This window comes from Caloenas nicobarica, chromosome 3 (assembly GCF_036013445.1).
Source record: "Caloenas nicobarica isolate bCalNic1 chromosome 3, bCalNic1.hap1, whole genome shotgun sequence".
NCBI classification, from domain to species: Eukaryota; Metazoa; Chordata; class Aves; order Columbiformes; family Columbidae; genus Caloenas; species Caloenas nicobarica.
The window spans coordinates 79,586,410-80,163,125 of NC_088247.1; the positions used below are offsets into that span (position 1 = coordinate 79,586,410).

The following is a 576,716-nucleotide window of genomic DNA, read 5'->3' on the forward strand; positions in this document are numbered from 1 at the left end:
ACCCCATGATTTAACCTCCCCTCTTGTAATGTAGCTATTCCCCCTTTTTATAGCTGGCAAAAATATCTCTTGAAAGAACCTCTGCTCATTTCAAACGTCTGTATTCTGAGTGCCAAGAGCCTGCTTTACCAGAGCTTATTGTGCTCCAAATCAGTGACTAGGATAGGTACTCAGTATTTCTAGCAAATCAGACCACAGGCATCTTGCATCCGCTACCCCAGACTCCTGGAATCTGCTGAGGAGCTGGACTGAAGTTGGGACGGTGGGAAACTCAACCCCTGTTCCCCAGGTCTGGGCTTCTCCTCAGTTTCCAGGCTCCGGGATGCAAGGGGCTGTGCCTTTCACCTTGTTCTAGCCTCCTCCAAAAACACATGGGAGCTTTCAGATGTTTTGTTAAGCAGGAATAAGCACTCTCTGCAGAAGCACGTTAACTGTTTGGCTCAATTCTCTTTTGTCCGTTCTACAGCCTCTGCATTCCTGCTGGGCGACATTTAAAGATGCAGAAGAATTCCCAGTATTTAAAAAACTTCTTATTTTTAATGTTTTCTGGTGCCAAAATTGACAGACGTCTATGCACTTATGGAAAAGGCAGGAAAGCACGGCTGTTTCTGGGGAAGAAATGTTTCTTTCATTTCCTTCCCTCTTCAACGTCAGTTGATATTAATTTTAAACCTGGCTGGCACTCCACAGTAAGGAGAGTGAAAGATCTTGTTCTTTCATCCAAAAAAACTATCAAATAGGAACAGGACCAATTTTAAAGCAACCCCACCAAGCCATTTAGTTCCCAAAAGGATGATGGCTTTCCTAGCAGCACAGGGTTTGCCATATCAGATGCGACAGACCCCTGGATCACAAAGCCTTACTGCTTTTTACTAGCAGTGACCCATATTTCATCCTGTGCTTCAGAGGAAGATGAAAGGCCTCCATAATGCATCCTAAACATAACCATATGGAAAAATCTTGCACTGTTTAAAAAGGATAAGCAAATAGGGTCCTATAGAAATGCTAGGACACTATAGCATTTATTTCTAAAATCCCGTAGGGATTAGTGAGGCAATTATGTCTTTAATTTGCTACAGCAAGGGAGTGTTTTCCTGCTATATTCTAGAAGCAGTGATAACAAGAGATTTTCAACACAATAAGCACAAGAAAGAATGCAAAAATATCCTGATGCCCAAACCTGTGAAAAATCGAATGTCTAAACTACTGTTTTTAATGCAGGCAGGCCAGGATCCAGTCTGTACCTTCAAAATTGTATAATGACAGTAACTATAAAGATTCAGAACTACTAAAAGGACCAGTGAGGCCATTAATAATAGTAACAAATGTGGTTCTGCATGAGGAAAACACTTACCCAAGGAATTAAAAAAGTCATTTTAGAATATGTTATGTCCTCTGTAAAATTCCCACTACATTTGTACAATGCAGTAGCAATTAAGCAGCAATTTCCCATTTCAGAAAACAGGCTGCAATCTACCCTATGTTATCAGATGCCGCTTAGGGCATCAGGGATGCTCCAAATGATGCTGCTTCTCCTGGGATCTCCTTGCCTGAGCATCCCTTGCTCATAATGGGATGGGGAGAGCCCACATCCCTGTCCCGGCGGTGTGAGGGGAGCAGGAGGAGCAAAAGCATGACCCCTTTTGCAAGAGCGTGCACCGCAGCATTATCTGCAGTGTTGCTGCTTTCCCCATAGAAATGGCCTGTGTGGGGCTGGCAGAGATGCAGCCACCCTGGCTGCTGGCGTGGGGCCCCTCACCTGTGCTGCTGGGGCATGAGTCCTGCCTCGCTGGGTGCTACTGACAGTCTGGAACCTCTCAGTCGCCCTCCTTCCCATGTACCTCCAGCTCCCATAGGTCTACAGAACTATAGCTGCATCATGAACAAACATACCAAACCTTTCCGTTTTTGGTTTTTTATTTTTTTTCCTGGGTAACTCTGGAAAGTAAACTGCACAGAAAAGGACTTTGCAAGTCACCATATCGCTCTGTGGTTGCACAGCTTCAACACTCAAATCTTCTCCCCCACAGGTGGCAAATGCAGATATTGTTTTGCCAGTTGGTGGGGTTACTCCTTTTTTGAAGAGCCTCATGGACCTGCGTGTTGCTGCCAAGGTAATGCATGATGCTACACCGTTTAGAAACCAGCCTTGATTGTGTAATGATATCCTACCACTGCCAAACAACTTAGGACCGTGTCAGGCCAGGGAGCAAACAAGCCTGGAAGCTAAAAGAGAGAAGATTAAAGCGAAGAAGCAGCATGTTTTTTAATTGTGCCTTAGAATTTCTAATCTAGTTAATGGCCCTTCCAGCCCATCTTGTGTAAAGAAACGAGCATGTGGCATGTACTGAAGGAGGATCAACACTGACACACCGACAGATGCGCTTATTGGCACAAGAGACTAGATTAGGTTTTGGACTGGGTTTTTTTACTTGTTAGCTAGCCAGCAGCAACTTGCTTTTTTGGAGGGGAAGGGAGGGATCAAACAATCGCTGCAGAGGGATATTAGTTCCCTGGCACTTCATCTTCTTCCATTACAGATTCTTTGCTTGAACAAGAGACAATGCTGCGATTCCTTCCCCCTGACTCACTGGCAATTCTTTATCCATCTCTGGTTTGCTGCTTTGGAGATTTTTTTGGCTGGAGTTTGATCAGCCCAGCCTGCCCTTTTATCCTCTCTCTATATATTTTCCAGCACTTTTATCTCCTTCATCACTTTGTAAAGCTCCTCTGTGTAGTGGAAGTCTGCAAGTTAACCCAAAGTTAAATATATTCAGCTTGATACCATGTGATTTTACTGGCCTGTCTGAGAAATGTAAGGAGTGAGCGTCTCATACCACAAGCACCCCAGCGCACGAGGTGAAGTGCTCAGTGAAGAAAGTGGAAAGTGGCTGCCCGCTGAAAGGGATGCTAATGTTTAACAGCACGGGGATGAAAGCCAGCCCTGTTCCCTTTGCTCGGAAGAGTCATGCCATGGGTTGACACAGGGGTGTTCAGGGGAGAGGGCAGGAGTCATTTAGGACGACCGAATTCCCGCTGGTTGGAGGTGGTGGATTGCAAAACCCCCCAGTGCCTGGGCAGAACAGTGGCGATAATGCCTCCCTGAGCTGGGCTAGAGGTGCGGCGGGAGCTCTCGCTCTGACGGCAGAGTGCTGCCGCAGGTGCCGTGCCCTCCCGCCAGTCTCACGGCTTTTGGGAATCCAAGCAGCGGCTGAGCACAGGCTGACTCGCACACACCCCCTTCCCATCCAGCCCACAAGTGCCCGGGCCCCCTTTGCCATCCCACCACATCTCCGCAACACAGGCAAGTGAAATGGGGTAAAGGTTTGCAGCGATGCTGGCACGTTAAGCACCGTAACAAGGCTGCATTTTTTGTTAAACCTGTTGTCTTCTTTCGCTCTTCCCTCCTTTCCCTTCTGCCCCGTGTTGCACCTCTGTGCATGGGCCCCAGCCCACAGGACCCCCAGCCCCGCAGGGAGAAGCCACTGACACCATGTCATGAGGGAATAGAGTGCACTGTCAGCAAGTTTGCTGATGACACCAAACTGGGAGGAGTGGCTGACATGCCAGAGGGCTGTGCTGCCATCCAGCGAGACCTGGACAGGCTGGAGAGTTGGGCAGGGAAAAATTTAATGAAATATAACAAGGGAAAATGTAGAGTCTTGCATCTGGGCAGGAACAACCCCAGGTTGCAGTATAGGTTGGGGAATGACCTATTAGAGAGCAGTGCAGGGGAACGGGACCTGGGGGTCCTGGTGGACAGCAGGATGACCATGAGCCAGCACTGTGCCCTTGTGGCCAAGAAGGCCAATGGCATCCTGGGGTGTATTAGAAGGGGGGTGGTTAGTAGGTCGAGAGAGGTTCTCCTTCCCCTCTACTCTGCCCTGGTGAGACCTCATCTGGAATATTGTGTCCAGTTCTGGGCCCCTCAGTTCAAGAAGGACAGGGAACTGCTGGAGAGAGTCCAGCGCAGGGCCACAAAGATGATGAAGGGAGTGGAGCATCTCCCTTATGAGGAAAGGCTGAGGGAGCTGGGTCTCTTTAGCTTGGAGAAGAGGAGACTGAGGGGTGACCTCATTAATGTTTATAAATATGTAAAGGGTGAGTGTCAGGAGGATGGAGCCAGGCTCTTCTTGGTGACAACCAACAGTAAGACAAGGGGTAATGGGTTCAAGCTGGAACACAAGAGGTTCCACTTAAATTTGAGAAGAAACTTCTTCTCAGTGAGGGTGACGGAACACTGGAACAGGCTGCCCAGGGAGGTTGTGGAGTCTTCTTCTCTGGAGACATTCAAAACCCGCCTGGACGCCTTCCTGTGTAACCTCATCTAGGTGTTCCTGCCCTGGCAGGGGGATTGGACTAGATGATCTTTTGAGGTCCCTTCCAACCCCTAACTTTCTGTGATTCTGTGATTCTGTGATGTCACTCTTTCGAGGGTGGAGGGAGCAGGGATGGCGACTTTCACCCAGCAAAGCAGAGACACCACAACCAGGGCTGCTCGCAGGGGGATGCCCATGTCCAGCTGGGTTGGTGGCTCTCTGGCAGCCACCCAGCCACCATGCTATGCCTCTCAGGGAGGCCATTCACAGAGCAAAGGGTCGGGCTGGGAAACCACCCCTGCTTGTGGCAGCAGCCTGGGCAACGCCCAGGGACACATTTCCAGAAGACAGGAGGGGTCTGAGGAGCCCTTGCGGACACCTGGCTCTGAAAGTGGCTGCTGCTGGGGTCAGAGGCACACCGGCTGCCGTGCCTGTGCCCTCCCCACGGCAGGCGAACGCACGCCGCTTCCCCTGAGCAAACAAACAGGAGCACCCCAGCCAAAACCCTCCCAGCCTGCGGGAGCAGCGCCAGGCGAGGAAGAGAACAATTCACCCACCTACAGATGAGATCGCTCTAAAAACAACCGCATGGGAAAGAGGCTAGCCACTTGAAGGGGCCACTTAAGCAGGCAATAACGCGGCCTGTGTTTCCACCCTCTGGAGAGCTGCCAGCCCTCAGCCTGGGGGCTCCAGTGTCCCAGGAAGGAGCCAAAGGAGCCACAGGGAGCTTCGCCACCCCCTCTGAGGGCTGAAATAGCTAGCACCCCTCCTGCACTGAGGGGAGTCACTGTTTTGCCCAGCCAAGCTGCTCCCCCAATGTTTTTCCAAGCACAGTGTATTTATTTTTCAGTTGCGTGAGCAGTAACAACTGGGACCAAAGCTGGTGAGAAGCAGGAGGGGTCTTATCCAGCTGTGTGTTCCCCTTGGGCCAGGGCTAGCACCCCTGCACCCAGCTGTGCTCCGGACCCGGGTGCCACGAGAGGGCTCAGGGTCCCCACCTGCCCCCAGGGCACAGCAGGCATGCTGTGGAAAGCTAGCCCACGCCCATAAAAACTACAGCCTACAGCCAGGTTTGTGCTGCAGGCTTTTGCTGGCACATCGGCGCCACTGAGGAGTGTGCAGGGATGCAGCCATCCAGCTTGCCAAGGCAGGATACACCCGCAGCCCTGGGAGCATTGCGGCAGCTCCACCAGGAAGATGGGCAGGCGCTTCTCCATCCCATGTCCCAAATGTCGTCACATGGGTTTTGCTGAGCGTGGAGGTCTGAGCAGAGAGGAGGCTGGCCTCTGGAAGAGGCACCTGGTGATGGTTCCTCTATCCAAAACTGCAGGTTCTGGTCTCAGGGTGCAAATGGCAGCAAAAGCATCTTTCTGCAGCGAGAGCAGAGGGATGCCAGCTGTCGGCTCTCGACCTGACCTACAGTCCTGAACCTCTGGTTCAGCTCCCCGTACAGAGGCAGGACAACCTGTCCTCGGCCACAGCCCTGCTTGAGTCTGTGCCCTTCAGGTCCAAAACAAATAACAACCAGTTCCTGGTGGGGCTGAGAAGCAAACAGCAGGGCCATGAGCAAGAGCCGGGTGGGAGCTTCTGGCTCCAAGCCTGAGTGGGCTGGGGAGAGAAGGAGGAGGCAGCACTGTGAAGGGAACACTGCTCTCCAGAGAAGGGGCGCAGCAGGGGTGGCACAGAGTGCATAAGCCAATTCATAATTGCCAGTTAATGAACCAGCTATGCATTTAGGTGATGTTTCCTAGGCACCTAAAGAATTAGCAGCATGACAGTGGGAGCAGTTGGCTTCCATCTTCTGCTGGTGACCAACAGCACTCACCCATAGGTACAATCACACTCACACACATGGACAAGCCCAGGGACAGACACTCTTCTTGAGACTGCAAAATGAAATGACTGGTTTGAAAAGCCCCAAAATGCTGATTCCTCCCTCAGCAGAGACACAGTTCTCCAGAAATACAAACATTTTCCTTCCAAAACCTCTCTATCAAACATGAGTCCATTGGGGAAAAAGGATATGTTGGACAGTAAAATACTGTAACCGTCTGTTAATGCCATTTGGGATGCTGTTGAAAGAATTTTGGAACAACCATGAGACTTTTTGGATACTCAAACGCTGAATGAGTCAAAAAATCATCTGTGTCCTACAGAGAAACATTTTAGAAAACAAAGCAATTGGCTTCTCGCAACATGATGTAACCTTGGTTTTTCCTCCCCTTATTGTAAGTACATCTCTGGGTGTTTGCTTTTAAAGCTGTATCCATTAATAATGTGCCTCTGTATTTATTTAGAGATATGTCAAACAAGGAGTGCTTATCCGTAGCTCCAGGCAACGTAACAATTTTAATACATAAACAGCTATATAAATGAGTCTCATAATCATCCAACAAAAGCTTCAGCAACAAAGAACCCCATATGCACACCATCTCTTCTCAGGATGCTCGAAATTCGGCATCCACTTCAGCAGCCAAGGAGAATAAATAAGCTTTCCAAGGGAACCAGCTCAGGTTATTACAGATCAAATGGAGGAACAAGTTGTTTGCCTTTTCTTAAGTTAAAAAAAAAAAAAAAAAAAAACAAGAAAAAAACCAAACCAACCCACAAGTGGAAAAACATGGGCCAGATTTTCAAGCAAGCTCGGCACGTTGCCTGCCTAAATTACACTTACATGCAAGCGCATGCAAATGTGTTGTTTCCCTGGTCATCTGCCTGAACTGCATCCACATTTTCCTCAAATGCCTCCTTGAGCATGACAGGACACGCATGAGCAGCCTCCCCAGCCTTTCAGAAATCAGAGCATGGGCGCGCTGGTGGGAACAGAGGAAACACCTGCATTCCTCCGCAGCACAAACGCAGCCAAAACAATGATGTCTGAAAATAGCCTGACCGAAGGCAAAGGTCAGGGTGGTGGGACTCTACAGAGCTGAGGGGGCTCACACGGACGCTTGGCAGGAGGGACCCTTACCCTTGTGCTTTTACACATATTTTACCGAGCGAGGTGGGAAGAAAAAAAAAAAGCCAAATAAAATGAAGCAAACCTTTTCAGCTTCTGCTGCAGTCTTCAGATGGGCGACTAGACACTGCTGGCCATAGCTCAGCCCCCATCAAAGCCTGCTGCAATGGGCTGTATTCCTTCTGGCGAGATGAGGGGCTGTGGAGCATCCCTGTGCTGTCTGGCCTGGAGGTGAAGGGAGGTGCACAGCAGGGCGCGATATGACACCCCTCTTTCATGGGCAAGTGACCGTGCCCCTGCACAGTGCCAGCCATTGCTTCTGACCAAATCCTGCTCTCAGCCCCACTGGTGAAAAGCCAAAAAATGCGCTCGCTGAACCTTGCAGACCCTTTTGCACACACATGGTGCTATTTTGGCTGGCCGGGGCTGAGGAGGCCCCGATTTTCCCCGAGGAGATGCCACTGAGCTCACAGCTGGGCATCACCTGCCCTGCATCTGGCAGAGCTGTGGCCAAGGGACCGTGCTGGAGGCAGCAAGGAGGCTCTGCCACCAAGCTGAAACTCTCATTTCTCTTCCTGGCTGGGAGTGACATGCAGAAAATTTATAAGAAAACACCACAGGAGCAAAGGGGAAGAAAACCCTCAGGAACTAAGTTTAGATGTCTTTATTTTTTAATCCTCCTCCCTCAGCCTGTCTGATGTTCAAAGGAAAAAATAAAATGCTTGGACAGGCCTGTTCAGTGCGAGTCCCTGTCCCTCCCTTCCTGCTCCCCCTCGCTGTGATGCAAGAGGAAAAACACTGGAAAGGCTCTCGGGGGCGGCGGTGAGGATGTCTGCTTTGCCTCCACTCGTGCCGCTCTTCCTCTTGTAGCTTTTCTGACATCCTAAGAGGAAAAAGGCAGAACCGTCTCCCGCACCCAAGCGCCTCTCTTGCACACACACGGAGGAGCACATTCCCATTCAAAACAAGATTGCAGTGCATTGAGCTTGTCCCTGAATGTAACCCTTCCAGCCTGAACAGCCCTGCTGGCTCCTGCCTTGGGCAAGGTTTCAGTTTCCCTGTGGCTTGATGACGTGATTTGGGCAGGATTTATGAGGCTTACAAAAAAGCACAATTAAATCTAATGGGCAATGGAGGGGATTTTTTTTCTCTCTCTCTCCCTTTTCATTGCTGGCTTCTAAGGTTCGAGGCAATGAGTTGGCAAAAGTCTGCCGTGTTGGCTGGAGCCTGAATTTCTAGCCAAAAAACTGCTCCAGGTCTAGTTAAGTTAATTTCCTAAAGTTTAAAAAATATTTTCTTTGCTGCAAGCTGACTGAGAAGCCATCGACATGTCGCTTAAAAAGCAATCAAAATACAGAACCTGATGGGCCAAAGCCATCTCTGCTGTAAGTCCGCTGTGGCTGGTACCGCAGCTGCTGCCAGCGAGGAAACCAGCTAGGGACGATGCCCTGGAAGGTAGGGAGCAGAACCCGGGGGAGGACTGAAATATCCCCCCTGTTTCTGAGAGGATAAGAGGCATCCCTCTGGGAAGGTATCCCCTCCAGTCCCTGTCAAACCCCAAGTGCTTGAAAAGCAGGCATACTCAAACTCGACAGGAATGAGCACAACCTCCCCTGGACACCACGCACCTTGGGGAAGGCAAAACCTGCAGCCTAGCTTTGCGCTTTTTCTCCTGTTTAATAAATAACAACAGAGTGCGTTGGAAAAGTGTTATCTATGTCATTTCAGGTACGCAAGAGTTGTGTTTTCTAGGTACCAGCTCTGTAAATCCCCAAGGAGCGTGCTGCCGACGCAAGCAGGGGTCACGCTGTGTTCAGCAAGGCCCGTGCGCATCCACAGTCACGCGCGCCCAGGCGTTTGCATTTCTCTCTCCCATGGAAACTTAATTTCAGCTCTCATGGGCTCATTTTCTTAATCCAAAACAAAGGTCAAGCAGAAAGTATGTGGCTTTGTTTTATCTACGGAGAAAAGTAGCCATCAGGCTTTCCGAAAGCATCAGCAAATTCTGCATGTCGACGTTTAAAGCCCTCAGAAAGGCACTGTGCCCTGCCCTCCCAAAGGCACCCCAGTTCGGGTGCTGGGATGGTGGTGCCAGGAGCCCCGTTTGGTGAGCACCAGCCAGCCCAGCACAACCCAGGATCTATGATTCTGTGATTCTAAGACCTGCAGCAGAGCCGGATCCGCCGGGAGCAGGAATGGGGCGAGCTCAGAAATAGAGCGTCCTCTGAGGATGTCAGCCCGCTTGGACCATCTACATGTTTCTTACTACATTGCTGAAAAAGAGAGGGAGAAAAAAAAAACCTCCTGACTTGCCCAAAGAGGAAACGAAAAGGGAAACTTTGAGATCTCTCATCCCTCCAGAAAGCCCCTTGGCCGGGTGCAAATGTGGCCATTGCAGCTGCCCGCAGCCCCGCCGTCCCGGCAGGCCTTGCACAGCCTCAATCCTTATATCAATAAGGAAGTACAATCACTTAACCACAAAGACAGTTTCTTTTCTAAGCCCTTGCATTGCCTCGGAAGGTTTTTTATACAAGACACTTTCCTGTTTTTGAAACCTGTGCATCCGTATGGTTTGCAGGTTACTCAAATAACCTTATCACTTGAAGCAACACTGGCATGAATTTCAAAACTGCTTACTGCGGTGCTCCCCTCCTCTCTCCACACATATCTATTTACTCACAGGGAGCCTTATTTACAGTATCTTCTTGCCAACTGCTGACACAGAAGAAAAAAAAAGCCCTCGGTTACACATTAAGCTTTATCATTGAAGTACTCATGCCAGATGGTGTCCAAACAGAGTTAACTGGCTGACCTTAGCTTGGGGTAAGCCACACAACAGGGAAATTTCTATCGCAATCTGCTTGCACAGGCAGGGCTCATTTCGCACCACCAGCCTTTTCATCTCCTCCTCACCTCCATTTGGGCTAAAAAGGGTTTTCAAAGAAAACAGGGTTTTGTTTTCAGAAAGCCAAGTGAAGAGGAGCTGGTTCCTTGTAAGATCATTAAAGGAGCAATTACCAGAAGGAGAGGTTTGCTGGTAAATGTAAGGCATGGAGAGGGCTGCCTGTAGTATAAATCCTGACCTAAAATCCATGCAAGTCAAATCTTATTCCTCTGCCAAAAAGGGGAAAACAAAGAAGACTGCTGTACAAGAATATGCCATACAGAGGGGCTGGAAAATCCAGAAATCAGGTTCAGTATGCCTGTTTTGCACAGCAGCTTTGGAAAGATCTGCCAAACGTAACAGTTTCATTTGACAGTCATCTTCTGGCTTAACTTCCGAGCTGGCCGGTGGCCATCTCGCGTTGCACAATAAATGCCTGCAAAATTAATCATAAACTCTCTGCCTGGAACTCCCAGTGCTGCTCTCCTGAAGGGTACCTGCAGCCTGCTCCGAAACCCTGCCAGCAGCTCAACTTCTGTTTTCATTTATGGCCCAGCCGGTGAGGGAGGACAAACTGTCACAAAAACAACCCATGAACTTTATTCTTCCACTCCTGCTTCTGCAATCTGCTGGCTGAGCCATTTAACTTTGTGTACACTTCATGACAACCACACGATCGCAATGCACACAGGCACTTATCTAAACCTCACACTTTGCAGCCTTTCTTCTCCCGGTTAACACTCAGGTTGTGAAGAAAGTCATATGGTCAGGCCCAGAGAAAGAAGAACCCAGAGCTGCTCTCAGATTCACATACACTGATCCTTTCTCTCCAGTAAATTTAGTCTCCCTGATTTGGTGGGGGTGCAGTAAGGTCCCCGTACTGCGACACTGTCTGTGTACGTCGATTTTGTCAGAGAGGGTTAATGGGAAGGGTAAAGAGGCAGAGTGGATTTTTTGTCTGTGAGAAGCGCCAGCCCGGCCGCGGGAGCACAGCGCACAGGGCTGGCAGTGCGACATCCCCGCGCTGGTCCCGCTCCTGCCACTCCCTGGATAAACCACATCCCGCTTCCCTGCTCCGGTGTCCCCCTCTGACAAATGACTTTCTCCTGCCCAGCAAGCTGCTCTGCAGCTGGGAGGGAAAGCCTCCGCGCCCTCTTTCTTATCCCCGGCACCCAGCGCCGGCACTCGGGGGATGCTTTTCCCTGCCACCCCCGCCCCACCACTGCACAGCCCATGCCCTGGTAACCTCGTTAATGGCTTTGTACCTCATTTGCGATGGGGATCTCTCTCTCCACAAACTCGCCAGGGAGCTCAGGCAGCCCCCAGACCCTCTGAGCACACCTGGCTCTGGCCCAGCTTGCACCGGGCAGCTGCCATCCCGCTGCCAGCCCCGGGCTCTCCCGCAAGGACACAGACACCAAACCCAGGCTGCCAGCTCTTTTCCCTGCAATTCTAATTGATTCGTTCATTTGAAAAAATAAGCGAATTGCATTCCTGCTATGTTAATTAGTTTCTCCTATATAGTGCTCTTCTTCCAATAGACTAAATTGATCATATAAACATCCTAGAAAAATAACAAAAAAACCCAAAAAACAAACAGGATTTTAAAATCTCCACAAGAGAGAAAGAATGTATTTTCCTAACATGTCTAATAACAAAACACAAAGGAATAAAATAAATGTGATTAAAGCCAGAGACAGCAAGCAGTACGCATTTTATTGCTATGTTTTCACTTCTTATTTCTTTTTAACAGGGATAAAAATTAACTTGTGCAACCTCTGCCAGGAAGTAAGTGGATCTTTGAACTCCACCATCTGGCTAGTGGAATCCGTATTTTCGTCGCCTCGGGTTACAGGTTAATTCTGCCAATTTTTATTATTTGTAGAGGTAGCTGGCCTCTCAGAAGCTTTTATAGTCTCTGTCACAGAGAAAATTGCTGCAGAGCAAAACGCATGCACAAAATACCGGGGTCATCATGGTGAGGACATTGAGCAAGGAGGAAAAGAGAGGGGGGAAAAAAAAAAAAAAGACCGTTCTGGCTAATCTAAAATTATCCTCTTCATTACAACAGAAGACGTTGCAACATGTGCTGGCGAATTCGCCTCGCGTTGCAAGCCGGCGCAGACGGGAAGGCTGAGAGCGCTCCCCGCTCATGGTGAAGTCGGGCCCGAGCATGCCCAGCAGCTGGGGAGCCCCACGTGATGACAACAGCATCCAGCTCCATCTGGTGATGTGCTCCCGGCCCCCCCCGGGCACTTTTCCATCTAGTCTTGCAAGCAGCTGGATCAATTTACTCGAGCCTACGGTGTGCTGCACAGGCACAGACTGAAATTATTACTCATGGAAATCCCCTCTGTCTCGGTGCTTTGAACAAGGAATCAGGTAGCTTTCAAGCTCCTGGCAATTAATAGCCTTTGGTCGAGGGAGAACAGTGCAAACACGCTGGAAGCGATGGGTTTCAAAACAGCTTGCTTAGTTTCTAGTAAATTAAAGGGAGTGGGCGGTTGAGGTACACAGTAATATTATCCAGCACAGTGTGGTCCTCATTGACGTCAGCAGGACATTTTTTTTTCCTCTCTTTCTCTCTGTCTGCCTGCCTCCTGAAAAGAGGCACATGGAGGTTAACTCTGTGACAGAAGCATGGTTCATACCACCCGGAGAACCTCCAGCTTTCCATCAACAAGGCCAGAGCACAGATGCTACCATATTGCGAATGAGCAGCACCAAAATATATGCAAGTCATTTCAGAGGAGGAAAAAAGCTGTTGGAAACAGAAATCATGAGGACTTACAGTATGTATTTCTCTTCTCTGCATGATTAACCGTTCTGACTAAAACAACGCTCTTCCTGTGGCTAGGAACACATCCTCATCTCAGATTTTGCTTGAAATAGCATATTTGACCATGACCCCTCCCCACAACTGCTGTGCCCATCCCAGCATAGCACTGTGCTGCCTCTGACTGTGTTTTCTCAGTCTCACCGAACACATCATTTTCTCTGAGGCCCCCGTACTGTAGGCATTATACAACAGCTGCAGCTTTGCATTGAAAATGTGCCAAGAGGCTCAGCAGAAAAGTTTTGCTACGCTTTCAGCATAGTTTTTAAAATGCGATTTCTGTATACGAGCATGTGCAGGTGTGCACTTGCAACCTTTTCATACACCATTGTTTGCATACTAAATATAAGGTGGTTGAACAGCAAATAAAAGGATGCACAATGCTGAGGTGTTGCAGGTAGGAAAATGGACACACCCTAGCCCTAAAGATACCACCTTCCAGGCAAAATGTAACACTACAGTGCCCACATTTTCTATGTAAAAAACATGAAACAGAGAAAGTGTTTGTGCCAGATTTTTTTTAGGGTTGCAAAAGACAAAGGGGACTTTTTTATAACAAAAATGTGTACTGAAGCTGCTGTGCCAGGTTCTGACTCAACACAGACACATGCATACTTCTCAAAGTGGAAGATTTTTCCAGTAATCAAGTGGACTGAATGAGCTCATCGTGACCCACTGAGCAAGTTTTCTTAGTATTCGTTTTGAGCAAGAGAACAGCTTTGGTCAGTGTCTGCACTCATTTGACTTTTCCTCTCTTCCCAAACTTTTGTTCCTTTCATGAAACACCTTTTCCATTAGGCTCCTCTTGCTGAAAGGAGCAATTTTTTCCTCAGTGTGGCCACAGGACTTAAGTAAATATCACTGAAGCATTAGAAATAAGGTGTGTTAATGAAACGATACTGCAGGCGTTGTTGAGTTGCAGGATCACCAGGGCAGGCAGGGGAAAAGAGAACTATCCAGGAATGCGAGAGATACGGTCATTTCACGGAGACAGACAGTAAGGACGTCCTTGTGCAGGAGGCTGAGGGGAATACGTGAAAGTGAAAGAGCATGACTCTCTGCAAACAAATGATGTGATCACTGACTGTGGCACATTCTTCTTGTCCTTCCATGTCCTGATCTCCCAATTTCCTTACGCTTACCCATGCAACTTGGTGTCATTCTGCCTGCTGTTCTGAGGGGCGTTTTGTGCTGCCTGTTTAAAGTTAAGCTATGAAACTTAACACTGCTGTAAAGGTTGAGGAAAAGGTCTTGAACCAAGTCGTATTTGGCATGAGTAGCTACCATTCTCTCAGGGCTACAGCTACGGCCCGGGCTGTGCTGCAAACACTGAGTCTCCTCCTGCGCCCGCCTTCAGGGAACAAGTGACAGATTTTTACAGAAGAGTGTTATGAAACGTTAGCCTTTTCTGCAGAGTTGTCTGCTGAGGTCCCTTTGACAACAGTGTCTTTCAGGATTCATTCCCAAACTTCATCAGTGAGTTTTGGAGAAAAAAAACCTGGAAGGAATTAATAGCTATCTGCAATTATGATTTACTGTGGCAGCACCCACAGGCTAATGGAGCTCATATCTCCAAGTTGCCACTCCTGAGTTTTAGCCAGCAACCTATGCTCCCTTCCTCCTGCCAAGAGAAAGTCCCTATCGCTTTACACAGCAGGCAAAGACAATTACCCTCTGGACTTCGAAAGAAAAGGAGCGTCGGTGGACACGTAACTCTGCTAATCAACACTTTCACTTAAAAGAAAAGACTCTCCCATTTTCACACTCAACAGGCACAGCCCAGGCAGCAGCCTGCTTGCTTCCACGGTGTCACCAAAGCGTAGGAAAGGCACCCCAGAGCCCTGCCTACGTGGCTCCAGGCTCTCCCACTGAGCATTTTAACAACTCAGCTGTGGCCGCAATGGCCTGCAGCACGATGTGCCCAGCCGTGGCAGGTGAGGAAACCCACAGGCTTCTCCAGTTCTCTTTTTCAGCTATGTTTGGAGATGTAGTTGAGTCCTGGCCACACCAGCCTGCAGACCTATCTTCAGACAAGTGTGGGCCAGCCCACCACGTGAGAGCAGAGCCTGAGCGCAGGTTTTAAGTTCCAAGTAAGGAGGCTCTGACAATGAGAAACAGCACAGCTTGCGCAGCCTGGGTGGAGATTGCCAACATGCACTGGTTTCATGGCACAGGATCTGATGGCAGCTGCCAACTGGTGTCACCAAACAGCTAGAGGCTGGTCATGGGTCTGAGGCACCCACCCTGCAGGCAAGGCTGCACCACTTGCCTGAAGGTGGGAACGAGACCACCAGGCAGAGCGATGCCCCATCACCTCCAGACAAATGCAAGCAAAAATGTTAACTATCCCGTGAGCCAGGCCCCTTGAAAACATCTCCTGTGATTTCCTCCAACCAGCCCTGGTGAATGACATGCAGAGGGAGAGGCCTGAGCACCCCCGCCAACAGGCAAAGGGTCCTTTTACAGGGACGCCCGTGAACTGTTATTACCACTACTCTCCTTCCTTACAAAGCCTTCAGAGAGCTTTTCAAGATTGTATTTTTGTGAGCGAAGGTCAGTCCCCACTATGATAAATCAGGGCTGGTTTGGGGGCAGGTTCAGCTGACAGAGTCATCTGACCGGCGCAGCTGTGCACAAACCCTGAACCAGTTCCCTTCTTGCGTCCCTGTCAGGCTGGGCACGCAGCTCAGACATCTGCTAGTTCCTGAATTACAGCGTGCACGCAATAACAGACATGCCCTGCTCGGGGAAGCTTGTGTTTATTATTTTCCAAGCTTTGCATTGACTACACACACAGCTGGACCGCAGCATCCCGTCACTGAATCTGCTGTGTGCAGCTGCCTCGGCTGCTAAAATGAATGGTGACTTCGTAAGGCTGTGGCTTCTGTAACAAAAAAAAAAAAAAAAAAAAAAAAAATTGCATTTCCTCTTTTCTGTCTTGTCAAACCCTTTCCTTTGAGAACTTAGGCAAAGTCCTGCTAAGTAGCATCATACCTGAAAGGAGGGCAGCAGGCACAGCCATATCGTCCACCGCCTGCAGCTCTGCTCACACCCAGCAGAAATGCTTGGGGATGGTTCACAGCAACCTAGCAGGGGCCAGCAAGTCCAAGGGCTCCATGGGTTTTGGGAGTATTGATGTAAACCCTGAGCCAGCACAAGGAGAACCAGCCCCATGCCACTTCCCACCACACCTCCCAGGCATCGTGCTGAGCAGCAGCATCACCAGCAGCCCGGTGTGCCTTTCTGCTCACCCTGTAGTGCCAGCCCAGGCCCTTGCATGTCCCCCACCCCTGCTCTCACCCCGCTGTGTGCTGCTGTGCCAGCAATGAGCCCAAAATCCCCCTCTGCTATTCCCTTGCCAGCACCACTGAGTTGCACTGCTTTGACCTTTTCAGAGAAATCTGCCTGGATGCTTCGGCTCTGCCCGCCTTGCAGCCTCAGCAGAGAGGGAGCGGGCTGAGCCCCCTGTACAGGTCAGAGAGGCACAGCCTGCCCCTGCCCAAGCCGCTCGGGGGCTGCCGGACCTGCAGACGTGGCTCTCATCTCCCCGTCACAATGGCCGGCATCGCTGCTTGGAAAGGGTATAAATGCCATCCTGTCTATACAACAGTTCGGACATTGTAAGGCTGCGGTCTCAGATGGGTTTGCAGGGACAGGCAGGGTACTCTGTGCCAGCCCCTTCCCAGAGGAAACTGAGGAGGGTCTGCACAAGGAGCTGCTTTTAGGGCTGATCGCTTCGCAGAGCTATCTACTGTTGCACTCAAAGGGCCAAAGCCTTGTGCTCCTCATCAGCCATTTGGGTCTGCTTGAAAGAAACTGTAAAAAGCCTCAGGGACTCAGAAATTGTAAAGACATAGCAAAAAAACCCCCAAAACTTCAAGCATGTGAGCACCTCTCCCAACCATACACAAATTGCTTCCATATTTTACAAGTTTTGAAGAGCAGGTGTATACGCTTTGTAAATCAGCAAGCCTGACCCTGAAGCCATCCAAAACTCATGATCAGAAACTTCTGAGTATTTGAAGCACAGGTGACATCATTCTCCAAAGAGTTCCTTCATCTAAGTCAACAAAAAGGCAGGAATTTTTGAAGCAGAACAGAAGCCCTGAAAACTTGCTCTGTGTGCTGGGAAACATGATGCATAATGGGGACACACTCACACACAATCCACTTAGTATAAGTGAGAAGCAAAACAGCCCCCATTTTCTGTACTTACAAGGTTAAAACAACATGCAGACAAAAATTCCACCGCCTGTGATATACGAATGTTCAGAAACAAAATCTATCCCATGGCCTTTGCGCCTTTTGCCTGCCCTCTGGCACCTCTGCACCCCACCTGGGGACTGCAGGCACAGCACTGGGACATGGCTGAGGGGGAGCTGCCACCCAAGTCTTCTGCAGTGCCTCTCATTGTAGTGCCCCTAGGTCTTTCAAGGACTGCAAGATCCCTCTGACTCCCATCACATCCCTGTCAGGTACAGAAAATTTGTGACACGCATTTGCAGCAGAGAACTAAAGAGCCCAAGGGCTCCCTTTGGGACAACTGTGGTGGTTCCCATCCCAGCTCTCTGCCTTGCCTGGGCACTGTGGGTGTCTGCCAGCACTGCTGAACTGCTACCGTTCACACTTCACTGTGCCAAAGTTGGCTGGTACCCATTTCAGTGTAACATAACGTCCCAGAAGGCTGGACTACAGCCACTACCAAAAGAGCTCAGGTTTGCTCACCTACCGCAGCAACGGTCTCAAGGGCTGTGGCTACAAGAGCAAGTCATGCAGCCCGATAGGAGCAGATCTGTAGGGCAAAGCATTCAGGACTAAGGAGATGACATCCACATAACACGCATTTTAGGGGAGGGCTACGTCAGACTAGCTGCAGTAGTCTGGGTCTGTGGACTGAGCCAGGAAGCGGACAGGGTGCTCCTGAAGAGCATCTTACAGTTTCATCTCCTCCACAAGGAACCCAGCCTGTGCACCCCAGGCCACCCCACAAGGTGAACAGAAGCAGAGTGCATGGGAGCAACCAGAAGGTTTGCTCCAAAGGGCATCCCCAGCCTGAACTGAGCCAGTGACGATGGCACTTCCAGCTCATCCATCTGCCCTGGGCACAGAGGTGGAAGAGCCCCAGCACCACTGCTCACCAGATACTAACACCTGACTTGTATGAGCAGCCCAGGTGGATCCAGGCACCCTGACACAAGGCACAAGCTGAGAAGAGGAAGGAGACGGAACGTCTGTTTAGGACAAAGTGCTTGCCAATGCTGCAGAGGAAGATGGACACAGAGGGACAGTCCCTGCCACAGGCAGGATTCCATAGGGATCCCACAGGACAGGACAGGTTTTTCCCTGCCATCCCATCCCATCTCCACCTCCATTCCCAGCGCACTCTGTGCCCCGCAGGCTGTGGTGTTGGGGGAAACAGGTGCTCCTCAAACCCAAACACTTGCCCCACAGGCACGTGAAGGCCTGGCCACAGGGGTGGAGCTGATACAGTGGGGGCTTCTAGCTCAGCACCAGCCTCCCCCAGGAGAGGGTGGTTGGGCACCTTGGCCTGCAGCCTGGGCAGCTCCAGAAAAGAGCTGCTGTCAGAAGGATATGAAGCCTCGTCATTGTGAAAGCAGGAGGTGACGGTTCATGCTAAGGCGACGGGCTCAGAGGTGATTTCAGTGCATGAGATGCAGTTTGCCGCGTGCCACCCAGGAGCGCTGGGCTGTGGGCAGGCAGCCTGCCCCCCGCTGCACCTCCACAGAGCTCTCCCCTGGCACAGCAGCCGCAGCAAGCCTCCGGGAGGGCTGGCCATCTCCACCAGCAAACAACACAGCCAAGGCTGCCTCCGGGACCCAGCACCTAAACCACTGCTGCAAGAAAACTCCTTCAGGCTGGAGTGGTTTGCGGTGGAGATTCCACCTTGTAGTAGTGCACTAGGGTTAACTTTAAGGAGGTACCAGTACCTGGTATAAAGTATTGCCGTAGCTGCAGGACCAGACGCCCTGTGGTTAGACAGTTGCCTTAAAATCACCCTCAGGTGAGGCTTAGATAGAAACAGAAGTGCTAGCTTACAAAACCTAAACTAGACAGTGGTTACAGAAGTTCACCAGACTTGTCCATGAAGAATAGCAAAGATCCTGATGCCTCTGCCAGCCTGGCACCCACAGCCTGCAATGCCCATGCACAAATAGCTGATGCTTCTCTGGCTGTGGCTCCAGCCATGTGTCACTCTGTTTCCTAAGTCTGCATTCATGGGGAGAGGATTTGGAATGTTGTCCCCACACTTTCTCTTCTACTGTAACACAAGCTTTAGGACTTCTTTGTACTCCAAACTCCCTTCTCTTTTCTTCCTGGGACTTCTTCATCTCCAGTGTAAACAGTAAGGAGCTGGACTTTCCTACCCCTGCTGACTCCTTCTGCTGTGGGGTAAGAGGCTTCCCCTTTCCCCCCAGGGAGGGAGTCAGCTCTTGGGCCAGGTGTTAAGAAGATCCTGCACTGGCATTGCTCCTGAAGTTCCCACATCACCAAGCCATAGGCTGAGTGTGAACCATCTCCCTACCAGCATGTCTTCGGGCACATGGAGAGCTGTAAAGACCAGAGTCCAGCATGACAGAAAACAGCCACTTGCTCAGCACTGAGGAGGTGGGATGGGGTGAGCTGGCTGCCCTCAGCCCTGTCTTGGAGGCTGTGGGGTTTGGTTGCCTTCTCCCCCTGCCTGCATGTAACACCCACTGGCACGTGGAAGTCCACAGTTAGACACAAAAGGTTTTTCTTTTCTGTTGCAGCACTCTCTGCCTGCTTGAACCCAGCAGCTGTTTAGTCACCCCCATCAATGCTTGAATAGGGTAATTGCAAAGAAAAACATGTTGGACGAAAACAGTAGAGGAAATAGCAGTCAGTCAAGCAGCATAAATATTTAAGAAAATGCATCAAAGCAGTGGAGTGTGGATGAAAGGGGTTAACGCTTGTTTTTAGAGACCTACGGGACTTGTCATATCTTTGGCTTTATAGGGAAGAACAAAGACAGGAAGATAAAGGCAAACACTTGTGACAAGGAAGGTGGTATAAAATCAGGAAGGTGCCAGGTAGCACTAGCTTTGAGTGTCATGAAAAAGCAGGGCCATCTCAAACAGCCAGATGCCCATGCAATGTTATTTTTGGACACCACTTCAGAACTGACTTGGATGGAAGTTTGACATTTACTGAGTCACCTCCACCACTTCCTGCAACACCTGGAACTTACTTCAAGGGCCCTCATTTAGATACTGAGAACTTGCTCACTGTTTAGGCTGAAAATAACACCGTTTACTTTCTTTTTTTTTTCTGCGAAGCTCTGCTGAAAGCAAGATCTGTGATGCAACAGCTCCCAGTGCAGCTCCAGTCCCCACGTGCAGTTCACACTGCACGATGAAAGAGCAATTCAAAAGTTGTCAGTCATCTGCTATGTCTCCCAGGAGGTAATCTGCAACACATGCCTGCTTTCTCCTTGGATCCAGTGATTGGTGATAACACTTTGTTTTTCCAAGCTTCCCAAACTGTGCTGCAGCCTGAACATTGATGGAGCTTTTCGCCGTTTCTTCTGACTGCACCAGTAAGCCGTGGCCTCCTCAGCCTCCAACACATATGGCAACGGCTGCAGCATGAACTGAAATAATTTTGGATCTCTGAATCTCTGCCTTTGCGAAGAGTCATTCGGGGCTCCCATGTCCCTGCCTGCTTCTGTCAGAGCCCTCCCGGGGTCAGGATGCACAGCCCCAAAGTGCAAGGAACTTCAGAGAAGACTTGGAGTTGAAAAGAAAAGCTAAATCTATTTTAAAAAAAAAAAAGAGAGAGAGAAAAAAGAAAAAAAAAATTGAACACAAATATTTCTTCAGTTTCATATTTATTTTTACACATTTCATCTGTTTTTAGGTATTCCCCTTGCTGGGGAAGTAAAACTCTGATAAATTCATAGTGTATAAAACTATTTATGCTTTAACCCCCCCGTTTTGATATATTGGCTATTAATAAAGGACAGATATTCCACTTTGGTATTACAGAGTTTGTGCAACATTTCACCTCCAATCCAAAAGCATTTGTGGTTTTTCTTTCAAAAGCCAAAGCTTGATAAAAAATATTTTGGCCTTACAACGACATAACCTTCCATTAAAGGTCGTTACGGTCGCAAAGGTTCAACCACTTACAGCCAAGCGTCTTCCTTGGCAGCACACCCATTAAAACAACTGCTCATACAGGATGTGACATGTGAATGTTTAGTCTGTGCAAGAAAACACAAAAGGGCAAAAAAAGCATCAAATACTAACTTTTGGTAAATATTGTGTAGAAATGTCAAAGGTGAAAGAGGAAGAGGGTTGTTGGCGGTTAGAAATGTCTCCTCCTGCATCATGCCAGCCTGTGGAGAAGGACCATGAAAGTGCTGGGAAAGAATGAAAACCACTCCTTTCTTATGAAACACACCACTTTCTCAGGGGCCACTCCACTTCAGAGTCAGGCGGGAGCAAAAGTGCAAAGCTGTGTGAAGAGAGCTGCGAAGCCAAATTGCTCAGCCCCTGCATTTTGATGACACGACCCCTGAGACCCGCCGAGCAGCGGCTCTGCAGCATGGCAGCACAATGGAAGAATGATGCTCACTGAGCAAAGAGCAAACCCACAGTGCAGAGACTGTGTCGATGCTCCGGTTGCTCCGGTGCTCCAGGCAGACTCTAAATTTAAGGGAAGAGTTCCTTTGTTTTCAATCTTTCAATGATTTCTCTAGTCTGGGATACTGACCAAAAGGCACAGAAAAATGTAATGTGGACAGTAAACTGCCTATTAAAAAAAATAATATTGCTGCATTAAGCCTCTGGGGCCTTGGAGGTTTCACACAGGTACATGACTGGACATTCAGCTCTGAAAAATGAGGCTAGATAGAGGAAAACAAAATTATCTTCTTTCCAGTTGGATGTATTTTACAGCCTGCCAGTCTGCCACATTAAATGGAAGAGAAGAAAGACCAGTTGTGACATGTAACCAAGCCGAGATTTTCTGATCAACCCTTTTTTTCTCTTCCTACTGGTAAACCTGGGGGGTTTCTTCAGCCAGCCTTTGAAAACCCAGCACATGCTGAGGCTGGTTATGAACCAAAACAAGGGGAGGGCTGTTGTGGACAAGCATGCTTCCTTCCTTGTGGGACTTGTCAGAAGAAGAGTCATGCTGCTTTTTTACTGGAAAGGGAGATTAATCATCTAGGAGATGCAAACACAAGAGAAAAGAAACAGGGTCTATCGAGACACTCCCATCTGCAGGTCCATCCTCCCCTCACCCAGCACCTGCCAAAGGTCTCCAGGGCTCTGAAGCATGTGAAGCTGCAGGGGAAGGGCTGGGTGCCAGGGACAGGCACCTCCCCACGCCTCAGCCAAGGCAGCAAGATGCTGTGCACCACCACATTCTTCACAAAATTACAAAAAATGGTAATTTATAGTAAATCCTTCCTAATTAAAGACCATAAAGCTCTGCAGTTAATCAAGCTGATTAAATGAATCAAACTTGTTAAGAACAGCTTTATCAAAACATTTACATTTCTGCTGAGCAGAGATTCATGTGACTTTGAACTGCAAAGTACACAGGTTGCCACAAGAGGACTAAAAAGAGGATTGGGAACATCAACCATGTGAAACATCAAGCCTTCCTCCGCCCCTCTCAGCATTCATTTAAACAAAGGAGCTCCCCAGCCCATTAATTTCATCACCCTGTTGGGTATCTCCTACTTTCTGGAAAGAGACATCACTTACCCACAGTGGGAGGCTTTCCTGACACATGGGACCAAAGGTGGGGACTTCACCTCCTGCCTTACAAAACATCTCCAAGCCACAGTGCTTCAAGAGGTCCTGGGGCAGCAGCACCCCTCGCCCAGCCCATGGTGTCCACCCGTGGCACGGACACCAGGTAAAAATGATGGCCTCACCTCTCAGGTCTCGGAGCGCCTATAGAAGAGAGACATCTGTGAGAGTACACAACACAAACATTTCCATAGCTGTCTGGAAAATTAAAGTAGATCAGCAGGGCTTTTTTTTTTTTTCTTTTATATGTCTGCTTAGCTTCATTCCCCACAGAGATAGGTCCAATAAAGGTCTTAGATGTCTAACTTCTAAATTTAGACACTCAAACCTTCTCTTCAGCTGTCACCCAACCATGGAGAGGCGTACTGCTGAGAGGCACTTAAAGTTCCTCCAGCATCCTACGTCCTTCAGCAGAGAGCTAAGCAGGTTGGTAGTAAGGTCCTATTTACCTGTGCCACAGCAGGACCCACCAGCAACGTGTCCTGCCAGAGCCTCACTTGATGGGGCTGAGCTGGGTGCAGACAGACCTGTAATGGGTGGCTGCAGGCTGAGCAGGCATTGAGGGTTTTCTCTGAGCTGATGGAGAGAGAGGAGAACCCTCTCACAGCACTCCACACCTATTTTAGGATAACCTCTGGGGGTGGCTGTCTTCCTGCTCACTCTAGAGCAAGTCATGATGGAGGGACTTACACTGAACATCTTGCTTCTAGACAGCTCAAATATGGTTGTGTCCTCAAATATTCCCAGCAACGTAAGCACGAACTGGATAACAAACCACCATGTCTAACCCCATGGCAGGAGTTATGTCTGCTCGCCGAAATGGCAGTCATCACAGCTAGTTAGCCCACATGGACACAGAAGGCAGGTTAGTGTGGGCTTCAGATCCTTCTCAAGTATTTAGCCCACGCCATTGATGGGTTTTCTTTGCTGCTGCCACACGCACTGCCATCCACAGCAGCTGGTTTGAACGTAGTGCTGTGTGTCTGCCCAGCACTGCAGCCAAAATAATGTCCTACCTATCGAGGATTAACACAGTGGGAGCACACAAGCCCAGCTGAAAAGGCGGTGGGAATATGCCTTCCTTTTTCTCTTGAAGATCAGTTCTAGAAGAAGATCTGCAGATTCAGCACCTTGCAGTGAGTTACACTAAGGCAAAGACAAACTTGGCATCGGTGCTCCATCTTCCGTGCCATGTGCTTTATTCATCTGAGAGTTGTTTTTCCTGCAGGGGAGGGTGGATTGGCAGGTATGGAAAGAAATTCAATAAATTACTTTGGGTGGTTCTTTGTGCTGGCCACCATTTCCATTTTGATTTTTATTTCTTATGCCCAGAACAATCCTGAAACAAAGACATCCTCTCCTGGAGCACAACAAATACTCGCAAAAGGAGTGTCTGAAAGGCCACACTCCTTGGATGAGCCTGTAAAGGTTACAAGCTGTGGCTGGAATATTTCTAAAGAGAGTGGTAAAAACCAAGAAGCTAATAGTAAAAGTAGCACATGTTATGAAACCAAATATACTGACATGCCATGCAACAATCTGAGTATTCGTAAAGGTACCTTATCTGTTTATGTGCAAGCCACTTGCCTGGTTTTGCAACAACAGGTTTCTTGGAGGATGCTTGTACTGAGCTACCTATTCCGTTTAGCACTGCTTCTCAGATAAATGGTAGCCTTTTTAATTGAAAGACAGACGTCTTATTATTTTAGGTTCAGGGATTCTGGCCAATTTCTTCCCAAAAGTGACTGGGGTTGAATAGCCAAAGAAAATTTATGCACTGAAACTTAATGGGGCTTAAACAGTGCAAGTAACAACACAGAAATGGACAGAAGCCTGAGGGGTAGCAGAAATCTCCAAGACAAGGGCTTTTCTGCTCAGAGGAACTGCCAGCAACTCCTGATAGTGGCCATTGTGAATGTATTTGCATCTTCTGCTCTTTAAATGTATATATTATTATCAGTTTAAAAGATGTCTGCATTCATTCTCACAGTCCTGTGATCTTTGTGCACCAAATGGTTTCCAGGTCTCTCCATTGGCTGTAGCAGTTTTTATGTACCCTTACAAAATAAAGCCTTGAAGGGTTCAGATCTCAGAAGGAGAAAAATTAACCTGGCAGCCACAGGCAAACAGGGTGGGATATGTGGCTCCCACAGCTTGGGAGAAGCTTCCAGTTCACTGCTGGTTTAATGCAATGGTACTGGGGAGCTACCTGGACAAAGCCCTTGGCCTCTCTCCTTTCCCTGGTTGTAGGGTTACGTCCAAACTCCATCCTATTTCCACTTCTAATGCCTGCAGGGAAGAAATAGTCAAAAAGGTTTTTTAAGAAAAATGAAATCTGCATACACACCCTAGTAAATGCTCTTCAGGTAGTGCATGTTTCACACGCTGGGCTTAGGTGTCATTTGCAGGCTAGGTTGAAATTGGCTCCTTTCATGTCCTAATGCACTTTCAATATAAAAATGAAGCGTCGCCTGCACATACAAAGTGCATATATCATTCCAAAGCTTTTACCTGTCCAAACAATCAGCTCTTAAAACCTCTGCCGCAGAATGCATTAGTGCCCGAATAATCAACGGCTGGACTGAGACAGCTGTGCCTCATCCTTCTCCAGAAAGCCTTGCTCACTATTTTCATGCCCCTTCCTTTCTGTGTGACCAAACTGCCCCTGTCAGCCTGCCCAGTCCCTGGGGAGTGCACAGCACAGCTGTGAATGGGAAGAAATTTTTTCCCAGGCTGGAGAATTACAAACCTGTAAAGCATTTCTTTCTTTCTTCCTTCCTTTCTTTCTCTCTTTCTTTTTCTTTCTTTCTCTCTCTCTTTCTTTTAAAGGATGTCTTTGGATTTAGTAATGAGAAAGAGAAGGGTACACGAGCTTCAGTTTCTCATTATGATTTCAAGCTCACAAAAACATGTTTCTGAGATGGGGGAGCGGGAAGGAAAACAGCATCTAACAGCTCCTGCCTGGGACAGGGGCAATGCAAGGAAACATATTTGGAAAAATAATCTGTAGCAGCTGCTGAAAAGGGCCTAACAGAGAGATAAGGGTGAGTAGCAAACTAGATTCTGGTTTATAAAATAAGAGGGCCTGATTTTGACCTGCAGAGAGGTGAAGAGCATCATATAACAAAGCAGAAGGAAGATGGCTTCTCTGTGCAGCGTGCTGCTGGGACTGAGCTGTCCTCTAAACAGAGAAAGCAACTTCAGGCACTTGCGTGCCAAAGAAACGTTGGCACATTGTAAAGAATTCAGCAATGAACAACAGTCAAATAACTAAAGGGAAGATTAAATAACTAAGTAGTGCAGTTTGGGTAAATAAAGCCATAAGAGGGAGATAAAATAATTTGAAGTTGTCAACATCAAGGAGAAAGTGCTGTTTACATAGCTCTAGATGAAGCGTAACAAGAAAGGAAAACATCTCTTCCTGCAGAAAAGGAAAATGCAGATCGGCAGCAAGAGCTGCTAGCCCCCCACCGCTAACTTTCATGGTCCTCTTGTCCCCCTCCCAAAACCTCTGTTGGTGCAGAGGTTGTCAGGGAGCAGGGAAGAGTGTCCAGGACCGCTCACAGCCCCGATGATGAGACCTTCCCGCAAAGCAACTTGCCACACGCTCTGTGTGCCACAGACGCCACGTGTGCCACACACACCACATGTGCCGTGCACCAGCAGGGTTGAGGCCAGTGTCCCCGTCCCCCCGTGTCTCCTCCTCCCGTGGGGAAAGAGAAATCCAACGCCTTTCTCTTCACGCTTTGCCATCGCTAAAATACCATTTCTCCTCACCATTTGATTCAACAGCAAACCACGAAGTAACGGGTAAATCTGCAAAACAGCAAATCCAGCACTGGAGCCTGCAAATGCCCTATTACAAACGCAGGTCAGTATTTGCCTGTAGCGATCGGCAAAGCGAATGCATAGCGGCAGGATTTTACATGTACACATACATCTTTTCTGGTGGGGCCATCCACAGAGCCAAAGTTTCTCATTTCCCCCTGTGAGCACTGTCAGAAGTTAAAGTTGCTTAACACTTCCCATTAGTGACTGTTTTCCACCACGCACAGCTTTGCCAAAGCTCAGCTGCGTGAGCTCAAATACTCTGTGCTGGTCATTTCTAGCTAAAATAATTCAGCTGTCTACTAGAATAAGGTTAGCAAGATATATGTTAGCTTGCTGTGTTCAAATAGAGAGATTAAGCACCTCTGTCTTCAGAGGCTGGCACCGAGACTCAGCCAGGGAAGGGGGATGTGCCTTCACAAGGGTCCTAAGTTTTCCCACCTGTGGTCAAGTTACAAGTTATAGAAAACTTCACTCTGCATGTGCCCAATGGGGGCTTTTCCAAGTTTGGCAGATGATTTATCTGAGGATTCTATCTGTTTTGGCCTTGCTGCAGGACAGGGACATGGATGCTGGCTGCTGTCACCGCCACCGAGGGCTGGAGTCCTCTGTGGCCTGAAGGTGCAGTGAGGATCCTCTCATCCCACACAGCTGCAATAAGGCAGGACGAGGACCCTTCCCCACACAGCCTCTGCTCACCTGCCGAGAGCCATCCACCCTGGGCATTAAAAGAGGTAGTGTTGTTGTGGGGAAAAATAATATTTACCTATGCGTTTGATCCTGCAGCTAAAAGCAACACTGTCACAGTGCCTGTGCAGATGGGAGCCACGCTCAGATGGCAAGGGCAGTGTTAAATCAAGCATTTCTAACCACCGAGTCCTTGACCCTACAAACTTCCCATACTTTCAGTCTACGTTGGGTTTGTCATTTCCTTGATTTGCAGATGGCAAACTGAAACAAAAATGCAGGAATCCCATTATGCGGTATCACACCGGCCACCACGTGACTCACCGGCAGGACTGGCTCTTACTCTCAGATGTTAATTCTGCTGTGCTTGAAAAGCAGAATAACTGGGAATACTGATAGCCCATGAACCGCTGCTGAGGGAGCAGGCAGGAATGAGTCACAGCCTGTGCCAATGCCTTCCCCAAATATTTGCTGACAACAGACAACTATGGTGCAGCAGAAATCCCTGGGTCTGCTGTAATCCAGGTTCTGCAGGAGGTATGGTCTGGTGGGGAGAGATACTCCCAAACCTTACTCCTCCTGCTCCTCCCCATCCTTCCGGCCCATCATCTGCCTTGGTCCTGCTCTGACATCCAGCTCCACATCTGACATCCGTTCCGTTCTCCAGCCCGGGGCTCCTCAGCCTTTGCACTGCAGCAGGGCTCCCTCCCATCCTCCCTTGGCCGGGTCCTCGCCCTAGTCAGCATCAGCCTTCCCACCTGTTTGCCTAAGTATCAGCAAAGGAGCACATCCGAGAGCATCTCTGGGCTCTGGTCCCCAGCAGCACAGCAAACCTGTCAGCATGGAAAAGCAATTTCAAACAATTTCAAAAAAATCAATTTCCTGCACCTGCAGTGTGCCTGCCACACTCGCATCTGTGATTTAGCCGCCAGACTTGAACAAATCTCTACTGAGCAAGTTCCTTCAGAGAATTGAGTTTCTAACTCTTAAGAAGTTTCTGTTGAGTGTCTGAGATCTGACGCTTTTTTTTTTCCCTAAGGTTTCTTAGTTTAACGTTTTTTTCCCCCATGAAGAACAACCAAAGGCGCATTCCTGATATCTGCCAAATTTCAAGCCTCTCCTACAAAGGCAGAAAGTGCAAGAGTTTCTCAACAGATCACTTTAAGAATGTGTTTGAATACGAAGAAAAAAATATTGTTTCTCTTGTCTCTTTCTTGTAAGCAAGCAAAAACATTTTTTGCTGAAGCTTCCCAGATGCATTCAGTCTGAGACAGATACCTTGTACAGAAAAAAAACAGCTAAGTGGTAAATGGTTAAAGTTTTGGGGTATTTATAGCCAACTAAACTTTCGGTCTTATAAGAAATGCTGGATAGCCTTAAAAACAGAGGTACCAAAGTCACCAATTACATGTAATTTAGACTGAGGTTCTGCTGAGCCAGGAGTGGAGATAAACAGAAATTGCACTAATTTGATGGCAAGTTTCCAAGTTTGGAACTGCTTTTGTACTTTCTAAGACCATGGTGAAGGCACTGGTTACCTTTGGAGGTACCTAGGCAGAGACTGTTTGGGTGGGTCACCCCAGGACCTTCACTGGCTACTGTGAGCCCACTCCGGGACGCAGAGCCGTATCTTCCTATCTCCCCAGCACTTGGGGACCTTCGGGCAAGGCGACTTGTCCTGAGGTGACACCAGGAGGATGCAGGTGCCAAGCAGACATGTCACCTTGCTCGGTGCTCGGTTGGGAGCTGGACACAGAGTGCTGCTGAGCTGGGCAGGGAGCAAGGGCCCCGGCTTCTTGGATTTACTGTGCATCTGTCGTTTATTTAGAGCTTGGAGCAATGGGCAACTTAGCAAACCCTCAGATAAGGGCGCTGCCAAACAGAGGGAAAGCTGAGGGTTGTTGCTATTCTGGATCAGGTCAAGAAGGTCGCATCACTTCGCAGTGATGCTACGGCATGACTGAGCTGAGCCTCACCCCGTCGCCTGGTCTGCCACTCTGCTGAGCATTTCCATCGCCCACTGGCTCTCTCCATCATGCCATCAACCTAAAAATAGATCCTACACACATGCATGGTGCTTACGCCTGCCAGCAGCGCCTGCCAGGCCAGTGCAACAGCCCTCCCCGTATGGGGCCACCCCGCCAACACCCGCCACGGCACCACGGCCACATCAGGCCACTCTTGCTCAGGAAGCATCTGCACAGCATGCACGATCCTCTGCCACCTCATTTTCAAAGCACGGGCAAAGCCTCTTCCCCGTTTGTTCGTGCAGGCATGAGCAGGAGGCAGGAAGCTGGTCTGCGGGCAGACAGGCTCAGTCCATCCTTCCTTCCTTCCTCTTGTCTCCCACCTTTTCCCAAAGAGGCTCCCAGCACGCTTGCACCTGCAGCGGAGCCACAGCACCTGCCAAAACACCTCTCTCCCTGCTCCAGAGACGGCTTCACCTATGACTGACAAGCAGGCACTGGCAGTTCATGGCACTGCTTGTCAAACCCCACTTTCACAGCCAGACCACAATGCCTGCTCTTTGAGAATGGGAAACCACATATTTATTAATTTTTGCTGACAGCAACAGAAAGGAGTAGAAGGGGGAGTGCAGGAAGGAAGAGAGAAGTGAATTTTCATTTCTGTGCTTTTGATTTTGCCTGGGCAATACAGAAAAGCTGCCCCTACCCAGAGAAGTGGCCACTGTGGGGGCAGTGAGGGGGTGAGCAAGTGGGCCCACGAACACAGCAATGCAGCACGAGGTGCTGGGGCATCGCTCCGTGCGGGGAACCCATGCACAATTTTTCACGTGAATAATTAAAACCTAAGCCTCCTCACTCTTCTCCACTCTCCAAGCCCTCCCCCATGTTTCCTCTATAATTCCATCTTCAGCTCTCTCATTTCTTTCCACTCCCATTACTTTCATTCCTTTGGCAGGGAGCATCCCTATGCTGAGAAGATGAATTTATAAGGCAGGGGGCTATGACAAACGCCTTGGAAAGCCCAGCCAGCGGCCCCTGGCCCCCTTCCTCCCCTCCTCGAAGTTCACACGGTTTAGTATGCAAGCTTCCTGACGCCTGCCCAGCCAGCTCGCTATTCACAGGCAAACCGCGCTCCTCCGCTTGGCTCCCGAAGAAGAATAAGTATAAAAAGCCCTGAAAGTCTTGCTGCTGAGCCAGCAGGAAACTCAAACTGCTCTGAGCATGGGAACCAAGAGAACCGCTGTGGCCAGCACAACAGGTATTGTTTGGGAGGAAATCCCGGCAGCAGACACAACTGCCTACGCACACACATATTTTATATATTTTTTTATATATATATGTGTGTGTGTGTGTGTGCTTAGTGAGGGTTTGGAAAAGGGAAAGGTTGGGAAATGCACAAGGAGGGAATAATAGATTAGCAGCTATATCCAAGAAAGAATAGGAGAGCTTCTGAGCCAAGCCGAACAGCTGTTTCTCTAGCCAAATAACTGACCTGTTTGCCATACATTTGAACCATGTGGTACCTCAGGGCAAAACAATGTCTCTGGGCTTGGTCTCTTGACCTTGATTTCTTGCCTGGTTTTGTTTGCATCAGGAATGAGTTTATGAGGCAAATCTCTCATTTGTCCCACTTGCTACATTTCAGTCTACATCAGGGAGCAATTTTTTTAACTGGATTCCCTTTTAGTGAAAGGAAACTGGGAGATGGACTCCAGAAGCGCACCTCCTGCGCTCCAACCCCTAATGAGCATCCAGCCCCTGGAACCAGAACAGAGGCAGTCTGATGTAAATCTCCTGACATATCAAGTCCTCAGCACCAAACAGCCATCTCCATGGATCTGCCCCTGCTGCATCACAACAACACAGTCTATGTGCCAATAGGGTAAATTTGAGTGCAAAAAAGAGAAGGAAGAAGGAAAAGCTCAAACTACATAACTTCTTTTTTCACCAAAAAGAGAATAAAAGCTGTGGTAAAACAGCTCACAAACCCCACGTTCACAAGGAGTCATAACATTTGAGTTTGACAAGACTACAGTGATCTAGAAGTATTTGGATTTTACGTCTTACAGTCTTTCTTGATAGAGATGCCATAAAGAAATAAACCTGAGAGACCATCCCACCCAACTCAGCATTCCTTGCAACCATTTCAAGAAGCAGCAGCTCTGAAAACCCCAGATAAGAGAATGTGTGACCCCAAATCTCACGACCATAAGGAGATGGCTAGAAGAACAACATGCACGCCTTGTAAAGTGACAAAGCAAGCAGTGTGGAAGGGCCCAACTTCAAGTCAACATGAAGACAGGCACGAGACAGATCATCCTTATAGGGTGGATCTTTGGGGATCTTTGTTCCCCAAATACTCCAGACTAAACAGCATTATGAGCACTACCAGCCAAAACCCCAACATTTATGCAGAGCCACATTTCTGAACTGCCTTTAAGCTTTCTGCATTAGGATTTTACTCAACACACAGAGAGGGGTCAGCTTTGAAAGTCAGATGCAGACTGAGCTCCAAGGTCCTCAGATGGCTCCTTTTGGGGAAGAAGAGGGGAGTCAAGCTGGGGTTGTATCCTGGCCTCACTCTAGTGGTAGGACCAGATGGAGGAGCATCTGTGCAACTGAGGTCATTCCTTTCATTTGGTTTGAGAATTTTGGGGTAGGAAACCTCAATGCACAGGCTTGTTTTGGATGAACACCAAAAAGCAGTTTGGGAACCTGGCCGAAACAAGCTGATTCTCCAGAGTCTGTAACACCAGAGGAAAATGCGGGTAAGAGCTTACCTATGCTATTAGCTGCTTTCTCGTAATAGTTTTTTTCTGTGCTATATGGGAGCTCCAGGGTACTCAGGACTTCTGCAGTGCTCCTACCTCTGAAAGTCCATTGCAGAGCCAGGAGCCTGCTGAGGGAGGGGGGATCTGAACTTTCACCTTCTGGACTCCCAAAAGAAAAGCCCTCCAAAAATTAATGTATCTTAACTCTGTGCTAACTGCCTTAATGACTGCAGCATGTGGGTTCCGAGCAGCGATGAAGGGCTGCTGAGCTGTCAAGAGCTGAGCAGTGGTAAAGGCAGCTGGTTTGTGCACAGGTAACCTGGGATATTCAGAGCAGTCATATGGAGTCAAGAATGGAAAACATGACTAGCCATTCATGGCAGAAGGGACAGAGTCACGTGCAGGAGATTTTAGTTGGGAGTGCGAAGCTCAGAGCTTCCCATCAGCACTGCCCCTGCTATGGCCACCTGGAAGAAAACAAGCCAGCGCCCCAAGGTGCAGCAGCCCCTTGGCCCCCCGCAGCTGCCTGGTTTCCAGCCCACAGGCTGGTAACGTGAAATAGAGGCACTCAATCTTCTCCTCGCCTTTCCTCACTCAACGAGCACTTTGAGAAAAGGGAATTAAATTGTAGCATCACATTCCTGCACAGCAGTTGGGCTGCATGGGGGATGCTCCTGCCCTGGGTAGTGTTGCACATGCACTGCACCGCAGGCGCAGCTGCATAGCTTCCCCTCGCGCGTGTAAAAGTGCAGTGCTGGTCACAGCAAGAAAATGATTAGCCCAGAGCCTCTCAGGTCTCCATGACATGAGCTGAGAACAACCACAAATGCAACAGTTGCTGTGTCATCCGTGTTCTTCCATGCAAAGCTCCTGAGGGAGCAGGACGTGTGCTGGGGCTGCTCAGGAGCAGAGGGAAAGGGGAGAATCCCCCGCGCCGCAGGCTGCACGGGCTCTCACACACAGCCTTGGCACTGCGCCTCCGCACTGACCAGGAAAATTGGCTGCCATTGCACAGAGCCCCATTCAGCCTCCCGGTCCCATTGAGCGGGCTGCTAGCGGGTGGCTGCCAGCGCGGGGGACACCCATTAACAGGCCCCGCGAGCGCTGCGCTGCCAGTCCCTCGCACGCACCGCCCGCCGGGTGGGATATCCATCAGTGCTTCGGGGAGAAAGGCCCCGCGTGTTTGCCGGTGTTTGTTACGGGAGCCCAAAGAGGAGAACAAAACTGTGGAGCAAGACAATACTTCTAATTTGAAGGGGAACATTTCTTCCTCCATTAATTATTTCCCATGCTATTCATGGTGGTGACCTTCACCAGGAAGGAAAAAAAATTCAGATTTGTTTTTATATCTTTTATCCGACTTCCTATACTAAAGCCTCTGGCTAGAATGAGTCACGTTTGTATCAGCCATCACATTATATTATGCTGTATCAGTGCTGCTACCTGTCTTGTCTTCCTCCCCATTAGGGTTCGTTAGCATTAAACCAGGTAATTTGCAGCTATATTTAAAGATTACCTGCCTCAGTGGTGGTGCCCATAATACCCTTGATTCATCTTTGGAAGTAATACCGTGAGGATTACATTTGAGACTGCTGGCAATTGGCCCCAGATTGAAGAGAAATTATTCTGGTTCTGTGCGGAGAAGCGTCAGCCTGTTGCAGAGCAGGCAACTCTTCTCAAACTGCTTACGATGAAATCCTTTATGTCAAGGGTGTCAAACTCATTTTCACCAGGGGCCACATCAGCCTTGCAGTTGCCTTCGAAGGGCGGAATGTAATTTTAGAACTGTATAAATGTAACTACTCTGACGTGGCCCCCGGTGAAAATGAGTTTGACACCCCTGCTTTATGTGCACCACTGGCCTTTTACATCCCCACTCACCCCCTTAGAGATTCCCAGCGTTATTTCTGCGCCCTCCACGCAACAGAGCTGCATGCTGAAATCACGGTCCCCAAAAGGCAGAGAGTGTCTTACCTCTCTGGGGGAGGTCTGACCCTCATGGTTCCTTGTTAGCCATGGGTCCAGCTTCCCCTGCCTGGCAACTTAAAGGGAAGTCTCAGAGACCCGCACCCCTCCGAGAGGACTTTCCACAGAAGAACCACCAGCGGGCTGGTGCTTGGTCTCTCATTTCATTCACATTCACGTTCTTCCTCTGCTTTATAAATATGGTGCTCACGAAGCATCGGCTTTCACATGAAAGGGGTGTTTGCAAGCAGGTTAGCTTCCAGACTTTTTTTTTTTTTTAATGTGCATTTGGATTGTGGCAATGGCCTAAGTCTCCTGCCAAAACTGAAGCCGCCCTGTGCCAGGAGCTGAGCGCCCCAGCACTCCACCGCTTCCAGCCTACAAGAGAAGCAGTCAAATCGGTTAAAAGAAAGATGGTATTAGAGGTCATAACATGATAACATACCTGAAAAAGAGATTGATCTTCATCCTACAGAATCTCAAGAAATCCTAGTCGAAATGTAGGCATCCCACAGAGCCTGAACTTTTTTGTGTCCCACACAAACGCTGTTGTTACGTGTCCTCCATTGCCGAGAGAGCCCAGACCTGCGGTATGAGGATGGAGCAAACGCTGGCTGCTGGCCGTGCAGGGAACCTGTTCCACCCGGAGCCACGGCTCATGGCACGCCAGCTGGGCCGGTGCAGAACATACCAACCTCTTTTTTTAAGCAAAACAGCATCACGCACCTCAGTGCGAAGGCAACTAATTTAAGGCAAATTGCAACAAGTGTGACAAAGAGCAGGAGGTAAGGAGGACTTACGGGAACTTCATAAAAGTAAGTTTATTTCATCCCCAAAAGAGGTCATAGTATAAAAAGGGCAAAATGTTTTCAACAACCACTGTTCTTTCCAGCGCAGGCCTACCTGATTACCTGATTTTCCATGGCATGAGAACTCATCACTGGGCTTGAGGTTGTATCGCAGGATTTTAGTTTAAAAACAGAACAAAAAAACCCCACACAAACAAGAGAGCCACTTCCAATACATATATACAGGCTTCTAAATAAATAAATAAACAAATAAGACACATGAAAATAAATAAGATTCAGACACAGGCATGAAGTATCTTCAGTGGCTAATTCTCATCCTGAAATAATAGGTATGCATTAACATCCATTACAAAACCATCTCTTGACACTGGTAAGCTTTGTTGACAGAAGAAAGGAGGCACACAGGCCCTCCCAAGCAAGCTCTTATTTCACAGGTACAAACCTTTTTTTCAGTGATGAATGAATCCTTTCAGAAATGGTAATGTCAGCACTTACACAAGGTGGCAAATGTAAACAGTAACTGCTGGTTCATTATTCTTTTTGGATTCTTTGCCAACTTACAGATCTTCAGAGTTAGTGTTGAAATAAACAGCATTTTGTTGGAAAAGAACAAAAATGCATTCCTAAACCAAAGTGTACTTACGGGAATAGATGACATCACAACCCCAAGAAAGGGCTTCCCTGTGAACCCAACTAGTGTGAGAAAAGAGAAGAGACAGTAAGAAGATTGGGATTTTGATACTTGGATAATATCTCACTTCTTGCATTCCCCCAGGAGATTTAGTACTACCTCTAATGGCAGCAGCGAAAAATACGCTTTGATGTATCTTTCATCTAAAGCTATCTATATTGATAAATTACATCTGTGCAGTTGAAGCATTAAACCAGAGACAGGGCTTTTGTTCCCCCTTCTACCACAGGCTCTCGGTGTGTCCTCGGAGAAGCAGCAGGAGTTCATGTGCTTCACCTGGGCCTCTCTCAGCCGAGCAGAGACCACTTTCCCCCACAGCTGTCGGGAAACAAAGCTCTGTGCACCAATGGACGGAGAGCTCCCACTGTACTGAGTCCTCCTGAAATCAGCTAAAACAAATTGACACTGGTCAGATCCAAGCTGCCCTAAAATTAATTGTATGATTCACTAGGAAACAAATTCTTCTGCTCAGAAATTACCAGCAACAGTCTTCTCTTCCGGGCTTACTGCTCCCACAGATGGGCCAAATAAAGGACCATTTGAAAGGTCATGATTCATTTCAGTGCAAAGCAACCAGCTTTGCTTTGATTGTAGAGGAATGTGACTTAAACTAGGCCTGCTGACTTTGTCCTGAAGTGGACTACAGTCTCTCACATGATCCTTAGCATGGCCCAACTGTGGATGATGACCTCTCTGGCTAAAGCCACAGGACATTCAACTTTGCCCTAGGACATTTGCCCCAATAAAGAGAAAATAGACTGGATGGAAACGGAGTTGTCAGAAGAAGCTATTGAGGGCAGCAATAGGAGTCCAGAAAAAAAGCACTGCCTCAGATCACAGGGGATGATCATCTCTCAGTACTTGCACTCTTCTCCCCTGGGTAACTGAGCACGGCTGGATTAAGCTGGGGGAGATGAGGGGATGGAGGAACAAGAAGCAATCTTTTTTGCTACGGGAATATGTACAGTAAATAACAGCTGCAAAGGCTCCCTTGTGTATTGAAGACATTATAATTTGGAGGGTTTATTCCCAAAATCAGGCTTTAATGGGAAGCAAGTTTCACCCTTTCTAAAGGAGTACTCTACAATCAGCTTGTTAAGCTTGGAAAGTGCTTTGGGAGCCCCTGGGATGAAAGGCGCTCTAGGAATGAAAGCTGATATTTACGATTATTGCTTGAAAGGAACAGAGAGGAACACTAATGTAAAATATGAATGGCTGCTGGTGCTAAATAACATACTGTTGACTTGGTGCCAAAGAAGATAGTCCCAGCTCTCAAACCTGGATGACAAGGATTTAGGAGATGCAAGAAGCAGAAGAGACTCCTGCAGATAATGGCAAAACCCAGCCCAATATGTAGGGCAAATAGGTGTCTTGTGGGTTTTTCTTCTCTTCCTCCTAAAGTGCAGGCCATCTGATCTCTCACCCCAGCTCCCCCACCCAAAACAGACACCCATTAACCATGGTAAGTACTGCTGGTTTGTAGTCCTCTTAAAGGAAGAACCTACAGATCTCTCAGGACAGGAGGAAAGAAAAATATCCTTGGTAAGTGGTCAAATGTTATGGATTGGCCTGAGTGGATTCACATCTTATTTCACTCAAAGCACTAAGAAGCAGAAGCACTCCAGGCTAATGTGAATTAAACTTCTCTATTTTAGAAAGCTATGAGAGAAGAGAAGTGGGCTAACAGGTTCTGCTTCTGCAAACACCTACCTGTGTACTTTCAGCTTGCATAAATATCTTCTGTTGATTTTACACTGGGCATCTGGACCCCTAATGTGGCACTCTACAGCTCTTAGAGAGGACATTTTTCAATCCACACCAGGTGTTGAGACCTCTTAGCTTCAGTCTCCCAGTCTTCCACTTTTCCCTGAGAAGAGCTAAAATAAAACCCTTTGAGAGAAAGAATTCTGCTTCTTCGCTTTCTCAAAAACAAGCTTGAAATTGACTGCAGTGCATAAGAAACCTTCAAAGCAAAAACCTGTAGGATCTCAAGAAGTGATTTTTTTTTTAATATAGCAGAGAACACAGCAGACACCAGAGGCTGAATGCTAATACCATACACTTTCAAATTAGATATAAGGTGCAAATATATTTATTTTAATGAGGAAGTGTGATTAACTACTGCAATGAATTAACAAAAAGGGCTGCGTTCTCCAGTTCTCAGGCTCCAAAATGAAGATGGGATACCTTTCATAGGCATGCTTCAAGCAGACATAGGTTAGTGGGTTAGAGGAACTGGCATGGCTCTAGGGACAAGGAGTTCAACAATTAACACCCCGCTCAGGCTAGCAGCCCTCTGTGCCACTTGGGGCCAGCCTTGCAACCTCTCTGCAGCCCAGTCTCCCACTTTCCAGCACGGCCATGCGCTGCATCAGCCAGGAGAGTGCTGTAACCATGCTCTCTGGGTCACCGAAGGCCGAGCGGTGCCCTGGCCTCACCTATGACTCTGGAGAAGCACCGTTGCCCCAAATCAACACCAACGGGACTGGTCTGTGATAACGTCCCTAGCCAGTGCACGGCTGCTGCGCTGGCATGTTGTACAGAGGAGAAAGTCCCCGGGCAGCATGTGCTGCTGGTGGTACCCCAGCTGGGACTGGGGTGCGGAGCACGTTCCTGCAAGCTCCTCTCCATCAACGCAGCTTCCTCTTCCTGGCACGGTCTAAAAATAACAGAGAGTCCTTGGCCTTTTTTTTTTTTTTATCCTTTCTTTCTTTTTCTCCTTCCCTTCAGCTATTTAGGCCAACTCTGGCTAATCACATTTTCTAACTTGCACTCAGTCACTGCCATGGCAACCATTTCAACATGCAGTTCACAGACTACCTCTGAGATGTACAGCCCCTTTGAGAAACACGTACACCTTGGTGCTTCAGGAGAGGCATTAAGAGAGAACTATCATCTGCTACGCTGACACATTTTTCTGCAGTCTTACCTCTGGCAGCATGAATCTCTTCTTTTAGCTCTGAATAGCTCATCGCTTGTTCTGTACCCGTTCTCTCCCCCAAAATAGGTTCTGTAAAAAATGACACAGATTCATGGAGATGAAAAAGAAAAGGTGTAGGAAGGGAAATGCTTTTGGAAATTCCACTCCCTGGCATCTAAATTCACCCTTGTAAGAATGCTGCAAAGCCTGTCCTGTCACTGCTTTGAAGGAAATCCTGTTTTGTTCTGTTGTGTCACTGTGAAAAAGGAAAAGGATTTGGGGGCTTGCTTTCTGGTTTTCTTGAACCCCAGGAGAGAGATGGCAGCTTGGGAACAGGGTCAGTGCTTCTCCTTCCTCCTTTGCAAAATGGCTCCTGTTCAGAAGTGAAACTGCCCTGCAACATGAAAAACCAGGTCTGCGTTTGTCCAAGTGTAGAGAGCAAGATTTCAACAGTGCTGAAAAGAAGATCTATCTGGAATGTGTAGGTGCATTTTTCTAACAGTCATCTCTGAGGACCTTGCTCAAGATCTAGTGTAACTAGGTTTGCTTTAGACGAGTCATGATGCCTCCCCTGGCACCCAGCTGGCACAGGAAGGTGCTGCAGTGAGGTGCTGCACAGGTGTATGCCATGCTGGTTACGATCAGATCAGGTATTCTGCTCACACTTAACACATTCTTCTCCCAGGTGCAGGCAGGGGAGGGTCTGACTGCCAGCACTACAGTATATATATATAAAAAAATCCTTTCTTGTTTCTTTATATAATTATGGCTGCTCTCTGGAAGGACCTGATTCCATGTCTTGAATATTTTCTTTTATGTGTTTATGTGTAGGTTTCGAATATGTATATAGCACATGTATTGTCATGCTGATCCTTATCAGGTGTAATTACACTATCCATTCCTTTCTCTCGTCTTTTTCTGTGTTTTTATCACTGTCCATTGTCAGCTGGCCAGCAGCCACAAACAAGACCTGTCCCCACCACTACCACCTACTTGCCATCAATAAGAAAAATGCTTCTGTTACTGACCAAGGGAGAGGGAGAAATCCGGATGCACCCACAAGCAAGCAAATGTCGGCACATCCAAAATAACCTGGGTGGAACATTTGATTTCAGTTTAAATGCACCACTCAGCCCTCCTAAAGCCAGCTGTAGGAAAGCACCCTCAAACACAGTTCTCTGTCTGCACTGAAATTTTCTCTAGGAACAAAATCTGAGAGACAAGAGCCAGGAGTCCCTAAGGCAGGCCGATAAATCTGAGCCAGCAGGTAAATAATACATTGCAGTCACCTTTGCCCTGTTATTTTAATGCATGCACACGCAGACACGCACACTGTTCCATAAGCCCTGCATATGCACTTCTCAATCACATTTAATTTCTATATACTATCTTCCACTGAAATCAAACCTCTGAGACTGCCGAAGTTAGGAAAGATGTCGTGTGCTCAGACAGGAACATCATGTATAGTCTATCAAATCTCTAGGACTTCTTGACTGTGTGTAGACTGCTTGGGGGCACCCAGATCCTCAGCTGTCCTTTCTAATCTGCAACCGAAAGTAAAGACAAAGGCTGGCAGGAGGAGAATATAGGGCACCGATTGCTTTTAGCCCACATATTTTAATGTTAATGTATTCTGTAACTGTATAATAAGCATGGACAAAATTCTGATAGGTCTGTGATCTGACAGTACTGTCTTTATGGCATGTGTATACCACAGGCCCAAATCTTCACTGAATCAAATTTCTATAAACCACTGCAGTGAATTTGGACTTTCACCTGTACCACACGCCACCTTCCCAATGTATCCACTTCTGGCAGCCTCACTACTCTGAAGGTGAGGATGCACTCTTACCCCCATCTGAGAGAGGGCACAAGGAGACAAAGGCTAGAAATGAAGCTGGAAGAGTCTTCTCTTTCTTATATCATGCTTTAGGTAACTTGCCTGACACAAGCCAGACTGGCAGCATCTAGAGCAGAAAATCAAGCCACTGAATCAGGACAAGAGTTGGGGGGCTCAACCATCCAACCCTCCAGCTCTTCGTGTGGTCCCAGGTACAGTTTTGGCCCAGGCCAACCAGCACTCTCCCAAACAGTTCCTAAACACGGTCAAGGAGGTAGCATGGGCCAGGACTGTTCCCCATAGTTTGCATGTGGCCACACGGTTTTGGAGAGCAAGAGGGTTTATCTGTCACACCATGGCCGTACAGTGTTACTCAGCCACAGCAGAGTGCAGCTCCTGCCCCTGCCCTGTTTATTAGCACAGACGTAGCCACATGGCACCCAGGCTTGTGCCTCAGGCTTTGGCCACTGACCCAATGTACCGGCCTCTGTTTTGATCAGGACACATCTCTGAGCCAGCTGTGCAAGTCCTCTCCTCCACTTCATTCCAAAGCAAAGTCAAACTAACTTCAGCTACAGGTGGCTTAAACCATCCCATGGGACACTGAAGGGGCTGAGCAGAAAAGTGTTGACACAGCCAGCACTACCTCCCAGCTGGAAGCTGAACCTGCCCCCAGGAGCATCTCACCCTGCTTTGCTCCATCAGCCCAAAGCCCACCAGGTGAGCACCTGGGCATACTTGAGTTGTGGGCAGTGGGGAAGATAGTGCTGTGGAAGAACCCTTTCTCCACTGGAAGGGCTTCATTTTGACTTCACACCACAGCAAGCAGGAGAGGTGCCTCACCAGGCTGGCATCACAGCAGCAGCCCAACCCCTGGCACGTGGCCCCCGTGGGACCCTCCTGCCCCAGCCCCAGCACGATGGCCCTCCCCTCACTGCTCCAGCAAAGGAGGGCCTCCGAGTCAGCCACGGGGGTGCTGCAGGCCACCCGAGGACTTCAACTGACCAAACGGGCAGTCCATGAAGACAGACTGGGCTCAATCCCGGGCTAAGCTTGTGCTACAGACATACCCTCAGCAAGCCTCGGGCACAGCGTCTTCTCCCAATGGCACTGAGCTGAGGAAAGCTGGTGGTTTACAGGCAGTACAGAAACTTGCACCACACACTCTTCTCATTTTCTTTGGAATCCATTGTTAAGCATTGTCCTGCTTTCCAATGGGACATGAAAGAGGTTAGGGAGACATTTAAAGGCAGGTATAAGAAATATCTAGGTCCTGTTATGTTCCAAGGGAGGGCACTGACATGGGAGAGAGATCAGGACTGTTCCAATGAGGCAATTCATATGTTCCCAGGCAGATCAGGAGAGATTGCAGAGAAAAGCAAACATTGCAAAAATATTTTGCAATGCAAAACTCAACAAACAATTGCAAATTGTTTGAGTTAAAACAGAGAAATTGCTTGAATGGGGTTTGAACTCTTTTCCTTCTTTCTCATAATCAGCATTTTCTTTCTTGCAAGCACGCTCCTGGAATGAGAAGTCTCATAGTTTAGGGATATGTTCACACTGGGAACAGTCACGTGACCTTTCAGATCACATTCCTCCTATTTATAAGAGTATTAGTCATCCACTTAGAGAGCAGAACTAATACCGTGTTTGTTAAATGACTAAATGTGTGCTATGAATAACCAGCAGTGGGTACTTAAAACCACAGTTACATCCAGGAGCACACAGAGAACCCATAGCTAGCACATGTTTAAGCAAAGCACAAATAATGCTACCGCATATAAAATACATTTGAAAGACAGTCTGAAGACAGTTCACTCACAGGAAGAAAGGGCTAAATTCATCAGAAAGATAGATTATTTTCCAGACATAGTTCACCTACTTATTTAGACATACAGGATAGCTGGCAAGAGTGCATGACAGCTGAAGACTTAAATTTGAAAAAAGTCCAGGCAGAACTGTCAGATGAAGAGGCTGGAGCACAACTCTGCTGGAGCTTGGCCATTACACTACACAGAGAATGTCATGAGTGTTGTACTACAAGTTTGCAACTTTGTCACTGGCAAAACACGAGGTTTAGGAGCTCTGAGTAATGCCTAACTTGTTAACTAACAAGTTGCTCAACTTAGCTTCAGGGAAAGCACAATACAAGCCATGTGCATTATTAGCCCCAACACGCCTGTGAGTCCCAGCCAACATGAGTAAACTTTCCGTGCTTCAGATCTTACCAGTGCCTCCAGCACACTGTCACAAGCAGCATCAGTTCCTGGGTCAGGAAAAATGGTACTTCCCAGGTGCTGAGGACTTCCCTGCTCTGCATGCACTAATATCAGCGCTTTGGGAAGCATTTAGCATGACAAGATAGATGTAGTCAGTGAACTCAGACCACTTCGGTGAAACCATACGAGCGCACGTATCTGGCAGGAGAAAATCTGGAGGAGAGGAAGAGTGAAGGACAAAAAGGTGGGTGGAACAGGAAAAAGGAAAGTATAGACAGCAGTGTGAGAAATGAAAAGAGACAGCAGGCTCTGTGCCCCTCTATAAAGGAAACGCAGCAGCAGTCTGGGCTGTGTGAGCTCCACATTTCTGACAGCATGAAAAATGGAAGTGGGAACAGCAGTGCAAAGAATTTACGAGAGTTTTGAAGAATGATGTGCAAATTACAGGCTGGAGCACAGAGAATTAAAGGACTTTGACTCTGAGTTGCAACCTGCCCCTCAGTTTAGCATCAAAGTCGAATGATGTGCTTCCACATGGCACAGGATGGTGCTGGGAGGACACCGGCATGCCTGGCTGCACCACACTTTTGGCCAAACTGATTTGGACATTATCAGCAGGAGGTGCCAGGCTGTAGTCACACGGCAGCGTCAGGGAGCTGCCTCCTGCCAGCAAACCTCTCCAGTGTCAGCATGACCCAGGGAAGACAAGCACCATGCCAGAGGCTGAAAGGTTCAGTGAGAAGGCGGCAGCTAAAGGTGCAAATATCACTTCCTCATTGCAGCCTCTGTGAACAGCCCTGCCTGTGCAACACAGAGGATGTTCTGAATGGCAGGGCATAGGCAGTGAATCACCTTATAATCACTGCTGGTGTGTCCCAGCCTCAGCGTATCATCAGGCCTTCCTTTGGGTCAAGTAATCATTTGAGTCTGAATCACTGCGGCACAGGTTTCTCCTGGCGCAGGCTGGCATGGTCAGTGAGCAGAGCTAAGTGAATGTGCTCTCACTGCTTCACCTGTGATCCAGGAGGGCTGGCAAGGCTGGTGATCGCGGCTTTGCTGTACAGACCGTGGCAGCACGCAGGGTTCCTGTGGACCGGGGTGTCTGTTGGGCCCTACGCAAAAGTCAGACAGCAAATTGTTAACCACGTAAATTATCACTGTTTCCTTAAAAACTCCTCAAGGGTCAAAGGGCTAGCACTTTCCTGGCCTAGAACAATGTCAGTAGTGAGCCAGGGTCCTCAAATCACAGAATAACTGAGGCTGGAAGGGACCTGAGGAGGTCATCTGGTCCAAGACCCCACTCAAAGCCAGGTCCAAATGCCCCCCTCGTCATCCTCAGAGTCTGATCTGCCAGCAGAGAGGAAACAGAAATTCTGTGCAAGCCGAGGGAGCGCTTGTGCTGGTGGGGCCCAGCTGAGATCAAACAGGTATGGAGACAGCACGAAGGGGAAATCCAACAACATCAGGTAGTACCAGAGGGCCACAGGAGAGACAGAGTAAACTGAGGGAAAGACCAGAAAAAACAGCGGGGGACAGAGCGAGACAGCGTGTTTGCTTCCTCTGCTGCCAAGACAGAGGCAGGAAGGGTGGCGTGGGGGCATTTCTCCATCCTCCCGGTTTGCTGCACGTGCACCAAATCTCCTGCTGTGCAAAGGAGCCACCTCCTGACACCCGGGATGCAAAGTAAGAGCCAAGGTTGCCGCAACTGGAAGAGGGAGCAGAGTCCTGGCTCCACCTTGCCTGCACAGTCCATCATTCCCAGGCCTTGAGAGGGTGGAGGGAAGGGGGAACCCTCATTCCTCTCTAGGCCAGATGGAGGAAGGACTCGCCAGGTGTCACCCCCACCCTGTCACTAATATAAAATAATAATAGTATTTAGCACTTCCATTAATTATCTTTGCACTCTGGTATCACAGACACAGCTGAATTGGAAGTCATTAAGATCATTATAATGAGCTTCAGTGGATCCTTTCAGTTGGAGGCATTATTTAGCCGGCCCTCATTTTCATGGTTACATCTGAATAAGCACTCTGCATTGAGGTGAGGTTCACCAATGAGACACTTTGGCATAAAAGCAGTCTCCTACTTGCAAAGGCAGAACAAGTGTCATTATGCATCATGTTTCACCAGACTTCAAAATGCCAAGGAAGGTAAGTCAGGTTATAGCTGACTCCACCTTCAACTTGTAAGAGCTGCAAAACTCTTCCCATGGACGGGCACGGGGAAGGTCTGCCATGACCTTCTACGTACAGCAGCTGTTTCTCAGCAGCTGCCATTCTGGAGGCCTTCAATGGTCAGTTGGCAGCCACTAGAAGCCTTCACTGCAGACGTCGATTCAGCAAGAATTCTTATTAAAGCGGAGGGGGCAGAAGGCCAGCAGCTCTGGGAGCACCTTGCACCAGGAACAGGAGAACCATGCTGACCTAGTGAAGGTGCTGGCAAAGCCACGGGCTGCTGGCCTGAGCTCAGTCGCAGGGACACGTGGACGTACGGCTGTGCTGGACTGAGCACCATGGGGCCAGTGAGCAGAACCGTGTCCAGAGCTGTCTGCAGGACAGAGACCTGCTGGTCCTGGGTCTGTTTTTAGCCTCGCTGAAGCCTTCTCTGTTTGGCCTTTCAATAAGAAGGAATTAAGTACCCCTTTAACTGTGGGTACCTCAGTTCCCTGTTCATAAATGCAAATAAAGGCACTTTAATATTTCCCATTTTTGTTTGTTCTTCATGTTTGGGCTGTGAATCCCTTGGGAAAACATCAAGGGTTTCTAAGTGTACCTGTCTTATTAATAATAAAAGTAATGTGCTGGTTTTGTCACTCAAGTAGGAGGAAATGTAGGCACACGGAGCAAACACTTGTATTGCAATTTCTTATGTTTAAAACAAGAAAAAAGAGGATAATAGAGTGTAATACTTTGACCAAGAGCAAAGGTAAAAATCACAGCAGCTGACTCAGTGTAACAGAAAGGACTTAATAGAGTTGGCAACGTTTCAGCCTGCCTTCTCTGGAACTTGAACATGGGAGTATGTTAAGAATAGCATAACATATCCAAAACACTGCCTGGAGAAAAAAAAAAAAAAGAGTTACTGTCGGGAAAAAGCGTTATTTTCAGCAGCAAGGAAGTTCTTGTAGCAAAGCAAGAGCGCAAACTTGTGTTTATTTCTTGGTGTCCAGTTACTGTCAACATTACAAATAAACTAAATCAAGGCAGAGAATCTACCCCTGCACTGCCAGCCCCAAATACGGCTAAAACACTCTCCCTCTGTGTTTGTGACCTAACTGTTCAATCCATCCCCCAGGAATAGGTAAAAACACAAGACTAGGACAAGACCCAAACAAGCTTCAGCCCAGTTCAGAAATACAGCTAAGACACAAATCTGCTTCTCTACTTCAAGACAAACTGGCTGTTAGAAAAAACATTGAGGAGAAATGACATTTCCTGAGCTCTGGCTGTATCTGCAGTGGAAAGGAGTTTCCCATGCCATTCTCTTAATTAGCACAAGTATGCTGACAACCTTCTCCATGCTGAAATCAAGCCATAGGCCACTAAAAAGTTGATCTATCTACGCATCTAAATCTACCACGTGCTGAGCCAACATGTTTCAATGCTGTAATCAGTACCCAGATTATAACATGGCTTTGTCATGCATCTAGTTGCTGAAACAGACTTTGATGTCCCAATATGAAACCTATTTGTCCTGCAGTCAGCAAGCAGGAAGAGCGCCAATACATACATTTGATATTTCGCAAGTGCTGGGATTGTGTTCTGGCATTTATTGGATCATTTTGACCACTATGCGAATTTATAAATATGACCCAGTTGAATTAGAATAATAATATGATCTGACGGCCAGATTCTAAGCTTGTTTAATCTGAAATAAAAGGGAATAACTCATTTGGCATCCAGTAATTTACTCCAGTTTCAGCATGAAGTGATCAAGGCCACAGTTATCTCTTTACGCAGTTCACCCTGAGTTTAGTCCTTGTCAACAAGACATGTTATAATACGATCATGCAGCAGTCAAAAAGAAAAGACAGCATGCCAATACAATAAATATTGTAGTACCAGCCCCAGGGAGAAGTTTAGCAACCTTATGACAGGTAGGGTTTAAGCATGTGAACCCGAGCTGTGTTCCTGAGACAATTTTTGCTTTGTTGGTAATACAGCTGGCAGGACTAACTCTAAAAGCAATTTATGCCTGGCCAGCTCATAGCCAATTCTGAGTGAAAGCTGTGACAGCTAGGTTGTTTCCTCCTGACCAAGGCAGCCAATTTTCTGCCACTGTTTCAGTAAGGTTGCTGCCTGCGGTGTGGACGGGACACTGCAACGTGCCCGAGTGACTGGTCTGACCCTCTCTCCCCCCACGTTTCGGTTGTCCCTACAGCAGTATGTCCCACGGTACGTTGCACCACGGGCTGCTGCCTTTGGTAGGCATCTTCCAGGAACTCACCTCCGTCCTTACTGGTCTGTGGCGTCACTGCCCGCATTTTCCCAGAATTGCTTGGCACCGACGTGGCCGGACAGCATGGCAGGTAGCCCTGCCAGGACAGCTGCTGCTTGGAAAATCTGCCCTGTGGACGTCAGCTGAGCATCTCGCTGGTTACCCACTATAACTCTTTTAGCTGGATACAAGGTCACAGTCGTGAGAGTAACAAGAATGTGTCTTTGATGACATTGACATAAATTACCCATAGTTTCTTGCCAAGAAAAAAGAAAAAAAGAATGCCAGTAAGTGACGCCCCATGACAAACAAATTAGATCCCATTTTGTGTCCCTTCACCTGTAGAGAAAGGTTTGAATGTCACTGAATTCTGTGCCTGTGACTGTCACCCAGCCCAAAATGAGCAAAACCAGGCTGATGGCTGTGTTCATAACTTTTCCAATGAGCTGCTTTCTTTCCTGAATTTTATTTTGGTCCATTTATTTATTAATTTCAATAACTGTCCTTCAGTACCACAGAACAGCTTTAAGACACAAATAGGCTGTCACCAGGCACCTCAAATTTTCCTTAGGCGCTGTCAGTAAAAGCACGTCCTTCAAATCTATTGTGACTGCACGGGGCTCCTCCCGATCTCGTGAGGCCAGAGGGAAAACCAAGCCAAGGGCTGGTCCTGGGAGGTCCTGACCGCTTGGAACTGGCCTGGGCCTCCATTCAAGGCACAGGCAGCCAAACCCTCTTAGGGGCAGCTGGACCCTTCAGTGGTTACGTGGGGAAAGGAGGCAACTGTCCCTGCCCGCTTGCAGAAGGACAAGACAGGGCAAAGGTGCTTCCTCCTGCCCAGGCTGCGCCTGAACCCTCCTTGGCATTGAACAGCCTCACTCTCCGGGGACAATGGGAGGGATGGAGCGAAGGTCTGTCAGACTTTCCTGGAAGAATGGACTTATTGATGCTGTGCTGGGCTGAAACCTGAAACCACTGAAACTCCAGGCCTAGAGAGAGGGAATTACCAAACCAAGCCTGGCATGATTCAGTAATGCAAACGAAGCCTCACATGGCTTCCTCTTCCTAATCCCATTCCTTCTCTCTGAAGGTCACTTTGCATGTTTTAACCAAATGAAGCAGTGATCTAGACACCAAGAAGTGAGGAGAGGAGAGAGGAGAAGAGACTGAGAGAGCTGAGTCTGTTCAGCCTGGAGAAGAGAAGGCTGAGAGGGGATCTCATGTTTATAAATACCTTAAGGGTGGGTGTCAAGAGTATGGGACCAGACTCCTTTCAGTGGTGCCCCAACGATAGGATGAGGGGCAATAGGCACAGACTGATGCATAGGAGGTTCCATCTGAATATGAGGAGAAACTTGGTTACTTTGAGGGTGCCAGAGCCCTGGAACAGGCTGCCCAGAGAGGTCGTGGAGTCTCCTTCTCTGGAGACATTCAAAACCCGCCCGGACACATTCCTGTGTGATCTGCTCTGGGTGAACCTGCTTTAGCAGGTGGGTTGGACTAGATGATCTTCAGAGGTCCCTTCCAAACACAGCCATTCTGTGGTCCTGTGAAAGCTCGCTGACACCAGGCTGTGCATCAGTACAAGCCGGAGGAACACAAATCAGACAAGTTGCAGGTAGTCACCTCATTCAGGAAGACTTCCATGAGGTTCCCCATTGTGCTCAAGCGGCAGCAAAAAAACCATCCACCCAAAGACTGACACACCTTTGCCTCTCACTGACCTCAATATAAAACTCGTGTTTGAAGAACAGAATCCCATGAGCCTGGCCTCATTTACACTGTTTTTACACAGCTGTCTCCTTGGGAAATACCCCCTCTTTGCATAGGTGTTACCAAGATCAAACCTGGCCCAGCCAGTGCCTCTGAGCACCAATAACATCCAGGTCTTTCCTCATCAACAACAGGCCAACCTCAACATGGTTAGAAAGCTGCTTTTCCTCTCCTGCAGTTACTTGCCATTGAAGATATAGTTTAAGAAGCTCACGAACAGAAGGGCACAGGCAGCTTGGAGCCTGCAGACCCTTCACTACACACACGAGCAATCACCACACCAACTTTCCCTGCAGTCCCACAGCTGCTGGGCCCTGACCAGGAGGTACCACCAACACATGGGAAAGTTTCCACAGTCCCCTTTCTCTGGAGGGTTTCTGCTGCACTGCCATGGCTGAGCTGCTGGTTTAGGATGTCGAAGTCCTCCCTGCAGCAAATCAGAGCACCACTCCCAGCACACACTGCACTTGTGCTGGCATTGCTTCCTTCCTCTTCTCTAGACCTTGCCATGACAGCTTAAAAGAAGTTTCAGCCCATGCTTTGTTTACCAACTCAGCTCAGAAAAAAAGCAAAACAAAACAACACAACAGGTTTTAGTTTGCTGACCAAAGGCCAACAGGCCTGACCCCAGTCATTAGCTGTCCAGGTGATTCGCTGAAGAATCAGAGAGTGCTAAAACAGAAAATGCCCTAGACTGATGGCTTGAGAGGAGTCTTAGCCCATTTCTCACCCCACAGACAATGCTGTGATTGGTGAACATACCACAGCACACTACACAGAAGAAATCGTCTCTGTCCCAGACATTGTAAAATACTGTACTGTGGTACAAGCCAGAGCAAGGACGTGGTGCAGAAGTCCCAGATAGCCTTGGAGGCAGGATTACTCAGTTATTTATCAAAAAACTCAGGTGAAGTTGTGCTACTTATATTGCTATAAGGTAAGGAGGGGAGAGAGACAGACTTTTTACATTTACAAGAGACTTGTTTTATCAACTGATGACATATGGGGACAGGATTCTCCAAACTTCCCTAAGCTCAAGAATATGAAATTCTATTTCCACCTATATCATTAGTTTGCTAGCCACCTAGTCAGGTGCTGTTTAAAGCCCTAGGCTTTAAATGCTTCTTGACTAGCTCTCTGCATTGCCCTCCGCCCTGCCATATGGAACAAGACCCTCACTTTGTGAAAGAATTTTCCATCAAAGTTGGCTGAGCTTGCTCTGCCCTTCCCCCAGAGATTAGGTGTGTCTACAGCCAGGGTATTGAATTGACAAGATCTCAAAGAAATAAGTAGCTTACACAGGTGGAATTAGGTATAGATAATGGAAATAAACACCAGCTCAATATCTGAGGAGTTTCTGTGCTCCGTTTCACTTTTGTCTACTAGCCCACAGGTGCCGTACAAGCTAAGGATACTTCAGCTGACTTGTTTTTTTCATACCACCCTCGCATGTTTCTAAAAGCATCTCTCCTTTTGATCACATGGCAGCAGGTACTGACTTGCTTACACACAGGGCAGTGTTACTAATGACTGTGCTAAACACATGCTGCACAGGTGAGCCCTGCAATATTGTCTGTGGCTATAGAGCCATCACCCCACGCACACCATCACGTTTTTCTCAGCGTAACCCCAGGTATGGCTCTGTGCAATGCCTGGCCACTTTCAGATGAAAGCTTGCTCTTCCTCTCCTCCACCCCTCTGAGCTCAGCAATCAGAAATATAGAGGAAAACTTCTGGCCACTGGTGCTTGGGATGAGCAAACAACCAGCCCACGCTCTGTCCGGCAACACGAATGCCAGGTTAGGTGAGGACATGCCAGCAGAGCCCACATACCAGTGCTGGGTTATGAGCACTTCAGACCCAACTGACTCTGCTTAGGAGACTGGAATATAAACAGCGCTTTTCTGGGAGGAGCAGCTCCCATCCAAATACTCCTCCATCTTAGTCACAGGTTAAAATAAATAAATAAACAAAGCTGAACTAATCTCCCACTTGGCCCACTCGCAGCCATGTGACTGGTGTCAGCCTTCACCCCGAGGTGAAACAGGGACCCAAGGGCTGAGTCCTGGCTCTCCAATGGCACACGCCGGACGGGCAGCAACCCCTAACTGGGACCGTGTGGACTTTGGCTTGCAGAGCAAGGGAACACCCACCTGGCAGAGCCCAGAGCCCAGCTGCACGCCACCTGCTCCCGCCTCCATCACACTTACATAAGGGAAACATGGAGGGGGCCGGGACACATTTAACCCAGAAATCCTCACGTGGCCGCGTGGATCCGAAGCAGAGCAGACCTGGCTCTGCTTTCCATCCCACGCGGAGCCACATCTGGGAAGCAAAGCAAAGAGGAGACACTGCACAGTGAGGGCCTGGGGAGGCTGGGGAACAGAAGGACCAAGGCAGTAGTTGCCTCTTCGCCCGTTCTTTGGTAAGAACAGCTGTGCTGGGAGCCAAGAGGGCACACTGGGGCAGGATCAGTCTAGACTTGCTCTGTTTCTTGTCCTCCTTCCCACAGCATCTGCTGCTGGCCCCTGTCAGAGGCAGGATAAAGAGCAAAGTGGACCTTGTATCCAGCACCATGCAGCCATTTGTACTCACCTGCCTTGTGAGCCATGGAGTCTGGCCAAAGCTCCGGTGTGTGCACCAAAGACAACCCCAGCTTTAAATGTATTTATCCTCTTTATCCAAATTAGAAATGGCTCCTCAGCCTACAACATCACCAGGCTATGTTAAAACATCCAAGTATAATCAGGAATGCAGCTGGAGGTCTGAGCAACCACATGCATACATTTTAATAGGAAATATCCCAATGGGCTCTGAGAGCTACGTACAGTATATCTGCCTGTTGCTAATTATATTTACTGGTGGTGGTAGGTTTTTTTTCAAGCTGAAGATGAGTCAGAAAAAGAAAAAAGTCCTTCATTGTTGTGGAAGCAGAAAGATGTCTCCTGAGGGTGTATGTAATGCACTACTGTCATGGCATGACAATGGAAAAACTGACTGCTGAGCCAACCAACCCCCCATAAATACCTAATGATATCTCTCCTGGCTCAGATTTTCTACAAGTCGGTGCCTGAACTGCATACAAAATGACAATCGATATGAAAGGATCTCTCTTCCGAACAGAGCCAGAATTTAAGAGCCCAGCTGAGCATTATATTCCAGTTCATACAAAGAGATCCTTTTAAAGGTCTATCACAATAACTTCAAGGTGGTGATCTAGCAAAAAAACTACCAGGCCCCTCCGCACCCTCTCCCCCATGCCTCCTACCATTAGCACACAGAACAGCTGGCTCCAACAAACAGGCATCATTATTAATTACAATATGGTGACACAAACAACACATGCTTAGAGACGTTATCGGGTCTGCATTCACGTGGGATAAAACCAAAATTGTCTTCCTTTTCTTCTTCTTCTCCTTCTCCTCCTCCTCCTCCTCCCAGCTTGGGTAGCTCTGCCGCCTCATGTACTCAGCTGGGGAGGCGGCCATGCCAAGCACCTGGCCCAGTTACAGGTATGTGCACAGGGACAGGGAGCCCGTTGTGAGAAAACCCGTCCTTAGCAAACTTCTCTGGCCATCGGCCAGCCTCCACGCGTTGGGCAAGTGACTCTGCCCGGCTGCGGTTACATCAGTCACCACCACCTCCCTCAATGTCATGGCACGGGAAGCAGCTGCCAGGGGAGAGAGAGAGAGGGAGGCAGTGGCTGGTTTTTGAAACCGGCTGTCCAAAAAACATTACAACACCCTCGCCGGTTTCCAGCGGGTTTGCTCAGTTCCTCCCTTCCCGTGAAGACCACACAGGCTTGGCGAGGGCGTTTTGCCCTGCCGCAGAGGGGAGGTCGCTGGGGCCGCCACTCCTGGCAGCCGCTCCGCAGCAGCGCGATTCCCCCGACTTCCTCCAGACACTCTCCCAGTTTACACTGAGGGCCAGAACCAAACTCAAAATCTGATATTTAGGGGGCGAGGGGGAAAATAGGTATTTTCTTTTTTTGTTGTTGTTGTTTTATTTTGTTTTGGTGGTGGTGGTGGTGGTGGTTTTTTTTTCCCCCAGAGCAAGATTCTCCACACCGCTCTACCCCCAGACCAAGGGGGACGCAGGGCTGCGAGGGTGAGCAGACCAAGAAGCCCCTCACAGCTCCACTCCCTCCCCTGCCTCTCCTCTGGCTGACAGCCGGATCCCACTCTCGGCTGCTGCCCAGTGTACATTTAGAGCCACTCTCCCATCAGCAGTGACTGGGGATTTGTTCTGTGTGAGGGGACAGAGCAAACCTTGGACAAGGGATGGCACTTCAGGACAACCACCTGATGCCCGGTGTAAACACAATCACTTTCTAAAAGAGAGCAAAACTGGCAAACAAAAATATTGCTCCTGGCATGCGAATACTTCCACATTGATTCAACGCTTAAAAACGCACTGAAGTGAGGACGTCCTTTTTTCAAACCCTCCAGCAAATTCACTTTCGCCCTTGGCAGCCTGCTGTCTCCTCAACCCTGACAGCAGCAGCACCTTCCTACAACAGCGCCTCAACCCTCCATTGCTGGACCCCGACAGCCCCTGCGCTGCCTCCCCTTGCTGCCTCCTCTGCATCGCCTCCTGCTGAAGTCCTTCTAGAAGAGCATTTGGAATTTCTGCAATGACCGTCCTGCAACATAACCCACCATGGGCCTGTCTGGCCCAGCAAAAGCAGGGAGAAGCGCTTGCTGAAGCCCACGCGGAAGCCGTCACCAGGGAGGGTGGAACAAGGGCCCTCGCAGGTTCACAAGCCGGCTGGATTGGGGTAGCTTTTCCCCAGTCAGAGGCTCTGGAAGGATTATTTGGCTGCAACATATCATATGACTTTGTTCTTAGAGTTACATTTTAACTGAGAAAGTTTAACAAGTATGACTTATGGGCTTCTAAAATTGGCAGCAGAAAAATGAGCTGAGGAAGTCATGGAAAAAACCACAAGCGAGGCCATTCCATGTTATGCACAATTTCTGGGCTCTTTTTCCAATCTTCTGTTTTTTTGGATGTTGGAAAATATTTTCCAGCTACACAAGCCTGGCCTCACTGAGTGCGTATTTATGCCAAGTTTATAAAAAGCAGCTGCAGACAGGGTTGAATGAAAGGATTACACTGCTGTCTGTCTTCCAGAAGGTGCTTCAGTTCACACCCTGTCCCACAGAGTGAGGCCCATTTCTCAAATCTCCACGAATTTACGTAAAGAAGGACAAAATTTGAACCGCACAATACAAACAGCTATGGCTGCGCATGCAAACGGGCATGCACGCATGTGCATCTAGCTAGCTGGCTAGCTAGCAGAGGTTCCTAGCCACTGCTAAAGCTGGCTTTTAGCGCTTCAGGTTTACCGTCGTGCCACCAGCCTCTCCTCACCCTACAGCCCCGTCCGTCTTCCATGAATACAACAACGGGTAGAGGGCTTCCCTGTTCGAGACCCTGCTTTCAGTGGACCTCTGCTGCCTGCTTCACATCTACCTGCTGTCCAGCTGCTCCCACTGAAATCCAGGCGTCACTAACCTCACATACTCTCAGGCTGCTAGGCTTTACAGCTGGGAGGCATCACGGTAAGCGTGCAGCCTGACCTCCTCCGCAGCACACTTGCCACAGAATTTCAATCAGAAAGCCGGGCAGTGGAGTCATAACCTTAATTTTCAGCCGTGTCTTATCACAGCCTTGGCCTGATACACTAGTCACAAGAGGAGAGTCACAAATAATTCTTCACTCTCCTAAACAGAATAGCTATGGGAGGCGCGGGGAGGACACAAACTGAAAGTAAATGGATATAAAAAGGTAAGGTAGGTGGTAAGCTGCAGATCGCACATTTAAGATCTGTACCCTGCTGTTTTTGCAGTCGAGTATCTTAGAATAACAGTACTGAGAATGACAGTGCTACATCGGGAATATCGGTCAAGACAATATTTCCTGGCAATTGTTTGAGAAATGCTTTTCTCACAGCTAATTGCTCCCAAGAGGCTGTGTTTTCTCTGTTTTTAGAATGAGAGCGATTAAAAAAGGTTTTTAAACCTCTGCACCCTGCTGTGGGACAAAGAAGCGGGGGGGAGAAAGAAAAAAAGAAAGAAAAGAGAAAGGCACAACAGCTGTAATGTTCTATGAAACGATTTTGTTCTGTTCTCTTGCCGGCGTGGTGGGTGCAATCATCAGTTTGGCAGAGATAAATACAGAAAGAGCAAGAAACGTTACAGGAAAGAGCAGGGGCGTCCCGGCGGCAGGAGTACCACATTGCCATCTAGTGGCACCGGCCCCGGGAAGCCAAAACACACGGGGGGGCTCTGCGTGCTCCTCCTCGCATCACCGTACCTGAACACGGGGCCCAGCTGCCTTTCAGCGCTTTACAACCAAGCCTGACAACTGCAAAACCGCTTGGTCTACAAAAGAGAGGTGTAAGAAGGCAAGGGGGAAAGGGAAAAATTCCACCAACAGGAAGTTTAAGGCAAACTTGGCTTTGCTGGGAAAAGCTGGTGCTTATGCTGAGGCCTGCAGGTTCCTGTCTTCCATTGCTGCTGCACACAAAGCGACCGCAGTCTTGGCATGTTCTGCAATTGTCGTATGGACACCTGCAGCAAAACGATGGGCTGGCAGGAACAGCGAGCGCTACCTTGTCCCAAGGAGAGAGGCCTGAATCTAGAGCTGGCGCCCTGTTCCCAACCCTGTTGGAACAAACGCCTCAGTACTTGTGTGCCCAGCTGCTACCTGCAGTGCCAGCCCTGAAAATTTAACTCCACTATGTGCCTCTGCAATGACACATTTCCATTGTATTCCAACAAGAATACAAATGTTAACCTTTCAACACTGAAAAAAAAAAAGCCAAAACGCTAAGCCCATTAGATAGCAAAAGGCAGGCACTCCACCTGTGTAAAACACCTAGCAAAGGGAAGCAAACAAATTATTTTGCATGACCTTCACACAGCGAGTTAAAAAGAAAAAAGATCTTGGTGTATGTGAATTCTGATGTTCACTGAAAGACAGTAAACTGCAAGGTCCTGGCTACAGCAGACTTCTCTTTAGATAGAAAACCAAAACACTGCCAGTGCCTGAACTCTGCCGTGTCAGACAATCATTTTGGGAAGCGACAGAAGAAGCCTTGCATCAGGCATCCAAGACAGCCCACAAAGCTCTGCCTCGTGGCGAACTGCTTTCTGTTCTTCCACTTCCCTTTGGAAATAAATGACCACCCGCACACCTTATGGACAATGAAAGTTGATTAGCAGCAGACTGCATTTGGCCGTGGTGCAAAGGACAGTATGTCTAGTTAATAATCATTAGCTCCATGTCTTTGGTCCCCAAGTCCTGTGAAGCTTCACAAGAGCACAGCTGTACTGCATGTGCCCTAAACAGCCATGTCAACAAGGGTGATATCCTTTGATATCAGCAAAAATAATGTGGTCTTCCAAGAAGAAAGGAAAATGGAATTAAGTTCCCCAAAATGAAGATAATCTATGCTGTTCCAGTGAATCAGTCTTACAGCAGCATTTCTTCAAAAGTCCAGAGTGATGACCTCTACAAATACTACGATGACCTATGAATACTTAGAATTTGCAAAATCCCTGCTGCATCAATCAGCAACAAAGTTTGGGTTGTCACCTCCTGAGACTAAGTACACAACACCTACAACATTACCAGGAGTGCGGAAGGCAGAATTTGAACAGTAAGATTAAAAAAATAGGAAAGGCCATGAAGGATCCTGAGTCTGAACCATTGCTGGTTCTGTCAGACTGCAATCTGTTTCCTAATTTCTTTAAAATCAGAGTGAGATCACTGTTTCTATTGAAAATGTGCTGCTCAAGGTAGGAGACACCCATCTGTGAAAAGATCTACAGCCTAATGACAAATATTATTAGGCCTGCTTGAAAATTCCGAGGGCAACCCAGCAGAGAAAACACTGCTCCTGACCTTGGCAGTCTCATAACAAATACCATCCTGGAAACCACTAAAATGAAAGGAGGGATTCTACATAGGAGCTGATTGTTTTCCCTGCTTCACATTTTATGACAAAAAGCATGGGGAAAGTACTTCCCCATTATCAATACATTCCATCCCAGCTTCTCTGTGTGCTTTAGAAAACCAATTTAACTCATCAGCACTTACTTCCATGGTTGCCAGATAAGCCAAGGTTCCTGAGTGGTTAGCTCAAGCTCCCACTAAGAACCAGTCTGTTGGTTCTTGAGGGTGGCAGGACACGCTAGTCTAATCATTTGACCTTCTGGATTGATGTATCCATGTAGCCAGCTCCTTCCACGCATGTCCTCCTCTCCTTTCCAGACACTAGCTCCAATGCAGAAAAAGGAGGACAGAGCCATCCTGGCCAACAGATAACATCTGCTCTAGCCAAGAAGACTTCAAGTGTCAAAAGCAAGCTCTAGAAGGCTGCATTGCTTTTAAGGATGGATCAGCTGTTCAAAACTGGGCTATAACTTTTTCTCAGTACAGTACCTCTCCAGTTTTCAACCATTTTGTCACATTGTCATGTATTCACAGTTTGCAGCGCAACATCTAGGATGGATGCTGACTCACTGCATTGCTTTCTAAGCTGTTTGCCTTATTTATGCCTGCTAAATACCTATGTCGCCGCTTTCCTATTTGCATGACGGTGTCACTGAATTTCAGGCATTACGGTGTAGGCTGATGACTAAGTTTTGACAGAACAGACACAGTTCTTTTTAAAGTTGCTACCAAACAGCAAGCTAGATTTCTGGAGGATTGCTTCTTACACTTGCAATGCTGAGGCCACTTAGGAACTGCAGGACTGCCAGCAGATTAACCCAGTGCTCAACAGATCATGTTATTTGATTTCAGTTTGAGAGGGTTGTGCTTCAAATGTTTTCAATTATAGAGAGTGTCTTTAATACTTCCTTTTTTCTTTGGGTAGGTTTCATGATTTATAAGCAGGTCTATGGTTGGTGGAGCTCTGATTTTTCCTGATGATACTAGTAACTGGCACTGATTAGCTAACCAGTCTAAAAAGAATGTGATGTGGAAAAGGATCGAGCTTTAGAGCTTCATATATAATTCAGATAAACAAAATACCCACCCAATAACTACCAAAACAATCATACTATCCTAAACCTTACCTTCTCCCTTCCTGTGTCACTGTCCCAATGTCCTGCTCTTCACTGCTTACGTTTCCATGAGGAAAGGACCATGCAGAATAAATTACAGGATCAGGACCGCAGGCTGTGAGCTTGCAGAAGCAGACTTCATCTTGACAGATTCTTCAGAGTGCCACACATCTCTGCTGACACAGAAGTAATAATAATAATTTCATGCTAAGATTTCTGCCAGTGCCAATGGCCAGTAGATAACATCCCTATAGAGAAGTAGAAAAGGGCCCTTAGTTCTGTCAGACAACTTCCAACATAGGCCAAGGGGCCCAATGTTAAAGCTCAAAACTTTAGATGGAGAGATAAAAGCAAATGAAACATAAATCAAAGAGCAACATCTCATGGTTATGTAAATTCAGCTTTGTCATCATAGCAACCACCCCAAGTAGAACTCAATAAAATGGAGGCTGCAACCTGGGCTCTCTTCTTTATATAGGCATAAACTTCCACCTCCTTAATTCTAGGAGTTCGTAGTCTTCATTGCGGCAACTTACATGACCAAGCAATTACACTACACCAGGTAAACGTGTGGTGAAACTAAATTTCCATCAAAACCAGAATGTTCCCACCAATAATGATGTACAGCTATTAGTTGATTAGACATGTACTATCAATTAAAAACACCAGAGGAGAGTTCCTCAAAGAACGTGCTTGCTCAAGAAGCCCTTTTTCTCCATTTCTCCATTTAATTAGTCATTGCATTATAATTAACAAATTCGTGCAATAATCATTGTCATTTTAATCATGAAAGCTGAATGTACATTTCTTCTAATTAAATAATATTAAATACAACAAAATATGCTAACCAGGTTATTTCAGAGCTCCAGGAAAGGCTCTTTTACATGCATGCCAAAACAGGCAAAGATTGGTTTGTTGCAGCAAATTTCTGTATCTTCCAGGCTATCTTACAGGGTGTAACACATCCAGATTGATCCAAGGATGGAGAAGCACAGTTTGCAGAGACAGTATCTTTTTATCAAACAGCTCTTTCTCTAGATACTTGCCATGTTTTAAGCAGACTTTGAAGAATTTCTTACTAACAAGTTGAATGTTTTGGAAAAATGCTGATTGACAGCTACAAGGGCTGAAAACTTCCATTTACTTGTACAGCATCAACATACGTTTTCCCCCTGCAAACACACCCCAGGAAGCAGAGAAAAACCACTTAGGAGGCACAGGATTAGTTAAGATTTGGTCTCAAGCCAAATCTACAATACAAATAGCTGCCTCCAAGGCACGTGGCAGACCCCAACAGCTCACTGCAGGTCAGCTACAGGGTTGCAACAGGGTGAGTCAATTTTGCCACCTTAGGCTGAATTTCAACCAGCAACGAAACTGCATCTTGTCGCCAACCTGCCCTTTTTTGGGGGGGTTGGCCCTCCTCACACAGGTCATCACAGCCAGGGTCCAACTCCAGGCAGAGGCTCAAGATGCAGATTTCTCTTCCAGCCCTGCTGCAGTGAACAGGTGCTCTCCTTTCACTCCAGCTAGCAAAGCTCATCCAGAAAAATCACAGCTGGGTGGAGGGAAAACGCTTCTCTTGCATGCCTGGGAATGAGATCCAGTTGCATTTTGTTGCAGTGCTCAAGCTGTACAATGCAGATGGCTTACCTATATACCTGCTTTGCATTAAGGGACGAAGAAAAGGGAAATCCTTCTAATAATCATCACAACAAACCAAACACACATCTAAAAATTTATATTTAAATTAAAAAATAATTTAAAATTTAAATTAAATTTGGTTTGAAAAGGCCAAAATTAAGTATCAGTAGAAACACATGCCACTACTGCCCCACTGATCGCATCTAATACACTGTACAAAATTTGTCTGGACAAAATGCTGCATTGCATCATCTCACCAGACAGGAAGATTCTAAAAACTAGGATTTTGCAGGATGAGCTTGCACAGAATGTGTGTGCAAAACTGCCCTCTGCTGTTTAGATTAAGACCTGCTCAAATAAATGATAGTGTGAGCAAATCAGTTTTCTGTTGTAAGAGTTTGAGTTGTGAACAGGCAGAACTACATGACTTCAGCTGTTTTCTGCCTTCATGCTCAGTAGAACTTTCATACATGAAAGCCATTCATAACTGCCCCGCAGCATGGACGATCTGGACAGATTTACAGGCTGTAGCAACACTGCACTCACTGCAGCAACAGTCCATGCAGCAACTGTCGCACAGGGGGTGAGCACCAGCCCACATCCTTTCGCCTCAAAGATGAGTCAAGAACATCCTCAGGGCGTAAGGGCAATGATGGTGAGTGCACACTGCAGGACATGCATCTGTCACCCCATTAAATCAAGGCCTGACCTCTACAAAACAGGGACTGGAACTACCTGTCTGGAGTCAAAAGCTTATAGGGCAGAGGCCTTTAGGAGTTCATGATTATTGGGTTACAGCAGTGATCAGAAAAATGGTAGTGACTTCATCAAAGATGTCCAGTAAAACTAGCACCTGTAAGTTCCTACTGCAGGGAAAGAAGCGAGAACCTGGGTTTTCTTTTCAAGAACGTATGGAAACCACTGTACTTTGAAAAAGCTGCTTGTTATCTAGTGCCAGCATGCTGGACAGCTTGATACAGAAACTTCACAGCTATGGCTTCACATGGGACATGGAAAATTCTGCCCTCTGAGAACAGCATCAGATGTCCACATCTTCTTCTTTGGGAAGCTCTGTTTTGGTACAAATGCAGAAAACAAGTACTGTTACCCGCACCAGAAGCTCAGTTTCTGCAGCACCTCTGAAGAAAGCCAGCCCGGTCCACGTGAATTAAGAACAAGTTACAACTCTTTGCAAAAGGCTTTTGGCCAGATATGACTGCTGTGCCAAGAGGTTTTTTTTGGTCGCTGCATAAAGGAGACCATAAGCCATACTGGTCAGTGTAAACACAGAAATTAAAAACCAAACTAAGATTTGTGTACAACAGAAGCCTTAAAGAATTTTTTTCCACATCATCCCTTTTCATATCTATATGTTTAAAAATGCAGAAGCATGGGTCTACAGTACAACACACCTTTGAAACACTGACTAAAAGCACTTAGTGGCCACTTCAAAGATCCCCTTGAAGTTTAACTCCTGTTAATTTTAACACAATGGTCATGTAGGGCCACTGTTCAGCCTAAGAGACTTTAAACACGCGATCAACAGATGTACAAATGAAACTTTAGAAAGACTCTTCCGGGTGCATAAATAGCTGGAACTTTACTTTGATGATGGCTGGCTGGCCTCCTACACAGCAGGGCTGGGACTTCCAGTTAAGGGCAACAGTAATATTCTGTCACCCCCCAAGGTAAGGAAATTAGTGCCAGATGAGTCCGTGTGTGCCTGATCACTCTGGTTTTGGAGTTGATTCCGTTATCTAGAAAACTTAATGGTGAGACATCAAAGGTAGTCCTGCACAATCATGAAACTAGCTGGGGCTTTTTTCTATAAAAGCTGCTTGAGAAGCTCGTAACTGACGACAGGAGAATTCCTAACATAAAACTAACAGACCTCTGACTTCCTTTACCAGAAATCCTCTTAGTGCTGAAAACAAGTGCCTTGTTCTTGGAGCACCACAGAAGGGAAGATGGCTTTTTCTGGGAGAAAGATTAGTAGTTTTATCTGTAGTAAAGTAAGATTACAAATCTTATTCACCAGCAGCTGTGAGCTCCGCAGCAGCAAATCCACAAGCAGAATGGCTCAATTCTGCCTTTTATACTTTGCACAGGTGAAAAGAAATATGGTACTACGCACAACTAACACAATGGCATTACTACTACTGATGCAATAACATCCATGACTACCACTGCACTTCCAATGACCTGCACTTTGCAGTCTGAAACCAGTTCTAAATTACAGCCTCCACCATTTGTGGGCTGTGCATGCTTGCTACACCAGTGTCAGCCTGCCATTGCTGGAGCAACAGCTAATTCCTATTTTAGACAGTTTCTTCAAGTCTCCAGCTTGTAAAGTATTGGCTTCATGAGGAGATTTTTGGGAAAAAAAAATCTTATGCCTTGTTAAAAGGATTCATCATTCCCACTCTATTGGCCAAGGCACTGAAAATAGGTATCAGAGCTTGCTCTAGCATGTTAACCAGGTACTTCTGGGTTATCAAATACAAGAACATATTTGTAGTTAAGGCTTTGTTTAAACCTATGCTATCTAAAATTTTGTTAAAAATTTTGTTTTGCATCTGTCTTTGCAGGATCAAAAAAACTAAAAAGGGTTACAATAATATGTACGTCCATGATGTTTATTAAAGCAATGACCATTTGTAGACAGACTATCCCCAAGTCTTTCATCAAAATCAGAAGAATTGACACCCAGGTTTGCTAAAACATAATTCAGGAGAGCTTTGCTGTATGCTAAATTGTGAATTCAAATTGTCATCATTATACCAAAGAGCGTAGCAGATTGTTCAGGTTTGAAGGAAGGGTGTCACTTTTGTCTTAAGCTGTTTGAGTTTGTTTTTCAAGGCAAGGTAGAAGAGTTTGATTTACCTTCAGATGACATTAAAAGCTGAACCAAAACGATCACACTGAAGCAACCACCACTGGCAAGGACAGCAGGTAAATACACGAACAGTTCTGTCAGCATAACCTATGAATTCTTCCTCTGTACTTTTAAGAGTTAAAACAGAAAAGAAAAACTTCTCCCCCACCCCCCGCCAAAGCCTCACTGTACCCATTAAAAATTGAACCTTCTGCAATTTCACAATATTTTTATTACGTATTCTAGGTGCAGAATAACTTTGTCACTCTAAAATAAAAGAGCAAACCAGCCATTGTCACCTGACGGTTATGGCTACTAAGTTTTACTTTTACTTTATGCTACCTGAACAATTCAAGCACAACAAAATCACTAAACTACAGCCAGCTGTTCAAGAAATTTTTGTTCATACCAGACATTAACTTCAGTAGTCGTTGCATTACGGAAAGATTCAACAGCATCTCAAATACTGAGAAATTGTGTTTTCAAGGGTAACAGGGAAATATCTCTTCCATGGCAAACCATCTAAGCAGACTGACTCAGTAAGAGCCATTTCTACTCCCAAATTCAGGTTTTGACTGCTAGGTGGCCATGAACTATGCACTTGACCTCTCAAAAGTTCTATGTGGGACAATTTCCGAAACATTGAGAGCTACAACTTTGAAGACTCTGCCTATACAGAAACTTACACCAGGCTGAAATGAGACAGAGACAGATGAGGACGTTGGCTAAAGTGCTGTCAGAGTATCTTCTACTTGGACTATGACACTTAATACCTTCCTACTAATGTACCGGCATCATTAGCAGAAACTACCAGCTGGTCTGAAAGACAGACACCTCAACGCATTCTTCTCCTTTCTTCTCCTTAAAACAAATCACCATGCCAAAAATATAAAGCTGCAGTTAATTGTTTCTTCTGCCACCTGAGTGGTGATAGCACAAAACCAGAGAACGGTAGAAGCCAATCTGCTTTGACATTCAGAACACCCTATCCATGGAAAACCTGCTTTCAGAAGAATGCTTTTGCTACTCACTTGAGTCTCTGTATTATTTGCCTCCTTTTCACTAGCAAAGGAAAACTTACCTAAGTTTAGGTTTACAGTATTACACGATAACAATATTTTACATCAACTTTATGATTCCATTAGCTTGAGCTAGTTTAGCCTGGGGATATCATCGTTTTACCTTATCAGTGCAATTTTTAAAGGCAAATGCCAAAGACTTAACAATCACTTCCTACGGTCCTGAAGACCAGGGACCAAAATGTTAACTGCCTATCTTGCAAAAAGGTTTCAAGCTTTCAAACAAACACCAACCTTTGTGCTCTTACAATCTGCACCAGGTTCTGTTCCAAACAGCTTTATTTCAGACACCTGCATTAACAGAGCTTTCGTGTTTGCCAGGTACAGTTTTGACTTGCACCACTTTAGATGTTATTGTTCCTGACAGAAATGAATTTGCCATTCTTTCTGCAGCCAGTCATCTATTACCGTTCTGATTTGCATCTCTTTCTAAGGTGATTGGTTACTGTTTAAAGGATCACATATCCATTTTCTTAGGAAATGACACATGGTTTTAAACTTAATTAAAAGCATTGGAAGACCAGGCATAACATTAAAAATTAATTTTAATGTTAAATCATTTTTAGATCATTTGCTTTGACACTCAAATGTTCTGAAATTTAAAGTAGTACTATAGGGACACACAAGTGCAGATAAAACTTTATTGCCATACCTTTGTTTTTTCAAAAATGAGCATTGGGCTTTTAATAGGTCGTACTTTTATGTCTTTATATGTACAACATTACAACTGCGTATTTTAATAATAATGAAGTTAGTGATACTTTGATAACACAGTGTATTTATAAAATGAATTCTTATCAAAATACACTTTTCACTGGGATAATAAATAATATCCTGCGAAACCCACCTACATAAAGTTAATTTTAACTCTGGTAGAACCCGATGTGGTATACAGTCCATTAACTGCTATGTTTGCCCCTTTGTCCCCCTACTGATGCTCATCTTCTGGGGTAAGAAAACACTTTTTCCCCCTGTTGTGGTGTGACCTCATTCAACATCATCTTCAGCCAAGCACTGTGCACTTACAATTCTCTGTAAGAAGGAGAAAAACTCATTCACAATTACATAAAATTGACAGTAGGCAACTGATTATCAAGCAATGTAATTTTACACTGTATATTAAGCAGTGTAATTACTGAGCAAATTGATTAATGTTAAAAACGGTAATCTATTTAACATAAGTTTTTGAAGTCAGTTCCACAGAAAATACATACTGTGCAATGCCTAACAAAGCCAACGTCAGATAAATAATAACTTATCAGCCTCAAGTGATGACCTCTGTGTGGTTTTCCGCACTGTTCTCTAAGGAAACATTTTTGCTCCATTGTTTCCCCAGAACTTTACATCTTGTGTACCTGACACTTTTCAATGTTTTTACTAACTACATGGACCTTAAGCCAAAATACAACCACACCTGAGCTGTAAAGAGAACTGACTGATGCACAGCAATGAGTCTCTGCTTTATGTGAGGTAACACCATCAGGGAGTACCCTTGCAATTCCAAGAATGTAAACCATATTATTTATTATACAACAGACTCACCTGCTAGCGTATTACCAATGTTACTTGCACAGCACTCAGGCTAAAAAGGGAGGGCATTTCATACACACAGCTACAAACACTTTTGTCAGGGAAACCCCCAAGCTTCCAAAACTACCATGTGTTCTGGTGCTAGTTAACATTTTGTGTCTATAGCTGGCCTAGAAGCAACAGGCTAACAAAAGAAACAGATTAATTCTAATGGACTTTAATAGCACTTACGGACATTTGTAGATATGTAATAAAAAAAATAAAACTCAAGACCCAGTGCAAGGAAGTTACTGCTCTTCTGATCCCCAAACTTGTAGCTGGGAAATAGTGGATCCACTTATAGTATCAAAGCTGCGGTCAGACGTCTCTACTTTAGAAGAGCTGAGCATACCCTACACACGAGAGAAGTTTTATATTCCTGTTTTACTCTGCTTTCTATTAATGCTACGTGGTATTTTTCATATACGCTTCTTAATGTTTTAGGTGAAAAAAAAGCTTATTTTAATCTAACTGAACATACACAAAAAGCATATTACAAAAACCAGTACTCAAGACTGTGGATAAGAGAAGTAGTTCAATTATTTTCAAACCAAAACAATAAGGAACATTTCACATACCTGGCTTATTGTAGGGAGCTTAGTTAGAAGCATTTGAAACACTGGCGGTGGAAGAGTCTGCTGTAGAACTTGTAGTAGCTGCTGTGGCTGTCCACACACAGCAATGGCATTGGTCAAGTGATCAACACCCTTCTCATATTCACCTGTATCACAAATCATAAAGTTTTGAAATGAACTTTCTTCCACACTGTGAAGTATTTACATAAAACATCCATCAGCAGCAGCATGAAATACTGAGAATCAGTCCACATTTTTCTCCTCCCTCACTGGATCTTCTGAACACAGAAGGTTAGAAACAAGTAAACAGATTTTCCTATGTAAATCTGACTCCCCAAAAGATCTTAGTATTTAAAAATCACCGTCTCGCAAAGGTAAAGAAAAAATATTTTACAGCTTAGCCTTCAAAAAAAATTATGCTATTACCTTGAGCTAGTAGTTCCTCGCCAAGCTGAATCTCCTCAAGGAAAAACTTCTGAACGGCTTCAGCATCTTTCAGATCAGGCAACTATAAAACACAGTAAAACCGAAGTTGGCCCTTAAACATTGGTTAATAAAGAAGTTAGCAGAAAACATTATCAACTGAAATCAAACACACACACAACCATACCATTACACTAAAACTAGCAAAAGAAAAATCAAAGTGTCACCACTAAAAGTATACAGAATGATTTTGAAAATCAGACTTGGGTCTCATATCATTGCATCACAAATCTGCAGAGAGACAGAGCCTGAAACACCTCTACTCAGTTTATTAAGTACACAATTTTGTAGCAAACAAATTCTAAGGTGTGTTACATTTATCACAAATATATTTCTTACAATTGGTTAAGATAAATCTATCTGTTTTTCCACAATCTATTGGCAATAAGGAAAGAGGAATCAAACCCTTATAGCAAAAAAATATCAAGTTCAGTTGCAGGTGCTTCCCATCAATGAGTTTTAAGTTTGAAAAGCCCTTCAACATACTACAAAGAGGAAAGCACCATCAAATCACACAGTAAATGTTGTACTTTCTAGTACAAGGCCTCTATCTGACCCAAAAAAGGAACAACTATTTCACATGGTTATTTGTGAGCATTAAAAATCCTTAAAGACTGCATATTTGCAGAAGTGTATGTAATGCTGGAATCAAAACAGATCTTTTAACAAATCTTACAAATAATACAAATGAAACATCTTTCAAAACAGTACTGCACTATTGAACACAGTATTACCTTGGAAAGCCCTGCTCTCTCTTTGGCAAGCTTCTGTTTCTTCCTTCCTGTAAGAATAAAAACATCTTATATTTTTTCTGATTATAAAAGCCTTCAGATTATAGTTTGAGATGGTGAACAAAACAAAGTCATTTTCAAGATAAGAAACTGGTAATATATTCCAAATATTGAAGACTGAACACAAGACTGCCACCCACTCTCTGCAATAGAATATCATTTAGAGGTGTGAGGAGGGCTGGCAGTAGAACACCAACTAAAAATGGCAGTTCTTTCCTGCTGGCTGTGGTAAACACCAACTCTGCAGGGCCTGCCATAGAGTATACCACACACACTACAGGCATGCGGAAGGAAAGAGAATTAGAGTAATACAGGATTTCTCTACGTGACTTCTAACAATAAAATAAAAATAAAATAACAAAAATAAGCCACAGAAGAACTGCCTACAAGTCAAGGTTATCTAATTTTGAACTATATGGTGCACCACCAACAGGGCACAGTACATAAGTGTACTTTCCCAGCTGCTTTATAGCAAAGACTTGGGAACTGGTAAAATAGGTGGCAGTATCTCATCACCCCACAGCAAAAGCAATACTAAAGCATACATTTCTGAAATCTGAGGAAAGCAAGGATTTATAGATGGGACAAACATTTACAGATTTAATTGTCCAGCCTGAGCACAAAGTTGGCCTGCAACATAAAGTTGTATCACTCCAGCAAAACTAGTGTAATTTAAATTATCTATGGCAGGTGTAAAGATATTTTACAGTAGGACCTATTCATACAGAAATAATAATCATACTAATACCGGTGATCTCCTTAGAACAACTGGTTTTGTAAGACATCAGTTCATCAATGAAATAGTTATGCCAATGTAACTTGTAAATACAGTCTATGCTTAAACAACTGTACTCTTACTATTCGTTCTCAGTGTCTGCTCAGTGAACGTTTATGTGGACAAAGAACTGTCACACAGCCCTAATTTTTCTTTTGAGACAATTTTACAAGCTGGAAATACTTCCAAATATTACTAGCAGTTTTAATGGCAATGAGCGAATAATTTCCAATTTTGCACATGATCAAGACATTCAGGAATACCATTTCCTAGTAGTGATAATGTAACATGTAAAACTTACGGACAAAATCAAGTGTTCTTTATATAAAGGGAGTTCAGATTCTAACTACACGGATCACCCCTTTACCTTTTGCAATACCTTAATAACCCTTAGCACCTGAATTTCTACAACTTATTGACCTGTGCACATCATTTTCCATCATATACAGAAAAATGTGTTATATAAAACTGTAGCATACTATAATTTTATCATTATGGTTGTTTTCAATATTAAAGAAGAATTTATCTCTTGAAAGTGGGTGCCTTCAATTAGCTCGCCCCAAGTTTTCTGAAGCGCTAATTTGCACAAAACTTTAAACTGCACTACTATTCAAACCAGTTTTGCTAAAACATAAAAGATGAAATAAAAATGATAGAAAAAAAGGTACTATCTGAACTGTTTCACTATCAAAACAAGTCACGTTGCAACTGTAGTGCATTCAGTGAAAACATCAATGAAAAGTACAAAGGGTAACAGATAAACACTGGTACATCATTTTCAGGAGAAAATTATGTTTTCTTAGTGTGAGTATGACATCTTCTAAAATATTACAACAGGTATCAGTCACCAGGTTAAGCATTCAGAGATAAAGACAAAAAGACAGACGGGTAACTAAACGATTTAATAAAAGCTTTTGACTACTGATCACATACATATGAAATCATACACTTTAACCTGAAAATAGTGAAGGAATGTGAAGATTCATCAAGATTTTAAAACTGAACACTGATCTACAGAATCTTTGAAGTCTGACTACTATGCAATTTTTCTTCCTCTTCTTAGTATGTTTTTACAGGCCCGCTAGCTCAAACAATTACAAAAAGCAAACAGCTCTAAAGAGTATTTATGAATTCTTCCCATATTGGCTGGTAACACTAGTTTTAAAACACCTTGGCAACAACTGCCAGAAGTTTCATTTGTAATATGACAAGCGAAAAGCAATGGCTTGGAGGGTTTGGGGAGGGGCAGGGGAAACAACACCCCAAAATACCCCAAACATTTTTTTTTTTTCTCTCAGGAATCTCCAAGAAAGTGAAAAACTTCATCCTTTTCTAAAGACATTATCACATTTCAAAAATGGTAAGGTCAATCTTTCACAGAAGGAATCTCAGTTAATACAGAAATGCATGTGCATCCATCCAAAACAGAAATCTAAACTGCAGCTTTTAAACTGCACGTGACTTGCAGGGCCTTCAGGCACAGCTCTTGCTCACGGGGAATAAGTTCCAAATGCGAACCAGTGGAGAACCTGACACTTTGGCACGGGTTGCAAAAATCCTCGAGTTGCCCCAGCAGCTTCACAACTGGTCCCACAAACAGGCAGAAAGAACCAAAGAGTCGTTAGCATCTTCAGCTCCCACCTGTGAAGTCTGCCCACTGCTCTCCTCTCACTCAGCTCTCCAGGCAGAAGGTGCTCTGAGGCCAAGCTCAGCACAGTCAAAAATTCTGGCTGCCTCTGAACAAGGATACCAGTGTCTGTACTTGCATACAGAACAGTTTTGGTTTATAAATTCAAGAGCATGAATAGTAAATGCATCTAAAATCTTATCATAAAACATAGCTGTGGAAATTAAGCAGCTCCAGATGCTTATAGATGTTTGCTATCTTTTGATCCCAAGATTAAATATGGACATGCCCCCAAACTAGCAACACAAAAACCTAAATAACACAAAACCTGCTAAATAAATAAGAATAAACAATCTGGAAAACCAAAGTCCAGCAGTTCTTCAAGCCACACAGGAAATCACTCTTTTTTTTTTCCCTGAAACCTGAATCTGGCCACCTCATTTTTATGTGTGACTTCATAACGTAAACTTTGGTCCTAACACAGCCCAAAGAGATGTACAGTATAACTCGGATGGCAAAAAAAAAAAATATTGGTTCTTCATTTGTCAGTGTGTGCTTGACTGAATACAACAGGCAATTCACTGACATGTAGGATCTCCTGTCCTTCCCAAATTTTGGTGACATTTCATCATAGAGGCTGAAAAAAAATCTTATCCTAGGAATGTTACTGGAGAAGATCTGCTGTAAAGGTGCCTTCTACAAGTTTTTCACCAAATATCCCTACTATTGCCTGAGAAACAGTGTATCTTAATCTAAAGAACTGCGATGGCTGCTGCATTTGACCTTTTTTATCAAATACTTCACAGTTCAAGCCTTACTATCCAACAGTAAAAACGTTGTAATAATAAGATCACTGGCACCACTACAGAAGTATTCATACTAAAGAATCAGCTACAGTACTAAAAAATAAAAATAAAAAAAAAATTAATCATTATTATCTAAAGCCTTACAATTAAAAGCGGTCCAGTGTATCAGGTCCAAGGATCATTCATCAGACAGTGATGCTCTCCAAATGACAACAGCCATCCTTTATCAAACCATAATGGTTTTCCACTTCTAAGAAAATGTTAATTCTTAATGAGAGCAAGTCTAAGGTTTATTCAGAACATCACTGGATACAAGCTCAGATAATTAAAACAATGGGATGCAAAAATCACTTCCAGTGCTTCTGCAAAAATTTTACGTAATCCATTATTTTCTGTATTACATATTCAACATCATAAAAAGAACATGGCTGATTACAGTGCCAGCAATCGAGTTTCCGTGTGCAAGGCAACCACGTACCGATTTACTGTACTACAAATTCCCAACGAATGACTTGCACTGCAGGTCAAAAAGTATTTTAAAGTCACACAAAAAGTATGCACCTAAGATGCTACATACATGATGAGCAAGGGCCTGAAGATGAAGTATTCAAACGACATAATTTGCTGCGGAAGAGCTTACAGAAAGTGGAACTAATATGCTGTTAAGCAACAACACTGGTCATTCAACAATTCAATCCATTAAGATAGAATCAAAGTGTTTAAGTTGCATTTAAACATTATCAGGTAAATATTTATTCTTAACCCATCTAGTTATTGACTCTTCCATCCATGAAACTGCTGATCATGTTATGTTTACCTGCTGGGAAAGCTTACCTTAATGGTAATTTCTTATCTTCATATTAGTTATCAAAGAAATACTATACGTATTCCCATGATAGAAACAACCCAGCACAACAAACACCACCTTATTTCTAATGATTCATTTGAGTACATCAGATGATTTTGAGTACCTTGAGTACTCACGTTTACAGTTACATTTTAAACCTTTACTAATTACTGAGTCATTTAAATAAATGTTGGGGATGTGAAATAATGAAGAGCCACGGGAGAAAAGCTCTACATTTTGGATTAATCAACAGTTTTCTCTGGCATTCGTTCTTATCCTGGAAGCTAATAAGAGAGCTGCCAGGAGGGTTAAGAATGCAGCAGATAAAATACCTGAGGCCTGCGACCGGCTCTTGCCTTACCACAGCAACAACTTCAATGTAAGAGATCGCATTGCTTTACCTGACAGTCTTCCAAAATAAAAAAAAATACATGTTATCACCTATATGGTGATAATAGTATGCCTGAGTGCGTGGGATAACAAGCTAAAAATTAAACAAAAAAAAAAAAAAAAAGGAAAAAAACCAGGGGAGGTGAATTATTTCCAGGGAAAGCTTTTGATGCGAAAACCTCAGGTTACCCAATAACTACACAAATTCCAGAAAACGAGACCCGACAAAACGCCCCGTCCGCACGCTTTGGGCAAAGGGCTGACGAGAGGCAGCCAGCAGCGGGATCGCGGCTGCTCCGCACAAGCGCAGCCGCGCGAAGGCCGCCCCCTTCCCCCCGCCGCGCCCCTCTCCCGCCCTTCCCGCCCGGTGACCGCGGTAGCGCGGGCAGGCGGCGGAGGCTCACGGCCGTTCCCCCTCAAGGCCAGGAGGGGCCGCGCGGGCCGGGCCGCTGCCCCCGAGGCGGCTGGGGAGGCGGAGGGGGGGGGGCCCGGGGGCAGGAGCGCGCTGCGGAGGCGCCACGTGCCGCCCCCCCGCCCGCGGGCCGGCGGCAGCGGGGGCGGGGGGGCGGCGGCGGTTGGAGGCCGCCGGGACGGCCGTTATGGGGGTAGGGAGGGGAGGGGGCGGCTCGGATACTCACGTTCCCGCAGCCGGTTCTTGAAATTCGGGTCGCTCCGTCTCTTGCGGTCGAAGTAAATGCAGTAGCCGATGAAAAGGGCCCCGCACAGCCCCGCCGCGATGGCGCTGGTCTTGCCCACCATCATCGTGCCCGGCGCCGAGGGAAGGTCCCGCCGCCCCCCGCCCCCTCCCTCCCGCCGCGCGGCCGGCGCCCGGATCCGCAGGCACCTTGGAGCGAACGGGCAGCCAGAAAGGACCCCACCTGGCTTCCGCTGACGTCATCAGCCAGCGGCGGCAGAGGGCGCCTCCTCCAGTGCCTGCGGGGAGGGAGCGCGGCCTCCCCGGTTCGGGGCTGGGGAGCCGGGGAGCCGGGAAGGGCGGCGTGCCCGGACCGCGCTCCGTGAGGCGGCAGGGCGGGCTCTAGGGTAGCGCACCAGGCGACCGGCCCCTGCGGCACCGCGGCCGCCTCCCGCCCCGGGCAGGCACCCGCCGGCTGCCGGGCGGGACGGGCCAGCGCGGCCCTAACGCCGGCGCCCGGGAGCCGGGGTCTCCCGGCCCAGGCGGCCAAAGTCCTGAACGCTGAAGCTTAACAATTACAAACCCACCAAACTAACAAAACAAAAAACCCCTATCCGGGTAGGGATTTGGGTGCGGACAGACGCCTCCTGCTGCCTCTGGGAGAAGCCGAAAACCGTGAGATGAACAGCAGGAACGACTACGGCCAGAATTTATGACAGAACACTCTCGTATAAATCACTCTTTATCATTAACACTTTTATGCGTTTGCTTTTTATCAAAAGACTGTTTGTTTTTCCCAGCTTTACTTCTAGGAGTAGTTTTTAGTCTTTTTGGTTTCATCCTCTTCTTCAGTGGGGTTGCTTTTTCACCAACAAATGAATCATTAGAGCACCTCTTGCTTTTTAATGTGGCATCAACTCTGTCCTTAGGAGTGCGAGACTGATTTGGACTTTTCTGTGGTGCTTTCCACTTGTCTCCGCAGCGCTTCACTCGTATCTTTCTTCCCATCAGAACAGAGTCGTTGAGTTTCAGAGCAAGATGTACGGCATCTGTATTCTGCAAGAGCAGACATTCAGTTTAAAAGCAGCATTACTTCCAGTCAATTACTTTCAAATGGTTGCCTTTCTTTAAGTTTTGTAAGCAAGATTTTAACAATAAAAAGAGTGCTCAAACTGCTCTATTTATTGAATGACACAAGATCTCTGCTCTGCTCAGAAAGACCAGCACACGCACGTAGCTCACGTGTTGAGGCACAGCTACCCGAAAATGGGCTATAAAACAGCTTACGTGAGATGCAAAAGACTGAAACAGAGATGAAGGAGAAACTGGTGAAAAATGGTATTGGGCTGCCAGAAATAAACTACAGAAGATGAGGCGGTGAGATTGCCATGAGAAAGCATGCTGTACTGAATCTGCAAATGGGCTACAGGGAAAAATTCCACTTGTATTGTGACATGCAAGAAGTGGGAGAACGTTGCAGTTAACACCAAGTGAACTCATCTATCTCTCATTTTTTTCACCCCAATGTTTTACAAGTTTTCTTTGTACACAACCTAAAATAGTTTGCTTTGTATCTGCTCCCACAGAACTGGTCTTCCAAGCTGCTTTTAAAATACACAACAATGCTACCATTTAACGTCATATACACATTTTAAAAATATTTTTTAAAAATAAGGAAAAAAAATTAAAAGGCCATAAAGGCAAATCCCAATTCAGATTTTGAAGAATTCCCAGCATCCTGGCGCACACCACTCACACATACCTCAAAGAGAACGTAGCCGAAGCCTTTACCCAAGCCGGTCTTTCTGTCTCTCACGATCCGCACGGCTACCACACCTCCACAGACAGCAAAGTGCTCTCGCACGGCATCATTGCTGATGTCTGCAGGCAAGCACAACCAAACAGATGGCTCTTCAGTCAGACACACAGCTTTACAAGCCTGGCCCAAATCCAAATATTTTATATTTGCCAATTCAGGTATGCAAAATATAAAGATATATATAAATAAATATATACATATAGGTTCACGAATATCAGTGGTTCAGAAAAATTCCAGCAAGTTACCGATTTAGACTTTATAAAGGGCAATTTATGTGGACAGCTGCGGATTCTCTAGCTTTGAAGAGCACAATATAAGTCACAAAGGAGAGTGAAGGTAAAGACCAAAATAAATTTTTCAGATAATCTCTTTTATGGTTTGAACATAGTAGAAATTAAGATCCATGCTACATTTTTGTAGCTCCCTCTTACGCCAGAATCTCTAAGAAGTAATGCTGCTGATAATAAGCTTGAGCTGGCAGTTCTTGAAGTCTAACACTCACTGACTAAACACTGAATTTTAGCTGAATGGAAGAGAATGGATTTATAGATTCTAACCACAGTTGCTACACAATTATTCTGGTAACAGGTGCATGTCTGAGGCTTTGTCAATCTCATGCCTATGTGAACAGACAAGTGTGATGTGCCAACACAAAAATAGAGGTTATTCTCTTTTCTGTATAGAAACGGTAAATCCCTTTACACAATCATACCTGTGCTAAGGGGGGAGGGGCTGAAATTAACAGTACAGGTTTAGTTACAGCAACAGGACTTAGATGTGCTGAGAAAGGTTCAAGCTGCTGAAGTCATTTTCAGAGCACTGCAAATGTCCAAACCCTTTTTTCTGCAGGATGCACACAGGAACATACAGTACTGACACAAGCTCTACACATCAGGCTTGTCCCAAGCATCCTGACTCCATCAACACCCTCACGTGGACCACACCTGATGGTGAACCTTTCATCTGCTCTACAGTCTACTCAGAAGGAGCTGAACATTCATCAAGCGCCGACCTGCACCTACACACGGGAAACAACTGATTGCCAACAGCTGCCTGGACAGAGGCACTCACCATAGGGCTCACAGACAGTATCAAAATGAGAAGCCATCACTGTGTATCCCTTGGAAGTAGTTCACAAACAGGTACCAGCACATGCTTAACAGTTTAGAAAGGTATGGCCTATGCAGTTTAGTCATATCTGTTTAGAAAACATCAGGCCACAACAAGAACTAAAATTGCTTGCAGTTCTAGCTACAATAAAGAAAACAATCTGCAGAACTTGCCAGAAATGTACAATCCCTTTAGGTGTTTCAGTTAAAAAATAAAACTGCTATTTAAAAAATTAATTCCAGTAAAAGATACTTAGATACCTAAACATGCTACCCTAAATATCAATACATGAAAAAACCCTACTGTCAACATATTCCATAAATGTTAAATAATGATGCATAATAATCCATTTTAGACTTACCATATGAGAGATTTCCCAAGAATACAGATCGTTTATTGTCATGCTAAAGAAAACAAGAGATCCAAGACAAGAAGTTATTTATACCGAAAACAAACCGAAAAGGTGTTTTCTAGTCACATATATTACTTACTGAACTGGTTTTTGATGCAATGTCAACTCTGATGTGAAATCCTCTAGCAATTTCTGTTCCATTTCTTTCGTAGCCAAAAGGAAAAAGTTTTTTAAAAAAATGAATGTTATTTAATTTACAGTGTCACTGCATAACATTATTCCAAAAGGAAATTTACTTTTAAGTTTGAAAAAAACCCCACTTTATTCTGATTCAAGCAAAAGAGAGGAGGTAGTTTAAATTTATCTTTTAACACTCTGTAAATCTACCTCTTCAACAGGGAATGAGGAACAAAACTGAGACTTACTCATTTAGAGCCTTAATGGCATCGCATTCTTCCTTAAATACAATGTAAGCATTAACGAACTTCACATTAGGGTGCACCTTATGCCTGGAACATAAAAAAGGTGCATATTTAAATAATTCTGATGGTGTGCAGTGCACAAGCACTTCCTGTTTAACACATTTATGACTCGTCTTGTCTCGAGCACAGTAACAACTTCATTTCTTTTCAAGGTCAAGCCAGCCCTGTATGTCCAAGGGAGTCTCACTGTACATCTTATGCAGGCTGTACATGCACCCTGACCAAGCCTCCTCAACTCATAAAAATTAAAGACAATTGGCATCTTCCTCCTTCCTAAAATATAGGAAATGCAACCTAAGACAACAAATTACTTACTAGTATACTGGACACACAATTCTTTTTCACTTCAAGAAAACTTACATAGACACAAAGGTAATTACAAAAGTCAAAGAAACACAAAATTAAAAAATTAATGTAGCTAAATATGTAACAACCAACACTTAAAAATTATTTTTGCCTTGAAAAATAAAGCACAAAATCCACAAGAGGAACCTACTTTATTGCTGCTAACTTTTTGGATAAAGTCTCTTCTGCTGGAACCTTTAAGATAAAAAGAGCTTTTGTTAAGTGGGCCTAGTGTCATTTTATCTCAAATATTTGTTCTTGAAGACAAAGAGGAATTCAAACAGGTACCATTCCCACCCAAAGCAATGTAGCCAGTAGACTGAGCAAATGATGTAACTGGCTATTTCTAGAGATGACCTAGAAAGAGCTCAGAATTAGGTTGCTTGCTTTGACTTCATCTGTCACGTTTCTTGAGTTCCAAGGCTGTTATCTTTAACTATTTTACAGAGTACACAGATTTGCAATCAATGTGTCTTTGCTACTATGAGTAGCAAAGGTAAGTAATACCTTAGCTAAACAAGCAATAATGAAAGCATTCTTCTTACAGAGAAATACAGCTCTGATAGTATCAACTGCTGCTACAGGAAGAGTAAAATATGATGAAAGGAAAGATGCATCTGTGGTAAAATCTCTAAGGATTCTTCCAATGGCAAAAAATACACACCCAAACCCACTTCTCAACTAAGGAATACTACCCTTTAAGATCAGAAACATAATTTTGTTATATAACCTTAGAGGAAATAACCTACCAAAGAGCGGAATCGAATGGATTTTATTTGTCCATACTCTTTAAAGAGAGATTTCAGCTCCTAAAGAGGAAGATATTACAAATATTCAATATATTTTTGCATCATGGCAATAACAATTAATGTTAAACATTTACTAGTAAGATTGGTTTACACTATTTTCATTTTACTTATATAAGATCTATTAAAGGGCTACTAAAAATATGCAAGTAATTTGTAATTGTTTCTGCATTTCCTGTGGCAGTTTTCTTATTCTACAGATTGCCAAAACTTAATTTGTACCCCTTACTATAGAAGAAAGTATAAATTTAGACATAATTAATGTAATAATATGAAGTGTTATTTGCATTCAAAATTAGAAGCAGACTTTGTAATTGTAGCTCATTTATTAAGTCATTTTTCATTGAAAAAGAAACTAACCAATTCTACTAAAGAAAGAGCAACTGTATCCACTGCTGTAAAAAGCCTAACTCCAGTAAAATAAAAGGGATTGCCTCTAATGGTTTCTGATAACGAGTGTTATTTCCTACTTTCCCAAAAAGCAACTTCAGTCACAAATATGTGCGACTTCTCAGCTGGAAACATCCCCTCAAACTAAGGGCTGCTGAAATTCTTTCCATTCCTTTAGCTGACATAATCCACTCACATACCTGAGCAGTACAGTTGACAGGCAAGTTCCCAACAAACACTGTTCTTCTGTTCACCGTTTCATCAGCCACCTTTTTTTCCTGTTGTTGTCTTACAGTAGTGCCTGTATCTGAGTTAACAACACTTTTGGCGATGGCACGAGAAGCCCCTTTTTTTTGCTTCACTTTGTTTTGAAACAGTTTTTGCTCCTCCTCTTCATCTGCCCGCTCCAAAGCACTCTCTCTTAGTAGAAAAAGACAAGCAAATTATAATTAAGGGGGGAAAAAACCAGAGGTTTTGAGGTCAAAGAATTGAAGCCTCCAAGATATTTTAACATATTTTAAATTATTACGTTCAACATAAAATTTCAAATATTATTTTGCTTATTATGCATTAAACAAACATATCTGACCATTCTATGACATGGAAAATGATTTGCTGTCCCCAGGACGCTGCATTCAATATTTAGTAGGAGTAATAAAGAAGTAATTCAGAATTAAATAATTTGACATCCTCTAAAACTGAAGGGAAAAAAACCCCTCATCTTTGCACACTAGACCGAAGGAGAGATTTAATTCTTCCCAGTATCCAGAGCACTCGCAAAAACAATCATTTGGGAGCCATCCATGCACTAACAAATCTTTTATCTATCCAAACTTGCCATAACAACAATGTAACAACAGCAGCACAAACAACAAGCTGATCTAAAGAAGCCTCTGGAAAAATGCTGAAACCAAAACAGCAAGCAAAAGTTTCACAGGTGTGGAAGATGCAGCAACACACAGTGTCAGAGTGTGGTGGGTGGATCCTGGTGCCCACAAAGCCACTCTGGCTCAAGGCTGAGATAAGGACAGGGAGAGATCACTTACCAATTGCCGTTACAGGCAAAACACACTCAACTTGGGGAAAAGTAATTCAATTTATTGCCAATTGAATCAGGGTAGGATAATGAGAAACAAATCCAAATCTTAAAAAAACCAGTTTCCTCCCACCCCTCCCCTCTTCCCAGGCTCAACTTGACTCCCAGTTTCTTCTGCCTCCTCCCTGCCAGCAACCCAGTACACAGAGAGAGGACAAGGTGTTAGCTCTGAACCACAACGAAGCCGATTTCATTATCCAAACTTCATTGCACAGAGACTTGTTTCCTGCCTGTACTGACAAGTGTCTTGCTTGGTTCAACCCTGTCTATTTAGGAGGACAGAGTAACAGAGTCTTTCTGCATCATAGCGGAGGGAAGTGTGACAAGGACAACTAACTCAGTCCGGTACCTTGCTCATGCGGAAATTGCTCCTCTGACTGCAGGTCTGCTGGATAAAGCCACTACAGTTAGAAAGCATCATCCCATTCCAGAGAGAACTTTTTTGTCTAATCTACAACATTTAGACCTGTCAGCTCTGTAACAGGGATTTTGTGTTTCACACACCTAGATCTTCAAGAAGCTGGAACTATGTACTAGCTTCTGAAGCAAACTACAGAAAATTTTCACCCACTTCTTAAAAATAATCTTCTTAAACACAAGGCTCAAGACCAACAGTAGAATAGAACTTTATTGTTTCACCAAACTAATAATGTTATGATTAATCTAGATGTTGTTGTTTGTTTGTTTTACTGTTTGTTTTGGTTTTTTAACTTTAGGATAAAAAGGTATTATTTACTCACCTGTTTGCCAACTTTTTCTCTGCTTTTGAAAGTTCCTTCTTTCTGGCTTTCTTTGCTTTTATAGGAGGTTCTTGTATGACAGATGAGCTCTGGTCTCCTGACACTTTCTCCACTTCTTCTGTAGGCTTTCTTTTCTTATTTTGCTAAAACAAACAAACAAACGAACACACAAAAAAATCGCTTGAGAAAGACAAAATTCTAGAAACGCCCTACAATGATTTTCTATACTGTAATTTATTTGGAACACCACTAACAGAAGCCATCAGCCGCACGAAGCGGTGCTCCCGGCACCCAGCTCTGCCCGCTCACCGGTGCTCCCACCCCACTGGTCTCACCCGCACCCCCACCCTGTCACGTCCCGTCCCGTCCCGCCCCGCGGGGACCCCCAGGGGACAGCACCCGGGGCCCGGCGCTCCAACGCTTTACTCCTGGGAGGCAGCACCCGGCTTCCCGCGCCCCCCCGGGGAGCCGCCTGCCCCCGCCAGCCGCCCAGCACCGTCACTCGGCCTCTCCCGGGCACCAACGCGCAGGCAAGAGGAACCGCCACAGCCACCCCGCGCCGCCCAGCCGGGAGCGCCACCCCGGGCCCCGGCAGGGCGGGCCGGGAGGAGCGCGGCGCGGCACTCACCCCCGTGACGGCCACGAGCACCGGCGGGGCGGCGGCGGCGCTGAAGAGGCGGGCGAGCGGCGCGGCGGGGGCCCCGCCCGGGCAGAGGCTGCTCACCACCTGCCCCACCACGTACTCCTGCTGCGGCCGCCGCGGCTCCGCGCCCCTCCGGCGGGGGCCCATGGCTGCTCGCGAGCTGAGGGGAGCTGCCTCGGCCGCGTCACTTCCGGCGCGCGGGAGGCGGGCGCGGCGGCGGGCGTTGGTGCCGGGGTCGCTCCCGGTGAGGGAAGCAGCGCCTCCGCGCCCGCTGCCTCTGCCGCCGCTCACCCGAAACCTGCCCCCCGCCCCTCTGGGGTCGCTGGGTGTCGGCTGTTCCCAGCCGCGGCGTTACAGCGCGGTGCGTTTGCCCGTTCCGCTGGGCTTGCTGCGGGCCCGGTCGCAATGCGAACATGAAATGTCAGCCGTGGCTGCTGCAGGCGTTCTGTGCGGGGAAAAGCCGTGTGATACACCGTTTTGTTTATTCTCCAAGACTCCTGTGCTCAGCTCCATCCGAGAAGACAGACATTACGTCTGTCTTTTTCGAGCTGCTTCTACTTAAAATCACTTAAGTGATTCAGAGTGCCACAACTGGTTAAAAAATAACGTTGCCGTTACCTACTCAAAGCACAACTTTCTTTGCCCTGGATTGCTGTGGAAGTACTTCTTCTAGCATCATGTCTTTTTTGTCTGAACATATCTTCACAAACTGCTATCCAGGATGAAGTTTAAAACCAAAACAAAACAACCTAACCAACCGCACAGCCCCTCAAACCACCAGTGAAACTGTGTGTGCAAGATCTTCTCGCTGTCCTTCAGTGCAGATTAGATGAGAAGCACCAGGAAGCTCTTTCCCATGCCATGCAGCGCTCTGCTCAACAACACCTACCTCTGTGCCCCGCAGCCACCCTGCCTGCAGCACGGCCGTGACCACCATAGCTCCGCATCCGCAGCTGCCCCCGACCCGGCTGGCAGCCCAGCACGGTCCCAGACTGAACTGAAGTCTGTGGAAAGGGGCTTAAGTCAAGCCATTTCATTTCATGGTGCAACGATTGCCAAGGTGGGTGACCTAACACTCAAGTTCATAGGCCGAAAGGATCCCTGCTGCAGCTCACCCAGCCCCTTTTGAAGTAGCTCACCTTGACGCAAACCTGGGAAAGGATCAGAAAATGTGAAGGGGGAGGGCTGTGACTTGTTGGTCTGAAATAGACTTGGTGTGTGCATGACAAACAAAACTGGGTTACAGAAAGAGCACAGAGCCACAGGCAGTTAAGTAATTATTGCTTGAACAGTCTTAAGTTATTAGACCAGCAGAGAGATCATCCCAAAGCATTACTTGGGCAGTCAGTTTCCTCCTGGATCGTTTCATCTGTACCTGGGATCCGCAGCAGGCTTTTAAAGCACGTAAGGATTTTCCTGATGAAAAATCCCTGAAATGCAGTACCTCTCAGGGCACTTGAGGCCTGTAGCCTGGGGCGCTGGAAAAGGGGGAACCAGTCGTACCTCTTCTCCCCAGCTTCGCTCTGTAGCCAGTAGAGGTAGGTGCTCTAGTAATCCAGCTATGGAATAAAGGTAAAGCATTAGTCTTGAGCACTGACACATGCACCAGGCATCCCCTGTCGGGCCTCCTGGATGCCAGGCAACATAGGGACTCTCACTGATGGGGGTCAGCCCAAGAGAATACACAAATGCTTAAAAACTGGCAGGTGGCTGCTGCACTACTTGTATTGGCTTTTCCAATCTACCTTCCCACAAAAGAGTGGTTTTGTAGGTGACACAGGTGGGGCAGAACAGGTTAAACATCAAAATTACATTGGACAAGCATTCAGCTGGGTAATTTCAGAGACTTGTAATTGCTGAAGCTCAACAAAAGGCATACAGCCTCCAAGAACTCTGCCAGAGAGTGAGTTTGAGCCCTGTGATGACAGGAAAATTTCCTGCCATGATGGAAACAACACAGTACCAAGTATGTACAAGCACCGGTGGAGACAGTAAATACATGGAGTTGGGAGCAATACAGACAGCATTCAAACCAGGTGTGCTTTCTCTCAGCATATGCCGATAGTCTGCACTCTCACCTATTCTCAACACAATCAAACATGAGACTGGCAAAACCAACTGTGTCGCTCAGCCAAGGTGTAAAGCATAAAGAAGAGGTAGTTTGCCTCACTTTGCCTTTCAGGTCATGGTCTGAGCAGGCACTCAAGAGCATGGGCACAGCCCAGCTGGTGGGAAGCTCTCTCAGCTGTAAGCACAGTGTGCACACCAAGCAGGGAGCACACCCACCTTTAAAGCTGCATTACAATATGTAACCTGAAAAGCAGCTCAGATTTGGCTCACTGGAAAATGAGATAAAGTTGCCTGGTTAACAGTTTACCAAAGGCAACTTCCTTTGTAACCACGGGGACACAAGTGATATGAACCTGTAGAGTACAATTTAAAGACACATTTTACAGAAGAGGTGCAATATAAAACATCCAAACCACATTTTTCAGTAGTCATTAAACTGCATGAGAAGTACAAAAAAACATAAATAACCTCTGTATTCAAGAACAGCAAAAATCCTGTTTATGCAAAAACTCAATTTGGGAGTGGGTAGGTGACTAATGATTCCTGTTTTAAACAAGTAAACAAACAAATCCTCTCATAGAACATGAGCCAACAATTGTTACATCACAGCAAAAATGCTGGCACCAAAACTGAGAGCTGATCAGGAACTAGTGGTGAGCAGAGAGCTGAATTTGGTCCTGCTTGCCCAGATGTAGTTCCCAGTTAAATCAATACCAGTTATGCCTACTGAGACTGAAAGGCAGAACTGAACTATTATGACTCTGATTCTCCTAAACTTAAACATATGTAAATATCCTGTGAGTAGCCCCACTGAAATTATTAAACTTATTCCTGTCAGTCTCAGATCACTGGTAACTATTAACACCATCAATGTTTCCAAAGCTCATCATGATTTGTTATGTATCAGTCTCATCAGTAATCTGTCATTTTGCAGGTGTAACAGTATTTTGGTCAACTGAGCTACAGCCAGACATGATGTAAGCAGGTAACATTTAAAGTTTTATTCCGGTTTCACTTCCACTGACTCTGAACTTGAGGCAGTCAATATTAGAAGTCAGCGAATACCCTTGGGAGCTTTTCAAACTACCTCAATTAACGTGAGTCAAAATTCATCTTTATTACAGCCAGTGCTGCCTTAATGATGTCAATGGGCCATGCTCTCACATTCGGCTGAAAAAGAGGATGAATTTGAGTTAATCACTTAGAGGAAAATTAGGCCAATATACCTGCTCTGGCTTACCCTTAAATGCCTATTACACCACATCGAAGATCATTTGCTAAACTGATTCTGCAGCTTGAAGTCATTTTAATGAACACACTACGGTTGCTTAATTAAACTGTTAGAAACAAAATCAGAGATTCACAAACTATGGCATTTTATTTCAGAGGCCTTTGCTTACATTTGTACAATATATTACATAATTCTCCATTTTCTGCAGAACCTAATATATATTTTATAGCTTTTTTCTATAAGCTTTTCCTTCAGTGTTTGTCAACAAATTTTTACAGTCCTGTACAATTCTGAATACTTTGAAACCATTTTCAATAAAATCAGTTAACCTTAAGCACACACTATGAAGACTGAAAAGGCTTTTCTTAGAAAAGTCAAATGTAAAGGATTCTGACACTCTAGCATCTACAAACAAAATGCTTTGAATTCTTACATGTTGTATTGCCAGAAAACAAAGAAAAACATGCCAGCCCCTATTTCCCCAGGCAAAAGAAGTACACAGAACTACAATTAAAACAGTAAAACAATCTGTACAATAAAGTACTGTGTATTAACAGTGCCAGGTATTAAATAGCTTGAATGAACACTTCAGCAATATACAAATGTCTTACAAAGGTATATAATTAACAGGAGAGAGCTTGGGATCCATACAACATAAAATCAATACAAGTGAAAACAGTTTGAAGTTGGTTTTGGAATTTGTACAAGGCATTTAAAAAAGTAAATGTCTACCACTCCGCTAGCTATTTATTTTAAAAACAACTACCCTTTTGTGGCAGTGTTCGTATCAGCAACTACAAATTATAGCCTCACACCTTACTCTGTCTTGAAGTCCTCTCCTTGAAGCTCGTAATAAAATAAGCCTTACAAATGAAATATTTGTTGCTTTAAGGGAAAAGAAACATTTACAAGAAAACACAAAAATATAACTGTTATAATCCATTATGAATAAATATACACTTTAAACTGGCTAAATACAATCTTTATACATTAAGATTTAATACAGTTTGTTAGCCATTTTCTTTCTTTTTCATAATGTATTTTATCAAAATTAAAAAAAAAATACTGTTTTATAGAAAAATGGCAAAGTACAGTAGTTTCATTCCAATTAATGGGTTCTTAAAACCCAGAGTAACGTATTTAAGCCTAATTCAAACCTGTAAACATTAGTCAGTCTTTTTTTGTTTTCTTTTTTTTTTTTTAAAGGAATTCTCATATTTGGTTATCAGGACTGGTGTCAAACATCCTACTAACTGCAGGTTTTGAATTGAATACATGTGCTTGACGTATACAATTAAAGCCACTATAAGGTGACTTAGCAGTTAAAAAACAATTAGCTTGTACAAATGAAAATAGGTTCAATATTTGTCATAAATAAATGGAAAAATATCAAATGTTCCAGCTTTAACAAAATACCAGGGAATACAGTAAGCCTTACCACATTTATTTCAATCAACCCAACAACTATATGCTCATTGTACTGTCCCTACAGGCAGTGAACAGCCTCCATTTGCCACAGTGGAAGGCCTTCGAGTCACTAGACTTACAATTCCCAGACAAGTTGGAAACAATTATTGCTTGAGGAAAAGCAGTTTGTTGTACTTTTTCTTCATAAAAGTGCACTTAAGTGCAAAGTTAGCTTGTCAAGAAACAACTTTAAATACAAAATAGTGCTTGTCTGAATTTTGTGCCACTGTGCAGTATAAAAAAAAAAAAAAAGAGAAAAAAAAAAAAGAGTGGCCCTCAGCAGCCATTAAGTGCAAAGTGCTTTGGCAAGTCCTGCTGTCACCTGCACTCAACTGACATTCCATTCTGTGATGAACTTGACATAGATGGTTCTGCTAAAGTTAACATAACTGCAGCCGTAATGGAACTAGAGGAAGGTGATGAGGAGGAAGATGATGTAGTAGCAGCACCTGCACAGGAAGAGGAAAACAGGTTATAAAAGTTTACAAATTAAGCAATAAAAATGTTTTCCCATTCAACAGCAAGCATTGGTATATACTGAATCCAGCAACCAATGCCTAATAATTAAAAAGAGAAAAGCCTCCATTCCCTTGGTTTTGTGGCAAATACTCCAGGAGTCAGCTTCGGCTGTGTGCCAGGCAGCAGGGCATTGTCCCTTGCAGCCTTGGTTCACTGGCCACCCAGACCAAGGCTCCAGCCAGAGGACACCAGAGCTCACTCCTGACCCATCAGCAGAGTCAACTGTTCCCTTTCTTTCCTGTGCGGACCACCATGGATAGGGCCTTGTCCCAGCACTGAATCTGCACACGCACCCTGCACCAGCAACCAAGCAGCAACTGCAGTTCCCCTCTCATGGTTGCAGCCATAAAAATCTTACTACATGTGGCATTTCAGTCTTTCTTTTTATACTCAGTGGGCTCTTCAATGTGCACGTAAACAAGGCATGGAGAAAACAATCCTTTTAATGCTGCTAGAAACAGGCACACTAGAACATTCCCTACAGCAACAGGTAAAGCAGCTTCAGGGAAATCAAATTTAATTGATAGTCTCCCTTAAACTTAGGAAAAGTGATTTATTTTATAAGGAGAAAGCACTAACTAGACACACAAGCAAAACTATAGTGAATTATTGTGTAACTTGAAGAAAGTTATAATTTATTAGTAACCTTACATTTTTTGTTCACTGGTTGGAAAAGCTTATTTTTCTGTATATTTTTTTCTGTATAGTTTTGCCTAAACAGAATAGATTTCATGCCTTTTTAAATATTTTCCTGTTACATAGTCACTGGATATCTGAACCGTACCTTCTAAAGACCATAAAATAACTGCATACAGTCTTAAAAAAAACCAAAAAAAAACCCCAACACAACACCACAATCAAAAAAACCCCCACACTCCTAATGGCACACATCTCCCTAAAAATTATCCAATTCTTGTTAACGCCTTAAAAACAAGACATGCAATTTAGCCCTCTAAAAATAGAATTTAGTTTCCAGCACTTACTTTCCCGCTCTTTTTTCTTTAAGCGCTTTCTTCTTCGATCAATGGAAGCCACCTCAGATTTCAAGGATAGGTAATGTTTCCTGATTTCCTGCAATTTTTCTTGGAGAACTGTTATGCGCTCAGCGCTCGTCAAATTTTCCAAGTCAGCTGCAAATTAAAAAAAATCTCTAGTAATTCTTGTATTGCTGTATTTCCAAAAACTTCCAAATTTCAGTGAAGTGGGAAGTATTCAAATCTTAGTGATGCGCTTTGAGGTAGCAGACAGCAAGGCCAAGAAAAACAGCAACAGCAGCTGCTCTTTATTGTCACAGTTATTTTTGAAAGACACCGCCATAGATATATTTCTTTTTTAAGAAAGTGGGAGAGAAAGAAGATGCACACATTCCCATCCCCATAGGAAAGAAAAACAAAAATTAAGTCAAATGGTGAAAACAGAGGGGCCAGAACTAGCTTTGAGCCTGTTGTTTTGAGTCCTTGCTAGGGCTCAGTTTGGCCTAATACATCAGGAAGGTGCCTTGGCCAGCTTGTCCTGGTTGTTAGAAAACAAGCAGGTTGCAACAGGGATCTGAAGAGCTGTGGAGTGCTCCTGATGGAGTCCATGGCATAGCTGCACACGACCTTCTCGCTGGCATCCCACGCGGGGATGTCGACAGACACGGCCAGCACAGGAGCTGCCCCTCCAGCTGTTTCCAGCTGGGAGCTCCCCACCACATGGCACACAGCTGTGGGGGGCACAGGCAGAAGGAACTAACTGGGTTCAGTCCCTTTCAGCCACAGGTCAGCCACACTGGACACACTCCATTCAAAGACATTTAACAATCATTTAAACTACTGTGGGCTGCTGAATGCATTTCAGCAACCTATAGTGAAGCTATAGCACCAAAGGACCAAATGCCACAACTGTACAAGACTGTGGGACGATGAGGAAAACTCAGAGATGTCGCAAGTGGCTTAGACCCCTGCAACAGCGGGAAATGTGTTAAACAGCACTCCGAAGTCCAACTTCTGCCAAGCAAATATAGCATGTGCAACGTAGCCATGGTAGAAAGGAAGGAAGGAGCAAAAGCTCTAAATGTGTTGCACGAGAAACTTGCCCAATTAATCTCAGCAGGCCAGCAAGTGGCAATAAAGACACATTACATGGTCATAAAGAGAAAAATAACGTAACTTGACTGTGAAGAAGGACTATAAGAAAAGTACTTCTATTGTAAAGTAACACTGAGATTCAGGGCTGAAGAAAAAAAATGCAGGGTCAGATTCTCTCACTACAGAAACAGGTGTCTAAGTGGAGAATTCCCTGGATGAAAGAATGCCACTGGCAAAAAATTCAGCAGATGTGTCTACGCCGTGTGCTGTGCCAGCTCTTTCCTGTTCCCGCTTTATGTGAGAACAGCAGCCTTCACACAGCCTGGGAGAGCACAGAAAAGCACAGACCATAATGCTCTGAGAACTTCAGAAACTTGACACATACTAAGGTCATCTGTGAATACTGAATGAGATACTACAGATCACTTTAAGAAGTAATTTAAATCAGTACCACAATGCAGTTTCAATCTGACCTTTAAAAGCAAAGAGAAAGCAACTCATGCAATACCATTCATCTACAGTCAGTACTAAGGCCAACAATTTATTGCTGACCAGGCAATTAAACACACAGATGCTGTAAGAGAGAGGGCTAAAAACAGCGAGTTTTTTGGTTTAAATAATTATTTTCAATTGTTTTCTGATTGGTCTATTGAGGAAGAAGGCTTCAATCACCTAGTATCTTCTCTTTTCTCCCCTACTGCAAATAACACTGCAATAGCACACACATAGAGGTAATTAAGAAATTACATTAATAAGCTACTGGACTGTTTTTCAGATATGCAAATGCATGATCCTTTCAACACTACTAACTGGTATCTACACCTGTACCTGTAGCTGCCTGACACAAACACACCAGGAGTTCTTACTACTAGAAATAGTGAACATGTCCTGGTTTACTAAGGCAAAATGGAAGAGGAGAAAGTTACAAATCAATCATGTAAGTGTCTGAACAAGAACTGGAGAATGAGGAGTAACACAGCAAGAAAATATCAACACAAGAAGCACACAGAGTGAATAACATTCATGCCAGAATGACAGGTCTGCACAGGATGGCAGGAACAGCAAGTCAGTGCAGGAGTCATATCTAGAAACAGTATTGTAAGAGTGCAATATAGGCAGTTTCCTGCACTGCAATTGCAAAAAAACACCCAAACCAAAAAAAACCACCAAAAAACCAACAAAAAAGACCCAAACCAAAAACCCACACAACAAAAAAACCCCACAAAACAAAACAAATTCTTAAATCATGATTTATCACAAAATTAAGCAAACTGAGGATGGAGTAATTTTAGGGAAAAATCCCAAAAATACACAAAATTCAAAAAGCCTTCTCATACCATAATGCAAGACTACAGTAGGCATATTTTGAATCAAATACTTACACATTTGAAAGCTCCATTTGTAAATTTTGGGCAAACGATTATTCTGTTCTTTGAGATCAGACTCCTTCTCTCCATTTTTCCCACATTTTCCTGGAGATTGTGTTCTTGTGGGTGCTTTGGTTTGGTGAGATTTCATGCCAGTAGAAACTGATTTTGCTGACTGAGGCTTGGACACAGTTTCACCAGCAGATAGTTCTTCACTATCACTGCTGTTTGCTGAAGACAGAAGAAAATATATTGTTATAAAACAAAGCAACCAAACTAAAGCCAGAATCTACCCCATGCTAATTTTCATATAACAGGAGTTTGTTTAACCGAAATCCTTCTACTCTAAAATGATATAATCTGTGTCACTGTAAAAGCTTGGCACACAGCTCTTTGCATCGCTAGTGTCGAAATACAGGACCACAAAACAGGTATGTATTGGGGTTCCTCTAATTCTGGCATGCTATGAAAGGGGCACCTTGCATTGGAAACACCATCCAGTTAATTGCTGTGCAGGAAGATTCATAAAATCCCACAGAGCTGGAGGGCAGATAAAAGTACCAGACTGTGGTTCCACAATCCATCCTGAATACTGAGACAAGTATATTCCTGAAAGTGTGTATGCAAGAACATAAGAGGGTGGGGTAGGGGCACACTTCTTGTAAGGAGATTCTTGAATACAATCCAACTGCTCAAGGTCCATATAGGGAAGATGCACTCTGCTCTCGGAACAGCTCAAGACAGCACCACATTTGCTGCTTTAGAACCATATCCATAAATAAATGGCCTATGTTAGAAAATAAGGCAAAGAGGCAATCCATATGTCAGCGTAGGTGCAAAAATTATCCATGTATTTCTGCTTACGGGGCTATACTTTTTTCTAAAGCAGTCGGCATTCGATATATACCAACCTCTATCCTGTTTTAGCAGTACTAGTTACAGACAAGCTTTTCACTATACTCCTAGGACATGTGTAGCAGAAATGAGAGTAAACAGTTTGTCTTTTTCTTAGCCTTATGTCACCTTCATTTATTGTAGTTTTCTGTGCTAATATGACTAGCAATAACGTGAACTTGTGTGACATCATCTACAAAAATCCTCAGACATGATAATCAAACTCTTTAATTGCAGAAAAACATCTTCAGCTGACCCAAAACAGAGGAACTTCACCTCACACTGAAATAACTAACGATAGCAACAGGCTGAACGCAGATTTCTAATACAACTACCCAAAGAATGGTAGCAAAATAATGTCTAAAAGACATGACTTACGAGTAATGATTGAAAGGATGAAGCTTGTTTAGCATTACAAATATAACTAGGGTGGAAGGAGGGGCAAGAGATTATAATTCAACAGATGTCTAGTGACACTCTGGAATAAAATGCCTAGGGCAGCTGCAGAATCTCCATCATCAGAGTTGTTTTTAAAAATATCTTCAATTAATATTTATCAAGAGAAACTTATGCCTCAGTTTTACCTGCTCTAGGTGTTGACAAAATGAACCCTGAAAAGTCCCTTTTTGTTCTGATCTTTATGATCTGGTGAAGTACGCCAGAGAATTTGAACACCAAGATACACATGGTGTGTAAGAACTCAGCTGGCTGCAGAGTTGCTGCCAGCTTAATGCAGCAGCAAGAGTTGAAGATGCTACAAACGCAGCTTTAACTGGCATACCTGATTTTTTTTAAAAACAATTTTTGCTCACAACTGACTCCACTTTTTGTCTATTTATTGCCCTTATTATATACAGCAGTGCCTGATAATAAAAACTGAGTGCATACACACCAAGGACTGTAAACAGTACAAGAAACAATTCTATCTTTAAATTGTTTGGATCCTGAAGACAACACTGGTTGAGAAAGAGAGATAAATTCACCACATCAAAGGGAACAATTGCAAGACTAAAAATCTTGTATTAGTTCTGCAAATTCAGTTTGTTCCGTTATTTTTATTCCTGGGGCGAGGGAAGGAATAAGGATTATTGAAGGAGGAGATTAGTGAAATGGAATGAAAAAGGATGCGAGAATGTGAAGAGGAGATCAATGAAGATGAAGGATTAGTGGGGTGAAAGCAAATACCATAAAGTACAGACTTTTAGTAAAAGCTGTTAGAGAAAGGAGGGGGCTGGGGGGAGAGAGAAGAAAAAAGGGATAGCATATGCTTTCTAACCTTGCTTTAACTGCGTTTTTTTACAGCTATCCTCCTCGCTTCACTCTCCAGCTCACTGTTCCCTGGTATTTTTTATTAACCATGAGATGAGGCAGTAATTGAACTTGCTGCCTCCCCAACACGTGTTCATATGCCTCTCTAATACAGCTCTGCTTTTATTAAGCTTCTCTTCCCCAGTACTGTGGTCTCTATTTCAATGAGCTTCTACAAATACAAAAAAGCTGCGAAAGCTGCATTATTTACTAAAGATGTAACAGATGATATAGGAAGAAAATAGATCCTATATTTTTCTGGAATTATTCTCATATTTGCTACTGGAAGAGATATTAACCTCTAAAAACTCATCTTGCAGAAAATACATAGTGTAATTTCATCCAGCTCCCTTCTAAAACATGCAGCTATCATGCTACAGAGATTCCTGTCCCAATCCTACCAGCTGCGACATACTTGCTCTTCTTGGTTTTCCTGAATTACACGATATTAAGGACCTCTTAGAAACAGGCACAGAAAGAACACAAGACATTTAAAACCACTTTGGCATACAGCAAGAGTAGTTCCTTCATTTAAACAGTATTAAGAATTCCCTGATGAGAACGTTTTGTCCAAATACATTTTTTATTTCCAGATTTAATCTCCTACAATCATTCAAACAAATGACACCACACTTTTAATGCATTTCATTTCACACAGAGCTTCTGTACTTACTAGTTTTGCTCTTCTTTTTGCTGTTCACAGATGTTTTGTGGCTTCTTTTCTGCTTTTTTGAGGAGCTGCCTCCTCCCTGAGCATCTTTAAGTCTTTTTTGGCCTGTACAGACTATAATTGGGGAAAAAAAAAAAAAAAATCAGAAGTTAAATAAGTACTCGCACTTCTGTGTGTTTTTCTCAAAGTCTCCAAAAAACTACTTCAGAGCTTAAGTTTGTAGACAACAATGTGAATGTTCCTGCCTATCCTTAAAATGGCTCAGCTTTCTACTTATATTGACAACAGGAGGTGAAGGAGGATGGACGGCAGACACAATTTGTTGGTTAGAAGGCACATGTCAGATGATTGCAAGTAACCTTGCCATAGGCATCACTGAATTTCTCTCAAACCACATGGATTTTTTTTTTTATACCGTAAATTAAATAAGAATATATTTATTTGAAAAACTTATCAAGAACTATTGGAACTGGAAAATGTTTGAAAAAGCCTGTTGCACTTGAAGCTGTAAGAAAAAAATGAAACAATCATTTGTGATCAGTAAATACATTAATTGAAAGTATTCATTAAAAAAATCTTAGACAATGTTAAAAAAACAAGGCAAGCAAAAAAACAAAGGGAAAAAGTCTACCCTTATTTGTGACTACAGGAGGGGAAAGCAGAAAAATAAGATACAAGAATTCTAGTACACCTGTTAAAGGAGCAAATTTTAGGAGCTGTTCAAACGTTCCGCAACCACCTGAGTTACAGATTAAAAATTACTTCTGTAACAAAACCACTTAAGAAACTCCATTTTCTAAAATGGGCAGTAAGCTGACAAAATCAGAAAGGAAGTTAAAGTCTAATGCATGCAAAAGTAATATCGCGCAACAGTGTAAAACTTTTTTCATGTGGCAATTATTTCCTTTTATATAAAAAAGCAAACAAATTAAGTTCTAAACCTACACATCTGTAATTAACAAAGCAATACAGACCTATTTACTGAGGGCTACCTATTTACCTCTTCCAAACTCTCTCTTTTGTTCAAGGAACACATTTTGTCACATTCTTGCAAAAGAACAATTCAGACAGAATGATGACGACAACACACCTTAAAGTCATTTTGAGAAAATCCAGTTAATTATTAACTGAAATCTGTTGAGATGAAGAAACCACTTCCATCATCTCAGGATTATATTCAGACATGTTTGGGGGATTTTTTGTTATTGTTGTGGGGGTTTTTTTGTTTTTGTTTTGTTTGGGTTTTTTTCTTATATTAATATTTTTTTAGGCACTTGAAAGTGCTCAGTAGTGAAAGTAGCTGTACTTTTGATGGAACTGTAAAAGAGCCAGTGACTTTCACAAAAAGCTTTTGGATCCAGCCTCATGAACAGTTAAATAGCAGACAGCAGTACAGTGACATCACATGTGCAAGTGCTCAGTGTTTATTATCCCTGTTCTCTAGTGGTCTCAGGATAGGAACTTCAATTTGCAAAATCACATCTGAAACTGAAATATAGCTTGATTTGTATGTTTTTATTAATTTCATAGGATTTAAGTTTGAAATGGTTGCCTATGTATGCAACAATTGGCATTTTCTTTCCCCAATAAACAGCTTAAGAGAGAAGCAAAATTTTATGTATGGAACAGTATCTTCTAAGCAAGGAACTCAATATGTATCCATCTTGCTACAATAGATACTCCTTATACAATGTATTGCAGTTCGCTCTGGGCTTTTCTTGCCAAGTCCAGTATAAACTTTATTCTTATATATTTTATTCCTCATTGAAACCATCGCAATTCCTAACGAAAGGCTAAGAAACTTCCTGGCAGATTCTCTCTTATTCACTAGATGATTATGCCATCTGCACACATCTGAAGTAGACAGAAGGCTACTGGTACCTCCAACAACTAACTTTCCAGCAGTGTAACCATAACAGAATGAAAATACATCAGCAATGCTAAAATGAGAGCTGGCTAGGTTGAAGACAGCTGTTTACCCTTTCCTTTACCTTTTTCAGTATGCTCTGGCTCTGGTTGATTACTACTACTGGAGCTGATGCTGGCATCAAAACCTGTCGGAGAAATATTTCCCTCAGACTGGAGGTCTTGCAGCTCCCCTGCAACACTGTCCACCTCTATTGTGCTGTCTGTTTCACTTTTAATGCTTCGTATCTCTTCTTGATTTGGGGGCAGCGTCTCAGAGACAGTGACACTGGACTGATGTCTACTGGACTCAGTTACGGTTACAGACGAAGGCGATTCAGGAGTTGTAGGAGGAGTATTTAGCACTGAATTACTGCCACTGCTTGGAAATTCAACTTTCTTTTCACCCACATCAGTCGGTTTCTCCTCAACAGGTTTAACGTCCGCGCTAGCTGGCAAAGATTTCTCAAGTTCAGAGCCAGGCAAAGAAATGTCTTCTTCTGCAAGAGTCTGAAGCTGCTCCTCTGCTGCAGCATCCTCAGGAGCAGCATGTGGAGGGGAGGCAGCAGCTTCAGTGTCAGAGTCTGAGAACAGTTCCTTCAGCGTTTTCTTCGGCCATTGTCCCTGAATACTTGACCAGACATCTTTTCGATCCTTTGCTCTGGTGTTCTGAAGTCTTTCATCAGAGTTATTTAGAAGCTTTATTCTTTTCTCTCCCACTTCAGAAAATCCTGAGTAGAAAGTACTTGTCCGTAAGGACTTCCTTTTCTCTTCTAGTCCATTGTACTTTTTAGTTGGAGTGATTTTCAGTTTAGATTTGTCTTCCTCATCTTCATCCGAGGAGCTGTTACTACTGTTCTCTAAACTAAGGGAGTCTTTGTTTTTTGACTTCTCATCCTTTCTATTAGGTGACACAGTCTTCAAAGATTCATCTGCAACACAGTATCTTCGTTTACCACGTTTCACCTGTGGTTTTGCTGTTTTATCCACTACTTCCTTTTTTACATCCTTTCTCTTCTTTGTGGCTTCGTCTTCTCCTTCGGAGTCAGTATCTTCAGATAGCTCTTCCATCTCTTTTCGCAATCTTTCAGGAGACTTCGATGCCGACTTGGGCACTACTACATCTGTCAGAGCTTTAGTTTCATCTGGGAGGGATGAACTGCTCTGTTGTTCTTTTAAACAGAGTTCATTTTTATCTTGGCTTACAGCTTCATGTTGAGACTCCTCTTTGCCATCAGCATGTACATTCAGGGCACTTTGGTCATCTTCCTGCTCACTATCATCAGAACTTTCAGAAGCTAATTAAAAATAAATTAAAAAAAGAGAAAAAAAGGTTTGTCTTGATTCTGGTTACAAAGAATTCTTTAAAAAACAACTAAAGAAAACAGTACAGATACAAACACATGCTACAGGGGTCTCTAGTAGTATATATTTTAAATGGTACTTCCTGAAGAGTTCAAAAGTTTATTTCGTGTTCTGTTAGAAGGCGTAACGGCTAGATTAGGAACTAAGAAAATTCTGTTTTACAGAATCACAGAATGTTAGGGATTGGAAGGGACCTCAAAAGATCATCTAGTCCAATCCCCCTGCCAGAGCAGGAACACTTAGGTGAGGTTACACAGGAAGGCGTCCAGGCGGGTTTTGAATATCTCCAGAGAAGACGACTCCACAACTTCCCCGGGCAGCCTGTTCCAGTGTTCTGTCACCCTCACTGAGAAGTTTCTTCTCAAATTTAAGTGGAACCTCTTGTGGTCCAGCTTGAACCCATTACCCCTTGTCTTACTGTTGGTTGTCACCGAGAAGAGCCTGGCTCCATCCTCGTGACACCCACCCTTTATATATTTATAAACATTAATGAGGTCACCCCTCAGTCTCCTCTTTTCCAAGCTAAAGAGACCCAGCTCCCTCAGCCTTTCAAGGCTTATACAGCACATCTCCAGGAATTTCTGAAGAGGTGGAAAAAACAGTGTGCACCAATCCATAAAATACAAACTTCTACATAACCAAAACAGAAGTTGAAAGATGTGCTTAACATAAGAACTCTAAATATTTCTTATGGGTTACAAATACTGGCATTATCTGCCCTTTTCCCAAAGCCCAGGTTAGAAACAGTATTTTCCCTAGAGAATCCACAGTGTAAAAGGACAGAACAAAGACACTGGATAATCTCTAAGAAACCAGCTTGATGATCAGCCTGCGAAAAGGACATGAAAGCAATAATGAAAGGCACTTGGAGAAATGTATGAACAGTAAGAATGTAGGGCAAAAGTAACAAAATTCAGAGGCAGGAATAAAGAAACTGAGAAAAGAAGAACAAACATAATGGGGAAGGAACCAACAAGTCCATTCAATGGGAAAAGATATGAATATAAGGAGAAACAATGAGAATTGGCTCAAATATATGGGTAACTCCTTGATGTGTAACTCATCTGTTTTTGTTGGCATAGCTAGTCTAACTTCTCATCCTGCTTCCCATCTCTCATGCTCAATTCCTCACTAAAACTCACCACCTCTTTAAAGATTATAATGTAACCGGTGACAGAGAAGAAAAGCAATACTGTCAACTACACTACTATTATAATGTAAGAGGTATCAAAATTTGCTATTTGCAATAAAAGAAAAGAACACCACATTAAAAAAAAAAAAAAAAATCAGGTCCATCAAGTTTTCCTCTCAACCTATTTACTTTGTTGTGCCCTTCAGATGAAAGTTGAATACAACAGTATCAATCATTCCAGCTTAGGAAAAAAAAAAACAAGCTGTAAAAAGTTTTGAGCAAGCAGCTCTGAAATTGGAGGAAAAAGAAACAGTAAAACATTAGAGCCTTTCATATTTAAAACCAAAAACGTGCAAGTAACAAAAAAAATGAATCCCCAGCATGAATCTATGTGGACTTAAGTGATAAAAGAATTGCATACAATTAAAAGCATTTCTGGAAATTATGTAATATGGAAAACACTTAGCTTCCCAAAATATTAGCGCGTGTATGTCAAATTGTGCTTTTGTAATCAGAAGTTAATTACAGATTAATTATAGCACTAATAATAGTGTCATTATCATCAGCGCTAATAGCTTTGTTTCTCATTTCCTAAGGAAATGGAGCTTAATAGATTATGTTGGCTGTTATTCTACCTACAAATTTAGAACCCAGTGGCCAATGTCATCCAAATTCTACTAAGTCTGAAAGACTATTAAATTCCTAAAACTTTCACAAAAATTGGTGGTTACCCAAACTAGCTATACTATATATGTTTTCTTTTTCTGGAGGCACACGCTAAAACAAGGGTGAAGAGAAGCAACTAGTTATGATAATGCTGCTGTAATGTGTGGGAAGAGGAAAACAATGTTAGGAACAACACGCATGCTGATAGGAAACCTAGCTTCAATAATTCTGATTTTGAAAGAAAAAAAAATCATGCATTCTAAAAGTTACATAAATCAAAAATTAAAAATTTAGAAATAATACAGGAAGCAAAAATGCTTTGCTGTGTATGAAACAAAAAAAGGATGGCAATATAAAGGATGTAATTCTTAAGACTGTCAACATACACTGAATCCACAATACCTGTTTTCAGAACCTGTGAATATTGCTTTTGTCCAAGGGTTATTTCTGAAGATGATGTTATAATTAGCCAAGTGTACAGTTGCATCAGTTGTTCTACACGGTCATTTACTACTGTTTAAAGGCCATTTACAGAATTAGAAGAAGTTTAAGTACAATACCTTGTAGTCCATTAATGATAGAAGTAATTTCTATTGATTTAACTGGAGCTTGTTCAGTATTTTTGGCTTCGGTGCTGTCAAGTTTGGACCCAGTCTCTGGTGATGTGCTGGTGTGAAAGGGTGGTTTTGACAAACGTCGCAATTTACAGTTTTTAGGAGAATACTTTTCTTCCTTCTCTTTGTCAGTTTTATTCTGTGTGAAAGAAAACATTAAAAACTCTTCTCATTTGAGCATACCTCTTAAGATAGATTACAACTAAGCAATGCTTTCCTCTTTGTTTAAAAGATCACAAATACCTTTCTACGGCCCATGCCAAGCTGTTTATACCAGAGACAGGAACTTTTTCACACTAAAACAAACAGGAAAGCAAACACAGCCAATGCTGTAGGAGCAGCTGCACCGCAGGGTGCCAGACTCGGCAGTGGCAGGGCTGGGACACGCTGCACTGTGTCACAGTGAGCAGGGAGCTCTGGAACAAAACTGGGGTTCCAGAGGCACCACAGTGCTGGGGGTGGGCAGGGGGAAAACCTTCCTTGCATCCCATTGCCAAAGGAATATATCATAACTGAAACACCAGTTTTCAAAGAATGAATTTTGAAACAAATGCTATGAAAATAAAATGATACTCACATACACATGGACTAGTCATAGGTTTGCTCTCCACAATCAGCAGAGGGAGCTCCCAAATTTCACCCCCCCCAGAGCTGGCTCCCTCCACTAATGATAAAATGGAGCTTCGCATTTGTTTTTTTATAAATGCATACATAAATTTCATTTAAAAATACGAGAAAGAAGAGAAGCTTCCTCACCCCTCTGCCCCCGAAGTGAAAACCAAACAAACCACCAAAAACTTGATTAAAAAAGTTTTAGTTTTTAAAAGGCTAGGAAATCGCTTTTACTGTCAAGCATTTGTAGGTCAACCGAAAGGTTAGAAAGTGGGGGGAGGAAGGAGGAGGAAGTACTTAAGGATACATTAAACCAAAGTTGGGGGAGCAAGAGAGAAAAAGGGACAGAAACTACCTTTATTTTCTTTCGATGCTTAATTTTTGGTACATTTTTATCAGCTGGCCTCACTATCTTATCTGCCTTTATCCACTCATCATACCTAAAAGAAAAAAAAAGGACATGTTTATGGTTTTAGGCAGATAATCATGACATCATAAAATAAATTAATGGAAGAAAACCAAAACAATTAGCCATATAAAAACTGAACTGGAATTTGAATAAACAAGTCATTTGTGTACTTTTGAGTGTGTGAAGTTTCAGCTAAGGTTCAATTCTTCATATGCTGGGACATATAGGACAAAGGTTTTTTTACGCTGATGGGTAAGAGTGAAAGTTGGTATTTTCCCAGTCTGCACTGAACAGCTTGAAATCCACATATACAGGTAAAACAAACTACCAGAATGATAATTCTGCATGGATCTCCAAGAGGTATATTTTGTATATATACTGTAAAACCTTAAAAATAAAATAACTTCTTACGACTACATAAAATGCGACCAGTTAACAAAAATAAATTCTTTTGAGCCTGAGTGTCTGCAAAGTGATATTTGGAGTGACTAAAACTTAGGAGTCACTAACTTTTGAGTCACTAACTTAATACTAACACTTTTCAATTCATTTTCAATTAAAGGTTTCCATTTTCTATCAGAATGACACTAGACAAAAACACACTAAATAGCACCAAGATATTAAAAACAGGTGCCTTACTAAGGTTGGACCTGTTAAATACAAATCCAAGACCACAGAAGTACATTCTTAGTAAGAATATACTGTAGCTATGGTGCTGTACTTGCCAGTTTCATTGTGTATTTCTGAAAAACCTCAAGAATCAATTCAAACAATTTTTTTACCTCCCAATAAACATAATCTGCTCTCTTACTTCCAACTGAATTCCAAGAACCATTTGAGTAAGAAACAGGTCAGTTAAACATTAGTATGTATTAACTTTTGCCTCAATTTACAGCCACACAAATTCTGATCCCCATTTGTAAACACGAAAACGGAGGGGAAGAAACCAACTTAAAAAAAACCTCAAAAAAATCAGGAAACAACAAAAATGCCCCCAACTCACAAAACAAAAATCCACACGCATCCCCAGAAAACTAGTATAACATGGAGCCCAGCCCAATGCACTCATGACCGCACTGGCTTTCCAGCTGAGCTTACTTGACCACCATTTTGATATATACACTGACTGCTGATACATTCCCAATTCAGCTTCTTTGCAACTACTGCCAATTATATCTACAATACTGACACGTAAATTACAAACAATTAGAGAAAAATAGGCAAGTTTTCAACTTGCTTTCCTGTATAGTCTAAGTTAATATCTATACAAGCAACGCCAGAAGCTAAATACTCTATTAACTTAAATATCATCTAGTAATACAGTGAAAAAATGAAGTAGCAGTAGTCTCTGAAAATAGTTTTCCAAAACAATTTATTTTGTTGTTGCTGAGTTCCACCCCCGTCGCATGACAATAAAAATAATAAAATCTAGCAGCAGTCCATGCAGACCACAATATCCCAAGATTACCTATACAGCTGCAGATACAGCTGTAATTGTCCTGTTGCCAGATGACAGGTAGGTGAACAGGCTCAGATTTCTCTCCAAAACTGAAATACAACTCTGCAGAGTACTTTCCAGTATGGAAAAAATCCCATATTCTGCGAGGCTGTGGGAAACTCTATTTGAAGTAATCTTTCTTCGAGTCAAATACGTGCTTTCCACAAGGAATATTGCTAAGTAGACTGCCGAATGGACTTTGCAACCCACATAAATGTAAGAGTATTTCATTATGTCAAAAAGCATGCAGGAACGCAAAACTAGGACTGGACAAATACATGGTGAAAAGCAATTATTCTGACTGTCCTTTCTGCCTCAAACATGTTGCTGTATCTTCCCCCTATGCACAGTCTGTGCACTGCACAGATTGTCCATGACTCAAGGTAACCGTAGTGCCTGTTGGGGCAACAGCTGATAGACTGGGCCACACTGAAGCGAAGGAGAAAAGAAGTGCAGACTCTTAAGAGGATATATATAGATACCACAGGGTCTTAAATATTAGAAGCAGTGGTCACAACTCTTCATCTCAAGCAGCACAAATTGAAAATCTATGTGTGATAGCCACAACTCCTGGCCAAAGCATATCCTGCTCTACTCCCAATGGCAACAGGAAGAGCAGTCAGTCCCTGCAAGGAGCCCCAGTGTCACAGAATTCTGCAGGGAATCAGATGCATACACTTCACACCTTTGCAATGCACAGCTCCTTTCACTACTCACACATCAGATGCATATGTTTTGCCTAAACCTGTGACAACTGGACCCCAGGCTGAAACAGCTCCTGCAAAAGGGCTACATCCCAAGCCACAGCTGACAACCTGACCCTAAATTACACTCTACTGCACAACAAAGCACCCTGAAAGTGGTACAGCGCACCAGATGCCAAGCTGCATCTGAACAGTGTGTCTGACTCAGACTAGAGTCTATAGAACTGTACCTTATTAAAACACAAAAACTTACTTCATCCCTAATCTTGCTTTAGACAACTTGTTCATGAAAGAAAACAAAAAAAACATTATGAAAGGAGTTCTTCAGCTCTCCTTACAAGAAATATGTGCTTCCAGAAGGCCTGGGTCATTTTACTGCAGCACCGTCTTCCACACTTGCTTACCTCAGCTCCCTGAAGTGAGCAGCTGAGAGTGGAGAGGAAAGAGGTGAGATGGGGAGGTGTTTCTAAAAGAGTTTGCACAGACTGGTTTGAGAACCAAGAGGAGGGATTTAATAAGAAATTGAATGCCTTCAGAAGAAACATTCCCTTTGCCTTATCAAAATGAACACAAAGATAAGCCAGTAAGGAGAGAAGCTTTTCGGCCTCACTGGTTAAAATGAATGCCTGCCAGAGAGGTGGGTTTGTACAGGAAGGAAGGAAAAAATGAAGAATGAAATGAATGGTTATATAGCAAAAAAAATTATTGGAACTTTGCACGAGAGTATGTACTGATTCTATTACATCCATAGGTACTGAATGCAAGCTAAAATAAACCATAACATGTTCTCAGATACAGCGCAGTCAATCCTCCACAGAAGTCCTAGAGGCGAAACAAGGAAGAAAGTGTACTTCTCCAGCCTCTAGGTGTATACTGGCAAAGGTATCACTTTCTCAGAAAGACAAGTGACCTCAAAGAACTACCGAGCCTTGGCAAATTCACTGAGAAGTTCCAGTATACTGTCTGTATCTGTTAACAAAGAAGAATCAAATGTTTTCTTTGGCTGTGATCAAAAAAAGGAAGGAGGAGACTTATTTTCATAACCAAGTACTGGAATATTAGATGAGGACTCTGATTTTTAATTTTATTTATTTTTATTAATCCTCTCCTCCATGACATATGCTACGCTCAAGAACCTGAAATTTGATTGCATGTGTTTTTAATTTCAGTGGTTTCCTGTTAAGTCCAAAATTTGTATATCGTTAATGCTTCAATAAACCAAGACAGAAATTAGCACTTTCACATTCAGATTTCTAAAGAAAGAAATGTTGAAAATAACAAGTCTTAGTTTTAAACACTTGAAATGAGAATAACATCTTGTGATATCGTACCAGGTAACACACAGACTAAAAAAAACCTAAACTCTTTCTGAATACACACTCTCTGTCTTCAATTACTGGGAACACACTGCAGAAGAAATTCACCTCAAACACTTACACAATGAACTTTTCTTTGCACTGGCAGCTGAAAATTAAAATTATTACAGGAGGAACTGGCACTGTGAGCCCCAGGGAAGTTTTAGTTCCATATGAAGTATACATAATGCAGAACATGACTGGCCTGTTAGAAAAAATACAGTTTCTCTCATGAGCTTTTTCTGGTTAACAAGTGGTAACATAAACAGTTCTCTCTAACAGGGTAGAGATTTTTACCATTCCCTTTCACTACAAGTCAGGCTCCACTGAACACTACAATACCTTACCTTTACCAGAGACACGCATCACCTGAATCTCAGGAGCTAAGAGGACCCTTTAGCGTGAAGTAGCATACATGCTGTTACACTATATTTGATTTCTGTATTTTCTACTTACTATTTTAAAACAAAAAAGTTCCACAGTCATTAGTGTCACTGGTTCCAGAATGTTTAAAATAAATTAACAAAGATGAATACCAAGTATACCAAACTCTATTCCAAGTACCCTAAAGTGTGTGAATGCACGCACACATACACACAATTATTCTGAATCCCAAACCAATACTGAAGCTACCTTGTGATAAGAAACATTAGCAGTTATTTAGGATTTCTGCTCAGACTTACAGGTTTAAAGAACAGGCCATTAAATGGCATACTAACCAAGAGAGGAAACAGGAAAGTCAATTTTGAGGAGTATGAGAATGACAGAATTAGAAAAATCCTGGATTAGAACCCTTTCTTAGCTCAGTACATCCCATGACCTAATGTTACAGTACTTGTCCCTGCTAAAGGCTAGAAGTAAACTACGATGAATAAAGGAAGAGGGAATTGCCCCCTATCCAAGTAGAACAGTTATTTTTCCAGGCTGTGACTGATAAAAAGCCATATCAAGTTATTACATCACGCAAGACTTGCCTTCACAATACAAAAATATCTAAGCATTTAGATGCTGCCTTACACTCAGGCTTATCCACTTGTACTGTCAAATCCAAAAATTTAAGTAATTTTACTTGAATTTTAAAAATTAGCCACATTTAGCAGAGTCCACGTGAAGTCTCATAGCTAAATCTCAAACACTGATATCTTTTTCAGTGAAGAATCCTACTCTCCCATCCCCTTTCAGAGGGCTCTTTGCAAACACCAGGTAAGAATATAAATGCAAGTCCTGCTGCAACGAAGTCCAAATGACTCCCCTCCCCTTTCGAATGAGTGCAAGTTTACTAAAAATGCTTTTGTATCGAATATATCCTAGTCACAGGAATAACACTTCTGCTATCAATCCACGTATTTGTTTAATATGCAGACTTCAAAAAACAGAATCTTGATTTCTCCTTTAAGAACCAGGGTGCTGGGATCTCCAAGATGAAGGCTCATTTTTGGCTTCTCATTTCTTCATATTTTAAGTGGTACTGCTCAAAGAAAACTCTGAACATGTCACCTCATAGCAGGTATATAGCTTAATATTTACTGAAAAAGGAAAATAACTTCCACATCTACAGGTGAATTCCAACACGAAAGCTTTAAAGCAAGAAACCTCTTGGAACGGCACAAAGTAATCATCAGCAAACAGATGCAAATTCCAGCAACTTATGATCCTAAGGAAGTACTCCCCAGTAATGATGGAGATGTCAGTCACATTCCAAATCCCACCTTGAGCAGGCTGCATCTCCCCTAGTATCTTGACTTCATAAGCCACTATGCTTACAACTGTTGCCTGAAGACAGTTTACGTGAAAGATCATATTGTCGTAGATCAAATTTCTAATAAAGACCAATATAAAAACTGGCAATATTGAGACGTTCCTCCTCAACAGTGGCTTAGGTGGTCCTGGACATAACCTGGCCCAGATGCAAAGAGGTGTATTCAAGGCAGAGAGGGAAGTATCACGCTTCTGTAATTGTGACCTTTGCTAGCAGATCTTGCCAGCACTGAAGGAATAAGATTTGTCGCACCCCCTTGGTCAGAGCTAGGATGGTAATCAAAGTCCAGATGACAGAAGGTGGTCATAGATTTTCCAGAAGGTGAAAAATAAATAAAAGACAGCTGATTTGCCTCAGACTTTTTTTTAAGAGATCTATAAACACAGGAATAAACTTTAAAAGATGACAGCTGAGGAAAATGAGCAGGTATGTTCAAACTGAGGAAAAAAGCAGAGACTTGGTAATTGGCTTAAAAGGCACTCAGAAGCTGTAGTTTACTGTTTTCAAACTTGCTTCAAGTTTTAAATGGAAAAAAAAAGTGGTCTGAAATGGAAAAAATGTATTAATACTTCAACTTATTTCTGTTAATGCTATAAAGACAATAAAAAGCATATACTCCTGCATATATTAAAAAAAGCATAAGAATCCACTAGGCTAAGAAGAGTCTTGTTTGGAAGCTTGAAACAGCCACAGGGGCAGGAGAGGTGGGAGGGGGTAAAAATTGGATCTGAATGAAATGCAATTACTTGCTGCACACTAATCTGCCACTAAGAATCTTGTACTTTTCTTTTTAAGTACCCTACTGCTAGTGCACTCTCTGGCTCGCTGACAAGAGTGTGTATACAGACTCAGCTAAGTGCACCATTCAAATATTGTATGAGGTAAAACTGGTTTAAGAGAGCCAGAGGAGGAATTTGTGGAAGAGTAAGCTGTCACTTGTTGTACGGAGAAATCTAAAAATAAGGTGGGGAATGAAAGAAGCCTTCTTTGATCAAGTCATTTTAAGACGATTTTCTAAGTAACTAACATAACTGCATTTATATAGTGTTAAAAATCTAATAGCTTCATACAGTACAATGACCTTCACAGAACACCAATACTGAAAGTTTAGGACTCCAGGTGTCTATTCATTTAGTTTTCAAAATACACAAGTGTATTTTAGAAGTAATTCAAGAAGTAATCACTAACTAAAACTCAAGTTACCTCACGTTCCATCCACAGTAGTGCACCAAGTAAAGGACTTCTCCACCTTCGATGTCAGAATCTTTAATACTAGCTTCATACATTTTTTGATTTTTCCCTCTTCCATACCGCACTTGGACTTTCATGCCTGGTGGATAGCATTCAAACTCTTCTTCCTCATTGTTATTGTTGTCTTCTTCTTCCTCCTCCTCCTCTTCTTCCTCCTCTGCTTCTTCTTCATCTTCATCTTCTTCCTTATTCGTGTCATCTCTTGAAAGGTTTAAAAAATTGTAGAGTTAATATGAGATACTTCATAAGCTTTTCAGTTCCAAACCACATATATTGATAAATATTGTGGATGCATTAGAGACTGAGAAACAGCAGGCTCCAAATATGTGAAACTGCACTATGGCTGAATAATATCAGCAAAATAGGATACAGCAATACACACAAAATCCAGTGACTGTAAGGTGCAAGAATGACTTGACTAAAACAAAAATATAATCCATCAAAATCTGTATGAGCAGAAGTTGTTCAAATTCGTCTTTACAGAATTCTTTCATGCAGATCCTATATTTAAACATAGTTTTTTTCAGTTCAAACTCTTCCTTCTAAATATAGAGAAAGTTCCCTGAATTCCATTTTTCAACCTACAAGTTTTACAAGTGCTTCTTGAAACTTGCTTCTGCAAAAGATCTTTGCTTTATTGTAATAAATAATCTCTATCTCAACACTTTGAAGTGACTGCAACCAAAACCAGATTTTAGTAAAAAAAAAAGTATGCGAGATTATATAGCAAATCAAGCAACCTGTGCTAATTTATGACCTTGTCACTCCTTCCAATTATGCTATAAGTCTTCTAAACGTAAGTCAAACTTGCACTAAATTATTATATAAATACCAAGCAAGTGTTAACTGTTTTCAAAAGTAATCTAATTTTGAATACATTTTTAGATATTTGGACCAATTTTCAGAAGCACTAAGAACCCACAAATCTTGCTAGTATCAGTCAATGGCAGCTACCAACCACCTTAAAGCAGCAGACTACACTACAAAACTTAATGGCGGAAAAATATCTTTTAATCTCCAACAGCTTTACAAAACAATATTATTGGCCCTCACATCATTCTAATCCCACACTCTGTCCAATACAGAACAGATTAGGGATACTTACTGAATTCACAATAACCACAGACCACTAATAATTTAAAAATCTGAGATATGGAACAGATATATTTGAATGTATTACAGACTGAATAAGAAAAGAGAGGTGCTGCTCCAAGTCTGATTCACACCAGTATTTAAGTTAATCTCACAAACATAAAAGTCTGTATTAATAATCTAAATCTTTCCATGAAATATTCAGTAGAAAAATACTCAGACAAACCAAGCTACTTTCTCTCTGTGAAAGGATCAAATAGCATTTTAATTATTAAGATGCTTCTTTGTAGAAGTAAAACTGCAGTATTATTATCTAGTTAGCTGCCAAAAGATAACTCAGAACAACAAACTAAATTCAACTGTAGCATAACCACAATGGTTTATTGAAATTATTTTAGAAATGAATGTTGCCACACACATATCTATACACACAAAAAAATATATAAATATATATCTATGTGTATACACCACAAGACAAACGCTGAAAATTCCCTCTGTTGGTATATTAACTAAATCTAATCACAGAAGATGTGTCTGTTCAGGTATTAATGGCATGGACCCGAGAGTTTTGTTCTAGAGGGCCAAGGTTTTCAATTTATTATATACTTTAAGTGGGTTACTTTGCTAGTGAAGTTAAAACCACAAGAGTTAAAAACGCAACATGAACAAATTTTGAAAGCTCACTTCATCTCCACTACACATTATATGGCAAAATTCATTTCCCAAAGAAATCACAAATAAAGGTCCACCAAGACTCAGATGAAAAATTCCTGAACAGAATTCCACAGCTAACAAAAAAGCAACAACCAGTAATGTAAATGCTTTTAAATTATACTCTCTGCTGTACTAAATCAAAACTACTACCTAATTGCAGCTTAACAGTTATTATACAAAAGCTAAAAAAAACTTGGCATCACGAGCAGAGCCACCCCTGCTCCAAGAACAAGATGAGCTTGTGACTTCCCATTACTAACAAGACTTTTCAAAATTCTAACACACCAAATTTTGGCAGAATTTCTACCCCCACCCCCAAGAACTAGTGGCACAATCCTCAAATGTGGTCTGCAAACAAAAGTATGCCTATGAGAGACATTCATGATTTTCCAGACACTGGTAATTATGGTATCAGTGGCTCTTTGGAAGCTGAACAAGTTTAGAGTCTGTCTCACCTTAATCACCCTACAGCTTTGTTGGTGTCCCAACAGGTTTTCTACAAAGACTCCATGACAATACCAGAACTCCTCTGGAAGCATGAGTGTGGATGTGTGAAACCCTCATTGTGAAGCTGAGTAACTTGGATGGTCAAGTAGATGTGAAGAGCACACTGTATGTAGGCGGAGGGAATGTCAGGAAGCAAAAGCAAAATGGAAGCAGAGATGGCTGCAATTAAAAGGTGTTCTAAGGAGTGATCTGGTCAGTGATCATAAACTGAAGATTTTAGGAAACCAAACAAAAGCAAAGAATATTCATCATTTTGGAGCAGAAAAAAAACAGTGTACTCATATAGTTCCTTGAACAACAACAACAACAAAAAAATCCCAGTGGTTGCAAGGAAGAAAAAACATTGTTTTACAAGGCCATAAAAAGTGCAAACCTGGCAGAGCAGATGAAGGAGATGCCATGACTGCTGTGAAACAGAGCTTTGCAAGAGAAAATTGTGATTGTAGCCATCCAGGATGCACAGTCATAACCTCATTTGTCCATGTATGCATGGATGAGAACATCAGATTTCCTTTAATGCTGTTTAGTCAAAATCTTATTTGGGAGGGGAGAGGGAAACAACATACTAAACACACACCAAGCCTCTTGGCAGAAGACGGTAATTGCCAGCTTAAAACCAGTACCAAGTAATATTTATTATGAAGCTGCAACGATTTGAACAACCCAAGCAGCAGCTGATTAAACAAGGCAGCAGCAGCAGCTGTGCATGCACACTGCACAAGAGACACAGCAATTCAAGTGTAATTGTTCCAGAAACCGAAGTACTCCCAGAAAGCTTATCAGGAGGACTCAAATGCACTTCCCAATACAACTGCAGATTAAAGAATACCCTCACCCCATCTCCCATAGAATGGAAACATAAACCTTCAGAAGCAGGAAATTAATGAATTAAAATGCAAAAAAATTGTTAATAAGGTGAAACCATAAAAAAATTTAGATCATAAAAATACTGCTTATCATTAGCTCCAAAGGACATTGTGAAATCGTTAAAAGGCTAAAAATACTTCAAGTGTTCAGAAATACACATATGGCGGGTAATTCTCTGTCAATATAAAGATTTAACATCAACAAGCCCATAAGGGTAGGTATATCAACAAATAGATGTTGTTAATAGATGAAATAGCGCATGCTATTACACCACTAAAGGAACTGCAGTATCATGCAAATGTCTTTCAAGCCACAATCTCTGGCACTAAACGCAGTGTTGTCACAAAGTCTGGGTGAAACCTTTGAGACAGGGTATGATTTGGAGCATTAGATTTGCCTCCTGGGATCCCTGTTTCACAGCAAACCTATCCCTACTCCAACACACTTCCCCTGGCACACACAGCAGGTGAGATGGCAAATGCAAGATTATTTTTTTCAAGGGTTATTCTAAAACTTGAGGAAGCAAGATTACTTCAATTATTGGTTCAATTAAGTCATTACAGTTAATTGAACCACAAGCAGAAATAAACTCCAGTGTAATTGACACTCCAAGTTTAGCAATTAGCTTCTATTTTTGTTTCCCTCCTTTTTTCTCATCCTAGAGCATTATTTAACCTCTACTTCACACAATACAGAGCTGGGAGATGTCAAGTCTCCTTCATACTCTGGCTTTTTCAATCACAGCTGTATTAAGATGCCCTTATGTTTTAAGGCAGAGAGGCCATTAAGACCCATATTTATACCATGAAGCTAGAACATCATCTTTCATTAAACAAAATAACAAAACGCCCAAAATTCACCAGTGTTTGTCTTCCCTCTGAAGTTGCAAAGAAAACCTAAAAATAAAAGCTCCAAGGACTTCTGTCTACACACACAGAAAATCTGAATAAATACACAGTTATGGTCCATCATTCTGAGGGAAGGGGAATGGCACTAACTTGATTTGAATCACATCTGAGAGCAGTACAGTACACTTCAACCATGCAAGCACGTACTCTGTAACCAGTGCTGCTGCAGGGAAGAAAAATGAGAGGACCTCCTGTTATTGCTTCTGATCATTCAGCCAAGTTTTTTTCAAGTATTTTGAAACATTCCTCAAAAGGATAATGGATGGTTCAGAAGTCTGGCTGAGGAGTACAGCACTTTTCATTTTTATGGCACTGGTTCACGCTCGGCTCGAAAACAACTAGGATTTGATGAATGCTTAAGGGCTCACCCACGCGCGTAAGTCTCAGTGACAGCTACCATGGAATAACCTCCGTAGTGACTGTAAGCTATGTAAAATGTGATGACAGAACCACTTTTTCCACATCGAAGATGCCTCCCTTTCATTCAACATGATGCATGCAGAGCACTGGAACATTTACACTGCCACTCTGCGCTTTAGTATTGTGTCATTAGCAGCTTATTGCTGTACCAAAAGCAATCCTTACATATATGTATATATCAGTGCACATTCTATATTAAGACCAAAAAAAAAAAAATCAATTAAACTGTTTATGAAAACATGACAAAAAACTTCCTTTCCAATAGCAAGGCAGCTGCAATACATAAATAGAATACACATTACAAATAAGAGCACAGAAATATGTTCCTATAAATGAAACTACCTAAGTATGCTTCTTAAAAATGTGGTTTTTTGCATACACACCAACAATCTAAAGTTCAGAGCAGATGTTCACACCAACTGTAAAATGAACACAGCACATTTCTCTCCCTTCTCCTAAGCTAATAAATTCCATATAAACCTAAATCAGACTGAGAAACCTATCTCAATATACAGTTCTCAACACTAATCCAGAAGATAGAAGATAGGCCTTCCATATCAAATCTCCTTCACTCCAAAACCTTTTAACCTTCCTGTTACCATTTCAGATTTGCCACCATAAAGCTTTGATATGTCATTTTAACAGACAAGGAACTGAAAAAAAACCATTGCCTCTAACGACTTGTTATCTCCCATACATGAAATGGAGCATCTGACTATTACATAATCCCCTTCTAAATTGCTTGCAGAAAATCCCTATCAAGAGTTTCCAGAAAATGTAACTCTTGTATCAACAGAAGCCATCACCAGCACATGCACAGCAGGTAGTCACCCTGCCCTACAAGGGTAACAAGCCCTAGTAGAACCCTTCCTGTGAAACAATGCCCATCTTAACCTAGTTCTCAACTACTGCTTTTACTATTCATAGTTCTCTCCTAGTGCTTATAGGAAGGGAAATGCTACTACTGCATGTAATAATATATTTAACTGCTCTAAGATTGAGATTTTTCCTTTGCATGTAAATGAATGGCTTAACTCCAATTCATGATTATTAGCCAAAGAGGTTTAGCAGTTTCTCCTTTTGATACTGTCAAAATGACAGTACCAATTTCCAGAAAACCATACCAGGAAGACCTAAATCGGCCATACAAGACAACCAGAAGTGTTTAGGTTTCTAAAGTATTCTTTAAGAATGCCTTGCTCGGAGGAAATTAAAAAAAAAAGAAAAGAAAAAGAAAAAAAAAGAAAAAGAAAAAAAAGAAAAAGAAAAAAAGGAAAAAAAAGAAAAAGAAAAAAAAAGAAAAAGAAAAAAAAAGAAAAAGAAAAAAAAAGAAAAAGGCAGGCAGATTTCAAGAAGGGGAAAAAAGAATCCAGGAACTTTCATAACACCAAGTAAAAGCTATTTGTGAGTAATGAAAATGACAGCCTGGTGAGAAAGGGCAGGATAAGGATCCAGAGACGGCAGCCCCTCCTGGTGCTCAGGTTAAGGCAGCACCTCATCCAAAAGAAGGAAAATGCAAGAACAAAGTCTCTTGCAATCTCTCTGTACTGTAACTGGGATTACTTCAAACAATTTTACCTAGTCATCTCAAAAATCCAAGTACTACCGATATACAAGTCTGATGCAAATTTCTGTTGGAAGGCAAAAATTATCCAGATTCTGAGCACTTCATCTTTCAGTTCAGTGTAAAGTTCTTGACAGCGGCCTGTCCCAGGTGCTTTAGAGCATTAAAAAGACAAACAACAACAAAAAGAAACAAACAAAAAACCAAACAGACACACCGGAAAGAAAAAAAGGAAACCAAACCAAAACCAAAACAACCACACAAACCCCAAAAAACCCCCGAAATACCAAATGTCACATGCACCTCCCACAAAAAAACCCACCAAACACTTGGAGTTGAATTAATTGTCTTAGAAAACATTTTCTTACTCATATTGGTTAACTAGCAATTAACCTACACTTCAGTTCACAAACTGTATCTACTATGAAATTTTTAAAAGCTTACTTTTTATTTTATTAGCTTATACTAAAAATCCCACACTTTCTAAAACTCTGCTAGGCTCATGGCCTCAGCCTCTTGGGAACATGTTCGACTGTCTACATTGTTCATTGTGTAGAAAAGCCCCTCGGTTGTCTATATGTTGGTTTTGACTCAAGTCTTTGAATAGTTACAACAGTTAATGTTAGATGCTAGAAAGCAAAATTGCACCAACTATGCAGTGCTACATTTGAAGATCATTACTTCTACAACAGAAGTTAGCAGGAACTTCAAAATAAGGAGGACTTTAAACTTTTTTGTTTATTCATTGACTAATAATGAATACTTCTTTGTACTTTAAGGAAAAGGACGGTTTTACAAAGCCATTTTTTTAAAGATCTCTCTGGAACAGACCAGTGAGAAAAAATACATTACTGGCCTTTTAAAAATTGTTTTTATGACTAGAAGTTGCACAAAACTGAATCTAGCACATGCATCTTTGGCTAGCCACAGTAAAAAACAAACACAAAAAAACCCCCACAACCACTAAGAAAAGCATGTATAATGTACGGAGCAAGCTGCCCTTGAATCTCTATTTTCAGTGTTCACAGATACACAGTTGCGCAAGCAAGAATCAGGCACTCTTCAGAAAAAAGGAAGAGAACCACATTCGGCCTTTCTTCCTCGTCATCATATTGTGAAGGTCCTTACCGAAGGGACCATAGGATTCAAGTGGCAGCAATCTCAAAGGGCTGAGACACATGGGATTGCACAGAGAAACAAAACCTATGGAAAATAAACAGCCCCGGCTTCCAGTAGTACTTCCTGAGATCTGGAAGCTGAGCATTAGATCTAGCCCACCCAACAGAATTCAGCAAGAGGAAACCGAGAAGTTTTTTTGTCTTCTTGGTTCCTTGTGTCCATACACAAATAAGCTAAACGAAGATGTCCAAAGTCCTACAGACATAAATTCAAATAGCAAACTCTACAAGTTTGCTTTATATAATATTATATTTGGTTAGGACTGTAAAAGACAGATGGTCCACAGATTAAAAGAGGTTCTAGAATACATTTTAAATACACTAACCGAAAAAAAAAAAAAAGAAAAAAAACCCCTGTGATCTATTTTGATCACATTTTGGGTACTTTTTGTGTGTGTGATTAGTTTTTTACCTACAAAAATGCATTTTTCATTTTGTATTTCAGTTCAACAAAGAACTCAAACCGCCTCTGTATAACCTTTGCCACTTCTAACCCATAAAGTTGAGGATAGGAGGAGTAGGTCTAGTACACACTCCCACCAGCATACACGCTCACAAAATCCTGTTATGCCTTTATAGTATAAATGCTAAAAACTTTGTTTAGGATTTAGGATGATTGTGACATTTTAAAAATCTCTTGAACACCGATACAAGTGCATTTTATACTACCTGTCAATCTCTGAGGGAGGAAATGAGAAGTAATCACACTAACAGCACTACTACAGCACTACTGCTTATAAATGCTTACAGACTATTAACTACTACGAACATTTCATTTTTTGTAAGTTTAAATTATTCCTTGAAACTTAGCCCCAGCAATGACCACATCACTGCCTACATCTACATTTAAGAGCTACAATTTCAACCCTAAACAACTCATTACCATCTTTAATGAATTACAATAGCAAAATACTACTTAGAAGAGTTTTTACTGGATGAGTAAAGAGAAGTAGAGAGACAAGAACCTACTCAATTATAATCAGATGAACTGGGGAAAATTGAGAGTAAGTTGTATTTTCTACAGTTGTTTGTTGTTTTCATAAATAAAAAACCTAAGAAAACCCATAACATTTTTTAATGTCATAAATAACCCAAATGGACATCAATCACGATAAAAAACCAAACGCCAACACCACAAAACAATAAAGGATTACTGAAAAGTAAATGCAGCCTATAATTTCATGTACTATAGCAGCATGGTAAGTATTCAGCCACTGTACTTTCCAAGTATATAAACGCAATGTCACAAACATACACACATACAAATATACAATTTAGGGAACTTTAAAAACTGCTATTCTCTAAGTAGTGCAAAGTCTTCCATCTATTTAGTTACTTATTTTGAAAGTAGCATTGTAAAATCAGTCTTTAATAATTCTGAATACCTAGCAAAGCTGTTACAGTACAAATCAACCAGTTCACCTCAAAAATGGTAAATGTAATAAATTCCTGCAATTGGTCTTTTAAAAAAAAAAAACAACATTGGATACAAATGATACCACATCAACAAAGAAAGAGAAAAGGCTCTTCTAACTGAGTTCAGGTAAACATATTTTTTTCTGTATTCCACATTTCTGAGTTACAGAATTGCCGATGTAATCTCACTAAAAATATTCAGGAAGACAAAACCATTTTATAGAGGATCCTTCCAGAAACTGTTACATGGAAGTCAAAATAATCCTTAATAAAATGAAAAAAACCTATTACTAATTAATCAGAAATCAATACACTGAACTCTGCCATTCTGTTACATTCTGTTACAACTCTTAATGGGCTAGAAAAAGCATTAAGAGTTAATGATATTTATACAGAAGATTAAGACAGCTGATCTACTGAATAGCAAAGATTGCTGGAATTAACAAGGGAATTAGTGGTCAGGCAACAGCTGGTATTAAGTACAAAAAAACCCCATCCGTGATACACAGATTGCTGTGAAAGTATAAGGAGGTGTCATTATCTGCTTTCCCTCTTGTAATAGCTTTTCCCTTAAGCATCTGTTATTGTTTTTTGTTGAAGACAAGACACTGTATTAAGAGACCTTCGATCTGACCTATAATGGCTACTTTTGTGTTCTTATCTCTTGAAATTCTACTGTATGAGGATCCAAATTGCAAGAATACAAATTGTTGACACACTGGGGATTACTAAGGACTATATTGTTTTAAACTTAGTATTTTTTTGTGTGGCTGCTGAAAAACACTTGTGGTTTGGGTTTTTTTGGTTTGGTGTGTGTGGTGGGGTTTTCCTTGCTTTTTGTTTTAGTTTGGGTTTTTGTTTATTCGTTTTTAATTTTTTTTTTGTTATGTTTCACTGAAACAGGAAAATCTGCCCATTCCATAAAGGAAATGAGAGATCACCTGCACACATGCATTGATTACATGGCCTTGAGCATCCCTATTACTTTGTTCTCCCACTTCCAAAACTCCAGTCTGAAGAACAGCACAAGATACTCCTGCCAGTATCACACCTACTCAACGGCAAAGGTGTTACTGAGCGATGCATGTACTTCCATCTTTTCCTGTGTTACCCAGAACACATCACTGGCCAACAGCAAAAGGTGGAAACCACAAGACTGTGATGCACTTATACCAAAATTAAGTAGACAAATGCTACAGGCAATGGCCACAATATTTTTGTCTTAAATCAAATCGTCACCTATGCTTTTTATTTTCTTTTCTTGTTTGGCTTGTAAATATTTAGGCCTGGGCTCTGTAAAAACTTAGAACTGCTTTTAAAAATATACATATATATTAGATCCACAAACTTCAATGGCCCTAACCATGACAAAGTTAGGAACACACAGGTCTCTGGAAGATACAAGTCTAATTAATGACAGGGGAGTCTGATTTGAAGTTCAAATTACGAGAATAAAATTTAATGAACACACATGAACTGATTATAAGCAGTGTAACTTACCCTGATTTTTCTTTTTCTTCAGTGTCTGTGTTTATGGAAGGATTTTCCATTTCTTTAATCTTCTCTTCCTCTTTATCTTCTAGTTTGGTTTCATCTTCAGTTTTGATTACATTTAAGTCCTTTTCTTGATCAGGCTGAGTATACACAGAATCTGGTAAATTTTTTTTGTTTCCCTAGGATAATAAAACCTTTCATTAACTTACAAGGTGAAATACATATACAAATTATCTAAGAAAAGGCAGACAAAACACACTGAAGTTGTAGGAGGAAAAAAACCCTAGAGTCTAGGGCTTGCTCTAAAATTACAGCACTTCCGCTCTTTTTCCTCCTGAAAAATCTCAAACTAAACATAACAGGCTTCCAAGTTGCAGCCAGTGTCCCAGCTAGCTTTGTAACAACAATATGCTGCTCTTAGCTCTGAACTGCAAAGTATCCCTAAGATGAACACTTCATGGAGTGTTTTCACTTAGGATGCAGAGATACCAGTATTCACCAACTCCGGAGTTAGTACCAGCAGACAGACCAGGGCTGGCTGTCCCTCACACGCAGAAGGATTACGCTTGTGCCGCATGCTGACTTGAGGACCTACCCTCCTTCCAGAGCAAACCACTAAGCCTGCACAGTGCAGCACTTCAGTTTGCGCCCCCGGACTTCCTTCGCTAAAACCACTGAGTCAACACTGGATTTCGAAAAGCTATAAACATTTGTCTCTCTGGACCACTGAACTACATTAGACCACTGTGCACATCATATGGCCCAGGTCTTTGAGGAGCTTCATTGGTTTCACTGGAGCAGAGGAGTAAAAGCAAGATTTGTGAGGGTTTAAAAGCACAGCTAAATGCAAAACAGAAGTATTGGCACTGCAGTTAGCTGTCAGCTCACATTACCCAGATCAGGATAAAGCTGCACACTAATTAGCCTCCATTTGACTTGGGAGGCCCCCAAACAAGTGGAATGTTGCAGCTGCTTCCTAACAAGTCAGACATTTTGACATCGTGATCCCCTAAAACAGGCACCTAGGGATAAATATGGCTCAAATGTGTTGTTCTGAATTAGGTTTACAGCACATTTTTGTCTTATTTTAAATCCATTATGGAGATTTTGATCTTGACATGAATCCATGGTTATCAACACACCACCAGACTTTATAAACAGGATATAACATGAAGATTACAATACTTTACCAGAACAGAGGGTTTATCATTTTCTTTACTTTCATTATCGTTCTCAGCTAACTTTTTTTCTTCTTGTTGTACTATTGCTACTTCCTCCTGCTTGCGCTCCTCCTTATCCACTTTTATTTCTTTTACATCCTGCTCCGGCTCTTCACGCATCTTCAATTCCTTTTCTTTTTCACAGTCTTTACAAGGCTTGCTTGTCACTTTCTCTGGTAATGCCATTTGAAATTCAATGTTAGCTGATGTACAATACTCTTCAAAACCATAGAGATATCTAAAAGACAAAAATTGCTTGTGATAAGCAAGTTTGTTTCAAGAAAGAACATGCTAGCAGAAGCTAAACATTAACAGTATGCTTAAAGCCTAAAAAAACCCCTGTATTATGACCCAAAAGTTCTGGACTTTATATATTACCACTACCACGGGATCACTTCAGATCGTTCTAGTGCTGTTTTAGCACAATCTTCATAGCTTTATTACTTACTTTTTGTATGCGCATTTAACATTATATCCTGCAGCTGAATTCAATACAGGGATTCCAAGATCTTGATAAACTTGCTTCCACACTGCTCCACTTTCAATCTGTTAAAGAAAATGAAGTCTTGGTTTTTGAATTAACTCACTGACACAAAAAAGACTAAGTCAACGAAGTTTACAACTTAGGAAAATAATTAAAAGTCATTTCCTCTGATCGATAAAATTACTATTTATCACACTCAAAGTATTTCAGTGTAATGCAAACTGTAGCCTAATGTAACTACTTTAAGCAATTCAGTATTTCTGTATTTCAGTAAGCCACAGTAGGTTTTCCTCTCCAGGTGGTAATAAAATAAAGAAAATACAAAGATTAGAAAAATCAGTATATAATTTTTATTTTATATTTAAAGCAGTTCTTAACTATCAGAGCTAGAATTTTAAATACACTGGAAAGAAAAAATTCATTGAAAGCATTACCAATACTCAGCCCTGGCAGTACTGGACCAGATACAGTGGCTACTGGTCTTTCATTATGTCCTTAATATGCCCTTTGGTGTCAAAGTTTTGTGACAGTGTGATAAGCTCATTTCTAACCACTTGTGAAGGCAAAACAGAAGTACTGCAATACCCCAGTACAAGATACTCTCTTGCATACCAGAAAGGTATCACTGCACAAACATACCTCAACCAACAGGCTAAATTTATTGGAAGCAGTCCAAAGCAGCAACAGAATCTACTTGGCCATGAATTCCATATGCTTCAATTACTGCTCCAAGACCAATCCCACTAATGCCAGTCAGCACATTCTTCTATATACTGCCCAGAATAGATAATCGGAATTAAGGGCTTCACATCAGACTTTAAACTGGATTACTTCTGTTTTAGATTTCATTGAGCAATGACTCTTAACTTCCTGAGCTAATAACTTTATCAGACAAACATTTCTTGAAATATCACAAAAACACACATGCTGGCTGATTTTATGCAGCAGTAATTAAACACGCTGAGTAGACATGTAATTTATTTAGAATGTAATTAGTTTCTGGTTCCTGTTAAAGACTGTTTTTCAGAGTTACAGGGTGTCTTATGTAGCTGTAGTATTCAATTTTCATATGACTACAGCTTGTGTGCAAGATTCTTCTTTATCACTACTTAAAACAAAAATAAACAGCATCCTCAGGTTTTATGGCTCTGGAATAGTCATACCAATACTCACATTATCAAATCCTCCAAGCTTGTGTACAAGTCTGAATAATTTGAAGAGATTCAAATTCCTATATCCTAATACGGGTCGTTTGTTAATAGGAGTCCCTGTGAACAAAGACAGTGTTTTGATGTTTTTTTTTCAGAATAACATGAAATCCACATCACATGCACTACTACACTACTAAATACCATTTTGTAAACCCCTCCTTCTGACCACCTCATGCACCTGGTACTTTCTCTTCATGAAACTAAACAAACTTAATAACCCATTCTCCCTGTAGTTCAGCAATGTGATTTAATCCATACATATGCATTCTTCCATATATTACTGAACACACACAAAAGATGCAACTTTTCTAGCCACCTATATTACACATATTTTTATTTCACCTGCTGAAACAATTTAATCTAAAAATACCAGCTTAGACCTTTCACTACAATAAAAAAAAAACACCTCCCCAAGAACAAATCCCACAATGCTTTCAAAGAGCTGAAACTTCCTATGCTACTGTATGAGCAGTAGCTACCATGTTGTCACCTCTTATAAACAGTTCCTCAACTCATCCTTCACATGTAAATAAAAAGATACTAATTTAACTAGTTATAATACTAATTTAAATACAAACACTGTGCTTTTCTTGCAGCGTATAAATATCTGGTGAAGATTTAATGTAATAAATGGCATTTCCTTTGAAAACATTTCAAACTACCTTACTGATAATGCTCACGCATTTAAGCGATCAGGATTCACACAAAATTAACACAAAGTAAATGCTTTTTTCCATGATCCTAAGAAGGGGAGTGGTGGTGTTAAATTTCATTTGAGTATTTTAAAGTTACTAAACAAAGCATATACATGAAGAAGATTGAGGATATTAAATGTTTGACTATATACACTATAAGTACACAGTAGAAAACATACCACGATATATGAGTTGCTACCCATTTTTTCTGAAAGCAGGAGTAAGTGACTGTATTTTAGGAAGAGTCAAGTGACACACTATCTTCTAAACGGCGGGGAAGTTGGAAGTGCTGAATACTGTCTCACTGTTTCCAAAACTGAGCTGCAAAGCACTACTAGTTTACAGACTCAATTCTTTAAAGTACTGCTAAGCAATACATCTATCTTCAGCTTCTCCAAGTCAAAGATTAAAATGCCTACCTCTGTCTTCCATGAACTTGTATAGTTGCTGAAGAAAGTTCTCTCGTTCTTCAGGAAACGGCTCTATTTCCTCCTGTTTAAAGTGATGCACACGAGAAAATTATCACCATTTTCAGTTACAGTCCTTCATTAAGAAACACAGGGCAGTGATAATTTAAGTTCAAATATTCAAGTTTGCTATACTGTAGTCAGCAACAGGATGCTATAGAGGGACAAATGTTCTCAGTGCTATGCCACATTGAAGTAAGTTTTACAAACTACAAACAGTTTTGCAAAACATATAAAACAAGAACTGTAAAGACACATTGAAACTGGATTTCTGATTGATCACTAAAGTATAAGTGGTATCGTAAATCAAGAAGTATTCTCAATTCTGTCCATTTACACCCAAAAGTCTGGGAGACATCATTATTAATGATCAAGGGATTATATCAGAAGTCTCAGGTCTACTTCTATTGCAGTTAAGTGACTCCTTGATGGCTGGATACATTATGTCACTTCCACGGATGAAGTGAAAGAGAAAATGGTGCTTCCATTTTCTTGGGAGTTCTAATCCACAGCACTGGCAAACCGCAGCCAATGGCCCTGCATGCGTACTACCATGGGGTACCGGCTGAACACGGGGCGAGCAGCATCAGTCCCAGAACTGAAATAACAATGGATATTTTGGATGTTCAGTTCATTGCACTAATAAACCTTTGTATTAGATCTACTTACATTAATAAACAGTAGAGTTTCATAATAAAGCCCTATGGCTTATTTTATAACACCTCATAATGTCCTTGCCACAACCATAAGATACTAATATAATTAGAATTCTTAGAAATTCTGATAATTAAGGTACTTCAAAACAATATGCCAAATATAAGTTGGTTAATTTTCTGCATACATTTTTATCACTATCTGTGAAGTTTCAAAAAATAATAGAAGTTATTCAGTAAATCTAAAAGAAATTATTTTTCTTTAGTGCATTTTCATTCCATGTTTAGCTTTTCCATTCTTCAACAGTCTCCTTGTACTAAATATTAAAGCTTCACCTATGCTGAAGCAAGAGGACACAACGCATTGTCTTTAAAGTTATAGCAAGACAGTTGTGAAATCAGTAGAAACAGAACATCGTTATTAAATGCAACAGAAAAAGAAAGCCTAAAAAACAAAAAACCCCACAACATCTGCTGAAGCTATTCAATAAAGAGATGGATGGCTGAAAATAAGGTCAAGGAAGGCTGTAACTGTTACCAGTGAGTAGGTTTTTTTTTTCTTATTCTATACTTTCTCTTCTCCATTACATGCACTTGGAGGACACATCAGAGCAAACAGGAAAAAACAAAGAACCAGTGTTCACAATACACTGAAACAGTTGTCATTTAGGTATAATTATCAACAGAAATCCAATGAAAATATTCCACAGTTTTGCAAAGGCAATGCAAGAGGAAAGTCTCTGTGCGGGGCACCAGGTGGTGAGCATCCATGATACCCAGTACCAGCAGAGCTCAGAGCAGGCTACTGCAGTGAGCAAAAAAGCAGAATGGCTGGGCAGAGAACTGTAACCAGTGTACTAGATACATCCTCTCAGGGTGGGGGCATCCGAAATCAGGCATATCCAGCAATTCTTCACGAATAGGTACAAGGTGATGCTACAGCTCTGCACAGAGTACAGACGAACGCCTGGTTAAGAACACTCACATTTCACAGGCAAAGATGGTAAACGAAACATTGCTAGCTAGCAAAGGATTCAGCTTACAACCATAAATGTGACCATAAAGAACAAACGACTTGAATGGAATCGATACAGTTTTGGAGTTTTAGTTGTTTTAATCTCATATGGCAGGTACCTGGATAGGTCTTTTACCAGCATACGCTGGATCACGGCAAAGAGAGCATGAGCACCTAATTGGGTTTCTCACGTTCCTCACCAACAAGAGAACACTTGCCATAAGAAAATGGTCCCACAGAGCACTGGGGTGGGGGCCGGGGGTGGTAGGGTCTGATAATTTAACTAAACCTTCAGGAAACATAACAAGGAATGTATGCTCTTTAAATATTTGGGAAACTATGGTAAAATATGATAATCCACAGAGGTGCCAGAATGGCAAAGGAACACTCATTAATTTCCTTAGTAGAGGCCAAACCAACTTTCTAAGAAAGGGGGGGGGGGAAGCTTAAGACCCTGCATGCCTCTGAAAAGCATTTTGACTTTCTCAGAATCTCTACAAAATCAGTACTTAGTATACTATGATAGCAGTATCTGTTAATCTCCAAACATTTACAAAATCTCTTAAACAATCAAGAAGACAACGAGGTTTCCGAGATAATGTTTGAAGCGTTATTATGGAAAGGCAAACAACTCTGTACTTAGAGGGAGAGTGAACTACAAATGAGCAACCCATCTGGGCCGTGACTGACATTACAGACCAGGAATAAATATCACCGTAAGAAACCTGAAATTCTACATAAGTGGAAAAAAAAAAAAATCCTCCTTTGCCTTCCAATACTGAAACAGCATGGGCAAAGAAAAGGCCAGTCTGGATTTACATACAACTGCACAACATAATTGCGGATTTAAAAACAAACAAACAAAAAACCCAAAACCAAACAACAACAACAACCCCAAATAACGACAAAAAACACCACAAACCCCCCCCCCACACACACACACAAAATAAACAAACCGAGATCTTTGTTTTAAAGCTACCAAAAATAACATAAGCACCACATATCCTTTATCAGAAACAACTTAAATATTTTTTTGGCTACACAGATCTTCCTAGTTAGAAGACAGCCAGACCTTTAACAGCTAGCAGCTAAGTTCCATTTAGAAATACACACAAGTAAAGGGAACCTTTTTTCTTTCAGAAAAAACAATAAGCAAGTGACAGCAAACAGCAGTATCTACCCTTCATCCTGCTCAGCCCCTAATAGGTACTACAACCTCTTCTGCCACTGCAGTAAGATCAGTATGGGAAAGATTTTAAAACAGGACCTTCCTTTGAGTTTCAAATTCTATTTTTCATTAGTTCCTAATAACTCAGTCTTCTGACTACATTTTTTGCTAAGTGACTCAAAGATATGTTAGATTTTTCAAGTTTACATTTTCACATTAACTGATAATTGTTGAATACAGACCTTCAAAGCTGGGAGGCAATAATGTTGCTTATGTTAACAAAGCTGCCTATGTTAACATGTTACATGCTTCCAGATGTTAAACACATGTACTTAAATATTACAGTCTAATTTTTTCTATGACCTTGACTAATTTTACTTGCCTCTTCCTCACTGCTGTTATCCTCTTTTTCTTTTTCAGCTTCTTCCTCTTCTTCAGCTTCACTGCTGGAGCTGTCTTCTTTCAATTCTGTTTTCCAGTTACTAGGAACAGTTCTGTTTTTACAGAATTCAAGGGCTTGGTCAAAAGCTGTAAAAGGACAAGCATTTGTTAGCACTGCAGAAAGTATCAGTTTGACCAAATGTTTTAAGCAAAAAAAAGTAGGCAGGGAGTGGCAGAAAGGGCAGAAGAAGGAAAGGCTGCTAATTAACAATCCCAACCCCAAATTCAAAGAACCTCAACAACAATCCCGTGTTGTTCATCCTTATTTATTTTACCCAGCCAAACTGGCCTAGTGTTCTCTGCATGTCAAATTATTCAGAGCTATTATTAGGAATATTACCACGCTAGTGTCTATAGACACAAATAAGGATCTTCTGTATTAGGGCATATATGAAAATTTAACTGAGAGAATCTGTTTCAACAGATTTACACTGTGGTTTACATATATTGAACATGGAAAAAGAGGAAGCAAAAAGCACAATCTAATTCTAAGAGTTTCATCACACAAACTTAAACTTTCAAATGAATCCACAATTCCAGTTTCTTGTAAGTGCATAAAGGCAACTTACTCAAAATATTAGGGGTCTATGAAGGTCTAATGCAAAAGGCCAAATACAAAATAACTTATAAAGCCAGTGAGCACTGTATGATTATATCTTTTTTTTAGCATGTCTACAATTAAAATGAGTGCAGTAGAGTGGACCTTTTTTTTAAAAAAAAAAAAAAAGTTCCTCTAGATTTTCGGAAGTGTTCTCCTTCAATATATTATGCTATAGGAAAAGATCTTCTATTTTAGCATTTTTAACACATGAACCAATCTACAATAAATTGGGTCCAATTTACATAACAAAATGAATACATGCACATCATGTTTTCTCACAGAAAGTTATTTTTCTCACAGAAAGTTATTTTTACCTTGTTTTAACAATGCGTCAGGCTTTGGTGAAGTTTCACTAATTTCCCGAACATCTTTTCTTGGCACAGAAACGCTAGATAATTTAGAAAGTGTTAAAAAAATATATACATTTTAAAGCTAAATTAACAGTGTAATAAAGAGCTATCACCAAGACTATAACACACTTACTAAATACACAGAAGCAGCATAGGAAGCATATCTTTACAATTCTGTAGTGTTAGCGTGGTACAGTATTAGTCAGTTAGTGGATTAAAACCAAAACTTCTACATAAATTTGGTTAGACTATCCATAAGCATTGACTGCATGTTAAAGAAAACATTCTTCTTCCACTAACGGGTAGTTTCTGGAGTCTCCCAAATTATATTACTTCACAAAATCCTCATGTTAATTTACCAAATAACTATTCACCCACAAACAGCAAAACCCTATCTCGCTCACAACACAGATAAGTATTAGTATAGATTGTCCGTATGAAATGAAAGATTTCCAAATTGAAAGAACAAAGCACTTTTCCATTTCTACTATGGCTATATCCAAGGAAGCAAATCTGAACTGCAGATTTGGGGGTTGAGGGGCACATGCTTGTGTGCGCACACACTTATGCATTTCTCTATTGACATGTGTTGATGCCTGAGTAACTATCAAATGGTGAAGCGATAGCCTAACTTAGTAAGTAAGTAAAGTACTAAAAGACTTAAATATTTCAATATTCTTTCTGCAAAAGCTTTCTGTCAAACTGAACCAAGTACAGTAAATAGCTGCAACTTTAAAAATAAAAAATAAAACCTAAATAAAATAATTATATTGTTATCCATCAATCTCCCTCCCTCATCAACATGAGTTTAAAAACACAAAGTTCCTTACTCCTTTGGAAATCCCATACACTATGTTTTCTACATTTCTCTACTTTCTTTCCTACTTTGAGTAGTATTACAGCTCTTTTCAAGGAACACAATAATATGCAGTTGTCAGCTAGACTGAGGTAAACATAGAATCATAGAACAGTCTGGGCTGGACAGGTCCTTAGAGATCATCTAGTTCCAACTCCCATATGCCTTACTACCTCAAAAAAAGATAATTAGTGTGTGTATGTGGTATTTGCGCGTGTGCACACACCCCCAACCATCCCTTTCTGTAGCTGGATAAGCTTATGGCCACGTCTCTGAAAAGCAGAGCTCTATTTCAACCAGAGTAGGAAAGTGTCTCAGGAAATTCTTGGAAGTCACAAAATACTACTTTGTTTGCCACCAATGTAACAATGAAATTAAAAATAAGACAGACAGATTTATGTATCCCATGATTAATAATGACAAAGTTTAAGACTAGTTTCATCACAATGTAGGCTGTTAACAGTTTTCTAAACATTAGAAAAATCTTGGCACAAACTTACTGAAGTTATTAATACTTTCCCCAACACATCTCAGACTACATTTCACTTGACTGGTATAGATTTTATTGAATTAACAACATCTATATTCCTACTCACAATTTGCCATCCTTGAAAGAGCGAACGAGAATATTGTCTTTTTTCACTGCAATATCATCACTACAATCTGGACAAACCACCTGCAAAGATATTACAAATGCAAAGTTTAGAGAGAAAAAAGAAAAACAAGTGAGTAATAGCATACACCAATGCTTCTCAAAAACCTTGTGGATTCATCTCTCTTCAGCAACACTGAGATGAGAGCAACTGAGATCCCTTAAAATACAGGAGTGATGACCTCCTGAAAGTACTGAATGCACAAGTTCATGATCACTTCCTGAAGGGAACTGCCAGCTGCTGCCAAAGACATGAAGTAAGAAAAGCATTCTGACAAAAGTACCTGTCATGCCACTACAGCTTAATTCTACTCTTCATCCTAAAAGGACAGAATTGCCACCAAATGCTGCCACCTGACTTAGAGACCTCTTCTGAAAAACATCCAGAAATTGCAAGGATGCAATCACACACAGTTTCAAAAACAAAGGCATAGAGGATTTATGAAATGCAATTTTATAATGCATTTGTAAGTTATTATATCTACCTAGGAGAGAAGAGTGCCTCAAGCACAAGTATTATGATAGGTTCTTTAATTCAAGAAGTAGACTTATCAAGTTGAGCACTGAGAAAATATATTAATTATTTGTTGCAGTTTTAAAAGCTATTCAAGTTTTGTTAAACCAGTATACAAGTCACTAATTAAAAAGCTTCAGGAATTTAATTAAAAAAATATATATATTGAATTTCCAGAGTCACAGAACAGAAAAGCAACCCTCTCCATCATTCATCTCTCTTCCCTCACAATGTGTGTAGTTCCCTGGCAGTTAAGAAAAATCTAGCTGCTCTAAAACCCCAAATAGCAGTAAATAACTGCAGCCCTAATTTAGCCCTGGTAAACACCTCTTCTCTCTTCCACCAACTGCTTTCAGTCCTAATTTTTCCACGAAACACACAAAGATACTATAGGACAAAAGGGGTTTTTTTCCTCTTACATAGATCACCAGCCATATAGCATTTTAGAAGGCAAAGTCAAAAGTTCCAACTCACTTGGAAACGGAGTTGTGTATCACAGAGCATAGTCTAATACCCTTCTCAAGAAAAAAAATTAAAATCAAGAATCTAAGCCTCCGAATTGAATGTATTCTACAGTCTCCAAAGAAATTACTTTACGAATCTACAACTTACTAATCAAAAGGCAGTTTGAGACATAGTTTGCAACAGTATTTTAATATCAAGGTAGAAGACAGTGATTATCATCCCCTATTTGAAACAGACAGACGCAATCCCCTAGCTCTCTGAAGATGGAAAAGACCCTTCTGGTTTTAGCTATTGGTTTTCTAGAAGCATCAAGACCTTAGCAGTAAGAAATCCATTCAGAGGTTGGAAAACAGCATACACCACCACCTGATCTAATGCTTTTATTTCAAGCAACACGACCTCAATTTTGCTTGAATCAAGTTTTCTCAATTTCCTTGCAAAACAAACTCCACTGGAGTCATAGCAGGATGAGAGAGATGATCCTATGTAAACTCAATTTTCTGAAAATGCTGCAAGCAGACTTCCTCACTGCACCTTCCAAAAGCCTTTAAGTACACATTTTAACTAAGCAATGTTATAAGGCTTACTAAATCACACTCTCTGACATAAAGAGCAAGTGCCAGGGCTTTTTACAATTATCATTAGCCATTGCTCTCAAACCCACCCACTCCCCTCCAAAAAAAGCCAAGGAAAAAAAAACCCCAACAACACAAAAAAAGGAAAAACAAAACCACCCATGCATTCAGGATTTTTAAAAATGTAGTCAATCACTGAGTCCTCAGTATAATTTTTACAAAATTTAGACCTCTAAAATTTTACGTTTGTAAGTGACATGCTATCCAGTTATAGGACTGATATCCAACATAATCAGTCTCCACTACTTATCTTAACTGTTATTTGCTGTAAAGGTTTAGAGTAATCCCTGAACTTCTTTTCACGTAATAAATTTGCACAAAGCATATCTGTACACAATATCATTAATAACAAAGTTACTTTGGGATACACATTCTTCACCATATTAAACCTGAATTTTCATTTCATTATTCACATAATTACAATTAGCATAATACAAAGTTAAAGTCAAATTTATCAATAATAAGATAGAATTACTTTGTTGATATAGCAGAGGTAACCTGCTTACAAGGTAGAAGAATGGAGAGGCATAACTACAAAAGAGGGGATAAAAAAAAAAAAGGCTATTTGTGATATAAATCTATTATTTGGCACAACCTTTTAGTTTAAATGCACTGTGTTTATATGCAGAGCTATAAACCTCGATTACTAAAATAACAGTTAATCTAGGATAAGCTCTTTCAGAGTTAATAAGCTCCACCCTCAAATTTTATCCCTCTACTGTTTCTCATTCATGCAGGAGTGCTTTCCATGAGGAGTGAGCTATTCTAATCTCCAAATGAAAGCTGAAGAAATAACAGTGTGTGTCTTTGGTATACCTTGGGAGAATAAGCAACAATTCGGTTAATCTTTAAGACCTGTCAGACCACAGCTATCCTGAGGAGCACTACACCAGTCACGTGCAAGCCTCATGCCCACCAGAGAGGCTGCCACAGAAACTGCTGTCTGTCCTATGCGTGAGCAACCCAACAGGGCGACACAAAGCAGCTCAAGCCAGTCTGACTGACGGCTCCTCAGAGCGCAACTGTGAAGCAGGTGATACTGTGTCAATCTCAATGACAGCTTTCAGTGAAGAAATAGCCCCATTTTCTTGTCTGTTACTGAAAACATCTCTTCCAGCTATCTGTCATTAACATGGTATCTCCTTGCTGTACAGTCTGCCCTCTCCCTTGTAAAAAAGACTTCAAGGATTCATTTTCTCCCACCAATGTTTCCAAAAGAAGTCCTGCTGGAAAGCCTCTGGACTGCATTATAAGATGCAGGAGGTGACAAGTAGAAAGTTGCAACTGAGAGCTATTACACACACTAAGAAGAGTTAAATATTACTGTATGGCATCTTTTCAAAAGCCATTACCAGGGAGAAATTATTCAAATATTTACAATTAATTAAAAAATTTTTTAAAAAGCATAGTACTAGAAGGTATCACATATGGAAATACATTGATTTCCAAATATACAAGTCAGTCTATATGCAATCCTTAGACTAACAGTGATATTTTAGTAGAATTTTATTTGTTAAAAAGTGTCTTTAAACCAGAATAAAGGAAGATAGACAATATTTGTACTAAAAGACTATGATGTTATTTTAAAGGAAGTTTATTGGCAATTCCCTACTACCCATCATAGCGACAAAGAAAAAACATTTCATTTTTATCATCAAATGTGTTTATATTGAACCTAGAAAAACAGTATCTATGCAATCACCAAACTTTCTCTCTCTTTGCACTTCTTTATATTTTCTTCCTCGATAAAACTTGCTAGTTCAGAAAAATGACACCCAATAGCCTAGGAATAAAGCCCTGAAATTTTAGTTCAACAGTACTAAACACACTGTTGAGGTGGAATTAGGTCAACGAGATCTGACTATCTGGAAAAACTAAAGCCATGTTAGCAATCACTTTTTTAAACAAAAGTATTTACATATATAATATTTCCTTTGACTATTACTATTCAGTCCAATTTGAAGAAACATATTAAGTTCTAATAAAAATATAAATTAATCCATCAAAATTGAAAAACTCCACCTTTCTTTGGTGCCTAGAAAATGAATGAAACCTTACAAAATTAAGATAAAGATGGAACTCTTACCAAGGCTGGAAACCACAGAGCTTTCTTTTTATCCACACTGAAGCAGTCCACACACACAACTTTTCCTAATAACTCGTCACTTTGCTTCCTGTCATCTTCATCTTCATCGCTGGAAGAGGATGAAGATTCTTCTTCAGGACTAAACAACAGAAAAAGACTTAAAACTCAACTATTCAAAACTTGCCTATTATAACTGCAGGAGATCCAAGATGCCGAAGAGGCATAAAACAGTAGTGACTTGAATTGCCTGTTAAGTGTTTTAGGACAAAACCGAATTAAAATATTTGTAAGGATATTATAATAACAACTCAAACATTACAAAGTCAGAAACACACATCTACATGTAACATATGCAAAAACCAAACAAAACACCGCCATCCACTGTTCAAAAATACTGTTGCAGTTGTAGTTTTGGACCAACATTAAGTTAAACTGCTTTGTTTTCCTCTTAATCTCTCTTATGCTTTAACAGCCATGAAGAATAAAAAGCTATTTTTGAGAAAGGGCAAATCTCTGAAGATGCAAAATCAACTATGAAGATGAATAGCAAAGAGAAAAAATTGGCTATTTTATCCTGAAACAGTTCTTTAAAGATGTGCAGTGAAGCATTTCAACGACTGTTTCAGTTTCACATTGAATGAAGTATTTGAATGTAAGTAGATGGGCAAAGTTGCAAATGCATTTTGATTTAAAATGGTTCTGGCTCATTGTTTTGACTGTTCCAGTACAAAGTTGCACTTGGTTTTAACCACATGGAACATGTACAAAACTACTCCAACTACAATTACCTGCAACTGATTAAAAAAAAAAAGCCATATTTCATTTTTCATGTAACTATTTTTGAGCACAAGGTTCAGTATCAACAGAAGACTCACAGTTAGCATTTGTGTAACAGAAGATAACTGATTTACAGTTTAAGGTAAATTATTGTATTTCATTTCCCCGCCTTAATTTTACACCATCATTTGTAGCGCTGATTAAGCACTGTTTTCCCTTGCCCTCACCGCCCCCCCCTTTAATAAAGTAGTGATTTCTTTTAAAATACAGTATGAAAATCTTTCAAGGCTGTTTTCTGGGGTTTGAGAATCTCTTGTGGGAAGAGAAAGAAGCCAAGTACTAGAAAGACAGGACTATTTTAGAGAGACTACAACCTAGCTCAGTTATACCATTATCTGTGCAATTTGTCTTTTTACTCAGTTCAAATGGTATTAATCATAAGCTAAAGATAAGTTTGTTGTTTCTGCCATGATAATGTCGTGTACACTTAGGGAAACAGAGACAACAACAACCCAGTCACAGACACCAAGGATGATATAATCACATACTCTGTGGTATATACCAGCTTTTACCATATTTTTCCTTCAATATATCACAAATTAGCAAATCAGTAATTTACTAAATTTATAGTACCTCTATATATACAGGGCAATATTTATTTCAAGCTATCAAAAAGATGGAGTATGAAAAGATAATCCAAGCATGAAAACTCCCTTCCCACCACAGCCACTACCACCTCAAAACTTTTAAAAACAAAACCAAAGAAACATCACCACTCAGGGCCCCAAACAGACGAAAAAAGCCCACTCACAAAAAACAATCCCTGGAGTATTTAACACTGTTTTTTCAAGATCACAACTACCAAGAATTTTGGCACCTAGGAAATCAAGTCACTAATCTTAAACTTTGCTTTCTATCAAAAAGCTCTGCTGCAAACCATAATACTGTTCACCTATTTCTAAAAGCCCTTCAGAGACCTTACAATGAGAAACCAAAGGTCTACATGAGGATTCTAGCACCTTCTACAAAGACTTCCTGCCAGCTGGACAAAGATTGCCTTGTAATGGTTTTAGTTTGCGTACAACACGTTCAGAAAACTAATATTCTACTACAGAAAACATTCTGAATATAGCTTAACAACACATTTCCACATGGTACGCCACTTTTCTTAGTTAAAAAACAAAAACAAGAAAAAAACCTCTTGCCTATGCCTGGTACTATTTAAAATACTGATTACATGAAGACTTGTAATTCTTGCATACAATACACATAAAGCTGACTTTCAGTCTGAGTGCTAAACAACAACAAACAATACAAACGGCACAGATATAAAGATGTTAAACTTACATATGATTGGATCTCCTTCCTCTGTTTGTTTTCTTTCCTATAACAGGAGTCCCAAAGTGTTCAGGATTTGTGAGTGGAAGCTGATCTAGTGTCTGTTGAAATGAAAAAAAATCCATAAACATACACACATAAAAAACCTGGTGTAAGTTATACTCCAAATCATAAATTTGTATAATCTGGTTAAAGCAATTTTTGTCAATAGAGAGACTTTGTCATTACAAAAAAAATATAAAGTACAGCAGAGTAGTGTGTTTGTTTGTTTGTTTTTCCAACACTTTTTCCACATCTCTGAATAATTAACTTTTGTCCAACACACATAGAAAATTCTTCCCGTAAGTCTTGTCTTTGGACCATTCAAACACAGAGAATTAAGCATCAGGCGTTCTGCTGACCTGGGATACTCCATCTCTACCGGATGTACTTTCTGCCTGTCCGATCATCAGACTAAACAAAACAACAAATCATCTACTTAAAAATGAACAAAGGTGCCCTATGAAATGAAACTGCAGGATACCGGTGCAGCAGCAAACAAGTTAATTGTATTTTTGTTAGTAATTCATAATTTGGTATGGCAGAGAAAGAATCTAAAACAGTTTTAGAGAGCTTGTTATATTGATAATTGAGAGGGTGAAAACTGATGCTATGTTAGCATCAAAACAAAAAGAGAGGGAGAGAAAGAACTTTCTGCATTCAGGGAGAATGCTAAAGCATCAAGAGAAGGACTTCATGCACATATAGTACCTTCTTTCCCTAAGCCTGCTGTTATCTGTTTAAATGATAACTGTTCCAGATATGAAGGCTCCTGATACACAGTTTTTTGTATAAGGCACTTATTGTTCTTTGAAAGAAGGCATAAAGCCTTCCAAAGTAAACATGGTCCTCCGAATTACACTTCTGAGTCATGTATGAATTTTTAAATCTGAAAGAAAACAAAGAATTTCAAAAGTATTCCGTGTCAGACGAACTGGACACAGAGACAATAAAACTGGCTTTTAAAATTCTTAAAGTAAATGCATGATTACTTCTGAGTGTGATGGACACCCTAAAAGATCCGACACACTTGGGAAGTCAGAGATGAAGCTAAAGCAACACCAGAACAAGACAATCACGTAGCACTGACCTAATTACAAAAGAAACGTGAGATGCAATTTTCCTTGCTGAGTAGCTATGCAATCATGAGGTAATTATAAGAAATGCACAACAGGCATTCCATTGAGGGCTGGTGACAATGAATATCAGTGACTTTTGGCAAGACATCAAAATCTAAGACAGTAAGAATGATGACAAAATAAAAAGTAGCAGTCACCTGAATGTAAGGTTTATTTGAATCTGACAAAATAATCTGAAATCACTCTTGTTCAGCCAAATGGGTTGCAAAGCAATATAGAGACTAAAGTTTTCAACCTGCTTACTATAAAGTAATACTATTGAAACCGCCTTAAAATAGTATTTATGGAACAGAAGCAATCTAATTTTCAGGAGTGCTGATCATTAACAACAAAGAGCTAATCAAAGGAATAACAAAATCTTTAAAATTATGGCACTTATATCTGAATCCAGATTTAGGAATCCAGTTAGGCTCTCTTCTTTACATGCATTTAATTACGACTTAGAATCCTAGAAGGCACGTGAACCTTCACAAGAATGCAGCAGGCAGGCAGTAAGATCAGCTGACTACAAAAATAAAGCATATTTATGTAGAGAAAAACCCCCCAACACGCTATTTTCAGTAGCTTTCAAATAAGTTAACATGTTTACATAAACATGCCCATCAGTCTAGATTGTTTTACATAAGAAGAAGAAATAACCTTAATTCTGAAATTTCAACTGTTTGAAATTTCTACAAATGTCTGTATGCTTTAATATGCAAGTCACCTTTAAGACATGAACTAGCTTCAAAATACTGATAACTGTCTTAAAATTAACAGGTAACAGCAACTTATAATATGCCATTTAAAATAAAAGAACTGATCTTTCAAGTTTATCAGCTATTACAAATTACATTTCATCATCTACCTAAAATCCAGCAGAAATTAACTATGTCCAAAGATGTACATTATTTTTTCACATACTATCTTTTGATTTTTTTCCAATGAATACTTACAGATAGTTTTTTTATATAAAGCAAAGTAGTTGTGTGATCATAGGTTTTTTATGTGATCTACAATCTGTGGACCATTAATAATATAAAAGTGAAAAATACGAAATGTTGATTTTGTTTCTTAACTTACATGATTCGGTGAAATTTAATTGTATTTCTTGATTTAAAGTAAGAATAAGTCAGACCCTGTAGACTGTATTTTACATAGTCCCCATTTTTAGTAGTGTGGATGTACATAACATACTGAAGACTGAGGTACAAAAAATATCACTTTCAATTTTTTCTCAATAAAAAGTTATCATATAAAAATTCTTCAATTACCTCACTTTCAGCAAAATGTCTTTCTCCTTTTAAACACAGGGAAGAGCGTCGAAGGGTCTTCTCATCACCATCATCAAATACTGTCACCAGGTAAAAGAAGTGAGGCAAGAAAAAAAAGAAAAAAAGATTATATATATTTTTTAGATCAGTATATCAGTCAAGTGATTGATTTACATGTCAGAAAGAACTAGATATATATTCCTGTAGCCAGTCTCCTTAAAAAAAAGCCTGGATACTGCTGCATACCTAGATAAGCTGCTGTCTCACCATAGCTACTCCATGCTTGCATATGTTAAATGTAATCTTAAGTAATGAGTAGTTGAGCAGACAATTCATGGATCATGACACAAAATTAAAAAGCAATGCAAGCTAGGATTGAGAAACCATTCTTCAAGCATTTTCAATTTTTACAGAACTTTATTCCAGAACTTGCACAATATTCAAATGGAAGCTATGCTTACTACGGAGAAACATAGATGGGTATTTTGAGAAAAAAAGTTACAGTTTAATGTTATATCAAAGTTCAACATCTTTCACTGCTGACTTCATTAACTTGTGCTACAAAACAATAGCTGTATCAGCCTAAGGAAAATGACAACCGCCAAAATGCAGGCTATCATCAAAACCAGCTGTGGTAAGAAAACTGGGGAGCTCCTGGTTTCCAGACTTTCTGCCACCTCTGCTATCACTGGTTTAACTGGAAACAAGTTCATATAATACAGTTGCCTTCAGCTACATACTTTATCCTTTTGAATCCTGAAATGCACTGTACACATTCAAGGTGGGATGTTCAGAAGCTGATAAGCTGGTCATATAAAAACTAAGCTTTTGCCAATTCTTCTACAGGTACTTAAGTGATGACAACTTGGTGACAAGTTTTAACTCTTGGGCTACGTTTGTACTGTTCAGAGAGTCAAGGACTGACCCCTTCCCAACAGGGATAACAAAAATATTCTTGTCCCCACATCGCAGTGATCTTGAAAACTCTTGTGAGCATGGAAACAACCCCGAGATTAGATTAAAATATTACATTAAAAGTCAAAAGTTTCAGCAATTTCTTAACATGTCTCTTTCACCTTCATTCAGATCTTCTGTCCATCAACAGTACTGCTGAGCCCAATTCTGTCAGTCTCATTAGAATTAAATCATGTGGTAGAAAACGAAGAACATGTAAACACTTTCACAAACAAAGTAACAGTGTTAGGAGAATGGCTGTCAACTGGCAAAAGATGCCTGGCAAGATTAGAGAGATTAATTTTCAGCCACATTTGGCTTTCAAATAGCGGGCACTATACTCTTATTTTTGACATTTACTAAGATAAATAAAAATATACAAAAGCAACAAGGTACATAAATATTCTTGATTAGTATTTATTTGATATGAAAGTAATTTTTACCTAGTTCTGTGAATTTTTCGTTCCCATATAAAATTCAGTATTAACGATGAACAAAATTCCCCTTGCGACTACCGTTCCCCAGTCTGTGTTTTATACTACAGTAATTGTTAAGTACTGTTCAGTGATAACATATCAGTTATAGATGCACATCTCTCACTTCAAAATTTATTGAAAAGTATCAAGAGCAAGAACTGCACAAGAAAACACATAGATTTGGAGCTGCATCTCAAATGGTCAACACGTAATTAAGCCCTCCCATGGTTAAGTGAAGGCAGCATGTGCCTAATTTAGTTTGTGTTAATTAACATAAGTCTCCTTACATAATGAGAGATTTTTTAAAAAAATAATCTATTCACGTCAAGTGATAAGCTGACTACAACAGAGGTAAATCTATTTAGAGCTGGGCAGGTAGTCACATTATGTATCCTATGTGGTAATCTGCTTGTGGCCTCTTCCCTGCCAGAGGGATTCTTAATCTTGTTCCATAACATGAATACATTAAAGGAAAAGCTTCACTTCCCTGAAGGACTTGTGTGGCCAGAACAGTACATGTGGCAGTAATGCATATGACACTGTAATAAAAAAGAACATCTTCTAAACAATATATTGAGCAGACATACAGTAGTGTAACGCATTTAAAACACCTATTCTGAAACTGCAAGGAAAAGGAAAAAAGAGGCAACTTAAAGGCAATTTAATGCAAATAAAACCACTTCGAATTCTGAGAAAAAGCAATGTAATGACAAAAAAAAAAGGCTGGAAGGGGATAAGACTAGTTTTGAACATGCCCAATTCTGCATTTTCAGTAAAGCGAACAATCCTATGGGTTTTTTTCCTCATAGTAAACACAGAGTTCAATGTGAAGAATATCACTTGAACTTCCTAAAGATCCATTTATGTGAATGATGAAACAGTATCTAGTTACCAGGATTGTAATACCTTGAGACTTTTGAGGAATTTTTATAGGACAGGCAAAAACTAAGGACACTTCATTTATTTATGTAACTGTGGTAGACTAATTTTAAAAGGCTATGCCAGTTGGAGTTTTGAGGTGTTTGGGAGGGTTGGTTTGTTTGTTTTGTTGTGGGTTTTTGGGTTTTTTTTTTAGTTTAGTTTAGCTGCTATCTTCCTTTGGTAAGAAAGTGGTAGCACCAAAAAAGACATAAATGAACTGATGAACAATTTCTGTTCAGACAACATGGTATGAATATAAGACAGATACAGATCTCTTAAAGCAACCGTGCCCATACTTTAGTGTTAAAAGTGTTCTCAGGAAGCTCCAAAATGGTTATTCCTCTAAATTCTACGTGCTACTGCTGCAGTAGCATAAACGGTCTTAAGTAATAACTTCTGGAAAGGTACTACTTCAGATCTATCTGTCCCTTCACAAAGTTTTTGACCAAATCATAGTAATTTTATTCACAAAATCATTAACAGTGCAAGTAATTAGATACTTCTCAACAAGTGCTAGAACAATACCAGCTAACTGCTGGTTAAGATGTGTGCTAATTCTGAAATCGCGTAAATGGCAACTATCCCTCAAAATAGGACTTTCGCTGAGATCTGCAAAGTCATCACTGTCTGTAAAGATAATTTCAGTCTCATTCCGCTAACCCTCCTGACAAAGATTATTCTAATCATCCACTGCTAGAGTCACTTCTCTCTCAAAGTACATTACACAGCCAGCAGCTGTGCTATTTTTACTGATTCTGCAAGGTCAACATGCTTTTGTCTACTTTTATCTACAAAATATGGTTTTCAGTCTCAACTCTTACATCTCTTCTTCCTACTTCTCAAGTTCAGCATATTTGACAGACGTCTACTTTGGTTTACAGACTGCAACTCCATGACATCTTCGAAATTTAATCTGCACAGATTCTTATTCTTCTTGCTGAACTGCTAACCTCACGCTTTCTCAGAAGTATAAACATATACATAAAACATAGTTTCAACACCAGCTATATTATTTAGCTCTTAAAAGTTCTCATATCTGATCCACTTCTATATATCAATTACAAAACACCATCTATTATGTTAAGTCTTGTCTTTGTACCTCACATTTCACCCCATCCTAACCTGGTCTCTCCTTTACTCATATATTCTACTTCTCCAACAAGAAAACAGATAAATTTTCTGCAGCACTTATCTGGAAGGTCTTACTTAAACTTACAGCTCTACTCCTTTCTAAAAGGACTATGATTAGGCAAAGTTAGTCTTTCCCTAGTTGTTCAACATCACTTCATCAATAACAACCCTTAACATCTAAAAACAACTATGTCTTGCTGAGGTTCTTTCAAGACCTTATCTTCATCTTCCCATGTCCCAGTTATCTGCCAAGGAGAGGAATATGTAGTTTCTCAAGAATCAATACATTTCCTGTAATACCTTTAGGATTACCAGTGCACAGATGGAATATACATTATCCTTCTACAGTTGATCAGTTTTGCCCAAGACAGATTGATGTGCTAGTAAGAGAGTAAACCCATGTACGTAAAAGCCTTTTAAAAAATTTAAAGGAAAAAAAAATGCTATATTTGCTTGTGGGCATGTGGATACATCATCTGAAGTCTGAAACATCCCATTAGAAAATATGCGAAACAAACAAGAAAATACTTTTTTGGAAAAAAGCTGTGTCTGTTTTTACTGCAGCTGTTATAAGGGCTAAGTCAGAGTAGGGAAAAATTATTGCAACTTGTGTTTTAAAGGCACTTGTTTTCCTTTTTTAAGGAAGTACAATAGCATACTTTGCTTCAGAATATTTAATAGTAGCATATTAAATATCTAAGAAGCAGTTACCAATTACAGAGAAATCCACTAGGTTTTTATTTGGGGTCCCAATTTCACTTGTGATGGGTACAGTTTCTTATAAAAACCCAAAATAAGACGTTTAGGTGGGGGTTTTTATGTGTGTTTGGTTTGTTTCGGTTTGTGGGTTTTTGTTTGTGTGGGAGTTGTGTATGTGTTTTGGTTTGGTTTTTAATACAAACTTCGAATACCTAAACATCTAAAAAAATATCTCTCACCATCTTTAAGACATGTCCAGGTCACAGGTTTAAGTCATGAGTTTTATTCAAATACATAACTATTTCTCTTACCTACAGTGTACCAACTTGCATCTGTTAATTTGTTGATTACTGCTTCCTGGTAAGTTCCATCCGGATTCTTCACTTCCACAACAGTTCCCACCTAAAATACGAAAGCCACTTAGCACTGGTGAGCTTCTACAACAGGCAATGAAGTTAACACTTTCATATTTATAGAATCATAGAATGGTTTGGAGAGGAAGGGACCCTGAAGATCATCTAGTTCTAACCGTTCCACCATGGGCAGGTTGCTCAAAGCCCTGTCCAGTCTGGCCTTGAACACTGCCAGGGATGGGGCACCCACAACTTCTCTGGGCAGCCTGTTCCACTGCATCGCAATCCTCGTGGTGAAGAATTTATTTTTTCTATCTAATCTAAACCGTCCTTCTTCCAGTTTAAAACCATTATCTCTTGCCCTGTCACTACATGCCCTTGTAAAAAGCCCCTCTCCAGTTTTCTTGGAGGTCACCTTTAGGTACTGGAAGGCTGCTATAAGGTCTCCCTGAAGCCTTTTCTTCTCTAGACTGAACAACTCCAACGCTCTCAGCCTGTCTTCATAGCAAATAGAGTTAATTCCTAACCTATTTCTATCTTATATAGACCATAGTTTTCCAGTTTCACTTGAATATACTTGTATCTCTCAAAACTCTTTAGCATTCTTCTAAAATAAGTCAACTGAGCTGATCATTTCCTGCCAGCAGGTGGGGAACAAGAACCAATTTGAGTGATGTCATTCTCTTGTATAAGAGCTTGCCATCAAATGCTCCAGCTGAGTTTTCCAAAGCAACAGTGACTGAAAATCAGAGCCAACCAAACTCTTTTTGGCTTTAAAGCCAAAAAGAACAAAGAGGCTTGCATCAGCCTGTATGCTGCATCCCCTTTAATTTCAAAGGAAGAAGTTAACATGTAGGCTATACTAACTCTAGCTTTGCAGCATTAACTTTTATGCCTCATGATCCTATGTGGCTTATGTAATAAATTGAATCTTCCACTTTCACCCCATACCGCATGTAGACATTTATGTCAAATACTGAAAAAGAATGCTTTTCAAAGTGTTAGAAAAATATAAAAAAATTTCTTACCTTTAAGGGACCCTTTATGTGGTCATCCTGCACTTCCACTGTTGAAGAATCATGTCTGAAAGTTACCTAAAAAATATAATTCAACTGACAATCACTTGATACAATTGAGCAGCATAAGCACATGCAAATGTCAATAGCCCTTCTCTTAACTCTCATTTTACAGTTAATCCCCATAACCTTTCTACTTGGTGAAAACGGCATTTCATTCATGTATTTTAGAAATATGAGGAGACAATTTCTTAGTGGTCAAAACTTCTAAAATACTTTTTATTTTTCAGAATAGCACCATTAACTCTAAAGGAAGTGACAAACAATAGTTTACCAGCGATGTTTAAAGACTCAAAATCATCTGTGCAGTTCTCTTAATGATATTAATTGTACTATGCTAATACCACATCAAGAAAGGAGAAAGTTTCAAGAGTTCTGAGCATAAATATTTGTTAAGAAACATTTATATTTCAATGCTCTGAAATCAAACTGGTTTAGCACCTATATCTAACCTCATATCATGTTCTCTTTTGCTTTTGCTGATAAAAGTTCATTTCCCTCACTCACGGTTGAAAGACTTGCACAAAAAGAGTACAGGACACAGCTGTCACCTCAAAAAAATGAACAACCCAAATAGCCTTTCAGTTAACATCAGCCTAGCCCTCATGCTGCTAGTTAACTGGAAGCAAACATACAGGCACTATGTCAAAACTAGACTAAGTAAATCTTGTATTTCCAAGGTTATTTTCCCATGTCATTGGCTGTGTTTTTAATCCTACACATGCTGTACTCAAAAAAAAAAAGTCTGGAAATTCAAAGATGCTACAGATACTCACCATTCATTTTACTCCAAATCAACCTGGTCACACTAAAAGTCACAGAATCCTCCTATTAATTACACCTGAAGTTGTATCTCCACTCTGGTTTTAAAATTATGGGAAACTGAGAAAATTCTGGCATTACATTTTATGTACGTAAGTACATTTTATTAACAGACACAAATTATGTTCTAATATTCACCAGAACACACTCGCTGGGTATATGATGTTTTATTTTGTATTCACAATAAATAAGAATGTAGCATGAGATTCAGCTGTGCAATAGTAACTCTGAACTACAACAATCCTACATTAAATCTGAGGACTTGGTTCGTGACTGTACCTGAAGTTATGTTCTCACTATTGTTAAGTTTCTCCACAGCACACAGCAATAGCAAAATTTCCTTCAGAACAAAAGTGTCCTCTAACACCAATTCTCCTACTCAGCCTTCTCAGGAAGAGTTTAGGGAGGTTTCAAAATCTTGAAAGGAGCAAGCAGCTGAGAACAGCACCTACAACCAGGACTAACAAGAGCCTACCTTGACTGTTTAATTAGAAAACAAATGTGCCCAAATGCTTTACTGCCTTCCAGGTGCTACTTCATGAAATAGTCATCTTGTCCAGCTTCTGTTAGAACCACAGCAATACATCCTGTTGTGAAAAAATGGTCTTTGCAGAGCTGCATCATCCCACCTTTTTACGGCAAATACTTTCTGTCCACTAGACAGACAAAATCATACTTTGTAACCTGAAAGCCAAAGGATTCAAGCTAGGAATTAACTAAGCAAAGACTATACCCTTCTGAACTTCAGCTTGACAGATACAGGTATTTATTCCTCTCTTTTGGGGGATTTATCAAGAAATCAAAAGTTTAGTTCAGACGCAAAGTAATCTCAAACCTGTGGTCATGTGAAATATTCAATATATCAATTCTGATTTAGAGACATCTGATTTTATTTGCTTTCTGTAATTATCTTAAATGTATTTTACAGTAAAAAGGGATTCTATTCAAAACCATGAGCCAGCCACAATGTTCTATGATGAAAGGTAAATAAAACAAATTGTTATTGTGTATTCCAGAATGTTGTTCTGTTTTGGTTTGGGTTTTTTTTAAAAGATGCCTTGGAGCTTTGACTTTTTGGGGACAAGATTTTTGATCCCAACAGGTTTTACTTCATGAGATACTCACACGTACTAAAAAAAATACTGGTTATTAACAGAAATATTCAAACTCCGAGCTCAATGTCACACCACTGGTCTTTCTTTAAGCTGAGAAAAGTGATGTCAGCATTTGTTAGTGTGGGGTTTCATTCCTGTAGTATTTGTCAGTATGGATCCCTTCTGTCTGTCTCAGGCAAAAGACTAAGACATTCATCACATCATAAACCTGTTTAGATTCAATTGGAATTTCCCTTTTCTTCGCCATCCAGAAAAGACAGTCCTGGTAGGCTCTATACAGCAGATGCTTCGTTAGTTTCTGTTCAACAAAGACCTACACAGAAAACAGTTTATTCTGAAACTTCTGTGGAGGGTGCCCAAATGCAAGTGGGTATGGATGATGGTGCTAACTGTTTTAGTATATACCACCAAAATAAACTAGCTTAAATAGTTCTTTCTATGAAGTGGACTAGCATTCTTCTAAGACTGAAAGTCTTGCCCTTCAGTCAAATTTGTACTGCATTCAACACTTTCCACAAGTCCACGCAAATCTTAAGTTTTACTGCTTCCCATGACAAAGTGTGTAATGCAGTTACATTGTTAATGCAAAATTCTGTACCATGTACAGAACCTGCCGAAGACTGCTAAACTCTGTAATACAGTACCTATTGATACTGAAATAATAAATAGCCCTGGCATTAAATTGAAAAGTTCTTAAAATACACTGGTGATGGGAAAGCTGTTATGAAGATATCTCTCAAAATATTCTAGGAAGCAGAATTAAACAGAAGGAGAAAACAAGTAAAAGGAGATGCAATTAAATGTAATTTACTTGCCTGTAGGTGACATACTCCATATTGAAAAAATTTTGTTGCCATCCTCCTTTCTCAGAGCATCTAGTTACAAAACTTAAATGAAAGCTTCAAACCAAGAGTGATGTTATGAAGTAAACTGACTTTCATTTTCCTCTAGTAGTTCTAAGAGACTATGGCATAAAATATATTGGGGCCAGAAGAAACTGTTAAAGAAGTGGAAAATAAATGCAGAAGCTAAACTACCAAAATTCCACACAAAGTATACCTGATAATAAGAACCCTGGGTAGAGCTAAAGCTGGGGAAAGACTACACATGCCATAAATCACTGAAAAGATTTTTAGGGCAAAATCAAGATGCCACTGATATATGTTCCAGGTGCAGGAAAGACAATGTAAACGGGTATTGTTACTGCACTCACACACACAAAAAAACCTCAACCACAAATCACATTACTTTACAAAGCGACAACAGTACTGAGGCTTAACTGCCCTAATCTATACGTTAACAGCAAAGATATACACACACACAAACTTGAATCCACGGGGCTTTAGGCACAGCCTCCACAAACACAGTAAAAATTCTATTCCATTTCATTTCAAGATCAAATTATCGCAGTCACCAAACTGCAAGTAATAAACTCATAAGAGCATATTTGTCAATGAATAAGTGCAAGTGGCCATCTAAGAAGGTGAGCTGAAAGCCCTCTAAAGAGGAGAAAGGAGTTAAGATTTCACTGATCTAGGCACAACACAATTACTGTACTTAAATAGTGATACTTAACAGCTTAAAAACCAATATTTAGTCACTTAACTCAATGGTGCTGTAAAGCATAGACCAGCTGATGCTGTTAAGAGTTATGACTAATGAAATTAAAAGACCGCTAATTTACTCTAACGGTTTTTAAAGATGTCAGATTTAAGACTAACATCTTATTATTATAGTTAACATTATTATCAAATAAGTGACAATAGTCCTTCCCACCAGGACTTTTGGAGATGGCCTGCTCTCTTGTTCATACATACTATAGGCAAAAATCAGTCATAGCATGAGAGCAGATTCAAACAGAGCATGACAGTTTATAATGGAGGCTCTTCTATAACAGGTTATCACCACTCACAATCCACACATTTTCACTTATATTTACAGTAGATATAAGAAAAATATTCTGCCACTATAACTCTGTTGCAGAGCAACAATCGCATTTATGTTTCTTAAGTGCTTTTGATCCTTGCTTTGTTACATTTCTGTATGAGGTTAAAAGGTAGAGCAAAAAAGTAGTACCTGCTCTCAGATTAGCAGCTTTGAGGGCAACACTATCCAAATGGAAATATAAGGCCATTTTGCAGTGTAGACTTACTATATAATAAAACCAAACCCAAACATTGTTCTTTTTATTTCTAGAAATGATACTTTAAATGTCCAAGGATCTTGCATTCCCTCTCTACAATTTTTATTTGTACTGCACATTGCTCACATTGATTCATTGAGTCATTAACTAGTCATCATAAAGATTAGGTGAGATCCCTTGCTTGCTATTCTGTAGGACTCAATATGCCAAGTCTTTCTTGGAAGACAGCAGGGTTCCATCCTATTCCTGAAGCATTACCTAGTTGCCACTGCCAAATGGCAGTGACCTGTGCTCCTGAAATAAAATAAACCATATTAAATCTACTTTCTGATAACATACTCCCATACATAAGCCTACATTTGTCATATTTTTATCAATTACTTCTCCAAAGAAAGGACAGCCTCTCAGCTGTCTTGAGACTATAAGGAAGTTTCACATTATGCTATTTAACATCCATGACTTTTTTACCCCCAAAAAGTGCTTGCAAGAAAACCACATACCTTGACTTTGACAAGTCTTTTTGCTGTCTTGATCTTGGCTTCACAGAAGGCTCCTCTATACTTTGCACTCACATCAGTGCCCACTGTGAGATAGGGAGGCTCATCAATGGCCTGGAACAGAAAGAGAAACAACTAGTTTTTAATTACTGGCCACCAGCAATATAGCTCTCATGGTCTTGCTAGCTTTTGTGGACAGTGTTACAAAACAACCCAATAAAACTTAACCTGACAGCATATGTATATCATAGCAGCAGAAACACAGAACGCAATACCAAGCTCATAAAATGACTACCATAAATATAATAAACTGATACCACAGTTGTCTGCAACCAGCACTACATAAGCCTCCAGCCTCTGCACCATCTGAAGACACAGCAGATGATCAGTTCTGCTGCAATGGTGAAGGCCAACCAAGTGCTCTGCTTTCTCCTCTAACTGCCTCAAGACCAAATCTCTTGAATACACAGGTGTTTATTTCCCTCAAACAATTACAGCTCATTTTTCATTAGTAACTAGAACTCTGAAGAGACTTGCTTTCTCACTTTTGAACAAAGTAAATATATAGGTGGGCGCTCACCAGGAGAGCAGCCCCAAGGGCAGAGTACAGTCAGGTAATAAAGGTAGGATAAACACACAATGAAGGTGAAACGCTCCGACATAAGACAAGGTTCTGTAACAAGCCACAGAGGAACAGATGACACCTAAACAGGGCAAAAAGAAATAGAAGAGGAGGGAAATAAGTGAGTTTGAGGGTAGGAGGACAACAGGGGTCCAATTAGTATGCAGAGTGAGCTCATGAAGGCTCTGTTCCTTCAAAGGAGGTCTATCTTCTCACACAACCTCTCCTAGTGTAATCTGGAGGAGGAGATTCTAAATGACTGAACCACCTCACTATCAATTCATAGAATGCCAGTCAGAAGAGAGAAGGCAGAAGGCGACACGCAACAGGAGTGAGGCACGTTTCCAAGAGCTGCACGCCTCCATGCAGACCTAAATAAGAGCTGCAAAGAGAATCTAAGCCCTTGTCTCAGCCCACATCATGTTTCCGCACCTTGAGGATTCAAACACAGTTTACAAGCGGCAACTCTGGCATACCTAGGCTCTCTGTGGGTAGAATATAGAGATAAACTCCTTCACAGATCTCAGAGCTACTATTTGATGCTGATGTGCTTGCATTCAGCATCAGGTAATTTCCATTGGTAGTTTCTAACTCCAATACATCAGAAGTAAAGGCATGTGAATATGTACCCAAATGTTTCAATGCATGATGTTTAAGAAATTTAAGCTTTGCAGAACTTGAAATTGAGAGACATGAGATGCTACAGTGTTCGCTCCCTACTAATGATGTTTTTACCTTGACCCTGTTCAAGGCTGGCTCTCATTTTCAAGTAACAGAATATATTTCAGAGTACCAGAAAACTGTTATCAATCTGCACTTAAAATCATCAGAAGCATGAATGCTCTAATGAATTCCTCCTTCTCTCTCCCTGCATGCATGATGCGTAACTGCGTGCAGAGTAGTAGGATATACTACTCTGTTAGAAGCATATCCATGATCACATACCCATTTGTATTCCAGACTTAATAAAATTCAACTAATGAGGCATCTGTTAAGAGTGCTGGGATTCTGAAATTCATTCCCTTCTTGCTTGTCTAACAATGTAAATGTACTTGCCTTCAAGGCAGGCTGCAATGCTTTTCTCCACTTGAGATGATGCTGAAACAGGGACTCTGATGGTGATAAACTGGGTTTTGCTTAGTACTCTCAGTAGAGCGTACTAAGTAGTGGCTGCTTTGCAAAATATAAATCTGAACAGGGGCAAGTAGTGATGTATTCTGCTGCAAAGTCAGTAAAGCTCTAAAAGGGGAGGCATCCCTCCTGCTCTCCCCCACTCTTTAGTGAAGAAACTACTACAATGATGATAGTATTTCGTGTCAGTTGATCTTCTAAACTTAAAAGAAATCATGGAGTATTGAGATTACTTTAACAAGACAGAGACATCCCAGATGGGTCCACACATAGTTAGAATTCTATAAACAAACACTTCAAGAGCTGGTTGTGTCAGTATCAGTCTATACCTCCCTATACAGCCAAATAAATTATCTCGAAGACCAACTCATAACGTTAACTCACAGAAAATAAAGAATGCTTTTTCTTCACTACTACTGAGCATTAACTAAAAAAGTAGTTCTACAGTGATGGGAACCAAGACAATCTGAAGCTCTGGTCTTTGTTTGGAAGTTTAGAGCAGAGGAACAGGCAAGTCAACAATTAAACTTTAAAACAGGGTTTAAAACTCTTATTAAGAGTATAATCACCAATCTTTGTGAATACTTTATCACTACCCTGGCTTATTTTATAGGATTCTTCCGAAAAGGATATTAATTTGAAGAACAAACATCTGTAACAATTGACTTCTGTCACAACCACACCAGTTAATTTCAAACTCCCCTGAAGTTCCTGTCACAATAGCTAACTCCTTTCACTGGAATTAGTTAATATTTACCATTGTAAATAGAGTAATTTCAATGGATAGCACACATATGTACCGTTTGCTTACCACTGTAGGTATGTCTACTAAAAACACAGTACTAAAGTGGCTTTTGAGAGGAAAATTTATACCAATTAAATGCATTTCTTAAATTACCACTATAAATCGTTATACATTTTAAAATAACCATGTGAAATCTTCAGTGGATACGTATAGGAAAATTTTCTGCGATTTTATTATTCCATTGAAACACAAATTATATGGGCTTTTTCTCCAAAATCACTTAACTGAGATTTTCAGAATGCTTCCCTCATTCTTACTGATAGTATCAGCTGAAAGTGATAAGTTAAAACAACTAGCAAGATGTGATGCATCATAGAGAATGCAAACTAGAAAAGTAAACAGTAATGATCAAAGTCTGGCGTTAATTTCAGATAATCCTTACCACTACTTTGTCATTTTCACCAACTCTAGATGAGTCACCTGTTCTCAGGCAGGTTTTATTCAATTCCACCAGAATTAGACAGAGATTAAAAATAAGTATACAGCTATTTTTATCTTTCTGTTATCCCTTCTCTGCTTTGTGCTTACGTCATTTAATAGACATCTTTACACTGAAAGTGAATATATCTTTGCTTATTTAATTTTGAAATGATCTGGCAGGATTTGGGTTTATTCTTTCTTTGCTTTTCAGTGCAGGTTACCAGGGAAAAAAAAAAAAACAAAAACAAACGGTATGTTAAAATGCAGCTAAAATCTGAGAATATGATTCAGAATCTTGGAAAAGGTATTACAAGCATATTGAAATTATCTTAATAAGAAGCACTGCAATGGTCTTTAAGGGGAAGGAGGAGACACAATGTTGGACTAGACTACAATAAAGAGTTCTGAACTACTTAAAATTATTAAAGACTTCATTTTCAGCAATTCTACTAGTCTCATATGTTGCTGTCTGTGGTCTCTGGGCTGCAGCCTCAGCTTCAGCCTCTATTTTATTTTAAAACACAAAGTAATCCAAACTTGCATTTACATTTTATATCTGAACATAATCTCTTGCACTTTGTAGATAAGAATCACCTTTTCAGCACCAGATCATAAAACCATCAATAAACTTTTCCTCAAGAGGAAAACTGAAAAGTATGCCTAACAGGTGTCATCATTCATTTATAATGAGATCATGAACTTTTTTCATTCAGAGCAGCTTCACCACACATCCTAGATCTCCCCTCTCTTTTTATGTTTCTATGCGTCCATAGTCTCTCCATACACCTTCCAGTTCACAGATCACAGAATCGTTTCAGTTGGAAGAGACTCTCAGGATCAAGTCCAACCACAACCTAACTCTAGCACTAAACCATGTCCCTAAGAACCTCATCTGAATGCCTTTTAAAAGATGAAGAAGAGGAAATGGAAAAGTGAAGTTGATGCTAACCTCTAGGTTTGCTTTTTCTTTTTACTGTTGGCAGTAGACTGGTACTTATGATCCTCATTGAAACCACCCACCAACCAGGCGCTTACGTGAGGGATCACTGTTTTGTTTGCATTAATGACTGAGGCCAGGCTACCAGAAGGGGAGCAGGTTCTGCTAGATGACAACGGAAGATGGGCATTCTTCTCCAAATGGAAACCGGTGGAGGGCTGTATCTGAGGCCTCACACCACCTCCCCCCCCCGGAGTGTGAGGCTGCAGCCAGGCTGGAGGCACAGAAGGGCTGTTTTGGAAAAAGACTGAGGCAAGACTGAGACCTTCCTCAGCATTTGTTGAAATGGGATGCTGAGTACTGAAAGCTGGATGTTACCAGCGGTTTGAGCAGCTCCCCAACGAACTGCAGCCAGCCGATTCGATGCTCTAGCTTCAATAAGGCTGCCGGAGGAAAACCCAGCCCAAGGGATTTTGTTTAGCACCTTAGGGACGGCAGAAGAGCAGACGGGCTGCAGCGTTCCTCCGAGAGCCTTCCTCTGCGCCGCAGGGCACAGGTGCAGGGCAGGTGCGGCCACCCCTCGGCGGGCCCTGCCGCTTTAAGAGGAGGAGCCCAAGCCAGGAAGCTGCCAGAAGTTTCTGGCTGCCTGAGCCAGCACCGAGCGTTGCCTGCCTGCCGCCGGCCTGCCTCCCTGCCTCCCTCCCTCCCTTCCCCCGCGAAGGTGCCCGGGGCTCCGGCAGATTAAGCGCGGATTGCCGTTAAACTAAATTTGTCCCTTTAAGGCGATTGCCGGGTAAAGCTTCTCGCAGAGCTTCCCGGCAGCCAGCCGCCGCTGCGGCCGTGGCCCCGACTCCCGGCGTCCGCCTGGTACCGCTTCCAACCCGCACTTCACTCAGCCCGCCTCGCCCGGGGAACCCTGAGCGGCGCCGGGTGGACCCCGTCCCAGGCGGTACCGGCAAACGGCCGCAGGCGCCTGCGAGGCGGTACCGCCCGGCCGGCCGCGCTGCTGACTGCCGCTGGGGCTGCCGCTCCGCCGGAACAGCGCTCAAGTGCGCGTTAGGGTCTGTGTCCTACATCAACAGTCAAAACCCGACCGTAATAATTTCTGGTATTCTCTTGGGTGAGCAAGAAGGGATAAAAAGGATTTCCCGCCGTTTTGCACCTTCTGTTAGGAAACCCAAACTAACAGGCAACTGCCATGCTACTACTATTACTACTTAATTTTGTTTTATTAATGGAAATAGGATGAGTAGTTTTCTTTGCTATCTCAATTCACAACTGCTGTGCACAGACGGGGTTTTCTACACACAGAACAAGCTGCCGCAGCTGAAAAGCTGGTTTACCACTTAAATAAGGAGCAGTCTCTAGGTGACCAGTCAGCAATTTCCACCAATTCAGTGGCTGAATTTTCTTTGGCAGGCAAAGCGGGCTGCTGGAAGGGTTCCGCTCCAGCCTTCGAGCTGATTATACTTGGAAGGACTGATAAATGGCTAGATGCCCACATCATAAAACAACCTGCACATCTTCTGAATTTGGACATTTACATCAGTATTAATAGTTCTGGTCTTCCAAGTGTGAGGGGGGAAACGCACAGATCCCTCCAGAGCACTATAGAATAAACATTTTAACGTTGCAATCTAATATAGTAGCATCATGCTTTCACGAACCTTTTAAGGCTGTTAAAGAGGTCAGTTTTCCAGTTTTTCCAGACATTTAGATATTTTCCATCTACATGGGATGAAATCATCCTCACACCTCCTGTTTCAACTGTGCTGCATTAGGATATTCTAATTCCTTTGTGAAGTCTGTCATGCTGTACAGCAGCTGACAAAATTGCTTTACGTTGCCCTGTGCCCATAAGCACGTATAATACAGCCTGTGTTGAATATGTTAATTCTGTCTCCTGGTCTGTATTCCTCTGCACCACACACAGGATGTTCCAAGTAAACCACATGAAAACAAGATTACGCATTCAATCTCGAAACATAGCAGGCATGCTTAGTAGGAAAGCCTGCAGGACCACTTTCAGATTAATACGCAAAGAGAAAACTGGGTCTGTACCTTCCCTTTGTCTCACATTGAGACAAAGTTTGAAAAGCCAGGATTTCAGCTTGTATTAAATATTCAAAATTTGGTGTTTACTGACTCTACAAGACTCTTGAGTCAAGAAACTAGTGAAACATTTTCGAGAAGAAAAAAAACCAAAAAAACCCACACACACTACTGAAAAGAAAGGTCTGGTTTTAGTTTTTAAATTGTAATTTAACATCTCTTTATTTTCGATAACCAAGGTTCAAAAAAAGCTTATTCAAGATTCAATATCTTCTCCCCCTTCTCACTGCCAGGCATCCAAATTAATTCTTGAGTTGAAAAAAGAAAATTCATGAGCCTCAATGTCTATTTTTTTTTCTCATTCATATTAAGAAAGGAACAGTGGCAAAACTTTTTTTCTGCTATCTATGGTAATTTGAAGTTATCTTTCCAAAGGACGCGTTTTCTCGTGGTATCACCATCTTCCATAAGTTAACATGGAAGCACCCAGTTTGCAGGCAGAACCATCACATACATACTTGACTACTCCAATCTCAGTCATCTTCAATCCCACAAATTAGTGGGGAAAAAACATCAGTAATACCCCACTACTTCAACCCAAAACCCAGCTAGATCCGCAAGTCTTCTAGTGGTGGACTTGCCAGTGTTGGGTTAATGGTTGGACTTGATGATCTTGAAGGTCTCTTCCAACCAAAATCAATCTATGATAATGATGGGCAAAAGTTTCACATAGCCAGTAACAAACTCCCATTCCATTCTGCAGAATTAACAGCCATCCCAAAGTCATCCAATAGCGTTTCAGACACTCTGGGGTAATGAATGGTTGAAAAGACTCCCTTTTCAAAAATACCATGATTTTTTGGAAAACATGTAAATCCAACACGTCCTAGACAAGTTCTGAAGAACTGTTTTCATGAGAACAGGTGAGGGGAAAAAAAAACACCACCAACAACACCAGAACACACACACACAAAACCACAAACGAACAAAAAAACCCCACAAAGACGACATTAAAAAACTTTCTGTCCAATTACCAAGATATTTATCTTAAAGATTATTACCTTAAGTATTTTCAAACTGCAGTAAGTTCCACCCAATAGCAGAGATCTGCCCACACACTGCAGAATCAATCTCTTACTAAACAGAAGTTCTGAGTGTAATTAAGAGTGCAAGATTTTGCTTACAGCTCAACCTGCTGTGGTTAGGAGGGCACTCAACTTTACAGTAAATAACATCTTCAGTAAAAAAACCTATTACTATAGCACATTTAATGCACTCAATTTGGTAGATAATATACGTATAGTTGATTTCAAATACATTCCTCATTTTCAGAGCAACCATGATTAGAAACTTTTAAAACCCTTGTACAACCTTGTTAATGAGGCACATAACTCCTCAGAGACAAATACAACTGAAACAAAGATTGAAGCCCAGAAGATAACTCCTTAAAAAAAAAAAAAAAAAAAAAAAAGTAAATCCATCGCCCCATTTTCCATCTCCCAGAAATGAGAACACTGCAACAGGAAACAGGAAGAATTCTTCTGGAAACTTATAAACTACAACATAGAATGAAGGGCAGTGATGTTTTTCGTATAAAAAGGCTATTACATGAAAGCCCAAGAGTGTGCTTATGACAAATTTTCTTCTGGATGAAAAATCAGGTTTTGGCTTGTTTTTGTTACTGTTGCACATTTCAGAGAAAGACAAAACTAATAATTTTGAAATTTCTAACGGAAAATGGTTTATTATCATCAACATTTTGCCCACAAATAAAAATTCCTGTAGGAACATCATGCTCAAACAGAACCTTTCTAAATTAAAAAAAGGGGGGGCAAGGGAGCTTCTTGTAATGAAACCTATTTCAAGTTTCAATTGAAAATCTACAGGAAGTTTCAAGTAACACCTCACTAGTCTTGTAAGCAAACATTATACAGCATGTAATTGTGGCATTTCCCCTTTTCCTTCTCTCTTCCTCCCACTCCCTGAAGTTGGAAGTTACCAGAATCCAGTGGACAGATGTCCTCCGAAGTATTAAACCAACTTCTGACAGCTTTAATGTTCTCTACAGGTGCAAAGGGGATATTTATTTTATTTCAAATTATTCAGTTAGAACAGTTCAATGCTTAGCTTATTTAAAGTTCTTAAAAATGTGAAAAGGTGCAAAAGCTGATTTTCCTCTCTGTTTAAAAATGAGCTATGTGGAAAGGATTTATAGGTTCTAACATCATGAAGGACCAAGTGACCCAAAAAGAGAGGTTCAATTCAGTAACCACACAGCTGATACTTCCTTTATTTAATTTAACTGTTTTAAGTGCAAAATAGATTTTCATTATCTTTACTTATCTGTGTAAAGTTGAATTTGTATGGAACTAGTAGTAACACTACTACTTGTTTTGTTTTTGGAACTACACCAAGTTGATAGATACAGAATTATAAAAATATTTTAATTCTAGTGAGAGAATGAGAAAGATTTCAAAGAAAAAGATTTAAAAGTCAGTCTATCCTAACTGTTATCAAAGAGCAACTTCATTCTCTACCAGAAATTTACTGAGTTGGGTCATTTTCAAACATTCAAACTGTAATTATGGCACTTCCTACTCAAAACAGACAATCCAGAAAAAATACAGTATTTCATGTTTTGTTTTTGTTGTTTTTTCCCCACCACACTGAATAAAAACCACTGAATTCCAGTTCTGTTCCTAATTCAGTCACAGACTTCCTGCACAAGGATGCAAACCAGCAGGCACGTACCAACTTTCAAGTCTGCAGAATGGGGCTAATGCGTATCTTATCTTACTCAAGGGCAAGTAGGCATTCAATGTTTCTCTGCTACTTCCAGATCTAAGAATGGAATTTTGTATTCTTTCTATCAGTATAGCATATCACTCTATAAAATGTTTTATTTAATCAATCACTCATGAACCACTGATCAGTGTCTCTAAAAATAATGCCAATTCTTTACAATTCCTTCTGTAGGTATCTTCTTGTTCTGTATTGCTGAAAAAACACATAAAGGAAAGATATTTTGAATGCCTGTTCCTGCTGTTTATCTCTCTGAATATAAAATCTTTTTGGAAGTCAATCATTGGCATAGCTACCAGACTTCAATTTTTCTGTAAGGTTTAACCAAATATTCAAGCTACTTAGCATTATAGTTTAGCACTGCAAATCGTCCAACTTCATTAATTTTAGTCAGACTTTTTTGATATGTTCCAAGTGAAGTCTGAACATTAAACTTCTACATAGTACAGATTTTAAAAAATGTAATAACTTGAATTAAGGAGCTTCTCAATGAAGACTTTTTTAGTCACAGATATCTGAAAGACTTGTTCCAGATTTCATGTGTTTAGTGCAAGAACAAAAACATATTCAGGTATGAAGAATTTTAAGACCAAAAAAAAGGAAGCAATCAATAATATGTTTGTTATTAGAGGGTAAAATAATTTAGTAAAAAGAATGTCTTTGACACCTGTTTTGCACTTGAAAATAAGTTAGATTAAATCTTTCTCTTGACTTTTTTTTCAACTAAAAGCTTCAGATAATACTTAAGAGCATTGTTTAAATTATTCAGTCTGGATAACTTGCCTCAATTTTAAAAATGTGCCACAATTCTGTCTAGAGATGCTGCTTACTCTACGAAAAACTTCGGATGTTTCAAAGAACTGAAAAGAACGATATGATAATGATATGCTTATGTTCCAAATGGATTGGAACAAAAGATTATTAGATAGTTTAACCAAACAAACCAGTCCAGGCTGTTCCTGAACAACATAATCAAGTGACTAATATAGGACCATATGAAGGCTGAAAAATGAAGAATGAAATCTCAAGAGAAAAGAAAACATTGGTTTTAAAACCATTTGATAATTCTTTGGCAATATTTTTAGTTCCACTCAAAGATCATTTAATGATTGTTTTCTTTTTAATAAATTAGTTCTAAAAAGAAAAAAAAATCAGTATAACACTATATAGAACAGAAAAATCTATATGTGTGAAAGGAATTGTTTGTATCATTTTGGTTGACAGAAAAATATAACAATCTTTTTAGATAGTGAAACTGATAGGAAGAACAGGAATGGTAAATAGAAATTAAAATAGGATCATTTTCCAAGAATATTGAGTTTTTTCACTGAAATTGTAGCATATTAAGCTTCTGTTTATTATAATCTATTTTTAAAACTATTTTCTATCATGTAGAGCTTCAGAAGTAAATTCATACCACAATTTGAAAACCTGAACCTTAAAAAGAAAAAATAAAAACAAAACAAACCATAAACCATGACTGCTTTTTCTATAAATACAAAAGAAAATTTCTTGCCTTGGTTTATTTCCATACTTATTACAAAACTTCCTAAACTAATTATTGGGATGGAAATGGGAGGAGGATTTATTTTTATTCCTAGATTAGAACAGAAAGAGAAAGCTGAAGGGATGACGTACTCATCCAAAACCCCCCCCAGGAGAATGAGATTTCTCAAACGTTGACCCAAGTCAACTCACTAATTACAGCTATGATTTTCTCGGCCTTGTAATGTTTAAATATGTATTGATAAAATTATATTCTGAAATTCTAAGCATTTTAAGATGTTATCTTGTATATTTGTATTAAATCATTACTATAGCTGATCTGTAATTTAATACAAAGGACTTTTTTAACATCACATTAAAAATGTAACAGAATAACACATTTACCAGAGTAATTACGTAATTTAAAAAAAAAAAAAAATGAATAAAAAAATCACACGTAGCCTTTGGATTTGTTTTTTGTCATTGTTGCTAACTTGCAGAATGATGGGGGAGTACCGAAAGTAATATTAAAGCTACACACAACTGTCAACCAATAGGAAACAAAAAAAATAAATACGAAACAAACTGAAAACACAGTATTTTTCTTATTAAGAATCAATCCCTCCTAAAGGCAGATTATTTAGTAAATTAAGCACAACCGATCTACACATCAAAGCTACGCACAAATCCAAGTATACAGGAACTAAGAATGTGCGCACTGTGGTTCTAGAGACAAAATGTGTTTGTAGCAGCCAGCTGTACACAAGAGTCTGCCGAAAGCATGGTAGTATAAAATGGCTAACACTATAGAGCAACACAAGAAATTTTAGACAGGTGAGGTGAGATGCTTAACTCTGCCCTGCTCCCTCAACTACTGCCTAGTCATTCAGTGTAAAACTGCTGGCCAGGGACAAGACGTTCAGATACAACTGTGAAAATTAGTTTATAAAGTACCTACAGAACATCTGAAATAACTTGATCTAACCACTTAATCGAAGACTCAATTAGGATGGATGTGATTTCTGGGAAAAAAAACAAACAAAAAATTACACATAAAAGGTTATCAAGGCTGTTCCTCTCAGTAGGATCATTTTAGCTGCATTATTCATAACAGATGTCTGTCATATCTATTCTTAAATTCAGGAGTGACTATTTCGCACTCTCTGCATACAACATATTCCACTGCTTACACTATTTCGCACTCTCTGCATACAACATATTCCACAGAGTTTTCCATAACATCTCATCTAAATATTCCCTGCTGCTATTATTGCTTGTCTTATCAATACTGCACATGGAGACCAGTGTGCTTCTGCTTTGTGGCTTTCAAGAGATGTAACTCCTTAGAGTAACCTCATCTTTATAAAAAACAACCAACCAACCACAAAAGGTTATTGTGTAAATTTTACCTACAGGCCATATTTTTAAGACACCTTATACTTCTAATTGCTTTCCCCTGGAGTTTGATTTAATTACCTCAACATATTTCTTCAAGTTGGTGCCCAAAAATTGACACGGGTATGGCCTAATTGATTGCGAGAAAAACAAACCAATTATTTCACATGATTTTCAAATAATACTTCAATATTCCAGCATGACATTTGCCTTTTTGGCATGATTATGACATTGTCTCATGTTCCATTTATTTATTGGCTATTTTTCCCCAAGAACTGTCCCCCAGGGGACAAGGAAATACCAGGCAGCACGTTCCATTTTCAATAGCAGCAAACTGTTAACGTGGCACATACCTTACCATGAAACTCTAGCAAGTGTGCTGACTGTTGATGGCTCCCCAGTTTAGCCTGTTGGCTGTCTTCAATCCCAGATGCTAAAACCTTAGATTAAAAGGCAGCTCGTGCAAAGTTCTCAGTTCTATGTACTGGGAATCTTGGCTTATTGAATAAAGCACCCTGCTCTCTCCCCCAGAGGATCCAGACTACTGCAAATCCACACCATGAACCACTTTAAAGGAAATGGGATATCTGAATGAGTCGTAGGTGCTTGCAGACAGGTCCCGTGCTAACCATCCCACAAATTCTACCCTACTTTGTAAAGCGCTTCGACCTGACTACTTGTCTTTCTGCCCAGCAGCAGAGCATCCAGTGCCACATGCTTACATGTTCATAATACAAAGGAGTATTTTGTATACTGCAGTGCCCTTACTCACACTGAGAAGCATCACAAACACTTCCAGGTCTGCTGCTTACGGTCCTTCACTGCATTTGGCCCACAGTGTCAGACTGAAGTGCTCTTTCATTGTGTAGGAAAGAAGCAATATTGCAAGATTTTTTTAATCATGCAGCCTAGGGCATTAAAAATATCCCCTGGCTGCAGGATGAACAAAGCTTTTAGGTTTTAAAAAAGTATGTTAACATTCTGTGTAATTAGTTACTTGGAGAGATCATAAAGGATGAAATTAATATTCCATCTCTTCAAGGCTTTAAATCAACAGTCTTACTAAATACAACATTAAAGGAATGATCAAGCAAAGTTCGAGGTAGTAGTTCAGACTAAGCCTAATCTGGCTATAGGTATTCACACTCAAATTATGAATCAACAAGGAACTCTCACAATTAAAACACAATAGTGTGATAAAGGCAGCTATGGAACAGGAAAGATTTCTGAAGAGTTATCTATGCTTTTCAAGATTCTGTACATTACCCCATTGACTAAGTAACCAAAGTGACCAGAAAACCACTCTATTCTTTTCCAGCAAAAGCAATACCAGCATTACCACTTCTGATACATGCTGATGTGTGTCAAAATTCATTCTTCCACCCCCAGGCACTTGTGCGATGTCTCAGACAGACAGGAAGTATACACATGGTTTCATCGCTGGTTAGAGCTCAACTTATCATAATACTAATTTTAAAAATACACTGTACGCAACTCCGCTCAGCAACAATCTGTTCACTTCTTTAGTTTTAAAAGCTCAACTGTTGCAGTCAGTCCCCACTTCCTCTCAGCAAATTATTTAGGCCAAAGCTGGCTGCCTTGTCCTCGTATTCACTGCTCTGAAATCCTGCAATCTTGTGGCTATTACAGCTGTGGGTTTTTTTAGCCTCAAAGGCATCCCATTATAATGGATTAGAATTTCATAATGCATTTTTCTTAGTACTTACAAAAAAATTGGTAACATAGCTTGTAGTTAATACAGTTGCTTATTAGATTTTGGAAATTGCAATACTCATAATGCTTTATCTGTTAAAAGGAACAGATGGAATAGGCCCTTTAGTTCAATTCAGGAGGGGAAGAAGAAAAACGGGCTATTTAAAGAAAAAGGAATGTGATTTTAAGTGAGAAATTACTAACGGACAGTTTCTGCTGTATTTGCAACCCAAACTACACAACTACTTGTATAATAATAAAAATATAAATCTGTCTTGTGTAGAACCGTGTAAGTTGACAAAATAAATACCAAGAAACAAAGCATCACAACAGCCCTGAATTCTACAGAAGTAATGAGAAACTTCTAAAACTTGTGGTTTAAGACCTAACTGGTACAAAAATAAGTATATGTCTTGTTTATGCTAGAAATCTAATCCAACAGAACTGTTCTGACAGCAAGTCACATTCATTTACTTGTTTTTCCCTGGAGATTTTGAATGTCCATCAGGATGCAGTTTTGATCATTATGCAAAGTTAGAAAACCAGTCTAGTAAAAAGAGTTGAACTACTTCAGTCCTTTAAGAATAAAGCCAGGAATGCTAAGATAAATATTCTAAGATCTCTGTCTACCTGCAGAAAACAAAAACAAACAAAAAAGTAGCCATCAAAAATAAAATCAAATAAAATGGGTTTAAACAATCAAAGTTGTTGACAGACACTATCTACTGCTAAAGGCAGTTCTCCACTTCTGAAACTGAGGGGTGCTGCTACAGGATCACCATCAACAGTCAAAGAGATGGGGTGTTCTTTCATGTTTCTTCTGTGAGCTGAATTAACAACTGAGATTAGAAATGGAAGGCCTTAGCCCTCCAAACTCAAATCTACATGAACAATGCCTCTCCCTGTCCATCCTCCCTTTTGCATCAGTTCTGGTACATGTTTGATTAAAGGCTAAAGTGATTTAACTCACCAATTCAACAAATAGCTATCTGTTTCTGTTACTTTTGCTAAAGTAGTTTTCTTCCACTTCAGTGAGTTGAATCATTTCACTGTAAGATCAAACACCAGAATTAACAAAGTAGGAAAAAAAAAAAAATCAATGGGTAGACTGGCAGTCTGTCTCAAACTATAACAAGAAGTAGCACTCCATAGCCATTGTTTAGAATTTGTAAGGTTCTTGCAAAATATATAGAAACTTCAAAAACCAGAAAATACTCCTCTTCCCCACCATTTAATGTGTGTAGGCGATAGCATTTTCTGTAGCTACCTTTTAATTGCATACTATAGATTTCCAACTTATTTTTTTCTAAATTCTAAAAATTAAATGTATGAAGCCCCTAGCTGAAGGAGGAAGATGACATTTACCACACTACTTGTGTTGGGTTTTGTTTGTGTTTTTGTTGGTTTTGTTTGTTTGCTGTTGGTTTAAAAAACTAGATAATCAAGCTAACTATCTCCTCTTCAAATGATTTTCTAAACTGGCTTTCATCCCTGAATGCAAGTCAGAGATCTGGGCGCCTAAGAAACAGCTGTCGGTCCAACATCTCCAGTAAATCTGTGAAGTGGCTTTACCCTGGCTGTACTGCAGTAGTTGCTAGATGAAATGCAAGTTTGTATTCCAAGTCTAATCTACTTGGATAGCATTCAGAAAACATTTTTATATAAAGTTTTCTATCCACTGCACACTATTTGCAAACAAAGCAGGTATTAGCTTTTCCAATGAAACATTTTTTCAGGTGAAAAAATATTGATTCAACTGATCATTTTGCAGGAGTGGACCGAGTGATGAATTTTATAGGAAAATAGCAAAGCACCATTACTACTCTGTTACAGAACCAAACTAAATAGGGGTTTTTTAATTAACCTGTTTTTGTAAAATAAGAAGTCCTATCTTAAACTGAAAACTAATTGCAAGATTAATTTCAAAACTTCATGATTTCCCACAAAATAGAAACTTGGGTTAATTCAATTTATAAATGGCATCAGTCCTGTCAAAAATAACAATGTTTGGTTTGACATTCCAGAAAGTGTGACAGCTGATGACTGGATGACAAAGAACTTGTACCAGGACGATGACCCACTGTTGAGACAGTCTTTAAAAGGCCTTCAGGGAGCAGAGATCTACAGTATAACAAGAAAACTCTCCAGAATCATAGAGCTGGACAAGCAAAATTCCTCAGAACAAGTCACTGCTTTCCACAGGGAAGAACAGATCCTAACTCCATTGAGTTTAACAGCAACAGCAGACACTAAAGCACACTAGATCCAGAAAACCTGAGTTTCAAGTTACATCCATAAGGCCAAAGAGATCAAAATATGAGAAAACATTATTTCAATTGTCTCATGGGTCTTGTGTGGATTTAACCAGGGGAGTCCATTAGCACCTGCTGACACAGCACATGCACTCAGACAGGCTACACTTCCAGGAATATGGCTATGCAGACTTCTCCCCTCCCTTCACAGAGCCTGACATCACTATTAAAAAAAAAAAAACACAAAAAAAAAAACACAAAAAAAACCAAAAAAAACCAAAAAAACCACAAACCACTAAAGGAAGGCTAAATATCACTACAAAGATAATTTCAGTCAATTACACCTCTTGCATCTAGTTTCTTCTGCAAGATTCAGACTTGGCGATAGACACATCTAACTCCCCATTTCAGACTATATTAAATCAAAAGCATATAGCACAAAGATACCTCGCCTACAGAAAAATGTTAAATTCTCCCACCAACTTGCCTTTTGCTTTTCTCCTGCTTTTCCAAACATGTTATTTTCATCTGAGACAAAGTGTAAGGTTCAGATTCACTAAGATCTAAACACAAATAACACTTCAGAACAGTCAAACCAGGTTCTGCTTCACTTTCCAGTGACTTGCTCTGCAGAACTGTCCTCAAATTTCTCCACTGGCTTCAGCAGACTTAGCATACACAGACCAACAGTCTTTCTTCCTTTCTAGCTCAGTGCCAGAAATAGCTTTTCAGACTCTTATTTTGCAAACCAGCCAAATTCAAGCATTTTTCATTTGTTTTGGGTTTTGGACGATCTTTGAATTCAACTATATATACAATTCCTAGACTTTTCCTTAGGTTCTGGTGTAACCAAATCCTTATTTGGAACATTTTGGCAGATCTTCACTCCTGGTCTAAACTAGCCTTTTATTTCTAGTCAGTAACCTGCTATTCTTGAGTCTCCAGGGAAAAAGGTTACACAAGAGCTAACAAAGCACGTCTCATTTGGATAGAATAACTAATACACTAAGAGTGCAATATTTTGGCTTAAAAATAGTTGGTCCCTTACATTTGGCTTTCCAGGAATTCCCTATGCCACAATTATGCATTTAAAACAGTTAATATAACAGAGTAAAACTGGAATGAAATTCATAGGCAAGCTAGCCAACAAACTGAACCTTTTAAAGAACTGTAGGTAATTGGGGGGGGAGGCTGTATATGAATAAATACTTTTGCATAATAACTTTTGGAAAGTAGAGATTGAAAGTATTATGCTTTACAGGTATATCTATGCTGGTCTCTTTGCAATGTATTTGGCATGATACATTCTAGATATATTTTTCAGTGTCCTGTAGACTATCCTTTCGTATGTTTTGTTTCCTTTTACTCTTAGTAAATATTTTTCTCTCTAAGCATCCTATGAAGGGGATTCTTTTTCCTAACAAACAATTATTAAACATTCTATTAGTTATTATACAAATAGCATACAAGAACTATACACATGCAAAACATGAGTAGTATGTTAGGCTTAGTCCAGCAGAGATGTCTAAAGTACAGGGTTACCATCCTTGAACTGCCTGTAAGTCCTATTGCAATTCAAATATGTATCTGCATATTACATCTTTCAAAATAGTCAAGTAATTCTTCAGCTTCCTCTTCCAGTAAAAAAAGGAGAGAGGAAAAAATAAACAACATGGGAACTTAAGGTACCTACTATTATGTATGCAAAGAAGGGAATATATATATATGCGCAAATAAATATAATTACAAAATGACAGTTACATCAAAGGTTTGTTCTGGGGTTTTTTGAAACTTTTCAATGTACTGATTTTTCTGCAAAATTCTAGTGGATCTGTATGTCCCTTAATATTTAACAGATGTACAAACAACAAGCTTGCTTAATTGTATCTTCAGATGTCCTTAGAAGCAGGCTACAGAACCCTCAGCACCTGCAGATCAGTGGTTGGAAATCACTGCTCAGAAGACAGCTTTTGGAATCAGACACAAGCAAGGTTAGAGTGAAGTATTAGCATGACTATACACATGGTGTTATGCAGAAGTATCCAAGCAGCACTGAAACAAATTCAAATTAAGTTTAGTCTGCCACTACTATGAAATGGTTGGCTAAGACTAGAGAAAGCTCCCAGTCAAGTAGAGCAGACAGTACATCGGTTAAGACTGTAGCTACGTAACCCACATAAATTCTCTGAGCCTGGAAGAAAAAGGAAGGAACATTATTTTCTGTTAAATCTAGTGGTGTTCTCTCACCAGCACCTATTGGGCCATTGTTGACATAAAATATATCCACATCCTTGAAGAATATTGATGCCTTAACTAAGCTGGACACTGGATAGCTAGAGTAGCAAAGAAATTAGTACAGTGAGTAATTTACCTGAAAAAAACCACAACATGGTAAATTATAACTCATGCTGAGCTTTGTACTCTGACAAATGGACTACTTCCATATTGGCACAGCTACCTGTGCACAGCATTGCACTGTAAAATCCCAAGAGATGCAGCAAGTAAGTGAACCTGAAGTTATCCCAACAGAAATTGCAATGCTTCTTTGCCAAATCGTAGCACAAGGCAACCCATACCTCAAATCAACTTCTGGTTGAGCTACTATGGGGGATGTTAAATTTAAAGAGCCTTGCTGTGGCAGAATATTCTATTGAATACACTTTGTTTCCACTAATGTAACCTTCTGCCAGAAAAAAGTATACAATTATTTTATACAGTGCACTTCTCCTTCAGACAGACAGTTCCTTAAACTGTTCAGTAAATTGTAACTCCTCCCTCCACTCCCCAAGTTGTAAAAAGACATACAACTCATCTGCACATCCCACCTTCCCCAGATTAATAGAAAAAAATACCAGGAGTATATCTTCTGAAGAATTATGAAGACATATGTAACTCAGTACAATTTTACATGGATAAGAAAAAAAAGTTATGACTGAAATTTTAAGTTCACAACGGTTGTTTTGTTGTTGTTTCATTTTTGGTTGTCAGGTTTTGTTGGTGGTGGTGGTTGTTTGGGATTTTTCCTCATAAAAACCACAGTATTCTTTTAAGAATATTCTTCTATGAGCTAGTTTTACAAGTTTCCTAACTTGTAGGAACACAATCTATAACTTGTAGAAATCTAACAATTATAAGCACACATACAAACTCCTCTTCCATCTCAACACATTTTCTGAGAACACTACTGACCAAATATTCCTGTGTGGTCAGTAGCTGGGGTAATACAAGAAAATTGGTCATTTCTCTTTTTCGTCCCTTTCAACTGCAGCATTCATCTGGATTCCAGAGTTCTTTATCTAAATGTAAGAGTTCAGTATTTAAGCCTTATGTTTGTGAAAGGAGGTTTTGGGGGAGAAAAAAAAAGGCTAAATGCAGAGATGCAAGCTTTTCCTGTTCAACTAAGTTCTACTATTTGAAAACCCTTGCAAGAATTTTCCATCAGAAAATACACATAACAAACCAAGAATGCAAGCATTAGAAGTAACACAGATATTAAAAAAAGAGAAATAACAGGTTGAAGATGAGTTTAATAGGAGATTTGTCAAGTGCTGCATAATCACAAATAGTTTTAACATATTTTAGACGCCTGCTACATAGAAAGTAAAATGCCACCATAGCACTATAGGGAATAAGAACACTATACAAGCAGCTGGTATTCAGCTAGGTTACCTTTCAAAAATTACAGAATTAAATGACCTAAACTACTTGTTTCATACCTTTTATCCAATTTAACTTCCCAGAATGCTTCCATTTCTTTGGCTACTCATTGCTGCACCTGTTTCCAAAACATATTCAGCTGGCTTAGCCTGTGACTAATGGCAGCCATTTCCAGGGAGTGGCTATTTAAGGAAAGATCCTTGTTCTGATTCCACAAAACTCTTCAACATATTAAAGAACAGAAAGTAAAATTTTTGAAGTTGCATACATGATACAAGACTCTGGCCACCGCTTTCAAGCATGCTGAAGCTATTCTGTAAAGCCCAATTTTTTTCTTAAAAGTCTTTAAGCTTCTTATACTAAAACCTTCATTTTTTAGCCTCTTTTCAAAAAGTAACATCTAGTATTACTAAAGTGCAAGTGAAAAAGTCTATCAAAGTTTTACTTGATGGTCTTCCATACATCAACAAGTCTACTGTTACTTTCCACATGAAGCCTCATTCTGTTCTCAAAAGTTCAACTAGAGGCATCCGAAGGGCTCTGCAGTGCCCTAGACAACACAACATTCTCGCAGTGCCTATCAATAAAATATCAGTGTCTTTGTCAAATCAGCGGGTTACAATATCAACTACATATGTCAATGAAATTCTAATTAATTATATTTTTATGATCAACCACACTTTTTCCCTAAGCATAAGAAGATAATTGAAGAGAAATTCTGAAATACACGGCTTAAAGAATAAACCTAATCTTACAATGCTACCATATGACTAATCAGCCCCTTGTAATATTTGTTTTCACAGAAATATTGTGCATTACCACTGCTAGAAGCTGAATGTCCAGCTAAAGAGTTCACACTGACCCTTCCAAGCAATTGATGTGTGCCCACATACTCACTTGTATACTTGTTGTTTCAGTGGGCACAAAACTGTATTAAGAGAAACTGCCAGCCAAAAGAAAAGATATTGCAGTTCCTTTAGGACTAAAGAGTTTTCTTGTAAACACAGGACAGTCCCATTTGCAGATAGCATTCAAGTATTGCAGAGTATTTTTTTCTTCCCAAGTTTAATTCTGAGCAATAGTAGTAAGGATATCCAGCTACAGCAACAAGATAGCAAAGTTCTGCAACTGTATCTGGATATGTCTGGTATCAAACACCTGAAGTTTACCATTTTCTCCCCCTTTTTTTAAATATATTTCTATGAAGATTGTAAAATCTGATTTGCTTCCTCAAAATTCCAACTAAGTAAATACAATATACACAACTAGAGAAACCTGATCAGGCCAGATAAAGTATCATGAATGATTTTTATTCCACACAATAGATGCTATGTTTGATTTTTATTGTCAGACCATAATTAAGATTTTACTACACCATTTCAAATGTTCAATTAAGTGCTGTTGCACAACAAGTTATTCCAGTCAGAAACAGGTAGGATTGTTCTCTATTTTAATGCAAAACAGAGTTAAGTATAGTTTTACTGAACTGAAATGAGCGCTACTGAAAAGATATAAATACATTCTACTTGTTTAAAGCTGACCTACTACTACCTGAGTTGCTATCTAGATGCTACCAATGCCATGCACGCTACCAGTGAAAAAAGTTGTAATGCGGGATACACACCTATCTCTCTGTCATCAATATACTATTATTATGCAGTCATCAAAACAGAATTTTTCTTACTATATAGAATGTAACAAAAGCAACTAATTCACTTTACTTGTCTTTAAAACCCCAAATCACCCTGCATGAGTAAGTATATACTCTGTATTATCTGAGAAAAGTCAATGTATGAAGTAAGGCATTTTTTTTAATACAGTTAAATATGTTTAACTTATCAATCCAAACATTTCAGCTACCATCAGGCAAAATAAACTGAAATCAGAATATTAGCTCAACGGCCAAAGTATTACAAACAAAGAAAAACCAGATTACTATAGACAGACATCTAATACACATACTAACACTTTCTGGAACTTAATGTTAAATTATTCCAGGGAACACAGTTAAAACAGCAGCCCCAGCAGCACAGTTCCAAAATGGATCAAGAATAGTAGGATATACTTGAAGTGTGACTCTGCAGATTCCAGCCCATGTATTCAATACTGGCCATCATGAGGTGACATCATCTTTTGTACTACTTGATTTTTAGCAATGTAAAAGCTGCACCAGTAATCTGTAAGTAAAAGAATGAATGTAAGCTTTAAGCTTCATCCAATAATGGAGGAAAATAGGCATGAAACTTCCACAAAGATGACAAAAACACTGCACAGTTACCCAAATCGTGTTCTATAGGTAAACGTACGTGGACTGTCATTATAAAGTTCTGGAAGAGCACCTCAGAATAAATCTGCATTCACAAAACAGAAATGACCTAAAGTTGAATTATTGTCTCTGTCACAGACTCTCCTCCAGGCAGCAAGGTATTGGTATATATCACACTCAAATTTTCAAACTATAGTGCAGTATTACTTATGCTAAAATAACTCACTGTCTCCCTTGATGCACATCTAGCATGACAACCTTCTAAAGAAATTAAAGTGGAAATTCATAAAATTATTGCTGTTTTCAAAAATGCTTTTATATTTATGGAACCACAAAGACTGGGATTATAGCTATTTTATTTCTAAGTTTAGTGATTTAATTTGAGGTAACAGTCATTTCATAAAACAGTAACATCTATCTTTCAATAAGCAGTGCAGCAAAAGAAGTTAAAAAGTGAAAATGCATATTCCATTAGAAATTCCTGAATTCTGAAATGCTGGTATAACATGTACCCATCTCCAAAATGTCTCAAACCCTTACTATTTCTCCCAGGAAAAGAAATTACAATAAGTTAAGTGTCACAGCATTAACAAAAAGATTTCACTTACACACGTACAAAGGATGTTGCAAAGTCTACCTTCCACCATTATAATTATATATATATAATTTAAAGCATTTTTTGTGATCATAGAAGAACATATTCTACATCTATCTTTAACAAAATACGAAACAGACTCTCTAAAATGTACAAATAAGAGATTTAGCACTTCCAATCTGCTGTTGAGAAGACAGCTGAAAATCTAAAGAAAAAAATATCACAGTGGATCATGCTGCCCTGCCACAAACTGAAACATTTTTTTCAGATCATAAGAAAATGTGAAAAAACAAACACACACCAAAAGTTACTCCCTATTACATTTATTACCAGCTGAAACCTTGCATCAGACACACTTGGTTCTGAATTTTGCTTAAGTCAAATCCCATTTCCCTGCCCTTAGAAGGACAGTGTAAACAATGAACAATAATTAGTTAGAAGGGCATCTAAGAGGAAAAAGGGAAAGGACCCCAGATAAAAGCTCAGTAAAAATCCCAGTTCTTGGAAAGATAACAAATGTCATCCAAGTTTTTCTAGTAAAAGGCGGGAAGTGTTATACACCTTATTCTGTCATGTCCAACTGGCATAACTCCTGACTGTCACTGGGTCTCCACTAATCTACCTGTAAATATATGGGCCTTCTTAACATAAAAAGAATCAAAAGCTTGACTTCTTTTCTCTTTGATTTCCTTACCAAAAATAAAAATTGATGTCATTTCTCCACAAATTATTGTTTGCAACTGTTTTGATTTGGAATAAGGGTGGCATAATTGCTTAATTCTTCCACCCAATGGTAAAAATACCTGTTGACGGAATGTATTAACATAAATATTAGTTACATGAAGACTGCAGCCTTTACAGGACAGGAATCTAATATTTATAAATATTTTCTCTGCAGAAAACTATAATACCAACTGTTTCTCTAGTTCAGCAGGGAAAAGACACTATTATTCTTAATGGTGTTCTTTCTAAGTATTGAATAAGAACTTGGGGGGAAATGAGGGAAGCAAAGTGTATGTTGGCCTCCTTACAAATACTTGTGACTAATAGTATATCTTCTTTAAAACCTCTCCATCTTTTGAACTTGAAATCAATGTGTATCATAGCAAAAATTAAATTTTATTTGTCACCTTCAAGACACATAATCAATTCCATTTAATCATTTCACCTAACACCTTCTAGAAAACACGGACTTTGAACCTGTTGAAAAGTAGTGTTCTAGCCAGTAAGCAAGCCTAGAAAAAACTCTATGGCAATTTCACATGTAGACAGTTTACAACATGTTTAGCCTAATGACTGCAAACTGCTAATTTGGCAGAAGGATGGAGAAGGTGGTGTGTTCACAAGCAGTTTAAACCAATCCAAACCAGTCTCAGTGCACTTCTGCTTTCCCCTCCTTCCTTCCTCCGTCTCAATGGTGGGAATCAGCCAGGTCAGTGACTGGCTGCAATTTAAGAGTATATATATTTGATTGTTGTTAATTTCAGTTTGATTCAGTCCACCCTGGGATCACACAAAGGGATTGCTGGCACAAAAGACAACAAGAATAAACAGCCAGGAGTGGAAGAAGGAGAAAATACCATATTCTTCCATGACCATACAAACTTAATTATGCAAACTACTTATGAAACCAAATTGGGGCACAAGCCAACAGATTAAACAATGAGAAAAATAGCAAACTCACTTTTCTTCACCAGGACACTGTAATTCACCAGTTAGTCCAACCTAGGTAACCTGCTGTGCAACACCTGGCTTAAATGACAACTGAAGAATGCTATCTCTAAATAGCGTATTCCTTAAGGTGGTCTGCCAAAGCCATCAAAGACTACATAATTGGGGAGTTCCAGATGCTTAAAGGTCTTTTCTTTGACATATTGACTACCCTCTTCACTCCAGAACACAGAGGCTCACAGACAATAGCAACTGGAACAGGGAACTCCAGGTTAACTGGAGATGACTACTGCTTTTGCTCACAGTAACCAAAATGACCTCTCATAGTTAGCTACCACAACGTTTCTGCTTAGCTCATAAGAAGAATCTTCTTCATAGTGCTCCCCACAGGTTCAGGAAACCCCAAAATAGTACTCAACATTCAATTAATTAATATATGCTTACTCAGGAAGTCACTGCCACACAGTAGTCACACATAATGCAGGTGGGTCACCTCAGTCCTAGTTTTCTACATGTATCTCAGCAACACCCTCTACCACCCTGCTCTGACAGTCTCACACAGCTGCCTTCTCAGAGCTTGCTTACAAACACTTCTTGCTAAACAGGTCATGACTGCTTTATATGCTGCCTTCCAAGAAAAAAAAAAAGCACAATAGTGCTTTACTGAATTTCTTCCCTGGTTCAAACTAATCTTCAGAAAGAAAATAGATGTCTTGTCAAGTACACAATACCAAAGTGGCTTGCTGTCTTTTACATACTCAAATTCCCCCTCTCATCTGGTCACCCCATGTTAGCAAAAAAAAAAGAAAACAAACAAACACAAATGACCAACCACCCAGGTTTATGACACTCCATCAAAATCTGTTAAAAAATTATTAAAACACTTATTAAATTACTACCATTTAGTTTACGCATAGGGCTAAACTATTTTCCTTAGCTCCCTAGAGGCCTTCTGAAATCTTCCAGAAGTCCTTAAAAATCCATTCCATGCACACACAAGCAAATAACCAGTGACTGATAGTAAACACAATAACTTCCAGGACAACACTGAAGTGCTAAATAGGAAAGGCGGAGAAGAAATATTTGTTACTGAAGCATGCCAACTAAAAAGCAAGCAGCCATACAAGCCCTGACTTACCAACATTTCTCAACTGTGACCTGAATCATATTTAAGGCAAAAACAGTTCAAGATCCATGTTTATTCAGATTCCTATATTCCTGTAGAAAGAGCTGAAGTGCCAATTATAGAACGGCAGAGGACCTACTACTGCATCTCACAACAGGTTGACTACTTTTGAGTAACGATGAACCAATAAATAATCTAGAATTTGGCTCTATCACATTAGGGTGCCAAATAAATTTCAGGTCTAGGTTATATAGAAAATTTGTTACCTTTTTCAAACAAGGAAATCTCAAAATCCCTTTTTTTTTTTCCTTCAGCCTATTATAAAAGCATATATTTGTAAGAAAAAAGGTGTGTATCTGTATGATTTAAACAAAAATTTGAAACCAGTTTGCAACAACAGCATCATTTCCTCCTTTCTCAAAGTTAGCCCTTTTTAGTTCACATGACCAACAAAGCACTCAGATGAAGTATTTGACAGTGATTGTAAAGCTTGATACCTCAAAAACATTGCATTTTGTTTTGAAAGACTTCTCAGCTACAATGCAGAATTTATTTGAAAACACAGGCACACAATGTGCATCACAGCATGCTTCTGCATGACATGTGTACTTGTTTCAGATTACGGAGTGAACTCAATAACCATCTCAAAGTGTTCTAGTGAAGATAGGCATATTATTCTGTCTACTAACATTTTTCTTAGACAGTATCCTGATACAATAGTCATGCTGCTATGAGAGTGTTGATCCAAAAATCCTTCACCAACTTTGAAGATAATACAGGCAACTTTAACTTTTCTAATGCTCATAGTTTATTACAACATTACTCTTCTCAGTCTAATACAGCCTTTTTTCCACTAGGTGATCTAATTAACTTTGAGTTCTTACCAACACACTCAACTACTGAACAGTCACATACTAAACATGCGGATTTGAGTTCAAGACTTCCATGTTGTTTAGCCACTGTTAAACATACTAATGTTGGCATTTCGAAAGTGCAAATAATCAATTCCAAAATAACATAGATTATTCCAACATGACTTGTAATTGCCTGGTGCAAGTGGTGTTTGCTTTCCTTTCTACATAATTATGCAAGCATGAGGAAGTCAGTAACTGCCTCTGATCACTTGTTCAAACTGGAACACCAGGACAGAACTTAAGAAAATAATTTTACATAATGCAAAAACAAACGACAGGGAAAACCCACCTCTTAAGACTTACCTGTTCTCCTACCCCAGTACAAGAACTACTCTAATGGTACTACTCTTCCTCTATAAATCTCCATTTCTGCTGTAATTCAAATAGTTAACCAGAAAGTGAAAGGTCACTACATTCCATGACTGGTTTCCAGCCTGCATAAGAGCAACAGGACTTTCAGCTGACTTGTGCACAAAGTCAGTAATTAGTGACTGAAAAGTTTACTATTTTTTTTTGTCTCCTGTCATACTAGCAGAAAATATGAGCAACAGACTGATTGGCTTTAAAGGAAAGCAGTTACAGCACCAGTGTGCACAAGTGATCTCTGTGGATAGCTGAAGAGGTCACAAGAAAAAACTACTGAAACCAAAAAGTAAATTCAGGATGAATTAAAAACAAAACAGAACAATCCACCACGAACTGTACATCCTGCTTCCTTAATTTGTTAGTGTGGCAGCTTTGAGCAGGCACTCAGGAACATCTAGGGCTACCAAATAGAAATATCTATAACCATTAAATATTTCATATTTCACAGACTGAAAAACATTAACATGCAAATAGCATCAAGACATTTAAACAATCATTTCAGATCACTTAATTCACAGTGCACTGCTCCAGCTTCTGGGACATGCATCCACTATTTTTATCTCCAGTCAGCAGTGAACTTTTTAACTACAGTGGGTATATTACCCTCATTCACATATTTAAATATTGACCAAATGCTGCAATACATATTAAAAATCTCAGGAGCATTTACAATAGTTCTTACTACAAACCATTCGTGAAACTAAGCTTGTGTTTATTTCTTTCTTTAAAAGCAGAGACTCTGCTTTCCTGGAATTTATTTCATGACTTTGGGGAAAAAATAAAAACAAGCTATAATAATGTTTTTACATATATTGCTACCTACTTAGTAGGTAGTAATTTGATGGCATGCAATTAGTTTTTAAATAATCAAACAGAATCTACATGCTTCCAAAGCATACTTAATGTGAAAAGAACATCTGCAGAATATGCCTAAATTAAAAAAAAAAAAAAGCTTCATTACAACATACGAATCATCCTAGCCATTATCTATACAGCTGTATTAACTATTATCAGAGGTCATTCAACACAGGAGAAAGCCTGATTTAGTAGAACATCACAATAATGAGCACAATTATGACAAGACATGAATACTTCTTGTAAGACATATTTCAAGGTATATCAAAACTGCCTTCAAGTGGTCTTTGCACTCCATAGGAGAACTACTTAATAGGCTAAAGTTACTGGTTTATACAAGGGACTTTACTTACTTGGATTAAGTTGGGTTATTGCAGGGAAAACAATTACGCCAACAGATCTGGAGGTGGTAATCTCTTAGCAGGCAGCACACCTCTCGTCTCAGTGTTCCGAAACGCAAGAGCATGAGTGACTTACAGCTTTCTATCAGTAAGACTTGGCATTCTTCCTAAATATACCCCACTGTGTTTTACAAAGAATGATAAACATTCTATTCATACTACACAGAGGGGAAAAATGCGTCAGTAAAGCTAAATAAGTTGTTCAAATTCACCCAAAGAGACAAAGATACTGACAAGGAATCCAGTTCTAATGCTCCATGCACTGGAACACACAACCCTCCACACTTAAAGAATGACCAAGGCATAAATCAAAACAGAGGTCTCACTCGTGCCATCAGCAGCAAGTCTGCAGTCAGCAGACACAAAGTAAGCCTAGGCCTTAAAGCATTAAATCCTTTACATGATGAAATGTCCTTGAGGCACACACAAAATAAATGCACACAAATATGTAGTAAAATTTAAATGGTGTCTTGATCTAGTATTGTCAATCTTACCTTGTGGTGATAGGAACAGAAAGCTAATATTTCTCTTAAGCACTCTCCCTTACTGCTTCTTACTGGACTCACTTGTATCCTTGTAAGCTTACCAAAATAAATTACAAATTTAAGCCAGGCAGAAAGACTGATGCACTGCATTACTCCTCAAACCTTACAAAACAGTCTTGGTTAGACTATTGAATCTTAGGAATTTCTGTTGAGCTACAATTCTGTTAAAAGTTTCGCTGTGATAACTAAAGCTTCAATGTAATGACTTACAGATTAACCTCACTTAACACTACAGGGCATAGTAAATAAAGTACTGGGAAAAATTGCAGACTTAAACTTAGCATTTGAACACCCTGGCAGAATTAATCCAGATTTTTTAAATGAATAAAAATGCAACAGTAGCACAAACCTTATTGAAGAACAAGTAAACTGGGAGCTTTTTAAAAATGTGGCTCTGTTAACAGGTTTCTGTGTTTGCTACTTTAAATTTAAGCATTGGTTATAGATTCAATTCAGCCTGAAGTGCATCTCTGTCACTATTTCACAGAACACTTTGCATTCCACTTGTGATCCGATCTCTTTATCCTCCCAACTGCCTATCTACATATTTATATGGCTCTATAACCACAGTATCTGAACCTAATCTCTATGGTAACTGTAAGATTTGTTTACATGGAAAAAGAATATTAGAAATGTATGTAAATTTAGCTGTCATTTAAATAAGTGTTTTTCCTTCTGGGGGAAAAAAGATCCCTATACTGCCTCTTATTTCTCTTGCTTCCATCTCCTGCATCCCCACCAGGCAATGAGCCACAATTGGAAAGCTCTGCATCATACTGCTTCAACAGCCTGTTGTTGCAAATTCATAAATAGTTTACTTTTAATGAGGAAGACACTGCAGTACTTTAGATCTCAATGCTTATTAAAGAATGATCATAAGGAGGACAATTAAAACATGATATTTTAAAAGATACTGTCATTAAATCACCAAAGTAAAAAAAACCATGCTAAACCTTTAACAGCTATACAAAAAGACTTAGTTGGGTGTTCAGCAACTCAGATCAATCTAGAAATTAAAACAGACCGTGTCATTTACCATTTCCAGCAGTAAATATAGTACTAAGTACACATTTTACATAAGACTCACTCACAGACAGTAGGCACAACTCTGATAGTGCAAGACCCCACATACAGACTGCTCTTTTTTATTAATAAATACCAAAGAGTTGATATATCACAGGTTTGCAACAATTATTTTTACAAGATTTATAGTATTTTGAAATGAGATTTACTGCAGCCCAGCAAGACCAGCACCTAAATTACATTGAGGTCATGGTAACAGAAACGGCACTTTGAGCAAGGCATCATCAGCAAAACGATTAAAAAACCTAACAAAGCCGGTTGTTGAAAACTACTTTTAGGTACACAGATCTTTGCCACACACAGAAGAAACCATTCTATTCCACCGATACCATTTTTTTTTCTAGAAAACTTGCACAATATATTGAAAAATAGTCTAGAAAGGCCTATGAGAAGAAAAATGAGGGACAATGAGGTATGTGAACACTACACAGCACTGAGAAGAAAACTAGAACCTGTTTGAAAATCTTTCTGCAGCTTACAGCAATCATTTCACTGCAGAGGATCTCTTATGGGCACCCTCCCTGATCGTATCAAGATTATTCATTCAACGAAACTCCTCTTAACGAACAGAAAGTAAGTAAATCTACCATTTACCCTCTATTCAAGTAAACACGGTTGTATAGCCAGCATTTACTTTCCCAAGCAGGGTGACTGTCCCCTGCTCCTCCATGAAGCAATCTCAGCCCAGGCAGCCATGTCCTTATTCTCCTACAAACAATGTTTTTGAAGGAGAACAACCCCCGCTCAGCAAACTTACAGTTTCCCCCAGCATAACGCGGCGGAGTAAAGCCTGCCCCATCGTCAGCAATCGAGCTAAGGCACCACAACACAGCAGTGGGGGCGAAGTAGCCCGCAGTCTGGATCTGCACCAGCACCGAGCCTCGCACCGGGGTCGGGACAGATGGACTGACAGATAGGACAGCGTTTCTTCATGCAACCCTCCCTTCTTTCCCCTCCCAGGCACACAAGCGAGCGTTTTACCTTCATGATGAGCTCAGGCTGCGGTAAAAGGCTCGATAGGGGCTGAGCGGCCGAGGCTGGACCTGGAATTTAAAACAAAGCGCTAAGGCACCGCACCAGCCGCTCGCACCGGGCGGGGGGAGGGGAGGCAAGGATCGGGGTGGGGGCGCCGGTCTCCTTACGAAACTCCCCCTCTCCTTCCCCGGATCCCCCTCTTTCTGTGCGGTTAACCCCCTCCCCTCTTTCCCCGACCGCTGCTTCCCCTCCAGCTCCCACACACCGCGGCTTCCCCTACACTCGCTGCCACTGACGCCATTTCTGTCAGAGGAGGAGAAACTTGCCACAACAACAACCCACCCCCAGCCTCCCCGGCTGCCGCGGGGCGGGGGGAAGGCGTCCCCGGCTGTCTCCCCGGGGTGCTTCGCCCCCTCCAGGCGGCAGAAGGGGACCCGCAGGGGCCTCAGCCCCGGGAACCCCCCTACTCCCCACTTTACCGCGAGGAGCCGGAGAGAGGAGGAGAGAAGAAGGGAGGCTCTTCCTCCATTGTACGAGGAAGAGTGCCTGTGTGCGCGGCGGGGGAGCGGGGTGTCGGTAGCAGCCCCTCGACCCTCCCCGACCCACACACACGCTTTTGTAGGGGCTGCGGCTCCGGATCGCGGCGGCTCCTCCCCCGCCCCCCCTCAAATAAAGGAAAGCGCTGACTCCGCGGCAGGAGTTTCAGCAGCAACAGCCGCAACTCCCCGGCTCGGCGCAGCGGGTCCGGGAGGGGGGAGGGAGGGCGGGCGGGAGGCGGCGGAGGGGAAGAAAAGGAAGAAGAAGAAAAGAAGGGAGCGGGGACGGGGAGGGAGGGGGGCGGGGAGAAAAGGGGCCCGACCTGCTCGGCGGGGACACGGAGCGTGTGTGTGGAGGAGGGGGCTCCGTCCCCTCCCGGCGGAGGGGGCTGGAGAAGCCGTCGGTCCCTCCCGCACGCAGACGGCACCGATCCCCCTCCCTCCCGCCCCGCCGCTGGGTGTTTGGGGCGGGGGAGAAGGAGGATCGGCGAGTCCCGCCGCAGTCTCGCTACGAGGAGAAAAACAACCGCCCCCCTCCCTCCTGCACGCACGCCCCGCTGCCGCCGCCCGGCCCCGCGCCCCCCTGAGGGCCCGCGCCGCCTCCCCACAGCCGACGGCGGGGCCGGAGGGCTACTTCTCCAGCTCGGCGCCGTTACCTTTGTTCCGCGGCGCCCGCCCGCCCGCTACTCCCCCGACCGGAGGCGGGGGGGAGCGAAGGGAACGGAGCGAAGCCTCCTCTCAGCTCTGGGCCCCCTCAGACGGCCTCGGCCCACGCTCAACGCTCCAGCAACGGCTCTGCTCGCGGCGGTTCCGCGCGGCGTGCGGAGAAGCTGATCCGTCCTGCGCGGACCCGGCGGCAGCGGCGGTGACTGCTCGGCTCGGAGCCTCTCGGTCCCCCTCCCCCTCCCACACCGACTGACTGACTGACTGACGGACGGGCCAGGACACGCCCCTCTCCCCGCCTCCTCCATTGGGTCCCGGCCTGCAGAGCCCGCCCTTCCCTCTGTCTCATTGGCTGCCGCATCGGAAATACTGACATCATTTTTTTCCACTTCTATGGAAACTGAGACTCGGCGCCGAGGGGGCTCATGGGTAACGCTGTTCTCGCTCGCCGCTCGTATGGACCAGAGAAGCGGCTCGGCGCGGCGAGCGGACTACATCTCCCAGCGTGCACCGCGCGCGGCCGCCGCGAGGGGCCGGGACTCTCGCCGAATGCTAATGAGCCGAGGGGGCCAGGCTGGCGCCTGCGCGGTGGGGTGCTGGTGGCGCATTTTCCCCCAAGAGGGGAAGGTGGCGCCTGGCGGAGCGGAAGGGGGCGGTGCTTCTCCTCGCCCAGTATCGCCGCTGCCTTCGTTAGCGCTGTTGCCACTCGTGGAGCGGAGGCTGCTCGGGGTAGCGGGGCGCGGCTCCGGCTGGCGGCGGAGGCGAGGCGAGGTGAGTGGCGGCTGCCCGGGCCGAGGCCGGGCGCGCGGGGCTGCCCCGTGCCGCGTGTCCGTTAGCCGGCCGTTGGCGGTGGGAGGCGCTGCCGCCGCCCGGCGTGGGGTCTGGGCGGGGGAGGGAGACGCGCTCCTCTGAGGAGCCGGTCCTTCCCCCTCTGCGCGGGCTCGGGCGGCGAGGGTGAGCCCGGCTGCGGCGGGAGCGGGTCCCGCGGCCGCCCCGCCCAGGAGGGGCTGGCGGGCTGCCCGGAGGGGGGCCGGGAAGGGGGCTCAGGGGAAGGGGGGCTGGAGCCGGCGGCCGCCGTTAGTGCTGGGCGGTGCCGGCGGGCAGCGGCGTTGTCGGCGGGGCGGGCTGATGGAGCGCTCGGGCGCCGGGGCTGCGCCGCGCTGGCGGCGGGCGGCGCTTCCCTCCCCGGCGGCTGAGCCCGGCTGCCGACAGCGCTGATCAGAAAATGGGGGTGGACGGCGGGTAGGGGGAGCGAGGAGTCTTCGGCTCTCGGTCTCGCTTTCTCTAAAATGGCGCTGGTGAGGCTGGGCTGTGTTTGCCTTTGAGTTGTGAAAGCAGCTAGAGAAGCTCTGCCGCCGCCGTCGCGTTTACATCTCTCAAGTTGAACTCAGAAAAAACAAACTCTACTTCCTTTGGTTTGACTGTGATGTTTTGGGAGGGCGTTAGGCATCTGCAAGCAGAGTAACAGCTTAACGTTCTTTGTGAAATTTGAGTTTTAACTTGAAAAGCGATTCAGAAGTAGTCGGTTTCTGTCCTCGAGTCAGCCTGCAGCCTGAAAACTCTGCCTGCCTGCTGTCACAGCGTAGTGCAAGGACTCTGACAGCCCAGGTATTGTTGTCTGGCTTCTGTAGCGTGTATGCTCCATTATATCTGGAAATCGTATTAAAATCGAAGAACAATTCCAGCAACAGTATGTTCTTGCTGTTCCGGTGTTAGCGTTGAAATTGCAGCTATGAAAAGCTGCTTGTTTCCTTAGCTTCATCTTCGTGGAAAGTGCGTGACTATCCTTCCACCTGTGGGATGTTACCTACCCTGAAGTTGAATACAAGGGTTTGTTCGGTATCAGCCTCGGAGGGGTTGTAGAGAGGACTGTGCTAATTAGAATGAGGATGTGGACTAGCGTGACAACTATCCTGTCCAAATTACATTTGGATTAGGAGCTCTGATAGCCCTTTTGAAACAATACACATTCACAACAGTTTCTGTGTATTCTTTCTGAAACAGACCTTTTCATTTCTATCTCCTTGTATTTGGGGCCTTTTTTTTTTTCCCACTGGTTACAATGAAATCAGTGTCTCGTTGCAATAAATTCTGTGACAGAGCCAATTTTAAAACTTTCTGGATGATTCTTTTGCACTAGAGCTCTCTCCTTCATTGGTGGTTCTCTTTTGTTTTCTGTGTAACTGTGCTGTGATTTGAGCCACTGAGATGATGATGATGCTTTTTAAAAAACTATCTGTATATTCAATGTGGACTGTTTCAGTGATCATATTCCCCTAATTTGGAGGAGCAGGAGAATATTCTGTAGAATGAGATGGAAGGGATGAGGCGAGAAGCTGTCTTATGAAGTTCCAAAGGGAAGACTTTTCTTGATGTGCAACCTACAATTAATATTACTTGCTTCCTCTATAGGAAGCTCCTAGACATAGATTGCAGCCTCAGATGCATTTTTAGAGTAGCTCCAACTTATGGAAGCTTGTGTCGCCATCTTATCCTACTGTCTTGTGTGTTTTCAAAGAAATTATTAGAGAGAAGTCTTGCAATGTAATAGACAGCTCTGCAGACTCTCTGTGACTGTGTGGCCTATGCCCATAACAGCTGTTCTGTATGCTTATGTGGGGATACTGAGAAGTAACTGGAAAAGTAACTTGGTCATGCATTAATTGAATTTTTACTGGTTTAAAAGGCAAAGTGGCCTTAACTGCTTTAGTCTTTTGAATAAGCATACATGTAATGAATTCTCGCGCTTCCACTAACAAAAGGCTTTGCATTCCCTTTAATTTATTGTTTAACTCCTGGCAATGTTACTTTTTATTAGGTGGTGCTGACTGAGATCTTGTCTCTAAATGTCCTCATTGAGAAGACTTTCTGCAGCTGTGTGACTTCTGTAGTAAACTGGTCAGTCACTTGGGTAGGAAACCCTTAATATCAAGTATTTCCCAAGCGTGTCAAATGTGTTAGCTTCATGCAAAGAGCAGTAGAATTACAAGTCTCATATGATGGTGTTCTTGCTTACAGGCCTTTATAAGCAACTTCATTTACATATTTCTTTATCAACTGCCCCTTTGTGGGAACTTCTGCTTGCTGTTTTTGTTTCGGTGTGCATATTATATGTGTAGCTGTCTGAATAATCAGACTGTTTCTCTTTTCCCTATTGAAGGTTACCTATCACTTAAAGGTAGCACAGCAGTCTGGAAAAGTTTAACTACAGTGATATAAGCTAAGTTACCATCCACTCTTTGCCTGTTAAAGCATTTTCCCTCCCTTTTATTAAAATTTCTAAAAAGTCTTGGCACTTTTGGGAGAAGTGCCTGACAAATTTTCTGCTGACGAGCAGCATTTCAGGTGGACTCGTATTAGTTTTTTGCCAAGACGTGCAAAGATTTATTTTGATGCTGTGTAGTACTAGCAAATTTCAAGTTAGTTGGAGATTCTTAATATTGTCCTAGTGTCTTACAGACAGACAAGAAACTTCCTAATTCCCTGAGAGGAGAGGAAGAACTTTAAGATTTATTTTTAAGCAGAAACTTTTACAGAGAAGCAATTCCAGCCCCTGTATGTCTTCCCAGCTCTGTTGGATAGCTAGGTACTTCCAATTCTAAACCATCTGTGTGGCTTTTTGACAAATAATAGTCACAAGAGAGTTGTTAAGTTGATAGTGACTCCTTATATCCATCTCTACCAGCTTCTTTCTGCTTAAAACATCTGGAGGTGGACTGTGATAATCTTTTTTATTTCACTTCCTCACTGAAGTCCTTTGAGACTTATTCTTGATATGTAAGGGTACAGTTTGACAGCTGAATCTCAGTGGCAGTGCTGTCTTAAAAGCAGTTCCTGTTCCTTCAGTTATACCAACAAGCTGAAAAGAAAATAAGGGAGCTGAGGCTGTCAAATCTGATTTGAATTAGTGTGGCATGATCGCTCATTGTGCTGGCATACCATGGGATAGGATGGAAAGGCGGTACTGCGAAGAAACTATGCTAAACTTTCCCAAAAGACGCAGTCTTATGAGCATTTTGTTGGTAACCGTTTGCTTAAATAGCCTTTCTGACCCCTGAAGTGCTGATATATTTTATTAATATATGCAGTGAAGCAAATAAAGGAATTGATCCAAACCTAAGCTTGGAAAATAGTTATTAATGCAGATCAGTTCCCAAGTTTGGACCACTATAAATATTTGTGGGAATGGGAGTAGATGAGCTGTAGTGAAAGGGAAAGGTAATGAATGTTCGGAAATACCAGTTTGTTTAGGTAGCTTAAGCAGCAGTGATCCTAATGCTGATCTTTTGAGTTTTTGATGGGAAAATATTGCTACATTATTTTGAGCAAGTGTGGGACATAGTTTATTCCACTCATTTTACCCACTCCCCTTAGTGTACCTACATTAAAAATGCATCAGTCCATACTTATAAATATTGCTTTGAAAGTTATTTTTATGGATAATTTATATAACTATTCAGTTGCTCTAGGGGCAAAAGTACATCCTTTCCAGGGTGCTAGCTAAGTCACTGAGAAATGATGCTGAAGTTGCATGAGACTTTATGCTGCTGCTGCAGTTCCTGTCTTAAAATGACATTAGAATTGTTTTGAGCTGCTGCATCTGCAGTGCAGCAAGGAAGGCTAGAGGTGAAAGGACAGAAAATCTATTACAGAAAAGAGTCTGAAAAAAATGCAGATATAGATGACCAAAGGTATGTGAACTGAAACATAATCAATAGAAAATCGTTGAGCTATGTAGGGAATGGATACTGTAAGATCTGTCATAAGTCTATGATGTATATTGTATATGGGAAAGTGTGTAAAGATGTCTGTATGATTAAGCAGAGGCAAGAAAATATTATATTCCTGCTCTGCCTTCTAAAATAAGATCGAAGAACTCTATCAGAAGGCTGCAGCTAGTGTTAAACTTGTTTAGGTTGCATTGATGCAAGTATATTTTTTGGTCTTGTGCATCTCCACTTTTGTATGGGGAAAGTATTTTGGGACGTCTAATCAGATTAGTCATAAAAGGTTTTGTATGTGCTGAGTGTCTTCTCTAAAGACTCTCAGTCGAGCTTCATTGTTTTGTATGCTAATGTTTTAAACACTTCTCTATCATCTAAGCCCTCCAATATGTGTAAAAGAGCAAACAAAGTCCAGAGTTGGTCTGAACTATTATTGAATAATTTTTTAAAAAGTGATTTAATACATGCTTGTTTCTTTTCTGAATGACATGCAGAAAACTTTTTTTATGTAGTGAAGGTAGTATTAACTGAATGTGTCATGTTCAAAATTGGAGTATTTGCACCTAACCTTGAAGTCAGCTAACTTTTTATTAATTGTATGCATCTATTTTTTACTTCCCTAATTTTTGTCCTAAATAGTGTTAATAACACTTTCTTTAACAGTGAACTACCTCTTATGAGAGAAAGAAATGGATGGAATGGATGAAACATCTAAAAGAATCCTAGAGCCATACCAGTATTTACTTCAACTACCAGGCAAGTTTCTTTGCACTGTTTTGGTTTTAAATATCAAAATTGGTTTTATAGTAACTTTTGTCTCAGGAAGTATAAACCAAGAAGTTTATGCATTCTTGATTTGTGGATTTAAGAGTAATTAAAAATAATACTTTTCAGTATTTTTGTCTTCCTCTTGTAGAACCACCCTTTTGGTCAGATTGGTACAATAGCTATTGAGTCTGTCTGCAGTGTAAGTAGTATTTCTGTTGCTCTGTTCTCCATTCAGAGTAGCTGACTTGCTACTTTTTAAAACTGGTAAGGGCAAGTCCTGAAAGCTTGATCCCGTACTTAAAGAACAAAACATTGTCAGCCCTGAGTTTATCTGCTTGCTGTACTGAACTCAATGGATAGTGTGTTATTTGGAGTTTTTTTGTCTTTTGTTGTTGTTGGGTTTGAGGTTTTTTTGTTGTTGCTTTGGTGTTGGGTTTTGGTTGTTTTTTTGGGGGGAGGGGGTGTTTTTGTTTTGGTTTTGTGTAGTTTATTCTCCCGGGTGTATGTAGAGCCAGACATTCTTATGTTTTGGCTGTACCTGGATTGCTTCACTTGCCAGAGAATCAACCAGTCCTTGTGTGGTAGCAGGTCAGTAGCAACGTATTCAGATGAAGTTGTCAGTTTTCAGCAGTACCTCTTTTAGCAGAGTTCAGGAGACAGTTTGATAGAGAACTACTGTATGGATATGCCTCTTGGAAGCCTCTTAGCTGACTAAACAGATTGTTTGCTGTGACTCTTACTTATACACCTAAAGTGCGAGGAAGACCAGACAAACTATCAAAGTGACTAGATTTGTAAAAACAGTGATGGAACTACTTTGTCATTGGAACTGTTGCATGATTGCCTTCTGTGCAGCTTATATAGCATGCTGGTGGAGTTAAGCAAAATACAAAATATGGTAAATATTAAGGAAAATAATTCTGACCAAAATTGTGTTGACTGGGGTAGAAAACCTTCTGTCTAGACAAATAGCATAATGAATCACAGGCACAGTACTAAGTGGCTTTTGCACATCTGCAACAAGACCTGTATATCAGCAGGGTAGGTCCTGTGGGTCTTAATTCACTATATCCGTGTATAATTAATTTCATTATTACTTGCTACAAATATCCAAGATAGTTTTATCTACATTTGTGATTTCATTTGTTTTGGCAGTTAGCACTACTTGAGTTGAAAAATAAGAAAAGGAAAGAATTTGGCAGTAACATGCCTTTTTAATGCCAGAAAGTTCATTTCCTCACAGTAGATTTCACTTGGATATGTTGAACTGGGTGGTGGTTTTGCTAGAGAACTACCTTGAGAATGAACCTTACAATATTCCAGACTGTTTTCTAAGAGCTGGTCCTGACTAAATTTACTTTCCTCCAATACCAGCTTTAAGTATGCTTGTTGTTTGGTTAGATTATCTCATATAACCAAGGTATGTTGTAACAACTCTGCATCTTTTGCTGATGATTGTTTTTTAAGGTATTGTATGTAACAGCAAAAAAAGCTCAGCTTCCTAGTAGGAAGCATACAACAGACTAACAGTGCCAAAAAAGCTTCCATAGGCAAAAGTGCTCGACTAGTACCTCTTCAGTTAGCTTTAATTTTAAATGATGCCTCTAGGATATACACTTAACCTTCCCATCTTGACTCCTGTGGCTAAATTCCTATACTTTGTTGTGGGTTCAACCCTGATCGCTCTATACCGATGGTTTATATCATGTTATACTTATTGACAGTGGAAGTATTTTATACCCTATCCTGCTAAAGTATTGTAAATCTGATTGTCCACTTCAACATCTTGACCTCTTGTTAATTTAGTATGTTTTGGAGAAGGTGAGAGACAATATACACTTCTTTCTACACAGAAATTGTGGCTTGATTCAAAAGGGAAGACTTCTCTTAAATTAGGCAGGTAAAAGTGGTGTACCTGTGGAAAAAGCTTGTACTGAGTAACAGGTGAATCAGTGAGCATTCACAATCATATAATTGGATGTTTACTGTTTTTAAAACATGGTGGCTTTGCTCAAAGCCAGCTATATGCCAAGTACAGATGGGTAGGAGCCAGTTAACTTGTGTGAACCTTGGAATCAGTATGAACACTGGTGCTCGGTGAGGGGGAAAAATTTGGCATATGCTAGCTGTTCATAATTAGGGTGGAGCCCAAATGAGATGCCTGAGCTAATCTAACAAGATCTTTCTGAAAGAGGCAGTTTCATTCTGTCCTCTTTATGCTTCTAGCAGTATTCTCCTGCTGCTTAACTTGTGCCAGTTGTTGGCTTACTAACCAAATGATTAGGTAGTATCAGTCACCTGACCTGTTAAACTTTCCTGATGAATCTTCTTGTCTTAGTGAACTGGCACAAGGGTGGGGACAAGGAGCTGTTCCTGCGTTGGATCAGCTTGAACTCTGAGGAGCTTTTGCGGAAAGCTGGGCTGAGTGTCAAGTATGGCCCTACAATAATCCAGTTGCTTATCTTTAAGACTAGTTAAAAACCAAACTCTCCAAACTATGTAGTAACCTTATGAATGAAATTTAGATGCATATCAAACTTCATTTATATAAAAAGGGATTGTGTAACAGTATTAAGGCTCTTTGGAGAAAAAAAATAGGTTCCTGCTGATGCTGTCTGTAGTGTAAGAACATGGATTTTTATAACTGTTAAGGATTAATCCCTCAGTGCAAGAGGAAGTTGATTACTCTGCTTCCTATTAATGAAATACACCTCTTAATGGTAACAGCTTGTCTATTTATTTGACTTCAGCACTAGCATAGAGAAATTACTATGCTGAAGGATTTTTTTTTTTTTACTATGTTGCTATTTTAACAGCTAGTATGGTAATTGTTTATTCCTTCCCTGGCAGAATTTAGTGCTTGGGAGAACATATATTCTGAAACAGTAACTTTTCTTGTTAACTCTCATTGTATTAGAACATTGCCATACCAGATTACAAGTGTTCTGCCTAATCTAGTATTCTATCCTTTAGTCCTGTAAACAAAGTGTAATAAACAGGCTTGACTTTCACAAACTCCAATGTGGTTTGTCTCAAAAATGGCCTGATTCACACAGATTATGAATCTTTTATCTCTGAGTGCCTGAGTTAACAGCAGTAGCTGTTTTTGCAGCACTAAGGAATAAATGGAGCTTCAGTTGCTGTAAAACTGATATGGTCAACAGCTTGGTATTGAAAGGAGCACATTCAGATCCCATTCATGATTGTGCATTGCTCTGGTCTTGGCTGCAGTCTTTCCTAGGCTTGTTTAGCAAGCTAAACAGTGAAGGTTGGCATTTTGTTTTCAGCTTTTCTCTGCTGGATTGTTGAATTTGACCAGCTTGGTGAAGAAGTTAAGTACCACAGAGCATGATGGTTGCCACTGGCACAACTACATTTGGCTCATCAGAGGCCTCAACTTGGGCCAAATTCCTGGGGGAGGCTGCAGCTCTTAAGGTTCTGAACTCCAGAGATGCCTGGGGACAACTACTGGGCCAGAAGAAAGTGATGTCCTTGCCCCTAAGAGGTGTGCAGTGCTGGAAAATGTGTCACCAAGCAAAGGAGCAGTGGATGAGGGTCAGCAGTCTGCACAGCATCAGTAATAACCTTACAGGTTCAAGAACCTGAGACTTCCAGGTATACTGAAGGAGGGGCAGGAACAGTCTGTGCATATCGGATTGGTAAGTGGATGCTCCCGTAGTGGTGAAGGCTGGGAGCTGGTGGCTTCTGGCACCAGGAGAAAGATTCCTGTTCCTCGAGCAGATGTGCAATTGTGAAATAGGTTCAGTGCACTGGAAGAAGACACATGGCTGGAAGCTGTGTATCCAATGAAGCATCAGATCAGCACCCAGTGGCGGCAGCAGCAGCAGTGCATGACAGTAGTGTGGAGGCTGCCTCCTGCAGGGGACAGGCTTCCATCTGAGCTGTTATCTTAAGGAGGGTTGCTGCTTCTGAGTATCTCTGATCAGGGATGTTATGGAGGGGCTGCCAAGTGTGTTTCATGCTCGGGCTACTTAACCCTGCAGCTCTTCCACTCGAGTACTAATGGATATAGCAAGGGGATGCCTGGAGCTTATCAGTCATGACTACATGGCTTTTAGAATGAGGGTCAAGGGCACAGGAAGCCAAATGCCTTTTCTCTGTGATCCTCTACCCCATTCCCTGCACCATCAAGAGAAACAGACAGATCCTGCCTGTCAACAAGTAGTTGCACAGCTGATATTGATAGCACAGATTTGAATTTTATGACCATGGGATTCCCTTTGTAGATCAAGGACTACTGGGAGGAGATAACATCCACCTACCCAAGTCAGGGCAAAAGTATCTCACCCAACAGGCTGAGCAACCTGGAGAGAAGGTACATAAACTAGAAGTTTCAATAGAGAGAAATGACTACCCACAATCAAGTAAGGAAATGGTGAGCTTGCAAACAAAGGGCATAGGCTGATGTGGACAAGAGACACCTTGTATTCACCAGGGCACAGCTGAAGGCAGCCCGTCCCAGGTGTATGCACTCTAACATGGAAGCAGGAACAGGACAACATGATGGGGGAAGCTCTCACTTTTTCTGAGGAATCTGCAGGAACAGGTGCCTCTGAAGTGCCTCTACACGAACACATACAGCATGGAGAATACATAGGAGAAGTTAGAGATCTGCATGCAGTTGCAGGGCTGCAGTTTCATTGGCGTATCTGATGTGGGATTGCTCACAGAGCTGGAGTGCTGCAGTGGATGCTTATGGACTGCCTAGGAAGGTAAGGAGTGGGAGTTATCTTATGTAAAAGAACAGCTGAACTGCATGGAGCTCTGCCTTCAGTCAGAAGCCTGTTGACAGTTTATGGGTTAATATTAAAGGGCAGATCAATAGGGGTGACACTATACTATGCTAAAGACCACCTGAGCAGGAAGAAATAGCTGAGGCCTTCAGACAATTGGAAGATGCCTCATTTACAGGCTGTGGTCCTCATGAAAGACTTCAGCTACTTCAGTATTTGGTAGAAGCAGCAGCATAGCTGGGCACAGGCAATCCAGGAGGTTTTTGGAATGCATTGATGACATTTGCTAACACAGGTGATCAAGGAACTGATGAAGTAAGGCATTATGCTGGGCCTTACACTTAGAAGCAAGGAAGAATTGATTAGGACATGAAGACTGAGGGCAACCTTGACTGTGGTGACCATGGGATGGTAGCATTCAGGATCCTGAGAGAAGGGAAAAAGGCAAAAATCAGGATTACAACCCTGGACTAGTTAAGCCTATTTTGAACAAAGGAGTTAAAATAGACAATTCTACAGTGACCTTAATCTGTCATAAGTGACTGCCCTGGTTTAAAAGTGTATGGACATGCTCGCTTTGCTTGTTTTCCTGCAGTTTGCTTACCCTGTTTGTGGTGTTCTTGTAGCTGTGTGGGGAGGTCTGCTTGGGGACTTTATTTAGCCCTAATCCATCAGAGGGCAGAGCTACAGATGAAAGTGTACAATATAGCTGAGGTAATGTGGTAGTTTGCTTCTTCCAGAAGGACAATGTCCCATCCCCAGCTCTCAGCATCTGCTGCTTATCCTGTATGGACTCTGGCAGACCCATTTCGTAAGCTGACTTGGTACATAAAGCTGGCAGAAAGCTAACCTAGCAGAAAGCAGGCAGTTTTCTGCTGGGGTAATGAGTTGAATTTGCTTAGTAAGGCTCTAATGAGGGCTAGGTTAATAGTCCCTCTGCTCTTTCCCATGCTGTTCTAGCCCTTTTATGTACCCTCACTCTGAGTGGGGTGCTGCCCTAAAGGCATAGTTTGTGATCACTTTAATGCAGCAAGAGTGAAGAAATTACTAATCAGGAGCATGTGCAGAGCTGGAGGTCTGTGGGTTTTGAGTCTGTACCCTGTCACAAGAACAATTGTGTATACAGACAGTAAGTCAGGCTGATATTTTTTTTTTGTGTGAAGTATCTGTCTAAGGAGGTGGGAGGGATTGTCTTCAGTACATCTTTAATCTAACTTGATCTTTTCTTCAAGGATAAGGGGTTTACATTCTTATTTGCAGAAGGAATTTTATCAGAGTGAATCTATTATGTTCTGAATATTTTTTTTTTTCTTTTCCACTGAGCATTACCAAGGAGAAAAGCATTCCATAGTTGCTGTTTGATTTGGGTAATACTGGGATCTTAAGCATATTAAACCAAATGCTTTTAGCATAACTTTTATCAAAGCTTTGTGCAATAATGTCTGTTATTGTAGCTCTGTACAACTCTATACAGCTATAGTATCTATATTCTTCAGTTTTACAATAGCCTGCTTAGAACAATTAACAGAGCAGCGACATGTGACAGTGAAGAAACTGGATAGTTCTGCCAGTGCTAAGTTTTACTCATTTTAATTTTGTCCTAGTGTCCCTGAATCATTGTCTTGTCTAGTTTGGGAAGAGGAGAGGTGTGGCAAGGAACAGAGGCTTCTGCATCTAGGTTTTCAAGACCAGTATTAGATGGGTTTGGTGTTTTGCCATCATAGCATGGCTGTAGGCATAAAATATGCATTCAGAAAATTGCTGTGCTGTCACATAGACCAGGTAGGACTGACTTCAGAACAAGATAACATAGCGTTTAAGTAGCAGTAACGTTCTTTTAAAGGGGATCACAAAAGCAAATCTGCACCTGTAAAAGGAAAGATTGTTTCACGATACAGATAGTGGGTTTTCCTTGAATAGTCAGTGTCTAGACAGCATTGCTAGTCAAGGTAGACAAGTCCGACAATTCAAATGCTGTCTACTAAGGAACCGAAATGGCTAAAATCAATGTGTATGTTAATAATCTGTTTAATCCGTGTGTGCTAATAGCTGTGTTCCTTGTGATGAAATAACACTAGTTGCTGAACATCCAGCATTCCATAAGCATACTTTCTAGGAAACACATTCAGAAAAACAGAGTTAGCTGCTTAATGTAAAAAAGTAGGTGTTGTTTGTATCACTCTTAGAAGTGAATAAACAGCTGTAAATAAGGAACACTTCTGTAGTGTGATATTATCTGAGGGGTTTTCTTTATGGATGTACTGAAATATTTGTTAATACTTAACTGGCAAGCCATACAGTTTGGCAGATGTTTGGAACTGTTACTCTCAAAATTTTTGAGCAATCTTTTCTCCTCAGTTAACTCATGCAATGATTTTAAAATAAAATAGTGAGGCTCTGGTGGTTACAAGTGTGTGGTAAGTCAAATCAGGGAATCAATCTGGCCAGAATCTGATCTAACCACATCGGGAAAAGCGGGAGGCGGGGTGGGAAGTGTCTAAAGTGTTTCAAATCCTTGGTATCTTTAGATGCTGTCAGAAGCAGGTCGAACTTGAATTAGTGGTGATACTTAATGTAAGGGGTTTTTAAACTCTTGGGTGCTACTCTGATTTTTTTTTTGTATTAAAATTTGAACTCTTGTTACCTGTGTTAGTTTCTTCTAATGCGAGCCAAAAGGTGATAGTGATGTGAAGCAGTGGAAATCTTTGAGAACTGAGACAAATTGAAGCCTGTTGAGCCAGGGAGGAAGATTATCACCCTTGTACAGAGCCCAAACCACAAAGCTGTTGCTCACCTGGTGGTGGCTTAATTAGAAAGGGAAAAATATTCAGTTCAGTTTCTTTGGGGTATATTACTGTAACTGAATCTATTTTTATTTTTCTGTTCTGTATATGCTGGTCACACAGTAATAGAAAAGCCTTAGGGAGAGAGATTCAAATGTTGGCATTTCTTCAGTGCTATGTGCAAGATGGCATCATCAACATGAGGACTAATATTGCAGAATTATTATGTCTCTCAGTAGATCTTGAGACAAATAATATGAAACCCACTGTCTAGGTTGTACTGCTTTGAAGTTTATTTAAAACTTTTTCCAAAGGTCTTGTTGATATGAGCTATGTATGCAGAGCTGTTTGTTTAAACCTGTCTTGCAGTTATTTGAAGATCTTATACATAGCTGAGCTTGTCGAACTTCAGAGCAGAATTGTCTCAGTGTGGGTATGGGGTGACTGTATTTCATATTGATCATTAGTAGACACTGAATAAATATTTGTACATGACTCCTAGCAATTTATTAAAGAAAGCTGGCATCAACAATTTATAGGCACATAGGTTAACTTCTACTAAAATTAATTTCATCATGTAAAATATATCTGGATTCAATAGTAGTGCTTATTTTACCACTAAACTTGGACTTCTGATCTTGTCTTTCATTCCTATGAAACAGGGTGACTGCTTGGCTCCACCTAACTAGGTTTAGCCAAAGCAGAACAAGTGCTGTCATTTGTAGGTAGACTTCTCAGGTATAAGATAAATGCCTGAATTCTTAGAAAGTTCTGTTGTGTCCAGAATGTTCAGATTTTCCTTTAGTTATCTAGTAAGTATGTCAAGTGTCACTTTCATGTTCCACAAATGGCCAGTAGCAAGTGAAGACTACAGGAGAAAGACCTAAAAATTGAGAGAAATAGATATTCAACAAATATCCATATCTTCAACTAATAATGAATCATAACTGAAACTTCTTAATCTGTTACATATGCGAAATCAAAATGCTTGGCAAACTAGGGCTTACTTTCAGAAGCAGTAGGCCAGTCTATATAGGTTACCAACATACTCAGGATCACTTACCAATTAAACTGCCAGAACTAAATACAGTAACCTGTAAAGAGGTGCTCTGCACATTAATGTGAAATGTTTAAACTGAAGTTGCTGATAATTGTGATGTTTATACAATCAGGAAATAAGCTACATACTTACTATATTTTGTGCTTTCAAATGATCACACTGATCAGCTTACTGGGCTCAAGTCAGCAGTAGTAAAGACAAACTCTTGTCCCTAATAATGAGCTTTATATGATTTTTTTCTTTTCTCTTTTATAAATGCCTGTAATATTTTTATTGTAGGTAAGCAAGTGAGAACCAAACTGTCACAGGCTTTTAATCACTGGCTGAATGTTCCAGAAGATAAAATACAGGTACTGGCTAATTATTTTTACCGGGCTGTTACCTTTCTTCCAAGACTACTGATAATAGATGATTCTTTTATATAGCATAAGTGATCTAGAAATCTTAAATGCACTAGTTTCTGAATATATTGAAGAAAACTTTCAGGGAAACAGCTTTAGTGCAAAGCTTTGGCTGTAATGTAACACTAAAGAAATTACTTCCATGACTTCTCTTATGTAGAATAGTTGCTTCTTTCCAAGTGTGCTCAATCTTCTTAAGTTGTAGACAAGCAGCTACCATTGTTACCCATTTAACAATAACTCAATTATTAACACTGTGTTTTCAATGACTCACAAAAAAAGCTAAACAGTTACCTTGTAAACTACACAAATATAGTGGTTGAAAATAAAATCTTATGATTTTGATACAAGAATTTCAAAGCAGTTAAGTCAACTTTGTAAACCACTTCTTGTTCTGGAGCTAAAACTGTGGTCTTAGACAGTCTAGAGTCCTTATTCCCCAGTGAGAAGCATTAGACTAGGAATTCTCCTTTTCTTTTTGCTTTTCTTTTGGACAAATCTGTACAAGATGTATGGCTGTGTATTTAAACACTGTTGCTTGTAAAATGAGAAATTATTCTCTTGGACTACAGTCTTGCCAAACTGCGTATTGGGGGTACAAAAGGTTCTCCATATCAAAAAAAAAAAAAGGTAAGGAATTAAAATAACCAATTATGGTGGTGGTTTTTTTACTATTACCCAGCTGGTCCCCAGTTATTTTCATTAATTGTAGGCAGAAGTACCTTTAGAGTTTGTGAAGAAGCCCTCTTTAGGATGGCCTAAGAGTGATGCTTCATAGTCCTCAAGTAGCAAAATAGCATAAGTGATTTAAAAGGTGAAGGAAGAGGCTGTATTCATTATCTAGTAATTATTTTCTATTTTTCAACCTGTCTATATAACTTCTTAGCCAGGTTTATTCTGGCTTCCAGCTAGGCACTTCTTACCCGCTGTGCTCAGCTACATATCCAAATAAAATGTATTATATAGTAACCTGTGTATTGTATGTATGGGTTTAGTCTAAAATCATAGATCAGAATTCAAACTGGAAGAAGCCTCTGGAAGTTATCTAGTACAACCCCTGCTTTAAGCAGGGCTTGCTTCGCAGCTACTTTAGGCTTCTGGGGGCCTTGCTGAGTTTTGACCGTGTGAGGCTGTAGATTCTGCAGCCTCTTTGGGCCTGCATTCTTCCCATGCTGAACCCCTTCCATGATAACAAACTCTTCCATTCTGTCCAGTTGGGATTTCTTATGCCGCAATCTGACTGTTGCTCTTGCTGTTTTGCTGAGCACCTATGGCAGTATAGGCCTGTCATCTCTAGCTCGGTTTAAACCACAACAATGTACTGTTGTAAACTAAACCTGCAGTGCCTCTGTGTGAGCAGAAGTTACTAGTTTTACCTGTCACTTTTAAACTGATTATACCGTAACCATTACTGAAAACTTAGACCACTTGTTCTGGTTATCTTTATGAAGAAAACTGATGCTTTAATGTTTCCTTTACCACTTAAGCTGTTTGTGATGGAACTTTAATATTTTTTATTCTTCAGGTCATTTGAGGACAAAAGCAAGATGCTGACATCTTTTAATCTGCATCCTGCTACAATTATTACTGCTTTTGTGCATACTTGTACTAATTTTAATAACTTAAAGTTGTTGAGGTCTGCAGTACCACCTCTAGTCATGTTTTTGACATCCCTGATAATCTTCTTCAGATGTCCCAGTTTCTAGCAGCCTGATTCCCTTCCAGCTCTTCATATTTCTTTTATTAAAAATCTAAATTCTGGCACTCCTTATAGAACACTCTTTTACCTTAGATCATTTGTCTTCATGTAGTATATTTAGATGAATAGAGTTGAGGATACTGTTTCTTGGTAGTTGATTTACTATTGGCTGCCACTGTTTCACTTTTTTCCCAGTCCAGTGGTCTTTTTCCCCACACTCACTGCATCTGTAGCACTCACCTGATGCTGCACTGAGACATGTCAGCTTGTTGAATTAGGTAACACTGGGTTTGTCAGATAAACTTCTTCTCAGAAGGTACTGCAATGGCCTAGTACGGGGGGCCAAGCAAACTCTAAAGCTACTGTGCAAGTAAAGAGGTGGAAATCTGTGTGTTGGAGTGATAGTGCAGCAGCCACTGATTAGATAGGCTTAGGTTGTTAGAAAGCACTGTACCAGTTCTTCAGCTTTCATTATGAAGAACAGTCTTCTAATTTCCTTAGGCTACTTCCTGATGTCTTCTAAAATAACCTTCTTCTGTCTAAACTTTTTTGCTCCTTACTTTCAACTTTAAAGCATTTTTGACACTGTCTTAAGTTCACAAGATAACTTAATTCAAACACAAAGTCATGAAGCACTACTATTTCAATTACTCCTTAAATGTCTAGAAGCTGCAAAAGTTCATGAAACTGACAGTGATATGAAATAGGTTAGCAAGAGAAATCCTAGAATAGGCTTATCCAAGGAATTCACAGAATACAGGGGAACTTTCCTGATAGTACTGAGAATGAGAATGACGTAGTGGACTAAAGGAATATTTGGACAAATAGGTATGCAAAGTTGCTTTCATTAAGTACTTCATCTAATTTGAAGTAAATGGACAACAACATACCTTTACAGGTCAAAGTAGGGCTCATTTCTAGCTGGTAGATGAGTCATTTGTGCTTAAGTGGGTGGTTCTTGCAGTCATATCTTGGACAAACAATTAGACTGCTGGGTTTGGGGTTTTAGTCTTTGGGAGAGTGGTTGCTGAACACCAGGTGACTTGCTGCTGAAGAAAATGCTTGCAGTCAAGTCTCTCTTTCTTGCAGCATCCACTGCATAGAACCATGCTAGGTACTTGCCACTATTTAATGGTGGCCTTAGTATTTTTTTTAAAGCAGTTGAGTGCAATGTTTGTAGCTAGCAAGTGTAATTTGTTCATTAGCATTAAAATAATATCTTAATCAGATGTGTGTTGCAGTGAGTTTATAGAGTATGCAGTTTACATGCTTAAATTTATTTCCATTGAGGCAAGTCCTGAATATACTTGTACCTTGCTGTACAATAAAAACAGTATATAGTCTTGAAACTCTTTTGTTTCTTGTTGAATTGTCCTGCTTTGGGATTGTTAAATTTCACTTTTAGTCAAGTGTAGTCAGCTACAAGCTTGATGTTCTGAACAGTTTATTCCCTACCTCAGGTGGTGTATGATATTGGTATACCTAATAACAAGTAATAAGTGTGTAGAAAGCTTTCCAAAATAAGTTGTAGCTGTTGCCTTTCTGCCAAGGACTTTCCAAATGATGTTTCAGAGAGAATAGTGTGTCCTTTAAGAGCTCGGTACTGAAGATAACTACAAAAAGTGTGAGGAAAGAAAGATGAACTCTCTCCACTTACTGAAACAAGGTTTAGGAGACAAATGTGTTAATGGATGATACCAGACACTCAAGAACTGACATTGGGAGATCCCAGGTTAGTGAGTCTAAGTTTGTCACAACATTGTTGCTTTTTTTTTTTTATCTCCATGTTTCTAATAAGTTACTGCATGACTCCTAGACAAGGGCATATTTTAGAACTGCAACAACAGTGAAGAGGAGCATGTATGTGGAAACACTTCAGGGAGTAAGTACACTTGGAATCTGAAAACATTACACAAAACGCAGAGCACGTGATCTGGGATTTAAAGCAAACTGGCTGATGAAAAGAATCATGAATCTGTATTAATAGTAAAAGCAAGTGGTCTAAAGGGAAACCTCGGTGGCAGAGAATATAATTCTTTAAAACCTTATCCATTTTAAGTAAGGTCTTATAAAACTGGAGGTTAAATTACAGTGGCAGGCTGAGTAATTTTCTTTTCTTGTAATAGGTTATCATTGAAGTGACAGAGATGTTGCACAATGCAAGCCTACTTGTGGATGATATTGAAGATAACTCGAAGCTACGACGGGGCTTTCCAGTGGCACACAGTATCTATGGAATTCCATCTGTAATCAACTGTGCTAATTATGTGTATTTCCTTGGCTTAGAGAAGGTTTTAACCCTTGATCATCCAGATGCTGTTAAAGTTTTTACCTGTCAACTTCTGGAACTCCATAAAGGCCAAGGCTTGGATATTTACTGGAGGGATACTTACACCTGTCCTACGGAAGCTGAATATAAAGCTATGGTACTGCAAAAGACAGGTGGTCTCTTTGGATTAGCTGTAGGCCTCATGCAGCTGTTCTCAAATTATAAAAAAGACTTAAAGCCACTTCTTAATACACTTGGCCTCTTCTTCCAAATAAGAGATGACTATGCCAACTTGCACTCCAAAGAATATAGTGAAAACAAGAGTTTTTGTGAAGACCTAACTGAGGGCAAGTTCTCATTCCCAACCATACATGCAATTTGGTCAAGACCTGAAAGTACTCAGGTGCAAAACATCTTACGTCAAAGAACGGAGAACATAGATATCAAAAAATACTGTGTACATTACCTTGAAAATGTGGGTTCCTTTGAGTACACTCGGAATACCTTGAAAGAGCTTGAATCTGAAGCCTATAAACAAATTGAATCACTTGGGGGAAACCCTGAGCTTGTAGCACTAGTTGAACAGCTGAGTAAAATGTTCAAAGAAACTGAAAATTAAAAACTTAATTCCTGGGGTGTATTGAAACTTTTTAAAATGGGAAAACAAGCAGGCTATCTGAGAGGTGTGATAATCAGTCTTGCTTAAAACTCTTCTAGCCACATTACAGAAATTAGTGTTAAAAACTATTTGTCACTGAGTATTAAAATATATACCCTATTATCTATACAGTCATAACTGTAACTGCTTACAGATGGCTTTGTTAAAGCAGATGTACTAGAACTGAAACAAGTTTCGAATCTGAATGTGATAATCTTTACATAATCATATAGCATTATTTCAGGCCTAAAACTCTCATATCTTTAACTAGCCTAGTGTAGATTTCTGGCTGAAATTCTGTGTTAAATCAAATGAGACTGACCTGACTGTATTGTGCATTTTCAAACAATGCTCTACTAAACCAAAATGTACAATCTTAAATAACAAAAGAAGATACTTGCAACCACAATGCACATAAAACTGTTGTGTGATGTTTTGAAGTTAGACTTGTGAAGATCAAATGGATCGGCGTACTAAGTTCTAAACTGGATATCTTATCCAGCTTCTGAGGATATTTTCAGGGTAATGCGAATTATGAAAGAGTCATATTTGCATATAAAATACTAATGTTTAGTCTGAAACTGTAGCTTTATAAAGATTTTTAAGTACCTTAGAGAAAAGATTCCATTGCATCAGCAAAGCATAAATTTGCTGCTGATTCAAGCTTCGCAGTAAATAATTTTGATTGACTGGTTTTATATTTTTACACTGTCAACGATTTTGTAGCCAGGAACGTAAATCTATGCATTAGAGCTCATATGTGTAACTGTAAATAACAACATGGTAAGCTGCTACAGAAACAGAATGGGATTCACATCCGGTAAATTCAGGACACCATAATTGGTGCAGGTCTCTTTAATCTGTTTATAACTGAGAGGGGCTTCTCTAGGAGTTGTTTCATAGTTCATACTGCATTTCTGTTCTGAGTTGCTATCTGGAGGCATGTTATAATTTTTTTGTAAAACCAAGTACAGCATCTTCTACAAGCTATAATACCATTTCGGTTTTGTTTAAATAATTGCTTAAATAGTGCTTTAAAATTATGTACACAAACATACTGAAATAGACCTGGAACTGAGAGCTAGATTGAGGAGGGAGGGCTGATAAGTGACATAACATTCTGCGTATCTATATATAAAAATATGTATGTATATATATGTAAAGGTGAACAAAATGTAAGCAGAGATGGTTGTTTCTTCTTGGCTGGGCTCACTTTAATCAGGTTCAGTTCCCTTAGTCTTCGCAGCTACATGAAGCTTTTCTTTGGTGTAGGGAGGTAATGGTTTGGATCAAAGGTAGGACTGGTGCTATCAGCAGTGGTGTTAGCACAAGCATGATCTCAAAATAAACGGCCAGAGGTCCTGTGCTTTTGACAGCTGAAGGACAGTTTTATGCAGGTGTTTATTTACAGGTGCCTGGAAAGCAGGGAGAGTCATGGCCTCAACCCACTGAGCAAACTAACTGAAGAAGGTTGCTGTGATGTCTTCCCTGGTCAGCCTTAAGATTCTTCTCAAAGAGATCAAGCATCAAAGGATTCAGGATGACTGCTTTCAGTCAGACCTAGTTATGGATGATAGCCTATCCCTGTTATCTACATGCTGAGGAACAATCTTTGTCTGCTCTGTAATAAGGCATGGAATAATAGCCTTTTCACTGAATGGACTTGGTCGCCAGGACTGAATAGCTTGAGGTTAGTGAAAGGCAGAGTTTTTTTAATGTTAATGACAATTAATTGTAATTTGTTTTTTATAACTTGCAGTGCTTAGTAAACCTGTGAATTTTTAGTACTTCATGAGAAAGTACTGTCTAAAGTACAATGTTTATTTTGTGCCATGTCTTGGGAGTTTCTAAGCTCTGTTGCAGCTAGTGTTGAATGGGGGAGAGCACTGGAAAAACTATTGTCAGGAGAATCTCCTAGTCCTCCTGTGAAATATATACTTGTGCCTATTAGGATCACAGGATGTTGTAACTAACATATACAATGCAAAGTGCACTCAGTGCCATTTCATGTCTACTTAGTTGCTGGATGTAAACAGTTCTGTGTAATCAAACTTTCATGATTAGGTAGCTCTTATTTTTACATAAAACTTCTCTATTATCTGAGACTTCTGATATGTTGTCACTTCTTGGATTCATTCTGGCAACTCACTCCAATATTTATTCTAATACCGTATCTTGTAGAATGTACCTCTATTAATGCAGGAGAAAGTACCTTGGAAGCTTTTCAGCTGCAGGCCCCTTAAACCACAGATGGGTAAGAAGGGAAAAGTGTCCCCAGAAAAGAAAGCTGAACCAACAAGAAACCATACAGGTCTGTCTTACTGTTCTGCCTTTCAAGGCTTTTGATACCAATATTCAAAGCATACCCTGAAGGTATATTTTAAAAGACCCAAAAGCAGAGTATCGTTATTCTTCGCTTTGGTTAGGATGAAATGAGGTCTCTGAAGGTTTTTCTTTATGTATTCAGGAGCTGAAAGAGTCTGGGATCTTTTCCTCTTCATCTGTTACGCAGGTAGAGCATATTTAAGTATTAAGCATCAGCAGTGATGATGCTCTGTAGTCAAGGTAGATTTTATATTTGGTGCTGTAAGATGAGACTGCATCCTCCTCAGTATTCTCCAATATTAGCTCTAGTACAGGCTTCTGGAGTTAAGCCATGTTAGGAAAATCGCTTTCCTTAAAGCAGCATGAGAATTCTTGTATGCAGAATTAGTTTAGTTGTATAAGTGCTACTCTGTTGCTATGCCTCCCTCAACACAGGGAGTAGGGTTTATTCCTGATCTTCACAAGAGATGCATTGCTGTGGAACGGCAATCTGGAATTGCAAGTGGAAATGCCTGTGGGGAAATAAAGGGGATGCTGGTTTCAATATCAGTCCATTTGAGCCAGAACTGTTCCCATTATTGTCTTTTTCCATTGCAAACAAGTCCTACTTTTATCAGGGGGTTTAGCTCTTGCATTGGGTATAAAGAGAAAGGCAAATACTCATCAGTCTCTAGCTTTTCTCCTTAACCTCAGTCTGTTTTCTCATTGTGTGCTTGCTTGGGTGTAAATGAATGTCGGCACCTGTCTTTGAGTGGCCAGTGATTGGATGGGTCCTCTGTCTCTGCTGCTTCAAAGGCTGATGTTATCCTCATCCATTCTGGTGAAAATTGAATCATTTCAAGATCTTCCTGAGGAGATGTCTTCCACCTCTCTCTTAGAGCTCAAGTTCTGCAGGTACCCACTAAGAGCAGCTTTGTATGTATCAGCCAGTTGGTGATATAGCCTAAAAACGTTCATGACACTGGGAAACTACCTGTCAATACTACTTTATGCCTCCAGCTTCATGGTTGATTTTGCTAATTATGAGAGATCTAAATGCCTCCATGTGCTATGGAAATTTCCTATATTGGCTTCTTTCCCCAGTTAAAATGCTAACATGGTATAAAAACATGGGATTTGTCTGTTATTTCTTTTTCTCCTTATATAGAACTGGTTTGAACTCCGTGTCTTTAGGATTGAATTGGGCCAGCCTTTTATTTATGTGCAAGAGCTATATAGGTGTCTATTGCTCCTCTTTGTTCTGTCTTAATCTTATAATTTTATGTTTCAGGTTTGATATTTACCATGTTCTCTGTATTATTTGCTCACTACTTTCATTGTCATTCTTGTATTTTCTCAGCTAAATTTCTGTTCTGCTACTAATACTATAGCACACACAATACTATCAAACTTGGTTTTAATCCTGAACAAACAAAATATTCTGGGTCTGCTTTTGAAACATTAAATCTTGGCTCATCATATGCCTTCAGAAAAGTAATCCAAGATTTTCTGCGATCCTGGAATGCCAGAACTTTTTTTTTCCAAGAAGCTAAACCCTATAATGTATATTATATTGCCATAAATTTTGTCCCACTTAGCTTGAGCTCCTTTCCCTCTGCTAGCTGTTTGCTTTCAACACCTAGTTTGCTTTGGTGGTAATGTTCGCTAGGCCTTTCTGTGAAACAACTCGCTAGCCCTGGGGCAGAGGAGTTAATTTTCATCTGAGTTAATGAATTATCCCACTCAGCAAGAGCCTCATGAATGTTGGAGCTGGCAGGTGGACAGAGGCAAGAACAGAGCCAGGGAAAGAGTTGGAGAGAATAAGAAAACTCATCTTAGGCTCTTGAGGCTGCCTCATTTTATTTCACCTCATTTTACAGCATCTCCTTCACTTTGTTAGGAAAGGCTAAGAATGTGTTTGGTTCACCTGAACTTGTTGTCTTGCTTTCCGAATGGAATGTAAGAGCGATTAAAGTTAAATATTTATTCTGATAGTTATTTATGTAACTTGAATATATCATCTTAAGGTTTTGATTAAAGGTAAAGATAAAACAATTAGTAGGTTGTTTCATTACTGTATTTTTCTTTAACAATTTTTCTATTCTTGAAGCCAGGGAAACATAATCTGCTGTGTGCCTACTTGGTTTGATTGCTACCTCATGTTAAACATCCTTCCTGAATAATGTGTTTCATATCTGAGCACCAGATTTCACCATTTCTGCAGCATTTTTTTAAATTACTTTAGAAGGTACCTTCGTGAGTGACTAGGAACAATACATGATTCATTAATTCATTTTCAAGCATATTATCTGCAAACATTATAGTGAAGATGCAGGCTAAACCACATGAATCCTGACAGTGTTCCTCACTTGTGTGCCCTATGGAACAAGTAAGTTCTCACTTAACTCACTGAAAAGGTAATTTACTAAGCATCTGTTTACTACAGTGTTGAAACTGATCTCTTGTATTTTACACCAACCAAAATGAATGTTCAATAAGTTCTGAAGTTAAATCCTTTTTCGTTTAGGTGTTTATAAAATGCAGAAGTTGCAATTCTGGGTAATGAGGCGAAAAAGTTAAATTAGTCTACTTTTTTTATTGGCATTGAGACTGTCCTGTTTCTTGTCAAGTACATTGCATAAACTATAGCTGTTTGATTACAGTGCTAAAACAGAAGAAACAATAAAATAAACTAAATAGTGCTATTCTTGTCATTTTAGAAATAATACATAAATTTGACAACATGCATGTAGATTCCGAGAATGGCTGAATTACCTATCAAATATGCTGCTGGTGTTAGAAAGATAGTGGAAAGTATTTTCTTGTTTTCAACACCTTTCCTGACATGTAGTTAAACAAAGTGGAGCATACACTGAAGTCTGTACTCTGGAACAGTGAGCGAGTCAGACAGGGAGAGCACAAAGAGTTACTTCCCATGTTTCAGCAGTTGTACCACTATCTGTGTAGGGTCAGCATCACCTGGAGCTGGAACAGATCGTTCAAGGGTGCCCTCTGTGGGAGATGGATGGATGGACTCAGGAGCCCAGATGAGACAGCAACACCAGCAAAGTTGTGGAAGAAGGACTAGAGTATCTGTTGGTTGTTGTGGGGTTTTTTGTTGCTTTGGTTGTTTGTGGGTTGGTGGGTTTTTTTCCCCCAAGATGTTATTTGGCCTAAGAAAACACATTACCTTTGGCAAAGGAAGGCTCTAAGGTAAAGGCACAGAGATCTTCACTGGAATGCACCTTCAGCGAGCTGCTGCTTTATGCCAGATGGTAAAGGAACATCCTCAAAGCCTGTTCCTTGAAGATGCAAGCCATCAGTGTGCCAAGGAATTTATGTATTATCCAGATTACTTTGATTTGGAATGTACCAGCGTTACAGAAATCAAGTACAGGTATTTGGTAATCATTATTACAGAATCAGAGCAAGGGGTTATGCTGCCTGCCAAAAGAGTGGACTGAATTACTTAATATAATAGAATCAGTGGCACAGTGCTGAAATAGCTTCTTCATTACTGACTACCATGATTCAGTGGTCTCAAAATTAAAATTATATTGTTTCAGTTGTTATGAGACCTTTAAATGTGAAGCACATCAGAGATGAACAAATGTGGAAAACATCAGCCAGAGTACTTTGATTTCATAACCACAGAACTGTGAAACTGAAGAGCTCTTACTAAATTTCTGTGCCCCAGCAATTGCTATGTAAAGGATACAGTCACGTGTTTCAGTTTTTGCTGTTAATCTACACACACTGGACACCTCTTTTTTTTTATAAGCTGTGTTCTGGATTCTCTTCCACTTAATTGATATTTTTCTCATATAGTGGATGTTGAAATAAATTTGGCAGCAACTGTAGCAGTGCCAAAAAGCTACACAAAACCAAGCAGCACACTCGTTTCCCCAGGCCAGATGTTGCACCAGGAGAACTCACTGCTGTTTGCCTAGGCATCCGTGTTCCCAGTCACTGCCTCCCAAGGAGAGTGCTCCAGCCTTCAAATGTGGCCTTACTGCTTTTGTTCAATGCACAGCTCACATTCAAGCAGAAAAATGTGTATTGCTTGCTTCTAAATGTACAAAGAAAGCTGGATTTCCCTGATGTTGATTCAAACCAACTCCCGGTTTGATCCCAAAGGGGCCCAGCTGGCATAGCCTGACAGGATCTGGTCCTGTGAACCTGCGCTGCTTGATGCTGAATCCATTGCTTTAATTATTAATTAGCCACGTCCTGGAACAGTTATAACGCTTTCTTACTCCATATCAGTTGTACAGCTTGTCTACCACATGCTGCTTCGAAACATTTAACGGGGCAGCAGTTTCTTGGGGGAACCTCCCTGCCTCCTTACAGGCTCACCGAAATTCCGTGGCTACCTCCAGGCAGGCCGGACCCCCGGCCCCAACACCCGTGCACGGGGCCCTGCCAGAGCCCGACCCCGGCGCTGCGCACTGGGCAGGCAAAACCCCCTCAGCCCCGGACAGGAACATCCCCTCCCGCCCGGCAGCCTCTCCTCCCAGCTCCGCCCCGGGCGGCCTTCAGGCTGGGCCCCGCGCCGCAGGCCCTGCTCGCCCAATCAGAGCGCCACTTTGCCGCCCCACGGCATGTTGGGAGGTGTAGTCCAGGGGCGGCAAACACGCGCGGCGTGGCCGCCTCGGCGAACTGCATTACCCAGGAAGCTCCACGGCGGAGACATCTCACATCGATTTGCCGTAAAGGCGATGACCTGTGAGGAGTCGAAGATGGGGGTAGGCCAATAGTGGCCAAGCTAGGGTGGCACTGGGGGCTTGGGGCCAATAGGAGCTCGCCGATAGGCCGGGCGGAGCGATAGGTGTCACTCGGCGCAGGACGGAAGAGAGGCTGTTGCGGCTGGTTGTTCCTGGAGTTGTTGGTGCAGGCGGTTCGGCCCCAGGCGCGGGTGCGAAGAAGGCGGGCCCGGCCCGCGGCTGCCCGTCCTGGCCGGTGCGTTAGCTGCCTTCCGCCTGCGGCTGCCTCGGCCCCGGCACGGAGGCGGTTCTTACTTTAACGGCCGTACCTGCCGCACGCGCCGCCCGCCCGAGCCTCGCGCGGTAACGGCCGCGGGCGCGGCCCCTGCCCGGCGGTGCCCTGGCGGAGCTGCCCCGCTCGGTGGTGGGGCGGGCTCGCTGCGGAGGGCGCCGCTGGGAGGGCAGGGGACGGTTCGCGGTCCGTGGCCAGAAAGCACCACCGAAGGAGGCTGCTCCGTAGCGGGGGTCGCCCCCTCAGCGCTGCGGGCACGGGAGATCTGTGGGCGGCAGCGCTGGGAGGGCAGGCCCTGCCCGCAGGGGTGCACCGTGCTGCTGGGCAGTCGCGGCGCAGCTCGGGGTAGGGGTTTGTGAAAGCAGTGACTTGTGCGTGCTCAGGGTGTCGCCTCTGCCTCTGCAGGGCTGTGAGTGGCGCGGAGTTCGCTTCTGCCAGGATGGCTGCCCAGGTGCCTCCTGATGCGCTGGGTCGGAGAGTCCTGTGTGGCACAGACTATGCAACCGTGCGCTATGTTGGCGGTGTTCCTCCTACAGCAGGTAAGCGTCACAGTGGTAAATAACCTTTACATTTAATGCTTCTTGGCAAAATTCTAGTTAGGTTGTTCTTAATTTTAAAAAAACAAAAAGGTTGGGAAGAATGTGGCAATTTACAAAGTGTTTTTTCCTCCTCATTCTTGTGTAAATATGGCAACTTCTAACTTAAATAAGTTGTTGGAGTTTTTTAAGAGTCAGAGTTGTCAAAAAGAGTGTAAGAAGTACTTTTGATTGAAATTGGTAACATTGTTTCTTACAGCAGAAAGATCTTAGAGCCTTCCTTTTTCCATTAGTTTTCATGGATAGGCTGTTCCCTGGTCTCTGTGTACTGGCATGGTCTGGGAAGGATAGAGACAGGCGGCAGCAGCAGATCAACAGACTAGGCACTCCTTTGATAGCATATGCAAGTTCATGGGGACAAACAAGACTCATCTCAGCTTGCTGTAAGATCTGGCCAGTCTGATTGTGAGACCACTATATGTCATCTTTGAAACGTTGTGCTGACAGGATGGGAAGATTGCTGATGCTTGGAAGGAGTCTAACCTTGCATACAGATCTAGAAGAAGCAAGAATAATGACCAGAGAGCTGTAGATTCATCAGCCTCACTTCAGTTCCTGGAAAAATCATGTAGCATGTTCCTTTGGAGTCCATTTCCAAGTGTCCTAGTTTTGTTAAAAACAAGCTTCTCTTTTAGTGTATTTTTCTGTTAGCTAAAGTCTTCTTACAAATTGTGCTTTCCTGAAAGCCAGATACATGTTTTGGTAGACATAGCAATGGTATGCAAGGTCGTTTGATAATTATGCGTCTTGCAAGATGTGCAAGCAGGAGGTGAACTCAAACTGACCAACTAAGTATTCCATCCCATTGACATGATACTGCATATAAGAGTGAGAGATCATGAGGATCTCATCCCTTGTCCTTATGGCCGACATTGGGAGAGGACCTTGCTAGTTGTCCCTGCGAACTGAGGCCTAGTGACAGACTGAATCCAGTTCCGGTTGGCTGCAGAGTCCAGTCCAGGACTTCGGGTGCCGGCCCCACATCTGCTGGAGCAGTTGCCAGGACTTTCAAGATTGGTTTTGTGTATTTTGTATTATTTTCTCTATTTTTATTAGTAGCATTAGTAAAACATTTTTAATTTTTCCAACTCTCTTCTCTTGGACCTTCTTTCCCAGTACTGTGCCCTTGTGGCTAAGAAGGCCAATGGCATCCTGGAGTGTATTAGAAGGGGGGTGGTTAGTAGGTCGAGAGAGGTTCTCCTTCCCCTCTACTCTGCCCTGGTGAGACCTCATCTGGAATATTGTGTCCAGTTCTGGGCCCCTCAGTTCAAGAAGGACAGGGATCTGCTGGAGAGAGTCCAGCGCAGGGCCACAAAGATGATGGAGTGGAGCATCTCCCTTATGAGGAAAGGCTGAGGGAGCTGGGTCTCTTTAGCTTGGAGAAGAGGAGACTGAGGGGTGACCTCATCAATGTTTATAAATATATAAAGGGTGGGTGTCAGGAGGATGGAGCCAGGCTCTTCTCGGTGACAACCAACAGTAAGACAAGGGGTAATGGGTTCCAGCTGGAACACAAGAGGTTCCACTTAAATTTGAGAAGAAACTTCTTCTCAGTGAGGGTGACAGAACCCTGGAACAGGCTGCCCAGGGAGGTTGTGGATTCTCCTTCTCTGGAGACATTCAAAACCCGCCTGGACGCCTTCCTGTGTAACCTCACCTAGGTGTTCCTGCTCCGGCAGGGGGGTTGGACTAGATGATCTTTCGAGGTCCCTTCCAATCCCTAACATTCTGTGATTCTGTGATTCCCTCCCAATCGCCTGTCCTTAGTGGAAAGGGGAGAGAGGGAGGGGCTGAAGGGGGAGAGGGGGTTAACAATACATCTGCCACGGTTTTATTGTCACCCCGCAATCAAACTATGACACCAAGCCTATGAAGGACAAGATGGTAGTTGGGAATACCTGATACTTGCAAAGAAGAAAAAGTTGTGCTTGGCAAACCTAATTACTTTCTGTGATGATATATGGGAATATGGACAAAGGGAGAACAGGAAATATAATATTCATTGACTTTAAGTCTTTTAACAGTGTCTCTATAAAAATCTTATTTGGAAGTTGGACTGTAAAGCGGGTTGAAAGTCCACAGGTCTGAGAAGTGGAAAAGTGGTAATCAATTACTTGGTATCTGGTACTGCACACGTACTACAGAAATAAATGCTGGGGTCTGTATTGTTTAACATATTCCTCAGTGTCTTGGATAATGAACAGCATTCACCCTCAACTGGCTGATGTGACAAAAGGTAGAATTACAATTCAGAGCAAGGTTTATGAACTTCAGAGATTCAAGGAGGATAAATTTCCACAAGTAGTGTGAAATAAACCTTTGTAAGAATACAGACTGGGAAGCACTAGCAACCCACAGGGTCTATTGTACAGGACTTGGGAGTTAAGGTGGGTACTGTCATTTACATGAGCCAACAGTGAGGTCTTGTTACAAGCAAGATATGGGTTAAGCTAGAATGATGAACATGGCCAAGAAATCAAAGGAAGCTGTTATCCTCCTCTGGGGGCAGGTGTTCTTAATAAGGTTGTGCTTAGAATAACGTATCTGGTTTGGGACCATCCCAGTTCAAGACAGATGTGGATAAATGTGAAAAGATCCAGTGAGGGGCTGCCAAGATGGTCAATGGCATAGACCATGTATGCCTGTTGTGAAGAGAGGTTGAGGGATCAGGACCTGGTTAGTGTGGTGAAGAGAAGATTAAGTGACATCTAATAGCTGCCTGCAGCTCTTTGACAGATGGTTACAAAGATGACAGAGACAAATTCTTCTTACTTGTGGCTGGAAAGGTTCAAATTGGACAGCAGGAAAATCTTTTTCTCTACAGAAGTAAAGCAAAACTGGAATAGGCTGCCCAAATAAGTTGGAATCTTTCTCTACTTGGAGATTTTCAAGATCTGGCTGGGTAAAGACTTACCTGGCTGACTTGTTTTAGTGCTGATGTTAATCTCTTGCTTTGAGAGAGAGAAGATTAGGCTAGAACTTCAGAGGTTCCTTCCAACCATGATTTCTATGGCTATAATGCCATAAATTTGAAAGTGTATCTACCATATTTTTCAGGAATTTGGCTTGGCGTGGAATGGGATGATCCTCAGAGAGGAAAGCATGATGGTACCTATGAAGGAACACAGTATTTTAAGTGCAGGTGAGTTGTCTCACAGTGTTGGCACTTCACACGTATGGACAAGATGGTCATGGGAAAATGCTCTTTTGCAATTTTTAGGGCAAACCTTTTTGTTATCTGTTGGCTGATATTTAAAAGATAATAAATCTGAATGCTGTGACTAGCTACACCATAACAACTGTTGCATTGTTATTAATCCAGTGACAGGGATTAGAATATGGTAAATACTTAAAAAATACAAGTTGTGTTTTCAGGGGTATGTAATAAAATGTGACTTTTGGACATTATTACCTTTAGTAGGTTTAGACCCTCTACTTTAGTATGGAAATCAGTATGTCTTACCTTCCTTAGGTAATTCTGAAGTGAAATGTTGGTCCCTATTAACTGTCTCTAATATAGTTTAGATTTGGGCTTAAGATGACTTGCATGTATCTTGTTAAGGGAGAACACCAAGTTCCTGATAATTATTTGAATTGTATTTGTATCACTGAGGAATTGTTAAGTATGTTTACTTGCATTTAATACATGCAAAACACAGTGTAGCTGGTTTTGGGTTTTTAAGTATATACATGCATTACATTCAAGATTAAAGACTCGAGCACTTAACATGTTTGAAATTTGGCAATACACGGCTCCAGGGTGATGCAACAGCAGCAAGCTTTTGATTTCCATGTCAGAGGACACAACAGCAGCTAAAAGTTTGTGAGTTAAAAAAATAACCAGATGAATTAATAGGAGAAAAGTCATTGATGGCTCTTAAGTACGAAGGGCTGCTAGCTCAGTGAGTTCCTGAGCACTGAAGTGGTGAAAGGTGAGAGAATATTCTGTGGCTGTATGATTAAAATGCTTGCCCTGTTGTCCTATTTTTCCCAACTGGTTTCTATTGGCAGCTTTTGGAGAAAGGATGTGGGGATACGTGGGTGTTTGTTTTAACCACTGTATCACAGCCAGTCTTATGATAATGAGATGAAATTGAGAGACTTCTAGGTCTTTGTTCAAGTGAAATGAATCTAATCTAAGTCAAATCCCATGACAGTGAGCACTTAGAGTTAATAGAAGACCTTTGAAAATATGAAAGACAGTGACAAACCAAGAAAATAAATTAAAAGCTGTCTGTGGTCTGGCTTTTCTACGTGTTTTTGCTTTGGTTTGTTGGAAAATGTAGGAAGACTTTTCTCTGAAATTAATTTCTCATGTTAATTATCTTGAAAAAGTTATAGCCATCAATGAGAGGATAAGGAAATAATTTTTTTTTTCTTTTTTTCAACTTGCTTGTAAATGAAATTCACAAGAATAGCTAGATGATGTCAGTCTAAAGATTTGTCTTGCCTAGTTTCCTACCTCTGACATTGGCTAATAGCAGATGACAGGAGAGGTATGAAAGAACAAGAAAAGTACGTAGTGACAGTTTTCCAAAGTCTCACTAGCTTTGGCTAGTCTCGGTTCAAAGATTTTTCCAGAGCCAGAGGTGGTGTATTTGTATATGCACTTTGTTTTGCTCTCAATATATGATTTGACAGAGAAAATTCGTTGTAAGGATTTCATCCAAAAGAATAATTAAGAGCATGTGATAAGAGGGCCTGTGTTTACTAACATTTTAGCATGTGTTTTCAGCTTCTGAAAATTGTGATCATTTTCACTTTTATCAGTAGATGAGTCTTGTCACTTTTTCCTATCTGAATATAGGAATATGGTACGGAACTTAGACCTGTTACTGTAAAATGTCACATAGAAAAAAAAAAATATATTCAAATTATTATTTCTGTGTTGTGGGGAGAGTAGGTCTAGTTTTGTATCTGCCAAAAGGTCTTCTGAAGGAAAATGGAATTTCCTGGGGTAGCAAAGAAGGCTGTTGTATTTGTATTGAGACCTGCCAGCGGTTCAGGGCTTGTTAAAGAGTATACTTCATTATCAGTTCTGATCAAAGTTGTTCTCAAACCAGCAAGTAGAGCTGTTTCATCTCAGACTGAAGCAGCAGCAGAATTTATCTATTAAATAATGCAAAATTAGAAAGTAGTTGTTTTGAAATCCTTTCTGGGAATACTGTCTCTTACCTTGTAGCCAAACAAGACATAAACAGGGAAGGGGTAGATTATTTCCAGTAGTGCAAATCAGAATTCTTAGTCTTTATGTTCTACATTCCTGTGAGGTGCTCTAGAGACCTCATTATCAGAAAATGAAATGATAAAACAAAATCTGTTTTTTTAGAAAAATAAAGAAGAAAAACACCTATGAGGACTGTATTTTTTTTCCCTTGTATCTAATAATAATAATAATAATAATAATAATCCAAGTATTAAGGAGGATAAACACACTTAATCCATGAAAAAAAATAACATTGCTGGATTTTTCTTAGCAAAAGAATTGGAAGCTATGGTCTTAAAGCAACCATGTCTTTTGAATGAATGTATTAGCAGAAGTTGCTGCTTAAATGCTTTGAATTTAATTGAAGGAGTTTCCAAGTTGAAGCTAGTTATGTTCTGCTGTAGGAGAAATAATAAAAGTAATTAGTTAACCATTCTGAATTTCTCTGGACAGAAGAAGCAATTGAGCATGTTGTCAATGTTTTTCAGAAACTTGTGTGCTTTGCATTTGTATGTGTATAATATTTATATACGTGTATAGACTCTTGCTTTTCTAGCAACCACTAGTGTGCTCCCAGAGATGAGATTTCAGGTGGTGATTTCAGTTCTTGTAAGAATCAACTTTTTAAGTGAAGCTGCATATACCTGTAACAAATTTAAATGTAGTGATCTTTAAACATGCTGTTTTTAAAATACCTGTTATTTGTACTCTGTCCAAATCAGAGAAAGTCCTTCTGTAGTCTAAGAGAATGAATAATAGTTCTAGCAGTCAACCATGACTCACAGACAGAACTTTCTGTGTGTAGACTGGTTTGTATTTCATATACCAATTGTGAAGATGTAGGCAAACTTAAGTAAAAAATGGTTACCTTATTTTACCAAGAAGATGCTAAAACACACAAACAAAAAGCACTAAAATGTCACCTCTTTACTACTACTGTTTGAGGGTGGGAGGAAATTGTTTCTTTGTAGAATGTGTATATATATAAATAAATAAAATTTCTTAAGAATATGAGAACCAAAGAACAAAACAGCCATGTTTCAAAATATGTTGACATCATGAGCATGTTCATCAACTCTGGATTAGCTGGAAATGGCAATGCATACTCGAGTGGCATTTTTGTGATTTTTTTTTTTTTTTTTTTTTTTTTTGCCTGATAATAAAGTCGTCTTTCCTAATAATTGAGGAAGCTATTATTGTAGCTGTCAGTTGCAGTAGCGTATCATGTAATTAAAAGAATCTGTGTTCTACAGTTCTTCAAGAGAAAAGAGTAATCAAGCCTTAAAATAGTGTTAAAATTTACATACAGCTCTTGAATCATGAGTATGCTTTCACATGAGTTCTTGCCCTAGAGACCCATTCACGCAGTTCCAGGGCTGTGCTCCCGTGGGACATGGGGATTCCCAGCACATGCAGCTCCCTTTGACTGCACACACTCCTGCGGGAGATGTCGGTCCTCCAGCTTCTGGGTCCCTGCCTGGCTTCCCACAGCCTGTTCACATGTGTGAAAGCACCCCTGAAGTTGCATGTGTGCACTGGGAAGCGAGACATATCTGTGGCTCCCCATGATGTCTGTCCCCTCACCAGGCACATGCTCATCTCCATATCTGGCCGGGAGACAGCTCTGGCCGAGGCAGAGATGTGCTGCTGGTGGGGGGAATTTAGATGGCATCAAACCAGGTTTTCACTGCTGCTCTGGTACCCTCTTCTTTCTCCCCACAGTTACAGATGTTCAAGCTTCTTTTCTTCTTTCTGTCAAGTGAAGTCCTCCCCACCCTGTTTAATCTGGCAGGAGGGTCATCTTCCTCCTTAGCCCTCCTTTCAGTCAGTTTTGGGTATTCCACTCACACACAGTATTTACACAGCCATTGCTATTTTAGCAGCTGTTTTTATCCTTGCCATTTTGCCAGGGGAAATATGTGGGATCCCCAGCAGCAGATGACATGCTTCTCTGCTTGCCTCACAAGATGGGAGTAGTGTTCTGCTCTGTCACACATTTAGAGTACTTTGAGTTGTAACTGAAAGGAACATGTTGCCCCCCCCCCCCCCACCTATTAAACAATGTTTTGTTCTTCCCAGATCTGATATTTCAGCAGATACTGTTACTAGAGGTATTGACCACATTAAATTGTAACCTGTTTCTCCAGATTTGATTTCACAGCAAGCCAGAGAAACAGAGGAAAGTATAGTAAAAGCTCATTCCTGTGGTGTTTTCAGCCTGGCAGAATTACAATTGCTTCTCAGATCTTTGTGGCCTTTTTCTCCCCTTTGTGTTATTGAATTTTCTTCTGGTGGGAACTTTGACTTCTGTATATTTGTATAGCTCTGAAATGCCAGGTTATCCTGGCAAAGGCATTAACAGGTTTTCAGTTTTTCCTTCGTCAAGGAGTTCTGTAAGTTATGTGTGGACATGTTTTTAAATTTACAGACAGCAGTTGTGGCCAATCAGATGTTACCATTTGCATCAAATTTATGTTGGTGCCCAAAAGAAGATCTGTTTATATTAAATGAGACTATCCTTCACGAATGACAGATTCACCTCCAGGAATATCTACTTAGAGCACAAACAAACTCTTCAAATACAGGAAGATGTCAGTATTATTTTAGTGTCTATGAAGAAAAAAAGCAATATCTGCTTAGCAAGGGGAGAATGCGTTCCCAAGATTCCTTTTAGCCTCCAAAGGTCTCTGTTAGGAAGTTTTGGTTGCTTCACTGCATGTCACTGTGCCTGTCAGAGACTTTTGCTCTCTGCTGTCAAGTGAACAATGCTGAAACAAAACTGTTGTCCCTGACCACTGTTCAAATATGTCCCGTGCACCAGCAGAACCTAAAGATAGCATCTGGAACTGCCGATGCCCTCCTTCCCTCCTGTTTTCATGTCTGACTAAGGTTAACTTGCAGGAACTTCAACTACTTGCTGATGTTTGCAAAGCTGCTGCTTTGCAGTCAAGAATTTGATATACCATAGCGAATTAGTGTTAGGTGTCACTTACAAGCATTGTTCAATGCTACAGCTGCCATGGACTGTTCTAAAACTTGAAGGGTTTTTCTTTACTGCAGCATGTAGATTCTTCTAAAAGAATCTGTTGAGCACCTTCCCCTAAAAGGAAGAGATCTATTCACAGCCTATCTAGAAAAGATGAGCATGGATTCAGACAGCTATATTTTAAGACACCTTATGAGCTTTGTAGAGTGTGTGCCCCAGTCATGACGATAATTGCCTTGAGATAATTATTGCAAACAGCTGATACTGGGCAAAGAAGCCCTTCCATCCACCTTTACTCTCTAGGCCAATAAAGCTGAGATCTCTCTCTTTGGCTCAGAAGCTTGCTTCTGCAGTCAGACAGCTCAAGTGTGTAACTGTTGGCAGAACACAATTTATGTACTACTGTGTAATTCTTCAGGTACTGAGAAGTGTATGTATGAGCCATCATATACCTGTAATGATGAGCAGTACCACCACTTTGCTTAATATTAGCAAAGAAGAATGATGCTGAATTTCTTCTTTGTTCAGGGAAATAGTTAACCAGTGGAAGCTGATTGCTAATCTAATATTTAATGAATATGTTTCAAGGGCCCTGGGAATGCTAAAAGGTCATAGAATCAGAATCATTCCAGTTAGAAGAGACCTTCAAGATCATCGAGTCATAAGATGAACTGTTTTGCTTCAGACTACTGGATCATGAATAGGAAGTGACCTACAAGTTGACTTCTGAGATCAGGGTCAACCTCTCTATTTTAAAAGTCAGTAAGAAGTGTCAATATTAACCAGAGCCAGCTGGTTATCAGAGCCTCACTTGGGCATATTCCAGATTTTCTGCTTAAGGAACTTGGGGCATCTTCTACCACTTCATTTCCACACAGTGTGTTGTCCTGGTTGCAGGACATTTTACATACATGGGAGCAAAACCCCTATTCTCAGACTTCTGAATGTCCAGCTTAAGTCAGGTTGATCAGTGATCTGCAGGTTCTTCCATCTCATGATATGTGTGCTGGATGACTCTTTGGATTGGGATTTATCTGTTTAGTTCCCAGTTATGGAGACTGATTGCTAATAGATGTCCTTTTTCATGAGTCCAGGTGCTGTACATTAGTTGTTTGATAGGTACATATGGCTAGTACAGTTCATATTCCCTAGCATGAAAGTTAATACAGGCAGTGTATTTTAGGGAAAAAGGGCTATAGGTAAGTGACCTCTCTCCTTGAATACACAATCATTTTGCCTGAAAATAGCTTCCTATTGCAGTCTCCATTTCTGGCCTTCTCTGTGACAGTTCTTGAAAAAAGTAGATCAAATTAATAGACTGGAACTGAAAAAGAAACCTAAGTTGTGGAATGGATTTGAGTATACATTTAATAAGATCACATGCATAGTGCTTGGAAGTGGTAGGAATAGAAGAGAGAAAACCTATGATCTTGCTGTGATCAAAACAAAAAAATAGAAGGGCCTTGAGGGAGAAATGCACCATACTTTTCCTGTAGCTTCAAATGACAAGGGGCAAGGTAGCTAGTTTCCTTTGTGTATTTTTCCTACTGGCTTCTGGAAAGACAATGAGGAAGGAGATACCCATAGAAATGGTGACCTGAGAGGACAGAAATGGGCTTAGGAATGGGTACGATGATGGAGAGACTCAAAGGGCTTGGCTACACCTGGAATAAACAGCGTGACAGAAGGGATGCAGGTGTGGGAGTCTAGATTAACTCCGGTCAGAAGTTTGGGGAATGCAGAGGAAGTGACAGAACTGTTGAGTGCAGAGGGATGGCAATGACAAAATGTCAGAATAAACATACAGCAGGACCTGGAGTGAATTATAGATAGGCAGGAGTACAAGTTTTCTTTCCAGAGCCCCAAGTAGAATCCTGCATTATCTGCCATCTGTGAAGCTCTTTGACTCAATTTAATGCAAACGTGATATACATTGCAGGTAGGAGATGTTACAGTTAAGATGGTGAAAATGTCATTTACAGTTTTAAGAAGTGGTGTTAAGAAAGAATCACATAATTTTTATATTTGAGGAACTTTACTAGCCAAATGTTTGCAAACTAGGAAGAACTTCAAAACAATGGGAAAAAAGACTTAAGAGAAGGTTACTGGGTTAAAAATGTAGAGAACTGAAAATGCTTATCGAACATGAAAGTACACACTGGATTTACTTTCTCAAAGAGTATGCCTTTCTGCTTGTTTTGTAATCATTGCACTCTAGACTTAGTCAGTACAGAACTAGACTGAAAATATTTTAAAGTAAATACTATCTAGTTTCTACCCAGATCCTTCTTTAGGATATGAGAGTACTTAAATAAGTATTAGAAATGTTAATGAATGAAACTGGCACAGGCAATTTCCAGTACTGAATTTTTAATAAAAATGTGACTATATGTTGCAAAACCTATTCCATCTACTTGTAATAGGTCCATAGGATTTGAGGTCTCTAGTTACTGTTTTTCTGAGAGATTTTTGTATTCTGTAGTATTGGTGATTTATATTATGGTTTGCTAATTAGCCATTTGACGTTTATATGCTGTTTTGAAAAGAGGAGTTTTATTTACATAAGTGATTTCTTCCTCCTGGGTACTTTCAAACCAAAGTCTGTATTCTTCTCAGCTGGAAGGCAGACAGGTAATCATAACTACCAATTTTCTTCCTGCTGTTTTCTGGATGATCCTCCTATCAGATCCTCCATCTGCTCTGTGATATCATTCCCACAACTTGTCTCTGCCAGTTCTTCCTAGATACTGTTTTTCCTTCCTAACTTTGATAGGTACTGTCAAAGCAATTGCATGGCAAGAGATTGTTATGCAATGAAGTTTTTTCAGTGCTCAAGAAAAACTAAGAAACTTCATAGGACTGTGTAGAACATACATTAGCTGGATAATTCTGTCGAATATTCAGTTTCAAAATTGTTGCTGAGTTAGTATCAGAATTTTTAGAAGTTTGAGTTTGTGTAAGAGTTCCAAGTGGTACAATTTGCATCTTGTGTCATTTGCGCAGTTGGAAGGACAAGGCTGCATTCTCTTAGAATTACAAGTTAATTATTCAAGTCAAATATGATGAAGCCATGAGTGTTATGAGTATTCCTTTGGGCCTTAGGCTGTGGTAAGACTCCGAACACCTTTGTTGTATGATTTCGGTAACTTCGTGTCTATCCATGGGTAGAAACATAATTTTCTGGAAAAAATTAGTTCACTAGGAGTTTGGAAACAACATAGCAGTTATTTCTAATAATGCACTGACACTGTAATTTTGATGTGGAAGTACATTTGGAAATCTGGTGCTTCAGTTCTTGTGGGATCTCACGTTGTGAACTTCTTGGGTAAAATGCTATCAAAGATACTTTGTAAGTCTTACTCGGTCTCACTGAGTGGGAACAATGATGTCCAAAATGAGCCTGTAGAATTGCCTTTTGACTGCTTTGGTTCTTAGTATTTAAAAAAATTAATCATTAGTACTTTGAGACTGCTCATGATAACTTTTCATATTTCACCTTTTCCTGGCTGCTCTGTTTTAGGCATCCTAGAGGAGGATCGTTTATTCGGCCAAACAAGGCAAATTTTGGAGTAGATTTTCTTACAGCAGTAAAGGATCGGTACGGATTGAATGATCAGCAAGATGTTCAACATGGGACAGAGAATACATTAGTATTTGGAAAGAAGACTGTAGAATTTGTTGGCATGGATTCTATTGCAGAACAACAAAGGCAAGTGTAGTATATGAAAATCTAAGTTATACTGTTAGTGACCGATTAGTCAAGTAGTAGTTCAGCTTTAAGGAAAGGAAGCTGGCTGTCTTGCATGTAATATTATCATATCTCTGAAAGTAAGCCAAGCTGCACTATGGTGGAAAAGGCAAGAAATCTTCCTATTGTGGCTTCATAATTTACCTGTTTTACAGATAGGAACTGGAATTATGTCACGTTTGAGAGATCGCTTTGATTTCACAAAGTAGGAGATTATGATATTTGGGGAGGAGTGGGTAAGACAATTTATTGTGACATTGCAAATCATACACATGCATGGCCCTTTTTAAGTAGATGTATATTAATATTTTCTTAATAATTCACTATTATTTCATCTTTGTTTACTTGTATCAATAATGACTTTGTAACTAAGAGAGGGAAGGCAGAAAATCACTGTACTGCTAGTGAGGAAGTCTTTCAGTCAGTTCATGTTATATTCATTTATCTGGAAGGGTAAGAGAGAAAGTAACCTAATGATGTGTAATAGATTGCAGTTTTAATGGCCTCCAGCAGCAGCGAGATATCAGCTTAGTAGGTGGCCGTCTCCTTCTGAGCTGATATCCCACAACCGTTCTCCCTTTGTTTCCCAGAATGTACTAAGCACTCAAAATACTCTTTTTCGTCTTTTTTTATAAGAGATATGAAGAATGCACAAATAACTTAGAACCTCTTGCAGAAAGTATTACAAGAAACCTGTTTAACTTGAAACCTCAAATTAAATTCCAATTTGCATAGCTATATTTTGTCTGTTTTATCACACTTTTTTCAGTTGGGTGAGGGTTGGTTGGTTTTTTTGGAGGGTGGGGGTTGTAGTTCAACCAGACCTATTTTGTAGTAGCAATGTAAAGGCAAAAAACAGACGAGATGTGTCTGTTTTCGAGTAAGAAAGATACTGCAATGTAGCAACATGTACACTGCTAATTCTAAAGGAGGTTATATGTATAAAATGGATATTATTTATTTGTAACAACCAGGTTTTTATATAACATACCTATTTCTGTCTGAATAGTACTTACCAGAATGTTCTTTCTCATTTAGCCAACTGAACCAACTGGTAGATATCTCGGTGCGTGAATGTGCAGTGAGCCATGCTGGGCAGAAAGAGGAAATCGGCAGAACATGTGCTAGTATCCTTTTTTGCTATATTGGATGATACCACAAATAAAGTACATATTTTAGCATTCCAAGTGTTCACTTCAATGAATGATATTTGTATCCTTTTATTAAAACTATTTAGAACTGGAGTTTATATTTAGAAGCTTAAGGCAATGTTTACAGAGTTAAAAAGTAGATGCCTACAGATTTTGAGAGGGAATGCAAATTGTGGGTAAAAACAGAAATATTGTCATAGGTTGCTACTGTGACTGCAATTTCAAAAGGCTGCACCAATGTTTGGGAGGTTGGTTGGTTGTTTTTTTTTTTTTAATTTAACTTTAGAGTATATAACCCCATAAAAATACATAAATACGTAAAAATGCTGTAGGCACAAGAGGTTTCCAATATATAATAAATAATGTATTCAATATACTGTGTGTCGTAGTGATGTTAAAGAAATACAAAGCAGGTATTATTTGTTCATTTATAAGGACTGGTAAGAGTTCCTGTCAATACAGAAATTAATCAATTTTAGGATTTTTAAAGTTAAACTCTTTTATAAAACTCTAAGTCATTTCCATAACACAAATCAAAATAAAATTTGCTGTAACTGAGCAGTAGTATCTCTTAGCCTGAACAAATGTGATCTATTTCTGTTTATTTGATTCAAAATCAAACCGTAATTCTCTTTTCTGAAAAAGGAAGTGCAGATTTGAGACAAGTTTATTATTCTTAATGTGAAATTTCAGGTATTAGGCATATAAATCTATCAAAAAATCTGATATCATCTTGGGAGACGGTAACAGCTATTGCTTCTCAAGTTCAAAATCTGGAAACACTTAATATCAGGTATAAATATTCATATTTGGGTTTCTTTTCATTTGAGGTAGGGACAAAAAAGAAGAGGCTCTTTTATATGTGGGGTCAGATTTCTAAAGGTAACTGGATGTCTCAATACTAATTTTAATGGGAGCTAAGTTTTAAAATACTTTTTTAAAAAGTCCTTAAACAACTCATGTGTGTGCTATATTTTTCAGGCATCCCTTTTCAAGAAAAAGCTAGAACCCTAGGAGTTTAGCATCTATGTAAACTAAATTCTGGAGAAGTGCTTGGGACAGGTAGATGTTGACTGGAGTTTTGTAAAATTAGAAAAACCACAGTTGTCTGAAAAAAAGAATACAGATTTCAGCCATTAAACATTTTCAGGAATTCAGGCATTTGTCAATGTGTTCTACATAACAGATTGCATCATTTTTATGCAAATTGGCTTGTGGGCGAGGGAGACTGGGTTAAAATGCATTATAGATTTTTTACAGGGTGCTGTAGACTTTTAAGCAGTTAGACCAAAATACTCAGAGTACTTTATAGAGATGAGGAAGCAGGAAGCATAGAAACTTAGGTTTACAGCATCATAAGATGCCCTTACACATTTCTGTGCCATCTAAGACAATTCCCTTGTTGTTTGAGCTTCATTTGCCCCAAGCAAGAGCTGCTGTAACACGTGTACACGTCCCCGTTGCACGTGTGCAGTGGGGCTGGTTTGCAGCAGAGAGCCAGCTTCAGCAGGCAGAGCCAGGCCCATGGTGGGCACCTGCCACTGCAGAGGGTCAGGCCCTCTGGAGGCTTGGGTCTGGGTGGCACTGGCAGGACCTGGGGACTCACCTGGCAGATGGGCCATGCAGAAGAAGCCAAGACCTTGAGGTGGCACCGCTGCAGGAGCGTGCAGCCTGCCTGGGAAAGCACCAGTAACGCATCCTTACCGCTAAAAATCTTGCTGCGCATTTTTTAGTTAGGGTTACCAGTAGCTGTCTGTTTGCCTTCTGGGTTTGCAAACCTGTTTGGGTTTTTTCCATGAGCTTAGAAATTTTTTTCTGCATAGAAAAACTGTAAATATATTTTCATTTTCTTTTAGAGTCATTCCAAGTGTCTTAAGACTTTATCTCTGGTTTTTCTTATTGTCGATATATTCTGACTGCACAGACGAGTCTTTATTTAGGAGCCCACTTTTGTTTGGGAATGATGCTTTACCAACAGTGTCTTGACAGCAAACTAAAATATCCATAATGCTTTAACCAAACCTCAAGTATCCCAAGACCAAGTCTGTTTCTGTCCTGAAATGATGCTGATAAGAACTGTGGATCATGGTAACAGACCAAGGCAAAAATCTCTTGTACAGTGATGACATTGGAAGAGGAGGGAGGATGTTGTTAAATAAAGCTGCGGTTCCATTGAAACAAGAAAGAATTCACAAAAGAATTTCAAAATAAAGGACATTTCTAGTACACACCTATGTACTGTAGCTTGCACATGCCAGAATAATTTTCTGGTGTGAACTAATACAACTGATTAAAGTTTGTAAATAGGTAGCAGCCTAAACCACTAATTTTGAGAACTTAATGTTATAGCTGCAATTTTATTTTGTTTTATTGTCAAAGTTAACACCTTGACTGCTGACTCTGCTTTAAGCGTTGTTGTTCAGATGTTTTGGAGTTTGTACTAGTCATTCAAGACAGCAGCAGGGCAGCAGGACTGAAGGCAGAAATCCAAAACATGACTTTTTTTTAGAGTCTTGGAGATCTGTGTTGAGATTAGTAGCTTCCAAAGCCTCCATTGAACAGTGCACACAATGTAGCTAAAACAACTGAAACAGATTTAAGCTAAATTGAAATAAATACCAAGTTACCTTAATAAAAAGTGACCCCAGTTAATGTGACAAAAATGTATTTTTTAATAGTTGTAGGTGTTCCATTTTCTTCAATATTTAGCACTGAACAGCTGTTTGCAACCTGAGTGCTATTTGTAAATGTAACTTTGCCTAGAGCATATGTTGTCATGATTTATTACTATCAGCATGCATGAGAATACAGAGAATTTATTTTAATTCACCTAGAATAATTTTTTCAGTTTTCCATATTTGAGAAGTGTAGTCTAGACTGAAGGGTTTTCAGAAGTTATTTGTGATAAAATTGCAAAGCAAAATGGGATTGATGCTGGAATCTGACGCTTATGACTACAAACTGAACTTTTTGTGCAAGAAATGTTGAAAGAAGAATAAAAGTGACTAGCCATCCGCCAGCTCTCTAAGAGCTTGTTTAAATGGGGATGTTTAAACCATAAATATATAACTACAGAGTTTTTTATGATAATATACAGGTAGATCAGACCTTAGGAAAAAAATAAAAATTTTGTTTGGGGATAAGTGATCAAAACTAATTTGAAGACTGCAGAGTTGGGAATCTTTAAACTATTTTATAGTGATAGTTTGCTATCAAGAGTAGATTTTACACCCTTTTACATCCTTTTTACTGGTGTCTGAGTAGTCATGTAGGCTCTTTATTTGCAATTGACACTAAGGACTTTAGACCCCAAATCTGACTTTGTTTAACTTAATATTAATGAAAATCATTCTTTCCGTATTCAAAACTTAGAAGAAGTGGGGAAGGAGGCCACAGATAAATAAATAAGTATTCACGAAGCAGAAAAATAAATGAGGAAAGATTATGATTGAATATAACTAGAAGGTTGTTTTCTAATATTTTAAAATATGTGACACCTTGGCAGGGACTTTTAAATTCTTTTGTGTGTGAATTTGTTTTATCTTTAATACATAATTCAAAATTAGTGACTTAAATTAATGCAATTATTAATTATGCTCATAATTATTCTTTTTACACAGTGAAAACAAAATGAAATTTCCATCTACATCAACTTCTGTATCCAGTGTATTTTCAAAATTGAGGATTCTGGCACTTAATCAAACTGAGATAACATGGACAGAGGTAATAACCTTTCCTGGTTTTGTTTTTATTTATATTGTTAGGTTTTTGAGGCAGGTAAAGCACAAGAAATGTTTATGCATTAAATTATTCTACTAAAATGTAATCATGCTTGAAAAAAGGTGCTATAGCATGACTGTATGAGTTATGTAGTAACTAACGTGGTTCCTACATAATGTAGGAAGTTATATGGGCACAGGAGTCTCGAAAGAAACATTTCACTTCATCTACATTTGTAAATTACCAAGTCAAGATAAAGCACTTGGAGTATAATATAAATTCATGTCCGAAAGGTTTGCATGAGTGAAAACTTTTTTATTCCTTGTAGTTATTAAAGGTTGATCTGTATTTTTAATGCATGTAATAGAACAAATGCAAATGGAAAGAATGTATATCGTGACGTGAAGTACTTGTTTTGCATCACTTTGCATCAGCAGGAGATTGGCTTAGTATCTTTGCACATACTGACAGTTCTTGAAATACATGGTGCCTGGTTATGTGCAACACAGAGCACAGAATAAACAAAGCTCTGACTTGTTTCAGGGGCTGAAACATGCAAACTTTTATATGACTCTCCCCTAACATGACGTCTAATTAAGAAAAAAGTCCTGTTGTCAGATTTGTTAGCAGTGGGCCTTTTTTTCAGAGATGGGGCTTCTGAAGCACCTCTCAGTCATACCACATTACTTATAATGGCTTGTAAATTCCTGCCCATTATTTGGATTTCTCAGGGGCAGATTTTGTATGTACTGCATTGTGAAATTACCTGAATTTTCTGATTTTTGCTGCCAGCCACTGAACTTCTTCATTCTCTTCTCTCACAGCAGGGCTAGAGGAGGGTCATTGCTATATTTTTGTTTAGCGTCCACTCACTCTTAAAACATCCGTGGGTTTATGTTGGGACAGTTGATAATTCTTCCATAACAGCAGCGATATGAATGGTGCAGTGAATGGAAGAATTAAGCAGCCACAAACACTTTAAATGTTGTTCAGTGCTCATCACAGTAAATCTGTGCTTTGTGGTGGTTCCAGTTTCTCCACAGCAGGGTGGCTGAGGGACTGCTTGGAGCCATTGCTGCAGGCAGGGCAGGATTCCCTGGCGTAACAGTTTCATAGAATAGAACCATGGAATCATTCTGGTTGGAAGAGACCCTCACGATCATTGAGTCCAAAAGGGAGTTTCAGGGAGAAGCCCCAGGTTAGTCAGGGCATTTTAAAAGCAAGTAGTTTTTGCATTTGTTTTGGAAACTCTGCTCTAGCTGATGATTCATCATAGGTAGTAAAGACATTTTTGTTCAGAAATCTTTTTTATAAAAATGAAATTTGCTCGATTCAGTCCCTTATAAGTGGGGAGACATAAGCCTGTGCTTAAAAAGCAGTCTTCATGGGCAGCCAAACAAAAGGGAAAAAATAAAGAGACCTACCTGACATTAATACTCCGTGAACAAACCACTTGAAAATGTTACTGCTCATGTTATATGGGGAGTTACTTTGAAAAGTCAACTTTTTAATAGAAAATAATAATATGATCCAGGCAAAAGAGAAATACAGTGATTGTCAATGGGAATATCAGCAGAGCCTGAAAATCCTAGAAATGTTTTAATTAAAATTAAAACAATTTAATGGTGAATAGCATTTCAAAATAACTCATCTCCATGCCGTATTCATAGATCTGGCAACAGTTTTAAAAAAGAAGAGCAGAGGTGCAGGATTTTGTTTCTGACACTGGCAAGTAGCAAGCAGTTGGGAAAAATTCTGGGCAAAGGGCAAGCATATGGTAGTTTATTATAAAGTAATCTGGAATTCTGGGGCTTCCTGAGCTGGAGACTATATATCTGTAATGAATCTTTGTGGATTTTTTGTTTCATGATTTATCTAACTGTGTTAAGAAACCATTTGAAAATTTTGATATCCATATCTTTTAACACCAGTTTAATTATGTGCTATATAGAAAAATACCCTTTTGGGGTTTTTATCTTGCTACCTGATAATTTCATTTAATAATTATCAATATTTTATATGCAAGTAACTGAGAACAGCTATTCTCTGTTTCATAGCTTTGATGATTCTTTTTAAGCTTCTTTGTGTCTTCCCCATTTATATTATTTGCTTCCTGGGATAAAGAGACTGAAAATATAGGAACATCATGGACTTACACAGTGACAATCAATTCTTGTTGTCTCTATTTCTTTAACAATAGGTCTTTGATTTCCATTTCTCTTTTTTGATGAGCAGTGGCTGCTCCACTGGCAATTCGTCCCAACCTCTCCACCAGTTACCCACAACAGCCCCCAGTCTTTTCTGAGTGCTAATTTGGTGTCAGATTTGTGAAGTTTTGTTTCTGTATGGAAGCTGGTTTAGCAAAAGTTGAAAATTCAGCAGTTTTTCTTAGAATTGTGATGTGACTGTTATTTGGTTTTGGCAATTTTCTAGTCGTTTGGTCAGTCTATTGAAAAATCTTCTGATGCTTGACTTCTGTGCGTTTTTTCTGTTCCATCCATCACAAAACAGGGCGTTTGTGGGGGAATCCCCTAAAGGTTCTTTGTAGTGAACACGGACCTCGGTTCTCTTGGCTCTACAGGCTTCTCTTCAGGCTTCCTCATCACTAATAGAGAAACTCTTTGGATCTGTCTTGTTGAAATATTGGTGTTTCCTGTTCTTGCTCTGGAGCAGGAAAAGTTGTTATATCTGAGTTTGTAAGTTTACATGTGTTGCAGATATGACAGCAGGATGATGTTTCATATATTGGTGTGTGAAGCCATTGAGCCCCAAATTATATGCTGCCACCTGAAGAGATCTGTTTTAATATTTTGTATTGTATATATAATAATAGTTACACCTACATCCAGCTGTGTAACTCCATACATCTGTAACAGTGAGAATGAAGAATAGTTGATGAAAGGAGGCTGTTTGGTGTCTAGGTTAGTGGACTCTTACAGAAGAATTGGTTAGCTATATATGTAACATGTTGAATTTGGTTGTCCAGATCTCTAAACTTCACTGCTCTGTAACCTCCTGACAAAACAAGCTTTAGGCGATGATGCTCTGCACGTGTATGTCTTTGTTCTTCCATCTCAAAAACTTTGCATCTGGTAGCCAATTTCAGATGCATTTTGAAAGGAGGTGGCGGCTTAATTTATTACCTACAAGGAGTAGCAGGATGAGCTCACACTTAATTTGACTCTGGAGAGTACACACAAGAAAAACCTCAGCGAAAAAAATAATTTGGAACTCGCAGGCAAAAATCTGTAGAAAACCACTCAGTTCCAGTGCTTATGGAACTCCATTTGCTAAAACTGCACAATTTTTGATACTTAGCACAATTCCGTGCAGAACTGGGTCTTATGACAGCAATTTGTATTGCTTTGTAATTGTTTATTTTTAGAAGTTGTGTTATCTTCTGTGGATGTTTGCAAAAAAAATCTTTATAGAGTAAAATAATTTTTATGTAATTTCAGGACATAAGATTTAAAACCAATGTATCTTTTTTCAACTCGTAGCCTTTTTGAACTAATGTGTTTTCTTTAGAGTACTTGAAAACTTCAGGATAGATGCTGACTTAATGCAGTTCTTGGTTTTTAGTGGTTTCATGTGCTGGCACAGTCCCATGACAGCAAAGCCTTCAAGCTCAATAAATTAAGACATTAAAAAAGCCCGTCAGCCCTGATGAGATTTGCCAAAGTTCCAGAACCATTAGTAGTCAAGTATATACTGCAATTTCCTCACCCATCATAGGGAACATCTATAAACTGAACTGAGTTCCCAGATGTCACAGTCCGAGGCAGGGCAGGTACCAGCCTCAGGCTGGGGACTATGCAGAACCCCTTTGGCATCATCAGCACTCGTAGATCCAGACAGCGGAAGGAGGGGAGGGCCAGGCATTCCCTAATACTTGCTTCTCTGTTTCTGGAATAATTTTTCCCATCTTTCGTTATATTAAATGAAGTTTTGCTCTTAGGTTCTTCTTTGTGCTCCAGGATGGCCAGCACTTGAAGAATTGTACCTTACTTCTAATAATATTACACTTTCAGAAAGGTAAGATGAGTAACATAAGTCAGTCGTTTGTGACTGATGGACTGCAAAGTTACATGGCAGATAAAGTTACATTCCTGTAATGTTTACATCACCGTGACATAACTGTAAAATAAATGACGCAAACTTCACCTGATGTACTTCAAAACGTTTATGAATGTACACAATTATTTGCATGCAGTTATATACTTAGAAAACTAGTGTTTTCATTAACAAATAACTTGAAATGTTCTGTCTTTGTGTTTGTTCTTTCCCCATGTGGCAGGCCTGATAATGTCCTGCAGACCCTGAAGCTGTTGGACCTTTCAGACAACCAGTTACTGGATGGAAATCAGCTGCATCTAATAGCACATCTCCCCAGGTAGCTGTTAAACAAATGTGCTGGAAATTCTTTGTCCTGGATATTCATCTCCATAGTCATTGTTGACTGAAATACGATAGTATTGACGTCGCATGGAAGATTTACGGAATCTTGAAATAGAGGCATTTTGCCCCCTTGAGGAGAGTAACTGCATTATTTGATTGAGTTATTTTAATATAATCTTATTTCTGTTGTATAGTAACACATTTTTAAGCTGTATGTTATTAGGTTTTCATTACATACTTATGAAACAAAAGTGATTTATCATGTTACTAAGTTGTTTATATATTAGTATGCACAGGGTTTTATCCAAGATGACAGGACTGTAGAGTTTGTGTGGAATAGCAAAGCAAAGGAGCCATGGAAGTCATTTCTTAGGAAGAGTTTTCTGGCTGTGACAGTGCAATGTGGGTTCCTCAGTAGCTGCACAGCCATCTCGGGGGTCGTTAGAGCCTGCGGAAAGCTGTTGGGCTGTTTGTGGGAAGGTGTCACTCCTGAGGCTGACACAGCAAAATTGTTGGTGATGGATGCTTGTCATGAGTGCTTTACACCTGTGGTGCCTACTTATTTGTCCTTTGTAATGAAAGCAAAACAAAGAGTTGTTGGAGGGAGGTAAAAAAAATTGTGATAATTCTTCCCTATCCCTGTCTCTATTGTCTGCTCTTAACTATGGGGAAGGTTACTGCTGTTACACTACAAGTAGAAGCATGTGGCATGTTCCCTGCACAGACACTCTCTTTCGGAAGTTTCAGTGCTTTTTTGGGGTAGCTTAAAGACTTTTAAAAAGATATGCCTCAACAACAACAACAACAACAACAACAAAATACAAACAAAAAAACCCCACAACATACACAAATGGTATAATTCCCATACTGCATTGGTAAATGTATTTCCACTTTTGCAAAAGAATGTCTGTGGTAATACCCTTTACAGAGATTCTTCTGATTTACTATTCTCTCAATAGCAGTGTCTTTATGGTAGTTACAGGCCTGAGCTCTGATTCCCTGCTTTGGGGTTACCACCCAGGGAAAGCAGGTGTGTGTGTTCCTTAAGCACTTCAGTTACAGTGACTGGAAAATTGGGGGAGTAATACAATAGTTTTGCTAGTTTGCAGAAATATTATCTTGCACTGTACACCAAAATAGCAGCCATGATTTTAAATAGCCACAAGCTATTTTTAAAAAATCACTGGAAAATCACACCATTTAAATCCTGGAGCCACTTATTCTCTGAAAAATTTATTCCCTGAACACTGCTGACATCTGGGTACTGTCTGTGAAGCTGCTGTTCATTTGTCAGTGATTATGCGTCATGTCAAAAGTTTTTTAGATCTTCGGGATTTTTTTTTTAAAATGAGGTAGTATTTCTTTACAAAAAAACTTCCTGTGCCATGTACAGTAATCATCGTATCTATTAAATTTCAGATTAGAACAACTAATACTTAGAAACACTGGACTATCTTCTATACACTTTCCTGATACTAGATTTGGTATGTAAAAGAAGTAATTTATTCATAGCTTTATAATTCTGTTAATTTAATTTTTTCACTATTGTCTTGTAAATTTACTCTTTTTTCTAGGATGCAAGACTAAAATGTTTCCTTCACTAAAGCACCTTGCAATAAATGACAGTAAAATATCACAGGTAGGTTAGATTGTGATAATTTCACATTTTGTAAATGTGTGTGTCTTTGCTTAAGAGTAACTTGCAACTTGCTTTTTAAAAATGTCTTTGATTGTATGTGTAAGATCCTGAGGTAACTGTTGAGTACTTTGATCAACACAGAGGCTTGATTTAAAAATTTAAAAACATTTCTTAACGTCTCAGTTAAACATGTTTATGGTAGCTAGTCATATCCCTCTGCTACCGCATAATTCCTCTTGCAGAATTTTGAAATTCTAATGATCTAAAATGCGGAGTAGTTCCTAGATTTTTTGTGGGGTTTTTTGTTTTGTTTTGTGGTTTGTTTTCGGGGTTTTTTTTAGTTAAATGCAGTGCAGTTTTTTTCCTTAGCTAAGTGAACAGAGTGAAAGTACTTGGTTCTGCTGACCAAAAGAATAGTTTCAGTCATGGCCATTGTACAGGAAAAGTCAGCGTTACTGTGTATTGTTCTGAAATTAGGTGTGTTTTATGTTTCCTTGAAATAATGTTCCCTTCCATTTCAGTGGTCATCTATCAATGAGCTTGATAAACTGCCAAGTTTGCGGTCACTGCAGTGTCACAATAACCCTTTCATGGACACGGAGAAGAACCCAGAGACCCTGAGACAGCTAATTATTGCCAAGATAAGTCAACTGGAGGTTTTGAACAAGTCTGAGGTATGTGATATTTCAACGAATTGCATGAGTCTGAGGAAAAACATTAAATCATTGCCTAAGGAATTGTTTTCAGTTTATTTTAAGGTTACTGTTTGTTTGGGTGCAAGAAAAGTAAAGTGCTGACTATGTTATCTAGTCAGTGGGGCACTTAGGGCACTTGGGGCTACAAGGTCTGGCCCTGCTTGTGAATTCTGCTACCTTGGTGGGGACTGGGACAAGATGGTGGAATGGTGGGGATTTTGAAGTGTCCAAGTTGTGTTGAAGATGCAGGACTGTTAACAAAAACCATGCTCTGGCCAAAAAAAAAAAAAAAGGAAAAAGAAAAAAGCAGCATAGTTGAATCTGTTTCAGTGACAGTAATACGAGGATTTTCCTTCTGTAATAGGAAAATAGCATTACCTAAACCAAATCAAGCTTTCAGCAAATGTTTATGATAGAAGAGAGAAGCAGCATCAGTTCCATAGCTACAAAAAGCATCCTTGCATCATCATATACAGTAACATCTTTGCTTAGATATTCATTTATGGATCAGTCAGTACATGGAGGTAGGAGTTGCAAGATTCTTAATAGCTTTAAAATGTACTGGATATATGGATCAGTCTGTACTTGGCGATAGGGTTTGTAAGATTCTTGGTAGCATTAAGACATACTGAACACCTAGGTAAGAGCAAGGAGTCAGTGGCATTATTTAGATTTTCTTCTCTGGAAAGTTGTTTAATTATATCACGTGCCATTCCTGTCAGTACAGATCCTTCCTGCTGAAAGAAAAGGCGCAGAGCTTGATTATCGCAAAATATTTGGAAATGACTGGTTAGCAGCTGGTGGGCATTGGAACCCAGAGAAAAACAACCCAAGTGAAGAATTTCTTGCTGCCCATCCCAGATACCTGTCACTTTGTCTTAGTAAGTGCAAGTACAGTAAAATTAGCATTTCCTCACTTCTCGCATTGTGGTAGTGCTGGTTCAGTCTCTCTTCAGTTTCCCTTGCCCTCGATGCTTTTTCCATGTGCTTCTACTGCCTTTGAAAAGCCCACGCGTTGGCAGGCCCGTCTCTGAATGGCTTTTGCTTCTGTGGGGCAGCCGTGTAGTCCTGCACCCTCCTGGGCACTGCTGCCGCAGGAACTTGGGCTCAGGGGTGACACCTGCGGGCATCTGCCCTGTATCTCCACTGCTCAGCACACAGGGGCTGTCCCCACCTGGGGCTTTTTTAAAGTGGGTGTGGTAAGCAGCACCTCCATGTGCCTGTCACCTGCCCCACCCCAGCCCCTGAGCCTGTGCACCCTCCTAAATGCTCCAGCAGTTGATGAAGGCTCATGTCTGCAGCAGCTGGCGTGGCAGGAGCCCACCCCTTTCTCTCCTTGGTGTCCAAGCTGCCGAGGGAACTAAGGCTGCCATTGGGTTCTGGAGTCTTTGAAGGGTTCATGTCTATGTGCACTTTCCTTCACACAGAATATGGTGCGCCTGAAGAAGGAGAACTGAAGGGACAACAGCCTGTGACTCTGAAAAATCAGCTTCTCAGTAAGAGGCCACAAATGGTCAAATTCTTCCCTTCTGCATTGAAAATACTTTACAAGCTTAAGTGTTTCCTGGGTGTGTATATGGAGGACAAAAGATTCAAAAGCCTTTAGGATGTCACAGAGTTGCAGCTTGTAATTCTGCTTCTCCAAACTGTAGCAATGAGTTTGACCAGACACCTGCTTCTGTTTACTCTGTCTCCTTCCCCCCCCTCAACCCAAGCCACAGGCTTTTTTGAATTAGGACTTAATGGAGACTAGAGGTAATCAATGCTCCATTCTGGCACTCTGAATGGCTTCTCTACAGAAGACATTTGAGGTTTTAACCCCACTAGCTGCACTGTTTTCTGATTTTTTTTTTTTTTTTAGTAGCTTCTTAACTTTAGGAGAGCCAAGAAAAATAGGGGTAGCTTTGGTATTTGGGGCCATCTACATATTTAAACTAGGTTACATCCCGGACTTACAAATTCACTTAGCTTTGTTTCCCGGTTGACAGAACTGAACTTTTTTTTTTTTTTTTTTACTCCATGGGCAAAATAGTATTTTAAGGCATTACATTTCAATGCATTTTAAATAAAAGACTAAATAGAACACTAAATCTAGTTGGCTAGACATAACAGTAACCTTTTTTAAGAATGAGTCTTGTAATCTGTGTAAAAGAATGAGGCTATTAACTTCCTTAAAATGTGCTTGTACAGTGCTTATGACATATTGAGGATCAAAAACTTGCTCTAAACTGAGTAGGGAGTTTCCATGCTATTGCAGATTATTTTAAAAAGTGAACTAGAAACTAAGCATTTTAGGTAAATACTTCTTTTGACAAAAAAAAGTTAAGTATCAGGGAGTCACTTAAAAATATTTTCCCTAATTTACCCAAGACAAATGAAGACTTGATTATTTTAATAAAATTACTTCGAATTCTTCAGAGAATGACTAAGTGCTACCTTAGCCACTCAGATACAGGCTACAGCCTTATTTTTTTCAGAAGAACAGGCTGAGCTAGGAGAAACAATTTGTAATAAAAACAGACTAGAAAGACTCAGTGCTCCTGACAGAACAGAGCTTAACATTCCTTCACTAATGCCTCACCCTTCTTCCTTAAGCTCTGACAATTAAGTGTCCTGAGAAACCTGAACAGAAGCCAGTAGAGAAAAAGCTACCAGGTAAGAAGTCTTTGCTTTTGTTTAAGCAGTTGATTTGTAGCTCCTTTTCAAATAACTGTTTTAAAGAATGGCAGCTGACTCTGGCTTTGTCAGCCCCTCAAGATTCTCCCTTGATGACTCCGTCATATAAGGAAATGACAAAGGTAGAAATGGTTTGAAAAAACTCATTATTTTACTGACCTTCATACTGACTTTCGGTCCAACTTGAAGATTGAAAGTTGATGCTTGTCTTATGACATCTGCTGCTGGTTTCATGGTTAATGTGTCTTGAGTCAACCAAAGGCTCATTAACTGGTGTGAAATCTGGTGGATGTGTTTAACCAAATAACAAGAACATGAAGCTGGAAGAGCCAACTACATAGTCTGCAATTCTAGATATTGAGGTCTAGATATGTAAGACATTCAGTTAAACATCTAATTCTGACCTGTATCAAATTTGTCTTTTGAAGTTTTAGTGCCTGTAGTGAGACTTCAATGAATAGGCTTTGTTCTAAATCAACCTGATGTTTTGGAAAGACGCGTCAGAATGTAGTCCGAGAGAAAAGACTTACTCAAGCTTTATTCTAAAATAAAAATCACATTTATTATCACAAGTTGCATAAAATCAGATAGATACAGCTTTTACAAAAATGTTTGATAGAAAAATATTTGTCTAAGTACAATGTGTGGTATTACAGGAATAACTCACTATTGCTGTGCCTTTAGATAAAGCTTCAAAAGAAGTGAAGGTTCGACCAAAATATTGAGTGTATCTATTGCAAACACAGGTATCACCTCTGGAACGAACTACATTTATCCAGGATCCATTACAAAAAATATCCCTTCATGTGACTGACTTCATAATACTAATATAAACAACTCTACAACTCTTGCTGGCAATTTGGGACTAATTAATGTAATACCATTTCTAAGAATGGCGCTAGTTCCACAGTGACATTTACTTATTTGTGCTGGGAAAGCCAATTCCTGGTAGTGAAAACTTCAAGGAACAGGCACCAGATGCAAGTAGTCAAAACCTGATTGGTATGTGTCCCAAAGGTCACTTAGTTAACATGTAGTAAATACAAACTCAAAAAAAGTTAAATTATGAAGCCGTAACACTTTAGTTTGGTATATGGCACCGAAGCACTTAAACCATAGTAGCATATCCTGTCCTAACCACCAGAGATTAAACCATTTTCAATTTGATATTAGCAGATATGGTTTCAGGTACAAAAGACATTATTGCAGTGTTAGACCTGAAGCAGCAACCCAGCCTTTCACTGCTGCTATAAGCAAGCATAGTTGAAACACCAATACTTTGCTACAGCTCAGTGGTAGCAGCATTTTTCTAATGACTTTTCTTTCTTTCCCCTTGACAGAGTCTATGACAATTCAGAGAGTCAAAGGATTGCTCTTTCGCCTACTTAAAATTCCTGGTTCAGAACTGAAGCTGTCCTACAAAAGTTCTAAAGTGAGTTAAAAATGGGTAATTGAACAATAAAATACTGCATGCTGCTGAAGGTCAATAGCATGTTCTAAAATACTACTTAATGAAACTGGTTTCACTTAAGGAGAGCAGTCTTCATGCTGTAGTTTAGGACCTAATTTCATTCTGTAATGACAGATCCTTCCTGACTGCAACTGCCTGATCTGTATTTGGGTTACATGAACAGACTTCAGTTTTGAGTCTGATCAGATTTTTTTCCTTTCTTATTCTAGCTGGAAGGAAAAGAAGTTGAACTAGACAATGACTTAAAGCCTTTGCAGTTTTACTCAATAGAAAATGGAGACTGCGTGTTAGTACGGTGGTAAGAAGGGACGCTCTTGATAGACTGAAGGAAAAGCCAACACTGGAACTCCAGAAGAGTTACAGACGGCCCACAGACAGCACAGCAGCCTCTGCCTGAACAAACACAGGACACGTGAACTTGATACGTGGCACCAGAGGGCTATACAGTAATTCTTTCAGCTCCTGAATTTAATCAGTGTCCATGAAAGCATCTGCTTTTGGCTGAACTCTCTTACTTGAGAGGTACCAAATAGTGCTTAAATGCTTCAATTAAATAAAACTCAAGGTAACTTTTGGAACAATTTTATACTGCCTTCCCATTGCAACAGTGAGAATGTGTTTTACTGAACTGAGTACATTATTTAGTTGTGATCTCTTTGCTTATAATAGGACAAAATTAGTGCTGCACTGAAAGAGGCTACTTGCTCTTTTGTTTTCGCCTACTTCCAAAGACCTTAAAGCAAACAAAAGTAAAACAGCAGCAATTGTAGAAGTATCTAGACAGCCTTAGACTATTTAAGGTCAAAATCTGACAGTACCTTCTACCCTAAAGCGTTAACATACCACAGTATCAATAAGTTCTTAGCATACTGCAAGGCATTGCTATTTATTTTACATTCTTTAGTGTGCTCTTCCTCAATCTTATTTTACTTTCACTTGTGTACCCTCGGATTCATATCTAATTTAGCTATCAGAAATCCCTCCTACTCAGGCCAAGTTTGCAGTACTTCAAGATTTGGTATAAGCAAACTTTGATATTGTTTTTATCTAAAATGACAATGGTATTAAACAAACTAAACATAAATCTTACCCCCTCAGCCAGCACAGAACCTGCTGCAGCAAGACTTACCAGATACCCTGGTGCTGAGCACAGCTCCCCACTGGATCCTGGTACAGCCCTACACTGAGTTAAATCAGTAGTACTTTAATTTACAAAAGACAGGCTAGTTGGCATTCTTATGTGCATTTATTAATTACAAGTAGGTCTTTGACTTTATATAAAAAGGAAAATTTTTATCTTAAACATTTTGGTTTTTGTCAGATCAACATCTACACTATAGAAAATGAGTAGTATCAGTCCACTCGTAATTATCAAAAGGGATGTGCAAATATTGTTATACTTTAGTTGAAACTCAACATTAAAAGATAACCATAATATTCATTATTATTCCCAGAATGAATCCAAATGTATACTTTTCCACAATCATGATATGCTCCCCTGTTTTCCAAGGCAAGTCCATCATCTTTCCTCGCATTTACAAGGATCTCCACACAGTTCCTTTAATCTCCAGAGCTCTCTCAGTTCCTGTGGAGAATACTGGGGGGAGGACAGCATGCCACTCTCACACGTCTTCTCACACAACCAGAGACTATCCTGTTAGAGAGAGCGCCATTTCAACAGTTTTTTCGTATTAAGAATTTAGTCTTCGACAGTCTTTACTTCCAAGAATCAGGTTTTCAATATTTCTAGCAACAAACTTTGCAAGCGGAGGTCACCAACTAGAGGTGTGTGTCCCTCTCTGAACTGCTAGACCTGTGCAGAGAACTGGGGGGTGCGGCGAGGGGGCTACTGGTAGTGGAGGAGGTTGGTTTGTGGTTTTTTTCTTTTAAATACATTTTAACAAGTGTTTTCTGGATTTTAATCCAATGGCTGTTTCAATCTTTTTTTAAAGAAAAAGCACTTCCTCTATTTTATGCTACTTGGAGCAACAGGCATGTTCTCTTTCCATAAGATTAGAGAATTTCTTTAGACTTACTTGATATCGCTTGGGTCCTACAGCTGCCATCCAGATGCCCATACTCACATCTTCACCCTGAGACAACATATTAAAATAAAAACTACAGATATTAGCACCAGGAAAGCACAAAGCATGACTTTGTTAACTGGAACAACTTAAATCATGTACCAGCAGTAAAAAATGGCAACTACAAAAACCCGCCTGACTGTTTTAAAGGTGTTAAATTAATCTTCCCAGCTTTCCAGTGATAATACGTTGTTCTCAAAAGACAGTACAAAAACCAAGGTTACAGCTGCAGAGGTTCTCAGTCCAAAACAGTTGTGCTTAGACCTAGAACAGACACTAAGCATAGTGACCGAAAGCACTGCAAAAAGCCGGCCTCAACCAGGGGAACCCAACACTAACACTTGAGCAGTGTTCTTTCCAACTCATCCAGTACACATGCTGCTCCCCAGACCAGTTTAAGACAGAAGAACTGACCCGGCATTTTACTACCTGGTATGTCTTTAATCTTTCAGAGTTGCTTGCCAACCACTGAACAATGTCTTTGGAGATGACGTAGCCGGAACCACAAGCAAAGGCTGGATATGCAGGACTTGGGTACTCCAGTTCTTGCCATTTCCCAGTTCGATCAACTGCCCAATTTAGTCTGAAACTGAAGACCATGTTAGATGTGAGATGTTTATACAAAGACCTCTGTGAAATCTTTGAATACTTCTAACAACTGAAGTAACACTGACAATAAACAATATTAAGAGGAAGAAGTAGGTGGTGATGCTAATTGTAGCTCCTAGCCTTACTTCTGTAGGGCACACATCTAATTGAACACAACAGCAATGAAGATGATGAAGGGAGTGGAGCATCTCCCTTATGAGGAAAGGCTGAGGGAGCTGGGTCTCTTCAGCTTGGAGAAGAGGAGACTGAGGGGTGACCTCATTAATGTTTATAAATAGGTAAAGGGTGGGTGTCACTTGGATGGAGCCAGGCTCTTCTCGGTGACAACCAGCAGTAAGACAAGGGGTAATGGGTTCAAGCTGGAACACAAGAGATTCCACTTAAATTTGAGAAGAAACTTCTTCTCAGTGAGGGTGACAGAACACTGGAACAGGCTGACCAGGGGGGTTGTGGAGTCTCCTTCTCTGGAGACATTCAAAACCCACCTGGACACCTTCCTGTGTAACCTCATCTAGGTGTTCCTGCTCTGGCAGGGGGATTGGACTAGACGATCTTTCGAGGTCCCTTCCAATCCCTAACATTCTGTGATTCTGTGTGAAAGCATAAGTTGTTTGGTCTCGAATAATAAGATAAAGTTGTCAGAACCGAAACAAACACAACACTGACAGTCAGGTCTTCGGCACCTCTGCACCTGCTGTTATGTTTTGATCCAGGCAAGTGCAAGCATCCTTAATTATGTTCTTAAACAGGCACATCTGTGTTCAACCCCCTTTTGTTAATTAACAGGATACGAAGTTGGTGCCTACAGCAGACATGCAGTTACAGTGATGTTACACAATCCATTTTCCTGATAAAACTATCAGCCCCTTAAAAACCTGGAAACAAAGCAAAGGTCTTTTTTTATATACCCTCTCTGAGCTGTTTTCCAAATGAAATTCAACAAAGTGAGGTTCAACAAAGACTGCCATCACTGAATTACATAAAACCTTCCTGGCAGTCATCTTCTCTAGAGAAGATTGTACCTACTACCACGAGCCTGCAGAAAGCCAACAGTGCTGTGTCTCCACACTGACACCCATCCCCAGGCAGTGTTGGCATAACACACAGCTGCACCACACAGCACTACAGACCCTGACAGGCAGAAAGAAACACCCCGCTTTTCCTGTTCTGGAACAGGCTGGTATTAGGCTTCTCTTACCCTACAAGTACTTCATGCACCCAGAGCTGAGTGGCATAACTGTGTCAATGGCAGCAGGTTCTCCCCCTTTTTGCAAACAGGTTCAAGTGTTGTTGAATTCAGTCAAAAGCAGCTAAAAGCTTTAGTGAGTTACTAAGAACTGTTACCCTCAGAAAACAACCCTGTAAGGGAGGAATTAGAGCTGAGTGGCAGACCACCTGTCAGACTCTACACAGTCACAGCTGAAGCTGACATGTTGAAGCACCAACTAGGTAAGTCTTATCTGATACCTGAATTCACTTTACTCAGTATCTTCCACTCTAGCAAGTCTGAGGGGCACTGGCTTTGCTAATCATTTTATACTTCTCTAGTGATTTCAGCATTGTTCACTACATCTCACACTGCCCTACCTGAAAACTGTGACTATTAGAGAATTTACACTTGAAGATGTCACCCCTACATAAAGCTCTCCACAGACATACAGGAAAGATGACGTTTTGTCCAGCTGTTCTCTCTCAGCATGACTTGTCACTTCTTTTTGTCAGTAACCTAATAAAATTACTTGATACCTTAACACACCATTTCTACAGCAAGACTCAGCAAGACTCATTTTTCAGTCTGCAGAAACAAGTGTTACCAATCCTCGTTCATTCAGTGGCTATTCTAAGGCAAGCCTAGAAATACGTTACTAAAACTTGAAGCATGCTACACTCAACAGCATATCTTACACCCCGGGAAACAGGGGAGTCTGTATTACAAATGAAACATACCTTCATGGAAAACTTCAAGTATCTGAAGGGGGTTTTTGGCCTAACTAAGGTTAAGAAAAGGTGCCATTCTGAACTCCCACTGCTTTCCTCAGCGTGGTAGATGAGCCACCTTCAGTGGACTGCCTTTTCATTTACGGTATTCGTATCAGAATCAGTCTCCCTCAGAAACAGCTTGGTACATTTTACCCCATCATAAATTGGGTCATTTGCAGACATGAGATCTATCAAAGACTTCTCTCTCTCATGCCTGAGGGTGACTAATGTTTTGACTGCAGTTTTAAAAGAACAGAATAGCAGTAACTTAAGATAAGTATGTTTTCTCTAAGATCAGCCAAAGTTCTGCGGTAGGATACCTGGACCATTTGGTTGCAGTCCTGCTTGCAGTTCTGGAATGTCCTGCATTAACTAGATAAGCTTTTAAAATGGTGATTTAAAATTAATGAACAAAAGTACCACACAACGTGAAGTGGGAGACAGAAAAGGGCTAACAGCACATTTAAATACTGCTCAACCCAAAGCATTCCCTTCCCAGTTTTCACTGACATCTCATCCTTGGTTTCTGCCAGAATAAGCTGTTAATTTTATAATTCACAATAATTCTGATAAATTTCTCTAAGAATACAGGAATTAATTAACAGATTATTAGGAACACCGGACAATGAACAGGAAACTTGTCTGAACTAGAGAGCTTAATACAGTCTAGGTGAAGAATGCAAAGTTTGAGTTCTCAGACACACGCTCAGAGGAGCAGAAGGAAGGGAGACGATCAATAAAGTCACTTCAAGGGCCAGGTATTTTAACGTTCTGCTCAGGCAGTTATGGTCTCCATGCACCAGAACCAGCTGTCAGAGAAGCCTAACAGCATTTCATTTGCACTTTCACCAGTACTCAAGTCTAAATATAGAAGATGTCACTGAGTCAAAGGGTAGAAGAGCTTGGAAGGATTCCCTAAAACCACTCCAGAAGACTCCTTTACATTTAGTGGTTACCCGCAAAACTGAACACACAACCAGAAAACTATAGCCAAGAAGCAGGCTCACAGTAGGCAGCGACATAAAGGTAGGGACACCTACCATTGCATAGGTAGGGACACCAAGGAGAAGGAAGGCAATCTCTTTGGTATCATGTCCTCAGCTCTTACAGCAAAGAACAAGCTCCAGAAGAGCCTTCCCTACAGCAGCTAAGGCAGCAGCCCAGGCAGCTTATACGTAGTGCTGTTTTTCCTTTTGCAAGTTGGTTTCCATCTTGTCATCAAGTTCCTGACCTTTTACATTGCTAAAATGAACTTATCGTGCCTTCACTATTGCCTTGCCTTGTGGTAAAGGTAGTTCCAATACAACTTACCAGGCACCAGGCAATCAGGGTTTTTGTACAGGCTACAGAACACATGCCCACCACTGAGATCTTTGAGATTGTCACAAGACAGTCAGCTATTCCATGCACTTTGACACACAAACACACACACACTTTATTAAATCACCTTATGAGTAAGCACCAGTCAGTACGAGATCTGTGAAGAAAGACACCTGTAGCAGCAAAGGGCAGTTTTTCTTCAGTAAGCAGATGGCCACAGGAAGACACATTATGCCATTATGCTATATGGAATGTTACAGCAGCGTAGCATTTCTGTTCTGTGGGATGTTTTACCGGTGTAGCAATGCATTCCATGGATGGAAAGGAAGGGAAGAAATGGGCTATTTTGATCCTCCTAGTTATTCACAAGTGTAATGCAGGCTGGGAACTTTGCTCAAGTATTCATGAATCAGACCTACCATTTCAGACAGCAGTAAAATGGGTAGCTATATCTGTCATTCACAGACATCAAAATAAAATGCAGATTATAAAGGCAATTTTGTTTCTCCTGTTTACCTCATTTCCTCAAGCCCACCAGAAAAATCACAGTGGCTTCAAAAAAAGTAACATTTGCAATTCTAGTATGTACTTGCATTTTAACGTTACTGCTGGAATACTTTTGTTTACTTAAGTACCACTACAAAGACATACACAACACATTTAAACTACATAAGGTATTCAAGCAAGTTCAACTCATTGTAAAAGCATACTCTGGAAAGCTACTGGAAAGTACTAATTTTTGTATTTTGAGATTCAAAGTTCTACACATACAAAAGTCCTGCTTTTCATAACTAGCTTCCATAGGCAGAAAAGGGGAACCCACAGGAAAACAGACTTAAAGCAGTAAACTGTTCACTAAAGACATGGTATGTCTCAAAGACAAGTTAAAAACAACAACTCACTTTCCCCACCAAATGTTTGGCCTGTCCAATCTTTTCTGTGTTATCCTGTTAAAAACAGCCTCCAAATCAATGTAACAGTCATCGTCTGTCTTCAGCAACAAATCAAAACTTGTTGATTCAACTGTCCTGTAGCCAAAAAGAAAAGTGATGAGATGTTGAGCTGCAGCCCACGAACCACAGCTACACAACAGAACATTCCACAAGGGTTTTCTGGGAAGCAGAGGGGGAAGGAAGAGGAAAGGAATGTCTTTCCTACCCTTGACTTCTAAATGTTTTCCCCTATTGACCAAGGCTGACTGCTTATCCTACAGAAAGGAGATGCAGCTGCATCCCATGATGATCTTACTACATGGATTTGTGTATGACCTGAACAAAACAAACTCAAAGTTTTGTTCTCCAGGACAGATGGTGGATTTACTAGTGAATCTGCCTTAACAGTATGGGGCTCAGAAGGATATGAATCCCTTGTGGTGATGGCAGCACCATGTCAGTAGCCTCCATGTCAGCAACTCCATGTCAGTAGCCTACTCTTCAGGATGAGACAGTCCGTTCAAGTGCAATACAACTGTAGAAGGCTGTAATAAACATCTATGGAAACAGCTTGTTACTTGCTTTTCCTCACTAAAGCACCCTTCAAATATGAGAAAAACTAATCTTTAGCTGCCTGAAATAGTTGAAAATCTGTCACTTGTAAAATAAACAAAGAAGCTTAAGATTCTAGGGCTTATTCCTTGGTTGATTAACAAAGCTTGGTTTTAAGGGTAATCTCTCTTACCGAGGAAGGCATTTTCCTTAAGCCTTTTATTACTAAATCTTGAAAAAATTGCTAACCTGTAAGAAATGATCATGAAGATCTAAGTCTTGACATTTAAACTCCCTTTTTAGAACTGAACTGGTTCAGTTTTTCACTTACATTCATAACCATGACACTTATTAAATAAGTGCATAATCTTGCAAGAAACCATTAATAAAACTGTCAGCTATATTTCTAACACCACAGCAACATCAATTAATTGAAACAGTTCTCTCAGAGTAATGGAAAGAATTGCAAATTAGAGGTAATAACTTATTAGATTCACCACAGACAATGAAAATTCTTCTTCCTCTCAGCCTTCCGTCCCCCTTACAAAAGCTCCCTATCCTTCCTCGCTCCTCAGTGCTGCTGGGGCCACACCAGGAGTACAGTGAGCAGTCTTGGGCTCCTCAGTACAAGAGACACAGACATACTGGATGGAGCGAGTCCAGCAAAGGGTCACCAAGATGCTGAAGGGACTGGAGCATCCCTCCTGTGAGGAGAGAGCTGGGACCGTTGAGCCTGGATAAGAGAAGGCTCAGGGGGGAGCTCATCACTGTGTATAAATACCTGAAAGGAGGGTGTAAAGAGACAGAGCCGGGCTCTTTTCAGTGGTGCCCAGTGACAGGACAAGAGTCAATGGCCACAAACTGAAACACTAAGCTTACAAGCTGGCCAAAAGCCATTCTTTAGAACACTAAAGCTGCTAGTTTTCAGTCCGAAACAAAAGAAATTACATGGAGACATGAAAATTTTCACACCTGGACTCTTAGAGCAGAAGCCTATCTTGCCAGCTCATGCTTGAGGCACCAATGGTCAGCATTCAAGAAATACAGATCCTGTTGCTTTATTCATTAGATATACTACATGCCCATAAAATTGTAAAAGAGAAATACAACTTAATGAAGTAAATCACATAAGGTGTGTATTTCATGGAACCTGTCAGATAACATAACATGTGGGATCATCTTGCACTACAAACAGCAACACTCCTAAGAGAAAATGCTTTCTTTTCAACTTACCATCGGTAGAAGTTCAGCAGTTTGGCTGGAACATTTCTGTAAGTGTCGATAACATCTACAAAAACAATATCATCATAGGTACTGCTCTCTTCCTTCAGTAAAGCATCTTCTTTTTCAAGATTTTTTATGTGACTTGTAAACCTTTCTGGGCGAGTATGGAGGCTTTTTAAAAGAGCATCACCTTCTGAAAGAAGCAGCACCCATCATTAAACTAAGATGCATATCTACACACTATTTCACATGTTTCTCTTGGATCATACACAACATACTGACAAAATGAATCTCAAGAAGTGTTCAACTCAATGGGGTTATGAAAATCCTACAATTAATTTAAAAATTTCTATTAAATATTAAAAGTTGCATAGTAACAAAGAAATATTTTTTGCATAAGGTCTGATACAGATTACACAAAGTTTAAAGTAAAAAAGTATTCTCTTAATTTTCAGTAATAAAAGGATTCAACTTTTTAACGTTCTTTATATTAAAGAGCTCTCCAGGACTCCACTATTACTCTTACTGATATGGTAAAAAGGCTACTGTTATATCAATTACGCCTAAGCATATATATCTAGCATTAAAAAACAGAGCCCAAAACAAACGAAAACTTCCTATGCTAAATATAATCAAACTGGCATTACTTTGACGTAGCACAGGTAGTCCCTAAGAATTTCATCACATAACTGACTATAGATAAAAGCTAAATAGATACTGCAAGAATACTGAACTTCTTGGTAAGGAAATAGTTTATGGTACTGAAGAATAGTATGGAAGGGCTTTAGCACACCTCTGTTTAGGTGCCTACACAGATGACAAGAGAATAGTACTGCCCAATTGATATCTGCCAGACCTAGCTACAAAAACACAGGAATAATACTCTGAAAGTCACTACTTATGATGGACCAATAAGACTACATCAACTCTAGTGCTCTGTGGCTGAAATCTCAGACAATGGAAAGGAGTCCTATCGGGTCTGTGAACATTCTGCTGAAATAAGTGTAAACCAGCAAAAACAGAGGTGGAAAAGCAGGCTATGTTAGGCAGTCACTGCTTGTCAGTAGTTAATATTAAATATTATGACACAGTACTCCCAATTCTAAAAGTAGCAGGACTGGAAAAATGTGAAAATTATCAGGGAAAGACTTCTTGAGGACCACATTGCACAACATTTTCTAACTTGGGTTTGAATAACAAAAAACAAGGACAGAGAAGAGAGTCTAGATAAAAACGGTATTTCTGTTAATAAAAAGACAAAGGGATGCAAGTAAATTAAGGTGGCTGACAAAGAACAAGCAGAGAAACCATATGAGGACACTGACATTGGCATAAAAAACAGAAAGAAATCAATTGTTTTCTACCAAAATAAAATTTAAATTGACCAAGTTCATAGAGATAGCATGCATTTTACCTCAGAAAAGCAAATTAAACTTCCTGTTTTATCATAACATCAAACATGATGCTACATTTTACAGCCTTACCTTGAATAGTGTAGATAAAACCACCTGCTATTCCCTCCACACCTTCTGTGAGTTCATGTGGCAGTGACCCTTCCCCTGCCTGCTAGAGACAGATTAATGGAAAGAAATAATTTAGTTCAGCTCTCATGACTGATGTACCTTTCCCTGTGATTTTAAGGTGTGAAGTTTTCTGGCAACTGAGAATGAATTAAAGCTCTTCTGGTTTAGGTACCTGCATAACAAAATACTACAACTAAGATTTTTTAACTGTAAAGTTTTGTGGCATTTTTTGAAGTTTCACCCAAAACTAGTGGTACCACTGAAACTTTTAGAAAACTTGTTTTAAAGTTGAGAGAAAAAAGTGAAGTTATTCTGGATAATTTACAACAGCAGAGCATGTTTAAGCAAGAAACGTTTTGACAGAAAGAGAGACACTGCCAAAATGCAGAAAACAGGCTTAATCCCATCGACTGGGATTTTAACACAGGAATTTTGACCACATTTTGCTATCTCTGACATACTGATACTGGTTTATACCTGACAAAGGCAATAGGTGAACTTTACTCCCTTAAAAATGAAAGAAAATGGCACTTACTAGCATCATTTTTTGCATGCCCTTGTTCTTTACCCAGGCAAAGCAAACTTCCCCCCTGAGACAACAGGAGAAGCCCAACTCAATTAACGATTTACAGAGAAACACAGGAAAGCAAAATGCTAAATACCCAAGACTTATAGGAAAAATAGAAACATGGTGGAAGGGAAGGCAAGGTGACTCACTGTAATGACTCTGAAAACACCCCCTCCATCATTCACCATCACTTTATGAAGGTTTCTTGAAACAAGGCCCTGAAGATCCTGGCTTTCCCACACAATGGTACCTTCAAAACTCTGGTAAGAGAGCAAAGCACTGTTAGGCAGGTATTCAAAGACTTCAAAGGATGAAAATTAAACAGTTTGGGGGTTTTTTATTTTAAAATAGTCAACTTCACGCAACATATAGCTTGAATACACAACATAGATGTTTTACTTACACTTCAAAAAGTTAAGTTACACATAAAAGAAATACATTGGCGAAACTCAGTAACACATAGTCATGCTTTTAAGACTAATCATGAATCTCTCTATTAGGAACATTAAACTTTTAACAGAAGTCACGTGTATAAGGCTTTGGATTTCTAACATCACTAAGATGGCATTTAAAGGTGACCTAAAGTGAACTTCTAAAAAATCAGCTATAAAATCCTGCATTACAAAGAGAATATGTTTAAACAGATTTGGAAATAAGTGCTGCTTTTTAATTATCTGTCAAAACCAGAGATCAGAGACTTGAGCCTGACATCAGCAAAACTCAAAAGAAAATACAGCCACCTTCATGCTGGCAAAGCTGCCACAAGCTACTGTAGGAGAGTCACAGAACTTTGACCTCACATCTTGGCTGGTAGGGAAGAAGAATGAGAAAGACAAGTGAATATCTTTAAAATTTTCTGGTTTAAAATGTCAATTGAAGTTGTGTCACTCCATGGTTTACATATATGTGTGTGTGTAAATTCTTGCATTTAAAAGCATTTCATCTCAACTTGAAACTAAACCATCTGACAGTCCGACTATTAACCATTTTATATAAGACTTTCCTGAAGACCCCTGAGAAGATGCAAAGGGACAAGTGGTATGTTGTACAGGTAAAAGTACTGGCAGTGTTATTTTTTAATTTTTTTAAAGCAATTTTACCCTTACGACAAGGTACAACAGAGTAGTTGTAGGGTTATTATACTCCTGACTGTTAGATGAGCATATTCCATTTTGTTTCTCCCAGTTTCACGGGAGAAACACCGGTAGTGTAGACCTTGGAACAGAGAAACAACTTGTTTCAACTATTTGCAGATGCATCTTTGTTGCTGTAAAAAATCTGTTTACTTCCCCATCTCAGCTTCCTTGTACTCCAGAAACCTTCAGGAACTCTCCAGTTAGTGACACACCATTAAGTCCAGCTTAGAGTTCAGCTCAATTCTTTGCTTTCCTCTAGAGGCAGGTCTTAACATTTGCAGCAGTCTTGGTATTCAATGACAGCTGCGTATTTCGAAAGTCTCCCATCTATTATTTATAATGCCAGCTTTATAATCTAATAATGGAGCTAGTCAGCATTTATTCAAGCCTTACTTGCATGCTCAATACCTTCCCCTTGTTTATTTAATTGCCTGTCAGTTATCAAAACAAATGGACCACTACTACGACTTTTTTTTAGTGGCAGAAGCCCAGAACACCGTTCACAGTAAAACCCACATGCTCCATTTCTCTATTTGCAGTGGCTGTCATCTCCCATTCCAATGTTTTTTGCTGTAGGGACTGGGCTCTAATCCCACTTCTGTGCCTTGTTTACAGACACAGCCTTGGGTAAATTGTTTAGTGAACCTGAGAGTCCTTTCACTCATCAATCAGAAACATTCTCACCACTATCAGTGATACTGACTTCAAACACATACCAAGAGTCTTAACCAGTTATTACCGGTGAACCTCAATGCAAGGTGTTCTAAAGCTGCAAACTATCATTATTTTCCAGGTTGAGAGACTTGTAAGCAAATTTTCTCATTACTTTACCCCTTAGCTATTCTTACTCTAAGCCACTTAATGAAAGCTGAGGCCTGAAAATGCTTAAAGCAACACATTAGTGGCACACCTGAGGCTACATCATCTGTTTTTCCTCATTTAAATTCCAGCCTTGTTGCTGCCAGAGCGCAGTGGCATTTACAGTGAATACCGAACAGGTGTACTGGCATAATGCAGCTCTGCCAGCCTCCCTTCCTAATGTTAAACAGTGCTGTGCTTTTTGTTTCTTCAGCTACTCCCCATTAGTCCTATAGAGTATGCATAGCACGGAGCCCCATTTTCATGCAAGTGGCCCATGGCTTTTTGTCAAAATACGTGCATTGCTAAGATTTGGCTGTAAAAGCCCCTGTGTGAGTTTTAGTTTTCTGGTAGCGGTTCTGCTAAGAACTGTGCTTTCAGTCTCTCCAAAGCTGAATGATCGATTCTGTCTTTGACAATCTGGCCTGCCAGATGCTTATTCTAATGCTGCATTTCCCTCCCTTTCCCCAAGACAAGCAGAAAGAGCAGCACTTCAGCTGGAAGATGAATGAAGCTCTTTAGCAGCCTGTACAATCCATTATTTCTTGAAGGTGGAAAGGCAGAGAATAGATATTGTCTCAGAAACCATCTCGTGACAATTAAGCAGTTCACTAAATTTACTGCTCTCAAACAAACAGACAGGAACACGTGGGTGTTCTGTCTCCTCTGAATCATCACGTATGGTTCAGCATCCTAAGTGTCACAGGAGACTACATGCTGTGCATAAGCCCTATTAATCTACACTAGAAACATCATGTTATCCTGTAAGCATTCAGCGCATGACATGTATCAGATTAAGGAAGCCCACACAAAGAAATATATGAATACTAATATCCCCTTTTCAAATGAAATACTTCCCATCTGCCTTTCAGGAAAAATGCCATCATTTATACCAAAATTACAGCTGCCTAGAATTCTGGTATCTCAGAACAAAATCTGACATGGAAGAGGCTTACATGTTTTACTACCAAATTACTGGGTAACCAATACTCTTTTTTAAAAAGTAAAAAAACTCCAAATCATTTTGATATCAAATTAGATTGTCAAAACATATGCACAAAATACTGCAAGAGGTCTGCTCACCTGAAAGGTCTCCTGTCTGCATAACAAACTTGCCCAGTATTCAGTAAAAAACTGTTTAAGATGATAAACCAATCTATCAGCTGCAGATTCCCCTTAAAAGGAGCAGGTTTCCAAATGCATTCATTCTTAGAGAGCCAGGGGAATAAACCAGTGATTAAACTGGCTCCAAATGTCCTCAACTCCACCTTCAGTATTCTCTTGCTCCATTCTTTCATAAAAGAATTTATTGCATAACAAAACAACCCAGACGCAAAGCCAATTTACAGAAATAGCAGCAAGGATCCAGTCATATAGGAGAACATTTAAATGAGAGGAAACAGCCTAAAATGGCAGCTGACATACCTAGTGAGAGATCACTGGTCCACTGGGAACAATTCCTTGTACCTGGGAGGGTCTGCTGAACTAGAATTCTCATTCTGAGTCAACTTGCGTTCACTAAACCTTTACTATAACAGGTTTTTCCCTACCTATATTCTGTTCCTTCTGTGTTTAAGCACCTTCCTTCCTAAGCAGCCACAAGTAGATCCCTGTATCAAAATCCTGCCTTGGACTGCATCCCCAATCCCAAAGAGGATTACACACACACACAAAAACACCCACACCAGACACACACACAAAAACCCCACTTCAGCCATAGGACAGTGACAGGTTTTTAAAATCCAAATGTCAGCCTTCTGTGCACCACATACTCCATCTATTAATAGTACATTACAGATAGACCCTACTACAGATCAATGAACAAACAATTCTTCACTGCTGCTGCCACAAAAGAAATAACCAAAATTTCAGCAGGTCTCAAGTAAGCGCTTTTTTACTACAACTATTCAACTGTCATTGCAAATGTAACACACAATATCTTGCTGTTATGTCCAAGACATCAGAAGTAGAAACCTCTTTTCCCTAGAAACCTGTGCCATCCCCGCCTCCCCGTGTTGTGCACTAATGTCTGAATAGGCTGGAGGGAGGAAGAAGTGTCCCATTCTCTGGTAAACTCTCTCAAAGAATCAAAGCAGGTACAACTTTTACTCAGAAACTGAAAAGGTTTCTGAAATTTCTACTATTTGCCCATATAATTTTTTAATCAATTTGTATTTTTCAGGCTTTTGCTTTATAACTACCGGTGATAATGAGATGGTGAAAAAGAAGTTCTGGATTTCAGCATATCCCCCTCAACTAGAAGTTTTCACTCGCCCTTTTCTGCCTCACGCAAAGGCCAGCTTTATCAGTTGGTCTCTCCACTTGACTTAAAAGAACCGCAGGCAGTTCCCATACTGGACATACCTCTGGCAAAATGAACTGCTCTACTGGCTTGTACCACAACCTGTTCACTTGCACTCCACAGCTTGGTGGACTAAAGCGAGCACTGAAGAGAGCTTCCTGCGAATAACAGAAAAAGACAAAAAAAATTAAAAATAACCAAAACACAAATTAAAAGTGCTGTGAGATAATGCAAATCTTGATCATCTCAGTTAGTTAGAATGGAAAAAGGCTAATTGATTGTATAAAACTTAGTGAAAGTTTTACTCTCACAACAGTCTCACAGACTCCACAGAACTCAAGTATCAGATTGATGTGGCAGAAGCAACAGAGGATGCTGACCGCTAAAACTTAAATGCTACTAAATTACATGGGCCCCAGACAGCTCGTAAGTAACAAACAAAAAAGATGCTGCATTGCCAGATTCCCAATCTTCAGAAAACACTCCTATGATACTAATTTTTTTCCTTCACTGGAAGCAAAAGGCTAATGCAGATCAAGTTATTAGGCTCTCAACGTTTAGAGTTCTACCATTTAGCAAACATAAACCTAATTACAGTTGCTGATTTTTTTGCTATTATAAACCAAACTCTTTGGAATTTCATGACAAAAGTCATACTTCAGTATATTTTCTGTACTTAATTTTAATTATTAGCTCACATTCAAAATTCTTTCTGCTGTAGCATAGCCAGAAGTAATGAAATTGACCTATCAAGTTATTGGTAGAGATAAATGCAATATACCAAATGCAACCATCATGCTCAATGATTTTTTCCTCCAGGTCAGTGCTAAGCTATTCTATGAAAACTATAACAGCTTGGGAGTGGGGAGGAATTATCACTGAAATTTGATTATTACCTGTAAACACCACCAGTCTCTAGAAATCTCAAGATGTCTTGCCAGAAGAGAAACTTGAAAAAATACAACTGCCCTTCATCTCTACACTTCAAGGCACCAAATGCGTCTTTCTGCACACGTTTTTAAAATATTCAACAATTAATTTTTTATTCCTTAATATCTATCAATACTTCAGAACCTCAAATGCAACAAAAATTGTGTCTTGGAATTAGATATAAGTGCTCTTTAAAGAGGGCATTTAAATTAACTCATAGCACTGTGAATTTCATCTTTTGCATGTGTATATATATCTGTGGAATAAGAATTTACAATGCAACAGAAGAAAAGTACAATTCATATGCTTGTCAGTTAAGTGCTTCTAAATCATCAACACAGCACATCACTTTCTGTAAGAACTTAATCCACACTCTAGACACAACACGCTTTAGTCCACTTTCAAAAGATGACTACAATACTCTACCTCATGTTCTGCCTGGTACAGTTTTACAGTGATGTTCCTCTGGAATCCCACTCCGTCGGCCTCATAAAACACTCCAAGACTGGTAATGACAATGGGGTAAAGTACACGAAAGTTCACACTGACAATTCTGTCTTCAGATAGCACGGAAGGTACATCCTCAGGGAGATTGAACGCTTCAATTTCCTGATTCAAAACTGTATGAAGAAGAAAGGACAGAGGTAATGTGAGAAGATTTTATAGTTCTTGAACTGGACACACACAAAGCACACTAGATACATGCAAAGCATTCTGATTAGTTAGCGTGGCTCGCAAGTGCACAAGAATAATCGAACGCTGGAGAGGAAAATACAACTGGCTGCAGACTGCAGCAAGGAGAAACTCATATAGAGTGATGCAGCAATCTGCCAGCTACCAGCAACTGCAAGTCAGTGCCTACATAGCCACAGAGAAAATATTAGAAACATAGTAAATCAATGGAGTGATGACAAAAATGCTATTAGATTCCATGAATATGTATATAGTAGCATATTAAAATAATTATTCATGTATCAAAATGGCATACACCTCCACTTCATTCAGCTGCCTGCTTTTTGGCATTATCTCATCCCTAAGCCCTGAGGTACCATTTATTCGTGGGAGACTGGTTAAGCAGTGGATGTTGCCACTCAAAGATAAAATAACGTAAGTTTCATTTTATGGTGAATCAGGGCTTATTTGCAATTAAAGAATAAAAATAAAATAGGAAAAAAAAGTGACAAGAAGAATTTACAATTTCAGTTAGGATTTTTTGTATGGCAGCATTTCATTTTCACCTCCATGGTACATTTCTTAATTGTTCCCTCTCTGGGGCAGAATCTGAAAAGCCTATCAGCCAGACTTGCTTAGAATTCACTGCATCACCAGAGAAGTCCACCTGACTCTTGAGACTGTGGCACTTGCTACTGTCTTCACATATGACACTGGACCAGGTCATTCCAGCTCTCTCCAACTTCATTTTACACGGAAATTGAGTAAAAACATACATTATATGGGAGAGACGGCCTGCCAATGCAAGGAAAATGCAAGTCCATTGGAAGTCAATGGCCTCCCCTTCTTACCCCATTTCCTTGCCTGCAGATGGTACTTAAAGGAAGGTTGTGAAACTGTTAAGACAGCAAGTTCTAGGTGGCATTTATTTTCAAAAGTGGCTGTCTCAGTTAAGCACCCCAAACTACTCTCATAATGAAAGATGATTAGTTCCAGTTTAGATCATAGAATTGTTAAAAGTTAAGTTCTATACCTGGGTTACTGATGTTCAGAAGTTTGCAGGAGTAGGGGTCTTCTCTGTCCTCCACTGGCACAGCACAACCATGCGCACCTATTATAAACTTCACAAGGACACTAAAATAATTTGGTTTTATTAACACCAGTTCTCTTCCCTCCTCCCTCCACCTTCAATAAACTTATTTCACCACAATGGCCTGTCTTTCACAGGATTAAGATTTCGAACACATCAAAAATCAGCAATTAGGGTCTCTAGGTAGAGCAACCATACTAATTCCCTCAGAAGGGTTCAATTCTAAACCTACATTTCATAATGAGGTGCAGGAAGACTGGCGACTAGGAATGGGATTCAAGATAGCCAGCACACTAAACAGAAAAAGACTTATGGCAACACCGAAGGATCCTGAAGCCCTGCTTTTCCATGCCTGGCCTTGTTATTAGTTCAAGATTATTTGAAACATTCTGCATTCAAAAGGCAATGAAACAAAATAGTAAGAAAAAGGACAAATAGCATCAAAGGAGGAACAAGAACTCCAGGCTATTCATTACAATGAAATGTTTCAACTTCACAAAACAACAGGTTGCTCTTTCCAGCCCCAATCACGGTTGTGCCACAGTCAGGACACAACAAACACTATGAAGAGCAAGCGGATGCACCTTAGCCCAGTCTTTCACCTAGCAGATAAATATCCTCCTGGAACTCCGTATAAGCTATGAAAGGCCACATTTTTAGCTGACTGAAGTCACTGTGCTGCTGCAGGCTGACACCAAACTCGTGAATGGTAAATGGCTTTGAGTGCAAAGTAGGTATTAAGATGTGAGGCCTATCAAGATGAGTGTTTCCAGGAATGAACTGCAGCAGAACTTTCTCAGCAAGAACAGAGCTGTCTGTAGGCTGTCACACCTATGCAAGCAATCAGGAAGGGTTCTGCTGGTCACTCACACTGCAGCAGCTGCGGGTAGCTGGTGCAGTGGGAAATAAACCTGAACTTTACAGTTGAAGCTACTGTAAGAGTTTTTTAGGTGTCTCTGACCAAATGAAATCCTGCCTGCTTTCAACATCCTGGATTACTAAGCATTTCAAATTGCATACCGTACAATTCATACATTGCAACACAAAAAAAAGGAAAAATCTTATACATCACTAGTGAACAGTGGCAGCTAATCGCAAAAACAAACAGCAGTCATAGTCAAACAATTACACTTGTATTCCTTGTGTAAAAAACAGTTCCAGTCTGGAACAAGCAGTATTCTTCTACACTACTAAACAGATTTTAAAAAATCAGAATACAAGATGCTTACAAACCATGCAATAAAATAAAATATGTCAAAAAAAAAAAAATCATGACATTTAAGCATTATAGTCTTTCCTCACACCCCCCCACAACCCTCCACCCCCAAATTACAAAACACTAGAGATTACCGCTGGCTCAGTGCAGGATGTTCTTTCAGGTGCTTGAACCATGTGTCCCTTATAACACTGCGCAGCTCATCATTGTGTCTTGCTGACAAAACACCTACAATAACATCATAATGTTTCAGCTTCCACTGCGGAAAGAAGGCCAGTGGACCTAGAAATATAAAGTGACAAAGACTTAGTATATGCACATATTACCACAAGCCTGAGTTGCAAGCAATAATTAAAATGCATCTCAAAAGCAAGAGTACTGGGAACCTGAAACGCTAAAAACAAGAAGTAGAATTACTATTGCTTTCTTGGTTCGGAATCAGGCAAATATTTTCAAAACGTCGAAACCTTCACTAGCAATCTAGGAAAACTTTACTGCAATGAACTAAGCAAGTCCGTGCACGTAAACAAAACCTAAAACTGTAACTCACAAAGCAGGTAAAAACATAACCCTTGGTTTTAACTGACAGCATCTTCCATTCTTTAAATATTCGCCTGTCTGTCTTATGAGCAAACTGCCTCCTGGGAACATGCCCTTGCTGGGCTTCTCTTCCCCACCAGCCATCAGAAACCTTGTGGGCAAGACACAAGGTCCTACTGATCTCTCTGCAAAGCTCTTGAGACAGTCTGGGCCTTCTGCTTGCTCACTGATACCTCCTCTAGCATGATTTATCCCTAAAGCCTGGGGGCTTCTCATCACCAGTAGCAGGCTCTCACTGTTAGAATTCACCATTATTCCTACCCAGGAAAAAATACTGAAACAAGGCCTGCCACATTCAGAAATATGCCCATTTTTCGCCTTCTTTTTAAAACTGCTGGACCGCCCTCTGCCTTCACCATTTCAATCTAGTATGTCAAGGCCTATCATTTCTAATCTTTTGAAGTTGAACACCACTCTGCCTTCACATGGGGTATTACATCCCTAACCAGGGGAATGCTCTGGCTTTATTCATAGCTGGATGTCACCGCCAATACTTGTAATCTTATGATTTAGCTTGTGCTGTTTTAATTTAGAGATCATGAAAGCTGGACTTGATTTCAAGCAAGTTTACGACCAGAAAGAGACCTGGGAAGCTCTGACTCTGAGCCTGCAAAGTCAGGCAAGTAGCTAAAGTGAATTTGCGTAGTTTAATTCATCAGACATTCTAGAGTTGAGCGATTTATATTTAGCTCTAGCAAAGGAATGCTTTCCTCTCATTTGACTATTTTTTTCATTAGGTTGCAGATAAAGAAAACAAATGTAAACATGGGAGCCCTCTAAACTACTGCATACTGAATAAGCAAGATTTTTAAAAAATCTAATTTTAAAGACACCAAAAATATCTCCAAGTCTGTATTGTGTACTCCCACTAGAAAGAGCTGAATTATAACCCAGGTTCTTCCTTCTGTACTAGCATCCTTATTCTCCACTTGGAAACTGAGAAGATAGACAGGTCTTGTTACAACCGCTCACTAGCCTGGGACCTCACAGCACCGGCCACAAGAACTGCTGTGCCAAATCACACCACACACCCATCCATCTAGATTTATATTCCATCTTCAGAGTGCAGTACACAGTGGAGAGGCCTTGGCTTTGCTCTGCACTGAATCAACATCAAGAGATTTCAGAACTTTTTTTTTTTTTTTTTTTTTTTTTTTTTTTTTTTGCTTTCGGGGCTATTGATAATGGCTTGCACCTGACTCCCTAGTCCCAAAGCCAAATAAAACAGTGGTCTGCGATTAATTCTCAGAACAGTACAAGAGCAGGGAAAGTGGAGAGACGTTTCCACAGACAAACCTTTCCCAGCCTATTTCCCACTTAAATATTTTAGCTCTAAGCATGCAAACACTGATTTTTCAAGAACAAGTTTAAGTTCCACAATTATTTAAATGCATCTGTACTGACAATAGTTACAAGCTTATCAATAACTTAAGCTGAACATTAACCTGTTAAGAAAGTTTACATCAACTTCTGCCCAGAACAACTTAAAAACCCAAGCAGCAAGCTGCTAGTTTCATTCCTCAGTTTTTCACTAAAGTCAACTGTTACATCTCTAATAACAACCATTGCATTAGTGGCAAGGTTCAGAAACATGATTTGTTTGCTGGCAGAGCTAAATACAAACCTACTGCCCTATATAACATCTGAAGAAACTTGTAAATCAAACACATTTGTCAATCTGAATACAATTTTGATTTTTCTTTATGCTGGTAAATACTGACTATCCAGAGGGTCTGTATGTCTTCAGAGGCCATTACATAACCAAGATACACCAGGTCCCCACAACAGTAGAGGTACACAAGACAGCCACACATTTACAAGACTACAACATTATAGCAAACTTCTCTATAGCCTCGTAATTCTTTCTCACACATCCCTTTTCTTTCCTGGCTCTTCTTCCATCCTTTGATTATTCTTTAAACAGCCTCTGCAGCCTTAACCACAAGCATTCTGATATAAATCTCATAGGAAGACTAACGTGTTTGTGGACTGCGCATGAGATACTGTTTACACAGACTTGTTTTTTAAGATATAACCTTTAATTAGAAGCAGAACCATTTCATTAAACCAAAATTAGAGAAAAATAAAACTAAAAGCAGAAGTCAATGGGGTGAGTTGACTCAGAATACAATAAGTTGGCTTAAATCAAAAATAAAAAACACTAAAAATAAGCTACTCAGGTCACATATACAAACTTTTAATTAGTTTGTACTTAAAAATGAGTGAAGCTTTTCCTTATGAACCATTCATGTGGGAACAACGTTAATGTAACAGATGCTTCAGAATTAATATCCTACTGTTTTTAGAACAGACAGCTCTTTCTCGGTTTAGGTCATCTTCAGGCTCAGTAAAGTAGCATTACAGCAGTCTATATTCAGAAGATTGTCTTCTCTGTCCCAAGGTTTATGCCATTTTACTTTTAAAACCACCAAAAATGGAAAAAATAAAGCTTCCTTTCACAAAAACCTAATGAATGAACTCTGCTTGTTAGCAAACATTTCTACTTCCTACGGAAAAAACATAGATTCATACGTCTCTCTCTGAACTAGCACTAAAGGGGACATGAAGTCAGAGGCACAAGAAAAAAAAAGGACTAAGGCTATTATTCATTTATAAGGAGAATTCAGATATGTGCATATATATACACTCTAATGCAGCATAAGTTAAGAGAAAACATTGCTGACCTCCCAGTCAATAATAACAAAGAATTTATACAAGCAATCAATACTTGCCACTGGGGACCAAACTTTTTAATATGTTATATTTTTGTGTATTCTTACGCCAAAATTTCATGTCTTGGTAATAGGCTTAAAAATGCATACTATATTGCTCTTACCTTGCACTGGTTGTGCAAGATAATTAAGCTTTTACATTTTCCAGTTAAAAAGACAAAAAAACTCTGTGAAGTTTGTACTTTGTGAAGGGGGAGGGGAGAAGAAAAAAGCTACTTTCCACATATTCCACATTCCACAAAAAACTCTTCAAGTGTTGCTAAGGGAAGAGGTACAGAAGGAGAGGAAGCCTTTCCAATTCATGGGTCACACCATCACTAGCTGCATTGCTTTTGAATTCCTACTGTCTTAAAGCTGCATCACACAGCCCAAGACTTCTCAGTGGAATGTAAGTAGCCAAACGTGCAATGCCTGCCCGACACTCTTTTAGCATCGGAAACAAAATTGCTTTGATTTTGCTGTTTTGCTTGAGGCTGTTAACCCACAGCAAAAGCTACAAAAACATGGAAGGAAGCAGTCCCCTCTCAACTGCTGAGATCCACTTAGTTCTGTACAGTAACTGTAAGGAGTACTTCTGTCAGCTCTACGACTACTAAGTCCAGCCTGTCAGAGTCTTGTGTCACATGGCTAATAACAAGCTCTTACTGAAGCTTTCCTGGGCTGAGTATTTGTAAGGACAGGCTCACACATAATTCTCTGATGTCTGACCATACATGTATTTCTAGCAGTACAGTTTGTCACCTCAGTATGAGCTGTCTCGGTCACCGACTTTCATGAAATTTGGTGCAAACACTGGTCTTTGGGACCTTCACCTGTCCGTCAAGCTTGACTGAGAACTACCAACATATCAAAGTTAGGGAGAGATGTGGGAAGAGGTAAACAAGTGCCTATATAGAGCACAGAGCTGTGTCCTTAGAAGACAAGGCTAAAGATGCAGAGGTGTGTCTTCTGTCAGGTGGCCACAGAAGATCACTGCTGACAGGCAGGCTGCTGGCCCTGCTCAGATTTTAACCACCTCAGCAGCAGGCAGTAGCTCTTGAAGTTTTTCAGAATCCCAGACTAAAAAGATTAACATGCATCTCTTCTTCCCGTGAGACTGATTCTCAAGTAAAATGTCAAGCTAAGCTGTTAATTATATTTACTGTCATTATAAGGAGATGAAAAGATTGAGAGATCATTTAGTTTGATTTTGTCAATAAACACAGTAAATATGATCCTGCTGCACATATCTTGATTCATGAGTCCCCTACCAAATACTAAATTTGCCAGCCATTTTCAGCCAAGTTTGACACAGTGCGCAGTCCCCAAAGTGATTAAGTTCCCACGTTTCATGAACTGGACTGGGCAAAGAAAAGCCTCCTTGTTAGTGCCTGCATTGAGAAACACAGCACTGTAGGCTTACCTGCACTGTCAGGCACCAGAGAACTGCCACGGGAGACCGCTCAAATAAGGGAGCTCCACAGAATGCTGGGCTTTGTACCTTCTGCTACCCATGCAGCTACTTTCTCTTTCCTTTTTTTTTTTTTTTAAAATCAATGAATGGAACTAAGTATGCCAGGCACAAGTTATTAAGAATATTCTCAACTAATCCACTTCAGAAGATAAAACTAAAAAGGAACACCGCCCCCTCCCCTCAGAAAAACCCCACACATTCCAAGTTGTTATCTCTGCCTATTCTTGTGACTTTGTAACCATATTCCTGCTTTTAAATGCCTTCCTCTTTCTTCTGTGATGCTTTGTGAAGGACCCAAACAAACACGGAAGAAGGAATTAACTGAATATAAAGAAGGTTTGTATCTACAGAATGCTGACACACGCAGAAAAAAGAACAAACCAAAGGGCAAAAGTAGCTCTTTCCCCCTCTCTAATCCTCTTCACTTAAAGTAATCTGCTATAGCTCATCTGCATTACAGGTTTCTCTGCAAGCAGAGCTACGTGACCCCCCTGCAGTACCTGCTTTAAACCAGAGCTAAAAATCCCCAAGATGTATATCCCTGGTTTCCGAAGGATCACAGTACTCCTTGAGACAGACAAGCCTTTAGACAAGCTTTTAAACAAGCTTTACAGATTCAAAGAGGAAAACCTCTGTAGGGAGATTTTTTTTTTCTTTTCCATCAACAGCATTCCCTTCAAGAAATAAGACAGCAGGGTCCTTCTGAGTTGCAAAGTGACAGTCGTAATGCTGGCGGGATGATGGTGCTCTAAACATCATTAATAAGAAAGTATCACGTTTGAGTAGAATCTCTCCTTACAGACTAAAACATCACTCAGAACCTCAGAGGTTGTTCCTACATTTTGTTATTTCAGGGCTGAAAAGCCACAAGCGGGTTAAGTTCTCCCTCCTTCTCTCTCACCTGTCACGTACACAGGCTAGTCTGTGAAGGGGAACAGCCACAATTCTGCAAAGCACATCACTAAATGCCAGCCTAACCAGTGTCTATACAGTTCCATTAGGCCAGTGCCTGAAGAAGTACGTGCTGAACCACAGGACAACAGATGGCATGCAAGCAGTTTCTAGAAAATGGTGTTCTTAAATCTGTTGCATAATTATTCACTAGTAAAAGACTGACTCTAACAAAACCAAAAGGGCCAATTCTTAGCTGCCACACTCCCCCAGAAACGTAGCAGGAATCATGTCTTAAAGGGCATTGGCATCAGCAAAGCAGCATGTTACATAGAATGTGTGGGGCTTTCTGATTAGGCACTGTAACTGAAGCCCTACAATGAGTAATTTCCTATTCAATAAGACTTGTGCCATCAATTAAAACACAGAATTAGCAATGAATCCACCTGGAGTGCTAAAAGCAGGTCTGTCTGTTCTTTCTCAAGTTTCTGAGGTCATTTTATAATTAGCATTTATCTAAGATTTTTACAAAAAATAACTACAGCTTCCTACCCACAAACTTCCTTTGGATAGCACTTGTTTGTAACCAGTTCAACAAAGACTCCAATTAAACCTGAAAGTACATTCTTGCACAAGTCTTGCTCAGAAGTGTGAATTACAGTTCCATTAACTGATGAACAAGAAGCAAGAAGAGAGCCACTGAAGTCAGGACACTGAAGCAAAGGCCAGTGCCTTTGGTCTCAGAACCAATCGTATTTATTTTTTTCCAATTAATGATTACTGCCTACAAGTAGTGTACTCTATCTTCTGTGACACCAAGGTGAAAGTGATCATGAACACAGCGAGAACTGGAATACAGCACAGGGAGAGAAACACAACTGAGGGCCAAAGCATGCAGGCAGACCACAGGCCTTTCACATGGGGTAGATGAGAAGAAGGTGTTATTAAAGGAGGTACAGCCAATAGAGCAGGGCTGTCAAGCCCATTTTCACCGGGGGCCACATCAGTCTCTCGGTTGCCTTCAAAAGGCCAAATCTAATTTTAGGACTGTATAAATGTAGGAGTAGTAACGTTTATACAGTCCTAAAATTAGATTCGGCCCTTTGAAGGCAACCACAAGGTTGATGTGGGCCACAGTGAAAATGAGTTTGACACCCCTACAATAGAGGAACAGAAATAGGTGGAACAAGTGAAGGCTGGAACACTGTTCATATTTAAAATCATCTGACCTATAGAGAACATAAATACACCGCTTTTTAGAAACAGAAAGCCTATTTTGCCAGTAGAAGTACTTGAATTGCTCAGCTTAAGAAAACAAAGGCTTAAAACAGATACCGTTTATCTCTATGGTTACATGATGGAGGTATACTTGAAGGAAAAGAAAGATCCTTTTCACTGAAAGACTTTAGAACAGAAGGGCATGAACCAGTTGCAAGTAAGTTTAGGCCAGAAACGAGGAAACATTTCTAATCAGGACAGCAAGCTTCTGGAACAAACTCTGCCTAAGACTGCTAGGAACCCAAGTGAACAAACAAAAAGCCACCCCAACCCTTGGCTAAATAAACGTAGGCTGCCCAGCTGCCATTTTACAACAGAGATCAAGAGCCGGTTATTAGAAAAAGTAAGAAGAATTGATGGCCAGAGATGTCTATTTCAGTCTTCCGTTAGTGAGTCAAGCTAATTAATAACTAAATGAGGTTTTCATCTTTTTAACAAATCTCCATTGGTCTGCATGTGTGTTGTGACCATTGAGAAGAGAATTAAACTACTCACAAATAGACTTGCTGTTTTTGACCTCCACCAGTAGCCAATTTTGCAACTGTTGAGACACAAAGACAGTACGCAGAAATACCAAGTAACACACGATGCGTTTTTATGTCACGGGTACTGTAAAACACTATCCCATGATCATATTTAATTTTTATTCATACCAGTGATTCCAGGTAGTAGGTAATAAAGAGTAGCTGGAGCAGTAAACAAGAAAAAAAGAACGCACAAACCTCAATAATCAAATGAAATAAGACTGTCTTTGTCAGGCAGTACCAGATCCTCTTAAATAGTTTCATATTCAACAAGTGTTTCAATAAATAGGGACACTTTTTACTCTTGTATACAAATTCACTAACGTTCCTAAACCACATGGAACAATAAAAAAATATAACACAGAAGACATCAGAGATAAAAGAGGTCCCTTAGCTCATCCTTCTTTCATCTGCCAAGGCAGCCATACCTACAGCTTGTACATTTCACGGTACTTTAATGGCTAAGAGGTAGAGTCTTCCTTAAATTATCAGGCAAGGATCAGACCTACAAAAAGACAGCACATGTACAATATGGAACATTTTCCTACAGATGATGGAAGTTCTCTTTTCATTATTAATCCTAGTTATCCTAACATTATCCAACGCAACGCAGTTTCACAGTAACAAACTCCAGTAATAACTGCTTGTAATAGCGAATCTCTGTAGAGCAAAGCTTCTACCCTTCCTCCCCAACTGAGAAACTTCCAGATTTTCTTTAGAAATGTTTGCTAGCGGAAAACACATTTCTGCAGGAGAGGTCATCATGAGATTCCACATTGTCACCTCCAACTCCAAATTAACGCACTGAAGTTACAAAAGCAGCACCCTGAAAGACAAGGAACAAACCAACCAGACAATTCGAACGCATTCGGGCTAACAGTTAGGACTCCGGTTCTTTTATAATTCAAGCGTGGCGACCGCTCATTTGACATGCAACGGCCACAATACAGGCACAGTGGACACCCGTACAACCCCACGGCCTTCAAAATACCCAAATGCACTGATCTTGCTCCTTTCACACCTGCATCATCAGTCACCACGGGAAAGCAGCACTCTTTTTCCTCACAGCTGCCTACCCTCTGCACAGGGAACAGCCACCGGTTGCAATGCATGGCTTTGTCAGTCAACAAACTACTGGGTCGCTACACAGAGTTCTAAGTAGATTTCAAGTTTTAAAAAAACCACCGTTTTTTCCTTATAATATTTTCACATCCTGTAGAGTGTTTCTTAATGTTCTTAAACAGCACCCATGGGTAGCTGGCAAAAGTTTATATTCCAACAGATGCCTGTTTCTACCAGGTGTGCAGATTCGCAGCCTAAAAACTTATCATGCGTTTTATGAAGAGCACGACGTTGAGTCCTTAGCAGTCTGATTTCACTTGTGTTGGATCACACCCGATCCTGTTAATAGCTTTTTGCACCACAGGGGTTTTACAGACCGCTAAGGCAAACACGGCACAACGTGAAGAGCTATTCCTAGGGCTGGGAACGACGTGCCCCAAGCGAAATTGCTGGGAATTTCTTCCCCGTGGGTGAAGATTCCCTCTCGGTGGGCACGGGAGGGCGCCGGCGGGGCAGGAGGCGCCCAGAAGGGGCTGCTGCTCCACGGAAACGTGCGACGCGCCCTCGACAGCCACACAGCGCGGCCGGTACCTGCGGTTTAAATCGCAGACGCCAGCCCGACGTAACGAGTCGTCACGCAGGCACTCCGGGCGCTTTTCCCCGGCGGGGTGACCCCCCCCGCCAGCCGGCAGACCCGCCGGAGCGCTGCCCACCGCCACACGAACGCCGGAGCCGCCGGCACCACCGCGGCGCAACGGGGCGGATCGGCCCCGACCGTTTAACGGCCACAGTCCCCCCACACCCTTTCCCCGCTCCCCGGGGCCGCCGCCGAGCTGCTCCTCGCCTCCCGGCCCCGTTACCTGCCCCAGCCCCCCGCGCCCCGAGGCGCCCCCTTCCCAGCCCCACAGGCGCCCTTCCCCGGGGCTGCGACCCCTCCTCACCGGGCTCCCGGGGGAGCCCTGCCCAGCCGCGGTGCCTGTGTCCCGGGCAGCCCCTGCCCTACCTGCCGGGTGCCTCCCGGGGCCGCCGGAGCAGCCGAGCAGCAGCCAGAGGTGCAGCGCGACCCCGACCGCACAGGGGCACAGCAGCACCAGCCAGTTTCGCATTGGCCGCCGCCGCAGCCAGCCCCTTCCCCTCCGCGCCGGCCTCTTCCAGCGGCGCCGGGGCGACTCGGCCGCCCGCGGCTCCTCCCCGCGCCGCCGCCGCTCGGCCGGGCCGGGCCCTGCTGCCCCGCGGCCGCCGGGAGCTGCAGTCCCGCCCCAGCCCCGGCGGGCGGCGGCGGCGCGGGCGGCGGCGGCGGCCGCCTACAGCCCCCACAATGCCGCGGCGCGGCCCCGGGAGGCTGAGCGAGCGGGGCCGGGTCTGCCGCGGACGGCGGGGCGGCGGTGGGAGCCGATCGGCTGGGAGAGCCCAGCGGGAGCCGTCCCTCGCGGGGAAATGCCGAGGAAGCGCGGCTTTACCTCGCGTTTTACGTGGCAGGGGAGAGCAGATGTTGGGGGAGAGTCCCCGGGGGCTGTAGCAGCATGTTGTCCTAACGAATTGCTGGCCTCCGGGGAGCCACGGGGCTTCTCCTGTGACCGGCGGGGCTGCCGGCGGCCCCGGCGCCGGCCTCGCCTCCCGCCGCCGCGGCCCTGCTCGCCGCTGCCGCCGCCGCGGCCCTGCTCGCCGCTCCCGCCGCCGCGGCCCTGCTCGCCGCTGCCGCCGCCGCGCAGCGCGGCCCGGCCGGGGCTGGGGCCGCAGCGCGGGGCTGTGCCGGGCACCAGCCGCGGGAAAAACCTTCCCCCGTTTTATCTGTATGTGCGCGGAAACACGGTTATCTGCTGAATGCCGCTTTAAAAAAAGGCATCGTCTAGTAGCAAAGTAGCATTCCAGAATAATCCTTTACCAAGCCGACAGAGGGGAGGGAGAAGGTGCTTCACTTTGGCAAAGAACTGCAACAGCATGACAAGCTGCTTCTGGAGTATTTTATTCCAGCAAGGAACACGTTATCTGAAATTCCAGGGGAGATTTTAGACAGTCAAAGTGTCCTTAGCTGCAACTGGATCACAGTCAAGAACTGACGGTAGCATTCTTGTTCTTGCAGAAGTACATTATCAGATATTAATAATCCAAGCTCAGCTTTGCATCTTACCTACAGCCAAAGCTTTGAGAAGCTGGGTGGCTACAGACCGACCTGCTGAAAGGGCAACCATCTGCACAACACTAAAGAGGTTTACGTAGGATTGGATAGAGGAGAGCGTAAGATTATCAGCACCTTGAGAAGTTACTTGCCTTTGGTCCCTCTGAACACAGATAAAAAACCATAAATGTTCCCTAGACTCCTGGAGGGTCTTATCTGGGGGGGGGGGGGGGGGAAGTGGCATGGATAAATAAGTAGAGGTTTCTCAGAAGTTAATGCATAAACTAGAAGTTTATGTGTAATAGCTGTAAGGCTTAAATGAACATTTGCTGATGCTATTCTATCAGAAACACATAATTTAGTAATAGAACATGATACATATGAAGTATAACTAAAAGAAAGGATTGAGTTTTTATTAAAAAAATATAAAATCTGGGGTTTTTAAATCCCCGAGTTGTGAAAAGTTATTGGAAAATCCTTGAAGTCCTTTCAAACAGCTTAATTAAGGCTCATTTTTCATCAACTGGAGTAAGATACTAGAACAAAAACTGATGACTTTAACCTTCATATACTGGGTTTAAACAACAAAAGGAAAATGTGTTGGAAATACATCGACTTTGTTTGCATACTTACACATATTTAATATGCAATTGAGTCTGTACTTGTCAGCAAATAATAGTACTAGGTAAAGCATTTGCACAAAAAATGCTATTGTTATTAATCACTATTTACATTTGACTTGCCTTTCAGCAGGTTCAGCTGCAGCAATGAAACTGGTCCAACTGCTAATATTATTATCTATATTTGCCTATATTCCTTGTGGTCAGTACATTAGGTTCTCTCCTCGAGCCTTACTCCGGGCCAGGTGAACTCACGGGGATCAATCCTATAAACATGTCTGGGAGTGATTACTTCCTTGCAGACAAAATAAAGGACACAGCTCTTTAATATCTTGCTTTCTATATGGTATTACCTATCATGCTCAAGGATAAAGGACTAGATAATGTTCAAACCAGGAGAAATCTGTTTCTTCATATTACAGAAACAGGGTGTGCTGGTCACAAGGATAATATATATGCGGTTTTGGTTAGTCATGCAGGAAATTATTAAAAATACAGTTTAGTTGTAGAGGACTGGACTTTCCTACTCCATTTTCTATCAAATTCTCTGCAAGATTTTAAAGCCAAAGATGTATCTCAGCCTCCCAGTTCCATCATGTGTAGAAGATGCAAGCAGTGGTACTTCCCATGTTGTGTATGACACTGAAAATGTGCACCTGTGTGGAAATCATGAGATGATCAGGCCCAACCATTAACCCGGTTTTCAGAAATTCTCATTAGCAAAGCAGTTTCAGTTTGCATTGTTGAGGGCTTTTATAAGGACTAGTATTTTGGGGAAGCAAGCTGATATCAGGGTGTCTAAACATGGATTTGGGGCACCAAGTTTTAGGTGCACTTTTTGAAAAGTCTTGGCCTGTATAACAATGAGATTTTCCCAGAGATTTAAGAATCATGGGTATATATACTATGAAAAGACAAATGGATCTGAAATATAACTTCTAGGTAATGTCAAATTATTTTTCTGGAAGACAGAATTAGTTGGGTTATGCCAATTCTATGTATCATTCAAAAATACGCCATTTTTATTCTGCGCTTTCTGAGCAGATTTACTCTTCTGACATTACAGATTCAGGTAGCACCTCTGGCACACAAAGTACAGTACAGGCACGACATGTTGGGCACAAGAGCTGGAGATAGAAGAGACAGAAATTTTAGCCCCTTAGGCTGCTTGCGAAATTAAGGTGCTTCTGTTAAATTTGTGTAATGTCTCTGGATAAGATCTCCTGCCTGACGCAGAGAAGACATGATGGATACCAGAGCTGTAGTCATGTACCACAGCTAGCCAGTCCATAGCATTCAGTTTTTTAATGTCTCTTCACCTACTCATTGCCCCAAGTGAGTGACTGGGAACTTTTTAGGACACTAGCAGCAGATGAGAGGAGCAAGGAGCAAGGCAGAGTTGCGTGTGTTTTAGCAGAGTTCATCCCTAGGGAGTTGTGTGTTTTATTGATCTGTGTGCACTCCATCTGAAAGCAGAGGAAGGACTGGCGAGAGATTGTGTTTTGAGGATTTGGAGCTTAACTTTCTCCATACCTTGCAGTAATACTGATATATGACATTCCACAAAATCATTGCACCTTCAGTTATTTAAAGAAAAAAAATTAAAAGGGATTACAGATCAGGGTATGAAGGATTTTATTAGAATGTAGAGGGTTGTAAATTTGCATCTCAAGAGTATGTCTTTTTTTTTTTTTTTAATTTTTCCAGTGTTCGTAACATAAACAGACTCACTGTCTGTATTGAGGAATTAGCAATCCTTTCCTTACCTTCCTTAGGATCTTTAGAACAAATAGATTTTGTTTATTTTCCCAAATGGAAGAGATGTCTCTCTGCCTCCCCTTTCTGTCTTCCTATCCCGATGAAGTGCAGATGCAGAGGAGTTCCCAGACTCCTCGGCTTGGGCTATGAATGCTGTCAGTGTCACTGGGGTCTCCTGAGGACAGACAAAGGAATCCTGTGAAAACTGATCTCTGGAAAACAGGCTGTCTTGCTGACGGGCCTGTCAGCTCCTATCATTAGCAGCAGCAAAGTCAATGGTATGTGACCAGCCAGCTCTAAGAACCGTGATAGACAGGCATTAAGAGAGACGCTATTAGAAAGCTTTTGGGCAGCATGCAGCTCATTTGTATTATACACTGAATGGAGGCAAGAATCTAACAAGATTTTGCCCACGGCTATCTTCCTTAATGGTCTCTTAAGGGAGACTTACTAGTCATTGAAAAAAATCCAGATACGCTATGACTACATACTACTCTACATTCTCCTTTATTAAGAGATTCAAGGAACTAAAAAGGTCAAGGAGCAAGTATTTCCTTCAGAGAAAACACATTGATTTGACTCTTTCCATCATAGTGGTTAAATGCTTCAGGGCATGGTTGCAATGGAACATAATCTTGCAACCCTTTCATACCAGTTGATCATAAAATAGCTTGAAGCTGGGATCTGTAAGAAGCTCTGAACCTAGAGAACTATGGGGTGTCATAAGCTGCACTGAATTTTTTTCTTTTTGTTAAGGCTACTCAGTGGTTCCCAGTTGAAGAATGGGCTCTCTTGAAGCTATTCCACACTTTAGTTCTTTGGGCTGAGGGTTGCAGTGACAATGACCAGTTTCACACTGCAACATTTAGTAAGTTCCAACTAAAATAACTTAATAATTTCTGAAAAGTTAGAACGGAACAGAACGGAACAGAACAGAAACAGAATAGAATAGAATAGAATAGAATAGAATAGAATAGAATAGAATAGAATAGAATAGAATAGAATAGAATAGAATAGAATAGAATAGAATAGAATAGAATAGATTTCAGTTGGAAGGGACACACAATGATCATCTAGTCCAACTGCCTGACCACTTCAGGGCTGACCAGAATAAAGTGTGTTTTTAAGGGCATTGTCCAAAAGCCTCTTCAACGCTGACAGGTTTGGGGCATCCACCACCTCTCTAGGAAGCCTGTTCAGTGTTTGACCACCCTCTCAGTAAAGCAATGCTTCGTAGTGTCCAGCCTAAACCTCCCCTGGTGCAGCTTCGAACCATTTCCACTCATCTTGCCATTGAGCACCAGGGAGAAGAGCTCAGCACCTCCTTCTCCACGTCCCCTCCTCAGGAAGCTGTAGAGAGCAATGAGATCGCCCCTCAGTCTCCTTTTTTCTCCAAACTAGACAAGCCCAAAGTCCTCAGCTGCTCTCCACAGACACTCCTTCCAGCCCTTTCACCAGCTTTGTTGCCCTCCTCTGGATGCATTCAAGGACCTTCACATCCTTCTTAAACTGTGGGCCTCAGAACTGCACGCTACTCCAGGTGAGGCTGCACCAATACTGAATACAGCAGGACAACCACCTGTTTTGACTGGCTGGTTGTGCTGTGTTTGGTGTCCCCCAAGATGTGGTTTTCCCTCTGGGCTGCCAGGCCCCGCTGGTGGCTCATGTTGAGCTGCTGTCGACCAGCACCCCCAGATCCCTTCTGCAGGGCTGCTCTCCAGCCACTCCTCTCCCCATCTATACTTGCGCTCGGTGTTACTCTGTCCCAAGTGCAGAATCCAGCATTTGGACTTGGTAAATTTAATCTCATTATTCATAGCCCAATGTTCCAATCTATCTAGATTCCTCTGCAAGGCCTCCTGTCCCTCAAGAGTCATCAGCACCTCTCAGTTTGGTATCATCAGCAAACTTGCTAATGGTGCATTCAACTCCCACATCCAGATCGTTGATAAATCTATTGAACAGAACTGGCCCTAGAATTGAGCCCTGAGGAACAGAGCTGGTGACCAGTCACCAGCCAGATGTAGCCCCATTCACTACAACCCTTTGAGATCTGCCCTTCAGCCAGTTCTTCACGCAGCACACCACGAACTTGCTAATCCCATAGTTAGACCGGAAGGATGCTGTGAGGGACAGTATCAAAAGCCTTACTAAAATCCAGAAAAACTACACGTACCACCTTCCCTTCACTCTCTAGGCAGGTAACTGCATCACAGAAGGATATCAAATTAGTTAGTCAGGACTTTCCTTTTGTGAACTCATGTTGACTGTGCCTGATTATTGCATTGTTCTTTAAATGCCTTTCCATAGTACCCAGTATAATCTTCTCCATAATTTTTCCAGTTAGTTTTTTCCAAATTAACTTCCAGTTAAGGAAGTTAACTAAGAACATTAAGATAAAAATGTTCTTGTTTTGTCTAAAATTATTTGTCTATTATTTTGCTGACTTTTTTTTTAAGTGAAATTTTTGCATCTTCATGTCTGTTTGGAGCAGTGGCTTTAAGTTTTGCTGAATTAGGTCAGCAAAAGATTCTTGTAACTTGCTCTTCTTCCCTCATGTTTTCTGTGCAGAAGTTTTAACAGTTTTGGCACATGGCTTTCATTTGTGGCAGAAGCCACAATTTAGACTGACTTATCCAAGGTCCAAGAATATCCTTTCACTGGCATTGCAAGAACCTAGCAACGAAAACAGCTCTGACATTGTATTGAGCCAAAGATAACCCAACTTGCCTCATTTTTCTTTACAGAAAGGTGAAGCTTCAAGTCTCATGTCCCCTCACAAAGCAGTCACTTGAGTGTCCAGTTGGATGACCAAGTCACCATCCCTTATTCTAGAGAGAGGTAAACTGGAATATCTTTGTCATCTTCTGGAAAGAAGGTGTCGTTCAGTTGGATTTTTTTTTTTTTTAAAATGAGACCTAGCCTAACCTGCACAAGAATTGATAACTATAATACCATACAAAATTGGCTTGCAGGACATCACAGATATCCAAACCAATACAGCAATAATAAATTTCACAGTACTAGTTGACTTCTTGTCATGTTCGTGACAATCAAAAATAGAAATGGATTCGTAACCATCTATATTGTAGCAGCTAAATCTTGACAGGCACATCCCAGAGACCAAAAAGGGAAATGTCTTGCAGAGATGTGGAACACCACGAAATCTGCAATAATCAGGCAAGAGCCAGCTGGTGGGGCCAGCTACTTCATGTGCAGCTTGTATACAGCTATTTTTAAAAAGTGGCACAAAGACTTCACGATGCGGGTACAGAAGAGCATAAGGTTTATAGGAAGTTCTGCTGAGACCTATGACAGCAAATACGCTTTTTCATCACATGCATGGTAAAGAGTTAAGCTGGTGGGGGGATTACAAAGCGGATTGGTCACATATTACTGATAATTTCATTATTATCTGTCACTGGATAGATAATATTCAGGCTATATTTAATTAAAAAATACTTACCTGACTTGGTGCAATTTCCCCCTCATGGTGCTTACCCTGCTTTAGGTTGGACGTGTCCTGCTGGAGTATGCTACAGATGGCTGCTTCATTTGCTGCAGAAGATGTGAGGTGAACGAGGTGGGACCAGGAAATAGTGTGACAAGGCTATGGGGTCATTGCCTCTGTATGATACCAGGAAAATCACGAAACTAAACATTTCACATTGCTTTTTTTCCCTCATTTTCTGGGTGTTTAACTTGCAAAAGTCACTCCAGTTTGTAGAGCTGAGGATTCATAGCTGAAGCTTGAGCAAATGGGAACATTGTTTGAGCTGTAGAAAGAGCTAACCACTCTGGTGAGGCAGGTACTGACAATCTCACCTGCTCTGCTCAGGATCTGCCTCAGCTTCCCACTGGAAGATGGGAACAGTTCCACCTTCGCATTCATCCAGGATACTGTGGAGATACTTTGTGGAGCAAACCGTGATGAGCACCACAGAGAAGCTCATCAGGCAATAGTTCTATATTGAAAGCAGAATTTGTGAGTAGATCAGGCCCGGGGCTACACAATGACTACAGACACCAAAATAGTATTGAGCAACTGCTCATTAGCTGAGCATTGCTTATACTGTGCCTCGTGGGAAATTCCTGCAATGGCAATATGAAATCGTAGTGCATACAAATGAGAGAGGCAAATGGAAGATGCATAAGCAAATTTAACTCTGACATTTCTTAAATGAGTGCTTAACATAGCTTCTTTAATGACCTTTTAATGTATTTTTTGCATTTGTTCAGATTCTGTATAAATATCCTCAAATGTGTTGCAAGTATTTGTTTAGCTGATATGGCCAGAACTGTAGAGAAATAAAATCACTTTTGTGGCCTTCTAATTTCTCGTGAATAGATGTTTCATAGTTGTTCATTCTTTATATTTTCAAAGTTTCTCTTGAGGTGTTTTTTTCACGAGACTCTTAGCATCTCAAGTTTTTTCACTTGGTCTTTTCAGGATATGACTAACATGTTTATATCAGAATTGCATATATATAAATACAAAATCTGTGTGTTGTGTTCTGATGAGTAGGATAAAAGCTGGGTGCTCTCCAGGGGGAAACCTCTCAGACATCAGAACCTCTCAGAATCAGTACAAGACCCACAGTAGTGAACAGTCTTTGCAACAAGAAAGTTAAAGATAATTTTACAGCTGAAAGTCACGTGCACCACCTTGCCAGAGAGAGGCTGTTACGCTGTAGAGATCTTTAAAGTCACTGCTACTTGAAAGGTCACAATGGTTCTTTTCTACAAAGTTTGGCTCATTCCTTCCTTTCACTAAAAAAAAAATCGCACATCTCTTCAGAGCATGCTATAGAAAGAATAAAGGGCTCAGGCATGCAGCCTAAAGTTCAAAGGCGCAGCAGGATATGGTGCAGTGAGAGGCTACACAACAAACAGATTTTGTGGAATGGGTGGTCTTTTGAAACACATCCTTATGCCATGCTTAGTGCATTTTCCGTAAAATGCTACTCTAAGCATGAACAGTGGCCTAAGCTTTGTTCTAGCTGTACACTTACGCTGTGGTACATGGGGAAGTATTTGGCCTAGACTCCAATAATTGGAAAAAACCCCGTACCATGAAACAAAAAACTCAGCAGCCAGGAGCAAAGCTTGAGGGTGAAGGAATAGTGTGGCTGTCAGTCCCACAGAAGCTGTTGCAGGGTTCTGCAAAGAGGAAGGCAAACGGGAGGTTGTTAGTGGCTCACTGCGCTGGTGCCCCTCAGCCCCAGAGCCAGCCCTTACTGCCATTTGCAGTCACATCACCTGCTCAGGGGAGCACAAGGCAAAAGTGTAAGTGGTGGCACAAGTGGTGGCACAGTGGCAATTAGGAACGGGCATCCGAGTCACATGTGAAACTGGAAAATGAAATTCAAGAAAGGAGTACACAACAATACCAGCTGATAACACCCAAGGATTTCCACGACTTTTAAAGTGTTTTTTAGCTGGACACCTGATCTCTTTAACCGAATCATACATTTGACTCTTGTCTTTTCCGAAACTGAGAAGTCTGGAGCTGCAGCGTGAGGCTGAACTGCACCCCAGCAGTACCAGAGTGCCAGGCAATACCTTACACAACGCAGACCATGAAAACAGAAGTGCTGGCGCTCTGTTTCTGAGAGTACGTGTATTAATTTAAAATCCTCCTTTGAGGTAATTTCTAGCTGATGTTGTTTTTTTTTTTTTTTTCCAGTTGGCTGTTTATCACTTTATCAGTAGGTGGCAGTAATACACGATCCTGTGTGATTTCTACTTTTAACAGGAATTTGGGAAAGACCCTATTTTAGGGTAAAGCTCCTTGTTTTGTTTGTTCACAAGTGTGAGTGGTGTAAATGTACTTGACAAACAGACGTACATCTTCCTCTAACAGACAGAAAAGTTGTTTCCATACCAGCTCTGGTATTTATGGCTGTACTTAATTTAATAGTGCTAGAAAGCTGAATTCCATTAGATGCAAATGTACAATATTTATTCCAAATATCATTCTCCCTAAAGATTAACTATGCAGGTTCCAATAACATTTTATATAGCACCTATTCTGGTAATTTTGCCCACTATTTTTCACACATTACAGTGCTATTTAAGTCAGTCTAAGGACTTCCGATATTATTAGTTTTCAGTACAAGAAACCTCTATTTTTAGGAACCACTCCTCCCCCAAGTTTTGTTTAGTCTCCTTGAAGAAACAAGTCCAGATTCTGATGCAGACTGAAAGGAGAGCTGTAACTATGACATATTCTAGGAGAATTACGTATACAAGTTTTTACCCTTATACAATGAAAATATAGGAAAAACTACATAATCAGGTCCTTCCAAAGTACATCTTCGCTTACTCCTTTGATATCAGAACCCAACTGGATAAATGAATGCTATATTAAAGTTCCATGATTTAATATGCACCGTTACAGACTGTTGTTCTTATTCTTTCCTCTTCCTGGAGCTGATCCTATTGTAAATCACTACAAAAATGCTTTCTTACAATGTACTTCCGAATCAGTTGGCAACACCTCCTGTGTTTACCTTTGTCACTGTCAGCAAAGTTTGTATTTACTTTAATCTACGGTGTGACCTAGAGTACCTTAACTTAAACTTTCCTCAATTTTTTCCCTTCCTCCAACCATAATTTCGTAGAGGCTAGCTTAAAAATCTTCCCTATCAGCACCAGCCAAGCACCCTGCTACTAATTTAATACTTGGTGTAGGAAGCAAAGAAGGGGAATTTGGTACATAATAGAGAAGAGGGAAATAGTTTTTAGTACTGAAATGATAACATTTTAAATTCAAGGTAAAGCAAGGAGATTAACCTGAGGAATGCAAAACAGCCAGCCCCACAAATGCTACTGATATAATTTGCTATTAATCCACCATTCGGAAGTCTCATTTCATCAAAGCAGCAAGCACTAGGATATGAAGAAAGGATCATTAATAATACGTCGAAAACTCCTTGACTCCAACTTCTGTCCTGAACTTCTAATTCCGTAAGATGACAGCCCCAACTCAAACTGTTAACAGGGAGCATGCATTATTTTCTACGCCTGAAATACAAAGCAACAAGCCTAATCGCATATGAAATAAAACTGAGAGAGAGAAGAGTACAATGCTAGGACAGTAACAGGCCTGGTCTTGTTCTCATGGAAGTTAGTGGGAATCAAATCAGACCATCTGACGAAAATAAAAATTCATTGCTTCAGCCTACTGGAAACCTTACTGTTAGACAAAGCCACATTTTGGAGGGCTTTTTTTTTTGTATTTACTTTTAGAAAAATGTCCAAGAACTTTCAGATATTTTTGTGTAGAGTTTGAGGCAAGATGTTGGAGCATAAAACTCAGCAATCAATTATCTGAACAACCTCAAAGGTAGCAAAACATAATAGTGACAAAGACATTTTATGGTTTGGAGGGATCAGAGGAAAAGACATTCTTTTAAATGTTGATTTATGGATCAAGCTGGCATAAAAAACCAACAACAACAAAAACCACGCAGATTATGCCATTCTCTTCAGAGACACAGCATTTTGATGGTGTTCTTGAATAAAGTCATGTATTCTTATGTGATCCAAAGCTGTTACAATTATTTTGAACTGCTGACCTTGTAAGTGTGCCCACTTCTCCCCGTCTTCAAATTAGTAATTTGCCAGTAGTATATATTCATTCAAGAAACTCATAAATAAGGATATTAGAGAAAGCTGTCCTATTCTCCACTAAGGAGTTATGCTTATACGGTTTAACCTCTTTGGATATATTATAGACATCTGCTAAAATAAATATGCTATTTACAGTACTCCACGTGCTTCCTTTTTTAAATTTAGAAGCGTGAAAACATCTTAATAGATACAAAATCTTTTACCTGATGGAAGTTATGAAATTACGAAAGAAACCACAAACATAGGAACCAGCTATTAAAAACATAAGAAATCAAACACATTCACAACTACTTGAAAAACGATTTTGGAGAAAAACCTTAAGTCCAAAACAATTACATTCCCCTCTTCTGAATAATACTGGATTTTTGTAAATGCAGCTCTCCTAACTAGCGATGCTCAAAACTACTGTGAAATGTTTCAATCTCAGGACTCAGATGCTATGGCTAATTGGAAACAGAAAGCAAGCAGTTTGCAATACTGTAATAAGCTGCGTCAACTTTGTTATTTTAGATGGGAAAGTTAATGATGAGCCACAAATGCGAGTTGTCACAAAGCCTTTGAGAATAAAGCTGTATGCCCTATATTCTCCTCCCTTGCTGTTCCAGTTAAAACCATACATGCGGAAGGACAAATGAAAATGTTGCCATGGTGATCAGAGCAGTTACCAAATCATGTACAGTGTAGGAAGGATTCCCTAAAGAACCTTATTAAGCATTTTGTTACTCCTTTTTAACAAATGTTTCCAGAAAGCCGTTTTTATTTCACTGTCATTAGAATAGCTACTCAGTGAAGCCTGTTCCTCTACCCCTCAGAATAAAGCTGAACACACCATGCATTAAGAAATACTGTTAAAAGTTCAGAATGGGAATCTTAAGCTGAAAGCTTTGAAATAGGAACCAAGGACAAGTCTAGCCACGACAAAACCTGGTCAAGACATTTGAGTGTTTTTTGGAATAGGTACTGTGAAAAAGCACCGTGCCTACTGGACTACTGATGTCTTCAGCTGCCAAATTAAAAACCCAACCTTTAAATGAAAGACATCCCAAAAGCCTATTGGTTACAAGGAATATCGGGGGTTTTTTTACAATAATATTACAAGAAGAAAATTAACATGGAAGTTCTGTGTTAGACGCGGTGAATGAGCTGGCCAGCAGCAGACCCCAGTCCAAAGCCACCTTTCTCATGTGACTGGACTGGTAGCTGAATGCAGGTAGGTGAGGCACATTGTCCAAGTTGACTGGCAAAGAAAACAAACCCTGTACAGTACAGACATCTTGTATTTCCACTGCACAAACCAGTACAACAAACACTGATGTAAACTGCTAAAAATAAGCTGGAGCAGGGAGGTGCACTTTGGGCTAAATGCAAATGACTTAATTCACCAAACTGCCCTTTTCTAGCATCTAAATTCAGCATTTAAGTACAGTCCAAGGCCATCGATTCCTCACCTAGTCTTTGCCTTGCAGGTGCTTAAGATGCTCATGGAAAACAAGTTTGTGCAGAGGAAGCACATTCCATCATGGGTGGCTGTTCAGAGCCTTGGCTCACTCAGACCAGTGCAGTTCTCCAAGGAAACTACCACTGCTTGGAATACCTGTGAAGTCAGCCCCACCCGTGAGGCACGAGACACTTCCCGTATATTGACACACTGTACATATAAAGTACTGCGCTCAGGGAACTCTCCTAATACATCAGACTAGAGGGGAACTTTGACTTTTTTTTTAAGGAGAAGAATTAAAAAAAAAAAAGTATATAATCTAACAGTTGTTTCCATCAGATACCTTGATTGAACTTAATTTTACTTATTGAAGACAGATTGGTCATATTCCATACCTCACTATTTTCCTCTTGCTGCACTTTAAACAAAGTCAAAAGAAAGAAATCTCCTCGAACCTCCACAATCTCCACAACCTCCACCTTGCTGATAACTTCTCTCATGCCTCATCTTTGGCTACAAAATATACAAAGTGGCTGTCACTAGCACAGTGGTCTCGCTGTCTCTTCTAGCACAACATTAATCTACTGTTACTCTCCATCCCCATAAAGTCTTGCTCACAGGCAAAAGCATGTAGAGAGCTACTTAGAAAAACTAATTCCCCTCCTTGTACTGATCAGGGCAGATTTACGCCCTCCACTAAAACCCTCAGGAACAGCCGATATATTACACTTTAGATTACTTTCTAAAATAACTGAAATAATTATCATTCAAAATAACATACAAGCAGCCACATTTTCTACAGTTTTATTGATGCAGTCCTGGTGTGTAACTATACATCTTGATTTTGCTTGTAGTTACATAGTTGGTTTACTTGTAGTCAAGTTTATTACAGTCTTCGCAAAACATATTTATAAACACGACTTACTGTATTAGACTGATCATTCCAAACATCATAAATCACTGGGATTTTTTCCTAAATAGTGCTACTTGAGGAAAGGTCACGCTACTCTTTTTAGATATAAATTTGTAAAGGCAAATGAATTAAATGCACCTTCCAAAGAAAATAAGAATGTTAAAAATAGCTTCAAGAATTGGTATGACTCTTTTAGGTCTCAGAAAAATCTATGACTGGCAAAGGCATCTACAATTTGATACCATATTCAATACTTTCACTAAGACCAAAAGAATCTTTAAGAAGAACTGAAATTAAACTTGTACATTGGTCTGAAAGAACAATTATTACCTTGAAGTTTTTAGGTTGATTTATTTTTTTTTTACCAGAAAATGCACTACCTTCTAAAAAGATTGCAGTTATAAGCTAAGTATTGATATCTACAGAAAAAAAAAGCTAAAACTAAAAGCATGCAACACTGATACCAAATTTTAGCAGAAGACATTTTTAATTGAAAACTGACTCAAAGAATAGTACAAAACAGTTTCTTCTCCCTAAAGGGATTTTCAGATGCAGGCACTGGAATAATAAGGGGATCTTCTCCAACATGAGCATCACAATATGCCAATAAATCTGCTGCAGCTTTGGATACCTAATAGAAGAGAAGAGAGAAACTACTGTAACACTTAATTTTGAACCAATCTGCATTGCATAGATATTCTTCATATAACATATGATAATGGAGGCTGTCATCAAATAGGAGTAGATTGGTTTATCCTTGAAATTACTAGAGACCACAACTCTGAATTTGCTCTTACTAGGCCTAGTAATCACTATATACATTTTTATCTAAGCCATGAGATGGTATCAATTTATGTGATTCATGTTCAGCTATTCCTCTCCATCAGAAAGAAGGTCAGGAGCATACACTCATTAAAACATGTATCTGCTAATGGCCCATAAGCAATAGGGATTCTCCTTGAAGTGTGTTTCTGTAGAGGCCGCCTGCTTCGGCTTTTACTCCCAGTCATCGGTTGTAAAGTTTTCCACAAACACTCTCTCTACCCTTTGCTCCTCTGGATGCAAACCAGACAAATAAAGAGTTCTTTAGGCACATGACAATGGGATTAAAAAGAAAACCAGGAGCAAAACTTGATCATCATGTGCCATAGTTCTCATTTAAGCTAAATATTGAGCTTTTCAATGAAGTCAGACTTAAATCTTCTGGTTAGTAAGTTATTATAATAAGTAGCACTTTATTCACAGCATTAATTTAAACTTGAGCAGTCAGTACCTTAATATTTTTATGTTAATATTGCTATGCTTCTAAAATGAACAATTCTGAAGTCTCCAAATTCAGAATGTTGGTTTATGCTTACTGAAAAGTCCTACAGAAATGTAACAGTGTGTTAGTATACAAGATGTTTTGCATGAAACGAAAAATGAAATATTAAGCCATTTTAGCTGTAGTTGAAAGCTTGTAACCTTTGCAGCTTTGCGCCATAGGAATATTGGTGACATGAGGTGACCGTGACTCATTTATTTTTTCAAGAACTTAGAATGTATATATGAAATATTTTTGTTCTGCTCAGGTAGCAAGATATTTACAACTATCTGTATCTCTGTTTTATTATTGTGTTTTCAATACTACGATAATTGAGAAAATGAGATATGAAGTCTTTACAAAAACCTCTTTTCTCTGAGCACCATAACAGCTTCTCCTGAGTCAAACACTGAGGTCAGCATGTTTGCACAACTATAATGAAGAGGAAAAACAAATTTGATTTCTGGTATTTTTCTAGCAGGTATATCATCACTGTTAGCTCTAGCTTTCCCACACTCTGCTTGCTCTGGCACAAGTCCAATCTGTAGTAGGCTCCAGATTGGACCTATGAAGTCAATGGGTGTTGGATCAGGATTCACATGAAATTTTAAATTAACTTCTGAATGAAAATAAGTGACTTTTTATTTTTTAAATATCCACTAAAACATGCCTTTGTAGAATTTTTACACTCACAAAGTACCTACGGTTGACATCCCAGGATGGACTATCCTCCTAGCAGAGGAAGCAAGGATGTTTAGGTTACTTAAAATTAGTTTACCTTTGCACTGGCCTGTAAGACAAACGAGTGGGCAGAAGCACTAAGTGTGAACAACATCGCTGGGCCAATGCAAGCAGAAGACAGAGCACCAAACTGAGCGAATCAGCGGAGATGTTCAGAAGGACCAGCACTTCTCAAAACAGAAGCAGGTCCAAAAAAAGTGTGGAAAATAACGGACTTCAAAGTACAAAGAAAGGATTGTAGTTATTTTCAGACATACTTCAAGTAGCTACTTGCTAAGCATTGACAAAAGAATGAGGCTCTGGGTGTGAGGGCACTATCTAGTACAGAGAGGTAGAACTGTAATAAACAAACAGAAAACATAGGAATCCTATAATATTTCCAGTTTTCATTTACATTTACTTGCGAATTTTTAAAAAGCAGATTCTCCAAAGAAAGGCACAATGTAAATAGATTGTGAAATTCCTATCAAGCCCAAAAAAGATGGAAAGACAGAAAATATACTTTTCTTTGCTAATGACCTATGCTGTACCTCAGCAAAGTACACACTAGGATAGAATGCATCCACTGAACAGGAGGTTAGCATGTTTCCAGTAATGTTACGAGGAATGTACCACCACAGCATTTTGGGGAAGTATTTTTAAGTAATGGCAATCAGCACTACATTCATAATTATTTAACATACACATTTTCGCTTTTCTATTGCCCTTCCAGCTCAGCTGCATGTCTCAAACTAAGGCAGTTCTATCCTCTAATTAATTTATTAGCTAGTCCTGAACTCTTACATTCAAACAGAGCAAGTCGAACTCAGCGCCACAAGTGCCCACAAAAAGCTCAGTGACATTTTCAGTGCTATGTCATAACAAATGTTACTGCCATAAAACCTAGCAGAAAGCTAGTCTAATTCTCTGGGTCCCAGAGTCAAGCTTTATTAAAGATGCCTGGCACATTTCATCTTCAATTATTAAGCTAACAAATAAGCTATTTTATTCATGAAACCAACAATCTTTTTAAGTAGACTGACCCTACAGGAGCAGAGAACCAACACTGGACTTGAACAGATTGACCTTCCCATAACGAACTTGTTTGTTCCAAGAATCATTCAGCCCAAGTGTCTTGCTTTTTGTTCAATGGAAGAGAAGTACAATTTCAATCATCATTCTTAGAAGGGATGAACCCAGTAATATCACTTTCTAACTGTTTCTCTACATATTACTGTGCTTGGGGATCATATAACAATAAAAATGATTTTTCACTAGCAGAAGCACAATATAAATTTCTATATCTAACTTGTCCTCTAATGCTGGAATACCATGAAGCAGAGCAAGGACTTTCTTCAATGTCACGGTGTTTAAATCATGAATTAGTTTGCTTTTAGAGAAATCATAGTATGATTTAGTAGAAAACAAAACTGTAACAAGGAACTGAGGAACATGATTACATTTCAGCACATTGTCACAAACTAAACCCTGTACTAGGCCATGTATTTTCATCCTTTAAAAAAATAAAAGGTTCGGGGAGGAGAAATCCTCCCATTGGGATTACAGTAGTTATAAAAGTGAATTATGGCCATTTCTTTGCTAAAAGTGAAGCATCTCCAGCTTGCACAGTGAAACGAATAATGACCGCTCACTAAGAAGAGTTATGTTAGCTGATCACATTCCAGGTGCAATGAAAACACTGGTTGTGAGCAGGATGGGCAAAGTCAGAACTGTGGCCAAAAAAAGAGCAAAATACAAGGTTGCCTCCAGCAAGTTTTCTGCTCCGTGTTATTATTCAGAACAACAGTGGCTGACAACCTCCGCATAGAGTGTCACATTATGGCTACAGCAGAGCCGGCTGCTTCAGCGTATGTCAGCAGGCAGAGGTTGCCTAATGGCCAATGCTGTGGTTTGTTCCTATAAAAATAACTTGCTGGTCATCCTATTTGTGCCATGGAGGAAGTTATATGAAGGCCACTCTATCATAGTTTTTACTCACCTTTAGATTTATTTGTAGCTGAATGCTGCTGTACAGTTTCACAATAGCTTTTATTAATAATTAAAATAAACGCATGTAATTTGAATATTCAAATGAAGCTAACACATCATTTCAGCTCTCCTATGCAATACAGCTTGGTCTGCAAATTCAAAGTAATTTATACATCTTGCAGAAGTGGCTAAAGAAAAAAATTAGACTCCAGTTTGATTGATGAATTCTAGCAAAAAGTTAACATTTCTCTTTTTTTTTTCTAATCTTTTAAAGTGCATAGATAGAGGGAATGCAGTATAAAGGTATAAAGGTATCATCTCACATTTTACACAAGTATTCTGTGTAGTGAAAAATACATCTGGTTGTCAAATTACAAAAAAAAAAAGGCAAAAAAAGCAAAACAAGAAACAACACCACCACAAACAACAAACAAAACACTCAACCCTGATGCTTTAAAGAAATAGTCTCAGAAGGATTGTGGAATTTTACCATTTTGTTTCAGAATAACAGAGGTGATAAAACCAGCCAAAGTTAGAACATAATCCTGTTAGCTGCACTAATAATTATAAGCTTCAATGACAGAGCAAAATGCTGCAATTACTATGTCATCTGTCTTGTCATGGATTGTGACTAATTACCATCCTCGCTACAACACTCCCTCTGCTTATCCTCAACATGTAAAACAAAGAGATTCACACACATTTATTGGCAATCCCACTGCTTATCTCCCAACACTATTCAGATCCACTTAGGAATATTTTCTGTCTTCTTAAGAAAAAAGAAAATGGAATAATAACTGATACACTAAGATTCTTACATGTCAGAGAACTCCTCCTTTCTTTTCTGCTTGCAAAGAGAAGATTAAATAGTGCTTTATTCCGGGGACAATTGTGATAAAGCACCAATATTATCTTTGCTTTCTCGACGTCGCTGCTAGCATCTTTGGAAGACACATTATTCTACCAGTCATGAGGCCGCTGTTCATCTGATTTCATTTGATGTTTCTTAGCTTGGAATCTGCACATCCTGCTTCCTACTTATTGCTCTTCCTTTTGTGAGGAAGTAAGGCAGGTTCAATTTACGATTCTTCTGGGCTTCTTATAGTTTACAAAAACCCACCACAGTAATACTTCTTCTAACAACCGATCAATACACCAATAAATTCATCCTCTCCTTTTAAGCTGCCCTGTTTGTTTTACACTGAAACAGTGAGTTGTCTTTGTGGATCCTCAAAACACTGCCCTGCTTGCTGTTCCCATTGGTTATCGGACTTGATTTTTAAATCAGTTGAAAAATCCAGAACACAGCAGGGAATGGATAACTATCAACATCTTGCAAATCAGAAGAATTTAACTGAGCACATCCAGCTCTTACTGGTTACAGCAGCCACTATGCCTGGAAAATAAAGTGCCTCTGTAGCAGAAAAATTAGCTGGGACTACTGATTTCCCTAGTCAATAACACAGATATATTTTAATGCTAACAATGTGGTCTTGTCTATTATGGGAATAACGACTTGACTATAGCTACTTACAAAACAGTGTTTAATTAAATTATTTGAAAAATACTGATCTTTTGTTAAATGTCTAAATAGTTTAAGCAGAAAAAAGAAGTAAGGTTATTTCTCTGCCTTTACAGTTATGATCCGAGAACTCAAAATTTTGGAAAGTCTCTTGGTAAAATTTGGCTATACTAAAATACACAACTGTTTCAAGATTAAAAGGCAAGGCAGATCTTGAGGGAATAAAAAGCCAACCAACCTCTTCTTACAATCCCTCATACGCTTGTTCAAATAAATTCTAGAAATCAAGACCTAAACATTTCACAAATTGTATTTATTGGTATAGAAACCATCAGAATACTGAAACGCATAGGATTTTCTTTGGTGCCTTTTTGGTTCCAAGCTGTTTTGGAAGGTGAAATAATTGTACTTTCTAGCTATCTGTTTTTTAGGTCTGCCACACTTGCTAACAACCGTGTTCTTTTTAATTAAACTAACTGTAAATATAACCTACATCTTTCTTACACATGTAATTAAGAACGTTATACATCTAACTAATGAAGCTATCTGCAAAATTGAGCTAATGATGTGGTATGCAAAAGTTACCACTGATTATATAAAAGCGAGTTGAAGAAAATGTACTAGGTATAAACAGTTTCAAATTCCAATAAACTGGGCCATATTTTTCCAACCCTTTCCTCTGCCACACATGCACACCTGTTCTTCTTTGCCAGTTCTGTTGTTCATGCAGCTGCAATGTGACCTGAATGAGAGGACTAACCCCACTGAATTCTGAAAAGGCAGGCCTTCCCTTACTGAAGGAAACAGAAATACCTGACCCTGTGAACAGGCATCTATTACGTGATGAATTTGTCACGACACAACAAGATAGAAACTATAATTTTGCAAATTCAATGGTCTTACAAGACATTGCTAAAAACTGCAACAAAAATGCAACTGAAATGTCTATTTTCATAGAAGCAAGATTGACTACTCATGTCAATTACGCTAATATTTCTGAATTATAAATACCATCTAATTAGTGAGTTTATGATCTGATACTATTTTAAAATCGTAATTATATACTGTTGCCCCATGCTGACTGCATGCGGAATGTCAACAACAGGATGGATGGACAAACAGACTGAGTTCAGACTACATGCAGAATTTAATCTACAATAATTCTAAACTGTCTTACTGAGTTTGTAACCTCGGTTACAAACACAGTTTGTAACAACTCAATTACAGTTGTTTGAAGAAAAACTGATGATTTAAAAGCATTCCTTTTTCTAGTCTTTCCATGTTTAAACTCTTCCTTGTAGAGGCTGGATTTTTCATCCAAATAATTATTCCCTATTTTCAGAAGCACAGAGTGAAGACAGGGCGAAAGAGCACAAAGGAGATGAGCATTGCTTTCTTAAAACTTTCGATGACATGATTAGTTTTTAGGTACTTGATTTATCCACAAAATTTTAGCCTAGTGGAAGGCAGAATGACAGGGAAGAATGACAGGCTTTTCTGGTTAAAAATGTTGAGAACCTCTGTTTAATAGTGCCTTTAGTTAAAATATTTAATTCACATACATTTAGAGGCACGATAAAACCAAATCCTCACATACAACTGGCTAACGAGTGTGAAGAATCATAAATGAACATTGCAATCATATATATATTTTGTGCAATGATGCCTGTGCTGAAACAAAACAATTCAAAGCAATTCAGCTTGTCTCATCATTATTCAAAAGTATTGCAATATCTTAAAATATTTATTCCAGTTCCTAAAGAAGAAGAACAAAGAAACCTGAGCTGTACTTATAACCAGCTACAGGTAACAAAGAAGAGCACCTGTGCATCTGCCAGCTGATTTTAAGTATTTTACAAAATGCCACTTTTGACAGACATAAAAGGCACTCATACAGAAGCAGACTAGAAGCCAGTCTTTGAAAATCGCTTCACTAGAACGAAGCAGCTAGTACGTAACTACTTCACAGTACTGAACATTGTTTTATAGCTCAACATAGATTTTTTATTTCAGCTGATTGAGTTTTTCTACAAAATTAAAGGAAGGCTGTACCACAAACTAGTGAGTGAATTCAAAATACCAATAATATGTCCAAGTTTACCTTCATCCTATCCATGTATGCCTCCATTTTTAATTGCTCCACAGCTTTCCTGGCTTGAGATATATTGGTTGTACTGTTTGACACCAGTTCCTTCATTTTGTTTTCCCTAGAAGAGACAAAGTTGAGACAATTTAAAAGCACGGATAGCAAATACAGCAATCAATGACAGGACAGTTATCTAAAATCTAACTGACCCTCGCCCATCACATTGGCACTGCCAAGCTGTAGGTCCCAAATACAAACCAGACATAATTTATTTCTGTTCTCTTGTTCAACAGCACCTTATTGCATTACATATTTGCATCCTCCACTTCCAGTATTCAATCTGAATTCTGAAAACACAAATGCAGAGTACGCAGCCATTATTTCAGTGTAGAAATGGTTGCCCTGGTTCAGATTGCCAAAGCAAAACAGCTGTTCATAAACAGACCTTACAGCAATTACGCAGTTTGGCTCCATACTCCAATTACACCTACTAACCTGAAAACAAATTCAAAAATGTGCTCAATGGAAATGAATGCTGCACTGTTCTCACCAGGCATAAAAAAGACAGAAATTTTAAGACAGAGAACTAGGTAAAATTCTGACTATAGATTTAAGGAGTTTAGAAATGAAGTAAAAAGAAGAAATAATGCAGTGGTTTCCAACTTTTTGCTTCCACATCCCCAGTGAAGTCTAAAGATGACTTAAAACCAGTACAGTATACTATACAGTATAGGAATGCATTATTTTTAAGAGCTCTGCAGCTCTCAGGAAGGGACATCTAATTAAGATATGTCAGTGTTTGGATTTCTTGTATTGCTGCTCCCTGAGGTCTTGAGGGTAAGTCAACTTGGTATCACACAGTCGTCAGCATTGTTACCCAATTAGTCAAGATGACTACATTCAAACCTTGAATAAACTGACAACATATATGCCCTATGTGGTCTGCATGTTAGGAGACGTTGTGCTGACACCACACTCGCGCTGATCCAGCACAAGTCACAGTTACTATTTTGAAGTCATTGGAAGTTGGACCGAGACCACATGGAAAGAAAGGTAAGATGGGATACAGATGACTTAGATAGGTCCTGGACTACTTATACTACCAAGACAAGGCACTGAGGTTTCGATGAGCCAAAACACTTGTCCGTGGTCCTGTATGCATGGTATTCCACAAGTGTCACCTGAAGCAAGATTAGTCTAGTGCCGCGTATCAGAAATCAATACAAAGTTAGGCAAGGCAAAAGACACTGGGTGTCAGAAGCAGAGGGAATGCAGGAGAAAGCACACAAAACATGGCATTTTGTATTGCTGTCAAACGAGTTTTAAACTCAGGTCTTTCAAAATTAATACTTCCAGCTTATTTCTGGACAAGAAGTGCACACCTAGAACTGCACAGATTTCCCTTCTTGAACCTCAATAACTTACCTGATCCAATCACTGGGGTATAAGATACAAACAGGAAATTAAGCAGGACACAGGAAATGCTCTTCTAAAAAATAATTTATATACAATGTCTTAAGCATGTGAGAGTCAATAGAACACACAATCCAAAGCACAAACAGAATGGAGGAATAACTTTTTAACTGTTTTGATTTTGCAAAACACAGATGTTCAAAGATAACTGTTTCTTCTCCTTTCTAAAACTGGCAACCTGTGCTGTAAAATAGGATGGCGGAATACAAATACGATGGTGAACATGCTCAAGACGAATTTGAAAAAGCAGAACAATCTTCTTCAGAACTTGTGTAACTCTAGGCAGAGGAAATGCTACCTTAAAATAGATTAATTGGGCCAAATAAAACAAGAGCTTTAATATATGCTTAGATAAAGACCAGGTTTTCTGTACACAAGTGTGTCATTTTAATGGAATACAAGTTTCACCCTGGCGTGCACTCTGATGAACTAAAACCGTGTCAGAACACATTAGCTTTTTTTTTGTTTTCTTGGGTCTTTGTTTACAAGCTTTTAACTTGTGTTCCTCACAAGGCACGGGATTAAATACACGTGGAAGAACTGGCTTTGCATAAAATGTCATGTACGGTACAAAATCCCACAACCAACAGCCTCCAAACAATTTTCAGATCTGTTTTGACTTGAAGTGGACAAGCAATATTCACAAGAGCAGGAGGTTCTGAATTACAGGTCATCTCTGGACTTTTTGTTCAACTCCACACCCTAGCTTTTAAGTCTTAACCTATTCATATAGATAAGAATAAACACATTTCTCGTCGTTCACAAAATTATATCCCCACAAGTATGAATCATTTAAATTTTATCATCTCCACAGCTAGACTACTAATGACCACAGGGCCAAAAAAGTCAAAGCTAAGTGAAGTCACAGAGCCATTTCTACATTTGCCACAGCTCAACTACAGAGGCAAATTAGAAATTTAATTTTGAATAATATAGATAAACTGAATTAAGCAACTGAAACTGCATGAATAGGCCAGAGAATTCCAGATGTCCCAAGCTTTTCTGGCTATTCATTCCCTTAAACCGTAAAAGTTTAGAGCCAGACAATTTAAACCATCACTCCCTGCATAGAAGTTGGTGAGAACACTGTTCTAGTACATCCAGCTATTTGAAACTGTAATGGAATTTTGAAAAGGCCATTAGGCACAAAAGTGCTTTAAAAAATCCAAACCGTATTTCCAAAACAATGCCACAAACAGAATATGTTCTTAGCTATATTCTGAAACAGCAAATGAGGGAATTTTAAAAAGAAATTATATATCTTCTCTGGTAAATGATTTCACAATATCAGAAAACAATCAGAATAAGAGGCTTCATTTTAAAAAGAACTTTAAAAAAGAAAAAAGAAGTCTAGCACTATGTGGTTCAGCCACTGGAGAAAATTTCCACTTATCCCGAGTAAGAGATTTGTTTATAACTCTGAAGCACAAACATTCGTTCTGTTCCAAATCCTGCGCCTACCCTGGCCTTTACACGCACTTAAATATTTAACCACCGTATTTCTGGAAGTGCTTAGCATCCACTTAAGTATCTTTTTTTTTTTTTCTTTTTTCTTTTTTTTCATACAGACAGTTCTGGTTCCAGAACTTCATAGGATGGTTTTCTCCTGTTTCATATTTCATTTACCAAACTACATATACCTCTGCCTTCTCTCACTCCCTGCAAATATAGTACGTATTTGCACATCAGTTAAGGCTCTATTATATGTTAAGTGATGTTGACAATGAGAACTGTACTCACTTTCAAACCAGTCTGCAATGAACTGGTCCTCTTTGCAAACAAAGTTTTGACTGAGAACTGCTTCTGCTCCCCTTAGAACCTGTGACATTCTTTAATAACCTTAAGCTTAATATTCTTTAAGGAAATAATATTGTTACTTAGAAATAAAGCTCTGGAGAGGAAAAAAAAAAAATAACGAGAGTGTGTTACATACCCTCTCCCTGAACAATCATCCCCTGGAATGTAAGAAAGCCTCCTCCTTTAAACACTCTCTCTCAGTGTTTCCCTGGAGGCTGCAGCCTGACAAATGGCTCTGACCCTCTCTCCTAAGACAGCTCCTTTTGAACAGTCAAGTATTCTCGAGGCCTTTAGACCCCTGGGAAGGCACAGTTAGCTTTGTATTGTATCTGGGTGGCAGCCCATGGAATCATAGAAAATTTGGGTTGGAAGGAACCTTTAAAAATCACCTAGTCCAACCCCCCTGCCATGAGCCGGGTCATCTTCAACTGGATCAGGTTGCTCAGAGCCCCGTCCAGCCTGGCCTTGAATGTCTCCAGGGATGGGGCATCTACCACCTCTCTGGGAAACCTGGGCCAAAGTTTCACCATCCTCACTGTAAAAAAATTCTTCCTCATGTCTAGCCTGAATCTGCCCTCCTTTAGTTTAAAACCATCGCCCCTTGTCCTACCACAACAGGCCCTGCTAAAAAGTGTTCCCATCTTTCTTATAGGCCCCTTTTAAGTACTGAAAGGCCACAATAAGGTCTCCCCAGAGCCTTCTCTTCTCCAGGCTGAACAACCCCAACTCTCTCAGCCTGTCCTCACAGCAGAGCTGTTCCAGTCCTCTGATTGTCTTGGTGGCCTCCTCTGGACCCTCCTCAACAGGCCCATGTCTTTCCTGTGCTGAGGGCTCCAGAGCTGGACACAGGACTCCAGGTGGGGTCTTACCAGAGCAGAGCAGAGGGGCAGAATCACCTCCCTCGATCTGCTGGACATGCTCCTTTTGATGCTCAAAAGGAATAACTTCTCCACATCTTTTAAATTACCTAAAGAGCATTTACCAGAAATTACTCAGCTGGGTTTGCTAATGTTCATTCCTGGCTGTTTTTCCAGCAGCCCCCTATTAAGTTAGATCAATACAGATGTACACAGGTCTGGATAATCACCGTAGTTACAGTAATTATGTTAGCGATCAGACTACGTGCAGCCTACATGTTACTGACGCATGCCAGCAGACCTAGATTATAGTGGAGCTCATCTGTCCAGTGTATATTTATGCAGTACACTGAGCTCATTAATCTAGTCTCTGTGACTCTTTTCTTTAAGGGGAATGATGATTGCGTTAACAAAAAATAGTGACAGCAGCTACATGGCCTTTTTCAGCCAAGTAGTTTCTGCTGACTGGCACGCCTCGTTTCTTAAAGCATTGCTCCTGAAATCTGTGTAGCGACAGCCTCCCAGCGAGCTGAATTTTCAGGGGTTTGGGGATTTTTACCTCACTACAACGTTATGCTTTTTCTGGGTGCAGTTAATTCATTTCTGCCAAAGATCTTAATCTCCAGGGCTCATAAAAATGCTCATGAAGAGCAACTTTTCATTATTTGTTTTTAGAACAGACTAAATTGCACCCAGCAGTACTTCAAAGGCCAACTTATGATAACCCAGGAAGTTGCATAAATATTTGCAGGTACAGCCTGACCTTGCATAGTTTTAAGAGTACAACCTACATTTACCCAACTTCATAAATACTTGTTAGTAAAATGCTGAAAATGTCTCAAAATTTGAGTAACATTGAAGCAAAATATAATTTTCAAACTCTTCAGTATGGACTTCTACAAGAGACAGGGATGAAAAGCTGGACTGCAGCTTTCCCCCCTCTACTTCCAAGTACAACCTTAAAACACCATGCCAACAGAGTGACCTGTAGAATTCAACCTAAAAAGCCCTAAACCCAATTGTTTGGTGCCTTCTATTTTCTTTTAGAAGTCTAAAGCAATGGACCTGAAATTACTAGACTAAAGAACCCGGGATTCAGAACTCTGAAGCACACCTTGCCCACAAGCTCTGTACTTCTTGGACCATGGAGTGCAATAGAAAAGTTAATATAATAATGCAACCAAGTTCCAGTGATACTAATGGGAGTCATCCACGAATAATGACCTGCAAATCACATTCTAAAGTGCGAAAAGATCCCCACATTTCATTATCCACTTGCAAACACGCCAGGAATATAAACAGCAAAATTTACAGCCTTGTTGCTGTTTGATGCCAAACTGGCATATCAAAGGAATTTCAGGGGAAGGGAAGGAAAAAAAAAAAAAAAAAAAAAAAAAAAAAGGAGTTCTACCGTTGCTATTTAGGTAATTGAAACTTAAAATACCCCTGCACGAGTGCACTAGCTATCTGAGCTAGTGTCACTGTCCACACAACATTGGTAATTTCCCCTTCATCTGCAGGGCATGGAAGGGATAAGAACGACTGCCCCTGCTATCTCAGTTCTTACTCCAAGATTTACTGCATCCAATGTAGCTCTGCAAAAAGAGAGTGAAGCTAAGGAATCTTTTTGCTTTCTCTATCCCATGGCTGCATGAAGACATAATAGAAAATTACTACAATTTTATACTCCATCCACTTAGGAGAAGCTTAGTAGTACGAGCAGACACAATTAAAGGCAAGACTACTGCTCACAATAAGGAGAGCATATCATTTTAAGTCCATAAATATGGGGAGTTAAAAAATAACTGCTGATCACGTTACTGCAAAACAGCTAAACTTCAATATCTCCGTTTTTGTCAACATGGGTACTATACCCAGTCCAACCATCAAGTTCCAAAAATTCTTGCCAACACGCCCAAAGATTTTTTTATCCAAAAAATATCAGCTTGCTTCTCAACATTTAAAAATTTAAGAAAACTATGGCAGAACCCGTGTGACATTTCACAAGGACAATCTTTTTATGCAATATATTTGTCATCAGCATACTGGTTACGTGCACATACAGTCCAGCAAATCATCAGAGATCTAGAAAGTCTAAGACAGAAATACGAGACCTACCGACTCTTGTACCTCTTTGGCTAACTTCAAAAGATAGTTGTGACTTTAAAAAAATATCTATGGGGAGGTTTGATTATTCCGCTTAAATCCTGTTTAAAATGTATTTGAACGGAATCGTGAGGAATTAGAGGAAACGCCTCCGAGAAGCTTGGCATTTTATCACCTGCAGGACAGAAACATTTTTCGAGTTGTGACTCTCAGTTTTTCGTCTCACTGCGCTGCCTTAATCGTTTTGCTGTACAGCAGTTTACAGCACCGCACATTAGTAATTACCGCCAGCAGCAGCTGGGCAGTAAGATTTATTCCTCCGGCAGCGCGAACCAGTCAGCAGGAAAAGCAGCCACTTTCTTGCATCTTCACACCAGCCAGCCGAAGGGAGAGGCACAGGCGCGCTGGGCAGAGACCCCAGACCACCTCCCGCCTGAGGGGAAAGCAGGTTTTTCGGAGGAGGACGATCCCCCGCCGAAGACAACAACGGCGAACCCCAAAGCCCGAACCTGACTTTTGCGGGCAACCGGGTAACTCCGCGCCGCGCGGCCGCCGCCGGCTGAAGGCGCCGTTGTTTACCGAAAGCGACGGGACCAACCGGGCTGCCGGTCGGCGCAGCCGGTCGCGCCCCGGGCGGGCGGAGGCAGCCCCTGGTTTCCCAGGGCACCAGAGCCGGCGCAGCGACGGAGAAACCCCCGCGCGGAACCGCTGCTACCGGCCAGGGCCGCCCACCCTCCGCTCTGCGCCCCCGCCGCCGGTTCAACCTCCCCCATCCCGCCTCGGCCCACCCGCCACCTCCTCCCGCGCAGCGGCGGGGTCCCGTCCGGCGCCGCCGGGACACTCACCGTGCGGCGGCGGCAGGCAGGCAGGCTGCTGGCAGCCCGGCTCGGCGCCCGGCGGCGGCACATGGCGCGGCCGGCGCTGACGGGCGGGGCGGGGCGGCCGCTGCCAACCGCCGCCACCGCCCTCGCGCCTCCCGCGGCGCGGGCTCGGCCACCGGCGCTCCTCGCGCGGCGGCCGTTAACGGCTGGCGCTGCCAGCCGCCCGCAGAGCACCGGGCGGGAAGCCGGCCCTGGCCGTGAGGGCGGCTTGAGGCGCAGGCACAGCCCCGCAGCGCCCTGTCCCGCCTTCGAGCTTTACCTTCCTCCAGCCCGGGCAGCGGCACCTGCCAACAGCGTCCCGGCCCGCGGTCGCAGCCGTTTTACTGCTGCAGCTGCCTCCCTCCCTGATTCCTGCAGACGCCAGAGATCAGACAGTCATCCCGGCCTTTCTAATATATCAAAGGGGCAAAGCCTGTACGACACAGGTGTTTTAAGGTAAGAGCCCATAGTCCCTGTCCGTGCCTCGCACCGAACAAAAGGAGGATGAAGCGGAGAATGAAAAAAGAAAAAAAGCCCACGGTGAAGAGCCACTCTGGAAAAGGGACCATTAAGCCTCACCTTGTCAAGTCTATTACGTCAGAACAAAACGATTCAGCTTTATAGATCGATTTGTATATACTTCTCCATTACCAATTTGAGATTAAACCATAAAGGTAATCAGCAGTTAAACTGCCAATTAACATTTTTTACTGATAAAATTGTTTGCCCCAATAATTAACACGTTGGCAGGAGTACCATCATCACAATCTCATTTCTTTTGTTTCCCAAGAAGGTGGTCTGTGGAGAGAGATACATTTGTCACCCTTTTCTCTTACCCCACTATCAGCACTTTTTCACGTTCAATCTTAACAGAGCAGAAGCATTTCCAAGTCACATTTATTTTCTATATGAAAGAGAACAGGGAAGAGCCCCATTTTTAAAAGTGCTTTGAAGCAAGCGCTGCCTCTTCAAAGACTGACTCGATGGTTTTCAGCGTGGTGGTTTGGGAGGAGGAAATGCAGCAGGAAAAGGGGAAACATTACTGAATTATTTAACTAGAGTTCCAAAAACTGACCTGAAACTTAACTGGCCCATGGTGCTGCTGTTCCACTAACATATAATTCCATCATCATTCTATTATACAAAAGGCTCTATTTACCAAAGAATTTACATGCTATTGGCAAAGAGCACTTGCTAGATGGTTCAAATGATTAGACAGTTGTCACTGATTGCAACAATGTTTTTTACCACTGCATTCTAACAATTTTATTTTTTAAACCAGAATATAAGGAGGGGAAATGGCTGCTTTAAAATATATTTTCATCATGTATAGACATGTTTTCTTTTCGTCTGCAAACTCATATGACCTACCACAACCAGTAATCTCCTACCAGAGTTGGCCTATAGGCTTTGAATGCAATACCTGTAGCAGCTAGCACAAATTTCTGTTCCTCGAATCAACATGAACGAGCCCCAATGAGGCTTATGTGGGCCTTATTCAATTGCATTAAAGAATATGGATTTTTTTTTTCTCCCTGGGAATGCTGGCTCAAAGCTGGAAACTCTGAGCGAGCTTATGTTTTTACTCAACTACATTCTGCTGGGTAGCCCAGGGTATTGCAAGAGTCTAATCAAGACTAGTCATCTTAATCTTCTTTCAACAGTGGCCTGCCCAAATTGTGAAATACACAGCACACCCTATTACAGAAATCCAGATGCAAAATTAGTGGCTTTATGACCCCACTCCAGAGCAGTAATGGCAAGCAAATCTCTACACAGAGGTCCCTCATCAGTAGTTTGTAACTTTCTACAGTAGCAAAGAAAATAGTGATGTCTGTAGCTCTAGAAGCGTAACTAATGTTCCAGTGGATATTTTTCAAGGCAAGCAGAGCTTTCAAATAGTATTTGTTTCACATTTTTGTGATAAGGTAGGAACATATGGAAGTGTGACTTCCATTTGCACATGCAAGACAACAACAAAAAAAGCCAATACAGCTTTAAACAAAACAAAGCATGAAGAAAACTCAAACGCAAACTAAAAGTTTGTTAGTAGCAAATCAAGTGGTACTTTCCCTCACTGCTCTCTAGAGTTCTTCTCCACAAAATGCATAGTAAATCCTCCAATCATAGTAAACCAAGAAATCCTGGAAAGGGAGGGAGGCTCTTGCTCAATATGAAGGAGCTCTGTGGTTTAAATGCAAAGATCCTTAAAGTTGATGTTCCATAGTAAGAGCTGAAAGGTGTTTTTATTTCCCCACAGAAACCATTTTTCATGCAGAAAAGTGTATCAGGTTTAATTTGGTTCACAGATAACAGTTCTCTACTGATTTTCTTTTGTTTCTCCTATTCATTGTCATAGGTTTGTCTAAACAGCAGAGCTCTAAACCAGAGATCCACTTTTTCAGAAATGGTTCAGAGTCTCTCCTTTCCCCACCACAAGTGAATATTTGGCTATTGCCTCCCCTTTGCTTTATCACCACATATCTTCACCATCAGAACATAATTATTTGGGTTTACAACAGAATCCTGTAAGCGGTATCAGATAGATAGGCCTTGCCACACCTCTCCCAAACCCTGGCTTCCATCTGGAAGAGCCTTCCATCCTCTGTCAGAAGGTTCCCAGAGATCCCAGTCTCCCAGTTTCCACTCAGCACTTTTTTCTTCCTTCCGAGAACCCTGCAAGGAGTTGCTCCTCTGCCTTTTGTTAGCCCAGTCGGGTTTTCAAGAGGAGGCAGCTGGGAGGAAGGGGAATGTGTCTGTTCTGAGCGCCATCACTTTATCTAAATTCTAGCCACACACCCCATGGGAAGGAAGGACACCTGCACACATGTGCAAAGTGATATGCCCCACTCCCCCATGCAGTTTGACAGCCACATGATGTAGTCCATAAGCATAACTTCCTCACTTTGTTAATAAATGCTAGACATGAGAACCAGCAGAAATGGATCTGGAGAAAGGTTTGCAAGATACCTAAAAGAAGAGGTGAAACTAAGCCAAAACCATGTTTCTAATAATCTCAAACAATTTGGTACAAAGATCTGTTTATTACCCAACAATGTGACAGTGTATATACAAAGACAGCATGGAATGTGACATTTACAAGAAATTTTAGTACATCATGCACAGATACTATTGCAGTGTTATTTTAATAGTTCCAGAATGTTAAGCTGAATAAATATTCCTTGCTTCAAAAAATCATTTTTATTTTTACATAAAAATATATAATATTGCACTCTTTACAAGGCCAGCAATTTTGCATATTGATTTGTAACAAGTGGAATTCTACTTTATAAAAAATAAGCCTTTGTGAGCAACACCCCAAACCAGGGAGCACAAGAGGACCCCAAAACCACAATATTTGTATTTTTTCTCTTAAATAAAGCACATCACTTCAACATGAGCCAGGAAGCTTTTCAGTCTGAAATATTTAGACAGTGAAGAATATGACTAAAGCCATCCCATACAATACTGCTACAAAATCTGCAGTTTAAAATTCAATTCATACAGTATGTAGCCACTTGCTTAATTGAACCAAAGATCAGTCTTTGTGTCATGGACTATGAGAATACTTTTCTTAAGTTTTTCTAGTTTGAAAAGTTCTTCAATCAGGAAGTTGCAAGAATTTCTGAAGACTGGAATTTTCAAAGGAAGTATGAAGATTTCTTGTGTGTATGTCATCATCACAAATTGACAATTTCATATACAGTGTTTTGAAGGTAGATGAACCTTACACATGAGAAAAGATACAGCAGTTCATCTGTATGGCAATAGTGGAATATGTCAATGATGAAAAAGCAAAGCATTTAAAAGAAAAATGTAACTACATCAGATTTGTGTAGCATTCTTGCTTTACCATTTGCATGACTAGTAGGCACTCATTCATGGTGTCAGGTTTAAAGGTCTTTATATCCATCAACTGAAATGTTTATTTTTGATCTGGCCTAAGAATTCAAATTCATTAAGCCTTTCACAATGGAGGCTTATTTTTTCCCCTCAAAAAATAGCACCTAGGAATAAATAACATTTGCACAGTGTATCTGTATAAACTCTTCCAAATCATCTGATGCCTATGAACATTGATTATCCAAGCAGTTAGATTCAAACATTTTACAGTGTATTGAACTTCAATGACACTAGAACAGGAGCACATCTGGGCCTTCTTTAACACCTTATTTTAGAGCGCTGGAAGATAAGCTGTGTGTATGTATATAATATATATTCTGCCACAGAATTGCAATAGCTAGGTGTTACAAAGTTAAGGAGTTAGCACTACATTAAAAAATAAAATCAAAACATGTTCTAACTATTGCTTTATGATGCCATGAGGTCTCTACCCATCACTAAGACAAATTTTATTTTTGCCTGTTGCAAAGACTGTTATATTAACAGAGAAGATGACAAAAATTACAAATATAAAGAAAAAAGAAATTAAGTTTTTAGCATTACAATACTGTAGGTTGGTGCAAAAAGCACCTACTAAGTTCTTTGCTTCTCAAAAAAAGCAATTTTAAGTGGTCTCGGATTTTTAGGTTTTAGGTTGCTTATCCCAGAGCTAACTATACCACGCTCAACTAATCAGATATACATATGCTGACATTTTAATAGATATTTACAAAGCTTTATGCTGTCAATATTTTACAACATAAGAGGGAGAATAAGCATTATCAATTTTTTAAATACTTCTGTCCAATAAGTGATTTTAAAAAACCCCAACACTATTATGTTTTGTATTGCAGCATTTTGCCTTGTATGTTAGAGTGTTTATGAGTCACTTCGCTGGTATTGGAGTATATGACCAGAGCTTCCTGGTGACCTGGATATGCTTCAGGTTTGTGCATGCACATACGCAATTTTACAACCACCTTAGACTGCTCTTTAAAAAAAAAAGTATTCAGTCATTCTAGAGATATTCAAACTACTTCAAAATCCAGTTAAATAAGAGATTCTATAATCTATTTTGGATTTAAAGTGCATCAGAGACAGAAGCTAGCAGCAAAAACAGTCATCACCCAGCTGCATAGCTGCTAAGGAATGAGTAGAACATGGGTAACTTCAAGCGCTGCTGGTCCTTGCGACACCAAGCTATAACATTTCCATCACTATTAGCTGTGAACAAGTGATGACCATCACAGGAAAATGTAAGGCTGAAAAACAAGACAAGCTATTTTAACATCAGCTTTGGCTATTTAAAATTCTAGAAGACATTTAAAAACCTCTAAGAATATAGCCAACAAAGACTAGCTCTCAGGAGAAACCCAGTGAGTACATTTACATAATAATATATTTGCATATACCTGCTTATTCACTTTTTGTAACCAAACAGGCTGAACTACAGCTTTGTCCTGCACTTCAACATGCCATGCAGTTCCATACTCCTTTCTTTGCAGTGTCAGAGAAAAGGGTAGGATCAGTAGTGGCATCCTACTCTCTCCTTGGGCTGCCCCTTCTACTTCTGAAAGAAAGGCTTTTCAGCAACAAAACTGAGCACCCTGTGAACTTGCTTGGCTGACAAAGGCAGAAACTAAATCCATCAGATTTCATGACCCAGCACAGGACTTTTGTTCAGCCGGGCATTTCTTCAGCTGTAACAGTAGCAAAGCCCTTCAGTCATGCCACAGGTAGTGTTAGAGAGCATGAAGGTCAGCATCCATTTTCTGCCTCATTTAAGCAGGAAACTTTAAATTATTCAATAGCTACTAAATCATTATCAACAAGCTTTGTGAAGTATGCTTCTTAAAGGAGGTAACAGAAAGACAATAACTGCTTTAGACGATGTCTTTCATTTCTAGAAAATGGTGATTAGTGGTTTGGGTTTTAAATGGTATTTCAGAAATGGTCAAAACAATTTTTCAGAGTGATTTGTTACTGTGCTAATAGTAAGATGTTAAATTTTGGCATAACTCTAAGACCTCTGTGCAGACTACTGTACCACTGGGGATATCAAAGACTCAATCCTTTGTGTTCTGAAAACACTTTGGCATGAGAATAAATCTGCTTATATAAATCAAGGGGACACAGAAAATTACACAAGCACTCCAAAATGGCAGTTTGCAAGCTCCTCTGAGTTTTACTCTTTTCTCCACTGCTTCCCTCCAGCATCATAAAAAATGGTCAGGGAAAATGCAGTGTTTTCATTTATTTCTGAGGGAGAAAAAACCCACTATTTGAATCTGGCAAAGTTAAGGTTCTCATGATTTTTTACACAGATTCTGGGGGAAAAAATAAACTTAACAATAAGAGTAGCTATTGTTTGGTTCTCAAGGGAAACCTGCTAATTTCTATCTGCCAGCAGCAGAACCTAGTTATTACTGTCATTACAAATACAGTACACTTGTGCTCATTTTGCTTTCATGAATAATTACTAGGATTACATTGCTCTTTTTAGCCATGGGTGTTTACCTCCTGTTCTCAAGACAAATCCATGTTAAACACTCAAGGCTTTTTTTTTTCCCCCAAAGAGAAAAATATATTTGTTGTGTACATAAGATATTTTTACCTTACAATAGGTTTGGCTGACTTGGAAAATGTTATTTCTCGTACTGGCTTCAAGTCCCATGTACTCCACAGTCTGAAAGAAAGAGTAATTTTTCTTCGCATTTAATTTTACAAATATTTCAGTGATAAACATAACCTATTTAGCAACTACTAAGATAGGAAACTAAACAGCTTGTCCACCTTCTTTAAAGCCAAATATCAGCATGATGTTTGGCTATATGCTCTCAAACTGTGAGCCTAAGTTATAAAGCATTTTAATAAAAGTTTCAAATGCTTACCGTACAACTCCATTTTCAAGCCCCCCTGCAATCACGTTGACAGACACTCCTTCAGGCTGGTTAGAGAAGGCAACAGAACAAATACTTTCCCTGCAGTGCACATGTCCCACGAGATCACCATTAACTGTCCAAAGTCTCAAATCGCTACCCCCTCCAACTGCAACAGAGCATAGCATGGGAGTATTAAGTCTAGACTACAGCCAGGTCTGTGGAACAGAATCAATGTTAAAGAATTCAACTTCTTGAAAGATCAGAAGGTTTAAGTGACTCAGTGATGTGTGCTGCAGTAAACAATAACCTCTTCCCTCCTTTTGTGACAGGGAATGTGCAAACCACCAAGGCACTGCAGTGATTTAGAAGACATCACTTCATATTCATGCAACATTGTACTTACAAAATGCTATATAAATTTATTTTTCATGACCAATTTTCATATACTAAGAAGGAATTCATACTATCTACTTGAAAGAGCTAGTTCTTATACCCTGGCTTGCATTTTAAGCAAAATACTTAAAAGTAGCAAGCACAGTTATTTTACCAGGTTATCTGGGATTATTTGATTCTATCAAAGAACTAATAACCCAGCTACTGCTTTGTCTTAAAAGGGATTGAAACACATGTCCCTTATCAATTAAAGAATATGATCTTTACCAGAAAAAGTGTTTTGTGAGCTACAGAAATGGACTTGAAAGTCTCCATGTTGGTTTAAAACCTAAATACGAGGTTTCTGAAAGTACCAGAATTATTTCTTCTTGTCTTTTAACACAATAATCTGCTGCTATTTTGCCCCCCTCCCCAAATTTGGAACAGGATTAGTTTCGGTTCAGCCTGTGGAGGACTACAGTAAAACAAGGTGGCTAAAACATACTTCGGTATATAAGACCTATCTTACTCAAGGCAAAAAGGAAAGAAAATTGGCCCAAACAAAGCAAGAATTGGGTCAATAAGTATCTTCTAACAATATGGATATAAAAAGTTAAGCTCTATTCCTTCTTATTCTGTATCTCATTAGATCAATGAGCAATACTCTGTCATTTAGATAGAGCCAATTCCCCTCCCAGTCTTGAGTTAACACAATACACACAGGTATCCTTATAGACAGCAAAATGGTGGGAGGACTCTGACTTAGCCCTGCTTTATTAATACACTCTTGTAGCCTACAGTCAATCTTCAAGTCAATGAGCATTCTGATTTATGAAATACTAAAAATCCCACTGCTTGAATAGGTATTAATGCTCTCGTCCAGAAACAGTACTATATGGGAAACAAGATTATACAAAAACCTGCTCTAAAATAAGGTGAGGATCTATGTTTGCTTCTGGGGACATGGAAGCATTTAAAGTGATAGACTGAATAACAAAAATTCTGTTGCTCTGTAATACACTGTACTGCCCTGAAGAACTGTACCTTTGACAACAAGTCTCTGTTAAAAATGAAAGCAGCTGACTTCACAGAATAGAGGTCTCCCAGCAATCTCTTGAAATTTCAAGTCTTTTTATAAATAGATCGAGCTGTTAGCTTTATCTCTACATTTTACTTGAACACCTGCCTAATAATTTCTGGAGAAATTTATGTTACTGTGTGGGGAAAAAAAAGTGCTCCTATTTGACCAAATGCATCCTCAGATGATTAACACACACTCATTAACTAATTTAATAGCAAGTCTCATGATTTATTTGGTCTGCAAGTCAAAACAGCTTTGACTGCCAAATATACCTGAATCACAAACTGTTGCGATATCACCAGTTGTTTCACTAGCTGAAACCGCAGTCACAGGACTCTTGTGTCCAGCCAGACTCTGGACATAGCACAGCCTGAGGAAAATAAAGAGAACAAGCCTAAAGTGCAGACTCAAACAAGGAAAAGGTTATTTGAAGAAAATATTTAAGAGTTATATTAACTTCAATCAACATTTTGCATGATGATGGTATTTTTCATATTCATTCTAGTATTTCAGCACAGAAAAAAAAACCCCAGGGTTTGACTTCACATTAAGATACACATGGAACAAATTCAGTTAAATTTAAAAGGGTTAAGATACTCTGAAGTTGTAAAACAGGTATTCAAAAGAAAAAGTTGGAAAAAGTTACATATATAGTTGTACCTGTTCAAATCCCATATGATGCAGGTTCCATCTTTGCTGACACTTATCATTATACTGTATGGTTTGCACACAAACAAACTTGTTATTTCTGCTGTGTGACCATATAGATGGACTTGTGACTCCATTTCTACCTCTGAAGGCTGGAAAACAGCAAGATAAAACATGGACTCTCATGAAAAAGAAAGTGAATGCCTTTTTTTTTTCTGAAGAGAATAAGCCTGGGGACAAGTTTCATTCTTAGATTTCAAATAATGGTTCCTATTGCTTTTAATAGCATCGGTTTTTAACGCTTTATTATGTTTAATGCTTTATAATCTGATAAGCCATACGTATCAATGTTCAACCTTTTTAGTTCCAGTGCTTTAGTCTAAGCAAACATTTTGATGTGGTCCAATGAGTAGAAATGAAGAACTATTGTACTACTTCTGTCTCAATTACACACCTTGAAATTGGCCGATTTGTTTTCTGCAAGACTGCTATTTCCATGTGGCAGTGAAATGACAGTTCCCAATATTTTAGCATCTAAAGGAAGCACTTAAAAACACAGAAGGAAAACTCAGCTCAGCAGTTATCAGTCTGTGTACAGTAAATTACTGGGAATTCCTCAAGTCAGTGTCAAGTCTTTCAGTGATACCAAGTTGGAAAAATATGCAGAAAGTCAAGTCTAAATATAGAAACTGCTAGTTAAAAATTAAAGCAGCAGATTTAACACTAAATAACACAAGTTATATCATTTGAAATGTTTCAGATTCCTAAAAATGCCAGGTTGAAGGAGCTGCTTAATCAGAATACTAATGCTTTAATTAAGACAACTTGCTGTACAGAGATTAGAATAACCTTTGTGGAAGAAAGGAACATTTTTCTGCTTGTTTCCTCACATGTCAGAAAACATTGTCTGCATTTTTGTGTGAGGGTACAGGATGTATATAGCAGGTCTACAAAAAGCTTGAATGTAGAAATAGGCAAGATAAAACTACGCATATGCTTAACTCTTAGTTTGTAGAAAATTTTCATGTCTTTCCACACTAGAAGGGACAATATAATTTATATAACATTGCAAAAGTCAATATACTTTTTGGCAACAGGAAGACCTGCTATTTTGCTCTTGCTACTGAGCATCTCATCCAAGTAAGACACTTATGAAAGTATCCAGTTGTCATTCTCAGAACAGTGCAATATCTCACATATGCAGATCCTTCTTTAATCCTTGCTCAGTTTAGAGAAAAAAATATACCAAAATTTTCCATAACAGCAATAATCAAGACTTCTGATTTTCTGAAAAAGAACTGATTTTGATAACTCTCTTACTGTGCTCCTCCCATCACCTTTAAGTGCTGTTGAACTGCATTTCAACACAAACTCGATGCAGGATTCACCTTCAGCAGCTTCTCTCTATAGTACTAATAGCAATGGTTTATTGATTCCTCTCTGGGTTATTGTAATGAGATAAGCTGGAATTTTAGCACCAACTGTATTAAGGTCAAGTAAGTTATACAATAATTACCTCCTACCTAAAATACCAATCCCTTTTTACTTCCCACTTGCTTTTAGTTGACAACCACTAAACAGTATCTAGATGTGGAAAAACATGCAGGCATGGATCTACCTTTAAATAGCAGTTCTTTCTGTTGGTTACCCCAAATGATGGCCTAGAGCACTTGAGTGGAAAATGTAAATGATCACTGCCCAGTTTTACTCAAACAGATCATTAAAGTGCTCTCTTTCTGTTTGCAAGACAACTCTAGTAGTCAGCAAGTGAAGGCTGGAGAAATTTGTACTACCAGAAACCCTTGGCTGACGTTTTCATGAAGGTATGACTTATTGTCAAGATAGATCACAGTTTCAGAGCAGTACTTCATTAGTTTTTTGACCATGTTAAAGAAAGGCTAGGAAAAACTTAGCATCTGACGTACAAAATGGAGGTATTTTTGAATTCTGACAGCACGCCTTTGAATTCACATATCCAATTAACAACATAACTGTTTCATTCCTATACATTGAATTATATAGATGTGAAACAGGGCCAAATATTCATGTTTCAAGTACTGCATTAATACAGACTGTTCACTTAATCACTGAACAGCTGACAAGATGCATACAGAACAGATGCTAGGAAACATTTGCATTCCCTGCAGCCCTGACTTAGGTAACTGACTCAACAACAGGAGCTACAAAATTGGCACAAGGTCAGTCTGCCTGGGGCATGTAAAATTGTCAGTGCTGAGAAATTCAGCAAAGATGGTCTCAAAGATAACATCTGTGCAGCTGAACAAAAACAAACAAAAAAAAATCACTTGTTTCTAGTAAATGCAGGGAACTTAAGAATCATAACCCCACTACCAGAGTTTATTTTCAGCATTGCAGAAGGCAAGTATATGGAATTTCTATTTTGGTACCTAGAAGAGTTCACTGTTCTGGTGAGCAGTTAAAGTCCCTGACTTAAGATCCAACTGACTGAAGCTGGCAGGCTTCAGGCTCTAATTCTTTTTTTAAACTAATTTTAAACTCCTGAGATGCTGAGCTCAGGAAGTCTGAGTGGCAGATTACCAGAAACTGGAAAAAAGCCAAGGAAGAAGTCACTGTATGTTTGTGCTCTTCCCAGCCTGTTTGCCACTGTTGAAGAGAGGAAACCGAGCAGGCACAGCAGACCATACCAAGGTTCCCTCTAGGTCATGCTGATATAGTGGGTCAAGAGCATCAAGGAGTACAATACTACAAGTGTGTTTGCCTATACCTGTATCAAGCTAAATTTGAGAAACTGGTTTAGTTTAGTTGTTGCTATAGGTAATCCTGTAGGCACACCTAAAATGACCTCTCAAGAAAGTTGTGAACTCTGTTAAAACTACGAAGAGTAGATGTTACTGCTGGAGAAAGCCAGACAGAAGTTCAGAAACTCAGCCTGAACCAGAAGATCAATTTATGTTCTATTTATACTTTCATACTATGCTTATTATCACATAGTATCACAGTGATTTCTACTAGTATCTCAGTATCTTCCACTAATGCATTAAGTAATGCAAGTGACTTTTCTTTCTTCCCTCTTCACTGCTTTTCCCCTTGGGGAATATGACAAAGTGAAGAGGCTTAATGTCTAACATGTACACTGTCTGAGATTTCATCCTGGCTGTCTGCAGAGTAAGTCCCTTCTGGATTTGAAATGCATTCCACAGTTTCAGTTAAAGTTTTGAAAGGCTCTGTCTGTTTTACAGAAAACTTACTCCTTAATGTATTGAGCTTCAATTCCAAGCCCTAGTCTGAATACAGTCAGGGCTGTACATGTAATCAGTTATGCACCCAGGTGATAAGAACTAAAGGCTAGCAGTATGTGAACAACAGCTTAAGAGAAACCCACAAATAAACATGCTGAGATAAATCTATTTAACAATGTCAAAGAGGATCCTTCAAACATAAATACTAAAAAAGCACATGATCTTTTTAGCAATTGTCCCAAATATAACATATTCCCCTTTTCTTACTTTTCCTGTTTAAAAAAAGACTAATAGTGGATACAGCTAAATCCTTAAATATAAATCCTACCCAATGGAACTTACCGTGTTGCTAGTGAATCTGTTCATGTATGCTGTGATGACACCAGATTTACTACCTGTGAACAGCTGACAACTGTCTGGCACCCAAGCACAACTTGTTACCTTGGAAAGACAAAACAAAGCCAGAAAAAATAATCAGAACAGACTGTTCTCACTGCTATTTTCATTATGCCATAGCATTTGGTCAAACCGATTCTTTATTGGTTATCCTACGAAAAGCCATGTAAAGTACCTAAGCTAAAGAAATCCAAGAGTTAAAATTTCTGCTGTAGGTCACATTTGTTATTACTTCAGAAAAAAAGTAGAGGGAAATTCTGTGTAGCCTAGAATTTACCACTAAAGAGCAGTGAACTACTGTAGACTTCTAGATCCACAACCACATCAGCCAAAATATTTTGGTAGAAGGTCACCAACCATTGGAACGTAATGGTGATTGTGCAGTGTTCCCTAACAACCTTTTAGACAATCTTTTTCAGAGGAATCCTAAACTACAGTGGAGTTCTGCTCCTAATATGTGTATTTTTTTCCTTTATTCATTTTTTTGGCCCAGAACTTAGGCTTTTATAAATCCACAACAATATTTCATGGGAGAGAAAAGCTACAAAAACCAAATGCGTTCAGAAGGGATCTTTACCCAGTACAGGAACACTGTACAGGAATGAAAAACACTGGAGCAATGAGACACATATTCTAAAGGAGAATCATATAGATTAAAAACAGTTGTGTTTTGAAGCTTATCTCCAAGAGAAGTTAAAGCAAGAGTATCTACTGCCAAGTCAGAACACCAATTAAACTAGCAATATTAAACTGAAGACCAAGAGACTGATTTTTTTTTTTACCTGATGGAACTGTGAGCTCTGTATAAAATTTACTGGAGGCTCACTTTGCTTGCTTTTCAGTCGTAAAATGTTATCTGCATATCCCCAGCTCAGGATAGCTGACCACTGAATATCAGTACTGTGCATGCTTCTCACACCTGAAGGAAGGCATATAATATTTTGTCATATATCCGAAGAGTTGATCACTTTGACAGTCAACAATAAAAATCTCAAGTCTGTGTTTTACCACAAGCTAGAACCTCCTTCACCTCTGCTTTTTACTGATAACTTTCCTCATTCTCTGCCTCTAAAACCTGTCCTTTTAATTCTCCTTTCTGTTGCCTCAAGTTCTTTTCATCTATTCTTCAGTTCTTGGACTGAATCTGCTGGCAAGTTCTAAAGTTAGATCTTCACATTTCAGTCACTTTAATAAAAAATATCAACTTAATTACAAGATGCTTCTACATAGTTTTGAAAATTACAAGTAAAATCCACCCTCCAGGAAACGCACCACACATGTGGAAGCTGTTACTGGATTTATAAATCAATCTTTGGCAAAAGTGACTGAATTGGGTTAAGTTTGCTGCAGAATAATAGTAGCATTAGATTTCATTTTTATGGCTCATTTTTGCATCTATTGTGCACGTAGAGAATAAGCACAAATTCATACCTTGCTCCTTGCTATATATCATCAAAAGGCAAAACTTGCGGGACAAACCACAGATAGCTTTAGTTGGCAAAGCCTGGAGCGAGCCAAACCTTTCTCCATGTGGTTGGCTAAAGCAGACAACAGGATCTGGAGCACTTGGGGAACCGACATATTCTCCCCACTTCAAGCCTTTTATCCATGGTAATGGACTCTAAAATAAGCACAAATAAGTTTCAAGTTAAAAAGTGGTAAAAAGTTTTCATTAGTAAGGGAGAATCATACCACGTTCTCATAAGCAATCACATGGTAAGGACTGCTGAAGTACTCTCAAAATACTAGAAAGGCAAGTATGAGGCATGGTAGTATCATCAGCTGAATTATTAGCTTTCAGGGAGTTCTCCCACTTCTTTAAGGGCTGAGATAGCAAGCTTGTAGTTCAGGTAGTTTAGTGAAAACTACCGATTTCTTTAAATGCAGTGATTCAGTCTCTCACTGGACCCTAGTGAAAACAAGCATTTGAAGTGAAGAAAGTTGAACTGTCCTACAGACAGTGAAAAAGTTGAGGATGGAAGAAAGCACAGTATGTGTTTACCTACTATAGGTCTGCACACAGATTCTAGAATTCATCATTGAAAATATAAAACTGTTTAAGTGAAATGCTTTCCAACACCTATTTGCTAGATCTGAATTCATTTTGGTTATATCTCAGTTTGACACAAAATATATCACAAATGCATGAAAATAATTTTCACTATCACTTCACTAATTTTGTGTATTTTCTTTACAGTTCAATTTGGGGAGTAAGTTGCAGTTTTAGGAAGGAAACTGTAAACATAAGGGTACAATAATTACAGCATATGAATGTTAATTAAACCATCTTGCAAATCAAAATGACATACTGGATATATTATTTCTTTAGTGTGTTCTCTGGTTTCTCTGAAAGCAAATTGCACAAGTAATCCCATGGCAGCAGGAAGTTCTCCTTCCATGACAAGCCTGGATCCAGGTCTGCTAACATGTGCTGCATGGAACAGCTGCCGAGGTGTTTGCCCATATGTTTTTATCATTGTTTCAAGGGCTCTTCTCTGAACAGGATCCTCAACAGCAGAAACATCCATTCCAAAATAGGTCTAGAGAGGGGAAAGAAAAAAAAAAAGAGAAGAGAGGCAAGAACAAGCTTGTCCAGTTTGTCTTTGGAAAAGACTGTCAACTCATGCACACAAAAATCAGAGGCAGACTCTTCAGTTTGGTTAAAACTTCGAGTAGAAGCCATCCCACAATGCTGTGCTGACTAAAGAGCCACTGAGAACAGTAACCTCATCTCCAATAAAGAAGTGGTTGACAACTACCACTTCAAGATTTGTCACGTGAGTTGCTCCTACATGTATTCCATGACTGATTTCTGTCAAAAAAGGTTTTCTTAGTAGACCTTTACTAATCTGCAAAACCAGAAGGGTTGCTAATGAATAAAAATTGAAAAACATAATACTTAAGCACACACAAAAAAAAAGGAAAAGGAAGGAAAGCATTTGGATGGCTACTTGAAAATAAAAAGCCACCACTGCCAAACATTACTGTTTTATTAGCTCTTACTGCTATACAATGAACACTAAACACATTTGAATGCATTTTGAAACCAGGACTGCCTGGCTGAGCAAATCTTGTGATAGTCAGGATTGAAGCTAAAGAATACAATCAGAGATATCTGTGTTACAATTAGGTAGTGAAACTCTGGAAGTCTTTATGTTAAATGCAGACTTGAAATTAAATTTACTGGGGAGGAAAGTGCTCATTAGAGGGACAAAACACAAGATGCATACGAAGGGAAGAACACAAACCAGAAGAAATGTGACCAGCAGGTCAAGAGGGGTGATTCTACCCCTCTGCTCTTGTGAGACCCCACCTGGAGTACTGCATCCAGCTCTGTGGCCCCCAGGACATGGACCTGTTGGAGTGAGTCCAGAGGAAGGGAATGAAGATGATCAGGGGCCTGGAGCTCCTCTCCTATGAGGACAGGCTGAGAGTGTTGGGGTTGCTCAGGCTGAAAAAGGAAAGGCTGAGGGAGCTGGGGCTCTTTAGCTTGGAGGAGACTGAAGGGTGACCTCATTAATGTTTATAAATATGTAAAGGGTGAGTGCCACGAGGATGGAGCCAGGCTCTTCTCTGTGACAACCAATGGTAAGACAAGGGGCAGTGGGTACAAACTGGAACACAGGAGGTTCCACTTAAATTTGAGAAGAAACTTCTTCACAGTGAGGGTGACGGAACACTGGAACAGGCTGCCCAGGGAGGTTGTGGAGTCTCCTTCTCTGGAGACATTCAAAACCTGCCTGGACACATTCCTGTGTAACCTCATCTAGGTGCTCCTGCTCCAGCAAAGGGATTGGACTAGATGATCTTTTGAGGTCCCTTCCAATCCCTAACATTCTGTGATTCTGTGACCTTATAGCAGCCTTCCAGTATCTAAATGAGGCCTACAGGAAAGATGGGGAGGGACTTTTTACATGGGTGTGTAATGATAGGACAAGGGGTAATGACATTAAACTGAAAGAGGGAAGATTTGGATTAGAAGTAAGGAAGAAATTATTTACTAGGGGGGTGGTGATGCAGTGGAACAGGCTGCCCAGAGAAGCTGTGGATGCCCCATCCCTGGCAGTGTTCAAGTCCAGGCTGGATGGTGCTTTGAGCAACCTGGTCTAGTGGAAGGTGGCCCTGCCCCATGGTGGTGGGTTTGGAACTAGATGATCTTAAAGGTCGCTTCCAATCTAACCATTCCCTGATTCTACAAAATAATGAGCTCAGGACAAATGGAACTATTTTTAACCATTCTAAAGCTGCAGCACAATCCGCCTAAATGAAAGGCTTCTTTTGAATGAGATGGATGCAGGTACACACAAAAACAATACCTGTATACCACTGCAAACAACTATACAGAAAGTCTAATCCCCATACCTGATCATCCTCCATGCCTATCTCCAGGCAAGAAAGACAAACACAAACACACTAAGTCTCACAACAGTCCTTGGAATCTTATGAGTTCCACATTGAAATGGTTAATCATTTTCTTATTCTACAACACTTCACGGACAAGTGATCTTGCTTCATGCTGGATGTTTTCCAAGCAAGTCAGACTGAACTTTCCCCCATTAAGTTAAGTACAATGAACAAACACAACTGCTTAACAAATACTTACTGCAGGATGAAAGACATTAATAGCCTGAACAGAGGCCTTGCCTTTTTGCTTATAACCAAACACCAAATCAATCCAGTGACAGATTGTCTGGGAAACATGGTCAGACTCCAAAGCCTGACGATGAATCAAGATAAACAGACGAGGATCGTTACGAGCCCAGGGTGGAAGATTGACATGGTTAACTCTATCACCATTTTGACGTACTCCAAAATCAAAACCTAGAAACACAGGAGTAAATGATCCAACTTTTTAGTTGACAGTAACTTCAAAAAGGTCTTTACAGAGTTCTATGAAAGCTGACCATTAAGCACAGTGATTGCTGATCAAAGCAGCACTATTAACAAGTCCCCCTCAAGCACATTCAAACTGTATATACTCATTCAAATGGAAAAAAAAAAATCAGACAACAGGAAACTCCTTTGCACCTCTGACATAATTATGAAAAAAACTTTCCTTAAGTCCTACATAACAGTTTTTATAGCATATCCTGCAAGTTTGTGCCAGATTTTTCCCATACATCTATGTTCAGCATATTCAATCAAGGGATATAAATATTCTCAGTTTCAACCCATAGATTCAACCATACAGCTGTTTTGGGCATATAGTTTTGTTATCCTCTTAGTATACCTTCTCTGTTAACTAGAAAGTCGGGAAGGTAGAAAAATTCTGGGATAAGCTCCTTTACATCAGTCATTGATTCATACGAAGACAGTCGCCAGGTTGTATTGGTAGAGTGAAAAGTTCTGTCTGGGATGTCAAAACTTTGATCTGTAAAGAAATCCAAACTGAATTTGTTACATCGATGATGGACACAATAACAGTTGCACATCTGCAACTTCAAGTAGATAAGTGCTCTCTAGTTAGCTGAGAATATTTAGAATTCTTCTATCTCAATTACAATGTGTTATACATGGACTGCAAGTCAAATATACATCAGCTTTTTACTCTACATACACTAAGGTATAAATATCAGACGTACAGCTTTATGGTCTAGCTTCATAATTTCAGAATGCATCTATTGTGAAAGCATACCAGATAGAATTTTACTGAATTCAGCTATTTGGAACTGATAAACTATGCTAAACAGAGTAACATACGGCACTCCTGAGTCACTGGGCCAAGGCCCAGATGCGAAAGGCACGTGCAAGCAAAAGCAATCTTACCTTGATAGGCTAAAAACATTTTAGTAAAAGGTGGTAGCCTAACTAAGAAATGAAGCACAGTTCCACTGTTGGAATAATGAGATCCATAGTGATATGGTTGTACAGGTGGCATTGGATCATCCTCTCGTGCTCCTTTACGGTATTCTTCTTCCAAATACTAGAAAAGTAGCAGGGGGGGGGGAAAAAAATAAAAAATAAAAATCACAAACCTCCTCCCTCCTTCCAATAACAAAAATAAGAGCTTCAGTTGTTTAGGAATGAAACTTAAAACTTTTGGAGGAACATACATCTAAAAGTGATTTGAAATCAAATACACTTTCAGTGTCTAAAGAAATATGATAACTTCTACAATCCAGTTAGTTATCAGTCTTAAGCTAATTTAAATGACCCATTTTCCATTATTTGGTTTTTTTGCCTTTTTCCTATTGTTTTCTAACACAGCAGTCGTCGTACAGGCTTTTCAATACTAAATGGAAAAAAACAATGTTTGCGAATACACTAGACCATGATGATATAGGCATAAGTTTGAAGGTCCAGCTGCAGATGCTTTAATTCCCCAGCATGCTATTTCCCACAACCTTTAAAACATTCTGAAGAACAAAAATCAAGGAGCACTGTAATCACAGTAGAGCATGTTAAACAGTGTACTTGAGGGAAAACAGTTTTTCTGTTATTAAACAGAAAGAAAAGCCACAAGTTCCACTGAAGTAATTCCAAATATCAGCAATAAGTTATCTACCTGGTCTTGAGGGATCTTTAAATATATGTATGTTCATACATAAGACGATACTAATTAACCTCCTCAGCAGTATCACATAGAAAGACTAACAGGAACAGATAAATACAGGTTCCAAGCGTGTTATAAAACAATCCCCAGGAAATGTAGCACATTGGAAATGAGAATTCCATAGACATAAAATACTGGATTTGTGGTTTCTTTTTCCCCAATCAATGTTTGTAAAAAAAAAAAGCCTCCATATCATTTATATACAGAAAAAAAGGCAAGAAGCAAAAAAGTTATCCAAATTACCTTATAAGTGTCCACATAACGATCCTCTTTTTCTTTAGACTGCACAGCTATTGGTTTGACCAGATTTCTGTAACAGAAGTAGTACTGATATCTTGTCATTTTTATAAAGATGTTGATTCATGCTATTTAATAATGCATTAATAAGAATAACATCTTTAACATAATGAAAAGGACAAAACTTAATAGCACTTTACAAGAGAGTTCAAAAAATAAAAAGGACACTTTCAGTTAGTGCTAAAGGCAAACTCAGATCCACAGGCTACCTCATAACACAGTAACAGGCAAGCAAATGCAAAGTGCCTCTGTCAAATCAGAGGCATCATATCAAGGCAAAGACTTTGTGCACACAAACATTAAATTAGCTTACATATATTTATTAGGGTGAGACAATTCACTCCGATCTATTCACAATGAAAACAACATGATTTTGTAACTGGCCAAATAATTTATAATATTATTTCCTTTTCTATTTAATTTTCAGTAGTTGGCCTGGAAGTCTTTAATCACATGAATTTAAACATAGAGCTTTTATTGAAATCTGTGGACTATCCATATCATATTAAAACAGTATATAAGTCCAATTCATAGCATCCTTTGAACCTATGCACTCAAAATACTAGGCATTTTATTTAAATATTTGAGGTGAAGCAGCCACTTATTGTAAAAACACCAAGTTGTTATTGATGAGGCTTGTTCCTGAATAGTTCCATTCACGTATGTGTGCAGTTCAGTACAAAGTTAAAAAGCTATACTGGATGACTAGTTCATGTATTTGGAAATAACCAGTTCCAAAAATTTCATATTACCTATATACTGATGGATCGTTTAGGTCCAGCGTTTCACTGGTGTAGTCAGAAAGTATAAAAGGAAATACTGGATATTGCATGAGATCATTGAAGGAACGGCCGGCATGTTTGTTTAAATGAGTCAGATATTCAAAGTTAGTAATCTGTCCTGTGCACCAGAGGTGGGTCAAAGCAGTCATGTTTCCATATTCCAAAAGGTTAGGTAAATTGTTAGTTAAGATGTTGTGGTACACATCATCACGGACCTAGAAGAAAATACCATAGATTTAATCATGTAATTTTAAAAGCTTCAAACTGCTAGGACTTAGTAACTGTTTCTCTCATTTTACGAATTTCCAGATATCTACTGTAATGGAATAATATTTAGTATTACTAAGATTTCTTAATGTCTTAATACATCAGAGATGTGTTTTACAACATGGTTGGGTTTGTCTAGAAGTCTAGATTAGCCAAGTTTTTTCAAAGGTATTAGAATTTAATTAGTCCATGCAGCAGGTCTCCTTAGAAACTAATGCATGAATGTACATATTACGAAGACACAGCAAAACACTGTGATATATTATTATGCATCAGTGCCACATTACCTTTGTATTATCAAAAGCCAAGAGTAAAGTTCTGCCATTTGTTAGAAATATTTCCACAGCATTGTCTCTTAACTGCCACCAGCGCTTATGAACTTCCTTAATTTCCTCATAGGTCCAAGAAAACGATGCTGGTTCAGTTTCCCCATGAAAACTCTGCAGAATTTGCAATTGAAAAAGTTTTTTAAACAGTAGATTTTTCTAAACAAGAAACCCTTCGATGCAGCCAGTATAACCATACAGCACATCACAAGGCAAACTTTAATTTTGCTGTGATGCTTTAAGACATTGTTGTGATTTTTTTTCATACGTTTCTCCTCAAGGCAGTGGGCAGAACATCGTGCATGCTCCTCAGCTGCTCCAGTTCCCTATCCAACACCAGCACATAATGCCATATTCTTACTGGCTCTTAAGCTAAAATATTGAACAACCAACCAGAGCAAGCAAAGCTTTACTATGAATCCAATTCTGACTGTTCTATGAAGGACAAAACAGCAAAACAGCTGGTAACATCTTAAACCACAGGAGCTGTGTGCTTAGTGGATGCAAGGAAGAGCTTCCTGAAAATAGTTCAAAACTTTCATCAGTATAATCCATGTCTTGATTATTTTTTAAATGTCTGCTGGATGTATAAGCTTAAATAGTACATCAGAGCGTTTGTGAATTAGAAGGATTAGGTCAGTTCCAGTTTCCTCCATGAAACAGTCTTCTCATATAGGATTAAAGAGGGAGATAGAACATCCTATATAATGGAAAATTCAAGAATCAGATGCTGTAGGGTACAGCACAATTCATACACTTTGAGTTTCTGTACTTTGTACTGCTCCAGTGTCCAGTAAGGCAAGTTCTCAGGTGCAGACACAAGCAAGCTCTGTGCACCCGTGCTGATGAACTCAGAGCAATGGACAGCAAGGTGCAGAAGCCTCCCCACATCACACCCTCCTTATTTCCCCCCAGTCGCAGCCCCACACCTTTCCTGTTTTCTGCTATCACTACCGAATCCACAGGGAGGGGCAACAGATGCAAGACTGAACTCAAACTAATGAGTTTGGCTGGTCTTGTCCAGAGACTTCTAACTCTAGTACTCAAGCAATCTCAGTGGCAGTAGACAAAAGATACTCATGGTCAGAGTTTGGAAAAATTAAGGCTATACAATATTATGATCTATTACTTACAGAATTTTCAATTGTGTCTGAAGCATTGTCTTCAACAAAATACATGCCACATTTTCCTGCAGGAAAAAAATAGTTGCATAAAGGTACATGATATTACTATTTGTATTATGCATGTTAGTGTTATATAAACAGTGCCCAGGAGTTAAGCATACTAAGAATAGTACCTGGGCAAGACAGTACTTGACAGAAATAGAATTTATGATTCCACATCTATTAGCAAGTGGTCTGCAGCTTTAAAACTTAACTACAGTCCAAAAAGCACTCATGCAAATCATAGGGAAAAAAGGCAAAACTTATATACTTTACAAATAATTCATAACAAGCTAGGCAACAGCTCATTTAAAAAAAAAAAAACAGCCAACTTCATATATACAGAAGAATCTTGTACAAAAAAATATTTATGAGGACTGAAAATTCTACTTACCTAGCAAAAGTTCACCAGCAGTCTCTCTAGAAGGTGCTACACTTATACATCTTCGATTAACTCTGAAATATTTCAAAGTTTATTACTGCTTACAGATTTACGTACCTTTTGGCAAATACCTAAAACTAATGGCCTCAAAGACTACAGTTGAAGACAGACTTTTCAACACCGTGACTCTAATGGTTCAAATCCCAAGGAAGAAAAAATAGAATCTCAGCTTTCTAGACTTCCACATTAGTGTATTTGTATTTATTTCTTTGTGTGTTCTCTGCAGTTTTTTTAGGCAGTATTAGTGCCTGTAGTAGGCAGCAAATTAACTTCAGAGTTGACTAACACAACAGTAAAAGCAGAGAGAATGAGAACACGATTTGCTTTTGAGCACTGATGGAAAGACCTAACAGATCTAGTAGCACTGCCTGTCTCAGATATCAAAGTGACAAATAAGTAAAGAAGTCCCATCAGGTTATCCCACAGAAGTCCAATCCCCATATCACAACAGGTGGTATTTGCTTTTACTGATTTTTGAAGTAATGGAGATAGACTGCTCTAAGACTCAGAAAATGCACATTGGTAGCACTGATCTTCTGCTTGAGTATAGCGAAAAACCTACAATTTCTGACATTTGTCTCTCATCTCACTTGATTGGGTTTTTTTTAATGTTTATTTAGACAAAACAAGTGAGGAAAACTGTTTCTTTGGAATGGGAGAAGGTGGGAAAGGGAAGTAAATTTTACCCAAACCTTACCTTATATGTTCACTTGCAGCTTTGTCCTTTACAGTAGAAGAGTGAGAAGAATGTGTTTTGTCTTCAAATAGATAAGATAACGGAGTTTTTATCACACCTATTAAAAAACCCACAAATAATAAGGCACTAACAGTCATTACAATTCAGATATACTCCTAGAAGATGTTATAATTACCTTCCTGTTTCTGCCTGTCTGGGAGAAGGTACTTATTTGGAATAGTTAGGTAGCACCTCTGCAGGCGGCGCCTCTCTCTGTTAGGGCCCTCTGTTGGATCAAGTTGCCAAGAAGTTGGGTAATAGACTGGGTCATACCAGAGTGCTCTGGAAAAAAAAAAAAACACATCCACAAAAAAAAGACCAAAACACGTTTGAGTTTGGCAGCAGAGGCAGTATATTAGCTTATTTATTTTGGTTTTCTTCAAAAAGTAAAAAGGCAGAGGTTTCACAGCAGTACACTGGGCAATTATTTCTGAAAAGGTGTCAAAAGACTGAATTCTATAGTTTATTTTCATGAGCTATCCCACTGACTGACTATTTTGAGCTACTACTGGAAGACTGCTCTTGAAGTAACTATAATTCTGATGAAAACAGCAATACAATGCATCCAGTGCTATATTTTTAAAACTCAGCTCCTACAGACATGACATAATACTAGTTGTGCAGTGGTAAAAACACAATTGTTTGGTTTCTTGTCAAGACTTGGCATCTTTTGTTCTGTGCAGATTAGTGAACACAGTATCTGGATGCTAATGTGAATAACATTACCCCAAAGAAGTTTTGTTACTCCATCAATGTAACGCAAGATATGAAAACTTTAACTTTTTCATTCTATTAGGCACAGCAAAATGTATCTGACAAAAAAAAACCTGTCTAAATGGCATAGAAATACTACATGGCTACTCACTGTAAAAAATAGGAGAATAAATCAAGTATTTTACAAGACTTTAACCATCAGATGGTTGCCAAAAGTAAGTAATTCTAATTTCAATACCATCTACATTTCATGTGCCTCTGAGCAGAATGAGAAGCATGTGTCAGGCATCGAGTTTCTCTCTGGCTTTCTCTGAGGTGAGAGAACAACTTACCGATCATGGGTAAGCTGCTGAACAAGTTCCTGCCAATGTCTGCTGGCACTTAGCTCTGCCTTATACATCCCCCTGATGTGCTGGATTACTTTCTTCCTTTCCATTCCTTGTGACAGAGACACAGCTTGTGTGATGTCTCCAGCTATTTTAGAAATGTCTTTAGATTTTGTATCCAGACGTTGAAAGAGACTGAGGAAAAAGAGTTGTGTTTTAAAATGTCAAATATACACACTGAGATGGGAAGGCAAGACATCAAAAGCGCTTATAAAATATCAGTTTGGCAGTAGATATCCACAGTTCTTGTTACAGCAGAGGCAGAGCAACTTAGCCTACATAATTTTCACAAGACTTATAAATACCTTCTGCTTCTTAGCCTTCACAAAAAGCTATAACTTGTGACTAAAGACAAGCTAAGCCAATCAGAAGATCAATGCCTATTTATTAGCATGCTTTACTAATTAATGTATATCCATTACAATAAAAATCTGAAGTAAGAACACTAATTTACCACTGCTCAAATCTCTTAAGTTATTCAACACAGTGAAGTCTTATTGCTTATCTGGGCAGACTCGACTAAGCTGACCTTTACAGCTACTGCAGTTGCCTACATTAAAGCATGCTGTCTGTGCATCTCTGATCTGATTTTTATGGCAAAGCCTGAAATGTCAATTAATGGAAAGAACCTCTTAATCTACCACAACCTAACAAGACTCAGATTGATGCTACTTGGCATAATGTATGTAGCTCACAAAAGTGTTCAAATACTATGCCAAATATATTTTACTTGTTGAAGATCAGGGTTAGTTGTAGAGACATTTCCCTTACATTTAATTGCACGGACCACAGCAACAGGTGAGGTGATTGGACAGATAAAACAGCTGTAGAACTAAGGGTGAAGTGCCAAATGTGCAAAATCAATTCAGTATTTTGAAGTTCACATAATGCATTTATTATACAACCTATCAAAATGCATATATAATCAAGCTCTTTTTATAGCGGTAAACTAAACTAAAAATCTGAAAGCTAGCGGTGCTGTTCATTTGAAAAAACATCTATAATAATCATATAGGCAACTCTGCCATGGGGCATGCTGAACAGAGAACATTCTTACAGGGTTCTTGCAGGCCCTTTAAGGCAGCACTTACTTTTGTCGATTATTAGCCATTGTCTTCTCCCAGGCAGCTTTGTTTACACCTTCTTCCATCTCATATTTCTTCTGATCCTGAATCAAAGTTTTTTACATTATTTTTTTTAAAGGACAAAATAAGGAAGCAGATGCTAAAGAATATGCCAATTTAAAAAAGCAAGACTGATAAAACTGTTCAGCTGGTATCTTCACAGCATTTTAAACCATGAAAACTTCATTTCAGTTACCACAGTTTTAATATATTAAGATTTAGTTCTTTTTTTCAAGGAACCATAATTTTTTTTTCCTAAGACATACCAGTAGCTTATTATGAACTCTCAGCTTTGCCTGGGTTAAGTAATGTGCTTAGCCAAGAAGCATTAACACATGAGCTTGCTGTGAAGCATTGAGTATGTGTGATAGAAATATTCAAAACCCAAAGAGAATCCCCAAAAGCATAAGCCATGCACCAAGCAAACAAACTGCTGTCCGCAGTAAAATTCTGACCCCATATAACAGACAATTATTTCAAATATACCGAGGTTTTTAAGTAAGGTTTTTATTCACAAACCTCTTTCAAAGCTTTTATTAGATCTGGTTTTGGTCGTGGGCTCAGGGGAATACATTTATAGCCACAACATTTTAGTGTATTCACAAGGTCTCCTGCTGCTCTTTGTTCTTCTTTAGTCATTTCATCACTGTGACTGTGCATTAACTCATATAAATAGAGCACTAATTTAGGTCCATGCTAGAAGAAAAAAAGAAGGGAAAAAGTGGAAAGAAGATGTATGGTCATTCTCATTTCCACCATGCAACACCAAGCAGCCTTTTCCTCCAACTTTATTCCCTTTTCCAGTCAGCCTGGACAGATTTCTTCTCCTAATTTTTCTGTTATTCAAAGAAAATGGCTGCTTTAATATTTGAAGACAAACTTCTATAGAACTAGAAAGCACATACTAAATTTAATCCTTCACATGATAAAACTTCTCTCAGCACCTTGTGACTTTTGATATGGCTTACAGGACAGTTAAGTTTCTTTTCCAAGTACTCGGTTCCTGCAGCTCTGTTTATACTCCAGGAAATATGTGCCAGAGACTCCTAGTTTTGCCTGCCAAGAATGCTACACCTTGTTTGATTAACCAAATTAGAGCTGACAGATAATGAAGTTAAGCAGACACAGGCCAGAAATGCACTCGGCATGACACTCCCCCAAAGCAGCCATGGCTAGTATACCAGCTCTTTTCTTACTGGTAGAAGTGCTGATTTAACCGAATAGTGTATATGTGATAGGAAACACCTAAGTGTCATAGGTTCGTCCAATAAGGATTTTCTCAGTATACAGTGACTCAAACTGTGGCATGTCTTAGATAATTCATTTCATTTTTGCAGTTTCTGAAGATCTCAAATAGTAACATTGCAACCCAATTCCTCATCATAGCTTTAAGAAATGCTTTCTCTCAAGCTTGCACTAATAGAGTACAATCAGAAAAGCTTTTTCCTGACAAACCCAGAAAAGCAAGGAAAAAACATTCAGCTATGTGAGTTAACATAGAATACACAATCCCCCCACTTTAAGAATTAATAAAGGCTATATAAGCAAATATAAAATACTGCTTTCATTAAGGACTGACTGCCTCTTAAAATCTAGTGGCAATCAGTTCTTATAAGTTTCAGGAAGTCTGCAGTTGGAGTTCAGAGGCAAGGGTAATTCCTTCATTAATCTGCTTTTTCAGGGTATCTTAATTTCTAGCATCCTCAGCAAAATTCTTCATGTTAAAACTAGTACCATCTTTTGTTTCTGCATTACACAGGAGATGTGATGTTTGATGTGCTACAGAGTCAACATACCCAAACATAATCCTGTCTTGTCTCTTAGAAACTACCTACCCAGAGGCTAACACAGCAATTGCAGAAGTACACACAGGCACTTTGTATGACATGACTTTGTCATTATACTAAACTTTGCTAAAACAGCAGCAAACAACTTTAACCACATACAGTTATAAATAATTGTAAAATTCAAACAAGGAAATTGAATACAGGTTTTACAAACTTCTCTCAAATACTTACTTGCAAAGTTGGGATAAGACAGTCACGTATAATCTCTTGATGGTTTATTTCATGTACCATCTCCAAAACCTGTTTTCTCTCTTGCAGTGGCCTTGCTGGAGACAAGATATGCACAAGAAGCCTCCCAAGTTGCGTACGGAATGTGTCCTTACATGACAAGAGGATTCTCTTCCACTGCTGCTTTGGTGTGTTCATTCTGCTGGTGCCCTAAGTATGAGACCATTTTTTAATATTACAAGGTTAGGGATTCCTTTTACCAAGTATTACATTACAAAACACAGTCAATATGAACAAAATGTAAGACAATAAAGATTTCTCTACCAATATAAAGTGTTTAGTTTTACTTTGGCATTTATTATTTATTATGAGTTAAAAGGCATTCTACTAAAAAGAAGGTTTTGTTCATTCCAAAAAAATAAGCATTTTTCCTCTCACTCTGCCAATATGAGGAATGCAGCTCCTAGCTATACTGGATATTCAGTTACGAGGTCTGTATAACAATCCAAAAAGTTAAAATTGTTATGTAGAGGGTTTAAAAAAAGGGGGGGGATTTTTTTGTTTATTTTAATGAATAGCTCTTCTACATTTATCACTAGTTTCTGAATGGATTACCTCAAAAGATTAGAAACCAGGCATTGGACTGAGGTGTGTGTGCTCACAAAAATAAACCTGCGTCTTTGAAAAGCACTACAAATATGGCATGAGGGAAAGATAGACCTAAGAAACTTAATTTTCCATACCTAGAAAAAAAATTAGGTTAAGTTACTTTTGATAAAGTTGATCTAAGAAAAATAAAGAGGCAAGAAGCAGTAAGTTTCCCAATAAAACCATTTCAAATTACCCAAGTGAAAACCTGATCACCTTGGAAAGATTGACAAGCTCCTACTCATATCCTAGAGAAGAAAACTCTCAGCCCTCTGGCAACAACTACATCATCAACTCTGAGATATATTAGAGACACATGTTTCTCAAACTCTCCATCTGTGGATGCACAGCAGATTTTGTTTTATAGGCTCCAGCAAACCTAAACCTTGAGGTTTAGGAGACAAAGCAAAATTATGGACTATGCAAATCTATTTAACCTTTGTGCGCTCGTTCAAGAAGCAGAGTTTTGCTACATGTTAGGGTAAAAATCAGAACAGATGTGTTGATTATTTTACAAGTGCAGAATAACAGAAGTTGAACAAAGTTTTTAACGCCACAGCTGAACTGAGAGAGGCAGTAAGAAAAGCATTTATAGGCAGAAGATTTTATGCATAAAAAGTTCCTAATAAAGGAACCTTATGAAATATACTTTAATGTGGACAACATCTAATTACTTACAATGGATACTTTGATTCCTTCCACCAACATTTTGAACATTTCTTTAAGAAAAGGATTTGTTCTGTTAGGCAGCTCTTGCTGGCTTTCCTCTTCAGGAACTTCCAGCTGGGATGCTGAAAGTTTGCTCTGACTTGCGGCTTCTGTTATACCCAGTATATCAAGGCACTCTTCAGTAGATGCTTGAAATTTAAGAGGCACATATTGATCAGTACCATCTCAAGCAAGACAATACTATGATCCTTTACATGGCATTAAATCAAATATTGCCTTTACTGGTATATTTACTTTATTTTTATTATTTTAAATATCAAAAAGTATTCCTTATTTCATTTCCCTTATGAAACAATTTAATGAGCATTTAAAGTTAATCACAGAGCCATTCAACTATTTGTCCTAAATTCTTTTGCTTGCTTCTGTGCAATTTGAACTAGCCCCCAAAGTCATCAAGTCTTGCAAATACACATAGCCATTTCATAGAAACATGCCAACTGATGCATTTTAAGAGAGCAGATGCTCCTTTTGGCAGAGTTAAATCTTCAGGTAATGATTCAGGCAGTTAACACATGAATAGATTAACGTAGAATTAAAATAACTTGTTCAGTTCAGTCAGACAAAAACTGTATCCAGATTGTCAGTTACATAATACTGTGAGACAAATCACCAAGAGAATGATGTTTTACAGTTAAATCCATTAAACTAGCAGCAATGGTATTACTTCCCTCTCAAACACTTCAACACTCCAAAAGCAGGAATCCATTTTTCATATAGCTGGCTCTGTCAAAAGGGAAATGAACAAATAGAAATCCTACCTAAATAAATGAGCCTGTTAACGGCTAGAACAGTCAGCCGCTGTAATCTTTGCACAAATTCGGTCTCAGTGGCTTGGATAGGATTTTCTTGGCTCATTCTCCGCTGCATCATCATGTTGAATTCTTCACTTGCTAGTGAACGCATTTTCATCAGCAGAGCATCGGACTGAGCAAGTGAAAACTTTCTGGAGCCTTTAAATAGAGAAGCATTAATAGCATCCTACTAAAATGCACCAAAAAAAAAAAATCAATCACAACTGCATGCATCCAGAGAGTTCACATCATTTAAGGAAACAAAAAATTTGAAATATATTGATATTGAAGAGAGCATAAATGTCATTTCTGTGTTCATCTCTTTCTTTTAAGAGTTTTTCTATTTCAAAATAAATATATAAAATGGAAGTGATACCATGAAATGAGTTAGTCTCAAAATCAGATTTACTGTACAGCTTGTATATTTGTGTAAAGCAGGTTCTGAAAAAGTTATTTATTCCTTTTTTAAAGGAGTAAAAATTAATGATACACCCCAAAATTATTGCATACCAGAAACTAGCTTTATCAGCACAAATAAGGAGTCAGTTATATTAACTGCTTATAAACAAACACATTTTGTACCATACCCATTGCTACTTGTTTTGGTAGAAGTACTATTTTGAACTCATTACATTCCTTAAAATTTTATTGAAATGAACTGGTGGGCCTTGACTGTATTTGCCTCCTTCAGAAATAACTATTTTTTTAATCTTTAGCGCCTTTCCAGATTTACTTATATAAAAATATTTTCACTACATTTACTAGGCTGATGGAGTGAGGCCTTGAAAGCTGACACTATTGAGAGAAACATAGTAAAAAGAGAATAATAATTGTTTATTTGTTTTAAACAACTCATATATATGTCAGGTTTTAGAATTATGTCTTCTTCGAAGTCTTAAACGCAATTTCATTTATATGAGAGACATATAATATCAATTTCCAGCCAGAAGACTCCAAAATCTTTACAGAATGACTCACAAGCTATCAAATATGGAGAAAGTATTACAGTTAAAGCTAGAACTGCACAAACATTTTACAAGCACAACCACAGTGGAATCTAGGAATCTCATACTCCTAACTATTAATTTGGAGTGCCAGGTATGTTTTCCAGTAATCGGAATGATTACTATATAAGAATTGTGCAAAAATGCAATCCCCACATCATAGTGGTGTTAAAGTTACAAGCACTAACTTTATTATTTTGTTATTTCCTTACTGTGGTGAAGTTATTAAAACCACTATGGATCAAAAATATCTTTACTAAACAACTTGTGAACTGAAGAGAATATCAAAAGAAGGTAATATCTGGCTTTAGACACTGCAGTGAGAATAAGGTGACTGAGATTTCATTACAATACTCCACTGCCTCCTCCTAAAAAAGAAACCCCACAAGTTCAAAATGGATACAGGCTACATTATGAATCAATATATATATTTTAGAATAAAGCCAATTCACAGAAAAAGCAAAGCAATGGGACTCATTTGTTTTATCACTGAAATTAGCTTGAAAGCAATACATACAGGAGACAGTACAAGAATACTGCACTCTTGCTACTCACCAGTAATGCCTTTACGCTTTTGAAACATTGCACGATGTGGTGCCGATGGCAGCGGGGCTGAACCAGCCTGCTCCTGAGCATCTTGGTTTGCTGTAGTTTTTATCAATTCAATAGCTGCTTGAAGAACTCTTAGCTGTAGAACAACGGCCATATCTACAAAGAGAGGCGTACAAAGGACATATGACATTCTTCACAAGTCTTCAAGAATTTTTACCAGATGTTTGTAAAAGAACACAATGAAATGTGTCAACTGTAAAATTCTCGATTCCACAGAAGTCGCATAGAAAGTCACCTCACTATTCCATAGATACAGACAGTACACAAGTGAGTTCTCATGGAAAAGCCATGGAATTTGATTATTCTGAATTAAGCTAAACAAAACTGTATAGAACATTTTGATTTAAACACCCTTAATGAACTTTTATAGTCACTATGTGTTCAGATTAGCACTATACAATTGTTGACCGCAAGGCAAGGTCCTAAGGAAAACTATTACTTTGAAAACCACCTAGAAGAGAAAGAAGATCCATCACCAGAAAATTCCCCCATCTCCCTCAGCAGGAATATTAATTAAAATAAAAATCTCAATGGGGAAGGAATTTACTTCTCCAATTCCATGACCCCAAAAATAAGTAGATAACTTACTTTGCATTCTTGCATTTTTACTGTTTTGAAGATGACCCAGCAGCACAATGAGGTCTTCAATAACACGAAAATATTGAGAACCTGAGGAGCTGCAGGCATGAATGGCAACTGCTACCAGCAGCTGTTGGATATCACATGCGAGTAACTTGTAGTCATTCAAGGGAATGCTGCAAACAAAGCTGTAGTTACCAGAAACGTGACAATTCTAGTACACTGTAACCCATAACAAGACCCATTACTACTCCCCTCACTACTTCTGCCAGCCATACCTAATATTATATCGTACTTCATATGAAAATGTTACTGCTGAATGCTTGAAAACTGTAATCAAAGACACCTCTTTACTGTTAACTTTTGCAGATTGGATGCCTGCAGATCTTTGAGACATTCTAACATGAAAATTGTAAATAAGTTTTATTGCAAAAGCAACAATGTATTATCAGATTTCTAAGTTAAAGATCGCATCTGAAATCCTGTATTTCTCAAAAAAAAAATCCGGATAGTATCATTTTATAACCATGCTGAACTGAAACCATACTAGGGTAAAAAGGAAATCAGTATTTCTTCAGGATACCAACTAATGAAATGAATTAAGAAAAATCCCACTTCTCCTTCCTTCACTGTATAACCTCTCTTAAAGTACAGAATGTTTGTAATTAATGAAGTCATTTAAGTTACTCAAAATCTCAAATATTAAATCACAGGCAGCACAGGAGAGACTTTTCCTGCAGTTTTGACCTTCTCTATAGATACAGTAGAATGCTACCATCTCCTGAGCCTTTATCTTACTGTTCAGGTGAGTTTTATTAGGAAAAGCATCCAAAGTGTACACAATGTGACCAACTCGCATTTTAAAATTTTGTTTCACTTGAAAATTTAAGGTACAGAAAGAACGTTTTGTATCCAGTGTTTTCCATTGTTTGAACTGAATATCTAACACATTAACTTTCACCTGAAGGTAAAATTAAAGCTGAAAACCTCAAAACCAGTGCTACTTTATACATGTTCTCTTATCATTTTAGCAAGTAGTAAGAATACCATATATTAGTTTTTGTGACAATTATGGTTGTGCCCGGGCTTTTTTTATAGCAACTGGTACTATACTCACTTTGTTTCCAGTCCGTTGAGAGCAGCCAGCGTATTACACAACACGTAGAGCAAACCATTATCAAGCAGCAGGTCTGCAACTTTTGAGCAGGAGCTTATGATTTGCAGCAGGAGACAGAAGCAGTTATGCAGCAAAACATTATCATACAAAGAGTTCTCTATAAGACCCAGAATGGGAATGACACACCATTTTTGAAAGAGTCCAACATTCTTGACATCTTCCAGATCAAATCTATTAAAGTAAATATAAATGAGTGACATCCTTAAAATAGCAACCTGGTATATGCAACTGGAATACCAGCTGATGCCAGTATTTTGACGAAGATGTAAATGGCAATTTCCTACATTTAATTGCAGCAATGATGCCTGTCTACTAAAGGAAGAGCAAAATAAACACTTAAAAAAGCCATAAGGAAATGAAGCATCTAAAATGTGTATCTGAAGCTTCAGCTAACTATCAACTGCTTACAATATAGATTTCATGAAAACAGAGTGGCTTTTTTCATCACTGTAGAAAAATATGACTCATCTTTCCAGTAATAAGTATTGCAACTGGGACAGACATTATCAAGAAACCAGATACAGCTTGGCATCAATACAATAACAGGAGGTTTGATGTTCTACATCCATTACTGCTGACATTTAATTAGGTTTTACAACATCTCTCTTCTTGCAACTGTAGAATTTAGAACAGTGCTTCACACCTTGTATTACATGTGCATTAGTAAATTGGATTACTATTTTAAGGTTATCAGCCTATCACACAACTATTATACAATCTTAAAAGAACCCAAGCCATAAGAATTACTTTTCCAGCCCTTTATAAGTCCTGATGAAATAACAGTTCTCTGTTTTGGGGCAGAGGGGCAACTGAGAAGGAGCTTTTTTGCAAAATTTTTGCACTGCTGACAATACTTAGATGCATCTTCTCCCTGTACAATCATTCAGTAGCCATACCAATTCTAAAAAATATAATTTGCTTAGATAATCGTCTGCCTAAAGATAATCACCTTTCCTGTCAACATGAGGTGGCTCTTTGCTTCACAGAAACAGTTTATCTGTGGGATTTCCCTTAAAGGAAACCTGGATTTAAACTCGGAGCCAAGCCAAGGAAGCAGCCGTGGCATCAAGCTTTTTCCTTAATAATCTACCAAAACCCAATAGTAGAAGTCTAGTGACTACTACTTAAAGCTTCTAAAGATATAAATCAGAGTTTCACGTAGGATCAGAAAGAATAGGAAGCGTTAAACTGATTACAGGACGTTCAAAGTGCAAAGGCCTTGGATGCCCTCAGAAGGGCTGAGGGTTCAGATGATCCCAGCTGATAGCGCCCATCAGATGAAGTTGCTTACAAACAGCTTAAGGGCCATACAATACTCATAAGAAGATTGATCTATTTAAATGTTAAAGCAACAAGCAAAACATTTCAAAACAGTTTTGAAGGAACTTTTTTTATGGTTGATGACTACTTGGAAGAGAACAGTAATTAGAAAGATATCACAATCCTTTCCTCCAACAAAGTGTGCTGCTTGTAGTTCAAATATTAAGTTACAGGGTACAAAGCAAAGCATTACTTACTCTTCATCCAAGCCAACAGAGCGGCCAAAGAGCATTTCCAAAAAGCACTCTACAACTTCCAGAGTGCCCTGGTGAAGGTACAGCTGGTTGGCTAGCAAAGAGAAGCCACGATTCTTTAAGAATTTCTCCTTCTGCTCTCTCCTTGCTCTGTTGAAATATGCATCCAACAACTAAAAATAAACACATCATTATGATGTAAGACTTAAACATTCAATATAACTCCCTTGAAAGTTAAGTACTCATATAATTTGAACAGTTTGAAATAAAAATTTTTTAAATTCCAGATTAAAAACATCAGTTGCACTACCACAACTGCAGCCTGCACTGCCCTTGTTACTACTGACAGCTGACTTTATCCTTTTAATCTGAAGACTTTTAAGGTTTTAGTCAAGTTTCAGAGAGATGAAATCACACACAACTGTTACACAATGCATACATAAGTGCATTCAAACTTTTTATACTTGATAAATCCTGTACTTTTGTGTGTATGCAAGTGCATGCATGATTTTTTTGGATCATTTTGTTTGTTAAGCCATATAATCCTAGTTTTCAAATTAAAATACAAATTTATTTGAAGTTTTTAATCTACATAATGTTATCATCCAGGAACATTGTCCTTGTCAATACTACAAAAATCTCTGAAAACATTTTGAAGCCTCAAGTCCATGTTCAGAAAGTCAACTAACCAACTTTTTCTGCATTTTTGTTTCCATTTATATCAGTAATGCCATCATACACTCCTAAGCCCTCTGGCTTAGATCATAGACTGAAAGATTTTATGTTTGTGTTGTTTGCCTTCCCCCCCGCCCCCCTTTTTTTTTTAAATCTGTGGTGGTGGAATCATCTTAAGATTCAGAAGCCAACTTCAAAAACTAGAAAAAAGAAAGCAAAATATTAACAAAACTTCATGTTTCCAACATGTTAGCTAAGCTAGTTCACAACTTTTTAGCTGAACACATTTTATATAGGCCTACTTTAATGACGCCTTGCTGTATGAGAGGAGATGGGTGGTTCACGAGTACTATAAGATAATCAGGTTGTATAAGTTTGTCCATCACATCTTCTAACATGGCATCTGGTAGGATTAGGAGAACTCCACGCAAGAGGTCATATAATCCACAACAGATAAGCACAAGATAGTCTTCTGTACATCTGAAACCAGAGGAATTTTTTGCCACAGTTTGTCTACAGCAACATTACAAAATGCATAGCTGCCAGCCACTCGGGCAAGGAGGAGGAGGAAATACGGCAAACATTTCTCCAATACTGCTATTATCAGTCATCATTAACACATTTTTGGATGGCAGATAGCAAAAAGGATAATGTGATCAGAACTACTTGCTTGAGATTTTTTGTGAGCTAGCATAACAAGTTTCCACTCTTACCATACATGGCAAAATGTTTGATTTTTCAAGTTTATTATGCAAATAATGCGATTCTATAGATTAAAAGACTAATAAATTGGTTTATAACAGCCATTGAAAGCATTTGCTTAATTTTCAGGCTTCTGATTTTTGTAAAATAGCAATCAAGACCAATAACTGTGAAATTAAAGCCCATATACTGAGCTACTATTGATTATTTCATATTTTGTTTCTCTGCTTACCTGTCATCAGGGCTTTCAGATGGTTTTTGGGTATCCTTATTAGCTGAAGAAAAAGCAAGACTCTCCCAGTCTTCAGGAACTACATTCTTGTCAGGAAAGCTTGGCCACCGAGCAATAGCTGATGATCCTCCATGAACAGAAAATGCTAAGCCCAACCCTGCAAAATTAGTCTGACTCTTCTGAAATGAAGGCAGTCCTTTCAGATTGTCTGGCCGATGTAATGACGGCTCAGCTGCAGCTCCACCACCTTCATGACATTTTAGGTCTACATCCACTTCTTTACTCTCAAATGTATTTTCAGATAACTCTTCTTTTACAATGTCTTCAAATGTTTCAGCAGATGTTAACTCTGAGTCACAAACTGTTTTTGCAGACTCACAACTGCTAAGAAAGAGTTCTTCTTGTACTCTCCTTATGGTTTCAGAACTTCCTACAAAACCAATTTTATCCTGGAGATCAATGTAGTCACGCTTGCCAATTATCTGCAGGTCATCAATGCTCCTTCCCATTCTTTCAGTTAGTCTTTTTTTCTGAACTTGAGGTGAGGAAGTAGGAGATGCTGGTAAGCTTTTGCAAAGCCTTTTAGGTGCCTGAGAGCTTATCTTCTGCTGTACACTAGCCTTGGAAGCATTCCCTAGAGAAATATAGATATCTTTAGTATTCCTTTTGCACCAGAAACAAGCTTTTCCCTCGGTGTTATGCTCCACATGCATTTAACACAGTGATGGCCCAAGCTAAATTTATGTGGCAAAACTGATTCAACACCTGGCATAGCTTAGATTTGGCCTAACAAGTAGACATAGTGAACTACTATGAAGCCATACATTTATCGAGTCACAAATGAATCTGAAAGATATACAAAAAGTAAAATACTTTTTGCATATATACTGGAGTTTCTGGATTTACATTATGATCCTCTCGAATAACCCTCAACAGGATTTTGTACAGAATCCTAGAGGGTGGAAGGCGCCTCTGCAGATTGTCTAGTCCAACTTCCTTGCTCAAAGCAGGGTCAAATAGAGCAGGTTGCTCTATATGGAGCTCTTGTGTAAGATATCCAACCTACCAACACGTTTCAGTGGATATTGAAATACTATTCACCCACATTTCTGCACTAAGGCTTTACATGTACTTCAGATTTATAACAAATTACTGCATATTTTATTTAACATGGCTTTCTTTTAAGCACACATTTTGACCTGAAACAGTCAAACTTTCAGAGCACATTACAGATGTATTTCATAAAATGTATTTTCAAGAGAGAAAGTAGTCTGTATACCAGTCTGGTAAAGGAAGCTTTCTGTTAGTCTAGGAAAAGGAGACTTTGTTCATTCAGAAGTATTTTGAAAGATATGCACTGGCAAGTACTAATTCAGTGATAATGCATCAGGAATATATTTTTTAATCAAGTGAAATATATAAACAAATATATAAAACCAAATATAAATAAATGTTAAAAATAAATGTATAATACAAATATATAAAGATATATACATACATACACACACACGTGCAAAGATAGCTAGACCAAGCTGGCCTTCATTCAACAAGAAGAATCTATGTAGCTGCAAAAATCTTACAGCCAAGCTGGCACACATGCAAGCAGGTAGTGCAACCAACTATAAAACCACATGCAAGTAGCAAGTTACCCAACAAATACCATTTCAAATATTTTATCTAAATTTAGAAATTCAAATTCAGAATCACAACAAACACCTAATTTCAAAAATTTTATGTTGAGAATTTCTCCAGCATACATAATCTTCATTCGATTTTAATTTATATAATCAAGGTATCTAAGTTGTTCTTTAAGATATACTTTCCCATTCTCTATCATGTAGGAACAGGAAATATACCTGCAGTATAACTAAATACCGATACTTTAATACTATTATATGTTTAGTTGGATGTTAACAATTATGCATAAATAAAGTATCAGCTTAATGCTTTTTGCACAGATAGGATAGCTGCCTATGCCTCACTATTTTAACTATTGCCTAGTTATGGCATTCTCAGACATCTCTAGCAGGTCTGTTTAACAAATGAAATTGTTCAGCTATCTGGTCCGCTTCACTGCCTGAGCCATCAATGTGGCAGTTTGTCTCAACCTGAGAATGAATAAGTTGAGGTAGCATGGTCAATTCCATCTTCCTTACTCTGCTGTTCAGGTATCAAGCTTCAAGGAGCAAGGGGAGCTCTGTAAGAAGTATCTGTGGGAAAGTAACACTATAAAGCACTCCAGTCATCTGCCAAAGGACTTAATGTGTCTTAATGTCCTTAGGTTTTTCCAGCATTGTTTTTACCTTCCAGTGGTGAAGCTGTAAATCCAGTTGGAGTTGTGATCACAAATGCGGAACTCTCTACTGATTTCGTGCCACTGCTGGAATTTCTCAGGTACACAAGGGATTCAACTTTCTCCTGAAAAATTTTGCCATCTAGAAAGAAGAGATAAGGGCAAGAGTTACATAAAAGCTTTTTAAATTTGCATTCTTGATATATTTAGACTTACAGTAGCCCGGTTACATTGCAAGCTGATCACTGGAGGGTGATTAGAAGTGCTCAACTCATGAGCAGCTGAGAAAAAGCATTTGAGAACCATTTTTTGTTTTAGTGATGCCTTTAAAATTTACTTCAGAACACTGAAAACATTATGTTGTTCTAAAGTAATTATATTTACCGATGGTCCTCACAGATGTATCAACAGTAAGAGCTTTGACTTTTTGCCATGTCAAAACCAGGGGACTATTCTCAAACAGGTTCATCTAATAAGGCTCAAAGTATCAAAAAGTGCATTCTACTTTTTCTCAGAATTTAACATCAATTAGTATTAGAGGACAGATAAAGATAAAAACCAAATGTACTGCCTTTGACATGGATTACTAAAACTGAAGATACACAGGCATCTGCAAAAGGAGAAAACAGTTGAAACTTGGATGATGCTTTCCATGCTTACGTAAGTTACAGCTAAAGTTGTACAAAGCTAATATTAAAGCATGAACTATGCACATCAGTTTCTCATTTTTTAAAATGATCAAGAAAGATGTTTTAAAGCTCAGAGCTCTCATTTTGCCAAAGCGATCATCTAGTACAGATATATTGAAGACAACAGTTGTTGTCCTAGATCTGCACCCCTCAAAGCACACAGGTACTTTCTGTAACTGGTATGAAATGCGCTGATGGCACCTGCCAGTCATGTCTTTCAGTGCAACTGATGATTTGCTAAAAATGCTCCTCAGGCCTTTTATTTTTCTAGGAATTCAGTGGCAGGAAACAAGAAAGTAGAGATGGAGGCAAGACTGTACACACATTTCTGAAGAAGCTTCATTCACAGGTAAGTTAGACATTTTTCTTCAAGTTCTGCCCACAGGCAAATGTGTTCATACAGGCAGCTAACATCGAGCATTTCATTTAGAAGCATCAAAATTTAAAGAAATTTAAAGACATAACCACCAGCGGGGTTATCTATGGCTGTAGACAGAAGAAAGTTCTCCAGGTAAGCCAAGCAAAGTCTAACTATAATATCCCTCAATACTGTAAACTACTTCCATTTTATTAAGTCTCAACAGTTCAATATTTTTATATGGTTATTACAATATAGCAATCAAATAATATATTCATAGAATTGTAACTTATAAGAATGAAAGAGGGGTTTTATATATTAATTTATGACTATTTTTCTCTTATTGTTTATTTCTAGTTAAATGTGGCATATCTACCTATGTGCAGGGAAAAGTAGAAGTTGGTAGGATTGTGACAAACATATGTATTAGTGGGAGGGTGAACTGCTAAGAGGAAATTGAAGACCACTTTCAGCAATTCCAGGTCTGGGGGAGATCCAAGTACTTCTTCAATTATTTTCACAAATGACCTACAAACTTCCCGGGGCAGTGATGCAAGGTACCCTTCTTTATGCTCCTAGAAAGGAAGAGCAGTACAACTGTAAGTTATTTGTATTTTTAGTTTGACAGAAGTTACCTTTTCTAAAAAAAAAAAAAAAAAAAAAAAGAGTCATGCTCTAGTAGGAGAACAGACAAGGAAAAAAAAAAGCTTAATAAAGCTGTTATTCTTTAATTTGAGAGGAGTTACTGTACCTACTCAATGTTACCCAAATCCAGCACACACAAAATTCACACACAAAACACTGTGGACATTATGCAAGTTTATTTTTAGAAAATGAACATCATCTACATACTAGACTACTCTGACTAGAAATGCTGGAGCCTTCAGACATGAATCACCATTGAGTGTGTAGTTTACTGCTATTGTACTACATATTTGTAGATAAATTAAAATAATGTGTTTAAAGTGTTAGTATCACAAACTAAGAACTTTCTGAACAGTGCCACACAGGGTCTTCTGTGTTTCCACTTAAATGGCCATTTTAATAAACATACACATTTGAGATTTCATTGATAATTAATTTCTGCTTGATCAAGCATTATATAGCTGGACAATGGCTATTAGAAAAAAAAAAAAAACAACACACCAAAACCAAAAACCAGCTATTAGTTGAACGATGATTTTAGAACAGGACTTCAAGAAACTTGTGGGAAACCTCATTAATGTCAGCATGGTGACTAACTTGTTTTTAACTTCCACCTCTTTTTGTGGTACCCAAGCACCTTGAGACTGCTGTATAAAAACTAAGTGAATTTAACTGAGGTTTTCAAAGAGAATGGTTTATATAGTTTTATTTTCTATTCCATCATTCCCCAAAAATTGCCAACTAATTGTTGACCAATTTGTGTAGTTTTTTTAACTAAGAATTTATTTTTTTTCCAATAGGCACACACATTAGCATTCATACTCATGTGTAAAATACAGGGAAAATACTATGCAATATTCTGTATCTAGGCATTTGCATTAATACACAATTTTAAAAGTTAACTATACCACTAACAAGTTCCCAAAGTAGGGAATACCACATACAAATGAAGAAATTAAAAATTTAGAGCAACGCAAATGATTAAAAGACATAATAAAAAAAAATCATTAAAAGATGGAAAAACAACAAATGCATGTCTGTGCTAGAGAATCTCAGAATAAAAAGGCAGAAAACACAGTGTAGAAAAAAGATTACAATACATATTTTCACGAACATAGGTACTATGAGCAGGAAACCATTTTAAAATCATATTCCTAAGAAGTGTCTATCAAAGGAAGCACTTCTCCAAAGGTCTTTCTAGAACAGCTGTCTCCATGTCTCAGAGGAGGCTACTACTGGATTGAAATTTTGAGAGGAGTGCTCAGACTGAGCACTACAGGCTGGTTGCCCTGCTAACCCTGGGGAGATACAAAACAGTTTCTGCTCCTTGCACAGTATCTGTGTTTTTCAGTAATGAAGACTTGAACTAGTAAGAGACATCTCAGGTCCTTATAGAAGCATCACAGTTTATTCCAGCTTCTACTTATATGGACTGTGCAAGTAACCTAGTGCCCAGGTTTTCAAATAGTACCAGACAGTTAAAATCTCTTGCCCCTTCTGTCCAGCAGTAAATAAGAGCACCCAGTAGGGAACTGTATCAGTTTACAGCAGCAATGCCTGTTGAAGATGACAAAAGGGGTCTGGAAGCATAGAGGATGTATTTTTTTTCTCTAGCAGTTAGTCTCTCCCCTCACCCTCCAAGTAAAAGTGGGTATTTGCCAAGCATAAAGTAGAATTTCAGAGTGGAAGTACCTGCAGAACCTGACAAGTTAACAGGAAGTGATGCACCACTTGAGCTTTCAACAGCTGTTTAATGTTAAACATCTGCTGGTGATGGTTAGCTCTGATAAGGATTTCAAGAGCTGCTAACAGAGTTTCCCAAACACCTTGCTGAAAAACAAAACAGGAACACAGCTTCAGAAATGTCTTTGAGTCCACACTGAGAATTAAAAAAACCCACAAAAAACACACAACATACCACAGACAGCAACAACAACAACAAAAAACAAAAACAAGGGAGTAAGGAACATAACCAAATCAAGTTAGTTTTATGCCTCAGAAGAAGATTAAATGACTGCAGATGGTCAGGTTAGAACTAGAAACTACCAGAGAAGTTATGTTTTAATCATTTTAATGACTAAGCTACAAAAAAAAAATTATTTGTCTAAAACTAGTTTTGTATACTCTTTGTTATATTGACAACAGGTGGTTATTTTCAACAGTTTAACTCCATAGAAGCAGGTGGTCTTCCTTAGTCTTAACAGGTTTCCCTAAAAAATTAATCCATTCAACAAACATGTAATTTCAATACATTTACAGAATTTAATACACTAAGGCTACCTGCATCATTGACAATGGGAACTTGATGCTACTAGCAGATATTCAAAGGAAAATAACCATTAATTCTTGAAAATTTTAGTAGTTAGATATCAGTAACTGGAGAAAGTAATTTCAGACCTCATGATGCTTTCACTTTTTTTTTTTACATTTACTTTCAGACTTAAAATATTTCCAAAATGAAAGTAATTACCTTTGCCTTAGACCATATCTTCCAGTCAAGCAGCAGCTTTTCTAACAATTGAACATCTTGGATAACTGCAGCAGAATCTGTGTCAAGCATAAACTGCCCATTTTCATTTATATAGAGAATCTCATCACTGCAGCATCCTTCAAGAAGAGTCTTAAAGGGGGAGAAAACTTTTTGAATGTCATAAGTGCAAAGGAGTACAGTTTTCCTATCCAACTTAGATTAAAAAAAAAATCTTTAGAGAGAAACTCTTGATAGGGAAGGCACATATCTACCTGATCAAGTTTGAAAACAGTTACTGAGTTTAGTAACCCCACTGGAAGCATTTTAAAGGTTTCATTCTTATAACACCAGTATAAAAGTTTCTTTGAAAATATTTTCAAGTGCACTCAAATATTTTTATTAATTGCTTACAAGTTTAAACTTGCTCTCAGAGAAAGAAGATTTTTTTTTCCCTCCTCTCATCTCCTCTGAAATCAGGGTCTTTCATCACTTCCTTTTTCTCCCCTTACTTATCAGGAGCTTCTAGTTCAAGGCAAAACACTTCTAGACCAAACTTGCTCCAAATCAGTTCTGCCTTTGTAAAGAAAAACTCAAATGTAGAATTAAAGTCACAGAAGTTTCTAAATTTGTGCTAACATTGAACAACATATCAAGTTTAAAGAGCACTCTACCTTCAGCATGCAAAATCCAACAATGCATTTTGGTTTGATCAACACTCGATGAATCATAGAATAACCATTACAGTTGTCCATCTCCTGTATTCTCTGTTGATTGTATTTTGTTAAAGACAGTATAAGTTGTAGTGCTAAAGCTTGAGTGTCTTCACAGCTGCTAATCTCTACAACCTGCAGAAAAAGTAAATCATAACAGTTTAAATGAGAAACATCTAGGAAAAGGCCTTAAAGATGCTTTGCTGCAGTCTTAAATTTCTTAAATCATAACTTCTGGATGAAATATGTCTTAAAGATTCTGAGATTAGGTATGTAACCTTCATTTTTATTTATGTGTGTACATTGAGATTTGTTATCTGAGGTGATAATTCCTACTATGGTAAATGATGACCTTCTAAGAAAATAAAAAGTCCCATTACAAGAATCCCTTTTTAAGACAAAAATCCGTTCTAAATAAAATTTAGATAGATGGCACCATTTTATTCTTGCTATACTACAAAGTCACAAGGTCATGAAATACATAAGCCACTAACAAGAATAAACTCTGTTATTTGCCCTGGAGAAGTAAGTTTCCTAAATGTTTAAGGAAAGCGTCAAATAAAGGTTCCTGGAGGTCTAGACTATCTCTGTCTGGAAGTGTCAAACATTCAAGTTTTATTTTGTCCATAAAGAGCCAAGCAATCTGATAGAAGACTGCAGACCATTCTTCACTCTTTGCTTCCTACAATTCTTGAATCCCAGGAAAGAGCAAACAGTATTTTTACAAAAAATGTAAAAGATAGACATCTCACGTGAATGAGATTTCAATTCCTGCAAGTTGCCTTGCTGTGTACCTGTTAATTCTGCTGCACTTAGTTATACAGATGGATAGCTGTGTTATCAGACAGCTGATCTATTATTTGCTTGTTTCACTGATGCAAATAGTCTACAGCAGGATCTGTAGTATGTACTTAGCATAAATTTACATAATACCATAGCATGAATCAGGATTTTCTCCTCAGATTTCACTATCAAAATTACAGTAGGCAGTGTCTTCATAACCAGAATTCAGAACACCTGTCTTGAGTCTAACATGCATTACTCTCCACACAAACCTTTCAGAACTCTACCATTGCCAGAGGCATACAAAAACTTTAGGCCTACATTAATGTCTTTAATTAGCTGTAGTACTTCAGAAACTCCTAGCACAAATATTAGCTTGTCTGCATACAGGTCACAGCAAAGTAGTAACTAAGTCAAGGCTCATAGCCTTAATATTTTTGAAATTATAATTTTTCTTAGACAGGATAAGCCTTTGAACATGGCTGAACTGTTCTCTCAAAAAAGCTCTCACTATTTATTAGGTAAAATAACTCTGCACACTATGTAGTTTTACATTCATTCATACTTGCATTGTGAATATCCTATGTGTAAAGTGTTAAACAGATGCAATGAATTTAAGTGCCTTAAAAATATATTAATTACTTAGATTTAACAATTAGAGACTGAAAATATTATCAGTTCAACAATACTCCTAAAAATAATATCTTTGGACATTTAGAAGCTTCATCCCTAAATCAGAATGTAACACCAAATCTTAGATACTAACAATATTATGCAAACGTTACACGATAGAATTATAATTAAGTTTCCAGTTTAAGTACAACCTGCATGGTGCAGTCTGTGTTATGCCACAGGTATTTTCTACAAGTTTTCTTTAAGAAAAAAAGAAGTCACATGCAGATTTTTAATTAGTATGAGCAAGGCAGCTAGAATATGTGATTTGCTACCCAAGATCCAAGGAAAATTTTACATGAGAGAACTCATCCATACACCCTCTTCCTCAGCTCCCTTACCCTAGCAAAGAGGAAAACAAATGCACCAGTTCCTCCAATTTCATGTAGTATACCCTGAAGAGTTTTATATTCCACAGGCTGAAGCGTTTTCAGGTGATGAGAGTCCAATATATTGCTCTGAACTTCTTTTGAACTGAAAGGTCTCTGGGAAGGTACAGTTTTCCCTTGACCTTTCAGTCTAATAACAGGTTCATATATGGTGTACTGACCAGGACAGCATGTGGTATACACAACAGCAAGACTCTCCTGAAAAAAGAGAAGTAGTTTTTATAAATTTTTTCAAGAAAGTTTAATACAAAAAAACCCACTCCCAAAACACAAAGCACCACAGACAAAAGCCACCTAACAGCAAGTAGCATTAACTGACAGTTCACTTCTACTTTACCAAAAGCATGCTCTGAAGATCCATGTGGATACATGTGCACTGAAATGCAACAAGATTCCTAAATTTTAGGAAATGTATTCAATAGCTACAGCACAGAAAGTTAAGAAAACACTAAGAAAATTCTACCAAGGATTACCTGAAGAATTACAATAATACTTTTTTTGCATAAAAACAAAGTTACTGACAAATTTAGATGAAAATGAGCATAAAGAGGTATTGGGTAAATTGTTCCCCTTTCTAAAGTCGTGAGTCTAAAATAGAAAGTTATCTGCTATTTTTCAAAATTTCTCCAATTTTGTTTTAAGACCATCCTTCAATCAGCTTTGCTGTAAGAGTATCTCAGACATTTCATTACTTGAGGAGACTTAGACCAAAATCAAAGCTCCTATGGAAAGTAACTGACTCATTTCATGGAAAACATAAAACGATCATATTTGGGAGGTTATTTAAAAGGGAGAAATAAGTACATCTAAGGCACTTGCATTCTATGCAAAAGTGCAGAAATTAATTCATCACTTGAGCATATAGTTCTTCTCTCTGGTTACTTTGTGTTTTGTAAAGCAAACTAAGCTTAAAAGTTGCTTGACTGATTTGTTAGGCTTTTTACTTATTCCATTAATTCCTTCTTAATCTATTCAAAATTTAGTACCATCGTCTACAAGTATCTCACCTAGACAGAATGACCCTTTTCCTACAGCTACAGAGCTTCCCTCTAGTGGGAACAATTAATACAGCAGGAATTATGACTGCAAGAAGACAATTTCCCAAATACAGCAGGCTCTACTCATAAGAAATTTTTAGTTTATTTTTCTAGCATAACTATATTTACACCTGCATCTGGCATTGGTGTTCCAGTCAGCAAAGATGAGAAAAAACTAAGATCCACCACCTGGAAAATGCCTTTTCAGCTAAACTCAATGCAAACTTCCCCCTTTCCAAAACACTCAAACTGGGATGAAATCTTTTGCTTCCTGTTAAAACCAGATAAATCCTCCTTTCTCCTCTATTTTCATTTTAATTTTAAAAAGTTAACTAAGCTCTCCTTGGCTACCTTTACACTAAGGGAAAGAGCAGCTATGTATTCATCCTAGGGCATTTGGAAGTGCCTGCTTATCTGGTAGATTAAATATGCAGTATTGTAGATGCTGGAACATCTAGAAGTTGTCAGAATCCAAACTAAAGCAAGATGAAAGGGTCACCCTGCATGGAGGTCAACCCTCATTGAAGTACGTGGGAAGAACCCTGCAGTGATTTTAATGAGAACTGGATTTGCTCTTGCCTGCTTGGAGAAAGTGAAGCACTCTGGGAGACAGCAGGAGATGTCTTCCCAGTTCCTGAATCAGTTCTAAGAGGTTAAGAACCATTTAAGTAGAAACTTACAATTAAAGGCCCAACATCCACTTCTTTCCTTGCCATGAAGAGCTCCTTGATTTCTTCACATTGTAGAATCTCTTTACTTATATACTTAGAGAAATCAGTCAGTGCTTTGCCATATTTGCAAGGCATTACAGATGTGAAGTCTGGCCCACATGTGTATAAGTAAAATGCTTCCTCTGGTCCAATCTTTGCACCTAAAAAAAAAAAAAAAAAAAAAAAATCAAGAAAAGAAGTTATTAACTCTTTAGTATACTACAAAGCAAAAATCATACATTGGCTAGTAGACTGCATCAGAGGCTTTAGAAGGAAGATCACTGGCTGGTTTTCATACGCCCTGCTGATGAGAACAGTCAGGGCAGTCCAATGCTTGCTGTTAGCTATTGTAGATCAATGATTTCTGATACATCACAGGCCAGATCGATTCAGTGGCAAAGGCAACTGAAACGAAGTCAGGAAAATTATCTGCATGAACTGAAGACCAACAGCTCTGAATAATCAATTACACATTTTAAAATTGAAAAGTCACCTATTCATGCCTCCTCAAAGTTTTCAAAGCATAGCAAGATTACAGATAGCAACAACATGCTACATCATCATAGAGAGCTGGGTAGAGCAACCACAAAGAATGCAACAACAATAAAAGCTCACTACAGCTAACAGGGAGGAAAGAAAATGTGCAGGAAGTAGAAGACCAAATGAACGTTCCTCCCCTTTCCAGACAGGGCATCTCAGGTTATCTGTTTGTGAGAGTGCAAATTCAAATGAAGCATCCACAGAATCACAGAACACTAGGAATCAGAAGGGACCTCAAAAGATCATCTAGTCCAACCCCTTTGCCGGAGCAGGAACACCTAGATGAGGTTACACAGGAAGGCGTCCAGGCGGGTTTTGAATGTCTCCAGAGAAGGAGACTCCACAACCCCCCTGGGCAGCCTGTTCCAGGGTTCTGTTACGCTCACTGAGAAGAAGTTTCTTCTCAAATTTAAGTGGAACCTCCTGTGTTCCAGTTTGTATGCATTGCCTCTTGTCCTGTCATTGGTTGTCACAGAGAAGAGCCTGGCTCCATCCTCCTGACACTCACCCTCTACGTATTTATAAACATTAACGAGGTCCAGAAGAACCTAAGTCTAATGTATGGATGCACGATAACTCTACAGCAGTAAATCCAGTGCTCTCTGGATACATCAATTATGCTGGCTGTACACACACAGCAACTGGATCATGTAGATTAAGTGGAGCTTACATTTAAGACAAGCATCCACCTATGGCCTGCACAAATACACTGTATCGACACACACAACACCTGCACACCCCCTGGCAAACTGATGTCACTTGTGTAGAAGTCCTGACTGGGCCACTGCATAGGAAGAAATACCAGATGACGAGCAGCAGGATCCAGCCTTCAGCACTAAGCAAACACACAAGTCCTGGATGAAACTTTCCAAGGAGGCAGGAGAAATATACATCTAAGAAAGCCCCAAAGTAACTTCAGCAGTTTCAGAAATAAGTATGCTTAACTCAGTATTCAGTGGTTCAGATTTTGTTTACTTTAACATGCTTTAAGTAATCTGAAACTAGCAGGTAAGTGAAATCAATTTTCCAGCTGGGAGAGACTGAGTGTTTAGACAAAAACAAAGCAAGCACCACCATCTCTCCATCCCCTACTCCAAAGCAGTATTTACAGGAATTTAAACACTAAAGTAACTGGAATTGCCAATTATGATACTAAAAAGAAAGCAAGAGAATAGTGGCAGAAGAACGCTTTAGGAAGCACCACTGAGACATTTGCCTACTTTCTCCCTGATATATTAATATTACGTTGGTAAAGAATGCTTTTACTGTAAAAGCTTGGCATGTTAAAAAACTATCAAATTAAGCCTTTGATTTTGGAGTGGGAAAAGGAAATGAAGGCTTGTTCAACAAAAAAGCATACAAGAGTACCATTAAATAGAAGGAGATTTCCAAGATTCCATCTACCCGACAACCGAAGTAGTTCTTCTTGAGACGACAGACAATGGCCAATCATACAAAATGATTTATTACTGTCAGATGATAAGCTTGATTTCCTTGGCAGTGAGTAATCTAAATTAATCTCACATTTCCTAAAAACATATAAAAAGAAACAAGTATAAATACTAAGAAGTGATCAAAATTGCTATCTAAGGTTTTCATCTTAGCCTTAAAACAGATTTTAATATTTAGTAGATGAGAAGCCATGCTGTTATCAACATTTAATTAAAGCCATCTTCAAAATCTAGGCACCTTAAAACTCAGTTACATAATGATGTATGTAATCAAATACTGAACAGAACAGAGGGACAGTCCCAACTAAGGTTGCCACACAGCCAAGATTCCTTCCTCCCTCCCTTGGGCCTCAAAGAAGAAACTGTAAATAACACTATACATACATACTTATAAAATATCGCAATTTTTCAAGAATTTCTACTATTCCTAATAAGTCAAAGGCCTTTGAGTATGCTAATGCACATTATAAAAACTGTGATTCACATATGCTCAAAAGTGTCATGTTGAGAATTTACTTACACTAGCAAACATTGTCAGAGCTAGTGTGCTGTACAGTCACAGACAATAAGCCTGATGCTTTCAGAGAGCATCCAATTAACCTTATGTGCATTTACATAAGCAGACCATTTGGACTGTAAAGGTCATCTGAAGCTTCCTGAAAGAGTCTAAATGTTAGTAAATTGGCAACTAACTCTATATATAGAAGGGCGTCATTAACTGCACATGTGCAGAACATTGTAGTATTTTTAGTTTTCCCTATATCTCCATATTTGGACTCAACTGTGTATCAGCATGCACAGACTGAACAATGTCGGGGGGGAAATCAAGTTTGTTAAAACACAACTCTATGTAGTTTCAAAAACAAAGTGAAACAAGTATTACACTTCACAATTCCAGGTTTAACTGCAGGAAGAAAAAACATGCAACAGCTTTTTTCCTAGATATAGTTTTAGGAATGTCTTTAATAACATTGCTTGTGGACTGACCAAATTCTACAGGAATAGTGAAGAATTTGTGATACACCTAATTGTTTTACAACCTAGCATTTTGACCACTTCCTTCATATTTGGGACACAAAGGAAGTCTTCACAGTCTGAACTTTAGGAAGAAAGGACAAGAACTGTGATATTTCGTAAATTGCCTTTTCTCTACCAACGAATATTTCATGCAGGCGCAGGCCCATCTAACCCAGCATCATGTACCTCATTCAGCAGCATAAACCTTAAGTTTTCAGTAGAAGTAGTACCTCTCACTGCCAGTTCAGATCTTGCCTGAAATATTTTTTAACTTTTTCCCTCCCCATTTCTCTCAGTGAAGCAAAACGACTGCCTTCTCTCCATCCCCTCTTCATTCCTACTTTCAACAATATTGCCAGTACCTGAACTATACCGCCTTAATTCAGATTCTTAAGCAGAGACATTGTGTCTACTGCTAACTTCATGCCATAGCTTTTTTTGGGTCATACTCAAAATCTTGTAGTACCTCCTTTCACTTATTCATGATGAAGAAAAACACTGGTGCATTGGTCCACAGTATGAACTGAATATTCTCCAAGCAATCAAAACCATTCTTGATATTTCTAGGGAATTCCTAGCAGCATAAGACACTCCTCTCCCACTCCCAGAAGACTACTCAACTGTAACTTCAGCTTGTGCCAAAGCAGTACAGATGTTTTCTGACCAGAGAGCATCTTTTTAAGAGGATAAATATCTTGGTGCAACTAATGTATACTTTACCTCTGACCAGAAACCCACAGCAACACCTTTCCGTGGATATTTTTCTTGCCTTCTGGCTGCTGCAGGTATGTTAGTGCCAAATGCTGCCACCTGCCCACAAGGAAAACATTCTCTGGAGATTCAGCCTGTGCCAGCAGACCAGCTTTCATCTCATCATTTGGATCCATGCACATACTATGAAAACAGAAAAGGAAAAACAAGTGTGTGTGTTTTCAAATTCGCATTTTGAGCCCCGAATCTTCATTTTTTTGCCTCAGTTACTTTGAGACTGCATTCCTTAGCTTTCACAGATAGTTCTTTTCATCACAATGCTGTATTTAGAGTGTTCAACATAAGCTACAGGAATCCTCACATTACTGTTTCAACTTATTAATGCAAACAAGTTAAATAACTACGTTTACATTTAAGATAAGGATATTATCTCTATTTTACAGAGAAGTTCAGTTTATTGAAAAAATGTAGATGCTTTGAACACTGAAATAAACTGTTCTAAAATTGCAGCTCTAGACCCATTTTAAGGACATACTACTTACGAGAACTAAATTAGGGCTAAAATGTGTTAAGATTAAAATCAAGATTGTCATGGTAAGTATTAAATAACAGCAGTTTTCAAACCTGAGGTGTGAAAACCTACAGCTACAAAAGCTTTTGCTTATCTTCACACATTTATTGTGTTATTTCATTAACACTTTAATTGCTACCTTGCATTGCATTATGTTTATGACTGATCTTGCATGTTACTTTGGGCAATTATTTATATATTAGAACATGAAACTCACAAGACCAGAGACTCATGTTTCAAGCAAGTAATCCTGCAGATCTGTATGCAATAAATATACTCAATGTTGCTATCAGTGTGCAAGATGACTCTACAATACAAGTAACAATACATGTGTTCACAAGACTGCTTTTGGATTAATACACCATACCGAAATATGAATGCTCCAGTGTTCAAGTCTGCCCAGACTTGTATCATCAATGCTTTGGAACCCAGTGAAATTATATGAATACAGCCATCTTCAACAAGTTTATCTCCCAGGCTCAGGTATTCCATTCCTAAAGACTTTGTTTCTTCTAGAAACAGAAACATGTTTATACACAACGACAATACAACAATGCCTGTCCTACCAGCTATCAAGTGCGAAAAGAAGTAGTTCAGATATTGCAGAGAGTTTTTATAAGCAAGCTGACTAGTATGCATGATTCTCTTCGGAGACTTAGGTCTCATGTACTGAAACTGAGGAGTTGACATCAAGTCAGCACTTCACATGGGGTTTTTTTGTAATTATGTAAACCCACTACGCATTAATACACTCTAATTCAATGATGCTTTTGACATGCCATATGATGTTACATTCCTATGTTGAACTGGCAGTCTCTTAGTGTACACCAAGAAATCTTTAGATTTTTCTTCACAAATCATACTGCCCTTTAAGCACGATGTTGCATTCGATATTTTTACTTTACCAAGCAAAAGCACAGACCTAGTAAAAAAAGCAGCCCTAGTGAGCTGCAAGATCCAGAGTTGGGTTTTTTCCCCCACTTTTTATTCAAATACAGTAAAAAAAATTAAAAAGCACAGTAAAAGGTATTCCAAGAATTGTGATTGGGAGACATTTTAAATAACTTAAGGAATTTTTCTTCCTATAAATTATAATCTGAAAGATTCTGCTCAAAAGAGTTTGGGAACAGGTGGGTCTCTATAAAAGGATGAACAGAGAAATGTTGTACAGCTATTGACATTTACAATGGTGCATACCCAAGGAAAGTTAAAGGATTTATACTGAGTTAGACTCAGGCTCTGACTTGATAGATTAAGAGTATCTTTTAGCTGAGAGTTCCAACATTTAAATCCTAAATCACAAAGATTTACTAGCTCTCTGTTAAAGGGAGAACACGAGCCACTTGTTTCAGCAGTACAAGAGACCAAATAAACTTGAAAGCAGTCTTTTCCCATGACCTTTCAGCTGCAGCATTTAGTATTTTCTTCAACATAACATGAAGTAGCATAAAGACATTTTACTGAAATTACAAATTCAATTAGAATACTAAATTTCTAAGGAAGCAGGCATTATTCTACTTAAGGACTAAGGCTGGAAAAGTTTTATCTTTAATTATATGATGTAGTACTCAAAAGAAACATCAGAAAGACTAGCACTCCTGCTTAATATCCACCATAAGAAAAACATTCAACCTGTTGTGTATGGCAGATCAGGTGGTACTATGTCCTCACCTGTGCTGTCGAAGCTGCTCTCTCTTACAGCTACCAGTCTGTTGCTCCTCTTGATTTTTTTCCCCTTTTCTGTCGAATTTTCTGTTTCATGAACACACTCCAGATGAAACCACAGTGAGACACTGAAGCCTTCAGACATGTGTGGCCAACAGTTTTGTCCAACTAAAGGCAAGTGAATTGGGGCTACATGCCAAGAAGAAAGCAGCTGGTGACTCAAATTTTCACCATCTGCCTCTTTCTTACTCTGTGAAAATCTCGCTCTTTTTAAAAGTCCAGGAGTTTTGCTATTGGAAGTGCTACCAGATTTTTGTGAAGAACTACCACTCAGATTTGTGCCATGTAGTAAAGGAAAGGCAAGGTACTGTAACGGGTTCATATAAATGTTATTTTCTATTATCTTCAATACACCCTTGAGCAGTATCTCCTAGAAGAAATAAACCAAACAAATGAGAAAAAAAATCAAACCGTTTACACCATGTAGTCAAGCATCATCTAACTAAACAGAACCTGACTCTTCATTTAAATCTGGATTAATATTTTCCCAGAGGTAGACTTCCATATCCGAACTGACACACATTTACAAAGCATCAAGTAGCAACTTTAATAGACTATGGCTAAACAGTTTTGAGGATTTAGTCAGGGAAGATCAAGTTACCATGCTTAGGAATCAGCTGAACCATAGCAGGTGGTTACTGCACAATCCAATCTCACATTGTTATGTGCTAATAGATTAACTTACACCTCAATAACAGACCACACCTCTCACCCCATGTTTGAAGCTGGGTAAGAACACCGACACACAGGTCATCATTTTGTTATTGCACAATCAGTAACAAAACTAGCCAAGCCCTCAAGCCACAAAGTTTTTCTACTTAGCCAACTATGGCAAGCTACCTTTGAAAAATTGACTCGTGTCTCCTTCTTTGATTTTATACCATTTCAGACTCCACAGTATTTTTTAAAGTTCCTTCCACTTGTTTTCTTCTACAGACTCCCACACAAACCAACAGGTAGAAGTTTCAGTACAACCCACACAAGCAGTAGATTCCAGCATTACACAAACCAATTTAAGACAGTTTTGAAAGCAATTCCTGCTGCTAAAGTGTTCCTGAAATAGCAATATGCCTTATAACTTCAAAAGAATTACTTCAAATTTTATAGTATTACGGGGTTCTGTCATCCATAACCACGACGTCAGTCTTCTCAAGAGGTATTTTATTTTCTTGTGCTGAAGAGAGTTCTCAGGACTAACACACACTTCAAACCCCTCTCTTTTCTTGTCTCTTATTTATTTTTCATTTTTTGAGAATTATTTCAACCACCAAATCTTATTTGCTCTGGTCAGTTAGAATGTTGTTATTAGTCTCCTTATTCTCCAAAACACTTGGACACAAAAGGATTTTCTTTTTCCTTCACTTTTCTCATTAAGCCTTTGAATTTTGTTAGGTGCTACTCCATACATACCGTACAAGGTGTCTTCTCCAAAAATATCCCCAGAAGAAGCGTTAGCTCTTCTGAACATGTCTGTGAACTCATCAAGGAAACTAACAGGTCTACCAGCACCATCTGACATGCTATAAATAATGAGACAAAAATAATATTTTTTAAAGCTTTAAAAAATTATTTTCAATTTCATATTCCATACTATTATGAGGAGAGATTAACACGGAATTCAGAGTGTTTTGCGAAAAAAAAATTCAAATTCAGGAAGCAGTGATGACTACAAGATGAATTCTAGAGATCCAAGAGTACTTCCTGACACTACCATTCAAATTTTCATTGAATGAACCTAGATGGCTCCAGCAAGTCTGGCTCCTAGGATTGCAAAGTGGAGTCTGAAAGTCTGTGAACCTTCACATCTACCTTGCAAAGGCTCTCCCCACAAATCCAGGGATCAAAGTCCTGAGATGAGTTTACATCATCTCCCACTGTGGAGCAATCTCATTATGTAAAGCTACCTTAGGGAAAGCATTTAATTTGCTTCCACATTTATTCCACATGTATTATCCAGCTGTTTTCCGATTAGAAATAGAACTCAATCAAGAAATCACCTGAGTTACAAAGAAATTTGAAATAAAAGCTTATGTTGTGATGGACTCGGATTCAATCAGTAAGATAACTGCTGTTTTTCTGTGCAATGTTTGTTAACACTGCCATCCTAGGCTTATGATTTCAACTATCATTTTTATATCTGACAGCATGTGTTTAAATAACAGATTTCCACTAGCTCAGAACAACACTGTATTTACACATAAGTTAGATACTTGTCACAAGCTAAAGAAGCAGCTGCATAAATATTCACACATGCCAAGGCATTTGCTTTGTCAATTTTGCATTCGCATTGTCAAATATTTGAGTGTGTGTACATTAAGTTAAATATTGTTTTTTATAACTTACTTAGAACTTGAACTCACCATGAAAACTAGACTCCACTTGTGTCAATATGTTCATAAATCCTCCCAAAAGATGTTTAACAGCTCCCTATTAAAAAATACAGGGAAAGTTGGTATCTGAAGACTACATAGCAGCCCAAATAACTAAGAAATTATTTCTTTTAATCAATTCTTGACTACAATTGATTTTAATGACAATTCCAGTTAAATTATGGAAATGTGTTTTTATATTTGCTAATGAACATTCTTTCATGTTCTGTACAGTTCAGTTGCAGAAAAGAGACTTTGAAATCCAAATTATTCTAGAAAGAAACCTTTGAGCCATTATCAATTCAGCAGCTGAGATCTCCTTTGTCTTCTCCTGCATAACAGAGTTACGGGATTTTACAGGTTGTGACAAAATACAGCATGTTAATATACAGTGAAGCATTACTGAAAGCAAATTCAACCTTTCCTCAGCCTTTTCACTCAAGATTAAAGAGTAACTACAAAAAAAAAGCGCCATTTACTTATAAGCATCCTTCACAAATGCATCTCAGATAAAGCTAATTTGAAAAATCTCTAAATTTATTAGTTTGATAGATTGCTCTTTTTAAACAATACTGAAAAGTAATGAAAAATGAGATTTGGAATTACAAGTAATTTCATATATTGACATTCAGAAAAAAGAAATACATATGTGTTAGTGATTTAAAACTAGTAATTCCCACAAACAACTGGAATACTGAAATAAAACAGTTTTCATTTCCTGTTTAAGCTGTAAAGCACTAACTTTGCTTCTTAGTCAAATGGCGATATAAACAAGCACTTTAAGCTTAGATTATTTAACCATATTTTCCTCTTTTGCAAGACACAGACTCAATTTAGCTATTAAAAAGCAAAAAACAAGCTAGCCATCAGAAATTCCAAAGGACCGTGATGGTATCAATATCTGCATAACTAATTTCTAATATAAACTTAAGAATAATAGCATTAAACATTCTTTAGGTACATCACTGACGTTTCTAAAAGTATATACTGAATACATATCTATATAGAATGTTAACATATAAAGATACACAAGGAGATATTTGCCCTTTTTTTTTCTCTCAATGGCCTGACAGTCATTAAAGCTGTATCTATAAGTTCTAGTGATTGAACAGTCTTGATAAAATAAGGCAACTGTGAAACTCAAAAGCTTTGTAGGTCAAATATCTTTCAACACATTCATTAACTATAGTTTCTGGTAACTTTAATGCAATGCAGCTGGCAATAGTCACTTGCATTGTTTTGGGTCTTATCAAATACCATAACAAATGAATATGTCTGAGATCACTCTATTAGGTATGCTGGAACTTTAAAACTCTGGCTGTTGCCTTTGTTTAATAACATTTTTACCTGTTCTATAAGCACAGTGGCATTTCTCTCCTTCTGGCTGATGATTTTCAGGCAGCTTCGGAATACATGAGAAAGCACATCTAAACTTGCATTACCAGCTGAGAGCAAGTGTAATTCTAACATGCAGATTTCAGGATATATTAATTCTCCTTGATTGATGTTTTCAGCTAGGTCATTAGAATAACCTGGAGGACCAGTACATCCTGGTTCTGCCTTTGTGTCTGCTCCTGAAAGAAAACACTCATCTTACTGAAACTTTCTCAGCTGAATACAGTTTGCACAATTTAAGCAGAGCATCCAAGGACATAATTTCCCCAACCTTCTCATAGGTAGACAAGAAAAAAAGTCATGAGCTTATAGGCAGTTTTCAGAAGTTAAAACAATCTTCTATTCTGCTTCAGATTTTTGCATTTTCCTGCCAATACAGAAGGGCAAGGATACAGTTTCTCCTGTGACATGCTCTTAAACTATGTGCCTTCATTTCCTGGGAACTGGACACACATAGTAGTGATGAGATATGTAATTCATGAAACATGACAGTAAAAATCATTGTAGTTGAGCCTCAGGCTTCTATACACATCTCTGAGCCTGCCAAGAAAGGCAATGAATTTAAATGACTTTATTTTGTGTGAAAAGGTTAGAGGAAGCAATTGCTTAGTTATTTAACTCAGAAAATGCACATGACAGCACATGACAGAATACCTCCATAACAACCAAAAAAGAAAAAAATAATCTAAGCCTCTCCTCCTACATCTTGGAGAGACTTTAAAGCATGTTACTTTAAAAATAACTATTTGGTGGACATACATTTCATGTAAATAATTCAGGTTAAATTAGTAATTCAGAAATGCTTTTAAGATGTTGTGTATCTGTTGATAAAGCCTTGTCACAGAGGTAAACAGCAACAGTTGAAAGCAGTTCTATTAAAGGCTGTTACCGTTCATGCTGACCTCATACATGAACGCAAGGATCAGATGTTCGGCACAAAGGAAAAAATTAAAAGCAAATTCATGTTCAAAGTTAATTATGCACACAGGATACAGCAAGAGATATGCACATCAGTCACTGAATGAATACAAAGAGATATAATTAGACTATTTTTTTACCAGATTGTTATAATACTGGAATTATAAAATGAGCATTGATTTTCAAACAAACTACTAATAAGCATCTCTGGAGAAAACTACTTCTAGACCACAATGATACATTTGAGCAACACGACTTTACAGCAGGAGTCACATAAACCTGGAAAATCAGGACAGAAGAGTTCCTGTAACACTCAGTAAGAATATTCATCATCTCTCCATCTTTAACTGCATCCTACTGGAAGTAAAAAAGTTAAACCTTTTCTACCTGTTAAAGGTCTCTGATGCTCACCCTATTTTTGTACATGTTAAAAGACAAGCGAGCTTTGTTAATGTCATAGAAACTGCTTTGTATATTCACAAAGTTCACATTTACCATCATTCTTGGTTTCACTATCATCCGGGTTACTTTCACTATCTGCTTCATATCCTTCCTCTTCAGCAAAAAGTTTAAGACTACAGCACTGTGATTCTTCAGTTTCTTCAGAAATATCTTCAGGTTGTGGCACAGGCTCTTTTTCAGTGTAATAGGTCTGTATAACAAACAAATTTACCATCATAGGTCAGAAAAATAAGTAATTTAGAACCTTCCAGATGCCTATTTTCTCCAAGCCTGTTAGCAAAAGAAACAAATTAATAACACACTTCCAAGAAACTTGAGATACTTTTTATGGATACCTCATTCTTACAAAGAAAATGGATTCTTCAAAGATGGATATTTCTTACTAACTACTTAAGCAAAGCTTGGGTAAGCAGGTGGCCGATGCATTAAGAATAACTGTGTTTCCAAAATCACTACCACCATAAACATGAACCTTGACATCCACTCTAAGGTGAAGATGTGTCTGCAGCCAATAAGGTCAGTCAACATCCCTATTTGAACCTCTCCCCCTTTGAGAGTTTGTCACATGCTGTTGTGGGATGAAAGGGTGAAGAGAACGCCAGGTTTCAGGCATATCCACAAAGCATAACACAGTTTGCTCCTTTTGGGGGCATGATTTCTTTCTGAGCAGCAAATGTGGGGAATGTATCAATAACCAGCACTAAACTTACACACATACAAGAATCAGAGAATTAGTCAACGGCCACATTATCCAAACACATTTAAACATGTCCTATTGAGTTTAAAAATAGACACAAACAACTTAAACCTGACCAAGCAAACCTTGTGGTATTTAGAATTAGACTACTTAGCTGGTGTTTCATACCTTTTCAACTTTTTCTTCAGAATGATCCAGATCAGCAGAAAAATTGCCCAATGCAACACGAAGCAGTGAATCAAACAGAGGCTTTGCCAAGTCAGTTTCTATCACTTTTGACTGAGCAAGCTGCTCCCTCACTTGAAGTAAGATATCATCCACACAAGTATTCTGTGTTTTGCGGGAGACAAACATTTTGATTCATGTTATGTTTTGGCTAACAAAATGGTCTAGTACTTTAAGAACTCCCCCTTTCACCTACACTAATCTGACTTCTCAGCTAAAACCAGACTTCACCCAGTCTCTTACAATAAGAAAGATTCATCCTGTTTGTCATGACAGATTTTGTTGGTTAAGCAATCTGCACACTGAAAAAAAAATAATCTGGCAACATGCTGTTTCCCAAACATCGCAAGCGAAAGCAATGTTTCGAGAATAAACTAGAAACATTTCAAAAGAGTGAGCAAAGTAAAAGTGTCATCCAGCCTGAATCAATCTGTCATTCTTTGCCAGCCCCCAAAAAGCAGGCAATTGGCAAGAACAGGGATCCAACCCAGAGGAGCCAAGGACAAATATCATGTTGGAGAACAAGTAAAGGGTTGCAGGGTCCTTACCAATGTCCTGCTCAATACAAAAAGAGACACGTCGACATGTGGGAACATGCCTCCTCAGAAACAGCAACTGCCAGTTTGTTCATCCACTCACCCCCTTTCTTTCATGCCTGCTGACCACTACCCTGACCACTGGGCACATCGCTTAACCATATGCTTTCAGTACTACACAAACAATGTGGTACCATTATAACAGCATACACCTTTTTCATCTCTGAAAGCACTTTTGATTAAAGTACTGTTAAAATAATACTGTATGTAACAAATATAAGTAAGCAATGGGAAACCAGACAGTACCTGGTGAAACGACTCTACTTCCATCTTCTGTTGCATGGTGCTTGCACTGTGCAGGCAGATTGTCAGCAGAGCTTCTAGAAGTCTGATACCTTGAAGTGCCCACTCAGTCTCTTCTCTTCCAGAAGTCTTTATCCCCTCAAGATTGGCACCTGAAGTAACTGACATGTGTTCCCCACTCAAAGAGCTGTGACAGGAGACACATTCAGGCACCAGCTGTTCTGCACCAGCAAGACTGTCAGAACTGTCAAGCTCCAATTGTGTCACCTCTCCGCTTTTAGCCAGCTGAATAGAGTCATCCTTGTTGAGGAGCTCACCACGAGGACTCCCATGTGAACTTCTGCTGCTTTCACTCAATACTCTCTCCCTCTTTTCTTGCTCCTTTTCCTTATTTTTTGCAAGTTTCTGAATTATCAGGATTAGTAATCTATAGCACGCTTCAAAGCCTCCAAGCCTATGGAACTGTCTCTGGAAAACTGAACTATACAAATAGATGCAACGACACATGGACCAAATATCTGCAGCCCTGTGAATATGTTCCAGGGAGGGCAAAGTAAGGCTTTCCAGTGACAGATATGGTAATTTGTGGCGTAATGGCTCACTAGCTGTACTATCATATCCTGATGTATCTTCAGAGTCATTAGCTGAATCCAGATCACCATCTGCTTCTTTACTTACACATAAAAAAGCAACACAGAGGAATAGGTTTATTGTGTTGATGTGAATGTCTTGGCTCACAAACTTTTTCTTTTTTGGGTAAGCCTCTTTCAAGCCAGCATAAAACTTGCTCAGGCTTTGAGGAACTTCTGAAACAGCATGCTGGCTACAAAGAGATGCAGGCAAGTCAGACATAGACTCTTTTTGTTCGCTGTTGAGGCCTTCCAGTTCTGGCATTGCTTGGTCTTTCTCCTGATCACCAAGGCAGATTATCAAAGTCTCTAACACTTTCAAAGAATGGCTTCTTAAAGCATCTAAGTAATTTAACTCAGTCATTTGATTCACTCCATTACAACTCAGAAACAATTCTCTAATTACCCTGCAACAGAAAGCATAAGAGTTACCTTATAAGTCAACCACAAATTCATGTAGTTCAGATTACATATCTTATCCAAAAATAACCCTCTGTCCTACACACCTGAACAACATCAAGGACTGATCATGTTTACAGTAAGTGCTATAAATTACTCTAAACTGTAAATTAAAGAGAGGAGGACCTTGTTTGCCGTACTTCAGAATCCCAAGTAAACATCATCTATTTGGTAGTAGAAAATTCAGGGATTTTGTAAGATATAATATAGGAAATATTCATTAACCTCTAAAATGTAGACCACATCAACACACAAAAGGTGTTTAACTTGATTTATGAAATTTGCTCTTCAGTGGTACTTCCTCCCTCTAATATTTTATTAGCAATTGGAGCTAGTAAATATCTTTATTTCTCTCGGTCTATGACTTCAACACAAAGTAGAGATTCCTTCCCAAATAAACTCAAAGTTCTACGAAATTTTACTAGCTAAGTCTATTAGTTGCATGGATGATGTATTTCAGGTAGAATTCAGGAATATCTCCAAGCACAACTTTTTGTGCAATTGTTACACCAGGATGTCCAGTGTTAAAACCATTCTGTATATTTGTTTCCAAGTATATTTCTCCTTTCTTTCTGCTCCAAGTGTTACATTGAATTCACACAAAATCTGGGGTAAGGATACATAAGCTTCTTGGTGTACTATGTTTACATGTTGACATCCACCTTCCTTACCCTCCCATCTCCTCCCCACAGGGTCAGCCTTTAGTGTAACCGAGTTACACACTCCTGAATCAAATGAATCACGTACTTATTTGTGTATTCCCATCTTTAAGCCAGTAGGAAATAGGCTAACTTTTTTTAAATCTAAACTTTACTTCTCTTGCCTCTTTGCCACTACGTGCACTTTCAAAAATTAATAGCTTCTGATACAGTTTAAGCTAGGATAAAAGTTAAAATTGTATTAGATAATCCTTTACACAAACTGGAATACTAGTCTATTCTTTGTAATTGTCTCAGATAAGCCTACTAAATTCATGTCATTTTGTCAGGACTCCAATGAGAGCTCAGAATCTTCCCTGGACAAAAGGGCACATTCATATTCTGAGTAAGATTCCATATGTTGTATTAAACAACTATTTCATCAATTCAACAATAAATAGGTGAGTTTCTGTTTCATGCCTTGGAAGAATGTTTTTGGGCTGTTGTTTAAATGAACAGGATTTCATAAATTAGGAAACTAATTTCAGGACAAGTAAACCTCTCAAGCCTTATTTTTGAAAGGTGGTTTCTGTGAAGACCATTCTCAAAGGAAAAGGGAAACAGATCAGAAAACTAAGTAGTCTAATTCCCACAGAAATGTGACACGTTCTGTTCAATGTTCCTGACTCACTTTAGTGTGAGGAACAGAGAGGCAAAGAGCATGTCACACAGGACAAAGATTTTTATTTGCTTCTACACAATTTGGCTTGTTAAAGACCATAACTCATTGACAGAGAGCCCTCACTTTCTATGGTTTATGAATCTAGGATTAAATCTTCTGTTATTCAAGCATTTCTCTTGTTGCCACTCCTGCAATATCCAAGTGCCACCTACAGTGCAAATAAAACTTATGTTCTGATCAGTAACAAATATATAAAGCTCTGTACATAGTTAGCACGTTTTCCATTAATGAACAGAAAATCAACCAACCTGGATTTAAGCAACACAGGGAGTGTCTGTAAATAAATCTGAAGTACTTCAGAAGGCAAACACTGGCTATGGTAGGTGCCTGTGTGTTTATCAGCTGTCGCTAGTCCGAGTTGTTGAGCATGGCAAGCTAGCTCAACCCCTCTCTGAAGCACAGGATTATAGATACAGTTATATAGTTTCCATTGGACCACTGCATTTCCCTTTTGAATTAAGTGGCAAATATGGCTTGCAATCTGCATGCCGCGTAGTTTGTCTTCTTCAAAAACAATGTCCTGATAGGCCTCCAATGCATCCCATCTCAACAACACATCTTCAGATCCACTGCTAGGCAGAATTCCTTGAACTCTGCAAGAGGAACTAGATGCAAAACCAGCATCACTAGAGTTGCCCTGCAAGGCATCTTCAAGCTGAGCCAGTTGATCACAGTCAACAGTACATATATTGCATGATGCTTGTATAATTTTTGGAGAAACTTCTGCTCCACCCAGCTGATCCAATATAAACTTGTTAAGGATATTCAATATGTGCTGTTGAAAGTTTTTTAATATTGGTAACTTGGAAGCATGAAGTAATGGGATGATCACAGACTTTGGATCCATACAACAACATATTCCAACATTATGTACACCCGAGAGAAGTTGAACACAAGTGCTGCTCAAAGAAACTCGTTGCAACAAGTGCAAACACTGGTGTGCACAAACAGCAATGCAACAGCATCTGTCAGGATAATGAACTTCTCCATCAGAAGTTTCAAAGGGGTTTTTGGACGCTTGGTTTTTAAAAGCAGATACAGAGAGCCCAGAGAGATCTCTGTGGTGATGCATGAAGTGAGAGTACTCACATCGTCTGTGCCGCTTTCTTGTACACATTGATTGATGGAGCTGCTCCGATTTCACTTTTTTGACAGTGCTGATTATTTTCATGATGCTGTTGATTAGGCCCTTCAGATGCTCTGAGGCTTTCCCAGTTACTCCCTCACTCCTCATACACAGCCACTCCATTTGAAGCACAGTTACTTCAAACAGCTTAAATCCCTGATGCTGTATGAACTCATGAACCAGATCTATAGCTTGGCTAAAGTAGAATGGATTTGAGGATGCACTTTGTAGGCAGCAGATCAAAATCTGCAAGATACCTTCTATAACCTCAGGTAGAAGCAAGGCTCTGTGATGATATCTAGAAAATATGAAGTCACCCTGAACTGGCAGCTGCTGTAGTGTTTGCTTGTATCCTGGAGCAAAAGGATCAGGTTGCTTTTCCAAGCAAATTCTGATTTTTAATGCTCCTTTAAGTAAGTCTGTTATATTTCTTCGTAAATTGTCAGGCATCGTTTCTGTGTTGCTAATATCTAAAGACATAAGATGCAGCACTGTTCGAAAAAGCATTCTTTGGATTAGAGCCACAGGTTCTTCTGTCCACCCTGCACACACTACATTTTCTGTGCTACTACTTACATTGCAACAGTCTCCAAATCCTGATAAGAACTCAGTCAATGTGGGCACCACACTAGCTGAAAGAGCAGAACTGTGATTCAAAGTAATATCAAATTTACACACCTTCTCTAGGAGTGACAATAAGACATGGCATAAGTCAAAAGGAGAGTTATCCACATTCTTAGCAACTCCTGTATCTGGCTCACTCAAGATCTCTGGGTTTAGCTCATGCGCTAGAGCAATTTGGCTGGAATTTTCTAGATTAGAGGCATCAGGATTAGAACTTGGAACCACTTCCGCAGGCAGGCAATCACTTCTACCTGCAAGGTAGCTGTCCCTAACTGGGTATGTTAAAAAAGGCTGCAGTAACTGGGAGCGTCTGTGTTTCGTTACAACAGTGGTCTTGTCATCAGAATTGCCTTCCGAATCTGAAGTGGACAGCTGAGATCTTCTTGCATCTCGCACAGAGTAACGATGGGTGGTTTTGCGCTGACGTCCACTTTTTCGAGATCGAGGGTGTAGTTTTACAGAAGTCTGAAGAGATGAACGAGCGCTTCCATCCAAGCCTAGTTTTTCCTGAGTAGATTTCACAGAACTTGAATTATTCTCTTTGGTCAGGCATATGTCTACTGTAGAGGGTATATTAAAATCTGTTGAAACGGAAAGACAAAGGAACATTAAATGAACATTCAGGAACTTTAAAATATCTACAGCATTTTCCCTAATTTTATAGTTTAATACTTCCAGCTTAAAAAAAAAAGAAATAATTTCTTAATAGGTCATGGTTTTGCATATGCCTGTGTCTGACATTTTCAGTATAAAAAAAATGTCAGCAACAACTCATGTTTAGGAACCATACTGGCTATTTTCGAAGCCTAGACAAATTAGTTCGTTTTCTAATTAGGGTTAGACAAAAACGTTCTAGAGAGTTTCCTAAAATGTTTCTGTAGGCACAGCTATTCCTTGCTCTTAAGAAAAGATGTTATCGACATAGATGAAAGGACTTTTAGGAAGAAAAGGGAAAAAAGCTTATTTTGCAAAATCTTTTGTCCAGTTACAGATAGGATATAAAAGAACAATATAGCCGCAAGTCTCTAGTTATGTTCACTGTACATTTGGGTAAGTTAGACATACTAATACCATAGAATTAAACTATTAATCAGCAGGATACCAGCTCTCAGATCTCCCCTATTACTTAGCTATGGAAGCAGTTTTAGGCAGTTACTCAAGCAATGTTTACTTTATATATAGACCATTTGATATATTTAAAGTATCACTATAAGCATTGCCAAACAGTCATATCCTACAACAAGTGAAGAAAAACTCTACGGGGAAGAAAAAAAATGTCTTTTTCAACTCAGCTGCTATACAAACTGGGTGCCTAAATGCACAGCCCTCTTAGAATGAGTGAAAAATAAATTGTTAGAGTACTAGCAGTAATAAAAAAAAATATATTTATATATATATTTCTCTACTTAGAAACAGTGTAGATCTTCAAATATTCAGACCTCTGTCTTCTGCATTAATTGTTCCAAACACAAAAAGTAGAAATAAAAGTTATGGATTTTAGAAGAGTCATGGACAAGAGGGAAATGGAAAGGAATAATGTTTAAGGTGCCCCCCAAAAAAATCCCAAAAGCCCACACAATAGCTACAACTGTTTTTCAAACTGAAAGAAAAGACACTTCCATGTGCAAGTATGACTGTGCCTTGCTGTTTCATCAAGTCAGTTATGTTTAAGGAAGAAGCATCATCTCCTTTGGAGGCAAGAAGTTAAGCAGGAGTACTTCTCAAACAAAGGGTATTTCCTGCACAGAAAGAAAAGCTGCCTGATAGAGCTGAATTAACATACACTCCATTTCAGACCAAGGAAAAAGAGTTCTTAGTGCACAATGGATACATCACATTTATTGCATTAGTACTATGAGACAGACATTTGTAGAAGCAAAAACAGTACATTATGCAGAGTGCAGGACATCTTAAAACTTATTTATACAACAGCATTTTAAATTAAATCTGGAAAAGTCACTAAGCTCTCATAAGATAACCAAAGTGTTTCTTTAATTGAATCGTGCTTACAGGAACATGAAAGAAAGATGCAACTCAGCAAGCATGAGAGTTAAATATATAAAAGTTCTATAAAACATTGATGTGGAACCATTTTAAACACTTCAAGCCTACAAACATTAACAAAAGCCTTCAATTTGCAAGAGTTTAAAATAGAAAAAACATTAGAAGAACTTCAGGTGAGAATCCTTAGGAACTCCCTCAAACAGACAGGTAACTTAATTTGTTTCATCCTCTCTTTTATCCTCTAATATGAAAAAGAATGCATCAGAGAAATGCAGGAGTACAAAACAAACAGAAAAAGAAAAAAATCCCTGTGATTTCCTGGTTCAGTTTTTGCAGTTTGTTTTGTATCACCTCTTTCATTTCCTTAATTCACTTTAAACTGACTCTTTGGCAGTTGAACCCTTGTGATTTGATTCCTCAGTTAGCACATCAGTTTGACATAGAACATCATATTTCCTAAGGAACGAAGTCTGGTTCTGTTCATAATCATCCAGTATTATTCTATTTCCAGGGCCTGCCTCCCTTATAACATTGCAGTTCTTTTATATTCTGTTGTCCATTCTTTGGCTTTAAGCTTGTTCTCTATTTCTTCAATTTCAGAAGAAAATGTTGGTCAGCGACAGAATAAGACAATTTAGTGCCAGCATGTGTCACCTTCTTTGTTTTTAAAAATAATCAGTATGTTTTCCCCTTCTACTCATCATGAAACTTCACATTAGCAAAAATATCAATACTCTTTCAAATCTCTTTCCCTTTAAGTCACCTGAAAAGTCTCACCACCATCAAATTCAGCTACACAGTATCATGGGCAATGCCTTTGGCACTGACCAAGAGCCCTTCTCTGTACAATCTCTGTCTTCCTTGTGTGCTGACAGAACATGGGTATTTGAGTTTAGGTCTTTGCAGAACTCACGTCTTCATTCCATATTAAGAGGATACATATTACAATGAACTCTTTAGTTGGGAGTCCAAGGCTCTGTAGTAATATGCAAATCACTTCTTCTAGGTCCTGAACACGACTAAGTGCTAAAACATACCTATTGCTTTTTCTTCTTGGACAGGGATTTTCCACACCAATGGCAGAAGTGACAGGAGGAGCGTCAGAAGTTCTTCCCGACACGTCAACTCCTATGTCAGAAGGAAAATAGAAACAAAAGCTTTTGTACTTTTAAAAAATAAATTAGCTTGCTTTATTTTACAAAGCTATTTTATTCCCTATACCTTTCTGCTGGTTTATGCACTAAAAAAGTGACCTAACTGCAGAGTGCTATAATCATTAACTAGAGCCAATCAGAAAGTATCCAAGATATTTATTACACTTCTGCAACTGTTCCTATACAAAGCTCTCCTACTACTTCTTGTTGAAGGAATTCCTCACACAAAGAACAAAACCAGAAAAGTCAAAAGCAAATAACTTGTTGATTTAAACAAAGCCAACATGAAGCCCAAGAAAGTTTGAAATTGTAGTTATAAAAAAAAAATAAGTAACTTCAAAGAACTCGATGGGAAACTTTCTACTTTCTCCAAAATGATACTTATCAAGTAATATTATTGACTCACAATAGAAAGGTGAAGTAGTATGAGAAGAAAAAGGTTACTCCTAATTAAAAACACACACACACAGAATAACCACTAAAAAACCCAACACCTTAGTCCTGCTGGGATTTTAAGTCTTCAACACTAAATTTCAACACAGAGAGGGGCAGAAGGCACAGAATTTCAACAGAATTAGTTCACTTGGTGCTATGCAGCACCAGCAAAACGGTTTTGGTCCTAAAGATCAAAAATTCTCCCTTTTTAAAACACAAAAAGTGACCCGAGTATTTTGGCAGTCATTGCGGGATATGCAGCTGAAGCAACATCCTTCTCCAAAAATTTGAGGTAGCAATGAAATTAAAATGTATGGAGATAAGCAACTTAAATAGTCATATATATAGCTAATATATATAGGTTTTTTATATGTACTTAGAACTATACATATAACAAATACAGCTAATATTTGTCTGATGAGATGTATCAATAATTTTAGATTTTAAGTTGTTTCATTTGAATGGATAAATACAAATAGACCTGAAGTGTAATCTTATTAAAAGTCATTCTCCCAATTTTCTTCTACTAAAGGTATTTTCAGCAAAACAAATTAATTAGGAACGGGAGCGAGCAATACAGCATTCAAAGCACAATAAGACTTCAAAAAGCAAAATATTAACTTTTCAAATGTCAGTGGTACACTTTCAGAATTTTACTTTCCTCATTATCCAAAATCTTCCTCCTTCCCTCTTTAACATATTTCCTCAGGAAATAATTGCTGAATGGCTGATGTTTCATGAAGAATGCCACAAGCTTTTTTCCCCTTCTACTTCAGAAGTGGGTTTTTATTGGGGGTAGGCACATGGAATCCCTCACTTTCTTGTTACAAAAAAGCCAGTTGTTTTTCCAGCAGCTCTCATTCTCAAGCCTCTGTTAACAGCAACTATGCCAAATTCACGTGACATCTAAAAAAACCGCACAGCTCTAGTATTGGTAAGGATTCTTCTTAGTCTTTATATGCAATTGCTGTCTTGTGGGTTTGCTGTTTAGCCAGTGCACCTACTGGAATCCAGAACCAAGCCAGCAGACCTGACTGGAGCCTTAGCACATGTCACCACATGAAGGAAACACAAACCTCTAAGAAATTTGACCAGCATTAGTAGCTGACATCAACTAAGACAAGGGCTGAGTAAACTCAACCAGGACTCACTTGGTTCATTATTTTTAAACACTGGGATCTGCACTTTCAAAGCAAAGACTTAATGCACATCTCATCCTACCCATTATTAATAGAGAGTACCTATCCAATAGTGTTAAAAAAAAGGAGAAAGAAGAAAAAAAGGACATTTGCAGCTACCAGGGGTGTGTGCTACTTTTTATTCATGTAAAAAAAATAGCATAAACAGATCACCTCTTTAAAAATGCTTTCTGTTTTGAGCTGAAGTTACAAAATATTTGCTTTCTATTACATTCAAGAGTAACTTACTTAACAAAGAGCAAAAATACATCTCATGGCCCGTAAACAAAATAAAAAGGTGTATATTTTATTGCCTTAAACCAGGAGGACCTTCTTAAATGAAACACTGCCAGTTTGTCCTGCGGGTTCAATAAACACACTTCCACCGAAAATTTGAACCTACTGTTTCCTGGTTCCACTCGGCTGCTGCACTCCAAGTTCACATATGCCTTAATTAGTCAAAAGTTTAGTAACCATCAGTATCAGCTGGCAAACAGGTTAGTTATTTTTAATTTTTCTGCTCTTGCTGAAGACAGAATGCAACCACAACATAACCTTTTGAACTTCTAGTCTTCACAATTCACTCACACACTCTACCATAGAAAAGCAAGGAAACTTGAGCCAGACAAATCCCTTCAACATGGTTAAAGCTCAATACCAAAATTTTAACCAGGCAAGAGAAACTCCTACCTGATCAATAGTTGAGTTCAGTGTAGTAAGCAAAATAAATCCACGGCCTTGAACCAGATATTGCCCCAGTGCTGCCATATGAGTTTCTTCCTCTTCATCTTCCTTGGCCTCTGCCCTCTGGACCACTGCATTGCACAGCCTGTTGACATCCGTCAAGAATTCCCGTGCCAGTGAGTTACTGGCACTGCTCATGTCTGAGCTGTAAGTAGAAGAACATCCAGAAATTCACCAGAAAATACACTCCCTGATGGAAAAAAGGTTGGGGGAAGAAAGGGGCATTTCTTCAATGCTCCCTGTTCCCTGCAACAGATGGAGTGTCTGTAGGGCTGAGTCGTCCTTATGGCAACATAGGGTGGAAGGGAATGAGAATGATGAGCTTAGAGGATTTCATTTATTATTTCAGCGAAACTTTAGCCAACAGCCCACAATCCCAAACAATCATTTTATAAGACTATGACACACAAAATTCTCTTCCACTGCATAAGTTAAAGTTAAGGACTTTGTTTCAGCTTTGCAGCTCACATCTAGGTCGCAAAGAAATCTTCATTTGCTTCTAAAATGTATTTGGCCTGAAGCTTAAGGGAAAATTGGTACCTCTTACACAGCATTGCACAGAAACATTATTTAATAGTTTAATTGAACACACTATCTTCTACCATGTTATGTATTCCAACAGTATGCAGATTGTTTCAAGGCGAAAAAAGAAAAAAAAATTAGAGTTAAGATAAATATGGGAGTTTCATAAATACAATGCTTTAGATTTACCAGCCTTCATGGTGTTTTCCTTCAAGCAAGACTGAGTGGGTGGCAATCACTACTGTAATGTACTTAATTCAAGATATAACCCTACTGTACATGTTCAGGAGAAAATATTAAAAAGCATTGGTACTGATTCCAAAACTGATTAATTTTACTTTAAATAATGCACACAAAGCACTCATACACTTTGTCTATTTGCTCTATCTTATAAAAACATTTTTGTTCTTATTTTCTGTTATGCCACAGCCTTCTTTGGTTGGTCAGCACTAGTACATGTTGAAAAGTTTAAAACAAAAGAGATAAGAAGTACAAGACTCAGCTGTAGAAAACTCTCAAGAGGATTACTGAAGAAGGCAAAACAAAACCAAGAATCAGTGATGGCAGCTATAGAAACAAGAACATTTAATCCACATAAAACCCACTTAATGAATACTATAGCATATTTAACTCCTCTAATTTCTGTATAAAGAGCTGAAGTAAAAATCTTTGATACTCAAATATTTTCATCATGTCCAAGCATAGAACATGCAAGAAGAAAGCCGAATAACTTTCAATACAACATTTGAATATAACAGGTAGATTAATACTTCTTGATCAAGAAGCCTTGTAAGGTTCCCTTGTAAGAAAGGGAATGCACTAATGGTACAAAAAGCTCCCTTGCGTGGCAAGACTGTGAACACTTATACAGATAATGACATTCACTGTAGAAGGAACAGGAAAATTCTTACCAGAATTACTTTGCCAGCTTAACACATTTATCTTCTATTTGGAAGAAAAAACAAAAATATTCTGGATGACCCTCAGTCCACCTGTTTTTAAAAAGAGAAAAATACATCACAGTTAATATGCTTTTTTGTTGTTGTTTTTAAAACTTATTTTATGACAGCTATTTGAAGTTTATCAAGAGTCCTCAAGGGGTTTTTTGAGCTTTAAACCTCTCGTTTTCACTTTTAGCTTATGATTGTGCACAACTAAAATCCTATTACAGGGAAAATAATTGGTGCATAAGGTAAGTTAACATAATAAAATTCATTAGTTTTTAGAATGTAAAATGAGCTAGGTATGCAAGTTTAAACATTTACCTGTAGAAATAGTATGAATTTTAAGTGATCACTATCTGCACACATAATACCTGAAGCACTTGCAGCTCTAGGTACAAGTGATGGATAGCATGAGAAATAGAACTGCGCAGTCAGGTGCTGATATAAATGCATTTGAAACCTGTCCTCTGTTTTGTCCTGATAGATGACCAATCTTTAACTTTAAGCATTTGCAAAGATGCAGTTATTAAAATTGGAAAGGTACAGTAATATATCTACCCTGTACAGTCCACTAAAGCCATTTAAAAGTTACTCTTTCTCTCCTACCCCTTTGACCCCCTCCAGTCCTAACGGAGGATCAGAACAGGCAACGCTTTTATTTTCCTAATAGGAGCACTTTAAACTACTTCTGTTTTGAGCTGTAATTAGTCATGAAAAAAAGACTAAGACACCAATAGGGAGCAGTGATCTCCCAGCTTGCTCCAGAACAGCCAGAAATACAAGACAGTTACCCCAGTACATGCTTTGGCAAAGAAGTCAAAACAACACATACACCAGCCCTGTCTTTGTGAGCTCCATACAAAGGGCAAAAAGATTCTCTAACAACTCCAGGAAAATGATTGCTATAGACAGTACGCATCCATAAAGCCCCAACATCCCATGTTCCTTGCTGTAAGCTAAACCAAAGGATTTATTAATTTTTCATTTTAAAAGTTCAGGTTTCTAGTTATCACACTTCACATCTTTAGAGTGTATTCAATCTATGGAAAAGAAAAAAAATGTACTCCTCTTGAAATACTCTTATTTACTTAAACAAGGTTGAAGAGCTCCTTAAACGTGCTTTAAATCCTAATGTGTGGTTTCCATCTGGCTGGCTGAATATTTTCTCTGCTGTTTCCTAGAAGAGAGACACTAATAATTGTAGAGGCAATGTTTATTTCTGCAACCTCTTAGCATTTTTTGCTACCAGTTTCGAATCTTGAACAAGTGCTAATTATTTAGCCATTCAATGGTAATTGGACTCTTTACCAGTCTCCCTTACAGTTAACTCCCATTTTTTAAGATAGTGTTAGAATATTTGTATTTGGTACCATTGAGTACATTTTAACTGAGCCCAGTTTCTAACATTCTCAGAAGTTATATCCACTGGCACATCAGGCATATACAGAGATGAACTGTCCAAACCCACATTTACTGATGCATCCACAAATTGGGGTGCTCCAATTACAAGTTAGTCTAAATAGTAAAACCTCATCCCCTCGACATGGTAGAAAGCTAAAAATACATTTGCTATCAGTGGGAACACAAAGGGTAGTAACAAAGAAAAGCCTCAATCATCCAACTACAAAGGTCTCTAAGTGAGCACTCATCCACAATTAGTTAATTGTGGGGAAAATAAAGAGATGGGGGTAGGAAGAGAGAAAAAGACAATTATTTTAGTATTGTCAGATGGTAATTAAATAAAATCTTAAACTTTAAACCTAAAATTGTGATGAATATGAACATTACATGAAAAACCTCCTCAAGGAAGGAAACACTGTAGGTTCCCCAGACAAGCTCCTAATAATTGGCCCTCCTCTGAGTGCTTGGGAACAACATGCGCCATCCACAACCTCACAGAAAAGCAACCTGTCCATACAGCTAACATTCACAACTCATTGCAACTGAATAGCTTAAGCAGCTAGTGGTTTTGCAGTTATATCAGACTTTATCAGAAGATGTAAAAATATGCTGTCCCATCATGTTTTAGTGTCCTTCCATCTGAAACTGCAGTCTCCAGGTTTCCTGCATTACTTGCACTGTTACATGGATATAACATATATTGCCATATTCCAGCAAAAGGGTTAATTCTCACCATCAGTGGTAACAAAGTACTATTTGTCAATGCTAATGCAAAAAGACACCAAATGTGTCTTCTTAATGCAAGCATTTAGTCTATAATTGGTAAGGAATTAAGATGCTCTCATTCTACAGTGCAGAAAGAAATTGTAAAGAGAGACCATGCTGAATAATGAAGCACTTTTAGAAGGACTCATTCCAACAAGTGCTAGCTACTTCTCAGTTGTACCTATATCTTTTTCTGCAATTAAATTCTGAAATGGACTGACAGCACAGATGTGTCTTCAGAAAGTTTCAGATATAACATCATTTTTCAACCTGTCTTGAAGCTAGAGGCAAAAAAACAATACAAGGAGAGCTGGGAAATAATTAAGAATCTTCCAAAAAAAAAAAAAAAAAGCTGCATATGCACAGACAACCTTCTTCCCTTTCGTATTTGTTTCCTGACAAGTGATTTGAGCACTTAAAGCACATTGCTCTTCAACGAAGAACTCAGTGAACAACTTGCCCTGCTGATGCTGTAACATAGCAAACTCTGACGAGAGGTTTTTGGGGGTTTAGTTTGTTTTCAAAAACAAATCCACTCCCACTCTAAGGTTTCAGCTTGCTTGTCACCTTCTCTTTCTGTTGTAGATTATGATACTACACCATACACAGCATAACATTTCATCTTCCTCTGAGAAAGCATGCCAGCCAATTTGGTTTAAGTAGGAACTACTGCAGAATTTCTTTTACTTAAAGTGACACATCTATAATTGCTGTGGTGCCTGGCAATATGGAAGTGGATGCTGCACAAAACACCTGTACTGAGGTGGAATGTCTTCACCTCTCTTTAGACTTCAGAGATGTTACCTCAACTACAGAAAAAACCCAACTTAAGACATCACAGATGAACTAAACCATAAGAGAGAAGAGGAAAATCTACCAGAATCTCAGTTCACTGCTGCTGTGTACAGTCTTAATGGGACACTTATAGTTTTGGAACACACACTGTGTCAGGACTTCACATAGCTAGCCCTGAAAGAAAAAAAACACACACCAAAAAAAACCAAGATCACATTCTTAAACTTTGTTTCACCCTCCAGAAGAATACAATTATCATATTTCATAAAAAATACCTCTACTAGACAGTATTTACTTCTATATGGAAAAAATCTGCAAGCTTTAAGAAAATAAATCACTTAACCATGAATGATCAGACATTCACATATAATCTGCCCATCTTTCTGTCATCCTCATAATTCAATCCGTATCACATCTGCCCTCTGGCCTCTTTCTGCACCAGCTCTTGAGGGACTTATTTTCTATTTGCTGTTGTGGTATAAATCCTTTTCCTGCACTTGAAATTTTATTTTCTCTGGACTTCTTTCCAGTTTTATGGAGTTGCTCATCAGCAGAACATCTTAATGTATGGGAATGCCCTGTACTTACTTCAGTGGACTTTAAGCCTTTAAAATAAGATACCAAAACTGTTCTTGAAATTATTTAAAGGATGAAACTTAAAAATAAGACCAATTTAGCAGTCTTGAATACTGAATCATAAATATACTAACTTTATATAGTGCTAATGATTAGATGGTATTATCTCTAACATCAGTACAACTTGTGGAATGACAAAAATGCAACAAAAAGCTTAGGGTCAGAGCTAGAACTCTGTATATGAGAGTGAACTGGGCCTTTTACTTGGTTATGTTTTCAGCAATCCATTGCCAGAAAGGCCTGGAATGTCCAGTAACAATAAAAAGTAGTAATTACTAAATTACTACAGCAGCACTGTAATAACACCAAATGCCTGAGTAAAACAAAGTGATAACATATGCATGGTATGCATGGCCTATATGAGTCACCTGCAAGCCCTCATTTCCTATAGCTCGCCATGTTATCTTTAATAAAAGCAGTCTTGTCTAGCAGGTTATACAAGTATCTTACTGCACCAAAGGAGCGATAGCCAATCTTTTAAGAAAAATAAACTTATGAGAAGCTACTTTACAGATCATGCAAAGAGGAATAGAGAAAGTATAGCTACATGAAGTTGTTGATTTATTTACCTTCTCTAGCTTTCTGTTTCAGTTAAGAGACAAACATTGACTAGGCATGGTGTGGTTGCAAGTCCTTTTGAGTAGAGTGTACAATGAAACTGCATTTTTAGCAGGTATTAAAATTAACACTTCAGAAAAAAAAAAGTAGTTTCTGTAAGCCATTGTACAACCCAGTTACTTCTGGCCTCCAGTTCAAAACTTGTAACCCTTTTACCCATTCTCTAGAATAAAGTATACGGGAATATGAGTCACCCCCTGGCCAATAAAGGCCACATTTACTTTATACAGCATTCATCCTATTTAGCAAATACTTGTCATAGCCTCATTGCCTGTGCTTAACATTTATGCTCTGGAGAGCACACTTGTGACCTCTTCAATGATTTTAATATTATGATCAACAATGACTTTAATCACATTTACTTCGAGGTTAAACTTTAAGTTCTAGTTTCTGTTAGCAGAGGACAACAGGTATAATGAAGGGCACAGTCAGATTACTGATACAAAACACTCCATAATAGGCTTCTGCAATTGTAGCACAGATTGCCAGGTTTATTACAGAAATTAACTGTATCTTGTTAGTAGTAGAAACCAAATTTAGTTGCCTTCTGTGTAAAGAAATTTGTTAATAATGAAGCTAAAGGAATACTACAATTAATAATTCCTCTGTGCGAATTGGAGAAGCAAAAGAAAGGGCATGAAAGTGTACAATAGAGAAATGTTTATCTAGCATGGCCTGGAACAAAACTGGAACACTCCCTATAAAGCTGCCTTGAGGTCTGTACTTGCTGGTGAAATGCAAGTAAAGTCTCAAACTAATGTGTCACCAAAATCAGCGTTCTTCCTTTTCTGTCCTTTTGATATCATTCAAAACTTTAAACAGGCTGGAAACAAATATCCAGGTGACAATGCCAAACTGGGTTACACAGGAGGAATGACACACAAGCCTTCAAGAAAACGGGTACTTGCAATTCAAGTAGAACATCAATAGAAAGCTCAAGGCGCTCTGATGCCTTGTTTTACCAATGCAAGGCAATCAGCCAAAAGCATAGCTTATAAAAGCCAGGGAACATTTGCTAACCATCCAACAACTCTCTGATATTCAAAAACATGAACAAACAAGAATGAAAACAAGATACTTCAGATTTGGTTCATTCTCAAAACAGACAACATTCCAGCTCTGCAGAAGATCTCCTACTTACTCTTTATTTCCAACCACTTTCTGCTCTGTCCTTTGCTATTATTTATTAACTATTTGGCGCTACAGAAGCAGACAACCTATTAAAACATACTAAGGCAGTGTTACTCCAGCAGGCATTAGGTTGCAAATGAAAAGCACCTTTTAACACACAGAATTTATCATTAAACTGTAGGTAGATGTCAATTTTTGCAGAGTTCTACTTCTGACCAAGTCCCTTATTTCATCAAGGATTTCAGTAACTAGCTTTTAGTCTTTTGTGTAGTCCACTAGATCAATATTTCCAAACAAGTTACTCAGAGTATCTCTCCCCAAAATAAAGAAAAAAGATAAAAATAAAAATGCTTAGTATTTTTGGATAAACAACACGTGCACTGTGCTTTTAACTAACCAGGGAAAACTGTGTCAAGTTCACAAGATGACAAACAACTGCCACCTTAATGAACACTGAAAAGTATGTTGAGATCTTCAGAGCAATAGTGTTGCTTTATATACAAGTATGTTTATGTATGTATCATCTTACTAGTGCCACTTTTATGTAAAATCAGAAGTATATTTAACTGTCACCTTACGTAAGTAGGATGCCTGTCTTGCAATACCTGAAGTCTGAGGGTCCTGCTTCTACCACTATCTTAAGCCTCCTATAAGTATGTAGTCTACTTATGTTCTGCTGCCTAGGTATTAAAACAAAATTTAATCCGTGAAGCTCAGTGTTTATGTAAGCTGAGAATTAGAAAAATTTCTACCACTAAGTGGATATGAAAGCATTATATCTAATACTGAAAAAATACAGGATTTTAAGGAACAATCTTTAAAGAAATAAAAATATTCGTTTTCATATTGTGTATGGTCAGGAAACACTGACATGGAAAACTAAACTAGCCATTCCTGTTATAGAACAGGAATGGTAAGGGGAAAAAAAAGCAAACAAGATCAGACAAATGCTATCCTAGATTTGGCCAAATTTTAAAAAGGCACTTTCCAAAATAACTAACCAATATACATTAACAAATATACCCAAGGCTACAGGCACCAAGAGTTACACAAAGTGGCATTACATGTACAGGCAGGTCAACTTCTCAGGAACAGTTTCAGAGATGTCATTCTTCTGATCAGGACCCAGACCTGTGGTGCACCATGCTGAATGTGAAAACAGACAAAAACACCACCACATTCCTTGCCTCCAAATTATCATTTGCCATGAATTTCCAGGCTTCAGTGTTTTTTGACAGTTAAACTTGTGGGTAATTTCTTTGAGCACAAAGTTTGTTCCAGACTACACTTCCCAAACATGACCCATGTATTTTTTTCAAAGGTAACTTAAAATGTATTTGTCAGAGTTTAATCTGGTTCTTATGATATAACCTGACCTGTAAGTGTATAAGTCTGCTCTCCTCAACGTTGACTTTTCTCTAGCATTAGTAACAGCTGTGAAAAAGTGATAGAACCACAACTCAGAAACATATAACAGATTAATATATATACAATATTGTTTACATACAATTTAAAAAATCCTATTTACCCACAATTCAGTTTTCCTGTGGAACAGTTTCTGAAGTGTGATCCTATGACATTACTTCAATTAAATGCACTCTTATTTATACCCTTAGTGTTTCCACTGTGTGCTGACCTACTAACAGCCCTGAAGTGCATGAGTTACCCTACAAGCCCAATGGAGACTATCAACTCAAAGGAGCAAGTTTCTAATTTATTAGCTGCCACTGACTATAGAAAGACCGTAACTAGTAGCAGCACACAGGGGACTGGAAACCAAGGCAAGAACAACATTAATGTATAATAAACTGCATTTAAAAGATTGATCAAACAAAGACTACCAAAACCAGAAGAGAGAACTTGGCAAGAAACAAGCAGGTGAAACAAAACCTGAGAGCCCCCAAAGGAAACCTGCTCATGTGCAAACTGCAGGCTTTTCTACATTTAAGCAATGCAGAGATCTACAAATAGAATTGCGCATATGCAGTTTGTATGATGGTTTAGAGGCCTGTAATTCCAAAGGTTAAAATCTTTATAATGAATCTTTTACTTCTGATACCCATCATGATGAAGCTACTGGTAAAACTTAGGATTTCAGCAACAGCCCTAGCCTACTAGGGCCTCACAATGCAGGGAAAGAATACATGGAAAAGTCTGTACTAGAATATAGTAGAGGCCAAACAACATATTACTCAAATCTTGCAAGGTTTAGAGAAAGAGCGCTAATATCCCTCTCTCATCGTAGTTCCTTGGGAGTGGCAGCTGTCCTCACACCACACCTGCAGGCTAAGACCTTCTGGAACATGGACAGCAGCTTTCCATGTCTTACATAAAATCCCTAGAAGAATCCTGTACAGCAACTTAATTTAGTTAGTCTACTTTGTCAGGAGAATCATTTTTAAGAATGTCTCATCATGGTCAATTCAGTGACTTTGGATGCAGTTTTTGGCGCATCATAAGCTACCAAAACATTCACAGCAGAGAAACACAAACACCATTTAATCAACATTTAATTTAAACTACAGCTTCATGTCCTACTTGATTATGAAGTACTCATGTCATTATTTGTTCTTCATAATTTTAAAGTCTACTTGCAAAACCCTAATTTGTATTATCTGTTTAACTCATGACAGTACCTTTACAAGTAGAGTTTATTATGTTGCTGTAATTTCAAGATGCTTAAAAAGTGAATTTATTAAACTCAACACATATAGCACCAGTAAACCCCATTCACGCTTAATATTTACTTCTTGGAAAAAACTGTTACCTTGGGGAATAGAATTAAGTGTCAACTGTCTACTCATACAACAAGCATTATCAAAAACTTCGAGTATGGGTACCATAACATAAGAAAAGGGAGGGGAAAATCTGTTGGCAGAAAAATAGCACATTTTAATGTTTTAGTTTTATGTCTTGTCCTAGATTTTCCACATATTAGTACCCACTTGACGTATCTGACCCATACTTGGAGAAAAAAATTAGAGGTGATTAAGATTTAAGAGTCTTTAGTGCAAAGTTTTAAGAAGTGTCCACTGTAATAGTAACCAATGCAAGCTGACATAATAGAACAGAAAAATGTAATACCCACTGCGTGCTAAGACGGCGGCACCAGAGATTAAGTGATCAATGCTAGGAAAGTTCTTGCTAAAATTCAGCAGGTTGTTATCAGGTTCTGCCTTGAGCCATGAAAACCTATATCCCCTTTACAGATTAGCAGATTATCAACAATTTCCTCCTTTTGAGTCTGGATGAAATGTCATCGAGACAGAGTTAATGGCAAAGAATCCCACAGGCTAGCTGCATACTACGCAACTGCTGTGGGACAGCTTCTCAACACAAGATGGAATTTTATTTAGTCATCAAACATGAAACACTTGTGAATGCATTCTTTTTAAGCCTGAAGTTAAAAAATGAGATGATTCATCCACAAGATAAAATGAAAGACAGGCTTTCAAACAACCACCTACGCTCAAGTAATGCATTAACCCTGAACATAGACTATACTCAAGTTTATGCTTAGCTTGTGGTCTTCTACTATCCAAAGTCAGCAACTACAGTGTAGTTGTTAGCCACATTAAGTCAAATCCTGTTCATTTAAAATTTGCATGTTTCAGACCAGTGCATGTAAGCACAGAGAATAAACATTCATTAGAACAGGCATGGGGAAAGCTGGAGGCCTTCAGAGGTAATCATTGCAACATTAACTGTGTTAAAAACAAATATGCTTGCTATCATGGGAACCGACTAAAATGCACTGAAGGAAACAAATACCAAGCTGTTACCAATAGCATGAAAATGCTAGAGACAAGCTTTGTTAGCAGAGATGAAGACAAGGATCTGTTGCAGATCTTATCTGAACTGCCAGAGAACAAGGCCTGTAAGGAACACTTGGTACTAGAGACAGGAACTGACAAATATGCCACCACAAGACAGAATCTGTGTAGAAAATAAGCTATAAAAGACCAGTAAGATCTTCCAAAAGAAAACTGAAGGATGAAGATCATCTCTAAAACATTCAGCAGTAAAAAGGCTGAAATGGTGTAAATCCCAAGTGAGTCTTTTTCTGAATGCTACTAGGAGTGCTAACAAGGTTTTTCCAAAAATTAAAACATATACAGGCAATCTTCCTATCTTCTTCCAAAAGCTTGATGTTTGATACGTACTCCTAAAACAGATTAGAAAGCATGCCTTGACAGCCATGGTAGCACAGTAATGACTAATGACTAACTCTAAAGATCAAGACTAACCTCCACAGAGTCTGTAGAATGACAGGCAAAAGGCAGTCTACTACAGAAGGTAAAGTCAGAAGTTCAGGGCTGCTCCAGCAGACAGCCTGCAGAGGCCAGTTCTGGCAGACCAGGCAAACTTTGTGAATCGCCTCCTACATTAATCTGTGGTGCAGCAGACACCATGATCTCCAAAAACCACTGTAGCCATGACCACACAAGTATGCAGACCACACTGCATCTACCTGGAGATTATTTTAAACAAACGTACGACTCAAATCATGATCTGAAGAACCATACAAATATTTTTTGTAATTTATAAGATTATAAATTTTAATTGCACCAATACTCAGAGAGACAGAAGAGGTAAAAAAAGTTGAGCAGTATCTTGAGGCATTCTTGCCGAAGAATGAGTAAAGCCTATTCCTGAAACTGAAAGCTTAGTCGAGGATTAAATCTAGAAAGTAAAGTGCTTAAGACAAACTTTGGCACCATGTCTAAAGCACCCACTAAGAGCAGTTAAATAAGAGGGGAAGATCTGTGATCAGAGTTAAAAACCAGAGTATTAATGGGCAGAAGACTTAATTCTGCTTCTGGACTTTAAAGCTAGTCAAAGTCCACATTTTCTATTAGTAATCAGATGCAGACAAGACAGCAGGTAGCAATTCCAAAAGGGGTATAAAAAAAATAATTCACCTAAATACTCCGGAGTTTCATACACGGTTATTCCTGTTAAGATCAATCTGCCAGCTTCTTTACAAAGTGCAAACAGCCTTGGTTGCTTTACATAAGCAGATCCTGTACTTGTGCCTTTATGGCAGAGGTATTATATTTGTTCCAGCTGTGCTAACCCCTCTTGCACTGAACTGGCCCTAGAAGACCAGTCAACAATCAAGAGAGCTACAGGCAAAAGCATTCACATAACATCTCACTTCAGGTAGTTTTTCTCCAGTGGGAATGCAAATAAGGAACAGCTAGGATTTTTATTTTATTCTTGAAATTTAAACAGCACTCAGCAAAATTAGTCAAGCAGTATGGAATCCAGAGAAACTATAACTGATAATTATACTTAATTTCACATAATAAAGATTAAGAGTATGAAGTTTCTCAGTATACCTATTACTAGATAGACAAATATTTAAGAAAATCCTGAACCACTAGAGAAAACTCTAAATCCATCCACAATGCAAAAAATAGCCAAATGTTATGTTTAAGAAGACCCCAAACTATAGACATCCACACACAAAAGATTTTACACTGCTGAGAGACAATTTGGGAGATGAATGAAGCCTCCATCATTGTCAGATGAAGGCTACACACACAGCCAAGTAGTACCTTTAGTAAGCAAATATCATAAGATTATTTTTTTTTCTGAAAGGCCTATGGATTTAGCAAGATTCCTATAATCAAATTGACTTTGTAACATAAGTAATTTAGGCTTCTAAAAATAGCTCTAGATTAATTAGGAGTACTTTCTGGAGTTGAAAAGACCTCACACACAGCATTTCATCTACATATCCAGACACAAAATTCTGCTTTCCTTTGATCTCTTGTTAATTGAAACATACAAATCACAAATGAAAAAAACCACACTCTCCAGTGACTCAAATCTCCCCTTGTAACCGAAAGATGCAAGGAATACAAAGGTAAATACGTACCCCAAGTAGCACACAAGTTTTACAGTTAGGCACTTTTGCTTTGTTTTTCTCTACAGAAAGTCATAAGAATGCTCTCAATTTTTTGGAATTAGGATTGTTAAACTCTCACACCTCACAACAGAAAGACTAGGAAGGGGAAATATTTTCTTTTTTTTGGTTAATTTTAAGACTATTGCAGTGACTGTCTGAATTACTGAACCAAAAACTGGACAAATTTCAACTCTTGAAATATTATAATGGAAGTATATCGCTGGACTTTCATCAGTTCCTGCAACGCAATTATGAACTATTAGAAATAGTTCCTCAAGTCTTAAATATTTTCCTCACTAATGCGCTCTTTTCAATAATTAAGACATTGAAAATTATTCATCCCTTCAGATTGCTGTTTCAGTTATTCATTCCTCATCTGGTTAATACACTAAAGCCTAACCAAATCAGTTGCTTACGGAGGTTAACAGATCTAGTTAATGCTTTTTGCCATTCCCTCCTTGCAAGAACACAAATCTTTAGTAAATGCTTCCACAATACTAGAGAGGAATAGATTAAGTCAGGCATTTGCAAAAACAAAACTGGACACAGTTAACATGAGTTTTAATGCTTCCAGTGAGGCCTTGCATTTGGTACTACCTGACAGCAATTCCTTCTTATATTTCATCTTCCCAATTTTCTTCTGGGAAGGCAGACAGGCTTTTTTCCCCACTATCAAAGGTTTGAAAAACCAGGAACTCTCTCCTCCCATCTCACATTTAGTACTTCATGCTCCCATACTTCTCCATGGAGCATGGTGATGCTTTTAACTTAAGTCAGGGAGCTCAACTTTCTGGGTGCAGGAAAAGAGGGCAAAGAATTCATAAACATGAGGATTAGCCAAGATTGGCAAATGCTTGCTCAACCACTCTAACACAGACAAGCCTAACAAGCACTAGTCTTCCACAAACCACCATTCACCATTTTTGCCCTCCACTTCCCACCTTTTAAGTTACTCAAAAGGAGCAGACAAGCTCTTTCACAATGTAATTCTCACAGTGCCTCAACTCTACACTGCTCAAAAGCCCTATACGAACACAAGAGTCACAGGGCAAGCCTCAGATGCCTCCACTGAACTACACAAGCTCAGAACTGCAGAAGACAACACTTTTAGTGCTTACTCACTGTGTGGCCACCACAAAATCCACCCCACAGTAACAGCAGGCAGCAGTGAAGCAGTGAGTAGCAAGGCTAAGAAATAAAGTCAGAGAAGCAGTAGAGTGGAAGCCCTGCTCTCCTGTAACACACCAAAACCACAATATACCTGAGCAACAGAAGAGGAAAGACAAAGTGTGCAGTGGTGACTAAAAAATAAACAAACAAACAAAAACCCCAAACACCAAAAAACAAACCACCAAAACCAACCAACCAAAAAAAAAAAATCACCACTGCTGAAACTTCAGAGAAAAATTCAGAACAAAGATACAACAGAAGTTTCAGCACTTACAGGTACCAAGATACAGCACTATTCCAGGACTTCACTACATTGATCACAGCATTACATACCTATCCCTTCCACAAAATACATAAGCTAATGAATTTTGCTTTTTATTTTGTTCCATCTCACCCTTACACTCAGCATCAGATTTGAACTATATCTTCACACAGATCATAGCATAGTTATCTAAAAATCACACAGGAAAGACTCACACTTGTATTCTAACAGTTAGTACCAAAAAACCTGACTTCACAGAAAAATGGGATTTTAATCAGACCCCAGGCTGCAAACATGAACCATAAAGAGCTAATAGCTTATAGCAAGAAACACCTGAAGACTACACATAGCACCTTTTCCTCCTTTTCCCTCCCCTTCACACATTCCAGAATCACTTCTGCACAGAGTGTTTTACCTGGAAGCAAGTCATTCCCATGCACTGATTTCAACAAGTCCTGAAAAACACGTTCAAACGCAAGACCTGAATCTGAACAGGGGATAATAAAATCTGGATCTCGTGCATACCATACTGCTTCATTAGCTCTTCTCAAATAACCATGGCAGCTGAAGCAGACACTGTTGAGTCTAAGCAAAAGCCCCCTCACCTCCTGAGGAGCAGCTAGGGTGCAGTTAAATAAGACAGCTCAGCCCACCTGACAACTCACGACTAGCAAGAAGGTGTTGCTGTTCCTCCCCAGCAACTCTTCCCTTCTTCCTCCAGCACCACGCACATCCAATTCCTTCTCAATGTCATTCATCTCCACATGTTTGCAGAAAACTGTTGTTCTTTTTTTTTTTTCAGGTGGATTGTTGTTGTTGAATTGCCATTTTGAGGGATCAGGCAGTTGTCACTGCCAGCAAAGGGAAGAAGGTAGGAGGGAGATTTTCCCCTTCAGCAGTAACAAGCTACTCGATCAGCTTAGCCAGCTCAGACAAATCAGTCCAGGTGAGAGAAGCAACCACAGATCTCTTCTACCTGGTTTCATCCCAGTCTGAACACAGGTATATCATCTCTAGATCAGTGCCATTGCAGGAGCTGATGCTCTGACACAGCTCAATTACTTTATACTATCTAAAGACATATGAATCTTCACCAAGCAATGATTTGCCAGAGTAACTGACATTCTCGCAACCGTCTCTGAACTGAAAAAGAATGCAAGAGGTCACAGTAATCCCAGACATATATATATAAATTATATATATATAAATCCCTCCCTCCACTGCATATTACAATCCTTTTCCAACATTACAATATAAACATAACAATAAAAGATGACCTTAAATTTGAATCAACAATACGAAGTAGTGACATCTCAGGCAACAGCTACTACAGTTCTTCACTACAGAAGCCAACAGAGCCTGACATCTTCTCAAAAAGCAATAAAAAGAGATATCAGTGAGGTCTTGTCAATGACAGCTGTTCACACCAAAGAACTTAAATTCATTTGCAGAGGACAAGCAAGCATGTTCTGGACAGCCAGTGCTTCCTGGTGTGACAGAATCCTCTTACAAAAATAATCATTTCACCCTACATTCCCTCTGCTCCCTTCTGTCTGTAAAAGACAAATATCAAAACCAGGTTTGCTTCAGAATTCTTCTATGTGCAACATTATCCTATTTGAAAAGAGACCATTGTGACAATGGAAAAAAAAAAATCTTGAAATATGAATGAAATTAGATTCCTGCACAAGCTGCAAAGGTGTGCAATTGTATATTACTCAGGACATACCATGGTCTATTAAAGAAATCACTAACAATAAAAATAAAGAACCAATAGCTTCCTGAAACGCTAGCTCATATTTCATAGTATTTGCTTACGCTCTTTGAGCTTAACTGTAGAGAGAACTATATAAAAGCAGCAACAAAAGTGTTAAGAATGCAGTTTCTCTTTTCTAATGTTAACATATCAAGTGTCTTACTTTCCAATATATCTAATGCTACTGTTCAAGGTTCTTACAATTAATTAAACGGTTTTAACAAAAAAACTTACGGCGGAAGGAGAGAAGGAAAGCAGGAAGGGAATAACATTTAAAAGCTCCTCTTAAGAAAACTGTGTACAGTCTCACAAACCAAGTGACTTCCTCAGCTCTCATTCACTATTAATTTTGGTTTTACAAGTAAGGCATTGAAAGCTACTTGCTCTTAGCTTGCAAGATTCTCTGTCCAAAGCACAACGAGGAATAAAGTAAAATTAAAATACCCTAGGAAAAGCTTATTTTTTTCTTATCTATGACGATATATGAAACCATTCTCGTTCTTCATTCACTCGATTTTAAACATCCACCAGAGACTCTAAGAGCCGCTAAACTACATATTTTCTAAAGTATCTAAGATGATATTTTCTTCTTTGCACTATTGGTCTGTGAGCCTACCTACAGTTAAAGGCCAAAAGGAGACTCGAGAGTATTTTCCCGACTCCTTACTACACTATAACCATATTATGATAAAAGCTCCATGCAGACACAGTGTTCTGTCCAAGCAAGTAAATTCAGATCCTTCCTTCGGGAAGAGTTAAGTGTTCCAGACATCTCTTTTCTGCTACTTAGTATAAGATAATGATACACAAGACTAAAACAGGTCTCCTTGCTGGTTTTTCTGCGAAAGGTTGTCCTACCATAGACAACAGTGCAATTCTGTTAGTACCACAAGCTTGCGTCACTAACTCCAAGAGACTTAAACTGAAGGCTGATTGACTCATGTGGCACTACAACTAAAAAGGAAAAAAAAAAGTCTCCCATCCAGATTTTCCTCTCTAGCCAGCTCCCAGTTATAACCACATTCAGATGCTTTTCCAACTCCTAGGCCACCACATTCAGTCATCCAATCCTTTCCAAATTTCCTCACTTGCCCTGCTTTCTCTTACACAGTAAGTTTTATTCTCACCTGCACCTGCTTTCCCTGCCTTCTCTCTCACTGTATAGTTAAGTAAAAGGCAGCTGTTTAGTTCATTTGGGGATACTAGGTATGTCCAATTCTTTGATTCCCACCCCCCCCCCCCCCGCGAAGAGTATCTTCACGCATTCTTGCGGTGTTCAAATATTTAGAAAAGTTCTCACTCCTTTAAATAGATGGCGGGGCGGGGGGGGGGGGGAAGCAGCATCGTTCAGGTGCTGCAAGTGTTGTATTCCACCTCCATGGACGCCACCGCGTTTCCGCCAACAGCCCACATTTGCTTTTCTTCAGTTGTTATCTCCCGCAGCCGCCCCGCTGACAGCGAGGCTTTGTGCTCCAGTTCCGCACACACACCGCAGAGCCCCCGGCAGCCCGGTGACGCGGGAAGGAACGGGAAACACCCCGCGCACGCCACCGGCACGCGGAGGGTTAAAAAGTCGCCCTTCGGTAACAGCAGAGGCCGCAGCTTCGGAAGAAACACCGCGGGCGACAAACCGCCGCGCGCGAAGCCACCGAGCGCGCGGCGCCAGCCCCGAGCGCTGCCCGCGAGAAACGCGAGGGCCCCGAGCGCGCGCCCGGCCCGCCCACCGCCGCCGGCAGCCGCCGCGGCCCGCGCCCTGCCCCGGGGAGCCTCGGGACGGGCAAGGCCCCGCCTGCGCCACCGGCGGCTGCTTCTTCCGCCTCCCGCAGCCTCCGCTGGGCAGCCCTGAACCACCGCCGGCAACCAGCGGGCATCTTCACACGACCGAGGCGGCTGGCGCCGGCTGACAGCCCAGCCCGGCCCACGCACCGCGGCTCCAGCGCCGGCCTCGGCCCGTAGCAGGGCCTGTGCGCACCGAGCTGCCCGCTTGGCTCCCGCCCGGCCCGACGCCGTCAGGCGGGCCTCTCACAACCCAAGGTGGGGTGCCCGCCCCACCCTTACCCGATCCTCGTCCCGCCAGAGCCAGCGCGCCCGGCCGCCCGCTCCTCTCTTATCCCGCTGACAGCGTCCTGCAGCCCATGGCGGGAGGGCCCGGGCCGGCCCCGCCGCGCCGCCCGCCCCCGTCTCCCGGGCAACGCAGCGCCCGCCCCGCCCCGCCTCCCGCCCCACCTGACTCCTCCGCCGCCGCTCCGCCAGCTCCGGCGCGCGGTGGGCAGCGGGCGGTGTCACGAGCGCACCCCCAGCCAATCGGCGCCGCCGCCTGGCCGGGCGGGGGGCGGGGGGAATCCCTCTGGGCGGGGCCGTGCTTTCCCCGGGCCGCCGCTCACCCGCCGCGCCGCGCCACGCCCCTTGGCGCGGGGCCCCGCCCACCCCCGCCACGCTCCGCCCACAGGGCCGCGGGCAGAGGGGCTGCGGCGGCGGCAGCGGCCGGTTGGGCGGCGGCTTTCGGGAGCCGGTGGCGGGAGGACGCGCCGCGGAACGCCGCGATGCGCCTAAGGCCGACGGCTCCGCTTTGCTACTGGGGTCGAGTCGTGCGAAACCGTGACAGCGCGTGCGCCCGGCGGGTGCCCCCCGGGCAGCCTGTCTGCTGCGGAGCCCACCGCGCAGCTGCTCCCCACCGAGTGGCTCTGCCGATCCGCGCCACCGCCACCGCCTCGGCCCCGACGTGAACATTTAAAAATGCTCTTAGCGTAACGTATTCATAGCCAGTACGCACGTTCGCATCAGCGCCAGCACGGGGGAGCGTGGATGTGGTGCCGCCCGCTCCGTTCCTCGTTTCACAGCGAAGGGCTCTGGCTTCGAGGGGCTCTGAACCAGCGGGGGAGTTCGCATTCTGCTTTGGTGTTTGCTCTGGGTGAATTCTTGGAGCAGATCTACGGCTGTGGCGCTGGGCTTTGGCACTTGGCTGAGATGCCTGGAAAAAAATTGACCGGAATGCTGCCCCATCACCTCCCTGTCAGAGCTGGTTCATGCGTGCAAATAAATTGATAATGTGCCTTGACTCCACATCACTGCTCTCGCCCTTTCCAGGAATTCACATTTGAAAGTGGGCAGCAATATGTTACAGGCCATGTTACCAAGTACATGCTTTATATTTTCATTCATGCCGTGGTTTGGCATAACCTTCCTGAGTCTTGAAATCAGAAGAAGGTACACGGGGTGCACAAGTGTTGCAACCTTAGTGCATCCATCTCACATCCTTGCACTTCTCCCTAGTGCATTGGCCTCCTACTCCCTGACCTCCCTGATCTCTGCTGCGTTTCCTGGTGAGGACTTGCTTCAACTCTGCGATTGCATTTCAGTTACACCATCCCAGGGCCTGCGGGTTACCTCAGTGGCATACTGGGTTTGTAAAACTTAAGCCAGGCTGCCTGCAGGGATTACATGGATGGACGGAGCCAGATCTTGGGAATGCTTCAGATAGCAGGGTCCCAGGACTCACCTGTCAAAACAAGTTTAGATACACACGAGGTAACAGCAGTTGTCTTTTGCAAATATAAACTTCAATTTGTCTGGGTATTCCCTGTGTACACTCTGCTTCTCATATTCTTCCCCATGGCATCTATTTATGCCCACATTTCTTATTTTTTTCGTCAGCACCCGCTTTTGGCTACTGTTCACGCTGTTCCTCATCTTATCGGCAGGAAGCAACCTGTCGCTCTCAGAAGGGTACAGGGCTAAACAGATCTCTGGTCCCAGCCAAGAGAGCAAGCTCACAGCAAGGGCCAGCTGTGCAGACCCCAAGACAGTGCCTTTCTCTGAAGTCAGGCACCTAGATAGCACTTCTGCACTTGAAAATGTCTTAAATCCCTGAAAAAGAAGTGAAAGACAAGTGACACCAGTATTTCACTAAAACCGGGAAAGGCAAGGAGCCTGACACGCTGCTCTGCTACCAAGCAAGGTTACACACACAGCCACGGAGCTGCAGGCATGGCAGCCCCAGCAGCACCCCATGGCCCCTCTTAGGTGCCCACCCCGGGAAGGCCAGATCGTGGCTCAGAGACAAGGTCCCTTCAAGGGCACCCGGATCTCCTCAGTGGCCACAGAGAAGATGGAGGGAGTTTGGGAGGCTTTGATGCCCTGGAGTTTAGATGCCAGTTAATTGCAAATTCAGGCAGACTGAGTCCTACTTTCAAGCCAGTTCATTTGAAACTCCTGGAGAATGTGGTAGGATTTGGTCTGGCCTTTCCCAGCTGACACTTCAGCTACTGGAAAGGAAAGTGAGCAGACATTCCCACCCCACCCCTGGGAGTTCTTGCTCTGAAGCAAACTCCCTAATGATTGCGTGAAGCCGCTCCTCTTCCTGCAGCCCACAAGAGAGAGAAGTCTCTTTTACCTCTGAACCAGAGCTTCCTGTTTACAAAATAAAAATTAAAAAAAAAAAAAAGAGAGATAGTGCCATTTTATCTTTCTTTGAGATCTTCCAGCTGAAGAAGGATGACTACATGTATGTGTCCCTCCTTGGTGCTGGCCACAGCAGGAAGACAGAGATTCCTACTGGCCTCTCCCATCAAACTCCTGCCTGCCAGAAACTCCAAGGTTCTTTGCTGGTACTTCTACTGCTGCCCAGTTTTCCTCAGCAGCAGATGTAGAGCAGAGCCATCATGGGGTTTGACATTTACATGTTGTCTACGGTTTTCTCAAGGAGACCAGTGAAACTAAGCAGCCCATACTTTTCCTTGTGTGGTTATATGGTGGGACTGAAACAGCTGCAAGGAACATGAAGCCAATGGCCAAAAGTACATCAGCTCACCCTTGGAATACTAGCTTTTAAAGGGCAAAGAATAGGAGCATTTAAGATCAATAACATAAATTTTACTGAAACTAAGAGTTTTTAGATGAGAACTGGCCACTACATACAAGCATCTGAGTGAATTTTTGCAAGTCATCTATTAAAATCTTTGGAAGGGAAGTAAGGGAAGTTAGCCATAGCCTAAACTGAAATGTTCTGAAGCATTTGTCATGTGTGTGCTTAAAAAAAATAATTATAAACGGTTTGTACTAAAAAACTGTTGAGAAAGGTAAGTAGGCACATTTAAAGATTTTATCAGAATGGTAATATTCTTCTCTCTTGAATGCTTCAAAGTGCAACGTATCTTTCAGCTCATGTAGATTTTCTTTAATTATAGTAATTAAATCTCCTAGTACAGATATGACAGCATGCCTGTTGTTCAGATTTAAATCTGAGTTTTTCAGTAAAGTACTATGCATTCTGAATTCATGTCCATCAATACAAATTTGCATCAGGTCCACGGAAGTGAGTAGAATAACACCAGTTCATGACAGAATGACTGTAATTCAAGCCTGGTTCTTTGTGTTAAAATAAGGCCTCAATTTTCTCAGCCATTTCTACAGGCTCATTCTCTCTCCTTTCAAACAAGTATGTACCTCTCCAGGAAAATTTACTTTTAGTAAATATTTTAGCGGTATAATAAAGTAAATAATAAAAACTGTGGAGTAATCCATACAATATGTGTGCTGTCTTGAATCCATGATTTTACATCAGAGAGGTTTGTGGAAAGGACATCTTTTGTCAGCTGAGATGAGCAGTTTTTCAGCAGGGAATGAATAATGGTCTGTTTTCCCAAAGAAATACATTACTCCATTTGTTTGCTATGCTACTGTAAAAAATCTGAAAGAGTGAGTGAAACAGCAAAATAGTTCTGTGCTTAGGGAATCAATGAATGGTCTGAGGGCTTCATTAAAATGACATGCTAGTTTATATGTGGGTCTGTCTATACCATGAGGAGAAGCAATCTGTGAATAGCTGCACTTCCAGATCAATGTTGAAGGAGATAACTGCTGAAAAGTTAAACGACAAGCAAATCCGGGCTGGTCACATTTCATGTCTGGGTTCTTTGTGTTTGATTAGTTGACTGCAGTGGCATGGAAACACCAGAGAGAAAAGGAAAACATCATTAAGTGAGTAGAAAGCAAAGGGAATTAAATGAGGTTAAATGCTTCCAAAAGGAGCTTAAAGCATGAGAGTTGTGGGAAGCCATCCCTAGTTGTTTGTTGCCCTTGTTTAGGCTTGCCTGCTGCAAGCAAGGCTTGATTCCCAGGGATGCTTGAGTTTTCATTGCAGTAATTCCTGCTCGGCACACACTGTCATAAAGATGTATTTACTGATGGTTCTAGTTCCCATTTGCAGAATAGAAGAGCAGGTAGCCAGATAGCCTGGCTGTCACACATTGTATGACCCCTACATTTGTCCAATGTCTCATCTAGATGAAAGCATTCAAAAAGACTTGCATTATCAGTTTTGAATCAGTGAGTGTACTTTGACCAGCCTCAGATTTCCCATTTAGAAGGAATTTGTTGTTTGAAGATTACACAAAAATAGTTGATGTGAATCTCTAGTTGCAATGTATGCTGAACTAAAATTAAATTGCCTTTAATGCAGTGAGTTTGGATGATGTAAAAAAACTTGACTGAAATTAATTTCTATAGAAATGATCAAAGCTAGACTAATTCCCTCTACAATGAATGAGAGAAGCCTAATGAGAAATGCAGATAGTATAAATACTTATATACAGGATTTTGAGCTGAATTTGCACCTTCTCATGGCTCTCAAATGTATGGGTTACACCAGATCATAGTCTTTTGCAGTGACACATGGTCATGTGTCTGTAGCAATGTCTAAAGACTTGTCCCTGTTCTACAGTAAATAATCAGGTAAAGGATGTGTTCTTGAACTGAGCCAGGTCAAGAGGTGAAACTGATGCGAAATCTCAATAAAGGCGTGCCAGGCTGCAGTTTTCACATCTCCTTACTAGGTCAATCATTGTCTTTAACTGGATCTACTACCCTTGTGAAAATTACTAGACCTCCTTATCTTCCTAGCCCACTGCAAAAAGCATATCTGCAGTTCACAATAACAAATACTTTATATTTTCCTGACAAACACTGTGAAATTAGCTAACTCATAAAAAAATATATTATTAGTACTGTTTCATAGGAAATGTCCTAGTATATTTTAGTTTTCACCATTATATGCAATTTCTGAATTTTTGCCCTGCTCTTCTTAAAATACTAAACTAAGATTATTTTGCAAAGTTTAGAATGGATGGATATTTTATAAACAGAAAGGGAAACCAAAATGAGGTAATTCACAAAAGCACAAAGAGGCCTCTGAACATGCCCTTCTTGCCATATGCATGTTTTTGTCGTAACTTGCTGACCCACTCATATAATACTAAAGGTTATCCCTAAGAACTTGTCAGGATAACAATCTATCTTTTAAAGGAGCATAACATCAAAGCGGTAGGTGGTAGGTGGACAGGAGTTTATATTTGTGTGGATAAATCTTAGGCAAGCTTTCATGTTTAATCCTTTCACCCTCTTCCTCCCACTCCTGGCATGTCTCTCCTTTTCCTTTTTCCAAAAAATCAAACTCACTTTACTCACTTTACCTGGACACAGTTGAAATAGTCTGATACTGCTCATTGTTCATTATATGACAGGTAAACTTTTTTCATTGCTGTATAGTTTTACAGGGGGACACCTTCTGGTTTTGTTTAACTGTGGATACATCCATGGCTTTTTCACCATTTCAGTTTCCTGCTGGATTCCAGTCATGTCTTAGAAATGGCCAGACTGGGTCAGACCAAAAGGCCCTTCAGCCCAGCCTCAGTTGCAGCAAGACACATGAAGAGGACAGGTGCACAGTGACACTTAGGACTTGTTTGAGCTCACAGTGGTCTGCAGCTCAATAGCGCCCTGGGACAGATGTGCTATTCTCCTGGTTTATGGACTTCGATTAATTTTTCTTCCATTGATTTGGCCAGTAGCTCTTTCAGCTCGCATAAGCCTTTGGCATCCACAAAGTTCCAAAGTTCAGTTACACAGTTAGCTAAAAAGTACCTCTTTCGGTTTGGTTTGGACCTTTTACTTGCCCTTTTTTTTTTGTTTCCTCTAGTTCTTCCGCTTTGTGAAGCAAGGAAAAATTACTCTCTAGTCCATTTGTCTATGCTGTTCATGGTTTCCAGACTAATTGTCATATCTCCCCTCGGCTCCTTTCATTCCACTCTGAAGAGTCCCAAATGATTTACTAATTTGCTGTATACCACTTGCTTCAGCTTTCTTACCCATCTTTGAACTTTTCCTGATTCTTTTGCATGAGAGAAATGGAGCTGCAGACAATATTCAAGATGTGAGGTCACCATAAATTTCCTGCTGCTATGCTTATGTTTTCCCCTCTGTTCTTTCTTTAGTAATTTATAGTGTTATATTCCCTTTCCTCCTCCACCACAGAGCACTGGGCTGACAACTTCATAAAACTGCATGTTGTAACTCAGAGATCTCTTCTACCCAAGTATGAGGAGAAAATTCAGCACTGCTCTCTCGGCATACAAAGTTAGGATTGTTTTGACTGAGGTGCATTCCTTCACTGTTATCAACATTGATTTCTTTTGTCATTTTAACCCAATAATTCATAGTTTGAAATCTTTTTCCCAGCTGATTTTCATTTTTGCTAGCTAGAGTAACTTACCATCAGGAAACCCTCACCACAAATTACTTCTTTTTTCAGATAAATTCTACGTCAAACAACACAAGCCCAGGGGCAGATTTCTGAGACTTCACTGGTGACTCCCCTCTCTTCTCTCCTCCCTCCACCCAAAAAAACCCAGTAGAGCTGTGAGGTATTTTATTCCACAGAAACTGTACTCATTTTTCCTCTTTATATCACATTTGTTTATGTTAATCATATTATATACTATAGTTTCTACCAATTTATTCAATATTTCTGCAATTCTTTACGAACATTCTGGGTCCAATATCAAAACATAAAACATTTGTTGTGATAATCTCTATGGGGTTTTGTTTATTTTTTTTTTTAAGTCTGGACTTTCTAAATTTTATGGGTTTTGTTACAGTTAATGTAGCATTAGAAAGATTCAGCAGCAAAACTTTGTCTTTCACAAAAAAAAAAAGTCACTATAAAGATTATGTTTTGGTTTGGTTTGGTTTTTGTTTGTTTGTTTTTAGAAAGGAAAATAGATAAGACATATCAACAACACAAAGTTGTTAATCACAACACTATAAATAAATTATGAGATAAACATAATCATTTTCTGGCAAACTGACCGTGATTTTTACAAATATATTAGCTCTACATAACAACGAACAAACCAACCTGGTTTAAACATTTCTGCTCCTGCACGGGACGCATACTGTATTTCTCCCTGTGATTTCTGATTAGCACTCCAATAGTTTTGTTTCCAGTCCAGCCATTAATTTCTTAGTGAATTGTCTTTGCTGGAAAAGGAAACATAATTCGGCAAAGGTAAATGTTCGATGTTTGCGAACACTTTTTGTTTGTTTGTTTGTCTGGTTTTTTCCCCCTGATTAGAGCATTGAATGTCTCCACCTTCAGAGGTTGTAACCCAGCTCCATGAGTGGAATGCTAAGGAGCATTTGGGGTTCTCCTGAGCTGCCAGTAAAGCAGTCACAGAGCAATCACAGGGCTGCTCTCAAACACTCCTGCAGTGCTGGGGGGCTCGTGGCTGCCTGTCCCCATGCAGGAGGTATCGGTGTGGTGTCAGAGGAGGTGAGAGGCTGGTTTAGTGCCTGTTCCCCACTCGTCACAGTGTTCATGGGACCTTGTGTCAGCATTTCTAAGGGGGCGTTTCCTTAGAGCAGCTCTAATGGGGACAAACTGCTCCTCCCCACCTGGCAGCTCTGGAGAATGGACATTTAGAGGCATTTGGTTCCCAGGTGGTACAAATACCAGCTCTGGTACAGAGCTACTATATGGCACAGATCAGGGGCGATACGACAAGAAGAATGATGATTCTGAGCAAGTGAGAGGGTGCAAGACAGCCAGTGTGGATGGTGCACAGGGTTTGCACTGCCTGCTTTGGAATAAACCCAGCACTTGAAGTGGTCACTGTAACAATGCTCAGCCTTTGTAATTTTCTGCTTTTCTTTATGTGGTGGTGTCTCCAGATTAGCATTTGTGGACAGGCACGAGCTTTGAAGACACAATAGGGCACAAAGCACACTATTTCAGACTCTGTCATTTCCCCCGACCAGCAGCAGTCTGTGCTTTAGTCTGAACCTTGCTGACAGTGCCATGTCAGTTCCCCTCCATTCTGGTCTTACTGTGTTTTCTCTTCTTCTCCAAGTGGCTTGAGCATTGCTCCAAGCCACCCATTTGATGCTATAATGTAGCATTGAGAAAGAGAAAATAGCATTGATGCGAGGCAAGGAAGGGAGCCAGTTTTGCAGTTTTATGTAACTCAGTGGAGCTCTGTAGTTATTTAGTTGCATTGAATAATTCAGTGGGGAGGCTGTCTGAAACACAACAGCCTCTTTGTTTCCTATGAAAGGTGATGCATGCTTGGAGGGCTTCAGACACTCGTTCAGCAACCGGCACAGACTTTTAAGAACACATGCATTTATACATTCAGAGACTAGCTCCTAGCACCCCTTCAGGCCCTCTGCCAAATCTTTTCGTTTTCACATGATAAGGCCAAATCCTGTTCACAGTTTTGTCAGCACCACTCTACTGCTTTCAGCAGTCACCTGGGAGTCACACTAGTGCAAAAGGGTTTGCTATGATCTTTGGCGTCTCCTTAACCCAGCACACGCCATCCTAAGTCTTCTTCCCAACCTGGCCCGCGTGCTCCCTTGCCTGCTGGCCTGACACACAAGCTGATGACGCACAGGTACCAGACCACAAATACCGGTCCCCAGTTCCAATCAGTCCCCAGACAAGCACCAAAACAGCTGCCACTCACCCCTGAGCCCTTAGCCATTATGCCAAATGTGGAGCCCCTCAAGATCCCCACAGTGGGCTGCAGACCTCACCAGAAGCCACCCTGCCAACCTACACCTTGGGCAACCGCCCCAGCCACCTCCCCTCAGGCTAATTTTCCTGCACCTCCTCCCACAAGAAACCTGACTATGCCACTCCACAGTGAGGGGAATGACCCTCCTTGGGGACCTTTCTCTCATCAATCTTCCCCATTTCCATGCAGCTTACGCTTCCCTTGGAAATTAGGCATCATTCTCAGAATAAAAACTGTAGAGCATACCTGATTTCCTCAGAGAGTTGAAAGTAAAAAGCAAGGGAGTAGTGACACAGAATTACGTGGGCATCCTCCTTCTGGGGACTCCTCTGCTAGCATTTGACACGGACCCAGTCAGAGGGATGCTGCTGCATCTGCACAAACTGCGGCAGTGGAGCCTCGGAGTTTCTTCCAGGCTGCTGGGTGAAATCACAGCTTCCTCACTGGTGTGCTCTGGCTCCTTTTCAGCTTCACACAGGCAGCCTGCCCTGCAGAGGTTTGGAATTTGGAAGTTGCTTTGGTCTGGTTTTCTCTGAGTTGGTTGCAGTTGCTGTGTCTGCAGTGCTGCTAGAGAAGAAAAAAAAAAAAAAAGAAAAAAAAGACAACAAGGAACTCGTGCAGGCTTTTACTGTCAGTGGTGCAGGAGGATGAGTAAACAATGCAGACAGCTAAAAAGATTGTGCTAAGTGCTGCAAGAAGCTAAAAGCTTTCCAATATGCCATTCCGTCATGTTTGCTTGAGTATTGTATATAGACATATGGAAAGGGAACAGTTCAGCCTTAAGGCCACATTCATGAGCTGAGATGACTGTGTGAAGAACTCAAAACTCTGCCCTGTTTCGCCAGAAAAAAACTTCCAATGAGCAAATCTGAGCTGATTTAAAAAAAAAAATAAAGCCTCTAGATTCCAGTTGACATTATTTTGCGAAGCACAACATTAAAAATAGAAAAGGGTTATCAAACCATGTAATTCAAAATCTCCACATACATTTCTGAGCCTGCAATTTTAGATGTCTCCTTTTGAATTTCCATATGCAAGGACAGCAGGGCAAGGACCCTCTTATTCTAGTCATGGTAAAGAAATTACATTTGTTCTAAAATACCAAATAACTTTATCTAAATGTGAATGATCCCAATTGCATAGGCACCAACTCTTCTTCAGCTAACACTGGTATGCTGGTTTCAGCTAAATGGGAAGAGCTCCAGAGCCATGAACCCTTTAAGACAATGGTCTGCCTTTGCACTGTGAACATACGGGTAGCAGCTGGGTGCCAAAAATCATGAACTCTCAATGCACCTCCCTGAGCACTGAGCTGAGCTGTCAATGTAATATTTGGGTTTCCCATGAAGAACTGATATTTTAGACTGCTTCTTTGAGCTTCCCTGCCACATATCACCATGCCAATTTACCTACACTTAATATACTGAATTACCTTCACAGCTTCTCTTGTCAGTACAATATGGGCTTGGGATTTGCCTCAAATATTTGCTGGGCATGTTCGTTCTATACTTTTGCATAGCCACAGCTACCTCTCAGGGCACAGTTCCACTAAGCCCAGGTGCTGGAAAGGAACAGCTCGTGCTTGTCTGATCTTGCAGTCAGGTGGATCAGCCCACTGACCCCGCTGAAAAACAATCTGCTATTTTTCTAGGGCAAGTTTTCAACCAGATCAGCTTGCTGACCTGTTTGATGGCATAGTCACAAGTACTGTGCCAGCACAAGGGAGGAGGAGGACATGCATCTAAAAGATGAAGGGCAGCACCATCCATTTTCATTTCAGTCTGCACATCAGCCTCTTAAGACTGAAGGCAAAGTTTACTAGACATGAAGGCAAAGTTTACTATACACCCACTGAACAATGCAGGTGCTCGCTAAGCAGAGTTGTGTTGTGCTTGAGTCTGCATTTATAGTCACCAAATCTATATCTTCTTAACTTCAGAGGATTTTCTCTAAATGTATGGTTGTCTGAGGGGGTAACTCAGGCAATCTCTGTACAAGAAGCAGCTTGTCTGAAGGAAGAAAATACAGATGACCACCAGTGCAATGTTGCTGAAAACATGTGATCGCTATTTAATTTGACCTGTCCCTTTTGGCAAGCTCTTAGGAATTCTCCAGATGTAAAAGTCATTCCCATTCTTATACTGAGAGAAAACTGTTTCTCAGTTTCAAGGAGACAAAACTTGGCACGGGAGGCTATATAATACTAAAGTGGAATGCTATATAAATACTATAGCGGAATTTTCTGTCTGACACAGAAACCTAAAATAATTCCTGCATTGGTGCTGTAGTATCTCCATGCTATAAAATGACCGGGAAATCTGTTTGTACATCTGCCTGGGCATTTATTAAAATTGTGATGGCTCTTTATAGTTTTGCTTGGAAGTTGGACATCTGCAATAGGTGGATGAGGCATAAGTTTTGTCTCATCTATCTTCTTCCCCCAACAGATTAGACATGCAGTCTAAACCAAAATTCTTATATGATCAGTGGGGAGAGATAAGAACCTCCAGAGGACAAATCAGTCCACCCAACACAGGTATGCTGCATAAGTGGGGCAAACTGGCTGCTGAAAATACCCCTCTCCCTCTCTCTCCGCTGAGGATAGAAGCAGCTGAGGCACCTGCCTTAAACGGAAGAAGGAAAGGAACTCCCCTGGGCTCACTAAAGGACTGATACGAACCAATCAGGGTAGAGTTTAGATCCTGCTCACGGTGACAGTGTGCCCAACATCCTGGGAGACGAGCACAGCGACCTGATGAAGGTCCAGCAGTCTGCAGCACCTTAAAGTCTAGAAACGCGCTTCTGGCAGAAAGTGAGAGCATCAGGCTTTCAGGTCTCTATACATGTTGTACAAAGTCACTTTGTCACTTGCTGGCTCCAGTGCAGGCAGGACATAAATCTCACCATGAGTACAATTTCAAACAGACACTTCTTAGACCAGATTTCAAGTACGTGTAATTTGGGAACAGAAAAGCCTAAATGCTGCATACACTCAGCACCAAAACGGTCCCATTTCTGTGGCCTGTGTGTACCACAGCTGACGGCACTGGAGCCTGAGTGATGGAAATGGCTTCCTCCAGGCAGAGCAGGTTTGTTGCTGTGCTATCTCCCAGCCCTCTGCTTACATCTGTTACTGGAAATGACTTACATTTGTTTCTAAATCTGTCTCTATTGATTAGCACTTAGTAAACGGCTGCATGGCTTAATATAATGATCATCGCTCTTGCTCCTTTTGTTGTTCCTGATGCACAAAGACTGTTCTTTCTTTTTTTAGTTGCAGGATGTTCTGATTAGGTCAACTTAGCACTGTGCACACTTCACAGGCCAAGGTATTCGGGATTTTTTTTCAAGTATTTTACGCTGACAACAAATAGGAAACAAAGTGCATATTACTAATTTTGAATGAAATTGCGACTATCTACCCAAACATTAATGAGGTATAAAATACCACAAAGCTCATCAGTTTTTATTGCAGTAAGTATTTTGTTGGCTGTCTTTATTACAAAAAAAACACTTGGTTTTCCCACAATTATATTAATTACACTTACAAATAGTTTTGGGTTACACTGGTTGTAAGTCTATGATTAGACTGAAAAATAAAGTTGACCTTTTTATCAGAAGAGTCTATTAATATTTGCTTTTAAATGCATTCATTGCAAATATCACATTATGCAATCACCACTACCTGACAAGGTGCTGGATTCTCTCTGTACTGATTTCCTGACTGTGGCGCCACACTTTTTGTGATTATATCTCTAAATGTCTTTTACTTAGGTTGTGCATTCCAGCTCCTTTCCTGAGGAAAACTTGGTATCCGATGTCAACTATTGGTTACAGAAATATATTCAGCCATTGTCTTCAGCGATTTCTACTAATTTTCATCCTGGTAAGAGAGTTAGTTGAAAATGCAAGTAAAAGTATATGTGGTTACACTAGCAGTCAAAGTAATTCTCATCAATGTTTGTTGTATATGTTCAGTCAGATGATCAGCAAGATGGTAACAATGGCTCCACTCTAGTTCAGTGGAAAGAGAGTATATGGAATTATAGCATGCAATGTGTCCCATCATGTGATACACATGTCCTTTCCACAACAGCCCTCTAATGTCTGCATTACCACAGATTGGTATAAGTTACAGAACTCCAGAATCTGTTGGGGAAGAGGATCAAACAGACTGTTTAAGTTCCTGTTGAGGTTTCTTGGGAAGCTCATCTATCCACATTTCCCAGGAATGCTGCTGGCCCATTCACCTCTGCATCCAAACGCCACAGCAGTGCCCGCTGCAGGTCTCCCTGCCACAAGCCACTGTCTGAGCAATATTGCCAAGGGGAAAACAAGAGTTTCCAGGTGGCCACCACTGTGCTCCTCTTCAAAGTGGCAGAGCTGTGGTGCAGTAGGGCCAAGCTCCTGATGGGGACACAGATACACTCATTTCCTCATCCGGCAGTTCTGCAGTTGCTATTCTTCATTTTGGGACTCAGGCACATCAGTTTATGGTCAGAATATGGATCTAAAAGAGGTTGCGAAGAGCTATTCCAGGCGCAGCATGGAGCCATGCCACCAGGCTGCCACTCGAAGGTGTCTGACAACAACATCATGAATTTTGGAAGCCACCTTTGAGTCTCTGGCTCTCCCTACACAGTTCTGGTGTGTCTTGAAATCAACTCAGCTATGTCTCAACTATTCATGCCCAGCAGGAAATGAAAGCTAATAATTCACTTTCATCTCTCTTCTGAGAAAAGGACTTGAAAACTGGTGCTGGCACTGGGGGACCGACTGGAGTAGCCCAGCAGAGTATAGTAGCACTCCATCCTCTCCCATTGTATGACAAGGCTCCTGTTCGAAAACTTACAAGAATCTACTGCTTCAGGTAGCTCAAACTGGTGTCCAAGTCACCATGATCATACACAGAATTGATATGAACACTGTGGAGGCAGAAGGAAGACTATTGCATCTGGAATAATGTCTTTACAGTGCATGAGCGAGGTTAGTTTTGCTTACGCTGGTGCTGACTTATTGGGTCAGTTCTTAAATATGTATTTTTCACAAGGGAATACTGGAGACCAGAGGCTCTCCCCTGTGGTGTGCACTCTGCATGCCAATTGCTTTAACACATCCAACCTGTACTGAACACACTCAGGAAATCACAGTCTAATACTTTGGATGTCACAGGAAATGTCACCTCCGTAGCACTAATGCTGTCCTGACTAATGTTAGCAGTGCCAGGCCCTTTAAAAAGGCTAGATCCCTATTTCTGTTAACACAAAATCTCTAAGAGATGGATGAAGAAGATTACAAAAATTAGAAGATAATACTAATGTAGACAGCTGACGCTGATTTAGCTGCAACATAAAATAATTTTTAGTCATCCTTCAAAGGATGCTAATCTTTATCTTGGCAGGCTGATAAACAAAACCACAATCACAGGATACACAAATGACTCATCTCAGAGGGCTCGGCTTCTTCAGTGCCAGTGTGATGTTCCACCTAAAATATATAAATGCAGAACATCATTTAAGAGTCGAGAAGGGCTGGGGTTGGTACCCTGGTCTGTATTCTCCACTGCTCTTGCTACAGCCTCCCGACCCTGCATACAGAGTAACAGCTCCTATATGCTACTCGTAGGACTGTAAGAGAAACACGATGCAACTCAGTCACAGATGGAGGCTGCCATTTCGATAAAATGGCCAGAATTGAATTGTGCACATGCATTCAGGGGGATATCCATTATGAAATGAGATGCTAAGAAAGTTTCCATCCTTAACTTCACCCTGACCTAAAATAAAACACAAATAAAACAACAGCAACCCACATTCTTAATCTTAATATTTAAACACTTTCCAGTGAGAGAGAGACATTTTTGTCTCATTTCATTCTGGTTTTGCTTGCTGCTTTTTATTACTAAAATGGGAGGAAGGATGGTCTTGTGATTATAGTTGCAGGCTAAGATTCAGGAGATCAACATTCAGTTTTTCAAAATTTTCCTCAGTAGCTTTGGTCTCTGTTTGCCCTAGGAAAGAGTAAGTGACATGCTTTCTTAGCTGACAGGATTCTGAGAACTTTTGAGATATGAAAAAATGCTTTCAAGGTCTCTGTCCACATGTCTAGTCTTTAATGTGGCAAGGTCCTTGATTTCCCAAGCAAAGGTTTCACAAACAAACCATTTATTCTGAAAAGTCAGACCTGTAACACAGAAATAAAAGAGAGAAATGTGTATGTCAGTAATCCAAGGGAAAGGGAAAGCCTGTTATTCTCTGACTGCAGCACAGATATTCCAGGAGAGTTAGTTGGTGTAAACATCATGAGCCATTCTGCCCCCAAAATCGGTGTCAGAGCTGATGAAGACGTGTTGTGATCAACACTAGGGAAATGTAGTTTATATATAGGACCTATCGAGAAGCCCTTTGGAGTCAGCGTGATGTAATGTCATTGCCTGTTATTAAGCTGATCAGTCAAGCCGAGGCCTGCTATGTGTTTGGAGACACACGTTTCCCATGGGAACATGGCATTGTGTCCTCTTCCCTCACATTATCTGTCCTTCATGCCCAGAAGGCTGAATTTGGGCTAGTGCTCTAAGTTCACTGTCTGCCCTTGCCCTCCAAGATTTGGCTCACAGACTTACAAACGTACACCATCATGCAGGATTCCCACTCGCCCGTCCCTGCCTGGTCCCTTGCTGTATGTGCAGTGAGTCTGCACTGTTATCAAACAGCAATTTCACGTAAATGTATGTTCTGGTGCATAAACCTTAACTACAGTTGATGTGAAATAACAAGTCACTGCACACTGTCCTACACAAAACAAACATTTAAAATTAGGGACCCAACAATCTGGTTTTTTTCCTGCATTCTGTGATATTCCTCCGTTGTTGGCCCAGCTGTTCTTTGAATAGATCTTTGAAACGTTCTTTCAATAGCGCTGCAAAAGGTCAGGAGCACCTTTGCTATGAAAAATGCTGGATTTAGAGTCTGGTGATTGCATCAATTTTGGGGTGACTAAGTCTAGTAACATTTCCAGCAGAAAATTTGACTAAATGAATGCTCTGTATGCATCTAAATCACTGTGGCTGCTCATCTTGCAAGTGAGCTTGAGATAAACATCCAGTGGCATACCAACCCACACATGGCTCACTTATGAGATGCCATTTTCAGGTCATGGCCATGTAAATATAAAAATGCCAGTTCCCAAACATATTACAGGCTGAGATTTTCCGTAGCAATGTGCCATGGAAACACCAAGTAGTTTTACTCAAGCAATCTTGTCAATCTACTAACATTGACACTGTGGTACCATCTAAAGAGTAGCCCATTCAGGGTCCCATTGTGCCAGGTGTGGCACAAATAAATTATCTCCCTCCTTAAAGCAGGTTGCAATGTTTGGAGGCAGGGGGGATCTTGCTGCACTCGTTGTGGAATGACATACTCTATCTGACAAGGCTCATCACTTTGTGGGAAGTTTGCAAGGAGAAACAAACACAGCAAGCTGAAGCAGAAAAGGGCTGCTGCTTATAAAAGCATTGCCAGTCAGAAAGGAGACAGCCCTGAGAGTGAGTTCTGGCTGCCTCGAGCTGTTGGAAACTTCTGAGAGGGCAGGCTGTGGCAGGAAATAAAAAAGCACATTGAATAAATCACTTGATGCTCTGATTAAGAGGCATGGGACTGTGTATCATGTGACAGTTAAAGCCGTAAGCTCCAGCCTTGAAGATATTATTTGGTACGTGAGCAGTCTGAATGGGCAGATGGTATTCATGAGCAGGATTACTATTTCCAGCAAAACAGGTCAAACCAAGTCACTTAGAAATGGAATTAAAATTTGAAGATCATTATCTCTGAAGGTGTATGGCTTTTTAAAGAGAGCTAATGAATCTGGCTCATTATAATGGCATCATTTTAAGTATTAAAATCGTTCTGTGTAATAGAGAAAAGCCTTGCCTTCGTTTCCTTTGTCAGCTAACTACACGCATTTTCCTGCATGAAATTTGCCACCAAATAGGAATGGATCAGCTGGGTGGTACTGACCAAAAGTATTCATTTTCCTAAACTACCCAGTAAGGCCACAGGCTGACTGACATCGTGTCGTGAGCAAAAGCAAAAGTTAAACAAATAAAGCATGGTTTGCTTACAGCAATGCCTGCCGTTCTGAGAAGCATCCAGCCTCATTTTCCTATGGCATTTCTGTAAGCAGGCTCCTAGATGGGTGGCTGACTGTGCTGAGCCAGGGGTTAAAGCAGGTTGCACAGGCAGCTCAGGGACAACATTTTCTCCCCTGAGAAGGTACGGAATCATTAAAATCAACCATGCAGCAGAGGTGCAAGACTGACATATGTCTTGTGTTACTTCTTATGGCAACAACTGGACAATTTTACTACCTCCGATTGTTTGCTAGTCTGAAGCAGAGGGTGGGAGGAGCTGCTTTTGCAAACACAGGTTCCAGTAGCCCCTCAAAACCCCTGATCTCCTCACACCGAGGGAGGGAAAGTGATGGAGATCCCAGGGAAACTGCAAGAGCCAGGCGGCTGCTTGCAGAGGCAGGATGACAAGCCAGTGCAAAGTCCCTGCAAAGGACTGGAAGGCACTTTGGAAAGGGCCTCAGGGAAGGAGGCATTTTTCTGCCTTTTCTACATGAGCATCAGCCCTGTGGGACCATTTCTCACAGACCCGATTCCAGCCATAAGGGCCCCCAAGCCTCAGCACATTAGCAGAGTTTTAGCAAGAAAACAGTATCTTGATTGATTTTAATGGACTCCAAACACCTGGGAATTTCAAGCACTCTGCTTTGCCTTCCTGAGCCTGGGTGAATGAGACCCTGCTCTGCTCTCTGCCATGTGCTTCAGTGCCTCTTCAGCCCTGGGGGAGTCTCCAAATCTCCTCAGTACCGACTGACATCAGGGTCCCAAGGCAAGCCTGAGAAGTCTCCCCCAAGCCTATGTCTTGCCCTAGAAGACGGGTGACGAGCAGCTGCCAACACCGGCAGGCAGTGCTGTGTGGGGAGAGGCAGAGCTGGCCCTGCAGCTTGCAAGTGCTGGGGAAGATGCTGCGGGCCCGTGTCTCCCGGCGCTGCTCGGGCAGGCTGGGCCAGCCAGGGCTGTTGGAGGAGGCAGGCAGCTCGCTCGCCTCCGGCAGGGGAGGAGGCAGCAGGCAACTGCCTCGCAAACTGCAGCAGAAAGAGGCCACCAGCCTGGGACAGCTCTGCTTGGTTGGGAGAAACAGAGTGGCTCTTCCCTGCCCCTCCTGTGCCACTTCTGCAACGGCAGTCCCAGGAGCATGAGGAAATTATACCTGTGGATGCCACTGAGCCTGTAAGGGCTTGGGCAAGAAAACAGAGAGCACTTTGCTCCACTGGCTGTTGGAGGTATGGCAGGGAAAAGCCACGGAGCTGCAGGAGAGCAGAGGTGGGGTAAAAGAGAGAGGTGAAGACTTAAGGGAGTTGTCACAGAATTAATTACTGCCTGAAGAAGATGCTTATCATCAGGCAGCTCCTACATGAGCTGTGATTTCAGCTGGGCCTTCAGAGACAGTGTCTGCAGCAGGGGCCAAAATCACCTTGTTACACCCATGTGGGAGGGAGGGCAGTGCTGTCCCTACACAGGGCATGGGCTGGTTAAGCAACACTAAGGGGGCTCCGATTGTACTGGGATGTTTGCGTGGTGGGCACTGCACAAACTCACAGCGAGCCAGTCTGTGCTCCAAGCAGCTTGTGCTGCAGATAGGTCCACTGGTAAAAAGTAGAAGGAGAGAGGAGACAACAGATGGTCACAATTTGATCTGAGGGAGTAAAGGAAGTACAGTGGGAAACAAAGTTTGAATGTGGTAAACCACGGACGAAGGACAAGTGGAAGAACAGGCAGTGAAGCTGGCTGGAAGTGACGGGACTGGGAGGAAGGGATGGCAAAGAGCTCGGCTTGATAGATGATCAGCGGAGGAGGCAACCAGGGACACAGCACAGTCCAAGCACAACGTCAACCTGTTTTGCCTCCCTGCTTTTGCTTAAATGAATTCCCTGCATCGGCTGGCTCTGCCCCTGGTGCCAGAGGCTCTTATGTGCAGAGCAGATGTTGAGCAGCATGACCCTGAAGAGAAAGATTGTATTAGATCGATATCACACCAATTTCTATGCCAGAAGGTACAAAGCAAACAACTATGTATTTTGGCTCATTGCTATATGTAAAAGATGTAACCTTGGTCCCAAAGTGGGGGTTTAACTCATTCTGCAGTTATACTTTTATTCTAAGCTTCAGACTCTTCTACAACTGACTAAAACATGCTTCGTGTTTCTTCTGCCCATGCCCACATATGAATTTGATATATGTGATTGTAACACTTGTGAGAAATACCAAACCAAAGCTTTTGGAAAGTAAAGCTGTGCATTTAATCACAAGACACATGCAGTGTAAATAAGGCCTTTAGTGTGCCTCTTTACACTATGGGGGCCACAGAGCTTGGGGCAGAAGTGCTGCAGCAGTTTGCCTTTCACAGGCAACTGCTTCTTCTTCTCTCTGCTGAATCTTTCAGCAAAAGTGGCAGCTCCTGGCAGCTCTGGTGGCATCTCTGCACCGTGCGTTGGCCAATAGCTGCTCTTTTTGAAGTTTCAGCTAGAAGAAAGATTTATTGATTCTTTGTCTTATTTTATTTTTTTTATTTCCTTTTTTTCTTTTTTTTCTTTTTTTAAAAAAAAAATTTATTTTTTAATAGGCTGGAGAACAAGGTACAGAGAACAAGAACCAGCAAAGGGAAACCATTGACATTCCTTTCTGGCTCATGGAAACCTGAAAGGTTGCCAATTTGTAGGCAAATATGCAAAGAACCAAATCTAAGCGCTCTCATTTGAAGTTTTAAACAGGATTTAAATGCTGCGTTGGCCTTGTGATTTCTCTTTTGACTTCTACTATCCGTAATTATTTATTTGTTGCATGTTGTTGGTTAAATCATATGCATTATTTCTGCTGTGCATGTGCCTGCTAGTGAGTTTGTCTGAAACTCGTCTATGAAAAAAAGCTCCCCGAAATGTCAATAAAAAGAACCCCCTTCTGCAAATGTTGGTAGAAAACAAAAGGAAAACAGAAATAGGGTAAGTTTGAGCAAAGATGGTTCTTGGATGGGTAAAAAATTTAGAAATAGTTTATTTCCTTTTTCATTCACATACTGTCAAGCTATGCCAATTCACCCAGAGAGAGATGAGGCACAAGAGATGCAAAGGTTATGTCTGATACAGATAAACTTTTCTTTTATCGCATTATGTGGTCAGTTTCTGAACTGTAATTTGAACCATAGATCAAGTAAATGTAACAAAGACACAAAGCATTAGTCAGACTTCAGTAGGCACAGGTCCTGAGATTCAGTTTCCAAACTTTCCAGTTGTGGTGAGTATCAGATATCATAAGCCTTACATCTATTCTTTTAAAAGGATTCAGTTGTCTGAAGGGAACATAAGAATGCCAGTGACCAATTACAGTATACAGGTAATTAGGTTTGCTTGCTCTTTTTTGCCTCATTTCACCATTTATCAGATTTTATTGTAAATTCTAGCACAACTGCGAATTCAATCACAAACACCTTTATTTGACAGCCTTCAGCAAAGGAGCAGCACGTGATGGTTTGGCCCCAGCCTTTCAGAAGGATAAAGAGTAGTTTGTGCTTTGCAGACCATATGCCCACTACACAGGTGCACCTTCAGTTAGTCTGAGGTGTCATCACCACATCTGAATGCTGGAGTGATTCAGAGACGCCTTAGTATAGGTAAGCACCAGGCTCCGTTCGACGAGATGGCCAACGTGCAGATGAAAGATAAGTAAATGACAAACCGCAACACCTTCAGCTTGCAGAGTGTCAAGTAACTCTTGGAAAGTGTTTAGCACTTTCCATTTCAACTAATTTCCATGGAAGCTGAGAGATTTCGGCATGGCCAGAGTTGTTCAGTCACTTTGTAATACCGAGCCTTAGAGAACAAGAGGAGCAAGGAGCTGCAGAGCCCCGGGACTGCAGGCGCTTTGCTCGTGTGACAGTGACCTGCTCAGCAAACGCGGCTCTGGCAGCCTGTCGGTTTTCTATGGCAGATAAGTGGGTGTCCCAGGCACTCCAGCCTCTGAAGCATTATTTAATCGATCCAAGGCCATCTCTGCCTTGTTTAAGGATTAAATTCTCGTTTTTAAGCCTAATCGTCCTGAGGAAGACCCTCCTTTCCTCTATCTCCACAGTGCAGGCAGTGTGGTAGCCTGGAGACAGCTTACGTTACAGATGTCACTATCGTAGCAAAGGTGACAAGTTTATGGACATCTACTGTACACAGAAAAGGAGAAAATTCTACTTATTAACTCTACTTTTGATATATGTACTAATTTATGCTAGCTGGTCAGGTTCATTGAGAAGAGGTACATTTATCAAAGCTGGTATATTTATTTTAGTGAATATTTACACATGTAGTCCCACAGCAGCTGTGCACATGACAGACTAAGTATAAGCAGCCTAACAGCCCAAACAGAGTGTGAGAGGCAGCAAAAATAATTCTGCAGGCTGTGCTGCTTTGCCCCAGCAGAACCCACATCGCCTCCTTTAGTCACTCTGATACTCGGTAACTTTCTAACTTGGTTATGCAAATAATTTACAATGAAGTTGGTGCTTTTATGTTGCTTCTCTTCAGAAGGTGTTTGTCAGTGTGTTTCTCTCATGCTGGGGCTCACCCCGGTGCAGCTGTGCCCGCAGATCCTCAGGAGTGTGCAAAGCCTCCAGTGCCCAGGACAGGCATTTACCTGCAGGACCTGGATTCACAAATGGAAGAATTGGGCTGTGGGGTCAGCCTCGGATTAGGACATTTCCCCCTCCCTGCACTATTGCGTGTTGTAACACTACAACACAAGTGCTACACTTCAGGCTGAGATACTTGGGATTTCACTAAGTGGCATTGCACAGAGAGGAGAAACTAATCACTGAGCATGAGGAGTGCTGCTCAGGAGAGGCAGATTTAACAGTGCCCAATGGAGATGCCTCATTAAACTGATACAAACCTAATAAACAGAAGAGCTGCTAATCGTCAAGCAATGAAAAGTGGCAGAAAGCCAAGCAGCAATATTGAGCCTTCTTAATGCAAACTACCCAGCAAATTCGTAGTTTGTAATACAAGAGGGAGGAAGAGACTGATACCTTTTAAGATTATGATTTCGATTGTATTAGTAATCCTTCCTGTATTTTTTTTTACTGAAGCTATTTATATAAATTCAATGGATGAAGAATGGTCACAGAAGTCATGTTATTTTAAAAATATACTTTGGAAGCCAAGAGATCTTCCTTTGGAAATAAAAGAGAGGCTCTAAATGTATTTTAAAAAAATGACAAGATGCACTACTTCCCATAAGTCTGCTCTACTCTGTGGCTATACTATGAGGAGAATGTGCAGGTGTTTTCAGGAAAGGGAGAAGATGCCATAGAAAGGAAATATAACACATACGCTTGCATTTCTGGCTCCTGGAAACCCAAAACACTGGGACCAATCTGGTCACTATGGTTACAGACAGATGCAAAAACTCCCTTTGAACAGACCTTCAGCTGCTGCTGCTGAGGGAAGCCCACAGACAGGCGGTGAAAGACGGGAGAGAGCGGCAGCACTTCCCCAGCCTGCAGAAGAGGATGCCCATGGTGGTTCAGAGGTCTCTCAAAACCGTGCCCTGCTAAGCTGGGGCCAGAACTAGCAGCCGTCCTGTTGTCATGGACAGACTGTGTCAGGGCTAGCACAAACGCAACACAGACAGAGGGATTGTCTCTGAGAAGCTGCTCTGCCTCTCTGATGCAAAGGGAGGGAACAAAATGGGCATTAATGCACAGCCACTGGCACTTAGGCAGTGGCTATAAGCAAAGCAGCCATGTTCTTCAGAGGTGGGGCTGAAATGCAGATAATGACTGAACACCACAGAGCCACATCCCAGTGCAAACCAGTTCTCCTCTTTGCCTGTAATCCATATGATTTAGTGTTTGCATAACAACAGTGTCCAGTCAACACAACAACGTGCAGGGACCTGGATGTTCCTGGGTCAAGGACTCTCTGGCACAAGTTAGTGCTCTCACCCCAAGTGTGGGCAGGCAAAGATGAAATCAAACCTACTATAACCGGAGTGATAGATATCATCCTTACATAACACTGGTTTTTGGAAGGAATAATCCTAAGCAATACTCCTCTGACTGTGATTTGTGCAGTGAGTCAGGAAGCCTAGCACGCTGCCCGTGGTATTCTGCCCACTTGTCCTTGGGATATGGCTGTGTATGCATGTGGATATCACACATCATTTTACAAATTGCTCTAGCTCCACTCCCGGGGGAATATATCATTAACAATTTTCCCAGTCTTGTTGTTGACTTGGTTAACCATTAACAGAATCACCCTTTTTCCAAAGTTCTCACAAAGTCCATAAAGCGTAAATAAGCAAAAGGGGCAACGTTCTTCCCTTCAGCAGACCAGGCTCTGGTCTTCAAGGATGCAGATGACCAGTTGCAGACTACTGAAATGTTGTTCCTATTCCACATGTGAACTAGAAATATTTAACTCATTGCTTTATGCAAAACTTCAAGAGGCCTTGGGCAACCCTTTTGTACCTCTACAGGAACTCTCTATGAGGAATGAGGGGCTTTGGCTATTATTTTATGAACTATGTTTGTGCTTCTCCAGCTTCCTGTGTGCTGCTGGATGGGGGAGAGATGGGAAAGTAGTTAATCACTAGCTCTGACTGTAGAAAGAAAAATGTGGGCAAACACTGCCCAGGGCAGGCTGGTATGAAACAATCTGTCAAGAGCTGAATTGGCTGTTTTCCTGAGGAAAAAGCACCATGGTTGAGATAATAGAAGGTCCAATAACTGAGAAGTAATTTCAGTAATTAACATTTTAAAAGGACATGGCCTAGTAGGCAAAGATGCGTAAGAAGAGGCACATAGAGGGAGGTAAAGCAGCAAGATACTTCCTGGGAAAAGCAAAGCCTGTTGTGTGGCTGCTCCTGCATCTGTAGGCATAATCTGAATTTTGACTCACTATGTCCAGTGAGCTAACAAATGCTGGCTTGTTTTGAAGAGAGAGCTGCATCACTACAATTATTTCTGATAGCACTACTTGCCTGGAAAGCGCGTGCCTTAAAAAACAGACTCCTTGGCGTATCTGCGGAAATGAGTAAGAGCTTTACTCACAGACCTTGTCTTGAGGGATCTGTTGGACCCACCCCATGAAGAAGGTACATTGTCTCTCACTTTAGGGTATATTTGGGGAGACTGTAAAAAAGGCTGGGATCCTGAGAAGAAACTGTGGTGACTTCTTCCCTGAGGAAGAACCTATCACATGCCTTCAAATCTCATTATCATCCAGTTGCACTTGTAAGTCTTCAAAAAATGCTTTTCTGAATTGTGTGGCAATATGAAAGGCTCATCAATTAACCACCCATGGGATGGGAAAAGTGAAACTTTGGCTGCAGCTGCATGTGTTATGGCTTTGGCACAAGCTGATCTCAGAGCCATCAAAAGAGGATGACACATTCTTCCTCTCCTCTCCTCTCCTCTCCTCTCCTCTCCTCTCCTCTCCCTTCCCACCCTGTGCTGCCAAGCCACTGGGCTCCCCCAGCTCCCTGACTGGCCCCAAAAGTGGCACCAGGCAGAAGGGAGATCTGGGGACTGGGCAGTGCGAGGGACACCAAGAGGAAGGAAGACCTCTCCTTCTGCTGCCAGGGACATGTTGTAACAGCTTAGCCACAATGTGCAGCTTTGGGTGCTGAGAAATGTACAAAGACAGTGGTAAATGTACGAAATAAATAGGTGAGGTCATGGGGAAATCACTTCTTCCTCCAGCTGCCTTCGTTGCCACACTCCAAAGTAACACATGAATTGTTGCGAGAGAAGGCTGACTTTTAAGCTGCGGGCTCAGTTTCAAGCCCAAGGTGAGAAACCTCCATAAGATGATGTAATTTGCAAACTAAAATTATGCCTCTGAGAGAGGAGGACATTCTGCCACCAAGAGACTGTATCACGCACTCTGCCTAACCCTGACTCTGCTCTGACACACCGCCAGCAGCAGCTGGACTCCCCCGACTCCAGAGGGGTTCTCTCTGCTCTGCAGGGTGCAAACCACTCTTGCAAATGGTGAGAAATGGTGAAAAATGTCAAGCAAGACTCTCCTTACATTAAACATAATGTATATTGAAGCTATATTTACAGCCTGCTCAGAAAAAAAAATAAAAGGGTGAGGTTTCATAGGTAGTAAAGAGCAAACACAATTAAAAATGCAGACTAAACCCAGAGAGAAAACAGGTGTGTTTTTCATACAGTATTTCTTCCTAGCCATAAAACAGATGAAGCATCTGTCATTCAGAACAGAATAAAGAAGGTTGGAGGGGCAAATAAAACCCCAACCACACCACAACCATAAAACACGAAGACCCATTTTACATCTAGAAGATGCAAGCAATAAAGTAGTGACTCACCCTTAACAAATTCATCGACTATTTTGTGACTAACACATTAAATTATATAATTCACGAATGTCCTACTCCTTAGGATTTTACTAAAAGCTATTTGCTGAATTAGAGATAGCAAAATGAAGTGAAAAAGCAGGGCCTTTTAGAGAAAGGGAAGCAATCAGCACTAATGGATTTATTGTGCAAAAGCCCACGTGGTTGAGAAACCACGCACGTACACAAACATCTGGCTGCTTCAGCTGCTGGTAGTCATAAATACAGCTTGCTGATGCCAAACAAAAATTAATCTCAATACAATCATTCATTTATTCATTTTTATAATATGGATCTCTAGATATTAGCCAGAACTGTAGCAACAACAGAAAACAAACAGCTAGGTTTTCCAAGAGGAAGTTAAATTTGAACAAAAGTTAATCAAAGTCCATGCTGAACAGTTTAGCTAATAGATTGGCAGGGCTTACCTGCTGAGTTGCAGAGGCACCACTCCAACATCTGCAATGAGAGAAGCTGGGATATCACTTCCAAAGGAAAGGAAAAGCTCTTTCCCTTTCTGATCCATGACTCTGACCCCTGCATATAGGGCAGAAGCATGTGTACCTTTGTTACTGCAGTTACTCAGCACATTGTCACATCAACAGCATATTTACACAAAATACAGCCTCAGAGTTAGAGACACGTTAGTACCCAATCTTTATCTAAAAGATCATAAAAAGAAAAGTTTTGAGGAGGCTACAGGCAGTAAGTGGATGGAAATTGTCAGAGAGATTCACCTTAGGTAAATAAGTTAAATCTCTGCTCAGCAATATAGACAAGCCAATCATGTTTAAAATGGTGCATGTAGGAAAACATTTGCTCGGTGCCTGCAAGGAAAAGGAACAATTAAGCTGAACTCTGGATGCAGGTACTTGGCTGTCAGGATGCTATGCCAGAGCTCAGAATTTTTATCCTCACTTTGCTCTGTTCATTGATACCTGGTACTTCTCATGCTCTAAAGCTGTCCTCTTGGCCGTGCCAATTCTGATGGGTTCATCACTAGTTTCATAGTATCAGATTATCTTCCAAAAAAGCCCAGCTCTTGCGTTTATGTGGTCAATGAAGAAACTCCACTTCCCCTTTAAAAATTACTCATATCCTCAGAGTTGCAGATCAAAGCACGGAAAATGAAAGTGGTAAATTCTCAGGAAACAGAAAGCTAAAAAATAAATTTTTAATATTTTCAGAAACATGAATTCTAAAGCTAACGTCATTATTTTCTATAGGGAGACTGATTCATAGCTTGTGGGCCCTGCTATTATACACAGAAGCTTAAGCAGCCTTCCTCCTCCAGCAGTAAACAGGAACTAAATCATTCTCTGTATTCTGAGGCCAGTCAACATCACACAACATCCAGCTGCAGTTTTCCACTATTTCTAGTCTGTCTTTTGACAGCTGATGACAACATGTTCATTTTCTAAAAAATGGGAAGATACCATAAATATATATTTCCTTAAAACTTCCACATTACTGAAGAAATTAGGTTCATTTACCCCTCCAATTTAGTTGCGCTTTTAAAATCTGCAAGGTTTCCCTTTTTTGTTTGGACATTTCCCCCCCATCCCCTACTTGCCAGCACCACTTGGCAGATGTGATCAGAAGAAGGCTTTCAGAAGATTTCAGCCTCTGGGTAGTGCTTCTTAAATATAACACTCTACCTGTCCAAATCGCATTCTTAAAAAAAAATTCCACCATTTTCGGGCAAACCCTTGGAAAAAACCAAAACAAAACTGTATGCTTCCAAAATTAATGTTGAGAAGTATTCCTGAATAACGGTTTTTAAAAGTAATGATTTCCAACAAATCGTAAAAACTCCTTACAGATTGCACTGTTATTCCCTGATTAACTGTGATCACACCACAAATAAACCAGGAAACCTTATGGAAAAAATAAGTAGTAGATTGTCAACTTTAAAGGGGAAATTGTATTTTCAATTTTTTTTTTTTTGCAAGGTAATGGATTAGAAACCTGTTTTGAAAGGACAAGTGAGATAATTTTACACATTTCTTCAAACCAGAGGAGCCGTGTGGAGGCGTGTCTTGCAAGCGTGCAGCGTGTGGCTCCAACAGCAACTCTGGGCACCCACAGGATTTGCCACTTTTAAATCAGCATGGTACATTTAACACAACAGGACACACCAAATGAAAAGCAGGATATATTCATTTCAGTGCAGAGTGGGTAGGTTAAGATGATTTAAACGAAGTTATGATTTTATCCATGGTACATTTTAATTGTGCGCTATGCTTTGAATATAAAAAAAGACCTAGTTTACCCAACATTTATATAACATTCTTCCTCATTAAGAATTTATTAACAGTGTCATCGACACTGAAATCACAAGAAGGAGAGAGAAAAAAAATCCCAAGTCCATTTAAAACCACTAATTAGCTGGGCAATCTGATTATGCATTCACAACAGCTGTTGCTGTCTTGGGGTTTCAGTGATGAGCTGTGGAAACAAATGCACATTGGAACACACTGCAAGAAGCTTTTTTATTATTTTAAAAAACCCTCAAAGGTGGAAAAATTCCAGGAAGGTATGGAGTACATAAACCTCCACAGTCAAAATTGTGTTCGGTTTTCCTGAAGAGCATTTAAAACACTGAAAATGTCTCCCGCTGTTACATGATTTTCTTCCCTGATGAAGAACACTGAGTGCTTCCCTGAATCCCTGCAATGTGGGGTTCTACTGCGCACTGCAACTCTTGGTTTCATTTATAATTATCTGACAGGATTTGTAGCTCTGGCCTCCGCTCTCCCTGAAGACAATGGGAGCCAAGTTGTTGAATTCAAGGAGGCACAAGTGTCGGCAGATTTTCCATCCATAGCAAACACACACATGCAGGAACAGGCTGCCTTAGGCTCCAGTTACCTAGATAAAAGTTAAATGCACAGGAAAATAGTACATCTTTAACTACTTATGTCCTGCTCCTGGTAATGAAAGCTGTGAATAACACTGACTGCAATTTCCCTTTTTGTCTCAAGACATCAACTCTTACGCCATTAGTACTTCTACAGAGAACCAGGTACTGTTATAGGTCCTCTGCTACTGCCTAGATTTGGAGGACTTTTTAGTCAAGAAGGTTTCAAACCTGGGGTCTTCTGAAGAACAATGAACCTCATTTATTTTCCCTTGAAGAGAGGGTGACCGATTCAATTCTTTTGTACACCACGGTTGAGGAAAAGTTGTAACTTCAGCCAAAAACCAATAGCCAGCTGGTGTAAATCACACAATGCCGATATCATACGCTGCCCTTAATATCGTTTAAAAAGTGGTCTGTTCATGCTACGCTAGCATTCATGTCAGCTGGTACAGGAGGTAGTTCCTCATCGATTGTTTCGTGTCTGTTCCGGAGAGAACGTGAGTCACTACATTAAGATCCAAGCTTACCTTCCTTCCCTTCAGGTGATCACAGTTTCCAGGAAATCTCTCTCATGTCACCCCTTAGTATAAAAGCAACTGACAAATTCTCTTCAAGTAAGGCCATACAGCTGGCAAGTCACATTTACTCCGAGCATCGCTAACTAATGAGCAGGATTGGAATACAGTAATCATATAAAAAAGTAAAATAAGTTCCAAAATCACAAGCCTAGCCACTGACCTAACTTCTGTGACAATTTCCACAGGGAAAGTGTGTCCACTCATTCCTCATTCATCACAGTAAAGACAGAAAGAGCTATGTTTTGGCATTCAAAAGAACAATGTTTTGTCTCCAGAGTTAGGAACTTCAGTTTTTAAAAGCAAGCTTGTGAAAGAGTTTGATGTTTACTGATACTAGCTAACTTGTTATATACTAACATCAGAGGCTCAGAGAACTTTTCAATCTGTAGGGGTTTTTTAAACCATTGGTTGTAAATTACACATTCTACGGGCTGAAAAATATTTAACTAGTAGTTTTTAATATAAAAATTTTCCTAATTATTTTTTAAATGAAAGTATGAGAGCTGAGGATGCCACTTAGTTTCTTTTCAAACAGAGAACAGAAATATCTGTGAGCACTATTGTGCTTTCTGTTCCTGACATATTTAGCATTCCTGTCTAATAGTGCAAATAAATATTTGGCTTTGATCTCTTTTACCTTCTGTTGCTCTATAGGTAACAATGTTGAGTGTCTTCTCTGATACTGTATGAAGTCTGCAAGTCTGTTCAAGTCTGCTTTTGCCTTTCATATATGCTTGGAGTTTTCAATTCTGAATTTTCAATTTACTTGAAACTAAACACCCTGTGATACACCTGTTCTGTAGGGGGAAAATACACAGACCAGCTCCTTGTAGATAACTGTCCTGATCCCAAGACTGCCTAGAATAACGGCTTCATCTCCAGTCCTCTTGTTTTTTGTTATTAGTGGAAAGGAAGGAGACCTACAGTTTTATTCAAAAGCAAAATAAACTAATCTAAAATGCTTCATAAGCTGTTGCTTCTTTCTGTTGTGAAGAACTCAAAGTTATTACAACTGTTTCACGTGCTCTGATAGAACTGTTTTTGTTGGTACCATGCCTCTGTTACAAACTCAGCAGATTTTAGGGTTTGTTTTACAAACACGTTTGCTTCCAATTGCCAGCCTGCTCCATGAAATAGGATATTCTGCAAGTGCGACTTACCAAAAAAAAAATAAAGCAAACAAGGAAAGATAGCATTTTGCAGTCAAACCAAGAAACCAGCATGCATTAACTGGTGTGAGAAATTTTGTCATTTAAAAATCAGTGAGTTGTTGAAAGTAAAAAAGAATAACATCTATTCACAAGAGGGGTTAAAATTCTTTGGGACATTGAAGAGAAGAAACCAGACATATTATTTTGTCAAGTAGACTGGCTCCTGGTTGTGCCCAGTAACTTCTTGCCAGTGGAGGTGCCTTAGGACTGTTAAATGTGAAAGCACAGCCAGGTGCACTGATAAGTCACATTGTACTTTGATGTGTTAAGACTGAACTTTCATTGCTTAGCAGGTCAACAATATGTGAATCCACCTTACCTAGGTCATCTGAGACCACCACGGCCAATGAGACCATAGAAATTTCTCAGGCAGGCAGTTAATCTTGCCATCTAAGTTAAAAGCCCCAAAGGTTTGAATCCAGCGCTGGCCAACAACAGCAGCATGGAGTGAACTCCTCACTGAGGCCCCTGGGAAGAAGGGTAAAGCAGAACTGAAGACAAAGACCCTGCTAAGATACCAAGAGGAAATCTAGGCAGTAGGAAAGCCAGTTCGAAGTGCGAAGTTTTCTGTTCATTAAAACTTCACTATAGCGATCATTCTAATGCATGCCCTTGAACAATGTAATATATCCTCTACAAGGTGGAATAAAACCCATAGTATTTAGTATAAAGAAAGACAATCACAGAAAAGTTTTCATTGAACGAAGCAATAAATAAACACCTGCTCCAGAGTTGCAAGCCTTTAATGGTGCAATCTTTCCTGGAGATCACTTTGTTATATGGTATAAAGTTAAAAAAGAAAATAAGGAGGAAAGTGTGAGCACAAGATTTTATCAACCAGAGTTTCTAGAATATTGCTGATGAGATATGAAGACCTTTGACTGTGAATTGTTCCTTAAGCCCGGCACGAGCAATGGGTACAATTCCGCTTTTCTGTGCACCAGCTGGACAGGAAGCCACTCACTTCATTTCACTTGACTGATTTAGACCATCTTTGCAGGAGAGCAGGAGTTGATCAAACGTGAGTCACTGTGTTTACCTGCTGCTGTCAGACTCAGAAGGAAAGTCTCATAGATGCTGAACTACCCGAAGCTTCTGAAGAGCCATGGTTGGTAAAAACTGTTGAACCTTAGAGACAGAAGATGGTTGATCCTGGGATTTCACACAAGACAAGGGAAGGGAGGGAGTACATTCCAGAGTGGTCAGTGAGAAGATACAGAGGTGCTGGTAATGGTCTTCCCACCAGATAAGAGACAGATGAACAGCACAGAGTATAGAAGCTCATTTTGCAATTATCTCTGAGCTCCCAGGCTTGTCCTCACTGACTGACCAGGCAGTAGTTCCATGGTACTACTCCATCACCAGAAGATCCAGAGGTTCCTACACCCAGACAGCCATCCCTTCCTCTTCAGTGGAAAGTGAAGCTATGTCACCAGTACAGGTTCTCCCAGACACAGTTCAGAGTCCAGTCACACAAACGGTTGAATCGACTGCAGCAGGCAGAGACGGGGAATATTTTAAGGCAGATTTATCACCACATGTTTGTAACATGAAGGTACAATCTAGCTACTCTGCCGTGTAACTCTGTGCAGCTCGAGAGACTTATTGTGTTGACACTCACACTTGATAACTCAAGATGAGTTCACTTTGATAGCAGTTTATCTGAATTAGTGCTGCAATGAAAGCCAGCACTCCAGTGTCACCAATGAGCTTTCATTCTCAAACACAAAGTACACTGTGAGGAGTACACATATTTTAGCAAAGCTTAAGACTCCTTCTTTCTCTTCCTATATTCCATGGAAAGTATTTGCTTTATCCACAGGCTTTGGGCTCCACTTCTACTTAATGTGGGCTAATAACTCTTCAGGTTTTCCTCATTGCACAACACATGATACTACTAAATGTGTTGTGCCTAACAGCTTGAGCACTGTTAAATTATGAAGACCTTAGAAAAAAAAGTCTCATTAAATACTCATGGTAGCTAATGCTGTCAAACTATTGGTCATGGACTGATCACTACAAATGGAGTTACATAGTTACAACATTTAAGGAAGTAGAATAATAATTGAATCCTGCTAATCACTCAATTTCCATTATGTATGAAGTGGTTGCAGGTTTGTACTCCTACTTCATAAAAGAATCTCTTTGCAAGATGTACTAGAACTAAAAATATTATACATATTGTTGCAAAAGAGGAAAATATCATGATATAAGACCTATGGCACCATATATAACTTGTCATGCATTTGGAGAACATGGCCTGCATCTAAAATGAACAGTTTCTATGTATGACTCATGTGTGAACAGCACTTGAAATCATCACGCAGACTGCCTCAATATACGTGAAATCTGCTACCGGCTCTTGAGATTTACCTTCTGTCTCTTTTCAGTCAGATAACTGTCAGGCCATTAGAAATCACTGTTTCTCTTTTCTGATGAAAGCACACAGGGGCCATGGCTCAAGTGAAGAACAAGAGAAAGCTTCTTCAAGCTCTCTACCATATGTTACAAGGTAGACAGAAAAAAAAAATCACAAATGCTGGAAAAGTATGAAGGAACCCTTGAAATGCTCAGAAGACACTGCTTCCACATGTGTGATGTGTTATACTTGTAAACATAAACCCAGATCAGTACATAGGTGGATTTCTGCAAGAAGGTGCAGTGAACCTGGAGAGGAAGTATGAAGGGTCTGAACAGGTCACAACGGCTAAAAAGGCCATTTCTCTGGTCCTAGGTGTGGGTGCCCAAACTGAGAAGTACAGCCAGAGGACAGTACTCGGTCCCTGTCTGCATTCAGTAGATCTTTTAACCCATATAATAGAGACAGTGTATCTGTGAGCATGGCAAGCAAGGCCAATTCCGGGGTATTTCGGGTTTCTGCATGTAAAAAGTGTGCATGAACAGGAGGGTTGCAAAGGTCTCAGCTGCACTTGTGAGGCCCCTGCAGAGCCATGGGACTTAAAGATTTGCGAAGTGGAGCTTCACATGCCTTAATTACTGTTTAGATGTTGAATTAAATACTTTTAAGCAAGGAAAAAAAAGTCACTTTCGTGCTTTTTCATCCAGAGCTTGGCCCAACTATCTTTGCTGAAGTTAGATACTGAAGTCCTTCAACAAATGCAGAGTCAACAGAGAGCAAGAGGAAAGTTGAGCAGTGTTGCGTCTGCTGCAGAGAGGAACGCCGCAGCAGAGCTCCCCTCAAGGGCTGCCAGGGGTCTGCCCTGCTGGTGAGCGACAAGCCTCCAACAGCGCAGGAGAGTTTATTGGGTAATTTTCTTCTGGCCATAAAGTTTCTGCAGTACGCACATCTGCACATTAACCACTAACTCATTTTGTGTCATTGGACGGCAAGAAGTGGATAACAACCCTCTTCTTTTTCACGCTTCTCTTTCACTCTACTCATGCGAACGCAGAGCTGGACTATCTGTGAGTCAGCTTGTTTGCAGCCACAAGAGGAAGCAGAATAAACAGCTTTACACTCTAGTGCAGGAACACAGAACATGTACATATAGCCAACCTCTACCATGCTCTATAAGCAAACTGTACCTTGAGATAAGAGCGTATTTCTGAAGAAATCCCCCCAAACCATTTTTGAAATGAAAAGGTGTGAGTTCACAAAGTATAATGCTTTTCTTCCTCTCTCTGTTCGCCCCATAATTGTGTATATACCACCACTGACATTTCCTGACTATCTGCAAGTAGATTTGCGTGCGAAGCACTTTTTAAAATGAGGTTTCAGATTAATATCATAGGAAATGTAATTTTTTAGATCAGAAGTGATAAACCATATTTGAAGCAATGTATGAGAAATCTTAACACTTTAGTAACTGGCGAAACACAATACTACACAAGAAGGAAGTTTTCCCATAAGGTACCAAGCCAAATTTGTAATGACATGCATAAAGGGAAGAACCTAATGCAATTTGGTACATCATTATCACATATATAATATACCTGACAGCATAAACGCAGATAGACATGTTATATGTATTGTTCAAATCCAGTATTTTCTGATCAATCTCCTTGCTTTCCCTAAGTAAAAAAAAACATTTAAAAATGTGATACTTGTTGTAAACTTCAATTCTAGTCTAGTCTAGTCTAGGTCTAGTTAGTAAAAATCATCCAAAACCAATAAAAAACATTAACTGTTTCTCTTCCTAAAAAGAATAAGCAAACTATTCATATTTGTGAGAGTACAAGGTAAAAGTTATCTGATTTCTTTGAACGACTAGAAGTACATCAGAGTCTCTGGGGACATCTCTTTGTAAAGCCAGCAGTGACTTAAATCCTGAATTTTTTCACCACATCTCACAGTTCATTAGAGACACACAAATTGTTTCCCCTCTTCTTTCATCACCGGCATGACAGTGGGCTGCACTATGAACAGTCCATGCTCCGAGCTGCAGTGGAGCAGGCTCTAAACAGAGGAGAAGCAGCTGTTGAGAGTGGCTGACCTGACCAGAGGAGAAAGCTCATGAGTCATGGAGTCTTCGTTGATGTGGAGATAAAGTTTGTACTCTCAACGAGAAGGATGCTCCCCCATTCTTTACCCCAGAATGAAAACTAAAACACGAGCCTGATAGAGTGTGAGCAATGAGAGAGTTCTTTGTGTAAGTGGTTGTTTTGCGAAGAAAACTTGTGAAAGTAGTTGATCACAAAGAACGTTTCATTATACTAGAACTTGCTTTTTGGTGCTCAGTACCACAGCCAGTTTTAGTCCAATACCTCCATTCACTTTTAGAAACTTAAATATAGAGATCTACATTTTCACTCTTGCATTCTACATCCTGACCAACAGCTGCTTGTATTTTTTGGACTGAAAGTTCCCCAGTTTCATTCTCACTGAAAATTACAAGCTCGATAAATTATCTACAACACCACAGTTTAGAAGGCAGAATAGAAGAGCTTTCCAATCCTTGCCAGGTGGTAGGAATAAAGAAGTTCTGAGTTTTAATTAGTGAGAATTTGCTATCATGTTGGCCTGGGGGTCAGTAGCTCCAGCAGACAAAGCCATAACAAAGGGAACCCTCAACTATCCAGACTACGAAGTCCAGAAATTTATCACTCTTTCCAGAATTTTACTGGAAAGGAAGCAATTAGAATAAGACAGCAAAAAGGAAGTGATTATGGCAAGTCTCTTCAAAGACAATCAGCAACTCTATCTGTAGACTGCCTAGAGATACAGGCCTTTACAGGATATTCCCTTCCTTCATGCTTCAGAGGTACAAAAGAGATTGCTGTGTGATTTACCTTCTATCAGCTCTGGGATGAGACCTTAAAAACAAGAGTCGCTTTACTTCTACACAGATATGAAATACATGGTGATAGTTCCACAACTGTTAAAGATTTTCCAGTACCCCAAAGCACACTTCAGGCTGCTGCCTTCTGCCACAGGATGACTTCAGGAAGGTCGTGTTGTGAGTAAACAGACTTTTACTGCACTACCTTTGAAGTCAATATTAGCATTTCCATTTTTCTCGGTAGAAATGACAGACAGCAAATTTCTAGAAAAGCACTTCACCCCCTCCAAGTTGAATGTTTTAAAATTAAACGCTAAAATGTGAAAAGGTCAAAAAGCCCCATGCTCTAGGAACTAAACCAATCCCAGTTGCCAAAGCTGAAGAGAGCAGATTGCAACAGAAATGGGTTATCACACATCTATCTGTTGCTGCTTCACTACTTACAGCCGCCACTGTCAGGGATGAAACAATGGAACAAAGGGGCAACAGGAATGGACTCGATAGGGCAACTCTCAGGAAAGGCTTTGCAAATGTGTGAAGTATTGCTTCATTAGCAACTGGTGTAAATCGGTGTCAATGACATCAGACAGCCGTAAATGGTGTCCATCCGGCTGCCTGCTTTCCTGCAGACACACCATCTGTTTCAGTCAAGGATGCTGGAAGCTTGAGTCAAAGCCCATTACTGGAAAGATTCCCATGAATCTATGACTCTGTGACTCATCCATAGCTTATACAATGCAGAAAATGTCAGGCTCACTAACTGCACTGTGCAAGCGTGACAGCTAAGGCTCGAACAAAACACAAAGCAGCAGTCAGCTCCCTTGCACCAATATATGCCAAGATTTGTCTGCTGAAACCACTGCAGCTGCAGTAACATATAACAGGAGCAGGTGAGAGGGGGAGAAAACTCTGAACTGATACCTTTTACTTGGATGACTTAAGGAGACAGAGGTTCCTCTCCTCTCAGAGCGAGAGGAACCAGTTCTGTTTCCATATCTCTCAGCTCACACTGCCATCACTGGGGATGATGCGCCTGCAAGGAAAAACATGGGCCACGACACTTGAGGAAATTCAACATCACAGGAGAGGTGGGAGGAAAGAATCTCTGAAAGAACATTAAGAGCAGGCAGAATTCAATAGCGGTGAGCAAAATGGGAGGATGACATAAAAATAGCCAGCTGTATCTACGGATTCAAGTTGCCTTCCTTAAGTAAAGATGACAGCGCTTTTCTTTCCCATGATTATATAAAGGGTCCCAGTGCCCTGCATGGAGCTCCCACTGAAGTCAGTGTGAGTCACTTGTGCAGGCTGCTGGGAAGCACATCCCCAGGAGAGCTAATTATTGCATATATCATAATGAGCTTGCAGATGAGGTTTTATAAACACCTGCCACTGTTTCATTATCTCCAGTTCAGGAAACAGAACAACTGTCAGCCTAAATGACATGGTTTGGTATTTTCCACTAATTCTGAAAATAAAGAAATGAAGAGCAAGGCCTGACAACACCTTTGGTTTCGAAGTTATTTTCAGGTAAAACATGTATTTTAAAAAGTATGCTAATTTTATCTCCAATCCCCCATAGGAACATGCAGTAGATAGGACCTCCTCTCTCACTTTCTGGACAAGAAGGGAGAATGAAAAGGTCCCCAAGTGCCTGGTTTGTCTCTTGGACTTGCAGAAAACAAAACACTCCTCCCATGGTAATTGTTCAACAGACCTCAAACAGGTAAGAAATATAAAATTTGATTCTGCCAGCAGGACAGAAAGGAGGGCTTATTAAGGATAATGCTTCTGTGTTGCACTCCGTGGATTTAAAAGTCTATTTACCTAAAACAGAACATGGCTGGAAAACAAGTTACGACTACAACCTGTCTTGTGTGCAAAGATTTATTTATATTTATGGACCTTTAAAGCATGAGCTTGCTTGTGATTTAATCAAGATCTTTGAGTCATCAAATCCTTTTACTGATAAAGTACCAAACATGAGCCTCATATATGGTAACCAAGATCTCTGTCCCCACATTGGCAATGGTAGAGGCTCTATGACAAGAGCATTTGATTCATTCCTCAAGGAACTGCAGTGAAGGGCACCAGCTCTTCTGTTTTGCACTTTCTCCCCTTGCAAAGTAGAGACATAGAATAGACACAAAAGGTTTGTTCTTACTTTCTTATTCCAAGAGAAAGATTGAGAGGCTAGAGGCAGGCAAAAGGAAAAGGACTTCTGAAACCAGGGAGATGGAAAATGAGGGGGAAATCTCAAGCACAACACCTAGTCCCAAAATGAAACTGTGAGATTGGCAGCAGAATTTTTCTGGATTAGTGGTTATTTATGTACCTCATACTCAAGAAGTCTCTTCTCCTGAGGGACTTTCCTTGTGTGGGTAAGTGAGAAGTTGTCATGTGAAACAGCTTAGCTCCATGTGGCCTGCAACATACTGAGGTAATCACAGCTCTCACTAGGTACAGCCTATTGAAAAATATGATTGCGATAAATACTTGCACTCATCTTCATTATCTTCTATCAGAAAATGGGTGATAAATAATAATTAATAATAAATATTAAACAAAAAATTTAAAAGGGAATAGGGATAATGTGATTTTTCCTAGACTGGTAATGTTTCTCCGAGTTCACCAGTTGTTCTGTGCAGACCCTGCTTTTATATACTTTCCTCAAAATGTGTCAGAGGAAGATGCAGCTCCATACCTGTTCCCTGGACAGCTTGCTTTGAGGCAGTACAGCCTCATACAGGCAAAGCAGTCCTCATTCAGCAGAGCAATGTAACAGAACACATTGACTTGCTCAATAACAATGTTCTATACCGATCTATTTAGTTGTCATGAGCCTCAACGTCTGCCCAGTTTTGTCTTTTTTAACACTTCATTGACTTTTATACAGTAGCAAAACAATGCAAGAAATAATGCAGCAAAACTGGAACTTGCTACATAAACGGAACAGAAAATGCAGTCAAGGTCTAGGATGGCTGTGAATACCATGTTTTATTGATGGTTACTTTAGACCGAGCCACATTAGTTTGAAAAAAAACACTGACTAGAACAAAATACACGATCTGCTTTTTGTTTTATCCAAATGCTCTTTGGAGTCTCTCCTCTATCCCTATAGTCTGACTGTGTACTAGTGTAAATGAGAAATTACAAATCAATGGATATTAACTGGAATAGGCAAAATAAGGATTAGGTTCAAAAAAGCAGTAGCTGTATGCACCCTTAGAACATCTCTAACACAGAAAACTATGGTGTACTTCCAAACACCATTCATGACAAAGTGTTCCACTTTACTTCCATTTTGTCCTAGAATCAAAATCCAGCAAATACAGAAAAGCATTTTCCCAGTTCCAGGAAACTCTCTGGTTAGAGCAGGTTTGGGTACAATTCACACCTGGCTTTCTCCTTTAAATAACATTAGTAGCCCTAAAACGTCCTAATTTAAAAAGATTCCAGAACAAAAGTTTAATTCTGCACTGGGTAGCAGGGATCTGAGACCCTTTGTTATATTTGTTACTGCTTACCCAACCCATGTGCCTCGAAATTACCTGGGAAAGTATTGGCATCAGACATTATCTGGCCAAACTGGAAGAACTCCAAGTCCTATTAAAAATATAGCACTGGCCACACCTAGTATTTTTTCACTGTATTTATAGAACAGGGATATGGAAACATTTAATAAAGGTAAAAACACCCTCTTATTATGGCTTGACCAATTCAGAAATTATAGAGTCTATACTCACACTGCTTGAAGGACTGTCTGACGTGGCCTAAGTAAAGATGATGTTTTGTTCTTTTTTGTTTTTTGCCTCCAGCTCACTTCCTCAGCCAAAGGGATGTAATGACATAGGACACTCAGCTGAGATTGGCTGGGCTGGGCTGGGCATGCCTGGGGACTAGCTGATGATGGGGCTAATTGCCAAATCTTTCCTGCACTGCAGCAATCTCACAGAAAAGCCCTGAGCATTAATGCCACAGTGTGAGGCATTGCCTGGATGAGGCTTTTCCAGAACAAAGCACAGCACCGTGGCCCCCCCATGTTCAGGGAAAATGAATTAATGTTGGAAGGGATGCAGAGAAAGATGTGAATCTAAAATTATCTTATAAGAGCAAACTAAACCAGCTAAGCTTGTTTCATCTAACAAAGTCGGGGAGGGCGTATGATCCCTTTTTGTAAAAACATTGGAAAGAAACACAGAGCAAGGGAAAGAGCAGTTTAAGCAATGGGATAATGTTGGCATGAGAACACATGGCTATGAACCAGCCACATAAAAATTTAGACTATTATTTTTACCCATCAATGAAGTAATGCTCTGGAACAGACTACCAGGCAGGAACAGTGGCCACAAGAGGCCTAATCAGTTTTAAGATGAAGCTTGATAAATCTGATAAAGGCATAATAGGACGAGGCTACCTGTTACAGCAGACAACTGGACTCCCTGTATTAGAAGATCCCTCCAAGCTCTAAGCTCTCAGACAAACGTGGCAGTAGTTTCTCATGCTATGAGTACTTGCTAAACAGTATATTGAGTCCACTAAACTCTGTAGTATTTGGCCTACAAATACATACTTAATTTAGGTCTTGACTTAAAAATATTGCTACTTCAAAGTGCTGTATATAAAAGACCTTTTGCATAGAAAAGTACATTAGTGTTGAGATCGAATTATCTCATATTTTCTCCATTCATATAATTCCTTATTTTCAGATGCTTATATGACCCTATTATTGTAGTTTATCCTTCCATTATTATTTTGCAAGGTCCTAGTAACTACCCCCATTATTTTGTGGCTTTAATACAAAACATTTAAAACCTTTTCTACAAAGGAGTAAATTTATTCATTAATTAATAAAGCATGCTGTAATGCCCAAAACGACTCCGTAAGATCTTCTAAATCAGTATTCATTACAACAGCTTTGTGATAAGCACATTGGTCAGTTCTGAACAGACACCACAATTCCTCTCCTAAAGAAAAAAAAAAAAAAGGCCAAACTCTTCTTTTTTTTTTTCAATTGGAGACAGGTTCAGCATGTGAAAAATATCTTTTGCAAAGATTCAATGTCAGACGAGTCACAGATCTGGACTTTCTCCCATAGGCCATTAAAACGGCTCCGCTCTGCTCTGGGGTGGCCACTGACCAGGTACTCCCTGCTGGACCAAGACCAGGGGCATGTTGGCAACCCAGGACATGGGCTGCCCGGCATGGCAGCTGGTCCCAAGGGGCTGGCAGGTGGGATGGTCGGAGAAGAAAAATCAGCCTGTTGGGGTTTATAGCTGTTTTACTGGAATTAACATTTTCACAACATGTTGCTTTGTTGGAACTTTGTTTCCATGGGGAACTATTTAATGAGAAGATCACTGACCAGCCCAGTATTACTGCTGGCTGTTGCCAGTACAGAGCAGAATTAAGGTTATTTCACAGGTCTGAGCTTTCCTCTGCCTGCAGTTTTGAGTCCCTGAAACTGAACTTTACCATTAGCACTCACAATGCCTTCATTCAAGCAAAATGACTGCAGTTGCTGCAATATATATTACTGATAGAAATGAATTTAAGTCTATTTCAGTGCAGCTGTTTGGAAGATTTGCTGTGAAGCACAGTACTGTCCAGGGACCCATAAACTAAGGATTGCATAGGGCCTAGATGCCTTAATGCAGAGTCATCTCAGTGGCATGATAGCAGCTAAGAGCTCTAAGATAATTTAATAAAATGATGGCAGCTTCCTTAGAATAGCTGTTTTCTACTAACCCAGAAAGTCTGTTTGGCACAGTGCCATCCCAAGGGGTATGCTTCACCATGTTCGGCCAGATTACACCTCGTCTCTGTTTGTTATGCTCTTTCGTTTTTAATGGAAGGAAAAGGGTTCCACTCCCAGAGCTGGCCACTTGTCTTTTTTGTTCCCTTTTCTACAATACTAACGTTTTTCTTTCTGAACCTTCTGTACTTCCTGGTGATGCTGTTCGAATCCCCAGTCACCACAGTTTTTGCAGAGGACTTGCAAAGTTACATTTCTTTGTAGTCTAGGCATCACAGCAGAAGTTCTGCAGGTCCATATCCTGCCCAGCCTCTCCCTGCCCGCCCCTCCTTCGGGTTTGAGGAGCTCGCAGCTGGGGGAGGAGACGCGCTGTGTTGATCCACTACCACCTAGTGGTAAGTCCTGCTCCCACCCAGACTTCGTGGGACAATTCCCTACAGCCTGCTCCGTTCTCAGACTCCTGAGCCTGATCTCACCGTTCCAGGGTGAAGACCTGAGAAACATCATTGCTTCTGCTGTGCCCAGGCGCTGCTCATGCAGCCCCTTAGGGCTGCTGCTTCCTTGCTGCCACTGCTCCTTCACTAGGCCAACATGAGCAACAGCATCGATTCTCACCATCACTTTTTTTGCAAATCGGCTGTCTGCCCCACAGAGAGCCCTGCCCAAACCATTGGTCTTTCTGCTACAGACCTGTGGCAGACAGGGCTAGACCTGTGTTGGAGTAGAGGTATCTCAGTACTGCCTCAGCAGAGACTTGCTGTCTGGACCTCAGCTCTCCCTCCCCAGGGTTAAGTAGGTAGCTGTGCCGTTGGTCTGCAAGGTGGATCCAACCTTCCAAAGTGACTCTGGTTCTTTTGGGCAACGTCCAGCTGCAGCCACAAGCTTCCCAGGCAGACATCCTGTGCCTGCTCTCAGGAGCAGGACCCTTCAGCCCCTGGCTGCAGAGCCACCACCACCCAGCTTCACAAGGCAAAAGCAGATGTTAGGAAACGCCTTCAGCTGAAAAAGAGCTCCTTATCTAACACAGCACTCCCAAAAGCAGTTCTGACTCTTCTTTTCAGGCCTTGCTCCAGGTGGTGTGGGAAACATATCAAGCTACAGACTGTAACATTTTAACCATTACGAATTTTCAAAGATTTAAGAATGCTATGCCTTACTCTGATGCTACACAGGCCCTGAGACACCAGAGAATGCACCCCCCTCAAGACACAGAAATGAAAAACTTCCCACAAAACTCAAGTGTCACAGTAGAAGAAAATGTTAGAGTCTGCTCCCCTGATTTGTCAGCATGAACACACAGTTGCAGAGCACTCACGATTGCTACTGAGATAAGGCATGCGAGTACTGGTCCTAAATACTTCCGCTCTGACTAAAATTCACCTGCTCTGCTTTTGTTTGTTAGTTAGCAGATTTAAAAAACTAAAGTGCAAAAGAAGTGTTAACTCTCCCACTAGCTAAAATATGTGGTGAAAACATGCAATAGCACAGAGCTCTAACCTCAGCATTCCTGGGAAGGAAAGCAAAGAATTCTTTGCAAAAGCTCTTGACATTTTCTTTCAGCTGATTTTGCAACTCATCAGTTTTCCTTCATCCAAGAATCACAGTCCACAACTTGGGGATTGTAGTGAAATATGGGACAATTATTGTTTAGCAGTTCTTTATGTAAAAAGTATTTCTAAAACTGACAGACTGCCTTTTGCATACACCATCTGGGAAGCCTTCCACTTGTGGAATCCTTTACAAAAGTTTTCAGATTCCCAGAGATTGGTTGTACAGGAGTAGGAGAGAAGAGAAACAGCGCTACACATTTTAAATCCTGCACTGGCCTTGATTACAATGCATTCTACACACATTAATAGATAGCTTTCTCTGTCACTTATACTGGATTATGCCAAACAAATTCCTTAAAATTCTAGATTGAACCTATTATTTGTGTGTTTGTCCCATGGATGCTATGTATGGTATCTTCTAAGCCTTTTGATCCTCCTCTTGTATGACTCTTCTGTTAACTTCCTTTAGTGATGCTTATGTGATTTTTACTGCTGCATTCAGGTAATCTCACAATGTTTTGCCTTGCCTGCTACAAAAGCCATGTCTGCAGGCCTTCACACAAAAAGCAAAACATCAGTTACAGAGAAGCGTCGTTAAGCCCTTTCACTGCATCCTACAGGGTCAAAACACAACACCCAACCTCCCTTCTGAAACCTTCCCTTTTTTCTGTCCAGTCAGACACTCCTTCCAGCCACCCATATTGCTATTCAAGTCCATAATTAGTGCTGCTAAACTCATCATCCAAACCTGGTAACCCCCTGCTTTGGCAGCTCATCTACTCATTGCTGATCCACATGACTCTTCCTCTGGGTTGGCCAAACTGTCTTCTTGAGTCTTCCTTTTATCATCCTCAACTTTAACCCTTTCCTGTTGTCTTTGGTACTGATTTCTTGTCCTTTTTTCAAAAACTCTGTCTAGTTCTACCCTAGCAAAAGGCTGATTTTCTACTTCTCTTCCTGTGCTTTCACACTGCCGCCCATGCTACCCCAGAAAAACCTTCCTTTTGCAAGTCACTGACCCCACCACTGAGTTCCTCTTCAGAAGCCCGCCCTTCCCTAACGCATCCTGTTAACTCCAACCCGGTAACAGAGGTAAGTAGTAAGGCCTATGGACACAATTTTTACCTGTGTGTTTCTGTTCTTTTTGCCCCAGATCCAGCCCACTGTTTGGGCTCACCTACTGATCACACATCTTGTTTCAGCCTGTAATCCTCCACGGATGGAGCTGCCATTTTTCTGATATATTTGTTTTCTCTCACATGCGTATACACACAAGATGGAACTTAAATCAAACCAAATCAGAAAAACCTCTTCATTGCCCTAATTTTGAATAACCACTTTTATAAGGAGCAAAGATATGCTAACAATGCATTTTTCCAGTCTTCACTTTAGAAGAGGGTTGTGAAGAGTTCCACTTCTTTAAAACTGAGCCCAGAATTTCCATCATCTGCCCCCTCCTTCATTTCCATGAATCTGGCCTCATCCTCCACCTAAGGGGTCTCAGTGAACAGCTCACGCACAGGAGAAAAGGTCTTGTGCTATAGTGTGAGGAGCAGACACACTTACCGAGTGGGCAGCAGAGCTGCGGCCCATTACTGGCACTGTCAGTGGAACAGCAAACACGGTCAGACCCCTGCAGCCTTCCTCCTCAACTATCTCCCCACATAAGATCAAGGCTGCGTCTGCCCTGGTTCTGTCGAAAGGCAATTCTGTAGAACCTTCTCATACTCATGGTCTAAAGTTGATCCTGACAACAAAGTCATGAGATGACAAGCTATTATCTTCCCAGCTTTAAAGCAAAAGAATGGAGCAAGTCATGTTATCTTTGTCACAAAACTGCCAAAAGAAAAGGTTTGAACACAAAGCCTTGTGTGCAAGCTTTGAACATGGGATGCTCAGCCCTCTCCTCCACACTTGATTTACACAAGAACTAAGACATATATTTCTGAAATTGCCAATTACTTCTTTTCAGACCTGTAAAAGTTTTGCCATAGCTTGCAGTTCTGCACACTATTCAACAGAACATGCACCCAAAGAAAACTGCAGAGCAAAGCAGAGAAATCAGACAGGCCCCTGTGCCAACCCCCAGCAAATACTACAAAACTTTAACCAGCTCCATGACCCTCTGACCTCTCACTCTAACAGGCACTAACCACCAGACCTCTCACCTTTCTCCTCTTTAATAATCTCTGCTCAGCAGGTGCCAAACACTCTTTTAAATTCAGAGTGGCTGCTTCTAATCCACAGCTGAAGTATATTACTTCTGTTTCACACCTGTGCCTTAAAACTATTTCCCTCCAGCTGTTTGCTGTAATAAATCACAGCCTCCTGCTAATCTGACTTCTTTCAAGCACCAGGGACATCAACGATCTCATTTCTGTATCAGATCAATCTGTTCATCGTGTTCCTCAGCCAAAAGCAGCATCAAAGACAAGTTGCTGGAGCTGTGTGAAACCAGACAGCTGCCAGTGAGATAACGAAGGAAGGAGGGTCTGGGGAAAGCTGCCCGATGTTGGGCCAGGGAGAGGGAGCTGGTGTTTGCTGGGTGGTTGAAAACCTCCAGCTGTTGGGGCTGTGTAAGGCTGTGAGAGTATTGATGCTTGTTTCCTAAAAAGGTAGAAAAGGTAATTCAAAGTGCTGGCAGCAAGTCTGGGTGCAGTGCTGAAGGGGCTGTAGGGTGGTCCCACAAGGACTGGCTAAGGATGGGCTTTCACAGGTGCCTCTTAGGAAAAAGTGAGGCAGCACGGTATCAGCAGTGGGCTCTTTGCTACTTGATCCTTCAGGTATCTTCTCCTAGTGGTAATGGGACTGATTAATAGCAGGATTCAAGATAACCCATTTGTGTTTCCTGTACCAAGACATTTAGAGGTTAGAAGAGTTTTTTATTAAAGGTGTGTTTGAGCTACACTAAATAAAGGTTTTAAATTTACTCCACTAGTTACATGGATCTCAACTCTTCATGTGGTTCATTAGAGACACTGGATAAAGCAGGACTACATCTATTGGGTTTTCTCATACATGACTGTTTGTGCGAAATTTCTCTTTTCTTCTCCTTTATGTGCACAAACTGCCTGTTTTAACACATGTACTTCAAGACAGAGGCTCATGTCTCAGGTTTTCTGTGCATAGCCTAAAGGTCTGGTAAAGTAAAAGGGTCTTTTCATAAAAGAGAATGAGCCCCAGCTGTGAAGCTTCAAATTTCAGCTCCTCTCCAAACTTTGATTTTGGACTGGAGTTCACAATTCCTAAACAACACTTTCCTATTTGGATGCTGTAAATTAACAGGTGGTCTGCTCTTTGAGACAGCTCTTTGTTTGTTTTTTGTTTTTGGCAGCTCAGTAGCTCTGATATTAGATGACAATTGAAGACCTTAGGTCTTCAAAACAGTGACCTTGTCTGTCGCTTAGATATTGAAGAGTGATTGATTGTCATAAAGTGAAGTAAAGGAACTGAAATACCTTGTTAACAGGTGACATTTGTTTATGTGGGGAGACAGCTCCAGTGAGCAAGAGGTAAACTCTGTATCAGCTTCCTGTGCTTGAAAGAAATATTCATTTTAGAGAAGAAGAGGATGAATTTCAAATTTACTGTTCTAAAGTTTTACCTTCTTTTGACAAATATTAATTCCTGACTGACAGGCCTTGCAAATTTCAGGAAAAGAAAGTACCTAGTACTATTCTCAGCTTTAGTACCTACTGACAATATATAACAACTCTGCACAGTTAAGGTTGTGATTTGTTTATTTTTAATTTTGGCTTTATTCTGCTAAGAAGAGAGCAACACAGGTAATCCATACTATCAGCTGACAGTCTCCTCAACTCATCCATCACACTGTGCTGGCCAACACAAAATTAGTTACTCAATATCCTGTTTGCAGCGCACAAGCCAAGTAGAAGGAAAAAAAAGTATTTACAAAAAATTCGTAAATGGCACTAAAGCCTTAACAAATGTTTGTTTTTATAAACAACATCCAAACCAAACGCTGAATTGTCTTTTGCATTTTTTAGGTGCTGCACTCTCCAATAACCTCAGAATAGCTGAATATGTGAAGTTTTAAGCAAATATTAGGCAAAACACGTGTTTCAAATACTAAGCAGTACTTTCCTTGCAAAGTTGGTTTTAAGCACTGCACTCAAATGGTTCATGCTTTCAAATCAGAGCAAGAACAAAAAAACCTCCACAACCCACAACCCAAACAAAAAAACCCCATGCAGACCTAGGAACCAACTGGTTTCAAATGCATTACTGAATTCTACACATCAGACTGCTCCTAAACAAGACACTGATTTATCATACTAATTGGGAAATAATTTCAAATTATAAATACACAGGTCATGGTTAAAAACTATTAATAGATGATTTGACAAGAAGCTGACTTTTAATTTCCTGAGTTTGAGAATCACTAAAACAAATACATTTTTGTCTGTGATCACAGAAGTTCTTCGACCAAGAAGATTCAGTATATTGCCCACCGTAACCATTTTAATAAACCCCAGAGAATAGATCAACACATGACTGTAATCAGATTATTTGTGACCTTCTGCCACTAGATGGTGTCCAGTTACATGAGCTGTAGCTACACCTGCATTAATCAAAAAACATCAGAATTGCTGAATGCTCACTTTCACAGCTTTTGCCGATAGTTTGGGAAAGCTATTTTCCAGGGAGATTTGGCTTTTCAAGTCTTAGTTTTGATCTCTGTATGGTCTTCTGAACAGGGAATGATGCAGTCTTTGATGTGGATTCTTGCATAAACAGAAGCAAGGAACTACAGAGCACCTAACTGCAACCAAGGAAATGTGAGCCGGGGTTGATATAAAGCAAAACGTTCTAAAAATAGGGGGGAAAATGAAAAGGAGAAATGCAAAGGCGAGTCCAGAGAGCCAACACCACCACCGCTGTCCAACAGAGCAAGCAACAAAGATTATAAAATCTAGTCTGAAAAAAATTAAACCCTTCCTGTGTGTTGTGGAGCTTGGTCCGTGATCTTTTACCTCCCATTTGAGAGATACTGTAAAGCCATACTGTTGTGAGGAAAACTGCAAGAACTGCACTGGGGAAATGTGGGATCCAGACACAAATAGGTACTGGAAAAGAGTCTTTTCTCCTCTTTTACCGCTATAAACAAACAGAAGGACAAACAGAAAACTCAGTTACTGCAATTCTTCACTCTGTTACCAGCTCTGCTAATAGATTAGGCATCAGGGGGCCGCAGCCATTCACTAGCAAGAAAACCAGGACGTATTAACTCTTTACTTGCTGAATTGATACACTTCAAAGTCTTGATTTAGCAAGAGTAAAAACAATGTCTTCAATGCAAAAGAAGAAGCAGCAATTGAAGAGGAGCATTAAAGCTCATCTATGCGGAAATTTGCAGTAAAATGACTAGAAAATATGACTCAACTTAGTTTTATTGTTTGCATGGCAAGTCTCTGAAAGCACAGTTTCATGCTGGAAAAACAACAAAACCCATTACTTATTAGTGTCACAATAGAGAATGAAGTGATTTAAAACTCAGTTAGAAAAAGGAATTTGTTTAAGACCTTTAATAAGCTCTAGTGATAGATAACAAGAGGTGTTTAGAGATACCTATGCTGTTTATGAAGGAATCAATTCAGTGATTAAACTCATGACTTCAGGGCTGTTTAGCTGTAACGTAAGAGAGTTCTCTCAGCTTTTCCTCAGAGCGACACCTGCATGTCCAAGGACAAATTAGACTCTTGTTCTGTAAAACTATTACGAATCAGTGCACCCGCCATACGTAGACTTCCCTGACATCAGTCAGGTTACATGCAGTCTTTCTCCTACAGGCTTGGGGCTTGTAACTTCTCACGTACTCTAAACCATTCAACAGCTGCCTGACAATCAGATTAATCCAATTTTTCCTATAAAACACTAGAATTACAGCTATTTGAGTAGCTGTACGGGGACTGTGAAGCAAAGTAACAGGACCATGGGATCCAGACAATTGCAAACAGCTTAAAACAAACAAACAAACCAACCAACCCCACCTTCTCTGATGCCCAATCTATTTTCCATTTGACGCAGCTGCAGCTGGATGCATCTTGGAGCTTCAAGCAGCACACTGATCCAAGATACGAAGAACAAAAGATTATTCTCTTGCACAACTCTGGGAAGCCTCTCAAAACATGAAAATGGACTTGAAGCCTTTCCTTTCGGAATTAGTAATTTACCTAGACAGCTGAAATGCTGAATCAGAAATTCCTATAACTTACATGATATTGGGCAATTTTGCATTAACAAAATGATACCTGATCCATATACAATACTACAAGTAACTTGAGGATGACAAACTCTGCAGTTAGTTGGCTATTTAACTAATGACACTAATACAGTACTTAAAGTTTAAAACATTGTTTGTGTTATGGAACTTGATGATATACCTTGACGTCAAGGATTAAATTCTGTGATTTGGCTGAAGGCATATTGGACTCGGCTGTATTTTGCTGCTGAATGTTTTGGTATCTTGTGACTGCACCGACTGTCTTTTAAACATCTCATGAGCTCATGAGACCAACGGCAACCCAGAGCAGAACAAATGCAGAATCTGAAATATAGACAGACACAGAAAATAAAATATCTCATCTCTGACACAGACTTCCGTGACACATAGCAAGTTGCACATTCTCCAAAGCCATTATTGTATTTCAGATTGCGATATTAGAAAGATTATTTTGTTTGCATTCTGCCTTGTCAATAATTGAAGCGACAGAATCTTTAATTTAAATGTGATTGGACTAGATGATCTTTCGAGGTCCCTTCCAATCCCTAACATTCTGTGATTCTGTGTTTCACAAGGCTTCCTTTCCTGTGACAGCAATCCTGAGACTTCACTTCAATATAATATAAATTGGTTAGACGCAGGTCCTTCTTGCCCTACTGCTCTTCAGAAAGCACTTAGCTACCCTCTGCCTCCACTTATAACATGTATATTTTTGCAGAAATGTTTGAGGGCTGTACTCCTGACACCAACCCTCCCCACCCCAAAGGTAAGTTTAGTGTAAGAAACCAAAGTATCTGCAGACAGTTCTTCCTAAGAACTGCATTCACCATTGTCCACCCCAAGCATTAAAGTCAAAACCCTGATCGGGTACCAAGACAATTACATCCATCTACTCAGGGCTCATAAGACCCTGTCTGGAGTACGTCTGCGTCATTTTGGGCCCTCAGGACAAGAAAGATATTCACAACCTGGAGAAGGTCCACTGAAGACCACTAAAATGGTTAGAAGGCTTGGATTACATGGCATATGTGGAAAGGGTGAAGCAAGTGCTGTCTTCTGCTACCTGGAGAAAGGACCTAGAGCCAAACCCTTCACATAAGTGCACAGGGAAAGGGAAATGACAAGAAGCAGTGGTCACGAGTTGCATCAATGGATATTCCCATTGGACTTGAGGACTTCAGCATCAAAGTGGTTCTGTACTGAGAAGTTGTCCAGGGAGGCTGTAGCATCTCCATCTGTGGAGATTTCAGAAGTTGACTGGATAAGGTCCTAAGCAATCTGCTCTTACATGGAAGTTGTCCCAGCTTTGAGCGTTGGACTTGACACACTCCAAAGGTTCCTTTCAATCCAAATTTCTGTATGAATTTTCTAAGAAGATGTATAGTTAACATAAATTTGAGAAAAATACTATCATGTGTGTTCGTCTTTTTATTTGCCTTTCAGAGTCAAGGCCATGTGTCTAAGAGCTGAGGCTTTAAGAGAAAACATTGTTCTTGATAAAAATCTGTGAACAAACTCTTATTGTGTGTTCTTTAGCCACTGTACATTTGTTACTCATTAAAACAATGCCTTAAGGAGTTTTTTTATATAAGAACGTGCTCCTCCTCCCTTTTTGATTCTTCATTCAAGTAAAAATCAAGCTGAAAATGAAAATTATTAAAATTGCATAACTGCAGGAACATAAATTTGTCACAGCACTGGAGAACAAAAATGAGCTAAATTTTCTTGCTCCACTAGTAATAAAATACTGTATCAGAACAAATGTATAATTTACAGAGGTTTTCACACCCTCACGTCACTTCTCACAGGCAGCCAGTCTAGCAGACAGAACTAAGAAACGATCAAACAAATATGAGTACTGTCAACTTGTACTTGAAAAGTCTGGATGCCGGGGAACACCCAGTGAGGACTGAGCTTTCGCAGGGAACACATAAATCTTTGGCAGCACCTCACCTGAGAGAAACGATTTCCTCTTCTCTCTCTTAATCAAAGGCTAACATTAAAAACATCTTTACTGGCTAAGTCCAGATTCTCAAGTTCACAAAATTAGTCAGTAAAATATACCAGATAGAGGAGTTCGGGTCACAGACAGCTAGGGTAAAGCACATGAAGACCACAGCCATCTGTCACTGCCGAAAGTTGCTCCTGCCATGACAGAGCATGGACACGTCTATCTGGAGAAGACACATCATGCCAGGTTTTTTTTGGCCCAGCACCGAATACATTTTACGTAATTGATACCGAGGCCGTATCAGACTGCATGTTCTGCCTTATTAGATGGGTGTAACACAGTAGAGCGTCTGGCAGACATGCCAGGATTTAGGCTGAAACAACTGTCAAACAAAACTCATTGGTTCTGCAGGTTAAGGTCAGCTGAAAATGTCAGTGTGGCACATCAGCGTGACAGTTGAGTTAAAAAGGCTTATAAGCACAGAAATTGATTGCAGCACATCAGTCTTCCACTGTTTTGAAGAAATCAGTGACATGGTTGCACTGTCACTTGGCAGCGAAGAGCCTAGGAGGATATTCTGTCTGGAAAAGAATGGTTTGCCATTTCCCCATTTGGGTATGGTCGAAAGGCCAACAGGCTGCTGAGATAAATGATTAATTACAGTGCAATCACTTAAAAATACATGAGATACATCTGCTTGAAGGTTAATAACCACTAAGACAGCCTGTAAATACAATGCAAGGGAAAAAAACCTCATGCTTACAAATGTGTCATCAGGGACCTTTAGATTCAATCTGCTGGATAGGTTTAGCAGTTTAATAGCAGACTGGTGCTTTGCTGCTGTTTATTATTAAGGAGACCCCTGTGACACACTCGATGTACAGCTAATGTGCACAGCAAGTCATAGCCAGAGGATTTAGTCCTGAAGAGGTGGTGCAGGTGGGGATCAGAATCTGGAAAGTACCAACTTGGGAGAGCAGCTGTGCCGTGAAATGCCAGCAGTGCCTCACCAGGGTACCTGGGGCTGTCTCAGGAATGAGGGAAGTCATCCTCAGCAGCATGCCCTCCCTCTGGTAGGAAGCTGGATAGACTGTGCTATTATTCTCTTCTGGCTTAACTGCATAAAGCATGGAAGAGCGGTGGGAAGAACAAAAACCTCACGCTCTTGGGTTTTGTCCTCAAATCGAATTGGATCTGGGCTCCCACATTTTATCCCACGATGCCTGAAGAGAGTGCTGTGTTCAGTGGGATATTCTGGTTCTAGTGAGAAGAGACTGGAAGGGTTTCCAAAATCCACTATAACTCAGTAACTCTGCACCTTAGTCTCCCTTACGCTATCCCCAAAAAGCACAGTACTACAACCACCATGCTAATTGCTCCCCCCACCTCCCGAACTTCACACACATCTGCATCTGCAGCCATCTTCTTCCTTTTCAGCCGCTTTCCACCACAATTCCCCTTTCTCCATAAGCCTACACTCAGCTCCTGGGGAGATTTCCACTGCCACCTCCAGTGCTGCTGTACAAGTTATTAGAGCAGATCCACAGATGCCACTTGGCATGCCCCAGCAACACCTGCACAGCAGGCCACTTCCCTCACCTTGAAGGCTCTGCACTAGGCAGGACACCCCGTCGGGTAGGAAACGCTGCCTGCCCAGGGTGAGCACCACCACCACCACACACTGAAGGGACGCCGGTGAATACTTAAGACACAGAAGCCAAAGGCTGAAATACACCACCCTGGCTACTTGTGGGAATGGCAGTCTGTCCCCATTCATTCATCAGCTCAAGAATCCTCCTGGAAACAAAAGAAGAGCATTGAGTTACTGCAGCCCAATCTGCTTTGCCACAAAGCAGCAGGGAAGCCCACTCACTGCATTCCACTGGCTGCTGAGCCTTTTGTTAGTCAAGCAAAGCTCCAGAGTCATCAACAAGTACATTTGCAGGACACAATATACTGATCTTTCACATATTTTACTGACGTGCTGTCCTAAACTTATTTCTAAGATAAAGGACAGATTTCAAGTGGAATAGAATTTAAACAAAGGAGGTGATTCAATCACTTAATGAACAAACTGCTGCCAGATCCCCAGCTGGGAACTTGGGTTCTGGGGGTAATATTTATTAATAGTTCTTACACACAGGCCAAGCAGGGGGCTTCTCACAACTGTAGTCTCTATAGCCACACATGTTTACAACCTGTTTTTTTGTCGTTGTTCTTGTTTTGTTTTGTTTGTGGGTTCTGGTTTGGTTTTGGTTTTGTTTGTTTGTTTGTTTTTTTCCCAGCAAGATTTCCAAGCAATACACTATGAAATACTACACAAAACCCAGTTTGCATTTAACCATAGGTTAAACTGATACATTGTGACACTGCCATTGAGGGGCCATTATCCTCTAGTAATCATCTGTCACTCTTAATTATAAGCCTGTAAATTAAAAATCTAATATGTTGTGACAAAACTGTGCAATTGGAGGGCTGCAGAGTAAGCAGTTTGCCAGCTGGGAACAACACTGGACAGGACTCTGGGTTTCAGAAAACCACACTGGATTTTCACCATGAGAGCTCTTGACAGGTTAAAAATTGAATAAAGCTGAGCTTTTCAAACACCCTTCAGATGGAAAGGTGGCTGAACCACCCCATTAAGTCATCAGGAAGCCAGTACTCCTATCAGCAGATTTCAGTTTTTGCAATTTATTACATCATTGATAAAAATCACTAATGGTCTTACCATGAAACATTTTTGTGTGCTGGAAGATGTGAATGGAAGCATTTAAGAAAACATTTAACTTACCTCTGAATAAATCTAAGTGGTATTTTGTCTTTTGTTTAACCATTGAAGCAATTGTTCTCCTTTCCTGGAAAACCTGGGAATCTACTGGTTTTTTTGGTAGCAAAAAAGGTGAACTGTAGTCACATCAAATCTTTTCAACAACCACAGCACCAGACACTGACATTACTACCAGGCTCAGCCTATTACAACAATTGAAAAATATATTAATAATGAAATAAAACATCTCCCCGTTTCCATTACCTTTTTAACCCAAAACACGATGTAAAAATGTATCTGAATGTTCTTGCTCCTGAGCAAGACTACAACAGTCAGATACTAACAAGCAACAGTCAGGAAAAGGATTGGGTAATGAATTAGACCCAGGTCAGCATGAGAAAACCCTGTGTTATAAAAAGATGGCATCAATTCCCTAGGGTTAGAAGAAGAAAACAATAAATCCACATTTTTATCATTCACAATACTGTGAACATTTAACTGAAAAAATATGATAGGCACAAGACAGACACCCTGAAATAGATAAAGCCAAATCTTATCAGCGGATGAGATTCCTGACCAAGCTGTGATTAAAATAAGGAACACCACAGATCATTTTAGAAGCCAAAGATTTAGCAAGACTCAATGAGGAAGCAAACATGTATAGGAATAAAGAACTCCAGAGTGTCAGGAACCAGAGCACTCCCACCACTAGCAACTTAGCTGGCTGTTCAAGGCCAACCGGCCGATAGAAGGTATGAAGACAACTTGAAGAAACTTCAGCAGAGGCTCTTCCTCAAACAGCTCTGCTGGGAGGCCTCAGTGAGGGCAGCCCTCTTTCCCTTCAAGGCTGCTTTAAAGCTGAGGCTCTCGCTCTGATCCTTGCTTCAGCTGTGCCACAGCCACACGCCCCATTGATACAGATCCTGGACAACTTCTCAGCTTGACTGAAGGCCTGCTTCACCACTCTGGACTTGCCTGGCAATCACTGATCCTAGTCGCTGTGTCCAGACCTGATCTTGACCCCAACTCCACTTCCAAATTGACTTTGGACATACCCAGTCAGAACAGATTTGTTGGGTGGTCTGACCCTGACTACCCTCATTGGCACTGTCTGCCTCACTTGGGGTACGGTGGGACTGGTCCCCTGCTGGTGAAGCCACTGCTTCTGCTGGCCTTGTTGTCATGCTCAGTACCTGGTCTACTTTCCCAGAGGGTACAGCTTTGCCCTTGCTGCTCTCTGACACAGAGCTACAACAGCTGAAGCCAGCAACAATTTATTGGGAAACAAAACCTAACGTTTGAGCTTTTAAACACTTCCTCATTTTTAGGTACTCAAATGCTGAAGGTTGCTTCGAAGTTGTGTGAACATCTACAGTGCTGGCGCATATCTGCTGAAGCTTCCCCTGATCTAGTGCTAGCTACTGTCAGATGTGATACCGGAGCTAACAGAGAGTCACTCAGTCCAAGAACCCAGTCCATGGTAATATCGTTTAACTCTTTGTCCTACAGACTATGTAGAAGTTCACCCATTAACACTAGAACTTCTGCTCAGGTCTGTTTTCCTTGACATCTTTGTCACTGCTTATTGATTAGCACTGAATTAGCTGACTGGGGATTGGTAAATTAGTAATTGTCACAATACACAAAGACGAATATTGTGTTGGTCCAAGTATAAAGCAGGCAATCATCAGTTTTAAAGGATCAGAAAAAAAAAAAAAAAAAAAAAAATCAAAGCATACAGTAAAGAACAAACTAAAGGCACAATTCCCTCCAGTTCCACGTGTAGTTCCCAGCATGGATCAACACCAATCTCCTCCCGTAACTCCACACACCACCCCTTAGATCCCAGTAACTCTCCTTGCTGCCCCACTGCCCACTTTTCCAATGGCTCACTTGACAGGCATGATCTTCTCCAGCTGTCCATCTACACAATGTCAGAGACCTTTTGCCACCTCTGCAAGGCACTGACATGCTGTAGGTGTAAAAGTTGAGGAGTTTAAATCTCAGCATTCCCACCACCAGCAGCTTCACTCAGTTTGCAACTTGCCCTGCAGCCACAGCACACCTGCAGTCACACACAGAGCTGTGGCACCAGGCAGCAAAGCACCCTGTCACCTACAAACTTGGCACCAGGGCGTCTTTGAGCAGAGGGATAAATTCTGTCCCCCGTTTAATCCTGTCCTTACCCTATATTTCCACTAACAGAGAAGTCTGAAGTATGGTATAGTTCAATTATGCATACTTGACACAGCTAAACAAGAGTTAACAACCAGTAAAAAGTCAGTGTTAAAACAGAGGAAGCTGTATGTTCTTTAAGTGCTCTCACATATTTGTTTTGAATAAAAGTATCCTACTCATTTCAAAATACAAAAGCCCCAACAGCAGTTTTTCCCCAATAGTGTTGCATCTTAGAAGTATCATCACTAGATACGAGAGTTAGGTAAAACCCAGAACTCAACAGGAAGAGATTTGAGACACCACATATCACTTCCTTCTGCAGGCATGACTTTCTTTTTTATAGAAAATAAAAACCAAAAAATTTTATTTACTGTACTGTAGATACCTGTACAGAGTGTAAACTTTAATATTTCACCAGATAAGTGAATAATTCTGGAGAAAGAGTTATCAAGCACCTTCATTTGAACACATTTTTGATATTTACAGTAAGACATACCTGATTAAGTGTATGAATAAAATGAATTAAAAGTTATTAAAAGTTATACAAAAAAATCTTTTAAATGTTTATATGCTTTGTTATTTTATGATAAATATAGAATTAAAGAGGAAGATGTCACACAGTTAAGACTCAGAATTGGCTCTCTTTAAAACTGCTACTGTTGTGTCTGAAGAGGGAGTGAGGAAATGGGGATGTTATAATAGCTTACTGCTCTGATCATAACTTTGTGAAATGTGCTCTGGCAGAAGCCTCACAAGCCCCATTTTGTTCTGCTGCTGCAGGTTGGCTTGCGGGTACGCTTCCTTTCTAACACACCATGTGGAAGCCAAACTTCACTCCCAGATTTGTACAGCTAATTTAACATGAGAACATGCATTTTTATTTTCCCTCCCAGCCCCAAACTTATTGGTGATGATGAAAATATCAACTTTGCTTTGATTTTCAGCATACTTTTTTTGCTGTTACTGAACACTGGCACACAAATGGGACATCACGATCTTTTTTCTTTTAAGCACCAAGACACAGGTGACCTTTCTAGACATCAGATTTTTAACTGCCATGGTTTCTCATAATCTACAAAAAGGAATGGCATGGTTTGCTAAAGAAGAAAGATTGCTTAGATAGAATTTAAAGACCACTTTCAGGCTTATAGAATCAAATACAGAAATATTATTTTAAAAGGTCTCAGGAGACAAATGTTACCATATGTATCCGTAAAACCAGATGCCTCCAAATGAATCAACATCCATTCTTTGATGAACTATCATCAACTGAGATCTATATCTAAAGTTTTGTTTAGTGGATTTTAGGAAACAACTCAGGAATCCACCTCAGACACAAGAAAAATAAATCTCTTAAAATCCACCAAAACCTTCAAATCCATCCACTAAGCAGTGCTGATTATCCATAAAGAATCATGTGCTGTGGGAAAGGATCACATGAGCTGGGTGAGAACTACCCTCACAGCACATGGATAAAGTATTTCCATAATACAAGAGTCAAAAGTTGAGATTCAAGTTCTGGAAGTGGAAAGACTGGTAGTGGGAAGGAATGCAGTTAGGCATGAAATCTGTGATATTACTGGGTGTTCCCACCCACATCTATTAATCTTTGGGACCCCTGGTTTCTTCTCAGCTAGAGTTATGGCCCAGGCACATAAATGATGGGCTAAGTGTGCAGATAACTGCTGCTTACTCTGAGGTACAACCCAAACTTGGGATTTGAGTTGTGCCATTCTCTTTGTTTGGTATTTGTTACTTTAATTTTACCAAGAGACATGTCCTCCTAGCCCAGCACAGGTGCAACTAAGGCCTCCACATTTACCTTTAAAAGCAAGGAGGTAATATTACAAGAAACAAGATGCAGTTGGACCCAACCTGGGCAGCTCTGTCTTGCCTAACTGCTATAAAACAGACACTGCCAGTGTGCGTGCCTGCATGCGCGCATCGTGGCTTGCTGTCAGCAACACGGAGCACTTATCTTTAGGGCCTGATTGTGTTGATAGGAGTGAATTGTTTACAGCACATTTCCAAAAGCTGTCTGCTGCTCTAAAGCTTATTTTAATGTTCAGTTTCTCTCTATACAATCCACTCCAACTGTGTTGTCAGGGCAGCGGCAAGAACGGCCTCCCGGGGTAGCCAAGCAGAGGTGAGTACAACCGCCATTATTCACTGTACAGTAGTTATGTCCTGAAAAAGAAGAGAGACGGAAAGTGTTAGAGAAAAACAAAAGCAAAACCACAATAAAATCCAAACCATATACATACAAAAGAAGTGCAGACTTCATGACTACATTAAAGAAACAAGCCATAATGAGATTGAGAGTGAAAGAAAATTATGCTTTGGGGAGATAAGAATCAACATATCCTTGTGCCAGCTTCTGACATTCACCTCAAAGATCGAGATATTGGGACAGAGCAGGAGAGGCAACATGAGAAAACTGGGCTGTTCCTGAAACATCCCTCATAAACTGTCCAAGTGGTCACAGACCTTAGGATGAAGAGAGAGTGAGTGCAGAAATACAGAAAGTGCAACGTGGGGACAAAGTCCAAAATGCTACAGGACATCATCCCTGAATACCACACATTACAAAAACATGGAGGAATGACCCATGGAAACAAAAAAAAAAATGGGTGGGTGAGGAGGAGCATGTTAATGTTGAAGGGGGAAAAGAAAGAGAAGACAGTGCCAGAAGCAGCAGATCTGAGGGGAAAGGCATCTGTCTCAGAAAAACACTTGAAACAGACATAGGATGAGAAAGAAATGATAGCCAGGTTCTGAATATTATAAACACAAGCATTTACTCAGAGCACACAGTGTTGTTTTGTTTTACACTGCCTACCAAAACAGAACCGTGAATTAACCAGTAATAACGACAGAACTATTTTCTTAATTATGACATTTATATGCATTTTTAAGCTCCGAACCAAGCTTTCAATTAAAATAAATTACGGTTTTTACTATATATATTGAATAATCTGAAGAGAAACTATCTTAGGGGTTTTTTAGGCCTAAGTAAAACCACCACATCTCCTATAATTTCTGCCACGTTGCAATAATAAAAAAGTGAACTCTTCTTCTAACTGTGATTTGCTGAGAACCACATAACTGAACAGTGACATTGCTTCCCAAAGAAGAAATCGTTATTTCAGTGTATCGGCTTCCTCTCTTCTAAGCTTTACAAGGGGCTTTTCAATAACATATTCAAAGAACTTAATATTCAACTGAACAGAAAGACCAGCCCAGCCACTCTATCACCTGCTGTTTTCTGAACATTCCCTTTTTAAAAAAAACACTGGCTCTCATTAAGGACATCTGGAAGACCATGATATTCCTGTAGTTTAAACTTAAAAATAAGTAAATAAAGTCGTAGCCATGAATATAGCATTCAATTTAGACGACGACAACACAGCAGCTTTTGCCATGTCAGATCCTCGTCTTGATCATACACTTGTCCTTTCATAATGGATAGAACAGGTGCCTTCTTCCCTCCCTATTCTGGTTTCATATGGCAACCACAACAACTGCTTTAAAAAAAAAAAAGGTGGCTTTTAGTTTCTTTGTAAATGGAAATCTAAGCACTAACCAGTTCTTCACTAACTACCTGGATTGGTTGGCAGCCTGTCAATGGGAGCTGCTACTAAGTTCATTTATATGCTAAAGTGCTGCACAGCTGTAAAAACTTGAGAATCACATCTGGATTACCTCCTGGGCACTGAGCAAAGGCTGTCGTGATTCCATAGAGACGAGAGCGCTTGTGAGGCTGGAAGTTATCGTTCTCTATTGAAATTGTGCGATCCACTGCTACAACAGCATCCCTGCCGTATGCAGAAGAGAACACACAGAAGTGAGAGGAAGGTGGAAGTACAAGGGAAAATAAACCAAAACAAACAAACAAAGGGGAATAAATCTGAAGCTACTTCTTTTTTACAATTAGGAAGCACTACCAGAAGCAAAATACTCTCAAAACTTCATCTTTTCTGGACAACTCCAATATATCATAGCCCTCATTCTAGGTAGCTAAGAAATTTAGCAGGGAGCCTTCTTACTCATTTTGAAGGTATTTCCAAGACAGGACAACATCACTCTACAGGAAGGCATCTCTTAGTTTTGACACATTCACCATATTATGCCCCTCTGACATTTTCTGTGGTATAGCTGCCATTGCGGCTATTATGCATAATGATTATGGACAATGTTGTATTTCAGGTGGAGCCTGATACCTGGAAGGAATACAGCTAGTCATAAGCCATCTTTTCTTCTTAAAAATAAAAGAGCAGTCAACTGACAGACCTGTAACACAGTGTTTCCCATTTATGCAAGCCTATTCTAGAATAGCATTTCCCAGCTGTTAGGTTCTAGCTTGGAAATCCTTACATACATAAATAGCTCTTCCTGCTGCAACTGATGCAGTCATCTGTGTAAGAGTTTGCAGACAGAGCCCACACAAACATGTACATCAAGGAAAAATAAATGTTTAAAAATGCATGGACTAGATTTTTTTTTCTGGAAAATATAGTAAACTCTAAAGTCTTGATCATATGTCAATATTTTAGATAACGTGCAACACAGAAAGTGTCATCAAGACAGTAAAATTGTTGTTTGTTTGTTTTTTCTTATTTCTGGTTGAATGTTTAGATAATAAAAGGCATAGAAAGCCAGAAGTGATTAATCACTGCCCTCTACAATGCAGCAAGTACAACCACAAGGGAAACATGTTAGCTCCCACTCTCTTCCCCAAAATGTTCAGCGTTAAAAGCATTTTCTTAGAGGACAGATCACTATGCTGAAAATGAAAACTCAGTTAACTGGCAACATCAGCAGGTCAAATCTACAGATCCACTCCACCCTGCATCAGCTACTGCCAGGAGAGCAAACAAACAGGACTGTGTGAGAGGTCAGACACGAGAAACGCAGTGTATACTTCAGTATCTACCAGGGAGAAGAACAGATTAAAGCACTCCATTATTTCTTTAGCAGATAACATACCTTCTCCAGTCTGTGTAGTATAAATTCTTCCCATAGCTTGTAACACTAAAAGGATACTGAATTCCTTCAACAATCTTTCGTCGACCAAGCTGATTAGGGTTCATGCACTCCAGCCTCTTGGTACCTGGGTGTAGTGAAACAATTAAGCCTTTGAACCAGGGCAAGAGAGCTCTCATGAGGGATGAAGGACAAGTGTAAGCGTGCAACCATGAACAGAGTAAAACTTCCTGGAAGTCTTGCGGTATGCTGCTTAGCCAAAGCCATCCCCCATCCACACCTCTGTGTGTGTCAAAGATGGGATGGAAAAGTACTTTGATGCTAATGCTAGTCAGCACCCAACTTACAGGAACACATGTGTCTAGTGCAGCCATGGCCGCTGCTCACAAGCTGAGATTCCTGCTACAGAGACCAGCACCCTCAGGCTAGTGTGGAAGGTGACAGAAGGTCTCCTCCGTGCTGGAGGGATTCTTCAACCACTAACCAGTTCCACCTCCTCTGGAAGGCATTTTTGCAAAGTTAGTTTGGTGAGCACATTCCCAAAATCCTTGCTGGGTTTTGGCCATGAAGGCAAGACTGCAGGAAGAACATCTGACTTGTAGATGTAGATAGAGTGCAAAAAGGTCTCGCTGTAAAACTACTACACACGTTGGGAACACTGCCAGTGAGTGGAAACACTTCTAGGTTTCTCTTAAGTACTGGCTTCCAAAATCAGGGAAAAAGGAAAAGAAAAAAATGGAAGAACAAGAGAGGAAGAGAGAAAAAGAAAAGAAAGCACAAGGAGGTATATTTGAAGGTTGGAGAAAGCGTCTTACAGTAAAAAAAGAGTGCTCGATCTTTTTAGTTTATTAAAAACTTGAAAGGTGACTTGAAGTGTAAAAGCACCTCCACAGGAGGAGATCTCTGACAGAGTCTACAGGGAGAAGGACAGCAAGATGAAAAAAAATTCAAATGAGAATTAAAAGCACACCATTTTTTCTTTACTGGTAAAACACTAGCACAAAACTAACAACGGGATGGTGGCAGAACCTTTATGTCTTGATTTTTAAATGTAGCGTGAACTGCTTTTTCAATACTTGCTTCCATCAAATATAAGCCAAACTTCACCTAAGGTTACAGGCCTTAGAAGAATAGTGCCAGGATGACATTCTGTAGAGCTAGATTAGAGGAATCCATGTTTTTTTCTGGTCTTAGACTCACAACTTCTTCTACAAAGGCTTAAGCACTATCTAAAGAGACAGCCACATACAAGACATACAGATATAAACCTGTTGCATTCCCAGAAAGTTTTGTGATCAGAATTGAAATCTCAGCTTGCACACAGTCTCATGTGAATGCTACAGTCATAGTAACAATGAATAAATGGAGAGATTATTAAAGCCAATAGAGAAAGGCATGAAGTCTAAGATGCAGCCCAAAGAGCTACAAACATTAATTGGCTGTGCATACTTTCAGGATTAGACATACTTGTTCTGCTACTATTATGAAGAAAGATCATAGCATCTCTTTACCTGCATCTACCCAGCACAGCAATGAGGAATAAGGATCAAATGTCAGCCCATTTGGTAACCCAAGATCATCTTTAACAAGAATTCTTCTGTTTGTGCCATCCATGTATGAGGTTTCAATTTTAGGAGCTTCTCTGTTCCAGTCAGTCCAGTACAAGTTTCTTAAGAGGAAGAAAAAGGCAAGAATTAAGACAGTGACTTATCTCAAAAGATTGTTGTAATTAAGGAAAATGCTAAGGACACGAGAGTAACACACACATCCCCTAAATCTTAACGGTTGGACTCGGTGATCTTAAAAGTATTTTCCAACCTAAACAATTCTATGATTCTAAATCATTTAAATCAATAAAGATCACATTGTACTTTGACACAAAAGTAACAAAAGTACAGTAAAGATGTAGTAAATGTTATACTTCCATTAAAAACTAAAAGAGCAAGCACACATGTGAGAAGAAATGCTTTCTCTACACTGTTTAGGTTATGTGCAAGATATCAGGCAAATAGACCTCTGTTTCAACAGTTCTGAGGACCATTCAAATTGTACATCTACAGCTCTCCTCCTCACCACCCATCATGTCTCCTCAAGCTAAGCAGCAAGAGCCTTTGGCATCCATTTGTGGGATTCATTCAAAGCTACATTTTGCTTTTCAGTGCACAAAATACGAAACATACAATGGAACCAGAATAGTTCATGGTCAATGGAAAATCCCAGAGAGGACCATTAATTCACTGATGCTTTATTATTAATGGTCACTTGTTAGTGGTATGTTTTTCCCTTGGATGCACTTTCTGTGGCTGAGAATTTACATGGCCCTTCAAGGCAAGCACCTTTGTTGTTTACTCCTTAATGCACACATAGACACACACAAAATCTACTAGGAGACAGAAGTCTGTGCTGCTTGACCTGAACCCAGAGCCCTGGGCTCCCCGCCCCCGACTCCATCCATGGGATTCTGCACAGAACAGAGGTCTCTCCTCAGTCTGATTATGGTTGTGCCTCTCCGCTTCTTTCACACTACAGATGTACATCCACAGTTGTTTTCATCCCACTATTATGTTAAAGACATTAGAGAAGTCAATACCCTTACTTTTTCATTTATTTTTGCATCATTCAAGTTTTCATTAATCACATGCATTCTTTTCTCACTACAAACCTTGTCTGCAAACATCTGGAAGGAGGACGCATCTTCTGAAGAACTCTCTGAGAAATATAGTACTTTCATTCAGTAATGAATTCTCTACCTACAACCATTCCAAATGCCTATTATTTCAATTAAGCAATCATTCAGTAGAGCTTCCCAGCAATTCAAGAAGGAAAAGAAAGACTATTTGCTTCTGCACTTTCGAGTATTTTGACTGAAATGTCTCTTCTCAGCAGTGGCCATGCTACAGAAAGTTGCACCAAGACAACAACAGACAAGTTCAGACACTTATGAACAGACATGCAGTACTACCATGGACTCTGTAGTAGTTTTAATTTTACCTGTATTTCTTCCAATATTCAGAGAGAAAAATGTCAACAGATCAGAGACTACATAAAACTATGTCTATACTTTGATTTTTGCAGGCTGGAACCATAACTTTAAAACAGTTACACACTCCTACCGACACGTTGCTTGGCTATTTCTGTGGCTGCTTACAGGCTAAATTTTTAAACTTCGTAGTTATCTGCACCTTCCAGTAGAAGCCTGATAGAACCTTCTCAGGCAAATGAATGACAGAAGTGAAAATGATGACAGAAAAGACACCATGGGAGTTTTCAAAGAAAGAATGCTGTACAGGAAGAAGGGCTGTCATGATGGAAATGAAAATACAAGATTGCTTAATCTAGTATTTTAGACCAGTAATCTTGCAAAAAATATTTTTTTCGTTTAGGGCAACACTTGTCATCCTGCAAACTATGTACTGAAAACAAGGTACAAATAAGCATTAGACAAACCTCTCAATAAAATATCACAGTATTACCCAGCAGGCATTTTAGATGTTTTATTTCCTGTGTACCACTCAGACACAGGACACAAGTAGATTATTCCATTTGTGTTTGTTAGTTGTTTCAGGAAAATATAGTCCTATTATTGTCTATAGATAGCCTAAAAACACAGACTCAGAGTGTATGCTCACGTTAAAGAAATAAACAAACAAATAAATAAAATGCAAGCTTTGCATGTATCTCTGGACAACATATCCGTACCCTCTCATAGGATCCGCAACAATTGCTCTGGGGTTCACCAGGCCAGTGTCAAAAAGGATGCGACGCTGGCGCCCATCCAGCCGAGCCACTTCTATTCTATCCAGTTGAGAGTCAGTCCAGAAGACGTTGCGACCTAGATGATCCACAGCTAACCCTTCAGGGCTTCCCAAGTCTGCAGGAGAAGAGAGAAAAACGTGCCGAGGCGTTATATTTATTCCAAATACACAATGTCAGCCTCGTAAGCATAACTCTTAAATGAGATAAGTTTTCTTCAGTTTTCTGGCTGTGGTCCAACAAAAGCTACTTCATCTCGGTTGGAAGAGGAATATGCATTTTGCCATATGAAGTTTAAATACACAGAACTTAGATAAATACATAGAATGATGAATTCTATGAGGAATCAACTCATCATACATGTAAGCTTCCCCTGGGGGATGGACACAGAAAAAGAGCTGATAGCAGAGAAATAAACAGTAGAGATGATCAGAATCTTATTCTACTCTCCTTAGCAGGCCAAGAACTAGAATGGATTTTATAATCCTTAATATTTCCTTTTCTTTGGTACTGGCATACATGGCACCCCTCTGAAAACTGGATTTAAGCTAAGTTTAGACAAAGCAATACTTAAAGATAATCAAGCTTCAAAGCACTAGAGATAATGATATTAGCTAACTAATGGAATTTAAATCCAGTCCTTCGCTTTTGCAGAGCAACCCTTTTTGGAACATGTTTTAGTACTGTATGTGCAGTTTTTGTTGGACAGTTAGTTGTTCCAAAAGCAACAGGAAATAGCAGATAATGACCTTACTGCTTTAGCATTAGTAATTTCTAACTTGGATGAAGGATGCAGAATAAAAATATAGCACTCCAAGGTTTAATTCAGCCACTATGAAAAAGTGCTCTATACTTTCCAAGGTTTGTACAACCACTGAAAAAGAGCAGGCAGGCTGTGTGGAATGTAATGAAGCCAAAGACAGGTACAAATCAATTTTAGTCCAATTTCAGTTCCAAAAGAAAAGGAAAGAATTGTACAATGTCACTTCCAAAGAGAGTTGAAGTGACCTTTCATACCAGCCAGCTATTAAAAAAAAAACAACCCACAACCTTTCAAATGCAGATCCACACATCATGTAAATATCCAGGAATGACAGAATGTCACCCATTAGCCTTATACTAATTCTCAAATTTATTTATTGACAGCCATTAAACAAACAGTATGTGACACAAACAACCTTTCTGGAGAAAAAGCATTTGGTCCAGAACACTGGGTAGAGCGGTCTAAAATTTGCTATTGTGACTTTGCTGCGAATAATAATTGCACAATAGCCTAAGCAGCCTCCGCTCTCTCACATAGGTGGATTATACTTACCACACTTAAACTGGACACATGACATTTTGGATGTATATTCATTGCTGAAGAGATGGAAAAGAACAAATAAGATGTATCTCACTGCTTCTGACTCACAGCTCATACACGGGAGAGCCAATACATTAAATGTGAATTAGTTCTCTCTTTACCACTCCGAAGGGCACTTGGGCATACTTTAACTAGTTACACTGAATTCACATTACTACTTGTGTTTCTCCAAGTGCATCTGTGGAGCTAAGCCTGTCATCTGCAAGACACCACCTCACATTTACCTTAGACCCTCAAATGTTCCTACTTCTTCTCTTGCTAGTGGCAGAGGCTGCTGAGAGTGGCCTCATTCTGAGGTGATGGTGGTGACAATCCCCAGTCTCTGGGATCAGAAGATCACCGACTAAATGGCAGTGGAGAAGCTTCCAGCCTCATTTAGGAAACAGAAGAAGGCAGCAAGCAAAAAATCTGCTGCCACTGACACCCAAGAGCCCCTCTTCCCTGACTAGTTTCCTTGCTTCAGTTACATGCCAGGAGATTTAAAGACGTCTAAAGTGTCTTTCCTGTCTGGTTGACAATGAGCCAGAAAAAACTATCCCCCACGGAGGGGTAAGGGAATATATAGGCTTCGTGTCTCACCAGTCTTCCAAGAGGCACAAATGTGTTCCTGCTATATTGTCATTAGGCCTGACACAGTCACAGGCTCTGTCCCTGCGGACGGGCTTGTACAGACATGTACGGACGATATGACTTAAGCCACTACAGCCAGGAGAAAGCTCTTCTTCCCAGCCTGCCTCCACAGCTGCAGAGCTCCGAAAGCCTCCACAGGCGATACAGCTGCAGGGATAGATGAGAACTGGATAGGGCTCCACAATAAAACATGTTTCTGCAAAGCAACGCGACTTGGATCACAAGAGCTTTAACAAACAAAAAAAGTAGTGCATTCCACAAAAATACATGTGAACTGAAGAAAGCAGCTGCAGCTCACAGGAGGAGAAAGGCAGAGATCAAAACAAAACAAAGAATTCTCATGAGTCTTCTAAGAGGGAAGCATTTTCCTATTTCCTGAAATTTTAAAGTTTCAGTTTGGGCCAGCAAAGAAGACGCTCATTCAAATACCGAATGTTCAAACTTATTTTGTTCTGAGTCCTTTCCTGAAGAGCCAGTTAACGTACAGAAAGTAAACTGCAACATCGCTCAACATCTCTTCAGGAATGGCATTCACTTCCTATGCAAGCAACAGGACAACAGAAATCATGAGATGCCTTTACACATACAATGCTTTTTGTAGCAGATAAAAACCATGAAGTTTCCATGTGGCATTGAAGCATCCTGAATTACCTAAAATAATCAAATTTAGTCAAAAGCCTTCATATTTTATACACTTCAAGATTTTAAAAGTGTGCACACATATTTTCATTAGAGTAATTCATATCCATATACATTTTTAGCAATAGTAATTTCACTCACTTTTTAAAGTGCAGAATCTGAGCAAATACTTTAAGAGTGGAAATTGGAAATCCTTTCCCCACAGAAATTGTAGTTGCACAGGCACACAGTCGCACTACGGGTTAGAGTCCCTTTCAGATTAAATGTGTTGGGATGAAAAAGAAGTCTTACAAATATCTCAGCCATCAAGTTGTACAGAAATATGAAGCTCCGTAATTGCTGTAATGATTAGGGATGGCCTTGAGCTCTCCCTTTTCCCTTCCTAGGGCTATGGTAGGATCTGAGCTGCCCCCATCTCTCTGCTGTTCCTAAGAGCCTGGATGTAGTCCCAGCAAACTGGCTATTCTGAAGCACAAACTCCAGGTAGAGTTCCTCAACACATCCAAAGAAAACCAAAGCAAATTTATTGCAGAGTTTTAAGACTAGTTGATCATTGTGCTAAAATAATTTCCTAAATTTTTGTGACAATAGCTGCAAAGGATCCAAAGCAAGGGCAACCTCCTCCAGTATCTTGGCTTCACAGGTGTTCTAGGATCCTGAGGACACTAGTATTCAAAAAGTGCCTCCAGCTTTTTTTGTTGCCTTTTTTTTTTTTTATGCACTCACATTCACTTTGTTCTCCAAACCTGTCCTCTTACAGGGCTTACATTTACCCTTCTAACGAAATGGACTGCAGTGAGAAGCAGAGTCTTGGAGGAAAGAACAGGACATAAACATAAAAGCACTAACCCCACAATACTCTGTAGTCCGACCCTTGAATCATAGAATAACTCCAAGGGCAAAACCCAAACAAGGTCACTTTACTCACTTTTATTTTATAGCTTGAGTGGGAGGCATGAAAAGTCACAGCTGAAACGGTTTCTAACCACCTTTCAGCTGTTTGATCCCTAAGCCCAGGAACAGAGAACAGGGGTCCTTCTCTTCAACCTCCCTGCTCACCTGTTCTTTCTCAGCACAGCAGGCAGCTGACAGGCAGAGAACATGAAAGAAAAGGACTACACATAGCCCAATCTCAGATAGCCAGTGCATTACCTTTCTTGCTTACCGGAACAAAAAATCAAAGAGTGATAATCCACAAATGATATTCCATGTGAACATATAAATGCATCTCTTTAGCCAGCTTTAGTTTTGATTGTGTTTGATATCCATTCAACAGCAAACTGAAAATTCATCCTTGCCTTTTCAGATCATAAATACGTTGAACAATGATGGGTCTACCCCAGTGCATGACCTAAGTTTTAACGAAAACCTTCCTTCTTCACATACTTACATCTAGTAGTCATTGCATCATTGTAACCAAGAATAACTTCTATCTACAGTAGCTTGAGCTTAGCATATCTATGTGTTCCATTTCTTAAGGCCAGGGACATGGACCTTTTCAGGAAAGATGCTGGACCACCCTTCCTGATCAGTACAGTTGACAAGACATGACTATAACAGAGGTGGGCTACGCAAAGGCTGCCAGGCTGGGCACAACATAGCACAGCAAAGCCTCAACACAGGAAAGTGAGGTCTTGAGTGTGCTTTACAAATCTGGGATGTCATGAGCTGGGGATTTGTCCTGAGACTACCAGATGTGCTGCCCCACTATAGGGCCAGCCCTAAGGAGGAAAGCACAGGTAGAGAGCAGTAAAGCCTGCCTCAAGATTCCTCCCTAAAAGTGACAATGCATCCAAAGAAGGTTTGGTTTGTTTTTCAGTTTGTTTGGGGTTTTTTGCTGTGTTTTTGTTTGGTTGTTTGGTTTTGGTTTTAAGTTTTGGGTTGGTTTTTGGTTTTGGTTTTTGCTTTGGTAAACATAGCAAGAATATAGGCACAGCCTAGGACTGCAACTGGGTATGGAAATCCTCTAAAGATTGAGGAGTTGAGACACCGTTCAAAGTCCAGACTGTGAGGCTCTGAATCCCACACCCATTAGTGCCCTGAGGTATGCTTTAAAACCACCACAGCACCTTGATTCACCTTTCGAACCCCTCAGCCTTCAACTAAAACGTGCCAATGATGTTCACAAGACATTCACTGATTAGACAGATACAGTATCCTGCAACTGCAAGTAAGGACAGAAACATCTCACTGACATACTGCTCTCACTTCTGGCCTTAAACTTAGTTTATTCAAAGAGAATCGACTTCTTGCCTATCTTAGCAGTGGAAAGGCAGTGAAGGGCTATTGCATAAGGAACAGATCTTTTTTCATTTTATGTTATCCAGACTTCTTCGTTATTGTTTACCCAGATAACACCAACTTGTAACGCTAAAGCTCAGGCAACATCTGGGAAATATATATGACTAAATTCAAGTCTTTAATGCCATTAGAGAGTAGCAAGAGGAAGGATTTTTTGCTGTTACCTGTTTTGATGATGGTTGTTGGTTCCCCACCATGCAGGCTGGCCCTGCTGATGGAAGGGCCACTGATATCTGTCCAATAAACCATCTTGTCCGTGCAATCGTAAGCAACTCCAATAACAACTTTGTCCTGTTGGTCAACAAGCAAACTACATCAGCTAATGCTAAACAACAATTATTTGCCAGCAGCACTAGCTTATGGGTCGAAGTCTCAAGCCTGAAAAAAACCAAAATTCTTGAGGAAAGGTGAGAGATGGGAAGGATAGACAGAGAAAACGACTGGGTGGCAGTCACTGTAGAACAGCTTAGCAAAATACTTTCCATTATAAGTCCCTTTTAAACAGCAGACACCATTTACAATAATCTTATTTCAAAGCAGCATTGTAGATATTACTACTGAATAGTTTATCTCACTTCTATATCCATTTAAAGAAAGTTCATGTTTCTATTTTACTGTGTTATTCCTCATGTGCTTTTTTTCCCTCATTCTTTCTCTTCAAGGAGGAATAATGACTTCTATCAAATCAGACTTGTGCTCTGTATATTTATCAACTCATGCATGATATCAAGCTGCATTTCAGCAGTGCTACCTACATAGCACCATTTTACTCAAAAAAGTTCTAGCAAAGTAAATTGTTAAAATAAAAAAAAGCTTAAACAAATACTACAGAAATCGTTCTGCTGGGAAGAATTTGCTTAGGCACAAGGAACATATATATGCAATTTTCCAGGCAGAAGAAGATAGGACTAGAGTTTGTGTTTAGTTGAAACTTTCCTTCGGGCAAATGAAAGAGACTACCAGGGCAAAAAAATAATTTCACATGGATTCCCAGATCTATTGCCTTTGCTGCTTTTGTAACTTGCAACTTCTTAGAAAGATGGTCCAATACCATACATTAAAACATATGCACTTATTCATCAGCATACATTAATGCTGTATGCACAAAACAATCTGAACACCTCTACGCAGCTGAGCACTGTCACTTCACAAACACTTAACACTGAGGCAACACAAGCAGAGACAACACTGTTAGCAGAGACTGAAAGTTTCATTTGAATTGAAAAATTTAACGAAGAGTTGCATCTTACCTCTTGGAAGCTCTTTCCTGAAGACACTTCTAATCAATTCATTTAAGTTAGACCCAGTCAATACTGAGACTAGGTGACAAAGATTCAGAATAATATGTCTATATCAACCTAACTACCCCATTTTGCACACAGTGTTTTACTTGATTTTTACATTATTGCAGCAGCACTTTAGACAGGAGACAAAAGCTTGATTTTGCCTTTACATCACAACAGATTGTGGTACTACTTACTGAAGAGAATCTGTGTAATTTAATAAGTATTTGGTCTCCTAAATATTCACGGTAATGTAAAAAAGAGGCCAGCATGCTACGTGGTATTGCTATCTATTATAAATACAGTAATACTGGAATGAAAACACAAATCCCAGGCTTCGAGCAAAACCAATGTGATGAAACTGAAAGTGAGAAGAGTTGGCATGTGTCACAGGTGACGGAAAAGATTCTCAAGACAGTAGTAAGAAGTATGGGAAAAAGATTTACCACCCACTGGTCCTGCAAATGGAGAAGGAAGCAAAAAAAGGCAGAAGAAAAAAATTAAAATCTCTATATATCTTGGCTGGAACCAAGAATTGCAGAGAATTGACTGAAAAACAGGAAGAGCTTAGGACTTAGGAAAAGACTTTGAGGGAGTAAAAGAGAAAAAAAATGCCTCTCATATAATGCTCTTATAGGTCTCCCAGACTTTTATATCAGAGTCAGAAAGCCAATGGAACTGTGAGTGTAGGAAAGTTTGTATGATGAGCTGTTGGAGGCATGTGAAATCACAAATATTAGACTTTTGCCTTATGAGATATTCTTAAAAGGCAAATCATTTTTTTTCTGTAGCTCAGTTTTAGGCTTTTTGACTAGTCAGATTAGGAATTTTCAGTGACAAAGTGATGGGATACCAAAACTTTAATCAACAGTAAAAATTGAGTTTGGACCTTAAATTATCAAATTCCATAGGTGAACACTCTTTCGCCTTTGTCACAAGCCTTCTAAAACACATGAACCTAGTATAGTAGGTTACTTACTGGAATATGCAAGAGTGCTTTTGCACCATTTTTCTTCATATTGTTTCCCTCTAGTGGAACATGTTCAATTTTACCACTTTGGGCAAAAAGCAAGTGCGTTCCTGGTGGCAGAGGTACTGTATCTGGTCGAACAGAGGGCCCAATAACAACAGGAGGAGCAGCTGTGCTCAGACCTTTTTAAGAGAGAAGGAAACAGATGGGGAAAAAATTAGCTTGTATAGCGTAACAAAGGTCCTTGTTATTTGCAGAGACACAATTACAGTCAGATTTCTTAGAAGGAAACAGTCCTACAAGCAGACACTAATAACTATAATCAGATGCAGAAAGCTTCTGATTTTTTCCCCTTGGCTGACAGAGAAGGAGAGATTGACATAATAGGTCTTTTCATGTTCAGCTTTGTAAATTGCTCTTTCCTTCAAAATGTTTAGAAAAACCTGTCTATTTTGCAGCTGAAGCAATGAAGATGTAAGAAGGAACACCCTTCATTTCCCAAGGCAATTCAGTTACCACACATTCAGATTTGCCACAGCTCTCAGAGAGCAGAAACTCTAGGGGTCCCTCACAGTTTCAAGGCAGGGAAGAAGTTAGAAAAAACATTTTCTTATTCACAGGCTCACCACAGTTATCCAGATGCCCCAGCTGAAGGAAAAGTCTGTGCTGGAGTTACCGAAGGGCTGCAGCACAAGGCATGTTGTCACTGGGCCAGCAGAGATCTGCATTGCTCCAAACCACTGCTGTATCTCAGGAGCATACCTAAGCCCCACATTTGGGACACAGTGCACTTCGATGGAGAGGCACCCAGAAGAAACAAGTGCTTCAGCCACTTACATGGTGGTCGAACTCCTGGGCCGCTTCTGGTGCCATCAATCTCATTTCCATCCCTGTCCACACACCAACAATATCCACTGCTAGAATGGCACTGAGTGGGTAGGTAATTCCCATGCTCATCACACTGGGGAATGAAATGACCAACTCTTATCTCCCTTGGGAAGAAAGTGCCTACACTTCCAAGAGCTACTTCTCGTTCACGCTGGCATTTGGTCTTTTCCACTTCTGTGAAAAAAAATATAGATGAGTGAATATTTCTGTTTTAACTAATAACTATGTTCCATTAACAGTTAATGTATGCCGACCACTGACAACACGAGTATTCTTACTGCTGGAGGAACATGGCACTGTTACAATGCTCGAAGGCATATGCCTTCAGTGCACCTTCAGGAGCAGTCTGCCCTATGTAAATGTGATACATTTGTCTTAAACTTATGTCATTTTATCTTTCACTGTCTAGTTTAAAACAGAACAAACAGTCCCCCTGTAGCTTCTGACATTGAAGTGTCCTAAACAGAAGCTGGAAAACACTGCCTTGCTCCTTGAGGCAGATTTGCAAGAACATTCTGTTCAACTTGCAAACACCATGTCTACTCATTTGGCAGTTATCCATGGGCCTTAAAATGCAACTAATTAGCCAGGCCATAGAGTGGATAAAGGGTTTCTTGTGATGCTAAAAGTCGAGTTTCCCTTCAGAGCCACAAAAGAAAACCACAACATGAGGCAGACACTGAGCTCTCCACAGAACCCAGGAAGTGAAACAAATCATTGCTTTGATGTATATTAGATCTTTAGCATTCAGTTATCAAGTCTGAGCACTCATTTGATACTTTTGGATCTAAGAAAGGAATTGCAGGGACAGATTGTCCAGTCCCTAGTAAAGCACATAAGTAAGGCTATACAGAAAACAGGAATATTACCATGTACACAGAGAAATATATGATGCACAGTGGCTACGCCACATGGGTATGTATTCCTATAGAGATTACAGAGGAAAGACTGACCTTCCAGATTATCAGGAGGTTCAGGGATTTGGTTCTTTTGGTTTCAATTTTACAAAATGGTCTGGACTAAAATGCACATCTTCTTATGGTATTATCTGTCATGCAATAGGGAATGTCATCTGGATCAATATATCCTTCTAGATGCCAAGCAACATAATGAAATTAAAAGAATACAATATTCTTTTTCTTCTCTAGACAAAGAAATCTGGCTTTACCTCACACTTGAGACCCCTGAAGGGTTCTGTGCATTGGGAGAGAAAGAGCTCTAATATGGGGGAAATTATGGGGGAATATATTTTTCCAGTCAGTGATTTCTACAGACAGTTAGAAATACTTACCACAAACGGCCTGCTGAAGAGGCTTTAACATTGCACTTTCATTTATTCTTTCCTTGTTTTTACATTGCCTGGTGGACAGCATTAGCTATGCGTGGCTCAGACTAGACCCAGCCCAGCTGAGCAAAAAGCTAATCCCATGCACTCACAGACTACTGTGGTGTAAATCACACAAATACAAAAGAAGGAGGATATTTTTTTATTATTATTTAAACTGGTTATGCAAGCAAAAGCTTTGGACAAGTTTCATGCACCTGGACACAATTAGAGAAATATAAATGTCTGGAGAACAGCTCACTCTAAATAACTGAAATATTTGGCATCAGCTTTAATGTGGGTGGTGGAGAGCCTTGAATCAACCTACAAAACCAGACCCTGAAGGAAAGCCTCCATTATCTATCTCAGATTTTGTTTGTGCGTATTCAATACACTACGCAGTATGCAGATAAAAGAAATGTTGATTCCAGTAACTGGACCGTTTTGCCACACTTTTTTTCTTCGTTGCATTCATGACATCTTTCATAGAATCACAGAATCATTTCAGTTGGAAGAGACCCTCAGGATCATCAAGTCCAACCATAATCTAACCTAACCCTAGCACTAAACCATATCCCTAAGAACCTCGCCTAAACGTCTTTTAAACACCTCCAGGGATGGTGACTCCACCACTGCCCTGGGCAGCCTGTTCCAATGCCTGACAACCTTTTCTGTGAAGAATTTTTTCCTAATATCCAATCTAAACCTTCCCTGGTGCAACCTGAGGCCACTTCCTCTTGTCCTATCACTTGTTACTTGGGAGAAGAGACCAACACCCTTCACGCTACAACCTCCTTTCAGGTAGTTGCAGAGAGCAATAAGGTCTCCCCTCAGCCTCCTTTTCTCCAGGCTGAACAGCCCCAGCTCCCTCAGCCGCTCCTCATCAGACTTGTGCTCCAGGCCCCTCCCCAGCTTCATCACCCTTCTCTGCACTCTAGTATTTCAATGTCCTTTTTACGATGAGGGGCCCAAAACTGAACACAGGATTCAAGGTGCGGCCTCATCAGCAGTGGCACAATCACTTCTCTAGTCCTGCTAGCCACACTGTTTCTGATACAAGCCAGGATGCTCCTGGCCTTTTTGGCCACCTGGGCACACTGCTGGCTCATATATCTTTGAGAGACACTATTAGCTCCTCCTCAATAGAAAAAACAAATGTAGAAACTGGTTGGTTTTCTTTCCCATCTGAAACTCCATGAATTAGAGAATACCCAACAGCTTACAATTTTATAAATGAATAGACTAGATCAACTTTATGAAAATGAGTTAGCAAATATGAACTATACAAAACAGCGTGTATATACTTCCAGACAGGACCCAGCTGTTATACACAAAATACATTAGCATTCATGGTAACTTGAAATACCAATGTATTTACTTATTTCAAGACAGTATTCACATTATATCTGCAGATTTTATACAGGAATACTAATGCAATTTTTGAAGAATACTTATATTGCAATGATCAAGACCAATCTCACTAATGGCCTGATTATGCAACTAGCCCCCCTAAAGTCAAGAGACTAGTGAAACAAATTATTTTCAAAATCAGCTCTTACTTTGTAAAGGCAGGGAATATGATTTGTACTTTCTAAAAAATCCCATCATCATTGAATTTTCGGTTGCATAAAATGATGTCAAATACTCTACTTCCAGTCACTTTTAGGAATAACTATGTATTTTACTGCTTCTGTGCTCCTGAAAGTCTCTTATATTTGTGACAAACTTTTTTAACAGTATCAAGTGTGATAAGTAATGTATGTTAAAGAAACCTTCTGGTAAGAAATAAAACCAGTGTTACCATGTTCATCTGTGCTGACTCAATCATTTCAACCTGTCTTTCAATGTTAAACTCATTTCATCTCACTAACATGAATTTAGCCAATATGAAAATATATAAACCAAAACAAGCCCCTAAACTAGTTATGACAGTTCAAACCAGGCATTTGGAATCCATATCGTATTTTTTCTCTCCTTATCTCCGAATCATGAGGAGAATTACTATGCTTACAGTTTAGAGACACCTAAAGAAAAGTGAGATGAGTCCCAGTCCAGTATTGTAGCGTATGCAGCAATGAAGTCACAATAATATTAGATCCAGCTGACAGCTGGTTGGGATAAATAGTCTGCTAATACAGTCATACATTTTACTCAGCGTGCTTAAGAGAAGATGCTGTGATTTTGCAAGCTTAAAATTTCATTAATTGTCTGAAATGAGGCTAGCTATGACAGTCTGGAAGATGGGATTGACACAGTAAATAAAGCACATTCCCTGCCCTGATGAGCTAACAGCACAAGTTAGACAAAATATATATTAGGTTGGTGCAGAAGTCATTGCAGTTTTTGCATTGTTGAAATTTGCCATTTGATACTGGATACATTCTTAAATAAATGTGGTTATGTTATATACCATTTTACTGTGCTTTTGTAGCTATGCTTTTTTTTCTACTAACTTATTACTTGCTGTTTATTTTATATTTATTCTAGACTATGGAAATGATGTTAGACAAAAAGCTAATTGAAGCAACTTTCTTACTTGAGTTCAAAATGTGTAATAAAGCAGCGGAGGCAACTCGCAACATCAACAACGCATTTGGCCCAGGAATTGCTAACAAACATACAGTGCAGTGGTGGGTCAAAAAGTTTCACAAAGGAGATGAGAACCCTGAAGATGAGGAGCGTAGTGGCCAGCCAGCGGGAGTTGACAATGACCAATGGAGAGCAATCATCAAAGCTGATCCTCTTACAACTACACCAGAAGCTGCCAAAGAACTCAACATCGACCATCCAACGGTCGTTTGGCATTTGAAGAAAATTGGAAAGGTGAAAAAGCTCAGTAAGTGGGTGCCTCATGAGGCGAGCGAAAATAAAAAAACATCGTCCTTTTGAAGTGTCATCTTCTGTTATGCTACACAACAACAACGAACCATTTCTTGATCGGATTGTAATGTGCCACAATTTTATATGACAACCGGTGATGACCGGCCCAGCTGTTGGGCTGAGAAGAGCCTCCAAAGCACTTCCCGAAGCAAAATTTGCATCAAAAAAAGGTCATGGTCACTGTGTGGTAGTCTGCTGCCACTACAGCTTTCTGAATCCCAGTGAAAACATTCCATCTGAGGAGTACGCTCAGCAAATTGATGAGATGCACCCAAAACTGCAATGCCTGCAGCTGGCGTCAGTCAACAGAAAGGGCCCAATTCTTCTCCACAACAATGCCTGACCACACATTGCACAACCAATGCTTAAAAAGTTGAACAAATTGGGCTATGAAGTTTTGCCTCATTTGCCATATTCTTTGTAAGCCAGCTTCCAGACACAAACCTTCTGGCTAATAATTTTCCTTGCCACCAGTACAGTAGCCTAAATGAGGCTTCTTAGTGCTCTTCTTTTAATATAAATACAGTAATATTTCATCCAATCAAGACCCGTCAAAGATACAGAACAATTAATATCAGGGGAGTTCTCTGATCTCTTGACTGCTGTGAAGAAAACTTCCACTAACTACAACAGGTAGAGGCAAGAACAGGTAATGCTTACCTGCTGTAACGGTGCTGTTAACACCTACTACTATACCTGGGCATAGCAAATGGAAAAGAAGTCATGCCTATTTCGAGGCTCCACATCCAGAGGTTACCAGCCCTGATTTTTAGAAGTTCTTACCATTCTTGAAAGCCACATTTGAAAGCCAAGCCAAACGATCATGTCAATTATGAGACGATATATGCTAGGGTGAGTTCACACTGCCAGAGATGAAACAAACAGTAAGAGCAAGACCTGGGTGATCTTCAGTGATGCAGGAAAGTGGGGGTGCCAACAGCCTTTTATTAACAGCAGCACCAAGTTTCAATATTTTTCAGTATCTATGTTTAAACATTACTGCTTAGTATTTGTTATAAAATTGAGTAAAAATCCATTCTCACTGCTTTTTGATACAGTTGATGCTTGGCTGATGAAGGTAACACACTGACATAATAGCTTTGTATTTCCCTACAGCACTCTACTTAACACCCACAGCTGAGTAGTACTTTTGAAACAAAGTACCATACTGTGGGCTACATTAATTTGATAAATGATTAAAAACCAAAAAATCGCCTGAGTCAGTGGACAAATGTCATGAAGGAGTGGTATTTCTAGTGAGTTCCTTAGTCTTGGTTTTAAATTTCCTTATTATTAAGAAATTTAATTCCTTCGTTAGGATTCCAGAGGAAAACACAACCATAGGTGACGCCATTTGTGGAAGAGAAATAGGCCATAAAACATGAGAAGGACAGGATCTCATCACTAGGTAAACTGAGCTCATTAAAATCAACAAGTAGATTCACACAGTCAAATGGAAAGTTACACTTCTTCAAATACTCTGTGTAGACCAGCCTCTAGAGATAGACTAATCTTGGAAACCACAACCAAAAAAAACCTCTCAGCAGATCACAGCTATCAGCAGGTAACTGCGAGCAGATAAGCTACCAGTACCCAGCTCAGTCCTGCAAAGATTGTGAGGGAGTATAAATAAAAATTCAGCGTATACACAGGGAACACTGCACAGGTATAGACAAGCAACGTGGGACTGGGGAGATGATTCAAGGAATACTGGGTCCAGTTCTGGTAACCACAGTTCAAAAGGATAGAGAAAAATGCAACCAGTTTACAGAAAAGAGCTCCTAAGAGAGAAGCTGTAGCGCAAACCAGAGATCAAAGGCCTGATGAAGTTATGTTCCATGGACCACAGTACACGCAAGTCAGACTAGATACATAGAATGGTGCATCATGAACTCAAGCTAAATATATACCCTTCCTCAGAAAAACAAATTTGTATTTAATGTTTTAAATACATTTTTCCAGTTGTTTCATAAACTACCAGTAGCAATCTGGAATTTAAGTTACTGAAATATATAATGGAACTTGAAAAAAATGAAATGGAAATAGCATGGATATGGAAAGTGGGGCACGTGAAAAACATACATGCACACACTTTCCACATAAGCAAAGAAAAAAATGAAATGGGAAAAAACCAAAACAAAACAACAAAACAACCCACAACCAAAATCCTGAAGCCATATAGAAACATTAAACACTCAAAGTCTTTTTTGGTCATAAAGGAAAGCTCTTGCAGCAGCACTGCAGAAAATGATGTGTGGACTTTTCAAAAAAAAAAAAAACGAAGGCTGAGAAAAGAGGATGAGAAACAGATGAACAGGACATCCATTTTGCAGGGAGGATTACAGTCTGATACACGAAACCAAATTCAATTAGTTCTGCAACAGCATTCAAAAATTTTAAAGATCTGATATAACTACTCAAACAGGTTTTCATTCACAAGCTAAAGACAGAAGTGATATAAAACTGTGTCCAGAATCAATACATAATCAAAGAGTACTTTTAAATTTCCTTTTAAATTTATTGCCCACATATCACAAGAAGTTATACTGACATTTTTAATTGCTGTTCTCAGACCAAAAAAAAAAAAAAAAGAGGGAAAAAAACCCGAAAAAAAAGAACACACTTCCTTTTGTCCCTTCATTTTCCTTTGTATTCCTTCGCTTACAGTGCATTTCTCATGTGAAACAGATTGCATACAGAGGACCAGAGAAGGGCTCTCAACAGTCAGACTGCTAGTTCCAAGAATCTAGATTTGTTTCTGTTTAGTAAACAGTGTCTGGGGTCTGCAGGGTAGAAACACTCAGACATCTGGTTGTTTGAAATGGAAAAATGAAGCGTGAGGAAATAATGAAGTACAGACTTCCTTAATAGCTGTGAGCAGTGGGACATTCCAGCATCATTAACTCTTTCATTGACCTGCTGGTTCACTCTGACAGACATTCCCTTGTGTGTGACTCAAATCTTTTTTACTTGTTAGCCTACTTGTTTCAAGAGTTGCTGTTCAGCAGTGGTAAGATTCAACAGTAGATTTCATATAATAATGAAGACACAAAACAAGCAAGCAATCGTACACATGGATCGAAATAGGGTACAGCAAAAAGAACGGAGTATTCAGATGAATGAAACTTGCCATGCTGTTACCACCCAGGAAAGACTTCAGTGACTTAACTGAGGCTAATTAGATCAAAACCTAAGTGGGCAAAAAGGGAAAGAAAGGGTCTCTAATTACAGCAGAATACAATACAGCCTCGTCTGCAATCTCCATTCTAAAGAAACTCACTTTACAAATTGGGTGCTAAAGTAAACTAAGGTGCTTTTTGCTAGGCTTCAGAAAGTATATTTTGATTCTATCTCCTGACAATGATTAACTGTCGGATATATCCATTTAAAAAGTACTGAAGCTTTAGCAACAGATGAGAACCCAAGGGCAGCTATTGTTCTATTAACTCTCTAAGAAGGGAGGAGTAGCTAAGTTTGCTGTAAACACTGCCCTTGCTGCAGCCCAGCAGAGCATTACAGATAATCTCTACTTCAGTCAGGATTCAGCAAAACCAACTTCTTAGCTACACAGATTTTCCCCCTCACCCCGCTCGGAGCATTTCATAAGCAGAGTCAATTGATAGAAGTGCTTCTAGAGCATGTCTTCTACTGGTAGTATAAAACAGCATTAAAAAAAAAAAAATCAGGAAGGCATATATGAAGACTAACAAAACCTGGCAGATCCCCACCCATGAAAACAGCAGATACAAGAAAACTCTCCAAAATATTTTGTTACTAAGATTAAAACTGTGACATGGAAAGATGCCCATTCAAGATACAATTGCACTGAGTATGGGAAGTCAAGAAGTGCACAGGATAAGCAGTGAAAAATAACATAAAGCTACCACATCATAGTACACTGTGCATAGCAGATTAGTAGACACACTAACCACTGCATGTGAAAAAGGTGGTGTTCTCAACAGAAAAAAACCACTTAAACAAGCTATCACATGTACTCAGAAGAAATTAATTGTGTCCACGTGATTGGTTGAATTCAAGTATCAGTGTACCAAATAACTTGTTTCATCTACAAAGGGGATGTTCCGGACATGAAAGTAATATTTCTTCTCTGCAATTCTTCCCAAAGAACTGGAAGTTTTAAGATTTTATTTTGCTTCAAGTTATTAACATCAAGTTTCTCTTCTAGGAGGAATAAGCCTGGTTTTATCAGCTGGTTGGTTAATGAAATATTTTGACACAGGTTAGAAACACTAGGTAGTTCTTCATTCACCTAGCATTAAAATGAAAATGCGCATGGGGTTTCACGCATGAAAAGTCAGTTAAAAATAATATTGAAAGACTGACAAAGTGGCACCGGCTAAAGCTTCAGAATTAAACACTGCAAAACCTCCTACAATTGACCTCTGATAGAAAAAGTCTACAAGCACTGGGTTATTTGACAACACATGTGGTTGAGCACATGATGAAATGTCATATAAATATGATCTAAAACCATAAACGACTTTGCGATTTTTTTTATGCCTTTCCTATAAATGATCCTTTGCCCTTTTGTTTTAAGACATAAGTATCCAATTGTTAAAAAAAAAAAGAGAACTTCAGAATTAAGGAATATAGTGGCAAAAGAAAAATATTAAGTTTCAGCAATGCATCAGGTAGTAACATTGTGCCATGCAGACAAGCACTTTTTTTTTTATACTGAATGTGTTGGCTTAAAACAAAACCAAAAACCAACAAACAAACAAACACCAAAACAACCTCAATTTTGAATCATCAAATACTTTGGACATCAGTAAGACCACAGGGCAGAAACTGAATTATAAAGACAGTTTCTTTCCTCAGTCATACTGCTGCTCGCTTTGTTTCCCTTTTGCCCTATGCCTTTCCTTACTCTTGGGTGCACAGTTTGAGTTTCACTCTGTTGAGACGTGCAGGGTCTTTTGCCCAAGAGCAGGCATCTCAGAAGCAGAAGAATTGTTTTAATATACTCAGAAATTAGGCTTTATTTACGGGATGAAAGCATTCAGCATTCTGCAAAACCTGAGTGCTGCCCCATGGGTTTGCCACATTTTTGAATTAAAGTAATTGGAACAATGCTACATGCGCTTCAGTGTTCCTTACTTTTTTGTTTGTTTGTTTAAGCATGCCTTCTAGATCAGAAGTTTTATACTTCAAGGCCCAAACTACAATGCAAGAACAGAAGTGTAGGAGCATAAAGAACTTTCTACTAAATAGAGAACAAGCTGGGTAAATACACGAACAACCAAGTGACCAAGTGCTAGTTAGAAACTGGAGTTAGTCTCTCTGGACTCTTGCTGGCTACACACGGCACACAGGCATCTAGATCCCACTGAAGACAACCGTGCAAGTACTTTGGTCTCATCCTTGACTTTTCTCCTGTAACTGTCGCATTACATTACATTGCCAACAGTTCCAAATATTTTATGATAAATGACTATGGTGCATGCAAACCAAATCAGCCTGTGGTCAAACCTTCACTTAAGGCAACTTCAAAAGTTAGCATCAGCTTGAGAACTGCTGGGGACAGAAGAAACAAAACATAAAACGGGACATTGAACAGCATAACGGTGGAAAAGTGATAATAGTCAAGATACAGATTTTGACACAAGCTTGGTGAAGTTCAAAACAAAAGAACCAAATTAACACATATCCTCCAATTCCCAAATTATATTTCTGGTCCCACTTTCAAGAACTGTAAAATTTTACCTCCTAACACACACCGGAAACCATCCCCACGATAACCTGCCTTACACTGGCAGCTGAAGGACCCAGGAGTGTTGTAGCAGAAGGCATCTGGATGACAGTGGCCCTGTTGACATTCATCTACATCTGTAAAAGAAAAGACCAATCTCAGATAACTGTTCCTCCTGTCGGACAAATCAGAGTGACGAATTAAAGTGTGAACCTTCCCTAATACTTTCAGGCTCCTATTTTGGGATATCTGATTAGAATTATAGACCTTTGGAAGAACATCTATACAGAAATGCAAAGGAGAAGAGAGGAAAAAAAATGCACGTATTTTTAGGTTCTGTCTCTCAGCACTCTGCTACTCCAATGGATAACTAGCATTGTTAACTTGCACAGTATTTCACAAATATATGCCCATGTTTCTCAAGGAGAAGACTTAACACAGCAAGAGAAGTAGGATTTGACCAGCAAGGTTTCCAACCTGCTGTTAGGTAAAGCTGCTCACCCAACTGTACTCCAATTGACATGAAACAGAATATAACTTTTTTTACATGGCTTGAACATCACGTGTCACTACCTTAGTAATATAAACCAATACAGTGCAAACAGTTCCAGCAGATGAAGATCTGGTTTGCTAACTGCAACTAATGCAATTTCTGCGTTTACCTCATCTTGCACCTTCTGTAGCTCAAATATTGAAGAGTGAATTCAAAAGTGAGAGGAGGAAAGGACAAAAGCTTAATGCAATGTCTGCCTGAGGGACTTAAACTACGAGATTTCCTACTTGAAATTGTAACTAAAGGACATTGCAATGACCAGCTAAGTTGTGCAATATAGAGCATAAAACCTCCACAACAAATGGTGCTACCCACCCTCACAGGCACGTCCATCTCCGGAGAAGCCAGGAAGGCATGTGCAGATGTAGGCCGACCCTCCGGTGTACACACACTGAGCACGCTGAGGAATGTCACAATTGTGTGTGCCTGTCTGGCAATGGTTTACGGCGTAGTCAACAGCTACAGGTGAGATGTGCAAGAGAGGAGATGAAAATCTGAATTTTCCTCTGCAAAGTCTGAAGCTCACAGTAAGTTTATAGGCAGACAATAACAGCTGTGAAAGCATACAGAAGAGAAAGGAAACAAGGAAACTGGATTTTTTGGTTTGGGGGTTGGAAATTTTTTTTGCTAAAATCTCCCCTTTCACTGGTGTTAAATCTACTTACTGATGTTTTACAAGGAACTGATTGTCCCCCGCACCTCATAAATGTTCGTTAGTATAGAACATGGCAGGAAGGCTACCACAGTGACAGATCCTAATGTTGAGTACTATCCCTGACAGTTTTGTTTATAAAAAGGAGTCCTGAAAGAAGGAAGGTCAGGCATCTCACAGAGGTACCTCACATGTTAGCTAAGCGGCCAGTTCACTGCACTGGGAATTATTAGATATCCTGCTACACTAACCTAGCACTGACCCAGGGCTGTCATCACTTGGCAACGGATAGGAGCTGTGACTCACTCAATAGAAGATAAACAAATTTGTCAACTATTAGAGAGATTTTTGACCGACTGTGGAAGCTGGGACCAGTTCTGCAGCTTTTCATGACTTTCTCATTGTTGACAGCAGTTACTCTGAAAGCATTGCATTGCTTTCACACCAATTATTTCAGGCAGTTGCTGGCACCCTGCCTATGCTTACCTGGTATGTCAGAGAGGAGGAATAGAAACCATGGTATTTAAAATAGGAAGAGGCAAAATACTACAAAAATTTTGGACCCAGCAATAGGTGAGTTTGCAGTGTATAAGTCTAGGAACAGGCTTCCAGCTGCTGTTACAGACAGTCCACTGAGCTTTTCTTTACACGGTTCTTACGAGGAGGTGACAGGAGACCAAGTTAAGATTCTGCAGTGCTCCTTTCATCACATACACACATGGAAACTACCACACTATCGGCAGGGAAATAACAAAAATCTGGCATCAGAGTCAGATCTGAAAACAGTCCTTTTCTCCACTCGTCTGGAGGAGATGACATCGTTGTTTTCATCTGTTCTGTTTGATGAAGTCAGTTTTAGATTACAAAATAATCTATGCAGAACTGCATTATAAATGCATAAGATTTGGAATTGGAGCTCAAAGGGAGTTCCCCCAAGTCTTCCTATTCCTCAGTCTACAAATAGGAGAATGGGATTTATTTACAACACACTTCTATACAGTGAGTCACACAGCTGGTACAAAAAAGCTGCAGTTCCAGAAAAGCTGAGTCAGAGCTGGTATCCCAGACCAAGATGCAAAAGCACAGAGGGCAACTGTTGCCCTTTCTGAGGTTCAAGTTCTCTGTGGGTTATAAAACCCTCCCCTGTGGAAAGGCGAGCAAGATTACCATGACATTTATTTTTAGTCTGTTGGGAAACAGACTCTTCAGTCTTACAGATGCGAATTTTGGTTTTGATTGAAGGAAGGGATCAAACTCAAGCCCTTCAAGCTGGGCAAGGGATTACGTAGCACTTGTTAGAAGTTTGACATAGCTTCATGGGAAAGTGGTTCTACGACTTTAGTGAAAAACAAGGCAAACAGAAAAAAAATATATACCTCATTAGGACAACCTTAGTCCAGCAAATACAGACTAACTCAGGCTTCCTCCAGAAAAAAAAAAGTTTTTACATTAAATAACTAATTCAGTGGCAACTACTGAATTTGAAGTTTTAATGGTTCGTTAACAGGTAGATTTCCTCCAAATCTCAAAGATTTTAACAGTGACATGATCTGTAGTTACGATTCTTTTTCAGCATGATTAACAACTGTCACTTCAGAATAAGCCTGCAGTTGCCAAGACGTGCTGGTTTAGACCTGTGCACTGCCTTGTCCAAAGGACGAATCTATAGCTAAAATCTAATCAGTTTAGTTTAATTCTGGATTAGATATAAGAAAGAAGCAAAACCACAAAAAGCCAAAGCACAGGACTAGAGAAAATGCAGAAAAAGCCCTACCTCATCTTGAAAATGAGATACTGTGAAATAACAACTGCTCACTTTAATTTTGCTTCTACAAACTTGAATTTTACTTCCATGCGAAATCTACAGCTAAATAATGGTACAAAAAGGACAGAAGAGTCCAACAATAATTTCCACTTTCTATTTGTAATCGTTCTGAATGGGCAATTTTTATGAGATGAAAACAAAAGTAGTTTAGGCACCTTCTTCAGTCACCTGATGGATCGTAGTCACTAATTGCGCTTTTAACAAATGCGAAACTCACCAACACAAGTCCGCCCATCGGCTGCAAACTGGTATCCTTCAACACACTCGCAGCGGTAGGTTCCTGGCTGGTTACTGCAGACTGCATTGCTGCCACATAGAGCTGGCTGCTCTGAACATTCATCAATGTCTAGAATATTATAAGGATACCAGTTATTACAAAGACGCATTTAATACCGATGCCAGAAAAACAGAAACTGCGCAATTGATGAATAATAGCAAGCTTGCGTATTTTAACTACAACTTGGATAGACCATGCCTCTTAGGAGATATTAGTATCCCAAAAATAAGTTTTCAGGTAACTGTGTCCTCAGCTAATTTGCGCACACACACACACACACACAACCCAACAAAAACCAACCAAACAAAAAAAACACCCAAAAAACCCCACAACAGAAGAAGTTCTATAGTGGAGTAATAAGGGGAGACTAAATCAGAGAGGAAGGAGAAGCCACTGAGAAAGAAAATGCAGCCTACAAGGTGATCAGAAGCAGTGATGATTGGGAGAGCATAAATTTTAGAAAAGACTTCCCCTTTCATTACGCATATACACATGCTGGACGGGGTGCTGGGCCATTTTTCTAGACTGTGCTTTTGCCAAGAAAGGTTGGACAAGATGATTCTTGAAGTCCCTTCCAACCTGATATTCTACGAGTTTATGATCTCTAATCCACTGCTGCTCAACTCACAGCACCAAATGACTGGGAAGGAACAGTGTGATGCTGCTGTTTTCATTTGCAAGTCCATTTAAGGGTTGAAATTGGAGGGAGGGTTGTGTTTTATTTTTTTTTTTATTTAAGAAACAACTCAGCTAATAGGGAAAATCCATATTTCATTAATACACACTTTCACCTCTTGAAAACAAGTATTTGTGCTGTGATTTGATTATAAAAAAGCTCATTAAAAGCACAGAACTGCACAGAGCTGGGAAATAAAAGTCTTCTTGAACAGAAAGGATTTTCAAAGCAAATCTTGAAAAATATTTCAATGGGTTCCATATATCTATGCTCTGTACTCATGTGCATACACCATTCCTCATCTCTCTCAGGAACTTTTAGCCTAGTTGATTCATTTTAAGCAGAAATCGCAGAACAGTAAATTTCTCACAGATAAGTTCCCACAAGTTTTATGAGAAGATGAACTAGATAGGAAAGATGCTTTGTAAGTTGGCAAAACATACCCAAGTTCAACTCTTCCAGAAAGTCCAACTTGCTTACTTTAATTATTGAGATACATCAGCTACCCCAGCACTCCTCTAACCTATCCTTCCCAAAACCAGCCTCTCAGGACAGTTCATTTTGCTGGAATGGCTGGTCCTGAGGGTCAATACATTTCAAGCGAACCAAATGCTACATTAGCTATCATTTGGTAATGAAAGTTTTCTGATACCATAACAAATGTTTCCATCTCCACGGAAGCCAATTGAACATTCGCATAAAAAACGATTTCCGGTTCCTGGACGACATATTGCGTTGGTGTCACAGTTATGTGTACCGGTGTAGCACGGATTCCGGTTAATATCAGCAGAACCATCTGCCAAGAGAGACCATATTTAGCCATGACGACTCTATCCAAGTAATAGCACTCAGATAAGGTCCAGCAGGAGATTGCTTGCAGTGCACATGAAACAAGGAGAGAAAACACTTTTTGCAACAGGAAGAAGGGGACTTGCAGGTGATATGCAGGACATGAATCTCAGACACGGCAAGAGCACCCGCATTCCTTGTTACTTCTGCAAAGAACTGATGAGTTAAAAAAAAAAAAAAAAAAGAAAGAGAAGTCACAAAAGTCCCTCTAAAGAGAAAGACTGACAAAGATAATGCATCTTCCAGTCACTGACACTACACCCAAAATGTGATTCTTAACATCTTGGTTTGTTCATTTTAATTAGCAGAACTTCATCTTTGTAACAAACAAAAAGCAGCATAGTCCTTTCTTGTACTCATCTGGCATGCATTTTCAAATTGCTCCTTTGGTTTTTTTTTCTGATTTTAGTGCAAACAGACAAACTTGCACAGCTAATCCAAAAAAATACACTTCATAGGCTGCCTGCTTTCCAAAGATAAAATGCCATGTTTCCAGATAAACTACAGAAACGAGTTGTTACAATGGCAAATCTTGTTCCCCTCTTTTGCCCTTCGCTCTGAAAAAACAAAACATTCATTAATAGAGGAACTATAAATTAGGTAAAGGTAAATTATACACTTTATGTATCTTAGCAGCAATAGATTCAAGGTGGTATGTTAGAGTATTTCAAGGAATTAGACACTTAAATTCCACTGAATTTCAATAGCAGATCACTTAAATACTCTTCCCCAAGTGAAAATACAAACTTTCAGCAGCCCCATTTATCTTCCTAATTTCTGGACCTGGACTTCTGTTGACTAATGCAACAAATTAATATAACTCATTAATTTTAATTAATTAATTAATTAGGTAGGCTAAAAAAATATAGAAGCCTGGTCTTAATTACTCACGAAAGAGATAAAGAAAGATTTCAAATTCATACATACCACTGATTGGGCCGATGGAATTACTCATAGCATATCGCAGAATCTGCTCATCTCGGTTATACAGGACAAATACACTGTCCACTGAGAGCTGCTGAGTAGCAGAAGCAGCATGGTGAGAGTCATCGTGAATGCATTCATCAAATGAGATGGTCTGTCGCCACTGATAGGCGCCTGTGTACGTGGAAGCAACCCCGTCCCTTTCTGGCTCTGTCACCGTGTACTCCCTGGTGGACGATGAAGTGATGACTGCAACATGGCAACAAACACGCTGATCAGAACAGAGAGCAAAATTACTCGTCCAATGCTATCTGTATAGTTGGGATACAGGCTGAGTAATGTAAATAGAATTTTCAAAGGCAAGAAGGGATGAAAGTGGACGTATTTCCATGCAAAGGAATAGGCGCTTGACCAGGCTTGCTCTGTTCTCAAATATCACAGCCTTGAGGAAGGAGTCTCATAATTTATCTTGACATATTTTAAAAACTCAACTTTAGTTTGTGGGTTACCAGGTAAAGAAAGTAAAATTCAACTTGGGAAACTCAGAGGTTTCTTTAGATGAACTTACATAATGCATCCGTAAGCTAAGAAGGACAAGAGCCACCTCACCAGCACCGAACTACACCCCGTTTCAGATCATTGTGGTCTATCGGCCTTGGATTTTGACAGACTCTTGAGAAGATGCAAGGCTGAGAGCTCTTATGTGCTTCACAACAGTTTTCTATAATGTGAAAAATTGTGACCAAAACTCTTCAAAGCAGATCTGGGCTTGCAGATCCTCCCACCTACAGAAAGCTCCTCAGAATGCCGCTACTCTTCCTATGGACATCAGAGCACACCTGTATCAATCCATTTGCAACAGTTAGCAAAATCTGGATTTCTGCTAAGTAATGGTCTATCAGATGTGCCATAGGACAGCAGAAGAATAACTATTTGAGAACCAGTAAATCAAATCCAGCCTGAAGGATGCCTCCTTCCAGCCCCTGACTTTTCCTCCATGGGGACAGCATTTCTGCCGAGAACGCAGGTGTTCTACAGAGCACACACTGCCCAAACAACTCATCTGAAACTCTGAAGTTGTTCAGCACAAAGCGGAAGCTCCCTGCTCCTCCTCCTCACAGTCCATAACGACAGGCAAAGCAGCCAGAGGGCTTCATCACTGGCTACCAAAGCCATTCATTAGCAGATATAAGGCAGTGATGACGCAACTACATCATTTTCAGCTATCTCTAACAATCAAAGTGCACCCTTGGAGCAAAGTGTACTCTCTCCAGTATTCACACGCACCTGGATGCAGCACAGGCTGCTTCCTTATTGCTCTTTGACAGCTGGGCTGGGTAACCAGCAGCAACACTCCAACCTCACTGTCGTTTTGCTGTGTTGAAACACCCATAATTTTATCCAAAAAAGGAAAGCAAAAGAGGGGAGATTCCCCTGTAAATAGTGAAATGAAGAATGGCTCCCTTACCAAACCTCAGAGTCTAAGATAAGAAGAGGGAGAGACAGAAGGAGAGAAGTACAGAAGAGACAATGGAGGAAACTGATAAGGGAATTAAGAGGCTCCTCATTTTCTAGGCAGTTGTTCAAATCCAGCTCAAATAATACCGACAAATGCTTGTTACTAACACAAGGCATGGTCATTGCAATGCAGTTTACATGACACATACTGGTAAATAACTGGTTTGCAGAGTCTCATCAAACAAGACCAAAGCCCACTTGATGACATCACCACAAAAAGTTATACACTGGTATAGCTCCTGCTGAAGAGCTGCAGATCCTACAAAAAGCTTTGCAACTTGTATGACTACCATCAGCCCTGTAAAAATAAGGCCAAGGGAAGGGAAATCAAGACTGTTTTGCGAACATCAGTTCAGAGAAAGTTAAACTCACATTTTTTTCAATAAAAAGATTACAAATATTTGCATTGTCCCACTCATAATCCACCTCCTTTTGGGACCTGTTCCTAAGAGGCTAAAAGCCTCTGTCCTAAGTACACTTGCTAAGAAGGGAATAAAATAATGTTTTTTGGATTGTCTTACTCTCTGCTCTGAGAAATGTGCACTTTCTTATCATTTCATTCTTAGGCAACCTTACCAGAACTAGAAGTGTGATACAGTTCAGTGTATGGTTCTATATGGACCGATGCACCAGATGGGATCTCAGGTATTCTGCCCTCCATTTCTGTGCTGATGGTAAGGTGACCATGCTCATCAATTCCACTGAATCTCTGCTTTATAACGAGCTTCTCGTTGTTGCCAAGAAAAGTTACTTCAGTTTGCCGTGTAAACTCGCCACCTAAAGAAACAGCATTAGTTAAACCACCTAATAGTGGTTTCTGAACCCTTCTATCCAAAGTATTGCTTCTAGTAGATAAAATACAAATTACTATTTTCTGCAAGCTTTGATGAAGCATAATTTCTAAAGTTCTGAGTTTCTACAGAAATAACTGTCAGAGGTATACTGATAATATCCTTGGATAATGCAAGAAAACTGTATTTTCTTAAGCACTACACATGCTAAATTGCAAGTAAGCCTGTAGAAGCGGATGTTTTTAAACAAAAAAAAGTTCCAACAAAGCTGATAATAGTAGATCTTATCCTACAGTTAAAATGGCAAAGCAGTTGTACATTTCAGAGAAAACCTCCATTAGGAACAGTGAGTTAAAAAAAAAATTCCAGTACATCTGTTTCCAAATCAAAACCATGTGAAATGTATGTTGTAAATTCCAGAACAAACTTCAAACACACATAATCCAAGAAAACCCCAAACCAAAAAGTTACGTTCCATTAAATTCACAGTACAGGGCTATAAAGGATAAAATTTTAAAAAGAAACACATGTTCTCCTGGAACAGATTTGATCTACAGATTGAATTCATGTCCACAAACAACCAGATCTGGCCTCAAACAGCTGTAATTGTGAACTGGGGTTTCCCTCAAATAAGTTAACAGAATAATTTGCATCTCATGCAGGAATTGCTTCTGTCAAGAATTTCAGACCTTTATGAGGTCAGATTTTCATTTCTCTTTTGCTCCATTGGTACAATCAGGCAATTAACATGTTAGACGTCTTGTAGACGTAGGGGCAACTTTTTTCAGTAGCTCTGTAAACTCGAGAACCAAAAACCAGATCCTTTTAAATTATCTCTTTCTTGCACAGGAACTGGCCAAGCCATTCTTCTTTCTAACAGGCCTATGTGCTTGTGCACCTACAGTAAATTAAAAAGCCCAATATCTATACATTGTAAACAAGGAAAATGGTGAGAAGTTTGATTACAAAGCAATCCATTTGCAGCTCAGAATAAATACGTTTTCATTCTATATTGCTTCTAAATACACATTTCTTTTTTCTCAAGACAGAGGAAAGCATAGCACAGTTTTTAAACATCATTTTAATGTAGAAGTTACCAGTAACACTGAATCCATTCTTATATCCTTGTTGTTCCACAGCAAACATCCATCCTATGATACCTCCAATAGAGGCAAGAGGCAGTAAAGAATACCCCAAAGTCTCTGGGATTGTGCTGATCGCAGTGTAGGCACGTCCTTGGTTCATCACAACATAGGAGTGGAGATCAGTGTTCTCGAATGTAACTGGAACAGGGTTATTTCCTACAAAGATTCTTCCTTTGACCTTTCCATTGACTCTCTGAGGAGAACCTGGCAAATCAATACAATACATCAGAACAAAATGACAGTTCTCACATACTCGCCAAGGTATATGTTCGGAGCGTTCACTATGTTCAAAGACATTAGTGTTGAAACAAATAGCAAACGCTCACAGAATTCAACAGAGGAAACTGCCTGGAAACAGTGCGTTAATTTGCTTACATACACAGGTATGTGCATGTGTGCGTGTGTTGTCATTATACAGATGACGAAGTGGCCAAAATTGCCTGAAGAGGTGCCCTTTATCCTCATTAACAGTTTTGTCTGCAAGGATAACTCCATAAACAGATGACACTGTTACAGTATCTCTGAAGTGGCATACAGAAACTTCTTTTGAAGATCATACTTCATGCCAATACCTACTGAATGTAAATTTGTTCATTCCCTATTAGAAGGCTGACACCATTAGGTGTTAGAATAATTGACCTACTATTCTAACCTATTCTATTTCTTGACTCAAAACTATTGACCATATTAAGACTGTGTTTTACAGAAGCAGCTATTTTGGATTGCTAGCTTTCTTTTGTATATAATTTCCCCACATGCAAATTCAGATTCTATTATCAATAGATCCTTCTTTTCTTTCTCTGGAAGATTCAGTTTTATGAACTAAAAGCTAAGTAGCAGATTTTGATTTCTTGCCTTATAAAACACAAAGTCTGCAGTCGGCTGTTTTACTTGTTGAAATGCATCTATACTCTGAGTCAAGTCACTATGAGGATTACAAGTGTATACGTAAGAAATTCCTTTATGGATTTTACACAGGAACAAAAATCTGGCAGATTAGCCCTTTAGTAAAGAAGCTTAAAAGTCAGACAAATATAAGCCACGCTTTTTAGTTTGATGATCCAAGCTAATTTGTTCATCCCCTTTGAACTGTCCATTTCTAGAGTGATGACCATATCAGATTATAACACACTAGAACTTCAAGACTAATTCTAGCAAAAAACACTGGATGTTAAGCTATTAAATTATGTCAGTTTCAGAAGTTTATTTTTTCTAGAAAGTCGTGTTAAAATACATAATGCATATAACTGACCGCCTAAAATAATGTGCTTCATTCAAAAAACCCACATCATTTTAGAAAGTATAGCCCTCTTCTTAAAATACCTTTCAACACATTGCAGTGATAAGTCTTTCAAAAAGTACTTAACCACGTCTTTTTTTACTACTGAAAACAGGTCCCCTTGTTTAAGAATGCCATGTGTACTTGCTGCTTATGTATCTAATTTTCAAAAAACTTACCTTCTGCTACACATTGTCTGCCATTTCCTTTGTAACCAGCAATACAACTGCAACAAAATCCATTGGGATAATCTGTGCAAGTAGCATGAACAGAGCACTGGTGGCGGTTGTTAGCACAGGTCTGTTGGACATCCGTGTGGTAGCGAAACACTGTACAAAATAAGACCAGACACATACTTCATGTAATTACTACAGTATTCACATATCCCTGGTTTAGTTTAGAAATATCTCTATACTCACTTGATTAGTTTCTTCATCTTCTCTTTAAGGAAAACAAACAACTGCAATGGATTTTTGCTAACTTTGCGAATGCAAGTAGCAATCTACTATTTTGCAGAAAACATCAGGGCTTCAGATGTTAGAAGACTGTTTAATTCTACTGACTTCAGTAGACCTATATTAATCCAGATCAGTTAAACTCTCTTGCTGAAACTAAACGCACAATAATTTTAACCTGGCCTTGTTTCCAAACCAAAGCAAAAAGGAACCTTTCCAACCTCAGCTAAGATCATACCTTTATAAACAGCCCTGGGCAAAAGAGATGGGGAAATCAGTTCCTATGGATCGTGTCAGCTTTAGGAATACAGTTCTCTCTACAGGAAGCTTTCCTTTGGATGGATCCAAGTTCCACAGACACACCATAAACATGCTCTCCTGTGAGCTTGATTGGGGAACTAGCTCACTAGACTGGCGAGATCTGAATCTGAGGTGATATCTAATTTAACTACTTTGATTAATAAGATAAACTTATTAAATGTGTTCAGATTTTCAGATATGAAGGTAGTGAGAAGGTAACATACTATTTCTTTAGTACAATCTCTTGCACACCTCTATTTTTTTTGCAGCCCATGCATCTTAAAAGGACCCGAGCTGTATGGAAGACCTTACCTATACCAGTTTCATCAAATTCTTCCACATCTATGACTTGTGGTTGCTGTGGGGGAAACTGCTGGACTTGGAACGGGCGAGGTGGAGCTTTTGCTGTCGGAAAATCTTGATGACTGTAAAAAGACTCAGTTGAAGGTGTTCCTGCTACATCTTGATACGAAGTCTGAAAGTCTTCTGCAGCTAGCTGAGGAACACTATATGTAATGTGGTGCTGATCCTCTTCTGTGCTGTCAGTACTGCTGGTAACATACTGTTGTCTTATTTCAGTGGAGCCATAGTCTGACATAAATGGTTTTGAAGTAATCTCCTGGTCTTGGTCATTGAAATCTCGGCTCTCCAAAACATTGCTGATCTTGGCAGGCACAATACTGTCAGATGAGCTGCCAATCTCGAACACCCAGACACCTTGCTTCCCAGCATTGCTGCTTCTATCAAAGAGAAGCATATACCAAATGAAAACGATCAAGCACAAGTTGTGTGGTATTTCTAGACAGGTAGTTTATTCAGCTATAACATCCCTGAGAGTTTGCGCAGCATTTTTTTTTCCACACCCAGAGCTTTTTTCTTGAGAATTTCTAGCCTACTTGCCTCCAAAGTGATGAGAACAGAAGTAGATATTTGGGCCACAAAGACCTTGCTAACACTTACTAGAACTTTGTAACTCAGTCCCTTTCAATCCTGTTCACTTTTTCTTTCAAAAAAAGACTGCCAAGCACAGACTATAAGGAGTTAAAGTCTTAAGTGGTCCTGCTTTTAGAAGGGATTTTGACAAATTATACCAAAGTCCTCCTATTCCTCAAGAGGGTGGATATTTATCAGTGGCAGACTTTGTGATTTCTCTTGCAATGCCTAATGGGATATTATTATTTCTCATTGACTCATGCTACAATTAAGAAAAACATGGAACCCCTTGATGTTTTCTTGAGGAGTTTAAACAAATAAAAAAGCATACTTGTGCAGGTTTCTGATGCTGTCTTCGTCATTAGCAATGACATTGTAGGATCCTGGCTTTTCCCAAAAATAGTAGTTTGTAGAGGCTTGACTAAAGCCAACCATAGCAGGAATTTTTTCATCATTGTTCTTGGAGTATGTACTATAGAACTGCAAACTGTCTTCTGGATAAAGGAAAATCGCATAGGAACTGGAATCAGAAGAGGCTAAAACAGCCTGGAATGTGTTTCTCTGTGGAAAAAAAACCCAACATCTATTTACTCAAGGGGAAATAGTCAAAATAAACAACAGTAAAACACTTTCTTAAACACAAACTCAAAATCAGAATTTCCATCACGCAAAACGCATCATGTACTTCCTAGGAGAAATCAATATTATGCAAGCTTATATTTTGCTAATGCAGTTTTAGCTTTAGCATACATAAACATTAAAAAGAAAGCATTATCAAAGGTAAGTTAAATCTGTTCAGAAATATCCAGAGAGGCTGTCTAAAACATAACAATTCTAAGTTCTGTGACATGCACATGATGCTGTATCATCACTTCAAAATATAGTGATGTGCTAGACTACATAGAAAAATTCTGGAAGCAGAATATTTAAAGAGTTCAAGTTTCATGTTGCTGCAAGTGTCTTTTCCTGTAGGAACACTCCTATATACTGTAGGAACCGTCAAGATAGTACCTCAGACATCAGCTATTCATTACTACCAGGTAAAGAAACGTTACTGTGAACACAATAGTTGTGTCAAGTGATGCACAAGAAATTAATCTTTGACAAAATAAGATCTGCTAAGTTGTGGTAATGTTCTCAACTTTATACATTGTAAGCAGGCTCATCAGCTGGGATAATTATGCTGCATAAAGTTACATACCTTTGCAGGATAGTAACTAACATGGTTTAAAAAGGGAAATTGGTTTGCAAGTAATAAAAAAAATAACCTCTAACTGCTTCTTCATTCAATAGTAGCTACAAAGCACGATCTTTTTGAGAACGTAATGTCATCTGTCCAAAAGGGATTCACAATTTGAAGTTCCTATTAGTCCATATACCTATCAGATTGTAGATAGTTTGATGTCAAAATGACTTAAGAGTCTGCTGAAGAATGCAAGCCAACTGGATTATATTGCACAGATGGAGGGCAGGATATGCTACTATTTCAGTTACTACCACATCACACTTAACATTCAGAGAGTTGTCAGGGAATACAAAAGAATCAGCTATGTAGATTCAAGCATATTCTTTTGAATGAATAAAATACTGTAAAATTAAAATCAAGAAAAAATTCTGGATACTCCTATTTTGCTACAGTCTTTTCAGCAACAAAATACATTCTTAACTGTACAGGATTCATTTAAACGCAAAGGAATTCAAGCCTTCAAAGCAACAGGTTACAGTGTTACACTCCAGCTAAACGCGTGTCCAACATGTCATAAAGCTCTGATGAATATTCACCTTTTCTTCCAAACCATGATCTTCTCCCGGTGCCTGGTAAGGAGCCACGAGCTTCCAGGTAACGATAACAACACTGCTGGGATCAAAAGTAGTCTCAGGAAAACCTCTTTTGATATAGTCTGATGCAAGCTGCAAGACATCTGAAGATGAATCTTCTCTGTAATACACATTTCCACGTCCATCTGTTGTTTCCAGGTCAGCCATAAAAGGAGCAATAGCCCCAAAACTGACTGGAAATTGACCGAGATATTTTTCTTCACTTGAAGGTTCATTCACTGCAATAATCCCATTAGTGGCGACCTAATAAAAAGGTGGAAATTATCAGATAGATACTGTTAGTATGGCTATATCCCACACCTTTGTGCTCTAGATCACAATATTTTCATTGCATTTCCAAAAGAAATTGAGTCAAGAGTCAGTATTGTATTTGTAAAGTAATTTAATTTTTTCAAGTTGGTTTTTTTTCTTTTGGTATCGGATGTCAGGAGTCCTGGGATTTCAGTTGCTCAAAACCAGGGGTGTACTTTACAGATAGACCAACTTTTTTTCCCCTCAATAAAGATTTTAGCTATTTAAATTCCAGGCACTTATCCCCTCTTCTAACAAAGATACACATAACCACCATTTTTGACAAGTGTCCGAGTCTTTCTCAGCCGAAGACCCAGGGCAATCCCTCTGTGAGTCTGTCAAGAATTGTGTACAGACCCTTCCAGATGATCAAAAGCTCTTCTCGCTTTTAGTTGTCACTCTCCTGAAGAGCAGTTTTACAACAGCATGGCTGGGGATAGTAAGGATGAAGCAAGTATCTGCAACAGTTCCTTTTCCAGTTAACCACTGAGCTGATTCTTACCTGCTGTAAAGCAGAGGGGACTACAAATAACCTTTATTAAAGTCATAGCATAGCCCCTGGGAATCTGGACTTCAATCATGAAGGCAGAGAGGGATGCTTAATTTGGACAGTTTAGAAAGTTGCCTGTTCCCAAAAAAGTCTGATGTTGAAAAAAAAAAAAAAAGAGGGGAAAGGAGAAACTGAACAGCTTTGTCTCATTCCACACACACACATAAGTCATAACACAACAGGCTATGTCACTCCCATGAAAACGTGGTAAGGGGGTCAAGGATGCAAGTGCGTCAGTTGAGCTTTCCTTGCTACTGCAGCACTGCCTAGAAGCTGATAGAACTTCTGAGCAAAGAACTAATCTACACATAGATGCCTCAAAAACTGTTCCATGATTAAATATTGTAATAGCTTGGGTGAAAGTCTTCTAGGAAGATGTACAGATTTCTCTTTGCTTGGCCAAGACTGCTCTAATTTTCACTTCACTTCACCCATCCTCCTAGGAAGCTGTGAGCACAGCTCCTATACCAGAGGCTATAGAGGCTAGGAGACAGAATTTCTACAGCAGATACAGGCCATCCTGTAAATTCCCTTACATTTGAGTGCCCTGACACAGTCCTATGGAAAACTGGCTCTGTTGGGAAAAAAAAAAAAAAAGCAAAAAAAAAGCAAAAAAAAAGCATTAATTCTCCCGGTGCCTGGTAAGGAGCCACGAGCTTCCACGTAACAATAACAACACTGCTGGGATCAAAAGTAGTCTCAGGAAAGTGAAACTCTTAGTCTGAAAATGCATACATACTGCCTCCGCGAGTCTGTAAGATGACAACCCACAGCCAACTGCCTCTGATTAAAAATAAAATAAATACATACATACAGGTAGATGCTACGGTGTGTCCAAATGTGAAACTCCCTTGGCAAACCAGAGCTGTCACACACAGAAGAAGCAAGCAAGACCACAGGTGTCAGGCCTTGAGGCAGTGCATGAACTGCTCACACACAGCTTTTTGTCCCAGGATCTTCTTCCAGATGCGTATGGCACTGTACGAATCAGACACACACAAATGTGTTTCCAAGAGTTTGACTGTGTGATAACAGGACACATCTGGCTGCAGGCAGCCAGGCACTCACCACTCTCAAGCTGCTGCCATACATGTGGATGACTCAGAAAGGGACAGAGGTCCCAAAACTAGCTCCACAAGCTATGAAACTAAAACTGCAATCTCTCACAGATTGACCTCACCCACAGGGATTCCTGTGAGTCCAAGAAGAACTAACTGCTGCTGGATCTTTTCACATGGTCAAGATGTTCACGATGTTACACAATCTTTATGAATTCTTGGAACAGGGTCAGAAAGGCCACCGTGACCCAGACTGCAAGGCCATCCAGCCCTGTGGCCGGTCCCCAGCCATACCTGCTAGCTTACGGATTCAACCAGAACAAGAGAAGGACATGCTCGCACTCCTCCGACCAGCCTCACCGACCATATTCAGCTCAAGTGATTCCCTGTGGTTTGACTGTTTCTTCATCCTCAGTGGATCTCCTTCATGTATTTGTTAAGTCTTCCCTTCAACACATACAAACTTTATGCATCCACAGAATCCCTTAAAAAGGAATTCCACAGATCTGTGACTCATACCCTGAGGTCTGTCCTACTTTTGTTTGTTTTCAGTCTGGCTCCCAGCTTCACTTGATGGCCCCTAGTTTTTGCATTGGGACATACAGCCAAATCCTACCCAGTCTTTCACTCTATGTAACTTCCTCCAGAACGAAGCCCCCCAGGCTATTCATTCTCATCATCTCAAAATTTTTCTTGCCCTTTTCTACCCATATATTTGGAAACAAGGAGGCCAATGCTACCTATATTCTTCAAGACACAGAGAAATTGTGGGCTGGGCAAGCCTGTCAGGGATGTTTGCTATATACATCTTGGCAACATCCTTTAAAATCTGGACCACCATTACTACCACTAGATATGGCAAATCAGAAAAAGTGTAGTACAGGAACTCCTACTACAAATCACCCCTTCATATACAGCACACACCTATACCTTGAACCTTCCTTTGGCTATTCAGCGGGTCTGAGCATGCCCCCTGCCACATGCTAGTGGTCAATCAGCTTGGTATATAATGGTTAGCACAAATCATTAGCTAAACTTAGCAAATGGTTCATGAGGTATATCAGAATTTACTTTTAAAATGGCTTAATGTATGCTGTGTTGTCTGCAGATGTATAATTTCATTAGGTGCTATAGTGAAAAATATTTTAAAAGTTAACATCATGTAAAAATGGGAAGCTTTTTTTATGCATGAACTATGTCTCTAAGATATAAAGCAGTATATAATCTGGTACAAGCATGATGGGAATGCAGGTCACGTTAGAAAGGCGAAGAAGCAGCTGAACATTGTGATCATTTTTTTTTTCCTCTAATAATTTGTGACTTAAGATTGGCCACAGATCCTAAGATGAACTATGAATTTTAGGAATACGGAACTGAAAAGATAGCATGGGTTACCCCAGCCTAGACCCCGCAATGGCAGGCAGCCATGCAACAGAGCTCTAGTCCAGAAAGGTTCCCAGAACATCTATTACATCTGTACACTAGAAAATCCCTCATATCCCTATAAAGGAAAGCTAAAACCCTAAAAATTAAAAGTCACCAGTTACACTATATCACTGGAAGAGAGTAGAGAAAATTGTGGACATTAAGACATTTTAGCAAGGAGATGCGCTTCACCTTTAAAGTAATAAATTTAGAGTAAATTAAAAGTTTTTCCCATCCTTCTCCTTGCTTACACTTTTTGTACACAAGCACCCCTACTCCCACTTTAAATCCTCTTGTGAGAGATGACTGCTGTTTGAAGTATTTTAAACAAATTCCATGCTCTTCATCAGATTTGGTGTGTGCAGACTTTGTGGCTGCATGGTCCCCCATTTATGGAAGAGATTAAAATAACATTAAGAGAAAATACAATCAGGACTAGTTAATACTACAGAACAAAGCAGAGACCAGAAGAAATGACCTAAAATTTGGCCTTCCCCGTTTTCACAAATTAAGGGCGTGCTTCTGACTATTTATTTCCTATTTTGCTAAAAATGTAAATTCAACAAGTAATTTTATTAAGGAGATGCAAAAATCCCAACTCCATTTTCATTTGTTTGTAGTTCATAAATGAGACGGTTCAGTTTTGAATGTTAAGGGAATGCTTGGTTGCAAGTACTCTATCACCCAGAAAACATTTGCAAGCCATTAAATGAAAATAAATACACAAACTACTCACTTAGTGAAGAGATTTTTAATGTACAGAAAGAACATTCATCATTACTGAAAAAATGTTTTTAGTTTTCAGATTTTACAATACATTTCTATTGACAAAGATGGGGCATAGTATTAACTTTACTTTGTTCCTTTCAAGGTCACACAGATAGGTTAACATGTGAATCCCAAAATAAAGAGAAGTAATTCAGGATAAGTACTGGGTTTCATTAAAGTCTCATGCCTGTCAAAAAGAAAGAGGAGAAAAGAAAGGCCTCAGGTAGGCATTGTCTAAAGAAAAACCAGCTGTACTGTACATCTTTCCTTTTAGGGTATAATATTATTTAGCTTGACAGGAACTAACACAGATGTATTTTTAGCATGTTAAACTTCTGGATTACACACATAGTTGACATAGTTCGTGGTTTGTAACATAACAAATCACACACACTGTTATAGGTCCACCCAAAAAAAACCAGGGAGAAGGAAGTATAAAGTAACGAAATACTTCTATTGAAAGAAAAAGTGTGTCTGTGTGTATAACAAAAAATAAATCTTAAAACAAATGAGGTATTTTTCCTTGTTCAGTTACCAGGCATTTTGAAAACTTGAATATTTCTGAGTAAGACTGTTTAGAAAAAATTGATTTATTTGTATAATGAAGTGTCGGCTGACTTCAAGCAGCAAAATTTTCTACTATAAACATGACCAACTATTAATTTAGGAAGTTAATAAAAGTAATGATTAACAAATTTACCCAAGCTTGCCTTAAAGGGCTCTGATTCTTCCCTAAAAGGAAATAATCCCTAATCATTTAGCTTTTCCACATCAGTGAGCCCTAGTTTAAACTGAAAAAGCCTTAATAAAAGTGTGTTATTAAAACAAATAGATCAGTATGGGGTAGTGATAGGATTAAATGTTAAAAACCTTGCATAGGAAAACACCATATTGAAGATTACAGTACGTGAAAGTCTGTTTCCACTTATAGTAAATAAAAGTTCTCTCTTCTGTCTATGAAAAGAAAAGAAGTTTTGTTGCCAGGGATTTTATGACAAGTGATACTAAACAATCATTCCTCAGAACTACTTGCCTTTTTTTATTCATGTGTAGACCTAACTAAAACAACTCGGCTTCTTAGCTGGTGGAAAAATAGAGAACTCATGTAAATTCTCAAGTAATTGAAGGCAAAACTTGCAAAAACCAAGCATTCAAAAGTTAAGATAAGGTTGTTACATTATTCTGATGAACCATACAAAAAGACGTATTTCATCACAACGACTCAAATCAGATGCAGGAATTCCTTTAAGTATTATGATGTATTTCTACCAATACCACGTTACTGGTATCAGCTTGATAGTATTTACTATCAACTAGCAATATTTTGGCAAATTCGGCTTACTGAATAACATCACAGAGCTTAGTAAGTACTCACTACCAATATACAATAAAACTACGTATTGTGAAGGTGCGTTTAAGGCTGCTCAATACCTCTCCTTAATAAGTATACATCTCCTTTCCCTACTCCCATACAGGTTGTACTGTGCTTTTGGTTTGCAATACTTATGACAGATTAAATGCAAATTACAATCCTATGTATATTAAGTAGATGGATACTGAAATACCATTCATTATCAGACTTTCCCTATATTAAAATCATTCATCCTTAGTACTGAGTAATCATGATGCAAGAGCTCTAAAAATGATTCTGGGATAGCCTCTACACAGGTATTCTTCCAGACAAAAACTAACTACAACCATTCCTGTTTTATGATATGGGCAAGTAACAAGATCATTAAACTAAAGAAACATAGTGTTGCTAACCAATTTACTGCTCTTTGAAGACTGTCCCCTTTCTGTCACTTATCTGACAAGTTACTTGTTATCTCTGCTTCTCAGTGATTGATTGATACACAGTCTGCTGTCTTTCAAGAATACATCTGTACTTTAAAAAGTGTATTTTTTACTTGGGTTGGCTAACCATTGACCCAACTTAGAGTATGGAAGACGACACAATGAACTAAGGGTCAAACTGCAATCTGAAGTCCACTTAATACTTGTGAATTAATTTGTCTTTACTGCCAGTCTCAGTTAACAACACTAATTTTCTACACAGGCATAACTTGAATTCCTCAAAATTTCGGATTTCAGATGTAATTTCAGGATTTATCTAGGTAGAGGCAGTGTGGACAATGAAAAAGAGCACAACTTAAGTGGCAGCACTAATATAATTCAGTGTAAGGCAAGCATGTTAAATCTTTAGTGAATACCCACAAAATGGACTCATGTACATGGGAACTACATAAAATTTGACTGTGGCCACATGGAGATCTAATTTCCCAAGTATCTCCATGCAGAATAGTCCCCAAAGTTGCATCTTAAACCCAAGCTGACAAAGCACGTTGGTTTATCTGGACAGGGAGGTGGGTTTTAACTTGAACAGATTAATGCACTAAACACACTGAGCCTTCCATACTAAGACCTTTCTAAATACACTAGTTAGCATCTTCAACTGCCAGCCTAGATGAGGCTTCAGGGGAAAAGCGGCAATGACAAACCAGCCAGTACTCTTGCAGTGTTCTGAAGGCATGCTGCCATTTTTAACATTCTTTTCTGGCTACTTTCGAGCAGCTCTGCTCCAGACAATCTGGTTTTAATCCCACCTTCATATACCAAACGTCCTCCACTAGCTATAAATAGGCACACACAACTCTAGGATGCAGATTCTGCTGAGGCATGCACACACGGCAGAGGTCTGCCTGCAGCCCAAAGCCTGCGTTTGCTCTCGATACATATTTCCCCTCCCCAAGGAGACCCCTGAGCAATGAACATCTGAGAATGCCTGAGCCATTAAGAGACAGAACAGCACTCCAGTGCTAAGAGGTGCACGTCTTGTACATGCCAGGCTGCTGGCCAGATACTTATAGTTTCAGTTTTGTGACTTAGGCATGCTGAAGCACACAAAACATAGACCACGACAAGGATGTTTCTTAGCTGGACATACACCCTATGTGCGAGCACAGAAAATGCCTGAAGATAGTGTTCATCCTGTATAACCGATTACATTCTCTTTGCCCTCCTGCTGCCTGTTGCATTGTCTCCCCAGACTCTGGGCATCGCAAAGAATCAGCTTGATACCTGACTGAACACAACTGGAACGAATAAGCTCTTTGGACCGACCTCTGACCACGGCGCTCATACAACCAACGTGAAACCAACTAAGCATCACCACGCACCAACCCAAAGCCAGGCAGCACCGCGACAAGAAGCGACAAACCCGGCGTAGAACCCTTAACAGCCTTTCGGATCCTCCGGCAGCCGGAGCGGGGCCCCGCGCCCTCCCGGCCCCACACTTACGTAGAGGGAGCGAACGGCGGCGCCGTAGAAGCGCAGCGCCGTGCTCAGCTCCAGCGCCGCCGAGCGCGCATCGTCCCCGGGCTCCAGCGCGGCATCACCCCGCTCCTCGCCGTGCGGCAGCAGCGCCAGCCGCTCGGCGGGCAGCGCCAGGGGCAGCGCCAGGGCCAGCAGCGCCCAGCGCGGGCAGCTCGGCGCGACCCGCATCCCTACAGCTCCCGGCGCCACGGCCCCGTCCCGCCGCTATAAGTGCGGGCAGCGGAGGTGGCCGGGCGGGGGCGCGGCGCCGCGGCCAATGGCTGCGCTGGGGGCCAGGGGACGGGCGGGACCCGCTGCCCCCCGGGGCGCCCCCAGCACGGCTCCGCCCGCCGCCGGGACCCCCCGGGGCCCGCTCACACAGCCCGGAGCGGGGGACACAGCGAAGGGGGCTCCGAGAGCAAAGCGGCGTCAGCTCCGGACACGGTCCCTCGGCAGCGCTCTGGGGGCGCGGGGCTGGAGAGACTCAATCGCTTTCGGGACCGGAGCGTGTCCCTTGTGGGGTGAGGAACTCGGGAAGCTAAATAGGTGCGGGGTTGTAGGCATCCGGCAGATGCTTTCAAAGCAACATATCTCCCAGGACTGGCGGGGATTCTGCGCTAGTTTAGGAAATGTGGACTCACACCTATCTCAGCAGCTGCAGGGTCTTCCACCAGTGAAGTACCAAAATGAACGTGAAACAAAACTATGAATCCCTATGCCATCTTCTGAAATATTTTGACACCAGCTGCTTATTATCAGGGGAAAATGATGAAATACACTGGAATGCGTTTCATAAATTCACACCAATGTCAGAGCTGCATTTGATTGTAAAATAAAAGTAAAAAAAAAAAAATCTGTAAATGAAAACTCACTGATGATAGGACATACACAGAAAAGAAATATATCTAAATACATTCTTTCTATGTCTTCTTGTTTTATAGCTTAGTCCTGCTCCAAAGAAACACTCAGAAGCAACTGAAGAATGGGTATATTCCATTTATTTTTCCTAAAGCTTCCAAGTGAAGACTGCAGTGTCTAAGGATTAAATCTTGTCCAGTAAAGTATATGCCGTGATATTTCCACAGGATGTTTATAGCAGAAAATCACCTGAGGGAAGGCAACTGAAATGCTACCCACATGTTTTTTTACTTTTCTTTAAACATGTGATCATTTTTCTGGTAACAAAATCTAATTTTGCATTTGGCGAATTGCAAGAGCACAAGACAAGAAAGAAACACATCTGTATACCTAATCACCATTATTATCACTAGCAACTATTTACAACTGACTTGTGTATTTCTGTGAACACAACCACGGAGACAAGCAGTGCAGTGTCTGGGAGGAAGACAAGTCTTCTCTCCACACAAGTCAATTTTCGCTGTACTTTCACCTCCAACTTCCCTCTGTATTTTCAGCACCTGTAAGACAGTAACGAGTGGATTCAGGGATATCTGGCTAACCACTGCTACAAAAGCAGTCTCTTGGCTGGATCACTACCATATGTAAGCACAATGAATTCCACAAAGATACCTCAAGATACCCAGCTGAGGGATCTTTCTCCTCATTTGACAAACAGATAGTTAAACTACAGGCAGTTAAGCAAATTGTAACTTCTTACCCACATTAAATGCGTACACTGCAACACTACCAAGTGCTTTCACCACAAAATCATTCTCCCATTACAAGCTCTCCTCTCCAGCATAAGCCTGTTTCCAAACCTGCAGAACCTAAAGGCAAGATGTGCTTGTGCAATGCAGGTCCATAGCAAAGAGAAAGCCTAAATTAGACCTCGTAACACCTTCACAACCCCATATGCACATTCACTACATAAAAATGTCATTTCTGTTAGGCTTGAAGTTTTCCACAGCCACAGTTTTCTTCAATATGAAAGCCAACCCGAAACAGAGGAACGCATAAGCATAACAAGAAGAAAACTCTGAGAGAGTATCTTTTTCCTGTCAGATCTGCATTATTTCCTAGTATTACATTCAGAATTTGGAGGATGAGGACCACTGGGAAGCCAGAAACTTACTGCATTAAATTTGAAATTGATTTGAAGGCTAAAGAGTTTTCTACATGTGTATGTTTAAATAGCCATGTTATGGTAAATCCTTTGTCCATTAGTCAGTCTATCATGATTATTTAGTCTGGTTTTACCTTGAATAAGTTTACCTTGTATGCAGCTCCCACTGCGAGAAGGAGAATTGTTAGTCCTAAGACTAAAAAAAAGTATTTTCAGTTGTCCTCCCTAGCATTTTCAATAATGACCTGAAAAAGGGTTAGAAAAGCATGCTCAGCTATGATGTAATTAATTGAGGGATATTAATTGCTAACACCAACCAGAACAGAGAACACAAAAGACTTTAATGAGATTTAAGAAGGGAAGAAACGTACTCAGATGCAAACTGGAATATCACCAGCTAACACACCATTGGGAAAAATCTTCCAGAACACAGCCAGTAAATGCCAAGAAGAACATCACATTTTCAATGGATCATAAATCAGATATGACAGCAGTTTACAAAGCAACAGCATCCCTAGAGCAGCCACTGAGATCCTGTACAATTAGCAGGTTTTATTGTGTTACAAGGAGGTGACATTGTCTGAAGGGATATAATGACACTGCCTTTCCAGAGATTTCTGTGAAATCTCTGATCTCACAAACAAATTCACCACTGAAGAGAATTCAGAGTGAAACAATAAAAAAGATCAGAAGACTAGAAGGAGTGACATACAAGGAATTGTTAAAGAACTGAACATGTGTACTTGGCTAAATGATAACGGGGAGATTTTTCCGTCAAAGATATGGAGTGTCTTCAAATATCTGAAGAGAGCTACCAAACAGACAGAGGAATTATATGGGTGAGTTTGAGGAGAAGAGATAACCAGGGGATCAAAACAACTAAACAAAGCCATGAAAGCAAGTATCAGAAAAAGCTTCCTTACCGTGGGGTCTATTTTCAGAAAAATCCTAGATTAGGGATAGTGGAAGCGGAATGACAGCAAGCTTTGAGTAGTCCAAATTACTAAACAATAGACCCTAAGGAATAATTCTGCACTTGATCATGGGACGAGACAGCCCAACAGATTTTGACCTGAGTTTCTATGTTCATACAGTACTAAAATAGCTCACAGGTATACAGGCACATATATTTGAAAACTTCCAGTGCCCACATGTGAGGAGATTTGGAAAAGGGGATTGCAGACACTGTGACTCTCCTGACCTTGTCAAGCTCCTCCCCAGGTTCCACTAACAAGAGAGAAGGGAGTTAAGAGTCCCCTTTGCTGGAATGACCGGAGGAAAGAAAGTAATGCACAGGGCCCCTAATGATGATCTTCTGCTGTCCAAAGATGACAAAGCATTCTAGTGGATGGATCACTGAAGGACAGAGTAACCACATGGTAATAAACTTGAGAGAACTGAGCGTTTGGGATAATGACAGGAAAGAACAGAACTAAGGTCTGCTGAGAAGAAGCATTTTTTACAGACACAAGGTCATGGGAATCAGAGGGTCACAAGCAGAGGCAAGGCTTGCAGGAAGATCATGGAGTGCGCATCATAAATTTAAATTGCTTTGTCTTGGAACTTAATGTTCATTGCTCATTAGAGCGGAACATGAAAAGATTCCCTCTGTAACTCTACGTGAGCCTGTATCACTACTGAGGTCACGAGACCCAGGAACAACTTCAAAAAATGCATATTTTGCAGCAGAACTTTCTGTAGAAGGAGGCTAATTTTGAAGTGCTGTTAGATGTTCTTGAGGAGACATGCAAATGAAGTGCAATATTATATCTTGCCCTTTGCATTACTGCAGGGTACAGAAGATTGCAGAATCCCTTCTTTTTCTCTCATGCGGAGATCTTACAGGGCAACAAAAGGACAAGCTCCTTGGGAACTCATATCCTGTTCTGGAGAACAGCTGGGCAACACTTGGCCAGTGACCTGGTCAGCACAGAAGAGATGTACTGCTGCAATATAATGGCACAGAGCAGTTAACACGTTAGTAACTGCCTGGAGCAGGGCAAGAAGCATGGGAGAAGCAGTATCTCCCAGGCCCTTCCTAGGTCTGGTGCTGGGAGAGACTGTTTACATTTCTAGGGTTACCTTCATCTATTTCTACGTCTCATTATTAGAAATGACAAATACATTAAGAAGGGACAGAAAACATTATCACAGAGGAAGTTATGCAGTGAATTTATGCTTGTACAGAAGCACAAGCACTTTTCTTTGTCCCAGTTTATAATACAGGAAAAATTAGAAGGAAAATGGAACAGAAAAATACCAGCATAATGGAAACTGGCTAGATAAAAAAGCAGCCTTACAATCCTTCCATCCTGTAGCCACATGAAAAAATATGACGCTTTTTATCTTTTTTATGTTTTATCAAAATACCCTTTTTATATCCTAATGCTTGTTGTCTTTCAAGAACTAAGTCTCTAATCCAGTAAGAATACTAGGACTTCTCTGTAGTAAGAGAGAGCTGTAATAGGGCTAGATAGTCTACAATTAGTCTTCTATTTAAATATTCAGCACGGCACAGCTACTACAACTACTAGACTCCAAGTCTGTTTTGTTATTATCTAAAAGTTTTAGCTTTGTGCAACAACAGACTTGAAACAGACTATAATAACCGACTTCAGACTTTTAAAAACACACAGGAGAAGGGAAGACTAAATGTATGACCAGTTTCTCATATATGCAAAACACAATTAGAATATGAAGGAACATTGTTTTTTAAACAATGGGAATGCCATGTGGAAAAGCAATCTGAATGGGACAGGAAGACGGACATGGAAAAGGTATCCTTTACCTCCTATCTACTCCAAGATTAAAGAAATAACTACTCTGAGCCACTAATATCTTACTGTGCCAGATTTCAGAACAGAGATAATATACACAGGGAAAATACATCTCCTTGTAGTCTGGTAATGAGATGGTATTTAATGCATCTCAATTTAAATCATGACTTCAGACTGAATGGACATTCAGATCAAAAGCATTGCTAAATTTTGTATTCTGTTTTACTTGGGATCTAGACTTTGCAATGACTGAATTTCAGTTGTACATGGAACACACAAAAGACATTTTGCATTGAGTCGCAGCAGCAAAGATTCTAGATTACAATCAATAAGAACAGAGAGGCCAAGCGCTGGTCTGATGCTAGTGGTGACTAGAAATTCAACAACAAATGATCATGAGAGAAGCTCAGCCTCAGCTCTTCTACAAACAATCAAAAGGGCTAACAAAATCTGAAACATTGGCACAGTCTCTCCTGTGACAGCCAAGCTACTATCTCATTTCTGCTCCTTGTGCCTACAGAGCTCCCAGCCTCATGGAGCCTGGCCCTGCCTAGATTGTCTGCCTGCTGGAACAATACAACTTGCAACAATCACCATTTAGAAAAGGAGAACATGATTTCTCAGGTGAGTCTAAAAAAAATCATGGCAATTCAGAAAAGATACTAAACTCATTTTCCCACCATCATGATTGGATGATCTCTTTTACAAGGAAAAAGACTTATTTCTGAAACTGAGTTTCTGATGTGGAATCCATTGCCTAAACTAGTGAAATTCACCCAGGAGAATGTATCATTACCTTGAGCAGCTGTGACTAAATCAGAGAAACTGATTTTCATTCAGGGTAGATGATGCTGGGGTACAGCAAAGGCCAACAATTTTAGTTACTGCTTTTTACAACAGGGCTGGATAAGGGAATAAATATTTAATAAAGATAACATCTATTCTTACTAACTGTATGGTCTCAGAGTTAGATTGTGGTTCATCTTTACATGTAGAGATAGCAGTGCATACAGGGAGAATGGACTCTATAAGTCCACGCTTGGCCAGACTGAACACTAGGTACTAAGATTCCCTTTAATGAGGTTGCTTGTAAATGTTTTCTTTGTTGGACAAGGTCTATTAAGAAAGAAAATTCCTCCATCCAGAAAAGAACATGTGTTTCCTGACCTCTCCTGGTCAACTGTTCAAAGTTAGCTACTCCGAAAGCTTTCTGCTTTCAGGAATCCACTCAGCACACACCAAAGTCTCCTACAAGTTACTGAAATTTATTTGTGAGCTTAAGATAATTTGCTGAGTGGGGCAGATGTACGTGTGTGCTCAAAGGCTAAAATGTTTCTTCTCAAAAGTTTGCCTGAGGATGGCTGAATCATTACCTTAGACTCTAAGAACATTTTCAACAGGCAAAATTTGGAGTGACAATTCTGCTGACCATTCCATACAAAACACTAGTAAAAACCTTGAATTGAAATTATAGCTATGAGGTGCTATAAATATAACAACTTATTCTTAGATTAGACATGCATAAGTTCAAGAACATGCTGTACATTTTTAATCTGAAGCTCTAAGCTTGGAGATGTTATATTTCAAATTACTCAGACATAATGCATATAGTTGGCTGTAACACACCATGCATCTATAATGCTGAAAGAAGATTTTTCTCTCCTCTCTTTAAAAACTGTAAAGACTCTGAACTTTCCCCTGGCCTGAAACAGTCCAGATCAAAAAAACCAGGAATAATTCCATGAATTACAGCTATTTATTCTTCCTGACCCAAGGACTTACACTGCTGTTCACTTCACTTGGAATTTCCAGACTAATATAAACAGTGGCCCACTCATTTCTTCCCAAACACAGTTCAGTGTTGTAGCCTAGGATGCAACACTGCAGTTTTTGTTACAGAGCAACAATAAAACATGAGGACCTGCACTAAAGCAACTCTGCACAGAAACAATCATGTTGCCCTTGGGAAAAAAAAGGCATTATTTGCAAACACTAGGATTGATGCAATAACTTATCCATTGGAGAAGTGACAGGGTAGGAGCAAGAAAGGCAGGAACTCTTTTTTTTCTACAGGAAGCTGCTGAGAAAAAACTCTGTGTGTAGTCTACACTCCCAATTAAAGTGGGAAAGGGTGTGAACCCTGAGGCCAAGCAGCAAGGACTGGATTGTGCCCAAACTGCTAACCCCTAGATCTCTCTGGCTGTGTCCATACTACATAGCATTTAGCCCATGATCCCTGCTGGGTGGGTTACTGCAGTCCTAGGACACAAACTTATTTTTCTTCCCCCACCCCCCAGTTCACAGTGTCTGAAATAAAGTGACCAGCTATGCAGTGCAGCAGTGGTTTAGTTACAGCGCAAGACTAAGGATACATGTTACATGCCACAGCCTGCGACACAAGGGTATGTGCAGGTATGTGAAGTCACAAAGCCTTTGTGCTGGCATTGGACGATTAGACAGTGCCAAGAACGAAGTCTGGTCCTGGCTTGTGGCTGCCTTTTGAGCATAGTCCTTGGAGCAAACTGTCCCCAGACCACTCACTCCTGTGCTTTGTCACATAAAGAGCCATTCGGAGCAGGCAGGAAATCAGCAAACACTGAAGTGGTCTGGATATTCCAGGGTCCAGCACATGCAAGAGATCCCTGGCCCTCTCTCATTTAGCCATACAGATATACCTGTGTATCTGCAGTCAGAGGCATATTTATAAGTTTTTCAGGGGAGAGAGACAGCTGAACCCACCATTAACATCATCCTCTTTTATCTTTCCCTGCAAGGGCCTTTACCTCTGTACCAGTTATGTTCTTCCCAGTTTCCTTCCTGGTCCTTTTCCAGAAGAGGCTTTTTATTAACCTTTTGAGATCTTAGGGCTGACCTACTTTATGGCTCATTGACTAGTTCTCATTCCTTGAGTTCTTTCTCAGAGAAACTCGTGTCTGTTTTCCTTTAATTGCAAATCTTTTATGATTTGCTCAAACTTCCTGCATGAAAAACATTTGAATGTTTTTCCAGCCGCACAGATCTTTCAAAGCACAGTTCTGCCAGCATGGGTTATTCTTATTTACAAGTAAGGCCACTAAACTTAAGGAAATTACTTAAGAAAGAAAAAGTATTATCCAAAATAAGACCATCTAAATCTGTTCTTTAATTGTCTATTTTTTTCTTGAAATATAATAATTCTTATTTATGCATTTTATGTACTTAATGTATTTGTCCCTTAAAACAATGATTCAATCCAGCAATCCCACCCATCTTCAGAGCCATTACATACAATATCAAATTGCCATTTAAGACCCCTATTCACCATGTGTACATAGCTTATATAGTCTAAAAATATTTGGAGATGCAACCATTGAAAACAAACAATGGGTAAAAATGTGTATTATGTTGGAACTAAGTTTTAACAAAATTATTTATTTTTGTGGATGTACTGATATTTACATTTTTATCATCTGACGAGAGGATGTCACTTCTGAAGAATGAGCCACAGCAACTGAACAAAAGAGAGCACTGCATTCTTCTTGAGGGAAATATACTGCCCTCTGCTTCTTCCATATTAGTAAATACAATTCAGTTATTTAAGTACTCAGCACACGACTTTGCCTCATCCACAATGTAATTATTTTCTGCAGCTTATTCCCTGCAACAATGCTAAAGCATAAAGCAGATTTTCATACAGAAATCACAATATAACAGTCTCAACAGCACTTTTCATTACTACTCTGTCCAATCTCCAAACCTTTCCTGGTTATTTAAGAAACATCTACTATTATTCTGCTTCACAAATAGAAAAATTAAGGCACCAAAGAAATGCAGCTTGTCCACCTGGCAAATCAGAAGACATACAGGAAACTCAGTGGAGATTTCCTGACAACCAGAAGCAGCTTTGTGAAGCGGAGCAGATCATGTTTCTTTCCAAGACAAATGCCATTTTCAAGTAATAACTGTCTCTGTTGGGATCCAGAGTGTGAAGCTGTGTAGTGATCCTTAATAATCACAAGCCTCAAGAAAGCTCACAAACTTCAGATATTCGGGGGCTACCACATGGCAGAAACAAATTTTAAAAAACCCCAAAACATACAAGGAAAAATTGTCAGTTTTTTGAGGTGAATATGCAACAAAGAATTCTCTTGCTGGCTGCCAATTTGAGCCTTACTGGGGGGAGGGGCATATGACTGACAAATTACAATTCAGTAAGCAGAGAAAGACACAAAACTCTTGCAACAATTTCCACTCTGTGTGGAAGAATTAAAAGGTTGGTCTTAAATATCTGCAAGCTGTTTCTGATCTCCATAAACTGTGCCATCACTTTGAAAACAGGATGTATGCTTCAGAGTAAAGTAAAATAAACAGACTGATTTAGCACAACGGCAGCAGCAAATCACCCCGACAGTGCAGTATTTCTTCAAATAACCCTCTATTCAAAGACAGCAAAGCACAAAGATAAGAGAATTAGAGAGGAACTTCTGCTTGTAATAATTCTTGCCTGAATAACACCTTACTTTTAAAGTTTCCACAGCATCACATCCATTTTACATGGCAAACTATGACCAAGACTTGATTTTCTTGTTTGCCAATGCTCATTTCCACGTATTCATCAGCAGGTCCTGCATGTTTCACGCACCTAAGTGTTCTCCAAATCTTGGGAATATTTCTGCCTGAGCATTTGCAACCTTGGAGCTCATATTTAGGATCATACATATTACATGTACAGAAGATCTTATAAGTACATTACCCTTATTATTTCATTGCCACTAACTCTGCTGACTTTTTCTAGTTTCTACGATTTCTGAACCTTCCCTATAGTGCACTACAGTTTTCTCAGGCTTTCCAGACTGACGTAAACAGAACCCCCCCCAAATTGCTCAGCCTTGCCTAAGGACAAAATTTTTGTCAACTCCAAAGAGCCCATCTTTACCGAACATGCTTTATCCCTCTTGATACCAGATATAAACATTTGCTGCATGTGTTGCTTCAGCAGAGTAACAACTTAATTACTGTCCCAGCATCTGAAGCAGCTGCTTTCAGCTGCTCCTGGTTGTGGCAGAGCCAGACCCAGAACTGAGAAAGGAAGACTGCTGGACTTCCATGGCCTCAGTAACATCACTCCTTGCTTTGAGGATGTCTTTTTTTCAATTGAGAAGGAATAAAACAGGGAGGGCAAAAACTGGATTTCAAAAAGGAGTCAGATGAGAGAAGGATGGTGGGAAAGAGAAAGGGAACCTGAGTCTTTTAAGTCAGAGGATACAAATAGAAGCCCTGACATTGCCAAGATTTGGGCAGAATTGTCCCATTCACTTTAAGGGGGCTGATCACACAGGAATGGCAACCAGAAGGGAACAACTTAGGCTATCCAATCCTGCAGGAAAGAAACAAGAGGTAGACTGCTGCCTAACCATGTGTACACTGCCAGCCCTACCATATCAAACCCAAGGTCTCCTGATCCTGCTGGCCTGGGCACACTGCATTAAAAAAAAAAAAAAATAAAAATGGATCTCTTATCTGACAGAAGACCTCTCTTATCTTCAGTAATACTCAGCTGAGTGAATTCTCTAAAAGACTGCCTGCTGTGTTTGAATAAAGGAGGAATGCTGCCACTCAGTAATAAAGGACACTTAGAGAAAGGAAAGGAATAGGCACGCCTGACTCGCTAGGCACAAGAAAGGCACTGCTGCTGGTCCAGAAAGCAAAAACTGAGTGAAGTTAGTGTCAATCAAAGAGACAGAGCAGCACATGGGAGGCACAAAGAGGATTAAACTGTGTATTTAGAAGTTATTTCTTGTTGAAATTGACTCCTGCTTCCTATGTCTAACAGTTTGTTTTGGTCTTCAGACTCTATTCAGTGAGTGTTAAAGGCTTCTTGGCATTGCAGGCTTTCTCTTCAGGATATCTGGCAAACTGCAGATAGAATGAAGCAGAAGCTCAGGGCTCCAGCAGTTTTTTCCCTGTCAGAGGTCCCATACCTGTGAAGCCAACCAGTAAAGATCCAAGCATATGCTATTCAACACACATGGGCTACTATATGTGATACTTCTAATACCGCAATACCTCACAACCTCTAAAAGGTGACTTTTCATCATTGGCATCAGGATTGCCTGATAACAGCCAAGAAGCTACAATATCACAAGGGAAGCAAAAGCTCACCAGAAAAGATGGACCTATGCAGCCAAAGCTTATGCTAAAGGAGGTAAACCCCTGTTGTGCAGCTCCACAGAGGTGTTTCAAAATAGAGCTCAGACAAACTCCTGGCGTGACAGACTGGGCCCAGTGACTGACGAGAACCCCTTGCCCACATTGGATGTTGAAAGTGAGACACACAACTGACTCCTACCACACGGCCTTTTGCAGCACTCTGCTGCAGACCCTTTCTCCAAGAAAGCTGTTCCCTTCATGCTCTCCCACCTCTCCCCGTCACACTGCAGCTAACACACCCTGTCCTTCAGACAAGCCATGGTGCTCACTGTCAACCAGTATTAACCACTTCGTCGATTTTCCAGGCTGTGCTGGGTTTGTTTGCACAGGCCATGCTGGGAGGGGAACCGCAGGACCCCACGCTGCCCCACTGTGCTTCTCCCAGCACAACGTTACTCTTGAGTTTTTCCCCACCCTGCCCTGGTACCAACAGCGCCCTCCGCTGGCCCCTGCCATGAAGCACCCGAGGTAAAGTGGCTGACTGGAGCTGCTGCTGGATCTGTTATGTTAAATCTGGAGAAATACACGTTTTTACTAAACATGCTAATAGGTCATGTTCGCTGTAAGTGGCCTCCAGCTGCCTCCAGCCACTACACACATACATATCTTAAAAGCAGGGGTGGTGACTATAAAGCTTATGCACAGGAAGAGCACTTAATTTTAGTGTTAATAACAAGATTCATGAATTATGTTACCATCTATGAAAAGATTTATTTCCCCAACAGACTAATCTTAATTAGCACTTCAGTTATAGTACCCACCTTATTTGGGAGCTCATAATGAAGAGTTAAATTGGTTATTATCATCATCATATTTTTTTCCTCCAAGGTTTCTGGACATTGGATATGCGCAAAATTCAAACAAAATCGAGGAATGTGCATGAGGAAGACAGGGTGTCTGTGTGCATGAGAGCTTGCAAAAAATCTCTTTCATTTGATCTAGAGGAAGTAAATCATGACTCTCTGTGATTAAGCACATTCAGCATATTTTAACTTTTTTTCTTTGAAGATCACCTGTAAATTATTGATCTAAAAATCTTTATTTTGTGTAGTTATAGAAAATCTTGAGCTATATTGAGGTATCCAATAATAAAGCCACAAAGGTTCTGAAAATAATGGTCTATCTATAACAGTTCATGATCTTATTACATGTTTATCAGGGGTGGATATTTTCTCTCCTTTTAGCGTATGTGCTTTCATGTAGGTTAATACAGTTCATTATTATTTTAGTAGTTGCTCCTGCAGAGTAGCAGTGACTGTAAGAGCTGGCTGATATGTATATTGGATTCTGATTATTCTTACCAATTACATAACCAAAAATGCCTAGACTGAAACTGGGAAAGGTCATTTATAGCCATTATATTTGCTTAATTAGATGGAATTTGGATATTTATGTGGAATTTACATGGATAGACTGCATTTGAAATATGCTCTCCAAAGTCAAGTGAGTGGATAGACACAGAATACATATGCAGTGACTAGATTAATTCTTACCACAAATTCCTGGACACCCTGACAATGTATAAGAATTTACATTGGACTAAATCTTCAGCCAGTTTATGACAAAAACTTGAGTGAAACAAACATATTCAGTGACTTCAATTAAGAAAGCATATTTCCTAGATAGAAATAAGGCCCTGAGCTGGGGGATAAAAAATCAACATTAGCTGTGTCTGTCCAACAAGACAAGTGGTGGCACTGTTAGTAATTTTACCTATTCCAATTGTGGTGATACCAAAGCTTTTTTCTAACAATATGGCAGCATGTAGGTTCTTACAGAAATTTTTAAATGCCCAGATTTTGTATTATCAATTCTGTTTTTAAAAAATCCTTATATAATTGTCTAAATGTAAAAAATTACAAAAAATGCGGCTGAAGCTAATAAAAACAAAAAATGTACAATGAAAGCTAACACAGTCAGACTGTTAAGTCTATACAGACTCAGAATCGTTTAGGTTGGAAACAACCTTTAAGATCATCAAGTCCAACCATAAACCTAACACTGTAAAGTTCACCACTTAACCACGTCCCCAAGCACCACACCTACATGTCTTTTAAATACCTCCAGGGATGGTGACTCTATCACTTCCCTGGGCAGCCTGTTCCAATGCCTGACAACTCTTTTCATGAAGATTTTTTTCCTAATATCCAATCTAAACCTCCCCTGGTGCCACTTGAGGCCATTTCCTCTTGTCCTATCACGTGTTACTTGGGAGAAGAGACCAACACCCTCCATGCTACAACCTCCTTTCAGCTAGTTGTAGACAGCAATAAGGTCTCCCCTCAGCCTCCTTCTCTCCAGACTAAACAGCCCCAGTTCCCAGTGAAATCCCCCTGAAAGGATGGGATTTGTTACTGCCAAGTTTTCAGGATTTTTAAGTGCTTTGCATACATGGGTTATCTATCACGAAAACGTGACAGACACATTTGTATCTTCTCCTCATTAATCTCTGTATTTTACAGAGAACTAAAAAAGGCTGAGAATGTTCCATGCATGGTCTCTGTGTCTGTCAGTCACTGTTTTCACTAGAAAGCGCTAGAGAGGTAGTTGCTTTACTTTTTAATGAAAAGATTTTTTTTTTTCCCTAATGTACTTCATTTCTTCTATCATTAAATTAATTTTTGATATGCACTGTTACTCACTTTTGGATATACCACTATAAGGCTTTCCTAAAAAGGATATACCATGCAAATAACTAGCTTCGTGTTTTCATGATCTGTTTTTAATTAAAATGACTTTACAAAGTCCTGCAAACTGAACAAATAACAATAATTTACATTTAGTGTGTCTCAATGAAAGCATTTGGAAAACTGAATTTTTCTTGTGCAACTGGTTTTTGTAGAGGTCTACAGAGGAAACTGATCGACTACCAGATGACACTGTCTTTTTTATTGCAAACTTTCTCTGAAATGACTATTTTGCTTCTCTTAATTAAAACTTACTGATAGACATAAACAGAATAAAAGAGGTAGGCTACTAGAATAGATTTGATAAGATCCTAACTAAATTATAACCAAAGCTGTCTGAAGATACAGATAGAAACTTGCATATCCTACCTTTGGAGATACAATCCTGGAAACTCTTTCTTCTTCGTATCTGTCTATCTTTATACTCTTTTGCCATGTCTTTGAACACAGGACACACTTTTAGCAAGGTGCAATAAATGGCCTAGTGCTGTAGGCCTCATAAGGCTACCATTCCCTCCCATTTGTATTCTAAAAAAAAAAACCAAACATAGGGACAAGCAGTCCCAACATATAACAATCCCAACAAGCACTGTCAATTAGTTAAAATCACTTTTATTTCAGCTTTGTCATTGATGCCACTGACTTGAGGTCTCTTTAGTACATCTCTCATATTTAAACTGATGAATTAGGTTACGCATATCTCAAAACGTTTCATAGTGATTAATCAGACTCAAATTCAGCTGCTCAGTTTGTTTCCTTAAGGTAGTTTGAAATTCTGTATGTTTTCACTACTCATTAATCAAGTGGTTGTATCACCTTTGACTAGCTGAGATTTAGAAATTAATTACTTAAAAAAAAATCTGTGCCAACAAAATGTGAAAAATAAAACAAAAGACAGCAGTTTCTGATGAAACACTCTCTGCAATGGCATAGTTAAGGCAAAGCAAATACAGCTGCACACAGGAACACACCCCTTAAAACATTTTAATATCAAAAATGATTGAAGTCCTTTTACTGCAATGTTGTCTGTTCTATAAGAGGACTGGAAATCTGCCATTGTATTATAATGCACTCTGCTCCAAAATAAACTACAGCCAGCACAGCTGGAGGTGATAGAAGTATGTCCAGGATAAATACCTACTCCCTGCTCTCCATCCCCGCTGTCATCCTATCTTTTCCTTTCACAGCATGGAACACTGGACAGTTTCTAACTTCTCTCTGCAAAGCTCCTCATTTCTCCTCATCCTGTAGCAACAAAGACCTGATATGCCCTTACACAAGCCTTTATTTTACCAAACCTGAATCTACATATATCTTACACCCTACAAACAACCATACCACTTCCTAACAACTCTGGTTCCTCCTAGAACACCTGTGGTACTACCACCCTGTCCTCTGAAAGAAGCAAAGGTCCTGCAGGAAAAACAACCACTAAAGGTAAAACCAAAAAGCACTTGCAAAGGGGTTCGAACAAAACTTGCACTGATAACCTTAATTCCACTGTTTCCTAATATTTAAATAGTGAATATCTTATTATTTAATAATTGTACATTATAATTTATTATCTATATATAACTTAAATAGTATTTACATTTAATAATATATCAATGTATAATATTGATACAGCCACACAATTGTTATTTTATAATTATGATTTATTATAAATGTATATCACATATTATTATGCTTATTTAATATCATAAACTTACATAGACAGAGGTTTATGAAAAGAAATGAGAAAGCCTTTGCTATCCACATGATGATCTCATGAAAGAGCTTGCAAGAATCTTACAAAAATCCCCCAAAGGTTAAGAGATCTGCATAGTACTTACTGTTTCCAAGCAGTTTCTCTTTAATGTAGCTCCTGTAATAACATCTGCAGCTCTGTTTCTTCAAACATTCTCCTTTCCTCTTTTCTTCATACTTCTACAGTTCTCTGCTCTGCTTCACCCAATAGGGCAATTTATTCAGCTAGGCCATTTGAACTCTAATGCATTTAATGTTCTGTCATGGTATAAACAAACATAAATAGCTGGCATTATTACTAAATTCATGAAATGATTATCTTTTATTTTACCGTGTTAGAAGCAAAAGCAGTTCCATTTACAAACATACCATATATTATTGGTGCTTTTCTCTCAATAAAACCAACATTTTGTTAAGCCAGCTACTATTAACTTTATTTTTCACGTATGCGTATTTTAATGATGTTAAGGAGAAGGAGATAAAGCTCAATTGATTCCTGCCACTGAGCCACAGTTCACAGATAAGCAAAACCCTGCAGAAGCAATCGGAACAAAGAGCAGGACAATGCTGGTGACTGCTTTGCAACAGGGGTAAACCCAAAAAGCTGCTGGTCAGGACAGGAAACCACCTGGCTGAAGGACACGAACCTTTGTAACTCCTTCTGTTCCTCTTCCAGCGGAGTTTTGTGAAGAAAATAGGCATCTTCACAGGCAGGCATTACAGAAAAGCAGATGCCCTCAGGACACAGAGCTGGAGGAGAAAGAGCCCAGCTGCAGCCTCTCCTCAGTGTGTCTTTCTCAGGTGATCAGCAGATAGGAGTCAACTGCCTGCCTAGGCCCCTGTGTAACTCTGAATGCTCTATATACACACGTGGCAGCCTTAACAAGGAATAAAATTCGGGGGTTAGATCCCTCGTACGCTCCGGGGTTGGAGACACGGCGCCCGCTGAGGGAACTGACCCCCGCGGCCCAGGCAGAGCGTGCGCTGCCTCCTGCCCCGGCCCAGCCCCGCTTCTGCGCTCAAGTTGGCAAGCGGAAGTTGTTACGCGAGCCCTGAGAGCCCTAAAAATAGTAATAATAAAAATTAAACAACTGAAAGAAAAAAAAAACAAAAAACAAAACAACAAACGGAATTTAAATCCGTCAACCGGCAGCTGGAAAAAGCTTTTCATTTCCTATTTGGTTCGCACAGAACCGTTCCCACACTCCAGCACACGAGGCGCTGTGTTTGCACAGCAGCCAGCCCCCGCCGCCTGCGGCCGCTTCCCGCCGGCCCCGGCCGCTTCCCGCCGCGCACACGGTGCGGCGCCACTAGGGGGCGCGGTGGTTCCGGAGACGCGGCTCCGGGCCGGCGTGAGGCGGCGAGCCGGGTGGCGCTCAGCCGCTGCCCGCGGTGTCTGAGGGGAAGGGCCGCGCAGAACCCGCCCGTCCCCAGCTCGCCGCGCCCTCTCACGCCCTCCCGTTCTCCTTAGGGCCCGGGGCTGCTTTCGTGCCTCCACCTGCCCGCCGTGGCCCTGCGCCCCAGGGCGAGACGGGTGCGCGGTCGCGGCTGCTCCGGGAGCGGGGCGGCTGTGAGAGAGCCCGCCCTGTCCCTTGCTGCTGGCACACGGGGACGGAGGGCCGGTAGCCCGCGGCGAGGGGTCCCCGACTGTCTTCGCCTCCTTTGTGCTGACGGAGAGGCACCTCGGAGCGGGGGAGGACGCAGCTGGGGCCGGGGGGCTGGCGATGACCCCCGCCTGCCCCGCCAGGGAAGGTGCCGGCTCTGTCCTCTGCCTCTGCTCGAACCTGGAGGAGCGACCCCAGCGCTTCACCCCCGGGTGTGGGCTAAGGGCTTGGCCAAGCCTCACGGCAGCAGGGCAATAACAGCACAAGTACGCACATACGGACACACGATACAGCGTACACACGATACACACGCGTAGGGCAAGGAGGGGCAAACGCTGAAAGCAAACTCGCTGAAAAGGTTTGTTTGCTATTTGATTTTAGCCCAGGAGTTACATTTGTCTCTCAGATCTTTGCAGATGTCTTGAGTACAGATCCACTAGTGATCAAAGAAACTTCATCCTGTGGGAATTCATGCCTGAGCCGTAGATTTGACACATGGCTCTGGAATTTGCTGCTCCTCTGCACAGCTACATCACCTTGCAGCCCCAGACACCATCTTTGGCTTCTAACCACGCTGGCTACTCCTTTCCACCCTGTTTTTATAGCCTAGAAAAGCCAGGCTGAAGTACTGTAGGGCCATCACCAACAAAAGCGTTTTCATCGCTACTCCAAGGACAACCCTACAGACAAAAAGTTTCTGCAGCAGCCATTCAGAGGGCGGTTTTGGAAACATCAAGCTGCTCAGTGTGTCTGTGAGTCCATTTCTTGCCATTGCACAATCCTCTGAGTGAGTATGGATGTCAGCACCAACTAGAGCAGACTTAGGATACTGGAGTTGAAAATGCTCCAGGCATAAACCTGAGAAGGATTCAGCAAGATTCAGGACTTCTTGCTTCTGCAGCTGGATTCTCAGCTGCCTGAATGAGTAGGTAATCAGGGCCAAAGCAGATGATTTCTAACATGTGGAGCTTTATTAGCTGTGAGCCAGATGCTTCATATTGTCAAAGTATCAGAAGCCAAGGGAAGAAAATTAATTAACTCCCTTTACTGGATGTGGCTAATTTCATCCCTCTTTAAATGGGCTTTTATTCTTTAGTCATCAAGGTTCTTGTGAAGGGAGGACACATTCCCTGCCAGGATGTGTCATAGGTTATATGAAACCCCCAACACTGGGCCAAGTGATCTTTAGCACTCAAATCCACCTCCGTCTATCATCAGGCCACATCTAGTCCACTTCCTTTTTCTAGTCAGCTCATGCCCAGCTGACTGGTATATCTAAGGGAATCCCCACTAAAGGGAAACACCTAACTGCTTTAGTTCCTCTTTCATGGGTTTTTCCACTGTAGGGCAGGGAGGGTTGCAAAGAAGGGGGTGAGCCCTAAGTCAAAGAAAGCAGAGAAGGCGAGCAAAGACAAGAATGTATTCTACTTGAGCTAACATGGATTTGGAGTATCCTTCTGGGTTATGGAGGCATCTGGGAAACTGAAGGCTGCAAAGAATGATTTAAACAATGAAAAGTGACAAATCCTTTTCAGTGCTTTTTAATCTTAGATCTGTAGATTGCTGAGTCTTGTTTTAAACCCCAAGGAATGTGCAGCATGGACAGACATTTCAGGGTTTTCAAGACTTTCTTACCAGTCCAGAATGCAGACTGCATCTCCAAGCTTGAGTCTGCTCCTATTGCATGTTGTGCAATGAGGAAGCCTGCAGAAGAGCCTGAAATCAGTGTATAACCACCGTAATAAAAACAAAACTCCAAAATGAAACAAAGACACTGATATTCTGATGCATCTTTTTCATGGAATTGGTCTCTTTCCATCTTCTGTTCGTTTAGTAACATTTAATTCTTCTAGACAATTTTCTTCTGGTCAAGTATTGGCTGAAATTATGAAACCACAGTTTTTTTCCTTTAAAGCTATTTGCATTATTCTGATTAGTTTGTGTGGGTGAGTTAGTGCCCTTCGTGCATACACATTACTTTGAAGCCAATGGAAGCTTTGGCTGCCTTAAGGATTACAGGTTAAGGCCCTACATTTGTGCTGTTGTACGCCACTCTATGACCTAAACGAGATTAGAATAATAAATCCTGATTTATTGTAAGGGCTTTATTTAGACATGTTTTGAGTATGAGGTCTGTGTCAGGATTAATAGTGAAATCTAACATGCCCAGGCACAGAGAAAGCCCAACAATGAAAGGATATTTTTTCCCTTGAGAAAACTGGTTCCCAGCCCTCTGTTTGGGTTTTGTCAGAGCTGCTAAATGTTGAATGGCGCAGAGGCGCTGGATCCCAAAGACAGTGACGTAGTCCATGACTTGGAGATGAGCCCACATGGAGCGAAGGACGGAAGTATCCCATCAGCAGTATTTTGCAAGGCTAAGTACTCATGCTCTGCAATGCAGTAGCATTCAAAAAGCTTCCAATATAAGGTTTTCAGAATCCGGAGACAAATGAGAAATTACTGGTTTAGGATTTGGTAACTAATACATCCATCATGTTGAGCGGGCACTAGTTTAGGTGCCTGCCCTGTAGTTAAATCAGATTCTTGAACCTGTTCCAAGGGAACATCCATTCTTTGCAGCATCCTGGCCACCATCTCTCATCAAGAAACCTGACATCTGGTTATGTAATGCACCAAATTGCACTGGCCTAAGTATTGGACACAGAAGATGTGTGCTTACACCATATGGTTAAATTTCTCTGTTCTAATAGCCACATTACTGAAGGCCTCATAGGAATTTGCCTTTCAGAAAATCATTTGAATTGAAATGAGTGGACTGCAAGGACGTGAGCTGGTACTTCTGTGGGACACAAAATGAAGAAAGAGGAGGTGTAAGTGTTGTGACAAATTCGGGTGAATTATATAATCGTGAATTCCACAGTATCTATGCTTTTTGTCTAATTCAAAGAGTCTCAATACTCCCACTCTCCACCAGCTAGTTGACGGATCTTGTTTAACAGCAGACTTCTGTCCCACTTGTTTTTTGAGTAGAGATAGCAATCATTATTTCCTTCAAAATGTTGTTGTTGAGTTTTGTAATCATGGGCCTTATGGAATGAGGAGGGGAAAAAAGAAGGTTGAACCAGAATACCATTTTCTTTGGTTTGACAAGAGGCCTGCCTATCTGACAACCTCTCCTGGTATGTCTCAGTTGGGGTGGAACTGGATGGAACAGCCTCTCACAGTTTTTCAGATAACTTTAGGAAATAGCAGCTTTTGAAGAAGGACAGACTTTAAGGTCCAGCTATGATACTTTTCTCAGTACTTTAGGTTTAAACCATGAGAGCCAGGTGTTGCTGAGAAACACAATCCAAGAAATCATGAAGCCTCGAAAGAATGAAACAGCTGCCAGTGTAACTGAGAACAAGCTCTCTGGACTGCCACAGTATAAAATCAAAGATGAAGCTGGTTCAGTATCTAACAAAATATTAAATTGCTTTATTTTCTTCACTTCCTAGAAGTGCTCCTTTCTGCAAAACCCTTTCTAAAAGACTTTTTGAACTACGCACTAGATAGAATCATTAGGTGCAGAGTGCTTTAGCACACAGTGATTCACTAACAGTCTTGCCAGCAAATTCATTAACTGCAAGTGACATCAAAGATGAGAACTCTAGACCTCCCTCCTCAGGAGCAGGGCAGCAGTTCAACTTGCAGAATCCAGATACTTTATGTTATCTAGTTTTGTGCATTTCAAGTCAAATAGCAGTGGGACAGGCTAGCTAAGCAACTTTTTGAACCATGGAGCTCCACTCAAGTTTATTCCTTTGGACAATGACCCTTAGGAAGAAAACAGTAACACACACAGAACTCCTGGAATTGCCCAATGTCCCTAGACAGCAGCAGGAGTGTGCTGAAGACTAAGCAGCGGCTGAACTTCTTAAGCATTGGAGAGTGCACGGGAAGTTTGGTCTGTTAAGAAGTTTCTTGTGATGCTGCAATGCAGTTTCCCAACCAACCTTTGCTCACGTACTGACATGGAGACACATCTGCGACGCAGTCTGTGAGACCACTGTTCTTTGCTGTCCCTTGGCAACACCTGACCAAGGGAGCAGCAGCTTTCTTTGTTTACAACATGCTGCCCACAAAGCGTGAGTTGGCAACCACAGCCACAGGGGCACCAAGGGAAGCCAGCAGTTTGTTGAGTGGAAATGGATTCCTGCTTCTCTGTACATTTTATAGTATACATCAGGCATGGGGCAGTCTTAAAATCCTGGTGGTTTTGCTGTTGGCATGCCATGGAAGCCTTTACCCTCATTTAGCAGGTTAAAGTCTTATAGCACAAGCTGTGAAGAGTTGTTACAGGTCACTGATAAAAAGCAATAGAGTGCTTATGGCCACCATGGGTTAATGTTAGCCACAACCAGAATTGGAAGGTTTGTGCTGGGAGCAGAGAGGTAGTGTGGAACCCACTGAATTTGTTATCGCTGTACTCTGGCCTCTAGATAGTGCATGTGTGCAGCAGGGTTGTGGAGACCGAGGGATGTGTAAGGCAGACCTATTAGTGGAACCTGGGAAAGGCTAGGAAGAAGTTTTCCTTGTCTGCTAGAAGGAAGTATGTATCAAACCAGGGGAGATGTTTTCCTGATCTGGGAGACGGAGCCTTCTGTAGTAGGTATTGAAGTATATTTTGTTGTATCTGTCCTATTTGTTATGCATACTGTCTAAACTCCTGTCCAGGCCCTTTATCCTCCCCATTTTTGCCTAATGAGCTTGATGGCCTGAGTACAGACAGCTTCTCTGACAAGCTTGCTTTGATAACTGCTCAGTTTTCCACATTCTGCACTGGTATTAATCAGTTTTACTTTTTTTTTTCCCAGGAAATAACACAGGATCTAGGAGCAGGTGCTAATTTAAAACTAAGTCCAAGTTTATGTTGAAGCTATAAAATTATCTTCCTGACCAAGCTATGACATACTTCAGTACATGTACATGATTTTTAGTGCTTCATCCCCTCTCCTCTTTCCCATCATTCACCATGTGTTCTGTGTATTTCTATATATAGTCAAATTGACACAGCCACTCGGTGCTGTGTATCCCCCTGCTTTTGTGAGCTGTTTATCCAGGATTTCCAAAGCTGACTGCTCCTGGTAAGGGTCTTAAAATCATATCTAGACACCTTAATAGAAATGACCTGATTTACAGAAGCACTGAGAACCCACGGATCACTTTCCAGTCAATGGGAGCTGGGTTTGCTTGGCACCTTTAAAATCAAACTGCTTATGTTTCAGTACCTAAACATGGATTTTGGAACATAGCATTAACTGTTCAGTGTGCGTTTTTTTAGGGCAAGACGGGCTTCACTTGGACATCTTTTTAAAGAACTATCCAAACTTATGTATGCTGTATTTATAGTAATAAGCACAATTATAATAATTGTCTTTTTCAACAAAATAGTAGTTTTGGACTCCTCAGGGTGAGACATTAATAATGGAAATCACTATTTTAGTTAAAACTCAGTGTCAGTATCAGTGTCTGCATACCCTGAACACTGTGTTAGTTCACTAGTTAGTTCACTCATGTCAACTACATGGATTCTTTCACTAAAGGAATCTTTTTTCACTGCTCACCAGACATGCAGGGTCCTCCCTGGGGCTTATTCCAGGTAACAAGCACTTCTTGTAATCAGCTTACTATAATCAATAGAACAAAACATGGCAGCGTTCCAGCCATAACCAAGCTATCTTTTAAAAACCTTGCTATTTGATGGTATATGACACTATACGTGACCTAGAGATATATGAAGGATTTCCACCATGCTACAGATGTCTAAACCACTCAGTTTCAGTTCTCACTTCTCACCCTCATGAGTCAAACCCAGCAGCCTGCCATAGAGCCTGTTATTTTATAGATTTAATCCCAAGGGCACATCTGCACACTTGTGAGAAGGCGTGTCTGGTCAGCTGTTGCCGCAGCGATGGCACAAATAGACAACGACCAAGAAGAAAAGAACCTGTAGCTGCTTGTACGCTTTGGTGAATTTGGGTATTTAGGGGGTTTTATTTGTTCCTGTATACGCTATGTTTGGAAGCCTTGATATACCTTTTCTCCCATTCTAATGAAATGTCTTACGTTAGAAGAAAAATAAGACATTGAATGTGTTAGATTTGCTGTGCTAATTGTTTATTTCCTTATAAAGACAAAGGTTTCTGCAATGCACAGCTGAACTGTTACAGCTTACTACAGTAGTTTGAATTTCATGAGTACTTTAAAGTGCTTAAAATTATTCCTGATGAAATGCAGCTAAATAAAGTACTTGCTAAACGGGAAACAAGGCAAAAAATCCTACAAAGATATAATGTGGCTGCCACTGGGAAAATGTCAGGTACTTGCTTCTTGTAGAAAATGGAACATTACTTAACTAATTTAAAATCCAGATAATTTTCCTGAGGAAAAAAAAATCATTAGTAATCCGTTTGGGGGCTGGTGGATTTCTTTGTTTCTTGAGGATGGTAAAGATTTGTGCACAAATATCAGCAAAGCGCAGCTTTCTGAGCTGTTCCCTGCCAATTGCTGACAAAGGCAGTCCTAATGAATCATTCTGAATTGTGATCATGTGCTACCAGCCCACAGTGAGCTGCCAAAAAGGAAGTGCAGCTTGTTTTCTTTCATTTTCTTGATTCCTATGCTGTAGGAAGATGAAAGAAGAAGGAGGAGGAGGCAACGGCGGCAGCCAAACTTAATAAATAATTCTGAGGATTCCTGATATCAAATGGAGGCCCCTGAGTGGGACCCACTGAAAAATGACACCCTTCCGCCGACCCTGACGCCAGCTGTCCCTCCGTATGTGAAGCTGGGCCTGACCATTGTATATACTGTTTTTTATTCACTGCTTTTTGTGTTCATCTATGTCCAGCTCTGGCTGGTCCTTCACTACAGGCACAAGAGGTTCAGCTACCAGACTGTCTTTCTGTTTCTGTGCTTGTTTTGGGCCTCTCTTAGGACTGTGCTTTTTTCATTTTACTTCAGAGACTTTGTCACAGCAAATTCTTTCAGCCCCTTCATCTTCTGGCTTCTGTATTGCTTCCCAGTCTGCCTCCAGTTTTTCACCCTGACCCTGATGAATCTTTACTTCACACAGGTAAGCAACAGATATTTGGTTGATTGAATCTGACAGAATGGTAAAGCATTATTTTTTTAGAATCATGAAGAAAATTAAATGTACCTTGGCAATGCAAAAAGTAAATTTCAGTTATTTAGTTGGAAATTTTAACTTTTGATCTATATGCAAGTGATCAGCGTTGCAATGAAACCGGAGCCTGAAGTGATCATTTCAGGAATGGCAAATAATATATCTACTGTCTGTTAAATGGGTGTCATCTAGTTTAAACGCTGGGGAAAAATGTATAGAAGAGCTTGAAAGCTGGACACCCAAAATGCCGTTCTATTATTATTCTTTATTATTGTTTTTGTTATTAGACTTTGTAAACCTCCTGGCTTAGCAGACTTGATCTCTGTGTGCAGTCAGAATTGTAATTTCTTATTTTGCTGGCACCCCCCTATCCCCCAGTTTTTCATAAGCTGGCTAACATGTTTCTGAGTGAGATTTCCGTTCTGTGTATCACAGCCAAAACTGTCGATCGAGTCCTACTGCAGACCCAAATTCCTATAATGATCTGTATTATAAACAGCAGTGACTCCAGACCCCAGTAAGTGATAAGTGCTGTACAGAGGTACGCCCTGGGTTTCAGGGATGCTGTGATGTAAGGGCAAATTGGCTCTATAGTGCAGCAAAGGAAATAGTATCTCCATTTCAGAAAAGGGGTTGAGATTGCATCTGTGCTACGGACAGCTAAGAAGCCAGATGAGTTAGTCTGCATGACATTCCAGGTTGCTGCAGTTAGAGTTGCGTGGAAGCATTTATGGTGAGCTTGGGTATCCTGGCAGTGGGCTGCAGGATGGGATACTGGCACGCTGAGGCAAAGAAAGGCTGTCGGGCTTGCCTAAGGTCTCACAGGAAGCTTGCAAGGGGGCAGGGACTGGATTCTCCGTCTCCTCAATCCTAGTGCGGTGCCTGGAGCAGGAGGCCAAGCCTGCACTCGGGTGACCCATGCCAAAGTCCGCTTTCCCAGTGCAGGGGTGGTTGGCCAGGAGAGCATAGGCCAGCCCTGGAGCACCCTTGGAAGTGCTTAGGATGCTTTTGTTGTTGCTATGCGCCCCACTTAGAACCAGCTCCATGCCTAGGTCTGGGTGCTTCTGTAATGCCTACGATGTTTAACAGTGCTCTGTAGTGATTACAGGCCTGTCAATTCTGAACAGCCTGGCTGGAGAGATCAGGCTGCTTGTGAGAGCTGTCATCCCAGAGCTGAAAAAGCAGCAGCGGTAAGCATGACAGCTGTAAGAGGATCACTGGAGTTGTAGAGGGTATTAAATACTTAGAACCACATACCCAGTTTTGTGCTTAGGTTTACTTTTCTGGATTCAGTTTCTGAAATACCTGCTAACTCACCCCGCTCCACTCCCTGGGACTTGAGATATATTAAGGGATTACAGGAAACTTTCATCTACGTGCAACTCAAATCCAGCTCAGGCATGTGGTGACCTATGCTTTGTCCCACGGCTATTGTGAGAGTCATTTGATGATGGTGCAGTTCCCCAGGGGCAAATGTCCATCATCACACAGTCCATCCCCATCACGGTGGCTGGGACTAAGTCATAGCCCTGGGTCAGGTTCTTCCCTCAGACACACACACACGGCTGCTGTGGAAGCCTGGAGGCAGAATGCGCCGTCCTGGCCCTTCGCCACGAGAAGCCGAGGCTGGCATGAGCACAGCAGGGGCACGGCCGAGTGCACCCTGTGAATTAGAGTGGCAGAACTCAGGGGCTTAGCGCTGCAGTTAACCGAGTCCTTTTGTCTAAGGAAGGTCTAAAAAGAGAGCATAGAGAATGCCCACATGTGTCCTTTTAGCTTATTGTTGGCGTTGCTGTCTGATATCATTCAGGAAGTACAGGTCAGTGGTTGGAAACAGAAAAAAATGCTAAGGCTATTGGTTCTGCCTTTGAAACAATTTCTGCTTTGTCACCATGAGTCCTCAGGATCTTCCTCTCAGCCCCTCTGTAAATGAGAGTAATGGTTACCTGTCTTGAAGAGCTGTTGTGAGCTTTTGAAACTATATTTGCAAGGGACTTTCAGAGTCTGTGATGTGCGTCATCATCTTTAAAGATTGTGGGCCACTGTAGACAGGCGTATTATTAGTACTGTTGTTTGCTTTAGAGCTGGTTGCTCCCAGTGAAATCTCATCTCAAATATCTCCCCAGCCAAAACAAAGCCTTAAGAAATACAAGCACAGCCATTGTAGGAATATAATGTAAGACAGAGAATAAGTGCACATATTTTTAATTCACCGTTATTAATTCTTTACTTCTAACCATTGAAAGGTGGTTTGGCTTGAAATTCAGCATCTCCTTGAGACTGTGTGCATCTAGCTTTCCACAGCAGGCAAGCAACAACTAGTGCGAAAGGGGTGGGGAGAGAGAATTTTGTTTTCAGTAATGGCTTATAACTTCACAGACCTGTTCAAAAACAACTTTTCATACTTTTTTTCTCTAGAAGGAAGGCAAAAAAGGTCTGCAGCGGTATGTCGTTGCATGAAAACCATGCTATTTAACTGGTGCTTAGCTTGAGGAAAAGAAGTTATCTATGTATAGTATAGGGACAGAGGGCTGGAAGAGACCTCATGGGTCTCTGGAATTTGCAGGCATTTATTATCTGCTGTACAGCACCCAGGCATGTGGCACTGCTAGGAAAACTTTTAGACATAGATGTGAGAAGAAAAAGTTATTCAAAAAACATTGCAAATCCTCCTGGCCAAACAAAAAAACTCATTTGGCAAGTGCCTGAGGGCTTTTTTCAGAATAATAAGCGCCTTTGAACTTTACAGAAAGTTAGCCACAACTATTATCTTTTTAATAGGTATCCCAAAGTAATAGGAATGCAAATTTAGGCTGTATTTTATGTGTAACAGGACGAGTCAGCCATGATGACATCAGCACAGCAGAGGTTGTTCCCAGACTTGAGCATCAGCATCAGCAGATACACCAGAAAGAGCTGTAAAGCCTTGGGGCAGGTTGCTAAAGTGGGGGACCACTGGATGAAAGAGAAGTTACAGCCAAAATAGTTTTTACTCAGGAAAACTCCAGAGTGATCTTTGGATTAAGAGCCAAATTCAGGGTCCTTTGCTATGGTTTGATGCCCTGCTTATGGCAAAACAGAAAATAAGGCTGCTGCAGATGGGGCTTACATAGTATTAGCTCGTCTCAGAAATCACATACTGCAGAAAATACATATGATTTCTAATGAGTGCACTACATTTATTAGAATTTATTATATCTTGTGTCTGTATTAATTGTATTCTAAAGAAAAAAAAAATATGACCTATCCTCTCAGGATAAGCCTCTGTGTACTTAGAAATTGTAAAAGTAAATCTCAAGTGAAGATGAGATCCAGTGGCACTTTCATAAAACAGTAGCCCAACACTGGCAAAGAACTGCATTGTACCGAGCCAGAGCAGCTCCCTCATCCGTAGGGTAGGGACCTGCACTGTGTGTTTCACCTGCAGAGACCAAAAAGCCCATATATATGTTTGCCTCACACCTGCAGCTCCCACGAGTTTATTTTGTTGCTTGATAAAGCTAAGACTGTAAGTCAGCAAATAACATTTTTTTCCACTTTAGGTGACTCCCGTCCATGAGGATCCCAGGACAAAGGCACTCTTATTTATGTCCTGCCTGGCCAGATCTTCCCCACCCTGACAAGGGGAGACTGAGATGAGTCTTCAGGCTTTACAGTCAGTGCCATGGGCAAAAGCGTAAAGAGGCTCTGGGAAATAAAATAAGAAGTTGCCTTTTTTGGTGTATGTGTGAGGGGTGGGCAGAGAAGGGCTTGCTTCACTTTGTCCTGTTTGCTTCAGACTTTACATTTCCCTGGGGAACAGGCTACAAATGAAGCAGGAGGGAGGCTAGGACGAAGGGTTACAGATTCAAAAAATAAGGTCAGGGCCAAAGACTGTGAGCTGTAGGGGATGCTGGAAATCCCAGGCCTGCCCTATAGCCGGGCACACAAACCATTTGGTGGGCTGTACGTTTAATCATCAGGTTGGGAACTTCGTCAGGACCTAGGGAACGTGGTGCTGAGCTAAAGAACTGTGAGGCTGTACGGGTGAAGAAGGCCTGGTAGGCAGATCTCTCTCTCCTTCCTCCTCCCTAGCCATCTCCCCTTGCCTCTGGCATCCAGATTGAGAAGCTTACCCTGCCTTCCAGGCAGGGCTGATAAAATCAGGGACTTTCAAATGAAGAGAAATTGTGCGGCATAAGACAGTTCAGAGGGGAGCTCACCATGCTGGAAGCGCCTGGCAGGGCAGGGTAGAACCAGCACGAGGCTTTCAGAGAGGCTACGTGTATCCCAGTGGAACCCAGGTATGTATTAGCTCTGGGAAGAAAATTAAGAAAACTTCTCTTCCTCTAATTACTGGGGATAGCATTTCGAAAGTCATGCCATCAGTTGGAGAACAGAGAGGGCTTTTTATTTAGGAGAAATATTTATTTTTTAGTAGAAATGAATACACCGTATTTTATAAAGCTTGTTATTAATTTAAAGCATGATTTAGATGTACATAGAACTACACAGGAGTCTAACTACAGATAATACATTTGGCGTAAATTGTTGCCATCACTATTGGTTCTATAGGAGACAAATCGCAACTGCAGACTGGCTGACTGTCACTGTCTGACATGAAGAATGAGGTCATTGACTTAGCAAATAATTTGATAGGAAAGCTACACACGCAAGTTTACTGTGGCTGCCAGCCCCACAATGGTTCCTCTTCTTTCAGGACTATTTTTACCAATTTGCACAAGGCTGAGTATGGTAGTGAGTCATGTTGCCCATGTCTGGAGGCCCTACCAACTGTGTAAAGTTTAGAGAGCAGAGGGATAATTTGCACATTTGGGGGAATCTGATCCAAATGAAAGAATGAACATGGGAGAAAGAGAGAAGGGCGAAGGTGGGCCTGGGGCTGGAAGATACACAGCAGAGGAAAGGCGTATGTGCTGATGGTGAGGGGCTCTGGGTCTGCCTGTGGCTGTGGCATATTTTCGGGGTGCAAAGAGAAGTTTACATGGAGTGTGATGGAGGAAGAGAAGGGCTGTGGTCAAAGGAACTGGGAAGGAAAAGTACACGCTGTGCTCTTGACAGAGTTTTTGAAATGAGAACTAGTAAATAAAGCTGAACTTCATTCCCGTGTAGAGGGCCAGCTTGACACATATGCAAGCACTTAACACATACCTGAGGCTTTTTGGTAAGCTGAGCTGTGGCTCCTGTAAAAGCGAATTGATCAGGTAGCACTCGAGGTACACTGGAGATTTGTGCCGGCCGTCACGTCAGTTCAGCTAAATCAGAGCATGGGCTGAAAATTGCTCCAGTGAGATTTTATTTCTCTTTTGCTCTGGGAATATGTGACTTGGCTTTGACACCTGTTTCATTGATATTTACAGGACCAGAGTGGCTCCTGATTTATTAAGCCACAGCAGCCAGGCCCTGTCTGCCTTCTCTGCCGCACAGCACCTCTGCAGAACCCTTTGCAGCCAAGCTGTGGATGGACTCCCATGCCATCCTCACTGCCCCTCTGCTGGGACCCGCTAAAATGTCTTTACGGGCAGCTGTTTGTAGCAGTTCCTGCAACAGAAATTTTCCCTGGCTGTACGAAGGGCTTTTTGGAATCCTTTTGTACTGCTGCAGCTTTATATGCCAGACATACAGCTCAGAGGAGTGGAGGAGGGAGAGTGAGAATCTTTCCAGTCCTTCAGCAGAAACAAGGAGTCAAAACAAGATATTTCTCCTTTAAAGAACAAGCAAAAGGGGAAATATTTTTAAGAAGATAAAAATAATGCTTCAGACATTAGAAAATTAGCAAGGAATTTCACTGAGTTTTCTGTGTTGCTGTTCATCTTGTGGGTCTCTGAAAGGTCTTTTTAAAAAAGTCTGCCTTCTGCTTGCTGTTTAGTCTATTCTTAGGAATTGCCTGGTTTGCTGGAAGACTTGCTTAGATGAGTCAGATGTTGACTGGAAGTTTTTTCAACACTGCTGCGGGGAGGGGCCTTCAAGCAACCAGTCTCTTGAGCTAAATGTTAAAAGCAGAAAGCTGCACCCACGCATATAAGGTACATCAAGATCAGCTTCTGACATCCTTGCTTCCACTGAACAGCCCTTTATTCTGTGACAATCATGCTGCTTCCAGCAAGGCTACTCATGAACTAAGGGCCCATCAGTGTTTAAGCAAAGGTGGCAGAACTTGGCTGCCTGTATTTCTGTCTAGCAGTGAATTTTTAAGAGTGTCCGTGCCTGATAGTGGAGCTTTCATTCTATGTAGCATCTGGGTTTTTTGCAGTGTTCATTTTCAGCTGGAAGAGGCCGACCAAATGTGGAATCTGGATAACGGCTGTTCTGGCGTTCTCCTATCTGGAGATTCTCCTGGATCTGCAGCAGGAACATCGTGTTTGGTTTTAGCTAAGTTATCCATGGAGCTTTTGCTAGGTATAGCAGCCTTGGACTGGCTTATGTGACAGGAGTGCTATGTGACATTACAGGGGTGAATGGGTCCTTCTTGGGGAGCCGCAGGAAATGGTATACAAGAACTTGTGAATTTTCTCAGTTTTGTGGACCCAGCACAACTCATCGCCCACTGCAAATTGCTTATCTTTTGTAGTCCTTTGCACAGGCTCTGAATAATTATTTTCGGTGCTGCTCTGAAAGCTGTCAAAATTAACGGTGCAATGAGTGTGATTAAGTGCTACTCAGAACAGGTGAGGATTGTGGAATGGCCCTAGAGACAAGTTTTACTTGTTTAGTTTTATTGAGGTCAAGAATCTGTTCCTTCCTGCTTGACCAGAGTGTCTTTCAGAATAAGCAAAGTCTAGTACAAAAAGTGTACAGGAAGTATTTTGAACCCTATCTCTTCTCTAAAAACTGACAGCCTCTCTTTGTGTACCATGGAAACAGAACATTCACAAGCCTCTTGTACCTCTCCTCCTAGCACCAAGTAAGTAAAACAACATAAAACTAATTCTTGAACTCCTGTGAGAATTCATGATCCAGGAATTTGGAGAATGAATCACAGAAATCTTTTGTAAGGGATACTGCCAGTGATGTTAACGATTTGAAAACAGTATCAATGGTTGCAGAATATTTTTAGAGTTTTTTTTCCCCAACTTTTCAATTTTATTCTCAGCTATTATTTTTCTAGGGCCTGCTGAAAAGCTCAGTGTTCTCTGCTGGTTCAGCTAGTGCTAAGCAGGCTGATGCATCACGAAAATAATTTCCATGTCAAGGCAGCTGTTTATGGTGAATAAACCATATTCACCATATGAGTGAATATGTTCACTCATATGGTGAATAGTTAAATGACAAGTTGTTCCAGGAGCACTGGAACAAGTGAAGCCTGATTTTCTCCAGATCTATGTCTCATGCTTGACTTTGAGCTGTTTCCGTAACTGGGGCATTTCTTATGATACTTTGCTATGCAGACTTTCATATTGGGTGATGTGTGGGATCATTATGCAGGGTTCTCCTCACAGAGGTCATATATCAGATGCATTTATAGGTTTCCTTACTTCTGTCAGGTCACTAATTTTTAGGAGGGTGATAAAGGATTGTGGATAAAGGATGCTTCAAGTATTTTTCCATCAGTTCTCTGACCGGAGTATTTTAAGATTAGTAGGGGGGCGATAAACAAGTTGACAGGCAGACACATGCCTGCACATACATAGTGATCATGTAAGACCTGTTTCCTTGGGAAAGCATGATAATCATTGCAAATATTATGCAAGCTATGCTAAAGGGCATGCAAAACCAAGTGAAATGGATAAGGCAGGGTAACTGGAGGAGAAAACAGTTAGAAAACAAACCAGAATAAGTCATACAGCATGTTTTTTTTGTAATACTAGCAGTCAGTGTGCTTCAGTGTTGGTTTAAATGAACATTTGTAAACTGAGTGTGCTTGTAAACCGTGTTAGCTTATGAAAAAGGAGTGATGCTTTCCCGTATTTTTTTTAATAAATAAAATATAAAATATGCTAATATATTTTTGCATAATTTCTAATGGTGGTTAAACACCTGTGATTGATATTACCCAGCCACCTTACAGAAATCAGGTCAGGATTTTGTCTTTTCTGTTACAGCAAAGTAATTACTGGGCCTGAGCTGTTTCTCTGTAAAAATTCACATTGTTATATAGTGGACAGTCAGTGAGCAGAAGCCAAATATGCCTCGGAGTAAAAGAATGAGTTTGGCGTCCTTTTGACAACGTAACATGGATACAAACATATATATCCAATTTCAGGCCAGGGTAACGTGACAGGCTCTTCATGTGAATAGAGCATCTGACCCAATATGCCAGTATGAGCTGGTCTACTTGAGAGGCAGGTACTGTTAGGTCATGTAAGAGCTTAGTAATTACTTGCCTCTATTATTACTCTTGTCAATACTGGTATAAAGGACCTTATTCACAAGCCAGAGTAAGTGAAAATAATGGTGTAGGCAATTTGTATACAAGTACACCGTGATCACCTGCTAAGTGGTTTTAATACTTTGCTTAGAACTCGCCTGCCGTGGACCAGCAATAAATGCAAATCTGTGATGTAATGAAACCTATCATTACATTTCTTGTGACCTGTGAGACAGGATTCCAGCAGATCACAGCATCTTTATTTACTTACATGTATCCTCTGTTTGATGCAGTATTTTTCTGTTTTGCAGGTGATTTTCAAAGCTAAGTCAAAATATTCCCCAGAGCTACTGAAATACAGGTAAGAACTATGCAAACTTTCAATGTGTAAAGAAGAGTAGCCACACTGTTTGAGAAACACATCGTCTTTGCTAATCTGGTGCTCATATCACAGCTATTCATATTTACATACCAGTGTTTTATGATGATGGTTCTGAGACCAACTTCTTCCTGTGAGATTTAGAAATCTGTCATTCCCCAACACAAGTGCCATTTTTAGGCATTCACAGATTTCAAAGGCAAATATTTCAAATGCAAGCAGAAAACACTCACCCTGGTGATTCGTTTATAGGTTCTTAACAGTTGTATTGCTAGGTGAATTCAGATCCAGTGCTGTGGTAAAGGTAGCAGAGTGATGTATTTATTGTGGCAGGAATGGGAGGGACTGAGTATCTATTAATCCAGTGGTAATAAAAGACTCAAAAGTGTTGGGAAGATCAGAGAAAAGTTGTGAAGAGAAAGAACTAGAGAGAATGGATGGAACTTGATGATGTGTTCAGGAGCTCACAGATAACCTTCCCCAATGCCACAGAGCTGAGGTTGGGGTAACTTGGCATTTAGGTGGACAGATTTGTTCGGGAACTTGTTAGGCAGAAGAGATTGTCAGGAATTACTTGAATGCTCCCCAAAGGGCAGTAATGTCCAGAAAGCTGAAGAAGAGCTCGATAAATAAATATTTATTGTGGCAATGACTAAAGGCCTCAGTCAGGGGCGATATTGTTTAGACAGGGGAAGAGAGAGGGGTTGTCTCCATTCTAAAGAAAAAATTTACAATCTGAAGTCAGGATAAGAAAGCAGAGTAATTTGAAACCGAAATCTGTTATTTGCTGACTGTTCAGGAGAACACAGTACTGTATCAACAGGTCAAATATTAACATTGTCCTTGGACTGGAAAGTTTGTTATCCAGTTGGATTTTGATACAGCTGGAGAGGCAATCATCCGGAACAAGTGCTTCAGAAACCGTGTCTGGCAGAATGGCGATACAAGGAGAGCAGGCCTGGGGTGGGCTGTGCTCAGGCTGGGGAGGGTACAGGACATGAAGGGTGTGTGTCTGACTGAGGGACGTGGCTTCATGCTGAGCTACAGCTGCTGCAGAGGTTGTCAGGATGGGAGCAGAGAGGCTGCGTCAATTTTGGTGGCCTCAGGAATGCTTTCAGGTTAGTGGGTCTGTGTGCACACCATGGCCACATCCCAAACCATGAGGGGCAAGAGCTGGATGCTCCCTGGTAAACACTGTGGCATATGAAAACATTCAACCCCATTTTGCACTCTAGTTTCTGTGGGGAGGAAATCCAGGAACATGGGCTGGCAGACAAGCACAGCACACACTGGCCAGGTCTCCAGGCAGCCCCCCAGGCAAGCGTGCCTGCCCCTGACAGCGCGCATGGGCAAGAGGGACAAAGAGGACAGCTTTGCACAAAGCCTGGGCTGCAGGTCAGGGTGCCGTAGGGCAGGTCTGTGAGCATGTTCCTGGCTGGCTTTAGAGGTGAGAGGTAGGAGCTTTGAACCTCATCTGTTACTGACGTTTGTGGCAAGGCTTTATTCCTGAAAACTGCTTGGAAGTGTCTTTCTTCAGGGAAAGCAAAGGGAGCTTGTGATATTTCATCAATGCTTATGAAGCGACCACATCAGCACCCTGCTGATGTAGCTCTTGGAGTGTTTCTGATCCTAAATGCTTCTGTATTGTGACTGGAATTACTCATGCACAGACTACCCTCCCCACAACAGTTCCATGTCCACCATGACTCTTGCCTACTGTGTTCCTAAACGCAGATCACTCTTGGACCTGGTCTAGCCTCTTATCTCTTATTCAGCTCTGTTGGTAAAGGACTTCAGCAGTATTTTGTTTTAATATCTAGAACCCTTAGCATGAGTGTGGTTACCCTGTGTACAAAAGCCATATAAATAAAGCTAACCTTGTTTCCTGTCTTATACAGGGCAATTGAAGAGGTTTAAATGTGTGCACACCCACAGCTGGGGTCCTGAATCTTATTTGTAGCAGGCTAGTGAAAGATCGTAGAATCACAGAGTGGTTTGGTTTGGACAGGACCTTTAAAGATCTTCTAGTCCAACCCCTGTCCCATGGGCAGGGACATCCTTCATTAAATCAGGTCACTCAAATCCTGATGGAAACATGATGATGGATGATAGAAAGATGGGTGGCCTACAGACAAGGACTGGAGTCTGCACTTACTGAATTTTATTTTTCTTCATTGCTGAATGTTCGCTTTTTTATTTTTTCCCCCATTTTCTTTAATAAGTGTCAGACCTTATTGCGTGGTATTGGTGTTTCTGCAATAGCTAATGGCAATATAAGCAGGGCAATAGATAGGTAGGACTGCAGTCCATGTATTGGCACAGGTCTCAGAAATCAGAACCATTTCATATACAGAAAAAATTGATAAAATCCTGTGAGAGATCCAGAATCTTAAAGAAAGTTAACTCGACACAGCCTTAATGATCTTAGTCACTGTGGCAAAAAAGCTCACGGCAAAGCCTATTGCCAGCCCAACTTCATACTTAAACAATCCTTCTGCACGTCTCCCTGGGCTTGGAGATTTCTTACAGTCACTGGGTTTGGACGAGGCTTGCTGTGCTGTATGTGCATGCCTTGTTACACACAAGCCTCAGACACTGTATGGTTTCTGAGGAAACCACATAGTAGTTTCAAATAGATTTTCCTGTTAAACAAGGCAAAACTCACTGCATTCATCTGAAGTTTGATTTCAAGCTCAAAGAAAAATTTAGGGATGCATCCAGTCTGACACAGAAAGAACAAAACACCCTGGCATGTGCCTTCCTCAGCTAAACCAGATTACATACAGCTCCTTTTAAGGCAGTAGCCCCAAAATGGGGATTAGACACAATAGGCTTTTGAACGGGAACTGGTGCAGTCTGGAAGCACCTCTCCTTCCTCTCTATTTTCTAAAAAAACCCCATATGCATATTCATGCCTTGTAGGTGCCCTTGTAGTTGAGCTGTAAGGCTACATTCTGCCTTTGAGTTAGGAATGCTTTCTGCAGCTGCGGGGACCCTAAAACTGCCCTGAGAGATCCAGCCTGCGTCTCTATCAGTGCTGCTTCAGAAGTTCTGCTACAATACTTCTATTGTCAAAACAGGCAGACGTTTCCCCGGCCACACCGTGTTAATAAGAGGGATGGAAGATCGTTATGTGAAGAGCTGCACAACCAACTGGCCATGACAGCTCACCCTGGCACGTACAGGAGGTTGTGGGCATGAGAGCGTGACAGTGGGGGGTTTTTGCTAAAGTCCATCAAGGAGGAGCCTGGCCTGGAAGCATCTGAGCCTTGCTGGTTGCAAGCCAGCATCAAGGGCATGCAGGCTGTGCCGGAGCAGAAGGTCCCTTTGACTAAGCTGAGCGAAAAGAGAGCACGTACTTACTGTCCCGCACACAGGCAGCACATAAGAGCATACCTTTCCTGGTAAGCCTGAACCCCATGAGACTGTTTTACCTGCATTACAGTGGAGGAGCAGACATGAGGCTTTGGGAGGGGAAGGAAAGGAAGCCACATGACTGTCACTTAAAGACTGTTGAGATATTAATAAAAGCTGTAAATGTACCACTACTGCATCTGGGAACTGCATTATTCAGAGGAAGCTACATGAGAGAGGAGCTTCAGGACTGCAGTGCTTCCAGCTTTATACTGTGAGGATAAAAGGAACTACCTCTAGCTGCTTATCCTAAAAACAAAGCCTTGTCCTGGAAGTTTAAAGAATGAGCACAGTCTTCCCCCGAGAGGGAATTTCTGTGCCTGGCAAGGAAAAGACAGCATCCTCGCTCACTGCCAGATATAGCTAGAAAGAAGGGCACTGATTCACAAGCAAGAGACTTCTAGGCTTTCAGTGCTGCCTGCTACACATCTAAAAAATCTCAAAGGTATACCCCTCCCTTTCTTGCTCTTTGAAAAGAAGCCAGCTATGCTTCAGCTTTGTAGCTGGGTTGATGCTATCCCAAAAGGATATGAATATGTGAAAGAAAAAGATCACCACTGGGTATTTTTAAACAATCAGAATTTGATTCCTCAGGGACAGTCTGGCTGGTTGTTGTCAGCCAAATTCAAAGTTCCCAGCAGGCATGAAAAGTGGTGGCCAAAACCTCTTGTTCAGTGACTGCAAATTATTGACCCTTATCAGTAATTGCCTTGGTCAGCAATGATAATGGAGTAAGCAAACACCTGAAATGGAATCATGCTTTTTTTCTTTTTTTTTCTTTTTTTTTTCTTTTTTTTTCTTTTTTTTTTTCCTTTCTTTTTTTTTTTTAAGTGAAAAGCTCCACAGCTCTGTGCAGGAGTAAAAAGGAATGAGAGGCAGCTTTCCTTGAGTATGTCGTGTGCTTATATTGCAGGTATCAGTCCTGGGTAGGTGGGAAAGAACAGATGAAGAAAACCAGTCTAGCTTCTGTCTGTCACATTTCTGTTCCAGCTCTGCACCTGTGTGCAAACGAACCTTTTGCTTGGCATAGATGGCAAAATGCTAACCCAGAATCAATATGCATATTTAAATTTCTTGATGTTTCTTCCAAGAGGTTGCCCATGGCCAAATTGTTTAGGAGAAGGGACAGCGAAAGATGCTGGGGAACCAGTAACTCAGAGATTTTTCCTTCTATTAGACACTTCCCTCATCTAATATGAAATCTGACAGCAACATCAGCAGTCGGTGGTGCTTCTCATGGCACTGGTGGTGTAGTATAATAAAATCAGGATCAAACCCAGACCGTTCCAGATGACTCAACCTTTTGCAAGGTTTCTCCTGTCAGTGAGCACTCAGAGGCTTTGTGCTGTACATGAAGTGCCTGCCCTAGGGAAGTACATGTGTATTGTAAGTAGTTTTTAAGAACTGTGCTGTTGTATTTCTGCTGCAAACACCCTTCCAGGTTTTGCAGCTCAACATTAGATTCTTTATTTACGGTTTGTTGTGTAACTGTAAAACCAGGTTTGAAATAAGCTAAATTAATCTCTCCAGCAATATGGAGCAGTTTGATTTGGGCTCGGGCGGCCGGTCAGTCTGTCAGCCCAACACAAGCAGCTCTCATTGCTGAGAGTGCAACTTCCATCTCATGACTGACACTTGCTGAACAATGTTGCTAAAACTGTTTTCTCCTCACTCTCCCAGGTTGCCCCTCTACCTGGCTTCTCTTTTCATAAGTCTCCTCTTCCTCTTGGTGAATTTAACATGTGCAGTATTGGTGAGGACACAGAATTCAGAGAGAAAAGTCATTGTCTCTGTCCGGGTGGCAATTAATGACACGTTGTTTGTGCTGTGCGCAGTTTCACTCTCCATCTGCCTGTATAAGATTTCCAAGATGTCTTTAGCCAACATTTACTTGGAGTCAAAGGTAAGGTACATTTTCAGTTCTTTTTAAGTACCTTCTGAGAGACAAAGGCAGTGGGAGGCAAAGCCACGCAGTTCTTTAGATCCCCTGAGAGCTGGAGGCCTCACACTTCCCAGCTTGTGCTTGGCTTCCCATCCTGCTCAATATATGAATTCAATTCTAAGTGCTAGCAAGGGTACTTTTGGCTCACAACGGTGACCCCAAAACACGTCTCTCTGAGGCAGAATGTACAGAACTTATTGACTGGAGTTTTTCACAGCAGTTTTTCAAGTGGATGCTGCTTTCTCCAGATCCCTGTCTGAAGACCACTTTGTTTCAGTTCTGCTACGTGGAAGTGGTCTGTACTTTAGGATCCTTCAGCTTGTCCAAGTATTGACTGATTAAGTTAAATGTTTAAGGTAGCAGCATGCTGAAGATAAGCCAGAGAAAGAAATATGAATCTCCCTTTATACATTTGCATACAGCCTTATAGATAATGAGAATGTGTTTTAAAAGACTTAATGCATTATAAATTCAGCCATGTGGGGAGAAGGAGAAAGAAGTCTCTCATATTACTCTACAAAATGTTCTTTAAAGAAGTATTGTTAGGTTTACAGCTTTGTATACTTTCAGTGGTTAAGGTGCTGGGCAGCATCACATAAGCCTGCAGTGTTTATTATAAAATCAGTGAAGGTGTTTTGTATTTATCAATAATGAAACACGGCTTTCAAAGGTCTTTGCATTTGTAGTAGAGAGTTAAAACTTAAATTATTCATTTAACCAATAGCACATTACCACAACAAACTTTTCAAAAATCTAAGTTTCAGCTACTGTTCAGAAAATCTTATAATAAAATTCCTCTCTCCATTTACTTAATCAGATGAAAGCAGTACTTTTCCTGTTTAATCAAATCTGTCTGTACTGCACAACAGCTGAAAGTTCAGGGCTGAACAGAAGATTTAAAAACACAGCTTAGTTTGTTTTGTTTCTTTCAAGCCTGTCACTTGCTGACCAAAGGGCATGGGCAATGGATTATTTTTACTAGTAAGAAAAGTTGTTTTACTGCTGCAAATCACAGAACCGTAAATCCGTGTAACAAAGCAGTGTTAACCTAAGGGAGGCCTCAGCAGATTACTGTTCCGTTTCCTCCTCCTGCAGGAAACTTGATCTTCTTTACTTTGAGCTGTTTCACAAAAACCAAACAAACTCTAACATTACAGCAGACAGGAAAGGACAGAACACTCAGCTGATGAAAGTTTGAATGTGGCAATGAGAGCTGAAGAGTGCTTTGCTCCTTTCTGCTGACCTGAAATGGGAATTCCACTGGGGACTTCCAGTAGGATTTGACTACACATACTTAGGGATACAGATAGCTGGAGCTGGCAGTGAAAAAACATCCCGGTTTAATCTGCTGCAGTTGTGCTGAAAAAAAATAGCTAAAGAAGAAAAGTCCATTCTCTGCAATGATATAATGGAAGTAGCTTTGGAGATAATGCATGCTCTGTGGTGCATGTAGCTGGGCATCGGTACTGACAGCCTTTCATTTGCATCTCCCGTCTGCTGGCACAGATCTTCTCACCACACGTGAAACACATTCACCTCCATGGCCCGGCGTGGGGGACCAGCCTGGTTCCTTGCGCCAAGGCTCCCACAGCACCAGGGAGGTGCACAGCCCTGCCCTTAGGCGCCCACTTGGGCCAGTTTGTGCTGGCCAAAAGCATCATGTGGTGGGACATGCTACAAACTCGGGGCTCCCCCTCTTTTCTCTAGGGGCCTGTGACTGAACGAGAATTCCTCTGGCTTTACTTTTACTGCTGTGCTCCCACTTCCTCAAGCCACTAGATATATTTGACTGGCAGCAAACCCAGGACACTTTCACTCCCTTTTTTTGTATTTGTGGGATTCCAGTTTGTTAAATCTCCAGCATATTTAACTATTAACTGTTGAAGAATGACAAGTATGTAGAGAAACCTATATGGGGAAATAACTGACCCCATTGTGCCCTTCACTTCTGCTGTCCCCAGTCTGTAAATGCCACTGAGCTGGGATGCAGTATGTGCCAGTCAGCAGCTTCTCTCTGCTGGCTCACCCTGCGTTTCCATGACAGCGTCACTGACTTGCTAGATAGAGAAGTGCCAAGCAAACATTTCCTCTTTGTGGCATTTCCTGCTTGCTGGTCTTGCCGCAGCTTTCACCACGGCCTACGGCAGAGCCGGCTTCAGTTCCCGAACAGCAGCAGGCTCTGGGCTCACTCCTGACGTGGCCACAGGTTGTGGCCCACTGGGCAGTGGTAGTTCCAGCGTGTTTTAAGCAGGAAGTCGGTCAGAGAGGCTGACTGCCTTGGGGGTTTTGTAATACTCCTGAGCCTGACTGTTCCCTGAATCAATACCATTTTGCGGGGAAAACAGGCAAGCCGGTTTTCTGCAAGCTTTTCTGCAAGACTACTCTCTGAGCAACTATTTTATCCATCTCCAAGTGAAGCCCATCTTGCCCTAAAAAACCCACACTGAACAGTTAATGCTATGTTCCAAAATCCATGTTTAGGTACTGAAACATAAGCAGTTTGATTTTAAAGGTGCCAAGCAAACCCAGCTCCCATTGACTGGAAAGTGATCCGTGGGTTCTCAGTGCTTCTGTAAATCAGGTCATTTCTATTAAGGTGTCTAGATATGATTTTAAGACCCTTACCAGGAGCAGTCAGCTTTGGAAATCCTGGATAAACAGCTCACAAAAGCAGGGGGATACACAGCACCGAGTGGCTGTGTCAGTTTGACTATATATATCCCTGAGCAACTCTTTTACCCATCAGTGAACAGCTGGCCCAAGGAGCTTGGCTGGCAGAGGAGCCCTGGTAGTCTCCTGAAGGCCAGGGATTCAGGACACAGTGACTTGGGGACTCTCCCGGATACTCCAGCAGCCATTGCGTTATGTCTGTGCTCTACCTGCCACAGCGCTTTGGACCTCTGCTCCCGGGCTGCGAACCTGGAAGCAGAGTGTGTGCGTGCAGGGAGATGGGTGCAGACCTTGGGGTCTCCTGCACTGGTGCAAAAGGTCCTGCGAGGGCAGGAGCAACTTCCCTCTTGGCCTCTCTCTCTCACACAGATGAGAGGAGCCCGTCCTCATGGTGTGGGTCTCTGCTGGGAGACGGGAGGGCTCATGAAGCAAATGGGTGCAAGGTGTTCTGCTCCCCTAAAAACACACAGAGCTTTAATCCATCTTTCCTCCTTTGGCTGTGCAAAGCACTATTCCAGAACCAACTGCACAGAATTTTCAAAGCCAGTCCCATTTTTGTACATCTGGCTGCCTTTCTCACACTGAATTAGCCTCCATTTTTCTCTCTAGGCCTTAGGAACTGTTCTGATTTCAGACTCTGCAGCCTCATTCCTCCCCTTGTTCCCAAGCTGCCAGTCGCAGACTGCCCTGCCGCAGTCACTCTGCCCATAGGCCATGCTTCCGCTTTGTCTCCTCTGTGTTGACATTGGGTAAGGCGGGATGTTCTGTTCCTGTCTGCACTGTGTTCAACCGCTGACTCTTATGATCTGGTCTATACTTAGGAAATAGGTGCACAGCAAGCAGTTGTAAAAAGATGCAAGGTTGCGTCATTCTGGCTAGCCAGCATCTGATATAGGATGCTCTACAGCTAATGCACAGCCAGAGGCTGAATTCTTTTGCTCCATCTGATACCAAGTGTAGTTCTTCCGTATTTTCATTGCTCTGAAAAGAGCACTTGTACAGTAAGTTGTAGGAATTAGTCACGGCCCATCTTGGTAAGGGCTGGAACTGCTACCGTTACCTGAAAACCACTGTACTCATAAAATAAAGGAATATACATAGTATGGGATATACTGATCAAAAAAGGAAAGACAAAAAAGTCACATTAGGCAGAATAGCATGACAACCCTCAAAGACTATGCAAAGCAATGTTCTCGTCAGCTGCCCTTATGAATAATAAATAACCTGTGTTTAAATCTCTTCCAGGGCTCTTCTGTCTGTCAGGTGACAAGTATAGGAGTGACTGTTATACTACTTTATACCTCACGAGCCTGTTACAACTTGTTCATCTTATCATTTTCCCAAACCAAGAAAGTAAATTCTTTTGATTATGATTGGTACAACGTTTCCGATCAGGCAAGTATGAAAATATTTGCTAATGAGAAAAAACCTTTCTGTACATGATGGCTGATTTCCTAATGCTATGACAAGAGGAATTAATATATTAAAATCCTGTTACTTTTTTCTTTTATTCAATGCATTAAGATTGTTTCACTCCAGGAGTACAGATTTCTGGTAATCTCAGTGTAAGGAGGAAAAAAACCCCAGTGCTAAAAGAAAGAAGTAACCACTAGCCAAGTAATTTTAAAAAAATCAATCTTTTATTTGCCTCGATGTTATTGTTTAAAAAAGACGGATGTTTTGTCCATTAGAAAGAATGTACTGTAGTTGGAGAAGCAGAAAAACAGGACTTGATTCCACTGAAATGCTCAGTTTTGAAGTCATAATCAAACCTCCCATTACCTTCCAGGGCTGTGTAGTTATTTACCTGAATTCTGTCAGTAGCGTGACACCTTCTGTAGTTTGAGGATAAGGCTATCATCCCTCCCAGCCTTTAATTGCAAGTGACAATTTAGATTGAAAACTAGCAGTGATAAAAACACTAAAGGAAACAGCAGGGGATTCTTTCTTGAATATTATGGAGTTTGGGCATCCAGCTCCTTTCTCTGCTTTGGAGCATGTAGTCAGGGCCCAGTAGTTTCCAGCTCTGTCAGGCCTGGGCAAAATGGCAGGCCTGGGTCTGGACCATGAGTACACTTTGTTTGGCCTCAAAATCCCAGACACGTGACGTCTCCCCACCCCCTCAGCAAGCACTTGCAGACCAAAAGTGGTGTTTCCAGCCATGCAGGAGCCTTGTTTTGCCAGAGTGGCCAAGCAAACCCGGAGCCATCGACAATTTTCTGTCGAGCAGTAGATAAAACAGTAAATAAGACGCAGGTAAGCAGTAGGGTAGGGTTGCCCAGGGGACCTCGTTACGAGTTAGTTGAGTAGGGTCTGTCAAGGGACCACTAACCCACCCACTGTGGTGCAGTGAGAAGGAGTGCAGGTAGGTGGTGCCACTCCACGTCATTAGGAGACACGGGTTTTAGGCAGAAGGGCGCTAGGTCGTGATTAATCTCCCGAATCAAAACATTTTTCCTCTCATTGTTGGGGCCTGGGGTGTTCCTGCTGCTGCTCCTGCTGCTGCCCACTTCCAGGGGACACTTCTTGTGTTGACTCTACAGAATATTTGGTCCCGTTTCCCCTGTGGAGGCAGAGGTTGTTCATGGGGAGCTCAGCGGGATGCTGTAGGCCTTAGGTCACTACTGCTGATTTTTGAACATCTGATCTGACTTGTGACATTAGGGTTGCCTGGATTTGGGGGTAAATTATTTGAGCCATATGTAAAGGGCCTGGAACTAGGGAGGGGTTATTCAATTTGGTACCGGAATCAAAAGTCACTTTTAGAAGCACAGCCTGATGTTAGTACCGTGCTACTGCCTCAGGTCACCTGTCAGAAACATTACCCTTTTCTTTTCTATGCAAAACACATGAAAGGACAGGATTGCCCTCTGCAACTATGGCGAACGGTGGAGGGGAAGTCTAAAGAGAAGTCCAAAGCTACGGCTAGAGTAACAGTATGGTTATTCAAGCTAACAATGCGGTGCACCAATTTGAAGGGATCCAAACCTTAATTTTTAAAAGGTGGTTTGCCAACAATGCCCTTGAATATCTGGGCATTGATTGTTCCTTTTACATACTATTTCCAGCTGGAAAAGGACTGAAAAACTAGTTTCTCATTACCTGGATTTTATCACTGGATCAAATGGTTGCTTGCCAGGCTCTTAGACTGGGAAGACCCCTGCATTAAACTTTGATTTTGCTAAAGGAAAGATAGCAGGAGGAGAAGGAGGAGGAAAGGTAGAAGGAAAGGCTAGTCGTACCCAACAAGATAGCATTTTGATTTTTTTAGTATGCCTTTAATCATTAAACATGTTAATGTGGCTTTACTGGATGGAATTTCTGGCCATGTTGTCAAGCATGTCAGCTATTTCAATATAAATCTTCGTAAGAAGACATGTTGTCTCCTGAACCTTTTAATGAGCTGCCATCTTTATTTTTAAATACTTTTCTCTTTGACGTTTCCGACAGGCAGATCTGAAATGTCAGCTGGGAGATGCAGGTTACATAGTGTTCGGCGTGATCCTTTTCATCTGGGAGCTCTTGCCTACTTCCTTGGTTGTGTATTTCTTCCGTGTACGAAACCCCACAAAAGATCTAGTAAGTGGCATTTGTTAGTGTATTTTTTTAGTGTAACATCCAGGCATGTCTGGAGAGCTCAGCTTCTGAAGAAGCTTTTGCTTCTTTACATTTTGACTTCTCTTTTTGAATGTGTCCTTGGCAGAATAAAAGCAATGTAGACTTCCCAGTTCTTTTTACTAAGTTCTCAAGAGAGTCATCATATTTACCCAGAAGGAAGACAAAGTATTTCTCAGGCAGTTAAAAATCAGGAACCTTCTTAAATTTTAAGGACATCTTCCCTTTGGGTTAATATGATACTTAACTGAAGTCACTGGAAAAGAATTTTGTTATCCAAACTTGGGATCTTCCATCACATAGCCATGAAAATGGTTGTGTGCTAACTGTTCAGCAGCATGTATGAAATAATAGATCGAATTCTTTCAGCCCTGTACCCATTGAATTATTTCCACATCAAAGACCAGTACCCATAGTAAGCACTTGCTGACATTTTGTTTGCTATTTCAGCAGAGCAGAGATTAAGGTGTGAATTTTAAGGGTAATTCCCTGTAAATATCTGTAATATCTGGGTAGTTAATGGATGGAAAGGCATCTTTTTATAGTTGTAGGTGATGTCTCCAGGTCAGGATATGATATGCTGGTTGACAGGCACATGGGCAATATCAGCCCTGCACTAGGATTACTGAGGTAATGTCTCTGTTTCTGTAGGCCAAACCAAACCAAAGCGAATATTCCCCAAGAAGGATGTCAATGGTAAATTCACATATAAGAGAAGCAATTAATAGAATAACTTTTTAGAGAAGGCAATGGGTTTTATTCTCACACGCAGATTTCAGAGACAATGAGAAAGTCAAGCTGAACAAGGAAGTAACAAATCCTCACCTGTATAAAGCCCTTGTTACTAGTCACCTGTGATACCTGACATCACGCTAAGAAAACACATGGTTCCCAGGGTCCATCACAAAAAAAAAGCTCAGCCCCACTTCTGCTTAGGAGTTAGCGAGGACATCTGCAAAGAGAAGAAATGTTTTAAAGTACAGGTCAATGGTACTGCTCTTCTAAAATGTGACCACAGAGAAATCTCATTTTATTTAAAGTGAGTTTAGTAAGGCTAGACTTGGTTGTCAAGTTTGGATAGTGTGGGAGAGATGCACAAGTGAATGAAATTAAGGGATGTGGTCTAATCACTCCTTTCAAAAAGCTGATCACATAAAGATGTGGAATCCTACTCACACGAGCTCAAATGGAGTCAAACAGGCAGTATTCTTGCACAAGTCAAAGAGCACTGTGGTAACACATGTAACATTATATTTTTGCATTGTCACTTGCAGAAAGCCTTAAATCTCCGATTTCATGAAGATACAGTTCAGAAGAGCCAATCAGATAGCACTTTCATGGGTACATTTTTTAGGGTAGGCAGTGTCATATATGGATTTTTTCCACACAACATAAATATTTATGCTAAACAGTATCATGGCAAGAGGAAAACTGGAAGCAATGTTAGAAAGAAACAAAAAATAAAAAGACTTCTGTAGCAAGGCCAAACTGAACTTCAGTGCAAGTATGCCACAAGAGGGAGACCAAGGGCCACAGGCCTTTAGTCTAAAGTGTTCAGTAGGGTAACTGGTACAGAAGCATCAAATGCTCCAGTGGTTGAAAAGACTTGGCCAGAAAGCATGGGGTTAGAATTAAAATAAACCCTCTTTTAGTTGAAAAATCTTAACAACTACTGTGATTTAGTAAAAATCAAAAATGTTCTTTATTTTTAATAAGGAACAATCGCAAGAGATAGTTGCACTTTGGTTTTGTGTTTCATTCAGGACCTCACAAGCAAAAAGCCTGAGTGGAGGCAGCCTGCGTTCAGCATGGCTCACATGTAGAGCTCCACTCGACAGACGACAGCCTGGAACGAGCTGTCTGTCTGCTTCAGCGCTGACGTGGGGAACTGCAGCGCCAGGGCCTTTGCCTTGCCGTCACCTTCAGCCAGGCAAAGGTTGGAAGTGGGAAGATGACAGATGGACCTATTTTTAGTTAATCTTTGTCAAAGTTATTTAATGTCTGAAAAACAGGGGGAGATTAAACTGCTCTCCTGCTTAAGGCCAAGGAGAAGATGTCATCCTGGCTTATCCATAGCTGCAGGGAACCCTCTTCCCTGGGGATGGATGCAGTGGGCCAGTGGAAGAGGCTCAGCTGGGTCCTATATGACCCTCTGTACTGTTTCCAGAATCAAACCGACCTTTTGAATCTTATATGTTTTCTGTTTTGATTAATAGGGAAATAAAAGCAAAATGTTTTGTAAATGAGAGAGTTACATATACAGCCCTTTCCCTGTTTAATGAAAGGACCTTCCCTTGGGATTTGACCCTCACAGAACTGTGGGCTAGATACTGAAATTGCTCAGAGAGGGGCCAAGGGGCTTCTCAGCTGTGGCTTCATTAAGCAGGGTGTCAAGGTTCAGCATGACCAGTTCCTGAGGCACAGAAAAGGTAACGCACCGGGTGGGAGGGTTACAAACGTGGGAGGTAAAAACAAAACTCTTTAGGAGTTTCATATCCTCCAGATCCTCAGCTGCCTCCCTACTGCTCACTTCAAGTCAGCTGGCTAAAAGCACAAAGTGCGCAGGATGGACAGGAATTCAGCAGACAGGTTAAATGTATACTGGGTGGTGGTTTCAGAACTGGATCATATCTGTTAACTAGAAGGAAGGAAAAGAAAAAGCTGTTAAGATCTGTGGACTATCACTATACTGGTAGAGAAAAAGAGAAAATGCAAAAAGATTTCTGTTGTCTACAGCAAATGTGAAATTGCCTATTTTATTTTGGAAGCCAGAAGGAAAGTCTGCAGTGACTTCTTTTAGAAGTCAGGCACCAAGCAGTTTATCTGTCTGTCCAAGCACTGACTGAGGTTTCCCTTCCCTCAGGCCAATGCAGGAATGGTCCCAAGCCACGGCTTCAGTCCCAGGTCTTATTTCTTTGACAACCCTCGCAGATACGACAGTGACGATGATCTAGCATGGAATATTGCACCACAGGGGACACAGGGCAGGTGAGATACAAGAGGGAATTGCTTGCTTCCTGTAACAGAAACTAGAGGAGAAACAACTCACACACACTGCAGAAAAAATAACGTATAATAAATTGTCTGGTTCCAAGTGTTGAAGAAGTTCCAGGGGGTGAGGGGAAGCAAAGGGGGAAGCTGAAGTAGAAAGGCAGCACCCAGTGACTGTAAGGATCTGAGGGCCCCATAGAGATTGCAAGGACACAAGAATGAAAACACATAATTTAAGCATTGTAACAGTATGCTGCTCTTTGAAAAAGTCAGGTCGGATCTTTGGGTTGCATGTTTCACCCTCTGTTTCTTCCAAGAGTGGCCTAAGAAGTGCCATTTACTAGTTAAGTGTGTGAGCAAGGCAGCCGAGAAAAAACAGCTGTCTCTCTGTCTTCAGGGAGAGCAGGGGAAAGCTCAACAGCACAGGCAGCAACTTGCAGCGGTGGTAGCGAGAAGCCCCTCAGCTTAGGTTGCCCTGTAACAAGGCTAAATGTCTCGGGATTTACCTGAAATGAAGAGGGCATTTGTCCTCCCACTTGCTGAAAGCTTAGGCGAATCCACCTAACTGCCAAAATCCCACACAACCCAGGAGTGGCATGGAAGCCCGTTTTCTCTGTGTAACTGTGAGCTTTAGGTAAGGATTCCCTTCCAGGAAGGAGCAGTTCACAGCATGAATGACAGCACCCAGTGCAGAGAAGGCAAGGTGCTGCCAGGACACCATCCTGCCCTGAGAGCAGGCTCATTGTGCTACTCATTTGCTTCTTCCTGTATCTACAGTATGCTAGTAGTAGGGTAGTATAATCAGTCATCTTAGCAATGAAGGCTGACTTACTAACCCTAGCTAACATGCCCACATCTAGTTCTTGTCACTCATTTAGCTGAGATTGTGTAGCCACTGTCTTCAAGCCCAAACCGTGATTCAGCAGAGTTTGATATTCACTATTTACAGTTATCAGTCATCCTACCCCAGTGTTAGTTTCTTGCATAGTAACTAGACCCATGGAGGCTGCTGTAGGTGCTGTGTGCCCGGCTGGGTTCCCAGCTTGAAGCCAGAGTCACCCTCCTTTCTGTCAAAAGCACAAGGGAACCGGCCACACTGGTAACGCAGGCACCAACCAGCCACCTGCGCTGTCATACACTTGTCCATGGCCACAGGAGGTCCAGGTCTGTCAGACAGGCCCTTGCAGGGCACTGCTTCTAGATTAGCAAACCAGAAAGGGAAGAGTCTTTAGTGAACTAAGAGATTTGGGAAACAGTGAGTTGAGAACACTTGGGCCAAAGTATTTGACAAATCAGAAAAATAAATAGCAGCCTGATGCCCTGGTTAGGGTTTTATTTTTGCCCTTCAGCATGAGAACTACATCTACGTGATCAGGTTGTGCCAATATTCACTGGGCAGATATCTGCAGAAACAACCTGCCAGTCACTAACTCTTGTTTTCTTTTTAAGTTTCTCTCACGACTACTATGACTGGGGCCATCAGAACAACAGCTTTATGGCTTACATAGGATCCCTCCAACAAGATCCAGCACTGGACACAGACCAGCCGAGCCCTGTATAACGTCAATCAACTACAGCATTCTAGGACGTTCCAATATTAAACCAAATGTTCTCAAAACAAAGCTTAGCAATTTTTCTTCACCTTTTGGTTTTTAGAAGTGTTCCTATGCACAGATAAATGAAGAACTTGTCTTTGCCATGAGCTTTTCATAGTTCAAGGAGAAGTATAAGCTAATGATTTGAACTTTGAAGACTGTTCTAATTAATACCTTGTTCTAAGCCATGGTATTTTTGGCTTTGAATAGAGTTGTTAGAGGGTATAATTTAATCATTTTATGCTCATTTTAAAAGAGCAAGTTTCATGAAGTGAAATGGCTTAATTATTTTTGAAGTATTTTTATTTTTACACTGTGTATTCTGTTAGAAATACCTGATCATGATGAATATACTGTAAACACATGAATGAGTTGTTCAAATGCATGACAGTAACGATTCTTACATGCACATCAAAGTCTGTAAGAGAAAAATATCAATCCAATTAAATACTGTCTTTTCAAGTTATTGCTACAATCTCAGAGCACAATTTGTGGATCATCGCTGCTTACTCAGTGTGGCAAGATGGTTGGAGGCTAAGTGTCATCCACTCTAGTTACAATCTCAAAACACTGCATTCTTCTAAGCAAGCAAGAAAAGTGCATCTTCTCAGCAGCTGTAGGGACCATCTCAGAACAGTAGAGAACTGCAAAAGAGGCTGAAAATTTGTAACTCTGAAAAATTAAACTTCTGTGATCATCTCTATCAATCAGTTCTTGGTATATTACATAGAAGAGTAACTCAAATACCTAGCCAGGGAGATGGATACATATAACAGTACTTATTTATTTAATAAAAAACTAAGAAGCACAGTTGGGGAACAGAACAAGAGCCAGGAATATGTAAAGCAGAAAAACCTCAAGTGGGTGTAGAGGATAAATTCTGTAGAATGTCAGCAAAGCCATGCTTCAGCCTTGTATATTCAGGGATAAATCTAGTGGTTTGTGAGGGAAATGGTGGATAAATACCATTCTAATAGGTGACATTTGCACATAGTAAGCCTATAAATAATGAATACTAATCTATGGTGAGTGGGAAGCCTAACTCTGCTTCAGGTCTCTTTATGGTGCCCAGTACTGACTGGTGTGATCTACTGGGAAAAATTCTGCATGCCCAGCATCTTTTTCTCCTTCTGCCCATGAAACAAATACTGTAATTCAAACCACATTTCCCTAGGAGAACAATATTTCTTAGAGTAATCTTTACTTCTATAAAAGTAGTTTGTTTTGAGGTGGACAGGCTTGATGTTTTCCTCATATTCAACCTCAGGAAGCATAAGAAGTAGACAATTCTTATATACCTTTCACAGAGGATATACAGGAAAAAAAGAAGGGTTTGGGAGTAGATCTGATCAGCTCTGCAAGGAAGCCAAAAGCATCATGGTACCACACTCCTGTTCCAAGTCTTCCACAGGGTCTTTGAAGTTTGGGGCCTTTGTGGTAAAATCAAAGTGCGAGCCTTGCCTCTGGCAGAAGCACCCCGCCATTTGTTTGCCCTCCAGAGCTTCCATTAGTTCCTTCACTTCTTCTCCAGTGTTCACTGAAGAAAATTAGCCAATTAAACTATAAGCCAGAGATTAAAAATGGTGCCACAAGGTTGGGAGAAGAACAGAAATTTTATTAAACCCGTTGGAGTTCTACAATCATGTTTGTACAAAACTGCCTGAAGACCTAGTGCAAGAAAAGTCAGCAGGAATTACATTTTCTTCACAGGAGATATAGCTGCACAGCAAAAAAATTAATTACGAGAGTTCTGTGCCTAAAACAAGCTTAATCCCTGTGCCACAGTATGCGTGCAAAAAAGTTAAGAGTGACTACAACCAATCACAGTAATGCATTAAGCACTCTCAGACACAGGAGATTTAAACAACAATGTGAAAGGTACAGATCTTAAATTTTAAATAGATCGCTCTAATGATCATCTCCTGTGTAACAGGTATTTACCCACCTAAACTGAGGATGAAATATGTGTATCATTTTTAGTGAGATAGTTTATTAAAAATACATACATGGAGTGAAACAGAAAACTGCAGAAACCCTGCAGGGAGAATAATTTCACACAAAGCGCCCCACTGGGTAAACCAACCAGAAAAAATATTTACAAAATTGATTTTATAAGCCATTCTGAGAAAGGGGCAGAACAGACCCAACTTCATTTCAAAATAAGCCGTTTTGCCTCTTAAAACAATTGAACTTAAACAGTGGGTAATTTGGCCACGTTCATACACAAACATATTGTAATTCTGCCACATGAATTTCTCATGTGTTGACAGGCTACAATGTACTGTAAATGGCAACAGGCACACTGGTTACATTCCTCTTGTGAACATAATTAAAGTGAAAACGAAAGCCTGCTCATCATCCTAAGCTTAAATGAGTGACATGTAAATAATTTAAGTTGTACATTTTCTACCAAGTGCAGTTGAAAGGTAAATGCAGTGAAAAGAAAAAAAAAACACTTTAAAATGAAAACCCAAAAATTCCATTCACAAAAGAAGTTGTAGCAGAAAATACTTTAATTCGCATTTTATAGATTCAAACATAGCAAAGATTCAGAATTGTTTAGATCTCAGTAAACAGTTCCAACATTGATTTTGATTTTAATAAATATTCCTTTTTAATAGGCTAGCTATATGGAGGAATTGTAAAGTGATGAATTGCTGATTGCTACTTTATAAACATAAGCATCTAGATTATTTACAACATATTACAGGCCATTTCCCAGAAAAGCACAAAGCAAAGTTAAAGGCGACCCAGCAATCAAACTCAAGAAAGTGTGGCACAGTGTATTCCATGCACATGCCATGACATACAGCGCAAATCATCAGCTGAAGTAGAAAACCACTTCTGTTATTCCAGCTTACACTGGTCTCTGTATTTTGCTGTTTTAAATCTATATTCTTACCTTCCCCTGCAGGCACTGAAGAGCAAGTTGTTCAGCAACAGCACCCTACAGGTTACCTATGCAGTTTGCACCAAGACATTTTTACCATTTCGCTTAAGTCTTCACAACTTGTGAAAGACAAAATATTTTTCTCTCTGTCTTCTCACTACCTCTGGGATTACAATCATTGTGTCATTTCTAAAAAGAAATGTACTTTTACTCTGAAAGAAATGGCAGACAACATTGAGAAGCTGATTTCCAACAGGGAGCTGGAATTTAAAATAGTTTACAGGTCATGAACAGTGTCACCAACCTTATTCTTTAGTATAAAAACATCTGTAAATTTCTAAAATTTAATTTAACATATAAAGAATTAAGTCATCCAACTCACATGGCAAAACTTCATAGGCAGCATAGTCACAGAATGTACATCAGATGCAGTAAAAGAGATGGTGACAGGAAAATTATTTCAACTAATTTGTAACAAGAAAAAAATCTTATGTCCTATTTCTACCATGACAAGTGAAATGAAATGACTTCCGTATTTGACCACCCAGCAAGATGTACCTTCAAATGCAACAGAACTTCCCCGCCCACAGCATTTGCTGTTCAGTTGCATTCCTGTGTCTTCATGACACAAAGGAAAAGCAGCAAAGCTTCCCATCTCTTTATGTCCTTACCCCGCGGTACTACCCTTGCCTGCATCGCGTCAGCGAGGGTTGCAAGGAGCAGATGTCCAGGATCTGCTGGCCCAAATCTCCTGCGTGCCCCATGAGCAAGTGCATGATGCTGGTATGTGAAGCTGCTCCAGTGTCCATGGATTTTAGCCAGGCACAGGTGGAAAGAAAGAAAGAAAAAAATAGCAAGTTGCACCCCCAGAAGGCTGGAAGCAATTCACTTTCCCCACAAGGCAAGGGGAAAAAGGGAAGAAACAATTCTGAGAGTCGGGTCTTTCCTGGGGCAACGCAGCCAACACAATTTATTTTCAACTAGAAAATCCTGCCTAAAGCTTTAGGCACTACAATATATAATAAAAATAAATCCCAGCTATACAGCGTTCTTCATGCAAGTGAGCCTGCAGGTTCTAGCCCTTGCAGGTCAATCCAAAAGGCAAGGAATTAGTGGCCAACTGAAAAAACACTTTCTATATATACAATTATTGAGAAGAGTTAGGTACTCAGGCTGTAGCTCATTTACCAAACACAGGTGCTCACATCTGAGCTAGTTACCTGGATTCCCGCTTCAATTTAATGGAGAAAAATAAACTCCAAGGTGCAAATCGCTGCATCCCAGACTATATCATACAGAGCTTGGAACAGGCCAGATGAACCCACCTAGAAATCACCCACCCTCCTCCATCAACTAGAAGAAGGAAGCCTGTGGTGACTCGCTCACACACAGGTGCCCACAGGCAAGAGAGGCTGCTGGGTAAGAACCGCACATCCCCAGGCTGGCATCAGCTTTCTTGAACAGCTCTTTAAATTATCTACAGGCTTAAACAGGAGCTTCCAACTGGATACCAGTTCATTGCCAATTTGTGCAACTATCACCAAAACTTTGTGAGGATAACATTTTTTTTCCCCCCCCTCTATTTTTTTTTCCCCTTACATTTAGTTTATCCCAGTTTGACTCAACACTGTTTCTTGAAAAACAGCATTTTTTTAATAATAGCAAGTGTCAGCAGGACAGTCTCTCATTTCCAGTCAGGTAGAAATTTGAGGCTAGTCTGGAAAAACAGGACACAGAGTGTATTCCAGCTTTCAGAAATTCTCAGCTGTAAAGGACCATGTTATGGAAGCCAGTACTGTTACAATCCATTATATAAACAGGTCACTAAATATCTGGTAGGGTGAAAAATGTTTAAGAGCACTTTATTTTTGCAAAGACTTATTTTTAAAAACAAGAGATGTTATCTACACTGTACCGGCACTTCCTACATTCATCATTCCTAACTTCACTTTGACATGCTGGTTTAAAAAAAAAATTACTTCATTTTAAATTTAAACCAATATTTGGTTGCTACTAATCAGTAGTGCTGTTTCTGATTTCTGTTTTAGACAATGGTAAATTATCATTGACAGTTGTGGACAATGATACACAAGTAATTTCTTATTTTATGAAAGTTACGTTATTAACATACCCGTTTTATTACGCTGAATACCCTTTTAAAGAAGATACAGTTAGGGATTGCATAGATAGAGTATGCAGTACTAAATGTCAGTGTGATTACGAATTTTAAAAAGCATCTTTTTTTAAAAGTGACTACAAAAACAAGTTCTTAATTTTTGCATTGACCTTTTCACGTAGCACTAAAACATAATCCATAAAAAGCAAATCACTTCCATGGCTCAAAGAATGAAGTGTGCTATTTTAACATTTTAGACATTAAAAAGACAATTTCTGGAAACTGAACTTGTGATTACAATCTAGAAAACAAAATGGGCTAGATGCAAATTTCATTGCAGAAGCTTCTCAGCGAGCAGCGCTCCACTAACTATCTGCCCCGTCCTTACTCCACCCCCAAGCAAATGGAGGTAGCCAAGGGGCTGCAGAAGAGTCACTTCCAACTATGCTGCATCAGAGACAAGGTGGTTATTTCAAAGAAAAAAGGAAATTCTGGAAAGCAGCACTTAAGGAAAAAAAAATCTTGATATGAGCACGATGCAGAGGAGCTCAATATGAAATAACATTTTCTGCTCAGTAAGTTTGCTATTTTTAAGTAAGTTTCATTATTACGGTAAGAAGTCAGAACTCAACAAGAGCCTTATTTCCTTTTCTGTTTGTTTTTTCTTTTAGACAGCCAGAATCGGCATACCCAGTCCTCAGAATATACAGAAGGTACCCAGTACTCGGGAGAATTGAGAGGTGAACCACCTCTCTCCAGACAGGCCAAGTCAGGGTGGAGGTACATATGTTTTAACATAAAAAACCTGTCTCAAAAAGACAAGGAAATAAAGAAAATTTATGAAGTTTCAATACAACAGAACTGTGAGCAGAGAACTTAAAAAATAAACAGATCGTCACAATTTACACATTTTAAAACTATATATTTCATTCATAAATATATTTTCTAATTAATAACCGTTCCTAGTTCAAACATAAATATTCAAGTTGGTATTTGACTTTACTTTTTATCAGTTCATGTGAGTCCTGTAAGGATCAGTTCCTTCTGCTCAGTGCAGTCATGTAAATGGTCTTCATCAATGGGTTGTGCAAAGGCCTTCATTACCTAGTTTGTTGTAATAAAATTTTAAAATTCTGCAGTTCTCTTATACTCGTGGAAAGCCTGTAAAACAAAAACCCCGTATGTGTTATTAAGTCAAGTGTGAAAGTGCAGTGCAAATCATCATCATCCATGGGGGTTTCCATTTGTTTTTTTGAACATGATTCTGTTCCAAAGATTAACTAAGATGCTACTTTCTCTCTAAAGATTTAGTATCTGACTCTCAGCTAGGTTTACATAATATGTCACAGGGATTAAAGTTGAGATACGTTTTAATTTTTTACACCTTCATTAAACATCTAAAAATCTCTAACCAGAGGTAATAAAACGCTAATTACATTCTTTTAAACGGGACCAGATAGTTATATTCAAGACCTGAAGAACTAGCATGATGAACAAAGCAAGTTCTACACATCTTTTAAAACTGTTAAAATGTTATATTTCATCACTTCAACAGGGTAAATTTTTGCTGTTTTCAAAGAATTAATCAAAGTTTCACAAAAAGAATCACATCATACACAAAAATACAAAAGCCTAAGGGCTAAATGAGTGTAAAAAAATCTCCAAGTACTTTTCTTCCTTTTCACTACTTGTGATGTATACACACTTAAAACAGCAATAAAAAAGTGTAGAACAGCTCTACTCAGTGTCCAAAACTGAGGAGACATACCCAAAGCCTAATGCTTAAGACTGTTTGAGACTTAAATCCAGCTTTCACAGGATGGAATTTGAGATCAATAGGTGAATTGGATCCCAATACACAATGACAACCGAGGCTAATAATCAGCACTCCACATACTCAGTCTGATGGCATTAAGTTTATCAATATCACTACTAATAATTCAGCCTTTAAAAGCTACAACTACATGTACAATACCAGCTTTCCACAGACCCTGAGTGTTGATACTGACATTTTACATTTTTTCCACTATACAAATGACAAAAACTTACCTTCCAAAGGCATTTACAAGAGCAACTATTTCTTGGCGTGTGAGTTGAAAACCTTTTGATGGGCTGTGCTCAGGAAGGCTCTGTATTTCTTTCTCAGAAAACAAGATTTTCAGAGCAGTTCCTAAGCCTTGAGTCTGCAAGAAAAGTCCAGTGTTTTAACATCAGTAAGATCACTGCCTTGAACACTCAGAAAACTGTAAAGAAGTTTAAAAATTACTAATCTGGGCAAACTTGAGTATCAATTCTTTTATATTGACACTCACCCAAATAACTGCCCACAAACCAGGACACTAATAGAAATGCTTGCCACTGACTGTGTACCAGGTTCAGTCACTTATTTCAGAATATTTGCTTCCTCAGGTACACCCACGCTTCACCCTTGTGTTTTTAATCTCTTCCTTTCCCATTTCTTTTCTTCTCAGCCACACCAGATGCACGTGAACACCCGCCTGTTACACCACTGCCAGCTCCCTCCTGCCCCTTCCCTTACAGATGCACCGGGAGCTGTTGGATCAGATCTTCCCTTTGCTTCTCCACTCCCCCTTCCAAGTCAAACTAGGTTTTATTATGTGGTATCACAAGTCTTCTGCTTTTTCCACCTGCAGTCCCAGTGGCAGACATCGCAGTTTCAGTTTCAACCCCCATTTTCTATACAGAAATAGAACAGAAGCAGCTATGCTTATTTGTATTGCTAGCTTAGGTTAAACCATGACACCATTTTAATTGGGCTACAGAAACAACCACTGGGTTTTGACAAGACGTGGTTGGCGGTGGCTGCAAGAGAGTTTTACAGGTCAGGAAATCTGGCCCTATTTTGTTTTGCATGAGGAAGAAAAAAACAACAACAGATCAGAAGCATTAACTAGGACAGAATAGGCAGAACTTCAGAAATTCAGCAGAGATCACCAATTTTTTGATGTTAAAAATTTCTTTGAAAACTGAATTCTGATAAGCTTAATGTTATACAGCAGTATAGTACAGTAGGCACCCCAAAGTAACAACTGCTCTCAGTCTGGACTTAAAATTAGTCTTGAGGTTTAAAATCTTGTTCTCAACACAATAAAAATAGTAAGTGTCCAGAAACTGAAATGGTTTTTCAACTTCCAGCTTTACTGTGCACCTTTGCATCCATTTGTTGCCTTCTGCATAAACTGTGAAAATATTAATTGCTTCTTTTTCATATGCCTCAGTTTGTGGAGCTAAATCTCACTTTGGACTCTCTCACAATTAAGCAAGTGCTGTATTTCCATGAAGGCTTCCCACAGACAAGTCTGCAAAGCTCATCTGATCACCGAATACAGATAAGATATTGACTGCCAGTAAGACTTTGCTGTGAAGCATCTGCTTTAAATACATTTTTTTCAGATAATACAAACTATACCTTTTAGTGAACTAAACAGCTGTTGAACAAACAAAATAAAATTTTTTAACAAAATTTTTAAAAGAAGTTGTTTAACAGTGAACTAAACATATGTCTATTTTTAATATATAGGTGAGGATATCAAAGACCAACCATGTACAGAAAGTCTGAATGCTGACCTAAGAGGCACCCTGCCAAACTGAAATAGATTCTTATCCTCTAACCTGCCCACCCCCGCCACACAAACACACATAAAATAACCTTTACCTGCAGTTTGCCCCACAGCCTGCATTTGTCACATCCAACACAATCCATTATGCGGGATATGTTCTTGAAATGCAATCTGAATTCTTCCTATCAGTTAAAAACAAAATAAAAAGGGTTAACTTAAAGTACCTTCTTAGTTTTACAAAAACAGAAGGTTAACTAATCTAGTACCACTGGAATATCAATTCTCTATTACTAAAACTGAACAAAGCCACAATCATATGTAGTCAGGCCATAACAAAGGTCCATGTAAACCCAGATCACAGAATCACAGAATGTTAGGGATTGGAAAGGACCTCAAAAGATCATCTAGTCCAGTCTCCCCATCAGAGCAGGAGCACCTAGATAAGGCTACACAGGAACGTGTCCGGGCAGGTTTTGAATGTCTCCAGAGAAGGAGACTCCACAACCCCCCTGGGCAGCCTGCTCCAGTGTTCTGTCACCCTCACCATGAAGAAGTTTCTTCTCAAATTTAAGTGGAACCTCTTGTGTTCCAGTTTGCAGCCATTATCCCATGTCTTACCATTGGATGTCACCGAGAAATGCCTGGCTCCATCCTTGTGACACTCACCCTTTACCTATTTATAAACATTAATGAGGTCACCCCTCAGTCTCCTCTTCTCCAAACTAAAGAGATCCAGCTCCCTCAGCCTTTCCTCATAAGGGAGACGCTCCACTCCCTTCATCATCTTTGTTGCCCTGCGCTGGAGTCTCTCCAGCAGTTCCCTGTCCTTCTTGAACTGAGGGGCCCAGAACTGGACACAATATTCCAGATGCGGCCTCACCAGGGCAGAGCAGAGGGGAAGGAGAACCTCTCTCGACCTGCTAACCACCCCCCTTCTAATACACCCCAGGATGCCATTGGCCTTCTTGGCCACAAGGGCACAGTGCTGGCTCATGGTCATCCTGCTGTCCACCAGGACCCTCAGGTCCCTTTCCCCTACACTGCTTATTTCCTCAAAAAAAACCCCAAAATACAGGACATGCAGGGTTATGCTTGGATTCTATACACTGAGTTTCTCCCAACTTTCTCAAAATTTGCTGACCTATAAGTACCATATCTGTGTCCCTGGCCAATTTCCTTGCATTATTCAAATCCCTTTGAATCAACCTACCCCTTTTTGACAAACAGGCAAACAAGTTACAATTTGCAAAAGACAGTTCCTGTCCAAAGCTATGGGTAGATTGTTGCTTTGCAGGTTCAGTTGGACTGGAAGCAAGTACAGCACAGAACTAATTAAGATGTTCTCAATTAAATATTTAAGGTCAGAAAAACACTAGCTGGGCTGATAAATTACTGGCAACTTTCCAATAGCATTCTTTCTAATGCTGATGAAATTCCATACTACTACTGAAATAAGTATTACAAGTGCTAATAAGTATTGAAACAGACCTTTATTACTGAGCCACACTCCAACTGTGGAATTGTAGCCCACACCAATCTGAACACCAGCATGTTAACACTGGAAGTTGCTAGGTAGTAGCAACATTCACATTGGGTTCTACATCTAGGAATTATGCTTTTCCAATGTTAAGTATAATATTATATTATATTCTACTATATAAGGCATCTGTTTTGTAAGCAAACATCACTGATTGGTTGTTTTTTCCGATGCTTATGTGAAACAGATACTATATTTAAAAAACACCATTGCATCTACTGGTAATGCCAACTCAACCCAGTTGCCTCACCACAGTCCTGATGGCAGATGCAAGGCACTAAACCAGAGATGTCAGTCTGCTTGGCTCAGGACAACACCTTATAGTCTTTTACTGTAAAGCAGATTAAGAGGCCTTGGATACAATTCTGTAAGTTTTTATCTGTGCTTTTTCTACTCTCAGCAGTATGCTTCTGGTAGGTAGAGAGGCTTTCTAAAAATAGCACAACTTAATTCCAAACTGGTATTTTGGATGTCATTCAGAAAACTAGCTTTACCTTTAATGACTTGGCTCCTTTTTTATCTCCAGCAAACATGGACTTTTCATCGAAGTGCATATGGAAAGACCTAATAAAAACAAAACAACACAACAAACATTGGCATGAACTTCAGTGTTCCATCAAGCTTGGTGAGCAGCTGATGTCACTAGCGTAAAATACTTTGAGTTCCTAGTCTTTGTAGAATAGCTCTTAAAAAATTACTGAATGGTATCAGTTTTACTGTTCAATCCCCATAACTTGAAATCTGTTATTTACAGTTTTGTTAAGAATTTTCTTCATTTTCTTCCATTTCCACTGATCAAGATGTTTTTCTAATATACACTGAAATTGTCTTAATGTTTGCCTTTCAGCTGATGGTTGTTTGACCACATCTCAAATATGTAGCAAGATTATGACTAGGAACAGCAATGAAGCCACACAGCATGTTACCAATCACAAAATTAGTGAGAAGGTGAGCAAAGGAACTGGACTAAAGAACCTTAGAGTAAACAGACGGAAGAAGGGATGGCTAAAACCCCAGAGGGTAAGTCTATGATAAAAGCTGGATTACTCACTGGATCGTTAAAAGACTACATGTACTATCTTCCTTTTCAAAATAAATCATGTCTATCTTATGCTAAAGAATCAGAAAAAGCAACAAACAGGGAGTAGCCCAGGGGGTTGCATGGGGTTTTTTCTTTTTCTTTGTTTCTGGTTTGGTGGGGTTTTTTGTTCTGTTTTGTATGCGTGTCGTTTTCGTTTTTTAAAGACTGGTATGTTCAAACCTCAAAACCATTCATCTCTTCTCAAACATGCAAATCCTTCTTATTCTCTCTCATTACTTAATTTTATTTCTCCATTCCACTCTCTTCCTTGTCCTATCCTATCAAGAAGTCATCTATTCTCACTTGCAAATGTAACTGAGAATTTCAAACTATTGATTAAAAAAAAAATGCTATGCCTTACTTTGTATCCCTGAAGATATCTAGTAAGAGAGCTTTAGATTCAGCATCTTCGTGACCATTTCCAGTGTAAAGGTCAACAACTGAACGCTCAAAGTACGGTGCAACCTTTGACAAAGCACGCAGCTCTATCAAATATAAGAAATACAGATTTTTGAGCCTCCTTGGTCCTTCTCCTTTTGTTTCAATAGGGTCAAAGCGGCGAGTGAACTCTTTCACATTTGGTCCCCAGCGAGGCTTCCCCCAGGTTTCTACATAGAGGGAAAAAAAGGGCAGGGGGAATAAAACATACAGACTTTGAAAAAGTAAGCAACTAAGTACACATCAAAAACTTTCAGAAAAAAATAAATACATGTTACAGATACTGTAGAATTCAATGCAGTAATGTTACCTAGACTTAAATTACCTTCAAGAAGATAATTTGCACACAGATGCAAGTTGATGCTAGCATGAAGTCCAGAAATGAGTTTATAAAACACTCTTTTCTCAAGGCAAAGACCTGTCCAGGATAAAAGAAAAACAGACCCAAACTAAACACTGAAAATAATGTATTAAAATGAATATACCTTGACATTTCAGTGATGCAAGTCCGGATCGTTTAACTTTCAAGAGTTACAATTATAGTACATCAGCATTGTTAATAAGCCCTTAAATCCATCATCGGAAAAATATACCTCTTTTTTTAAATATAAAGAAATACTAAGAATGAAGCTTGACATTTCTTACTTGATATTTCAGTGTTCCAATAAATACAGTCAAATAAGTATCTGGTCAATTAGTACAGTGCCACATCAAAATAAGATGTTTACATTGTTTGAGCAATAGATTTGAAATAGTCTAGAATTTTGGCAGTCTGGAAGACAGAACTATACTGTGACCCATTCTAATTAGAATTAAAGCTACCACTGAATTAGAGTAGTGACCTCACAGAAAAAACATCAAAACCCCCAGAAAACCTTATGGTATTGGAAAACAGCAAAAATATTTCTTCCTAGCTCTACTGTAAATTCACTGAAGGATTTAAATGCAAAGAGCAAAACACTGAAAAATATGACTTTGACAGATACAGACTTCCACAGCATAAACAGAAGAAACACAATGGCATTGGGTGGACAAAATATAATTTAAATGCAGAAATTACTTATAATACCACATAGACCCAGAGAAAGAGATCATACTTCGAATTTAGGAGTTTGTTTCTTTCTCAAATATATATTTGGGTGTTTTCCCAGCCATTCCAATCTCCACAAACGGAAGCAGGAAGAGCTGATGGTAAAGCCTCTGTAAGGCTGAGATATGGCCTCATTTACAGACATCACATTTTAAAAACCACATAAATTGGTATGCTTTCCTACAACAGCACCAGCTAGAAATTTCCAACCAGACAAGTAAAAGCTTATGAAAGGCAGAATGAACTAAGTTTAATATTAAAGTCCATTAAACTGATTTACTTTCCTGCACACCTCCAAAATGCGATTTTGATTGCTACCACTGTAAGAATACTTTCCTTTTAAATATTAATAAAAAGCAAATTACTTTACCTTCTGAACACACATATACTTATGTTAGTCTATATACTGGGAACAGAACCATCAAAAACTTTCATGTTCTTTAAAGCTGTTTTCAAATAAAAATGCCTAGCAATGTTACTAATAATAATGTTCCTCCTTAAATGCCTAAAATGAGCAGAAAATTCAAAGTTAACTGGTATTGAAGTGAACTCCCTCTTTATAAAAGATGAAATACTGAAGGGTTTTTAAGAAGTATACCACCTAAGTGAATGAGAAGATTTCCAAACACCCTCAAGAAAAAAATATTCTTTGAATGGTACTCGGAATTTCTGTACACTTTATCAAAAAGCTTACACTATGAAAAATATTTGGCAAGATGGAAAAAATACTACAGCATTTCTTCTAGTGAATTGAACATTATATTAACCCGTCCAAGAGCCTTTACCTTCCAGCCATGTGTAGAAAGATTCTCCTGTAAATACAAAGTATAGAGTTAAATGAAGTGTATTCATTTTTAATGTTACAGTCTCTTTATATTACTATGCATACTAACATTAGCTGCCAACTGGACATAAATCTAAATAACCTAGTTATTAAAGTGAGAACTGGCACAGAAGTGGCTTAACTCTGAGGTTAGTTTATATCTGTTGAGGTCAGAAGAGGAGAAATACAAAAACGACTAAGTTACTGGCCAGGGCATTTAGAAGCATATGGAAGTGAAAGCTGATTATATGCACTAGCAGCGAAAGATGTGACGAAGAGTGTAATTATATCTGACAGCCTTTGCCTTGAGTGCTGCTGTCTGAAGGCTTCCTGCAGGCTCAGATCTTTTGCCTGAGATCATTCCGTTGACTGAAAAATCTTAAAGTCTGTCTCACTGTAGACAGACCAAATGCTTTTTCTCACCGCTCTCTCCTCACCTTCCCAAAAATCAAGGACATTCAAGAAAGTACACAAAATACTGTCCCTCTTCTTTTAGGGGATCTGACATCAGTATCAATGGGGCTCTGGAGGAGACCCCAGAATCCTTTAATTTATTCATTTCCAGTTATCTCATTAATAATATTATCATGACACATTATGTTACAAGGATAATAATGAACAACAGAACTGTATTTTGCTCTTATCCACTCCTCCTCCCTACTCTGAATGAAAGAATTATCCCAATAAAAACATTTTTCAATCAATCATCTGCATAAAAACATAACTCTCCTGCCTTCTAAAGCAATGGCAATAAAGTGAATAAATCAGATGTCCAAAACTCATAATGCTTACGTCATTTCTGGAAGTCAAGCAAATTAAGATGACTTACCATCATCTCCTCCTTAGGGAAGAAAACAAAAAAAAAATTCCATAAGTATTTAAAAGATAATTTCCACAGCAAAGTAGTAATGACACACAGGTTTTACTACAAACACTGAAAAAAGTCCAAGAAACCTTATTTAATCTACAAAAAGGTAGGTTACTTTCCATCTTCTTCCTCAAGACGACCTAAGACTAAACACATTTTTAATAATGAAAGTTGCTAAGAATTTGAAATCTTAGTCACGGCTGATTTACATGCTCTTGAAAGCTATGTTTTAGCTTCAGAAAGATAGTTAGGAAGTCGTCTTCTTCAGTTCACATTATTCAATAATCTGACCAGTGTTCCTTCCAGAAGTTCTGATCCCTGAATTCAACTGCTCTTACAATTATTTCTGAGTATACCAGCAATATATTGTTTCAGTATTTATAGTTACTAAAAGCTATTTTGACTTTCTAATGTGTGGTGATGTTTTCTAACTCAACCTATTGGTTAATAGTTAATTTTTAAGGGAAATGAGACACACTGACAGGGGAAAGCAGATTCATTTGGAACACCAGGTTATCGTTTTCAACTTAAATTTGAAAACTTGGGGTTTAAGTCACTGCCATGCCTTTTTTTTTTTTTTTTAAACATTCCTGCAGAGAACTGAGCCTTCTTAAGTATCCACTCTTTCTTCATATAATGCAAGTATTTGTACATTTGTAATACGTTAAACATTATGGATGGAAAATGTACAGCTACATTACACTAGAATGACTACGAGCTAAAGTGATTAAATTAAATGCTCTAGGAAAACACACTAGGGAAGAATACAGGAATGCTGAAATTTTAGTTGAACTTTAACTCCTTCCCATCCACATTGGAAAATTACTGTGACATTTACTAAACAGCTTGAGACTTACTTTAGCTTTCACATTAGCTCCCCTGACATTAAGCATATTCATATGCATAAGATTAAGCATGTATGTAATCAAGTGTCACAAACCTTAGTCTAAATATTGAAAATAGATAGCTACTTCTACAGAGGAAATTAAAAAAGCAGAAAGCACACCTACCAACTGAAGATTAGTATTTGTATCACTTGTATGGCAATAGTCACTATGTTAAAAGAACTGCATTAGAAAATAAAACAGGCAAGACCCACCCCTACTAGGCGCCAGTGGATTTAAAGGACGATAGACAGATCGAGGCCTAGAAAATAAGATAGAAAACAAGAAAATCGGTTTTAAGCTAAATTGAAGTGCAAGCATAAGAAATAGGCTTCCTCTCCCTCCCAATTACTTGAAGCAGTTTTCTTCGTAGATGCTGTTCCACACTCTCCAAGCAGAAGGCCCCTTGTATCCAGTGTAACGTTCTGGATTCAGCAGCAAATCCACATACTGTGCATCTGGAGATCTCTCATCTAAATAGGAAACCTTTTGTTACATATTCTAACCAATCAGTTAGAAAGAGATTTAATTTCAAAAAACAGTCACACAGAATTAAATATAAGTAAGAGGTCTCATATAATACTATTCTGTCTTCCAGTTGGATTATGAATGCCTTTTACATAAAAATACAACAATATACATACTAAATAGAAAGCTTAAAAGTATATAATCTTTTTTCCAAAATCTCTCGTGTGACCTTAATTTCTACAACGTCTGAACACCTATGTGGCTTCTTCAACTCTCCCATAAGCACTAGTCATGCAACGTGTTCTCTCACCATATGCTAAGATATAAGCAGTGTTTTGTTTTAAAGGGGCTTCAAATTCAGGGTTTATTTTTGTCCAGCAGTATTTGGTTGGGGGCAGTTGCTTTTTTTGAAACGGATATACTGCTACAAGGGCTTCTTAATAAAGACAAGGTCAAATAAGTGCATCTTTCACTTGCTACATATTGCATTTTTATTAGCTAAATCCCTTTTTTCCCCAGATACCCTTGCATACTGGCAGAAAGTCTGGTTCACGTTGCTTAATTGAACAAACTTTCAGCATATTGCAGAATGCTGTCTTGGTTATGGCAAGAAACATTATTTAAGCAGCATTTCAACAAGTTAGACCCTCATCTCTAAAGTTGACTACAAATTCAGGCAACGTATCCAAAGAATTGTGAAACAGTACACTCTCTGCTTAAAAACCCTGTATGAATAGAAACTTAAGTTTCGAGTTACCATCAGTAAAAAGCAGGAAGAATTCCCTCCTCTTTGAAATTCTACATCAAGAGCAAGTCATGCTTAAAAAAACCTACATACAGTACAAGCCAGTAGTCCAGAGACTTATTCACAGGAATAGGCCAAGCAGAGCCACTGAGCATTTCCTCAGATGTCAAAAAAGCCACAGAAACAGTGAAAACTACTCTAAAAAGAAGAGATGATTCTGCATGAGCAGTTAAGCATCGCTTCAGCAGTAGTGGCAGAAACATAAGACATAGACACAAAATGCACAACACAGCAAGTGCCAGATGAGACAAAGTCAAATTACAGTTTGCGTTATTTCTTTGACAGAATGGCTAACCTAGGCAGTTCCTACACTTCCTGGTCACTTCAGGTCTCCGCTTTTTCTTCTCATTATCCACATACATTTGAGTCTGTGGGGCAGTGCAACAGAAAGATGGAAAGCCGACCTGGGTTATGAAGTTTTTTGCAGCTAGATCAATTCCCTTATCTAGTTTATCATTAAGCCCAACAAAAAGCTAGTAAAAATTAAAAATGGTGATATGATTCTGTGCTACAGTTGAGTGAATTAAGAGCTCTCTCACCACCAAGAAGAGAGAAGAGAAAGAGAACAAGAGTTTCTACCTCATCCCAGTAGTCATTCTCTCTTACCTCTCCCTGCTCCAGCTCACAAACTCATCTGATAAACCACTTCCTCACAACAATCGGGGAGATGAGAAGTAGTTGTCAACTTAATTTCCCGCTAGTCGAGTAAGCTGAATCAGCTTACCATGCAGAAATATGCACACCCGTGCAAAAAAAGCACTGGAAGAACACAGCTGGGGGCAGTACATCCTCCTTCAGCAGGGTGTGATGCAAGGAGAGACGGAGGCAGAATCAGGAACTACTTAAGTTAGTATTACTTCTAAAATAAATGCTCCTAAACTATACCTTTTCCAGCTGAGCCCTCTTAAGAAATTTAAGTAGGTAGCTTGAAGTCAGTAGAGACAACAGCAGCTTATTTTATATAACAGTTCAGATCTACAGTAATGCTCACTGACTATTTATTACAGAAACAACTTATACAGAAAATTTTGACAGATAAGACACGGAAGTGCTAAAAGAGACCCACAGTTGGTAAGTCCACTACAGCTGCTACTTCCTCAGGTGACAACAAACATTAACCTAAAGGAAGATTAAAACATCTTGCATTATGCCCTAAGTTTTCCTAGCATAGAAAGCTTTCTAAGGTGTTTATTAAAAAGGCCTTTAGCAGTCATTCCTGAACTTGACAATTCTCATGTTTATCTGAAAAATATTCATTTGAACTTTGAATGTTACAAGCGAATAAAAAGACTCACATATGTGGAGCAGAGGGAAGACACAATCTAGTATCCTAATGTTTTAACAATAGGAAAATCCCTACAAATAAGGGTGAATTTAGTGCAGAGATCATCTGGAAACATAGGAAGGCTGGAAGAGGAACCAGCTCAGTCCAAGCAGACAGTAGAATAGCAACAAAAATAATATAGTACTAAGAAACTGAAACAGCTGCAAGTAATTTGTCTTGTATTTGGGCTAGATGCAAATCTTCTGTGAGAATAAGCTTTTTTTAAAAAAATATGCGCTAGCCCCCTCCCGTTTACCCTCTTCTTTATTTCCATAGAAGTCTCCTGTTCACTATACTAACAGGAGGTAACAGTGAACATGCACTGTGTAGACTACCAAATGCTCCTTGTAAAAAGTTACATTATTTGCATGTAAAATGATACGAACTGTCAGCTCTCCATTTAGCACAAAATTAAAACTTTTTTTAAATGGTTGTTTGCAGAGAAACTGTAATCCTTTATGTTTTTTAAGAGACAGCAAACAAAACAAACTCTGAAAAAGCTTAAACATTTTACCATCAAGTTCACAAAAATGATCCTGTGAATCATCGTATCTCGCCCAGTCAATGAAAGCCTCCTTACTTTGGTTACTGAAGGGAAAAAAATACATTTGATTTTAAACTTTTAAATAAACGACATCTGTAAGAGCTACCAAAAGAAACACAATCCACATGTAGTAGTTAACTTGGAACTGAATTCTGAATATCGAACTCGAGAATATGTGGAGTTACTGCTTGTTAACTGCAGAGATTCAAGCAGGCATCAACTGCAATACTTTTTAAAGTCATTATGTCAGACAGCAAGAAAGATTTCACTGTCATTATTTGAACAAACTGTGCAGTGGCAGTGACTTCTCTTCCTTTGGTAACAGCTTGGTAAAGTACTGTCATAGCACACATTTTTAACAATTTTCAAAGTACTACTTTAGCAGATGTCACTTGAGGGTGGGGGAAGGAAGCATCATATTTTTGTTACCTGTAATTTCAACGAGATCTGCAATAGTTAGCCTTGCTTTTTAGTGGGAGACTGGATGTCTAAATGCCCCTTCCAAACAAAGTTACTCAATGAATATGATTTGTCTTAAGCCTTTTAAGTAATAATGGTATTCCACTCAGCCCAGCGTTTTCAAAGGTGTACTGCACCAGAGAGACAAGTACTTTGAAGTTCCCACACTATGAAACACAAGCAGTGCCAAAGCTGAATGTTTTCGCGTGCATAGGTGCAGCATAGAACTTCTGATGCCACACTACTGACAGCAAAATGTAAGTGAAGATTGGGAATTCTACTTGAGGGTGCAGTGGAACACCTTGAAATAATGAAAACAACCTATTCCGTTCGATCAAATTAGTACTAGTTCAGCTCTACAAACAGAGGCAATTCTATAACAAGATACGTTTCTAACTTTCTGCCATAGGACACTTGTATTTGGCATTCGGCAAGGAACTTCTCCACTAATTACTAGCAGGCAAGATTTGATAATCACAAGAAATACAGACAATAAAGAAAAATAACCCAAAGCCACGAGGATGATGCACTGCTAGGTAGAGAACACGGAGGCTTGCCTTCAAAGCATAAATCCTTCCTGCACTTGCAGGGTCCATTACCTGCCCCCCTCCCAACCTTAATCCTCTATCCTAGGCTCACAGAAGGCATTCTCTTTAGCTCTCCATCTGTGTACTCAATCTCATATGCTTTTGCTCTACAGTAGTAGAAAAGAGTTAACAGTTTCTTATTTCCCCCCACCCAAAAAAAAAAAAAACCAACACAAATTTGGATAAGGGCTCTACCCAGTTCGTTCTAAAACACCACACATAAGACAGCAGCAGTTGCTTTTTCATGGCAGACCCATTTTGTCAGATAACAGGAAAGAATTTCAACACCTCTACCAAGTAGAACTGCTGAAATCTGTGGTCAAAGACACCGCAGCTCTTCATCAACAGTGAAGAACTGATTCTTCTATTTCTACTTTTTAAAGCTGGGGAATCTAGTTGAATGCAAGGGGTTTTTTAAGAGCTGTTCCACATACTTTCCTACTCAGGGGCAACTACAGAGTTCCTCCCACTCAACCCTGACTGTGCCATGCAATAAGCAAGACCAGGGAATTGATCCAAGCTAAAAATAACTTTGCCAACAACAAAAGTAACTCACAAACTCCCTGATCTGGTTCACTGAATAATCACAAACAGGCACATCAGTGTAACAGAGGGACAGAGCACGAGAGAATCCCTTAATCCAGCACAGTCATCAGAACAAAGACTGGTATAATCAAAAAGTAGAAGAAAGGTGGATTTATGTGCAAGTTTCCTCCAACTCTTGATGCTGTAAGATAACTCTTTCGAATAATATCAAAGTGCACTTTATTTTTTTTTCACTTCACGCCTTTACCTTCGGATGTTCTCGCATCATTTCACATGTACTTTCTAATTGGCTATGAAAAGAATGAAGAACAAAAACCAGCACATTGCAAAAACAAGACAGACAAAAATTAAAAGCTCCTTTGTTACTATTTTTATACTATTATTGTAAATTACAGCATACCTTAAGGTACTATTAACTGCTCCCAGTTTGTTAGCTTGCTCACAGTCTTCCAATTCTTTGGAATTATTCGCCGCTTTTGAATACTGTAAGAAAGTTCATATTTAATATACAAATAAATTAGCTAAAATTCTCTGAGAACAGGTGGTGTGAAAGGTATTTCTAGGTTTAGCACTGAGTTGACTAGTATCAGGGAAAATTCTCAGATTCTAGAAGCAGTAATTCCAGACCACTTCTTATTTCTATTTGCTTAATTTCATCAGGCCAATTTCACTCTGTGGATTTAACTATCACAGAAGATTTTGTTGTTGTTGTTTAAATTGAGTTCTGAAGTGTTTCCCATACTTATTTATGTTCTTGTAAAAGGACCTTGGAAGACACAAAGTGTCAAACTTACAACATACCTCGTATTTTGCAAGCATAATCATACCCCCAGTTTCATTGTTCATTTCAGTAGGAAAATGTATCAGTTTTAGCCATTTTCCCCTCATGTTTCATTTAATCCTTTTCACTGGCATGCCTTAGATGTGCACAGCTCTGGAAGAGAGGCTTTTTCAAGCTGAACTCAAATTTGGGTTATTTTAAAGGCAAAATTGAACTATTTAGGCTGAACTCTGATTCTGCAGTATTTTTAAAAGAGTAATCCACTAAAATAGACTTACTGTTAGAATACTAAGGAAAACATTCGAAGATTTACACAACAATAATATGGTTATATCACAAGGAATTTGTTAAATCTGTCAGCTTAAAGCTAAACAAAAAAAAATCCTTCTAACAGTTTTGAAACATAATAGATAGTATCACTGCTCTCTTAAAAGATAAACAAACCCAAATTCCTCTTTTTTGGGGTTTTGGGTTAAGAGGTTTTTGTCTGTGTGTGTTTTATTTTGCAGCCTCAGCCTTAGGTTTACAGATTTCTAGCTTATTACAGTCCTTAAAAAAATACAGAAAATTATTTTATGTTAAGTGACTGGTAGTTTATATAAAACTAAACTGCTGGCTTCACTTCAGGGCACATACACACTGACATGGAGGATTACTATCCAAAACCAGCTCAAAATAAAAACATAAGCTTGGGTCAACCCTTTGGCAATGGCAAACAACAACAGTAGTTGTATACATTTTTAAAGAGAATGGTTCATTTCTGATGACAGACTTGTTGTCAAGATGCTAAAGCAAAGTATCACAATACTGCTTGAAAAAGAAAGGATTTAATTAAACCTGTTCAGATGAGTAAGCAAGATGACTTGCTTTACAAATACGTTTGCCAGAACCAATACAAGGAAAAATAGCAGAACCTACTGAAGACCAAAGAAATTAAGGAGATTGAAAACCACAAATAATTTAAACCTTTTTAGGAGCCTTCCCCATAACAAATATTTACTCTAGAAGAAAATGCTTACTCTTGGATTTGCCAGGTGTGGGGGCTCATTGTTTAGCATCATATGGATGCTAAATGGAAAAATCTGAACAGGAACGTATCTGACCTAGAATGAATCAGATATTGCCGATGAAATAACATACTGAGATGCTGAAGAAAACATTCTGCACACCTAGAGTTGCAAACCATTCCCTATCCTGAAGTGAAAAGCGTTACTGCCAAGAATATAATCCTAAATTTAAGGTTTCAAACAGAATGAATATTCAAGTCTCAAAACATGTTTCCAGGCTTCACTATTCTCCGGTGTTCAACAGCAACAGCTATCAGACCAGTGCTCTGTGATCACTGAGTAGATCAGGACAAAGTATCTGTTCCTGCCAAAGCAGGATCTCGTAAGAGCAGTTTCTGGAAGAAAACAGAAAAGAGGTAGACTGGAAGTAAAATACTAAGTTAAATGTTGTAACCTCCAGTCACTGCATCCTGTCCCTTGCTTCAAAGATTAATACAGCAGCTGTCATGACAGTTCTCTAATGTCTAGCCCTCCTTTGTGCCTCTCCAGCAGCATTTCAAAAAGCTTATGTTGGTGCCAAGAATTAAAGAGAGATCCTCTATTGTTAACTGCACTTCCGTAGGGAGGCTGTGCAAGTGTAACCCCAGTCTTTGTGGCTAGATGAGATTTCAAAAGAAGAACTGTTCTCTCTATGGTTCAGCAAACAAACAAAAAAATCCCCCACAAAAGCCTAAATAAAACTAGAAGTTTACAAGCTCATCTAAACTAAGACAGAAAGGCAATAGGAACTGCACAGAAGTCAAGCAGTTACACCACAGAAAACTTCTACTCTGAGTATATCTACTGAAGAGATTACAGATCTCATCATTCAAAAGATGTCTTGGGTTGTTTTCACCTTTCCAAGGCAGACACTATCAGAACAAAAGAGAGAAACCAGACATTTATGTTCCCAGAGGAAAAGCACCTTTTTTTTTTTTTTTAAACAGTACTTTAAGGATAATCCATAATGCACAACCTTCCCAAATGGACCAATCACAGGCTAACAGCACAGTACTTGCATAGTCCTTGAAACAAAACATTCACACTGAGTTTGATGTTTCCTTAAAAGGGATATTAAATGAGATAGTAAATTTTTAATTGGCTCCAAGAAAGATTTTTAACTGAATCATAAGAAGAAAATACTGTAGGTAAGATTTATGTCAGTCCTGATGAAAATTTTCCTGCAGAAATATCTCATTTTCTGACAGAGAAACAGCAGATATCGGTGCCTTTGCTCTGCTACAGGTTAAAGGTGCAGAACTGCCCAATTTTCAGTACTGTAGCTGGTTGCAACAACCTACAAGGCAATTCAAAGGAAACAACTGCAGCAAACATACCAGCAAAAGATACCTTCCCAAATCAGCTATCCCAGTTTCACTATTGTGGAGAAAGCAAAAGGTGTCTGATTTTTCACTTCAAAGTCCAATTCAATATGCTCATGTGACTATCTTAAGAAAAGCATACTTTTTGGCTACTAATTAACATCTTACTTATGACTCTCGAGATTAATCAATCAGGTAGCTCAAATGCCTACTAGAAGAACAGTTTCTAAAACAGTCTTTAAAGTCTTAGAATGCCTCTTTAGGAGGCATTACAGTATTCCAGGAGTCAGTTTCTCTACAATCAAGCTTGGAAGAGAACAGAGTCAATGTAAAAGAGAACTGGCAACATATTACGGATAATCTAAAGATTATGGATAATCTAAAACCCTGGATCTTCTGTCTAGAGATAGTGTAAAAGTTTTCCCAGAACAACCAAAGTTGCTTGTGCTGGAACAGTGAATGACTGACATTTAAGTCATGCCAGTGAGAAGGATGTTTCTCCTCTGATCACCAGAAACCTTTAAATGAAGAGGCCCACTTTGCTTCAGTTTAACAATGTATGTATGAACAGGAGACAAAACTTCTTCTTGAGCTAAAGCTTGGGCAGACTTGTCTGCACTCTTCATGACAGCAGGACACAGAAGTCATCAATTCACAATGAAGTATTCCTCTCAGCTATTTTCAGTGATCTTTCTTGGTATAAAGTCTAAACCTAATGCCAATAGCCATTTACGATATGGTGAACTACATTCAGGTGAGGCAAGCACCAACTGTGACTGCCCAGTGAGGTGGAAAATACTGGGGAGGATGGAGATATGATAGTTAAGCAAGGGTAGGTATGGGTCTACAACACAGCCAATGCACTCAACAGGAAGATCTCTCATTTGGGCACCATTACTCCATCAACTGCAAAAATCCTTATCCTTTGGCACTGTGTTTGCGATTTGGGGGTAGGGGAGGGTTGTTTCTTTTTCTGCTCTGACCTTTTTTCTGGGCATATATACCCTCTACTTTTCTGGCTTTGCTAAGATCACTTGGTGATCTAGGAAAGATGACTTGGAGAGAAGCAAGCAAAAGCCAACAGCGCATACTGTCTACTTAAGCTGGCACTGACTGCTTTAGCCTAAAGACCAAATCATTTTTAGACTAATAACCGTCTCAACATTAGACATGGCAAAACTACATGTAATTGTTCAGGTTGTTTTAATACTAGAGGTGGTGATTATATATGATTCTCACAAAAGACTGCACTGCTACTACACCTGTGCATCTTAGCCCATGGCTCTATAGAAGGTGACCTGTACTCGGAAATGAACAAAATATTTTTCATCGGGCATTCTGTGGCCACATACTGCTGTCCCTGGTCATTCGTTGAGTAAGTCTGCACCAGCTCTCAAGCTATGACAGACTCAGAATGACATGACAGTATCAGCTATGTCAGACACACTACTATAAGTGAAAATGTACAGCCACATACAGGAACTGATCAGTTATGGTAACGTTAACAATTTCATCACTATGCCAAGACTGAATGTTTGTAATAAAAAGTCACACAGCTACTGTAATGTTGAGATTTAAAAAATAAACAAATAAAACCCCCCCCCACCACAAGAACTTAGAAAATAAATGAATGCTTACTTTATTAGAGCTCCCAGCCTTAATTCCAACAGGTATTTTGCTCTAAAAACAAAAAATAAATCACAGTTTTACACTGTTCATAGAAATTATTATGCCTGATTAAAATCTACAAATCTAACATCACAGAGGTCAAAGCAAACTTGCTTTTAAATAATTAACTTTCTCCTTTACCTCCTCAAGATTATATATCCAAAACAGTGCTAGAGCTTAAAAGAGACTTATTCTTAAAGTTATTTGTTTTATTGGTAAAACTAAGACCTTAAAATATTTTGGTTGAATTTCTGCTTCTGAAATTGAAAACAATTTTATTATCACTCTTTCATTTAAATTTAAGTTCTCATTAGTAAACATTGTTAGTCATTGCAAATTCACAAATTTTTTAACCAAATGACCTTTCTTCTGTTTCATATTATTTGATCCATACCTCAGGACAAGGCTCTACATGACAGTCTTTGATAGAACAGTGGCCATCATCAGCCCAAAATGGGCACGGTCTCTTCAGGTTGACCTACACGTATAAAACCAAAAGTTTACAATCAACACTTATATAAGGCAACTTTAAAGAAAGGGCTCTCAGTACCAAGAAATCCTTTCAAATGAAAGGAAGGAATACAAGGAAAAAGGATTAAATTTAGTACTTAAATTTTAGGGGGGTTTGTGCAGGTTTGGCCTATTGGTTGGTTTCTTTTAACTACTCTACCTCTGAGCATATAAGCTGAAAGTTGCTGGAGAGGAATTGTTAGTGATAATGGTCTCCAGTGGACACACAGTATATGAAATCACAAATTAAATCTCTCACCACTAAAATCACTTCAAAGCAGTAAATAAGCTACCAGAAAGAAGGCAAATCAGGCATATGCAACTATTAAATGCTTGTATTTACAATCAGTTGTATTTATACTATACTGATCAAGAAAATACATTTGATGGAGGACAGACTAGTGCACAAGTTTACTAACTAAAATAAGCGCTTGGATGATTTCAGGTTTCAAGCAATAAAACCAGGCAATCTTTACTACACATCATAACTGGTCAAGGAAGAAAGAGTATTATAATGGCCTCAAATTATAGAACAGTCCCCTTAGGCAAAGAATTGGCAAATGAACTCTAAATGATGAACTTGGAGTCCACTGCATGTGGTACCTGAAGGGTTCCTCTATGATAAAAGAAACACACTACCTCAATCTTTTAATTTGGAGAAAACCTGAAATCACTAAGCAGTCTTGAACAATTATTCCATTAAAAAAAACCTTTATGCTTTGAACACATTTAACTAGCAGAGTGCATTTATACTGGATCAGTGATTTGCTTTAAGTGGCCTGTTTTGGCGGGTAACACAGTAATAGAACCCCAATGGCTACGTTCACTGAATTGTCAAACCAAAACCTCAGCAATAGAGAAATGAATCAAATTCATTTTTTTCCCCAGCATTATACATAACACACTAACCAAAAGGAAAACTAGACCAGTATGCCTCCGATACAAATGGGGCACAATATGAAGAATCTCAGATGAATTATAGCCAGATTTTACTCTCCCTCCAGTCTATTCACTTAATTTTGACAGCTAAGAAAAATCAAAACTATGTACCAAAAAAAAAAAAAAAAAAAAAAAAAAAAAAAATCAAGAAACAACCTTTAATGCTTGAAGGATAAATTGTTCTGAGGCACTATGTACCCAAATTAAAGCAAAACAAAAAGAATTGCCTCTTTAAGTGTTCTCTCGATACCACAAAAGATCTCCAAAGAACAAAACTCAAAGTTTGACTTGCTCAACTGCCCTTTATTACACTAAATTGTTCTACCAAACCTTTCAATAAGTTCTTTCTGTATTTTCAAAACACATATACAAAGTTAACTGCTATGTTACATCTGACGGAAAGACTGATTTCCAGGTATCAATTTTGATTTACTTATTCAGCATGACTGGGGATTATAAATTCAGCTTCAAAAAGTTAAAGAGATTCCTCAGTCAAAAAAACCTAACGAGACATTAAGCAGATGGTACAACTTCTTAAGAGTGATGACAACCATCTTCTAGTTACAGTTCAAGCCATGCTAGCATAGATACATTAAAAGTAGAGATTTTAGGTCACTTCCCACCTGTTTCCTCTATTCAATCCACAAACACCACCCCTAAAAAAAAAGTAAAATTTTATAATTTTTTGTACTTGTTCACTCATCTTTTAAGTGAAGCACATAAAGTATTACATTTTACATGACTTTCACAATAAGACCTATTATATAAAACATGCTCTTCCCACCAATTTCTACCAATAAAAAGACCAGCTAACATAGTTAGACTACAACCTTCTTCAAAGTAAACTCTAACAATAAAAAAATGCTAACATACTTGAGATGCAAGTAACTGGGCAGTCATTCTGACACAGAGGAACATTGTAAATAAAAGAATACTGCTGTCTAAACTGCAGATTAATTCAGAAAGAACACTTGCAAATCAAGATATACTATTCCCAGAATGACTCAAGAGCACTGAAAACCAGTGCGCACACAGTTCTGAGACACACTGCGGCTACATAGCACTTGTACTTTAACCAATACCAATCATGCGCTGGCTATATAGAACATCCTTATACTTTCTTCAGGGCGTGAAGTATTAGTTTTTGTTATTATCTTTTGAAGAATTATTCAATACTTGTCACAGATTAAAAGTTAGATTCCTTATCATGAGGCTTCCATAGTTTGTGTGTTTTGATGTATAAAATTACACAGAGACAAAATAATTTATTCCCTTATTTCTTTCACTGAGAAGTGTTCCACTAACCATATAGAAACCACCCAGCACAATTTCATCAAGACTTTAAAAGCCAGAAAAAACTTTCTTTTAAAATAAAAAACTAGCTAGTCCATTCAGCATTATACACTACATTTCAAGTTATTTTATGGCTGTTGAACTAGTAACACAACAGGAATACTATGACTGTAGTTACAAAAGCTCATGATCAAAATTCCTATTACAAATTAAATTACTTCAGAACAAGTATACTCCCCCTATGCTTATTCAGTATTTAGCTACACTGTAGTTGACCCAGATGATCATTGCCTACCCTCACAATCTCTACATCCATCTATGTGCTTAATAGCAATTCCATGATTCTGTGCAGGAACATCAAAAAATACTCTGTTGCATATTCAGAGCAGAAGAGGTGAAAAACATTCTGACTTAGTTTTCTTGTTCAACACAGATTCTTCCCTGTCACAACTGGAAGTATTAAATAATGTGTGGTGATGGGTGGACTGCACACTGGCCTTTGTAATTGCCCATTCTTTAGGAAGATCAGTATGAAAGATGAGGTAGGATGGCAACACTATTTAAGTATAATCTGCAGAACTGCTGTTGAAATGATTAGCAGCTCTAGATTTGCAGGGTGAAAATAGGATTGTATAAAACCCTGTATACTTCTTGCTCCTCTTCCTCAAATACTGTTTTGTATCTTTCTGTTGTCTCTGGAAAATTTAATTACCACTACTATGTGATGTATTATCACTGAAGTTGCACGTATCTTGAAATAGCTTGTTTCTCCTGAAAAGTGAAGTCAGAACTGTATCATGTAGCAGGAGGAGATTCAGAGTGAAGTTACACATCTCTGCTTGCTAAGCCTAGAAATGGAAGATTCTAGCTAGCACTTTTTTCTCCTTCCTCACATTCATAACCCCATCTTGCATGTGTTTAATACCTGTCTGATTCCGGATCAGCTAGATAACTTGCTACATCCTGGGGAAAACAAAACCAAATCAACCAAGCCCAGATATCCAAACTAAAAACCTACCAAGTTAAAGAGATGCATTGGCCTAATGCACAGTCAGACAAGCCCAAGAAATAAAAACAGGGAAGGGGCAGGACAGTCTGCTCTTAAGGAGTGTAACAACCTTTTTCCAGCAGCAGGCAACCATCTGATTATCTCAGAATGCAACCTCATTTTCAAGTTAAGCACATCTGAAACCAGAAGTATTAGGCTTCAAAAGCCTTATTTTACTCATCAGATTCTAATACAGAGAAAGAAAAATGTTTAAAGTAATAGAAAAGTGATATTGCATACTACTTGAAAATTGAATATTTTTACATATTTTTCAAAGGAATAACGATTCTCTAGGTAGAGAACTAAGATAGCAACTCGCAAGAAAAGGAAATCACTGCAATATTTCAATTTAAAATTACATTTCTTAGAAGACAAGTACTGCAGGCTGTCAGAAAGTTGGTAATATACAATACTTTTCTAGATGAAGCAGTATAAAGATACTATCTTTAAAGTTACCACTTACCAGTTGAATGAAAGCAGTCATGCTTTACTGCCACTGACTCTAGGATTAAAATAGCAAACATAACATGTTGCCAACATAACTGTCAGGGACTGAAAACCTGCTACGACCAAATTAAAGAGTGGTGGGCTTCTAAAAGACAACTTAATATTGACAAGTTGATTTGATACGTAATCCTCCCTATTTTTTTTTATTTTCTTTAAATTATTAAGGAAAACACCATTCTAATTGTACCTTGTAATATCTGAAGTAATCACGTTCTTGCAGTTTCTGTATTTTGGGGAAGATCTTGAAAGTATTGAAGTCATCGATGCTTTCTATGTCACATAAGCAATCATCTAGGACTCCTGTGAGCTATTTAAAAAATACATTAAAAATTGTTTTTAATAAAGAAATACACTATTAACTACAGAAAAATATGGTAGTCAAAAGAAATACTATGAAATACAGTTCCATAGAAAATAATTTATTTCTCATCACTAAAATACTCTACAACATACCTTATACACTCAGAATTAGAAAACAGACCTTAGCACTTTTTTTTGAGCTTAAGTCCACCTCCAACTACAATGCTGAAAAGTTAGCCAGATTAACGCTTTCAGCCCTGAAATTTGTTGACGGATTCAGCATATAGAACTTTCTGCGGAATGATCAGTAAGATTTTCCATATTACGAACAAATGGTATATTAGCACAGAGTTGAATACCAAGTATTCTCCCACCAAACGCTCGTTAGCTGATTTGCCAAAAAACCCCCACAATAATGCATCATCATTTTATTTTTATAATTCTTCCCAAAGTGTAAGAACACTCAATCTAGTTCCCTTAGAGACATGGGACAAAGGGGAACAGGTACTTTTGTGCTCAAAATGTTAGTAACTTCAAAGTTAAATTCTACAAATAAATACTAGGAAAACCATAAGCAGGCACTTCTGTTGTAAGGCTGTAGATCTGTTGTCAAATTTGCAGGTCCCATCCCTTTTCTTGTGCCAGGTCAGAGAGCTGGTTCAAGGTACCACACTAGCCTTAGACGTCTTTTACAAAAAGGAGTGCAGACAAGTGCAGAAGCACTACTGCCAGCACAGGAGAAGAAGGTGGGACAATGCAAGTAGCAGAGAGAACAGGCCCAACTAACTTACCAGACTAAGCTACAGCAACACTTTCGCTGAGATCCTGACAGTGTCTTAGTGAAAGGTGGAAAAAAGTTTAAAGGCTTTAGACCATATCTAAGGGAATGGAACCCAACACTCCTGCTAACTACTACTACTCTTCAGCCAGACAAGAAATTCGTTGACATACATGATGGCCTAGAAAGCATATAAAATAGGAAAGCCCACACATCTTATATCTTGCATGGTCTTAGAACTTCTAACTATTAGGTGGTTATGTGCAAAAGGAGACAAAATATTTTATGGTATTGTTTTTTCTCCACAGGTTTCATATAAATGAGATTACAAAATCATCTAATCTGTTTTATGCACGATAAATCACTCCACTACTTTACAGAACAGATACTCTCATATAACAAAGCTTGATGTAAAAGCGTCACTAGAAACCGAATTGCAGGCATCTGCTCTTTTATGAGGCATAAAGGTGGCCTGGAAAATGCATTTCCCCCAACTCCCTGTGAGAATAAAGAGGTGAGGGTATGGCAGTAAAGCATTTAAGTAGAAAATTCACCTTACGTAGATCCTACTTTTCCCAAGGCACTAAATAGGCAGTCACGATTCTGCAGAGTAGATATGGCAATGAAGTAAAACTCATTTAAGGGAAGTTACCCAAAGTCTTCCATGCTGTTCTGCTTGCCTTGTTAATGTTATCTAACTTCAAACCTGGGCAAACAGCTACGAAAGAGACTATTTGTAATTACAGGTTTTTCACAAAGCCAAGAATGCTCACAGCCCACATGACTGCCAACTTCAAAGTCAGAAGACAAAACTTCTTGTTACTGATACTTACAGAAATAACCCCCCCATGCATTTTAATCTGTAAGGACTCCATTAAAAATGGCAATTTTTCTTATCAGTCACACATAGGCAGAAATTAATTTTGCAGTCTTTACAGGTAACACCATACCACGAAACAAACAGTAGTACAATTCATTATAATATAAAAAGGCAAAAAGATAACTGAACATTTTGCTCAAATACTATTAAACTGAATAAACAGAATAAACCTTATGTGAAGAGCAATAATTTATTAAGCTGAAAGCAATAGGAAAGATCCGAGAAATTTTCTTTGGACTCAGAAGATAAAGAGGAGGAAACTATTTTGATTACCACCTCAGGAAGCTACCCACTGCTCACAAAAATATTTTTACCATCTATGCAAAACTGAAAAAGCTTTTTCAGTGGAAAATGTTCCAAATAAACACGTGGTACTTACACTCAGTGTCAAATCCCCATGGGAAAATAAAAAGCTGCAGTCTTTTTATTCAACTAAAACAGCAAACTAATGGAGGTCACATCTTTACCAGACGTATCTGATAAAAATCTCGATTCTAAGAACATCTTTCAAAGTACAGTACAGTTTACTTAGAACATTATGAAGCTTCAGAAATAAACCCTCCCCAAAAATTAGAACTGGTCTAAGAAATGATTAAGAGAAAAATTAATTTAGAGTGGCAAGATCAAGCAAATGAAATTCTGAATTTCTTTCTCACAACTTTTTATAAACGGGAACAGTTGGCTCCTTATATACATAAAATAGCAAAATCAATGCTTCCTTGGAAGTCATGCTCTGAAATTAAACTATGCTACGTCTGTACCAAACCACAATTCATAAATTGGGCTGACAGCACATATGAAACACCAATACCGCACATCAGTGGAGTCAGTTCATCGCTAACTAATACAATAGCAACATGGGCTTCAAGTACCCCAGTTAAGAGGTTTTTATATTAGCCCAGGTGTAGTCTTCACTGCTCTCACTTGCATAATAATGGAACACTCTAAGAACATACAGAAAATTCTTCCATTTTTGTCAACACCTGGATCTTCCAGTGAATTATTTTTCAAACTGAAGGCATCAAAATATGAACAGTGTATTACAGAGCTAAAAATACATATTGCAAGACCTATGTTGCTATTCACACAATTGGCACTTTGCCTTTTTTTAATTGAACTATACTAGTTAACTTAGTTCGCAAATATAAAGCTAAACTGTACTGTAAGTTATCACACCTTTTATTACAATGGCCAAGTATCAAGCTTTCTTTTCACCTTGAACTCTATGATAAACTTTAAAAGTATTAGCCTACTATAATTTGTGTTCAATAAGTTGTTTGACATTGAATAGCTATTTCTTCTATATTTCCATATGTTTATCAAAGTATTTCCATGTATTGCCAAACCTAGTTTAGTTCTTGTACAGATATCAGAGCTGTACTGGAGATGTTAAACTTCTAACTTATCTGCTCCAAGATAAACCAACTTTTCAGAAGAAAAGGTCAAAGTCCAACCTGCATCAATTTATCCTTATGAAATCTGGAAAGAGAAAAGTATTAAGCGCTTTGACATTAAGAAAGACCTGAATAAATGCGTATACTAACAAGCAATCTACTCATACAAACAACCTTATTAGTGTTATCAGGTGGTTGTACTTTAATTGCCTGAACAATTAGAAGACCACCTGGGATACCTTGTTCTCTTCCTTAATGTTTTACTTTGCTATTGCTGCAGAATGACAGAAAAATTATAGGTAACATGAGTCCAAGAACTAATGGCTACCTTATCTTTTCCCTGCACAAGTTACACTTTAGGTATTTAAACTCTGAATACAATATGCTAACAGTTTTACAAAATAGCGACAACCAGCCTCTCTGCCAAGTGTCATAAGAAGACCATGCCAGTTTATTAATGGTTTCTTTAAGAATCTCAATTCAATTAGCATTTAGTTACTCTAAAACAGCTACTAAAATAAGGCATTTTTAAACCTGAGAAAACAAACTTACAACAGAAAAAAACTACAATAAAAGCTATCTGTGCTAGAGTACTCTAGTCACTGCCTTGGATGGTCACAACACAGCATGTTACACAAAGCAGAAATTTAGAAACTATAAAAAAAGAATAATCAGATACAGAAGACAAACTTTGCTCCATATGGACATCATGTTTCCATACAAACTCACTCTAATGTCTTTGGCCCAGCTGAAACCCTTCCCTACTTGACACCAGCTATTATTTCAGTCACAGTTATGCTGATGATGAACAGCAAACTCCCAACTACAAACACCTGCCATTCTAAAATTGCGAAGGCAGTTTACAGAAAGAAGGTGCATTCTCACCCTTCTCTGTAACGTGGGCAAACACACACGACCTAAACGCAAGCCAAGCACTATCATTCAAACATATGGCTTCTCATCGACTTCAGAAGGGCACCGAAGTTTCTGCCTAAAGCCAAGTGGCTTTCAGCACAGTAGCTGTACTGCACACAGTAGCTCTTCAGCACAACACCCCGCAGGCGTTACCTGGATTAAACAACTCCTCGGTGTACCGGGACCACTATTTAACGATACTACCAGTGGTTCCCAGGCCAACCAGCTTCTCCCCTCACTGCAGCAGCGGGGCCCCACAGACCGGGGGCTCCGAACCGCCCGGCCCCAGCTGCACCCCAGCAAGCAGCAGCCGCAGGGTGTTAAAAAGGACACGGGCTACAGACTCCAGCGAAGCATCCCCAGACTTCGCCGGAGGCTGCACAACACCCGGCCCGAAGCCGCCCTCTCCCCCGCGACCCTCCCCAGAGCCCTCACCGCGTCCTGCAGCCCGCGACCGGGAGGACCTCCGCTCTTCCTCCCCTCAGGCGGGGGCTCGCAGCCCTTCCCGCGGCCGGCGGGGCAGCCCTGCCCGGCCGCGCTGCCCGCCCGCCATGAGGGGACCGTGCCGCATCCTCCCGTCCGCCGCTGGTTCCTACCTGGGCCTCCGCTGTCAGGACGCAGCCGAGCACCGCCAGCAGCCGCGCTGCCAACCGCGCCCTCGCCGCTGTGCTCCAGACGGCACCGCCGCCGCTCATGCTGCTGTTGCTGCTGCTGCTGCTGCTGCTGCCGCCGCCGCTCCGCCCGCCACGGCTGACGGGGGAGGGCGGCCCTCGCCCCGCCGCGCAGCAGCCGCCGCCGCCACAGGAAGGAGCCGGACGAGCTGAGGGTCGGCGGTAGCAGCGTCTCCTCCCGGCGCGCCCGCTGCTGCTTGCGGCGGGAGCCGTCGGGCGGGGGCGCCGCGCCCGCCTCGACCTGCTCGCGCGCTGCCGCCGCCACAGCACCGACGCGCGCACACGGTCCTCTCGCGCGGCCGCCGGCGCCCGCTGCTCCGGCGGCCGCGCGGCATCCCGGGAGCTGTAGTCCCCGCGCGCGCGCAACCGCCGCCGCGGCGCGGCGCCCAATGGGAGAGGACCACGCGCTCCTCCAAAACAAGCGGCGAGGGAGGAGCCGCAGAGCGTGTGCGCGCGGCGGGGGCGGCGGGACTGTGCCCGCGCGCCGGCGCGTGAGGGGAGGCGCGAGTCCCGTGAGGAGAGAGAAGCGGGGCCGCGGCGCCGAGCGGTGCTGGGGCAGCCGCTGCCGGCAACGGGCGGCGGCGCGGGCCGGGGCCCCGCTGCCCCTTCGCTGCCCCTTCGCTGCCCCTTCGCTGCCCCTTCGCTGCCCCTTCGCTGCCCCTTCGCTGCCCCTTCGCTGCCCCTTCGCTGCCCCTTCGCTGCCCCTTCGCTGCCCCTTCGCTGCCCCTTCGCTGCCTGGTTGCGTTAGGCAGCGGCGCACCCCGCCCGTCCCCTTGGCCCCGACCCGCCGTAGGGCGGGCAGGAGGGGGCGGCTGCCGGAATGTTGAAATGCTCGGTGTTCACCGGCGCCCGCGTCCGGCCTTCGACCGGATGTCTCATAGAGAACAAAAAGTAATTCTAGAGACTTTTTCTTTTCCTGATGCTGCAAAGTGCTGGGAAGTGGCCTAGAGGTGAATTGTGTTGAGTGTTTAGTAGTGGCTTTTTTCTTTCAGGTTAAATTTCCCCAGTACAGCTTCTTTTATGAGGAGCTGTTTATATAGATGGACACAGCAAGAAGTACAGGTAGATAGGAAATGTGTCTTTACCTTGTCTGATTCTCTTTGTCCCTTTGAGAGCAAGGCTGAAAGTTAATGGAGAAGCTACAGACTCTCTGTGGACTGGCTTTTTTTTTTTTTTTTTTTTTTTGTAATTCCTTGTTTTAATTGTAACTCCACACACATTTTTTTCAGTGGAGGCACAGGCAGCAAATTGAAGCCTGCAAGACAGGAAGAAGGTGCTTTCAGATGTGGTTTCACGTTACAGATAAGAATTAAATTCTGAGCTGTGCAGAAAGAGGCAGTTCTATTTCTCCTTCTCCTCCCTCCTTCCCCAGATTCCTCATCTCGTGTATCTGAGTTAGCAGTCCTAAAGTTGCATGTTAAATCAATTCAGCTACTTGAGCAATTTTTTTTTTTTTCCTTAGGGATAATTTTCTCCAAGAGCAGCCAGCTGAACTGACTCACTGTATGTCTGCTTCATCACGCAACCTGATCCAGGGGAAAAGGCAAAGGTACATATCCCAGTAGGAAGAAGAGAGGCTAGGACCATCCCTTCCAGTGGCTGCTTGTTGATAGATCAGTTTAGATACACCTAATTTTGTTTTATTATTTATTAATTTTTTTACTGCCTCTCACGAGGGAGAGTGGTTGGCACTTGAGAGGCTGAAAGTTATGGTATGACATCAATTGAATTTGTCTAGCTGTGCTTTACCAATAGCTATTGGAACTGTCCTAAGACTGTTACTGCAGCTTCTTTTCAGTTCCTTTCAAAATCTTAAAAAAGCAAACAAAAAACAAAGCAAAACCATACACACAAAAAATACCCAACATACGCAACAGCTCAGGAACAATCTTTTGGTCCCAACAGTTAAATGTATATATGTAATTCACTTCCAGAATTGCAAAAATTCTTATTCCTGTGGGAAAACATGAGTGTAGCACTGATTTCATGTGCAGGGTTGCTGGAATTAGGATTTTATTTTCAATCTATCTGCTAACCCAGGTTCTTCTTACACCCTTTCAGTTTGAGGAGAATATTCCTTTAATGGGATATGAAGATGAACTTTAAGGTCAAGGAAACTATTTCAGAGAACTTAAAAGTTTTTAGATTGGCCACTGTTATTTACCTAAAAATTAATTCAAATTACTTTCCTGTCATGTTTGTTCTTAAGTGCTAGGATGTCACAGATTTTGCATTGCTGAAAACGGCTTGAAACAACGAAGGGTTGATAGCTATGAGTTACAGAGACCATGAAATGAAGTAGGCAATAGTGTTATAGTTTAGTCTCAGAGAGATGATGTAATTGCTCCTTCCTTTCCTCTCTGGAGTACAGGCAGTAGACCTGACATTTGGAAAGCATTGAATGAGAATCCGTTCCTACTTTCAGCATCAGTGTGCCAATAAATTTGCTAGATATTTGAGAAGAAATGGCAGAACAATGTTTACATTGCCATGGTTTGCTCTTACTGTCAGTACTCCATACTTTATCACAAGTGGTTTGTACTTCTCACAAAGGAACTGTTTCTGTTAGGAGATTCAGGTGAATTAACTGTATTTTTTTGCATTTTATAGCTTTGATTTTGGAGGAAGTTTTCTGTCATGAGTATTTTAAAAAGCCCCCAAACCTTGGAAGAATCAAGCACTTGCACTGTCACACATTTGCACTTCATAAAAGACTATGCAAAGTAGATGTAAATTATCATATTTTATAAGTTGTAGTTTAGAACATTTTCTTAGTTATAGAAAGGACTTTATTTCTTTACCTCTGGCAGAGTCTTATCCTGCTTGCATCGAAAGTCAGTAGCAGTTCAATTTTTGACTGCCATGTGAGAAGCATAAGGAGTTCGCTGTAGAAATGTATAATGAATCATTTGAAGAGGCAAAAAAAAAAAGATGAGAAATTAATTCCTTGTATACATAAGTATTATCTGCACTACCAGAGCTGAATTTAGCTTAACACAGTTTTCTAACCTCCAGAGTATTTTCAATCTTGTTTTATCTTTCAGTGTTGATTTCAACCCATGAATGCTACTTTGGTAGTGGTATAATTTTTTTTTTTTTTAAAAAGTAAAAATCCTAATATGGGATTTCTTTGTGAAATAAATTTCAGGAAATAGCTGCAGAAGAAACCATCTTACAATTCCAAATGAAACCTAACAGCATGTTACAGAGCTGGGCGTACCTACTAAGCCCATTTCTTTTAAATAAATTTGCCATGACGTTATAGTATTTTAGCAAGGGTTGAGGACAAGCCTTTACTGGAGAGAGGGATAATCATAGTTTACAGCTTCCTGGGCTCATGAGAAGAGTCTGGCAGATATATTTAATTTTTCAATGTACATGTACATTGTACAATGTACATGCTTGGCATAAGAACAAATACCTTTTGTGATTTCATAATATGTGTTGCTATTAAAAATGTCGACTTTTATTGTCAAGCTCTAACACTTCTTTCTATGTGCAAGCAAAGAAAACCTTGAACATGGTAACTAAAACCGTTATTCTTTATTAGTAAACAAGAGTTAAATAATGTCCATCAGAGTCAGCTCTTCCCCATCACAATGTTGTTCTCTAGAGTGGACAGAGATCTGGGTGCACCAGAGAGTAACAGAGATGGTCTTTTAGTGAATCCAACAAATCTGCAATTACCAAACTTGCCTCTAGCCTGCAGAGAGGACACAGTGGGAACTGAAACTTGTAAAGTCCTGCTAGTTTTCTTCTATTAGCTCCATTGGTGCTTTTTAGTAATTCTTATTTGCCAGAATTGAGCTTATGCTCTCTGGTTATACACAGAAATCATGATCTGTGGTCATCAACCATGTAAAAATGTATCTTAGAAATTATGATGGACTAAATTAAGTGAATGAACAGCCGAAACAGGGTAGCTTCACATTTCACCTTAGGAGAAACTTGGTAAATCCTAGCTGCTTTGCCAAGTTCATGAACTAGATTCACTAATCTGAAACGTGGATTTCTGGAAATTTTGTGCCCTTGAAACTTTTGCCTTTATTTATTTTTCCAAATTAGCATTTGAGTGAGTCCTTATTAAACTTGGGAGAGTAAATACAATACATCAGAAACTTCTGTTTAAGTCTGGCAAACAGCAGCAGTGGGAGTGCAGTACCTGTTGAGCAATGGAACATCTTGTGGTAGCCTAGTTATGAAGATTTAATGATACAGCAAGATAAAGCTGTGGTTAAGAACCTCTAGTAAAACACCTGATGTAAATACAAAAAGCAAACAAGTAGTGGAGTGCTTGGGTTTTGTGGTCTATCAGGCCTGTTACAACTGAAGAACTTGTGTGCCCAAACTCCTGTTTTACCAAGCTGCTGTTAGGTTTGATACAAGTTACTGTGTTTCTTTGCAAGTCATGTTTCACTGACATCCTGTTCTCACCTACTGGTATCTGCCTTAAAACCATAGTATCTGGCCAAGTCTGAGGCAACTGTTGCAAGTAACTTTCGAAAAGTACCCCTGAAAGCTTAGGCAAACAAGAGACTATGGGACTACGGCCTGCAAATGGCAAAACAATCGGTCAAATTCAGTTTGGGGAAGAAAGGCAAATTTCTAATGTGACAATTGCATATAGCAATATATTCACAATGAATATGAGGAAAACGAGGAGAAAGAATGCAGTAAAAAATAAAGAATAGCAAAGTACAAGGAGAATAAGTTTTTGTAGATGGTGAAAAAATAACTACAAATCTTAGCTGTGCACCTGTATCCTCATTCCTGTGTTTCATGTGTGTGTTATAGCTGCATTGCATAGTGTATGACAACATGGTTTGCATCAAGAATATAGAAGTAATCTCTGGAGCCTTACTGTCATTCCTGTGGTAGCTATAATTTTTGAAGAAGGAACACTAACAAAGAACTCAGTCTACTAACTAACTGGGGGAGAAGAATGGACTTCAACAACTCCATGAGAGTTATAAACAGAAGCCATTTAATGCAAAGTTTGATCAGGTTATATAGCCTTAAAGTGCTGATTATGTAGTTACATTAGTTATATTTGGCTAATTTTAGTAAATTACATGCTGTTTATATTACGTCTATCTAATACATGATTGGTCTCTATCTTAGGCACCCCTCACCACCCCTGTCTCGCTGCAAACCATCTTAATTCCCCATTCTCCTCTTGCCTAACCGACATTCTTCCTCATTCTGTGTGGTTAGGGATCCTTCAGCGACCCCTCGCTTATGGCCTAGATCAGCTTGATACAGTCTTGTTCTCTGTACAAATGTCCATCTAATTCCAGAAACAGTTCCACAGTTCCCCCTTTTGTTTTTTGAACCATCCAGGTACCTGCAAAAGTCTTCTCAACAGAGCGCCTGATTAGATTGATTACACGAGGTACAATCATCAAGATTATAATTATCACAACTAAAATGGTTAGTCCGTACAGAAGCAAGTCTTTTAGCCATCCGGTGATTCCTAGCCCTTTAAGCCATTCATCTAATCCACTATTTACTATGGTGAATTTTTTCTTCATTGCTTGTAATTCTCATATTTGCTTATGTATCAGCAGAGTTACTTGAGAAGTTCATACAACACATTCCTTCAAACTCTTCACATCCATGTCCTTGTGCAAGCAGTAAAAAATCTATAGCGGCTCTATTTTGCAAAGTAGCATGCCTAATGCTGTCTGTATCAACTAACTTTTCTGACAGGATTTTAGAGCTAAGGTTAGTTTGCTTAGCTATCCAACACCCGAGTTTCTTAATGTCACCTAAAGCTTTACCTGCTGCTACATGTGGTAAGAAAAGCAAGGTTAGTACTACTAGTGAATTGTCCCAAAACTTAATCTCATCTTTGCAGTTTTCCTTGAAGTATGATAAGCTTCTTTTAGATTTCCCAGCTCTATGAAGTGAAGTGTGGTTTATTAGGTCTCGATATCGCGGAGCAAACATAGAGATTTTTCCCAAATAGTAAGGCCTTCCCCAAGCATTAGAAGGTATACCTGGCCAAGCTTGGTCACCACAAATAAGAAAGATTCCTGGGGGTAACATCTTAGCTGAGGCACTTGCATTAATATTATAATTTATATAACCATTACACTCAGTTACCAGACTTCTGTATGAGGGTGATATTTGATCTACACGATTTTTTCCCATCATGATTTCTGTTAACCATGGGCGTGCTATTTTTGGTTCTCCATACCTCATTGTTATGTAAGCAAGTCTCGTCATCCGACCTCCAAATGCAATACAACTCTGGTTGAATGACACTGATCCTAACAAATCTAGTTCTTGTGGTTCTAAACCAGTAGTATTAAGAGCATTGATTATCATCCCAGCCCTAAGAGCTCGGACTTGCTGTCACCAGTAGAGTACATCAAAATTACATGTGCAAAAATACTCATTGAATTCTCGTGCACTTTTGGAATTGCCATTCTTAGTGCAAAAGTATCTACTGAACTCTTGTTTAACTGCAGAGTCACTCATAGTTATCTAGGTTTGGTTTTTCACATAACCTTTGAATTCTTGGAAATCGTATATCGGTGTCCCTATTAGACATGTTCTAAATGGATCTTTCGGTGTTGCCATAGATAAACACAAAGAGTCTTGTCCTGTCATGTTTGCAAGAGTTACCTAAACGTTCTGTTGCGAGTTAACAGTCTAAGGTCCTGCTTGTGCCAGACACACATTCTATGCCAGCCATATAATGGGGATTTTAGCCAAGGCTTTACCCATTTCGCCAGAATCCATCGCATCCCTGTTCCTGAAACGACACAAGCATACCCTCGTCCCCAAGTTATAAGTTGAAAAGGTCCTTCCCATTGACTGGTATCAATATTCTTGACTTGAACTAATATTTCCTTTTTTTAAGTCAATCAAATCACTCTCTAGGCCCTGCACATGTTTTACGATTGGAGGAACTGTTTCCCCTTTGGGTAAATGCAAAAAATTTAATACGTATACTGCCTTTTGTAATTTCTCATGTGGTGTGGCCTTGGGGTTTCCCCCTTTTTGTTTTTGTAACGGACATTCTAAGGTCTGATTCACGCGCTCTACAATAGCTTGTCCTGTGGGTGAATGAGGGATACCTGTGACGTGTGAAACCCCTCATGTTTGTAAAAACTCATGCATGGATTTAGCTATATATCCAGGCCCATTATCTGTTTTGATTGTTTGAGGAATACCTAGTACTGCAAATGCTGATTGTAGATGTCTTTGAACATGTTTACTTGTCTCACCTGATTGGGCTGTGGCCCAAATGGCTGCTGAGAAACAACCTACTGAGACATGTACATATTTTAGCTTTCTGAATTCTGGGACATGTGTTACATCCATTTGCCATAGCTGCAACAAGTATAGACCTCTAGGGTTCACTGCACTGGGAGAAACTGTTGGTTAGACCTTGGCAATCTGGGCAAGTTTGAACTATAGATTTTGCATCTGGTAAATTTAGGTGAAATTGCCGCATTAATACTTTGGTAGATTGATGGAAAAATTCATGGGACCTTTTTGCCTGACTCAGTTTGTCAGGAATGAGTCCTACCCAGGCAGGGGTTACAAGTCAATCTTCAGCATTACCGGCTGCTAATTCCCCAGGTAACCCTGTATGACTACGTATGTGTGCAATATAATATGGATGCTGCCTTTCTTGTAACAAATACCACAATGCTCGGAATTGCAAGTACAGGTCCTCTTGTTTGCAGTGTTTTAGGATAGCTCTTTCCATTCTCTGGACTACTACTGCGACATATAATGAGTCAGAGATTATGTTTAGTGGTTTGTCTTTCCAAAGCTTAAAGACTTCTATAATAGTTTGTAGTTCAACTCGCTGTGCTGTCCCATTGGCCTGTACTATATGTGAACACCACTAAGTTCCTTCTCACCAGACTACTGCGGCTTTTCCAGATTTACTCCCTCCATCAGTGAACAGTGTGAGTCCTTTTACTAGCTTTTGACTGTATAAAGGGAATTTTTCTAATACTACATTGGTTAAGAATGTAAGCATTTTATGTGAAGGGTAATGTATTTTTATGATACCTCCATAGCCTTCTAGGGCCACCTGTAATGGTGTCGAGTGCTGTAAAGCCCACTCGATGTAATTTTGTTGTAAAGGCAGTAGTATGGTAGCTGGCTCTACCTCTGCAATGTCAATTATTCTTTCTCTGCTTTTCATTATTAGTGTGGCAAAGCTTTCAATTCTGGTGCTAATTGTCTTTTTTGGCTGAAAAGGTAAAAAGACCCATTCTAAAATTTTTAAAGGCTCTGTCTTGTTTAGCCATTGCATTACAACAGCACACGGATACTGATCATGATTAATAATTGCCAAAATTATGTCTTCCTCTACAGTTCTCCTGTCTCCATAGGTTTGTGAAATTTTTTGTGATATATGGTCTAGTGTGTATTGTGCTTCTGCTGCAAGATGTCTAGGAGAATTTAGATCTCCATCACCTCTTAGCAGTTCAACTAAGGGACTCGGATCTTCATTAGTAATACCACAAATATTGCGTACCCAATTCAGGTCTCCTACTAATTTTTGCACATCATTTAATGGAGCAATTTCTGTTCTTATCTGTAGCTTTCGTGGAGTGATTGTAGTTTTTGTAATTTCCCACCCCAGGTACTTCCAGGGTGCTTCTGTCTGGATTTTTTCTGGAGCAATTTGTAAGCCATTGTTCTGAAAAACTGCAGTGGGATCTTGAATCATTGATTCCTTATTAAGCTGTTGTCTGGCAATCAATATATCATCCATGTAATGATAGATGATATACTGAGGCCATCTTTTTCTCACAGGTTTCAATGCCCAACCTACATAGATTTGACACATTGTGAGTGAATTCTTCATCCCTTGTGGTAAGACTACCCAATGATATCTCTGCATTGGACTAGCTTTGTTAGCACTGGGAACAGAAAATGCAAATCATGGTGCATCTTGACTGTCAAGTGGTATTGTAAAAAAGCAGTCCTTAAGGTCTATAATCAATAATTCCCAATTGCGAGGCATCATGGCAGGAGATGGTAGCCCTGGTTGCGGGGCTCCCATGTCCTCCATTACCTCGTTGATTTTTCTCAGGTCATGTAGCAGTTGCCATTTACCACTTTTCTTTGGTATAACAAACACTGGAGTGTTCCAAGGACTGGTACTGGGGACAATATGCCCCTTTTCCAATTGTTCTGCAACCAATTCTTGTAATTTAGTGACCTTTTCTGTGGTCAGCGGCCGTTGATCAACCCATACTGGAGTGTCTGTTTTCCACTTCAATTTGAGTATTGGTCGCTCTTCAATGGCAGCTGTAAAAAATCCTGAAAACCTTGAGAATCGGTTTTAAGAACACAATTCATTTGGCTGAGCACATCTCTCCTGAGTAAGCTAATAGGTATGGGTGCTACGTATGCTCTCACATGACAAAAACCTCCATCCTCATCTGTACAAGTGATAGTCACTGCACTTTGCTGAGTGGTGGTAACACCCCCCACCCCCATTATCCCATGGGATGGAGAAACAACAGGCCAGGATGATGGCCAACTTTGCTGGCTAATAATGGTTACATCTGCACCAGTATCTATTAAGACCTCAAGTGTGCAATCTTTAGGATGGTGACAATACGGATGCTCAAAGGTCAGTCTAATCGTTGGCTTCCATTTTGTAATGTCTAATGTTAGAAACACTTCAGGTTGCCCAATAGAACCGAAGCTGCCGTCCCCTCTCTCTTGACTTAAGGCATGTGGAACTTGTGCTTTGAATGGTACCAGTTGAGCTATTCGGCTAGCAGCTGGAATGTTGACTGGAGGAGACGGAGTCCACACCATGATTTTTATCTGTCCTGTGAAGTCTGCATCAATAACTCCTGGTAAAATAAACAGTCCTTTTTTTGTTGTTGAAGTTCATCCTAGTAGAAGTGCACTTAGTCCATTTCCCAGAGGTCCATGTACTTTTGTTGGCACGCATTGAACTTGAGTATCCCAAAGAGTAGTTTCTACTTCTGTTTCCAAGTCCACTCCGGCACTCCCTGAGGTCCAGGCACAAAGGCTTGCCAAGCTGCCTGATTGTGCCGGTTCGGGTTGCTTGCTCTCATTTGTGTCAACATGCAAGGCAGCGGCGTGCTCTGCTGGCCGTTTCCCAAATAGGCTCCGTTATGATGATATTTGGAACGGCATTCACTAGCATGGTGGCCAGGCTTTTGGCAACGGCTGCATAGCAACTTCCCTTGAGATCGATTTTGGGGTGCTTGAATTCTTTTTGTACCACGGCACTGTGCTTTGAAGTGACCTGGTTTCCCGCAGCTAAAACATATTTTATCTCTGGCTCCTAGTGCTGGACGCAGGGCTGCTGCAAATGCTTCTGCTAACGCACCCATTTGAAATGAGGTGGAGCCCACTTGATTGCAAGCTTCAATCATGTCGACTAAGTTAGACTCTCGTGGTAAAGCCATCAATATTTTTTTACAGTCGGCATTAGCATTTTCAACAGCAAGATTCATTAGTATTGCTTCTTTTGCATCTTGATGGATTAACTGTCTTTCTAAAGCAACACGCAGTCGATTTATAAATTGCATATATGGTTCACTATTTCCCTGCTTTATCCGGGTGTAAGATTCTGGTACTTTGCCTTCCTCAGGGACTGAGTAAAAGGCATTTAATGCTAGGTTGGCACTAAGCTGTAAAGCTTCTACAGGCAATTGTGCCTGCAGTTGCGCTCGCCGAAAGTCTCCCTGGCCAGTCATTTGATCAAAGGTGATGTTTTGCAATGGAAAAAACATTTCTCAATAGCCCTTGCGTATAAGGTGCTTGCAACCCATAATCATGAACTGCCTTGCAAAGCTCTTTAATTAAAGTCCCACTGAAACGGTGTCCACTGATTAGGTTGGTTCAATTGCAAAGCAATGATTACAGGGATCACACTAGGGAGGAAAGTCCCATTCTTCAGGGCACCTTCGTAAACGTTTCCCCACCTAGCTCTTGGATCAAAGGTCCCTTTCCGATTTTGTCTTCTGGCTATTTGTTTAACCCCCACCATGGCTTGCGGAGGTTCTGGCCACTCATCGTCACTATCGCTATCAAATTGAGGTGGATATGGGGGCAAAGCAGATGTCGGGGCAAGAGGTGGTGGTGGTGGCGTTATAGGTTTCGGTTCCCTGAACTGTGGAGGTTTCAGAGGAGGCACAGGCTCGCCACAGTCACACTTTTCGGTTTCCCGACACGAAACACACAGGCAATTAGGAGTACACTGAGGGCATTCATTTGGACATTCTGTCTTGATTACGGGTTTTGCTTGTGGGTTTGATGCTGGTGTGTCAGAGGGAAGCGGCTTTGTGGATTCTGGAGTTAAGCAAGTTGTTGTGGCTTCTGCCCCCTGAGCAGCTTTCCACTCTGCTTTACGCTCCCGTAGCATGGTTATAATTAGTTTCCAAGTGGTTGCAAGCCCTGTAGCGTTACCGTCACCTAGTGCAATTGCCTCCCGTAGCTTTTCCCCTATGCTTTCCCCAGTCTCTGTCTGACATGCTGCGGTAGCATCAGGGGAGTAACTTTTCGTCCTGCACCACCTCAACAACCACCAGACTGCAGTTTCATCATATCTTACGCCTCTCCTAGAGAGTATATGCAGCAGGAGTCTGACTATCCCGCCCTCCTCATGGGATGTGTTTTGCCCCATGCCACCCTGGCTTGCTCACCTCTCTGGGCGTCTTCTCACACTGCAGCGATTTCAGTTGCATCGATCCCCCTGCTTTGGTCCTGCCGACAGCAGTGCTCCAGCCAGGCTCCTCTCCCACGACGTCTCTGTTTTCTCTTCTTGGCAAGTCTCGTCAGTGCTGCTCTCTCTTCGGAGAATCACGTCTCTTTGGAGAATCACGTTGGGGTCACCATTTGCGGGAGAAGAATGGACTTCAACAACTCCATGAGAGTTATAAACAGAAGCCATTTAATGCAAAGTTTGATCAGGTTGATTATGCTGATTATGTAGTTACATTAGTTATATTTGGCTAATTTTAGTAAATTACATGCTGTTTACATTACGTCTATCTAATACATGATTGGTCTCTACCTTAGGCACCCCTCACCACCCCTGTCTCGCTGCAAACCATCTTAATTCCCCATTCTCCTCTTGCCTAACAGACATTCTTCCTCATTCTGTGTGGTTAGGGATCCTTCAGCGACCCCTCGCTTATGGCCTAGATCAGCTTGATACAGTCTTGTTCTCTGTACAAATGTCCATCTAATTCCAGAAATGGTTCCACAACTAACTGTCAAACTTCTGAATGTAGCAGATGCAGAGCAACAAAAGTAATCTTGTTTTTTAAAAATCCTGAGATTTATGTGCTTGCATTTTGTGTGCATATGCTTATCTGTCAACAAATCCAATCATGAGGCAGAAATCTCAACTAAACTACTATACATTTATGGAAAAAAGCAACCAAGTAAGGGGACCCTGCTAATGTGCCTGCAGAGGGATAAGCTTAAGCCTGAAACCAGTCGTGTTAGGCTCAGTTTCAATGTGTCAATCTAGAGAGCACAAGGTTTCACTGTTTCTGTGGTGTGTGTTTGACTTGGACACAACACAGCTCCCGCATTGCTGGGAACATTCCCATATCTTGCAGCCCTATAAGGCAAACAAATTATCCACAGGTTTATCTAAGATGGTCTAGCTCTGTGTCATTTCTTATATTTTCTCTGTATAATGTTGTTTCTGTCAAATGTCACAACTGGGACATTCCTGTACAACTGTAAAAGAACAGACCAATATCATTATTGACAAAGAAAGTAGTTTTAGCTTTTTAGCTGCTGGTTAATTATTCCTAGTCCGAAACAGTCTCAGAGTCTTAAATAACTGGTCTAGCAACACATCGAAGCTGTCGACAGTTAAAAGCTGTCTATAGGATATCTGGGGAAAAAAATGCAGGAAGTTATTTCCTAACTCTACTGAAATACATTAGAGGTGAAGAGCTTATGTTGAAACAGAAGTATTTTACTCAGTATGAACTTCCTTGAATAAAGATGCTTGAAATGTATAAAGCAAATGAATTAGGAAGAATAAACAAGGTTGCCATGCAATTCTGGCAGGCCCACAGTTACCGTGACTATTAGCAACCCCTGTCAGGGAGGGGAAGATTAATGTTCTGCTCTGTTAGTGGCATTTGTGATCTGGAACAGTTCTTCATTTCCATGGGGAAAAGCTGCAGAGGATCAGTAAGAAAAAGGTTTAATATCTTTTTGTGGGAAGATAGCAATAATATTTTGCTGGACAGGAATATACTGTCCATGGCAGGAAAAAGGTTTCATCTGCAGCCTTGTGCTCAGAAGGCAGGAAGCCCCTCGAGACTGTGGGTTAATTGCTATTTCAAACAATAAACTAACTGGCTATGTATTACCAGATAGTTTGTGGATCTTTGGGAAAAGTCTCTGTCCTCATTAAAGATGGGGCCAGGAAAGGGGTGAGAAGAGGCAAGTGTAGACTTGATTTGTAAAAACTATTTGAAAATATTATTTCTGTGTCTGAGTGGAAATTTACAAAATCCTGAACTCTTTACATTATCGTTAGTTAGGCTGAATTCAGCAGCTTGCAGGGTTACAACAAGGTAAGATATAGTTTGTACTTAAGTGTAGAAGTTTGTTGAGGAAGTTAATCCACGATTTTAGAGAATGCCATTGCTTAAAGTTATCTTATTCTAGATTTAGTTTTTATGATACAGTTATATTTAGTTTTGCCAAAATAATTGCTGGCTTTCTGGACTGGTCAATTAGTTAAGTAACAAAAGATTTCTATACCACTCGTTAAAGACTGATACAAGAACAGGTATGCAACAACCAAATTAATCTGTACTGTTGACAGTGCTCTAGAGATATTTGTATGTAATTGCAGGCTCCTCCTTCTGTACTTGGAAAAAGTTGTTATGTTATGATGACTAACCTAAGTTTTGAGGCAGCAATGTTATCTAGACTATTGGCTTCCGTTAGTAAATTCCATTATTTTAAAGAGTTCGTTATGAATAGTTTGTTCAAAACAAAATGAAACAAAACTTTCAAATTGAAAAGCCAAGGTAATTTACAGATACTCTTTTTAAAATACGTGATTTTTAACATCATTAGCCAGTTTTGGCTGCTGGCACAAGTGTTGTTCTGCTAAAATTATTTTGTAATTGTTTGCTAAAATAATTTTTTAATCCTAGTGTAGGAAGATTGCAGGTTGTAAGTTATCAGAAAAGTAAATGCCACATTGATGGTAAAACCTGGCTTAGCCCCCAACACTAATGCTTTGTATGTTTCTGCAGTTTACAGCCACCTGTGTAACAATAGCATCCCAGGGATATTTTGAAGGATGGTAATGGATACATTTTTACATAGTTAATACATATATTTATCCAAAACTTTGTAGTCTCTGACTATATCTACTTCTGGTGTTAAAACCAGTAGTCTTCCAACAGCACACAGAGGCAATACACACATGCAGGTCCTCAGGGCAGATACAACATTCATTTTATTGAGGTGTAAATTTGGTGGGCTTAAAATCCAGAAAATTCTTAGCTCTACTGTGTCTTTGTCATTCTTTACAGTTATAGGAGAGGCTCTGCTTGTTACTCTAGCATTTGTACAGATGTGTCTTGGTAAGAATACACTTTCTCCGCCTTCTAACTCTCAGCCTGATTATCCATTACCAGAAATATCATGCCTCTAAGGAAATCTAGGGAAACACACAGAATCAGCAATTTTATTTCTAGTTAGACTTGGTGTTACCCTTTTAAACTAAGAAATGCCACTGTTCTTTGTGAATGAGTTTCAATATTAATGTGGAAGCAATCAGAGTCAACCCACACATTGAACAGCTGGGCTCCAATGACATGCCTAAAAAAATACTTCTTGGGTTTTTACACATCTTGAATTACAGAAATGTTAGTGATCTGTTAGCTCTACCTTGGAGACAAAGATATATAGATATGTATGTATGTATGTGTTCGTGTGTGTTTATAACCCAGTGGCAAAATCTCCATTTATCTCAGGTGAAATAAGGATGATGCTCTGGATTTTCTAAATACCATGTCAGTACTCTCACTGGTAGAATGATTTAAAGGTACACCATAAGAGCTCTCCTCACAAGACTTGCTCTTTTGCAAGAATTCACAAATTCAGTAACAGAATAATGGGAAAACATTCATATTATTATTTATGAAAGGCCAAATAGCACGATAAGCCACAATATTCAATCTATATTCTGAAAATATGAGCAATTTAATCTTCGTCACTTTTTTGTTGCTGTTGTTAAGATTTGTAACATGCATGTGAGATGGAAAATAATCTGTGGAAAAGAATTTGGCTATTTGGCTGTAAAGTAATCTTGTTAATAAACTGGTAAGGTGGCCAATACGGAAATGTGGTCTTTATAATGGCAAATTCAGTTACGCTGGTGTATTGTATATGCTTCATTGTATTGTACAATGAATAGCAATACATGGTTGTTCATATTTAGAAACCGAGTTCATGCACAGACCCCACTTAAGAAATCTATATGACTTTAAGCATAGTGAAACCTTAAGTGAGAGAATATGCCAGAGATGACAATGGGGACCCAAAGCAATTATATACAAAGATTTGACACCATCATGGTATTGGAAGTGCCTGTAGCATAAGAGGACGGATTTTAAATATTTATGAAAAAACAGTGCAGTTTATGATTGTTGCTCTGCAGCACTTGGGTTCTTAAACTCCATCCGTGCACTGTAAGCCGCCTGGAGATGAACCTTAAATACTAATCGAGACCACCCTCTCTGTCTGAAGATAGTTATTTAAGCGCATAAATATCTGTAAAAGGAGGAGAGCAAGCATCTGATTTTGGATTGCTGAAGTAACTTGCTTTAGGTCCAAACTAGTATTCCTTGATGAGCCATGATACGCACCCTGTGTGTTTGTTGTTAATGAAACACGGCGTGTTCATACAGCGGAGTTAACCCGACGTATCGCCGGGAGAGCGGTATTTTCCGCTGGGTAATGCGGGCTCCCGGCGGACACACGTTTCACACCGGCTGGAGCCGCGCCCGGCAGCGCCGGGGGTGGGACGGAGCTCCCCGCGGAGGGCGAGGCGGGGCCCCGCGCCCGGCCCTACCTGCGGCGGGGCTCCAGCAGGAAGGGGGCGGCGCGGCGGGGCGGCGGTTCCGGGCACGTCGGAGGGCGCCGCTCGTTCCTCGCGCTGGGACCCCGCCGCCCGCCCCATGGCCGCTCCGCAGGACCCGCTGCCCCCAGGTGAGGACGCCGCCGCGGGGAACTGGGCGGGAGGGGCGGCGGGAGGGGCAGTGGCGGCGGCTCACGGGCCACCCCCGGGGGGCCGGGGCAGGCGCAGCGCGGGGTGCGGCCCGCGGCGCCCTGTCGCCCCGCTTCCTGCCCCGAGCGGGGGTGACCTGCGGCGGTGGCTCACGGGAGCCAGGTGAGAAGCCCAACCCTCGCCGAGATTAAAAGGGTTTTTTAGTTGCTCCCTTCCACCTCCGCAGACGCTAATTTAGGATCGTAGTAACTTATCATATGCTATGTTGATGTGATTTAGTGCAACTTGTCTTGCCGAGCCTGCCCCAGCGTTCAGGGTGTAAGTTAGTTTGTGCTTGCTTAACGGCACGTTTAAAAGAGTTTTTCTTAAAATTGCAGGCTCTGTGGGTTTAGGAGGCCCACAGTCTTTGACTTACATGGTTAATGGTGTAAATGACTTTTGAATACCTCATCTCAGGTGTGCCAGCATCATAAATTTTCCCTACCTGTCTGCTCAGATAGGGGCAAAATTTTGAGTAGTTAACAGTAAACAAAAATGCACAAGTAAGTGCTGATGGACTTAGATTATTCAAAAACCTAAATATTCTAATATATTTTGTT

General features: G+C 40.5%; 12 protein-coding genes and 1 non-coding gene across 34 annotated transcripts in view; 4 read left to right on the forward strand and 9 right to left on the reverse strand.

Annotated features, from left to right (window-relative positions):
* Positions 1-63,647: 63,647 nt before the first annotated feature.
* Positions 63,648-72,113, reverse strand: TOMM20 (translocase of outer mitochondrial membrane 20). The gene is made up of 5 exons (XM_065631481.1): positions 71,888-72,113; positions 66,748-66,794; positions 65,957-66,038; positions 65,534-65,676; positions 63,648-64,418 (listed from the first exon to the last, which is right to left on the reverse strand). The coding sequence occupies exons 1-5, from the start codon at positions 72,009-72,011 to the stop codon at positions 64,374-64,376; spliced, it is 441 nt and encodes a 146-aa protein (XP_065487553.1). The 5' UTR covers positions 72,012-72,113; the 3' UTR covers positions 63,648-64,373.
* LOC135987841 (small nucleolar RNA SNORA14) lies at positions 71,045-71,179 on the reverse strand. The gene has a single exon (XR_010606076.1). It is a non-coding gene; the product is annotated as a small nucleolar RNA SNORA14 (small nucleolar RNA).
* Positions 72,114-72,607: 494 nt separating the features above from the next.
* On the reverse strand, positions 72,608-79,836 carry RBM34 (RNA binding motif protein 34). Its single transcript, XM_065632762.1, has 10 exons — positions 79,652-79,836; positions 79,024-79,166; positions 77,388-77,607; positions 76,741-76,800; positions 76,143-76,186; positions 75,590-75,673; positions 75,304-75,367; positions 75,174-75,216; positions 73,646-73,764; positions 72,608-72,939 (listed from the first exon to the last, which is right to left on the reverse strand). Exons 1-10 carry the CDS (start codon positions 79,811-79,813, stop codon positions 72,619-72,621), a joined length of 1,260 nt encoding a protein of 419 aa, XP_065488834.1. The 5' UTR covers positions 79,814-79,836; the 3' UTR covers positions 72,608-72,618.
* Positions 79,837-84,658: 4,822 nt separating this feature from the next.
* Positions 84,659-174,442, reverse strand: ARID4B (AT-rich interaction domain 4B). 4 transcript variants are annotated; one of them, XM_065631644.1, is made up of 24 exons: positions 174,198-174,442; positions 173,012-173,073; positions 142,941-143,051; positions 138,313-138,378; positions 137,243-137,333; positions 132,751-132,830; positions 130,329-130,420; positions 128,205-128,313; positions 124,449-124,528; positions 122,961-123,034; positions 121,987-122,132; positions 118,721-118,793; positions 117,569-117,663; positions 116,360-116,457; positions 115,882-116,149; positions 114,698-114,870; positions 104,484-104,732; positions 97,911-97,995; positions 96,890-97,082; positions 93,253-94,464; positions 91,265-91,375; positions 88,405-88,620; positions 85,937-86,083; positions 84,659-84,883 (listed from the first exon to the last, which is right to left on the reverse strand). In XM_065631644.1, the coding sequence occupies exons 2-24, from the start codon at positions 173,015-173,017 to the stop codon at positions 84,753-84,755; spliced, it is 3,906 nt and encodes a 1,301-aa protein (XP_065487716.1). In that variant the 5' UTR covers positions 173,018-173,073; positions 174,198-174,442; the 3' UTR covers positions 84,659-84,752. The 4 variants fall into 4 exon arrangements, with proteins under 4 accessions (XP_065487716.1, XP_065487713.1, XP_065487715.1 ...); XM_065631641.1 differs by having other exon boundaries at positions 128,205-128,343; XM_065631643.1 differs by lacking the exon at positions 174,198-174,442 and adding an exon at positions 173,865-173,905 and having other exon boundaries at positions 128,205-128,343.
* Positions 174,443-174,832: 390 nt separating this feature from the next.
* On the forward strand, positions 174,833-198,344 carry GGPS1 (geranylgeranyl diphosphate synthase 1). 10 transcript variants are annotated; one of them, XM_065632221.1, is made up of 4 exons: positions 174,893-174,975; positions 179,592-179,684; positions 188,573-188,643; positions 192,520-198,344. In XM_065632221.1, the coding sequence occupies exons 2-4, from the start codon at positions 179,618-179,620 to the stop codon at positions 193,279-193,281; spliced, it is 900 nt and encodes a 299-aa protein (XP_065488293.1). In that variant the 5' UTR covers positions 174,893-174,975; positions 179,592-179,617; the 3' UTR covers positions 193,282-198,344. The 10 variants fall into 10 exon arrangements, with proteins under 10 accessions (XP_065488302.1, XP_065488303.1, XP_065488293.1 ...); XM_065632222.1 differs by lacking the exon at positions 174,893-174,975 and adding an exon at positions 175,088-175,158; XM_065632224.1 differs by lacking the exon at positions 174,893-174,975 and adding an exon at positions 177,021-177,102.
* Positions 198,345-200,464: 2,120 nt separating this feature from the next.
* TBCE (tubulin folding cofactor E) lies at positions 200,465-229,486 on the forward strand. The gene is made up of 17 exons (XM_065630837.1): positions 200,465-200,583; positions 201,025-201,158; positions 204,273-204,357; positions 212,928-213,116; positions 214,194-214,282; positions 215,000-215,099; positions 217,927-218,029; positions 221,985-222,061; positions 222,324-222,419; positions 223,844-223,908; positions 223,999-224,063; positions 224,585-224,737; positions 225,486-225,639; positions 226,186-226,254; positions 227,354-227,413; positions 228,775-228,866; positions 229,115-229,486. Exons 2-17 carry the CDS (start codon positions 201,059-201,061, stop codon positions 229,205-229,207), a joined length of 1,590 nt encoding a protein of 529 aa, XP_065486909.1. The 5' UTR covers positions 200,465-200,583; positions 201,025-201,058; the 3' UTR covers positions 229,208-229,486.
* B3GALNT2 (beta-1,3-N-acetylgalactosaminyltransferase 2) lies at positions 229,327-257,641 on the reverse strand. Of its 5 annotated transcripts, none has more exons than XM_065630835.1 (12): positions 257,445-257,641; positions 248,036-248,183; positions 246,629-246,729; positions 245,350-245,543; positions 244,056-244,151; positions 239,847-239,957; positions 239,091-239,169; positions 237,616-237,670; positions 235,801-235,926; positions 231,419-231,578; positions 230,942-230,998; positions 229,327-230,559 (listed from the first exon to the last, which is right to left on the reverse strand). In XM_065630835.1, the coding sequence occupies exons 1-12, from the start codon at positions 257,545-257,547 to the stop codon at positions 230,425-230,427; spliced, it is 1,365 nt and encodes a 454-aa protein (XP_065486907.1). In that variant the 5' UTR covers positions 257,548-257,641; the 3' UTR covers positions 229,327-230,424. The 5 variants fall into 5 exon arrangements, with proteins under 5 accessions (XP_065486907.1, XP_065486905.1, XP_065486906.1 ...); XM_065630833.1 differs by having other exon boundaries at positions 237,616-237,799; XM_065630834.1 differs by having other exon boundaries at positions 239,091-239,172.
* A 13,158-nt stretch (positions 257,642-270,799) lies between these two features.
* Positions 270,800-285,997, reverse strand: GNG4 (G protein subunit gamma 4). Of its 2 annotated transcripts, none has more exons than XM_065632036.1 (3): positions 285,918-285,997; positions 278,560-278,665; positions 270,800-271,555 (listed from the first exon to the last, which is right to left on the reverse strand). In XM_065632036.1, the coding sequence occupies exons 2-3, from the start codon at positions 278,653-278,655 to the stop codon at positions 271,427-271,429; spliced, it is 225 nt and encodes a 74-aa protein (XP_065488108.1). In that variant the 5' UTR covers positions 278,656-278,665; positions 285,918-285,997; the 3' UTR covers positions 270,800-271,426. The 2 variants fall into 2 exon arrangements, with proteins under 2 accessions (XP_065488108.1, XP_065488106.1); XM_065632034.1 differs by lacking the exon at positions 285,918-285,997 and adding an exon at positions 285,623-285,700.
* A 2,693-nt stretch (positions 285,998-288,690) lies between these two features.
* Positions 288,691-373,064, reverse strand: LYST (lysosomal trafficking regulator). 4 transcript variants are annotated; one of them, XM_065630524.1, is made up of 53 exons: positions 372,969-373,064; positions 356,430-356,510; positions 354,943-355,141; positions 352,523-352,613; positions 347,980-350,062; positions 345,267-346,299; positions 344,368-344,529; positions 343,536-343,692; positions 342,075-342,301; positions 340,719-340,785; positions 339,769-339,878; positions 338,305-338,728; positions 337,001-337,145; positions 336,072-336,245; positions 334,252-334,412; positions 332,314-332,504; positions 330,549-330,794; positions 328,714-328,887; positions 328,043-328,192; positions 327,265-327,402; positions 325,304-325,502; positions 323,891-324,022; positions 321,588-322,221; positions 320,956-321,133; positions 319,982-320,151; positions 318,405-318,635; positions 317,297-317,463; positions 316,652-316,804; positions 315,060-315,251; positions 314,251-314,429; positions 312,928-313,134; positions 311,429-311,605; positions 310,877-310,953; positions 309,732-309,920; positions 308,822-308,967; positions 308,647-308,743; positions 307,902-307,963; positions 307,478-307,533; positions 306,306-306,458; positions 305,722-305,966; positions 304,916-304,982; positions 303,886-304,042; positions 303,350-303,490; positions 302,723-302,940; positions 300,429-300,659; positions 299,551-299,740; positions 298,902-299,038; positions 298,066-298,164; positions 294,515-294,654; positions 294,127-294,224; positions 292,411-292,567; positions 292,134-292,205; positions 288,691-290,781 (listed from the first exon to the last, which is right to left on the reverse strand). In XM_065630524.1, the coding sequence occupies exons 3-53, from the start codon at positions 355,132-355,134 to the stop codon at positions 290,643-290,645; spliced, it is 11,415 nt and encodes a 3,804-aa protein (XP_065486596.1). In that variant the 5' UTR covers positions 355,135-355,141; positions 356,430-356,510; positions 372,969-373,064; the 3' UTR covers positions 288,691-290,642. The 4 variants fall into 4 exon arrangements, with proteins under 4 accessions (XP_065486596.1, XP_065486597.1, XP_065486598.1 ...); XM_065630525.1 differs by lacking the exon at positions 318,405-318,635; XM_065630526.1 differs by lacking the exons at positions 288,691-290,781; positions 292,134-292,205; positions 292,411-292,567; ... (6 more) ...; positions 302,723-302,940; positions 303,350-303,490 and having other exon boundaries at positions 303,956-304,042; positions 304,916-304,999.
* A 55,886-nt stretch (positions 373,065-428,950) lies between these two features.
* On the reverse strand, positions 428,951-476,917 carry NID1 (nidogen 1). The gene is made up of 20 exons (XM_065631006.1): positions 476,698-476,917; positions 469,252-469,551; positions 467,801-468,030; positions 466,849-467,276; positions 465,961-466,110; positions 464,455-464,706; positions 463,143-463,343; positions 461,052-461,297; positions 459,928-460,071; positions 458,540-458,668; positions 456,161-456,304; positions 455,307-455,429; positions 445,328-445,552; positions 444,500-444,672; positions 442,402-442,528; positions 437,251-437,422; positions 435,063-435,220; positions 433,555-433,678; positions 432,271-432,383; positions 428,951-430,755 (listed from the first exon to the last, which is right to left on the reverse strand). Exons 1-20 carry the CDS (start codon positions 476,899-476,901, stop codon positions 430,634-430,636), a joined length of 3,765 nt encoding a protein of 1,254 aa, XP_065487078.1. The 5' UTR covers positions 476,902-476,917; the 3' UTR covers positions 428,951-430,633.
* A 23,442-nt stretch (positions 476,918-500,359) lies between these two features.
* Positions 500,360-526,199, forward strand: GPR137B (G protein-coupled receptor 137B). Its single transcript, XM_065631905.1, has 7 exons — positions 500,360-500,816; positions 509,487-509,536; positions 514,649-514,871; positions 518,826-518,979; positions 521,035-521,159; positions 524,059-524,183; positions 525,636-526,199. The coding sequence occupies exons 1-7, from the start codon at positions 500,448-500,450 to the stop codon at positions 525,745-525,747; spliced, it is 1,158 nt and encodes a 385-aa protein (XP_065487977.1). The 5' UTR covers positions 500,360-500,447; the 3' UTR covers positions 525,748-526,199.
* A 2,133-nt stretch (positions 526,200-528,332) lies between these two features.
* Positions 528,333-560,157, reverse strand: ERO1B (endoplasmic reticulum oxidoreductase 1 beta). The gene is made up of 16 exons (XM_065631885.1): positions 559,800-560,157; positions 555,124-555,243; positions 551,034-551,117; positions 550,610-550,651; positions 546,223-546,305; positions 544,201-544,274; positions 541,442-541,562; positions 541,305-541,351; positions 540,167-540,178; positions 539,300-539,326; positions 537,750-537,842; positions 537,348-537,594; positions 536,400-536,469; positions 534,464-534,550; positions 532,837-532,970; positions 528,333-531,948 (listed from the first exon to the last, which is right to left on the reverse strand). The coding sequence occupies exons 1-16, from the start codon at positions 559,896-559,898 to the stop codon at positions 531,888-531,890; spliced, it is 1,401 nt and encodes a 466-aa protein (XP_065487957.1). The 5' UTR covers positions 559,899-560,157; the 3' UTR covers positions 528,333-531,887.
* A 15,861-nt stretch (positions 560,158-576,018) lies between these two features.
* Positions 576,019-576,716, forward strand: part of EDARADD (EDAR associated via death domain) — a 15,358-nt gene continuing 14,660 nt past the window's right edge. The window contains exon 1 of one of the 2 annotated variants that reach the window (XM_065632261.1): positions 576,019-576,098. In XM_065632261.1, the coding sequence (XP_065488333.1) occupies positions 576,068-576,098 (31 nt within the window). In that variant the 5' untranslated portion in view covers positions 576,019-576,067. The remainder of the gene's footprint in view (positions 576,099-576,716) is intronic. The other variant, XM_065632260.1, reaches the window with a different exon arrangement.

Coding starts and splice junctions, on each gene's coding strand:
- GNG4 (XM_065632036.1), bottom strand. CDS start 278,655: ATGAAGGAACTGGTGTCAAACAGTACAACCAATATATCTCAAGCCAGG. Junction 271,556..278,559: donor CATACATGGATAGGATGAAG/GTAAACTTGGAC, acceptor CTCTTCTATTAG/GTATCCAAAGCTGCAGCAGA.
- GPR137B (XM_065631905.1), top strand. CDS start 500,448: ATGGAGGCCCCTGAGTGGGACCCACTGAAAAATGACACCCTTCCGCCG. Junction 518,980..521,034: donor CAACGTTTCCGATCAGGCAA/GTATGAAAATAT, acceptor TCCGACAGGCAG/ATCTGAAATGTCAGCTGGGA. Junction 524,184..525,635: donor CCACAGGGGACACAGGGCAG/GTGAGATACAAG, acceptor TTTCTTTTTAAG/TTTCTCTCACGACTACTATG.
- ARID4B (XM_065631641.1), bottom strand. Junction 137,334..138,312: donor ACATAAAGGGTCCCTTAAAG/GTAAGAAATTTT, acceptor TTCGTATTTTAG/GTGGGAACTGTTGTGGAAGT. Junction 97,083..97,910: donor AGCATCGAAAGAAAATAAAG/GTAGTTTCTGTC, acceptor TCTTTCACACAG/AATAAAACTGACAAAGAGAA.
- B3GALNT2 (XM_065630832.1), bottom strand. CDS start 257,547: ATGCGAAACTGGCTGGTGCTGCTGTGCCCCTGTGCGGTCGGGGTCGCG. Junction 246,730..248,035: donor CATCCTGCACTGAGCCAGCG/GTAATCTCTAGT, acceptor AAATTATTTTAG/TGTCCTTGTGAAGTTTATAA. Junction 244,152..245,349: donor TGTACCAGGCAGAACATGAG/GTAGAGTATTGT, acceptor TGTTATTCGCAG/GAAGCTCTCTTCAGTGCTCG.
- TBCE (XM_065630837.1), top strand. CDS start 201,059: ATGGCTGCCCAGGTGCCTCCTGATGCGCTGGGTCGGAGAGTCCTGTGT. Junction 204,358..212,927: donor ACACAGTATTTTAAGTGCAG/GTGAGTTGTCTC, acceptor GCTCTGTTTTAG/GCATCCTAGAGGAGGATCGT. Junction 224,064..224,584: donor ATGACAGTAAAATATCACAG/GTAGGTTAGATT, acceptor CTTCCATTTCAG/TGGTCATCTATCAATGAGCT.
- ERO1B (XM_065631885.1), bottom strand. CDS start 559,898: ATGAGCGGCGGCGGTGCCGTCTGGAGCACAGCGGCGAGGGCGCGGTTG. Junction 555,244..559,799: donor TCCTGACAGCGGAGGCCCAG/GTAGGAACCAGC, acceptor TTTTTTAAATAG/CTCACAGGAGTCCTAGATGA. Junction 541,352..541,441: donor TACGAAGAAAACTGCTTCAA/GTAATTGGGAGG, acceptor CTTATTTTCTAG/GCCTCGATCTGTCTATCGTC.
- GGPS1 (XM_065632221.1), top strand. CDS start 179,618: ATGGATGGAATGGATGAAACATCTAAAAGAATCCTAGAGCCATACCAG. Junction 179,685..188,572: donor GTATTTACTTCAACTACCAG/GCAAGTTTCTTT, acceptor TTTTTATTGTAG/GTAAGCAAGTGAGAACCAAA. Junction 188,644..192,519: donor TTCCAGAAGATAAAATACAG/GTACTGGCTAAT, acceptor TTCTTGTAATAG/GTTATCATTGAAGTGACAGA.
- NID1 (XM_065631006.1), bottom strand. CDS start 476,901: ATGCGGGTCGCGCCGAGCTGCCCGCGCTGGGCGCTGCTGGCCCTGGCG. Junction 442,529..444,499: donor AAGCACTCTTGCATATTCCA/GTAAGTAACCTA, acceptor GTTGACCAACAG/GACAAAGTTGTTATTGGAGT. Junction 433,679..435,062: donor GCTGTGCTGGGTAGATGCAG/GTAAAGAGATGC, acceptor CACTACACCCAG/GTACCAAGAGGCTGGAGTGC.
- RBM34 (XM_065632762.1), bottom strand. CDS start 79,813: ATGGGCCCCCGCCGGAGGGGCGCGGAGCCGCGGCGGCCGCAGCAGGAG. Junction 79,167..79,651: donor TGCTCGTGGCCGTCACGGGG/GTGAGTGCCGCG, acceptor TGTTTGTTTTAG/CAAAATAAGAAAAGAAAGCC. Junction 75,674..76,142: donor AAAAAGTTAGCAGCAATAAA/GTAGGTTCCTCT, acceptor TTTATGTTCCAG/GCATAAGGTGCACCCTAATG.
- TOMM20 (XM_065631481.1), bottom strand. CDS start 72,011: ATGATGGTGGGCAAGACCAGCGCCATCGCGGCGGGGCTGTGCGGGGCC. Junction 66,795..71,887: donor CAAGAACCGGCTGCGGGAAC/GTGAGTATCCGA, acceptor TTATTCTTACAG/GAAGGAAGAAACAGAAGCTT. Junction 66,039..66,747: donor AGAGAGCAGGGCTTTCCAAG/GTAATACTGTGT, acceptor TGTGTTTTATAG/TTGCCTGATCTGAAAGATGC.
- LYST (XM_065630524.1), bottom strand. CDS start 355,134: ATGAGCAGTGCCAGTAACTCACTGGCACGGGAATTCTTGACGGATGTC. Junction 327,403..328,042: donor AGATATGGTCTAAGGCAAAG/GTAATTACTTTC, acceptor TTTGTTTTTCAG/CAAGGTGTTTGGGAAACTCT. Junction 300,660..302,722: donor TTAATGTCTTTCATCCTGCA/GTAAGTATTTGT, acceptor TCCCCTCTCTAG/ACCTATTTTGGAATGGATGT.